The 480,735-nt window shown below is 36.8% G+C and overlaps 3 protein-coding genes across 9 annotated transcripts; 1 reads left to right on the top strand and 2 right to left on the bottom strand.

Annotated features, from left to right (window-relative positions):
* Positions 1 to 44,549: 44,549 nt before the first annotated feature.
* TBCK (TBC1 domain containing kinase) lies at positions 44,550 to 285,048 on the bottom strand. 6 transcript variants are annotated; one of them, XR_004526637.2, is made up of 27 exons: positions 284,745 to 285,047; positions 277,375 to 277,596; positions 270,112 to 270,184; positions 239,627 to 239,741; positions 238,073 to 238,146; positions 233,350 to 233,491; positions 219,517 to 219,577; positions 218,124 to 218,185; positions 217,812 to 217,873; positions 216,728 to 216,876; positions 214,980 to 215,118; positions 213,555 to 213,654; positions 206,225 to 206,274; positions 205,916 to 206,045; positions 204,244 to 204,342; positions 202,509 to 202,571; positions 201,858 to 201,984; positions 200,417 to 200,467; positions 198,900 to 198,983; positions 184,303 to 184,388; positions 159,352 to 159,388; positions 158,192 to 158,353; positions 120,319 to 120,494; positions 88,958 to 89,133; positions 81,229 to 81,388; positions 54,128 to 54,595; positions 44,550 to 50,394 (listed from the first exon to the last, which is right to left on the bottom strand). XR_004526637.2 is itself a non-coding variant. In XM_019927769.3 (26 exons), the coding sequence occupies exons 2-26, from the start codon at positions 277,565 to 277,567 to the stop codon at positions 54,485 to 54,487; spliced, it is 2,682 nt and encodes an 893-aa protein (XP_019783328.1). In that variant the 5' UTR covers positions 277,568 to 277,596; positions 284,741 to 285,047; the 3' UTR covers positions 54,012 to 54,484. The 6 variants fall into 6 exon arrangements, 4 of the variants coding, with proteins under 4 accessions (XP_019783328.1, XP_019783327.1, XP_073661105.1 ...); XR_012331921.1 differs by lacking the exons at positions 44,550 to 50,394; positions 54,128 to 54,595 and adding exons at positions 83,377 to 83,577; positions 86,791 to 86,848 and having other exon boundaries at positions 81,254 to 81,388; positions 284,745 to 285,048; XM_019927769.3 differs by lacking the exon at positions 44,550 to 50,394 and having other exon boundaries at positions 54,012 to 54,595; positions 284,741 to 285,047.
* A 198-nt stretch (positions 285,049 to 285,246) lies between these two features.
* Positions 285,247 to 453,363, top strand: AIMP1 (aminoacyl tRNA synthetase complex interacting multifunctional protein 1). Of its 2 annotated transcripts, XM_073805005.1 has the most exons (8): positions 285,247 to 285,370; positions 301,133 to 301,266; positions 303,280 to 303,393; positions 306,145 to 306,312; positions 312,006 to 312,217; positions 315,131 to 315,299; positions 345,767 to 345,840; positions 453,232 to 453,363. In XM_073805005.1, coding segments are annotated over exons 1-8 (990 nt in total). In that variant the 5' UTR covers positions 285,247 to 285,368; the 3' UTR covers positions 453,349 to 453,363. The 2 variants fall into 2 exon arrangements, with proteins under 2 accessions (XP_073661106.1, XP_033712687.1); XM_033856796.2 differs by lacking the exons at positions 345,767 to 345,840; positions 453,232 to 453,363 and adding an exon at positions 324,793 to 326,337 and having other exon boundaries at positions 285,248 to 285,370.
* Positions 335,406 to 344,443, bottom strand: GIMD1 (GIMAP family P-loop NTPase domain containing 1). The gene is made up of 2 exons (XM_004325050.3): positions 344,051 to 344,443; positions 335,406 to 335,666 (listed from the first exon to the last, which is right to left on the bottom strand). Exons 1-2 carry the CDS (start codon positions 344,441 to 344,443, stop codon positions 335,406 to 335,408), a joined length of 654 nt encoding a protein of 217 aa, XP_004325098.3.
* Positions 453,364 to 480,735: the final 27,372 nt, after the last annotated feature.

Below are 480,735 nucleotides of genomic sequence, written 5' to 3'. Positions count from 1 at the left end.
GGTTATAATCCTCAGGTTGGCCTGAATAAAATTATCCATCTCTTTCTTAGATCAACTCTTGATTAATTTTCTTGTCTACCAGTGTAAGAAGACCTAAATAAATTGAAAGAATTCTGTGTTTATGGATTAAAAGACATAATATTATTAAGATCTTAATACTACCAAAAGTCATCTACATATTTAGAAAAATCCCTTTCAAAATTCCAATGACATTTTTTGAGAAAATTAGAACACCAATGTTCAAACTGACATGAAATTTCAAGGAACCCCAAATAGGCAAAATCATCTTGAATAAAAAGGACAAAGTTGGAGGATTCATAGTTCCCATTTTCAAAACTTACTGCAAAACTACAGTAATCAAAGCAGTGTGGTAGTGGCATAAGAACAGACATATGGACAAATAGAATAAAATTAAGATTTCATAAATAAACCCATACTTATGGTCAGTTGTTTTTTGACCAGGTTTCCAAGACCATTCACTGGGGAAAGGATAGCCTCTTCAACAAATGGTGCTGGGACAACTGGATATAACACTACATACAAAAATTAACTCAAAATTGATCAATGACCTAAATGTAAGAGCTAATACTATGAAACTTAGAGAAGAAAATATACAGGTAAATTTTCATGACCTTCAGATTTGGCACTGGATTCTTAGCTATGACAGCAAAAGCATGAGTAATAAAAGAAAAAAAGGCAAAGAAGACAAAGAAGACAAAGGGAGCAGAGCCAAAGCTGACCAACAGTCAGCATAAACTATACATCAGAAATACATCTACACGTGGAACAACTCCTAGAGAACACCTACTGAACGCTGACAGAAGACCTCAGACCTCTCAAAAGGCAAGAAACTCTCCACGTACCTGTGTAGGGCAAAAGAAAAAAGGATAAACAGAGACAAAAGAATAGGGACGGGACCTGCACCAGTGGGAGGGAGCTGTGAAGGAGGAAATGTTTCCACACACTAGAAGCCCCTTCGCAGGCAGAGGCTGCGGGTGGCAGAGTGGGGGAGCTTCAGAGCTGCGGAGGAGAGCACAGCAACAGGGGTGCAGAGGGCAAAGTGGAGAGATTCCTGCACAGAGGATCGGTGCCGACCGGCACTCACCAGCCCCAGAGGCTTGTCTGCTCCCCCGCCGGGACACATGGGGGCTGGGAGCTGAGGCTTGGGCTTCGGTCGCAGCACAGTGAGAGGACTGGCGGCATGAACACAGCCTACAGGGGGTTAGGGCACCACGGCTAGCCGGGAGGGAGTCCGGGGAAAACTCTGGACCTGCCAGAGAGGCAAGAGACTTTTTCTACTCTCTTTGTTTCCTGCGGCGTGAGGAGGGGGGATTAAGAGCGCTGCTTAAAGGAGCTCCAGAGACAGGCGCGAGCCGTGGCTAAAAGCACGGACCCCAGAGACGGGCATGAGACTCTAAGGCTGCTGCTGCCACCACCAAAAAGCCTGTGTGCGAGCACAGGTCACTCTCCACACCTCCCTTCCGGGGAGCCTGTGCAGCCCGCCACTGCCAGGGTCCCGGGATCCACGGACAACTTCCCTGGGAGAACGCACGGCGCACCTCAGGCTGGTGCAACGTCACGCCAGCCTCTGCCACCACAGGCTCGCCCTGCACTCCGTACCCCTCCCTCACCCCGGCATGAGTGAGCCAGAGCCCCCGAATCAGTGGCTCCTTTAACCTCATCCAGTCTGAGCGAAGAACAAACACCTCCGGCGACCTACACACAAAGGCGGGGCCAAATCCAAAGCTGAACCCCAGGAGCTGTGCGAACAAAGAGGAAGGGAAATCTCTCCCAGCAGCCTCAGGAGCAGCAGATTAAATCTCCACAATCAACTTGATGTAGCCTGCATCTGTGGAATACATGAATAGACAAAGAATCCTCCCAAATTGAGGAGGTGGACTTCGAGAGCAAGATTTATTATTTTTTCCCCTTTTCCACTTTTTGTGAGTGTGTATGTGTATGCTTCTGTGTGAGATTTTGTCTGTATAGCTTTGCTTTCACCATTTGTCCTAGGGTTCTATCCGTCCTTTTTTTTTACTTTTTAAAACAATTTTTTTTTAATAATTATTTTCTGATTTTAATTATTTTACCTTTATTTTATTTTCTTTTATCCTCTTCCTTTCTTTCTTTCTTTCTTTCTTTTTCTTTCTTTCCTTCTTTCTTTCTTTCTTTCTTTTTCTCCCTTTTATTCTGAGCCGTGTGGATGAAAGGCTCTTGGTGCTGCAGCCAGCAGTCAGTGCTGTGCCTCTGAGTTGGGAGAGCCAACTTCAGGACACTGGTCAACAAGAGACCTCCCAGCTCCATGCATCAAATGGCAAAAATCTCCCAGAGACCTACATCTCAACACCAGTATCCAGCTTCACTCAATGACCAGCAAGCTACAGTGCTGGACACCCTATGCCAAACAACTAGCAAGACAGGAACACAACCCCACCCATTAGCACAGAGGCTGCCTAAAATCATAATAAATCCACAGACACCCCAAAACACACGACCAGACATGGACCTGCCCACCAGAAAGACAAGATCCAGCCTCATCCACCAGAACATAGGCACCAGTCCCCTCCACCAGGAAGCCTACACAACCCACTGAACCAACCTTAGCCACTGGGGACAGACACCAAAAACAACAGGAACTACGAACCTGCAGCCTGCAAAAAGGAGACCCCAAACACAGTAAGATAAGCAAAATGAGAAGACAGAAAAACACACAGCAGATGAAGGAGCAAGAAAACCACCAGAACTAAGAAATGAAGAGGAAATAGGCAGTCTACCTGAAAAAGAATTCAGAATAATGATAGTAAAGATGATCCAAAATCTTGGAAATAGAATAGACAAAATGCAAGAAACATTTAAAAAGGACCTAGAAGAACTAAAGATGAAACAAGCAATGATGAACAACACAATAAATGAAATTAAAAATACTCTAGATGGGATCAATAGCAGAATAACTGAGGCAGAAGAATGGATAAGTGACCTGGAAGATAAAATAGTGGAAATAACTACTACAGAGCAGAATAAAGAAAAAAGAACGAAAATAGCTGAGGACAGTCTCAGAGACCTCTGGGACAACATTAAACACACCAACATTCCAATTATTGGGGTTCCAGAAGAAGAAGAGAAAAAGAAAGGGACTGAGAAAATATTTGAAGAGATTATAGTTGAAAACTTCCCTAATATGGGAAAGGAAATAGTTAATCAAGTCCAGGAAGCACAGAGAGTCCCATACAGGATAAATCCAAAGAGAAATACGGCAAGACACATATTAAACAAACTGTCAAAAATTAAATACAAAGAAAGCATATTAAAAGCAGCAAGGGAAAAACGACAAATAACACACAAGGGAATCCCCATAAGGTTAGCAGCTGATCTTTCAGCAGAAACTCTGCAAGCCAGAAGGGAGTGGCAGGACATATTGAAAGTGATGAAGGAGAAAAACCTGCAACCAAGATTACTCTACCCAGCAAGGATCTCATTCAGATTTGATGGAGAAATTAAAACCTTTACAGACAAGCAAAAGCTGAGAGAGTTCAGCACCATCAAACCAGCTTTACAAAAATGTTAAAGGAACTTCTCCAGGCAAGAAACAAAAGAGAAGGAAAAGACCTACAATAAAAAACCCAAAATAATTACGAAAATGGGAATAGGAACATACATATCGATAATTACCTTAAATGTAAATGGACTAAATGCTCCCACCAAAAGACACAGATTGGCTGAATGGATACAAAAACAAGACCCATATATATGCTATCTACAAGAGACCCACTTCAGACCTAGAGACACATACAGACTGAAAGTAAGGGGGTGGAAAAAGATATTCCATGCAAATGGAAACCAAAAGAAAGCTGGAGTAGCAATTCGCATATCAGACAAAATAGACTTTAAAATAAAGACTATTAGAAGAGACAAAGAAGGACACTATATAATGATCAAGGGATCGATCCAAGAAGAAGATATAACAATTGTAAATATTTATGCACCCAACATAAGAGCACCTCAATATGTAAGGCAAATAATAACAGCCATAAAAGGGGAAATCGACAGTAACACATTCATAGTAGGGGACTTTAACACCCCAATTTCACCAATGGACAGATCATCCAAAATGAAAATAAATAAGGAAACACAAGCTTTAAATGATACATTAAACAAGATGGACTTGATATTTATAGGACATTCCATCCCAAAACAACAGAATACACATTTTTCTCAAGTGTTCATGGAACATTCTCCAGGACAGATCATATCTTGGGACACAAATCAAGCCTTGGCAAATTTAAGAAAATTGAAATTGTATCAAGTATCTTTTCCGACCACAACGCTATGAGACTAGATATCAATTACAGGAAAAGATCTGTAAAAAATACAAACACATGGAGGCTAAACAATGCACTACTTAATAACGAAGTGATCACTGAAGAAATCAAAGAGGAAATAAAAAATACCTAGAAACAAATGACAATGGAGACATGACAACCCCAAACCTATGGGATGCAGCAAAAGCATTTGTAAGAGGGAAGTATATAGCAATACAATCCTACCTTAAGGAACAGGAAACATCTCGAATAAACAACCTAACCTTGCACCTAATGCAATTAGAGAAAGAAGAACAAAAATCCCCAAAGTTAGCAGAAGGAAAGAAATCATAAAAATCAGATCAGAAATAAATGAAAAAGAAATGAAGGAAACGATAGCAAAGATCAATAAAACTAAAAGCTGGTTCTTTGAGAAGATAAACACAATTGATAAACCACTAGCCAGACTCATCATGAAAAAAGGGAGAAGACTCAAATCAATAGAATTAGAAATGAGAAAGGAGAAGTAACAACTGACACTGCAGAAATACAAAAGGTCATGAGAGATTACTACAAGCAACTCTATGCCAATAAAATAGACAACCTGGAAGAAATGCACAAATACTTAGAAATGCACAACCTGCCAAGGCTGAATCAGGAAGAAACAGAAATATGAACAGACCAATCACAAGCACTGAAATTGAAACTGTGATTAAAAATCTTCCAAAAAACAAAAGCCCAGGACCAGATGGCTTCAGAGGCAAATTCTATCAAATATTTAGAGAAGAGCTAACACCTATCCTTCTCAAACTCTTCCAAAATATAGCAGAGGGAGGAACACTCCAAAACTCATTCTACGAGGCCACCATCACCTTGATACCAAAACCAGACAAGGATGTCACAAAGAAAGAAAACTACAGGCCAATATCACTGATGAACATAGATGTAAAAATCCTCAACAAAATACTAGCAAACAGAATCCAACAGCATATTAAAAAGATCATACACCATGATCAAGTGGGGTTTATTCCAGGAATGCAAGGATTCTTCAATATACACAAATCATCAATGTGATAAAGCATATTAACAAGCTGAAGGAGAAAAACCATATGATCATCTCAATAGATGCAGAGAAAGCTTTCAACAAAATTCAACACCCATTTATGATAGAAAACTTGCAGAAAGTAGGCACAGAGGGAACTTTCCTCAACATAATAAAGGTCATATATGACAAACCCACAGCCAACATTGTCCTCAATGGTGAAAAACTGAAAGCATTTCCACTAAGATCAGGAACAAGACAAGGTTGCCCACTCTCACCACTCTTATTCAACATAGTTTTGGAAGTTTTAGCCACAGCAATCAGAGAAGAAAAGGAAATAAAAGGAATCCAAATCGGAAAAGAAGAAGTAAAGCTGTCACTGTTTGCAGATGACATGATACTATACATAGAGAATCCTAAAGATGCTACCAGAAAACTACTAGAGCTAATCAATGAGTTTGGTAAAGTTGCAGTATACAAAATTAATGCACAGAAATCTCTGGCATTCCTATACACTAATGATGAAAAATCTGAAAGTGAAATCAAGAAAACACTCCCATTTACCAATGCAACAAAAAGAATAAAATATCTGGGAATAAACCTACCTACAGAGACAAAAGACCTGTATGCAGAAAATTATAAGACACTGATGAAAGAAATGAAAGATGATACAAATAGATGGAGAGATATACCATGTTATTGGATTGGAAGAATCGACATTCTGCAAATAACTCTACTACCCAAAGCAATCTACAGATTCAATGCAATCCCTATCAAACTACCACTTGCATTTTTCACAGAACTAGAACAAAAAATTTCACAATTTGTATGGAAACACAAAAGACCCCGAATAGCCAAAACAATCTTGAGAAAGAAAAACGGAGCTGAAGGAATCAGGCTCCCTGACCTCAGACTATACTACAAAGCTACAGTAATCAAGACAGTATGGTACTGGCACAAAAACAGAAAGATCAATGGAACAGGATAGAAAGCCCAGAGATAAACCCACGCACATATGGTCACCTTATCTTTGATAAAGGAGGCAGAAATGTACAGTGGAGAAAGGACAGCCTCTTCAATAAACGGTGCTGGGAAAACTGGACAGGTACATGTAAAAGTATGAGATTAGATCACTCCCTAACACCATACACAAAAATAAGCTCAAAATGGGTTAAAGACCTAAATGTAAGGCCAGAAACTATCAAACTCTTAGAGGAAAACAGGCAGAACACTCTATGACATAAATCACAGCAAGATCCTTTTTGACCCACCTCCTAGAGAAATGGAAATAAAAACAAAAATAAACAAATGGGACCTAAGGAAACTTCAAAGCTTTTGCACAGCAAAGGAAACCATAAACAAGACCAAAAGACAACCCTCAGAATGGGAGAAAATATTTGCAAATGAAGCAACTGACAAAGGATTAATCTCCACAATTTATAAGCAGCTCATGCAGCTGAATAGCAAAAAAACAAACAACCCAATCCAAAAATGGGCAGAAGACCTAAATAGACATTTCTCCAAAGAAGATATACAGATTGCCAACAAACACATGAAAGAATGCTCAACATCATTAATCATTAGAGAAATGCAAATCAAAACTACAATGAGATATCATCTCACACCAGTCAGAATGGCCATCATCAAAAGATCTAGAAACAATAAACGCTGGAGAGGGTGTGGAGAAAAGGGAACCCTCTTGCACTGCTGGTGGGAATGTGAATTGGTTCAGCCACTATGAAGAACAGCATGGAGGTTCCTTGAAAAACTAGAAATAGAACTACCATATGACCCAGCCATCCCACTACTGGGCATATACCCTGAGCAAACCATAATTCAAAAAGAGTCATGTACCAAAATGTTCATTGCAGCTCTATTTACAATAGCCCGGAGATGGAAACAACCTAAGTGCCCATCATCGGATGAATGGATAAAGAAGATGTGGCACATATATACAATGGAAATTACTCAGCCATAAAAAGAAACGAAATTGAGCTATTTGTAATGAGGTGGCTAGACCTAGAGTCTGTCATACAGAGTGAAGTAAGTCAGAAAGAGAAAGACAAATACCGTATGCTAACACATATATATGGAATTTAAGAAAAAAAAATGTCATGAAGAACCTAGGGGTAAGACAGGAATAAAGACACAGACCTACTAGAGAATGGACTTGCGGATATGGGGAGGGGGAAGGATAAGCTCTGACAAAGCGAGAGAAACCATGGACATATATACACTACCAAACGTAAAATAGATAGCTAGTGGGAAGCAGCCGCATAGCACAGGGAGATCAGCTCAGTGCTTTGTGACCACCTGGAGGGGTGGGATGGGGGGTTCGGAGGGAGGGAGACGCAGGAGGGAAGAGATATGGGAACATATGTATATGTATAACTGATTCACTTTGTTATAAAGCAGAAACTAACACACCATTGTAAAGCAATTATACCCCAATAAAGATGTTTAAAAAAAAAAGAATACATGCAATGCAATTTTGTTGAATTGAATGAAAGCATACATCATTATAAAGTATAGTATAAAATAGTGTATCTCAAGAAAATAATTTACAATACAAAATTAAAATAGATTATTTTTTCTTAATTGAGTTTAATGTAATTTTCAAAGAATTCTGTGATCCAGAAAAGTTAAGGATTACAGTCATGGTCATGCATATGTGTGTGTATATCTATAGGTGTATAAGTGTATATGTATATACATATATATATATATACACACAAACACATATGTCATTATTCATGAATTTGTGAAAGAGAGTGGTTATATTAGCTATTTACTCAACATAATCTCGCCTCCAAATTTTTAATATCCAAAGGAGCAGGAGAGATGCATTATATTTCCTTATATCCTACACGTCTACATCCATAACAAACTCTGTGCAAGTCTTGTGCTTAATAAAACCGCTACTTTTAAAGTAAAAAAAAAAATCTAGAAACAATAAATGCTGGAGAGGGTGTGGAGAAAAGCAAACACTCTTGCACTGCTGGTGGGAATGTGAATTGGTTCAGCCACTATGGAGAACAGTATGGAGGATCCTTAAAAAACTACAAAAAGAACTCCCATATGACCCAGCAATCTCACGATTGGGCATATACCCTGAGAAAACCATAATTCAAAAAGAGTCATGTACCAAAATGTTCATTGCATTTACAATAGCCAGGAGATGGAAACAACCTAAGTGTCCATCTTCGGATGAATGGATAAAAAGGATGTGGCACATATATACAATGGAGTATTACTCAGCCATAAAAGGAAACGAAATTGAGCTATTTGTAATGAGGTGGATGGACCCAGAGTCTGTCGTACAGAGTGAAGTAAGTCAGAAAGAGAAAGACAAATACCATATGCTAACACATATTATATATGGAATTTAAGAAAAAAAAATGTCATGAAGAACCTAGGCGTAAGATAGGAATAAAGACACAAATCTACTAGAGAATGGACTTGAGGATATGGGGAGGGGGAAGGGTAAGTGTGACAAAGTGAGAGAGTGGCATGGACATATATACACTACCAAACGTAATATAGATAGCTAGTGCATAGCAGCTGCATAGCACAGGGAGATCAGCTCGGTGGTTTGTGACCACCTAGAGGGGTGGGATAGGAAGGGTGGGAGGGAGGGAGACGCAAAAGAGAAGAGATATGGGAACATATGTATATGTATAACTGATTCACTTTTTTATAAAGCAGAAACTAACACACCATTTTAAAGTAATTATACTCCAATAAGGATGTAAAAAAATAATAATAAATAAATGAAAACAAAAAAAGAAAAAGGATAGGTAAAATGGATTTTATGACAATTAAAACATTTGTGCATCAAAGGGCACAATAAAGAGAGTGAAAATACAACCCACTGAATGGGAGAAAAATCTGCAAATTGTATATCTCATAAGGGTCTGGTAAATAGAATATGTAAAATCTTTTACAACTCACCAAAACAAACAACTCAATTTAAAATTGGTAAAATATTTGAAAAAACATTTCTCAAAAAAAGATGTACACAAATGGTCAATAAGCACATAAAAAAACGCTCATCATAATTAGTCTTTTGGCATTCCGAGACTCAAATTCCAATGTGTGTGTGTGTGTGTGTGTGTGTGTGTGTGTTGGGTGGGGGACTTTCCCCACACACTGAGAAACAGTTCTTGGACACCAGCAGCATATCCAAGAATTCAACTCAATTCTGACATTACCTATCCACATTATTTACCTGGAGGTAGCAACAGATTCCACAGGTTAAGGATTCAGTGTTACAGGACTGTCCCCCATAGCCCCACTTCTGATCCCAGTTGCAAGCTCTGTGCTTCCGACTGATCAGCTACAGACTGGAGATTCCTACAACCACCTCCTTGGGTTCAATTAATTTGCTAGAGTGTCTCATTGAATTCAGAGAAACATTTTACTTATTGGATTACTATTTGTTATAGAAGGATATAACTCAGGAACAGAAGGATGGAAGAAATGCACAGGGCAAGGTATGGGGCGGGCAGGGAGCTTCCATGCCCTCTCCAGACTGCACTCTCCCAGCACCTCCACATGTGCATTAACAAAGACTCTCTTCAAACCCTGACCTTTTGGGGTTTTATGGAGGCTTCCTTACATGGCGTGATTGATGAAATTATTGGCAATTGGTAATTGCTTTAACCTCCAGCCCTTTCCCCTCTCCAGAGGTCAGGAGGTGGGACTGAAAGTTCCAACCTTCTAATCACTTGGTTGGTTCCCCTGGCAACCAGTCCCCATCCTTAGATGAGGTCCAAAATTCACCTCGTAACAAAAGAACCTTTATTGCTCACCTCAGTTAGGAAATTGAGGGTTCAGAAGCTCTGTGCCAGAAATGTGACAAAGACCGAATATATATTTCTTATTATATATCACAATTAGTCATTAGGGAAATACAAATTAAAACCACAATGTGATATCACTTTACACCTGCTAAATAGGTGATAATCAAGAAAATGGAAAGTAACAAGTGTCGGTGAAGATATAGAGGAATTGAATATTGCTGGTGGGAATATAAAATGGTGTAAACACTTTGAGAAATTGCCAAGCTGTTTTTCCACAGTTAAACGGTTACCCTACAACCCAGAAGTTTCACTCTTAGGTCTCTACACAAAGTTTTGAAAACAGGTACTTAAACAAATACTTGTATGCAAATTTTCATAGCAGCATTATTCACAATAGGCAAAAGGTGGAAATAACATGTTCATTAACAGATGAATGGATAAGCAAATTATGGTACATCAATTCATAGACTATTAATCAGCCACAAAATGGAATGAAGTGCTGCTACATGCTGCAGTGTGGATGAACCTCAAACATAGTACGCTAAGTGAAAGGAGACAGACACAAAGTCACATGTTCTATTATTCCATGTATGTGAAATATCGAGAATAGATAAATCAACGGAAACAGAAAGTAAATTGGCGGTTGCCAGGGGGGAATGGAGAGTAACTGTTCAATAGGTAAGGGATTTATTTTGGGTAATTAAAATGTTTCAGAACTAACTAGAGGTCATGGTTGCAAAACGCTTTGAGTGTAATAAATGCCACTGAATTGTTCACTTCAAAATGGGTAATTTTATGTCAGGTGGTGTCGTCTTATAAAATACTTGTTAAATTTTCAAATAATGTATCAGAGAAAAGGAAAAAGACAATAAACAAATGAAACAAATGGAAAGCAAAGAGCAAGTTGGTAGATTTAAACCAAACTCTAATAGTAATAATATTATGTATAAATGGGACTAATGGATCTAAACACCCCATTTAAAAACTGTCAGATTGGATTAAACAAAAAAGCAAGACAACTATATGCTGCCTAGAAGTCACACACAAAAAGACATTAAACAAAACTTTGGAGCATGGAATATTTAAACTAACTTGGTGCAGAACATTGCTTTGTCTAATAAATGGCAGGGCCTTCCGAATAAGAAAGTCATAATTAAAGACACTTAAATGTAAGTGAGGTAGCGAGCCGGAAGCCCACATTTTAGAAGACAAAGGGACATTCATGAACCGGGGGGTAATTTACTAGAAATGATTTTCAGTGCTCCAGGATGCAGAAACCTGAAAGCAACTTGGAATTACAGTGCAGGTTAGTTCCAAGCTGATTATTTGGGGTTAATACACTAAAAGCCAAAAATTGAGCCCTCATCATAATTTGGTCATTTAATTTCGAAGAGCATGGATTACTACTCTGTTTCATTGTTTCACGTGTATCTTCATTTTTCAGACCAGGCCCCCTCAGGGGTTCTGGATTTGCTCACAGATAGTCTTTTCAGATGTGTTGAATTATCTAGAGTTGTGGTTCCCAACTGGGGGCAGTTTTGACCCTCAGGGCACATTTGGTAATGCCTATAAATATTTTTAGTTGTAGCATCTTGGGGGTGCCACTGGCATCTAGTGGGTAGAGGCCAGATATGTTGTTACACATCCTATAAAGCATGGGACAGCTCTGCACGATAAAGAATTACCTGGTCTAAAATGGCAATAGTGCCAAGGTTGCAAAAGCCTGATCTAAATCAATGATTTCCAAAGCGTGGTCCCCAACCTTGCAGCACCAGTACTGGGAATGTATTAGAATTGCACATTCTCAGGCTTCACATCTGACCCGTACAGTCAGAAACTCTGGATGGAGCCCAGCAATCTGTGATATAACAAGCTCCCCAGCTGATTCACATAAGCGTTGGTTTGAGATTAAATTTCCTTACTGCTTTCCACCGACTACAGAGAAGAGTGACTTACATGAGATCCACCTTCCAGCGCCTTACTACCACTACTTAACTCTGAACTTTAGCAGAACCGTTCTATCAAAATTGCCTTTTCAAAACTGCTCGTTATCATGTACAGGGTTGCACTGTTCAACTCACATGCACCATCACACCAGCAGCATTTAGCAATGGTGATTGCCACACCTACTTTCCTTAAATTCTCGTCCCTCAGCCTCCACAAACTACACCCCTACATTTCCAACCAATTACTGAAAAAAATCCAAGGAGCCCCAAACTTACCAAGTCCCAAACTGTATAAATTATAGTTTATTATTATTCCTCTCCCTTTTCATTTCCCCCAAACCTGCTCCCCCTTGCTAATTCCCACCTTCTCTGAATAAAAGCAGTATCTTTTCAAGGTCACCAATGCTTGATATCTGCCACTGTTTGTTTTTTAATTTATATATTCTTATTTCTATTTATTCAAATCACTGACAAATTCTAATTGTTCTGCCTCTGAACAGTTCTTCTGACTGTCACACACACACACACACACACACACACACACACACAATGCAAAATATTTGAGATGACATTTTAAAATTTTAAGTTAAGCGAGAGAATGATGATTGAATTCAGAAGGCATTTTAAATGATGGGTTAGCAATGCCGCTTGGTCCCCTCTCATGAACTAGTTTTGTCTCTTTGGCAGGCGAGAGCCATGGACGCACAGTGGAATTTTTTCAGTTATCTTTTTGTATTGTATGTTCTTATATAAGCTCTTTCTAACATATTATTCCATAAGGTAAGTAAAACAAAACAACAGGACATACCTTGGCTCCTGCAGGGCTGGACGTGGGGTCCATGCTAGCCGGAAGTTGGTGCAGGCTACTGGCTGAGAGTAGGAAGCTTGGGGTTTTTAGGAATAAATAGGGAGCAGCCTCTTCTCGTTCTTCTTTAATAGAAATCAAATGCGTGGCCATGCGCTGTACCTTTCAGCCTTGTTAGTCAAAGTATGGTCAGCAGACCAGCACCATAAGCATCACCTGTGTGCTTTTAGAAACAAGACTCAGGAGCGCGCCTTAAACCTAATGAAGCAAAATCCACAAATAGAAAGAGTGTGTAGGTGACTTGCACGCCCATTAGGGTTTGCAAAGCACCACTTTTAGAGTGTGAAGCGTTTCTATAGACCTTAGCTTTTCCTACATATAAGCACGTGTGAAGCAAATCTACCCAGCCTTACCATGTTTTAGAGCAGTAGGTTCTCACAGTGTCGTCCTGGAACCAGCAGGGTCAGCATCACTAGAGAATGAGTCAGAAATGCGATTCTCAGGCCCACCCCAGCCCTCCTGAATCAAAATCTAAGGGTAGAGGCCCAGCAGTCTGGCTTTTAACAGCCCTGCAGTGATTCTGACGCTAATGTTAGAGAACCACCACCTTAGGGACGACAGTTCTGCATCATAGATGCCCAGAGAAGCTCCCTGCCTTCCCTGGTGGCTTCTTGAGCACCTGCAAACGCCTGCTCTCCTGCAGGCGCCAGCAAATGCCTAAAACGTGGTTTAGGGCTAATTCATAAGCCGGAGAACCTAAGTCAGTGTGAGTTCATTGGCACTGTGAATAACATTTCCGAAATACACAGAAAACTTGTAGCTTACAAAGTGCTTTCCGTGCTATTTAATTTAATCCTCACTGCAGTACAAGGACATAGATATAATTGCATCCCCAACAGATATGAAAACTAAGCTTGAGAAAGGTTCAGTGGCCTTTTAAAGGGCACATGGACGTGAAGGGGCAAGGGTAGGCTCGGAACCAAAGAACACAATCGCAAAGAGACCTTCTACCAGCTGTTTGAAAAGTTAAATGGAGGCAGAGTTTCAAAGGAAGCTGAAAACGCCAACATGTTTTTGACTTTGGGGAAACAAATTTCCAGCATTGAGATTAATGAAGAAAGACCCATAAGAAATAAAATTCACAACTTTCTTTCTAAAGGTTCAACTACAACAGCAAAACTATGAATAGAGACAGAGAAAGAGACAAAGCAAATGAGGCAAGATGTTAACACTTGGTGAATCTAGAGGAAAGATTTCTGAGTTTTCATTGCACAACTTCAGCAACTTTTCTTTGAAAAATAAAGTCCACAGGGCTTTAACGCGTGTCTGTGTGCTGAAGTAGATGAGACACTATACTTCTTACCTATCATTGCATATGCTTTTAGGACTTCTGTCAGAAAGCTTCTAAGTATAAATGAATTTATCTATGGCTACATTGTAAGGAAGCAGGGTATAGACATATGAGTAACAAGCAAGATTTATTTACATTTTTTTCTTTGGCAGTGAAGCTCATTCGTTTATGCTAATATTCTTCACGGGGTCAATAATTCACTGCCAAAGGGGCGATTCTGAGTTGCAGTTTTTATTAATATGGTTGTTTTCAGTCTAACCCCAGGCATAAGACCAGTCTCACACAGAGACTCCTGGGGCATCTTCGGAGAATCTGGCTTTTGAATGTGTTGCCGCCCTGCTACTACAATTCTCCTTGTAGCCAGGACCCACATTCGGCTACATCTCAGGACTTTTCATAAACTGTTCTTCTACTTGTAGACCACTTTCCTCATGCTTCACAGCTAGTGTTTCTACAAGCCTTTATCATTAAACACTCAACTGGGAAAAAATGACTAGAAAAACATTGCTGAGACAACTAGGGAAATTTGATTTCAGTAACAGCATTTCTGTCAAAAATGAGTGATTATACCACCACACACCCCTAAGCCACTTGTAAGGAGCAGTCCTGCCATGCTGGGCTTGGGTCCTCTCAACCCCTCCTATTCCTGTGTGGACAGCAAGGAAACTATGATGAGAGCTAACAATTGCACATGGGTTACAGCTGACAAACACTTTTCCATTTACTGTCTCATTTGGCCTCATTGGATAATATACGATTCCCTCGTTTGACAGCAGTGCTTGAGTGTTAAGTTCCTTACTTCATAGACAAGAAAGATGAGGGCCATTGAGTAACCAAATTTCCCAAGGTCACTTGGACAGTAGGTACCAGGTCTGATTTTACTGCAGAGCCGAAGTAGCAAGTCCCAGAGGCCATACCGGGCTGCAGGGCAAGGTCAGAACAGGAAGAGGCTTTAGGGTCTGAACATCCACTCAGTGGTACCCAGAGAACCCAATGAACATTTTTGAAAATGCCTAAAGTCAGAAATGCTTATTGGAGAATATTGAGAAAATTCAAAATGAAGGGAGAAAGGAAAGAAGGAAGGAGGAAGGGAGAGAAGGAAGAAAGGAAGACATTGTACCTCAACCTGGAAATAGCCATGGCTGCTACTTGGGTATGTATTCTTTTAGACTTTTTTGTTTTATTTGAACCTATGCTCTCCAAACCTCCAGGTAGAGGCTTATTAACAACACTCTGTGGACAGCTTTCCCTGAAGTTGGACATGCCTCTACCAACTCATTTGAATGGCTGCATAATATTCTATTGAATGGATAAACCATAAACATTTGTTTCTCCAGGACTTTGGATTGCTTCTGTGGACAGACCCTCTAGGGACTCCAGGAGCCCAGTTATGCTGCAGGAAGTGAGTCACAATCTGCTTGTGATTGCTGACCTCTTTCCTTCCCTTCACTTGCTCCAGTGAACCACGGAAATGTTCCCTGGAGGCCTGGGATGTAGTGCAAGAAGGTTAGATTCTTAGAAAAGACAAGCCTAAGTAGTTGGTAATCCTTTAGAAATAGAAATGGGGAAGACACGGGCCAGTAGGAAGCTTGCTTTTTAGATCCAAAAAGTTTCATTGAAAAACAGCATAAGAAAAAGGGCAGCAAAATTTGTTGCTCCCTCCCAGCTGCTCTGTGGGCCACCTGCAGGGGAATTAGCAATGGGCAGTAATGGAAATTTGTAGATTTGAAAGTTTTGCAGTTGAGCTCAGTGGGTCCTTTCTCTAAGGCTTTGGTAATTAAAGTATTATAATAGTGAAGCTAAAGTCAAAGTTTAGATGCCTTTGTGGATAACTCAGGTTCGTCCTGGAAGACTGCCACAGAGGGCAAAATGCCTGGGGGCCACACTGAAGATGGAAAATCTGGTGAATCTGTGGCCAGACCAGTGCCAATGTGGGAAGAATAACTTGCAATCATATGTCTAAATGACTGTGGAGCTCTTCTGATAAGCAAAATACAGTAAATGATTTTCTACACTGGTTTGCTTTAAAATGGCATTTTTCTTCAACAGCTACTTAAACTGCTGGATGTTAGCCAAAATTGCGTTGCTTGGGATTAAATGTTGCGAGAATTCTTCATAAAAGCCCACAAGCCCAGAGGCTTCTGGGTGATACGTGAAAACAAAGCCAGCAAAATAACTAACAAACACAAAACCAAATTACACTTTGCCTTATTCTGCTTAGAAAAGTGTTAGTTTTTAGCCTTGACTGTGCTGGTCAAACAAAAGAAGTTTTTTTTCAACAGAGGTTAAAATTGTTTGGAAGGCAGTCTGTTCCCTTCCTGTAGGGCTGTCCTGTGTATACTTGGAGACAGTCACACCTCCCCGCCACTGGCTCACTCACTGTCCTTGGGCTTCCAAGCACACGTGACCTGTATCACTCTTCCATCCCAGTGGATTCACCTTCAAGTTCCTTCTCTAGGCCATAATCAGACCAGCCTTTCCAATCAGTTCAAGCTAGGATTAAACACTGAGAGCCACAACCATTCTAGAGCTAGTTTGTACTTTGATTTCCAAACAATGCTCTAAACTGGTTCTGTGGCTTTCAAAGAGCTAGGAGACCTCATCCCACCCTCCAGCATTACTTTAGATTCAGGGTTATCCTGGCCAGTTCACACAATTCTCCCTCATTTACATACAGTTTGATCTTCTCCAAGCAGGGTAGATGTCTCGACAAATCAAATGTCCTGGTTCCCATTTGAAAGTTGAATTCAGTCAAGCTTTGTAATATACCTACCCCCTGGTTAGGAAAAAAGCTTGTCTGTCTGCTCTTCCACAGGGGAATGTGAGATTAGGGTCTCTGTGGGCCTCTCTCTCTCATGGTCACGGGAGGCAGTGAGAGCTCTTTGCAGCTGTATTGGGCTGCTCCCAAGGACCTCTTGATCCGGCAGCACCATTAACCTGGAGAAGTCATGCTCCAGATGCAGAAAACAAAATAGGGTGAAGAGAATTTGCTTTAAGCAGTTTTTTCTTCTATAGTTTCTTCACTCCACATCATGTTATGTTGCTAACAAAGAAGAAAAATAGTGACCTTTGAACCTCTGTTTTGAAGAAGTCTGTTCTTCGTTTTAAGGAATGAGAAAGATGTACCTACTGATTCTGCATTTGCATTATGGTTAATTTTTAAAGGTGTCTTTTCGGTCTGATAAGAACTATGTGGGAAATGGAGCCTTTCTTGTGTTCTTTCAAAGCTTCATGAGAACATATTGCAGAGAGTCAATTGTCTGGTCTTTCATGGAGTATAGAGTTCTGTATCTCCAAGGTGTGTATGCATTGCTGCAAGAGTATGAAGACCTTCTAAATGCCCAACCCTCCTACAGCCTACGTGGTGAATAGGTCCTTGTTTGAGTTAGACACTTGGCATCATTTTAACTGTAACTTGACATGTTTATACCACTAACTGCCCATTTGACTTTTTCATGGACTTCCCTAAAAATATCCCAACACCAGCGACTGACTGTCATTCCACTGTAGGAAATAGATTATATTAGTTTTTTATTACTGTCTAACAATATTTCCACAAACTTAGCAGCTTAAAGCAACACACATTTATTATCTCACAGATGCTGTGAGTTAGGATTCTAGGTGTAAGTGGGTTCTCTGCTTCAGGGTCTTACCAGGCTGCAATCCAGATGTCAGCCAGGAATGTGGTCTCATTCAAGACTCGCCTGTGGAAGGATCCACTTCCAAGCTCATGTAGTTGTTGGCAGCATTCAGATCCTTACATCTGTTTCATTTCCTTACTGGATGAAGGCTGTACACTACCCTTAACTCCTTGAGGTATCCCATAGTTTCTTCCCACATGGGGCTCCCCAAGATGACTGCTTGCTTCTTCAAAGCCAGCAAAGGAGACAGAGACGCCAGCAAATGGGTACTAAAATATTTTACAATGTAATCACATAAGCATGTACATGTAATAATCCAATGGTCCATTTAAATACATCTGATTTGTAATACAGAAAGATTATCCTAAGTCCTGCCCTATAATATGCTTAAATGTGATTTGTCTGCTGTGTTCCTGCAGGGAAATCAAAAGGCTTGAATTATTTATCTCCTCCCAAATCAGAAGAAAGTTCTTTTGTATACAACCAACTTTCAAAGAGCTACGCTAATCCTGAGAGGAAAACTTTGCAAAACATTGTTTCCACTTTGATGTGCTAGCTTTAACCCTACCTGTAAAAGCAAGTGTCTCTCTATTCATATTTTTATGAGCTCACTGAGGAATGGAGCTGCCATAAATTTCTCCTCTAATGGCTCACACTTGTATGCAAAGAATACCAAGTTATTTTTTAAAAAATGTTAAGTTGCTAGGTGTTTTTAAAAATAGTATTCACGGAGAATTCTGTCAAGTGTGCACTGCTCTTCTTACCAAGTCTATATATTTTCAAGTTGGTTGCAACCTGACTCATCCAAGAGTAGCCAGCTGTCCTAAACAAGTTTTTTTTTGCTTCCAAGTTTGTGTGGCCTTATTAGAATACCCCCGGAGAGGCCTACTAGCAGTGCTCACTGTTAAATACTGGCTCAATTCCCACCCTCCTGATCTCCTACTACACAAAATCTGTGATTTCTTTGGGCATGAAGGAAATCCTCCCATTGGTGGGAGTTGTTGGCAGCTCCTGATATGAGATCACTGGCTATTTTATCCAAGGTGCAACATTTCCCTTTGACCTGGCAATGCCATTTCTAAACTCACAGCATTTTCAGAGGAGATGAACAGTGCCATATTGAAAAATGGGTTAATCTGGTTATTTTAGTAATTTTAAAATCCTGAACTCATTGAATAATGAAGATGTGATCTTACTTCTTAACTGCTTTAACAAAAAGTATCGTTCATTTAAAAATATTTCAGTCTCAGCAAAACTCATGAAAGGTATATTTTTGAGTGTACGGGTTGTGACCTGAGCATGTCAACCATTCTTCTCCTTCACTCTTTCCTCTGTAACCTTAGTGTGTCTACACCTCAGTGCATAATATTCAGTAACTTTAAAACTGGCTACAAGATAGTAGATATTTAGATCCTTGAATCATTCTTCAGGATGTTTCATATTTCTAATATTTCCTTCTATCCTTACATTTTTTGGGCGGCCACTTTTTTCTTCCTAGCCATTCTTATTTCCCTCCAGAGTCTTCCTTTTTGTTGCTTGCCCATACAACTCTTGGATGTGTGTAGGGATGGGCGTTCAGAGTGGGGTGGGTGGTGATTGCTGTTCTCCCTTCCCTGGGTTCCTACCAGCCCACAAATTTAGGAACTCTTCCTTTTCTGAAGTAGCAAGGAAGTCACTGCATTTTCCCTTCTTCCCTTCTGTCTTCCCAGGAGTAGTGAATGGTATCAGGTTAGACTCCTGGTCCCTGGTTCCTGGTTGGGAGGGGCTAGTGGGGCCTCACTTCTGTCTCTCTTTGCCTCCCTGTAGTCTCCACATGTTTTTCTCAATCTTGTGAGCCCCCCGCCCACCAAGGGAAGATCTTGCCTCTGGAGCAGGATGGGGTTCAGTCCTGTAATTGTCCAGCTGCTCTGGCTGAAAACTACTCTTAGATGAATGGCGAGGAAGCCATTTAGGTTGCAGGTCCAAGCTGCCTTCTCGAGTCTTGTTTAGCAGTGCTACAGCTAGTGTTTTGGTCTTTGACAACCGAGTCTTTTTCATTTAGTGCTCATCTAGAGGAGAGGCAGGTGCTATGAATTAATATCCTCTAATACCAATAAAGTGCTATCAACCTGGATCTGCCGCCCAGGGAGAGAGACTGTGAGGAAGGCAACGGGAGTCTTGTGGGCAGCAGAGCTTGAGAGCAACTTCACGGGTCCTGCTCAGGAAAGCAGAAAAAAAGCCGGATGTCCTGTGAAATGAGGGCATTTGGGATGTGGGCCACCAAGCCAAATTTAGTTCTTTCTGATTCCAGCCAAATCACAGGCAGGATACCAAGGTTTCAGTGGAGATTCTGGGCAGGAAGCCAGGCTTGAGAAACCTGCTAAAAACACGCCTGGCGAGTGCCCAGGGCACAGCTCAGGGACCCAAAAGGTGGACATCCTCAGTGAGTCATGATGACAGAAAAGGACAAGCTGGCCACAGCCCTGAGGGAAGCAGACTCACTCACAGCTTCTATGTAGTGATGTCCAGTGTATTTGAGGCAGAAGCAACAGTGTGTCCTCAGATTGCCATCCTCCAAATTAAGAATCATGACTTTGGCCAACCCAGACTTCAGTGAGATGAGCACAAGGCTTCCATTAAAAAGAGGGGAGGGGGCCCTATATGACTAGGAAAGTGGTCTGGCCATAGCAGGATGTAGAGAACAGACTATCCACGCAGAAGCTAAACATGCTCTGCTTCACCCAGGTGCACATCATAAAGAATTCCCCCAGCCCCTGCTAGCACTGGCTGAGATTTTGGGCCAGTGAAGATAAGTGTCTTAGGCAGGCAGGAAGGGGAAGGAAGGCCTTTATTATTCCCTTTGGTGATGGGAGCAAGTTTATTGAATGAGATGCCTCAAAACCAAAGGAAATGCAGTGTCTGACCCTGGATGCTTCAGGGAGGCCTCCATAAGCCCCCAGAGAAATGGTAGACCCTGTCACCACGACAATGTCACCAAGAGCAGCAGCTGCAGCTCCATAGGACCCACGGTTTTGACTCTCTCTCTGAAGCCCCCTCATTTCTCCTGTAGGTCTGTGCTTGCCTCAGGGGGTGTGGGGCAAATGGAGTGGGCAAGAAGGGGCTGCAGGGCTGCCTGCCCCTCTTGGCACTAACTGTGTGCTCATTCACCTCTATGTATCTGATGGTGAATTGTCCTCGTCCTGCAGCCCAGGTCCTCCTGGCTCATGAGCCCAGGAGGCTTCTTGTTATTATCATTGTCGCAGCCTTTTTTCACAATCCAGTAATGTGCAACTCTGCTCTCTACCAGCTGTGTGACCTTGGGCAAATTAGTCAACCTCTCTGATCCTCAGTTTCCTTATCTTAAAGTAAGAGATATAATACTTCTTTCAGGATATATGAGATTAATTTGAATAGTATAATATTTGTGTAGCATTTAACACAACATCTGGCCATAAGAGGCATTCAATAAGTAAGAAGTCATTATTATTACTGTTATTATTATTACCAGTGTTATCATTAACACTTATTGTTGTCATTACTGGTGGCTTAGATTGCCTATGCTAATTTGTTTGCTATGTATATACAGTGGACCCTTGAACAACTTGCGTTTGAGCTGCATGAGTCCACTTACACACAGATTTTTTCACTAAATACATACCACAGTACGGCATGATCCATGGTTGGTTGAACCCACAGTTGTGGAATCACAGGTAAGGAAGGCCAACTGTGAAGTTATATTTGGATTTTCGAACGCATGGAGAGTCAGTGCCCCTAAACCCTCATTGTTCAAGCGTCAACCATATTCACATACACACATACTAGTTTCTGCATCCAAACACTTAGATCTTTGAATGACCGGCACTTGTATTATGAGGCATAGCACATATAATTTATGTATAGAATATATCTGTTATTTTCAGGGCAACAGGATCAACATACAATGAAATTTTATTTCTACAGCTAGTTTTGGGATACAAGAGCAGTATTTGAGTTTTATTTCCCATTGTCACCATGCAGTAGATTTGGGGAGCAGGATGGCCATTGTCTCAGGCTAACCAGGCTGCTGTAACAAAATACCATAGACTGCATGGCTTAAGCAAAAGTAATTTATTTCTCACAGTTATAGAGGTTGGGAAGTCCAAGATCAATGTGCCAGCCAAATGGGTTCCCTAAAAAGGTCCTGCTTCCTGGCTTGTGGACTACCACCTTCTCACTGTGTCCTCACATGGCAAAGCTCTCTGGTATCTCTTCTTACAATGGCACAAATCCCATCATGAAGGTCCCACCCTCATGACCTCATCTAAACCTAATTACCTCCAAATACCATCAAAATGGGGGGGCGGGGGGGCGGGTTAGGGCTTCAACATATGGCTTTTGGGTGGGACATAATTCAGTCCACGACAGGCATGTTTAGCTGTCTCTAACCTAGATACAGATCAGTCCAGCAAAGGATTTGGATATTTTCCAAGATGCAGAAAGTAACATAAGTGGAAATAGCATTATGTGATACATTCTCTTCAGGAAACAGATCTAGGGGGAGAAAAAAAACAACACCACCTCACTGGCTAGTGGTTACGAGACCACGACTGTTTAATTTTGAATATTCAGTCACCTTAGAATACCCATGAGTCAAAAGGCATGTGGAATTCAAATCTCATCTGGACCAACAGGCTCAGATTCCTGAAGAGCATAAACCTTTGGCATCCAAACTAACGAAAATCATTAATTAACCAACAGGACAAGACATGGTGTTAGAAATGAGTTACACATTTTTCATGTGTGAATCTAGAAAAGATAACATAGGGATAAAGTGAATGCACCCAACAACTGGCAAAGAACCAGAGAAAAATCAGAAAGCCTCAAAACCACAAAAAAAGAATAAAACTCTTTATTTATTGTTGCTGAGATGTATTGCTTTATTTAAACTTCACAACAACTTTTAAAGAAATATTATTGTCCCCATTCTATAGATGAGGAAACTGAGGCCTAGGGAGTTTAAACAACTCTCCCAGAGTCACACTAGTTTTTAAGTGGCAGTGGGGCTCTGAAGTTTACACTCTTTCAAATAAAACATATGCCGCTGTGGTTTCTATTGTATTAGCACCATTACTGCTCTAGTCGGTTGTACTGTATACAGACAGTGCCACTTTAAAGTACAGTAATTGAGGCAGTGTAGAATGGGAGGGGTGGAGGTGGGGGCACATGGACAGGGCATTCAAATGAGCCCTTGGGATTCTCTCCTCTTAGAAATCCTGCGACGGGTTCCAGAACCATGCTTTCCATTAGCATATATGTCAGCCCAACCCATCAGCTATGTTTCAAAATAATACCTGGGCATTTTGACAAGCTGACACAACAACACTAAATACAGTCGTCCCTCAGTATCTGAGGGGCATTGGTTGCAGGAGCCTTGCAGATACCAAAATCCAAGGATGCTCAAATCCCTTATATAAAACATCACGATACTTGCATATAACCTACACACATCCTTCCGTATACTTTATATCATCCCTAGATTACTTATAATACCTAATACAATGTAAATGCTATATAAATAGTGGTCACTGTGCAGCAAATTCAAGTTTTGCTTTTTGAAACATTCTGGAATGTAAAAAAAATTTTTTTCAATCCATTGTTGACTAAATCCATGGATATGGAACTCACAGACACAGAGGGCCAATTGTACTTTCCATTTTCAATAAATTTCTTATTTCAAAGATAGTGTAATTTTCAGAGTACGCATTCTAAAATACAGCAATGATTCCATATGTCTGAAATATCTCCACTTAAATACCTCACCTCTCAGGGCTTCAGCAAATAAAGTCCCGCTCCCTGACCCTGTGTGCCGAGAATGGAGAAAAGTACTTTCCATTGAAGTGACCCCTACAGCCACCCTGCAAGAAACTGCTACCCACACCCTCTTCTACAGATGAGGAAACAAACTGATGATCAGAGAGTTTTAATAACTTGTCCAGAGTCACAGGGTGGAACCAGAAATCAAATCCGAACCGCGGGCTCTACAGTGCTGTCCACACTGCTGGACTTTGTTACGAAGGTGCAGGTATGTTCCTGGACGGGGCAGGAACCTGCAGGAGAAAGAGATGGGGGCCTGGAAGCATTTCTCCTGGTAATTGTTTGAAAAGGCTTCATTTCGCACGGGGGCTGATGCGTCTGACTTTCACGCTCTTAGAGTAGAAGCAGTGGCTAATAGTGAAGCAGGAAATCTTCCAATGACAGTAAGGAGATCCCCTCGGTTTGCCCTGCCAGCCCTGGATCCTGTCTGGCAGGTGCGCGGCCACGTGCCACATCCTGTCCTGTCCTCCGGGCAATAGCAAAGCAGTCAGGTCACTTACACATGGCACAAGAAAGTTTGCGTTCACCTCCAAGTCTTTCCCTCTGTGTGAGCTTCAATTAACTCCGCTCATTTCCCAAAGTTTTTCCATTCCACAGACACACTAACTCCCTTATATCCACCAGGCAGTTCATAACTGCCATGTAAAACATTCCTTCGTTTGTTTACATGGGAGCAAACTGAGACGTAGCAAGATTCCACAGTAACAATAAGGATTATTATTATCCGTATTTTATAGAGGAGAAAATTTGGGATCAGAGAGGTTAAGTAATTCGCCCAAGGGCACACAGTTAGAAACTGTGCCGACTGACTGACTGACTCCAGAGCCCACGTGTTGACATTACTTTGAGTCCGTTAGGGGCACAGACCAGACTAGAAGCATAGCATTTCTGCATCCATTTCAAAGCCCTTTCCAGTCATTACACTGCTTTCCTCCCTGAGATGAACTGAACATTATGTCACCTTTTCCTAACATGCCTCAGTGCCAACGTTGTGAGTGTGTTATTAACGTGTGTTGAAGAAGTACCTGCCAAGGGAGGTGTTGTGGACATAGAACCATTGGGCACTGGCCCTGGTAACAGCCCCAAATCTGATTTTCTTCAGATGGCTCTGACAGCACTTGCTTTTTAGTTCCTAACTGCTACCACTTCAGTTAGAGTGAAACGTGTCTTTTTAAAAAAATATATTTATTTGGCTGCGCCGGGTCTGAGTTGCGGCATGTGGGATCTGGTTCCCTGACCAGGGATGGGACCCAGGCCCCCTGCACTGGGAGCGTGGAGTCTTAACCACTGGACCACCAGGGAAGTCCCTGAAACATGTCTTTTGCAGCAGGACCAACCTTCCTGCAAAATTAACCCTCCAGCTGAAAGATAACACAGCTTCACCGTAGCTCACGTGGCATTGCTGATGGTCTGCACAGTGGCTGCGAAAGCGCAACTTCCCTCTTCTCTAGACGACAGAAGCCTCATGCTAATTAGGTGAAAACACTCTTTCCCCAGTTGTGACAAGTGCTTTGGGGAGGCCCGACCCGACTCGAGCTCCAGGATAGACCTGATCACTTATGCTGATCCATTAGCAGGAAGTGGTTCAGGCACTGGCCTGTCCCACAGACCTGGGCCGACCAGCGTAGTGACCTTGCTCTAGTGACGGGTTCAAACGTGAGCCCTCCACCCAAGCTGGCCCACACTAAGTTGATCTCCCAGTTACTGCTGAGAAAACGAACACAGCGACTCCCTTCCCTAGACAATGTGGTGCGAGGGTGACAGTCTTGTGGGAGTGGCAGCTCCTTGCCACCATCAGGGGAACGTCTGAGCTGCCACGAGAACCTTGGAGTCTGAAGATAAACTTGAGCTTGTGGAAAACAGAGAGAAAGACAGAGAGAGCCAGGGTCACTGGAGACATGGCTGCGCCGCTGGATCAAGCCTCACTTGAAGGCAGAATTCTCTGCCGGCCTTTGAGTTATGTGAGCCAGGCAACTCTCTCTGTGGCCTAAGCCAGCTTTCTGTCCCTGTAACACAGAGAGCTATGCACCTGTCCTTGAAGGCTGCTTCCGTGACCTATTTGTCTGCGCTTCCTCTACGTCTGCTAATATGGTGCTTCGCTCAGACTAAGTGCAAACATACTTTTGCAAAGTAAAAGTACTTCATTATTCATCCCTCAGTGCATCTGTGGAACCAGCCTGTGGTGCTTATCACTCTCCTTGATGCACAAACGCTTTTCATAGCTGGACCTGTGCACTAATCTGCTACGATGAGACTGAAAATATTTACAGTTCTCTAACACACACTGAATGCTGCAGGTAGCGAGCACATAAAGAAAGTGAGATTGGTGAGCTGTAGCGTGTTACCCTAAACAGGAATGATTTTGGCCCATCAAGCACTGCTGGGGCCTTTCAGAGAAAGCTGTGAGTTTTTATTTATTTGATGGATTCTTTACCCTATATGGAATTGGTCACATTAAAAAGAATTCCTTTGGAAACTTCGAATTAATTAGAATTTTCTACACAACTAAAGGAATTAAATTCTCAGAGTCTATCGCTATGGTGGAATCTTGACATACAACTATTTTACTGAATAACATATATATTTTTTTAGTGCCCATCTCTGAGGAATACAAAAGTTTTTATAACTTTTTCCATAAAGCCTGTGATTTTGATGCCTGAAAAATACCTGTGTCACCTTGAGTGGTGTTCTAACTTCTTTGGGCCAGATCTTCCTCTGTAAGATACACGAGTGGGTCTCAGGAAAAGCTTTCTGTTTTAATATTACTTAGCTGTTTACTATACACAGTTGGCATTTTGAATATTCAATGGTGTTTTCCTCAAGGGACTCAGAAGTGATTGGAATTGCCCTCATCCATGAGGTGCCTTGTCTGGGGCCTGGAGCACGTGGGCCCTTCAGAAATGTTGGTGGAAGGAAATTTCAACAAGAAGGGAAGTACCAGTTCTGCTCGAATCAGTCTATCCAAAGAATTGCTTGAGCACAACCTCTGGGTAAGGGTAGAGGCAACAGTGTATCTGGCCCTCACCTCAGATTGCTTATCTGTTTGCAGAGACAAACCCAACATGCATGAAACAGTAACAGAGATGACAGTTCACAACTAAGTGTCAATGTCTACTGTGAAGAGCTGCAAGAATTTAGAGGGCTGGGATACTGAGGGGGTAGAAAAGGTCAGGGGAGATTTACAGAAGATAAAGGACTTGAGATGATGCTCAAAAAGAAGGATTTGGCACGTGCGTGCCTGTGTGTGTGTGTGTGTGTGTGTGTGTGTGTGTGTGTGTGTGTAGGAAGAAGGCTCAGGGAGTTAAGATAAAATCTAATGTTTGAGTCTCTGCTCTGCCTTGGCTTCTGGTTCAGTCAGCTGGGACTCTTGCAGCTACTATATCTTTAAAGCTTTTTTTACTGCTATGGAAAATCATCACTCACTGGGGGAGGAATATTATGGCCCTGACTTAAGCCTCGGTCTCAGAGTATGCACATTTCCTGCATAGCAAGACAACGCCATCGGTAACATCACCCACACATTAAGAAGCCAGTAAATAAATAAACCTTTACATTCCAGATCAATCCATCCAGCCTTGGACAATGTTACGGCTTGTACTGCTAGGTTCAATATTAGTCAAGGGTGCCCAAGTCAGCTCACACCCTCAGATTTCTGGAGGAAAAGCACATCAGCCATGAGCCTGGTCTGTGAACACAGCCTGAACTCCTAAAATGAGATCACTTGGACATGAAGCAATAGAAAGAGGGGGGAGAGACCATGTGAGTCAGACGCCTTCAAAACACTGCAAACCCACTCACCGAGATAAAGTGGAACACTGCCCACCATCATTTTTAAGGTTAACACAAGTAAACAGAGAGCTCCTCAAGGACTCATCATCTTAATTTATATTCTAAGAGAACTGTATCCAGGAGTACTTATAATAATATCAGCTTCCTTTCTAAAATGTCCTACGGTTTATGTTCCTTCCCTGATATCAAGTCTACGGCCCTGAAAGGTAGGCCTCATCTCCATTTTAAGATGAACAAAACAGGTGACAGAGAAAAGAAATTCCATATTCAAAGTTGTACAGCTGGAAGGACTAGTACCCATTTTTATAATGATACTTAAGAACAAACCCAAGGATGCACTTGCCTAACCATGTACCAAGACACAGCTTGTAATGACCAAACATTGTTCCACGCTGTGGCTTTCTGAAATAAATTACAGTACACCTAAACAGTAGAATACTCTGCATTAAAATCTATTATGAGGACCTATGTCTATTAACGTAAAAAGATTTTCATGCTATATTGCCGAGTTAGAAAAGCAGCTACCAAATTGGATATGGGGTAAAATTCTCTGTTTGAAAATAAAAAAATATTTGCACAGCAAAAACAAAACAAAAACCAATGACATACACATATATATCAAAGGATCACTAGTAATGTGGAATTGTGAGTGTTTTTATGCTTACCTGTTTCTGTTTTTTTGTATTCTTAAATTTTTCTGGTTTGAGATTTTGCTTTTGAAGTAAGAATTAAAAATGAAAACAAAACAAAAAAGCGAGAATGAAAAAGACAAATTCTACAGGATAAGTTAAGAGTTTACCTGTACTAAAATGTCCACCCTACCGATTTATCTCAGTGTCTGGAATTTCTACCATTATCACTTTCTGGATGAGAACTATTTCAAAAGACATGAATTCCTGGGGCAGTGCCACTAATTTCTACTCTCACATCCCCACAGCTTAGAGAAAGATGAGCCAACCCCCATTTAGAAAAACCTGGAGCAGGCGTTGCAGGAGATTCACATTTGCGCCGCGTAGAGGGGGTGCTGCTCTCAGGGAGGACAGAGCTTCTCGGGTAGAGCCTGAGAAGCATAGAATCCTGAATCTTAGAAGGAGGTAAAAGGAGATGAGAAAGGGAAGCAGGAACAGGAGTGCACCCGCTCTTGGTGACGGGAGGCTGGATGACCGGATGGATAGAAGATGAACCCACGGTCTATCTCAGCAATCGGTCTGAGCTAGTGTTAAGTGTCCGTGAAGTTGGTGTAAGTGGAGTCATGTCTTTGGCCTGGTAAAGTCAAGCCCTCAGTAGGTAGGAGCCCCTGAGCCCTTGAGGAATTAACCCTGCATTAACGACAGCACCACCTGAGCTTTGGCCTTGTTATTTGACATAGTACTGTCTGTCGTTGTTTAAACTAGTAGAGTCATGGGTTTCCCTTATACTGGCAACAGAAGCCTCCTAATGAATCTACCCACACTTAACCAGCACTTGTGCGCCAGGCATTGTGTCTCGGCTTCGTGTGTATTACTTCATTCAATCCTCACACAACCCCACCATTGTCAGCCTCTGCTGGAAAACAAGGAAGAGCCGCCTGGGGAGGTTTAGCAACCCGCCCAGGTTACACAACTGTGGAGAGGCTGGTCTGTGTTTGAACACGGACTGCCTGACTTGAGAGTCCCCATCTGAGCCTCTCACAGTGGTTCCATTCACGTTTCTCATGTATAATTAGGTAACATGTACATTGCTCAGTTGATGTACTTTTTCCAAGAGTTATTAGTAAGTGAAAAGAAAGAATTGAGCCACAGTTCCAAAGCACATTCTCTCCTTCATGCACTCTGGTGTCCTCTGCAAAAGCTATACTCCGTGCAACTAGTTTGTTCAGAGAGAGATGCTGTGCAGGAAGGGAAAGGAGGTGAATGGTGGTGGGAGGGGGCAGCCTAAGGAATTTCAACTCTTAGCTCTTGGGCAAGGTGTCAAATTCCTCGAGCCTCAATTTCATCATCTGTAATAGGGGTTGGGGGGGAGACCCATCTCCCAGAATTCGTGTGTGAATTAAGAGAAATTCATACAGTGTATAAAGCACTCAGCACTGAGTCTAGCTAGTTAGAGCCTAACCAGTCACAGAGAAGAAAGTACCTCCTGGAAAACACAGTCCTGTGCTGGTTAGGAACACAGGCTTGGGAGTTCAGGCTGACCAGGACTCCAGTCTTGCCTTAGTTTCCTACTTTCTCCCTAAAATGAAAATAATCATCCATTATGTATATACATTTTGTCTCCATTCTGGACCATAAACTGAGATAACAGTGAGTTAATACTATACACAGATAATAGTCTCCATTATCCTGGAAATTATAATCTAGCAGAGAAACAGAGACAAAAAATGGAGATAGCAACATGGCACATGAAGATGGAGAAGTTCAGGGGTTCAATGGAAATGCATGGGAGTTAGATGCAGCCTGGGCTTGGAGTGTCAGGGGTGGCTCCCTGGAGGATTGGATTTTAAGGTGAGCACTAAACCATGAGTAGGAGGAATCCAGGTTGAAGTAGGCACAGGGAAACAGGGAGGGGAAAGAGAACTCAGGTCTCAGTGGTTGGGAAAGTAAAATATGACAGTGCATGTGAATTGTGAATGTAGCGCCAGCAGTTTGTCTCTGCTCTGTAAATGGTAGTAATTTCCTTATTTCAGAACCCTTGAAATACATATATTTCTCTATTCACATTTCTAGCTTCAGAATGAATGTTCTCCATTAACTCTCAAGTGGTTTTCTGAATCTCACCAGCATTATTTTATATATGCTCTTCTAAAGAGGCATGACCATACTCTGAAGTCTTCAAGCAGCAGTAGAAAGGACGCCCTTGTCCCCTTCCTCACAGACAGTATGTGGCAGGGAGAGCAAAGCCTCATTAAGTGAAGACACCGAAGCTTGGCCATTTGCTGGGTTGGAGAAACACATCCATAGCTCCCTTCACCAGCGGTTCCATTACTTTTCAGTTCATCTGAGAAGAAGGGAAAACGTAGAATTTTGTAATAGTTAAGTGGTCAGATCACATTCACCTCGCAGACAAAGTCTAGTGGTGCCTTGTCTTGCTTCTGCTTCTGCTCTCTTGGCAAGTAGCCTGCATCTTGACACCTCTTTATGATGCTTCAGAATAATTTCTCCTTGAATCTTATTCACACCCACTGGATTATTAGGGAAAGACAATATTCGGTTCTGGGAATAACATCTTAAGAGAGATATGAACAAAGGGAAGTATATGCACAGGAGAAGGTCCCAAGGAAGTAACTATAACAAAAGTCAGGAGAGTGGGGAAGGAGGATATTATGACTGGGAAGGGACACGCTGGAAACTTCTGGAGTCTAACGGTGTCCTATTGCTTGACCTGTGATGTAAGTGTTCATTTTATAATTAGTTTTTAATTGTACATTTATGTTTTATCTACTTTTCTATATATAAAAAATGTAAAAATAAATTCTATGACCTTCTGAACAAATGGTGGCCTGTCGAGCAAATCATTAATAAAATCATTCTCTAATGAACTTCCAGGGAGAAAATCTTTCTCAAAGAGCCTCTGTTAAGTGCTTAATTTATCTCTAAATTCAAGACCTTTGAACACAACTGGTTTTGCTATAACCAGGAAAGGCTTCCTTCCAGATACATCAGATAATCTGGCTCTAATTCTCTGAAAAGCAGGTTGGAAGGCTGGAGGGAAGATCTTTCCTTTTTGATGACCTGTTTCTTGCAAACAAAACAAGCTGGTGGGATCTGGTATAGACTAGAAAGTCAGTATTTCTAAAATGAGGGTAATTGTTTCTAGAGAAACTTGGAAACATTAACCAGAGTCCTCAGGGGAGGGCTGCCTGACAGATGATATTTTTGCTTCTTTACTTGTGCAGATTAGGAATAAAACTGGAGATATGCCTTTCACTCTCTTCTACATTTCAAAATCTGTTAAACAAAGCAATATAACAAACTAAAATAAATGAACGTGTGTTGTACATTTTATATTGCTCTCACTAAGGACCTCATGGCTTCATTACTCTAAGTGGATAGAAATTTCCAGGCACAGGCTATCAAATACCAGAATTATTCCAGCTGGAAACCTTTTAAAATATACATTGAGCAGCATCTTACACTTTATAACACAGTCACATTGATATACAAATTTCATGTTTGCAAGTGCAAAAGGCAAAGAACTACAAAGAATCAAAGCAACCCTAATGGACTACATTCACTATAAATAATACTGTTGTACCTGTTCTCTATTTTTTTAATTTTAAAAGAAAATTGTAAATGTTATAGCATAGGTAGACTCGACTCTTCAAAGCTAGAGACTGTGTGTAGTTCCGCACGAATCTGAGTTTCTGCATAACTGAGATACCAACATGTAACAGATCAAGTTGGCCAAAAGAAAAGCGTCCATTGCTGGTGAGGAACAGACTCCCTAAGTTTTCAAAACCAGTACTCATTGTCTGTGTTTCTATCAGTTGGACCTTGTTTTCTAGAGCAGGTATATCTTTAGTAGTAAAGATTCCCTCTGGTTGAGTTTCTGAGTCAGATGAATCAAGACTCATGGAAAAGCTGGAGTGTTTTCAGAATACATTCCAGAGGCAGCTAAGGGCTATTGTCTAACCAGAGGTTTAGGTCTGTCTGGGGCTGCATTTCAAACCTTTCTAGGCCCGGGAAGTTAGAATTTCCTCTATAACTGTAGGACTGAGTAGAGGTGTCTGCAAATGGAATGTCAATTTGGGTTCCCATGTTCTGTGATTTCAAAACTGGTTCAGTGCTCATGTCGTAAAGTTCATTCTCCAGTTTGAGTTTGGTTTTTTGAGGCTGAAAAGAAACCTTTGATATAAAAGTCAGCTCTGGGATTCTGTTGGGTCAGATGGCTGCTGCTGGGTCCAGCAGTCATGTCAGGGCAGACTTTGATTATCCAATGACTGACCATGCAGATTACTGGACAAGGTAATGGTCTTATTTGACAACTTCTGGCTGTGCCTGGCGCTTTCCATTTTCCTTTCCTTGAAGATTCCTGTGTTCTGCAGGGCTCTTACTGCCTCTTGGATAAATGTGTGATCATAACGAAGCTCTAAGGGCATCAGGACAGCCACGTGTGTGCCTGAAGGTCTTGCCATATCCTCTGAAGTTTTATCGAGTCTCATTCAGTCCCATAGGGAATTGCTCCATTTATTTGTTTCCTGTCCTCACGCATTTTTACAAAGTGCAGTTTTTTATTTATTTTTTTTCTTTTTTTGCGGTACGCGGGCCTCTCACTATTGTGGCCTCTCCCGTTGCGGAGCACAGGCTCCGGACGCGCAGGCTCAGCGGCCATGGCTCACGGGCCCAGCCGCCCCGCGGCATGTGGGATCTTCCCGGACCGGGGCACGAACCCGCGTCCCCTGCATCGGCAGGCGGACTCTCAACCACTGCGCCACCAGGGAAGCCCCAAAGTGCAGTTTTACAAGAGAAAAGGGTCCATCCGGGCTTCTAGGTCATCCTTCAAGGGGACAACAGTAGAATATCCCAAGTTTTCAAATCTTTCCTTACAGGTGGATTTACTATGCCGCCCTGCAGATGGTGGGTCTCTGCCAGGCACTCACTGAGTGGAGCCGCACATAGCACACAGGGCGCCAGGGTGTGGGTCTCCATGGTGCTGGGGTCGTGTGCTCCGCGCAGGCTGGAGCAGCCCCTCAGCTGCCCTCCACCACCTCAGAGCCTCTGTGGCTCCTGGAGAATAACCTCTGACCCTCACTCTCTTTATACTTAATTAATTCTAATTGAGTGTCCTCTTCATTATTTTAGGAGTTAAATGTTCCATTTCCCTCAAGCCTCCAGTCAAAGCAACAGTATTCAGGAAATAAGGAGAATAGAGAAACATGTTAAATATGCTTTTCCATGGGAAAGCCATCGGCAAAGTCCAGAATGTGGGAAACGACAGAACAAACAACTTGGTTTCCTCAATAAGCAAATTGTAAGGAAAGGAAAAAGAAAAAACAAGAGACTTTAGAGCATATCAAAGAAATGCATGCAGTTTATAACCTTATTTGTTTGTATCCTAATTTGGATGGATCAACTATAAAATAAAACAGACATTAAAGAACTTAACAAGAGAATCAGGGAAATTTGAATACTGCCTGGATATTTGATGATATTAAACAACTATGATTAATTTTGTATAAAAATAGTTTCCTTTCTCCAAACCTGTAGACCAGATTCACATTGGTTTAGATATTTACTAGGAAGAAAAAAACACACAAACAAACCTGTGTGTTATAGGTTGAATTGTATCCCCCACAAATGTGTGTCGGAGCCCTAACACCCAGTGTGACTGCACTTGGAAATAGCGCCTGTAGGGAGGTAATTGAAGTTAAATGAGATCATAAGTGTGGGGTCCCCATCTGATAGACTGGCACCTTAAAAGGAAGAGGAAGAGACACCAGAGCTCTCTTTGCCCAAGTGCACACAGAGAAAAGGTTGCCTGAGGACATAATGAGGAGGCAGCCGTCTGCAAGCCAGGCAGAGAGGCCTCCCCAGAAAGTGAATATCTTTGGCACCTTGATCTTGGACTTATTGTCTCCAGGACTATGAGAAAATAAATTTCTGTTGGGTAAGTGGCCCAGCCTGTGACATTTCATCACGGCAGCGTGAGCAGACTGCACTGTGCAGTCCTCTTCAAGAAGCCACCATCTTCCACATTCTATTTTTGGTGCTTGTGTCCCAGGCACTGTACAGGGCTTATTTCCTTAAGTTAAATGATGCTGATCCCTTAATCCAGTAAACAAATATGAGAACTCACTATGTGCCAGGAATTAGTCTAGACTCTGGGGATATGGCAGAGAATGAGACGACATCCTGTCCTTAGGAAATTTATATCCTAGTGGAGAAGTAGGAAAACAGCACAGGTGAGGGGACTTCAGTGCCCCAAAGCAAGTCATATTGCAAACTAGAGGTTTCAAATTTCTTTCCATTCCGTTAAAGGAACAACTCGTGAACAGCTTTATGGACATGTTAATCAAGAATATAACCTACAGGAAGAAACCTTTTCCCTTCCCCTTTTAAAAATTGCCAAATTTAACACAAATTTAAGTTAAATGAGATTCACAATCTATGAAAAAGCTAACTAAAGGTTTTTGTTTTTTTTTTTAAATCAAAAACTATCCAAGCAAAAAAAAAAAAGGACTCTTTTAGGAGATCATACAATAAACAACTTATCAGACCAATGCTGGGAAAGCAACCCAGCCCTTCCACATGAATGCCTATCCAAATGGCCAGATTCTGAGAGCCACGACCTTCTCCCTGTGTTGCAGCCTGGAAACTCTCTAGGAGGTAAGCTGAGGCAGTTGTTTCCCTTCTCTCAGCAATCAATGTCTTACACTGTCTGTTGACCAATATCTGAAATTCATTTTTTTGCTTTTTTTTTGTTTGTGGTACGCGGGCCTCTCACTGCTGTGGCCTCTCCCGTTGCGGAGCACAGCCTCCGGACGCGCAGGCTCAGCGGCCATGGCTCACGGGCCTAGCTGCTCCGCGGTACGTGGGATCCTCCCGGACTGGGGCACGAACCCGTGTTCCCTGCATCGGCAGGCGGACTCTCAACCACTGCGCCACAAGGGAAGCCCCTCTTTGCATATTTTATCCAGTTTTTTAGCTGTTTGTGGTGTGTTTTCATTTCCTAGGGCTGTTGTAAAAAATTACAAACTGGGTGGCTGAAAACAACAGCGATTTACTTTCTCACAATTCTGGAGGCCAGAAATCTGAAATCAAGGTGTCACAGGACACTCCTTCTAAGGTTCGAGGGGAGAATCCTCTTGCAGCTTCTGATGGCTGTCCTGGCGTTCCTAGAATGTGGCTGTATCACCTCCTGCTCTGCCTCTGTCTTCACCTTTCCTCTGTGTGTCTGTGTTAACTCCCTTTGTTTCTCTTATGAGGACAGTTGTGACATTTAGGGCCCACCTAGATAATCCAGGTTAATCTCCTCATCTTAAAATCCTCAGTTTATGCATCTTTTTTTTTTTCCCAAGTGAGGTAACATTTACTAGTCTAGGAATTAGGACTTGATATCTTTGGGTGGACATTATTCAACCTATTACAAGCTGTAAGAGTAAATTGGGCCCCTGTTATTCCATTATGGCCAGAAGCAGCAGTCTAGTGGAGAAGTATAGAATGGGATAAGAAAAAGGAGTATAGAGTGGGGAAGAGAGAAATCCCAGGGATTTTGTTCTCTGAATAATTTGTTTAAACATTTTTTACTGAATGCTTAATATGTGATGGGTCATAGGATTAAGCAAAATATCCTTGCCTTCATGGAGCTAAGAACAGAACAGAATTAAGGTCTAGGAAGTGCAATGGTCGGTGAGAAAGTGTCTGGAATTTAGCCTAAATTAGATTTTCAAATCCTCACAAGATGAGTATTTTATGGATTTGGAAACTGACTTTCAAAGAGGTCAAGTGACTCGCCCAATGTCACCGAGTCAGTAAGTTGTAGAGCTGGGAATTGAAGCCCAGTCTGGCTAACTCTGGAGCCCAGGTCCTTCCTATGACCCTATAAGGCTTCCCCGTCAATTAGTTTAAAGGGTAAGAATCATCGCATCTTCTGGGCTCAGGACTCACTTCTTTATTTATGAGGTCAAGCTTTCTGTCTCAGGGAAAGGTCTAGACTGGTTTCCACAAAATGGGCAAGGGAAGCCATAACTGGGAGTATCGATTTCTTGATAACTATTTCCACTATTCGTCTGAGAACGAAGGATGTTGTATCTCACCACTAGGTTATATGAGATCATGAATGAGCAAAATGTGATTAGGATTGATTAGGAAGAGAAACACAGAATGGGAACCCAGCCCATTAGTTAGCATTACCACTACTGACATCAGGCCAGAAAACCTTTCAACTTAGGGGCAACACAGCCAATTTAAATAAAGTCTCTCAAACTCTCAGATACCTCCCTACCTCCTCCACCCCCCACCTCTATCACTGTGCTCTGCTAGATTAGCAAGGCCATTTCTAAGGAAGGAAAAGAATCCTGGTGAATAGGCTGCCTCTTTGTCAACAATGAACCTGCTTATTCTCACTATCCTTTTTTCTTAGGTCCTCTGTAAAAGGTAAAGTTGTTTATCATCTGTCGCAATACCTCGGAATCAAATGTCCGTGACATCGATATGGGAGGATAAGAGAGCTCGTTCAAGGTGAAACGGATGATACTGTTTGGTTTGTTTATCACACAGCATGAGGAGAGGAAGGAAGGGAAACAGGGAAGATGGAGCAATGCCCCTCACAAAGGGAGATGCGTGAGCCATGCCAACAGCTGTCCCTTTCCGGAACACCAAAGAAGCCATTGTTACCAACTCTGTTTTAGCCTCTACAGGAGACACCTGATCTCAGTTTAGAGCCTTATTTCCACCACAGAACTAAGCAGTGCATCCTGACGCAGGGAGCCTGGAGATCACACACGCCCCGGCCAGCCCCTGCTGGGACGTGGGCTCTGGTGAATCTCCATCACACATGGTAGGGGCTGCCCCTGTCAGGGTGGCCTTCACTGGTTCCTACAACTCTTGGTCTCTACTTCAAAATGGTGAGTTTGTGATGTGGTAGCTCACTTAGTCTCTCCCTCTGGATCCATTTTATTTTGTCATTTTTCCAGCATTAAGGCCCCGTCATCAAAATGACTGAAAGGTAGATGACAGGAAGATTTTTTGCTTTGGGTTCTCTGGCAGGTGGGCAGTTGGAAAGGTTCTTCAGGCCGAGTTCCCTGGGGACTGAGCTCCAAACAGATCCTGGCATTGAAAAAGGTTTGTATTCTTTGACTTTCCGCTACTTAGTATAGGAAATTCAGTTGCAAGTTGGGAAGGAAAGATAGCAAGCAAGACGAGGTTTGTATTACATGACCCAGTGGCACAAAGCCACAGGGGACAAAAAGTAGTGGGCATGGAGCCATTGACAGGAATTTTAGTGTGCTTGTCTCCTGGGTCTGATCTCTTGATGCCCTGGGAGAAGTGATACACTCACTAGGAACCAGTGCTGACTAATGCCTGGAGGTTTCACTTCCAAGCTGATGGTGTCTGGGGTGAATTACTATAACACACGAACACCCCCCCGCCCCCCCCCTTTCTGCCAAAGTTAATTTTCTAAAAAATACCTTCTGGAGAATGAAATGCCCAGATACTCAGTAACTTAAAAAGTAACAATATGAGTGCTAAGCTGACATCTTGGGAAGGAGGCAACTCCATAACATGAGAAGACATTTAGTGTGGTCTCCAGTCACCCTGGGCCAAATAAACAGGCCTTGAACTTCCTGGCAGCCCCAGCCAAAGCCCTCACCAGTTCTTTTGTTCAATTAAATTGAAGGGTGCAATTAACAATTTCCATGACTTGGGTTTCATTGACTTCAAGTTACGAGAGGGTAAACAAGTAGGAAAGAAAAGGGAGACTCTGTTTCAGAAATTATGACCTTCAAAAGATGAGGAATAACTCCAACCACAGGGAAAGTGGTCAGAAACGTGATACCCTTTTCGTGAGAGCCCAGGGACACCCCAAATTGCCAAACCACTGTATCTGAGGAGGCACTGCTTGTTCTGGAGCTTCCAGCAACCTCTAAATGGCTCATTTATTTGACCAGGGCTGAAGCTGCTGGGGTAATTGTCAGGAAAAGCTGTGGATCTGACTGATGCTTGGGCAAGCAGGCTTTCATTGTCAGCCAGGAAGCCCTCAGTAATTACTCACCACAAGGTGCCTTGCAGACCCATGTGTATGTGTGTGCACGTGTTGGAGGTGGGGCATAGGGGGAAGACTGGCCCCTCTGTGCTTTTAAATCCAAGCCAAGAATTTTCTTGGTTTGGTGTTTATATCACAGAGTCATCAGAGAGAGGTGAAGGCATCAAAGTTTTCTATGTACTAAACCCTACACTACAGATGAATTTCCATTCCTCCTGTAACTCAAGCTTCCCCAGACCTCCCCACTCTAACAGGATTAGATTAATGGTTAAAAGGCTGAATATCCCAAGATTTCCCCCCCGGCTTCATGGCCCAGAAACTGCAGCTCCATTAAAGTCCCATCCAGTTTCAGATACTCCCCAGTGGGGTCTCGCGTGACCTCAGGAACAGCCCTTTTACGCTCTTCTGTTCAGGGTTCCCTGGCTGGGGACCAAGAAGCCACCTGAGGCTGGCTGTGCCTCTCCTTACCTCTTCACAGCTCCAGCGTTCTTCTCAACAGTCTAGATGCCCGGGCCAGGAAGGTTTCCCTTTCCTCGTGGCCCAAATCAGGATGCTGAGGCACTGCTGCACTTGCCGGAGTTCTCAGTGGGTGAGGCCACCCATCTCCCCCGTTCTGTCACTTTTACCCCCTAGGTAGCAACGATCAAGCTACCAGGGCACACATGACCATGCGAGAACATCTCTTTCAGCTTCTGCCTGTAGCTGTCTCTTTCCACGCAGTGCAGATAAGAAGTCAGGAGGCTAGGTAGGAGGATCGGCCTTCTCAAATTTTAGCATTTATTAGGGTCACCTGAAGGCTTCGTTAAGCCCTGCTAGGTTTTAACCCCAGGCTTTCTGATTTAGTAAGTCTGGAGTGGGACCCAAGATTTTACATTTCTAATGAATTCTCCGGTGGCGCTGATGCTGCTGGTCCGATGAACACATTTTGAGAACCACTGTTCTAGATCAGCATTGGGCTGACCCAGGACCCCATCCCAACAACTACCTTGCCGGTAGCTCCTGCCCACCAACAGGACAGACGTGCCTAGACGTATGTGGATCTTAGCAGAGGGCCCAATTTAGGTTCGAGCTGGCGCCTCTACTACCAGCACAGAAGATGAGACAAAGCTGACCCTTCCATGTTTTGCTTTTAAAGCAGACATTACTTGCCTGCATTCTGGCAAATTAGGATTTGACTTAGGAACTTCAGACGTGCATGTGGCTTATGTAGGAGTGGTTGGGGTGGGTGGAGCTCGCTTAAACGTTGACGATGACCATTTGTGTGGCCTTCTCCTTCTGACTACAGAAAGCATTAATTTGGGGGATAGCAATGTTCTTCCCTTGGGGAATTGGTAAAGTTAGTGACGTGTGGTAAGTCTGAATGGTGAAATAAGAGGAGCTGTAAAGCCAGGGAGAGGAAATGGGGGAAAGAGGACTAAATGGATGCCTTCCCATGTCCAGTCTTTGAGGAATATTCTCAGAGCTATAGTTTCATCATGGATTAAATGGGCTTTGAGAAAAGGACTTTCCTGGGAGTCTAAACCATCTCAAATATTTTCTGTATTATGCGAAGACACACACTAACTTACCTACCAGCTGGAACTCAACTTGCTGCAAACTAGAGATTCCAGTAAATGTGTTGAAGTTCTTTTGTCAGAGATGAACATTCTTTTGCGCTCATATATTTATCATCTGTCATGCTATGGGGGAAGCACAAATTAAATCTGGCATTTGCTAGGCTCTTGAATTATTGCTGTTATGATTGGGTTTTCCATGTCTTTCCCATGCAATTAAAGAGCTCATCACTATGGCATCTACTGGGCCTGTGATGGATCAAAGCAAAAGTTAGGATGGAGAAGCCAGGCTCCTGGAGACAGCTCATGGAGTGTGAGGTCTGATCTTTTGGTTTGTTCCAACTTTGCAGTTTGACTTAAGGTGGCTCTTAGCAACAATGGGACAGGAACAGACCTCTGGGAAAGGAAGTGTGTGAAAGCTGAATCTCCCCAATGTCGTGAACTCCAGGGATCTTCAAGTTAATCTCATTTAACTCCTTTATTCTACAGATGAGAAACTGAGGCCCAGAGAATCAATAACTACATCGCCTGAGTGTGGCCACCTGGGACTAGTTTGGGGCTCCAGCATTGGAGCTGCCTCAAGCCAGCCTCCTGCAGAGTGTTCAGTGGCCCACCGGTACTTGAGGAAGTTAGCACGTGCTAGGTGAGATCAGCTTAGGAAATGCTAGGTTAATCATTAAATGAATATCTTTTTGGTAGAGTCCTTTTAAGCTTTACTATGAGATATATATTATGAATCTCCAGGAGAGGTTATGGTAGACAGCCTCTTTTTTCTCTCAGAGCATTGTGTAGAAGGAATACTCCATGGAATTCCCTTTGGGAAATGCTGCATTATGTACATAGATCTTAAAGACTCACCACTGGATCCATGCCATTTAGAACAGATTTGCCAGACTTCCCTGGTGGCTCAGTGGTTAAGAATCTGCCTACACTAATATGTATAAAATGGATAACTAATAAGAACCTGCTGTATAAAATAAAAAAATTAAATTAAATTAAAAAATTCACACACACACACAAGAATCTGCCTGCCAATGCAGGGGACACGGGTTTGAGCCCTAGTCCGGGAAGGTCCCACATGCTGTGGAGCATCTAATCCCGTGCACCACAACTACTGAGCCTGCACTCTGGAGCCCAGGAGTCACAACTGCTGAGCCCTCGTGCCACAACTACTGAAGCCCATGCACCTAGAGCCCATGCTCCGCAACAAGAGAAGCCCCCACTTGCCACAACAAGAGAAAGCCTGCGCACAGCAATGAACACCCAACGCAGCCAAAAATAAATAAGTAAAATAAATAAATGTATTAAATAAACAAACAAAAAAACCCCAGATTTGCCCAAGATCCTGAGGGGAGCAAGGTGCAGTGGGAGTAAGCTTGTTGGATAAAGTACAGAATACCCAGTTAAATTCTATTTTCAGGTGAACAACCAATAAATATTTAGTGTAAGCATGTCTCATGCAATATTTGGTACATACTTATACTAAAAAAAAATTCATCATTATTTGAAATTCAGATTTAACTGGGAAATCCTATATTTTTATTTGCTAATCTGGCATTCCTAACTGGGAGAGCCCTGAGTAGAGCTGCTCTGGAGATGAGAGGAAGGGAGGAGAGTAAGAGCCTTCAATGAGAGGCAGGCCAGCCCTCTGCTTCAGGAAGGCAGCGAGCATAGGGGAAGGTACAAGCCCCTGAGCTCTCTGTGCCGAGGAAAGAGCCCAGGTGCTCCTAACCTGCTTAGACCAAAGGCTCTCAAATATGAGTGGATACTGCCTCTATTTTGGAAATCTGTGGGGCAGTTTTGGTTGTGACAATTGGAAGAAATGTCAGATGTCCTGGAATGTGTCAGAGAGTCCATAGTTCTCCACCTCACATACTTTTTGAGTGTCCTACCTAATATTCATATGAGTAATTATTCTTACCTCCCTTAAATTCAAGCTTATTCATTACATGCAGGTGTCAGCACTGGACAAGCTTCTTTATGTCTCCTAGGGTGGTCCTACTCTAGCATTTATGTGATGAAATATGTTATTATATTATGAGTTCCTTTTCTTTTATTTATCCTTTTTCTACAGTTAAGGCAATATGTGTGTGTTTAATTATTGATGCCAGAAGGTAATATTCTCTATGTCATTACAGGTGAGTAAAATAAGTGTTGCAAAATATTCATAATAAAGAGGGACAGTTTGATAGAAAAAACTCAGCCGCACTGCCTTTCTTGACTATAGTAAAGGTACGGGTTCCGCTTGCTTCTTGTTCACTGGTTGTACTAGTTAGAATTAGGTTTGGCTGCCTATAACAGAAAAATAAAACAAAGCAAAACAGTGGCTTAATCATATGGATCCTTATTTCTGTTTCACACAAAAGACGTTCAGAGGTAGGCAGTTTGGGGTTGGGAGGCTTCATCCTTCCGGGTCTCTGCTCTGCCCTTCACGTGGTCCTCGTCTTCATCATCAAGATGGCTGCTGGGAGGCCTCTGCCACTCGGACCGCCCCTTTTTGGAACCCAGCCGCCGTTCTGAGGACGTCAAGCAGCCATAGGAAGATGTCTACACGGAGGGAACCAAGGACCCCAGCAAAGCGCCTCAGCGGAGCTGCCGGCCAGCAGCTTCATCTGGTGCCAGCCAGCAAGCGGGGCTATTTTCAGCCAGCACCTTCCAGCACCCCAGCCATCACCACGTAAGGCTGAAGAACTGCCTGGTTGATTCATAGAACTGGGATAAATATTAATATGCTGTTGTTTTAAGCCACGAAGTTTTATTCCTTCCACCTGAGGGTAGAGAGGTTGTCGTGCAGCAGTTGATAACCTAAACAGCGTTCATCTATTTCTTCAGCGGATTCATAGCTAAGCACTATCCTAGGTGCTGAGGGTCCAGGTGTAAAAAGACAGAAAAAGTCCCCGTCCTCACAAAGCCTACCTTCTAGCTGCCTCCTTCCCCTAAGCACGTAATTCAAATCTTCCTTATTTTCTCCAGGCCACCATCCCCCGTTCTTATTTTACAGAGAAACTGGAAACTACTGGGTATGAATTCTTCCAACCTCATTTTTTCGCAGCAATATATATTCACCCAGATTTACACCCTCTCCTCTGCTTTTCACGGCGCCCTCCTCCACGGCTGCCCATGAGGAACCATCCCATCTCTTGTCCCTGGCAGTCTGTCCACCTGCTCTGGATCCCCGCCTTCCTCTCACTGTGTCTCCAGTTGTTTCTGCTCCGTGAGTTCCATTCTTTCATTATATAAACAGATTCAAGTCTCTTCTATTCTAAACGTTAATAAAAAGCTCCTCTTTAACCTTATATTCTCCCTCTAGCTTCTGCCCTCTCTTTTTTTTCCTTCACAATCAAGTTTCTAGAAATTGCAGTTTTCTCACTCTTTCTCCATTTTCTCACTTTCAGTTTACCCCCCAACTCCCGGAACCAGCTTCTGTGCCACTGAAATTACTCTCAGCCAAGTCACTGTACATTTATTGAGCACCTACTGTGTGCCAGACACTGAGCTAAGCCCTGAAGATATAGAGTGAACAAGAGAGGCAGGGCCCTGCTCTCTTCAGCCTGCAGTCTAGTTGTGGGGGGGACAGATTTTAAGCAAATTAACTTAGAAATAGAGATGCAATTACAAATTGGGGTAAGTGTTTGAAAGAAAATGGGAGGGGGATATTCTTGAATAGAATGGTTAAGGATGGTCTCTAGAGCCGGTGACACTTAAACTGATAAGGTAACCTTTTTAAAATTCCTTTCAAAGCATTTGACACTCCTAACTATTCTTTTCTTCTTCAAGTAAACTCCACACACTTGTTATGCTGATCCCTTTCTCCAATCCATCCAGTCGTTTCCCCTCTTTCTCTGCCCATCCTTTGTTAGGTATTGTTCCGGGTCCCACCCTCAGCCTTCTAGTCTCACTAACATCTTCCCCAGCCAGTTTCATCCACATCCATGTCTTCAACTACTGCCAATGTGCTGAAGCTCCCAAACCTGTCTGTCCAGCCCAGGTTGCTGCCCCGAGCCCTTGGCTCATTTATCCAGCTTCCTTCCCAGCAACTCCAGTTGGGTTTTCACCCGGCAGTTCCAATCCAGAGCTGAACCCAGTCTTCTCCTCCTACCATGCCATGTCTTGGTGAGCACTGATTCTTTTTTTTTTTTTTTTTTTTTGTGGTACGCGGGCCTCTCACTGTTGTGGCCTCTCCCGTTGCGGAGCACAGGCTCCGGACGCGCAGGCTCAGCGGCCATGGCTCACGGGCCCAGCTGCTCCGCGGCATGTGGGATCCTCCCGGACCGGGGCACGAACCTGCGTCCCCTGCATCGGCAGGCGGACTCCCAACCACTGCGCCACCAGGGTAGCCCAGCACTGCTTCTTGAAGAAGCCTAAAACCAGGCAACCAGCATGGATTGCTCTATCTTCCTTTCTGGTCCCTCACCCACACCCACAGACATTTAAAAAAATTACTAAGTCCTGTTGACTCCATATCCTTTCTCTCTTCTGTCTCTATGCTTCCATTTCCATGCCCACTGTTCCTCTTCTTCTTCAGACACTTGGTCCCGGTTAAATCCCCATCCCCTCCTCTCCCCCTGTCCCCACATGGACAGAAGCCTCACTAGACTCCCTGCCCCCAGGTCTTTCCTCCAATCAACCCTCTTCTCTGCTATAAGAGAGGCTGACATGTCTAACATTTACAATCGATCAGATCGTGCTGCTGTTCAGAATTCATCAATGGCCTCCGCTCTGGGTCCTGCTCCATGCTTTAGTCCAGGCCCATCCCCCCAAATCCCCCTCCCCGAGGGATGTGCACAACTGGAGCTTGTGCCCTCACCCCACCTCCCACTTTGCCCCCAATCCAGAAATCCAGAACCCTGGGGTTCCTGCTGCACACAGTGCAGAAGGGCCTCCGTTTGTGTCCTTACACAGGCCCAGTAAGTATTCAGGGCAGGCAGTGTGCCCCCTCATCTATTCCCTGCTGCTCCCCTCATCTCCTAGAGCTGGGCATTCTTTTTCCTCTGCTGGCACTGCCCTCCTTGTCTGCCTGAGAGAGTAAAACTCCTACTCTTCACTAGGTTTCAGCAACATGGTCTCCCCGCCACCCCCAGCAAACCCAGGCTGCTTTCTGCGTTCTGGCTCCACAGTGACCCACCTCCCCGTGGCCGTCTTCTAACTCCTCTGAAGGCATTGCTGGCAGCTGCTCCTTTTCTTTGTATTTCTAGCCCCTCCTGGGTCTGTAGATGCTGTGAATAAAGGAAGCTACTTCTAGTAGCCAAGAAATGCATCTTGCTTGCCCAATTTCACCACTGCTTACATTCAATAGCATGAGAATTTGGAAAAAGCACACACCAGCATGGGCACATGGTGTCTTGTATTATTAATAATATTAGCTGCCCCGTGTACTGAGTCTTTTCCTGTGTGCTAGGCACTTTGATAAGGGCTTTACATACATGATCATATTTATCTTTACTATAGCCCTGTGAAGCACATATGGTTATTAAACCTGCCTCACAGATACAGAAACAGAAGCTCAGCAACGTTAAAGGTCCCAGGTCATAAAACCAGGAGGGGGAAAGTCAGGTTCCCATCTAATGACTCTCATGCACACATTCTGCTGTATCGCGTCATGCTGTTCCGCACGCCGCATTAGAGCACCCTGTCAGCACAAAATGAGCGGTCGCTCCTCCTTCACCCATTACAAATGCATTTAAACATATCGAAGTATTCTTAGGGAATAAATTCCTAGATGATCTGCCAGTACTTTTCCTTGAGAAAAGATACAGAGCAACAATAAAAATAAACAATTAACCTGCTAACTTTTAGCTCCAATTTTATTTAGTAAGAGTGTTTGTAATAAGAGACACATTTTAGGTAGTTTTTAAACTTGAGTCCCAATAGAAAACTTGTTCCAAGGGATTATTGTGTGTGTATTTCTTTTTGTTTTGTTTTTTTTTTTAGATTAAGCAATTAGACTGCTTCTAGAACAGAAACAGAAAGGGAGCAACAGTGTTGTGAATTAAAATTACTTTCCTCTTACCTGAGCCCATGAATCCTCAGATAGTCAAAATACGAATTCATTACGAATATCAATAATTAAGCAGCAGAGGGAAGATTTATCACGGCACTTATGTTGCCCACTGGCGTCAGAATCATGTGCTAACCTGCGCATCAAGATAAAATTCCCCTGCTGAGGTGCCCGGGAAGGCGTGCCATCACCACCTGCAGTAGAGTTAACTTGCTGTGCTTTTAGGAAATGCACGCATGTTAAGGATAAAGGCAAGAGAATATGTTGGCAATAGGCCGGGGCCAAAAGGGAATTTCAGCTTGCTGCTCCATTCAACTGACTCAGAATAGCATCTCTGAAGCTAGGAAGTCAGAGCTAGTGGGAAAGCTTACCAAGGCAGAATTGCACAGCTTCTCACACTTGCAGGGTAGAGGTTCTGCAGAGGTTCTGTCCGGTAGCAGCAGCAGCTGGCTACTGCTGTGTCTTTCTTCCAGCAGGCAAATGCCTGACGGCTCTCAGGATGCCTGACAAATAACCCCAGCAAACAGGTGCTATTTCCCCAAAGATCAGCAAGAATTGCACAGAATTCGACAGTGTCCAGCTCATGGCTGTTTAACACTCACGGCCTCCCAATGGCCCTCGTTTTAGGGTAAGCTTTCAAAAGGGTGGGCCCTATTTCCTTCTTCTTCTCTGGCCCTCATCGTGCCCACTGGAAGCCTTAACACCTCGTCTGTTTTGGCTAGTTAATTCCCACATAATGAGTGGAAAAAGACTTCAAGTATGGAGACATCATGAAATTGTGCTTTTAAGGGTGAACTAATGATGAGGTAAAAAGCTTTCCTGTGGTAGGTTAACAATAAAAGGTATAAAAATGGCTAGGTCTATTTTTATGTGCTCTATGTGCTAAGTTCTGTATGCCTTACAATCATTTTTGTCTTTACTCCTCGCACCAAGCTTGCAAAGCAGGCACTGATCAATCCTGTTTAACAGAGAAGGAAACCAAGGAAAACAATGCTTTTACTTATCTATGTAGAAATAGATGCCCACCCACACTCATTCACTTATGCCCTTTCTTAATCATAATCCTCAAAGCCCACTAAATTCAAATAACTTCTTAGGTGCCTATTAGAGAATGTGATAAATTATATAGTTTTATACCCCATAACTAAGTCCAGACAGTTTGCTTTTTTTAAAAATCATGGTCATATTTAATAACAGTCTAAATTTATAATCCTAACACCAGTACTCCATTCTTCTACTTATTCATGTTAATATATTCTTGTTTTGATGTGATCCTACCCATTTAAAATGGGTACTACTCTCTCCTTATAATGGTTTTTGGGCATGTATTCAATTTACTTCTTTCCTCTGTAAGGAAAAATGGCTGTGGATCTCACACAGATGCTACTGAGTAGAATGACCTTCAGCAAGCAGAGATAAACAAGAGCTGCTTTTCATCTCCCAACCATTGATTTTCTGCAAGGCAAACCACAAAGCTGCTTTGAAGTCCAGGAGAGAAGGGAGATAAAACTGAAGGGAAGAGTGGATTTGAAATAAACTTAATCTCTGTCATCTAAGTGTAGATGGCTATTGGCAAAGCTGAAACTGCCAGATTTTATCGAGAGAGAATTTAGATTATTCTTAAAAGAGGGTATTTTAAGTTGGTAAAACTGGGTTAGGGGAAGGGTAGTATAGAAAACAAAGAGAAATCTGAAAGGATCTTGGATAAAACTTAACTTAGCAGAAATGGTTGCTTTTAATCAAACAGTAGCAAGTGTGTAGTGTACAATCTGACCACTGTTCATAGTCTTCCCTTTCGTGTATATTGTATAACGGGACCACATATATGGATTGTAAGAGTAATTATTATTTGTGTCAAAATTTATTTGAAAACAACATGGTAGATAAAAATTTTGGCTTGATAGTTTTACAGAACAATTAGGACTTTTTTAAAACACTTTTCCTTTTACAAAATGCTTTTCCATGAGCTTCAGCATAAGCCTGGGAGACAGGCTGGATCACTGCTATTATCCGTGTTTCATATGTGAGGAACTAGAGCCTTAGAAAGCCTAAGTGAATCGCACAGGGACACACTGAGGGCCACTGGAGAGGCCAGAAGTTTCCAGGCTTTCTTACTCTTGGTCTCCTCTTCTATGCTCCTTCTAATCTGTGGTTTCTTAAGGGAGAGGAAAACTCTCTTCTTTCTCCTCTTTCTGAAACATGCATAGTTTTTCTCTGGGTGGTCTTTTGACAATTTACTCTTCATGTGATAGTGTTGAGATCTTGAGACATATTTCTTATTCTCAAGGTGTCTGGAGGTTAAATCCTGACGGGGGAGATTGGGAGGCCCTGCTCTGAGGATGGCTACGGAGGTTGGAGGTTGAGCTTCCTAAACAGTGCTGCAGGAAGCGGGATTTACCATGATTCTGGTGGGCTTAAGGGTACTTAGTGTTGTGAAAGGAAAGATCCTTGAGAAAGTTCAACCCTTCTCTCAACCATGAGCACTAAACAATTGGCAGCCAACCTGAAAGCCCAGCCCACAGTTCTTCCTCATTCCAGCCTTCCAAGATCTGGTTTAAACAAAAATACACATGCTGCGTGAGGGGCAGGACATCATGGAGGAGTTAAGGTTTTACCTGCCTTTGAGATAACTGAATCACTCATGTGCTCTCATGGGGCAACAAAAACATGACCCGGAGCCAAGATTTATCAGGTCAAGGGTCTATGTTGGGAATGACAGCCTTTAGAGCTGCCAGTGGGACCCTTTGGTAATTTTTATACAACTAATTTGTATAAAAATTTAATTTAGCATTTTGTTTAGATCCTAAAAATCATCTTTTTATTCTAGCTGGTAAGTAATAATATCCTAATAAAATTTCAATCAGGCATTACAATAAATGCCTAGCACCTTTCTAAAAGGCTCAGTTAATGTCCTGGGCAGGACAAGGTAATTAAGAGGGCTAAATAATTGCAACAATTAATTTCCTCATTAATTTATTCTTTTTGATTTAATAGAATTAATTTAGCTGACAATAATGAACTTCAATATGAATTTTTATATTATTTCACTTAATCAAAATGGGCAGTTTTAAATTCACTTGAGTGTCATACAATTAATTATTGATAAGGCACTTAATATAGTCAGCTTCTGCTTGAGCCATTGTCACCTTACGGGATAGTTTCTGTACAAGTATGTAAAATCTTGCTTTATGTAAGTTATACAAGTCACCACTGAAATTTAAAAATAGCTGTTATATTGCTGCATAAGATTCATGTTAAAATGACATTTCCAGAATTTATGCTGAAATGAGTGGGTTAAGATGTAAATTATTTATTAAAAATCATCTCCTGTAAATTATTTCATTCATTTACACATAAACACTTTAAAAAACTATGTGATTTACAAGTAAACATATTTTGGAATATGTGCTTAAATGCCTAATCAGCACATTTCATGCCCAATAAGTTTTGTAAAACACTAGTTAACCAGCAACCAGATAAATATCTATAGGTATATTTATTTCTGAACTAGTTCTTCTGAACCAGTCCTTCTCTATTACCTGGGATGCTGTTAGACTTAATCCCATTAGGATTCGTATTAGTTCATTTAATATAAAAAGTGGGAGGGCTATTTTTAAAAATTACCTTGTTACCAGGAAAACACTCATCTCACGCCTCTTTTTAGGCATCAAATGTTGGCATAAATCAAGACTACCTGACGTCAACAATAAGGCATGTTGATATGAAAAAAAATTCTTGTTACAAACTAAACATAGATAAACCACAATTTAGGGGGACTATACGGTCATTGTTGTAGTAGCCCCAAAGTAGGGCTGAAAAACTTTTTAACACTGATCAGCCTCTATCAGATTAATTCAAGAAAGTACATAACTCAAACTAACCTCCTAGCTCTGAATCAATATTTTATAACTTTTTTTTCCTACACCGAGGTAAATGGATAGATCAGTGGAAATGGATTCTTCCTGTTTCCACTAGTTGCTCAGGGTGGGCCTTCATGCCAAGGCAAATCTCAGGAAGTCCTCTGCAGAGCAGTCATGCTAGGGCAGATGGACAGGGGTGGATAACACTTCTGGGACAAGAACCTCCTTTGTAAACAGGAATCAGGCTCTGAATAAGGAGTTAAAATGGTCACACTGAGCACTGCATTAGATGCTTTATCCTGTAATCTTGTATACATAATTAACGATGATTTGTGAGTGCAGAGATTGTTTTTAATCCTCATTACCCATTAAAAAAAAGATTCTCTTTCTTGGTTGTGCATTAGTATGCAAATTACCCCCCCCCCCCACCGTGTCATTTGGCCTCAATCCAGTGGTCATATTCCTCACATGCCTTTCAGGTCCTTAATGACCCTATATGGAGTCCATGGTGATGAATGCAAGGTACATGGGATTATTAATGATCTTAAAGATAATTTTAGAAAAGATATGATATCTAACAAGTAATAAATTATCAGGATTGTTTATCTTAGGCATAAAAGTAATTTTTTTTTAGGTTAGCAAGTGACCTAACTGACCTCTGTTTCTTCTCTTGTATGATTAATAGACCTAGAAACTAGCTAACCACCTCGTCTCCTTGTTAGTCCCCCTCTTCGGCTTTCCACACTTGACTGGGAGGCTGATACAAGGACTTTTTTCCAATTCTTCGAGCCTGGTGCCTGGCAAAGACATAGAAGACAAAGGTTAAAGGCCAACTTTGACCCGACGTACCAAGGACTTGACTGTAGACAGAAACAATGTCCGCCCACATCAGCAGGCGGACTCTCAACCACTGCGCCACCAGGGAAGCCCTGTAACAGTTTCTAAAAAGAATGGTAGGCCATGTAATGTTTTTCAAAAAGTCACAGATACAGGGTTTCCCTGGTGGCGCAGTGGCTAACAATCCACCTGCCAATGCAGGGGTCACGGGTTCGAGCCCTGGTCCGGGAAGATCCCACATACCGTGGAACAACTAAGCCTGTGCGCCACAACTACTAAGCCTGCGCTCTAGAGCCCATGAGCCACAACTACTGAGCTCGCGTGCCACAGCTACTGAAGCCCGCGCGCCTAGAGCCTGTGCTCTGCAACAAGAAAAACCACTTCAATGAGAAGCCCATGCACCACAACGAAGAGCAGCCTCCACTCGCTGCAACTAGATAAAGCCATGTGCAGCAGTGAAGACCCAATGCAGCCAAAAATAAATAAAATAAATTTATAATAAAAAATAAATTTATAAAAAGTCACAGATACATGTAAAGACAGTATTAGTTTCAAAAGTTGAATCTTTTAGTATGGCAGGAAGCAATATTTAGAATCTGATCTAATGCTTTAAGTGCTCTTGCTATAGCTCCAAGATTAGTCTTAAGCCAAGATAGGACAGTGTTTACATCTCCACCACACAGAGAATTAATATATATCAAGGAATGCTGGCAATACTGTACCTTGGTACCCATTCATGCATTGCTTATTGGTCACCATGAGCATTAGAACAGAATGGTATTACTGAAATGCTGCAAACAATGCAAACTAAAAATGAGTCCTCTGAAAGGGATGAGAAAGGATATCAAAGAATGTCTATTAGACCTATTTTACTATTCTTTTTAAATTTAGCATTTCTATGTTTTGGGAAAGGGATGCAACTAGCTTAGCTTATTCTGTTGTTGGAAGTTATTTGCTCCAATTTTTAGGATTATAGAATTTCAGAGTTGGGTAGAATATTCGAGATCCTTTCTTCACTGCGTGAATTGAGATTTCCATTTATTTATGTATCATCAGGTACCAGATAAGTTTGGCACTTGAAAAATTACCTGGGTTTTTTCTATTCATATAAAATATCTAAGCTAGAGATTCAATTCAGTTTTACGTTTATCAAGCATCTCCAGTGTACTGGGTTGCTGAAGATAACAAGAGGTATAAATTATGGACTCTGACTTTAAAGGGAGCTCATATTTTAAAAATAGGGGTCCCAAATGTGAACAGATAATTGCAAAATGATGCAATAAGTCTGTTATTGGAAGTATGAATGGAATGCTTTGATAGACTTGAGGCTCTTAATGCAGTACAGGGAAGTCAGAGAAGACTGGAGAATATGCTACTGGTGCTGGATTATGAAGCATTTATAAATGTGTGTGTGTGTGTGTGTGTGTGTCTGTCTATGGGGCTGGTGGTGGTAGCAAGGGCATTCCAGGCAGAGGGAAGAGACTGCTGATGCCAGAAACAAACAGTGTTGACAGTGACGGTGTAGGAGTCAATAATATATTAAAAAGGACCTCTACAAAGGTTTAATTCAACAAATAGGTGTTGAGGTCAACTTTGTTGAAATCATCTGCCATTGAATAACATGCCCTTCATGTAGACATGGCAGTGATTGTATGCTCTTTCTTATTTTACTGTTGAGAATATTACATATTATTCGTAATTTCAATGTTTAAAAAAGCTTCCATTTTTTTCAAAATAAGCCTAAATGTATCAAGTTTTAAGAAAGACCAATTGCAAAATTGTGATGGAGGTTGGCTACTGTTATCTGCTCCCACAGCTCTCCTCACAACACTCAGGTCTTCACCCTCTTTCATTACCTACCACCCCATTCAGTTCAAATCTCTGCTGCTCCATCTTTCTCTGCTTTCTCAGGAAGGCAAAGTTAAGACTCAGAACCATTCCTTCCAAAAGATCATCAGTGCTGCGCTATGATTATGAAGTCAAATAAGTCATCAAAGATTGAAGGAAAGGGCAGGAGGACTTATTTTCCTAACCAGGGTAGATAATGGCCCAAAAATGATGTTAGAGAAATCATGGTAAAATTTTCTTTTCTCATTAATTCTCACATTTTTACTTTGTATATTATGTAAAGATCACAGAATTATGTAACCACTGATTATGTCAGAGTCTTGTAAGTAGTAGGTATTCAAAATGTATTTGGTGAATGACTGAATATAACTTAATTGAGCAAAACAAACAAAATAACACGGCTGCTGGGATAACTTGATAGCCACGTGCAAGAATGAAGTTGGATACTTACCTCACTCCATATACAAAAATTAAATTAAAGACCTTGGGAGGGGTCAATGGGGGATGACTGCTAATAGGTACAGGATTTCTTTTTTGGGTTTTGAAAATGTTCTGAAATTAGATAGTAGTGATGATTGCACAGTGTTGTGAATCTACTAAAAAACATGAATTGTACATTTTAAAAGGGTGAATTTTAAGGTATATCATTGTATCTGAATAAAAAAATAGATGCCCAAAACACCCAAAACAAACAGCAACAATAAAACCATAGTTAAGAAAGTTTCATTGAGGCCGTCATTGAAATGTTCTACCTAGGTAGTCCTAACACTGAAGAAGAATGTAAGTTAAAGATGAAAGAACATGTTTTAGTTAAAACAAAATTGAAAATAGTAAAAAAGATGTACTGTATTTTAATAATGCTAAGATGCATATTTTTTTCACATTTCTGAAATGGAAATGAATCTTATAATTGCTGGTGTGTCACAGTTTATTTGGCTGCTTTTTTTTCTTTCTTCATGGTACATAAAATTGTGATATATCTTAGCTTCAGTGAGATGTTTAATTTTTTGAATAATGTGACAGAGGCTGCCAGTTGTCCCTCAATGTTTTCTCCTCTTCTCACACAGTAATAAAATTTTTTAACTGGGTAAGTGGCTGCCCAGCCAAAACTGTATTCCAGATTGTCTTGATAGCTAGTTGTGGCCACATGTGTAAGTTCTGGTGAGTGGTATGTACACAGAAGTAATATATGCACCTTCTGGTTTGTGCCCTTAAAGAGAAGGAGTGTGCCCTCCCTTCTCTCCTTCTCTTCTTTTTTTCCTCCCTCCCTACTTTTTCCTTCTCTCTCTCTTTTTTTCCCCTCCCTCCTCCTTCATTCCTTTCCTTCTAAATTGTAGATATGATGGTGGGAACTAACAGCCATCTTGATCTATGAGATAGAAACTAAGTGTTGAGGGTGGTAAAGAATGAGAACAGACACCTGAGTACTTAATGCTAATGAAACCAATACACTAGCCCTAGATTGACTAGGCAGACTTTTATGTGAGAGACAAATAAAGTTCTAGCTTGTCTAAGTCACTCTTATTTTGGGTGTCTCAGCTACAGGAGCTGAAAAATATTCTATATAATATGAATGGTTTCTGACTTTCATTTTTCTTGAAGTAAACTGTTATTACTTTCTCCAAAGGGTTAAATTCTGCTCCTTCTAAACACACACACACACACACACACACACACACACACACACACACACACACACACACACACACATATATATCTGGGCCCAAAATGAGTTACCAAATATAGCATTTACTTATAAGGAATGTATTGTGAATAGCTTTTCAGTTTTCATTATCATGGAAGGATGATTTCAGATCACATTCAGTCTATACTTCTAAAGAATACCTTTGTTAGGGCTGTCTGTTCAATGCAATGGAAGACAGACTTTTCAGTGTAACTGAGACTTCTTGATAATGCCTCGTCAGTTGAATTCTTCTGGCTTTGCGTTGGTGTGGTAAAAATACATGATTGGATTTCATTGTTAAGAAAATTCTTTCAGCAATACATGTACAGTCAAGTTTGTTGCCTGGATAGCTGAACATTTCGGTCATGAGATTAAAAAAAAAAAGTCTCATGACAAAACTTGAAATGGAAATGTAACCATCTGGAAGTCTAGTTCTGCCTTAGAGTGGCAAGGCTGTGAAGAGCTGTGCTGCCGGGGGTGATGCCACTCTGTCCTTTTGACAGCCAGACTCTTGTTCTTCATATTTGAGGAGATGGGACAGTGAGGAGGCCTGTTGGCTTGAGCTTATTAATGCCACCATCTAGAATACAGATTCTCGGATATTTCACCTTCACAAGATGAGCCGCAAACTGAAAAAAAAAGGGACAAATTTATAAAGGATACATAAAATTGATATATCTCCAATCCCGTTTTTTTCTTAAGCTGTGATAGACAAATGATGATAATGTTATTACTGCTGTCACTGTTCTATCAACAAATCATTTAGTTTTTAATATAAATTAAATCCCTCTTTTCAAACATATTTATGCTATGGGATAAATGTCTCTTTTTAATTCTCTTGTAAACTTGTTTGAATAGGCAATAAATATACTTGGTAAACAATTCAAACAATATAAAAGGGTATACCATGAGACTATACAGGTAAATTCCTCCTACCTCTGTTCTCCGTCTCCCTCTCCAGAGAACAGTAATATTCCTATTTTTCATATATCCTTCCAGTGAGAGTCAAAACATTCATTGAACAATTTTTACAGTATTTTCAACATATTAGTTATTGCAATTACATGCACAATATCCCAGTGAGAGTTCAAAACATTCATTGAACAATTTTTACAGTATTTTCAACATATTAGTTATTGCAATTACATGCACAATATCCCGGAGAAGGCCCATGAACTGGTTCTAACATGTTTTTGGAGCAACTGCAATGAACAGTTTGAGACCATAAATTTGGAATAAATTTGAAGGACTGCTCCAAGATGTCTTCTAGATGCCTAGCAAAGCAGGGCTTTGAATAATTATCAAGACATACACATTTCTCTCTGACTTGCCCATGTCTACCTATCCAGGATCATTGATTATCTTTCTCTACTCCTTTACGATGAAGCAGTCCTGGACTGTAATCAATCCCCTGACAGATGGGATCACTTTAGGATTCAGTCTTTTTTGGTTGTGCACTGTCTGTTGGAAACATGCTCCATTTCCCACCAACTCCTGGTCCCCTGTTTTAGTTTCTCCTCACAAACAACCCCCAACCCCGACCTGCCTAATTTCTACTTACTTCCTTACTCAGGCAATTCCTTGTTTAGGAGCTAAGTTTCCATTAGGGGGCCCTCTTTTCAGGCCCCCAGATTTTTTGTGCAAATCTCTACCTTTGGTTTACCACATTTATTTAAATTGCCCATTTAAGAGCCTGCTTCCTCTAGCAAACTGTAAACTCCTCTAGGACAGTGAGAGTGTTGTTTCTTTTTTTCTTTTTAACATCTTTATTGGAGTATAATTGCTTTACAATGTTGTGTTAGTTTCTGCTGTATAACAAAGTGAATCAGCTATATGCATACGTATATCCCCATATCCCCTCCCTCTTGCGTCTCCCTCCCACCCTCCCAGGTGGTCACAAAGCACCGAGCTGATCTCCCTGTGCTATGCGGCTGCTTCCCACTAGCTGTCTATTTTACATTTGGTAGTGCATATATGTCCATGCCACTCTCTCACTTTGTCCCAGCTTACCCTTCCCCCTCCCTGTGTCCTCAACTCCATTCTCTACATCTGCATCTTTATTCCTGCCCTGCCCCTAGGTTCATAAGAATCTTTTTTTTTTTTTTAGATTCCATATATATGTGTTAGCATACGGTATTTGTCTTTCTCTTTCTGACTTACTTCACTCTGTATGACAGACTCTAGGTCCATCCACCTTACTATAAATAACTCAGTTTCATTTCTTCTTATGGCTGAGTAATATTGCATTGTATAAATGCGCCACATCTTCTTTATCCAGTCATCTGTCAATGGACACTTAGGTTGCTTCCATGTTCTGGCTATTGTAAATAGAGCTGCAATGAACATTGTGGTACATGACTCTTTTGAATTATGGTTTTCTCAGGGTATATGCCCAGCAGTGGGATTGCTGGGTCATATGGTAGTTCTATTTTTAGTTTTTTAAGGAACCTCCATAATGTTCTCCATAGTGGCTGTATCAATTTATATTCCCACCAACAGTGCAAGAGGGTTCCCTTTTCTACACACCCTCTCCAGCTTTTATTGTTTGTAGATTTTTTTTTTTTTTTTTTTTTTGCGGTACGCGGGCCTCTCACTGTTGTGGCCTCTCCCACTGAGGAGCACAGGCTCCGGACGCGCAGGCTCAGCGGCCATGGCTCACGGACCTAGCCGCTCCGCAGCATGTGGGATCCTCCCGGACTGGGGCACGAACCCGTGTCCCCTGCATCGGCAGGTGGACTCTCAACCACGGCGCCACCAGGGAAGCCCTGTTTGTAGATTTTATGATGATGGCCATTCTGACCGGTGTGAAGTGATACCTCATTGTAGTTTTGATTTGCATTCCTCTAATGATTAGTGATGTTCAGCATCTTTTCATGTGTTTGTTGGCAATCTGTATATCTTCTTTGGAGAAATGTCTATTTAGGTCTTCTGCCCATTTTTGGGCTGGGTTGTTTGTTTTTTTGAGATTGAGCTTCATGAGCTGCTTATATATTTTGGAGATTAATCCTTTGTCAGTTGCTCCATTTGCAAATATTTTCTCCCATTCTGAGGGTTGCCTTTTCGTCTTGTTCATGGTTTCTTTCACTGTGCAAAAGCTTTTAAGTGTCATTAGGTCCCATTTGTTTATTTTTGTTTTAATTTCCATTTCTCTAGGAGGTGGGTCAAAGAGGATCTTGCTGTGATTTATGTCATAGAGTGTTCTGCCTATGTTTTCCTCTAAGAGTTTGATAGTGTCTGGCCTTACATTTAGGTCTTTAATCCATTTTGAGTTCATTTTTGTGTATGGTGTTAGGAAGTGTTCTAATTTCATTCTTTTACATGTACCTGTCCAGTTTTCCCAGCACCACTTATTGAAGAGGCTGTCTTTCCTCCATTGTATACCCTTGCCTCCTTTATCAAAGATAAGGTGACCATATGTGTGTGGGTTTATCTCTAGGCCTTCTATCCTGCTCCATTGATCTATATTTCTGTTTTTGTGCCAGTACCATACTGTCTTGATTACTGTAGCTCTGTAGTATAGTCTGAAGTCAGGGAGACTGATTCCTCCAGCTCCATTTTTCTTCCTCAAGATTGCTTTGGCTATTTGGGGTCTTTTGTGTTTCCATACAAATTGTGCAATTTTTTTTTTCTAGTTCTGTGAAAAATGCCGTTGGTAGTTTGATAGGGATTGTATAGAATCTGTAGATTGCTTTGGGTAGTATAGTCCCTAGTGCCCGGCACATGGCAGGGGCTCAATATATGCCTATTGGTCTCAACTAAACTATGGTAAAGGACAAATACCCAAGGGCAAAAGGGTAAGAAGTAGAGGTAAAGTAAAGAAAGTTTTCTTTAGCTCTCTGGCCATTCTCTGTCTATAGGTGGTGTCCTATTCCTCCCCCTTGGATGTTTGTGTCCTCATGTTTTTCTCATTTACTTTATCATAACCTGATCTCAGATCTTTCAAGAAAAATGACTAATACCTGCTCACAGTGCTACTGCCTCTTGGAAGTATTTGAAGCTTAATATTGGTGAAGTCTCAAGCGAGCAGTCTAGACTCTATAGGTTCAAAAGAATTAGCTGAGTTGTTTGGTCAGGATAACTTCAAGGCGTCACTCAGAGATTCTGTTTATTGAGCTGCGGCTCAGGAGTGTGTTTTTTGTTTTTGTTTTTATTTTTCAACAAACTCCATTAGATGATTCTAACGCAGGTCTGTGGACAGTATTTTGAAAAATACTATCTTAAGCCCAAGGATAAAGATATCAGTAAGTAGGTGAAATATTGGGTTGGCCAAAAAGTTCATTTGGTCTTTTTCCGTAAGATGGCTCTAGTAGAACTTAGCTGCTTTTAATGTCACTTGAAACAATTTTGTTAGACTGTACTGTGACAACTTTCATAGAAGCGTGCATTTAAAAAAAAGCTTATCAAAACTGGTGAATTTTTGTGTAGCCATTTTAATATTGAAGATGGAAGAAAAAAGCAACATTTTCGGCATATTATGCTTTACTATTTCAAGAAAGGTTAAAAACGCAACTGAAACGCAAAAAAAGATTTGTGCAGCATATGGAGAAGATGCTGTGACTGATCGAATGTGTCAAAAGTGGTTTGCAAAGTTTCGTGCTGGAGATTTCTCACTGGACAATGCTCCACGGTTGGGTAGACAGGTTGAAGTTGACAGCGATCAAATCGAGACATTAATTGAGAACACTGAGCATTATACCATGAGGGACATAGCCGACATACTCAAAATATCCAAATCAAGCGCTGAAAATCATCTGCACCAGCTTGGTTATATGAATCGCTTTGATGTTTAGGTTCTACATAAGTTAAGTGAAAAAAACCTTCTTGACCATATTTCCGCATGCGATTCTCTGCTGAAATGTAATGAAAATGTTCTGTTTTTAAAACAAATTGTGATGGGCGATGAAAAGTGGATACTGCACAATAACGTGGAATGGAAGAGATCGTGGAGCAAGCGAAATGAACCACCACCAACCACACCAAAGGCCAGTCTTCATCCAAAGAAGGTGATGTTGTATATATGGTGGGATTGGAAGGGAGTCCTCTATTATGAGCTCTTTCCAGAAAACCAAACGATTAATTCCAACAAGTACTGCTCTCAATTAGACCAACTGAAGGCAGCACTCAACGAAAAGCATCCAGAACTAGTCAACAGAAAACGCATAATCTTCCATCAGGATAATGCAAGACTGCGTTTCTTTTATTTGCCTTCACCATTTTCCAGCTCAGCAGCAGCCTACTGCTACTAAATGTAGCCTACTGCTACATTTATTTCGGTCTTTACAAAATTCTCTTAACGGAAAAAATTTCGACTCCCTGGAAGACTGTAAAAGGCACCTGGACGAGTTCTTTGCTCAAAAAGATGAAAAGTTTTGGGACGATGGAATTATAAAGTTGCCTGAAAAATGGCAGAAGGTAGTGGAACAAAATGGTGAATACATTGTTCAATAAAGTTCTTGGTGAAAATGAAAAATTTTTCTTTTATTTTTACGTATAAACCGAAGGAACTTTTTGGCCAACCCATAGATGTTGTTGGACTCAGATCTTAGCAATTTTCAAAACAACTAACAGAAAACGAACTCAGTACTGCTGACCCCACTTAACTTTTCCACAATTCTCTGCAATGCCTTAAGAGAGATTCAAATGCTGTTCATGTTTTAGAGCATAAGCTCTTTTAGAGCCACTGAGGATATCCTTAATAGTAATTAATGTTGAAGAGAAATAGTGTACTGTATTTCAAAAGGTATCAAGTGAGCTAGAGTGCAAAGTGAGCTGATCTTCATCCTGGGCTTCTTGCTTATTTCTCTTTCAACCAGTCCTTCAGAACAGAGGCACCAGATTCACCTGTCCCAAGCCACATGTGCAGGCAGCACAGTCTCTGGTACTATATGATTACTAAAACATCTTGGCTTCATTCTCCCACATGCAGCAATACAATTACCATTTAGGTCGAAATTCTAAGATAAACATATCATTACTCAAAAGGGCTTGTGGATAAGCAGTCTTAGCGTTCAGTACTTTCAAAACACTACAGAAGTCAGAAAATGAGTAAGAAAGGACTTACTGTACATTTACCTAATCTCTCTTAAACTATGCTGTAGAGTTGGAAAGAGCTCCCACTGTTATTGTAAGGAGGGACGTAACAAGTAGGCTGCTACTGAGCTGGAAAATGGTGAAGGCAAAGCAGGCAGAACAGAGCATTTTAGAACAATCAGGCTGCTGCGATGTGGGAGGTCTAAGAAGGAAAGCAGAAATGGAGTACAAGGAGATGGCAAGTGTTCAGGTGCCTTGAAATGAAGCAAGCCTGTGCTTAAGTAAAGAAAAAGAGCAAGTGTTGAAGTTTCAGGTTAAGATGATGAGTTCTGCTCCTCCAATCCTCTGCTTGTGGTTCCAATTATCCATGTTACATATTGGCCCCTAACAGTGAAGCCACGACAGCATCTTTCCACTCCTACCATGGAAAGAGCTCTTCTCCATCTATTCATTCATTTGTTCATTCACTTATCAATCAAACGTTTCACTGAATTCCTACTAAGTACCAGGCACTGTTTCAGTTTTTGCAGTGCTTACAGTTCAGTGGAGCAGACAGCAGCAAACAATATTAAGCAGTATGGCTATTACAAAAACAAAAGTTCAAGGTACTCCTGAATTTAACAGGGGTTAGGGGGCTGTTGCCCTCTCCCCATTCCTCTTTCATTAGCAATACCTGGAGGGAATGAGAACCCAGAAGTGATGGTCACTGTCGTTACACTGATCAGGTAGCGCTCTCTGAGTCTATAGCTTGACAGGTTAGGGAGGAAAGAAAGGGCTATGAATCCACTGTGTGAAAAAAGCCATGTCACTTATGGAGAAGATATATGGTGGAACAGAGGAGAACCAGGCACACAGAGTTCAGGGTTTCATCCATCTTTTACTTTCCATCTGGAATTGGCAGCTTTACTGAGTGAATAGACAGGGTACTGGACTTTGGTGATGAAGTGTCTGGTGTAGACTACAGCTGCAGCTTTGGGAGAGGCCTGACTTCAAACAGAAATCATAAACCTAAACTTACTGAATGACATCCTTGGTGGAAGTGGCAAGATATCATACTGGACCAGTGTTATGAAGCCATCATAATCATCTAGGTGCTTTCAGTAAAACACTGATAACCCAGGCCCACTCCACACCAGTAAGAAGTAGAGTTTCTTGGGATGAAGCTCCAGCAACATTTTTGGTTTTTTTCACCTATAATTCTAGGTGATTCTATTGTGTGGCCAGATTGAGGATTGCTTTATTACATAATGAGATTCATTTGCTGGTCAGGTTTGTCTGGGACTTCAAACTGTAATTTTTATAAGTATAGTACTGTGTGGAGAGCAAGTCACTTTGCACCAGAAGAGGCTGCCATGTTGTGGGGCTGGAATTTGTAAGACCAAGTCCTGCCTGGAGACAATGGGGCTCCTCAAACTGCACAACCAGTTAAGATCTAGCAGGCAACATCCTACATGGAGTTGGCAGAATCTGGTATTTGCTGGGATAGAATTTTGGGAACCACAGACTGCAGGGGCAGCTGCATTTCTTGTGGGAAGTACTCCCATTTGGAGAGGGCAAAGCTCTGGCATTTTTGTCATTCCTCTGGTTAGTGGGATCTGGTGGTGGTACTCGTTTCGAGGGCTTGGGTAGGCACACCTCAAATCATCACTGTCTGAAAGTGGCAGGCTCTTGTGGGTGCCACTCCATCTTGTTTTCTCTCTTTATCTTGCATCTGAGCTTGGACTCAGAGGCTGGCATGTTTGTTTAGAGGAAGTCACGTTCTACTGTAGCAGGAGAATGAGTGGAGGAAAGGGATTTTTGAACTGCCACAGAGTAGTGCATGTTAACTAAGGTCAAGAAATTAAAGCTGAGAACAGGTAAGATTTGTGAGGGGCACAGACCAGGATCATGTTGCTTCTCACTGGGTATCCTAGGACACAGTTTTGGGTGGAACGTATAGTAGCAGCAGGAAGCTAAGAAAACTGGGCTCCTCAAGATTCTGCAAGGAGCACATTGCAGACAATTAAGCACATTGCAAACAATTAATTGGCCTTGTGAGTTTTAAGTTCATACTGGGGACTGGACAATGGGCATGAATTGACCAACTCCCTGGTGAAGCTCAAGCTGAGAAGTCTCTCTCTTCCATTTATTTGTCCATTCCTTTCCCTGACAAATAATGCTAAATTTGGGGTAATATTTCAAAAGTGAAATATCACTTTTGGTTGGGTATGAAACTGAATAAGGGAACTGGCAATTAACCTGTAATGAGCAACTGTAGCAATTTCATTTTCTTGATTTTATGGATGTGAAACTGATGCTATGCTAGTTTTATGTGTCCTCTTGATCCTCTGGAATGCTGAAAATATGGTGCACATTTAATATTTCTGGCACCGTGTGGCTGGAGCTAGGCTGACACTTTATGCATATCATGTACCTATTTCTAAGAGTTTGGCTGGACAACTCAGATAAACATATTTGAGATGAGAAGTAAGATATGGGGTGATTTCTCCATCTGGAGTAGTACAGTGTGGCCTTAAATATAACTCAAGGCCTGTCTTGTCCTGATTACTTAAGAGATTTCTGGAGTCATTAATAAATGTCTTGATCATTTTAACTGCCCAACTCAGTGATCCCAGTTAGAAACATAAGAGCTGTGACAAGGATTCGCAGGAAAGAGGTAGAAATGATTTAACTAATACTCCACTGATCTCTTCCCTCAATTATACAATAATTTTACAATGTCATTTTTTGTTTTGTTCCTTATTATGTTCCTCCCATAACTGAGAAAAGTATTCTGTCTCCTGCTAGTTTTCTGTACCCAGATATTTTATAATTAACACATTGACATTTATTTTCTTAAGAGTACTATATACGTTTATTTTTATAAATAAACTACATAAGAAAACCCTTGCACTTTGTTGGTGGGAATGTAAATTGCTGCAGCCATTATGGAAAACAGTATGGACATTCCTCCAAAAACTAAAAACAGAATTACCATATGACCCAGAAATCCCACTTCTGGGAATGTATCCAAAGGAAATGAAATCTGGATCTTGAAGAGGCATCTGCATTCTCATGTTCATTGCAGCACTATTTACAATAGCCAAGATATAGAAACAACCTACATGTACCCCTGTGTTCATAGCAGCACTATTCACAATAGCCAAGACATGGAAACAACCTAAATGTCCATCAATGGATGAATAGATAAAGAAGATGTGGTACATATATACAATGGAATACTACTCAGCCATAAAAAGGAACAAAATAACGCCATTTGCAGCAACATAGAAGCAACTAGAGATTTTCATACTAAGTGAAGTCAGAAAGAGAAAGAAAAATATCATATGATATCACTTATATGTGGAATCTAAAATATGACACAAATGAACCTATCTATGAAACAGAATCACGAACATAGAAAACAGACTGGTGGTTGCCAAGGGGGAGGGGTTTGGGACAGGGATGGACTGGGAGGTTGGCGTTAGTAGATGTAAGCTTTTCTATATAGAATGGATAAACAACAAGGTCCTACTGTATAGCATAGAGAACTATACTCAATATCCTATGATAAACCATAATGGAAAAAAATATTTAAAAAAAAGAATGTAGGGTTTCCCTGGTGGCGCAGTGGTTGAGAGTCTGCCTGCCGATGCAGGGGACACGGGTTCGTGCCCCGTTCTGGGAAGATCCCATATGCCGCGGAGTGGCTAGGCCTGTGAGCCATGGCTGCTGAGCCTGCGCGTCCGGAGCCTGTGCTCCGCAACGGGAGAGGCCACAACAGTGAGAGGCCCGCGTACAGCAAAAAAAAAAAAAAAAAAAAAAGAATGTATATATATGTTTAACTGAATCACTTTGCTGTACAGCAGTAATTAACACAACATTGTAAATCAACTATACTTCAATTAAAAAAAAAAGAAACAACCTAAATGTGCACTGACAGATAATGGATGAAGAAAATGTTGTGTATATATACAATGGATTATTAGTCAACCTTAAAAAAGGAAATCCTGCCATTTGTTATACATGGGTGAACCTGGAGGATATACGCTAAGTGAAATAAGCCACAGACATAAAAACAAATATGTATGATTTCACTTACATGTGTAATCAAAAATAGTCAAGTTCATAGAAGCAGGGGTAGAATGGTGGTTGCCAGGGGTGAAGGGGTCAATGGGAGGACATGAGCAGATGTTGGTCAAAGGGTACAAAGTTTCAGTTGTGCAAGATGAATAAGTTCTGGAGATCTAATGTACAGCATGGTGACTAGTTACTATATATAGCAAGTATAACAATGCCTCATTGTATACTTGAAATTTGCTAAGAAAAAAAAAGAAAAAAAATGGTGAAGTGATGGATATGTTAGTTGGCTTGATTTTGGTGATCATTTCATAATGTATACATATATAAAAACATCAAGATGTATACTTTTAATATATACAATTCTTCTGTATCAATTATACCTCATTAACAGTGAAAAAAAAGGAGTGCTATAAAAGGTGTGAAATCAGTTTTCACAGTATTAACATCTAATAACAATTAGGCAGTGGCTACCTTACTTTCTTATTTCACTCACAGAAGTAAAATCAGCTGGAAGGCAAAACCAAGAAGGTGAACACAAGGCCAGTAATCATCTTACACCTTACCAAAGGCACTTGTGACAAGGAGCAAAACAGGTAATTCCAGGGTATTACTCTAGCATGTTATATACTGGAATATGGTTAATTATGCAGTAAGAAAAAAAGGGAGAGTTTACGAAAACAGACATTATATGGTCTAAGTGTCCTGGTCCATGTTTATTTGAGAGATAACTATCCTAATGGTGTCTGGGATATTCAGAATCCATGCTATGGTGTATATTAGTCTTCTATTCTTGGAACTAATCTTTGGGGATTAGGAAATGGGATAGTGTAAAGATTTCATCTTTTTTTTTTTTTTTTTTTTTTGCGGTACGTGGGCCTCTCACTGTCGTGGCCTCTCCCGTTGCGGAGCACGGGCTCCGGACACGCACGCTTAGCGGCCATGGCTCACGGGCCCAGCCGCTCTGCGGCATGTGGGATCCTCCCGGACCGGGGCACGAACCCGCGTCCCCTGCATCGGCAGGCGGACTCTCAACCACTGCACCACCAGGGAAGCCCAAGATTTCATCTTAAAAAACATTTTTTTATAGTTTGTGTTCTATAAGGGGACATATACATAATTGTAGCGCACTGACTCAATATGTTTAAAATTTAAAAGACATTTTAAAAAAAGTCTTTGAAAGTTATCAATATAAAAAACATTTATACAAAAAAGTAATGATGAAGTTTATAAATATAGAAATAATAAACTTTGTGTCATAATTTTAATATAGAAGGCCACAGAGTAGTCAGATCAGAGACCATGTCCTCAGTCCATTTCCACAGTTAAGGAACTGAAGTAGATGAAGAATATGAAGATAACGCAGTGAAAGTTTCACTTTCTATTCTTGGCCTCCATGCTTGTTTCTTAGTAAGCTGCAGTGCTATTCTCTCAATGAGTTCGGTAATTTTTAGTGGTATGTGGGCCACTCAAGGGGTATATGAGAAAAAGAGAAGTTAATATTTTCATGTGCAATTATAAAGTTCTCTTCTTTGTCTCTTCTATTTTACCGTCTTATATATAATTCTAACAAAATCCCATGAGGAGTAAAGGAAAGGAAAATAATTTTAATGTTTTAAAGTATACACTTTAAATAGAAACGGCAAGGAAAATAAATATTTCCCAAAGTCACATGATGTCAGCATAAGTCAGTGCAACTTCTGCTCCATTGTTTGCTTTGTTTACATCTCAATAACAGATATTTTTTTCCTCACATGTCCAAATGATATTTTCCTTTCCTTTCTCTTCCATTTTCCTTTGATCTCGTTTTCTTTGTTGATCTCCTCTACCAATCACTGGCACTAAAGCAAATTTTTCTTATTTATAAGCTATTTTGTAATGGAGACAATGGATTTTTTACAATTTTTTGAAACAAATGTAAGTTGTATCTTTTAATGGTCTTTCGACAATCTCTTGTTCAGGTTATCACCTGGAATTTGTTTCCTTTCCTAAAATAATACATTTATAAGTTTTTAAATTTAGTTATGGTAAAGAAAAACCCTACATCTTTTTTTAAAATTAATTTTTACTGGAGTATAGTTGCTTTACAATGTTGTGTTAGTTTCTGCTGTACAGCAAAGTGAATCAGCTATACGTATACATATATCCCCTCTTTTTTGGATTTCCTTCCCATGTAGGTCACCACAGAGCATTGAGTAGAGTTCCCTGTGCTATGCAGTAGGTTTTCATTAGTTATCTATTTTATACATAGTAGTGTATATATGCCAATTCCTATCTCCCAATTCATCCCACCCCCTCCTTCCTCCCTTAGTATCCATACGTTTAAGAAAAACCCTACATCTTTTTGTTCTGTATTGTAGAATACTAACTGTTTATAAGTGGAAGGATTCTATAGATACCCATCTAGTTTTAAATCCCCTTTGAATTCCAGTCTGAACTTCTAAATGCTTGACTGACATTTTTTATACTGATGTCCCATTAGCACCTCAAACACAGTATGTCCAAAATTCATTACATTCTCTCCAAATTTACTTTATTTTTCTCTTTCTTATCTCTGTTAAAGGTATCAGCAACCTCCCCCCAAAACCAAAGCTGGAAACTTTAAGGTGATCTTTGAGTTAAAAAAAAAAAAGTCCTTTGGCTCTATATTATTCAGTTAGGCACAAAGCTGTGTTAGTTCTGTGATTTGTCTTGGATCCATTTCCTCTTTTTCCATTCCTCTGCTCCTACTCCATTTTAGACCCCAATTACTCTTGAATTCGTTCCTAAGTGGTTCTTGCATTTTTAGTTTTTCCCTTTCCCTTTTACCTAGCACTCTGCGGCCTACATGGTAACATTATGGAAGACCCTTAGGAAATCCTGAGACTCCAGTAACTGCTGTGTAGAGATATTTTCTTTCCTAGGGCTATTGCCCTTAAGCAAGATGAGCCAAGATCTGTGGATCCCTTACAAGGAATAGCTTGTTTATCCATAGTCAGTAAGAACAATTTGTAGTACGTACCTAAAAGCTCTTATTCAAAGTTTCATCTTGATAATATTAAGTCTAAAGTTTCTTCGAATTTTGAGAACGACAAAAGAAATTCTTCAATTTAGACTTACACTTGCCTATTCTTTACATAAATACATATATTTATTTATATTTAAGTTAAAGGTTAATGAGAAAGAAGGCTGTCCTTTAGTATCCCAAATAAAGGTAAGAGAAGATAGTGACAGGATGTTACCAGATGCCTTGAATCATATAATAAAAGCAGTGAGGCCATTTCTTGAGCCTCCTTTTGAAAGTTGCAGAGCTTTGGCTATCAGTCTCAGACAAACCCCTAGGTGTCATCTTCTCCCAGCAGCCGCATGAGCTTTGCTGACACTGGGGGCTTAGAAACTAGACAGTGGGAGATTGCAAGCTTGAGACAGAAGGTCAACTAAAGGTAGAATCTGGAAAGAATCTGGCACTGAAATAGATTGGGAATATAGGGAGAGTGAAATTCTTTAACTGGTCTCTGGTTCTTGGTGTTTTAAAATTTCGATTTCATTGGGATCAACTGCAAAAGAGATGGGAGACATTTTAAAAGTAATTTTCCAAATGACTTTCTAAAATACAGCTGATAGTGTCACTTTCCTTCTTTAAAACCTTTAATAGCTCCCCACTCCTAAAATGTAAACTCCCTAGCACAGCATTTAAGGCCCTCTATAACCAAAAGCTCCCCCTATCTTTCCAGCTTTATCTGTAGCTAAAATGCTCTTCAGAGAAGCCCTGTGCTTTCCAATCAGCCTGTGTTATTTCCTTTGCCTGGAATGCTGCCTCCTGACTATGGCCCTCCTCCCAACACTTTTTCTTACTGAAATCCTACCAATAATACAAGGTCTAGGTCTACTATCACCTTCTCCGTGAAGCTTTAGGAATCCTTCTGTTAACTGGAAGAAACGCCTTCCTTCTCATTGATTTTCTAAAACTTTAACTATAAATCTCAGAGCACATGACACATTCCACTTTGAATTTTAATCGGTTGTATCAGTCTTATATTCTTAACTAGATTGCAAGATTTATAAGGGCAAGGGACTGTCTTTCTCATTTCTGTTTCCTCATAATAGTTTCCATCATGTAGGCACTCAATGTTTGTCTTAAACTAGTAGTTGATATTAGCATTTTTTCTTTTATTTTCTTCTTCTTTTTACCAATTTCTATAAGTGCATTGTCTACTGCAAACTATTATTTTTCAGGTGTTCATTCTTAACTTAGTCATTAATTCAACCATCAAATATTTATTGAATGCTTGTTACTTGAAAGGCACAATGCTAGGGGCTGTGGGTACAATGAATACAATATAATCCCTGTCTTCAGTGAGCTTGGAGTTTAGTAGGAGATGCAGGTAAGTGGATAGGCGATTACAATGCCATTTGATAAATGCTACACAGAGCCATCATTTAAGGTTGTACAAATTGTGCCTTATATGAGAGAACCCAGAAAAGAGGTAAGTGGAGCACGAAATGTAGCCCCATCCTCTCCTTTCCAAGCTTTGCGCCCTTACATGGTGCTGTGTATCCCTAAACGAAGGATGGGTTTTTATCTAATGCACACAGAGACTCTGTATATGATAGCGGTCCCAATGCCACTATAAGAGTAAGTAAAAGATTTTCTATGAGCACTTGGGAAGGGTACCTAGTCCCAAACTTGAGGAGTTAAGAATGAGTTCCATGAAGAAATGCTATATAAACAGCTTTTCAAGACAAATGGGAGTTACCCAGGTGAACAGAAATGAGAAGAATGCTTCAAATAGAGACAAATACAAAGAGCCAGCATTTAAGGAACTACAAGTAGTTAATTATGGCTGGAATCTAAGAGCAGTGAGGGTGAGCTTGGAAAACAAAGCAGAGTCCAGATCATGAAGGGCCTCAAAAACCATGGGGAAGGTTTGTATTTTATTCTGAAGGCAATGGGAAGTCATAGAAGCATTCTGACAATGACCAGACTGACATTTCAAAAACCTCACTGGTTGTAGGGTAGAACTGGGGGAAGGAGGCTGTAGGCAAGGACAGTGGGAAGTTGCAGGAGGTCAGGCACGAGATACTGGTGATCTGAGTGAAGACAGTTGGGAAGTGGAGATGAGAGAATTTCAGACCTACTTAACAGCAAAGACAAACAATAATTTTCCATAAAGTTTTTTCCACCAGTCAAGAAGGTGAGAAAATCCACTATTTCAATCAAACAGCCTCTGTGGTATGGATGAAAGTGTGGGAACTTCGTAGTTAGACAATACAGAGTTTGAATCAGGTTCTACCACTGGTTAGCCGTGGGACCTTGGGTAAGTCACTTAGCCTTTTTGGCATTAGTTTCTTCACCTGTTAAATCTGAAACAACACACTTGAATAGTACACTAAAAGTGTTGTTGAGAGTTTTAAATTAGATATTATATCTGTAAGTGCTTGATCCATAGTAAATACTATAAAGCTAGTTTCCTCCTTTCCTCCTCTTTCCTTTCCCCAATTGATCCTTTAATAGGAGAGCCATTTACAACACCCTGAAATTGTATAGATACAAACTTAAAAAAGCAGAGTTGTCCCCAAATGGTATGTAAGGTAGGGCTTTTCAGTGTTAATGGTGAACTCTTTATGGCGAACTCTTTAACTAATGCTTTACAGTATTAATGGTGAACTCTTTATGTTGGAGAAGTAATTTATACTTGTGACTCTTACAGTTTACTGAGTCCTATATACTTTTGGCAATCAGAAGAAAGCTTATGAACCTATTCTCTAAAAATATATATATAGCACATATGTACAGCACTTTACATATAATTTTAATTAATTCAAAGACCTTCTAAAATTCGTGATGAGCTCTATTAAACATTTTCCTTTATGCTAATTCATTTAATTTTAAAATTTATGATAGTTGATAGTGACCTAGTATTTATGCATATGGCAAACTGGGATATTTCTGTAGATATACAGTTTAGTGTTTAACAATAGCTTATACTGTCAAATAAGTTCTCTTAAGAATGGCTATGTGGATGTTTTCTGAAAAGTTGACGTTAAAGAAATAGGAGAAAACATTATAGCTAGGACATAAAAGTTTGTTTTTATGACATAAAAACATACTGGCTCATATTGAGGCAGGAGGTAGATGGGCCCTCAGGGCAAACGGTTTGAGTTCGTTCCCTGTGGACAGATGCTCCGAGATGGGAATAACAGGACAATTGAGAGAGAAGGCTGGGCCCTGCCCAGATAGCAAATAACGAGACCATAAATTCCTCATTCTCGAAGTCAGGAGGCCTCCCCAACTATACATGCGCAGAAAGCCTCCTTGGAGGTCAAAAGGGGAGTGATGTCAAGTGGCCAAATCTACCCATAGGCCTCTTTGGTAGAATCCATCTTAGTTAAGAGATGTGCAGGCACACATGGGAAAATCCTGAGATATACCAAATATGGACTTTGAACCAGGCAAATCAAATAATTGGCCAAAGGAAACCCACATAAAAGTGATTCAAACTGCCATGAGGGTGTGACTCTCTCTCTCAGTCCGCCCGTGTGTCTATCCACATGTACTGTACTTCTTTTTTTCCTAATAAATATTTTACTTGTTTCACTACTTTCCATCTTTGTGGGAATTCTTTTTCTGCAAAGCCGTAGGGCCAGGGCCCTGTCACTGACCACTGTGGCTAGGATTCGGTGCGCTCACTGCCGTGACCTGACCTCAATCACTGGCTGGGAACCGAAACCCTGCTTCAAGCCGCTGCAGGCCGAGGCCACCCAAGATCAATATTAGAGGATAAGCCTCTTCTGATAAAATGCCATCATCTAATAGTATCATGTATCAGGAGCGCTAATGAGCCTTGTGGTACATTTTCCTATGATCTGCGATATTTGCGACCAGAATTTCAGCAACAATCATTTATCCACTTCTGTTTACATTAGACAATTGAGAACTGTGTCCAAGCCACTGGTCAAATTACACACAGTATACTGTGCTCTAAAAAGGATGTATATAATAAAAATTCAGATTCAAAACAGTTAGGGCTGTGATGGATCACAGCCAAGTCCCAAACTTTGTAGGTCAAGAGGGAGAGTTACTATGGTTAGTTTCTTATTCAGTCACAAACATTCCTGTGGTAAGGAGTAATGAATTAAATGGTGGGCTGTGGAGGGCAGGATAGGTATACAGAATAACATGTATTAAGACAAATAACTTTTATCCTGTGACAGTTCATGAATATAGGTGCCAGAGCTCACAAGATTCAGATGATGTCTTGGCAGTTTTTCCTGAAAATTGGAAATGAGCTCCCTCTGCCTTTTAAAAAATTGCTTATACATAAAATACACCCAATAAACATGTTAAAAAACCAAAGCCTGGATTAGGTGTTTTAAGGCTCCCTTTACCACAACTCCTACACTGCTTTTTAATTCACACAACTTTTGAAAGGTTATGAGAATAGGGAATCTACAGGACAGGTTTTAGGTCATGGACCTTTTAAAGTAAGTTATCCTCCATCACTTAACAAATGTAGAGTTATATAGGAGAGTTTTCACTGTAACTTTTAAGCCTCATATGATGTCTACTGTGTTCAAGTTGCATTAATATCTAAAATGTTTCCTTATAATCTCATATAAAACCACAGACCAAAACATTTGCTGACAAGAAGGCAAGGAAAAAGTCAGGAAAAAAGCCAAGTTTAACCATACCCAGTACTTACAGGTATAACAAGACCAAGAAAGAATTCTTTGCATATTTGGAACTTATAAAGGAGATTCACTTCCTATTCTTTATCAAAATGCTTAAGATACAACTATAAAGAGGACTAATGTTTTCTGACAGGTAGACGATCTCATACAAAGTGTTAAAAGTATTATATTAATCTGACAAACTAGGCAGATACTATCTGGAGCTAGAGAAATTTACTATAGGGATAACACACGTGCTGAATTGGTTTAAAGTGTTTTCAGAGTCATTTGATCCCCTTTGAGCACACACCTGGCGTAGGATAACCTCAGATGCCTGAGGCCAAAAGCTAGGGGAAAAGCTTGAGCAAAAAGAGGAAGAAGACAGCTAGAGAGAGAAAAAGGGAATGGCAAAAGGTAAGGGCTACGAGTGATCATCACAGTATCACAAAACTTGGTTTAGCTTGGTTAAGGGATCCAGGAAGTAATGAGGCGGGACTAGAGGGTGGAAGCCTTCTCTTACCGCAGTACAAATTAACTTCCAACCTAACATCCGAAAGCCAGATAACCTTGGCCTCCAGGGAAAAGTAAATGAACACAAATGGAGTATTATCTTATTTTTTAAAATAGCTGCAATGTTATGCCTTGCTTATTATAAACCTGATTATTTTCATTTGAAAACAGATGTCATATTTTAAATTTAATCCTTACATGCCAAGGGTAGAAAGCATCAGCTCCTCACAATGTTTAGTCATAGAATTGCCACAAATATCATCTCTTGTGTAGGCTTCTGACTCAAATGTTATTCAGAAGTATTTATGTTCTGCTCTTTTGTTTTGTTTTTTCAGTTTTGCTTTGTTTTGTTTTAAAGAAAAGAATAATAACACACATGGCTTATTACTGCAACTGGCTCTTATGTTCTCAGATTTCTTCCAATGACAAAAGAAAAGCACTGATTTCATGCCAAGAATATAACATTTTAAGAGTAAGATGAGCTGTTCCTAATATTTTCCAAAGGGTTGTTGACAAGTCAAAGTGAAATGCAAAGATTCCTTCAATTTATTTCTTAGATAATCTTTTGATGAGATACACTATCAGTGATGAAATGCTTGTGGTCTCATAACCACTAAATATAATCTAGATAGAGAGTAATTATTTTTAAAGTCTCATGTGTTTCAGTGACTAACATAGCATTATGATGTACTGCTGAAAGGACTCACTGAAAGTAAACACCATTTGGAGTTTCATTTTGCTCTGGTGAATGTTGTTGGTCATTTTCCTGTCTGAGACCCATCACTAGCTCAAGAGTTGGATCCTACTACATTACTTTCCCACAGCAGAGAAAACAGTATAACCCAATAACACTTTAAAGCATACTGTTGTGTTAAATCATCATTCTCGCTAAATATAATTTACTTCTAGAAAAGAGGTGGATTCACCATCATGTTTTGTCAAGCCGAGATATATGTAACTTTGATCTTAGGTTGGTAGTAGGGCAGTATGAGTAACGGTTGCTAGGAGTATCAAAACAAATCATACGTTTGCCCATAAATAATATTTGATTAATGCTAAAGATCAAAATTTCCTTTAAATCTGAGTAATCTGCTCAAGGAGATAACAATGAACTGTCCTCTGGGTTCATTTAATCCATGATATGGATGGTAGACTACCTCTGCCTCTCCCTATTGATCTGAATAGTTATAACCTTAATTCTTAGATTTATACACTTGCTCTCTGAGATGAATTCAGCAAGTTTCCCTTGTATGCCCACGGAGTCTAATTCTAGTTTAGCAATTGAAGATGAAGTTTCTCATGTGAGTTTCAAAGAAGATGATTATCTCTGCAAGAAGACAAGAGTGAGACCTTGCCATGTTTTTCATTTAAATGTGACACAAAGCCTGAATTGACTTTATCCTTGTTTTGATGCAGAGGTCTTCCTACTCCCGTAAACCCTAGGAACAGATGCAATCTGTATTTGTTTGGCTTGTCAAACTAAACTTGACTCTACAGCAGCAAGGATCAGCACAAAATCTGATCCACCCTTGGAACAATAGTATACATTTCAGAGACTAGGGACTCCACTCACCTGAGACTATCTAAATTTCCTTGATGCTGACATAACTTTCTTCACAAAATATCTGGATATGCTTGATTACATAATGCCTCACTGCTTTACTTAACCTGAAGGGTAAGGTGAATTAAAGATTAACTGACAAGTGAGATTTAGTAGGACTGAAGTCTGGTATGAAGAAGCCTCTACGTGGAATCCTAATTAAACTAAAATCTTTGTAGTCCTCCTTTTTTTGCCCTATTCTGGGGGGGAGCAATGTTTTATCCAGATAAGAAATGGCACATTCTAAAAGTTTTTGATGTATTTAATGTGGGAGCTAGGCCCAAAACAGAAGTCTTACGAAGTGGTAATTGTAAAGAAGGCATCTCATAGCAAAAAGTTGCTAATCAGTTGTAATTACAGGAAAAATAGTTAATGAATACATAATTAAAAGAGTATAGTATATCTTCCGATTATATATAGTTTTTCAGGTACATGAATAAGCAGTATTTCTCAGATTTGTTCTGTCTTCTATGTGATTTTAGATAATACATTCAATACATCTGGTCATTGTAGAGTACTTCCTTCATATTTGTATTACAAAAATACTCTAGACCTAATTTGTATGTCAAATGAGTGATTTTAATACTATCATATTCTAGACAAGTGGTTCATTTATTCTCGAGTTGTTCAATATTTTGCTACTTGTAACTCCAATATTGAGAGCTTTTCCTTTTATTGAACTATACTTGATTTCATTTAATATTTTCATTTGTTGAATTTTCAGTCTAACTTTATTACTAGGTTTTAAGAGAAGATGTAAAACTAGAAAAATTACAATCAGTGCCTACCATTTTGCAAACAGAAAATTCCCAAGTCCAAATATGGGTTTGACATAAAAATCATAAAAATTTGTAAAGATAATCTGTAACCATACCGACTAGAATTGGCATCTCTGTTTTCTTCTCACAGTATTCAACTATGGCTTTCTTAATCTTTTCAAAATAGGACTGTGCCAGTTAAAGTGCACTGATTTCAGCTTAGAAGAAAAGCTGCTACTTGCTTGGAAATCACTGTTTTGCTTTTGTTTTTAATACCCACAGAGGAAAAAGATGAGACCTGATCAGAACAGCTCTCATGAAAGATCCTCCACTACTGTTTGACTAAAAATTGTAGGGCTTAGATGAATTAGGGACAGTGGGGTATCCTGAAGACATCAAACCCTAGAACTTAAAAAAAGTCAATATAAAACTTTATAACATGAAATTTTCCATTTAAACCATTTTTAGGTGTACAATTCAGTGGCATTAAGTAAATTCACAATGTTATATAACCATTACCACTGGTCATTTCCGAATTTCTTTATCATTCCAAACGGAAACTCTGTACCCATCAAGCAAAAACTCCCATTCTCCCATCCCCCAGCCAGCCCCTAATAGCACTAATTTACTTTCTGTCTCCATGAATTTGCCTATTTTAGATATTTTATACAAGGGGAATCATAGAATATTTGTCCTTTTGTGCCTGGCTTATTTAAACTGTTTTCAAGGTTCATCCATGTTGTAGCTTGTATCAGAACTTCACTCCTTTTTTATGGCTGAAAAATATCACATTATATGTATATACCACATTTTGTTCATTCATCTGTTGGGGGACACTTGGGTTGTTTCCACCTTTGGCCATTGTAAATAATGCTGCTATGAACACTGGCATACAAGTCTCTGTTTGAGCCCATGTTTTCAATTCTTTTGGGTATTTACCTAGGAGTGGAATTGCTGGTAATATGGTAATTCTATGTTTACATTTTGAAGGAATAGCTAAACTATTAAACTGTTTCCTACATAAGTTGCATCACTTTACATTCCCCTAGTCATGCACCAGGGTTCCAATTTCTCCACATTCTTGCCAACACTTGGGTGTGAAGTGGTAGCTCACTGTGGCTTTGATCTGTGTTTCCCTAATGACTAATGATGTCAGGTATTTTTCATGTGCTTATTGGACATTTGTATACCTTCTTCAGAGAAATGTCTAAAATGTCTAAATATTTGCCCACTTAAAAATTTGGTTGTCTTTTTGTTGTTGAGTTATAGGAGTTGTTAATGAATAGAAATATAACTAATGTTTGTGTGTTGATTTTGTATTCTGATAATAATCCTTATTAGATATATAATTTACAAATATTTTCTACCATTTTGTGGGTGGTAAGGATTGCTGGCCACCACCAGAAGCTGGAAAAGGCAAAGAAAGATTCCACCCAGAGCCTCAGAAGGAACATGGCTGACACCTTGATTTCAGACTTCTAGCGTCTAGATCCATGTTGCATTAAGCCACCCAGTTTGTGTTATTTTTAATGGCAGCCCTAGGAAACTAACACATGTTCAATTTTGATACCTTTTATTTTTTTTTCTTGCCTAACTGCTCTGGCTAGAACTAACACCAATTCTTCTCAAACCCTTCCAACAAACTGAAGAGGAGAGAACACTTCTTAACTCATGCTACAAATCAGCATTACTCTTCTACCAAAGCCAGACCAAGACACTGCAAGAAAAGAAAACTACAAATACCACTGATGAGTAGTCATGTAAAAACTTCAACAAAATACCAGCAAACTGAATTCAGGAGCCTATTGAAAGGATTATGCACCATGACTAAATGGAATTTACACTAGGAATGCAAGGATAGTTAAACATTTGAGAAAATCAATCAACATAATATACCGCATTCATAGAAGGGAGGGAAAATCATAATTATAATCATCTCCATTGATGCAGAAAAAACATTTAATAAAATTCAACACCATTCCATGATAAAAACACGCAATGAATTAGAAGTAGAAGAGAATTTCCTTAATGTGGCAAAAGCTATATATGAAAAAAATCCAACTAACATCATATTCAATGGTGAAAGATTGAAAGCTTTTCCCCTGAGGTCAGAAAGAAGACAAGGATGCCTGCTTTTGCCACTTCTATTCAACAAAGTACAGATTCTACTTGTTTTCAGTGTTTCTGTGGAGGAATGGGAGATTAGAGCTGCCCACTCTGCCATTTTGCTGATGTTACTCCCAAACTCTAGAACTTTTATACTATCGTCATAAAGCAGTACTTATTAAATTCACATATATGCAAATTATAGTGCTGGAAAATAAAATTAATAGGTGAAATCAACTGAGTGCCTATAACTATCAGGCTTTGTTCTGAACCTTATTGCCTAATCTGAAATCTTCACATCAATGCCATGAGGTAAGTATTATTTTCCCCATCTTATAAAGGAATCAGTGGTGACTTGGAGAAGTTAAGCAATTTGCACAAATTAACAGCTAGTAAGAAACAGAACAGAGCAGATAATGTAGTCTGACTAAAAAATCATACATTTAAATAGTATCCTTGTAACAGTCAGGGTTCCAACAAGCCCTGAGGATAAATTGAGGGGGTTTTACTTACAATGAGATTAATTACAAGGGTATGGGTGGGATGTAAGAGAACCATAAGGGATGGTGTAGTAAACCTGCACTACCAAAAAGCAGAGCTGTTGCCACCCCTAGAGCTAAAGGGACCGGGGGCTGGAAAGAGAGTGGTGTAGAGAAGGCTTACTGGAGAGCAGTGTTAACCTTTAGTAGAGGAACACAGCAAAACCGAGAAAATTTTGAGGGAAGGATCCAGGGGGATAAATATCCTGACCTCCCTCCTTCCCATAACTTGTCAGAGCTCCCCATAAGCTCAACAACTGGAAGCCAGAAGACATGAAGGTCAGCCATCTGGGGCAGAGAGCAAGGTGAAGAAGTGTGGAGAATGGATCTATGATGGGAGGTGGGGCAAATGGAGGATATCCAGTACAACCATGGACACACAGTAGAATTCAGTAAATATGCTTTAAGTTAGATGCTTCCAACTTAAAGGGAGGGTGAGGAGGGGAAGAAGCATTAGTAAAGTCATACAGATCTGTACAGCAGACAAAAAGATGATGGAACAATATAAGCAAATGAATATCTAAAGTTCTCTTTAGCCCCATGATGAGAAAAATTATTAAAAGTACATCTGTGGGACTTTCCTCGTGGTGCAGTGGTTAAGAATCTGCCTGCCAGTGCAGGGGACACGGGTTCAATCCCTGGTCCAGGAAGATCCCACATGCTGCGGAGCAACTAAGCCCGTGCACCACAACTACTGAGCCTGTGCTCTAGAACCCACAAGCCACAACTACTGAGCCACCGGGCCACAACTATTGAAGCCCGAGTGCCTAGAGCCTGTGGTCTGCAACAAGAGAAGCCACTGCAGTGAGAAGCCAGTGCACCCTAACGAAGAGTAGCCCCCCCTTGCCGCAACTAGAGAAAGCCCACCCACAGCAAGGGAGACCCAACACAGCCAAAAATAAATAAATAAAATTTATATTAAAAAAATGTACATCTGTGGATAAAGAATGTCACCAGCCATTTCAGTAAACAAAGAATGTTGCAGCCATAAAGCCATTAGCCACTGCAGCAGCCTGTGATGATGCACCCTGAGGGGAATTCAGGATGGAGAAAAACAGAATAGTGGCCCAAGGCAGTTAAGATGCATATCAAAGGAATAATTTCAATAAGCCCAGACTCTTGCATCTTCCCATACACAGAAAAGCACTAAAATCATTAACTTGAGATGTCTGTTTTTGTGATTAGCAATAATCTTTTGATGTTCAACTACATTTTTTTTTTTCTTAGCAAAAAGTCCTATATACCCTGGCTCCTCCCTTATCTCTTTGGAACAGTCCCTTAGAGCTATCTGAGAGGCTATATCCCCAGCTTAAGTCCTCAGTAAGTCCACTGAATAAAACATAATTCTCAAATTTTAGACTGTACATTTTTTTCAGTTGACACATCTCTATACAGATATTTAAAACTGTTTCTCAAAAATTATTTCCTGATGTTGGATTGAAGCATTAATAACTGAGCATACAATTTGTTCAGTCACTTGTCTACAAGCATGAATAATCATGGAGAGTTTGAGGAAGAAGGAACTGTTCATGGTAGCATCTGGTTTCTGACAAGCAAGACGTTGGCTAATTTATTCAGAATGTGATGGGTCTTCACTTATTACTATTATTTTCAAATACTGTTATTACTTCATCTAAATAGTCTTGCTTCCAGATTTCCTTCATATGTTGAACTTTTAAATTTATTCACACTATGATAGACTAGCATTTCACAACATGACAAATGGTTTATAATTTGTTATTTAATGAAAGAAATGAGTTATCCTTTTATTTGTATATGTGTTTTGACCTTTATGATAAAGTAAAATCAGAATAAACATAAATCTGGAGATTAATACAATGAGTGGGATGTTTGGAAACATTTGACATATTTAAGAAGATTCAGTTATACAGGTCCACTTATTAGCTACATCTTCCAAATGGTGAATGCTTTATGAAAGTAGAGGCTTAAGCTTGTTAGCACTTAGAGCATAAATGTTTATTTCAGGCCTTGGGTTCATATCCTGGGAGGAACTATTGTGATCTGTGAAAAATCAGAACAAGTCTATTTTTAAAAAACAGGACAAACGGCAGCATTCAGACTCAAAAGCCTTACTTGCTCACTGAGTTAAGGGTATGGCTTAGAGTCATACAGACTCATGTTGCAGTCCTGGCTCTGACATAAACAAATTAGATAAACTCTGAGTCTCAGTTTTCCTCATACATAAAATATGAATCAATAATGCCTCCCTCATAGAATTGTTATGAAGAATAAAAAGAGATTACATATGAAAGTACTTATCACGGTGCTTAGCACACAAACACCAGTCAATAATTGGGATTATTATCACCGTAAAGATTTCTTCCTAAGGCTATATATTATGGGGAATCCAGAAATATGTGATTCTCAACAGTATTTCTATGGGTTGAATGTATTGATATGCATTGTAATTGAAAATGGATATTTTTCATTGGAATGATATGACAATACAGATTAATGTAGCAGCAGCAGTACTGTGGTGGTAGTAAAATAATAATAATGATAACAAACTTACATCAAAGTAATTCAGATACCATGGCTTTAGTTCTAAAATGTCCTCATTTACTTATTAAAATTGCATATTAGTCATTTACTATACTGACCTTCTCTGAAACAGGTATATTTAGATTATTCCCTGTCAGACACTAGATACAGTTATGTAAAAGAAGGGGAGTGATTTAAGATTTATAGCTAATATCCACTCAGATATGCTTTAGTTTGGTCAATTAAGCTTCTTCATCAAGGATGGCTTTAATTTAGTGTCAAAAGCCAATACTACCGGGCTTCCCTGGTGGCGCAGTGGTTTGAGAGTCCGCCTGCTGATGCAGGGGACGCAGGTTCGTGCCCCGGTTCGGGAAGATCCCACATGCCATGGAGTGGCTGGGCCTGTGAGCCATGGCCGCTAAGCCTGCGCGTCTGGAGCCTGTGCTCCGCAATGGGAGAGGCCACAACAGTGAGAGGCCCGTTTACCGCAAAAAAAAAAAACAAAAACAAAAACAAAACCAAACAAACAAACAAAAGCCAATACTACCATTAGCTCTGTACTTCTGAGACAAGGATTATTGGATGCTTAAAATGGTCTAGGACCAAAAGTCTTAAAGTTCTTACTTGACTATATTTCCATTGATCACCATTCTGGATTACTCAGTTTATTTGCATAAGCTATCTGCAGGGAGGAAACTATCTCTGTTACTTTGCCAGGGGCAGATTCTTCCGTCCTTTTAGAAAAAGGGCCTGTTCTGGTTTATTAATGTTGCCTACATCTAGATACGTTTTTTTAAAACAACTTTACTGAGCTATGATCGACATATAACAACATGCATATTCAAAGTGTACATTTTGATAAGTTTGACAGGGGGATTTGTAAACAAGCCCCTTGGGTTCTCATACTCCCTATTCTCTAACTTGCCTTTTATAAAAAATAAAGGTGATGTTTTTGACCTCCAAAAGCTACTCTTTGTTTTATTTTTCAAAATGTTTAAGAACATAGCCAGAAGAGAGCGAGGTCATTTTATTGTTTCATAGTCCTCATATTTGAAAGTTGATATCCTTCCTGAATTCTCTATCATCATAAAGCTTTGAGCCTATAGTAAACAAAACCCCCAAATACAACAACTTCTATCATGGTCAGCTTTCACAACCTCTAATCAAGCCCCAGTGTTTTTCTACAATGGAAGGAATTGAAGCTACTTCTTATAATTTCAGGAAGTAGATAAAAACAAAAACACCAAAACTAAAACAAAACACCTTAGGCTATCATTTGAAGTTTCCTAAGCTTAGTATTGACCCTGATGCTGCACAATGAGGAAAAATGCTTGAATTCTTTTACTGGGAAAAGGTAAGACAATCTCTTTTATGTAAGACTATAGACAGATCTTCAAAGCTCATTTGATATGCAACCAGCTTCTGAAGAAACACTTTTAGACAATCTGTTGCAGTGGGCAGGTAAAAAGCTCATCATGATGTCATATGACATTTCTGCGTACACTTACCTCTGCTGTGTGTTTTGCCACATTCCCCACGATGACAATGACCTTCCCTTTGAAGCTCTGGAGCATGGCAGTGTAAGGTCCTTGGGTAAGCTCCCCTTCCGCAGTAAACGCGGTGCTGAATGGAATGTTGATGCTGCCTGAAATGTGACCCCGAATAAAACTGAGAAAAAAAGTTAAGGAAAACATTTATTTGTGTGCAGACTTGAATCTGTGACAGAAGCTCACAGAGGTAATTGATTCTCAGAAGACAATACCATTAAAATCAAACACAAATGGAGACCAGACTTGAAAATTCCGAGCAGACGAAACCAGTTTAATCATACAAGTGAAGATTTAGCTTATTTTGCAAGACAAGTGAGGCTAACTTGACCTGGGTCACTTATTTATATCTCTGAAAATCATAAGTGAAACTTAAATTGTTCCCCTAAATTGATATGAGATGATCACTAACCAATTCCCTTTAAGAAAATTCTAATATTGTAACCAATTGCTGAAAAATAGTCACTGCTGCTTTTTAACAATACACCTCTGAGCCTCACTCCATGTTTTGGTTCCACCGCTCCTGGTTTGCAAACTGTCTTTTGGTGTGTGCACAATGAACTTTTACTAATTACTACTTCAGTTATTCATCAGTTTTACTTTTTTCTTTTCTGAACATTTGACAGTTCTAAACATCTTCCATGCTCATGAGTATTTTATTTAAACAACGTAAGGCACCTCTGCAGAAAAAAAAGTTAAATGTGAAAATGCAATGAACAAGTGAAAGGAAGAAGACTAGCCAAAGATATAAAGAAGACTTTCCTGATTAAATGAAGTATTGTGAAAGTGATCAGAATGCAACAAATAAATGGCAGTCACACAGCTTGTACAATATTCATGGTTTTCAGTTCATTACTATTATTATGATTATTTTAAAGATCTGAAATATAGCCAAATGGATATTCTCAGATGTAACTTGATAATGCAAAAGCTTATCTACTCTGGGCAAGCAACTGCTAAATGGGACTCTATTTAGAATTGTTAGAGGTCATTAGCACTGGCTGGAAACATTTCTGTTGTTGGTTTATTTCTCAAGTAAACTTAGCTATTTCCATTCTTTCCAATTTTATGTTCTCTAAAGGGGGTGATGTTTTACTATATTTGTACTTTAGAAGGGTTTTAATGATTTCATTGACTATTACTTGTAATTTTGGAATTAAAAGCTTAAGCTTAAAATATTTAGAAATATCATAAGATCTTAAAGAAAAAAATATTCCTTCAAAAGTAATTAAAAAGTACAATTTTAAAAAGTGAAATTAAAAAGATGATTCTTCATATAGAGTCTGTAGAGGAAGATTCTGAAATATTATTATTAATCAAATAACTTCTCAAAAAAGCATAAAATAAAAACTGCGAAAACTGCTCTGAAAGAGATGTATATGATGCTTTGATAGGATATATCAATTTGGGGAGGACAGGGAAGGTTTCCACTAAGGAACTAAGTGATGGCCGAGGTAAAATATGAATAATTAATAAAAGTTAATTAGGCAACAGGATGGAATGGAGGTGGTATAGGGTGGTGGAAAGGACAAACATTTTCAGGCAGAAATGTCAGGCATATATTGGGGAGGAACATGACCAATCAGGAGAAAGGAAGGAAGGCCAGTACTGGTGTAGAGAACAAAGACAGCATGAGATAAGATGAGCCTGGAAATGGATGCAGAGGCCAGATCATACAGGGCCTTGCAGATCATGTTGTTAATATTGGTCTTTATCCTAGAGCAATGAAAATCAGCAAGTATTTTAAGCAGACAAGTAACAGATCACATTTGCACTTTGGCAACAATGTGGAGAAAGGTTAGAAGGGGAGTGAATGTAAAGATTAGTTTATAAGACATGTAGGCAGTATCTCATCTCTTCCCTAACAATCACTGATAACGACCATGAAGAGATGTTTGTGTTCAATAGAAGCATTTTCCCCTAAACTTCCACTTTAGATGTGTTCTTTACAAAATGGAAAAGTCGTAGAGTTTTAAAAAGTTATGTCACAAGCAATGAATATTCCCCCAACCCCCCAAAAAGACTCATTTGTCATTCCTGTAGAAGGGGGAAAATTATAATTATTTATTGACATGACAGTTTCTCAGTTGCCCCAGTTTGTAGGTTCACCTTTAGAATACTACTTCTCTTGTTTCTCTGTCTTTCTTTTTCCCTCATTAATGGAGAGAGGAGAAATTTGAGGCTCCTACTCTCAAGAATGATGGTGGAGGTTGAACATGTATCTTAAATTTCTAGTCAGCTGTTGCTTCATCCTTTCTTCTTTAAAGAAGGCATCTGGCATTAATAATGAGGGAAAGGACATAAAAAGTTCTGAAAAATGAAATGAGAGGTAGAATAAATATTATCATTCCAGTGTATACTGTTTAATTAGAGTCTTCTAGAATGAACAGAGAATTTATGATCATAAGGAGATCACCCTTGAATTTCAACAGCACTAGTTTTTCAAACATTTATAATTACTCAGTACTCAAAATATCAACTGCAGTTTTCATGAACAGAAATGACTTTGTACTCAGCATATAATTACTCCGACAGCACTTTAATCTTCAATAAGGACATACCTTAAAATAAAAATAATTGATTTTTCAGAAACTCTGAACCTAACAACTCAATTATTCTCAGCAAATATATCTACATCTGCTAGTCTGAATCAACTGGCAGAGAGACTTTCTGTGTTTATCAAACAGCCAGTATCAACCATGAACATTTTTCCTTTCTAGTGCTTTTTGAATACCAAAAGCAATACAAATCTGTACTAGTCAAATGCTCTAGCAGACATGTCTGCACTGCCTGCCCACCTCCCACCTTCTTGTTTGAAAGGAGCTCAACTACTGACCCTGATGAAAGGGTGAGCCTAGGCTGTCATGTTTGTATCAGGTGATCCTGCCACGATCAGGACTGACAGGATAGGAGGGAGGGGATGAGTGAAGGTGGACATCTGACACAGGCTGATATCCTGTGTCAGATAGGCTGAGCCAGTTAGATTCTCTCCCTTCAAAATCAAAATAAAAGATAAAAGACAATGCTCAGACTGTGTTAAGCTTAACAATGTAAAATCACATTTGAGTGCCTTCTATATATATTTTATTCAGCCAGATGTTAAAAAATTAATGACTCTAGAAATAAAATAATTTATTTTACAAGATAAATTCTATAAACATTTGGTTTAAAAATAGTACCCATCTGTATCCAAATACCCAATATCTAATATCTGTATCTAAAATCATAGATAAGCATCTAGATGATTTTGTGGGTTCAATATCACGAATTTATTATGTGCTTTTAAATAACACTTTAGTATGTCATACAAGTATGTCATAAACTTATCCTAGAATTTTCTTTTGTGCTTTATGGTTTGATGTTTTTAAAAAAACCACTAGATTAAATGTTAAAATGCTTGACGAAGTAAGATTGCAACAGAGTCTTTTGGGTAAGAGAAAAGTTATAATCCAAAATGCAAAACTTTTCCAAACATTTTTCAGGCTATTTTAACACTTTGGAAGATAAGACACAAAAGAAAAAAATGTCTTAAACCATACTTCCCCTATTCTTAGTTTAGTTCAAGCAAAAAATCCTGGAAGACATATAAAAGCATTCATCCAAGAACACTCTTGTCATAAAAATTCTAGTGCAAATAAGATTGGGTAAGCACAAATGCTTGTAGACAGGGTGGTCAAACCTGTAAATAGCTATCCTTAACTGTGAGACTGGCAAATAGCAGAGGAGAACGAGACTGGCCTAGTTACACATTAATATATTTACAATGAACATTTTCTTTTTAAGTAAGTTGGACAATGAAGACAATTTCGGTTATTTAAGGATCTTGTTTCCTTGGTGATTATTTACATTTCACTGCCTACATTAGAAATTCTCATGTGACACAAACATCACATGATGAAGTAGAACTTTTTAAGGCAATTTCTAAACACATGAGAGGCTGTCAGATTATACTGTAAAGGTAGGCAGCTGAATACTATTTTTAACTTTCTGAGTCTTTCATAATCATAATAAAATATTACGTGTTTGAAAAACGAGCACAGAATAGATTCTGTACATTTTGTGTTAATTGGACAGAATACGTAAAGTAAAACAGAAGTTGATTTCTGACATATAGTGACTCTGATTAATCCTGGGCAAAACATGGCAAGAAGAGCAAAATGATACAGAATACACTGAGATAAGCACTTTCTCCATGTTCTAAGGACGGAAGTTTTACTTCCTTGTACTGCAGTGGAAGACAAGTATGTATATGTTCTTAATAATAAGGTAGTATTAGAGACGAACATGCAACAATATATATTTTAGGATTACGACTGTTACTTCATTGCTTTCCTCATATTCTAGACAAAAATTTGGACTCTTTGCATTTGCCTTTTGCATTTAGAAAAGCCAGCGCTTGCCAGCATAAACACAGGCATGGGGTAAACAATACCCACACTTAAAGAGGTTCTATAGTGAGTGCACTACCCAACAGACAGACACTATACTGTAAACTTAAAAAGCTTCAGCTTCAAAATACCCAGTTTAGAGAGTATTAAGGCAATAGAAGCCCAAGTATTTATGTGGTAATTAGTCTCAATCATATATACATCTTGACAGTGTACTTATAACAATGTCCACCATAATTTTCAGATTGGTTTTGGCAAAAACCACAATAAAAAACAATGGCACACACACTAGCTTTTTACCTTTCAATGTTTATAAGACATTTTTGCTATTAGGATTTTTGATGATGTCTTTGAAGGAATTAAAAGATACAAGACATGATTAAAGAAGTCAGCAGTAATTACAATGAAATCTCTTCCATGGAATAATAGTAGCTATAAAAAAACCAAAAAAGCATCTAGTTATTATAAGAGCCACCAAGTCAGGTGTTTGTACCTTAAATTTTTTTTGTGATAAAAAGAGTTGGTTTATTAGAACAATATTAACAGGTAAGGATGATATGCATTATCTTGTAGGTTTCTAAGATACGAAGACTTTCCTGTATTCATAAGTCAGTCTATATAAAAGTACGACAAGTAGATGCATCATACTTTAATCAAGCAGATAGAAAAATATATCAGTTCTAAGAACAACATAGGTACACCATATAGGTAAATTACATAGGTAAATGTTCATATTCCAGAAAAAATTCTTCACTTTACTAAAAGATTTTAAAATTCCTTTAAAATATTTAATGGCTCAAAATTCAACACAGAAATAATCTCATGTTTTTTAAATCCTAAGAGAGCACAGCTGGGCTTTCCTGGTGGCGCAGTGGTTGAGAGTCCGCCTGCCGATGCAGGGGACATGGGTTCGTGCCCCGGTCCGGGAGGATCCCACATGCCGCGGAGCGGCTGGGCCCGTGAGCCATGGTCGCTGAGCCTGCGCGTCCGGAGCCTGTGCTCCGCAATGGGAGAGGCCACAACAGTGAGAGGCCCGCATACCGTAAAAAAAAAAAAAAAAAAAAAAAAAAAAAAGAGCACAGCATTTCTCATTTAGTGACATCATACCTCTATACAAAGCATACTAGTATCTTACCAGACCACTTCTGAAGGTATGCGTACTTTTATGTTGTCTTGTCTGTTTGCTATGTTAGCTAATTATAATTAGTGTTAAAGAGCTCAAAGTAAATGTTATACCTTTAATATTAATATATCAAAAGCCAAAAGTTTCCTATTATATAACTAAATAGCATTAACTGTTATAAAAATTATATCTTTAGATATCATTTTTTCTTGCTAAATCTATTGTTGCTTTCCTTGAACAGCACCACCGTCCCCAAGTCAGTCTAAAACCTCATTTTTGTCATCTCAATAGTGGCAATATTCAACTGTAGTGTACTAATAAATAGCATCCTCCTATCTCTAGTCCCATTTTCACTTGCCTATTTCAGACACTCACTACCTTGAGCTTAGACTATCGCAGTAGCTGTTTTCTCCAACTCTCACCTTTTCCCTTGGAAATCCATTTTATTCACGATGTTACATTAGAAATTTTGAAACACAGCTCTGATTATCACATCCATGCTGAGAAACCTTCCATGGCTGCCCATAAGACAAAGCCCAAATTTCTCAGTTCAGCCCTTATGAATAGAACTAAACTATTTACTTCAATCCCAGCCAAACTGAATTACATGCTGTTTCCAGTCCATGTTCTGCCTAGCTCCTGTCTTTTTCTCTGCCTAAATAGCTTTTCTCCATATTTTTGAGTGTTCAAGTATTACCCATGTTTTGAGAGTTTTCCCCATGAAATTTTCCCTTGCCACAGTATCTGTATATCTCTCATGACAGCAATTTGATTTTAAATAAAACATACTAATGTACCTGATTTCCACCAAGACTTTAAATAATTTATAGGAAGGATCTCTATTTATCTCATCTATGAAACTCTTACAATGCTTAATACAGTATCTAGAATACATCTAACATATTTGTTGAGTAAATAGATTTCAGAATTGAGCCAAACCTAGAGTAACTAGTGGCAGCTGCAAATACGCTAAATGCCTCCTGGCCTTCCTAGCTAGTGGCACCACTACTTATCAATACTTGTAAGTGCCATGATATAGAATTCTCTTTTGTCAAAATACAGTATGAGAAAAAAAGAAAGAAACAGCAACAGAAGTCATTTTCCTGGATTTTCTCCAGCACAGAGACCAACCCAAAGGGCCTGGTAAAACTAGGTTATTTCAGTGTGAAGCTAGAGACCTCACTCTCTGTGACTGCAAATATGAAGGAATATTTATGCACATCAAATCTTTGGGCGATTCGATCCTTCTAGTCTTGCCTGCACCATTACCTCCATTCTCATCCTTCTTCCCACTGCATTAATCTCTCTAAAACACAAATCTGAGCATGCCACTTACCTGATTAAAATTCTCTAATATTCTCACAGCCTATGGAATAAAACCCAAACTTCTTAGCATGTTATGCAACATTCTCTATAAGCGGCCTTTGCCTACTTTAGTCTCACTTCCCACCAACTTACGAAGAAAATTAATTGTAAAAAACTTCTACATTTATATTTTATATATTGAGTTTTTAAGAAAGATTTTATTTTAAAAGGGAGTTACCTGGTTCAAAAAATATCTGAAAATCATTTACCTAGATTCTAGAGTATAGAGCACCAAGGCATGCTTTACAAAGATCTGAAAGATGATGAAAATATAAGGAGAAAGACTGAACTATTACTATTTTGTAACTTTTCATACTTTAATGCCAAGCAAAACCACCAGAAGTTATGGTACACTTAAAATGTCAGTGGAAAATACTTTAACATGTTCTCTATAAGCCAATATTTTGAAAATTATAATAAATAAAAGTTCAGTGTTGAGATCTGGCTCACTTTCCTCTCTAGGCTATGAGGTAGACAAAGTAAATACTTACGCTTCATCTTTGCTAAAGTTTTATCTATACCAGGAAGGATTCCCACAAGAACAGCAATATACAGCAGTGAAACACAAAAACCAAGAAAAGAGCCCACTATTCTGGTGTTGTCTGGGAAATATTTTAAGGTTTCTGGTATGTAATGTTATCTTATGAAACATTATGCAAGTCTGTTCTGGCAACCAGTTTGAGAGTTATTTAGCTATCTGAATTCAGAGGAATCCCAACTATGTTCATTGTTCCTACCACATGCCCTTTAAGTTAAAAGGAAGCAATGTGAATGAAGCAGTACCACCCTTTAAAACCTCAGGCGTAAAGGATACTCTTCACTATTCCGGATGTCAACTACCAGGAGCTTTGGTTTACTGGACTTTGCCTTCTTGGTGGGTGTTTTGAAGTGGCCTGTCACTGTAAGCTCACACAAGTCAATCAGGTCCTCTGCTGAAATCCGGGGTGATACTTCTGACTTTAGGTCATTTAATGGAATGGATTCTCTTGACTGAAAAAAAAAGCACAAACAACACAAACATTGAGAACATTATAGAGAGACAAACTATAGCCAGTACAGAATATCTTCAGGTTTTTTATATCAATTACTATAGCATATGGGAGAACAGGAAACTGTATCTCATTTTAGCAGTGTACTGTGTAACTGTATTCCCTACCACTGATGTTTACTTTTTTATTAGTCACACATATAGGAAAGCATTATTCTTTTGCTTCACTACAAGTTCCTGGCTCAAATGTGATAGAAAGAGATGAGGCAGAACTGACTGATTTAAGAAAGATTTGACCTTGGTGTTGGTTCTAATCAAATGCATCATATGTGAAGAGTTTTTTCAAAGGAAAGACCGATTGCCTTGTGAAATGGTAAGAACAGAAGGAGAGAGGAGTCACTGACAAATTCATAACTTTCTGAAATTTTTTGTGTGTATCAGCAAAGAACTTTAATATGCTGCAAGCATGTTCCTCTGCAAATTAACTTCAGTAGATTAGTAAGTTATATTTTGGACAAATTATACCGCTTTGCTTTTTTAAAAAAATAATTATAAAAATACAGAATCTAGCTTTCCTTTTATTAGACAGTTTTATATGCAATTTTACTATTCATTATACAATATCCACTTAGGGGCATAAAAGTAAAACTTCCGGGCTTCCCTGGTGGCGCAGTGGTTGAGAGTCCGCCTGCCGATGCAGGGGACGCGGGTTCGTGCCCCGGTCCGGGAGGATCCCACATGCCGCGGAGCGGCTGGGCCCGTGAGCCATGGCCGCTGGGCCTGCTCATCCGGAGCCTGTGCTCCACGGCGGGAGAGGCCACAACAGTGAGAGGCCCGCGTACCGCAAAAAAAAAAAAAAAAAAAAGTAAAACTTCCTCTATACAATTTACATCTTATTTAGTATCACTGACATCAGTATTTTCCTGGGTGACTAGGGTTTCAAATTCATGGAACTTTGTTTATTGACAATGGACAAGAATTTAGAATAACTATAGAACAGCTCTGAAAATGTCTGCCCAAGAAGCTGTACATATAATTATCATTTATCATTTCTGCCCAAGAACCTGTACATACAATTATATTAAACTTAGATATCCAAACATCAGAAACCAATTGGTATGAGAATGACTTTTTTAAAAAATTAATATTCTATTTTTAACCTAGAGTCAGAATTTATTTAGCAATGTTACTGATAAAAATTATCTTTCAGTAGAGTGGGCTTTCTGAAAGGGCTATCTGGATGTGTTACTGATAATGCTAACCAAGCAAGCAAAAATCCAGACCTGGTAACAAGACAGGTATTTTACTGTGTTCATTAAACTACTGGGAGAATGACTTTGTCATGGTACCTGGAGTCTGAAATGGTAGACTTTTTTTTGGTATATGGTATTAGAAAATGTTCTAATTTCATTTTTTTACATGTAGCTGTCCAGTTTTCCCAGCACCACTTATTGAAGAGACTTTTTGTCCATAGTACATTCTTGCCTCCTTTGTAGTAGATTTACTGACTATAGGTGTGCGGGTATATTTCTGGGCTCTCTATTCTGTTCCATTGATCTATGTGTCTGTTTTTGTGCAAGCACCAGTTTTGATTACTGTAGCTTTGCAGTATAATCTCAAGTTAGGAAGCATGATTCCTCCAGTTCTGTTTTTCTTTCTCAAGATTGTTTTGGCTATTTGGGGTCTTTTGTGTTTTCATACAAATTTTAAAATTTATTCTAGCTCTGTGGAAAATGTCATTGGTATTTTGATAGCGATTGCATTGAATCTGTGTATTGCCTTGGGTAATATGATTGTTTAAACAATAGTAATTCTTCCAATCCAAGAACATGGTATATCTTTCCATCTGTTTGTGTCATCTTCAATTTCTTTCATCAGTGTCTTACAGTTTTCCAAGTACAGGTCTTTTACCTCCTTAGGTAGGTTTATTCCTAGGTATTTTATTCTTTTTGATTCGATGGTAAATGGGATTGTTTCCTTAATTTCTCTTTCTGATAGTTCATTGTTAGTATATAGAAATGCAATAGATTTTTATATATTAATTTTGTATCCTGCAACTTTACGTAATTCATCATGAGCTCTAGTAGTTTTCTGGTGGTGTCTTTAGGATTTTCTATGTATAGCATCATGTCATCTGCAAACAGTGACAGCTTTACTTCTTCCTTTCTAATTTTGATTCCTTTCATCTCTTTTTGTCTGATTCTGTGATTAGGACTTCCAATACTATGTTGAATAAAAGTGGTGAGAGTGGGCATCCTTGTCTCATTCCTGGTCTTAGAGGAAATGCTTTTAGCTTTTTACCATTGAGTATGATGTTAGTTGTGGGCTTGTTATATATGGCCTCTATTATGCTTAGGTATTTTCCCTCTATGCCTGCTTTCTGGAGAGTTTTTATCATAAACGGAAACTTTTTTATGCTTCAAAAGCTTTTTCTGCATCTACTGAGATAATCATATGGTTTTTATTCTTTAATTTGTTAATGTGGTATATCACACTGACTGATTTGCGGGTACTTAAAAATCCTTGCATGCCTGGCATATTAACTATGAGAATACAGAGCCAGTATCTAGAACACTCTTCCCATATTTTCTGTCATGGGTCCTGGCACTAACTTCAATCTAGTTACCCAGGACAGAAATCTGAAAATCATCGTAGATTCTTCATTCTTCCTTATTACTCATTCCCATCAAACATATCCCCAAATTCCACCAGAATAACTCTTGAATCTGTTGCCTGATTCACTGCTCTATCTCAGGGCTTTCATCATCCCTTACATGGACTGTAGAAGCTGTTTGCCCCTCTTGTTGCCTCCTTTTTTCTCTGCTTCGCTCTTCATTTAAAGTTATCCCTTCTAATCCATATGCCAAATGCCATGAATTAATATAAAAATCTCATCATGTAAATTTTATAATTAAATACACCTCCATGGCTTCTAGACACTGATGGAGTGAAATCCAAATTCCTTGGTATAGAATATAAAGCCTTTTATAAATTGGTCTCTGTCTATAATAGGCAGGAGACCATAGGCTTTGGAGTCAGACTACCAGGACTCAAATCTTGGCTGCCCACTCATCAGTGTGTGACTTTGGACATGATATTTAACTGCTCTGCCCAATTTCTTCATCTATAAAGTGGGATAACAGCATTTATCTGAATCCTCCTAGGCTGCTGTAAGAATTAAATGTTAATCTATATAAAATATTTAGAATAGTGTCTGACACACTGTCAGAGTTCAATAAATGTTTGTTATCTTTTTTTTTTTGTGGTACGCGGGCCTCTCACTGTTGTGGCCTCTCCCGTTGCGGAGCACAGGCTCTGGACGCGCAGGCTCAGTGGCCATGGCTCACGGGCCCAGCCGCTCCGCGGCATGTGGGATCCTCCTGGACCAGGGCACGAACCAGCGTCCCCTGCATCAGCAGGCGGACTCTCAACCACTGCGCCACCAGGGAAGCCCAATGTTTGTTATCTTTCACCTTTTTTTCTCATCCCTTACCACCTTGTACCATGTACTTTGGCATTAGCAGACTATTTGCCTTTTTATACCACTGTGTCACCTTTGCCCACGTTGTTCCCTCTGCTTAGAATGCCGCACTTTGTCCATCTAATAAATCCCTGCTCACCTTACAAGTATCAGCTCAAATACTATTTTCTCTGTAAAGAAAGTCTTTTTGACTCCTGGCAGTCTTACTTAGTTTTTCTTCTGTGTCTGCATAGGTATCAGGTATACATCTTTATTATAATAGGATTATTTACTTCCCACTAGACTGAGAGCTCCTCAAGGATAAGGAAAATGACTTTTATGCCTATGTCTTCCCCAGGTCTCAGCAAATTATCTGACACATAAAAGATATTAAAATATATTTGCTGAATATAAATGAATAAAATGGTTTTTCTAAGTCTTCTATTACTTTTCCTGAGTAACTTTGTGCTATGTATATGTTTCCCAAACAACATGTATATACCTCCATCATAGTAATTACTATACTTGTAATACATTATCTGTTTCTCCTCTTGACTTACAACATCCTTGAATGCAGGTTCTATGTCTTTTCATATTTGTATCTCCAAAAGATAGCACAAGGTCTGGAACCAAAAAAACTTAATAGATATTTAATGAATGAATGAGTGAATAAAAATATGATTAAATAACATTACAGAGTCTATTGTTATGTCTGGATTATTAGACAGACTCTTCAGGGATGGCAAATCATAAGATTCTCTCTAGCCTCTGGGCACTGTAATGGTTAATCAAGAAGACTGAAATCTATATCTGCCTCAATAATTTCTCACAGCCATCTCTCCTTTCCTCAACTGAAAAATTGAAGATGACAGTTGCTACCATATAAGCTTACAAAATGTACTCTAATTAACTGAAAGAAGTTAGGTGTACATAAAGAAGGCAAAAAAATAAACACACACAAAAAACTATCCCTAGGAAAGTAGGCAAAATAATTTAGTGATAATAAAAATATGAATGAAGGAAAAAATAGATAAAAAAAATAGAGTTGAAACTTTGGGGAATATCAATAAAATTGGAAAACCTGTATGTGAAATGTGTGCCTGATAAGAAATGAGAAAAATATAAACAAACATATTTTTATATTTTTCCTTTCTCTATATATTTTCTTTATATATCGCCCTTCCTTCCTTCCTTCCTTTCTAATTATCTATAAATGAGAAAGAATATAAGCATGTAAAAATATTTGAAAAAATAAAAAAAATTGATTCCAAATATTCCCAAAAGAATATAAAATCTGAATAGACCTAAATATCCATAGGCCTAAGTAGAGCTGAAGAGAACTGATGAATGATATGTGTGTGTGTGTATTCAGAAGTCACAGAAAAATTGAATGGACTTTGTAAATTTTAAAGGTAAAATTTTAAAGTTTTTAAATGATTACTTTAAAGAAAGGTGCCAAACACATTTTTTTCCTGAAGCAATTCTATCTTGTAACTGTTCCAAGGCAAAGAAAACATTGAAAGGTTATTTTATGAAGTGACCATAACCTAATTCTTAAATCTAACAAAGATAGCATTAAACACCACCCCCAATATTCCTTAAGAATATAGATTCTTAAAAAATCTCAAAACTAGAAAACTGAATGCGGTAGCAATTTAAAAGAATGGCATACTATGACAAAGTAGGGCATATTCCAGGAATGAAGGACGGTTCAATATTAGGACAATTTTAAAAATAATTCATCACCTTTAGTCAAAGGATATGAAGTATGTAATCATCACTGTAGGTGACACAAAGCCATATGTGATAAAACTTCACATTTATTCCCAATTTTAGAAAAACTCATGGTAAACACATATCAGAAGGCAAGTTAATTAGAACAATGAAAGATTTCATTAAGGCAGATGTTCTTTATCTCAAATATTTGACATTCTAATTAATGATGAGCCACAGAGGCAGACTTATTAAAATAAAAATGGAGAAATAATATTGTAGCTATCAGCATTATTATTTTTATTGTTATGAAAGTTGCTGTGGAGATAATAAGAAAATTAAATACTGAGTGTAAATATTGGAAAAATATATATTTCTTAGACAATAGTCTTCTTAGAAAATCTAGAATAATCAGAGGAAAATCCAATAAAACTGGTAAGAATTTGGTACAGTTTAGTTACAACATACATACAACAAAATCATTAGCTTTTCTCTACAGCAGCAGCAGCCAGTAAGAAAACACAAGGAGCAAAAGCTTTCAATCACAATATCAAAATATTCCTCCAAAACAAAATACTTAGAAATAAGAGAATTTGAAGAAAATGAAAGAGTTTTGTGATGGGCATTTGAAAAACCTGAGAGACATAAAATGCTATCTGGAAAGAAAGATTCAGTATTACAAGATCTTTATTTTTCCTCAGAACAATGTATTAATATATTACAATTTAATCAAAACTCTAAAAGGATCTTTCTTTTTGATTTTGAAACATAAGTTCTAAAGTTCATTTGACTAAATAGGTGAGAATGTCAAGAAAATGTTGAAAAATAATAAAATACATTGTAATATGTTAAAACTGTATAAAATAATACCACATGATATTGCACCAGAATAGACTAGAAGACAAACAGGACATAATGGGATGCACAGAAACAGACTCCAATACATATAAATATTTGGTAAAAGAATAGGATTCCATATCAAATCACTGGGGGAAAGGGTATATTATTTAGGATATAGTGTTGGCATCATTTACTACCTAGAGTAAAATAAAATCATGTTTCTATCTTATACTACAAAGCAAAATGATTTATAAGTGGAACAAAAAATTATGTGTAAAAACTGGAATCACAAAAGAATAAGTATTGATGACTAAAATTATTTTTAAGCATACGGAAAAAGCTGAACTCTTAAAGAAGAGAAATATACATGAAAAAAATTTAAGATGCCCTTATTATATAAAGAACTCTTTTAATCAATAAGACAAACCAATAAGAAAAAAAATCTGCTTAGTTAAAATGAAGTGAGGGCAGATGTATACATATACTTGGCAAAATAAACACAAATAGGTAAAGAAAACTTTTTTACCTCAATCATAGAAATATTAGAAAAACGTATATACAATCATAGAAATAGAAAAAGTAGGTAAGTGTTCTGGGATATCTTTTCTTTGTCCCTCCAGATTCACTCTCCATTGGCTCCTGCCTCGTTCTCTGCTGGGCGGAAGATTCTATTTGCAACTACAAGAGGGACCCTCGGTCCTCTGGCTTTTAAGGTGGTACAGACAATAGGGAGAGTAAGGTCAGGATATATATTCCCCTGGTTCCCTACTCGAAAAGTCACCTTGGCCTGGCTATGTTTGTTGACCAAAGGTCACTGTTCCTCTCAAGATGGCTTTCTCTACCTGCTTCTCCTTTTTCATGTTCTGATAACCTCTTTCTCCCTGATCCCTTTTGGCCTTTAGGTGGTAACAGGGCTGTCGCTAGTGTTCATAATTTACTGCATTATCTCTTATATTTTCACCAACATTCCACGATTATCTTTGTAACTATTATACCTTTGTAATTATTATCTCTTTAATTATTATAACCATTCTTGAATTATCCTAATTTGAGTTTACAATCTTTTGCTGTTGGTTAAACTCTGACAGTAAGCGTGTAGGGAAGAACTATAAAATATGCATTTTAAGGCACATGAAAAGATGCTCAACATTGTTAATTATTTGAGAAATGCAAATCAAAACTACGATAAGGCACTACCTCACATTGGTCAGAATGGCCATCATTAAAAAGTCTACAAATAACAAACGTTGGAGAGGGTGTGGAGAAAAGGGAACCCTTCTACACTGTTGGTGGGAATGTAAGTTGGTACAGCCACTGTGGAAAATGGTATGGAGGTTCCTCAAAAAACTAAAAACAGAGCTACCATATGATCCAGCAATCCCACTCCTGGGCATATACCTGGACAAAACTATAATTCAAAAAGATACATACACCCCTATGTTCATAGCAGCACTATTCACAATAGCCAAGACATGGAAAGAACCTAAATGTCCATCAACAGATGAATGGATAAAGAAGATGTGGTATATATATACAATGGAATACTTCTCAGCCATAAAAAAGAACAAAATAATGCCATTTGCAGCAACATACAAACAACTAGAGGTTCTCATACTAAGTGAAGTCAGAAGGAGAAAGACAAAGACCATATGATATCACTTATATGTGGAAACTAAACTATGACACAAATGAACCTATCGATGAAACAGAAACAGAATCACAGACATGGAGAACAGACTGGTGGTTGCCAAGGGGGAGGGGTTTGGGAGACGGATGGATTGGGAGGTTGGAGTTAGTAGATGTAAGCTTTTATATATAGAATGGATAAACAACAAGGTCCTACTGTATAGCACAGAGAACTATATTCAATATCCTACGATAAACCATAATGGAAAAGAATATTAAAAAAAGAATGTATATATATGTATAACTGAATCACTTTGCTGTACATAGTAATTAACACAACATTGTAAATCAACTATGCTTCAGTAAAAATCAATAAGTAAAATAAAATAGACATGTTTTAGATGTGTGAATCAACATAAACTTTCTGGAGAAAAAATTAGTAATATGCATTAAAAACTTTCAAATATGCATGCAATAGAAATTTCTTTTAGGAAATTTGTTCCATGGACATAATCACAGATTGTACAAAGTAGTATGGAAAAATATTTATCAAACATAGTTTTTCTTAAATTATGAAAAACTGGAAATAATGTCAATGCATGATAAAAGGTGATAGGATAAGTAACAATGAATTCATATAAAGAAATATCATTCACCCATTAAAATCATATTTTAGAAAAATACTACTTAGTAGAGGAAATATTCAGGATATATTATCAAGGGGAAGAAGACCCTATAAAACAATAAATTCACCAAGATACCAGCTTGGTGATGTATATCATAGTGACTATGTGAGTGTGTGTGTAAACACATGCATGTGTGTATACATGTATTTTCATATATATAAGAATAATGCATAGAAATGGTAAAAGTGGTAACCTTTGAGTCAGTGGAATTAATGTGGTTTTTTTCTTAGTGACTTTCTGTTTTTAAATTTTAATAATTAAGCATGAGCTGTTTTTAAAAATTTAAACATTTATAAAAATATGATTGCTTTCAACCAGCACTATTATATACTTCTCTTAAATACTTCATAACTATGAATCTAATCTGTCTGAAGACAATTCTTTTCAAATATATACAGCAATATAAAAAGGCTTCACAAATAAGAACTCATGGCTATATTCACCATTGCAGGTAATCAGATCTGGCACTAGAAAACATATAGAGATGTTAAAGAAAAACAATAAAATCACTATTATTCTTAAATTTTGATAAGTTTTAAAATGATTAAAGAAAAAGGATCAGCAAGTAGGGCAGGCTTTCATGCATTCAAGTTCAGAAAAGAGACACACAAAAGCTATTATAGACAATTGAATAAAAAATGTTTGAAGCTCACTGGAATGTTTCATTGGTAAGGACTACTCTGTTTTTTGCATGAAGAAATATTTGAATAAACTGATGTTTATCTATCTCTTCATCAGATGTATGAAGAATTTAGAGAAAAGGACCTGTTGGCTATGTGGAAGAATATTTAATATACTTTTCCAAACTTCTACCAACACAAATGTAAATTACATTATCATCACTAAATAATTATAAAGTTTTCCTTGTTTAATGTTAGATAGTAGAAATTACTTAGTAGATTACTGCCTTAAATGGCTGATATTTTTCTTAGCAAGAATTGTGTTTCCTTTAAGAGTAATATATTTTGATACTGCACTCAGAAACAGCTCTATATGTTATCATACTCATAATGTATATTAGAAGGTTAAAAACAAAACAACAAACACCCTTCATTATGGAAGGAAGCAACTGTCATATATTATGCTATTTTGTGTGTATGTGTTTGTGAGTGTGTGTGTGTGTGTGTGTGTGTGTGTTTAGGGGGAGGGTGAGAAAGAGGGATAAAATCTTAATATAAATAATTACTCTCTCTAAAGCCACTTGGAAATTAAGGATTCCAAAAGATATTTATAGTACCTGGGTATAAATGAGGCCAGGAGTGCTGCTTTCAGAAGATACATGGTAGATTTGATCGTTTCTTAAAGCTTTTGAGGGATTTTCTCAGGGACAGGATGACCTCATAATGTCTACAGTACTGGTTCTTTGAGTCATTTTAAAATCTCTTCACTTTGGAAGCAAAGTAACGTTTATTAAATATCTACTTTATAATTCTAGAACCTAAAATAAGGCAGCAAAGGAAGTGACACACATTGCCTACAGTTCATATATAGAGAGATCTACCTTAATTTTGGGCAAAAACACTTAGAAAGACTATTAAATTTCACCGAATAATTGGAATTGGAACACCACCCGTAATACTAAAGATAATCTTCTAAAAGAAAGGTGGAAATATAAATCAGAAAGCATGAAAAGCAAAAGTAGGCACGTTTATAAGGCAGGAAGCATCACAGGACTAATCATGTATTAATGTATGTTTCAACACGATGAAAATAAATACTCTTTAGGACAACTTATAAAAGCAAAACTCTACTCAAAGATCTTTTCAAGTGACATATCATGTTTCTAGGAGAGAGACTGGATCAATATAAACATGCTGATGACAACAAAGAACCAGGTATATCAATAGCTTAAATTTCTTAGATTTCTTTTGTATCTCTCATAGCAAGAGATGAGAGGGTCTTGCCCAGAGAAGGTGCTGAAATGTTTGATAAATAAATGCATGCATGTGTAACAGGATGCTGAATGATGTTGTCCCTAGGTTGAAACAAAGAGGTTCTAATGTGCTGCCAAATAATAGAAACTGCCAACAAAAGCCACCAATGTCTTCCCCAGGGCTGAGAAGGGACAGAAATTACTCTACTACTTCCAACTAACATCCCAGCATCCCCTTTGTTCAAGATAAAATGCCCTTCTGTTCTCATCCTGCAGGGTAGAGGAGTGGGTGTTTCTGGACACTCAAATCACTCCCCCCTCCCTCACAAGGCAAGTGATGGGGAGTGCCCAAGACAATCATTTGTAGAGATTCGGGCATACCTGAAAGAAGCGGTGGCTGACATTCTATTTTGTAGTAGAATGCCTGTTTACACAGAAGACTTAATAATCTGTCCTATACCTATCTGAGCAGGCAAGAAGTAAGGAGACTTAATAATCTGTCCTATACCTCTCGCAGTGCTGAGAGAGAGGGTGGTAAGATGCTTATCTTCTCTGACCCTACATTTCTAAGCTGTATTGCGAGAATGATGACACTTACCTCACAAATTTACTGTGAGGATCAATTGATATAATACGTGTAAAAATGTTTGGTAGACTGTAGATCTTTATATAAAATAAGTTGTTATTAAAAATCACATCCCAAATGAAGCAGCTTGAATTTCATGGTAAAGTAGTCTTATTATAGTCTAAATTTTTAATAAATCACCAATCAGCAAATATTTAATCTAGTAGCTTTGTGCTGGCCATCTTGAGAGAGACAAAATATCATTTCCACCTCAAAGAGTCCCTAACCTGGTTGGAAAAAAAAGACTAACATAAAAGCAATAATATATATATGTGTGTGTGTGTATGTGGGCCTTGAGTTTTCAAAGTATTAAGGTAATAAATGATATCAAATACAAAAAAGTGCAATAATAAAACTATACAATAATAACAGAGAACACTTATATGGTGCTAACTATGTGCTGGTCACTATGACAAGCACTTGACATATATGAGCTTATTTCAGTGTTGCAACAATTCTATGAGGTAGGTTTTATTATTTTGATCATTTTATAGAGGAGGAAATTAGGGCAGAGAAAGGTTAAATAACTTAACAAAGGCCATATAATCAGTAAGTAACAGAGCCAGGATTCAAATTTAGTCTGGCTCTGGAGTCTGAGCTCTTAACCACATCATTACACTGCTTCTCTTATAAGATTCCATGTATGGAATCATAGCTACATACTATAAGAATACAGGGAAAGGAATAAACACAATATGGGGAGAAGTAGTTAGCAAAATATAGGTGGAGGAACTAGTATTTCAGTCAGGAAATATCAGTAAGGTTTAGAAAAATAGAAAGGAAGGGGACTTCCCTGGTGGCGCAGTGGTTAAGAATCCACCTGCCAATGCAGGGGACACGGGTTCTATCCCTGGTCTGGAAGATCTCGCATGCCGCGGAGCAACTAAGCCCATGTGCCACAACTACTGAGCCTGTGCTCTAGAGCCCGTGAGCCACAACTACTGAGCCCACGTGCTGCAACTACCGAAGCCTGCGTTCCTAGAGCCCGTGCTCTACAACAACAGAAGCCACTGCAATGAGAAGCCCACACACTGCAATGAAGAGTAGCTCCCGTTAGCTGCAACTAGAGAAAGCCCATGCGCAGCCGAAGACCCAAGACAGCCATAAATAAATAAATAAAAGAAAAGAGGAAGAAGAGTGTTGCACAAGTAGGTAATTGTAAGAGTTCTGAAGTGTGAATGAGCATGGAAATGGTCCATAAATAATTACTGAGCACCTACTAGGTACCATGCAATGTGCTTGGGATACATTAATGAACAAAACAAAGATACTTGTTCTTATAGAACTTAGAGTCAATGGGTATGAAAAAGACAATGAAGAGACTAGTCTTACTGAGCTGAGCATCATCCTGGGAATTAGAGGGAAACAGTAATGAATAAGTAGGTAGGGGACAGATCATGAGGGCTCTGAAAGACAGAGAAGCTCAAGGATATAAGATTTTTGGAGGAATGTGTCACATGTTAACAGCAGTATCTTAGGAAGATTAATTTGGCCATATCTTGAAGGATGAATTAGAGATGGGAAAAATGATAGGCAGAAAGACTTGTTAGAAAGTGAATTTTATGAAGATTTAGATTAAGTGATGACACTGGAAATCGAGAGCTTTGCTCTACTCATTACCTTCTTTTTTCCTTCAGTCATTCCCCTGGCCTACAAATACAGTTTTGTATTGGCCTACAGATTTTTCCTAGGCCTACAAATACATCCAATTCTCTCCCATTCATAGTGAAAGATAAATATAAAGAATGAAAACTAAATAATAAAATTACTCTCCAAGGGGCAAGTACTTCCCTAGCTACTAGCCCTCTACTTTCTCATCTCCACTTTCTTTTCATTCACTCCGGAACTCACTGCAACTTGGTTTCTGTCATGATACAGAAGAAGGAGTGGTTCATCTGCCAGGAGAAAGTGTACAGTTTGGGAACACTTATTTAAAAAGGTAACATTTGAGTTGAGATTAAAAGGATGAAGAGGGGCTTCCCTGGTGGCGCAGTGTTTGACAGTCCGCCTGCCGATGCAAGGGACACGGGTTCGTGCCCCGGTCTGGGAGGATCCCACATGCTGCGGAGCGGCTGGGCCCGTGAGCCATGGCTGCTGGGCCTGCGCGTCCCGAGCCTGTGCTCCGCAACGGGAGAGGCCATAACAGTGAGAGGCCTGCGTACCGCAAAAAAATAAAATAAAAGGATGAAGAGGAGTTTGCCAAGTAAAGAAGTGGGGCTTTGCATGCATATTTTGTGTGAAGCAACTCTATCAAACACATGGGGAAGGTGTTCTGATTCTACTTCTAGGGCTTCGGTTCTACCTCTAGGAGGTATGCTGAATAAAGCCTTTCTCATTTAAAATCCTTTCCACATTTGTTTCAATTCATCCTGGTATGAACAAGGCAGAAATTTCAGTCAGGTTGCTATTTTCATTTTGAAAGATTTTTTAAAAGTTTAGTTTACAAGTATGTAACCAGAGTGTCTCAGGTTTACAACCCCTGTTCCATACTGATACTGGTCTCTTCCAATAAATACACCATGAGCTCCTTGAAAGCAGGGACTAGGAGTTGTTTGTTTTTATACTTCTACTACCTAGCAGAGAGCCTGGAACTCAGTAGCTATTCAGTAAAATTGGGTGTATTGATAAAGGGGAAGAATATATGAGAGGCATTGTAAGAAAATATATGGAAGATAAAGGACAGGGATGAGTAAATGATGGCTTTTATGTTTTGAACATGGGTGATTAAGGGAGAAAAGAAGGTAGTAACAGTGACAGACAGTAGATAAGGTGAAGACAAGTTCTGATTTAGATGTATAAAATTGAGGGTGCCTAGGGTCTACCAAGTTGAAGTGTTGAAATGCAGTTGGAGACATAAACTGGTGTTTGGGAGAAGTCATGGCTAGAGGATCATATTTTCGGAATTATCCACATAAAAACTGCAGTGTAAGTCATGAGAAATAATCAACAATTTTTGAAGAAAAAAGGAAAAAATGTTAATTTTGTTAGGCACAGATATACACTGCTGAGAAAATCTTCAACTATGTAAACTATTAACAAGGCTTAGAATACATAAAGTTGAGATCTTTTAGAGCAATGTGAATTCTTGTTTTCCCCCATGTCTACAACAGGCCCTGCTTTCTTAGTGCTGGATATTTCTAGCTCACGTATGAGGAGGGACAGGCTTTTGCAGATGGCACAGGCAGACATTAACTACCATTCTCAAAGGAATTTTAACAAAAAAAAACTATCGTCAAAAACTTTATCAATCTGCAAAGCTATTTTTATCCCTATATTTAAAACAATAAATTGTTTAAATGGCATTATAGTATTTTCATTTCTCCTTGTTTTTAGGGAAAATAGGAAAGGTCACTATTTCTAAGATATAGAAATATAGCATCTGAAATGGAGTCTGAAATAAAACTGTCATGCTCTGGAAGCTGTGTAATACAGCTGTCATACTAGAGAGAATATTTTTCTCCCTCAAATGAGATACTGTACATGAATATGAAACACAAAGAAGAATGGAGATAGAATTTTTTCAGTGATTAGGAATTTTATGCTAAAATTTTCACAGACGTGCTCCTGAAAAATTGTGTGTAAGCTAAATTTCTGTAAAGAAAGTAATTTTCTCTTTGATATACAATATGGATATTTTGAGATATTTCATCTCTCTGGGCCTCAGTTTTCTCATGTATAAAGTGAAGGGGCAGGATCAGATATCTTACGTTTGTTTTAGCTTTAGAATTCTATGACATTTTTTTCTGATTGATTTTCAACTGTTAATAGGTCACAAAACTCTTGCTTACCTCTTAGGACAAAAGTTAGAAACCCACACATAATATTTAATGACACCACAGGAGTTTCTACTTAAAGAGATTCAGGAATGATTCTAATTGTGAGGCTTAGTAAAGTATTATTCATAAAGCATGACATGCTTATATAAACTTGGATCAATAAGAACTTATGCCTTTCAAAGACAAGTAGCTGGGAAACATTTCATAGTTTAAAGTGGTTTGAAGTGAGGGTGGAAGAAATGGAGGCGGTAAGTGAAGAATTCTCATAGTGATTTAAGGATCAAAAACAGGGTCAACATGGCAACGTGTTGGGGGGAGTGGTGGTGCTGGTGCTACTCTATACGATTTTCTAAAAGATTCTGGAAATAATTTTCCATATAAAACCAGAACCTGACAGATTTCCTGGGTTGAGGTAAACAAGATGGAAATGTTAAACATGAGAGTGGCTCCATTCAGCTGAGCTCCCAAAAGGTAGAACTTGCGATACCTTCCTTCTGGAATGCGACAGAGCTGCTATTTCACATAGAACTTTACGGTTAGCTTTCAACAGCAGTAGAAATGCAGGAAGTAGAACCAGCTGGTGACTACGAGGTATTTTAGTCAAACTGATATTCTCATCTCAAATTCTACCTTTCCAAGGTACAGCCTTTAATTGAACTGGGTTACTGACTTCATCACCCTTCTCTCTCACTCTTATTCTTTTCCTTATACATAGAAGGACATTTTTGTTCATGTGTTCCTTGTCACTTGGGAAATTCCCCCATCACTCCCCTCACTATATAACCAAAGTCAAGTAAACAACCAAAATACTCTCTGGCTGGAAGCTTCAGTAAATCCTGACGGGAGAAAGTCTAGAGATCTACCTCTCTCGTCCTTATCGCTGTACAAAGGACAAGGCTGGTGGGATCTCTAATGTGCTTGTGGTATTAACTGTTATTACCATGACTAATATCTGGTGGAATGATCAGCTAATATCATGTATCAGCCAACCACTGTTATCTGATATATAATCGAGATACCTAAAGTAAAGGGAAATTCAAAATTTTAGTTGTGAAGAAAGAAGACTTTAAAATTGAAGGATACTTACTTGTCTCTAATCTCTAATCATTTACTGTAACAAACAACAAACCATTCCAGACAATTCTTATAAGAATTGTCTTATAAGAATATAGATACAGATGTTTCAATGTTAATAATGTACTCAGCTATACTTCAAACTTCTCTCACATAAATCAAGAGATTCTGATTTTAATGAGATCAGAAAGGTTATGTATATGTCGCAACCAGGCTAAAGCCAGAGATCATCAAGATGTACTTTAGGTTTATAACACACAATTTATAGAATATAAACTGATAAATCTAGTGGATCATTTCCATGATGTTAAATTGGTTAGTACCCATTTCTTAAAAAAATTTTCTTATTGAAAATGAAAGTATTTCAAAGGCAAACTAATTTTTGAGTTCATTTCGGATCTGACTAGAGTTCTAGATTCCAAAATACAAATTGGGCATGAAAAAAATACAGAATTTTTAAAAGAAAATCTAATTATTTTGTTTACAAAAAGTCTGTTAAATGTAACAGCAATTACAACTAACAAATTATCAGCTATAATGCAATGGAAAAATTTCTGCAAAATTTATTCTAGATATATTCTATTTTAAAGTTGTTAAAAAATGTCTTCGTATCTTCCTTTTGGCTTAATATAACTTAATATGCAATAAAAAAGTAATCGAAGAAAAGGAAAAATATTTGATAAAGGAGTTACAGGCAATATTTCTTGTGGTATAGTGAACCTTTAAAATATTATAGTAACTATAAAATGTACAGATATATTTCAACAATTATATACTGTAATAAAATTTTAAAAATTTTCTTTGGCATTTCTGGCCACATTGACAGACATTTCAATGTATTCAAAAGTATTTTTTATAGAAAAAAATAAAATAGATATTCTGTTGTAAAACCGGATGATAAATTTATTGGTTAAAACACATGAAGCTACTTTAATTGAAATGATAATAATGCTATAAATGGTAAGAATACTATATATAATCAAGAATTAACCAACAAATGACTAATAGATTAAAAAGTCAGAAGCTGGTACTAGCTTCTCAGATAAATGATGGTGATAATAGTGACAACAGTGAAAACTTAGTGTTTACTATGTGCTGCAGTGTTCTGAATATATTAACTAATACGATAATCCTATGAAGTATATAATATTATTATCTCTATTTTATGGACAAGGAAACAGGTCACGTAGCTGGTGTGGCAGAGCTGGGGTTCAAAAATTCTAGTCCGTGTTCTTTGCCACTATATCAAACTGTTTGTAAAGCCAACAGTCTTTCTGTATATATAACCAGCTGGAAAATATAATGAAATAAAATATGGCACTAATAATGGCAACAGAAAGGTTAAAATAGTAATAATGCTAATAAGAAATACATGAGAAACCTTTAAAATGCCACAGAAGGACTAAAAGATATGGATAAACAGAAAAGCATACACTGCTTTTGGAAAAAATAAACTCTCCATATTGTATATCAATTTTTTCTACTTATTTATACATCTAATTTAATCACAATATAAATACCAAAATGGTTTTTTTTTTCAGGGGAGGAAGGAAAAAGACAAGCCAATTCTACAATTCACATAGAAACATAGTGCCAAATGTATGACATATAATTATAATTTTAATAACCTCTTGGTACTGGAAAAGAAACTGAAACAGATGAATATAACTGAAAACAGGATTTGGAAATGGATATAAGTACACGTGGGAATCTAGTTTTCCATAAGAGAGTATATGAATCAGTGGAAACCATTTAGTTTGTTCAAGAAAACACTTTATTAATCTTAAACTAATTCAAATATCTATTTGATAAGCGTAAAAGTTTAAAATATATTAATTAAATCAAGCCTGTCAGGACTCTTATCTATTCTTTGCTAGTGTTTGTTTTATTTAATTTCTGTAGAATTTAATAATAATCTATAATTCAGATAGACATATTTTGAAATAATTCCAGTTTAGTTGCTCATTTTGGCTTTTGCGGGAAATGAAGAAAGAAATAACCTTTAGCAATGATTCTCTAGGAGATGTGAGAATGCTGCAGATAAAAGCTGCCTCTTCTTTTTTCATTATGTATCTTTATTTGTTAAATTCTGTGTTAGCACCTGTACAAATTGGGTTAACAAACTGAATTTTTAGTAGTAGATTTATTTCTCATATAACAAGGCTTGTTTATTTATTTTGCATATTTTATAGGATATCCTGGGAGAATGGCTGAAAAAAACAGGACATTGATAGCCTGGGATTGTGAAAATCATTAAATTCACTGAATCCTGTATATAACATGTGTGTCTGTTGTTGCTAGCCCTTCTGCAGAATTGTGCCAGAATCCATTTCTCTTTAAATGCCATGGAATGTCACTGATACCTGAAATGACATCCCTGAACTTTGAGGTTGCATAAGAAAGATCTCAGTGGAAGACCCCAGATATTCATTAGCAGGCTGGAATTGTGCTATCTGTGCCTATTACTCTTCATGATGAAAATATATTCTATAGACTTACCCATGAAAAACCACTGCTATTGGAGCTGTCTCAAATCAATACTGAACTAAATCAGCCTGCAAAGGAATAAAAACTGTCACCAGCATAACCTTCCTATCGACTGCAATGCAGATATGCTAATGTGTGTCAAAGCCTCGCCCTGATGTCTGTAGGGAAGTGTGCCCTGTCTCAGAACAGTCCAGCTGCTGGCTTGGGCCAATTCTAAGTAGGATTCTCTACCCTAAATCATGACAATTATTATTTTCACCAAAGATGACAAGAATTCTTATTTTCTTCTTTTTTGTTTTCCATCAAGAACTCCATCCCCAATACCCTCCTACCCCAAACTTCTAAACATCTCTTTTCCTTCCCAAGATCTAGCCCCTACCTCCGCCCCACAAAATTGTTCTCAATACATTACACTCTAGAAAGCTAGTGCTCATTCAGTCATTATTTGATTCTTGTCTGGCTCTGCATTTTTTCTGCCCTTGTTTCACTTGCTGTATTTAGAAGGCACTGCTCCATTCAGAATAGATGATGCACACTGAAGTATCTACATTCAGAAAAGTGGCGTTTACTAATTTGATGATTTAGCATAAGACCCAGGGATTTCTAACACTCAGAGGAAGACAGATCTTTAATATGCAACTGTGAATTTTGATTTCTCATACTTCACAAAAAAAGGATAGTAGTAAATGTTTAAAAATATAACAAGATATGTAATATGTAAATGTTTCAAGCTTCAGACTGCTGCAGTGAAACAATTACATTTTTTAAATGAGAAAAAACATGAAGGGTCAATGAGAAAAAGCAATAAACGCACACCATTAATATACATATTCCTGACCTGGAAATAAAGAATTACCCTTGAGTTATTTTGTTACATTTATTTATTTATACTCTTTCATTTAGCAAAGGATTTGAGATTTTGGTTCAGCCTACCCTTCCAAACAATTTTAATACATGTTTTTATCCCTTCCTGATACATTATTTCCATCTGCCAAAACAGTTTTCTGGTGCGTTGAATTAAAGTACACCCCCAACTTGGAACTGATAGACTGTAGGAAAGGAAGTTTATATGCTAACTCTGGACTTGAGGGGCTCTGTTTTAAACAACAGTTGAGAATGGAAAATGAACAGCATGGTTGTAATGGGGGCAAGGCTGGGGCACTGCTGATCATCTCTTTCATCTGAACTGAAGATACATTCCCAGTCACCTTTCCTCATGTACCCTCAGTTAGCAAGATACTTTGAAAAGATGCAGTCCATACTACTATGAAATAAGGACTGTAAAAACCTCTCTAAAACTGTAAAGCCCTTAACAAATTCAATTATCAAGTGCTTGGCATTTAGTAGGTGCTCAAAACAAACGTTTGTTGAATGAATAAAACAGTCAAAATTCTCTTAAAATGATGAGGAAAAAAGGAAAAGTAAAATTAAATGTTTTTTTTTAAATCATTGTCTTCTCTTGATTTTTCCCTAATCCCTACCAACATTTCGCTTCTTTACATTTATTCTCTTGAAGCAAAATTGTTCATATTTTTAAGTTATCAGCAAGGAGAACAGTGTGTCACTTTCAATTCCTGATGCTTTCCATGTTATATGACAATTATGTTTATATCATACCGACTCATATATTAATACCCTGTAATTATTACTTGAATCACTACATAAATTCTGAGTTGATTCAATAGGGTTACTTTTTACTGATTTCAAGAGCGAAAACATAAAGTATCAGTAGGAAACATAAGTTTTTTGAGTCCTAGATGAATTTCTCTACTTTATTTCTACATGAAAGGCCTTTGAAATTCCAGTGCTGTATGTTAGTACCACTGATTAAAAACTGCTCTCACAAAGCGGAACAAGCAGGGGAGGGATAGCCAGGGAGAGAGAGATTTATAAGAGGGCTGGCTGTTGGCAGTAAAGACAAGAGAAGAGACTCAGAGTGAGCAGGCTGAGATTGCTGAGTAGTGAAACAGGTGGTGATTTTGGTTCATGAAAGGAAAGTTAACTGGTCAAAAAGGTCAGACATAAATAACTATAAAACAAGTAATTAGTATAAAAAATACAAACAAAAAACGCAGAAAATAAAATAACACTATAACCATAAATATGAAGGTCTTATTGTGGTTCCCGCCCCTCCCTCATGAAGAAACATTTCTGTTTAGCTTCAAAAATGAGTCATGAGAAAACTATATGCACATATCACATTAAGAATCACCCAAGGACCTGAGTAAAAACATAGATCCCAGGCGCCAACCCTCAGAGATTGATTTAGTAGATATGGGATGTTTGTGGAGCCTTTAATATGCATTTTCAACAAGTATTATAGAATACTTTGAAGACCATTTTTTAGATACGTTGCCTCATAGGAAATAGAGTAAAACTCTGATTAACTGGAATTAACTTTTCGTTAATTCATTCAAAAATATTTATTGATTACTAGGTGTTATTTATTTATTGATAAGCCAGGCACAGTGATAGGTTTTGGGGATACAGTGGAGAACAAAAGATAAGTATAAAAGATATAAGTATATAATTATCAATATAACGTATGCTATGAAGGAAAAGTAGGTAAAGCTAGCATGCCTGATGAATAAAGAGTTGTGGTTTAATGCTTTATTCAACTGAGAATAAACCAGTAAAACCTAATTTGTGGTAATTACTTCAACTAAATACATATATATTGAGAGCACACTATTTCTCCGGCATTGAATTAGGCCGTGGGGGCCCTTAACGTACCCACAAACTATCGGAGAAGAATGTATGTTATTATTTTATTTATTAAGAGGCTGTGATGCATCAGGAATTATACTAAGCAACAAGAACACAAAAATCAGTAAGATGCAGTTCTTACTCTTCAGAAATTTACTTTAATAAAGGAAATGTAGGCAGCGATAGAGACCTTATTATGGAATTATGTAAAGGGTATTCCTAAAACTGGGAGAAATCTAAAGCACAGAAGAATAAGGAGGAAAGATACACTGACAGAAGAAGTTGATAAGGTAGGCAATGGAAAGATTTGTGCAGGGCCTTGTAGACCATGTTTAGAATTTTAAATTTTATTGTAAGGATAATGGGAAGAGTCTTGTCAAGATTTTTAGTTAAAAAAGATTATGCTGAGGGTGGGCCCAAATCCAATATGACTGGTGTCCTTACAAAAAGGGGAAATTTAGACATAGTGACAAACATGCACAGAGGGAAGATGATGTGAAGACATATAAAGGGAAGATGGCCATGTGACTGGAATGATGTATTTATAAGCCAAGGAACACTGGATTTTTGGCAAACACCAGAAATTAGAAGAGATAAAGGATTCTCTCCTTCAGCCAACAGAGAGAGCTTGGCCCTGCCAATACCTTGATTTTGGATTTTTAGCTTCTAAAAGTGTGAGACAATAGATTACTGTTGTTTTAAGTTAAAAAAAAAATTAAAAAGATTATGCTAGCTGAAGTCTGAAGAAAGAGGAAGAAGAATGGATGCAGGAAATTGCAGGAAAGCAGATAAGAGATATTGGAAAACTTGACTAAAATGATGGTATCAGAAATAGAAGTGAATAGACTTGTGAACAGGTTTTTCTGATTAATTGAATTTGGAAGGAGAGGCAGGAATCAAAGATGAATCTGCATACTGACCTGAACAAGTCAGGGAAGGAAAATGGTGATTACTGATATAGGGAATGCTGGAGGAGAAGCAGCTTTAAGGGGAAAAAAAAAATAAATTCAGTCTTAGACATGCTGAATTAGAGGTTACCTGTGAAACATCCAAGTGGAGTGCAGAGCAGGCATCGGATGTTGGTCGCCTAGAGCTAACAAGAGAAGCTTGAGCAGGAGCTAATAACTGGAAGCCATGGTCACTGTTTGATGGAAGTATTCAAGACTGTCTAATATCCATCTTGTGAGGGAACAGAAGGAAGCTCACAAAGATCCCTGAGGAACGCTATATTTAATGACATGCAAGGGCAGGTGAAGACAATGAAAGATACTGAGTGAAGGTAACAGAGAGGAAAGATGAAAACGAGGAGATTGGGGTGTACCAAAAATCCATGAAGGATTATGTTTGAAAAAAAAGAGAGATCAAGTGAGATCAGGGACTGAAAAGAGTAATTTGTGACTTTTGTCAGGGGAATGGAGAAAGTGGAATACAAAGTGAAGTGAGGTTACCAGAGGAAAGGGATAGAGGAGAGCAAAATGAGTAAAGGGGATCAACTGTATGGTGACAGATGGAAATTAAACTTTTGATGGTGAGCACACTGTAGTATATACAGAAGCTGAAATACAATGTTGTATACATGAAACTTACATGATGTTATAAACCAATGTTATCTAAAAAAAATGTCTTGGAAGGAATCACATGCACAAAAAATTTAAACCTGTGTTAAAAATTTTTAAAAAATGTATTTAAAAGCAAGCAACAAGCTGGAAAAGTATGTACCAAAGGTATCAAAATGTTAGTATTCTAACACTACACTACAAATCAATAAAAATGCCTTCCAGTAGAAAAATGGACAAAGAATTATCTGAAGACAATTCAGAGAAAAAGTATAATTGGTTAATAAACATAAGAAAAAATTTAAACTTGTTAGTAATAAAAGAAATGCATATGTAAATGAGATTTTAAAAACTTATCAAGTCAGCAAAAGAAGCTTAATTATAATGTCCAGTGTTGTGGAGGATATAGGGAACTATGCATTTTCATTTACTGTTGTTGGAGGTTTAACTGGTTTAAAATTCTTTTTCTGGAAAACCACCAGCAATACATTAAATACCTTTAAAAAAAAAAAAGAGGTCACATAACTGCTTTTCCTTCCACCTTACTGTAAAAACATTTCAACTAATTTAAGAGCAGGTATATAGGTGATTGCATGAGTGTATATAAACATGCACTAGGGAAAGAAAAGAAAATTACAAAAGCGCTCAATGACTATAGAGTAAGATATGTTGTATGTTAATATATACATTTCAATGAATAAGAGAGAAAAACACAACACACTACTGATAAAGTTAACTTGCTTTAAGTTATCTTCTGAGTTTCCTCAACTCTAAAATAGGGATAAAAATACTTACTTCAGAGATTTGTTTAGGAACAAATAAAATACTGTACCTGAGTACCTGAAAACTATAAATCATTGTAGTGTTATTTTTAAATTGTTCAAACTATAAAAAACTGTGGTGTTATTATCAAGATGAAACTTTGTAGACTAATATTTATAACAGACTTTCAGAAGCTACTCCAACTTAAAGAATATAAATGTGTTTTTAAGTTTTCATGTACACTAAACTCATTTAATCTATACTTAAAGCATACCTGTAAATTGAGGATAATTCAATGAATGTTTTGCTTACTTTATGACAACAGTAAATGTAAACAGTTAACATTATATAAACAAAACAAAATTTAATTTACTTAATAAAATCCCAGACTAGCATTTGTGTTTATAAACAAGAATAATAATTCCTGCTTAGTCACAGTGCACATGCAACTAACTTATACCAGTCATCAATAAATTAATATGGTAATTAAAATTTAACAAAGAAATTGGTTAAAAAAATCCAGTGCTGGCCAGTCTTTCTCTAAAATATATTCAGTTTTCAAAAAACCCATTTTATTCTATTCATCAGTTACATACCTTTATATATATATATATATATTACCCAACCCCTCAATTAGCTGTGGTTAGAATCGTCAAGCAGAGTCTTAGTTATTTAAGGAAAAGTAGATGTGAAAGACGTTGGCACTAGATAAAATAATTCTTTTGGCAAGTTTGGGGATCAAAATACTATTGAAACTAAGAGGTAAAGGTCAAAGTGAAATCTTAAACTGAAATTACTGAGGAAAAAATGCTTGAAAGATTCCTTTTTTGGCAAGCCAGCCTCCCTCTCCTTTACTACCCTTACTGTTTGTAGTGACTTCTAAATGTAAAGTGATAGTAATAAAGTTGACATAGCTGAGGGGAAACAGAAGAATACCAGAACATCTCTTCTTTTGTACAAATTACTTAGATACAGAAAACTTTCAGAAAATTTTTGCATAGTTTCAAAGTTGAAACATTTAACCTTTAGTTACTAAATGTGTGATAATGATTGCTACCATTTGTTTGAGTGCTAATATTATTATGTATCAGATACGGAATTAGGTGCTTAACAATGCTGCAAAGTAGGAATTATTATAATTATGCTCACTTTTACAAACAGGAAACTAGAGAGGTTATGTGAACTATGCAAGATTATAAAACCAAAAAGGAACAGGGGTGAAATTTGAAACTAAGTTCATCTAATAGCAAAGCTCATGCTTTTTCTAATACAGTCGTCTGCTTCTGGGAATAAATATGATAGACACATGGATAAATTAAAAGTTAAGTGTAATTTTCTTCTCAGAGCTGTTTTCAAGCTTTGATTCTACAAGTCACAGAGTGCAGTTTATGTTTAAATTTACAAAAGGGATTTTTTAATCTGTTATAGAATCTAACATAGAATATACAGTATGTAAATCTGAACTGTGATTATCCTAAACTTAATGAATATGCTTTTGTAAGGCATACATACATAATTTTTTGTATCTACTTTCTATTATTCTAACATTTAAATCTGAACAAAGAAGACTTCAAATAAACAATACTAGGATGGAAAAGAGGGACAAAATTTGAGGTAAAATGTTAAAACAGGTAAAAATATTTTATATAAAGAATGGGTATAAAAACCTAGACAACATAGATACTTTAAAAAGGATTGTAATAAAATCAGCATAGATAATAGATAATTTTCAAACATGAACTTATAAAAAGTGACTCAGAAGAATGGATAATCAAATATCTCCCTGGTTAAAAGGCATCAGACTCAGGTGGTTTTATAGACAAGTTTAACTCAATCTATAAGAAACAGATAATTCCTCTTATACAAACTGATTAGACAGTCAATAAAGGGAAAGAGAAATAAAATCTTAAGATCGAATACTAACAAGGACAGACAGGAAAAGAAAATTATAGATTTATCTCACCTATGAGCATAGATGCAGGAAGTCAATACTAGCAAATACTAGCAAATTGAATATAGTCAGTATTACTTTTTTGTAGAGACCTAGTAGACTTTATCTCAAAAATGCAAGGACCACGCAATATCAAAAATTTTAATAATGTAAACATTATCAGATTAAAGGAGGAAAAAAGATGATCCTAATCAATCCTTAATAGAATATGAATTTGATAAAATTCAACACTCATTCAAGTACTCTTAATAATATTGAAGAAGAAGGGAAATTCATTACTCAGAGTATTAATTTTAAAAAAATATCAGGGCTTCCCTGGTGGCGCAGTGGTTGAGAGTCCGCCTGCTGATGCAGGGGACACGGGTTTGTGTCCCGGTCCAGGAGGATCCCACATGCCGCAGAGCGGCTAGGCCTGTGAGCCATGACCACTGAGTCTGCGCGTCCGGAGCCTGTGCTCCGCAACGGAAGAGGCCACAACAGTGAGAGGCCCACATACCGCAAAAAAAAAAAAAAAAAAAAAAAAAAATCAAACTTAATGGTGCAATTAGAAGGATTTTCATTAAATTCAGGTACAAAGAAATCTACCTGCTCTCATCACTTTTATTTTACTTTACTAGAGGTCCTATGCAATGCAATAAGACACACATACACATAAAATCAGAGATATAATAATAAAAGTAGTAACTAGCAAGAGATAAATGTATTCATATGTATATTGATTGAATTAGCCGCATAAACATCCAAGAGACTCTACAATCTACTAGATTTAAAAAGCGAATCAATTCCAAAACACTTGGTATTTACCCAAAGGAACTGACAACTTATGTCCACACAAAAATTACACATAGATGTTAATAGCAGCATTATTTATAATAACTAAAACTTACAAGCAACCAAGATGTCATTCAGTAGGTGAATCGTTAAATAAACTGTGGTACAACCAATGGACTATTATTCAGCACTAAAAAATGAGCTATTAAGACATGGAGGGAACAACTATATGACATTCTGGAAAAGGCAAAACTATGGAGATAATAAAAAGATCAGTGTTTGTATCCTAGTGGTTGAGGGCGAAGGGGGATGAATAGGTAGAGCAAAGTGGAATTTTAGGGCATTTATACTATAATGATGCATACATGTCATTTATATTTTGTTCAATCCCACAGAATGTACAATACCAAGAGTGAACCCTAATGTAAACCTTGGACTTTGGGTGATGATACTGTGTTAATGTAGGCTCATCAATTGTAATAAATGTTCCACTCTGTGGGGGATGTAGATAATGGGGAGGCTATGCATGTGTGGGGCAGGGAGTACATGGGAAATCTCTGCACTTTCCACTCAATTTTGCTATAAACTTAAAATTGCTTTAAAAAATAAAGTCTATTTTAAAAAAATCAAATGAGTTTGCTAACTATAAAATGAATGTAAAATAAACTAAAATCAAGCAGGAATAATCAACCAGGAAACATAATAGCTTAAAAGATATTATTCATAAAACTAACAAAATAATGTATTTATTCTTCTTAGGGACATCTAATAGAAATCTCTAAATCCACGTGTTCAAAAGTGAGCACTTGATTTTTACCTTCCAACCTGCTCCTGCTATGGTCTTCCTTACATCAGCAAATGAGAACAGCCAAAATACCATCCTTCTAGCCTCAGTCAAAAACTTTGGATTCATCCGCGATTACTCTCTCTTTCGTACCTCACATTCAATGAGTCAGCAAAATCTGTTGGTTCTGTTTTCAAAATATACTTACTACTGTAATAGGGAAGAACAAATCTGACTCCATATTGGATCTGTTTCTTTTACTTTAACCTTTGTATTCTATTGCTTTTGCTGCAAGTTAAGAATGTTGCCTATAGCCTGAAATAAACAGGATAGCCCATTTTCAAGGCTCTGATCTTTAAAGGTATAACACTTTTTCCATTCACATAGAGATAAAAAGTTGCAGAACAGAGAATAACATTTGTCTTGTTGGAGGTTTACAGGAACACCATGACCTGACCTATGTGGACAGCGGTAAGAACAAAGGATTCCGACATCAAGAAGTTTGCAACAACCAACAACATTACCTCCCTTTTTAATATAAAAGAAGCCTGAATTCTAACTTGGGTAAGATGGTTCTTTGGGACATTAGTCCACCATCTTCTTGGTCAGCTGGCTTTCTGCATAAAGCCACTATCCCTTGTTCCAACAACTTGTCTCTCGATTTATTGGCCTGTTGTACGGGAGCAGTATGAGCTTGGACTCAGTAACACTACTTCTCATCACCTCTACTGCTACCCCTTGGTTCTAAGCCATCATAGCTTCGTCCTTGGTCTCCTCTTTTACCTCTGTCCCTCCTATTGTCTATTTCATGTATAGTAGCCAAAGTAATCCTTTTACATGTAAGTCTGATCCTGTCACCACTCTGCTTAAAATCTTCCAATGGCTTCTCATCTCATTTGGTATAAAGCCAAAGTATTAAGGTTACACAAGATCTGAACCACTGATCTCTGTAAATTTATGGCTTCCACACTCCTCTTCACTCATTCCATTCTATATATAGTATCCTTACTGTTCCCCTTACAAAGTATGTTACTACCTTGCACTTGCAAGATGGAATATTTTTTTCTCAAGAAATGTATATAACTCACTCTCTCACTTCCTTTAAGTTCTCTTCTCAAATGTTTCCTTATCAGCTAGGTTTTCTTTGAGTCCCCCACATAAAATAGCAACTCTTCTCTAATGCTCTCTAGAATCCTCCTCCTTGGCATTCTCTATTGCCCTTCTTCTTCATCTTCTCCTTTTAAAAATTGAAATATAGCTGGCATACAATATTATATTAGATTTATGTGTACTAGACAGTGATTTGACATTTGCAGACATTATGAAATGATCACCACCATAAGTCTACTAACCATCTATCCCTATACAAAGTGATAACAATATTATTGACCATATTACTCATGCTGTGTATTACATCCCATGGCTTACTTATTTTATAACTGGAGATCTGTATCTTTTAATCTTCTTCACCTATTTCACACACACCCCTCTGCCATCTCCTTCTCCTCAGGCAATCACCTGTTTGTTCTCTGTATTTATGAGTCTGGTTTCATTTTGTTTTGTTATTTGTTTGTTTTGTCTTTTAGATTCAACATACAAGCGAGATCATGTGATATCTGTCTTTCTCTGTCTGACTTATTTCACTTACCAAAATAACCTCAAGCTTCATCCATGTTGCTGCAAATGGCAAGATTTCATTCTTTTTTATGGCTGAATAGTACTCTATGTGTGTGTTTAAGTATATACCACATTGTCTTTATTGATTTATCTATTGATGGGACACTTAGGTTGCTTCCATATCTTGGCTATTGTAAATATTGCTGTTATGAACAATGGTGTGTAGATATCTTTTCAAATTAATTTTGTTTTCTTTGAGTAAATACCCAGAAGTGAAACTGCTAAATCATATGGCAGTTATATTTTTAATTTTTTGAGGAACAATTTATATGGTTTTACATAGTGGCTGAACCAATTTACAATCCCACCAACTGTGCGTGCAGGTCCCCTTTTCTCCACGTCCTTGCCAACAATTATCTGTTGTCTTTCTGACGACAGCAATTCTAACAGGTGTGAGTGGGTATTGAATTGTGGTTTTAATTTGCATTTCCCTGATGATTAGTCATGTTGATATGTATCTGTTGGCCATCTGTATGTCTTCTTTGGAAAAATGTCTATTCAGGTCCCCTGCCCATTTCTTAATTGGGTTTTTGTTTTTTTGATGTTGAGTTGTATGAGTTCTTTGTATATTTTGGATATTAACCTCTTACTGAATATATGGTTTGCAAATATCTTCTCCCATTTATTAGGTTGTCTTTTCGTCCTGTTGATAGTTTTCTTTGCTGTACAAAAGCTTTTAAGCTTGATGTAGTCCCATTTGTTTATCCTTATTCTTCTTTACTTTCCTCTATGGCACCTAAAGGCCACTAAATGTCCAACAATACATGAATGGATAAAAAAAGTGTGGTGTATATGTATACAAAGGAATATTACTCAGCCATTAAGAAAAAAAGAAATCTTGCCATTTGTGACAACATGGTTGATCCAGAGAATATTATGCTAAGTGAAATAAGTAGGACAGAGAAAGACAAGTACCACATGATCTCACTTATATGTGGAATCTAAAAAACACACTAATTGTTTACCTTTTTTGCTTATTGTCTGTATATCCTCCACTAAATGCAAATTCTATGAGGACAGGTACTCTTTTTTCACTGCTTTAGCCCCAGTAACTAGAATGGTATCTGTTTTACCGTATGTATTCAGACATATTGTTGAAAAATAATGCATTGGTTTTTATACTATTCAGTATATTTTTCTTTATGGTTGAAATATATCATAAAAAAATGAAATAAATTCTAAAGAAAAGTAAACTAAAACTTGAATATCCTTCAGATAGCAACATTTCATGTAAATAGTGCAGTATATTCTTCTCTTCCATTCTTAGTATTGTTGTTGATGGGGATAATATATCTGACTTATGAGTACACAGAAAAGTCAGTTGTTTTAAAAAATTATTTATTTATTTATTATACAGCAGGTTCTTATTAGTTATCTATTTTATACTTATGAAAAGTTAGTTTTATATCACAAAGTTTTAGCAAATTGACTCAGAACTCTGAGACTTACCATAATTAGGAATATATAAAGTGACTTGGGGTTTAGTGACATTCAAACAAAAATTTAGTGACATTTTAAACAAAAATCTCATTTCAGACGAGGGTGTAAGGGAAAAGGTTTAAAACCACTTAAATTTAAAATGAACAGTGACTTTTCCTAGTAAAATTTTACTTTATCACAAAATGAAAGTCTCACATTACTTGAGTTGTCAATATTCTTATTTTGAGCTTTTAAAATCAACTACTCAATCTTTTTGTTTCACTCAGGAGTTAAAATGTAGTGGACAAATAGCATAGAACATGAGTGACGTCAGTGAGAATGGCAGAGTAGGGATCTCAGAAAAGCTGCTCCTCCAAAACATAATGAGAATACTGGCAAAGATTATCAAAATGAACTTGTTAGAATTCTGAAAATTAAACAAAGGTCTGCAGCAATGTATGGAGTACAGTCAAAAGAAATACCTCTATTTCAGTAAGAATGTGAGTTCTGTGGTGCTTTAGTTTGCCCTACTCTCATTTCCTTCTCCTCAGCTCCACCTTAAAAACCAACAGTCTCACAAACCAGAAGTCTAGCAACCACTGGACAGGACAGAGTGGTTTTAGAGCTCCCAAAAAGTATCATTTCAGGGAATTATGATTACTTGACATGTCTTCCAGTTCCCTAGAAACCTCTCTTCACAGTGTTTGCCTTTATTTGACCTGACTCAGAACCCTCTCTGTTCAAAGAGACTTTTCTCTGGAGGTATCTGTCAAAAAGAGTCAGCAGCAATTGTTTAATATTGTAGCTGTCTGAGGTAGCCATAACAGTTGGAGCAAAGAAGAAGCTGACAATAAAAATTAAAAACTAAAATTAAAAGCTGGGGAACACAATGTCCATAGGGGTATGTGAAAGTGCTAACAGGATCCTGGGAATCTAGAACTCTGTCAATGCGAACATAGGATGTTTGGATGCACAGGAAAGACCTGAGAAGCCCTTAAGCTCTCACCTTTGGTTGACCTCAAGACCTGAAATAGTTGTATGAATACAATCACATATTAGAAGATAGCTATGTTAAAAAGACATAAGTGGGGCTTCCCTGGTGGCACAGTGGTTGAGAGTCCGCCTGCCGATGCAGGGGACGCGGGTTTGTGCCCCAGTCCGGGAGGATCCCGCATGCCGCGGAGCGGCTGGGCCCATGCGCTACGGCCGCTGAGCCTGCGCGTCTGGAGCCTGTGCTCTGCGACGGGAGAGGCCACAACAGTGAGAGGCCCGCATACCGTTAAAAAAAAAAAAAAAAAAGACATAAGTGATAATAGTATATGAACAATACTGATACTTAAGTATACTAATATAACATCCATCTTCTTTTAGAGTTTATGAATTAAATCAGCAATTACATACCAGATCTGTTTTTGGAGGATCTGGACACTCAGTGGAGAAATAAGGTGTTGAACTTCTGACTCCACTGCTATCAGAAGTTGGCTTTGGAGGTTGAGCATGCTGTCTGTAAGTAGCACTTTTAGGAGTCCAACAAAACAGGTTGATTGATTCTCGCACACAACGTTCAATGTCAATTTCTAGATAGAAAAATTAAAAAAAAAGCAAACATAGAATTTGGATTGCTCTATTTATGTAAAAATCACAATTTTTCCTAAATACATATACACAAATATGGCTAAGATGATAACTAATTAGAAAAGATGACAGTAAAAAAGTAATCTAGATACTAATCAGCATATTTATGATTGGAATGGTAGAGGGTATCTGGTATTACTATGTAGATACATATACACATATATTTACATTTGTAAATATATACATACATTTTTATGTGTGATTTTTGGGTATTATTATCTATATATAGATACACATACATATAGTATATGTGTTTATATATTTCAGTGTATCACTATTTAAACATTTAAATATAACACATTTCCTTATTAGAGAATCTTAACTTTGATAATATTTTCACTTTCTCAAATTAAAGGTTGGGTAGAAGGAAGGCTAGAATTTGGGAGTGGGCAAACAGAAGATTCAGAAGTTAATAGACATACTTTAAGTAAAGTGTAATGAAAGTTTCATTTCCATATATTAAAGATGATATAAAATAATCAGGGCAAAACTAATTAAAATCTCAGTTCAGCATTTCTCCCCTTTTTAAAAAAGAATTTCTTGATTTAACTGCAAAAAAGTATAAGTGGGGCTTCCCTGGTGGTGCAGTGGTTGAGAGTCCGCCTGCCGATGCAGGGGACACGGGTTCGTGCCCCAGTCCGGGAAGATCCCACATGCCTGCCGCAGAGCGGCTGGGCCCGTGAGCCATGGCCGCTGAGCCTGTGCGTCCGGAGCCTGTGCTCCGCAACGGGAGAGGCCACGACAGTGAGAGGCCCGCATAGCACACACAAAAAAAGTATGTGAGGTTTCATATAGACAGAAATTAAATGTACTCAATTAAAATAATAAAAAATACTTCCATAGAAGATTTCCCCTTCTTTCTCAGATTTGAAAGAAATTTAAACATCTTTGATACAGAGGTAATATACACAGGAAAGTTATTACAATGCCAAATTATTGTTTGTGTGTTTTGATAGGACTGTAACTCTTTAGGAGGTTAATATTCCTGATGGAGAGTAAGCTGTTACTCTACAGGGAAAGTGGAGCTATGATAGAAAAGCAGTAGAAATTCAAGAAGTTTACTAGGATGAAGGAGTTTATTAGCATGGACTAGCTTTTCCATTTCTATATTTGTAATATTAGTAAATGGCAGATATTATCAGTTCCTCTGCAAAAGTCCAAGTGTGTCAGTTCAGATAAGCAATGAAGAAAAATATATTACATTCCTTACAAAGGGGTAAGGTCCCTATTTCTCTTTTTGAAATGAAGAGCTTATATATAAGGGGAAAAGGAAATAGACATTTAAGTTGATCCTGTGAATGGTGCATGAATCAGGCACTTATAGAATTATCTGCTTTTATAAGGTGGAAAACCCTTAGAGGAGGGCAGGGAAATGGACACTTAATGAGCATCTACTGTGTGACAGGTGTTGTATACTTTCACATAGCCCATTTAATTCTTACAGTGATTATTATAGACAGGTACTGCACTCCCCTCATTTCTGCTGAAGATGAAGAAACTAAGACATAAACAAGCTAAGTGACTGAATGTGTTAAGTGTTTTTATTACGAGTAGAATATCTGAAGTTACTAAAGGGTTATAAGGCATCTTTCATTTCCCAATTTATTTAGATTTGGGAAACAACAGCCAGCAGGTCTAGAAAGACCAGTTACTCAATTAAACATTCCTTTATCTGCTATTAGTGATGTTTGCCAACTTCACAGTTGGTTACTTCCATGGCTGCACAAAAAGGTCAGATTTCATCACCCCCATATGTTATTCCTAACATAAAATCTATGAAACAGAGTTAAACATGTTTTGAGGAATGGACCTATTTATTTGAGAAACTGTCAATACAGTGAAATGCATTCTTTTAAAAAGTTCTGTAATATTGTCAACTTGATATTCCACAAAGAGAAGAATACAGACACCAATGAGAAGAAAAATAAATTTCAAGATACGTTCCTCTACTCCACTTAAGATGGAAGAGATGTGCTCAATTCATTTTAGAACATTTCCAATTAATACGGTTAAGATAAAAATTTGCAGCTAAAGAGAGAAAACTTCGTCACCTTAAAAAAGTTTATCCACTTCACACTGTTTAATCTCCAAAGGAAAAGAATTTTGGACCATAAATTTTGCATCTGCAGTGCTCAAATCAGTTTGACATATCTGTCACCCATTAAAAGCTTGAAAGTCAAGTTAATGATGCAGATCAGAGCTTGTAGTTCAGTCCTTAAATCACTGGCAATGGAAAAGTCATTTGTATCTGGTTCCAGAACACCCTACCAATACCATAAAAGGTTTACAGTGAATCTTGCGAATTTACTGGCATCCACCCCGATTTGAGCTTGATTACTACTGGCAGATATCCCATTCTCCACTCACTTGACCCATGTCACCTTCTCCATCTCAAAATCCTTCTAAAGTACTTTATCATAACCAAAATATTATGAAAAGTACTTTATAAACTGTACATTAAAATATGTAATTATTCTTTTAAAAATAATCTCTCATCCTAAAGCACTACTACTTTCTATCTTGCATTTTCATTTTGATACAATGCGTTTGTGAAAAAGTATGTACCCTGGATATGGTTTCTCAGTTTTGATTCCAAGCTCCATGAGGTACTTTGTGACTCAGAGAAATAATTTCTCTAAATCTCATTTTCTTTATCCTCATCCATTACTATTGTTTTCTCTCATAAATACGGAACTATTTTCAAAATGATAAAATGCAACTCATGATTCATTTGGGCAAGGGTAGGTAGAAAAGACAGCTTGCCTGAAGCCCTTCATTGTCTTGCTTTAATGACTATGAAATGCTTCCTAGATATAGTGAACAGCTGTTGACATGGCACTTCTCTTTACCATCATCTAATTCCCTTTGGTTCATCCCTAATTTGGGGGCTAAGATATTATTTTCTCTCTCTAGATTTACTGCATTATTTTGGTGGAACACATTTTCTAGTAATTTCTAGGAAAGGATGCACAGAAGGCAAATTACTTTGGAATTGTCTATTAATATATTTATTCTGCCTTTGACCGATAGTTAGGCTAGGCATAACATTCTAGGATTGATTTATTTTTCTACAGAGTTATGTAAGGCAAGGGTTCCATTGTCTTTCTTCTGAGAAATTTGATGCAATCTTGATTTGAGATCACTTGTACATGATTTTCCACCTATCTGTAAACTTTCAGGATCCCTGGTGTTCTGAAATTTCATAATGATACATGTAATTGTGTATCACTTAATTGATGGTCTTTTTGTAATCCTTCAGTTATAGAAAAAGTTATTGTTTGATGTCTGTAATAATTTCTTTCTCACTGTTTTTCCTCTTCTCTTTTCTTTCATAAGAAGAGTCCTGAACATCCTGTATAAATTTCCTAATAATTTTGCCTTTTCCTCTTACTTTCCATCTATATTTTGGTTCTATTCTCTGAGAGATTTCCTAAGCTTTATCATACACCTCTTTCATATAAAGCTCATTGCATTTCCACATCATTTTTAATTTCCAGTAAATCTTTTTTGTTGTTACTTAAAAATTTCTGATTTTTCATAGTTATCATATCTTCTCATAATTGTTTTTCTGAAGATAGTCCTTTATTCAGTTGGTGCTGTTCTGTGTTTTTTAGCTGGAGGCTTTCCCTAGAGGTTTGGTGATCGATGACTGCATATTTAAAAGAATAGCACTAAAAATCAGATTGGAAGTTTTGTGTATGTGGGTAGGGCTTCACTATAGGTAACCTGGGGACATGGTCATTTGTTAGAGGACCCCTATAAGTAAGGTATTTCTCTTTTTGGGAACTTTTCATCTCTCCAGAGGATAATTCTTTAATCTGTCTAAACTAACCTTTGCCAACATTCTGGGAATTGACCATGGATGAGCCTGGGGATTGTAACTATGAACATTTCCTCACTCTGGCTCTCTGCTATGCTACTGACTCTGTGTCTCAAGTCTCTATGATTCGACTACTCCAAAAATGTACCTCCAAATTTACTGTATCTATGGTCATGTTTTGTAAAATTTGCAAAAGTAAAAATATCTAAACCACAATCAGTGAAAACTGTTGTCTTTACACCAATTTCCCCTCCATTACACTTCCTCTTGTGTTAGGCAACATAGTGGCTGTGGATACTTTGATATAACTAAGCTAAATTCAAGATATATTTATTATGGTTTAATGGGTATTCTACTGTTATTTGAAGTCACTCTGGGGTATTGACATAGATTTTTCTCCTTGACCAGAGTCTAGTCAGGCTCCTCTAAGCCTTTTCTTGACTATGCCTCAACCTTGGCCTATAAAGACTTGAACAAAACTCTTAACATAGTTTATAGCAATTCAATGTCACATCCCTCAGATTACCCTAACGCCCTATAAACGCCTGCCTGAGAAAAAACAAGGCTGCCAGAAGAATTTAGCATTTGTTCCAGTCAATACCTGAAGACAGGGTCCCTGTCTTCTAGCCTCTGTAGGAAGGTAGGAGCCTAATTTTGGTAAGTGTTAGTTAGCAAACACAGATATATTTCACATGGACCAATGCCCCCCTTCACACTTTTTATAATTTTTCACTTCCCTGAATCTTCTAGTCTCCTCCCTCCCTATTCCCTCATTCTTCCTTTAAAATGCCCAGGCACCTCTGTACAAATTGAAGTTGAGCTCAATTCATGCTGGACTATTATTGCAACAGTGTATTACTGACTAAAACCTGTGCTTACCACTTTAATGAGTGTCTGGCTTGTTTTTCTTTGACAGTATAGTAAAATTATTGCTAGCTCTAGGAATGACTTCCTGGAATACTCCCACCACCCACTATACAGGAGTAGAGGTCGTAATGCAGTGTGAATGTGTTCTAGCAGTAGAAGTTTATGGGCAGGCGAAACATAGTTGACATGTACATAGCTAAAACCAGACTGAAAAATTCTTCCAAATATTAAACATGTGAAACTGTAAGCAGAGAATTAGGTTCTCATTGATGCCTGATTAAAAGAGAAATATTCTCCTTCTAGAAATATACTTCAATAATGCTACATATACAGTTATAAGTGTACCATTAACTTTTTTTCTTTTTTTGATAGGAACCTCACAAAAAATAGCATTTCTGTATTTATAGAAAACAAACTTGTAGCACTAAAACAAACAGAAGCGACACCTGTGCTAAGTCATATGTTTTATGCATTACTACTATAAATAATAAAAAACAAATTTCAACCAACCCTGTCAGTGAAAAGACAGATTATCTATTTTTTCTATAGAAAATATTGCATAATTATTGTTATATGAAGAGATGATCAATGAATATGAAGCAAAAGAGGAGGAAAAATATAGGGGTATGTCAGACATTTAATGAATAAAAATATTATGCTATTTTTCTGTTTTGTAATTTGTTGTGATCTCTTTGCTCATGCTAAATATTCTTTTAATAGCCTAATTTTGTATTGTAATTTATAACCTCTCCTTAAAGAGGGGCATCTCCCCACACTGCATAAGCTTCAGGCCACAAAATCTAGATCTGCCCCTATCTTCCAGTCTTCTGCTAGGTGGCAGAGGAACAGACTCTTGGCTAAGAGGGTGGGAGCAAAGATTTGTAAGGGTGAATGAAATGAAACTGTTCCTTATGCATACATACATTCAACTGTTCCTTCTCTGGTTTTCTGCCTCATCTTTTCTTTCACTTTCAATTTCTGAGACCTTTTGGTGCTCTGCATCAAGAACTGGCTTGCTTCCTTTTGGTATCCTCCTTTGCAGGAAGGTTTAATATTCTCTGATTTATTAAGTGAGTTACTACTGATGTAATTGCTTTCTATCTTCCAACTATTTGTTGACATTTCTTGTCTACTAGTGCTCTTTTTACACTCTCTTTGTTTTTAAAATTACTCTTTCTTCATTCCCTTACTGTCACTTTAGTGATGTTTCAGAAGGTAGCAGAGACAAACATGTATACAGTCTGTCATTCTTAATTGGAAAAGTTTCAAATTTTAAAGGCTGTGGTTCAAAAGGGGTGGGAATGAAGTTAGGAGACGGGCATGGTGAGCTTGACGTTTCACCCCCTTGGTCTAGCTCCAGGTCTGCAAATTAGCAGTTAAGATATTGGCTCAGAAAGCAGTATAATAACAATGCCACACTGCTAAGATTAACTCAGGAGGCAGCATGATCTGGGTTTGAATCAATTCAATTATTTACAAGTTGTACATCTTTGGTCAACTCATTTTTCTGCATCTCTTTTCTCAATCGTAAAATAGGAATGATAATACTTAATTCCTGGACTGTTATGAGGTATAAATAAGATTATTCCAGCACACAGTAGGAACTTAAGTATTTTACAGACAAATTTTTAGATACATAAAAAACATAAAAAATTTTAGCACTTCAACTAAAATTAAAAAAAGTATAAGCCTTAGATCCCACTAAGTCTGCCTTCTTGTTTTAAACCCAGTTGAAAAATAAGGAAGGGACTTCCCTGCTGGTCCAGTGGTTAGGACTCTGTGCTTCCATTGCAGGGGCATGGGTTCGATCCCTGGTCAGGGAACTAAGATCCTGTATGCCATGTGGAATGGCCAAAAAAAAAAAAAAAGGAAAGAAAGAAAAATAGGCTAGTTTTCCACTTTGCAACTGGTAGATTTCTCTTTAGAAAGAGATTGCCTTTTAAACAGTAGTCTTTTCTACTTTTCAAAATCCAAAGACTTAGGATATCATTCAGTGTTAAAAAGAAATGAGCTATCAAGCTACAAGCAGATGTGGAGGAAAAAGTATGAATAGGCTGTATCCTCTATGATTCCTATTACATGACATTCTGGAAAAGGCAAAACTTTATAAGGACAGTAAAAAGATCACTGGTTGTCAAGGTTTCGGTGGGTGAGGGGAGCAGGAGAGGAGGAATGAATAGTTGAAGCACAGGGAATTTTTAGGGTGGTGAAACTGTTCTGTATAATACTGCAATGGTGAATACATGACATTATGCATTTATTGAAACCTACAGAACTCTACAATACAACCTTAATGTGTACTATAGAATTCAATTAACAATAATGTAAGATACTAAGGCAAGATGTTAAAAATAGGAGAAATAATGAGCAGGGAAGAAGAGAAATACAGGAACTCTGTACTACCTGCTCAACTTTTCTGTAAACTGCTCTAAAAAAAGTATAGTCTATTAATTAAAAAAAAAAAAAAACAGGGACACAGGAGTGACATCAGTAAAAATGGCACAGTAGATGTCTCCAAGGGCACTACTTTTTAAATAAGTTTTTTTTTTTTAAAGAACTACTGAAAGAAGTTAAAATTCTGTAATCATGTCAACATCCTTGTATTATAGTTGATTTATCTCTTGACTAGGGTAACAAATTATGACTTTTCATTCAAATGCAAAATAAACTTCATTGACAAAAAAATACTACCACTTAAAAAAAAAACTCTGTGCATTATACTGGACATTTACCAGACATTATGGATTTGCAAGAATTAGAGTATTAATAATTTATCCTAATTCTGTAATCACATGACAAAAGGAGTCACTGAAGCCATTTCGGAATAACTTGGCTTACACAAGACATTTAACATACTGGGCAATTTGACAGAAACATTTCCTTCCCCACTCTAAAATTCTCATCTGTACTTAACAATAGTATGATTATTGCTCCATACCACACTTTGAGATAATAAGCCCATGGTTGTCTTTGTGAGGCAGGTAGGGAGGGAATAAGTAGACAGGAGAACTGCTAAGGATAGAAAATAAATGATTTTGTATATCCAAACAACAACCATAAAACATGGCTTGCTTAAATGAAGGAAGATAAGTTGTAGAGATAATGTTTTACATTTAAAATGGGTTAAAATTTGTTAAAAGTCAAGTTTCTATATGCTGTTCACTGACAAACGACTAACACAGGCAGAAAGAAAAGAAATGGCTATGGAAACCTTCAAGATGGCAGAGGAGTAAGACATGAAGATCACCTTGCTCCCCACAAATACACCATAAATACATCTACATGTGGAACAACTCCTACAGAACATCTACTGAACACTGGCAGAAGACCTCAGACTTCCCAAAAGCCAAGAAAATCCCCACACACTGGGGTAGGGCAAAAAAAGAGAAAAAAACAGAGACGAAAGAATACGGACGGTACCTGCACCTCTGGGAGGGAGCTGTGAAGGAAGAAAGGTTTCCACACAATGGAAGCCCCTTCACAGGCAGAGATGGGGGGTGGCGGGGGGGCTTTGGAGCCACGGAGGAGAGTGCAGCAACAGGGCTGTGGAGGGCAAAGCGGAGAGATTCCCGCAAAGGGGATCGGTGCCGACCAGCACTCACCAGCCCGAGAGGCTTGTCTGCTCACCCACAGGGGCGGGTGGGGGCTGGGAGCTGAGGCTCAGGCTTCAGAGGTCAGACCTCAGGGAGAGGACTGGGGTTGGCTGCATGAACACAGTCTGAAGGGGGCTAGTGTGCCACAGCTAGCTGGGAGGGAGTCCTGGAAAAGGTCTGTAGCTGCTGAAGAGGCAAGAGACCATTGTTTCAGGGTGCGTGAGGAGGGGGGATTCAGAGCACCACCTAAATGAGCTCCAGAGACAGGCATGAGCCATGGCTATCAGCGCGGATACCAGAGACCAACATGAAATGCTAAGGCTGCTGCTGCAGCCACCAAGAAGCCCGTGTGCAAGCACAGGTCACTATCCACATCTCCCCTCCTGGGAGCCTGTGCAGCCCGCCAATGCCAGGGTCCCGTGATCCAGGGACAACTTCCCTGGGAGAACACACAGAGCACCTCAGGCTGTTGCAACATCATGTGGGTCTCTGCAGCTGCAGGCTTGCCCCGCATTCCGTACTCCTCCCTCCCCCCACGCCCGGCCTGAGTGAGCCAGAGCCCCCTAATCAGCTGCTCCTTTAACCCTGTCCTGTCTGGGTGGGAACAGACTCCCTCAGGTGACCTACACATAGAGGCGGGGCCAAATCCAAAGCTGAACCCCAGGAACCGTGTAAACAAAGAAGAGAAAGGGAAATCTCCCCAAGCAGCCTCAGGAGCAGCAGATTAAATCTCCACAGTCAACTTGATGTACCCTGCATCTCTGGAATACCTGAGTAGACAACGAATCATCCCAAAATTGAGGTGGTGGACTTTGCGAGCAACTGTAGACTTGGGGTTTGTTGTCTGCAACTAATTTGTTTTTGATTTTTATGTTTATCTTAGCATAGCTTTTAGAGCTTATCATCATTGGTGGATTTGTTTATTGGTTTGGTTGCTCTCTTCCTCCTTCTGTTTTTAAATATAGATATACCTATATTTTTCCTTTTTCTCTTTTTGTGAGTGTGTATGTGTATGCTTCCTTGTATGACTTTGTTTAGCTTTGCTTTGACCGTTTATCCTAGGGTTCTGTCTGTCCTTTTTTTTTTTTTAAGTATAGTTTTTAGCGCTCATTATCATTGGTGGATTTGTTTTTTGGTTTGGTTGCTCTCTTCTTTCTATTTTTTACTATAAATTTTTAATAATTTTAAAATATTTTTAATTTTAATTATTTTTTTTTTTTTCTCCTTTCTTTTTTTCTTCTTTTTCTTCTAAGCCATGTGGCTGACAGGGTCTTGGTGCTCCAGCCAGGTGTCAGGCCTGTGCCTCTGAGGTAGGAGAACCAAGTACGGGACAGTGCTCCACTAGAGACAACCTGGCTCCATGTAATATCAAATGGTGAAGGCTCTCTCAGAGATCTCCATCTCAACGCTAAGACCCAGCTCCACTCAAACCAGTAAGCTACACTGCTGGACACTCTATGCCAAACAACAGGAATACAACCCCACCCATTAGCAGAAAGGCTGCCTAACATCATAATAAGGTCAAAGACACCCCAAAACACACCACCAGACGTGGCCCTGCCCACCAGAAAGACAAGATCCAGCCACATCCACCAGAATACGGGCACTAATCCCCTCCACCAGAAAGCTTACATAACCTACTGAACCAACCTAAGCACTGGGGGCAGACACCAAAAACAACAGGAACTATGAACCTGCAGCCTGAGCAAAGGGGACCCCAAACACAGTAAGTTAAGCAAAATGAGAAGACAGAAAAACACATAGCAGATGAAGGAGCGAGGTAAAAACCCACCAGACCAAACAAATGAAGAAGAAGTAGGCAGTCCACCTGAAAAAGAATTCAGAGTAATGATAGTAAACATGATCCAAAATCTTGGAAACAGAAAGGAGAAAATACAAGAAACGTTTAACAAGGACCTAGAAGAAATAAAGAGCAAAGAAACAATGATGAACAACACAATAAATGAAATTAAAAATTCTCTAGAAGGAATCAATAGCAGAATACCTGAGGCAGCAGAATGGAAGAGTGACCTGGAAGATAAAATAGTGGAAATAACTACTGCAGAGCAGAATAATGAAAAAAGAATGAAAAGAATTGAGGACAGTCTCAGAGACCTCTGGGATAACATTAAACGCACCAACATTTGAATTATAGGGGTCCCAGAAGAAGAAGAGAAAAAGAAAGGGACTGAGAAAATATTTGAAGGGATTATAGTTGAAAACTTCCCTAATATGGGAAAGGAAATAGTCAAGTGCAGGAAGCACAGAGAGTCCCATACAGGAAAAATCCAAGGAGAAACACACCAAGATACGTATTAATCAAAGTATGAAAAATTAAATACAAAGCAAAAATATTAAAAGCACCAAGGGAAAAACAACAAATAACACAAAAGGAAATCTCCGTAAGGTTAACAGCTGATCTTTCAGCAGAAACTTTGCAAGCCAGAGGGAGTGGCAAGACATATTTAAAGTGATGAAGGAAAAAAACCTACAACCAAGATTACTCTACCCAGCAAGGATCTCATTCAGATTTGACGGAGAAATGAAAACCTTTACAGACAAGCAAAAGGTAACAGAATTCAGCACTACGAAACCAGCTTTACAACAAATGCAAAAAGAACTTCTTTAGGCAGGAAACAAAAGAGAAGGAAAAGACCTACAATAAAAAACCCAAAATAATTACGAAAATGGTAATAGGAACATACATATCGATAATTATCTTAAATGTAAAGGGATTAAATGCTCCCACCAAAAGACATAGACTGGCTGAATGGATACGAAAACAAGACCAGTACATATGCTGTCTACAACACACCCACTTCAGACCTAGGGAAACATACAGACTGAAAGTGAGGGGATGGAAAAAGATATTCCATGCAAATGGAAATCAAAAGAAAGCTGGAGTAGCAAAACTCATATCAGAAAAAACAGACTTTAAAATAAAGACTATTACAAGAGACAAAGAAGGACACTACATAACGATCAAGGGATCAATCCAAGAAGAATATATAACAATTGTAAATATTTATGCACCCAACATAGGAGCACCTCAATACATAAGGCAGATGCTAACAGCCATAAAAGGGGAATCGACAGTAACACAATCAGAGTAGGGGACTTTAACACCCTACTTTCACAAATGGACAGACCATCCAAAATGAAAATAAATAAGGAAACAAATGACACATTAAACAAGATGGACTTAATTGATATTTATAGGACATTCCATCCAAAAACAGCAGATTACACTTTCTTCTCAAGTGCGCATGGAATATTCTCCAGGACAGATCACATCTTGGGTCACAAATCAAGCCTTGGTAAATTTAAGAAAACTGAAATCATATCAAGTACCTTTTCCAACCACAGTGCTATGAGACTAGATATCAATTACAGGAAAAAATCTGTAACAAATACAAACACATGGAGGATAAATAATACACTACTTAATAAACAAGAGATCACTGAAGAAATAAAAGAGGAAATAAAAAAATACATAGAAACAAATGACAATGAAAACTCTACAACTGAAAACCTATGGGATGCAGCAAAAGCAGTTCTAACAGAGAAGTTTATAGCAATACACTCCTACCTCAAGAAACAAGAAACATCTCAAATAAAAAACCTAACCTTATACCTTACACTCTAAAGCAATCAGAGAAAGAAGAACAAAAAAACCCCAAAGTTAGCAGAAGGAAAGAAATCATAAAGATCAGATCAGTAATAAATGAAAAAGAAATGAAGGAAACAATAGCAAAGATCAATAAAACTAAAGGCTGGTTCTTTGAGAAGATAAACAAAATTGATAAAGCACTAGCCAGACTCATCAAGAAAAAAAGGGAGAATACTCAACTCAAAAGAATAAGAAATGAAAAAGGAGAAGTAACAACTAATACTGCAGAAATGCAAAGGATCATGAGAGATTACTAAAAGCAAGTATACGCCAATAAAATGGACAACCTCGAAGAAATGAACACATTCTTAGAAAAGCACAACCTTCTGAACCTGAACCAAGAAGAAATAGAAAAAATAAACAGAGCAATCACAAGCACTGAAATTGAAACTGTGATTAAACATCTTCCAACAAACAAAAGCCCAGGACCAGATGGCTTCACAGGCAAATTCTATCGAACATTTAGAGAGGAGCTAACACCTATCCTTCTCAAAGTCTTCCAAAATATAGCTGAGGGAGGAACACTCCCAAACCCATTCTACAAGGCAAACATCATCCAGATACCAAAACCAGACAAAGAAGTGACAAAGAAAGAAAACTACAGGCCAATATCACTGATGAACATAGATGCAAAAATTCTCAACAAAATACTAGCAAACAGAATCCAACAGCACATTAAAAGGATCATACACCATAATCAAGGGACGTTTATCCCAGGAATGCAAATATTCTTCAGTATATGCAAATCAATCAATGTGATAAACCATATTAACAATCTGAAGGTGAAAAACCATATGATCATCTCAATAGATGTAGAAAAAGCTTTCTCAAAATTCAGCACCCGTTTATGATAAAAAAAAAAACCTCCAGAAACTGTAGGCATAGAGGGAACTTACCTCAACATAATAAAGGCCATAAATGACAAACCCACAGCCAATATCGTTCTCTATGGTGAAAAACTGAAACCATTTCCTCTAAGATCAGGAAAAAGACAAGGTTGTCCACGCTCACCACTATTTTTCAACATAGTTTTGGAAATTTTAGCCACAGCAATCAGAGAAGAAAAAGAAAAAAAAGGAATCCAAATTGGAAAAGAAGAAGTAATGCAGCCATTGTTTCAGATGACATGATACTATACATAGAGAATACTAAAGATGCTACCAGAAAACTACTAGAGCTAAGCAATGAATTTGGTAAAGTGGCAAGATACAAAATTAATCCACAGAAATCTCTTGCATTTCTATACACTAATGATGAAAAATCTGAAAGAGAATTTAAGGAAACACTCCCACTTACCACTGCAACAAAAAAGAATAAAATACCTAGTAACAAACCTACCTAAGGAGGCAAAAGACCTGTATGCAGAAAACTATAAGACACTGATGAATGAAATTAAAGATGATACAAACAGATGGAGAGATATACCATGTTCTTGCATTGCAAGAATCAACATTGTGCAAATGACTCTACTACCCAAAGCAATCTACAGATTCAATGCAATCCCTATCAAACTACCAATGGTATTTTTCACAGAATTAGAAAAAAAAATTGCACAATTTGTATGGAAATACAAAAGACCCCGAATAGCCAAAGCAATCTTGAGAAAGAAAAACGGAGCTGGAGGAATCAGGCTTCTGGACTTCAGAGTATACTACAAAGCTCCAGTAATCAAGACAGTATGGTACTGGCAAAAAACCAGAAATATAAATCAATGGAACAGGATAGAAAGCCCACAGATAAACCCATGCACATATGGTCACCTTGTCTTTGACAAAGGAGGCAAGGGTATACAATGGAGAAAAGACAGCCTCTTCAATAAGCGGTGCTGGGAAAACTGGACAGCTACATGTAAAAGAATGAAATTAGAACACTCCGTAACAACATACACAAAATAAACTCAAAATGGATTAGAGACCTAAATGTAAGGTCAGATACTATAAAACTCTTAGAGGAAAACATAGGCAGAACACTCTGACATAAATCACAGTAAGATCCTTTTTGATCCACCTCCTAGAGAAATGGAAATTAAAACAAAAATAAACAAATGGGACCTAATGACACTTAAAAGTTTTTGCAGAGCAAAAGAAACCATGAACAAGATGAAAAGACAACCCTCAGAATGGGAGAAAATATTTGCAAATGGAGCAACTTACAAAGGATTAATCTCAAAAATTTACAAGCAGCTCAATATCAGAAAAACAAACAACCCAATTGAAAAATGGGCCAAAGACCTAAATAGACATTTCTCCAAAGAATATATACAGATTGGCAACAAACACATGAAAGAATGCTCAACATCACTAATCATTAGAGAAATGCAAATCAAAACTATAATGAGATATTACCTCATACCATTCAGAATGGCTATTATCAAAAAGTCTACAAACAATAAATGCTGGAGAGGATGTGGAGAAAAGGGAACCCTCTTGCACTGTTGGTGGGAATATAAATTGATACAGCCACTATGGATTACAGTATGGAGGTTCCTTAAAAAACTAAACATAGAACTACCATATGACCCAGCCATCCCACTAATGGGCATATAACCTGAGAAAACCATAATTCAAAAAGAGTCATGCACCACAATGTTCATTGCAGCTCTATTTACAATAGCCAGGACATGTAGGCAACCTAAGTGTCTACTGACAGATGAATGGATAAAGAAGATGTAGCACATATATCCAATGGATTATTACTCAGCCATAAAAAGAAATGAAATTGAGTTATTTGTAGTGAGGTAGATGGACCTAGAGTCTGTCATACAGAGTGCAGTCAGAAAAACAAATACCGTAGGATAACACATATATATGGAATCTAAAAAAATAAATAAATAAAAATAAAATGGTTCTGAAGAACCTAGGGGCAGGACAGGAATAAAGACACAGATGTAGAGAATGGACGTGAGGACACAGGGAGGTGGAAGGGTAAGGTGGGATGAAGTGAGTGTGTGGCATGGATTTTTATATACAACCAATTGTAAAATAGATAGCTGGTGGGAAGAAGTCGCATAGCACAGGGAGATAAGCTCAGTGCTTTGTGACCACCTAGAGGGGTGGAATAGGGAGGGCTGGAGGGAGCTGCAAGAGGGAGGAGATATGGGGATATAGGTATATGTATAGCTGATTCACACTGTTATACAGCAGAAAGTAACACACTATTGTAAAGCAATTATACTCCAATAAAGATGTTAAAGAAAAAAACAATGAAATCGCTAGGGAGTTCCCTGGCAGTCCAGTGGTTAGGACTCCACATTTCCACTGCAGGGGACAAGGTTAAATCCCTGGTCAGGGAACTAAGATAAAGCAAGCCACATGGCAAAAAAAAAGTGCTAGTATTCTACATGAAGGTTTTCTCTAACAGTAAGTATTTTTATTATTGCAAATAAAATGAGCTTCCTAAGATGTCAGAATTGACTTTCTGAAGTTACTAGATTGGACCATTTGAAGCTGCTGATACGGAACAATTTTGACCTACAAAAACCTACTTTTGTAAGCAAATAACATGTTCTCCTGTATAGTAAAAAGTACTGGATTTGGACTCCAAATGCCAGTTGCTAACTTAAATAATAATGAGTAATCTATAACCTCACTGTGTTTCAATTAGTTCAAGAGAATAATGGAGATAAAAACTACTTAATACTGTTGTAATAATTACACAAGGTAAAAAAATTTAAACAGCTTTATAAACTTTAAAAGTGATTCAATGTTCTTGTAACTAGCGATGATCTACATTGCCCAAATTTTCTATTCACAATTTATCTTTTGAAATAAACCTTACTATATGAGAATTAATGATGTACAAACTTAAGTTCAGGTATAAATATTTCTCCATGCCAATGTGTCCATAAAGGCTACCCTACTGTTTATTTAATTGAACTGAACTAAAATTGAATTCTTAGTGTATTCAAGGTATGGTATTAAGTCCTGAGGGATCATAAAGATGAGTAATTGCTGAGAGATTTTGGAGTTTGGTCCAGTCAGAGTGAGAGTTCCTATTGAGCACCTTGGGTATTTAGTTAAGGACCTAGACATGCCATATTCTTAGACTAAATAAAACATTAAAAGAGACGTACTTTACAAATACAACCAAATTAATATGAACAAAAGAGCCCACCAGTTATTTAACTGTCTAGCAGAACAAATCTCAGCACTCTTTAAAGGAAGATGATAAAATCCAGACTCCTTAAAATGTACCTTTATCAATATCCACTATATAATAAATAACTAGATATGCAAAGCAGAAAAATGTCACCTATTATCAAGAGAAACAGAGTCCATAGAAACAGACCTACAAGATGATCCAGAATTGGAATTAGCAGACAAGGACTTTAAATAATTACTATAAATATGTTCAAGTTCTTAAAGGAGAATACAGTCAAAGGGAATGGACAGGGAAATGCAAACAACACAAAAGAGCCAAACTGAAATACTAGAACAGAAAAGTACGTTATCTGAAATCTACTGATATGTCTTAAAATCAAGATAAATACAGAGAGCCCTGTACTGTAGCACAACACAGTCAACCTGCTAAAAACCAAAACTAGAGAGGAAACACAAGTCTAAAGGAAGGAATGAAGAGCAATGATAATGGGAAATATGGTGGTAAATATTGATATAAAAATCTATCTTTTTGCTTCTCTTAAGATGTTTAAAAGGCAATTAGTTATTTAAAGCTCAAATAACAATATTACATTGTAGAGTTTATTACAAATGGAGATGTAAAATATATAGCAAAAACAGTAAAATATATGGCAAGTAAATGGAATAACACCGTTGCAAAGTTCTTATGTTTTCCGTAAAGTTGTACAATATGAACTCTATGTAAAGTGTGATAAGTTAAGACATAGATCATAGACGGTAGAGCAATAACTAAAAGATAATTCAAAAGGCAAAACTAAAAGTCAATAAAGGTATTAAGATGAAATGTTCAAACTATTTAATCAACCCAAAGAAGTCAGAAAAGGAAGAAGAGAAACACAGAGCAGATGCAACAACTAGAAGTAAACCCAACCATATGAATAAACATATCAAAAGCAAATGGACTGAATATTCTATTTAAAAGGAAATAAATATCAGACCGAGTAAACAGAGCAAGAAACATTATATGCCTAAATTATGTCTAACATACGTCTAGACAATTATAAGTCTGAACATGATAATTTTTAAATATACAATATTTAAATTTAAAGCCACAGTACATGTGTGTGTGTGTATATATATACATATATATATATAAAGTTTTAAAATTATAGGTTGAAAATATAGAAAAGATACCATATAAGGACTAAGCATAAGAAAGCTCATGTGATTATACTAATATCAGAAAAAGCAGAGTCCAAGATGAGGAGTATTACTGAGATAAAGAAGCACATTGCATAATGATAATAGACTCAATTCAAGATGACATAACAATGCTAAGTTTATAGGCATTCCTTAAGAGAGCTTCAAAGTATAAAAGCAAAAGCTGATAGCATTAAGGTTGAAATAGACAAACCCACAGTCATAGTTGAGGAGTTTAATATCTCCCTCCTATAATTTACAGGACAAAGAGGGGAAAAACCCAGTAAGAAGACTGAAACATTACTGTTGACCTATTTGACATTTATATAGCACTACACTTAAAAACTACATTATTTTAATGTGCATGTGGAACGTTTAATAAGATAAATAATCAGCTTACATAAAGTAAGCTTCAACAAGTTTTTAAAATGAAAATTTTGACCAAAAAAGTCACAAGGGAAATTAGTAAATATTTTTGAAACAATAATACTGAAAATACAGCATAACAAAATTTGTCAAATGTAGCTAAAGAAGTGCTCAGAGGCACTTATATTAGAAAAGATGAAAGTTATAATTCAATGATCTAAGTTTGGTCCTTAAGCAGCAAGAAAAAGAGAGTACACTAAATCCAAAGAGTAGATGAAAGGAAATAAAAGAAAAAAAAGAAGAGAAAGAAAAACAGAATTATTAGTGAAACTGATAAACCCTAGCAAGAATGATCAAGACTAGAAAAAAGCAAATTAGCAATATCAGGAAACAAAGGAGATATCACTACAGATGCATCAAACATTAAAAGGATACCAAGCAATATTATGAACAACTCTATGCAAATAAATCTGAACGTAGATAAAGTATACAAACTCTTTGGAAAATTCAATTTACCAGAACCACAATTTGACACAAGAAGAAATAGGTAATCTGTGTAGTCACATATCTTTACAGAAATTAATTCTTAATTAAAACATTCCCACAAAGAAAACTACAGGTCGATATGGTTTCATTGGTAAAGTTTATCAAATATTTAAAGAAGAATTTCCAACAATCTTACACAGATTTATTATGAAGAGAGAAGAAAAGTGAATACTCCCAACTTGTTTTAAGAGTATAACCTTAAATAATCCTCATACAACCCAGTATAATCCTGATACCAAAATCTGAGAAAGATATTATAAGGAAATTAAAAACCAGTATCTCATGCACACAGACATAAAATCCTTAATAAAATATTAGTTAAGTGTGGTAGGCTGAAAAATGCCCCTCCCCCCAAGACATACATATCTTAAGCCTCAAAACCTATGGATGTTACCTCATATGGCAAAAGAACCTTGAAAATGTGATTAAGTTAAGGATCGTGAGATGGGGAGATCATGCTGAATTATCCAGCTGGACCTGATGTAATTATAAGTAATTGTATAAGAAGGAGCAGCAGTTCAGAGAGAGCAGAAAGAGATGTGACAATACTATGTAGCTGGCTTTAAAGATGGAGGAGGGGCACAGACAAAAGAATGCAGGTGGTCCCTAGAAGTTGGCAAAAACGGAAATGGATTTTCCCTTCAGAGCCTCTAGAAGCAACCAGCCCTGGTGACACCTTGACTTTAGCCCAGTAAGGATGACTTTGGACTTCTGATCTCCAGAAGTATAAGATAATAAATATGTCTTGTTTTAAGCCACTTTGTGGTGATTTGTTACAGCAGCAATAGAAAACTAATACACAAAGGTATATCCGGATTAACCCAGCAAGGTAAACTGTTTTTCTATTCACAATACTTCTGACATCAAATGTGTAGGGTGTTTCCTCACACCAAACAACCAATTCTCCAACTCTCTGGATACCAAATGAGCATGCTACAATTCAATTCAGTTCTGACACCAACTACTTGGAATTAGCACAGACCCTGCAGGTTAAGGGCTCAGTCTCACAAGACTGCCTCCATTTCAGATGCCAGTAACAACTCCAAGGATGTCATCTGTACTTCTGATCAATTGTTTATAAATTGAGAGTTGACAATCCCCTTCTCAGGTTTGATAATTTGCTATGACAACGCACAGAACTCAGGGAAACACTTTACTTACTTTTATGAGTTTATTATAAAGGATACAAATAAACACCTAGATGAAGAGGTACAGAGGGCAATGTTCAGAAAGATCCTGAGGGCAGGAGCTTCTATCCTCAGGGATGAGGCGAACCTCTCAGCATGTGGATGTGTTCACCAAACCAGAAGCTCTCTAAACCTTTTAGCTTAGTTTTATTTTTATAGAGGCTTCATCACATACCCATGAGTAATTATTAACTCAATCTCCAGCCTCTCTCCCCTCCCAGGAGGATAGGAGGTGGAACTAAAAGTTCCAAACTTTGATTTATTACCCATCCTCATACTGAAGCTCTCAGGGAGCCCATCAAGAGTCATCTCATTAAAACAAAAGGTGCTCCTATCACCCAGGAAATTCTAAGGGATTTAGGAGATTTGTGTCAGAAACAAGGGCAGAAAAGAGATATATAAAACCAGATACAGAAGCCTCTTAGATAGCCTCATCTACCAGAGGGCAGACAGCAGAAGCAAGAAGAACTATAATTCTGCAGCCTGTGGAATGAAAACCATATTCACAGAAAGGCAGACAAAATGAAAACGCAGAGGACTATGCACAAGATGAAGGAACAAGATAAAAAGCAAGAAAAACAACTAAATGAAGTGGAGATAGGCAACCATCCAGAAAAAGAATTCAAAATAATGATAGTGAAAATGCTCCAGGACCTCGGAAAAAGAATGGAGGCAAAGATAAAAAAGATGCAAGAAATGTTTACCAAAGACCTAGAAGAATTAAAGAACAAACATCTAGAAGAATTAAAGAACAAAAAAACAGAGATCAACAATAACTGAAATGAAAAATACACTAGAAGGAATCAACAGCAGAATAATTGAGGCAGAAGAACAGATAAGTGATTTGGAAGACAGAATAGTGGAATTCATTCTCACAGACAGAATAAAGGAAAAAGAATGAAAAGGAATGAAGAGAGCCTAAGAGACCTCTGGGACATTAAATGCACCAACATTCACAATATAGGGGTCCCAGAAGGAGAAGAGAGAGAGGAAGAACCTGAGAAAATATTTGAAGACATTATAGTCGAAAACTTCCCTAACATGGGAAACAAAATAGCCACCCAAGTCGAGAAAGCGCAGAGTGTCCCAAGCAGGATAAACCCTAGGAGAAACACGCTGAGACACACTGACAAAAATAAAAGACAAAGAAAAATTATTAAAAGCAACAAGGGAAAAACGACAAATAACATACAAGGGAACTCCCATAAGGTTAACAGCTGATTTCTCAGCAGAAGCTCTACAAGCCACAGGGAGTGGTATGATAGATTTAAAGTGATGAAAGGGAAGAACCTACAACCAAGATTTCATTACCCGGCAAGGATCTCATTCAGATTCGATGGAGAAATCAAAAGCTTTACAGACAAGCAAAAGGTGAGAAAATGCAGCACCACCAAACCAGCTCTACAACAAATGCTAAAGGAACTTCTATAAATGGGAAACACAAGAGAAGAAAAGGACCTACAAAAACAAACCCATACAATTAAGAAAGTGGTAATAGGAACATACATAGCGATAATTACCTTAAACGTGAATGGATTAAACGCTCCAACCAAAAGACACAGGCTCACTGAATGGATACAAAAACAAGACCCATATATATGCTGTCTACAAGAGACACTTCAGACCTAGGGACACATACAGATGAAAGTGAAGGGATGGAAAAAGATACTCCATGCAAAAGGAAATCAAAAGAAAGGGGGAGTAGCAATACTCATAACAGATAAAATAGACTTTAAAATGAAGACTGTCACAAGAGATAAGGAAGGACACTACATAATGATCAAGGGATCAATCCAAGAAGAAGATATATCAATTATAAATATATATGCACCCAACATAGGAGCACCACATTACATAAGGCAAATGCTAACAGCTATAAAGGAGGAAATCGACAGTAACACAGTAATAGTGGGGGACTTTAACACCTCACTTACACGAATGGACAGATCATCCAGACTGAAAAGTAATACGGAAACAGAAGCTTTAAATGACACAATAGACCAAACAGATTTAATTGATATTTATAGAACACTCCATCCAAAAACAGCAGATTACACTTTCTTCTCAAGTGCACATGGAACATTCCCCAGGATAGATCACATCTTGGGTCACAAATCAAGCCTCGGTAAATTTAAGAAAATTGAAATCACAACAAGCATCTTTTCTGACCACAATACTACTAGATTAGAAATCAATTTCAGGGAAAAACACGTGAAAACACAAACATGTGTAGGCTAAACAATACGTTACTAAATAATCAAGAGATCACTAAAGAAATCAAAGATGAAATCAAAAAATACCTAGAGACAAATGACAATGAAAACACAATGATCCAAAACCTATGGGATGCAGCAAAAGCAGTTCTAAGAGGGAAGTTTATAGCAATACAATCCTACCTCAAGAAAAAAGAAAAATATCAAATAAACTTACACCTAAAGGAACTAGAGAAAGAAGAACAAACAAAACCCAAAGTTAGTAGAAGGAAAGAGAACATAGAGATCAGAGCAGAAATAAATGAAATAGAAACAAAGAAAACAATAGCAAAGATCAATAAAACTAAAAGCTGGTTCTTTGAGAAGATAAACAAAATTGATAAACCTTTAACCAGACTCATCAAGAAAAAAAAAGGAGAGGACTCAAATCAATAAAATTATAAATGAGAAAGGAAAAGTTACAATGGACACTGCAGAAAGACAAAGCATCCTAAGAGACTACTACAAACAACCTATGCCAATAAAATGGACAACCTGGAAGAAATGGACAAATTTTTAGAAAGGTATAACCTTCCAAGACTGAACCAGGAAGAAATAGATAACATGAACAGACAGATCACAAGTAATGAAATTGAAAATGTGATTAAAAATTTTCCAAAGAACAAAAGTCCAGGACCAGATGGCTTGACAGGTGAATTCTATCAAACATTTACAGAAGAGCTAGCACCCATCCTTCTCAAACTCTTCAAAAAAATTGCAGAGGGAGGAACACCCCAAACTCATTCTATGAGGCCACCATCACCCTGATATCAAAACCAGAAAGAGATACAAAAAAGAAAATTACAGACCAATATCACTAATGAATATAGGTGCAAAAATCCTCAACATAATACTAACAAACAGAATCTAACAACATATTAAAAGGATCATACACCATGATCAAGTGGGATTTATCTCAGCGATGCACAGATTCTTCAATATACTCAAATCAACCAATGTGATACACCATACTAACAAATTGAAGAATAAAAACCAAATGATCATCTCAACAGATACAGAAAAAGTTTTGACAAAATTCAACACCCATTTATGATAAAAACTCTCCAGAAAGTGGGCAAAGAGGGAACCTACCTCAACATAATAAAGGCCATATATGACAAACCCACAGCAAACATCATTCTTAATGGTGTAAAACTGAAAGCATTTCCTCTAAGATCAGGAACAAGACAAGGATGTCCACTCTCACCACTATTATTCAACATAGTTTTGGAAGTCCTATCCATGGCAATCAGAGAAGATAAAGAAATAAAATACAAATTGGAAAAGAAGTAAAACTGTCACTTTTGCAGATGACATGATACTACAGATAGAGAATCCTAGAGATGCCACCAGAAAACTACTGGGGCTAATCAATGAATTTGGTAAAGTTTCAGGATACAAAATTAACACACAGAAATCTCTTGCATTCCTATACACTAACAACAAAAGATCAGAAAGAGAAATTAAGTGAACAATCCCATTCACCATTGCAACAAAAAGAATAAAATACCTAGGAATAAACCTACCTAAGGAGGTAAAAGACCTGTACTCAGAAAACTATAAGAAACAGATGAAAGAAATCAAAGATGACACAAACAGATGGAGAGATATACCATGTTCTTGGATTGGAAGAATCAACATTGTGAAAATTTCTATACTACCTAAAGCAATCTGCAGATTCAATGAAATCCTTATCAAATTACCAATGGCATTTTTTAGAGAAGTAGAACAAAAAAATTTTAACATTTGTGTGGAGACACAAAAGACCCTGAATAGCCATAGCAATCTTGTGGGAAAAAATGGAGCTGGAGGAATAAGACTCCTGGACTTCAGACTATACTACAAAGCTATCGTAATGAAGACAATATGGTACTGGCATAAAAACAGAAATATACATCAGTGGAACAGGATAGAAAGCCCAGAGGTAAACCCACACACCTATGGTCAACTAATCTATGACAAAGGAGGCAAGGATGTACAATGGAGAAAAGACAGTCTCTTCAATAAGTGGTGCTGGGAAAAATGGACAGCTACATGTACAAGAAGGCAATTAGAATACTCCCTAACACCATACACAAAAGTAAACTCAAAATGGATTAAAGACTTAAATGTAAGACCGGACACTATTAAACTCTTTGAGGAAAACATAGGAAGAATACTCTTTGACATAAATCACAGCAAGATCTTTTCTGACCCACTTCCTAGAGAAATGGAAATAAAAACAAAAATAAACAAATGGGACGTAATGAAACTTAAAAGCTTTTGCACAGCGAAGGAAACTATAAGCAAGATGAAAAGACAACCCTCAGAATGGGAGAAAATATTTGCAAATGAATCAACAGACAAAGGATTGACCTCCAAAATATATAAACAGCTCATGCAGCTCAATATTAATAAAACAAACAACCGAATCAGAAAATGGGCAGAAGACCTAAATAAACATTTCTCCAAAGAAGACATACAGATGGCCAAGAGGCACATGAAAAGCTGCTCAACATCACTAATTATTAGAGAAATGCAAATCAAAACTACAATGAGGTATCACCTCACACCGGTTAGAATGGGCATCATTAGAAAATCTAAAAACAACAAATGCTGGAGAGGGTGTGGAGAAAAGGGAACCCTCTTGCACTGTTGGTGGGAATATAAATTGATACACCCAGTATGGAGAATAGTACGGAGGTTCCTTGAAAAACTAAAAATAGAACTATCATATGACCTTGTAATCCCCCTTTTGGGCATATACTCTGAGAAAACCATAATTCAAAAAGACACATGCACACCAATTTTTACTGCAGTACTATTTCCAATAGCCAGGTCATGGGAGCAACCTAAATGCCCACCAAGAGACGAATGGATCAAGAAGATGTGGTACATATATACAATGGAATACTATTCAGCCATAAAAAGGAACGAAAGTGGATCATTTGTAGAGACACGGATGGACCTAGAGACTGTCATACAGACTGAAGCAAGTCAGAAAGAGAAAAGCAAATATCATATATTAACGCATATATGTGGAATGTAGAAAAATGGTAGGGATGAACCGGTTTGCAAGGCAGAAACAGAGACACAGATGTAGAGAACAAAGGTACAGACACCAAGGGGGGAAAGTGGGCAGGGGTGGTGGTGGGATGCACTGGGAGATTGGGATTGACATATATACACTAATATGTATAAAATAGATAACTAATAAGAACCTGCTGTATAAAAAAATAAATAAAATTCAAAAATAAAAAAAAAAACACCCCCAGATATATAGTTCTTATTATGTCACACTCAGGAATCCAAGATTGGTTTAACAGCTGAATATCAATTAATGTAATTTTCCAACTTAACATAATTAAGGAGAAACACCATATGATTATCATGATAGATGCTGAAGAAACTTGACATAATTCAATACCCATTCATTATAAACACTCTTAGCAAACAAGGAAAAGAAGTGAACTTCCTCTATATGATAAGGGTATTATGAAAAATCTACAGCTAACATCAAACTTATTAGTGAAATATCATTTTTTTTTCTCCTAAGAGTGGGAGTAAGGTAAGAATGTCTGTTTCCACCAATGTTATTCAACATGTATTGAAGGTCTAGTCAGTGCAATAAAATAAGAAAAATAACAGAAAGGCATAAGAATTAGAAAGGAAGGAATAAACTGTCTTTATTCTCAATTGGTTGTTTATATTTAGGAAAAAAACCTAAGGAATCTACAGAACTATAAGAACTAGTAAGTGCATTTAGCAGGTTGAATGATACAACGGTAGAAAAATCAACTGAATTTCTGTGTACTATTGACAAATAATTGGAAAATAAATTTTTTATTTGATGTAAAGTAGAATCAAAAACACAAAATATCTAAGAATAAATTTAACAAAGAATAAGCAAAATATTACACTGAAAACTACAAACATTGCTGAGGGAAATTAAAGAATACCTAAATAAATGGAGATATACCATGTTCATGGATTGGAAGATTCAATATTGATAAAACTGTAATTCTGCCTAAATCTGATCTATAGTTTGAAGCAATTCCAATCAAACTACCATTAAGTTTTGTTGTAGATTTTTTGACAAAAATTCAGAGCAGGGCACTTTAATATGAAAAGGAGAGCCTTATCAACAAAAGGGGCTGAAATAATCGAATAAATAAATGGCACAAAAAATGAAATTCAAACTCACACCATATAATGAAATCAATGGGATCATAGGCCAAAACATAAAAATTATAATAATAAAGCTTCCAGAAGAGAACATAAGAGAGTATCTTAATGAAATTGAAGTAGGCAAACATATCTTAGAGAGGATACATTATCTGAGGAGTCTGGCTCCTAGACAAAAATCTATACATGATTTTTCAGGCTCAACCATGGACAATTTCAAGCCTTTACCTAGCAGGCCTCATGAGGGAATGCTGCCCTCCCCACACCAGACTTGGTACACAGCCAATGCACTGTAGTCTCTAAAAGCTGTTGCTTTTACAGTCAGAACAATGGCTGGTAATGGGGGAGTGGTCATTGACTAGGAGGGTGGTGACATGAGAGAACTGTCTGGGGCAATGCAAATATTCTATATCTTGATTGGGAGTGTTGGTTACATGGATGTTTATAACTGTCAAAGATGTACTGAATTGTTAATTAAGCCCTGTATGTTCATCTGTAAATCTTATTTTAATTAAAGACATGTTTAAATATTGAGAGAAACATACAAAAAAAGAAAGCACAAGGTCTGTGCATCTTCTTTTCGTATAAAGTTGTGGTTGTGTGTGTGTGTGTGTGTGTGTGTGTGTCTGCGTATGTGAAATTTTCAGTTGGATCAGAATATAGAGGCTAGATTTGGAGTTATATATTAATTGTTCAACTACACAGAATCATTTATTATACTATTAAAAATTTTAGAACATTTGAATAATTTCTTTAACATCCAAGACAATAAGGGTGATCTGCAACCAGTTAATCTACCTGTCTCAACAATGACTCCTTTTTTTTGACACAAAGAGTATTTATAAAAAGGTGAGAATCATTCTAGGTATTCACAGTCTATGACATGAAAACATGCCAACAATAATACAATAGAATGTTCACTGTTGAAAAGACAGAAAACTATAAGAGTGCTTATCTTACTAATAGAAAACAAGGTTAATGGAATAAACTATATACATTATGAAGCGTTCTCCAAAAGGTAAATTGTAAGGACAGTATCCCAAGACATCCTCAGGTTGATAGCACCTCTACCACCATTTAATGTACTGAGATGAAGTATATTACAGCCTTCTAAAGAAACACCCAATAATCTTGAATAACTCACTATCCACATTTTAAGATTATTTGCAATGAGTATCAAGTTCAGTTCAAGGAACATACGGATAGAATGTTATTACTAGATAAAGAGGATTCTCAAACAGAAGAAATCTGCAGTGGGAGACTAACTTACTAAGACTGCACAGGTGCTAAAGAGAGATAGCATCTGAAAGTTCTCTTGGGACTTTGTCATGTAAATTATTTTGGTAAAGATCTAAATTTCAATAGATACTACTTTACCATATTCTTGAACTTATCCCTGGTCAGCGGCTCTCTTTCCGCTACTTAGAATTATAGCATTTTAGAAGTGTTCAATCCATTTTTCACATTACGCCTAGAATTATTTTTTCTAAAATATAAATCTGATCATGTCATTTTTCTGTTTAACACTTTCTAATTGCATATAGAATAAAACCCAAATTCCTCAGCATGTCATGCAAGGTCCTCAAAATCAGGACTCTGCCTTTTCACCGATTACTATCACCACCAACAGTATTTCCCCAGCCCACCCCCTCTAGCTATCTCTCATCCTACCCTCTAGTCACTCTATTAGCATCCTACTTAAATTATGATGGTCATGCAGTCACACACATCTGTGTCATCCTTATGCTATTTTCTAAGCCTCCAATGCCTTCTTCCCATCCTCCTACAGGGCTGGTACTATGTCTTATCTTTATGGCTCTACTGCACAGTACTGTGTCTGCCATATAATTGTGTTTATTAAACAAGTGTTGAATGAATAAGCTTACCTATCCTAAGGTCTCACAGAAAGTGGTCAAAATTTCCTGACAACCAATTTATCCACTTTAGGTGCTTCTCAGTTCAAAACTACTAAAGCAAAGATGATGAGTCTCACTGATAAATATTATTGAATGTTTCCCAAGTCTACCCTTGTCTTGCCTTTTGTTCTAAATGTGGTATTTTTCATAAACCCACATATATTGGGGTTTAGCCTTACTGACACTATTATTAATCTATATAATATTTTTGGACGATATATCCCTGTTATGTGCTCCTTTTCAAATTCTTAGTTCAATTCATCCTTTAAACATCATGAGGATCACAAAAAATCTCCCTGTGCTTCTGGCAGGGAGCAGGGCAAAGCAGCCATGGAAAATATGCCCAGATAATTTTGTCCTCCTTAGAAGGTCTGCCCTCAGAGGAAACTATTTCACCAGAGCCTAAGTGACCTGGGGGAAGGAAAATACCTAACTCCAGCCCCTCCAGCCTTCCTGACTCACCTAAGGGTCCCTTTCCCCCCTTCTCCCTGGCAAGAGGAAGCACTTGTGAAGGTCACAGCCTGGGGCACAGGCTCAGTAGAAGACTGAGACCTAATTATAGGAATACAGAACACTTCCCCTTCCCTACACATCAATAGGGCTCCTGTATAATAACAGGGGAACTGCATGTCTCAGACCTTATTTAAGGAGCCTTTAGGAAAACCCAAAGATAATAGGGGAGGCAAATAAAGGATATCAGAGGAAATTTTAGTCTCTGACTAATCTTAAATTATACTTGTCTTTTTGTCACTCAAAATCCCTATCAGTGCCTCAGTTTTTAATCTAGGTGCCCCATAAATATCTTAAGCACACAGCTAGAACGTTACTATCTTTCCCAGTACCAGGCCCACTCACTCATCCCTAACTTGCCCCCACTTCCCACCTCAGTTAAGATGTATGAATACATTCACACACCTAACATTACACTGGATTCTAAATCCTATTGATTTTACAGGGCAATTCTGAGAGGGAAGTTGAATTTCCTCACTGAAAAATTGAAGAACTAATGCACAAGCTAGTCAGGTGACTTAATGGAACCAGGAGGTAATACTATATGTAATTAATATAATTCAAATTAGGTGTGTTTGTCATAGTTACAGGGTACCATTGGATCACCTTTAAATAATTAGGCATGAATGCTCTGGGCCAGCACAGGAATGATAAACCAGTAGGAAGATTATTAATTATACACATACATACATATACACATTATATACACACACACCTAAATATTTGTTGAATGAATGACTAAATATATTTTATAAACACAATCTTGGTTATGCAGTCTGAGGGGAAAGGATGGTACAATGTTACTGGGCTACTACTTTAATTCACTCAGCCTTTCAAATCCATGATATGTGCATGCACTTACTGGCACATTTTACTAAGCATTTATCATCTCTGATACTTAATGCCTACAATGAAGTGACAAAAAGTTGGAAATGCAATCAGCATTACTGATATATGGATACTTAAACTGTTTTCTATTCTTAACATAATTGTCTTTATCATTTAGCAGTTGAGTAGGTAGATACTATGATGCAAAACAGCTGGTGTTGATAATGGCACACAGCTCACTTCAGAAAAAAGAACAATGCAGCAGCTGGCAAGATTTAGCACCAGATCAGCAGTAAAAATCTTTTTCTCTTTTTCTTTTACACTTAATAGTGAATCCAAAACAAAACTGGAAATCTGATTTTTTTTGGCAACAGAACCTTGTGTTCAAGTTCAATAAGCATTTTTCTTATGACTGATATATGCTTGTACTGAAGGATTGAAATGGTTTACATTTTTCAAGGTAATTCAATGTAGTTTCTTAAAATAAAACTCTAGTTATTTCCTCTACGTTACATAACACTGACTAACTAGCCTATAAACACATTGGCATACTATCTCTCTTCTTTTTCTCTAATCTAGTTTATTAGCTTGTTTTTTATTTTATTTGTTTTGACTCAGCACACTCACACTTGGAGGAGACATGTGGTAAGAAGTTATTTTCTATTCTGTTGAAGATCACCATTTAAGATAGGCAGCACGTGAGATTACAGCTGACCCCTGAACAACATGGGCTTTGAATTGCACAGGTCCACTTATACATGGATATTTTTCAACAGTAAATATCACAGTACTACACAATCCACGGTCGGGTGAATCTGTGAATGCAGAACCGCAGATACTGAAGCAACAGTGGGTATGGAGGAACCTCAAATACAGAGGAACTGGTATACAGAGGGCTGACTGTAAATTAGACCTAGATTTTCAACTGTGGGGAGGAAAGGTGCGCCTACCCCCACATCGTTCAAGGGTCAACTGTACTTTCACTTTTGTACAGAAATATAAGGCTAGGTAGAGGAGGGAGAAGAAATGGGACCCATGAGTATTATTATATTATTAAAATAAAAATCACATATGGAACAATGTATGTTAAATGTCATTTTAGGTATGACATATATACACATTCTGGTCCTTACATTATTATTTGCATTATCCATCAGCAGTATATACAGGGAAATTTTAAACATAACTTCTAACTTTCCAAGATTTTGAGGTTGATTACTTTTAAGATACTTTGAAAGTATAAAATGTTCTGTTTATTTTTTTGTCTTGCAAACCTAAGGCACATATAAACACTCAACAATAAAACAAATATAAACAAATTCCATCATTGATATCTTGAAACAAAGTATGTTTAATCACTGATTGAAACTATAAGATAATTTCTGTACTACTCAAAAAAATTCAGAAAGCAGAATCCCTGTCAATCATAAAACAAACCACTTTCCTATGGAGAAGAGCCTTGAAACCTCCGGACCAGGTTTAAGATGTGTTAGTACTCTAATCTACTGTCAACTTTCAAGGTAAGTAGAAAATTCTGATCAACCCTGACCTTGTTTTTCATTATAGTTCCCAACACATGACAGACCTTTAACTTTATAAACTATTTACATACTGCAAAATTAGTGGTATGCTTCAAGAGCAACAACTAGTTCAGTGTTAAAAGACTTTTTCTGGCTTCTGAGATTCAGCTCACAATTTGAATCTTTACGACTCATTCTACTGGCTTTGTGTTTTTCATAAACATTTATTTTCAGCTTGGAAGTCATGTATTCTAACATCTGCTTTCAAATTTTCTCCTTTTCCCAAAAATAATTCGGTATTTCCCCCCCAACAAGGTGATAATAACCTAATGAGATTTTAAAAATAAATTTTCATGATTTTTATTTCACTGACTATATGATCATGTTAATAAAAACACATTAACTACTCTTTCATCTATCCCTTTTTTAAACTCAGAAGAATTTAATAGTCCATCTAAATCTTAACATGTAATTTTTATGGGTGTGGTGGGAAGAGGAGGACCATAGCTAAAATCTCCATATTTAATTTCCATTATGATTGTCCTTTTGTAATTCCAGGAAGATGTGCTTAGAAATATACATGCATTAACATTACGTAGCTATAAGCAGAAAATGTGAATAATTATGGATTCTCAGCTTCAAGTAAAATGGTATCAAATCTTAGAGGGCTGACAATACAAAACCTTCACTGAATAACTGGGTACTACCATTGCTCTACTTTTTCACCTGGTCAGCTCTCCACAAGCCAGAAAAAAGGAATTATGGATACCTACTGGGGGCACTTATGTTAAGAATCCTTTGCTTTTTGCTCACGATAGAGCTCCTTGAAAGGAATGTTCAGAGACCAGAATGCTCCACAAATATCAATATGGCATTCGATTTTGGGACCTGATGTTCTTTTCAGGGATACTTTTTCATTCTTTCAAAAACACTGAAAAGAAAGAAAATACTTCTACAAATTTATTTTTAAATATCCCTAACGTGGGTTATAAGATCCTCCATGACCTCTTTGTCCACCTCTCCATTCTCTTTTCTAATCACTTTCCCTTTTGCACTAAGTATACCACTCCAATTCCTTCAGTTATTTGGGGGATTTCAAGCATTTTTTTCCTGCCATCTAGAAGATTCTCCCCTCTCTCCACTTCTCAAATTCTAATGTCGATTAATTTCAGATATTACCTGTAACATCACTCTCTTAGAGAAGGTTTTTTACCTCCCTCAGACTTGGTAGTGTACTGTTATAAATTCCTATTGCTTTCTGTAGCACTTATCACCATTATAACTATTAATTTAATAAAGGAGTCATTAGTAGCCTACTGGCTACAATCAGTTATACTTGGCTCAAGTGTTACAGTTTTTAAAAATGTGGGCCACTGTTTACAATTGGGAGATTACATTATATTATGAAAACCCTATTTAATTTATATTTATCCCTAAATGTAAGCAAGAAACTGTTCATTGAACCCCAACCCCATTCAAAAAAAAAAAAAAAGGAAAGAAAAAGAATGGAAAACAGAAAACCCAGATCACTTATCATTGACCTTCTTTCCCACTCTCCTACCACAGGGATTGTCAAAAGTACCTTAAAAATCTATGATTTCATAAACTAAATTGAATTTCCTCCTCACTCTCTCATTCTCATCGATTTCCAAAAATATGGCTTGTATTTCTTATTATAGATCTTACGCAATCTGGTACATAACTGTGTGGCTCAAAAAATGTATGGTTTTGGGCTTCCCTGGTGGGGCAGTGGTTGAGAGTCCGCCTGCTGATGCAGGGGACACGGGTTTGTGCCCCAGTCCGGGAAGATCCCACATGCCGCGGAGCGGCTGGGCCCGTGAGCCATGGCCACTGAGCCTGCGTGTCCAGAGCCTATACTCCGCAACGGGAGAGGCCACAACAGTGAGAGGCCCACATACCGCAAAAAAAAAAAAAAAAAAAAGGATGGTTTTCATGAAATATTCCATGCTATGCTAAATAATGATAAAGACTGCATTACAAAATTGTTTTAAGTCAGAAAAGATAAGTACCCTTTCCTAGCTACTTAAGATATTAATACAACATTTTTGAGGAATTAGTGAAGTGCTACATAATAGATACTACTGGTATTTTTCATGTATGTGTTGAAAATGAATTCTATTGTAAAGTATGTAGGTAATATTGAGATAACACCTTAAAATTTTATTTAAAACGTTTTCTTTTAATTAAGCTTCTGTAATAAAACATACATCACACAACGAAGATGTTTCAGCCAACTGTTGATTTCTTCCTGCAAAAAGGATTTACTTTTCCTATGCTCAAGTCCCTTCAATATACTCAGTATTTCCTTCAAAAATAGTTTATATGTACGTATTTTTTTCTTTTAATGGTAAAGTAACTATTTTAATCTCTGAGAGTAAATTAAGCGTTCTTCCACACAGATTTCCCAATTTCTTTGTATAGGTTCTCTAAGAAAAACTTCTTTCCTACTTTGAAAAATTCCTATCTTTGAAGATGTTCAGAGGTATAAAGATATGCATTCTAAGTATTTATTTCAACCATAATGACATAAATATATTGAATTAATTTTCAACTGTACAAAGGAAATACACCACCAAAACAAAAAAGCATTTAAACATCTCAGCCATTACAAATCCACTCTAAAATTATTACCATTTTGGTTTTATTCAGATTATCATACTCATCTTGAATACTGTTTGGGTGTATCCTCAAAAAAAATTTTTTTTTAAGTCAGCCAGATGGACACTATAGCAGAATCATATCAGAGAACAGGCTGAAGGATGACGGACCTCATCCTATAGTTGGGCTTACAGGGTGGTAACCTTGGAAACTGTAGCCAACATCCAGTGTTGGATGGCGCTATGAAAAACCCAGTATTTCTTCCAAAACACCCTACCACTATTTTGAGATTGTATGAGAAATGCCAAATAGACTGCTCTCATGGTTATTTCCTTTAGTACTGAAATGACACACAAACCAATACATGTCAAGAACTTTCAGCAAAATTTTCTAGCACCACTTGTACTTCTTTGTAATGTGACATCACACTATACCATTTACTAAAGGGAACTGAAGTTGGAAGCAGTTTTTGGCAAAAATAATAATGCCTTTCTGCTGTGTTCTCTCTTCAAGAACTAAAGGGTTAGTATGAAGTTAAGAAAAGGAGGAAGAAAGGAGAGGGAACTTACAAAGATTGAATGTTACACATTCTTTGCATGTTTAAAATATTACATGCCACATGTACTTTAAAAAATAGTTATGCATATTTGGTAGCAGGTTTTGCATCAGGTACATTATGCATATTATCTTTCATGCTCACCCTAACACTAAAGCAGATATTTTTATCTCCATTTCACTGAAACTTTCATAATGTATAGGACTCTCTTTCCAGTGAGGTTAACAACTTGTCCAGGTTCACACAGCTACTATATGCCAGAGCTGGGAGGTAAACTCATATCTATTTCACTCTACAGATCACTCTTTTCAGTGGCAGAACCATACTGAAAGTTTCCCAATTCACACAGGTAGTGAGTGGTGCAATTAGGACTCAAACCCGTATGTCTTGACTCCAAAGACTGTGCTATCTACTATACTATGTTGTCTCTGAGCAATGAAAAGAGATGTTCTTCTTAGTCATAATATACATACATATATATATATTGAAGGCTTACTTGACTTCTTAGGTAATTCTCCATTGCTTCTGCTAATAAGGAAATCTATATGATTGATATCTACCTCAATAATACATAGAAAAAGCCAAATGGGGTGATTGCTTCATTTATTTTACCAATAGGAAAGCAGTCATGATAGAAAGGAAAAAGTGAGGAAAATCATAATAATCATGCTGCTGGTAATAACATTAATAATAATAATCACTTACATAGCACTTGCTCTTTGCCAGGCACTGCTCTAAGTTGTTTAGTTGTCCTGATTTATTTAGCACAACAATCCTATTAGGTAGGTACAATTATCATTTTCATATAAGCAGGGTTAAGGAAACAGATACAAAGAGGTTAAGTCATGTCCCTAAGGTCACACAACTGTAAGGGGTAGAGCTAGGACCTAAAACCCAGGTTATCTGGCTCCACATTCCATGCTCTTAACCACTAGACTATTGGGCCCCTCTTTGTAGAAAGAAACAACTAGAAAGGGACAACTTAAAAAAAAATGTGAGGTTATTTTGTTTACAAGGTTACCAACTGGATGGCGATTCCATCATATTACTGTCAACAGATGTTCTGAACAGTGAATTTGCTAATCTGCTTCAGCAAAGAATTTAGTTAAATTTGTTCTGATTGATTACTTATGCTTTTAAACTCAGTTAAGTGGGGATTTCAGTAAAGCACAATATATTTAATAAATTCAAATTAATGTTTAATCCTAACCTATCTTTATCTACAAAGTCTATCTCAAGAATTAAGGTGAAATACGGAGTTAGCCTATCTCTTCTCATTTTGTAGACTTAAAAAATGTTTTTTTCTTTCTTTCAAACATGTTCCAAGCTTATGTCACATAATATTTTGCTTAGAAAAGGCGCATTCAGTGTGTTTGTGTGTATATTAATCTGGATTCACTTTTTAGGACTTCCCATGACCACTTCCCAGTTCCTTCAAGCATCAAGTACAGTTAGTGGGCTCAACATGATGAAAAAAGACATCTATTAGATCTAATTAGGAAAGACATCCCAAATAAGTGCACTGTGATTAAAAATAAAAGGAAACACAGGTGTACTTAAAGGCAAAGTTTACATTTAACCCCTCCACCCTTCTTTTTTCTTAAGTCACATTTTTCTTATAAACTTTTTTCTTCCCCAACTGGAATCATATAGTGACCAAGTAAATGATGAGCCAGAATAATGGCACTGAGGATCAATGCAATTCACATCAATAGAGGCACCCTACTTTCAAAAGTAAGTAGTGTTTACCTTTTCAATGAGTCAGTTCTAACAAACATATACTCTTACTTTCTGATTTCAGAAATAATGACTATTCTAATGTACAAGCAGAATTACCACTAATCTGCCTATACAATATGAAAACAGATTCCTTCACCAGTGTATAACTGGAATATTTATGCACAAAATTGGAAAGGTATTAAATTTACTTTACTTGAAAATGCACAATCATCATTCCTAACATATAAAAATGTTAGAAAAATAGAAAATAGAAAATAGAAAATAGAAAATAGAAAAATTCTTTTAATTCTAATCAATCATCCTCTGCTTACTTTGGCAATTTAGAAACAACAGGAAAATATCTGCATGGTACAGACAGTATTTGTAGTTTGCAAAACTAGCTTTTCTGTAACTGTTCAACACCAATAGGAAAAAAAGAGAGAGAGCTCGATTTTCATAAAGAATCTCCCAGAAAAAAAAACATAAGAACTAAACAACTATTTGTTGATACAAGAAATAATTAACTTTAATTAAAGTTTGATAAGTTAGAAAGCTGATGGTGAATACTTTTAATCTGGGGGGAAAGGGGAAGTAGAAGTTTTAAAATAAATCCAATAATTTTTGCTATTATTTTCCCAAAAAGGATGAAGATTTTTAACAACAGAAAGATGATAAACTACCAGGTACAGATCATCCACTAAAAATAAAAATTGGGGTAGGCAGCAGGTTTCTTTTCTTTTCTTTTTTTTTTAGTTTTTCCTCCAGCGTTATTGAGGTATAATTGACATAAAGAATTGTACATATTTAAAGTGTACAACAGGATGATTTGATATGCATATACTTTGTGGAATTAGTATCACAATCACATTAACTAACACAGCTATCACCTCACATAGTTACTATTTTTGTTTTGCGGTGAGAATGCTTAAGATTTACTATCTTAGCAAATTTCAAGCATACAATACAGTATTATTGACTACTGTCACCATGTTGTCTTTTAGATCCTCAGAACTTATTCATCTTATAACTGAAAGCTTGTATCCCTTTGAAGGTTTATTGTAGTGTAAGTCCTCACAGTTAGCTTTTTTTTTTGAATTTTATTTTATTTAGTTTTTATACAGCAGGTTCTTATTAGTTACCTATTTTATACATATTAGTGTATACATGTCAATCCCAATCTCCCAATTCATCCCACCACCACCACCACCCCCTGCCACTTTTCCCCCTTGGTGTCCATATGTTTGTTCTCTACATCTGTGTCTCTATTTCTAGGCAGCAGTTTTCTTATTTCTTTTGAGAGTACTTATTAAATATATAGCATTAAGGTACCTTTCTTTTATTCTTTGATTTTTAGACAAATTTATCTCTTGGATAATTTTAAGTGTGTTTATTTTCAGCAATCACTTGTGGCTGCCTGAAAATATGGAGAACAGCAATAAACACATAGAAGGGTTGGAGCCAATGAAATGCTATTTGAAGAAAGCAGAATTTTTCTACTTGAAAAACATTTTGGTTTCCACAAAAATGTAGTTCAGTTTTTTCTTCCACAGATTGTTATATCCTATGTAACCATATTACTTTCATCTTTTTAGCGAAAGCATCAAAGCTTAAACCATAGTTACATTCAATATTTCTACACTTAAGCATTCAACTCCTAAATTTACAAGCTCCTCACTTATGAATACAATATATAGCTTGACTTACTATCCTGCATTGTATAAATGGAATTTCCCTGGAGTGTGACTTGCTCTCCCAAGAGGACAGGGTTTCTCCTTTCCTCAAACTGTCAAACTGTTAGCAAGCAGCTATGGATAGGAGAGAGCAAAGTTCCATGTGAATTACATCTCTGTATAAACTTATCGATTCTCAAACCCCTTCCCAAGTGGCCTTTATTTACTCTCTATCAGTTGGAGATAAATAGGCCTATCCTAAGCAAGGCAAATGTGTCACCCCACCCGCCCCCACTGCCCTGCCCTCTTTACCTTTTTGATGGCATCACTGACATGAAAGTAAATGATAGTGAACTATTATGACCCAGTTTTATATCTACAATGCTGGGCCAGCAGAACAGGTACTATACAAGGGAGACAATTCAGAGATGGATGATGAGGCTCAAGCAGAAGAGATTCTGAAGGCTTGTATGATTATTTTTGCAAATTGTTATAAGAATGTCTCATTATTCTATAATTAAATTTCATTTAGTAATTCCATTTATATATATCTATACCTGGTAAATCAGAGAAGAGAAGAATGCACTCATTAAAGCCATTAGACAAAAGCCGGTCACGCAGCTGCTGAAGAATTGCTACTCCGATACAGAATGGGAAGGAGGAATTCCCAAGCAGTAGGGTATCCCAGAGGTGGAAAATTTTGTGCAGTGGAAATACATCTGTAAAATGACAAATATAAATAAATTAATTGAGATTAAAAATAAAAAATTAAAACAACAACAAGCTACTTTACTAGACATGGTAATTCCCTTATGGTCAAAACTATTACAGAACAAATACTGGCAAACTGTTTTTTATAAAATGCGTATTTGGCTTTGTAGATTTACTGCTTCCTAAGGCATCTTAAAAAACTGATAATCAGATTGATCAAATAGATGACATTTTCTAGTCACCACTATCAATCTTGGTATAGCTGTTACATTCATTCTGTTTCTTCCTAGAATTTTCAGGTCATATTATTCTCACAAGTTTATATACTTAGAAGAATTTTAGTATTGTTATAGATTCAGTATCATTATATTTCTATTATGTACTCTAAAAACTGCTTTTTGAAATTCCCATAAAAAAATCTGATTAACAATTTTTTATTTTTGGAAACTTTCTTTTTTTCATTTATCAATACTCTGAACATCTTTCCAGTCCAGTGCATACAGATCTACTTCAAATATTGTATTCCATTAATCAAATGTACATGTTTAAGCAGCATATCCACTGTATTAATATCTGTAACTGATTAAAGTATTACATATTCACATAAACTGTTTATTTCTAGAGGAATTCTAGGATAGGAAATAACAAAAGTATCAGTTATTAGACAATCTCTAAAAATTGAGTCTGATTTGGTTGTAACAGTTGCCTTCCAAAACTCTATGTAAATACTATAGTTAACATTAATTTATTTTTCAATAGAGGTCAGAGACTTTATGAATGTCGTGATATATCAGATAGGTTTTCATCTTATAGAACAACCTTTTTGATATTTAGTAGTCAGAACAATTGAAAATAATTTCTACCCAACTATATTACCTTAGAATTACATAAGGATGCTCATGTAATTAAATCTGCTTAGTATTACTGTAACTATAATATACTGGGGAAGAATGAAGCTGTTCTTTTGCTAATACAATATTGAAAGAAAAGGGAAAATGATACTTACGAGTAAACATGGTGAGAAACCAAGGGATGGCATAGAGCTATGAGTGGAAAAAGATAGGGATGCAGGGGATGGATAAAGAGGAAATAAAAGAGATAATTAGAATGACTTCCAGTAAACTGAATGGTAAAAAAAGCTCTATGTTTTGGTCTACTCCACTGATGAAAAACATTCTTTAACACCATATGCAGAAATAAACTCAAAATGGATTAAAGACCTAAATGTAAGGTTGGATACTATAAAAATCCTAGAGGAAAACATAGGCAGAACACTCTCTGACATAAATCACAGCAATATTTTTTTGGACCCACCTCCTAGAGTAATGGAAATAAAAAAAAATAAACAAATGGGACATAATTAAACTGAAAAGCTTTTTTTGCACAGCAAAAGAAACCATAAACAAAATGAAAAGATAAACTATGGAATGGGAGAAAATATTTGAAAATGATGCGACTGACAAGCGATTAATTTCCAAAATATATAAACAGCTCACACAGCTCTATATAAAAAAAAAATCAAAAAATGGGCAGAAGTTCTAAATAGACGTTTCTCCAAAGAAGACATACAGATGGCTAAGAGGCACATAAAAAGATGTTCAACATCACTAATTATTAGAGAAACGCAAATCAAAACTACAATGAGGTATTACCTCACACTGGTCAGAATAGCCATCATCAAAAAGTCTACAAATAATAAATGCTGGAGGGGGTGTGGAGAAAAAGGAACCCTCCTACACTGTTGATGGGAATGTAAATTGGTACAGCCACTATGGAGAACAGTATGACGGTTCCTTAAAAAACTAAAAACAGAGTTACCATATGATCCATCAATCTCACTCCTGGGCATATATCTGAAGAAAACTCTAATTCAAAAAGATACGTGCACCCAAATGTTCATTGCAGCACTATTTACAATAGCCAAGACATGAAAGCAACCTAAGTGTACAATGACAGATGAATGGATGAAGAAGATGTGGTATATACATACAATGGAATATTACTCAGCCATAAAAAAGAAAGAAATAATGCCATATGCAGCAACATGGATGGGCCTAGAGATGATCATTCTAAGTGAAGTAAGGCAGACAGAGAACAACAAATATATGATATTGCTTAGATGTGGAATCTAAAAAATTGATACAAATGAACTTATTTACAAAACAGAAATAGACTCACAGACATAGAAAACAAACTTACAGTTACCAAAGGGGAAAGGAGGGGGGATAAATTGTGAGTTTGGGATTAACATATACACACTACTGTATATAAAATAGATAACCAACAAGGACCTACTGTATAGCACAGGGAACTATACTCAATATCTTGTAATAACCTATAATGGAAAAGAATCTAAAAAAGAATATATATATATATATATATATATATATATATATATATAAATAACTGAATCACTTTGCTATACAGTAGAAACTAACACAACATTGTAAATCAATTATACTTCAATAAAAATTTTAAAAAATAAAAGAGAATCTAGATAATTATAATTATTATCACAAATATTCTATTAAATAATGACATCTATTACAAATGCTGCAGATGATCCTTTGGCCAAGGCTTATTCCACAGAGTATTTTCATTTCATCAAAGACTACACTCAAGACAATGCCTAATCCAAACACAATACTAGCATGCTAATTTCAAAGGTCTACTTTTCAAAGGAGAACTTTGTTCTTAGGAATAAAATATTCCTAAGATTTGAAGAGTCCTCATCAGTGTTGAGTTACCCTTACTGAGTATTTTTTGAAACATGATGAGATGATATTTGAAAAATGTCCAAAATGTCTCATTAAAAAATTTTTATGAAGCTTATGCCTATTACCACTTTCTAAATTAACAGGAAGCTTCATAAAAGTAATGAGATCCAGGAATGAAATAATTTGGTTCTTTAGATGAGTGACAAATTTATTTTCCTAAGTTTACTCTCTAGAAATGAAACACACACACACACACACACACACCAATTAATTTTGTGAGATTTTGAAAGTGAGAAATCATTCTTAATTTCTAAAAGTAGAGTAAAATCTCCTTTGTTAATAACAAGTATCAAAAACCAATAATAATTTATAGAAAAATCTGAAAAAGCTCTACTTTTGTTTTATGTCATTGCATGCTCCTATTAGACAAAGATTTTTGTACTACCTATAGCGTTTAAATAAATAGTTTTTCAGCACCTATCAATTGTGAATTTATAAGTAGAGTTGAATATTTCTTTGCATTATACACAATTGAGTATCTATGCTATTAAATGCCAGTCAAGAACCGTAAGTACAGTTATAGACTACCTTAAAATCTAAGTACTGTATGTGAAATAAACCCATTGCTCCCTACAAGATTATCACTTATATGCACTGACACAGCCATTACAAATGGGGAAACTGAGGAGTACAGAGGTATGTGACTTCACTATAGAGTATTGGTTGTAGAAAACAATAAAATATAATAAACTCTGAATTTTCAGCCTAATTTAAATTTAAACATACAGTCTGTATATGTAAGTTCCATCAGTATTATTTAACTTTTCTTGCTTTTAAGGATATAACATAAATTATATTATGCTCTGCCCTTCTGACCAAAGCCAATTGTTTGTCATTAGGAATCTTACCTGAGTTACTTCAGCAACAAAACTAACAATCCCTTTTATTGAAGAGAGCATGTGTATGAGGAAGAACACAAAGTGGGGAGGAACCACCTGAAAGGATCAGGGGGAAAACATGCCAGGCTCACACAAAGCCAGGCATGGTTCACCTTACCACTAGCTACAATTTTTTTTAAAACCCTGAAATAAACAAAGCATAAGGTAGAGTACTCAAAAGGATATTGCCTTAGTAATGGGGCAAAATTATGCTCCCAAATTATGCTGCCCAGGTCTCACTTAACAAACCTTAAAAGCAAGCCTTGAAAAGATCAAACTGTTTCAATGTTACCTAGCTGCATCTCAAAAAAAAAGCTCAAGAATATTTACAAGAACATAAAAATATCCAATAACCAGCAAGGTAAAATTCATAATGGCTGAAATTCAGTAAAAAAATCAGTAGTGCAAAGTAGCAGAAAAAAAATGATCATAATGAGGAGAAAAATCATTCAATCAAAATGGACAAAGAACTAACATAAATGTTTGTAATAGCAGGCAAGGATGTCAAAATGCTTTTTTTTTTTTTGTGGTATGTGGGCCTCTCACTGTTGTGGTCTCTCCCATTGCGGAGCACAGGCTCTGGACGCGCAGGTTCAGCGGCCATGGCTCACGGGCCCAGCCGCTCCGTGGCAAGTGGGATCTTCCCGGACCAAGGCACGAACCCATGTCCCCTGCATCAGCAGGCGGACTCTCAACCACTGCGCCACCAGGAAAGCCCTCAAAATGCTTTTTATATCTGTATACATATGTTCAAAAATCTAACAAATGATTGAACACGTTAAGTAGAGACATAGTAGATATAAAAAAGAACCAAAAAACCTCTCTAGACATGAAAAATACAATGTTTGAGTTAAAAAATACACTGAATAGGATTAAGAGCAGATCAGACACTGCAGAAGAAGAGATAAGTAAGCCTGAAAATACAGCAATAGAAACTACCCAAAATGAAACACGGACAGGGGGAATAAAGAAAAACAAAACATGTCCTATGCATCAGTGAGCAACTTCAACCAGCTGAATATGTTATTGGAGACTGCAAAAGACAGAGAGAAGATGAGAGGCGACAGAAAAAAATATTTGAAGAAATAATAGCTGAACATTTTTCAAAAGTGATGAAAACTATAATCTGATAGAGTAAATAATCTCAAGAACCTGAAGCACGTGAAACATGAAGAAAACTATACCAAGGTACATCATAATCAGATTTCTCAAAAAATCTTACACCACAGCCAGAGAAAAAAGGCACACTATGTAAAAGCATCAGTGAGAGGAATGTTTTCTTGTCAAAAACAGGGCACAAAAAATGACAGTGGAGCGACATTTTTCAAGTAATTAAAAAAAAAAAACCTATCAACTTAGAATTGTATGTCCAGCAAAAATATCTTTCAAAGAGAAAGGTAAAATAAAGACTCGCACACAAACAGAAACTGAAAGAATTCATCAGCAGCAATCCTGCACTATAAGAAATGCTGAAGTCAGTCTTTCAGGCAGAAGGAAAATGATACCACATGGAAATCTGGACCTATACAGAAGAATGAAGAGACTCAGGATTATAAAAATGTAGTTAAATATAAAAAACTTTTATTTAAAAAAAATCTTTAAAAATAAGTGACTCTCGGGAGTTCCCTGGCAGTCCAGTGATTAGGATGGTACGCTTTCACTGCCAAGGGCCTGGGTTCAGTCCCTGGCCGGGGAACGAAGATCCCACAAGCTGCGTGGCACAACCAGAAAAAAAGTGACTCTCTAAAGCAAAACTAATAATTTATGTGGAGCTTATAATATATGTAGAAATAAAAGGTAGGACAACAATAATACAAATGCCAGGAGGGTAAAATGGAGGTATATGTTGTAAAGTATTTATACTATATGTGAAGTGGTATAATACTACTTAAAAGCAGATTATAATAAGTTAAAGAATTATAGTATAAACCAGAATTTCTTAACCTCGGAACTATTCACATTTTGCGTTGGACAACTCTTTCAAGGGGGAGGTGTAGTTTGCGTTTTAAGATTTTTGTAGCAACCCAGTCTCTGTACTAGATGCCAGTAGCACTTGTTCAGTTTTGTCAAAAGTGTCTCAGACTTTGCCAAAAAATCCCGTGGGAGGCAAAACTGCCCCTGGTTGAGGACCACTGTGTAAATCTTAAAGAAACCAATAAGAAAACAACAAAGAGTTATAGCTAGTGTCTTAACAAAGGAGATAAAATAGAATCACAAAAAATATATCCAACAAATCCGAAGAAGGCAGATAAAAAGGAAAAAGAGAACAAAGAACTGATAGGACAAATAGAATAAAAATAACAAATTGGTAGGTTTAAAGGCAGCCATAGCAATAACCACAACAGAAGTCAATGGTTCTTGTGATGGTTAATTTTATGTGTAAACTTTACTGACACAGGTGCCCAGACACTTAGTTAAACATTATTCCGGATGTGTCTTTAAGGGTGTTTCTGGATGAGATCAACATGAAAATCAGTAGATTTCATAAGGCAGACTGCCCTCCCTAATGTGAGTGGGCCTCATGGAATTTGTTGGAGGTCTGAATAGAACAGAAGGTTGAGTTAGGGAGAATTCACTCTATGCCTGATAGGATAAGCAGTGAAGAAAGCATAGCTCTAGCTTCTAAGGATCTTACAGTTCATTAAGAGCAGTAGCTATTCATTAAATATTCTCTCAATCCACTCCAATTAGGTTCTAGCCTTCACCTCACAACCAGAACTGCTCTTCTCTTGGTCATCGAAGGTCTCCATGTTTCTAAATCTAATGGTCAATTCTCATTCTCAGTCTTTACCAATCAGCAGGCTTTGACATAATTTACTATTCTCACCTCCTCTAACCACCTGCCCCCCACCTTAACTTGGCTTCCAAGAAACCACATTCATCTAGTTTTCTGACTGCTCCTTCTCCATCTCTTTTGTTGGTTCCTATTTATCTCCCTGACCTAAATATTGGCATGCCCTATATTCAGTGCTTAGAATTTTTTTCTCTTCTATTTTCTCCAAATGATGTGAGGACTTATATCTACAGCTCTATCCCAGACCTCTCTCCTGAAATCCAAACTGGTATGTACAAATGCCTACTTGACATTTCCACTTGTATATCTGATAGATATGCATATCATGTCCCAAACTAAGCTCCTGACACTGCTTCCAAAATCTGTGCCTCCAAGTACAGTCTTTCAAATCTTCGTTAAGAGCGATCCGATTCTTCCAGTTGCTCAGGTAAACAAAACTGTGGAATCATTCTTATCTCCTCTTTCTTCCACATTGTACATTTGTCACCAGCAGTCCTGCCAGCTCTACCTTCAAAATATATCCAGAATATGAAAACTGCTCACCACTTCTACTGCTAATTTCCTGATTCAAGCTACCATCATCTCTTGCCTAGATTATTACAATAGCCCATGACTAGTCTTCTAGATTCCATCTTGCCCCTCCTTGGATTTTTCTTACCACAGCAGGCAGAATGATCTTGTTAAAATGTTTAGATAAGAAGATGTAGCTTTCAGTGGCTTTCCACTACCGACAGTAAAAGCTAAAGTCCTAACTATGATCTATAACAGCGGTCCCCAACCCTCTTGGCACCAGGGACCAGTTTCATGGAAGACAATTTTTCCACGGATGGCGGCGGGAGGGGAGGAATGGTTCAGGCGGTAATGTGAGCCGCGATGGGGAGTGGCAGAACGCAGCTTCTGGCTTGCTTGCCCGCCCGCCGCTCACCTCCTGCTGTGCGGCCCTGTTCCGAACAGGCCGGGACCGGGACAGGTCCCTGGCCAGCGGGGTGGGGATTCCTGATCTATAAGACTGTGTAATCTGGCCCTTCAATTACCTCTTTGACCTTCATCTCCTTGTTCACTGTGCTCCAGTCACACTGGTCTCTTGTCTCCTGGCTGCTCCTCTGACATCCCTGGAATGCTTACACCTCAGGGCTGTAGCTCTTGCTGCTCTTGCTGTTGCTTCTGTTTGGATTGCTCTTTCCCTCAATTCATTAAGGCATTTATTCAGAAGTCACCTTTTCTGTGAGGCTTTACCTTACTGAAATATTCAATCCCTCCTTCACCTGAGCACTTAACCTCCATGTCCCTGATTTAGCTGTTTTTTGTTCACTACTTATCACTACCTAACATATCACAAAGTATATTTATCTTTATTGTCTGCCCCCGACTAAAATATAAGTTGAATGAGGGCAGAGATTTCTGTCGTTTTTTTTTTCCATTTATGTAACCAGGGCCTAGGAAAATGTCTGGTACATAATAGGCACTGAAATATTTGTTGAAAGAATGAAATATATATAATAAAGATATTTGAAAGGGACAGATTAAAAGATTAAATAGTCACAAGATTACACAATTTATTTAGAAGTTTTCAATACATATGAAATAAAGAGAAAATCAGTTAATCTTCCTTGGGGTGTGTATGTGTGTGTGTGTATCCATCATATTAAATACTGGCAAGTATGGAAAAAACATTAAACTTGAAATGCTGAACTATATACCTATACTTTGACAACAATTATGAAAACAGTTATTAGAAATAAGCAAAATGAAGCATATTCTAATAAATATTTGAAAAGTAATAATTCAAGTTGAATAAATTTCTTTAATATATAACAACTCCTAGGTTCTCACCAGCCCCAGTCACTGCTTACCAACTAAAGTCAAGTAAATAAATATGTAATATACTCTGTGAGACTGTAATGCCTGTTATTTATTCCTTCTATTATTTCTCCCTATTAAAATTTTAACTGATATTTTCATCTTAAATAATTTCTTAGCATATTGCTATATCTTCATAATACAGTCTGATACAAAAAAGACAGCAAAATAAGATAATTTTGAATACTAGGGTAGTTTAGGTTTTAATTAAAAAAAATAACAAATAATGAAATATTTTCTTACAAATATGAAAAATATATAAAATTAGTCTTATTAAGTTAGAGATATTATTAGCTACTTCCCAATTTAAAGGTGGAAACAAACCCAGTGAAAAGAAATCATACATTCACACATTCTGTTTTCTCCAGATCATGAAATTATGTTCCTGAATTAGCCTAGTGCTAGTCTGCTGAAAGAGTCAGCTGAGTAGATACTGCCCCCTAGCAATAATCAAGAAAGTATAGTGTTATTAACCATTTCATGAAGCCTTTCTATATCGTCTGGTAATGTCAAAGTTAGAAACATCAATAGGAAAAACAAAGGCAGGGGCTCATTAACTTGATTTTCAAGAGCAGAAAATTAAGGCTCAAAAACTTACAAATATATAAAAATGAAAAAGATTAAAAAAGGAAATATTTCTTATAATATAAACTCTAGGTGAATCTTTTGTCAAATGGATTTATTTACAAACATATTATGTGCTCTCTCTCTCTAATATACATAGTAATAATAAAAATTAATACAAAAGGGAGTCCCTTCTAATTGACTTTCTTAATCTATTTTTTTAATGAACATATTTTCTGTTTACCTCAAGTCAAAAGCATTTTTATATTTAAGTTACTGTAAGCCACCTCTGTAAAATGCATGTTGACCATTAGATGGATGCCTTGCAATGATTCTCTGCCTTAGAAAAATGCACATCTAGCCATTCAAGTAAAGGATGCTTGAAAACAGCAGGTTTTCAAAGCAGTAGATTTTCATATGTTTTCTTGAAACTTTGGTTTTGTCATCTGGTAGCTACATATCTCTTTGAACCTTTAGGATTATTGTGAAGATTAGTTAATGGCTCTAAAACACCTGGCAGAAGATGTGGCATATATCAGATATCAGCATAGGAAGTACAATTATCATTCTTAATAACAGCCCAGAAGCTTCTACAATCGGAAAGTATTTCAACAACCCAAAATTCTGAGTTAACCTCATGAAGCCATCTAACAAAAGCTACACATGTTTTGGAACCAGGAGATAGGAGTGGAAGGTAAAGAGAAGAGAATCCTGAGCACTGGGAACTGTACATGATGTTTCAGAGGTCGAGGTAGACTCAACTAATGCAAGGCACAGACGGAGAAGGCTAAAGTATTTCTAGTCCTGCTGGCTCTCAGAATCAATATTCCTCAATCCCATGTCAACTACTCTGAGTTCACAAAATTTCAAAAATTCTTACATAAAATCTTTTCCCTCAACTTTTCAAATTCGACAAGATCCTTTATTTTGTCTATATCTGACTCACTATTGCCTTCTTAACCACATATAAAATAACATGACTTGATATGAAGGAAAATTCTTGAAAATCAAGAATATGTCCCATAAAACATTTGTATTGTTCCATTGTGTTACTCATATTCAAAAGACTGTTAGCTTTTTCAACAATGAACAAAGATGATGGCTTACGTTAAACCAGGATAAATTCGATGGAATGGGAAAGGGTTTCACGTAAATAAAAAAAACTACATAATACAGGCAAAAGCAGTAATAAATAGCTCTCCTTATTTAACAGTACTCCTATCTTCTTAGAATCTTGGGGAAACATTTGCAAGTACAAAACCTGCCTTCATAACCAGCAACAAGGGGACAAAAGTCAGGAGGTGAGAATTACAAATCTATATGATAACAGTGATTTACAGAGCAACTCTTTAGAATATTTTAAATAGAAAACAATTATATTCTGATATTTTTGTGAACCAGTAACCCTGAAACAAAAGATTATGTTTCTAATCTTTATCTTAATAAAGCAGCCAATAAATACTGCATTCTTATAGATAAAACAAAGTAGTATGGAACACAGTGCCTGGCACATTAATGACTGTATTGAATCTATAAGACGCGCTATGTAACACCTTCTGGGAGACGGAAAAGTACCTTAAAAATCAAGCAATAAAAAAGGTTAAAATTTAAAATGAAGTAGCAATCTCACCAACTCGGACAAACAAGGAAGTCTTTATTGTTGTTAGTATCATATTTCCTCCAGCAAAGTGTTTGTTAACTAATGCAGCAAAATAATATATCCATTATAGCTTGTAATATAATGATTTTTAAAATGTAAATCATATTAACATAGCCAAAGAAACAGTGCAACATGAACAGATTCTATTAAGTAAAACAAGAACACGGATAATGGTTAAGCCCTTAATACTAACTATGTACCTGGAACTGTGTTAAACGGTTTATACGTATTATCTCATTTAATCATCACAATAATCCTAAGAGGTAAGATTTATTATAATCAACATTAAGAGAACTGTAGATAAGAAAAACTAACAAGTGTTTAGCTAGTAAGTTGAAGCGTCCGGATGAGAACCCTGCCCCATTTGACACCAGTGTCTGAGTGCTTACCCAAATTGTGCTCACAGACTTCTGGGGACCTTCAAGACCCTTCAGGGGCCCCAAACTTCAAAGCTATTTTTATAACAATACTGAAACGTTTTTGCTCTTTTTTACTATGTTAACATTTGCGCTAATGGTGCAAAAAAACCCACTGGTGAATAAAACTACTGGCACCTCATCACAAATCAAGGTAGTGGCACTAAATTATAGAAGTCATATTCTTGTGAAGGAGTAAAAATTATTAATTTTGTTAAATATCTTTTAAAATGTTCCATGAGACAAAATTGGAAGTATGCATAAAGTACTTGCACTGTGTACCGAAGAAAAAGATTGTCTTGAGAGGGAGCTTCAAGATGGCGGAAGAGTAAGACGTGGAGATCACCTTCCTCCCCACAAATACATCTGAAATGTATCTACATGTGGAACAACTCCTACAGAACACCTACTGAACGCTGGCAGAAGACCTCAGACCTCCCAAAAGGCAAGAAACTCCCCACGTACCTGGGTAGGGCAAAAGAAAAAAGAAAAAACAGAGACAAAACAATAGGGACGGGACATGCACCACTGGGAGGGAGCTGTGAAGGAAGAAAGGTTTCCACACACTAGAAGCCCCTTTGCGGGCAGAGACTGCGGGTGGCGGAGTGGGGAGCTTCTGGGGCCACAGAGGAGAGCGCAGTAACAGGGGTGCAGAGGGCAAAGCGGAGAGATTCCCGCACAGAGGATCGGTGCTGACCAGCACTAACCAGTCCGGGAGGCTTGTCTGCTCACCCACCGGGGCGGGTGGGGGCTGGAAGCTGAGGCTCGGGCTTCAGAGGTCGGATCCCCAGGAGAGGACTGGGGTTGGCTGCATGAACACAGCCTGAAGGGGGCTAGTGCACCACAGCTAGCTGGGAGGGAGTCCGGGAAAAAGTCTCGACCTGCCGAAGAGGCAAGAGACTTTTTCTTGCCTCTTTGTTTCCTGGTGCGTGAGGAGAGGGGATTAAGAGCGCTGCTTAAAGGAGCTCCAGAGGCGGGCACGAGCCGCGGCTAAAAGCACAGACCCCAGAGACGGGCAGGAGACACTAAGGCTGCTGCTGCTGCTGCTGCCACCAAGGAGCCTGTGTGCAAGCAGAGGTCGCTATCCACACCTCCCCTCCCGGGACCCTGGGCAGCCTGCCAGTGTCAGGGTCCCGTAATCCAGGGACAACTTCCCAGGGAGAACGCACAGCGCGCCTCAGGCTGGTGCAACGTCACGCTGGCCTCTGCTGCCATAGGTTCGCCCCGCACTCCATATCCCTCCATCCCCCCGGCCTGAATGAGCCAGAGCCCCTGAATCAGCTGCTTCTCTAACCCCATCCTGTCTGGGCAGACACAGATGCCCTCAGGCGACCTGCATGCAGGGGCGGGGCCAAATCCAAAACTGAACCCTGGGAGCAGTGCGAACAGAGAAAGGGAAATCTCCCCCAGCAGCCTCAGGAGCAGCAGACAAAATCTCCACAATCAACTTGATGTACCCTGCATCTGTGGAATACCTGAATAGACAACGAATCTTCCCAAATTGAGGAGGTGGACTTTGGGAGCAACGATATATATATATATATTTCCCTTTTTCTCTTTTTGTGTGTGTATGTGTATGCTTCTGTGTGTGATTTTGTCTGTATAGCTTTGCTTTTACCATTTGTCCTAGGGTTCTGTCTGTCCTTTTTTTATTACTTAAAAAATTTTTTTAATAATTATTTTTTATTTTAATAACTTTATTTTATCTTCTTCTTTCTTTCTTTTTCTCCCTCCCTTTTATTCTGAGCTGTGTGGATGACAGGCTCTTGGTGCTCGAGCAAGGCATCAGGCCTGTGCCTCTGAGGTAGGAGAGCCAAGTTCAGGACACTGGCCCACAAGAGACGTCCCAGCTCCACGTAATATCAAATGGTGAAAATCTCCCAGAGATCTCCATCTCAACCCCAACACACAGCTCCACTCAACGACGAGCAAGATACAGTGCTGGACACGCTATGCCAAACAACTAGAAAGACAGGAACACAACCCCATCCATTAGCAGAGAGGCTGCCTAAAATCATAATAAGGCCACAGACACCCCAAAACATAACAACAGAGGTGGACCTGCCCACCAGAAAGACAAGATTCAGCCTCATCCACCAGAACAAAGGCACTAGTCCCCTCCACCAGGAAGCCTACGCAACCCGCTGAACCAACGTTAGCCACTGGGGACAGACACCAAAAATGGGAACTACGAACCTGTAGCCTGTGAAAAGGAGACCCCAAACACAGTAAGTTAAGCAAAATGAGAAGACAGAGAAACACACAGCAGATGAAGGAGCAAGGCAAAAAACACCAGACCTAACAAATGAAGAGGAAACAAGCAGTTTACCTGAAAAAGAATTCAGAATAATGATAGTAAAGATGATCCAAAATCCTGGAAATAGAATGGAAAAAATACAAGAAACGTTTAACAAGAACTTAGAAGAACTAAAGAGCAAACAAACAGTGATGAACAACACAATAAATGAAATTAAAAATTCTCTAGAGGGATCAATAGCAGAATAACTGAGGCAGAAGAACGGATAAGTGACGTGGAAGATAAAATAGTGGAAATAACTATTGCAGAGCAGAATAAAGAAAAAAGAATGAAAAGAATTGAGGACAGTCTCAGAAACCTCTGGGAAAACATTAAATGCAGCAACATTCGAATTATAGGGGTCCCAGAAGAACAGAAAAAGAAAGGGACTGAGAAAATATTTCAAAGGATTATAGTTCAAAACTTCCCTAATAAGGAAAAGGAAATAGTTAATCAAGTCCAGGAAGCACAGAGAATCCCATACAGGATAAATCCAAGGAGAAACATGCCAAGACACATATTAATCAAACTCAAAAATTAAACAAAAAGAAAAAACATTAAAAGCAGCAAGGGAAAAACAACAAATAACACACAAGGGAATCCCCATAATGTTAACAGCTTATCTTTCAGCAGAAACTCTGCAAGCCAGAAGGGAGTGGCAGGACATATTTAAAGAGATGAAGGAGAAAAACCTACAAACAAGACTACTCTACCCAGCAAGGATCTCATTCAGACTTGACGGAGAAATTAAAACCTTTACAGACAAGCAAAGGCTAAGAGAATTCAGCACCACCAAACCAGCTTTACAACAAATGCTAAAGGAACTTCTCTAAGCAGGATACACAAGAGAAGGAAAAGACCTACAGTAACAAACCCAAAACAATTAAAAAAATGGTAATAGGAACATACATATGGATAATATCTTAAATGTAAAGGGATTAAATGCTCCCACCAAAAGACACAGACTGGCTGAATGGAAATGAAAACAAGACCAGTACATATGCTGTCTACAACACACCCACTTCAGACCTAGTGACACATACAGACTGAAAGTGAGGGGATGGAAAAAGATATTCCATGCAAATGGAAATTAAAAGAAACCTGGAGTAGCAATTCTCACATCAGACAAAACAGACTTTAAAACAAAGCCTATCACAAGAGACAAAGAAGGACACTACATAATGATCAAGGGATCAATCCAAGAAGATATAACAATTGTAAATATTTATGCATCCAACACAGGAGCACCTCAAAACATAAGGCAATGGCTAACAGCCATAAAGGGGGAAATCGACAGTAATACAATCATAGGAGGGGACTTTAACACCCCACTTTCACCAGTGGGCAGATCATTCAAAATGAAAATAAATAAGGAAACACAAGCTTTAAATGATACATTAAACAAGATGGACTTAATTGATATTTGTAGGACATTCTATCCAAAAGCAACAGAATACACTTTCTTCTCAAGTGCTCATGGAACATTGTCCAGGATAGATCATATCTTGGGTCACAAATCAAGGCTTGGTAAATTTAGGAAAACTGAAAGCGTATCAAGCATCTTTTCTGACCACAATGCTATGAGACTAGATATCAATTACAGGAAAAAATCTGTAAAAAATACAAACACATGGAGGCTAAACAATACACTACTTAATAACTAAGAGATCACTGAAGAAATAAAAGAGGGAATCAAAAAATACCTAGAAACAAATGACAATGAAAACACAATGACCCAAAACCTATGGGATGCAGCAAAACCAGTTCTAAGAGGGAAGTTTATAGCAATACAATCCTACCTTGAGAAACAAGAAACATCTCAAATAAACAACCTAACCTTACACCTAAAGCAAATAGAGAAAGAGGAACAAAAAAAACCCCCAAAGTTAGCAGATGGAAAGAAATCATAAAGATCAGAGCAGAAATAAATGAAAAAGAAATGAAGGAAATGATAGCAAAGATCAATAAAACTAAAAGCTGGTTCCTTGAGAAGATAAACAAAAGTGATAAACCATTAGCCAGACTCACCAAGAAAAAAAGGGAGAAGACTCAAATCAATAGAAATAGAAATGAAAAAGAAGTAACAACTGACACTGCAGAAATACAAAGGATCATGAGAGATTACTACAAGCAACTATATGCCAATAAAATGGACAACCTGGAAGAAATGGACACATTCTTAGAAATGCACAACCTTCTGAGACTGAACCAGGAAGAAATAGAAAATATGAACAGACCAATCACAAGCACTGAATTGAAACTGTGATTAAAAATCTTCCGGGCTTCCCTGGTGGCGCAGTCGTTGAGAGTCGCCTGCTGATGCAGGGGACACGGGTTTGTGCCCCAGTCCGGGAAGATCCCACATGCCGCGGAGTGGCTGGGCCTGTGAGCCATGGCCGCTGAGCCTGCGTGTCTGGAGCCTGTGCTCCGCAACAGGAGAGGCCACAACAGTGAGAGGCCCGTGTACCACACACACAAAAAAAAATTTCCAACAAACAAAAGCCCAGGACTGGATGGCTTCACAGGCGAATTCTATCAAACATTTAGAGAAGAGCTAACACCTATCCTTCTCAAACTCTTCCAAAATATAGCAGAGGGAGGAACACTCCGAAACTCACTCTACAAGGCCACCATCACCCTGATACCAAAACCAGACAAAGATGTCACAGAGAAAGAAAATTACAGGCCAATATCACTGATGAACATAGATGCAAAAATCCTCAACAAAATACAAGCAAACAGAATTCAACAGCACATTAAAAGGATCATACACAATGATTTAAGTGGGGTTTATTCCAGGAATGCAAGGATTCTTCAATACACGCAAATCAATCAACGTGATATACCATATGAACAATTTGAAGGAGAAAAACCATATGGTCATCTCAATAGATGCAGAGAAGCTTTCGACAAAATTCCATACCAATTTATGATAAAAACCCTGCAGAAAGTAGGCAGAGAGGGAACTTTCCTCAACATAATAAAGGCCATATATGACAAACCCACAGCCAACATCGTCCTCGATGGTGAAAAACCGAAACCACTCCTACTAAGATCAGGAACAAGACAAGGTTGCCCACTCTCACCACTCTTATTCAAAATAGTTTTGGAAGTTTTAGCCACAGCAATCAGAGAAGAAAAAGAAATAAAAGGAATCCAAATTGGAAAAGAAAAAGTAAAGCTGTCACTGTTTGCAGGTGACATGATACTACACATAGAGAATAGTAAACATGCTACTAGAAAACTACTAGAGCTAATCAATGAATTTGGTAAAGTAGAAGGATACAAAATTAATGCACAGAAATCTCTGGCATTCTTATACACTAGTGATGAAAAATCTGAAAGTGAAATTAAGAAAACACTCCCATTTACCACTGCAACAAAAAGAATAAAATATCTAGGAATAAACTTACCTAAGCAGACAAAAGACCTGTATGCAGAAAATTATAAGACACTGATGAAAGAAATTAAAGGTGATACAAATAGATGGAGAGATATACCATATTTTTGGATTGGAAAAATCAACATTGTGAAAATGACTATACTACCCAAAGCAATCTACAGATTCAATGCAATCCCTATCAAACTACCACTGGCATTTTTCACAGAACTAGAACAAAAAATTGCACAGTTTGTATGGAAACATAAAAGACCCCGAATAGCCAAAGCAATCTTGAGAACGAAAAATGGAGCTAGAGGAATCAGGCTCCCTGACTTCAGACTATACTACAAAGCTACAGTAACCAAGACAGTATGGTACTGGCACAAAAATAGAAAGATAGATCAATGGAACAGGATAGAAAGCCCAGAGACAACCCCATGCACATATGGCCACCTTATCTTTGATAAAGGAGGAAAGAATATACAGTGGAGAAAAGACAGCCTCTTCAATAAGTGGTGCTGGGAAAACTGGACAGGTACATGTGAAAGTATGAAATTAGGACACTCCCTAACACCATACACAAAAATAAACTCAAAATGGGTTAAAGACCTAAATGTAAGGCCAGACACTATAAGACTCTTAGAGGAAAACATAGGCAGAACACTCTATGACATAAATCACAGCAAGATCCTTTTTGACCCCCCTCCTAGAGAAATGGAAATAAAAACAAAAATAAACAAATGGGACCTAATGAAACTTCAAAGCTTTTGCACAGCAAAGGAAACCATAAACAAGACCAAAAGACAGCCCACAGAATGGGAGACAATATTTGAAAATGAAGCAACTGACAAAGGATTAATCTCCAAAATTTACAAGTAGCTCATGCAGCTCAATATCAAGAAAACAAACAACCCAATCCAAAAATGGGCAGAAGACCTAAATAGACATTTCTCCAAAGAAGATATACAGATTGCCATCAAACACATGAAAGACTGCTCAACATCATTAATCTTTAGAGAAATGCAAATCAAAACTACAATGCGATATCATCTCACACCAGTGAGAATGGCCATCATCAAAAAATCTACAAACAATAAATGCTGGAGAGCGTGTGGACAAAAGGGAACACTCTTACACTGTTGGTGGCAATGTAAATTGATACAGCCACTATGGAGAACAGTATGGAGGTTCCTTAAAAAACTACAAATAGAACTACCATATGACCCATCAATCCCACTACTGGGCATATATCCTGAGAAAACCATAATTCAAAAAGAGTCATGTAACACAATGTTCATTGCAGCTCTATTTACAATAGCCAGGACATGGAAGCAACCTAAATGTCCATCAACAGATGAATAGATAAAGAAGATGTGGCACATATACACAATGGAATATTACTCAGCCATAAAAAGAAACGAAATTTAGTTATCTGTATTGAGGTAGATGGACCTAGAGTTTGTCATACAGAGTGACGTAAGTCAGAAAGAGAAAAACAAATACCGTATACTAACACATATATATGGAATCTTAAAAACAAACAAAAAAATGGTCATGAAGAATCTAGGGGCAAGATGGGAAAAAAGACACAGACCTACTAGAGAATGGACTTGAGCATATGGGGAGGGGGAGGGGTAAGCTGGGACAAAGTGAGAGAGTGGCAGGGACATATATACACTACTAAACTTAAAATAGATAGCTAGTGGGAAGCAGCAGCATAGCACGGGGAGATCAGCTCGGTGCTTTGTGACCACCTAGAGGGGTGGGATAGGGAGGGTGGGGGGGAGACGCAAGAGGGAGGAGATATGGGGATATATGTATATGCATAGCTGATTCACTTTGTTATACAGCAGAAACTAACACACCATTGTAAAGCAATTATACTCCAATAAAGATGTTTAAAAAAAAATCTGTTGCTTAGTGTAAAAGAAAAAAAAAGATTGTCTTGAGAAAAAAGCACTTGGGCAATCATTTCAGCTATGAGTGAATGTAGTTGTTTTTTTCAAGAAATGCCATTTTTTACTTGTAAGAATGACATAAAAACAATAATTTTTTTCAGGCTTGGATATTTGGCAGATATTTCTCAAAAATGAAGTGAACCTTTCACTTCAAGAAACAACAATAGCTGTCAGGTGAAGATTAGAATTTTGGAAAACTTGAATCTGCCACTGTTAGCTTGGCAGCTTCTCAATACTTAATGACTTTTTGGATGAGATCAGTGGTGATATTAACAAATGTGATTTTTTTGATGTTGTATAATAAAATGTCTCATAGTTGAAAGATCTGCATAGTTCAGTGCACCAGTATTTTCTAAATGACCAATGCACAACATTACAAAATCATGTACGGGTAAAAGAGCCATTCACAGTGCAAGATAGATTGATGGACTTGAAAATAAAAGAATCTGAAAAGTTCATTGATATAGTTTTAGATTGTACATTGCAATTAAGCTTTAAGAAACTACCACTGTCTGAAAAGGTCCTTTGCCATTACATGCCCATGTAGGGCCACCAGAGTTTCTTCATGTACTTCAACTAAAACAAGGTATTGCAACCAGATTGAATTTAGAAGCAGGTATGAGAATCTAACTTTCCTCTATTAAGTAGAAATTGCAAAAATATAAAACAATACCACTCCTCCATTATTTTTTGTTTGTTTTGGAAAACAATTATTTTTCAGAAAAATGTTATTTTGTTAACATGCAATGGTTTCGTTATTGTCATTTTTAAATGAATAACTACATAATTTTTTAAATGTCTCAGTAAATACTAAGAGATATAAACCCACATAAAAACTCTGGGATATCTGATAATTTTTAAAAACGTGAATGGGTCCTAAGACCGATCAAAAAGTTTGAGAACTGCTGCATCATACCATACATACTTTTTTTTTTTAAAAAAATTGAAGTATAGAGCTTCCCTGGTGACGCTATGGTTGAGAGTCCGCCTGCCGATGCAGGGGACATGGGTTCATGCCCCAGTCCGGGAAGATCCCACATGCCGCGGAGTGGCTGGGCCCGTAAGCCATGGCCGCTGAGCCTGCGCGTCCAGAGCCTGTGCTCCGCAATGGGAGAGTACACAACAGTGAGAGGCCCGCGTATCGCAAAAAAAAAAAAAGAAAAAAATTGAAGTATAGATGATTTACAACATTGTGTTAGTTTTAGATGTACAGGACAGTGATTCAGGTTTGTCTTCTGTAGAGTACATTCCATTATAGGTTATTATAAGATATTGGGTGTAATCCCCTGTGCTATGCAGTAAATTCTGTTGCTTATCTATTTTATGTATAGTAGTTTGTTTCTGTTAATTCCATACCCTTAATTTGTCCCTCCCCTGCTCCCTCTCTCCTTTGGCAACCATAAATTTGTTTTCTATGTCTGCGAGTCTATTTCTGTTCTGCATATAGATTCATTTATATTATTTTTTAGATTCCACATATAAGTTGTATCATATAGTATTTGTCTTTGTCTGACTTATTTCACTAAGCATATACTTCCTTTTACTTGTCTCTCAACCAGTATAAGGATACATTAGATTGAAAACAGAGTGAGGATTTACTAAAGAGGGAAACTTGCTGGATACTTAACTTATATGTATGTGTTCTTAGCAAGAAGATACCTGGCCTATGGAATTAATAAGTCTTTGGCTTCTGAGATATGAGTCCTTTCTGAAAGGTAATTAAGCTTTATCGTAAGAAAGAGAGCTCAGTAAGCCTTTTGTATTTAAGGGCTTTCAAGAACCCAAGGTCAGTAGAATGGGGTTAGGACTAAAGTCAGGGAAAACAGCAATAGCAAGACAAAGGACATATCCTGGCACTCCACAGATGGATTAGAACAGGTTAGTGGGGACTCTTGTTATGGGAGACTCTAAACAGGGTGCAACTTCCTAATTTACCCTGTAACCACACTTGATAAAAATCTAAAAAGCTCATTGTCACTAATCTCCTCTTTAGATTAAAACCTAAAATTTCTTTATGTAACAATAACAACATGAAGGCCAGGAATGAATGAAGGAACAAATGAACAAACAAAACAAACAAATACATAAATATTTCTGAGAAATTCTTTCACATTTTTGGTTAGTACAAACTCAGCTCAATATAAAATTTGAAAATGACAGTGATAAACTTTTAGGGAGGGAGAAAATCGGTAGTAGTATAAGCATCCATTAAGACTGTAGTTAAATGACAACGGTTTTGCCAGCATACTTGCTTACGACTGAATTTGTTAGCTTTATCTTTAGCAGACAGTTAGGTTCAAGAGGCACATATAGTACTGAGATATAGCCCTTATCATTTCTCTTACTGGCCACCGGACAACTGTTCATAATTTGCAGGTTGAATGCTATTTATAGCATTTCAGAAAAATAGTTTCCTTAAGAATGAAGAAACATACTTTCCTGTTCTCATTTCAAAGGCCTGGTATGTTTTCAGAAGCAGAACATACACCAAGACAGAAATGATAAAAATCACTCTGGCCCCAATTTTGCCAAATACACATTATTCACCCTATTTATATGTAAATCACATAACTACCATGATATATATAATCTAAGCATCACATCAGTGTACAACATTCCTAACTATTCAAGCTTCAGCAGTACTCAGTATTCAGAGTTCTGTGACCCACGGCAAATGGAAAGGAGCCAGAAATCACAATCTTTCCTGCAATAGGAGTCTGCATTTTAATGATGGAAGATTAATGAGGGCTTACTTTGATAGGATTAGTTATTGAGCAGGAAACTCAGTTTGGGATCTCATTTCCAAAGTGTCCACATTTGCCCTTGATGAATCCTAGCCTGTATTGTTGGAGGTGCAGAAAGTCACCTAAGCAATCATCTTCTTTTTTTTTTTTTAACATCTTTATTGGAGTATAATTGCTTTACAATGGTGTGCTAGTTTCTGCTGTATAACATAAGCAATCATCCTAAAGGTAGAACACTGAAGGCAATAATTCGGGAAAAAAAAAAGAAAGCAAGACTGCACATACAAACTAATGACATGTAACTAAAAATAAGTGATTATTAATAGAATAAGAAAAATGTTAGAAAAATTCTCCATTTCATCATACCTCTCCCACCACTATTCATTGTCAATAATCTCTACGTTAAAAACATCAAATCTTTTTGTTAAATTAAATTTAAAAATAGTCTCAACATTTTCATGTTATCTCCAAACTTGAGAAACAGCCCAACAAAACACACACAAAAAAATCAAGATTTCAAAAAACTAAAAACAGGGCTTCCCTGGTGGCGCAGTGGTTGAGAGTCTGCCTGCTGATGCAGGGGACACGGGTTCATGCCCCGGTCCGGGAAGATCCCACATGCCGCGGAGTGGCTGGGCCCGTGAGCCATGGCCGCTGAGCCTGCGCTCCGCAGCGTGAGAGGCCACAACAGTGAGAGGCCCACGTACCACAAAAACAACAACAACAACAACAACAACAAAAACCCCAAAAAATAATCTTCCTATTAACACTTTAACTGTGTTAAATATCTCTCCTTTTGCCCTTTCTCCGTGACAAAAGAATAGTCAGAGAAAAGGGAATTTCCTCCAGGTTAAGATATATTCTCTTTCCCCTAACTTCTCTTTTGTTAACTCTAGGACTCTCAATAGTGATAGACGTGTTCCCTAGAGGATGTTTGGAAATACATGTAGAGACATTTTTCAGAAATAACGTGTAGGTGTTTTACTGTCACAATGATTAGGGGATTATTATAGACAATCAGTGGCTGGGGGCCAGGAATGCTCAGTATTTGCCACATACTGGACATTCTCAACCCACAAGGAAATGTCCCCCACCCCATGCGACTTATGAATGTCTCATAAAACTAATCACACTATATATATGAATCAATATTACTTTCGCATTACTAGTATTGAAGCTTTTACAAGAAGTTATACAAAAATACCCCAGTAATTATAGGAGAGGGTCATAATGGAGAGGGAAGCTAAATAGAATAAAGATATTATATCAAAATTATTGAATTATTAAATAATTAACTCACCTTATATAGCAGCACATTTAACAAACACTAAAGTACCCTCCACTCAGATTTAACAAACATTAACTAACATTTTGTCACAAATGCTTTGAAAAACTTTTAAAGCAAAATAGTACATTATAGATTCCAATATAATGGAAAGCCCCTTTCTACCATTCCTCAATTCTAATTCTCTCTTCTTTAAATATTATGTTTTGTACTTTCTATAACTTCTGTAAGAATTCCTTCCTAGATGGAAATTATAAATCTGACATTCCATATGTATGTCTTCTAGGCAAGCTAGAACTTATTTTTATGTATGGTGTGAGGTTGGCTTTGATTCCCACCTCCCTCCATACAGTTACGCAATTGCATCAGGGCCATTTATTGAATAATCTTTTCAAATTGACGTATAGAGCCATTTCTGTCATATACCAAATTCCATACCTGGATGGGTTTATTTTGTGCTTTCTGTTTCACTAGTTTATATTAATATCACTGCATTAGTTTTCTTTTGGTTAATATTTGCCTCATATTTTTTAAATCTCCTTTTTGACCAATATCCTTAAATTTTTACATTTGTCTCTTATAAACAGTATACAGATGGATTTTTTAAAATATCTAATAATTTCCTTTATTAGGTAATCAGGTTACCCTCTTTCTGTGTTTTCTCTATGTTTTTAAAGGGGTGGATGACTTTCCTTTGTTCCACACTCCCCCATTCCATTTAAAAGTTATACATTTTCTTTCTATTCTTTTAGTGAGTACCATTCAAATTTTAATATGCATTCCTGTACTTCTACATTTCTTGTGAGCAGAGATGCTAACTGCCCTTTGTTCTGCAGTATAGTCTCAATGATGTTTGTACAAAAATAGCCGTGGTAAACAGAGATAGAGTCTCTTTTTGCAGCAACAGACAGGTTTTCTTATAGCCTCAGAAGAAAACGATAGCCTCTCTCTCTCTCTCTCTCTCTCTTTCTCTCTCCAGAGTAAATGAAGATATGTTCAATATCCATTAAAAAAAAAAATTAAGTTCCCTAAACTCGGAGTTCCTCTCCTATAACACAATCCACTGCATTATGCAGGTTATCATTTGGACCCTCTGTGTCGTCTCTATGGGATTTGGAAGCAAGGGAAATCAAGACAAATATGCTAATGCTCATGCTGCTTGCTGTGCTGTGAGTGAGAAAGTCCTTTGTCTCTGACACAGGAGTCTTGGATTTTCTGCCAATATCCATGAAACAGTAACAGGCTCATTTATTAGCTTTTGAGTACGGTAAAATCAAATCCCAGATCTGAAAGGATGCCTGACTGGATGTCTAAATATAAAGAGCATATTTACTTTCCCCTCAAATGATACAAAATCATTAGAACACTTTTAAGTTGAAATCCCACTGACTCTTACCTTTCATGTTATTGTTATCTAGAATTTTACTTCCATCATGCTATTAGCCTTTCCCCAATTGATTTTACGTATAAATATTTAATAGTCATTGTTTAATTAGATTGCAAACTTGTGAGGATTAGAGGAGTGCTTAAAGAGGGTTAGAGCAGTGCTTAGTGCACAGTAAGCGCTTAATATATGTACACATTATTTTTTAACAATGTTTTTTGCTTGCCTCTTCTCATATACCGTACACTTTCAGAGTTTAATTTTTCTGATTAAGCAAAGATAAGTTATTTTTCCATATGTGATTTTTTAATACTATGTTCATGAATATGTCTAAGGATTTTATCAGACTATCTTTATAATTCCATACATATTTTTCTACATAAATGATTCTTCTCAATCTAAAACTCTGACTAAAGCAGTGTAGTTTTCTGTTTAGTCACCGAGCACAATTAGGTGCTTTCAAGGGAATTTTTAAAAAAGAATTATCCTTTTTTTTAAGTCTATATCATAGTAGTTTTTCCCTCAGAAACCTAAAACAATTACCAACTCGGCAATCAGTTCCTTTATAATTTCTTCAACTCTAGCCATAAGATTTAATCTAGTATTGTCTTATGCCATATCTCACATTTATAATGTGAAGCAGGAAAGGTAGGGTTATGTAAAAATGAATACTTAATATGATAATATATATACTGGTTAAATTTTTACAAAGTTTTCTATCTCTATACATAATTATAGGGTTTGATCTTATTTTATTTGTTTTATAATATGTATATATATTTTTTGGAGCCCTCATTGAGCAAGCCATGTACTCAAATGAAAGGTATTTCTCCACAGGCCTAGAAGCAAATACCACTGTATATATGAAGGATGGCTACTTTAGGCCTGACGATGACATCACAGAATTACAGTGCAACACACAGAGCAATGAACTAGAATTAGTACACCTACGTTTTAGTCTCTGTTCTCCCACTGGAAGATGAACCAGACTAGGGGCAGAGGGCTGTCAAATGACATAAGTTAAAGTTTTATGTTCTGAGACTATTTAGTTTTGTTACCTTCTCAAACAATAAATTTCTTATCTACTAATGCTGAAATTACTTGCTTCATACACCTTACAGATTTGTCTTGAGAATCAAATGAAATGTTTGTGAAAGTATTTTTAAACTTTTTAAACTTCAAAGCACCCTGCAAGTATTTATACTGTAAGTGTTACTGTTAACACTTTAAATGCATTAGTATAGTGTTAATATAAACATTTTTCACCCCTAGTCTTACCATCAACATATGGGTTTCTGGATATAAGCCTTAAGAGGAAAGGTATGATCAGGAAACAAAGAAGGTTAAGATAGAATAAGGAGATTGCTATCTCAAAAAGGTTCTTTTTTGTTTTGTTTTGTTTCACAAAGTCCTGTGATACTTTTAAAAGAGGTTTGAGTCCGTGTCACATACTACATGTGAGTAATAGGCTAAGCTATACCTTGGCTAACCTTTGACAGTCAACTCTGACTTTTGGTTTCATAAGGAACCCAAGAAGCTAATGAAGTAAGCCAAAATCTGGCAAAGTTTCCAAGGTAATGTATCAAGCAAAACACAGAAGCAGCTACTTAAGAATTTACTAAGTTCAAATTTCCTACTTCTTCAAAAACAGGCCTGAATATCAAAAAATCCAAGTGAAAACTGCTAACATCACAGTTTAATACAACACTCACACTACTGGGTTTTTAAAAATAATTTGATAGTATCAAGAAAAATAAGATACTTCCCCTTTACTTAAAGTGAGAATATGGAAGGTAACCACACAAACTTTATAAAAAAAGACTATAATTAGTAGCAGGAACTTGTTTAGATACATGGACTTCTTAGGACAACAAAACTTTAAAAACAGTACTTTGTTGTGCTGCCGATTTCTGCTTTATTTTTTTTTACCTCATTTCTATTAATGCAACAAGTACTTACATCTGGAATAAATCCAATTTCATTGAGATGATTGCTTAGCTCTGGATCATGGAATGCAATCATCTGAGAGAATACAGTCAGATACTCTGAAATGACAATAAAGTTTAAGACAATCATTTTTTTTTCACATAGTACTTCAAATAAAGACATTAAATCCACATAAATTAGTTTTATTTACATTTTGAATGAGATTTGGTTTCTCCATGAAGAGAACATACTTTATTAATTTTGTTTTGTTACTACTTCAAACATGGCTAATTATTAAACAAACAAAGCTTTTCATTAAAAGCTATGCCACAACTTATTTTCTACCTTCAGAGCTGTCACTTCATTTCCTGAATCACAAATTATTCACATGATGAATGATTTTTTCCTATTAAATTCAACAAAATCATTTTGTCTAGTGATATTAAATCTGTCTTGCATTTATTAATTGTTCAGAAAGTGTAACAGATACTTAAATAAGGAACAACACAGTCACAAATAGAATAATTACACCTCAAATTTGTTTACATATACAGATATATGCATTTGTTCCAGTAAAGTGAAGACCCAGGATAGATCCTAAGGCCCAGGGAACTTCTGGGTTTAATTAACTTTTCTTTAACTTCTTTTTTTCTCCTTCCAATTAGCAATGGTATATTTATAGTACTAATTTACCTAGAAGCCAGAGGTATGCAACATCAACAATCATAAGCATTCAACTTTATGCTGATGAAAGCATATAGTTATTAACTTTAAAAAGCACACTTCATTTTAAACTAGAAAATCATGCCTCAGGCAATTGTCCACAGCTATGCTCCAGTTTATTAAATATCTTTCTTATCTGAGCCTGATAAAAGATAATTACTATGTAGGATTACATGGCTAATTAAGGATCTACTGAAGAAACCTAAACCACCATGAAAACATATTCCTTGTATCCTGCCAAACACTTATGGTGGGATTTATACATGTGTTATAACTGCATACATACATATATACACACACACATACACATATAAATACACACAAATATATATGTGTATATATATATAAAATACACACATAAATATGTGTATACACTTATTTTGTATATTATTGTATACCATATATGTAAATATAAATTATAAGGCTGGCAAAAGTTTTGGTTGCTCAGGATAAGCTCTGGAATGAGATACAGTATGGTTTGTTACATTCAGAAAAATTTCTTTAAGGGAGAGATATGACAGAACTGATGATATCAGCACTATGTCAAATTTCAAGTTATTTCAAAAATGAATTTAAAAGTTCCTTAGAGCAAATAAAAAAAAACTGAAATGAATATGTCCTTTGATTTATAAACCAACCTGAGAGAATTTAAGAGGAGCTACAGAAAAACAGACTGGTAGTCAAAATAAAACAAAAGATCCCATGGATATTACTGCTGACTCTTTTAAAATATTCATAAAATACTCTAATTGTGATTTATAATAATGAAGATTTGCATCTAGAGCTATAATAACCCCCAAAACAGTATTTTCTAACTGATAGGTGACCTATGTAAGGGTAAATGTTATTCTTTAAAAAAAACCAAGGTATTTATGAAATTTCCTCTTAAACTTCAAGTGAGGTTTAATGTTGTACTTTGGCACACAATCATGTCTTATATAAATTTCTGTTTTACTGAAACTTTATACTTTTTAATTTTTTGCAATGAGATATTAAATGAAAATAGTCTTTTTCCCTTCTAATGCCACCATATTAAAAATTCTTATTCCTCTCCTATAGAATAGGTTTTTTTAAATTTATCATATACTTTTAAATGACAATTCTCAAAGAATTCAGTGTAAGGATTTTATACGACACTATCATATTTCTGTGCAGCTGTTTATAAATAAGATATCTACTCGTTTTCAAAAAATTTTTCATAAAAGAGATACAGAGATGACATTTTATTAAGTCCCACACATGGATATCCTTATTTTTTCCTTTTCGACCAGTCTTTCTGCTTTCATTCTCTTAGCAGGGGTAAGGAGAAGATGAAGGATAATGGGCAACAGATTTAAAGCAAAAGGTGTCCTCTGCTCACAAACCAAAAATGGCATTCTCAATTCCGTAACTATTTGTAATTTTCCATCAGGCTGCTAGTTTATTCTGAAGATGGAACTATAGATAAATATGCAGAGAGTCATAAATCTCTTGTCAACTAAAATGTGCCCAAACTAAATCATTTGGTGACATTAGACTCACAGCACTCAAAAGAAGTCAAAGTTATTTTACTGCAAATGAACCCAGATTAGATTATTTTCCATTATGAAGTTTGCCAGCTATAAAATTTGGCTTACTGTCTAAAGCCACAAGAATAAGCACCAACCTTTATGTCTAAATGGGAAGAGGGGGTTTCAAAAGAAGAGAAAGGAAAGAGAAAGGTAATTTTTAGGGCTATATTTGTGAATCATTTTATGTTTTGCTCACATACCTTGCTCTAGTAAAAAAAAATCTACAAGCAGCTTACTTAATAGATCTTGGAATATTTCTAGTAATGGTAGAACATTTTCTGTCTCAGGAAATATCTCCTTAGTCACATGATGCAAGACATTTTTGAAAATGCTCAATGTATTTCCTACTACCTTTCAATATCCTATCATTAAAGTCATCCATGACAAAGATGTGCATTAAACTGGAAATATGCAATGTACTGTTTTTCCAAATATATAACCCTTAGAGTGAGGTTGCATACTCTCCTTCTCTTTTTGCTACTGTTGGATGAGAAAGGAGATTTATATTATATGCCCATTTGACAACTGGACTTCAGACTTTGATGCCTGTCTTCCTTTCTCCCCCTAAAATACTTATTGAATGTCTATGTGTAGTGGGACCATACATCCTAGTTTACCTGGAAGAGTCCCAGTTGCCAACGGTAGACTCAGTGTCTGGTGCATTTAGTGCCCCTTCAACCCTCAAAAACATCACTAGTTAGTTATATATTCATCCTAGCTATGTGTGGCACTACATTAAATGCTAGGGACATTACAGTGAAGAAGATAGTTCCCTTGCCTTCAAAGGATTTATAAACATATACAAGTAAACAAAAAATTGGAGAAATTTTCCCAATTTTATTTCCCAAGTTTATATGGTACGTCCCTCTATCTTTCCCTTTCTGACTTCCACATCTTCTAATGGTTCAAGTGTAACTATGCCTTGGTTTTATAAACAGTGTAACAATATGCTGAATGTTGCGGTGAAATTCCAGTGGCCGTTTTGGTGAACACACACATAGCACAGTGACTTCAAACAACAGTTTAAATGTTTTATAGGCCAGTTTTCTGGGTTGTTTCTTTCTTAAGTGCAAGATGACATTAAGGTATAGTTGCATTTTCCATGAATGATTAGTTTCCATCCTTAATAACTAAGTGGCTGCCTCTCCTCACCGGCCTGAACCTGCCTTTTTTTCTCTTCAATACCTTAAAGTATGTCTGTCTTGCAAGTTATAACCCTGTTTTCCAATATCACTGAAACTCTAATCAATCTATCCCTTTCAAATCCCTCCATTTTCTTCAATCCAACTGGCACTCTAAGGTTCTGAATCTAAGAGTAATTTTAATAATCATAGATAATCTTAGGGGGACAACCCTGAATTGTTTAATCGGTATATTAATTTTTAAAGTTCCTATGTGTTGGTACTTTATCAACTCGATGGTAAATTTGCTGGGGACAATTTGATAGTGCCAAAAATGATTATGAATATTCATTTCCGCACGTAATTAAATTTATTATCTTCTTAAAAATGTCTGCAGGTAATAAGTTAATAGAACCATGATTAAAAAACAAAATAGAACAGGACATCTTGACTAAATAGATAATTTTTCTCTCTTCTGTAAGAGGCAAAGCATTGAGTCTTATAAGCATATAAATACTCTATTTTATGAAAAACTTTAAAGAAGTTTAAAGTTCTATTAGAGTATAATTATGAAAACACATTTTGGGACTTCCCTGGTGGCGCAGTGGTTAAGAATCCACCTGCCAATGCAGGGGACATGGGTTCGAGCCCTGGTCCAGGAAGATCCCACATGCCGTGGAGCAACTAAGCCCATGTACCACAACTAGTGAGCCTGCACTCTAGAGCCCGTGAGCCACAACTACTGAGCCCGCATGCCACAACTACTGAAGCCCAAGCGCCTAGAGCCCGTGCTCTGCAACAAGAGAAGTCACCGCAATGAGAAGCCTGCACACCGCATCGAAGAGTAGCCCCTGCTTGCCTCAACTAGAGAAAGCCTGCGGGCAGCAACAAAGACCAACACACCCAAAAACAAATAATAAATAAATTTATAAAAAATAAAAACATATAAAAACACACGTTTTCAAAGAAGATTTAATGTTGCTATTGAATATAGAAACTTTTCATCTCAGTAGAGACAATTAAACGACTAAATGAATACGCAGTATTACAATTAGCTGTTGAATTGATTGGTTTCATATGACACAGGAGTTTTCCAAAACTATGGGAAACAAAGTGTGTACGTGATATTTATGCTAATCAAAATCAATGTTATTTTGAAGTTTAATGCTTAAAACACCATAAAACACAGGGGGACGGGAGGACAAGCAAAGAGGGAAACCAAGAAAATGAAAACTGAGTATTTCTAATTCCAAGCCTAAAATACACATTTTGAAGAATAAATCATTGCTCTTTCATAAACTTTGGCAACCAATAATCACTGTACTGTTTCAGCTCATTCTTTAGCTCTCCATCCCTCTTTCTCTGGCTCCATGGACCAGATTTGACTACTGGCTGTTTTATCAATCCATTTTGCACTTTTTTTTACCTCAGTTCTTTTCCTTGTCCTCTGTCTTCAGAATGTCTTTCTCCCTTTCACCAAGCAAATTCCTACTCAAATTTCAAGTTCGTCAATAAGTATTCTGTCTCTTAAGAAACCTTTCCAGACATGCCGTTCCTTTCCTTTGCCACCAAAAACAAAGTTAAAAAACCAAAATAACCTCACCCCATTTCTTCCTCTGCACTAATATAGTAACATGTATACTTATTTCATTGACTTATAATTAGTTATTTTCAGATTTATTTCCTATATTTGGCTATGAAATCCCTTGGAAAAAGACTGAATATTAAAGTACATTACTGGTTAATCAATCAAACTAAATATGAGTCTTTTTGGCCTTTCTGACCAATCTCTCCAAATTTGTGCTGTGTACACTGTGGTTTCTCTTGTATTTCCATATATGAAACAGATATGGCCTTGCTTATTTGTATAATAAGCCTTTTCAAAGTGTATTAAAGAAGTTCATAGTTAAAAAGTATGAAAACTCCTCTTTTTCAACATATATCTAGTTGAAATATGAAACAATTTGTGGAAAAATGAAACTTTTTAGAGGTTAAAAATAGGAATCTCTACAGAACCAATATAGAAGTTAATGTAATGGAAGCTATCTAATATGGCCCTGTAAGAGCTGGCCATCTAGTGAGGCACCATCCAGCCATCTCATAAATAACATAACCAACTCATTTTATAAGTCCTATTTTAACTGTTTTTCTGAGAATTCTCCAAATATCTTCATCTTTCTTAAAGCACAGGAATCTAGCTAAGCACTATGCTTGTAGAGGCCTGACAAATTTGGAAAAAGATTATTTCCAGGCTTTCACATATGAAAGTTCAGTTAACACTACAGGTTCCAAAGGAAAAAAAAAAAAAGTTAAGACCATTTTATTTATTGTGATCTATATTAAAGGCAATGATTCCATGAGACAAAAAGGGTGCATATATTTTTCCTTTTAAATGTATCTTTTATACATTAGAACTGTGGCTATATATCATATAGCATGCTATTACTCTTTATTTCAAGGTAATTTAAGGTGAGACATAGAAAGTGGATTCTGGTAAGATATGCTTAGGAGTGTTTTGCTCAAATGTTTTATTATAGTCAAAATTATTTGAAAAGCACATTTAATACATTACAGACATTTCACTGTAAACATGATCCTTGTAAAAGTTATATGGAATATTTTATAATGTGGTATATATTATAAATAAACACTATAAACTGTATTATTGAGAAAAATACAAATAAGCCCTATGGCATTTTTTTAAAAAACCAAACTTGAGTTTAAAATTTTGACTGTTCTTTCTATAAAAATTGAAGAATACATTTAATAAAAAGATAACAGTATTATTCTAAAAATTATCTTGCTAAAAATGTCTTTTTTATGTATTATGAGTCTTAAAATTTCTAGTGACATTTCATTGACTCCATACATTTAACCTACAAACTAAAAATACTAACTCTGAATCACAACAACTGAGAAGAGAATTTGATTTATTCAACTCTTACGGAGAAAATAAAAGTGCTGTTTAATCCCTTTTTTTTAATTTTTAAATTTAATTTTATTTTTTTAATGCAGCAGGTTATTAGTCATCAATTTTACACACATCAATGTATACATGTCAATCCCAATTGCCCAAGTCATCACACCACCACCACCACCACCCCCATGGCTTTCAACCCTTGGTGTCCATACGTTTGTTCTCTACATCTGTGTCTCAATTTCTGCCCTGTAAACCGGTTCATCTGTACCATTTTTCTAGGTTCCACATAAATGTGTTAATATACGATATTGGCTTTTCTCTTTCTGACTTACGTAACTCTGTGAGTTGCTAGATCCATCCATGTCTCAACAAGTGACTCAATTTCGTTCCGTTTAATGGCTGAGTAATATTCCATTGTATATATGTACCACCTCTTCTTTATCCATTCGTCTGTCGATGGGCATTTAGGTTGCTTCGATGACCTGGCTTTGTAAATAGTGCTGCACTGAATGATGGGGTGCATATGTCTATTTGAATTATGGTTTTCTCTGGGTATATGCCCAGTAGTGGGATTGCTGGATCATATGGTAATTCTATTTTTAGTTTTTTAAGGAACCTCCATGCTGTTCTCCATAGTGGCTGTATCAATTTACATTCCCACCAACAGTGCAAGAGGGTTCCCTTTTCTCCACACCCTCTCCAGCATTCGTTGTTTGTAGATTTTCTGATGATGCCCATTCTAACTGGTGTGAGGTGATACCTTGTTGTAGTTTTGATTTGCATTTCTCTAATAATTAGGGATGTTGAGCAGCTTTTCATGTACTTCTTGGCTCTCTGTATGTCTTCTTTATAGAAATGCCTATTTAGGTCTTCTGCCCATGTTTGGATTGGGCTGTTTATTTCTTTAATATTGAGCTGCAAGAGCTGTTTATATATTTTGGAGATTAATCCTTTGTCCATTGATTTGTTGGCAAATATTTTCTCCCGTTCGGTGGGTTGTCTTTTCATCTTGTTTATTCGTTTCCTTTGCTGTGCAAAAGCTTTGAAGTGTCATTAGGTCCCATTTGTTTATTTATTTATTTTTTTCCATTACTCTAGGAGGTGGATCAAAAAAGATCTTGCTGTGATTCATGTCAAAGAGCATTCTTCCTATGTTTTCATGTAAGAGTTTTATAGTGTCCAGGCTTACATTTAGGTCTCAAACCCATTCTGAGTTTACTTTTGTGTATGGTGTTAGGGAGTGTTCTAATTTCATTCTTTTACATGTCGTTGTCCAGTTTTCCCAGCACCACTTATTGAAGAGACTGTCTTTTCTCCAGTGTATACCCTTGCCTCCTTTCTCATAGATTAGTTGACCATAGGTGTGTGGGTTTATCTCTGGACTTTCTATCTTGTTCCATTGATCTATGTTTCTGTTTTTGTGCCAGTACCATATTGTCTTGATTACTGTAGCTTTGTATGATAGTCTGAAGTCAGGGAGTCTGATTCCGCCAGCTCTGTTTTTTTCCCTCAAGACTGATTTGGCTATTCGGGGTCTTTTGTGTCTCCATACAAATTTTAAGACTTTTTGTTCTAGTTCCGTAAAAAATGCCACTGGTAATTTGATAGGGATTGCATTGAATCTGTAGATTGCTTTGGGTAGTAGAGTCATTTTCACAATATTGATTCTTCCAATCCAAGAACACGGTATATCTCTCCATCTGTTGGTATCATCTTTAATTTCTTTCATCAGTGTCTTATAGTTTGCTGCATACAGTTCTTTTGTCCCCCTAGGTAGGTTTATTCCTAGGTATTTTATTCTTTTTGTTGCAATGGTAAATGGGAGTGTTTCCTTAATTCCTCATTCAGATATTTCATCATTAGTGTATAGGAATGCAAGGGATTTCTGTGCATTAATTTTGTATCCTGCAACTTTACCAAATTCATTGATTAGCTCTAGTAGTTTTCTGGTGGCATCCTTAGGATTCTCTATGCATGGTATCATGTCATCTGCAAACAGTGACAGTTTTACTTCTTCTCTTCCAGTTTGTATTACTTTTATTTCTTTTTCTTCTCTGATTGCCGTGGATAGTACTTCCAAGACTATGTTGAATAATAGTGGTGAGAGTGGACATCCTTGTCTTGTTCCTGATCTTAGAGGAAATGCTTTCAGTTTTTCACCATTGGGAATGATGTTTGCTGTGGGTTTGTCACATATGGCCTTTATTATGTTGAGGTAGGGTCCCTCTATGCCCACTTTCTGGAGAGTGTTTATGATAAATCGGTGTTGAATTCTGTCAAAAGCTTTCTCTGCATCTATTGATATGATCATATGGTTTTAATACTTCAATTTGTTAATATGGTGTATCACACTGATTGATTTGCATATATCAAAGAATCCTTGTATCCCTGGGATAAGTCCCACTTGAGTGTATGATCCTTTTAATGTGCTGTTGGATTCTGTTTGCTAGTATTTTGCTGAGGATTTTTGCACCTATATTCATCAGTGATATTGGTCTCTAACTTTCTTTTCTTTGTAGTATCTTCGTCTGATATTGGTATCAGGGTGATGGTGGCCTCATAGAATGAGTTTGGGAGTGTTCCTTCTTCTGCAATTTTTTGGAAGACTTTGAGAAGGATGGGTGTTAACTCTTCTCTAAATGTTTGATAGAATTCACCTGTCAAGCCATCTGGTTCTGGACTTTTGTTTGTTGGAAGATTTTCAATCACAGTTTCAATTTCAATACTTGTGATTGGTCTGTTCATATTTCCTATTTCTTCCTGGTTCAGTCTTAGAAGATTATACCTTTCTAAGAATTTGTCCATTTCTTCTAGGTTGTCCATTTTATTGGCATAGAGTTGCTTGTAGTAGTCTCTTAGGATGCGTTGTATTTCTGGGGTGTCTGTTGTAACTTTTCCTTTTTCATTTCTAATTTTATTGATTTGAGTCGTCTCCCTCTTTTTCTTGATGAGTCTGGCTAATGGTTTATCAAGTTTGTTTATCTTCTCGAAAAACCAGCTTTTAGTTTTATTGATCTTTGGCACTGTTTACCTTGTTTCTATTTCATTTATTTCTGCTCTGATCTTTATGATTTCTTTCCTTCTGCTAACTTTGGGTTTTGTTTGTTCTTCTTTCTCTAGTTCCTTTAGGTGCAAGGTTAGATTGTTTATTTGAGATTTTTCTTGTTTCTTGAGGTAAACATCCCTCTTAAAACTGCTTTTGCTGCATCCCATAGGTTTTGGATAGTCGTGTTTTCATTGTCATTTGTCTCTAGGTATTTTTTGATTTTCTCTTTGATTTCTTCAGTGATCTCTTGGTTATTTAGTCACGTATTGCTTAGCCTCCATGTGTTTGTGTTTTTTACGTTTTTTTCCCTGTAATTCATTTCTAATCTCATAGTGTTGTGGTCAGAAAAAGGTGCTTGGTATGATTTCAATTTTATTAAATTTACTGAGGCTTGATCTGTGACCCAAGATGTGATCTATCCTGGAGAATGTTCCGTGTGCACTTGAGAAGAAAGTGTAATCTGCTGTTTTTGGATGGAATGTCCTATAAATATCAATTAAATCTATGTGGTCAATTGTGTCATTTAAAGATTGTGTTTCCTTTTTACTTTCTGTCTGCATAATCTGTCCATTGGTGTAAGTGAGGTGTTAAAGTCCCCCACTATTATTGTGTTACTGTCAATTTCCTGTTTTATAGCTGTTAGCATTTGCCTATGTATTGAGGTGCTCCTATGTAGGGTGCATATATATTTATAATTGTTATATCTTCTTCTTTGATTGATCCCTTGATCATTATGTAGTGTCCTTCCTTATGTCTTGTAACAGTCTTCATTTCAAAGTCTATTTTATCTGTTACGAGTAAGGCTACTCTCCCCTTCTTTTGATTTCCTTTTGCATGGAATATCTTTTTCCATCCCCTCACTTTCATCTGTATGTGTCCCTAGGTCTGAAGTGGGTCTCTTGTAGACAGCATATAGATGGGTCTTGTTTTTGTATCCATTCAGTGAGCCTGTGTCTTTTGGTTGGAGCATTTAATCCATTCATGTTTAAGGTAATTATCGATATGTATGCTCCTATGACCATTTTCTTAACTGTTTTGTTTTTGTTTTTGTAGGTCCTTTTCTTCTCTTGTGTTTCCCACTTAGAGAAGTTTCTTTAGTATTTGTTGTAGAGCTGGTTTGGTGGTGCTGAATTCTCTTAGCTTTTGCTTGTCTGTAAAGCTTTTGATTTCTCCATCAAAGCTGAATGAGATCCTTGCAGGGTAGAGTAATCTGGTTGTAGGTTCTTCCCTTTCATCACTTTTAAGTATATCATGCCACTTCCTTCTGGCTGGTAGAGTTTCTGCTGAGAAATCAGCTGTTAACCTTATGGGAGTTCCCTTGTATGTTATTTGTCATTTTTCCCTTGCTGCTTTCAATAATTTTTCTTTTGCTTTAATTTTTGCTAATTTGATTACTATGTGTCTCGTTATGTTTCTGTTTGGGTTTACCTGTATGGGACTCTCTGTGCTTCCTGGACTTGGGTGGCTATTTCCTTTCCCATGTTAGGGAAGTTTTTGACTCCAAGCGCTTCAAATATTTTCTCGGGTCCTTTCTCTCTCTCTTTTCCTTCTGGGACCCCTATAATGCGAATGCTGTTGCGTTTAATGTTGTTGCAGAGGTCTCTTAGGCTGTCTTCATTTCTTTTCATTCTTTTTTCTTCATTCTATTCTGCAGCAGTGAATTCCACCATTCTGTCTTCCAGGTAACTTATCCGCTCTTCTGCCTCAGTTATTCTGCTATTGATTCCTTGTAGTGTAGTTTTCATTTCAGTTATTGTTTTGTTCATCTGTTTGTTTGTTCTTTAATTCTTCTAGGTTTTTGTTAAACATTTCTTGCATCTTCTCAATCTTTGCCTCCATTTTTTTTCCAAGGTCCTGGATCATCTTCACTATCATTATTCTGAATTCTTCTTCTGGAAGGTTGCCTATCTCCACTTCATTTAGTTGTTTTTCTGGGGTTTTATCTTGTTCCTTCATCTGGTACATAGCCCTCTGCCTTTTCATCTTGTCTATCTTTCTATGAATGTGGTTTTTGTTCCACAGGCTGCAGGATTGTATTTCTTCTTGCTTCTGCTATCTGCCCTCTGATGGATGAGGCTAAGAGGCTTGTGTAAGTTTCCTGATGGGAGGGACTGGTGGTGGGTAGAGCTGACTGCTGCTCTGGTGGGCAGAGCTCAGCAAAACTTTAATCTGCTTAACTGTTGATGGGTGGGGCTGGGTTCCCTCCCAGTTGGTTGTTTGGCCTGAGGCAACCCAACCCTGGAGCCTACCTGGGCTCTTTGGTGGGGCTAATGACAGACAATGGGAGGGCTCACGCCAAGAAGTACTTCCCAGAACTTCTGCTCTCAGTGTCCTTGTCCCCAAGGTTAGCCACAGGCACACCCTGCCTCTGCATGAGACCCTCCAACACTAGCAGGTAGGCCTGGCTCTGTCTCCCCTGGGGTCACCGCTCATTCCCCTGGGTCCCAATGCACACACTACTTTGTGTGTGCCCTCCAAGAGTGGAGTCTCTGTTTCCCCCAGTCCTGTCCAAGTCCTGCAATCAAATCCCACTAGCCTTCAAAGTCTGATTCTCTAGGAATTCCTCCTCCCGTTGCCAGATCCCCAGGTTGGGAAGCCTGACGTGGGGCTCTGAACCTTCACTCCAGTGGGTGGACTTTTGTAGTATAAGTGTTCTCCAGTCTGTGAGTCACTCACCCAGCAGTTATGGGATTTGATTTTATTGTGACTGCGCCCCTCCTACCATCTCATTGTGGCTTCTCCTTTGTCTTTGGATGTGGGGTATCTTTTTTGGTGAGTTCCAGTGTCTTCCTGTTGATGACTGCCCAGCAGCTAGTTGTGATTCTGGTGTTCTCACAAGAGGGAGTGAGAGCATGTCCTTCTACTCCGCCATCTTGGTTCCTCTCCTCATGTTAGCTTTAAAAATAACAGCATTATACTGCTGTCTTATGTTTAACTGAGGATAAAGGAATCACCTTTTGTGTTGCACAAATACTAACCTGACTATTTTCTATGTTTAATTTTGTCAGTTTGTCTTTGGTGACTGTTTGACATATTTTGCAATGAATAGCCCCTGAAATCTCCTGGTATCATCCAAGGTATTATTAAATCTGCTCCTTTTGGTATTATGGAATCTTAGAGTATACTGTCAACCCTATAATAAACATTACTGATAAAGGATAGTAAGAAATCTATGAATAAGTATGGAACATATCCTTATTAAGATACAAGGTATACATTTACAGAACACCAATTCATAAATTCCTGGAAGATGATATTACATGACTCTTGAAGTTGGATGCCTTTACTAAATTAACCTACAAGCAAAATGTAAGTTCCTTCCTATAAAATATACTTGTTCTTAATTATAAGAAATCAAAACAAAAAGTTGTTGCCCTCTAAAAAAAACATTCTTAAGTTAATCCGAACTATATATAAGTCCACATCCTAGGAATGTACAGGGACTTGGATATATCCATTTTAGGCCAAATCATTTCAATATACAAATACAAATCAATACAAATTACATTTCAAAACTAACATAGAGACGATGGATCATTACTTCAATTTCTAGCACCCATCTATGTGGTAGACACAGAGAACCATGAATGATCACATGCCCCGATGTGTTTGTAAACACAAACACTAAGTTTTTAAAAAGAATTTTAATATTTTTCTCTATATACTAATGTAAATGATGATGGAAAAATTGTATGTGTTGCGCTATTTATCCATATTCTTTTCCTCTTATTTTCAGTCTCTTTATCTTTTTAATTCACATTTCCCTTTCTGCTTCCTTTCTAATTACTTTTTTCATTATATTGACCTCTGGTACTCTAGTTTTATACTCATTTCTAACTAAGTAAAAATATTGCTAATTGAGACCCCACTTACTCAGAATTTTTGATAAATCAGACACAGCTTGTAGTTTTCCTGCTTTATCTATTCAAATTGAGTGAATTATATGAAACCATAATGACACAGGTATAAATAAACAGCATCAGCTTTAAGTTGTTTAAAGTTTAATAGAATTAATAGGATATACATATAAGTAAAAAAGTCTAAATGAAGGGGGTGTTGGATAAGTTTCATAAAAATGGTAAATGGGGAGACTGCAACCAACTTTGTAGTCTGTTCCAAAAGAAATACGAAACTATAAGAAAATTCCCTGTCTTTAAAACATTAAAATCTTCTTGAAAATATAAGACATAAAATGATATATAATACCATGACAATAATTACATTATCAAAAAATTGTAATAATGATAATAAAAATAGTAATAGTAGTAAAAATAATATAGTAATAATTATTGTTATTGAAATGAATGTTTTTATGTGCTAGGTATTTACATATCTTATAATGCTTAACCTTTACAACAATTTTTATTTCAGATATGAGGAACATTATACCTAGCCAACTTAAGTTATTTGTTTAAGACTCACAATAAGTAATGAAACTTAAATTTGAAACAGTTTGTCTGATTCACAAGTGTTTATTATTAAACTTCTGTTACACTACTTTCAAAAATGAGCTCAAAAACTTATATAAAAGTTTGAATGTGGCTGAAGTAGTCCTGAAAGAATTCACAGATGGGTTATGCTACGTCTTGAACTCTGAAGGAGGAGATGTCTTTTAGGAAAGAAAAGAAAGTGGGAGGATATTTTGGGTGATCGAGCATGAATAAGATGAATGAGAAGTGTTTTTAATATTCTGTTTACTTACACAATTAAACACTGTTTAAACTTTTTACTAATTCATGATAGGCTTGCTCCATGGTGAAGCTTTTTGTGGGCAATGTTAATAGTGAGAGAAACAAACAGCTGGACTTTTATTTTCTGAAACTGGCATGAATGAATTTGAACCAAACTGAGATTAGATATTAAACAGTCATTAGCAAAATACCATGATTCTTTGTGGACTTGGAGAAGAGACTAAACTTAATGATCTTTTCACGTGTTTTAGTGACACACTGTAACCATATATATATATTTTTTTCTGTACACAGGCCTCTCACTGTTGTGGCCTCTCCTGTTGTGGAGCACAGGCTCTGGGCACGCAGGTCCAGCTGCCATGGCTCACGGGCCCAGCCGTTCCGCGGCATGTGGGATCTTCCTGGACCGGAGCACGACCCCGCGTCCCCCGCATTGGCAGGTGGACTCTCAACCACTGTGCACCAAGGAAGCCCTGTCACCATATTTTATTGGGTCAAAATCATAAATTTAACTGAGTATTGGTCACTTTTGACATAAGTGCTTTCCCTATAAAAAGGCAAAGAAACACATTTTCTTACCTTGTATTACATGCGAGTTGTCTTTCAAGAAGAAGTTATACAGGTATTTGGGGATAAAAGCAGACATACAGGCATAAGCCAAGGCTAAGAAAGAGTAAGGCAAATATAACAAATTAGTTAATGAGGTAAAAGATCAGCAGTCATTCACTCACTTAGCACACATTCCTTGAATCTATTTTTAAACAAGAGTTACGTTAATAATTGATGGAAGCACAAAATTTAAGGGGAAAAACCCTGTACCATTTAAAACAGAAAATGTTTTGGACAACAGAAGATAACCACCTTACAAACTTTTCAGTTTCAAACTACTGCAGCAGCAAAAAAAAAAAAAAAACCCAAAACAAACAAAAAATCCAAAAAACAAAAATAAACAACAAACAAAAAAGCAAACTACCGCAGCAATCATTATCCTACAAGAATAAAAACCTTTTTTATCAGAACTTTATGCATTTTTAAAATCTCTAAACATAATCATTATTAATGAGCTATATAAACCTCAAGATCGCTAATTTTTTGTTGATGCAAAGAGCCTGAGAACTTTGGATTTAGAAACACTAGCAATAAATTGTTCTTTCAAACACAGATCCTTTACTGTTTTTGGATCAGTATGTGTGATAATGAGCTATGCTTAACTAAACGCAACAAAACCTAGTCTAAAGACTAATATCAGAGAACAGGCATTTAAAAAAGTAGTCAAATAGTGAAATTTTAGTTCTCTGGGATTATGCTATTGCTACTCAAATTCCCGAAATCTATGAAAATTCTGATATGAAATAGAATTTGAAGAAATGGAGTTTCTGAGATTGAGGCTTCTAAGGATTTATGCTATATATGGTAACACTCTCTATATGTGATATCGTTAGAGATATTCACAATAAATATTCAAATATTTATTGAAAAACCTACTATAAAAGGCATCATATGAGGGAACAGAAAACAAAACAAAAAAAACCCTTGTCATTTAAAAAAGCTGCTAAACAAAAAAAGGGTTACTATATTAGTATATAAATAACTACAATACAAAACATACAGAAGATAAATTTCTGGAAATACAAAGTGCTATATGGATTCAAGAGGGTAAGAAAAGTCTTCATCAAGGAGGTGGTGGCTTAAAAAATAAAAGGAGGTAGTGGTTGAAATAAAAGTCTCTGGAGGATAGAGTATCAATATTGTTTTCTTTACAAATTGTTCAGAAAGTATATATAGACTAAAACTAATCTCTAAAAAAGTCAGAATTTTCTCCAAAGTTTCATAAAAATAGTCACCAAAGTAGATGAATGCATTTAGAATAATCTATCAGGTTCTCCCTAAATCTCTAGTCACAGCTGAAACTCTCCAGTAATAAACTAATCCTTCACATCCTCTAAAATGAGTCTAATAGATTATTTCACAGAAATGTACAATATCTACTAGGAAGAGAGCAAGAACCTTACAATGAAAATAAAAAACTTTCACGTTTGATTAAAATATTTTAAAATAATATGCACAATAATTATTTAAATGATAAATAGGCTTACCTTCATTATTGAAATTTAAATAGAGAAATGGAGCACAAAGTGAGTCAAGACCTGATGGAGAGAGGTTGGGGAAAGAATTCAAATAAACTTAATCCAAGAGAACTGTAGATATATACCTTATTGAGTTCTCTGCATTACTTCTATATAGATTAAGCATTGTACGTTATTACCCATTCAGAAATATATTACGTCATGGGTTATTGTGAGGAATAACTGATGGTGACTGGCATATAGTAAATGTCCAAAATAAACCAACCATTATTATTATCAAGGTTATTATGAGTTGAAGAGAGAAATATAGTAATAGAAACATGTAAAAATGATAGAAGGCTTGCATATAGTCCCTGACTGTGTGATCTTGTCAATCACTTAACTCCAGACAGGTTTCCTTATCTAGGAGATGAAAATTTTTCTTACATGTTTCTCTGGGATGATGAAAAAAAATTCTTTAAAAAATTGTAGGGCTTCCCTGGGTGCAGTGGTTGAGAGTTCACCTGCTGATGCAGGGGATGCGGGTTCGTGCCCCAGTCCGGGAAGATCCCACATGCTGCGGAGCGGCTGGGCCCGTGAGCCATGGCCGCTGAGCCTGTGCATCTGGAGCCTGTGCTCCGCAAGGGGAGAGGCCACAACAGTGACAGGCCCACGTACCACAAAAAAAAAAATTGTGAAGTAAAATACAAATACATGACATATTTCTTTTATTGATAATAATGCTATTCATACACTGTCATGTTAAAAGAATGTATATAAATTTATCTGTAACTGTCAGAACTCTAAAATGAACAGAGCTAGGAAAAATAATAGCTTCATTTTCAGGTTTGGCCAGAAATAGACACAGAATTGAAATATAAGCACTATTACAACAAATTCAAAAATAAGACTAGGTGGAATGGATTTCTCATTCATGAATTTATCAATGACCACAAAAACAGTAATGAGGAAAGCTACAAATCAAGGATATGGAGCATTAAAGATATTTTTTAAAAAAGAGAGAAAAAAATGAGAAGTTCAGGGTGATATCCTATTCCGCAATTCCCAGTAACCCTGATAAGTATAAGTTGTAGATCATTAAATGCCAAGAATGTAAACTTGCCCCAAATTATTTATGGTACAAAATTATTTTATTATTTGCATAAGTATTGAAAAAGTGTATTCACAAAGATTACAACAGCACAAAATATTCTTTATACTTTCCTAATCAACATGACAGCAAGTTGTCTCATTAAATGTCTTGCATTTAAATGATATTCATTAGACATTTAGACAAAGTTAAAAAAAAAGTTCTCATGTAAACCTCTCAAAAAATAGAGCATAGCTTTAGTATTGACTTTTCTCAAAGCCAAGGATATTTTGATATTTTGTTTTGATTTTAAAAACTGTCAGTCATGCAACATGTTCCTAACACTTCAAAAGTGTCTTAGAAATAGGGAAAAAAAATTACCTTGCCAATATACAAGATCAGGATGAGACACAACCCAGGCTTTTAATACACGCCTAAATTTTGCATGACCTTCTGGTGATGACAGCAGTTCATCATACTGATGACAACGAGGAATATCCACTTCAATCTGTAAAACAGCCAAACAATAAGGTAAAACTATAATGGACTGATTGCCAATAAATCCCAAGATAAGGAAAAGGAGAAATTGTATTATGAAATTCTGAATAGGCAACCTCCATAATTGTGGTGTCTGAAGTTTTTGAATTTTATACTAATCCACTGGAAACACCAAAAAGTTGTAAGTATACTTAAACAAGGAAAGCAGACTACTTCTTTTGAAAAGGTATGTATTAATTTAGTTTTAAAAAAACCTTCCTTTACATTCTGGTCTAAATAAAGGACAATTTCTTCAGACAAAAAAGTACATTATTAGGAAAAGTTGCTTGGCCTAAACTCCTAAAAGGAACAGTTTTAACTCACTAATGAGTTAGAGTAGATCTTAAAGAGGTAAGAGTTATGCTTCTCTAACACCATATGCATATGATGGCTGCTCGGTATTCATAATGAAAGGAAGAAAATTCCTCATGCCTTTTTAAAATGTAAAGACTGGGCAGACTTATCTTAGGTTGTTTAAGAAAATCTAAATCATACTTGTCTATCTGTAGGAATTGGAGTATCTTTATCAATTGCATCATACTTGGCATGAATAGCCCCCTGCAAAAAATAAGAGAAGATACATTACTTTATCATACCCTTAATAAATTATAAATTTAGGAAAAATCTATTTATAAATATCTATCTTTGAAAACATACCCAATTATAGACAGGCACACTCAAACCCGAAGTATACTCCTTAGAAAAATTTTCTACATCTTTGACAGTCTGTGATGAAAGTCTGAGACAATTTACCATTTTGCTAAGGCAGACATTTGAATTAGACACACTGGAAGACAAATGTGTTGAATGAGTCATGTGGCTAACGACCATGCTTAGCCAATCTCCCAGCCTCCACAGCAACACAGAACACAGCCTTGCTGTTCTCTATTCACTGTTATCTCACGCATAGTAAATTTCATGAAGAAATTTTTTTTAAATTCCGGGGAGGGGAGTAGGGTTCATCCACAAGAAATTTCCCTGTTAAAGTTGGTAATGAAAGCAAAAGTAAAGTGAAACTGTTTAAAGCAGTGGTAGTTCAGCACCAGGAAGCAGAAGTTTGGGATGAATTAAAGAGTGGAATATCATGTAGTTATAAAATCATTAAGGGACTAAAGGGATCATTTACATTTTTCAGTTATACCATTACAGAAAGAATAACTGAATAAACCACTTCAAATGTTTGGTCAGCGTCCCAAGCATGGAACACTTCTTATTAGTCTGGTTAACCGTAATGGTAGAGAAACAGCCAGGAATTTGGGGTTCAAACTCTGTGCTGTGCCAACTTCTCTGGCACATCTAGTTAATGAAAGATTTGGACAACCTGACCTTGGAAGTCCTCTTGAATTTTAAGCATTATATGGTTCTACAATTCTAACTATTACTGTATGATAGAACACTAGACATTCTTGTAAAGCAACCAACCAAAGTCAAAGATATTTAGAGACTCTCATCAAGGGAATCAGGAATGAAGGAAGGAAATCTTTCAACAGAGAGTTAAAAGGATTAAAAATATTTGGGGAAATTCACACACACACAAATAGGTGATGGACATCCATAAGATATCTATAAGAAAATACATGAAGGCAAAATGACAAAGAAATTACAGAAAGTGAAATAATCTGGCAGGATTTGGCCCATTATCATGGCTGCTGTTCTCTGATAGCACTGCAAGTCACCCCACTAATTCTGTGACACTTTTCCTTTCCTCACTGCCACAGATAAGGTGTTGTAGAAGATAAAGTAGCTATTTCTCTTAGCAGCATGCTTCTGGTAAGACAGATGTGCCAAAAGGCACTAAATCATTATGTTAATGATTTCTGACAAGGTTCAAATTAGTATGGAAGATTTTTCCAAATTTAGATAGCATTAGTTATAAATAGGCAATCCAATTCCAAGATGAACATACTTTATAAGCAGGACTATAGACTTATAAATGATATACATATATTCTTAAAATATTTTGATTTTAAAATAATCAAGATAATTTCTGTGAGTCCATTAAATACATTAAATAGAATAAATCTAACAAACCATCAATTATGTTTTTCTATTCTATCTAGTCTATATTCTTTTCCTCTACTCTGTTCACTTAAAATTGCCAAATATCCTTAATGTTCATATTTTACTACATAATTTTCTAGCAACTTGAAAAGTACACATTCAGAAAGCACTTTCATTCTTTTTTCCTACCACTGTTAATCAGCTTCCAACCTTCTCTTTTCTTTTTTACCTCAACTCCCAGAAGAGCAGCCCAGGTGAAACCTCTCATAAGAGGAGGAATATCGACTCTTGCTTCTTTCCAGATTTGATTTTTTTTATATGGATAAGCCTACAGATAAAAAAAGATATGAAAAATATCTCAAATTACCAGTGTCATCTTTTTAGTCTAGACAGATCTCAATATACCAGTGAAAAAGTTGAAGGTGAACTGTAATACATTTCTAAGTACCTGAAATTACTTTGATATTATTAATACATATAAATTAGCAGTGCAATGGTTCCCTATCTTCTGTAAATCTCCTATTACACAATCAAAGAGAGGAGCTGATTCTACTGTTTTTAATCATTCCTCTCTATTATGTGCTCTGGGAGAATTAAGAAAGGCTCATAATGAGAATAATATTACCAGTCTCATATGGGTAAAATAATGTATGTAAGGCACTTTGTAAAATATCTGGTGATATAGAAAGTATTAAACAAATATGTTATTATTATGGTTTCTTCTATATCTTTGCACATAAATTTGTCATTCTGTAAATTTGTATGTTAGGAGAGATTTCTAGAAGAGAATTACTAGGACAAAGGGTATGGATGTTGTTAACGCTCTTGATACATATTTTCAATTGTTTTACAGAATGTTTCTAACACCTTACACTTACTCTAAAAGAGTGAGAGTTCTGGGGGCTTCCCTGGTGGCACAGTGGTTGACAGTCCACCCGCCGATGCAGGGGACACGGGTTTGTGCCCCGGTCCGGGAAGATCCCACATGCCGCAGAGCGGCTGGGCCCGTGGGCCGTGGCCACTGAGCCTGCGCGTCTGGAGCCTGTGCTCCACAACGGGAGAGGCCACAACAGTGAGAGGCCCGCGTACCGCAAAAAAAAAAAAAAAAAAGAATGAGAGTTCCAATCTCAATATACCTTTATTCACTTTGCTAATTCAGTATGCAAGAAAAAGTTATTTTAATTTTTTTTCATTCCTAGTAAGGATACACATTTTGAATTGATTTACTGACTAGGTGTAGTCCTGTTGCGTTCTTTATCCATTTCTCTGTTTCGATAATAGTGCTTTTTCTTTTGGTTTTTAGGTGTTCATTTACTTACTTGGCTGCACTTGGTCTTAGTTGCGGCACGCTGGATCTTCATTGCGGCATGCAGGGATCTTTCGTTGTGACACATGGGCTTCTCCCTAGTTGTGGTGCACGGGCTCTAGAGCACGTGGGCTCAGCAGTTGCTGGGCACGGGCTCCACAGCGCACAGGCTCAGCCGCTGTGGCATGCAGGCTCTCTAGTTGTGGTGCGCGGGCTCTAGAGTGCGCAGGCTTAGTTGCCCTGCAGCACGTGGGATCTTAGCTCCTTGACCAGGAATTGAACCCATGTCACCTGCATTGGAAGGCGGATTCTTACCAACTGGACCACCAGGGAACTCCCCTTAGGTGTTCTTTAAATAGTACAGATAGTAATATTTTGTCTAATATGATTTTGCATAGATTTCTGCATCTTGTTTACTTTTTAATTTTATGTACTATGAACAGGTATCATTTTTATAATTAAAGTTAATCAGAAAAGATAGGTCATAAGAATTAGTGTTCTCATGACATCAAGATTCCCTAAGAATTACCAATGAAATAAAAAATAAGGATTGTATGTGGGCTCTTTATAACACTTTACAGTTTAGAATCTCTACCTTTAGCAGCCTGTCAAAGAGAATGATTCTGTTTAGTTGGTACTCTGTGTCCCTCTCTCGGATGATTAAAGGGAGAGTGGCAGCTGCAGACAGCTCATTATTGCTGTTTGAATGAGGTAAATTAGACTGACTGTAAAAAAGAAACAAAAGCAGAAAAATTGACAAAAGGTATAAAAATTTTTAAAATTAAAAACACCATATTTTTGTGTTATTTTTAGGAAATACTTTTCAAAGAAAATGTACAAGCTTCTTACCAGTATAATATAAACAGAAAGGAAAAATAAGTGTAAAAGGAGACGATATACTCACTCATCTTCAAGTAGTGGGTAAAATGCTTCTCCATCAACATCTTTTAATCTCTGTGAATTCAGAGAGAAAGTATTTGTGATATTTAGGATCTGAGACAGAAACGCTGATCCATATTTAAAAGGAAAAATACATTAAAATTATGAATTTATAAAGGTACCAAGAAAAGTATAAGATAGAATCTAAAATTCATTCCTAACATAAATATGCAAATATACCATGCCTCCAGTGATTAAATCTGGCTGTGAAGAACCGTTTTTTTGGTTTTTGATTTTTTAACCTCTAGGTATCTCTTGTAAAGGTTAGACACCTATAATAATTGTTGTCCAAACACAATTCAGAAATACTAAAATTAGTATCAAATTTAATGGATATTTTAAAATTATATGAATATTATTTTAAAATGTACTTTTGCATACATATCCCTCAAAGTCAGATTTATTTTTGTTTTGACATTAATACAAACTAAGACAAAAGTAAGGTGCTAATAAAAAGGATTCAAAAGAATTTCTCACATCATACTTTGAACATAGATGATTCAAATGCCTGATAAATCAATTGACAAAATTCAATTCTTTTATTTTTTTCACAAAGTCATTATAATAAATGTTACACCAAATGATGACACTGCCAGAATTACAGATATTCTCCAAAAACATAAGAAGGTAGGCAGTAGTAAAGTAAAATCTTAGACAAATGCTAAGCAGGGTGATTAAAGTTAATGCCACCCTGCCTGCTGCCCTGCTGTTCAGTTCAACTTCCAACTAGAGGGCAGCGTGTCTGCTCCTCTGGGGACCGACACAGAAGATTGAAGTCGCTGTGTAGCCAGCATCGACCTTCTGCTGATTAGAGTCACTGTGCACTCATCCATGTGAGTTATTCCCAGAATTTTTAAAAGCCAAAGAAAACCCAGCACAGAGAATCTGGCAAACATTGGATTTATGCCTAACTTTTCTCTAAAATTTGACATGCGTTTATCCCATTTTGCCCTTAAACCTTGAGGTATTTCTTTCACGTATTAAAATTCTAAGTTGAAAAATAAGATTTTACCCAATTTTTACTGCATTATTAACGTACATATTTTTTTAAAGCTTAGGTTTTACTGCCCTGAAAGTCATAAATATTATTAGTAACTTGTCTGCTTTTTTTCTAGTTAAAAATTTAGCATATTAAGGGTTTAAAAAAGGCAAAAATACTTATACAGAAAAGTATAAGATAAAAATTATTATTTGTTTTCTACATTATTTTAAAAATCAACGTTAATATTTTTTCTGAATAATTATAGAAAAAAGTATTTTAAATTTCAGAAGTGGAAATGTAAGGGAACTGAGGAAGTAAATAAAATGGAAGCCTACATTCAACTTGTATTCATATAATTTGGATTATATTTAAATTAAAGAAACAAATTAAGAGTTAAATACAATCAGTTGAAACCATATGTTTTGGATATACTTTATTGTTTACCACCTTGTATTGCTACTTATTTTGTCCACTGTACACATTCTTTCTCTTCAAAGAGATGATAAGTTTAGGGTATCAGGTGTAATCATCATATATTTTAATTTTCTGTTCCTGGCATTATAGCAGATAAGAGATTCTAATATCTCCCTATTGTATAATGTGTAAAATATTAAATGACAGGAAAAGCCTAAAAGAGTAACAAAAATGCAATGACGTAAGACACAAAGCTGGGTTTACAGAGAAAGGAGGTAAGCTAGCACTAAAGTATACTTACTGATAACTGTGGCCTAGGGTTTTAGAGTACAATGGGACATAGGCTCAGGCACCTGATTAAAGGGGCAGCCAAATTGGAGGAGACCCTGCTACACCCCAGTAAAGACAGAACTGTGTGTATGTGCTGGCGGTGGGGTGGGGAGAGGGCTCTGAACTGCTAGCCTAGAGACAGACAACAAGGGAAATTATCTATTTTATCTTTGGCTATAGACAACAATAAAAAGGCTAGGACTTTTAGCTTCCAGTCCAACACTCAAAAGCTTGGAAGTTATCCCTCCTGCCCTAACAGCAAGAAAAAAAATGGAAGAAACTGAAAATCAACAGCTCTTTTTAGAGCCATCAGGATCAGGGCAAAAATGCTCCCTGGAAAACACAGCTAAGGTGGAGCAGAAGCTACTGCTGGAGCCTGGTAAGAACATTTGAAGGGTAACTGACTAATCGCTGCAGATTTAGCAAGGACTAACCTGAGAGATAAAAACTTCTGGAGGCCCAGCCCTAGGGGAAACTCCACACTTCCTTGAGTTTTACCTCCATAAATCCCAACAGGTTCTCAGGGTGAAAGTATAAGAAAAATCCCCTCTTGTCTCTTGCAGGAGGAGGGGCAAAGTAACCACTTTTAAACTGCTCCCAGAGTACCCTGTTGTCAAAAGTAAAGGCCTGCCCTCAAGGGAAACTATTTTACCAGAGTCTAAATGACCTGGGGTAAGGGAAATATGAGATTCTAGGCCCCTCTAGTCTTTGATGTGGGGATAAGAAATACCCAATTCCAGCTCTCTCTAGCCTTCCTGTCTCACCTAAAGAAATGGGGAGGAAAGCTGAGAAGCTCAGGCCCAGAGACAAAGGCTCACTAAAACACTGAGACCTAATGATAGGATTATCCCTCCAACCTTATCTCCCTCCCCTATCTTATCTCCATATATAGAGTTCCTGTATAATACAGGGGATTCCAGCTGAAAGAACTGCAAGCCTCAGACCCTATATAAAAGAGTCTCCAGGGAAACCCAAAGGCAGTAAAGAAGATAAGAACAAGGACACTTGAGAAAACTTTACCCTCTGACAAAAAAGCTACACAACAACTAGATAAACATGAAATCTTGCACTAAAGGTCTATTTATGATTGTTCTTCTTACTAATATATCATGTTGGGTTTTCAAAAAAAAATTGTTAAGGCCTGCTAAAACATAAAAGAAAGACATTCAGGACCAGATTCACATATGGTAGACATTTTGGAATTATCGGACCAGGAATTTTATATAAATAACTATGATTAAAAAGGATAAAAATTACATCAGACGGGTCTCCAGAAAGCACGTAAGCAAAAAAGAGAGTGGGGTGAAATGTCTAAAGTACTGAAAGATAAAAACAACCAAACTAGAATTCTGTATCCAGCAAAATTACACCTCAAAGTAAAGAAGATGGTGGTGCAGGGGTTAAGAATCCCACATGCCACGGAGCAACTAAGCCCGTGTGCCACAACTACTGAGCCTGCACTCTAGAGCCCACAAGCCACAACTACTGAGCCCGTGCACCACAACTACTGAAGCCTGTGTGCCTAGAGCCCATGCTCCGCAACAAGAAAAGCCTCCGCAACAAGACAAGCCGCCGCGATGAGAAGCTCGCGCACCGCAACAAAGAGTAGCCCCTGCCAGCCGCAACTAGAGAAAGCTTGTGTGCAGCAATGAAGACCCAATGTAGCCAAAAATAAATAAATAAATAAATTTACTTAAAAAAAAAAAGTAAAGAAAGATCCAACTCTAGTTGTCTAAAAGAAACCCACTTTAAATATAAAGACATAGATACATTAAAAGTAAAGGGATAAAGATATACCATGGAAACACTAATTAAAAGAGAACTGGAATAGCTATATTAATTTCAAACAAAACAAACTTCAGAGTAAGAAACATCATATATACACATACACACATCCTATTTATAAGACCAACAATTTAATATCTTAGGAATAAATCTGATAACATATATAGACACTAAAAAGGAAATTTTGATATAAAATAGGACCTAAATAAATGGTATATCTACACCATGTTCAAGAAATAGGACTTATATGTTGAAGATATCAATTCTCTACAAATTCAATGCAATTCTAATCAAAATCCTATACTTTTAAAATGAAATGACAAGATGATTATAAAAATCAAATAGAAGAGCTCCATGTTAGAGAGTTCACGTTAAAGAACAAACTGGGCATCTCCCCTGCTAGGCATCAAGAGCTCATATAAAACCATGTATTAATATAGTGTGTTATTGGCTAAGGTTATACCAATAGGTCAAAGATCAGAATAGAAAGCTCAGAAACATATCCACACATACATGAAAGAGCTGATATTACAGATCAAAAAACCAAAGAGTGAATTATTCAATATGTAGTGCTGAGACAAGGGATTATTTCTTATGAATGAAATGTGATTTTGGATACCTACCTCACATCTTACTAAAAAAAAAAAAAATACAGGTGAATCAATGGACAAAATGTGGAAAAAAGGTCTAAATCTTTTAGAAGAAAATACAGAAGAACTTCATAAAAATATATTTGTAACCTTGGTAAATGTTAACATTAAATTTAAATGTTACAATAAGCAAAATATATCAAAACATATTTGACTATAAAGAAAAGCATTGATAAAATTAAGAACTCTATTCATTAAAAGACACCATCAAAAAGTTAAAGGAAAAGCCACAGATGAGAACATAAACGCACCACATACAGGCATACCTCAAAGATACCGTGGGCTTGGTTCCAGACGACCATAATAAAGCAAATATCACAATAAAGCGAGTCACACAAATTATTTGGTTTTCCAGTATATATGAAAGCTATTTATACTATACTGTAGTCTATTAAGTGTGCAATAGCATTATGTAGAAAAAAAAAAGACCATACATGTACCTTAATTAAAAATACTTTATTGCTAAAAAAACTGCTAACTGGCACCTGAGCTTACAGCAAGTCATAACCTTTTTGCTGGGGGAAGTCTTGCCTCGATGCCGAGGGCTTGCTGACTGACCAGGCTCATGGCTGCAGAAGGTTGGGTGGCCCTGGCAACTCCTTAAAATAGGACAGCAATGAAGACAGCCCCATCAGTTGACACATCCTCTGATGAATGTTTTCTCTGTAGCAGGCAACGCTGTTTGATAGCATTTTACCCACAGCAGAATTTCTTTCAAAATTGGAGTCAAGCCTCTCAAAACCTGCTGCTTGCTTTATCAGCTAAGTTTAAGTAATATTCTAAATCCTCCGTTGTCATTACAACATCTTCACGGCATCATCACCAGGAGTAGATTCCAACTGAAGAAACCACTCTCTTTGCTCATCCATAGCAAGCAAATCCTTACCCGTCATTTAAAGTTTGATCATGAGATTGCAGCAGTTCCATCACATCTTCAGGCTCCACTTCTAATTTTGGTTCTCTTGCAATTTCCAACACATCTGCAGTTCCTTCCTGCCCTGAATTTTTAACCTCTCAAAATCTTCCATGAGGGTTGGGGAATCAACTTCTTCTAAATTCCTGTTAATGTTGATATTTTGACTTCTTCCCATGAATCATGAATGTTCTTAATGACATCTAGAATGGTGAATCCTTTCCAGAAGTTTTCAGTTGACTTTTCTCAGATCCATCAGATAAACTGCTATCTATGGCAGTTATAGCCTTACTGATTTCTTAAAGGATAAAACTTGAAAGTCAAAATGACTTGATCTGAGGGCAGCAGAATAGATGTTAGCAGGCATGAAAACAACATCAGTCTTGTTGTACATCTCCATCAGAGCTCTTGGGTAACCTGGTGCATTGTCAGTGAGCAGTAACATTTTGAAAGGAATCATTTTTCTGAGCAGTGGGTCTCAATAGTGGGCTTAAAATATTCAATAAACCATGCTGTAAACAGATGTACTGTCATACAGGCTTTATTGTTCCACTGATAGAGCATATGCAGAATAGACTGAGCATCATTCTTAAAGGTCTTAAAATTTTCAAAATGGTAAATTAGCATTGGCTTCAACTTAAAGTCACCAGCTGCAGCATTAGCCCCAAACAAGAGACTCAGTCTGTACTTTGAAGCCAGGCATTGACTTCTCCTCTCTAGCTATGAAAGTCTAGATGGCATCTTCTTCCAATAGAAGGCTGTTTCATCTACATGGAAAATCTGTTGTTTGGTGTAGCCACATTCATTACTTATGTTAGTTACATCTGGATAACTTCCTGCAGCTTCTACATCAGCACTTGCTGACTTCATCTTGCACTGTTATGTTCTAGAGATGGCTTCTTTTCTTATAACTCATGAATCAAGCGCGGTTAGCTTCAAATTTTTCTTCTGCAGCTTCCTCACCCTTCTCAGTCTTCACAGAATTGAAGAGAGTTAGGACCTTGCTCTGGATTAGGCTTTGGCTTAAGGGAATGTTGTGGCTGTTTTCATCTTCTATCAAGATCACTGTTCACTGGAGTAGCACTTTTAATCTCCTTTAAGTATTTTTTCTTTGCATTCACAACTTGGCTGTTTGGTGCGAAAGGCCTAGCTTTTGGACTATCTCACGTTTTGACACACCTTCATCAATAATAAGCTTAATCAGTTCTAACTTTTGATTTAAAGTGAGAGATGAGAAACTCTTCCTTTCACTTTAACACTTAGAGGCCACTGTAGGGTTATTAACTGGCCTAGTTTCAACACTGTTGTATCTCAGAGAATAGGGAGGCCGGGGAAGAGGGAGAGAGATGGAACAGTCAGTTGGTGGAATGGTCAGAACATACATTTACAGATTAAGTTCACCATCTTATGTGGGCATAGCTCGTGGTGCCCCAAAATGATTACAGCAGTAACATAAAAATCACTAATCAAAGATTACCATAACAAATATAATAATAATGAAAAAGTTTGAAATACTGCAAGAATTACCAAAATGTGACACAGCGACACAAAGTGAGCAAATGCTGTTGGGAAAATGGTGCCAAGAGACTTGCCTGATGCATGGTTGCCACAAACCTTCAATTTGTAAAAAATGCAATATCTCTGAAGTGCAATAAAGCTAAGTGTGATAATTGAGGTATGCCTGTATACCCAACAAAGGTTGTGTAAATGAATACATTTTTAAAAGTCCTCAAATCAGTAAGAAATCACGCAAAAAAACTGGCAAGAGATATGAACTAGTAATGTACAGAGAGGTAAGCAAATGGCAAAAAATATGAAAAGGCTCATAACTGTACTAAAGTCAGGAAATTGAAAATTAGTATTATAGTAAAATACCATTCTACACCTTTCAGAACAATAATTTTTAATTTGATAAGACCATGTGCTATCACATATGCGGACAAATGAGAACCCTTATCCAACGATAGTAAAAAGATAAAGTGATAAGGCCACTTGTATGAACAGACAATATAACAACATATACTAAGCTGATGATGTACAGATACTATTTTCCAACAATGCCACTCCTGGGCACATACCTTAAAGAAACTCTCACATATTTTATAGTACGAGGCAGAAATTTAAGGATTCATGTGTATCTGTAAGGCTTTATTAAAAAAAAAAAACAGAAGGAAGGAAGGGAGAAAGTTCTGAAGCAAATTTGCCAAAATACCATTCTTACATTTCTTAGCTGGCATAATGACAATGTCACAGTGGTGTCATCTAATAGTGAGCTTCTATCTCGACCTTGTCCAAAGCTTTCACCATCTTCAAAGAGAAAACTGAAAGGAGATTAAAAAAATTATTTTTAATTATTTTAGTGAGCACAGAAATCTGATTTATTGTTTCTTGTAGAAAATTTATTCTAAATTATCAATCTCTTCAACAAAAGAAAAAAAGAAATTTTAGACTGAATGGGTTAATAAAAAAGTAACTGTTGGTTGAAATTTCTCCAAAAAATTTTCATTTTAAATATGTTGAGTTGGTATAAATACAGTATATAAATATAAAGCATTTTAGTAATACAAGAGTATGATTTATTATCTCTGCTCATGCAGGTGCAATGATTAAATTACTCTCCTGACAGTATGTAAATGTCTTCCTGAGGAAGTTTATATGAGTAAAAAATGATAAAGGGAACAAGAAAGAAAGATGCTAATGATGATAACTCCTCAGGAGAAAGAATACTGAATAATAAATGCATTTAGAATTTTAGAGAATTACTTTTGAGAATTTTTATATCCTTCAAACCATTTATTCTTATAATTTCCATCATCTTATTTCCTAATTTTCTACTTAATTCATTGTGTGAACAATATAATTAAAGTAATATTTAAAAATCAGCTTAAGAGGGGAAAAATGTAGAGAGCTAGTGGTGTATTCAAATAATTAACCTAAAATTTACATGTGAAGAAAAAAATATCAGCAGATTAATTCTACAGTTACCTACAAAGATCAAATCTAGTTCTAAAATCTAAAATTAAAACTTTAAGGCACTGGTGGAAAGAGATTCAGGTTCTCTTCTTTATGAATAAATATGAAGAGCAATGGAACAGTGACAATTTTGGCCCTTAGGGTTGTATTGTTATTTAACTTCCAGATAATTTACAGGATGGTGTCCAAGACCTTATGTAGTTCTGCAGATTTTTCTCAACAGTGATTTAGCACCATGATGATCTCTAGCACAAGCATTGAGGTCACTGAGTACATTTTAAAATATCATTAGAAGTAAAAAAAATAGTTCCTCATAATGGGAACACTAGCTTAGTTTATTAACTCTCTTAAACATTACTGTTCTTTCTGATTTGTACATTTTTTCTTTTATTGATCACCAACTATTGTGAGATGTTCCATAATATTAACTTCAATATTACTTCAAATAGATCATAAAACAAATTATTTATTAAAAAACCATATTTATTAAAATAATAAAAACACTGATGGGAACTCTGCAATTAGGAACTCCTGCCAAGAAAACAAGGTATTGACTCCCAATTGCTTTCATAATCACTGACTTGGAATGTCTACCAAAAGAAAAAAAATATCAAATTAAAAAGAAGTTATTACTAGATTTTTCTCATTTCCAAGAGAAGTTTTCTTTCCTTACTTGGGGAGTGTGCAGATAGGTGGTTTGGATCGAATGATTTCCTTGTTCACAAGCTCTTTTTCCAAGTCACCTCCAGCTAAACACCAAAGGTAATACACTTCTTCAATAGATCTTTCTGCCAGGTAATCACTGCTTAAATCTATTAATGGAAAATTAAAAAGCTATCACACCTTCTGTTTTTATTAAAAGGCAACAGGCAATAATAGCTGACATTATAAAAAAGTAAAAACTGAAGAACATAATAAGATTCCCTTTAGAATAGTCATACTACACAGAGAGGACTTTGATCAAAGGGGCCTTGCTAGGTTCCTCCCTGTTTACCACACTGAGTTCATATTTTCTGTAATTATCTGTGGGTGATAACTCTTTCCTGGAACAGGTCTTCCATCTTCAATTCTTTTAAACAGTTAGGGGAAAGTCCAAAAGTTCTTTATGAGTCTTTTGGGCCTTGCTTATTTTTAGCTCAAAATAATCTGTGTGCCAGAGTAGCACTTCTTGGGGAGGCCTTCCTGGAACCCCATCATTATGTATTCCTCCTATTGAAGGAGGTCATCAAAAAGACATGAAAGCCAGTTGATGTCAAGCTGGACCCTGGCAAATGGAGGCTCCCACCCCTTCCCCTGTCCTTGGAAAGTGCGTTCAGCTTGCCTTCCCCACTCCCAGAAGCTGCTCCAAGAATACAGCCTTGAGATAGATGTGTGGTGTTGAGATTGTCTGCACTGAATACACAATTGAACCCAACTAAGGCCTCTATACATAAATTTTTAAGATTCTGGAGGGGAGGTGAGGAAATCTGCTCATTTGGTGGTAATCCAAGTCTAGCTTCATAAGCAAATTCTCTTGCTTATTTAAAAAATAAAAAAGAATAGTCATACTACAAAATGCAGAGGATTAAATGCAGATATACATATTGGTTGTGTACTCAGTTTCTTTGAGAAAAAAGTGTAATTTTTCCCCTCTGTATCAGAGAATATGGGATATACATATCAGATATATCAAGCTCTGCAGGAAAGAAAGAAGGGCAGAAAAAAGCACTTGGGTAGGCAACCAACACACACTGTCCCATCTTTATGTCTTGAGGCAATTTCTGCCTCTTTTGAGAAGTCCTTCTTTATATCTCAGGGAGGCTTTGCTTCCACTTACTACGTGCGTACTAACCCTCATTTATAACAGTAATTGTGCGACTGAATGTCTGTCTGCCTCCCCATTTGGCAAAAATGATACTTGCAGATACAGTGTATGGAACATAGTAGAAACTCAATAAATATTTGATTGAACCAATGTTCAGTAAGTATTTCCTGCCACAACTTATGTAGTGATAATTTTTCAGTATAAAGGTAACATACTGGTGTCCCTAAAACACACATTCTGAGAGTTGTAATCTTCAGAGAGGAATTAAAAGAGAAAAGGTGATGTTCTGTTACAAACATGGAATATAATGATATGGACTTCCTATCAATAATATGATTTTTTGAGATCATTTATAATACATTTTATGAAATATGATATACAAATATTGTTGTAGTAGAAATTCCATTGGAAATTAGAAGATCTGATTTTAGCATTAAGATTTGAGATGAAAATAAGACCTTGGTTTACATAATAAAAAATTTTTGTTTGGTGCTACTTCCTTTCCTTGATTCTTAAATTTCTTGCTCCAAAGAAATTAAATTTAAAGGACTAAAATGTTAGGTTATATTTTAATCACTTCCAGAATTACTTCTATCCTTTGTTGTATTTATCGTTACCTTTACACAGCTGACTGATATCCTCAGGCAGAGTTAAATCGGCACATCTCAGAGAAGAAGAAAACAGGCTGGTAGGTTTGGTAAAGGGAGTGTATAAAGGTGACACTTCACTGAACACATTGTCCTGCATTAATTCATCTGGGGTTGGCCTTAAGAAATATTTAAAATACGGAACATGAATGAAAGTCATTAAAATTTTCCTAGAATAATGGCACACTTCAAGGGATAGTTAAAAGTCAAAATTACCTCATTAGTATAGAAAATAATAAAGTTCTCCTTATTAGAGTCTAGATATATACCTTTAAAAAGAGAATCAAGTGACTGTAAATAAATGCTGACTTTTTTACCTTTGTTGTGCTTTTTGTACTTTATGATAAAAAATTATTACATATGAGCATCTCCATTTTTTACTTTTAGCTTGACCATCATATACCTGCTTTACTGAATACCTTAATTAAATAATAAAATTGTAAACTGATAAAATCTTCTGATTTTCTTCCTACTCTCTTAGTTTATGTGGTATATTTACCCCAAACTATGCTTTTAATACCATTCCTCTCTTTAGGAAATGTTTTCCTAAAGACAAATTCGAATATATTATTTTCAAATATTATATACTTACTGAGTTTAGGGACAACTGGATGGCTAACAATGACATCATCAAATGAAAATAAATAATAAAACTTCTAAGAAATCCTTTTATATTATCAACAATTATTAACCTACCTCACCATTTATCTAAGTTCTTTTCTGTAATACATATTTGCCAATAAACTTTTGTTCTCATTTTTCTCATATCATTTGTATCTAGGCATATCTATATTCCACAGTTTAGCTGATTTTCTAATTGGAGGCTAGGAAATGAACTAGTAACTGCTTTTGGTATATGCCAGTTTTCTAACCATGGTTAATTATTTTTTCTTCTTTTATTACCATACATTAAAGCCATAACTAACAATTATGATACCAATATCAATCATGTACTACTATATATGTTAATATTCTTATTTAACCCTTTAGTATTAAAAACTTAACTACTTATATGTTAAGATCTCAGTAATAATCCCAAACTCTTGATATCAACCTTTTAGAAGGGTGGAAGGTGAGGCACTTCTTCAAAAGATCTATCACATTTTCAGGAAGCTCCTGGTAAATAGAGAGAGAAAAGAATTATTTTTAAAAATCCATGTAAAAATTTATATTACTTAAATGTTTGCTACTTTACAATGTTTTGACTTTTTTTGAAAGTTTTTATTTGGACTTTAAAGAAATTCATATTAGTTTGTCACTCTGTCAAAAAGCAGATAACAGAAATAAACATAGCTTTAAAATAGTTTGCTATTGAATCCCAAGTATGCAGAATAAATAAATTTTCAATAACAGATTAACGACAAACCTTTATAATGTCCAGACAACCATGCTCTTCAGCCAGAACTATTATAGTGTCATCTATGCAGTCTATAAAACAGAAAAATTATATGAATTAAAGCTGCTTTTCTAACTTATACTAACTGGGAATTGAACTCTAATAAAATTTTTTTTAATTACGTAATTCAGTTTTAGAACTTGGAATATTAAAAAGCTTGAGACTTTTTCAACTTTCCTTACATGCTTTGATAAAAATAAATACTTCAAACACTAAGTATTAATTGTATCATAGATACTGAAAGCACCTTAAATAGTGAATTAAAGCAGTAATTCAAGGAGGTAAAGATTCTCTCCTCTCTTCCCCCCTCTCTCTCTATATGTATATACACATATTACTATTTAAAAAGGCTTTAGTATATTTTTACGATTATACGAGTAATTTATTTTTATTAAATACAATTTGAAGAATGTACACACGTTTCTCTGGGATTTAAAGTATAAGTTCTGGACAGCAGAACTTATGGACAGCAAGGAGGGAAAGCAGTGGAGGGTGGTGGTGGTGGTGTGATGAATTGGGGGATTGGGATTGACATGTATACACTGATGGGTATAAAATGGATGACTAATAAGAACCTGCTGTATAAAAAAATAAATTAAATAAAATTTAATAAAAAGTATAAGTTCTAATCTGTAGACAACATTTATAGATCTCTAAGACTCCTTAACAGCTATATTATCAATCTTTGACATTAAAGAGGTAAATATTATAAAATTTTATTTACAATTCATTATCATTTAATATTTACTAATATTATTCTATACAAATCCTTATTTGTAGACCCTATTAACCTGGACACCAATCTGTCACTCTTTTACACAAAGTGCTCTATCACTGTTTTTCTCTCCTTTTTTACCACACGTGCTTAAATTATTCCACTCTAAAGTGGATTACACAAATTTTTATAAATGTGAATGACAAATATTTGCATTATATACATGTAAAGTACATGAGCTTGTTGTAAGGAAAAATAAACATTCTTCCTCAGTCATTATTCACACAATTCACCAAGTAGAAAGCTGAAAAGTTACAATACATTGCCTGAAGGCAACTGCGACAGTGAAGTACAATTTTATAATCTCATATTTTGATTTCACAAGTTAGTTTACTTGGCTAGATCATGCTAAGATTATATCCATGTACATTATAATTCCTTAGTCAATGAGGAAAGCTGTCCTATAATACTTCAAAGGCACTTCTTAAACTGTCCTGTTAATGCTTACCACTGATCATTAGAAAATTAAAGAAAGTGAGGATATTTCAGTGTATCCACTATTTTGAAGAACACGTTCTCAATATGCATAACTACTGTCACTAAAGATTATATTTATAGTTGAAAGATAATGAATTGTGAGACACTTACCCAGTGTAAGCAAAAATTTTAGCCTTTCAGAAATATCCAAACTCTGAAATAGTTTTCTTCCCTAAATAAAATGAGAAAAGAAATTCTTGTTAACATTTACATCATTCTTCACAGGGGGATCTTGTTTTTTCAGCGCTGAAAATGATTTTATCAGTTACCTCTATTTCTCTTCAGAGGTTTTATTAGATTTTTTGAGTTGGCTCCACTAAAGAAAAATCATTGGTGATGTAACATTTTTTTAAATGTTGCATAATATTTAACACTTAAGCATTTCATATATCTAAGGATCATTACATTTTAGTTTGATCTCAAGCATTCTTCATTTTTGAGACCTACATATACCTGGTGGTCTAGAGGAACTCCAGGAGTCTTATTTCATTAAAAGACCAAGATGCCATATTACCCTTTCATCTACCCAATTAATTCTTACTTATATAGCATGATCCAGGTAGTCTGTTATCTCCATTAAGAAACATTCCATGACACTCCTTCCTCTTCCCAAAGTGACTTAAGACGACCATTTTTGTGTTCCCATAGCACCTGGTATATTTCTTTATAAGACACATACATTGTATTTTAGTTGTTTCCTTAATAGTTGGCTTCAGGGGGCTCCTTGGAATGGAGTCTTAAATCAAACACTTACAACTTTAACTAATGATCATGTGTTGAGCGACTACCGAGTGCCAAGTTGGACTTTCTACCACCAATTATACAACTTGGGCAAATTACTTAACCACCTTAAGCCTCACTTTTCTCATTTATAAATTGGAATGTTAACTATACATGCCACACAGGGTACAGTGAAGGTTATATGATGTATAAAAAAGTGCTTAGCATTTTCTGAATAAAGAAAATGCTTCATAAATGTTGGCTATTATTATGTTTCTCTAATTATTAACAAATTAAACATATATGATCATTTAAATAGACTTAGAAGGAAAAGGCTTAAGAAGATAGCTTGGTCTTTAGAGAAAAAGAGGCTCTGATTTTCTGTTTTTTTGTTTTTTTAATACAGAGGAAAAAAATCTCTTGAAGACTTATGAAATTAGAACTACAGGTGGAGAGATCATTGAAAGCAAGTTGCCATTCCTCTCTCTCTTCTCAATCACTTACACTACTATCAACATTAATCTTGTAGACCTAAAGGCCAGATACTATAAAACTCGTAGAGGAAAACACAGGCAGAACACTCTCTGACATAAATCGAAGCAAGATCCTTTTTTGATCCACCTCCTAGAGTAATGAAAATAAAAACAAAAATAAACAAATGGGACCTAATTAAACTTAAAAGCTTTTGCACAGCAAAGGAAACCATAAACAAAACGAAAAGACAACCCACAGAATGGGAAAAAGTATTTGCAAATGAAGCAACTGACAAGGGATTAATCTCCAAAATATACAAACAGCTCATGCAGCTCAATAACAAAACAAACAAACAAAAAAACCCAATCAAAATAATGGGCAGAAGATCTAAACAGACATTTATCCAAAGAAGACATACAGATGGCCAAAAAGCACATGAAAAAATGTTCAACATCACTAATTATTAGAAAAGTACAAATCAAAACTACAATGAGGGATCACCTCACACTAGTTAGAATGGTCACCATCAAAAAAATCTACAAACAATAAATGCTGGAGAGGGTGTGGAGAAGAGGGATTCCTTCTACACTGCTGGTAGGAATATAAATTGGTACAGCTTCTATGGAGAACAGTATGGAGGTTTCTTAAAAAAAAACTAAACTAAGAGCTACCATATGATCCAGCAATCCTACTTCTGGGCATATACTCTGAGAAAACCATAATTCGCAAAGATACATGCACCCCAATGTTCATTTGCAGCACTATTTACAATAGCCAGGACATGGAAGCAACCTAAATGTCCATTGACAGAGGAATGAATAAAGAAGATGTGGTACATATACACAATGAAATATCACTCAGCCATGAAACAGAACAAAATAATGCCATCTGCAGCAACAATGGATGGACATAGAAATTGCCCTACTGAGTGATGTAAGTCAGACAGAGAAGGACAAATATCATATGATATTGCTTATATGTGGAATCTAAACTAATAGTACAAATGAACTTATCTACAAAACAGAAATAGAGTCACAGATGTAGAAAACAATCTTAGGGTTACCAGGGGGAAAGGGATAAATTGGGAGATTGGGATTGACATATACACACTATAATATATAAAATAGATAACTAATAAGGACCTACTGTATAGCACAGGGAACTCTACACAATACTCTGTAACGACCTAAAAAAAAGAATCTAAAGAAGAGTTGATATATGTATAAATGATTCACTTTGCTGTACACCTGAAACTAACACAACATTGTAAACAACTATACTCCAATAAAAATTTTTAAAAAAGAACCACCTTAAAAAATTAACTGATTTCAGGGCTTCCCTGGTGGCGCAGTGGTTTAGAGTCCGCCTGCCGATGCAGGGGACACAGGTTCGTGCCCCGGTCTGGAAAGATCCCACATGTCGCGGAGCGGCTAGGCCCCTGAGCCATGGCCACTGAGCCTGCATGTCCGGAGCCTGTACTCCGCAACGGGAGAGGCCGCAACAGTGAGAGGCCCACGTACCGCAAAAAAAAAATAATAATAATAATTGATTTCAGTTTACTTAAAAACTTTAAATGGTCTTCCATACCTTACATAACTAAGTATAAATCTCTCAATACAGCATTCAAAGTCTCCTAGGATATGGCTCCAAAATAACTTTTCAGTTTAAATGCTTACTATTTATCTATCCTGTGATGAAAACACATACACACACACACACACACACACACAAAGCAGTTAAATTTGATTACTTGCAATACAGTGAACACACTCTACTATTCAGACTCATGTTATTTCTCTACTACTAATTTTTTCTTCGTGTCTATCAAAATTCTGTATAGTCATCCCTCACTATCCAGGGGGGACTGGTTCCAGGACCTACTTGGATACCAAAATCCACTGATGCTCAAGTCCTTTATTTAAAGTGGCATAGTATTTGCATATAACCTACACACATCCTCCCTTATACTTTAAATCATTTCTAGATTACTTATAATACCTAATACAATGCAAATGCTATGTAAATAGTTATAAATAAAATGTAAATGCTATGTAAACAGTACTGTTGCATGGCAAATTTAAGTTTTGCTTTTTGGAACTTTCTGGAATTTTTTTTCAAATATTTTCAATCCATGGTTGGTTGAATCCGTAGATGCAGAATCCACAAATACAGAGGGCCAACTATACCTTTGTTTAATTCTTACTCCCAACTGTTAGTTTTGTGACTTAAAGAATTCAAAATCCTTTCTCTCAGCACTTTGATGGCACTGTCCCACTGTTTTCTTGCACTCACACTGCTAAGAAGTTTAATACCAATCTAATTGTTATTCTTTGTAGGTAATATGTCTTTTCTCTGGCACATTTTAAGATTTTCTCAACACTGATAAAGACATCAGAGCTTAGTAAAGGCAGCTTAGCACGTTGGTTAAGGGTACATAAAGCTTTGGACACAGATTGATGGACACAAATCTGCTGAATTAGTTACTACTATGTAACTAGGACAGGTTATTTAACCTCTCTGTACCTCAATTTCCTAATCTGTAAAGATAGTAATTAGATAAACTTTATAAGTACTGGAAAGAGATTGAGATAATAGATGTAAATATGTTAGAAAAGTACCTGGCTCTTACGAAGTGCTCAATAAACGTTACTCACTATTTCATCATTAGTCATCTCCTAAAAGTTTAGTATAAGATTTCTAGCTATTTGTTGTTGTTGTTGTTGTTGTTTGTATGTTGTGATTTTTTTTCTTTTGCCTTGCAAGGTAATTAGTATGTTCTTTCAAATTGAGAACTTTACTCTCTACTTTTGATACTACTATACAATATTAGAACATCTTGTCTGTCTTTTAAAATTTCTTTTCTATTTTCAATCTTTTTATCTATTTGTGTCATATCCTGGGAGATTAACTCAGTGTTCAGTGTGTCCAGTTTCCTATGATCCATTTATTTAGTTCTTTATTTTAATAATTACATATTTTTTTCTTAAAACTCTTAGCTGATTCTTTTCAGTAAATGTTCTTGATTCCTAGTTTCTGTAATTGTTTCATAAATTGAATTGTTTCCTTTATCTCTTAAAGAACACATACATTTATTATAAAGTCCTTTCTATTTGTATTAAAATGTAAACTCTATTCGTTGTTCCTTTTTTATAGTAGAGGTCAAATTTAGATGCTTGGTGTTTCTTAGATATGTACTCATTTTTTAATACAGAATTCTCCTATACATGTTTTGGACTATGGAAACTTCTGGGTGACAGAGCAGCTGTACTGACTTTCTGGTAATATGGCAAGATCTTCCTAGCAAAGTGCTATAGCTTTTCGTCTATTTCCTTAAAATTTCTAACCTGCCAAAAGTTCCCTTTGTTAATTGTTGGTGTGTTATCAATTAATAGCTTAATGTTTTGTATCAAATCTAAAGGTTTGATGAGGTAGAAGATCTAATCCATCTTAAAACTGGACTCTAAACTTTGAGCACCACTTAAAATGTCATGAAAAAAAAATGTCATGAAGCCCCTATCATGGAATTAATATTTCCTTTCTTGGAATTCACACAGCTCTCTGTGTTTATCTTCAAAGTTAATGAATTTGCATTAAATTATAAACTCTTTGACAATGCACCTTAATCACAGTTTATTCCTACTTCATTGCTATACACACAGTAAAGATCCATCAACATTTGCTGAATCGAATTACTCATATGAGACATACATAGATCATTAGTAAAGAGTTTAAATATAAGTGATGGTAATAAAAAGGAAAAGCTACATACTTCACATTTACACTTATGTATACTTCACATTCCAATAAAATTCTTCATTTAGGCTATGATTTTAAACAAAAATGAGATTCACTATCATTTCATACCAACAAAAAGAAAGATGGTCTAGACAAAGGATAGCAAAGAATCAGAAAATCTGGCATTTTCCCTTAGAAAAAGCAGTGCCAATCTGTAAGCTACCATGTTTTTGTGAATATTTAAATATTAATAATAAAAGCTACCATTTATGGACTGTTTGCAAAGCAACACCCTATACTAAGTACTTTATATACGTTATTTCATATAATTTTTCCAACAGCTTTACAATATAGATACTATTATTATTTATGGAAATAGAACCAAAGCCTTAAGAAGTTAGTTACCCTAAGTCATACAACTATATTTTGCTGCATTAGATTTCAAACCCCGTTCTCTCTGACTACAAAAGGCTGTCTCTTAACTATTATGCTTTACCTCCTCCACTGTTGAATTAGTTCTGAAAACACACAAAATGAAGAACATAATGTCATCCTAAATCTTAGATATGGTAAAGATCAATGAGTTAATACTACCAAAATACTTTAAAAATCTCTTGGAAGAGAGAGACCTTCAAGATGGCGGAGGAGTAAGACGTGGAGATCACCTTCCTCTCCACAAATATATCAGAAATACAACTACATGTGGAACAACTCCTACAGGACACCTACTGAATGCTGGCAGAAGACCTCAGACGTCCCTAAAGGCAAGAAACTTCCCAAGTACCTGGGTAGGGCAAAAGAAAAAAAGAAAAAACATAGACAAAAGAATAGGGACAGGACCTGCACCTCTGGGAGGGAGCTGTGAAGGAGGAAAGGTTTCCACACACTAGGAAGCCCCTTCACTGGCAGAGACAGGGGTGGCGGGGGGGAAGCTTTGGAGTCACAGAGGAGAGTGCAGCAACAGGGATGCAGAGGGAAAAGCAGAGAGATTCCACACAGAGGATCGGTGCTGACCAGCACTCACCAGCCCGAGAGGCTTGTCTGCTCACCCGCCGGGACAGGTCGGGGCTGGGAGCTGAGGCTCAGGCTTCGGAGGTCAGATCCCCGGGAGAGGACTGGGGTTGGCTGCGTGAACACAACCTGAAGGGGGCTGGTGCACCACAGCTAGCCGGGAGGGAGTCCAGGAAAAAGTCTGGACCTGCCTAAGAGGCAAGAGACCATTGTTTTGGGGTGTGCAAGGAGAGGGGATTCAGAGCACCGCCTAAATAAGCTCCAGAGACGGGTGCAAGCCGCAGATATCAGTGCGGACACCAGAGACAGGCATGAAATGTTAAGCATGTGTGCAAGCACAGGTCACTAGCCACACCTCCCATCCCAGGAGCCTGGGCAGCCCACCACTGCCAGGGTCCCATGATCCATGGACAACTTCCCCAGGAGAAGACACAGCGCACCTCAGGCTGTTGCAACATCACGCCAGCCTCTGCCACCTAAGGCTCCCCCCGCATCCCGTACCCCTCCCTTCCCCAGCCTGAGCGAGCCAGAGTCCCCTAATCAGCCCTTCCTTTAACCCTGTCGGGTCTGAGCAAAGAACAGATGCCCTCAGGCGACCTACACGCACAGGCAGGGCCAAATCCAAAGCTGAACCCCAGGATCTGTGAACAAAGAAGAGAAAGGGAAATCTCTCCCAGCAGCCTCAGAAGCAGCAGATTAAATCTCCAAAATCAACGTGATGTACCCTGCATCTGTGGAATACCTGAATGGACAATGAATCAACCCAAAATTGAGGAGGTGGACTTTGGGAGCAACGGTATATATATTTTTTTCCTTTTTCTCTTTTTGTGAGTGTGTATGTGTATGCTTCTCTCTGTCATTTCTTTGTCTGTATAGCTTTGCTTTTACCATTTGTCCGAGGGTTCTGTCTGTCCGTTTTTTGTTGTTGTTGTTTTTAGTATAGATTTTAGCACTTCTTATCACTGGTGGATTTGTTTTTTGGTTTGGTTGCTCTCTTCTTTCTTTTGTTTATTTTTCCTTTTTGAAATTACTTATTAATTTTTTTACTTTTAATAATTATTTATTTTAATTTTTTAACTTTATTTTATTCTTTCTTTAATTCTTTCTTTTTTTCTCCCTTTACTTCTGAGCCTTGTGGCTGACAGGGTCTTGGTGCTCCAGCTGGGTATCAGGCCTATAGCTCTAAGGTGGGAGAGCCGAGTGCAGGATATTGATCCACCAGAGACCTACTGGCCCCACATAATATCAAATGGCAAAAGCTTTCCCAGAGATCTCCGTCTCAACGCTAAAACCCAGATCCACTCAATGACCAGCAAGTTACAGTGCTGGACACCCTATGACAAACAATTAGCAAGACAAGAAAACAACCCCACCCATTACCAGAGAGGCTACCTAAAATCATAAGGTCACAGACACCCCAAAACACACCACCAGACGTGGTCCTGCCCACAAGAAAGACAACATCCAGCCACATCCACCAGAACACAGGCACTAGTCCCCTCCACCAAGACGCCTACACAACCCACTAAACCAACCTTAGCCTCTGGGGACAGACACCAAAAATGATGGGAACTACGAACCTGCAGCCTGCAAAAAGGAGACCCCCAAGCACAGTAAGTTAAGCAAAATGAGAAGACAGAGAAACACACAGCAGATGAAAGAGCAAGGTAAAAACCCACCACACCAAACAAATGAAGAGGAAATAGGCAGGCTACCTGAAAAAGAATTCAGAGTAATGATAAAAAAAAGTGGATGCAAATCTTGGAAATAGAATGGAGAAAATACAAGAACCGTTTTACAAGGACCTAGAACTAAAGAGCAAACAAAAAATGATGAAGGACACAATAAATGAAATTAAAAATTCTCTAGAAGGAATCAATAGCAGAAAAACTGATGCAGAAGAATGGATAAGTGACCTGGAAGGTAAAAGAGTGCAAGTAACTACTGCAGAGCAGAATAAAGAAAAAAGAATGAAAAGAATTGAGGAGACTCTCAGAGACCTCTGTGATAACATTAAACACACCAATATTTGAATTATAGGGGTCCCAGAAGAAGAAGAGAAAAAGAAAGGGACTGGGAAAATACTTGAAGAGATTATAATAGAAAACTTCCCTAATATGGGAAAGGAAATAGTTAATCAAGTCCAGGAAGCACAGAGAGTCTCATACAGGAAAAATCCAAGGAGGAACATGTCAATACACATATCAATCAAACTATCAAAAGTTAAATACAAGGAAAAAATAATAAAAGCAGCAAAGGAAAAACAACAAATAACATACAAGGAAATCCCCATAAGGTTAACAGCTGATCTTTCAGCAGAAACTCTGCAAGCGAGAAGGGAGTGGCTGGACATATTTAAAGTGATGAAAGGGAAAAACCTACAACCAAGATTACTCTACCCAGCAAGGATCTCATTCAGATTCGATGGAGAAATTAAAACCTTTACAGACAAGCAAAAGCTAAGAGAATTCAGCACCACCAAACCAGCTTTACAACAAATGCTTAAGGAACTTCTCTAGGCAGGAAACACAAGTGAAGGAAAAGACCTACAATAACAAACCCAAAAGAGTTAAGAGAATGGTAATAGGAACATACATATTGATAATTACCTCAAATGTAAATGGATTAAATGCTCCAACCAAAAGACATACACTGGCTGAATGGATACAAAAACAAGACCCATGCATATGCAGTTTACAAGAGACCCACTTCAGACCTAGGGACACATACAGACTGAAAGTGAGGGGAAGGAAAAAGATATTCCATGCAAATGGAAATCAAAAGAAAGGTGGAGTAGCAATTCTCATATCAGACAAAATAGACTTTAAAACAAAGACAATTACAAGAGACAAAGAAGGACACTACATAATGATCAAGGGATAAATCCAAGAAGAAGATATAACAATTATAAATATTTATGCACCCAACATAGAAGCACCTCAGTACATAAGGCAAATGCTAACAGCCATAAAAGGGGAAATTGACAGTAACACAATCATAGTAGGGGACTTTAACACCCGACTTTCACCAGTGGGCAGAGCATTCAAAATGAAAATAAATAAGGAAACACAAGCTTTAAATGATACATTAAACAAGATGGACTTAATTGATATTTACAGGACATTCCATCTAAAACAGAATACACTTTCTTCTCAAGTGCTCATGGAACATTCTCCAGGATACATCATATCTTGGGTCACAAATCAAGCCTTGGTAAATTTAAGAAAATTGAAAGCGTATCAAGGGTCTTTTCTGACCACAACACTATGGGACTAGGTATCAATTACAGGAAAAAATCTGTAAAAAATACAAACACATGGAGGCTAAACAATACACTACTAAATAACCAAGAGATCACTGAAGAAATCAAAGAGGAAATCAAAAAATACCTAGAAACAAATGACAATGAAAAGACGATGACCCAAAACCTGTGGGATGCAGCAAAAGCAGTTCTAAGAGGGAAGTTTATAGCAAAGTTTAAGAAACAAGAAACATCTCAAATAAACAACCTAACCATATACCTAAAGCAATTAGAGAAAGAAGAACAAAAAACCCCCAAAGTTAGCAGAAGGAAAGAAATCGTAAAGATCAGATCAGAAATAAATGAAAATGAAATGAAGGAAAGGATAGCAAAGATCAATAAAACTAAAAGCTGGTTCCTTAAGAAGATAAACAAAATTGATAAACCATTAGCCAGACTCATCAAGAAAAAGATGGAGAAGACTCAAATCAACAGAATTAGAAATGAAAAAGGAGAAGTAACAACTGACACTGCAGAAATACAAAGGATCATGAGAGATTACTACAAGCAACTCTATGCCAATAAAATGGACAACCTGGAAGAAATGGACACATTCTTAGAAAAGCACAGCCTTCCGAGACTAAACCGGGAAGAATAGAAAAAATAAACAGACCAATCACTAGCACTGAAATTGAGACTGTGATTAAAAATCTTCCAACAAACAAAAGCCCAGGACCAGATGGCTTCACAGGCGAATTCTATCAAACATTTAAAGAAGAGCTAACCCAACCTTCTCAAACTCTTCAAAAAAACTGCAGAGGAAGGAACACTCCCAAACTCATTCTACGAGGCCACCATCACCATGATACCAAAAACAGACAAAGATGTCACAAAGACAGAAAACTACAGGCCAATATCACTGATGAACATAGATGCAAAAATCCTCAACAAAATACTAGCAAACAGAATCCAGCAGCACATTAAAAGGATCATACACCATGATCAAGTAGGTTTCTTCCCAGGAATGCAAGGATTCTTCAGTACATGCAAATCAATCAATGTGATACACCATATTAAGAAATTGAAGGAGAAAAACCATATGATCATCTCAATAGATGCAGAAAAAGCTTTTGATAAAATTCAACATCCATTAATGATAAGAACCCTCCAGAAAGTAGGCAAAGAGGGAACTTACCTCCACATAATAAAGGCCATATATGACAAACCCACAGCCAACATTGTTCTAAATGGTGAAAAACTGAAAGCATTTCCACTAAGGTCAGGAAAAAGACAAGGTTGCCTACTTTCACCACTATTATTCATCATTGCTTTGGAAGTTTTATCCACAGCAATCAGAGAAGAAAAAGAAATAAAAAGAATCCAAATCGGAAAAGAAGAAGTAAAGCTGTCACTGTTTGCAGGTGACATGACACTATACACAGAGCGTCCTAAAGACTCTATCAGAAAACTGCTAGAGCAAATGAATGAATTTGGTAAAGTAGCAGGATACAAAATTAATGCACAGAAATAACTTGCATTCTTAAACACTAATGATGAAATATCTGAAAGAGAAATTAAGGAAACACTCCCATTTACCACTGCAACAAAAAGAACAAAATACCTAGGAAAAAACCTACCTAAGGAGGCCAAAGACCTGTATGTAGAAAACTATAAGACACTGATGAAAGAAATTAAAGATGATACAAACACATGGAGAGATATATCATGTTCTTGGATTGGAAGAATCAACATTGTGAAAATGGCTCTACTACCCAAAGCAATCTACAGATTCAATGCAATCCCTATGAAACTACCAATGGCATTTTTCACAGGACTAGAACAAAAAATTGCACAATCTGTATGCAAACACAAAAGACCCTGAATAGCCAAAGCAATCTTGAGAAAGGAAAACGGAGCTGGAGGAATCAGGCTCCTTGACTTCAGACCTTACTACAAAGTTACAGTAATCAAGACAGTATGGTACTGGCACAAAAACAGAAATATAGATCAATGGAACAGGATAGAAAGCCCAGCGACAAACCCACGCAAATATGGTTATGTTATTTTTGATAAAGGAGACAAGAATATACAATGGAGAAAAGACAGCCACTTCAATAAGTGGTGCTGGGAAGACTGGACAGCTACATGTCAAACAATGAAATTAGAACACTCCCTAACACCATACACAAAAATAAACTAAAAATAGATTAAAGACCTAAATGTAAGGCCAGACACTATAAGACTCTTAGAGGAAAACATAGGCAGAACACTCTATGACATAAATCACAGCAAGATCCTTTTTGACCCACTTCCTAGAGAAATGGAAATAAAAACAAAAATAAACAAACGGGACCGAATGAAACTTCAAAGCTTTTGCACAGCAAAGGAAACCATAAACAAGACAAAAGGACAACCCTCAGAATGGGAGAGAATATTTGCAAATGAAGCAACTGACAAAGGATTAATCTCCAAAATTTACAAGCAGCTCATGCAGCTCAATATCAAAAAAACAAACAACCCAATCCAAAAATGGGCAGAAGACCTAAATAGACATTTCTCCAAAGAAGATATACAGATTGCCAAAAAACACATGAAGGAATGCTCAACATCACTAATCATTAGAGAAATGCAAATCAAAACTACAATGAGGTAACACCTCACACTGTTCAGAATGGCCATCATCAAAAAATGTACAAACAATAAATCCTGGAGAGGGTGTGGAGAAAAGGGAACAAAGGGAACCCTCTTGCACTGTTGGTGGGAATGTAAATTGATACAGCCACTATGGAGAACAGTATGGAGGTTCCTTAAAAAACTAAAAATAGAACTACCGTATGACCCAGCAAGTGCACTACTGGGCATATACCCTGAGAAAACCATAATTCTAAAAGAGTCATGTACCACAATGTTCATTGCAGCTTTATTTACAGTAAACAGGACATGGTAGCAACCTAAGTGTCCATCAACAGATGAATGGATAAAGAAGACGTGGCACATATATACAATGGCATATTACTCAGCCATAAAACGAAATGAAATTGAGTTATTTGTAGTGAGGTGGATGGACCTAGATTCTGACATACAGAGTGAAGTAAGTCAGAAAGAGAAAAAGAAATACTGTATGCTAACACATACATATGGATTCTAAAAAGAAAAAAAATGGTTATGAAGAACCTAGGGGCAGGACAGGAACAAAGACATAGAGAATGGACTTGAGGACATGGGGAGGGGGAAGGGTAAGCTGGGACGAAGTAAGAGAGTGGACTTATATATACTATCAAATGTAAAACAGATAGCTAGTGGGAAGCAGCTGCACAGCACAGAGAGATCAGCTTGGTGCTTTGTGACCACCTAGAGGGGTGGGATTGGGAGGGTGGGAGGGAGATGCAAGAGGGAACAGATATGGGAACATATGTATACGTATAGCTGATTCACTTTGTTATAAAGCGGAAACTAACACACCATTGTAAAGCAATTATACTCCAATAAAGATGTTAAAAAAAACATCTCTTGGAAGACAGAACAACAGATGAATAATAAAAATGTGTGCCTTTAAAGACCTTATTGTCCATGTAGACAAACATGACAAATGCTAAAATAGAAAAGGAGAGAAAAGAAGACAGGAACTAACCCTGGCAGGTATTTGGAGGGAGGATTGACAAAATATTAGTTGTCTCTCCAAATCCATCCTGATCTTCTTTCTGAATATTTAGGCATTTGTATTCTGTTGGACCTACATGTGGCCACATGAATAAAGTGCCACTAGTGAAAAGAACAGAGTTGATATCTGCAACTTTTATATCATCTTTTTAAAGACAGTTACCATGAATTCACTCCTCTTCTTTCCTTATAGCTAAAAAAGAGGATAAAGAGAGCATCTTTGGAAATCAGGTGGTGAGAATGGTGGAGCCATTCCTGAGAGCCTAAGTTTTTTCATGATGCTGTGGAACAGAGCCCACCCTAACTTTCTGTGGACTGTTACATGAGGGAGAAAAACATCTGTGTTTTTTAAGCTACTGCAGTTTTAATTCATTTGTTTTTAATAGCTGTATAGTCTTTATTACCCTAATAAATATAGAGGATATTTCAGGAAGGCCTCATAAAAAGCCAACTCAGTTACAAAGTCAGTCTTACAGGAGACAGAATAACAGAGGAGAAGGGATTTAAGGAAGAAAGAATACCACAGAAGGGAGAGAGAGAATGAACATACCAAAGCATGTAAGCAGTTTTAGTGTAAATGTTTCTAAATATGCTTAATTTTTTATACTTAGTACAGTGTGTGTGTGTGTGTATATATATATATATATATATATATATATATTTTTTTTGGCGGTACGCGGGCTTCTCACTGTTGTGGCCTCTCCTGTTGTGGAGCACAGGCTCCGGACGTGCAGGCTCAGCGGCCATGGCTCACGGGCCCAGCCACTCCGCGGCATGTGGGATCCTCCCGGACTGGGGCACGAACCCGTGTCCCCTGCATCGGCAGGCGGACTCTCAACCACTGTGCCGCCAGGGAAGCCCAGTACAGTGTATATTTTTAATACTTAATAAAAGCGTCAATATTTCTAGATATACTAAAATAATATACAAATAGTCAAACAGGATTTTTTACGAAGTCAAATTGAGATTTTTTCTCTGTTATCTAGTCAATTTGCAAAGCAAAAACATGCTATTGATATTACTAAATAGCCTTCGTATCCAAAAATACTTTCCTAAGAAACACACAATTTATTTTTATGAGTTTACTATTTCTTTATACATACCACACAAAGCTCAAATAAAATGATTCCAAGAGACCAGACATCTGATTTGGGGCCAGAAGGCAACGGTTTCTCACTTGGCACATGATCATTGGTTTTGAAAATTCCTTGTGCAATTACCTCAGGTGCCAAGTATGATGGATACCTAAAATGGTATATTTTAGAAATGAATAATTACTATGAGCTAGAAAGGGGGAAAGAAGTATGTAGTGGTACATTTTTACTATCAGTACAGTACGACCTATGTAAAAGCTCAATGCAATTAGACAACTCTTTCTAGGAAGAATTCTAAACTAACCATAATACAGGCTTCTATGTCTAGGAATCAAGAGCAAATACATGAGTCTCAAATAATTTAAAACCTATCGTGTGTCTGCAATATTAGTTCCTTTCTTTGCTTTCCTCTGTGTTAACATATTGCCTTCTTGCAGCTTTCCAGGTTTCCAGGCGTTTTTCCTTCTTCCTTACTATCTTCTTTTTATCTTCTCTTCTCTTTATACTTAACTCTTCTCTTTATACTTAACTATCTTCTCTTTATACTTAACTCTTATTTAAAGCATATATTATCTTTGAAAATAGTATTTATTCTTTTGAATAGTAGCAATGTCAAAATCTGTAAAAATATATAAATTGAAAGGTAAGACTTTCTCCCATCTCTGTACTCCAGTCACCCACACATATGTATGTATAAATAAACTTTATCACCCATCATCATTGCCCCATAGGGAAGCACACTATATGCACTATTCTGTACCCTTTCTCACTCAAAATATATTTTAGAGATCATTCTAAAAACATAAGTATAGATTTGCCTCATTCTTTTTGAAAACTGCCAATAATTTCATTGTATTGATGCATTTAATTTACTTAAAGCAACTCTGAAGAAGGATACGTTGGAAGTTCCACTCTTTTGCTATTACAAACAATGCTGACGTGGATATATTACAAATATTCCCTTTCCCATGAATATGTATGTGTAGACGAAAGACAAATTCCTAGACATGGCACTACAAAGTCATAAGGTAGATGCATTTTAAATTTTGATTCATGTTGCCAAGTTGCCCTTTCAGGTTATGGCAATTTATATTCTCATAAGCAATATGAGTGCCTATTTCCCCTTACCTTCACCAACACAAGTTTTTTGAAAATTGCTTTAGTAAATACAAAAGACAGATTAAATGAATAAAGTATAAAGAATAAAGTTTAAAAGAACACCCATGTACCTATCAAGATGTTTAAGTAAAGAATATGAAATTATCACTAAAGGTCCCTCTCTGCTTCTCCCTAATTATACCTCCCTGGTATCCCCCAAAAGGAACAGACAACTGGAATTTTTGTGTTTATAATTCTCTTCCATTTCTTTATAGCTTTACCATATGTTTGTAACCCTAAAAAGTATATTGTTTAGTCAAGCACATTTCTGAACTTTATAGTATTGGAATTATGCTGATGGTATTCCTTTGTGATTTGCTTTTTTAACCAACGTTATTTAAAAGAGCCATCCATATAGTTGCATGTAGATTTAAGTCATTAATTTTACTTCTATTTTATGAATATATCATAATTTATTCACTCTAATGTCAATAGGCATTTAAGTTATTTCCTGTCTTTTTCTATTATAAACAATGTTCCTAGAAATACTATGTGTACATCTGCAAAAGTTTCCCCAAGGGTATAAACCTAGGATTGAATTTCTAGGCCATAAGACATGTGCACTTTCAACTTTATAATATCATGCCAAATGTTTTTTGAAAGGGATTGTATCAATTTATACTCCCACGAGCAGTGTACAACAGATCCTATTGCTTACTTCTCCAACACTTGTTAGACAGCAGTGACAGACTTTCTAATGTTTGGCCACCTGGTGGGTGGGACCTACACACCGTTGTAGTTTTAATTTGTATTTCCTTGATAACTAAAGAGGCTGAGGCACATTTTCATACACATAAATTTGTACTATGATATCATTTTACCCTAAGGTGATCATATTGATCTTCTAAATGAATGTGTGAAACCTCTGGAGACAAGTGAAGTCTAGTAGAAAAGCAATGAACTTAATATTATAATACCTGTATTCTAACTTCAGTCCTATCACATATTCTATATATGATTTGGGTTTCTTAATCTATAAAATAGGAATAATAATGCCTACCTCACAAAACTGTTATAAATATTAGTGAATACATAAAGAAGTTTTCTAAAAATGAAAAATATGACACATATGCAATGTTTTAGCTTTGTCATCATTAGCATGATACATCCAGAAGGTAAACTGTTCATTTTTAATCCTGATTTCCAGCACATCTAACCCCAAAATAACAGAATGGGTAGTGAAAAGTCAAGCAATACTATGGGTAAATTGTTATATCTAAAACTTCTGACTGGTGATCTCTGGAAGTACAGAGGCGACTTTTGCTCCCAAAATTCTAATTTCCTTTCTATCAAGGACTTGTTAATTAATAAAAATAATAAAACTTAGGATTTTTAAATGTAAATTATCTCCTTTCAACAAGTGTCTCTTCTTTAGCATAGCATTTTAACACTCTTACCGGAACTCTGCCGTGAGTATGACTGGTGAGATAAATGTAAGTGGCTTTCACCATCTGTCTGATGCTTTAACAAGGTATTAAGCTACTGGCCAAATAAAATGAATGTCCAATTTCTAACTCTTTACAATATTTTGAAACAGATGTTAACATTTTACTTTGCTGTTCTTTAATATTTGTCTTTTGAATCAACTGCAAGCTTCTTCTGGTGTAAATATTTTCTTTCATGACTTAGCTGTTTGATCACTTTATTTTTCCTGGCTAATGTTTCACATTTTGCTCTTTGATACTTTCTGGTCAGACCTTTTGGGTCAAAGACTTCAAAGTAAGCCAAACCAAATGGCACATGAGACCAATTCTATCCAAGCATTTTAAATTCAAACACAACTCTTCAAAATCCTTGATGTGCTTTAAGAAAAATCACTTCCTTTCTTCTATTCATCACTATAACCTAAAGAACGTTTAAGTAAAAGGCAAAAAATTAATTTTTGTTTGTATGGTTTTTGGAGTTCTCTCTCATACAAATTTAGACAAAATGAAGAAGCACATTAACTACAGCTGCCTAAAAGCTATTTTAAAAGGCAATTATTACATATGATGAAGATACCAGAGCTTTATTATGAACTGAATTTTATTATTTCAAAAGGTTTTTTTTAAAACAAATAGAGCGTAGGGTATTTTTATAAAATATTGTTTTTGTGCTTGTGAAAACAATTGTTTGTTGCCTACAACCACAAGTTTTGGTATGTAAAACTATAAGACTATGAATTTATGCACATTAATAAGTAGGCCATCAAAACAGAAAATTTCCCATTAAATAATGAGCTTCTTGAAGAATGGGAACCTATCTTATCCATGTTTGTATATCCAGCAGCCATAAGAAAATGTATTTGATAAATATTTTCTTAATAAATAAAGGAAGGAATGACTAAACAATTTATTTTAAGATTATAGCTATGGCCAAGCTAATGAAAATTTTAAGTGACAAAACTATAAGCTAACTTACAAAGATGAAAGGTAATTTATAAATGAGATCTTTTTTTAAAAACATCTAGTTAAGTTTTTAGGCAATGTTTTCCTGCAGAAACATACTCCATGACTCCAAACCATAATTCCCAATAATGGAGTGACAGAACTGACTTTAGGGAGCCCAAAGAGCAAAACACAAATCGATACTATTAAACAGAATCTCACAGCAATTAAGAAATATGCTTAAGGTCTCTAGAAAATTGTATTATATCATTTTAATTTGCTGATTTTGATAATTGTTTTGTGGTTATGTAAGAAAATTCCTTACTTTAGGAAATACAAACTGAAGTATTGAGGGGTAAATGGCCATTATATACACTAATAATTCTTAAATAATTCAGAAAAAATATATTATACACAAATACATATATATGTGTAAGATAAAAGAAAGAGAAAAAAAATGTAGTGAAATGTTAACATTTGGGGAGTCTGAGTTAAGGCTATACAGGAAATTTTTGTACTATTTTGTAACTTCTATGTATCTAAAATTAAACACTTGTAAAAGAATTATATTATTAACATGTTTAAAAAGCAACCAAACAATAAATATAATACAGACATCTATATCAAAGCATTCAATTGAGTCCAGGATGAAATAAACTTTCATTCCTTTTTTGGAGGCTAACATAAATCTGGAATTCCATATCAGAACCTCTCCAAACTTATACACAGACTTTCAGTTAGAGAATCCACCCCATTACCTCTGACAGCTACAGTGACTCGACTTGAAGCTTAATGTACAACTACATCTTAAAGAACAGGGAATTAAACTTAGAAATATTAGAAGATAATATGAGAGTGATTTTTCTGTCTTTTGAGGAACATACATTATCATTAAGTGAGAATCTTGTCAGCCTTCTTGCCTTAAATTTACCTAATTCTGAATGAAATAAAATTAATTTTAGTAAGCATTATAAGGTGAAGAAAGTCAATAATCTGCTAGCCTCACTACCAATTCAATGAAAGATCAACATCAGGGACCTTTTGTATGCTGGGAAAAACTCATTGTCTACTCTTAGAAGTATTTGGAAAATTAAGATATTTTTAATTTTAAAAGGTAGTTTTATGTCAAAAATAATAAATTAACAAAATACACACTTCATTAAAGATTAGAAAGTTTAAGCCGGAACTCAGAAAAAAAAAATTCTTACCCAATTGGGAAATCAACATCATCACCATATGCTGTCATGTGATAAAGTCCAAATTTAGCCAATTTAACATGTCCCTATAATAATAAAGGAAGAAAAAAAATCATTATAAAATATTTTAATATCACTGACAGGGAAAATTATGATTATACATTTTATAAGTAAGGACACTATCATATAGTCAGATACATTAAGAAAATATTATATTTTAATTTCCCATAATTTTATTAAAAACTATTTGTCAGTGTTTGAAGTCTGCTTTATATTCATTACAAACATATATACACACATACATATTTTATATATCAAAATGACAACATTTAAAAATTTTTGCTGCTTATTATTTTCTGGGCTTCTCTAAATAGCAAAAATGTTCTTAGTTGTCTTGACTCCTCAATTAGAATATATTGTGGTAATTTTCACAAAAGAAAATTTTTTCAGGGAGTTGCAAGTCCACTCACAATGTTATAATTTAAACTTGACATGGACATTTTTAACTTGGAAAGGTCAGTTCACAAATCAAGATATTAGTGAATCTGCTTGATTCCCAACAATTTTTTATACTGTTTGAGAATAAGCATAATGATCACAAAAGCAAGATTCTTAAAAGGCAAAACAAATTTAGAAGTCCCTTAAGGTTTTCCCCCTTTAGATGTTTAAGACTTTATAAAACCATAGTCAATTTAAAAGTTGTTTTCTTTTTCTCAAGAACTCTATTTCCCAGAATTACAAAACATTTATATTTTAAAACAATTCAGACAGTTAGATACTCTACTACCATAAGTATGAAATTAATGAGCACCATTTATCTTTATTTTTAATATCATAGGGTATATATACTGAAAGTCTGGAAGAAAGTCAGAGAAAAAGAATAATCCTACTAATACAAAAGATAATTCCCCAGAAAATGTTTCCTCAAAACTATTTTATATGCTTATGAAAAAGAATGAAATTATGATTATTCCTGAAAAAATACCACCTTGCTACCCATAATTCTCTTAGAGGTTGACTAGCTTCTTAGAAATCCCCCATAAGATTTCCAAGTAGAGAATCAGTACTCCAATTAAAAAAAGAAGCTAGGTATGAACAGCTGGTAAACAAAGAAAATAAATGAGGAATAAAGTGAAAAGAGGAAGTAGGAAAGAAGAATAAAGTGGAGAAAACACAATTCAGTTGTGCTATGAGAAAAATATTCTATGTAAATAGTCAGAGAATCTTTCTTAAGATGAAAGCAAATTCAGAGAAGGAGTGGATTGGGAAGACACAATGTGTATGTATCTTTTAGAAAATGAATGGAAGGAAAAACAAAACAAGTTAGAAAATGGGTCTGGGGAAAAAAGAATAATGAATGTGAAAGACACACGGATTCATATAATTTAGAGATACTTTATTTTTAAACAACCACAAATATATTACATTCATATAATCTTTTCATTATGAATACGCTTAAGACATATTCTAATTCTGCAGTCCCTCTGATTCACTAAGTGGGCCTGATTTCAGTAGCTTCCAATGTGAAATAAAAAGCAAATATTTAATATACTATTTGATGATTACCTTTCGATCCAAAAGGATATTATGAGGAGACAGTGCCCGGTGTACTATACCATGTTTGTTCATATACTGCAAGCCCTGAAGTATCTCAAATGCTATGCACAAAACCTTTGAATATCTACAAAGAAAACAAGAGTCACAGATCAATAGGTCAATTACAAAGCAGATACAGAACCTGTTTTAAGAAATAAAATGAGGTTCACTGATAAAATTCAAAGATATATATATATATATGTGTGTATATATATGTGTGTGTATATATATGTGTGTGTGTGTGTGTGTATATATATATATATATATATATATATATTTTTTTTTTTTTTGGCCATGTGCCTTGTGAGATTTTAGTTCCCTGACCAGGGATTGAACCCAGACTTTCAGCAGTGAAAGTGCAGAGTCCTAACCACTGGAACCACCAGGGGATTCCCCAAAGAGCTATATTTTTATTGTACCTCCTCTATTCAGAGAAAATAGACTCTACACATTTTCTAAACTATTTACTTCGACATATTTTTGATTTTCCACTTACAACAGAATTGATCTGACAAAGAACGTAGTTTTCTAAAGGCTACTCTAATTGAAGTATAATTCTTCCATGAAGGTAGTTTAATATTGGTGGTATACAAATGACCTTGACCTTCAGCAGGTTGGACTTTGCCAAATTATCAGGACACTTGTAGATATATGGCAGAACTAAGTCAATGAAAACCACCTATCTTGCTCAAGACAAAACACCTATGTCCCTGAAAAATAGCTATAATATATTTTATAGCAGATAGACCTGAGCTTACTTTCCAGATCAATCCACAAAGCAACCTCCAGTAATTTATCAAACATTTCTTTCTTATCCTATTCTCTCTTAAGCCAACTTCCACAGGGATGCCCAGTTTCTTTGTCTTGCTCTCTCTCTTCCTCTCCCTCTCTCTCTCTCCTTTTTTTTTTTTTAAATAAAACATCATTCATATAGGAAGTTAGGAAGAATATACAGAAAAGTAGGGGAGAATAATTCAAACCCAATCCTCAAACCACTAATATTAACATTTGGGTACAGATCTCTTTTCTTCCCCCTTTTTCATTTTTACACTTTAAATCAGACTTTAAAAAACTAAATAAATATGAGGGTAACAACTAAATTAATTTTTTAAAAGGTATAAACAACAAGCTAATAATAGAGATACAATGAAATTATATATAAAAAAAGTCAACCTAAAAGCAGGGCAAATAAAAAGAACAAAGAACAAATGGAACAATTAGAAAACAATTAACAGATTTTTTTTTCTTTTTTTTTTTTGCGGTACGCGGGCCTCTCACTGTTGTGACCTCTCCCACTGCGGAGCACAGGCTCCGGACGTGCAGGCTCAGCAGCCATGGCTCACGGGCCCAGCCACTCCGCGCCATGTGGGATCCTCCCGGACCAGGGCATGAACCCGCATCCCCTGCATCGGCAGGCGGACTCTCAACCACTGCGCCACCAGGGAAGCCCAATTAACAGATTTTAATTCAGATATATCAACCATTACATTATATGTAACTGCTCCAAAGTCACCAATTCAGACTTGATTATATTCAGGTTACAAGGAACCCACATTAAATAAAAAATGTTAAGTTAAAAGATCACTGATTGTCATGGGCTTGGGTGGAGGGAATGGGTTGATACAAAGGAGTATGAGAAAATTTTACATGATGGAATTGTTCTATTTCTAATATTGATGATGGTTATAGGACTGAGTTGGCCAAACTGATTTAACTGCACGCTAAAAAGGGTAAATTGTAAGGTATGTAAATTAATCGCAATAAACTTGACATAAAAAGAAGGCCAAATACAATTTAAAAAAAGAATAATTTCACTATGACTCCCTCCTCTAAATTAAAACCATAAGAAAGAACAAGAGATGAAAAGTTAAAATCTCTCTCTCTTCTCATCCTTGTCTGACTTTCCAGAAGTAACCATCTCTAGCAGTTTGTGTTTTCAACTCTTCTGGTGGTTAGACTTTTAGGTAATTATAATTAACTCTTCACTATGCAAGACGATATAATTAACATACTTCTCCATTTTCCTTTTCTAACTCCTGATTTTTTAAATTAATTAGTTTATTTACTTATTTTTGGCTGTGTTGGGTCTTCGTTGCTGTGCGCGGGCTTTCTCTAGTTGTGGTGAGTGGGGGCTACTCTTCGTTGCAGTGTGCAGGCTTCTCATTGCAGTGGCTTCTCTTGTTGCAGAGCACAGGCTCTAGGCGCACGGGCTTCAGTAGTTATGGCATGCAGGCTCAGTAGTTGTGGCTCATGGGCTCTAGAGCGCAGGCTCAGTAGCTGTGGTGCATGGGCTTAGTTGCTCCGCGGCATGTGGCATCTTCCTGGACCAGGGCTGGAACCTGTGTCCCCTGCATTGGCAGGTGGATTCTTAACTACTGTGCCACCAAGGAAGTCTCTTTTTTTTTTATTGTTTATATTATTTTACATTATCAAATTTTATAAGACAGATGAAAGATGCCTTTGCTCCTTTCTTGAAGACTAAACAGATAAACAAGTAAATATATAACATGATATATAGCGATTAAGTGCTAAGGAGAAAAAGTAGAGAAGAGAAGACAGAATGTGGGTTGCTATTTTATATATACAGTGTGATCAAGGAAGGCTTCACTGAGGTGACATTTGTGCCGAAATCTAAAGGAAATGAAAAAGACATGCAGCTCCCTGGGAAATGTGTAATTCAGGCAGAGGGCACAGTAAGCAAGTCTTAACTGGAAGAATACACAGCAGTTCAAAAAAGAAAAACAAATTTTAAAAAAACCACCAAAAAACACAATGAAGCTACTGTGTATGCAGTAGAATGAGCAAAAGGTGAAACTGGGAGGAGATGAGGGCAGAGAGGTAGCAAGTCAGAGGGCTAGATCATGTGAGGCCATTTAGGCCTTGGCTTTTACTCTGAGACAGATGGGAAGTGTTTTGGTACACTGCTGCACTATGTATAGTAAAAATTTACCATGGAACTAAGCAGAGAAAGAAATAAAAACCTAAGCCACTTAACCCCTAGCTCTCCAGAGAAAATATCTCAGTCATCAGGATTTAATGGATACTATAATTTTATAATTATAACTGTATTCATGAATTTTATCATCAGCTACTATCATTTTTTATACCTCATATGATTCTTTTTGTGTTTCCTTTTTATTTAGCTAGAATATAGTCATGAGAAAAGTTTTCATAGCATGTAGATACCATGCTATTCCTCTGTGGAAGCTTTCAGGATTCTTTTATACTTTATTCTTAGACTTATACTCCTATGAGCATGGCCTATTATTTAATTTCCAAGATCCCTCTTCTGGTCTCCAGTTGTTCCGTTTCAATACATCCTGTTCTTTGGCTATGGATACATTATTCTTTTGAGTCTCTCTGAGGATAGTTATTAGAATTCTTTTAATTTGGGGGGGAAAAAAGTATGTTATCTTCATTTCCTCTGGGGTAAGTTTTTTAAATTTTTTTTTCCTCCCTTGACTCTCTCAAACTATTTCTTCCCTCATATATCTGGTACTTCCTGATTGTCAGCCATATTTTAAAATAAAGCAATAAGTTGATATTCCCCATGAAGTATATATAAAAAACAAAACAAAACAAAAGTTACTATTTATAAAGAATTCTTATTAAACTGATCTATAAACTATTCTACTTTATCAAATAGTTTCTCCCATATTAAAGTGTCACAACAGCCAGTATTAAGCAAATGAGATGAGAACAATTAAGAATTAATAGTTTTCATTAACATCTGCAAAAAAATAAACTAACTATGTAAAGGAAAAGATTCCAAACTTTAAAACAACTACAATTACATTGAAAACTATGTGCACATGGAAGAATGCAAACCCCTCCCCTCTTAAAAACAAAGAAAACCTTTCATTAAGATTGATTAACAAATAAAACATAAGAACCTAGTTTCCTGAGGTCATTTGCTGAGTCAACTTTAAGGTAGTAATCTCTCTTGTCCTTGTTCTTCTCTCTGTATCTCTGTTTCTGTTTCTGTCTCTGTCTCTCTCACTCTTTCTCTCTCTCTCTCTCTCTCTCTCTCTCTCTCTCTCACACACACACACACACACACACACACACACACACACACATACACACACACACACACACACACTCTTCACAAAATCTTAAAAGTTGATGCCATATTCAACTGCGACACTAGAGGACCTCAGCTGCACACTATTTCAATACAGATGTCTTTCTCGTGAAATTAAAACCAAATCTTTAAAGTGACTTTTTCATTAAACCAGTTCTGAAACAGCTGAAAACAGAAGACTGCATCTTCTACTTTCTCGACCTGCTTCTGTTAGCTGATTTTAAGATATAATTGGAAAACACTTGCATGTCAAAAAGTACATTCATGCTATTATTGAGCTGATGAGAATTTACATTGAAAACATTTTTAAAAATATGAACGTATAAAGCTGAGCTCATGACACGTCTTTTCTTAGCTATTACTTGAGATTATATATGAATTACAGTTAATGAACTCAGTATTCTTCAGTTTAAATCAGACAGGAAATCAGATTTGCTTTTCTGCCCATTTGTGCTCTTGGGATTTAATTTTTAAATTTATTTTAAAATATAGGTATAGGAGAGGGGGAAGATGGCGGAAGAGTAAGACGCAGAGATCACCTTCCTCCACACAGATAAATCAGAAATACATCTACACGTGGAACAACTCCTACAGAACACCTACTGAACTCTGGCAGAAGATCTCAGACTTCCCAAAAGGTAAAATATAGGTGTAAAGGAGAAGAAAAAGCTAATGCTATTTTCTATAACGGGAAAAAGAAATCAGTATTTGTGGAATTTTGTATACTTTTTTGTTTTTAACTGCTTGGTACTATGTTTTAGGCCTCTGCATTTTTAGGTTCCATGGAAGAAAAATTGATTTCCACAATTAAAAAGCCTACAGCATAGTTGTAGAGGGAAGAGATATGGGAATATATGTATATATATAACTGATTCATTTTGTTGTAAAGCAGAAACTAACAAACCATTGTAAAGCAATTATACTCCAATAAAGATGTTAAAAATATATATACCCATTTGCAACAACTTGTAGCATTTAATTCATTTGGGTAACTGCATTTGAAACTTTTTTTTGGTATAAAACACTGTGATTATCTGGTATTAATAGTCACTTTGGATTCCATAATTTATCCATTCCTGAGTTCATATTTGTGTTTCTTCTCTAGTGAGTTAACATATATTTTATTTTTGAGAAAAGCATTTGGGTTATTAAAAAATTCTTGAATTTTGAAAAAAAAAAGAAAACACAGATTTATAAACTGACAATTTTAATACAGTTGAATTCAATAGAATTTTGATACAATTATAATTCAATAATTAAGTTAGGAGATGATAATCATCTTTTTTCTCTGTCTTGAGAGTAAAAGAAAACATGAAAATTTATTTATTACATTGGTGAGAACAAAGCAGACCTACAAAAATCATAAATCTTGGAAAGTAATAAGATTAATAACTAAAAGAGAAAAAAACATGACTATCATCACCACCACCAAGAACAAATGTCGATAATTTCTAGGCATGACTCAACTTGGCTGTATTTGGATATTAAATATGGCTTAATGAATTTCAAATCTATTAATTTAGTACAATACCAAGTATGTTTTGTTTAGCCCTTTCCAGATGTATTTCAAAGGAAATTTACACTGTGTGCTTCTGATTCAATCATCTGTAAATTATCTGCAGCTGTTTAGCTTAGTTGGTTAAAACATACTGAGGCCAAGATCATGCGTTTAATATCTATAAGGATTAGTTAGCTTCCCAGGTTCATAGCCACAGATTTTCATCAAACTCCAGCCAATATCCTGAAATACAGACAGTTTGTCATGAGACATTGCTCAACTGCTACTTACTCAAAACATCTTGATTTTCAACTACAATCTCCTATACTTCTCTGTTCCCTATTTCTGAGGACCTGCTCTCTAAACTCATTAAAGACCTTGAGACCCCTGTTATCTCAACCAGTCCTTTTTTTTTTGACATCCTTCTTTATTCTAGATCTATTCTGTCATTTTTATATATATATATATATATATACACATATACATATATATATATTTTTTTGCCAGGATCCTTAATGGCTTCTCATCAAATGGCTCTACCCCTGATAGAATTGTACGTCTCTATTTTCTGACAGTACATAGTTACAAGGTTTATTAATTTTATGGTAATAATTTCTGTATAGGTTTGTCTCTCTCACTGTACCTTGAGGCAGTGGTAGCTGGAATACCTTGAAGCTTATTCAACTTGGAATCCCTATGCCTACCATAGTGCCTATAAGGTAGGTGCTCAATAAATGGGTATCAAATAATAGGTGTTCAATAAATGTATATAACCACACCCATGATGGTGCAAGAGGGTGGAGATAACAAGATTAAGTTCATCACCGCTAAGGAAATAACAGCTCAAAAAAAGTGTATTAGACTAGACTATATTAGACTAGATCAATGGTGTTAACTTCATTTATAAGAGAGTGTATAATTCTTCAGTAAGTCAAGAAAACATAAATTGCTTAAGTTCACACAATGGCTATCCAAAAAAGAAAGTACTAGTTTGCTGAAAATACACCTCTCCTTCTAGTCTTTTATTTACTGAAAGAATAATGAGCCACTGTATGGTGGGTAATATGATAATCTTGTTAATATCTGGCTAAAACTGCGAATTAGACTAAGTTGTTAAGACAGATTCCTACAATTTTTCTAGCTCAGAAAAAAAATACTTGTTAGTATTTCGTATTTGAGTTGAGTTCACATTAAATCTGCATATATTAGGGGAGGCTTAACATCTTTACGAATTTGAGTTATTCTATCCAAAAAAAAGGATGTGTTTCTATTTGTTCAAGTCTACTTTTATGTATTTCAGAGTTTTTATTATTTTTTAAAAACAGGTTTATTGAAGTATAATTGATATACAAAAAACTGCACATATTTAACATATTTGATGGGTTTGGACATATGCATACGCTCATGAAACCATCACCACAATCAAGGTAACAGACATATCCATCACCTTCAAAAGTTTCCTTGTGCCCCTTTTTGTGTGTGTATGGTAAGAATAAATATACAAAAATATACAAGAAAACACTGGGGAAAAAAATCAATGAGGGGGACTAATTCTGTCAGATTTAAAACATACCATAAAGATTCTCTCATACAACCCAAATGTCCATCAATAGATGGTTAAAGAAAATGTGGTATATACATACAATAGAATATTATTCAGTCTTAAAAAAAGAAAGGGGCTTCCCTGGTGGCGCAGTGGTTGAGAGTCCGCCTGCCGATGCAGGGGACATGGGTTTGTGCCCCAGTCTGGAAAGATTCCACATGCCGTGGAGTGGCTGGGCCTGTGAGCCATGGCCGCTGAGCCTGCGCGTCCGGAGCCTGTGCTCCGCAACGGGAGAGGCCACAGCAGTGAGAGGCCCACGTACGGCAAAAAAAAAAAAAAAAAAAAAAAAAAAAGAAAGAAAGAAAGAAAGAAAATCCTGCCATTTGTGACAACAATATGGATGAACCTGGAGGACATTATGCTAAGTGAAATAAGCCAGACACAGAAGGACAAGTACTGCATGATTCCACTTATATGAGGTATCTAAAATAGTCAAACTTATGGAAGCAGAGAAGAACAGCAGTTACCAGGAGCTAGGGAGACAAGAAAATGGGAGCTGTTCAATTGGTGTAAAGTTTCAGTTATGCAAGATCATTAAGTTCTAGAGACCTGTTGTACAACATTGTGCCTACAGTTAACAATACTGTATTGAACTCTTAAAAATTTGTTAAGAGGGTAGATCTCACCTTAAGTGAGATCACACACAAATAAATAGGACTCAAGGAAACTTTTGGAGGTGATGGATATGTCTATTATGTACCTTGATTGTGGTGATGGTTTCATGGGTACCCTGCTTATGTCCAAACTCACCAAATGTATATATTAAATACTTGCAGTTTTCTTGTATATTAATTATACCCCAATAAAAATGTTGAAAAATAAATTAAAATGAGGAGAAATTCCTATCAGCCTCAAACCATCAGTTCTTTTCAGTATCTGCAAAGTTTCCAAGAAGAGATGTTATTCAGATTGCAAGAAATAGAGACCAAGAAAGAGAATGAGAGGTCAGGATTGCGGAGACAGCTTTGGAAGTCATTCATAGATAGGTGGTAACTAAAGCCACACATGCTATTTCCTCATAATCCCATGATATTTAAGGGCCATTCCATAAGCCAAAATACCCATACAGTCAGCAAACCAAAGGAGGAAACACATTTCTGGATTCTATGAGTTCAAGATGTTCTTTCACCTTATAAAACCTGATCATTCCCACAGAAATTTTCCTTTTGGTCTAAAACTTTCTTTACTTGGTATTAGCCTGAGGTAAAATGTTAAGAAACGAGGAAACACAGATGAAATATAGTTAGCTACTGTGTGATTTAAGAAATGGAAAGGAAAAATAAAATACTAGTGATTAATGTTCAGATAATAAAACAACTGTATAACCCTGTGTTATCTTTAACCTAAACTGTCCTATAATTTCAAGGCAAAAGAAATAAACTAGTGTAGAACTTTTAATGATTCACTGGTTTATACTTTCAGAATTTGGAGAGGGGTATTTTCAGTGATGAGTTAATGTCTTTGATGCTCTTAATTTGCCTCTTATCACTTACTAAATTTTGACACTTTTTAAAAAATATCACAATACTTAACAGAGCAATTTTCTTCTAAAGGAAAAAGAAAACAAGAAAGATTTTGGAATTGCAAAAGGAAATAACTCATTTCGCTACCAGCATACATGTTTGAGCCTAAAAGGATACCCACCCACACTAAATTTAAACATTAATTTGCTTCAGGGACTTCCCTGGTGGCACAGTGGTTAAGAATCCAGCTGCCAATGCAGGGGACACGGGTTTGAGCCCTAGTCCAGGAAGATCCCACATGCCACGGAGCAATTAAGCCCATGTGCCACAACCACTGGGCCTGCGCTCTAGAGCCCGCAAGCCACAACTACTGAGGCCATGTGCCACAACTTATGAAGCCCGCATGCCTAGAGCCCATGCTCCGCAACAAGAGAAGCCACCCCAATGAGAAGCCCAAGCACCGCAGCGAAGAGTAGCCCCTGCTCACCGCGACTAGAGAAAGCCCGTGCACAGCAACAAAGACCCAATGCAGCCAAAAATAAATAAATTTATTTTAAAAAATTAATTTGCTTCAGATTCAGATGTTTTGAAAAGGAAGTTGCATTGATTAACTGCTTACTGAAAGATTATTTTGTAATATGTCTAAAAAAAACACCAAACAGTCCATCTGTCCATAAGTTGTGAGGCTGGGCATATTTTATAATTCAATTCTCACTCCAAAAAAACCAGTTGAAATCTCTAAGTCTGGAATGTGACTAATTCTCAATGGGATACAATAAATTGGGAAATTAACTTTCCAACCTGAATACTAGATACCTTTCCTTTCTCAGAAGAAAATTAATTTGATAAGATCAAAATACATATGGAAAGCATACTCTAGTGGTTTGAGGTTCAGACATAAAGCCAGAAACTCTGTCACTGATTTGCTATGCTTGGAAAGTGTTCCAACTTTATCCTGCCTCAGTTTGCAGTTTTATAAAGTGGGAAATGGAACACCACACAGGGGCTAAACAGAGATCAATGAGCTATTATTGGCCCTACATAGAACGCTGATCATCTTAAAAGCAAAACGAAACAAAAAGTCCAAGTCCCCCTCAAAAAAAACTAGGGTCTTTATAATAAACAATATAATACCATTTTGTTACAACACATCTGTATATATATTTCCATAAATTAACAAAGATTGTAAACTGGGCTCTTCAATTATTTCCATGACACAACAAAATCTGAAGAATGATTTTCTAATTTCTCTGTGAGAATAAAATCACCACTTGATAAGCAGAATTGGAGGATCCCAGGGTGAGCTGGGTATATTTCTGCCTCATCAATGTTTTTCTTCTCCCAAGCAGCTTTACTATCCTGGCACAGAAAACTCGAAAACCATTTTTTTTTTTTTCCCACCAGAGTTACTGACACTGGCAGTGCAAATGCACTGGGTAATAAGTTCCACTTGCCAAGCCCTGGCAGCATTTGGGATGACATAAAGCTATAACTTTTCTCTAAGACAGAACTATGATGGTTCATATTTGGTTGAATCTGTACCCTAGTTCATTCCTAAGTTTTTTTTTTAATTAAACTTAAATTTATTTACATATTACTGAGTGAACAAAGAATGAACATATTACTATTACTGCTCAGAATTTTTACTTGAGGCCAATTTACATTCTTTAAGTGGAACAGTTCACATTTTTTAGGCAATTCATCATAACAGTGAACACGAGAGGGCCTGAATTTTATGCACTTGCTTAATATAACATCTGCTGCAAACAAAATTTATCAAACTGAAATGTTCAGTTCAATGCTGTGTTAGTCTGTGTCAAGAAAATTATAAGAAATATGACTGATGAAAATTTCCTATTCTATTTATCAGAAGTTGAGGTGATACAGTAATCATATTTTGATCAAAGAATCCAAAACTAAGGTTCCTATGATCCACAGAGAAGGTAGAACAAGTCAAGGTAACAATTTAATAGCAAGGGCTTTGTTCTCAAACCTAATGTAGAACTCTAGGGAGCTTTGTTTACCTACATAGCTCCTTTTTCCTAAGTCAGATCACCTGAATGAATCCGTTTTGTCTATTTTTCCTAACCTTCAACTAGAGTCACAGGTCTTAACACTATGATGCAAGAAAGATCAGACTCATTTCAGCATGCTTTTAGAAGAGAGAGTGAAAAAAGCTTTTACCCATAGAATCCCATAATGACCCCAGAATACTGTTTAAAAATTGGAGGACAGTTACTTTTTACCAAGTCACAGAAAAGTATTATGTTAATGAATAATGTTAGTTGATGTAGCCTAAATGGTGCCCCCTCCCCCAGAATATGTCAACATCCTAATCACTGGAAACTGTGAATGTTACCTTATTTGGGAAAAGGGTCTTTGCATATGAGGAGATCATCATGGACTATCCAGTTGGGAACAAATCCAATGTCAAGCGCCCTTATAAGAGAGAGACATACAGAGGAGAAGGAGATGTAAAGATGGAGGCAGATATTGGAGCGATGCGGCCACAAGCCAAAAGGAAGCAAAGGAATACTGACACCAAAAGCTAGAAGAGTCAAGGAAGGATTCTTCCCAGGAACCTCCAAAGGGAGTAGGCCCTACCAACACCTTGACTTCTGACTTCTGATCTTCAGAGCTGTGAGATAATAAATTTCTGTTGTTTTAAGCTGCTCAATTTGTGGCAATTTGTAGCAGCAGCCATAGAAACAAGTATAGTTGGCTATAAAGATACACATGACATCAAGGTAACTAGTTTATCTTCATAATGACATGATTATAACAGAGTAATTCTTTCTTTAAATGATCTTTATTTAGATACAAATTATGTACAATGAAATATATTTATTTTAAATATACCATCAGAAGAGTTTTGAAAACTGTACTGCCTCAATCAAGAAACAACCTTTCCATCACCTCAAAAAAGTTCTCTTATTCCCTTTCCCAGCCAATCCCATATCCTACCCCTGGCTCCAAGCAAACACTGAACTGCTTTCTATCACTACAGATTAAATATGTCTTTTCAAGAGTTTCAAATAAATGGAATGATACAGCACTATTTTATGTCTAGCTTTTTTTTTTCCAGCATGACGTTCTTAAGATTTATCCATGTTGTTGCCTGTATTACCAGTTCATTTCTTTGTATTTCACTGAATGGATATGCCATAATGTTTATCTATTCATATGCTGAGGGACATTTCCTCTTTCAGACTTTTAACAGCTAAACACAGTATAGTATTTTACCAGAAAAGCTGTAGACACATTTAACATAAAATTTCACAAGAAAATAAAGAACGATACGGAGTCCCAGATTTTTGAGGAGTATCACATTCTTAAAACTGTCATTATGGGAGAACAAATAAAAATTTGTGGGGAAAAACTAATAAGGAAGACTAACAAAACATGAAAATTACGATCTGGGGTTAGTCTAATACGTATGTGGTAGAACTGGGGATGTTCCATCATTATCATGATGATTTTGAAGTACTTATCTACCTTTGAAACTGAGGTAAATGGTGTAAAAAACAAATGATGTTTTATGGCCTACCACCAAGACAAACAACACTTGACAGCTGACAAAATGTCTAGCTAGTGAATAAACTAACATATGAACAGAGAAAGTACAATTAGATACTAACAGCATGCACAGGTCAAATGCAATGACCAGACTGCTTGTAGCAGAGAGCTAACACTTTCATTTATTGAGATGACTAGAGCAGAGAAAAATCAGAATCTTTCTTCTAGGTAATGTGGGAGGAGCTCATAAATAGGAAATCTCTCATTCTTCATATGACCACCACTTTTTCATCTTAAGTCACTGTCCAAAATAGCACATATTAAGACTCATCATCTTAAACAAGAGTGCCCTCTCCTACCCTCCAAAACTGTTATAGAAATGAAAATAGGGAGAGCACTTTCACTGCTTTCTGATGGATGTTTTTAGTACTTAGCTCTCCAAGTTCATTTCCTCCACTTCTCTTCCCACAGACCCTCTGCCTCTACTTTAGTCATATGCTTGCATACCAATGTCTTTTTGCACTTGCTATTTTCTCTGCCCTTCTAGTTGGTCCACTTAGATGACACTTATCCATCCTTTAAGATTCAACACAAGCATTATTTTCTTAGAAAAACTTTTCTGGATTCTCCTGGTTGTGAGGTACTCTGTCTACCAAGATAACTTGCATATACTTCTTGTGAGTACATCCCCCCCCCCCGAAAAATGCAATTTTATAATTGTTTGTTACAGCTCTGTCTACTCACTAGCTAGCAATTTCTTTAAAGGCTGGGATTTTATATTTTCATCTTCAGACACACTAGCACCTAGCCCAGTATCTGAAACATATATGTACTTGAAGAAGTATGGAATGATGCTTGAGTAGATTAATCATAATTGGTCATCATAGAAAGGCTATAACTGTTGCACAGGCAATGCTTATTGATAATAATATCCAATAATCATTTAGTACACTATAGTAGCTATAATAACACTATTACCACTACTGCTACTAATAGGAAACAGATAACTTGTACTATATCAAGTGCTGTTATAAGTAATTCACATCTATTACTTCATTAATTCTCCCCACTATCCTAGAAGGTAAAAAAATTGAAGCAGAGACACTCATGGAAACGAGTTGATTCAAAGCCAGCAGGTTGGTCTTAGAGTCCATGTCCTTAACCACTACACTACACTGCTTTTCTGTGTTTAACAGCATGAATGGTGAAATCAAAAGAAAGAGTTTAAGCTCCAGGTAGTGATATAGTAACTGAGGCTTAGAGCAGTTACTTATTCTTTAAAATGCAGTAGACATTTGTTGTTTCCCTTCCTGGTATTCATGCCCCTTTCTTCCAATGATAACTTACAATTTTCATTTCAGGTTCCACCTCTCTCCTGTACTCCTCAGCTCACTTGTCCTGCCTTTAGGAGTGGAAACATGACTCGGGACTTTGTCAATTGTTTTCTCCTGGCTATAATAATTGTTCTGATTGAAAATCTTAGGTTTTACACAGCATCCAATAAAAATGGCTTGCTCCTTTCTGGAAGACTGAGAGGATATGAAGTTAGAGTTATGATCATTTTGCCATCATTAGGGGAGAACCTGGAACTCTTACAACTCATTAGTTGTATGACCAGGGAAAAATTACTTTACTTCTTGGATCCCTCCTAAGAGCCTAACTTTCCTCACACATCAAATGGAAGTAATATTAGTAAACCACATCATAGAGCTCCTATAAGAAAAAAATAAGATAACCATTGTAGAGTGCTTAGGACAATGTTTAGCACAAAGTATTGCACAAAATTCTGCAATTATGCTGTTGCTATCATCATCATTATTTTTGTCTAGTCCTTCCCTTTTGAGGTTCTGAATAATTTAGGATAAATAAATCATTTCTAATTTAAACTTTGCATTTGCATAAATAATTGAAATAGGTGGCTGAGGAAGCCAAAATAAAATAAGAACTCATGAACCCCATGTATATTGTTTTGCAGTATATATAGTGATCATTTCTCCACCCCAACTATCTTACAACAGAAACCATTTTGCCATGAGTATACCAATAGATTTCTGTCATAAAGAAACAAGTTTTGCTTGCTTCTTTGTGAAGCAAGTGAAAGCACTGGGTTCTCTGGTTTCTAGTTGGATAAAAATGCCAGGAAACAAAGAAATCCCCACAGAGCCATCAAGACAGTCTGATAATTAATGGATAGGACTCATTGAACTTGGAAATTTAAAGCAACTCATTCTCTCAAAAGACTGTGCTGTTTGAACAGGACCTGTCATAAAGGCAGATTCTGGAGTACTGTTGCTCTAAGAAAGGCTACAGTGAGAACAGGCCTTTCAGAGGCATAGTTCACTATTTATGCTACACTGTGACTTTAGTAGATATTTGATATTCTGTAAACCTTAGATCACTCACTAACTAGGAGTAATAACCTTAAAGTTACCTATGAAAAGTATATAGCAAAGTAACTACAATATAGTATGTGCTCAATAAAAATACTGTGTCCCTTCCTTTTCTCTATCTCTCTTGTTTATGAATGATATGATTAAATGTTTTAAATTTAAAAGTGCTCCACTTAAAGAATGTCCCAAAGCTCTTAAAAGTGCTGCTAACATTAACTTATTTAAGACCTCATATATATCATTCCCTCAGTGTATACCAAGGGTTAGGGTGTAATGTGTAACACATCCTATTAAAAAGTGTAGAGAAAGCTCATTTAGATAGCTCCTAAAATTTTTTGCCAATTAATTATTGACATAATTTTTCAAGGCTAACATTTAAAAGAGTAAAGGAAAAGTTATAACTACCTTTCCACTGACCATCACCTTAATTAGCATCTATTAAAGTCAGTCAGTTTCTGTTGGTAAATCTTTTGATTGATTTTTTTGATATGTCATCTGCTTTTTTTTTTTTTTTGCGGTACACGGGCCTCTCACTGTTGTGGCCTCTCCTGTTGCAGAGCACAGGCTCTGGACGCGCAGGCTCAGTGGCCACGGCTCATGGGCCTAGCCGCTCCGCGGCATGTGGGATCTTCCCGGACCAGGACACGAACCCGTGTCCCCTGCATCGGCAGGCAGCCTCTTAACCACTGTGCCACCAGGGAAGCCCTGTCATCTGCTTTTGACACCACAGACAGTATTTGCTTATGTGCCAAACTATACAACATAAATATTATCTCAAGGCTTTTTAACATTACTCAAAAACCCTATAAGGAAATACTATTTTAAGATTATAATAAGCAAAAATGGCCCACTCTGTCAGGGCAAAAATCTGTTTTGAGAGAAAAATACAAAGAGCCAGCGATAGTCCTCCCCTCCTTAGTTTGAACAGCTTTTAGGTGAACTAGATGTCTGCCTGCTGACATTGTAGAAAGAGGTCCTTTTGCATACTGATGACGTGACCCTCCATCCAGAAATAGCTTCAAGAAATTTTGGCCAATTATTGCTTAAAAGAATTTCTAACCTTTAATTATGTCAAAACTGAAATCGTTTTGGAGAGTATAGTGCCATCCAGATGAATAATTTTAAAGAATGCCTTTGGACAAGTTAACTCTTCTAGGTATCTGGAGGTTAGTTTTGCTATATTTTGACAAGCTTACCCTTGCAGACTTGCTCAAATTTAAAAATTTTACGGGGGCTTATTCTATGATAGAAAAGGACATTTGACAACTTCCACTGTCAATTCTGTTTTCAAACAAAGACAATTTCTCCCATGTTTTATTCTACTGTCCACTGGGGCTAAAATCAAGTATGTGTTCAAGAAATTGATCAGATCCAATCTTGCTCTCTGAGAAAAGTCCTGACCCTGCTAGCAATTATGACTGCAACCCATATCCACACAGAGATAGGATCACCCTCCATTCAGTCAAAAATATCTTTTATTAAAACATTAAAGAAGTATTTATTATCATCAAAAACAAAGGCTATCTCAGTTTTCCAACTATCTCATCTCAGATGACCAATAGACAGAAATTGTCAAGTCACCTTTGCTGTAGCACAAGCGCCCAGTTTGGTGATTTCTGGCACCCTGTCTACCTAAAATAGTTTCATATCTAAGTTCTAGGGACTATGAGCTAGTGAATTTGCTCTAGGCCTTAATATTATTCAAAGACTACATTAAATAATCGCTTTCTACCTCACTGGATTACTTGATCTTCCAAGAGGAAGATTTAATCTAATACACCTAAGAAAAAATTAGATGCTAAGCAGTTTGGGCGATTTACTACTAAGTAAGCAACATATTCTAACAACTTATTGCTGATATTTTTATACTGGCCTTGTTTCCTGTGACCTTACTATAAACTCACTTATTAATTCAAAGAGTAGTTTTTGTTTTTGTTTTTTTTGTGGTACGCGGCCCTCTCACTGTTGTGGCCTCTCCCGTTGCGGAGCACAGGCTCCGGACGCGCAGGCTCAGTGTCCATGGCTCACGGGCCCAGCCGCTACGCGGCATGTGGGATCTTCCCAGACCGGGGCACGAACCCGTGTCCCCTGCATTGGCAGGCGGACTCTCAACCGCTGCGCCACCAGGGAAGCCCCTCAAACAGTACTTTTTTAGATTCCTTAGGATTTTCCACATAAACAACCATATCATCATTAAATAGAAATATGTTTCCAACTCTTCCTCCCCTTTGTATCCTTTCTCCTCTTCCTTCTTCTTACAATCTATAGGTCTTATGTTTATTTTTGTTGACCTAGTTCATGTTTGTATTTTTATATACTGCATGCCTATGCTGCTTGCATTTCTACATACTAGCCGACAAACAATTGGAAAATAAAACAAATTTATCTATAGTCATATCAAAACATAAGATACTTAGGAATGAATTTAACAAAAGAACAAGAACTCTACACTGTAAACTATCAAACATTGCTGAGATAAGGAAGACTTAAAAATCTGGAGAGAGGGCTTCCCTGGTGGCACAGTAATTAAGAATCCCCCTGCCAATGCAGGGGACACAGGTTCAAGCCCTGGTCCAGGAAGATCCCACATGCCATGGAGCAACTAAGCCCATACACCACAACTACTGATCCTGAGCTCTAGAGCCTGCAAGCCACAACTACTGAGCCTGCGTGCCACAACTACTGAAGCCCGTGCCTAGAGGCTGTGCTCTGCAACAAGAGAAGCCACCGCAGTGAGAAGCCCGCACACTGCAACAAAGAGTAGCCCCCACTTGCCAAAACTAGAGAAAGCCCACGCACAGGAATGAAGACCCAATACAGCCAAAAATAAATTAAATAAATAAATTTAAAAAAAAATTTGGAGAGAAAAAACATGTTCATTTATTGGAAGACTCAATATTGTTAAGATGTTAGTTGTTCCCAAATTTGTCCGTAGATGCAATGCAATCCCAATCAGAATACCAACAGACATTTTTAGAAATTGAGAAAGTTATTATAAAATTTATCTGGAAATGCAAAAAACCAAGGATAGTTAAAGCAATCTTGAAACAAAAGAACAAAGTTGGGAACCTTATATTTCCTGACTTCAAGATTTACTATAAAGTTAGAGTAATTAAGACAGGCATAAGGATAGTAAAAGAGATAAATGAAACAAAATAAAGGTCAAACAGACCTACAATTACATGGCCATTTAATTTTCAATAAAAACACTAAAGCAATCCTATGGGAAAAGAAATATCTTTTAAACAAATAGAGCTGGAACAACTGGATATCCATATGGCAAAAACTGAACTTGAACACCATATACAAATATTAAATTGAGAAAGATCAAAGATCCACCATAAAATCTAAAACTATAATGCTTCTAGAAGAAAACATATGAGAATATCTTCATGACTTGGGAGAAGGCAAAGTTTTCTCAAAAAGCAATAACCAAAAAAGGAAAAATTGGTACACTAGACTTCATTCTAAATAATAACTTCTATTCATCAAGGTACACCTTAAGAATAGACAAGCCATACTGGCAGAAAATACTTGCAAAAAATATCTAGCAAAGTCTATATATGGAGAATATAGAGAATGTACAAAGAATGCCTATAAATCAATAATAAAAAGACAAATAACCCACTTAAAAATGGGATCCCCCAAATTGAACAGGTATGTATGTCACGATATGAATGTCCAATTAGTACACAGAAAGTGCCCAACATTTTGAGTCATCATGGAAATGGAAATTAAATCTACAGTGAGATACCACTTTATACTCACTATGACTCAAAGAATGAAAACATCAACTGCTGGCAAGGATATGGAGGAACTAGAGCTCTCACACATTGTTGGTAGGAAATGTAAAAGGTACAACATTTTGGAAAAAGGTCTGGTGGTTTCTAATAGTATTAATCATATACTTATATACTTATACATATACATACACAGACACATATGCTTATACATATATAAGCCATCACTTCTACTGCTACATATATATGCAGAGATATGAAAACATTTGCCCACAGAAAGACTTACGAGGGACTTCCCTGGTGGCACAGTGGTTAAGAACCCGCCTGCCAATGCAGGGGACATGGGTTCAATCCCTGGTCCAGGAAGATCCCACATGCTGCGGAGCAACTAAGCCTGTGCACCACAACTACTGAGCCTGTGCTCTGGAGCATGCGAGCCACAACTACTGAGCCTGCGTACCATAACTACTGAAGCCCGTGTGCCTAGAGCCTGTGCTCCGCAACAAGAGAAACCACCGCAATGAGAAGCATACGCACTGCAACGAAGAGTAGCCCCTGCTCTCCGCAACTAGAGAGAGCCTGCACACAGCAACGAAGACCCAATGCAGCCAAAAATAAATAAATAAGTAGATAAAGACTTATGAGAGCACTCACAGCAACTTGTTATGATAGTCAAAAACCTGGAAATATCCCAGGAGTTCATAAACAGATAACTGCTAAATAAACCATGGCATATTCAAAAAATGTAATACACCTCAACAATAAAGAGGAATGAGTTATAATATACGAAACCACATAGATGACTCTCAGAAACATGAGGGTGAGTGAAAGAATCCTTACAGAAAAGGGTATATACTGTATAATTCTAATTATATAAAGTACTAGAATTAGCAAAACTAATCTTAGGTGAAAAAATCAGAAAAGTGGTTGCCTCTAGGAGTTGTGGGTGGGGTGAATGGCAAAGATTTACTGGGAAAAGGCATTAGGAAAATTTCTAGGATGATGGTAGAGACCTAATCTTAATGTGTATTTGGGCTACAGAGATGTATATACATTTTTCAAAACCCATCAAATGATACACAGGCTTCTGTACTTCACTGAATATAAATTTTACCTAAAAAGAAATCATAAGCATGCATATTAAATTACACTTAATGATATACATGCTGAAAGATTTAGGGATAAAGTGTACTCAATGTGCAACTGACTTTGAAATGCATCAAAATAATAGAATGAGTTAATGAGCAGGTAGTGGGAGGGACAGATATATGATAAAGCAAAAGTTGGCAAAAATGTTAACTGTAGGATAAAGGTATATTGTATAATTCCTTCAACTTTGCTATGTTTGACATTTTTATAATTAAATACTGTCAAGAAAAAAATAAGTTAGGTAATATAAAGACATTTTCAGATCACCAAAATCTGTAAGAATTTGTCAACAACAGACTTGCACTAAAAGAAATTTTAAAGGAAGTTTTTCAGGCTGAAGGAAAATGAGGCCAGATGGAAACCTGGATCAAAACAAAGGAATAAAGAGCTCAGGAAATGGTAAATATGTAGTTAAATGCAAAAGAATTGTTTTTCCTAATTTCTCAAGGTCTTTAAAGAAATTGTTTAAAGCAAAAAAATAATGTATGGTCAGATTTATAATATATATAAAGTAAATATAAATTGTAAAATGTATGACAACAATACCCAAAGGATGGGAGGACAGTAAATACTGACAGAAGTATATTGTTATAAGATTCCTACATTATATATGAATTGGCATAATATTAATCATGGAAGACTGTGATAAATTAAGGATGTACATTGTAATAGCTACCACAAGCACTTAAAAAAAGTATAGCTAAAAAGAAGACAAAAATAAAACAATAAAAAAACCCTCTGAGCCTCTTACAGACTGATTTCAAGAACTTATTTGTGTTCTTTTACATGTTGACACCTTATAATTTATCAACTCAGAAGTTTCTGCTTTTCAAACATTTCCCAATAGGAAACTGTACTGGTTAATTTCAATTTTCATTACTATTTCCTCCTTCTTTTGCCTTTCATGGGTATAGACAATACCACAGAATAAAATACAAGGTGTTCCCTTAAAGTCAGTGCAACTCCTAACACAAACCTCCTTAGTTAGTTTACTAAAGTGTCCTCACTCACTGAAGGAATTAATAGGAGGCAAAACAATGAGTAAATGAAAAAAATGCTGTGATAGTTGACTACTGAGGCTACACACATGCTTTTCTTAAAGTAGAAAGTTATCATAGGTGAAAATAATTTCCAACACAGATGGGCCCTATCATTCTCAGATCATTCTGCTGTTAAAACAAAAACAATTTTTTAATTCCCACCTCACTAGTAAAATTAGAAAATGCAGTTATTTCACCTTTTCTCTCCAATGTGTTAAATAAGTGAATGATTCTTAGAAGTTAAAAAACCCAGTACTTTTCACTTCTTCTCACAATGACCCCATCTGTTTAAATCAGACAAAGCATAGAGTATCCTCCTCTAGCAACAACTTAACTTCTTAGACCAGATATTGCCAATTGGCTGCCCATTGGCCAAATTCGGCCCATTATTTTGTTTTGTTTGGATCATGGTCTTTTAAAACTTTTTAACTACTTGAAAATGTTTAGAAATTCAGAGATTTCACGTAAGAATCCAGATTCTGAGTTCTTTTGAAAATCTGAAAGAGACAGTAACACCGGGACACATTCTTACAAGGCAACACAGGAGCTGGAGCTGAATATTAGCTGCATCTTTTTGACATGTTACCTGCTTTCCAGTTTAACCCAGTTTCAGTTCAGTACACTTCACTCAAATTATTTGCCTGGACTCAAATGAGTTTATAATCTCTATTACAAATATTCCCCATCCCAAATTTAGTCTCCTTCCTCACTCTAGTCCTTACTCTTGTGCACTCACTCACACTCTCTTTCTATCAAAATAACATGCATCTATTACTTCACTAAAAATTTCAACTGAGGATGTATTTGGCTTAAAAAAAGTGTCTCTAATGGAAAATAACAGGTCAGCATTCTATACCAACATATTTACATGGTTTCTGGCCATGTATACATGTATAAAGAATGTGGTAGGCAGAATTCTCCCAAGATTCCTGTCACCTAGGTTTTAATTCAATCACTAGTCTAGGTACTACTGTACAGGGACTTTGCAGATGGAATTAGGTTGCTAATCAGCTAATCTTAAAGTAGGGAGAGTACCCCAAATTATCCAGGAGGGCCACCGTAGTCATGTGAACCCCTAAAGTAGAAGAGCAAAGCAGAAGAGCCAGAGATTCAAAGTATCAGAAGGACTAGGCCTGCTGCTACTAGCTTTGAAGATGAAGAAATGGGGCCATGAGCCAGGGAATGCTGGTGGCTTCTAGAAGCTAAGAACAACTCCTGGCCATCAGCCAGCAAGGAAACAGGGATCTCAGTCCTACAACTGCGTGGAATTAAATTCTACTAACACCGGGAATAAGCCTAGAAATGGATTCTACCCTGGGGCCTCCAGGGGAAATGTAGCCCCGCCAGCACCTTGATTTTGGCTTTGTTAGACCTGAAGCATAGAAACCACCCAAGCCCAATAGGCTTTTGATTTATAGAACTATGAGATAATAAATTTGTGTTGCTTTAACCTGCTAAACTTGTGGCAATATGTTACAGCAACAATGGAGAGCTAATACTTTGCTGATGAATGAAAAAAAAGGCTTTACACAAACCTTAACTGAACAAGACCAGCAACCATTAGTCTATATAAAGTCACACATATTTCATAAATTATTGGCGCAGCTATAAAATCTACCTTGATACCTCCTCAAAAAGGAATCTCTCATCAGTTTCAAATCTTGCATTCTCCCCAAAGCGCCTACTTTCCTGTCTGGCCCTTAGCGGGCTTTGGGGAATTATGCTCTTGGAATGCTCTAACTGATAAAAGTGTTTTGCCCATTTGAAGGCTTGAATCACTCTAGCTTGTCCAGATAGTTTGTGCAAACAATGTGATTTATGTTGAACACCTGCTTCCTTCTGTGTGTGTGTGTGGGGTGGTCTGGAGCATCATTAACTGCAATCAGTCACACAGGCATTAATGTACCTTTGTGACCAACCCCCAATACAAATTCTCACTCCTAGGCTCAGGCCAGCCTTCTCTAATAGGCAATACTTTGTGCATGTTGTCACAATTTTTGTGCTGCAGAAATTAAGGACATCTACAACTCTCCTGGGAGAGAACTCTGGAAAGCCTGTGCCTGGTTTCCGCCATATTTTGCCCCATTGTTTTCTCTTTGTTGGATTTTGCTTTGCATCCTTTTGCTGCAATGAGTATAATGTAACCATGAGTATAATAACATCTGAGTCCTGTGAGTGCTTCTATTGAATCACTGAAGCTGGGAGTGGTCTTGGTGACCCCTGACACATCACAGTTCCCACCATCTCAGCCAAAATGATTTACTAATACGAAAGAGAACACCAAATATGACACTTGCCATAAGACTAAAAAATTTTCCCAAATCTTTACTAACCAAATTGAGGTAGGCAGAATTCTAAGATGGTTCCCCAAATCCCTGTACCCTGATGTACACCTGGCATAATCCCCAAGACTATGAATATGATGGATTTTACCCTCATGATCACATTATATTCTATGGTGCAGCTGACCTTATCACATGAGTCCTTGAAATCTGGATCTAGAGATTAGAGACAGGAAATAAGAGAGATTCCAGGCATGAGCAAGATGTGATACAAGGGATATCATCCATTGCTGGCTTTGGAGATGGAGAAAGCCACATGATAAGGAATGCAGATGGCTTCCAGGAGCTGAGAGCAGCCCCTCATCAATAGTAATCAAGGAAACAGGGACCTCATTCATACAGTTGCAAGGAACTGGATTCTGCCAACAACCTGAATGAGCTTAGAAGTGGATTCTTCCCCAGAGTCATGAGAAAGGAAATCGACAATTTGTTTCCTCGAATCACTCCATTTTTAAAGAAAATAATAAATCTCAGAAATAAATATATTTCCAAGAAAATAATAAACAAATTACCAAGATACATTTGCAATATACTTTCACCAAAACTCATTTGTTTGGGAAATATAATTATGACACATGATTAAAATGAAGATAATAGGGAAATAGAATTCAAACTGCATGACTAAACTAAAAACATAATTAGTTCATTTAACAGTTAATTTATAACACATTAACTATATACAAACTCTCATGCTAACAATTTCGGGAGACAGAAAAAGTAAAAAATGCTGTATGCATGTTAAAAATGTATGGTTAATTAAGGGAAAGTAAACCATACCTTCCTTAATTAAATAATTGCAAGGAAAATAATTATAATTTAGGAGGGGAAAGGTACCTTACAACTAGAGAGATACAATGTAATAAAGGAATTTGGAGGAGAAAAATACAATTTGTGCTTTGGTTCAGTGGTATGGTATAGAGGCAGACAGAGGTAAGTGAATTACTTGAAGAAGTGTTATGTACACTGTGCTATCTACATTGGGCAAAAAGACAGCTTGGTCTTCAACAGGGTGTATTTCAATTCTCTGGCACTCAATTTCTTCAACCATGTATTGGCAACAATGAAAATACTTGAACAATTTAGATACTCTGGAAGTAATTTAGAGAGTTTAAAGTCAGGTCCTATGCCTATAAAATGCATTTTCTTCACACACACACACACACACACACACACACACACACACACACAAATGGAGAACCACAAAATGTTTTTGAGCAGGGAATGGACTCATCTATAACAATATTAATATAGCAGCAGAAAGTAGGAGTAACTGGAGTATGGAAAGACGAAAAGCAGGAAGACCAGTCAGGAGAATGCTGCAATGCAACAGTCAAGCTCTTTGTTAATGAAGCCTGAATTAAAAAATGTAGAGGACAGCAGAGACAAGAGAAATATCACAGCGGTGGTATTAACAATACTTGACTGGCAAATAGAATAAACGATACAAGAGAGGGAGAAAGCAAAAGATGGCTGCAAGATTCCATGCCTGGTGAAGACCATCTTTTTTTGGTATTATTTTCTGTCTTTAAACAAGACAAGTAAAATTGGAAGAAAAATATACATCAGTTATATAAATCTTTAAGTTACTTGACTATACTGTGGTAATTTCAAATGCATTTTGAAACTAGGGCCCTTGAAGGCAAAAAATGTATGAGAGCCTTAACTACTACCACCAGGTTATATTCTAAAATAAGAGTATCTACTACCTATTTCTCATGACTATGACCTGTGGCTCATTAGCCATCTGTGGAGCATATTCTAGAATGTGTTCAAAATTCTTTGGCATATCTAATTCAGTGAGTAGGCAATCGTTTAATAGGGGCAAATAAAACTTACTCATCCGAGTAAGTCATATCATGTTTTCCATCAAGCTAGTGAACAGCTGCAGACATAGCCTGCTTCCCATCAAAGTCTCATGTATAACCTCTGCAATGTTGATGGTTCTCTGGTAAATTTTCAAAATCATAACCCTAAAAACATATGACAAACTACATTTCATTAAAGAAACTTGCCTGCACTACTCACCCTGCCTTCACTTGCAAATGTAAGGACAATGCAGGAGCTTTACTGCAAGTGCCAAAACTCTGCTGAATATCTGTCGTGAACTATACTTGCTGGCACTTTTATAGATTAAGAAAAAGTACATGCTCTGAATAACACAAACAGGAAATGCTTTCCAAATAGCACCTAGACTTAAAAGACAAACCATTTCCCTCATGCTTGTTTTAATAGGAGTGACAAAAGGTATACCTCTTTTTTAACATTTTCTGGAAAATATTTTATAAATGAGATGAAATTTAAATTTCTCCACTTTTCAGTACCTTGAATCTGGCTTTAGGGTAGCAATTAAATAGATTCACAGGCACCAAATATGAGATGATTTCAAACAAATCTTTCAAACGCTGTACTTTTTTTCTTGAAATGTACTGGTTATAGGAGTTTAATTGAATTCCATGCTTCTATGTTTCCAGCAAATAATTTTGATCATTTAACTGAAACTGGAGAGTATACTGGCAAGAGAGAACTCTGGCACAAGTAACATATAAAAACCACTGAAAAGAGAGAAGCTTTCTCCAAAATTAATTCCTCATATTCAAGCTTGAATAGACTCTAAAGAAAATGAGTTTTCTCTTTCAAACCAGGTTAGCAAACTACCCTCACAAATAACATTATTTCATAAAAGACTCACTCAATTATAAGCTTCAGGTCATAGCACAAAATTATTATTTTTGGTTTGGATAACATGAATTCTCAAAAGGGTTTTATGGCTATTAAAATTATAACAAGAAAGAACACTTAATTTTCTAGTGAGATCTGAAACCTCAAGATAGTCTTAAGTTACAATACATTTGTAATACGAATTACTACCATAATGTTTTAGTACAATATTGCTTAGTTAAGTGATATTAAATTTATCATGAAAAAAGTTAGTGAGTAAATTGATACAAGACTCTTCTCTAAGTTTCTAGTTTTCATTCCTCTATCCCCCATCCCACCAATTTTACAGAAAACGCAAAATTTTCTTCAAAATATAAATCCAGTAAGATATATGCCTTAAATGATGCTTAAGTTTGGACAAAGAACTGCAAATAACTACCAGACAACTGGCAGCTTACAGTTTTGCAACAGTTAGAGACAGATGTACAAGTAAAAATCATGGATCTCAAATAGCAATCCCATCTAAATAGATTTCCTGTTTACTTTGCATCAGCCTTTCTTACAGGTGCAGGGTGCTTACTTTTGGCAGTAGGGGAAAGAACTGATTTATAAACCGTAAGAACATCTTCTCACTTTCCATAAATAGGTTATAGAATTAATTAAAACTGCAGCACATCAGCTCTGCACATGAAACCTGCTCTGTTATTGGAGACTAATGTAATCCAAATATGTGGAAAGTCAAATAGTTTTCAACAAAGCTAATTTAGATGGATGGATCAGATAACAACTTGAAACTGAACCTGACAGAATCATTTCTACTCAAAGGCAGTAAGTGCTGAATGTTATATCCCAAAATGAACAAGGAAAATATTGAATTTTAATCTATTACCAGAATGATTAAAAACAATACTTTACAAAAACATTTAAAAATATCTCACCTGAAGAAATTACAAAGACCCATAAGACTACCATACGTTCTATTTTAAATAAATGAAAAAGACCATGTAAATGTCATGAAAGACAGTATGAAATCTGCATTTAATCCTATTGATGTTCTCCTACCTACTCAAAGAATATGCTTCCATCTATAACATTTTATCCTAATGAAGACATATATAAGGGTATTGAAGAAAGGTGGCTTCTTTATACCTTTACACTGTTGAGGCTACTGGTAACCATTGCTATGAGATTTATTATCTCTAAAACAACGATAAATGATGACAAGCACAGAAAAGTAAAACTTTTCATGAGCTAATGGATTTAATCTTATTGACAAAGCAATGGCAATTATATCCTTATATAGTATAATCAAAAGTAAATAAAGTAAAAGGGTAGAGTGAGGTAAAATGATGAAAATGGAAATTTGTCTTCTGAGTCACCAGCTTCTCTCTCCTTTAGTTCTCTTCAGTAGGTAAAGGAAGGACAGATATGGGCAAAGAGGGAAATGTGGAGATCAGAAGGAACATCCTACAGTTACTACCACCCTGATGACAAGAACTACTCTACTTGTGGCTTATAGAGTCCTCTGGAATGGCTGGGAGCACAAGACCATGGGTAACATCAATTTACATGATGTAGAGCAATTCCAATCATAGCATAGCTATGTCCTCTGATACTTCTGGATATTCCCTTAATAATCTGTCCTCTTCATAGGGTAAACTTCTTCCTTTTTTCTGTCCCAAGTCCCCTAATGAGTATTGAATAATTTTAGGAACTTTATTTTCCAGTTGGTGTTAATGTTGATTTAGTATTTCATTCCTACCTTTTCCCTTTTTTTTTTTTTTTTTTTAGTACTTGTATGATCTCCAAGACTTCTGTGACAGCCAGACTCTAAGATGCTCCAATGCCCCCTGACTCCTGGGATTCACATTCTTGTGTCGTCCTCTCCCACACTGAATAGAATTAATGGCTGACCTCTGTATCCAATGAGCTATAGCAATGTGTGGCTCCTCAGGAGAGGTCATAAAAGGCATTGCCGCTTCCACCTTGCTTTCTCTCATCTCTTAGATTGCTCACTCACTCACTCTGAGAAGCCAACCACCATATTGTGAGAATAGCCAAGAGGTCTATGGAAAAGCCCTCAACATAGGGAGGAAATAAACCCCCTGTCAACAACTGGCACCAAATGAGTGAGCTAACTTAGAAACAGTTGACTGAATACCCAGTCAAGCTTTCAGAAGACTACAGCCCCAGCTGATATACTGCAATGTCATGAGATCCTGAGCTAAAACCACCCAGCTAAATGTTCTTGAATTCCTGACCCAGGGAAATTGTATAAATTGATAAATGTTTATTATTGTTTTAAGCTGCTAAGTGTTGAGGTAATTTGTTAAGCAGCAATAACTAATTCATACTATTTCTTCTTATAGAAACAAAGAAATACAAACAAGTATGCCACTGGATGAAGCATCTTCATTAACAACATAACATTGTTGCTATATGAGAGACTCACAACTCAAGCCAAGTAAATAACTCAACAGGCTTTTAAAAATTTTTTGAAGTATAACTTACATAGGCAAAATGCACACTCTTAAGTGTACACGTCAGTGAATTTTGACAAGTTTTGCAAGAACATGCACCATAAGTAATACCCTAATCAAGATGTAAAAATTTCCATTCCACAGATAGTTCAGTCAAGGCTATTTTGAATCAGTACTTGTATTGCCCTCTTCCCAACCAGAGTCAAGCACTATTTTTATATCTATCACAGTAGATGAGTTTTGATTGCTCTAGAACTTCATATAAATGGAAGAATATGATTTTTGTGTCTGGCTTCTTTTGCTCAGCATAATATTTCTAAGGTTCATCATGTTGTTGTATCAGTAGTTTATTCCATTTTATTGTTGATTAATATACCACAATCTGCTTACCCATTCTCCCATTGATGGACACTTGAGTTCTTCCCAGTTTGGGGCTACTATGAATAATGTTTCTGGGAACATTCTTGTGCAAATATTTTGGTGGGCATGCATTTTTTCTTTCTCTTGATTAAATGCCAAAGCAGGGCTGGGACTACAGGGAGGCAAATGATGTACCTCTTGGGCACAAATTTAAGGAGATCCTCTACCTAGGAGGAGGATTGCTGGATCATAAAATAGATGTTTCTAAAACAACTTGCCTTTTATATTATAGCACTGAATTTTACACTTAGACTTGTCATGGGTTCTTCTGTCAAAAAAATCTACCATTTAAGTAATGGGGAATAGCAGGTTAATATACTAGTATAACATATTAGTATTAGAAAACATATGCTTATAAAGGCAATTGATTAATATATTATCACATGTAATTCATATTAAATAAAATATAAAGCTGACAATAACTTCCTCTAGAATGATCCCTAGTTCAAGTAAAACTCCTTGTTCTACAGATATGAAAAATGATTAAGAGACCGGTCCAAGGCTGCCTAGCTAGTTAGTGGCTTTTTCATCATACATATTGCATTGTAAATCTTTATACAAATTTAACCCAAACTCAGTTAAAATTCCTAAAGACATGACTACAATTGGTTTTCAATTTTAATGTCAACTAGCTTTCACAGAGAACTTTTTTTGTTTTTTTTGCATTGGTGGCCTATAAATTAAAGTGTAAATTTAAACTGGTGGGCAAAGAGTAATATGTTCTTAAAAAAATACAATTAAAGATTTGTGACATGCAAAAATTATGCCTATAAAAACATATTTACTAAGTTAGGTTAAATATATAGAAAAGTCACTTTTATCACCATGGTCAGATTAGACTTTTCTAAAAAAGCAAGTGACGCAACTGGATACTTGATATCTGCATCTTTCATTCCAGCGACCACTTAAAACCAAACCATTTAAAGTAGCAAGGAAAGTATTTTTATTCAATTTATTTGTTTTGCTGCTATTAAATTACTACCATTTAATAAGATACACATTTTTCCCCCCTTGCAAAAGATTTATCTTCATCTATAATATAGCAATGATTAAAGAGTATTGACTAAGAATAAGAATATTTCTTTAATGTAGGATGGATAATTACAATCCTATAAAGGCTCATGGCAAATATTTTTCATTGGTTTAGTACAACTTAATTCATTAAAGAAACATTTTTCATAATTTTAAGATAATTTCAGAAAATCTGTGAAGAAGCTCATTTAACAGTGTATTTGGGGCTTCCCTGGTGGCGCAGTGGTTGAGAGTCCGCCTGCCAATGCAGGTGACACAGGTTCGTGCCCCGGTCCGGGAAGATCCCACATGCCGCGGAGCGGCTGGGCCCGTGAGCCATGGCCACTGAGCCTGCGCGTCCGGAGCCTGCTCCGCAACAGGAGAGGTCACAACAGTGAGAGGCCCGCGTACCAAAAAAAAAAAAAAAAAAAAAAAATAGTATATTTGTAAGAGAGTTTAGACCACTTTTCTTGCCAAAAATGCCTTAGAAAGTAAATTTCATGTGTCATTGAAATAACTGAATTTATACTTTTTTTTTTTTTTTTTGCATCGGCAGGCGGACTCTCAACCACTGCACCACCAGGGAAGCCCCTGAAATAACTGAATTTAAACTGTATGATTATGTTCCACCCAAGCCATGATTATTATTTCTCTCTATTCTTCAATCTAGCCTTCTACACAGTTCACTATGTCCTATGTCCCTAAGAATACCAGTGCCCTGTGAGAAGTTACCATGTACTTCTCTCAGGAAATACTCTTAAAACTCAGCTAGAGAAATGCTTTGTACTAAAAAGATTTCAAATTTTCCTGTATATCCTCTTTACTAATTTTTTGTCAAGTACTTTGCAGAATGCTTACCTCACAAAAGCTGAACACTGGATAATGTCAATGTTGAATTTCTATGAGGCCTGTGAATTAAATTTCCTAAAGTGAAAATTTACACCTGGATTTTATCATTAAACAAGTAACAGAAGAAACTAAAATCCTGTAGTTTTTAGTTAAAATGCCTTTTGTTTGCCAATTTCTGCTTTTCATGTAATTGTCCTGATATTATACAGTACCTCACAGGTTTCCCTTCTCGAAGCAAGTCTTCTAGACTCTGTTCACAGTGTTCAGCCACCACCACCAGTCTCTCTGAGTAAAAAAAAAACACCAACTCCACTTTATATTTGATTAACACAATGTTTTAATAACAAAATAATATACCCCACTAAAGTTATTAACATACAGTACAAATGATATTTTAAAAGAGCTTTTCAAAGTCTACATTAACTACATAAAAATCAAATATGTAGAATAACAGGATAAATGTGTAATAAAACAACACATTAAATAACAATTTTTCATCTTGTGTTTTTCTCTAGAATTTCTCCCATATGCATCAGGAAAAACAGCTGGAAAAGTTTACCTTTGGCAAAAAGAAGTAATCCTTCTTCTGACACAGACTAGGAGAAGAAAAAGCTTGGATGAAGATATAAAGAAATTTTGAAGTGAAGGGGAAATTGGGAGCTAGGGACAAACTGTCTTGATGGTCTGGTTCAAATATAAGGTTTTTGAAACTGAGTTCAGAAATTTGAGAAAAGTAGAAATGTTCTGAATCATGACTATGGAGAAAGAACAGAAAATCAACTTGGGGTTACTTGTAACATCATGGGGCTTGCTGAGATTAGTAATAATATAAAATTTTGGTGGGCACAATCTATATCATGATGTAATTTTTATTTTCCAACAGATCAACTGTTTAGGAATAAGACAGCACAGTTTTGAAGGTCTATACATTTTTAATGTAATCATCAGGTACCTAGTGACTAACACGTTGTCTGACACAGCAGCAGATCAACAAACTCTTTTCCTTTTTAGATGAAAGAATGTCTTTCATTTGAAAATGAAAAACGGCAAAGGTAGAAAACTGAGAGCAGAAGATGGGAAGGACTGATTCAAGGTATGGTCTTGCCTGCTGGGAGGAGAGATGAAGGACAATGGTACACAGGCAATCATGTGAGGTGTGGGGGCAGGATATTGTATGGGTCACATCTTGGAAGCTCAAACTGAGGTGGTGGCATTATATAGAATGATCTGAAACACAAAATTTTAAAACTATAAATGAAAACTATCACTTTCAGAAAAAAACTCCAAGTGATCTAAACTTAAAGAAAATTAAATTTGAAAGAACATTTAATGAGGAGAAACAAAGGAAAAAAATAGGAAAGCAAGTTGAGATAAAAGTTCTAGTTCTTCAATTCAATAAAGAAAAGAGCATGCAAAGTTGAATGCCAAGCAATTTAGCACAACTGTGAAGTTCTAGAAGGAAAAAGTAAATAATATTGTCAGAAAACCAAAATGGGAAGCAGCATTCCTTTGTTTTCCCTCTTACCACATTTTGTCAATTTTCCTTACACCTATCTGGCTACCTCTCCTCAGTCTCCTCTGTAGACTGGTACCTCTTCTACCCAAATTTAAATGCTTCTAGTACCTCCACCTTTGATTCTGGGTCTTCAGACTGTGTTTTCTCCTTATTTACTTCCAAGGTTGAAAGACTCTTAAATTTTATCTCAAGCCCAGAACTCTCTTCTGAACTCCAGGCTTTTATAGCCAGTTTCTCACTTTAATATAAAAGTTACCTCAAACACAACAGGACTCAAACTGAATTTATATTTTGCTCCTTAAGCCTTTCCCTTTAGTACTGTTTCAGTAAATGGTACCACTATCCTGCCAGCTGCTCCAGCTACAAATTTAGGAGTAATCTCCCTTTCTCAAATCCAAAGAAAAAGCCCTGCTATTTCTATTTCCCATATGTTTCCAGAATCTGTAAAGTTTGCTCCATCTGCCACAATCTGGGTCCAATCCAACATCATCCCTCGTTAGATTACTACAACAATCTCTTAACTAATCTTCTCATATTAATTCTTATTCCCCCTCCGACATATTTTCATACTAAAACCTAAGCGATAATATAATAATTAATAAATCTGAATACGTAACTCCCTGTCTAGCTTTATTTTTTGTTATTTTGTCTGTCACTCACCAACTTACAGTTACACTGGTCTTCCTTTCCCTTTCCTACCTTAAAATACTAGCACATGGATTCCCATTGTCTAAAATGATCTTCCTTGTTCCTCCTCCCAGTTAACTCCTATCATGAAACATAGTGGTTAAGAGCACAGACTATTCTGTCTGGGCTCAAATTTTAGGTTTAATACTCATTAGTTATGTGACCTTGGGGGAGTTTGCTAACCTCTCTATGCCAAGGTTTCCTCTTCCGTAAAACAACAGTACCTACCTCATAAAACTGTTGTGAGGTTGAAATGAGTTAATACATAATAAGAACCTGGCACATAAGAAGCCCTAAGAGTTAGCTATTATTATTATTCATTACTCAGTTAAATATGATTTCCTCCAGGAACACTTTCCTGGTCCCCCCAAATCAATTTACTCCTCCTATCACATAATCTATTCCACTATGTACTTTTCTTTTGTAGCACTTATTTCAACTCCTAAAGATCTGTAGACATTTTTATCTAATGCCTTTGTTCTCTACTAGATAATGCATTTCATGATAGCAGGAAGGATACTGGTCTTGTTTAAAATGCATCCCCAGTGTCTAGAATTATACCTCAAACATATAAGCATCTAATTAAAAAATACGTGTTAAATGAGTTAACTTGAGCAAAGGCTCAATGTAGCCATTAGAAATGAATGAGACTCACATAATGACAGTCATTGTCTAAACAGAAGTGTGTCCTGCATAGGAAAGTATATGCCTATGTTGTAAACTAGGCATAATAACACCACATTAGTACTGATTTTAATGTAAAACAAAACCATCAGAATATGTTAAAATGTGCATATCCCATTAATGAATAATTTTTAATTATATATTCATAAGTCTCCATATCTATGAAGGATTTTCAAAGTGTTTGGCATTAGCCTAAAATTTGTCAGGCTTAAAATGATTTAGGGAAAAAAAAATTATCAGGCTTCTTCAGGAAACTCCTTTAAAATATCATAAGCCAGAGTTTGCCAAAGCTTTAGGATATTATGGACCTTTAAAGTATTACTGTAAGACAGCAGAACCATAATCCTTGGCAGAATATCACAGATTCTCCCAGAGGTAACATAGTGTATACCAAAACAATGTTTCCAATATGAACCAGTTTTTTCAAAATATCGTTAGAGAGTCTTCATTCTGAAACTCAGGGCCACTATTTGAAAATAACTTCTGTTTGTTATAAAATAATATATTTCACAGAATAAAATATGACAGAAATATTTGAGAATCATAATGTGCCAAATATAAGTCAGCAATGTAGTGGCATTATTTATAAAAAACAAATGTGACACCAAGATGAACTTTAAAGAGTAGAACATACAAGAACCGTGAAATAATCTTTCTTCTAACAAATAGTTGATGAATGCCAAGTATAACTGTAGCATACATACAGTTTGAACTGTATGTTTTAAGTCAATGCTAAGAAATGGAAGAGAGTACAGTATTAAGCAAGACAGATAATAAAGTAGTTGAATAAAAAGAGGGACTAAAACAGACTGAAAGATTAAAAGAAACTTTTTTAACTTAAAGAAACTTAAAGAAATTGTAAATGCGTTAAAACATGAAAGGTTATTAGAATATAGTTACTGCATCATTCTTTTGTTATTCACATTAAAAACTGAGACTAGCTCATTACCTTTTAAAGAGAATCTCTAAATAAATATTTATACAGTAAAACTGATAAAGAAAAATTCTGTGCTTAAAAAACAGTATTGTTACTAGGTTACTGTGATTGTCAGTTTTACGAGTCAACATGGCTAGGCTATAGTCTCCGGTTATTAAAACACTAATCTAGGTGTTACTGTGAAGGCATTTAATAAATGAAATCTACAATTAGTTTACCTTAAGTAAGGAAGATTATCCTAGATAATCTGGGTGATCCTGATTCAATCAGTTATAAAGGCCTTAAGAGCAGAATAGACTCTTCTCTGGAGAAGAAACTCCACACTTGGACTGTGACTTCAGCTGTTGTCTAAAATTTCAGCTTGTCCTTGATGACCTGCCCTATGGATTTCAGATGAGTCTACCCAACCCCAAAATCACATAAACCAATTCCAAGCAATTAATCTATATCTGTGTAACTATCTAAGCTATCTATCTCCTACTGGTTTTGTTTCTTTGATGGGACTCTAAACTGATATAGACACTTAGGTTGAAATATATATGCAGCTAGAGATATAGAATACATTATTTTACAGGTTCTTAACAATTCTATTATTCTCTACATAAATTTCAAATCTATTAGTTAAAATAATTTTTTTCTTGATTTTCCCAGCAATAAACAAAAGATTTCTGGGTAACCAATACCAAATAAAATGGAATGTATTACCATTTATAATCCTTATTCTGCTTCTAAAACTGCTGAGATTTCAAGTTCAAAAGAAAAAATTAAGTTTGTTAACTTAAGTATTTTCATGCTTTATTGACTTTTTTCTTTTAAAGATATTTTACTCAACTTCTCTTTAATAAATCAAGTGCACAAATTCTAATGTACACTGTTCTCGAGTTTAAATACATTATTCTGCTGAGCTAGCAAGAAACTAACATCATCTTGAATCAGTTTTGAATGATCCATAGGAAACACTGAGAGCCTGACTTCTGAGCTAACCTAACATGTAAAAACATAATGTTAGTAAAACAGACCACATGTCACACATTACTCCAAGTAAAAAGCGAAAGGTGGGGAGGTGGGGGACTAACAATGACAAACTGTGAGATATCTGTATAGTAAGAACAGAATAAAGGGGGGAAAGGAACCAAAATCAAAATTCTTTGAGGAGACAATTAAGTGGAGTCCAAACCAAAATCATGTGGTATTAAATCATCGAGAAATATGTGTTGTTCACTAAGGAGACTGTTGCGTAGAGCCTTTTCAAACTTTTCAAACTAAATTCAACTGAAATGACTGGGATGTTTTGGAACAAAAAGACCTTCACATCGACACTTATTCTAATTTATTTACACCTTATGATGCATACAACTTTTCAGGACAACGAACATTGCCAATAGTTAAAAAATAATCAAATTCCCTAACCTTTTGACAATCACTGATATTTTCATTCCAGGCAGCCAAACTTAAAATATATGAATTTTACACACATCCATGACCTGTGTGTCCCTAGAAGAAAGGGCTGCTGAGATCCAGGAGCAGGGAAAGCAGGGGAAACAGAGTAACCAGCAATATGGTGGATGGGCCTAAAGAGACTACCTAGATGTTGAGCTGGGTTCTACATTAAGAGAGTCTAACTGTCTAAGGAGATTAGTTCCTATCTCACATTTATAACTAAAAAGACGGTTCCTGGGCAGTTAGCAGTTGTGTTCCCCAAAGGGATAATGTCATAAGGTTTTTCCTAGTTTAGTGTTTACAGGGCCTCATTTAGATAGTGGGATGAAAAGAAGGAGCTCAAGAAGTATCTAGGACTACTGAGTCAATTATCCCACGAAAAGAAAGCCTAGGGAAAACTGGACAGAGGCAAGACCGCAGTCATATGAAGTGATGCTCCAAACAGGCTTCCAGACACAGTGGGAGGAAATAAAGGGCACTTCAGGATACAAGGATGAAGAAGTCCTAAGAACTGAGTAAAGTGGCAAGACTTTGGGAAGACAGGCATACTCCAAATTTGCAGATGTAAAACAGCAATACTAATTATGGTTACTTGCTACAGACGACAATGAGGGTCCACTATATTGCTAAGTTTGGAGTGATTTTGGAACTAGGTCAACCCCACAAGCGGAAATTCTTTAGAACTTGTAATTGGATTGGCGGGGTGGTGTTTGAGGCATTCAGGGATTGACCATATCTATCAAGTACTCGATTATATAAAAAGCCCCAAATGAGTTCTATAATTTAGTTAATGTCATTGAAGCCATTTATCAAATAAAAACGTTAGCAAAAGGTTTTTTGTTAGCTTGTTTTTAAACAACAAACTTGCCAGAAGTTACTTAATTGCTTTGTGCCTCAATTTCCTTATCTGTTTCTACCTCATTGTAAGGTTGTAAGCATTAAGTTAATTAAAATATGTAAAGCTTAGAATACTGCCTAATATATAATAAACACTCAATAAATATTAGCCATCAATAATATTTATTACAAAAAACATTTTCTACTCAGTCTAGAAAACTTTCAGAGCAACTATTTTTTAAGAGGCATAACCTTGAAAGTATCATTTAGCCTGTTTTTCAGCAAAACAATAAAGGAAATACAGTTTGCATTTTTTGAGCGTCTTTATTAATGTTAGGTTGAAACACCTGAAAATGCCATTTTTGTAGGAATAAAAACAGGGTAATATCAGCAAGTATATAGAGTTAACTTTCATAAATCATTTTGTTAGAAAAATTAAATATATTTCAGTGAGATGCATTTAAAATAATTCTAAGAAATGGAACCTCAGCATGCAATTAAGCTTTCGAAAATAATTTTAAAATAATTAAAATATTGCTAACATAAGCACGTTCAAGGGGTGCTACAGATTGAACATTTGTGTCCCCCCCACCCACATCCATATGTTGACACCTAATCCTCAGTGTGATGGTGTTTGGGGGTGGGGCTTTGGGAGGTGTGATCTTACAAAAGAGGCCTGAGAGAACACCCTTCCCACTCCCACCATGTGAGGTTACAGTGAGAAGACGGCTGTCAATGAAGAAGCGGGCCTCACCAGACATGGAATCTGCTGGTGCCTTAATCTCCAGAACTGTGAGAAATAAACCTTTCTTGTTTATAAGCCACTCGGTTTATGGTGTCTTATTTTAGCAGCCGGAATGGACTAAGATACAGGCTACGGAAGGAAAAAAGGCAGTAAACATCTTCCTGGTGAAACACTGACTTTTTAACCAATACAGTTCAACTTTTCCAAATGAAATCCTGTATGAAAAGACTAATGCAGCTCCAAAGAGGTAAAAAAATTAGTGACTCTCTTTTCATTTGAAGAAACTTAACCCAAATTATTACTTTCAATCATAAAATACACTCTCATAAACAATTCTAAAGTTTCTAACTTTAGAACTTTCATTTCCTTTTTAGAGAGGTGAAGAAATGCTTGAGAATAGGTGGCTTCCCTGAAAGGGAAAATTAAAAATCTTGATTCTCAGATCTAGGAAATATGAATCATTCAAATGTAGTAAGGAAAACTTAAATGATGCAGTTTGGCTAGAGTGAAAGATGAAGGCACTTGTACACACACATACTGATTACTTTATATTTTTACAATGTATATTATAACCTAACCAGGGTAACAGGGTAGAGAACACAAAATAGGAGACAACAACAGCAACTTACCATGCTTTCCCCGAGAAATATCCACATACTGGCACAGTCTGGGGTGCGTGATGGTCTTAAGGATTTGAAAGCGCCCTAAAATTTTGATGGAATTTGGTGTGAGAGGAAGCCCGTTGCTCCCACAAACATCATGTGGCAGAGCAGAGGCAAAGAAGGTAAAGGCACCCATTTCGGCATCCTTCAAGGGAAACATTTTTGGAGTCCTAGATCTTCCAAGATAACCTAGAAAAGGAGAGAAGTTTTTGATAGATCAACTAGACCTTAAGCCAGTGTTTTCTGACCTTAAACATGATAACTAATATAACTTGGAGGAAAATGCCAATCTGTACACTTTACAGTTAAAAAAAAAAAGTTAAAAAATTTCAAGACAATATCAAAGAGGAAAAACCACCCAATCATGAATTTATATTGCAGCTCTAAATCAAAATCAAAGATTTTCAATGGCATATAAAGGAAAGACAGAACATTCCCTCTACAAGGATGTCTGACAGTTCTAAGAGTTTAGAGGAAGTTTGTTATTGCATATTCATATCAGTAAGGCTCTTCTCTTTACCTAAAGCTTGAATAACCCACAGAGTTTCCTTTTTCAGAGTGAGGGGAGTCAGGAAAAAGGAAATAAGGATACCAACCAGAAACTTTAAATAATCAAGGACTCTATTAATAGTATAAAAATTAAACTAGATAACAGACAGCACTATAATGTTACTTAACTAATCAATTTTTGTTTCTGTGCTAGGTGCTTTACAAGTGATGTTTTAATCCCCTCAATGATCTTGACAGATGTTATTGCCTCTAGGTTAGAAATAGATGTTCTATGTGTAGATCCTGAGGGGTCCTAGCAGCATAGATTCCAAAGCAAATGGTGTCCCAGAGTTTTATCATGGAGCAGCCTGAAGATTAAAAAACTTGCTCCAAAATCTGAATCACATTATGACAACCACAACAAAAAAGGTCCTCCAACAAAAAATATCTCTCTCACCCACGTGTCTCATGAAAAAGACATTCCATTGGTCAAGCATTGCATTCTTCTCTTCTCAGCTTTTACAATAAAAATCTGGAATTCTAAATCAAGTTAACAGACTGCTTTTCATATGCCTGCCCAGAAACCTCATTAAAACATTAAAAAGAACTGTTTTAAAATGTATAAACTCATAACAAGGAAGAGGACAGAAAAAGGCCTTGAGCTGATGAAAGACTTCAAGAAACTCCTGTAAAGCATTTTGCATATAGAAGAGTATTGTCACAAGAAACAGAAAGAAGGATGCTACAACCTATGATACAGTCAAGAAGTTTTGCTCAGCCTCTTCAGTTCAGAGGCTTCAGATTCATAGAAGGCAGGAACAATGGTGAACAGCAGCAGTCATAAGAAGGTTTGAAATGAGAAAGATAATTTGAAAGGCTGAAGAACAGAAGAGTCAACTCTGCCACCAGCCCCCCAGTATTGGCCAGTTATTTGTTTGTTTGTTTGGTTTTTCTTGTTGTTTTTTTGGTACGCGGGCCTCTCACTGTTGTGGCCTCTCCCGTTGCGGAGCACAGGCTCCGGACGCGCAGGCTCAGCGGCCATGGCTCACGGGCCCAGCCGCTCCACGGCATGTGGGATCTTCCCGGACCGGGGCATGAACCCGTGTCCCCTGCATCGCAGGCGAACTCTCAACCACTGCACCACCAGGGAAGCCCCTGGCCAGTTATTTATCCTCTAAGCAAAAGAAAAACAAAAAACAAAATGGTTCATCCCTAAAGGAATAAAATAAACTGTGTGAGAATTACAATAAATAGTTGGTATGAGCACCGTGGACAAAAGCAAACTCCTCTTAATTCTGGAATTTGTAAGACCCCAGTTAAGATCTGGCTGTCTACCAAGCCATCCTAAAACAGGGTATTCCAGTCAAAAAGCCTATCCACATACAAAATGCTCCCAGACAGTCTTCCTTAACTCTTAAATGAGGAACTGTCCAGGAATCATCAGATAGTTGAGGAAAGACTATAGCATAAAGGGCAAAAAATAAAATAAACCAAAAAAAAAAATCTGCCCTGGATGCAACCAAAATAATTTATGAAAAAAAACCCCAAACCAAAACTAACTCTAATAAATTTAGAAAGTTTTGAGAAAATTTTGAGAAGATATTACACCAATTATATAAAAAAGGAGGTATGGAAAAACATATTTTATAAAAGAATGAAAAGGAATTGCCACATATATGAGAAGATAAACCTCATTAATATTCAAGAAATTGTTCATTAAAATCACATGAGAATTTATACCTGTGAGACAGTAAAAATTAAGAAATCTGATAATACACAATGTTAGATTATGGAGAAACAGAGTGTAAATTGGTACAATGACTTTGGAAGACAGTTTGACACTATTTTGTTCCTGCAGAAACTCCTACACACATACACAAGCAGAAACCAAGAAAGATCAGGGTGGTATTGTTTCTATTATCTCTAAACTGGAAACAACTTAAATGTCCACACAGAAGTGAATGGCTAAATAAACTGTGGTACATTCATTTGATGGAAGAACACACAGGATGGAAAACAAGCAAACTATAGCAACATTTAATAATACAGATGAATGCTAGAAATATAATGTTGAGCAGGAAAAAAAGTCACACAAAACTTATGCCAATATTCATAAAATTCAAAAACCATAAAAGCTAAATAATAAATAATTCAGGAATACTTACATATGAGGTAAGAATATATCCAAAACTTAAAGGAATTAAAAAGAAAACCTGAGGCTAGGGTTACCACTATATGAAAAACAGTCATAAGATTAGGGAATAACCCATAAGAAGCTTCAAAAATTTTGAGTAATATTCTTATTCTTAATTGGTGGGTTAAGGGTGTTCATATTATTATTATGCTCCATAATTCCCATATTCTATATTTCTATCTATTTATATATATGTGCTATATACAGTATATTTCATAAAAATTGAAAAAAATTTTTAAATTTTAAAATGAAAAATATTTTTAAATACAATGAATTGATTTTCAACAAAGGCCAGTGAATTCAATAGGAAAAGGATAGTCTTTTTAACGAATGGTGCTAAAACAATACATCCACATGGGAAAAAATTAACCTCAACTCCTACTGCTACATCCACAAAAATCTGATATGGATTATAGACCTAAATGTAAAAGCTAAAACTGTAAGTCTTCTACAAAAAAAAAAACCCCCAAAAAACACAGAATATTTTTGCAACCTTAGGATAGGCAAAGATTTCTGAAGCAGGATAAAAAAAAGCCATAAAAAATTAACTTTATAAAGTGGGCTTCATCAAAATTAAAAACATTGCACATCAAAAATCACATTTGAGAAAATAAAAATCCAAGCCAAAGTTAAGAAAAATATTATTTATATCTATATATAACATTTTTATCAAATAGATGTATATGTATTATATGTATGTTTGTATATATGATAATAGACTTAGAATATATAAAGAATGCCTACAACTCAATAATAAAAAGAAAAACAAAAATAGGTAAAAGTCTGAAACATGTATTTTTCACAAAGAAGGAATACAAATAGACAATAAGCACATGAAAAAGTTCTCAATATAATTAATCAGCAGGGAAGTGCAAATTAAAAGCATAACAATATACCATTTCACACCTACCAGAAAGGCTAAAATTGGAATGACTGGCAATACCAAGTGTTGAGAAAAATGTGGAACTGGAGCTGATACTCTGCTGCTGATGGTAGTGTTAAAATGACACAAGAACTTTGAAAAACTGTTTGGAAAACTGTCCTAAAGTTAAAAATACCCCTTATGACTCAGAAATTCCACTCCTACTCGGTACTTACCCGAGAAAACTTAAAATATTTGTCCATAAAAATACTTGTACAAGAATGTTCACAGAAGTTTTACTCATAACAGCCCCAAACTGGAAGCAATGTAAACATCATACAAGTGAACTGATAAACAAGTTGTAGCATATTCATCCAATGAAATGCTATTCAAAAGCAACAAAAAAGGAACAACCATGCCAAAATATGGATGTATCTCAAAAATATTATGTTGATGAAAGCAGTAGACACATAAGAGTGTATATCCTATGGCTCCATTTAAATGTAGTTCTAGAACTACAGTTATAAACTATAGTGATAAAAAAGAGAATTGTAGTGCCTTGGCTGGGTGGGTGTGGGGGGGGGGCGGGGACAGGATTGGAGAGGGAAACATAGGAACTTTCTGGAGTAGTCCAAATGTTTCACATCTTGATTAGGGTGGTGTTTGTCACTTTTGTTCACATGTATCAAAACTCCTCAAACGGATCACTTAAAATCAGTGTACTCTAATATATGTAAATTTCATCTCATTTAAAAAAAGAAAATGAAACAAAATTAAGAGAATATGAGAAAATAATAATTTTAAAAGTTAGTGCTTGGTACTTAAACATATGATTACCAAACTAGATAGAAGTGTTAGAAAATAAAATTGAGACAATTACTCAGAACATGAAGCAAATGGGTAAATAGATTAAAAAAAGCATAACAGAAAAGTTAACACACATAGTGAATCAACCCAAGAATTCAACAACCACCTTATAGGCATTTCAAAAAAAGGGAACAGGGAAAAATAAAAGAGAATAAATTACAAAAGATGGGAGAAAATTCCCCACAATTGAAGGGAAATATGTACCTTCAAATTAAAAAGGCTTCTAATTTCAAGGAGAATAAATGAAAGAAGACCCAAATGGAGACATTTATGCTAGCTCCATCAAATGAGTTAACTGCAAGGAGAATAAACTCAGACCAAGACATGCCATGACAAATTTTCAAAGCATCAAGCATAACTAAAAATTTAAATCATTTCAGAGAGAAAACAAATAGTTCAGGCATCAACAAATCAAGATCAGACACTCATTCTCATGAGCAACAACAGAAGTTAGAAGATGGTGAAGCCTTGAAAAGTTGGAAGAAACATAATTTTGTTTCTTTATCTAGCCAAACTATCATTCATAATAGCAAAATAATAATTTACAACTACGCAAACATTAAAAACTAAAATCACCATCCACATACCTTCATGAATAAGTTTCTTTAGGATGTATTCTAACAAAACAGAGGAGAAAACCAAATAATAAAAGACATGGAGTTAAGAAACAATGTATCTTACTCAAGAATTCAATGAATATAATCCAGTATAGAAGCTGCACCAAACGACTAGAAAGTAATCTGTTCCAATTAAACAGAAGGGAATATCTTCAAGCAGAGTAAGGGAGGTTCTCATACAAAGAATGAGAGGATGTGGTGAATAGAGCACATGCATCTTTTCCCTCAAAGAAAGTGCAAAGTACTCTGTGAAAGTGAGGAGAGCCAAAAGCTACATTAGAAGTATATAATCCAAAAAATTAAGCACATTTAACTATGGCATAATTTTTGTTATTGGAGAGGAAGAAAGAGTAATCAGTTGGACGTTAATATTACAAATCTTCTTGTTAGAGTGGTACAAAGGTCATGAAATTAAAACATTGGGAAGGAAATGTATAATAGCATATGTCTTGGCTCAGCATTGAAGATTATTTACAAAGCTATAATATTGTAACATTTTACTAGTTTTTAAACACATAAACAAAGCAAAAAACAACTGCAGTTAAGAAATATACTGTAACTATTAATAACCTTGACAACGTACAAGTAAAGGTCCACCTAAGGGAAGGTGGGAATGGATGCAGTTTCTGTGGCGGTAAAGGAAGGTAGAGTCTCTACTTCCCTCATTTTACAAAATAAGGAGCCAAATATAAGTATTTTCAAAAGTTCATATGAAAAAAATTAAGTTTAAATATATTACTTAGAATTCTAAAATTAACCAATATGAAAACTAAAAATTGAGATAACGATTCAAAAATTTGTAGAAGAGGGCTTCCCTGGTGGCACAGTGGTTAAGAATCCACCTGCCAGTGCAGGGGACACGGGTTGGAGCGTTGGTTCGGGAAGAGCCCACATGCCGCGGAGCAACTAAGCCTGTGCGCCACAACTACTGAGCCTGCGTTCTAGAGCCCGTGTGCCACAACTACTGAGCCCACGCGCTTAGAGCTCGTGCTCCCCAACAAGAGAAGCCACGGCAATGAGAAGCCCACGCACAGCAACGAAAACCCAGTGCAGCCAAAAAAAAAAAAAAAAAAAAAACCCACAACATTGTAAATCAACTGTATTTCAATAAAAATTATTAAAAAAAAAATTGCGGTCGAGAGGTTGTGGATGTTGTGGCCTATCTTAAGAAGTCAATTAAAATAAAAAGAATTAGCAGTTTAACTTGTTCAACATACAGACCTAAAATTAGAAAAGGTTAAAAATTATTATCTCTGAAGTAACATAACTGAGGGTAGGAAGGAAGAGCCTGAGCTGTTGCATTTTATTAGGCAGTCCTTTTATACTATGCTATTCGATCTTCCATTAGATACTTCTGTCACTTAGACAACTAAAAATCAAATAACCAAATAAAGAAAATGCAAATAATTCAAAACGATAGAACAGTAGTTGGCGTTAAACATTTCATCAGTGTTCTGCTTCAACTACCTCTTAGATGGGTGCACATAAAGGTTTACACATAACAAATACACAGACATAGATTTTTTTCCGCTTGGTGAGTGGAAGAAAGCCAGTGGAAAAAACAACTGAGGTGAGAGATTAGTTGAGGAAAAAAAACAACATAAGGAGTTGGGTTTGAAAATTCATTCATTCAACAAATATCCTGAAGCTCCTATTTTAAGTCAGGTGTTTTTCCAGCTTCGGGGCCACCAGTGAACAGGACACAATATCCGCCCTCAAAGAACTTTAAGGGGAAATGCATCATAAAGGGAAAAAGGTAAAAAAATAGGGCAAAAGATGCATATTTCGTTACGAATAAAACAGTTTACACATTTCTTCAATGGGTTTCATTTATTTTATGTACTTTCCCGCAAAAAGTTGTTTTTCTGTCCCAAATAAAAACATGGACAAGACGCCTTGAAAAGCAACCACTAACAATTCTAAAGAAACTTCCACTCGTTCACATTCTTTCACTGCACAAGTGAATGCCACATCTGGACAACTGACTAAGCCTTTGAAAACAAGAAACAAACCAAAGCAAGAGTTTAATCTATGTTGAGCAACGGGAGAGCCGATTCCAAATTCTCTGAAACTGTCAGGTGGAAGATCCTTTCTAAGAGCCGCCTGCAGTCCTCAAAGGACTCAGGTGTGTAGGGGGAAGGCGGGCTGTAGGTAGGGATGGAGACGGTACTCAGCAGCCAGCAGCTGCACCGGTGGTCTCTATCACTCACGGCGGAAATGCGAGGCCGCTCGCTGCACCTGACCTTCCTCTACCTCCCACCAGCCCCGACCACTACGACACAGAAAACTGGGAAACCCAAATACCTGCCTCTGGGTCTGGGGACGCAGGCGGACACAAAGACAAGGGGATGGAGCTCCTACACAGGGCCCCAAAGCTGTCGCTGGAGCTGGTGTTGCCGCTATTGCTTAGTGCACCAGACCCTGCATTTCAGGTGCTTCTACAAGAGGCTGCTCCTGGAGCGCCGGGAGCTCAGAGATTGCCCTTTGCCCGCCAGCTTAAGTCAGCCGGAGTTGACTGCCTCGCCTCCGGCCAGGAGAGCGACCCCAGCGTTCTCCGCTGACAGCTCCCAGCTCTCCCCTCGACCACCCTCAGCTCGGCCTTTTCCTCTGACCTCACAGCGTCCGCGACGAAACTCTAAAGAAAGACCCCGACGTCCGGCGTCTTGCCTCTCGCCCAACCTGGCGACAAAATACAGAGACCGAGGAAGAGGTGCGGAATGGTTGGCGTTATTGGCTGAAGGAATGGACGACGGGGAGTGTGGTGTGGCAGCGCACGGGAAGGGGGCCACTGAATTTGAAGAAGAATCTGTGGACCGCTCAGGCGTTTAGCGAGGACACCTCATTGGGTCCTTTCTTGCTGCCTTCGTGAGCGGGAGGCTGTTCTTACCGGCTCCGGGCCGAGACGGCCGAGGTTCCGCCTGTTCACCGGTACATGTGAGTGTCGTCCGCAGAGGGTCCCGGGGTACGGGGATTGCGAACATAAGAGTCCCCTGTCCCTTAGTGGCCTTCGGATAATAGGACCTGGCCTGCGGGGAAGTCGGCCCACAGCAGCGCCAATCTTGGCATGAGGAAGTAGGGAACAGCTTGGGACCTTTTGAAGGAGCCAAGTTTGAGAAATGGGATGCGGGGCCGAGGGGAAGGATGTTACTGGAAAAGATATATGCACAAACATGTTTATTTTTGCATGTGTGAGAGAACCGGGAGGCGGTGACAGGAATTCGTTTATTCCACAAGTAGTTATTCAGCGCCCACCATGTTCTAAACACTGTTTTAGGCATCGGTAAAAAGCAATGAACAAAACAGACAAAAATTCCTGTCTCCCTGTAGTTCACATTTTATTGAGCATACATACTAAACAAAGTTAAGAAAAGCATGCCGTATCTTAGGTCGTAATGACTGCTGAAAACAAAAATAGTGAAGCCGGGAAGGAGGATATAGGTTGAAATTTTAGTATGGCCAAGGAAGGTCTCACTGAAAAGATCACTCTTCAGTCAAGAGCTGACAGAAGCAAGAGAGTTAATCGTTAGGCTGTTTTGGGGAGGTGCAGTCAGGCAGACGGACCAGACATTGCAAAAGCCATCAGTCAGGAACTCTCCTGAACAGCAAGGAAGCCTGTAGGTCAGAGTTGAGTGAAGCAACTAAAGCTGGAGAAAGAATCAGAGATCCGGAACAGGTCATGAAGGATCTTGAGGGCGTCTAACCCATTGGAGGGTTTTGAGCAGTGGAGTACTTACTTCCTTTTTAAAAGAATCTCTCTAGTTGCTCTCAAGAATAGACTGGAGAGAATGAGGTGGAAGAAACACCAGTTAGGAGGCTTTTACATAAATCCAGAGGAGATATGATAGTGGCTTGACTAAGGGTGGTAAGAAATGACCTGTCAGATTCTTAGTGCTCTTAATTTAGGTATGCAAGAATTTTAATGGATGGCCAGTTAATTTTCTTTAATTAGGTTTCGGAAACACTTTTAAAATGACTTGTATTGTGAGGTTAGGAGTAACAAACACGAGTTAAAATCATGGCTTTACCATTTAATATTTGAATGGATTTAGACAAGTCACATAATTTCTCTGAGTTTATCTATAACCTTATTGTCTCACAAGGTTATAAAGATTAAATGACAATGTATGTAATGTGCCAGGCTCATTAAAGTAGTGGCTACTGTTATTAACTGTGTTTTTGGTTAAGAAATGGAAGAAAGATAGTGGTGAGTACATCTGTGGGTGGAAAGGTTTGGTTAAATCCTATTGGGGAAAATCTGAGCCCGCTAAAACATGACCTTGTTTGGTAAGTGGGCCATGGGAGACCTAGACATACCCCTTTTAAAATTTTATACATATGTCACTGGACAAAAAGGTTTTCTGTGTTAATGTCCGTAGTATCTGAAACACATGGACTGTCTTCTCTTAGCCATACCCTCATAGCCATCCCTTAAGCCCTCCAGGATCCCCAGTGTCCTCATTAGTAAACGGGAAGAAGGCTCTCTGGTGAGTAGAGAAAAACAATCAAGCATAAATACAAATTTCCAGTTATAAAATGAATAAGCCATGGGGATGTAATGTACAGCATGGTGACTGTAGTTAATACTGTTTTGCATATTAGAAAATAGCTAGGAGACTGGATCTTGATGGTTCTCATCACAAGAAAAAAATTGTAACTATGTATGGTAAAGGATGTTAACTGGACTATTGTAGTGTTCATCTTGCAACCCAATCAAAAAATGGGCAGAAGATCTAAATAGACATTTCTCCAAAGAAGACATGCAGATGGCTGAGAGACACATGAAAAGATGCTCAATGTCGCTAATTATTAGAGAAATGCAAATAAAAACTACAGTGAGGTATCACCTCACACTAGTTCGAATGGCCATCATCAAAAAGTCTACAAATAATAAATGCTGGAGAGGGTGTGGAGGAAAGGGAACCCTTTTGCACTGTTGGTGGGAATGTAAATTGGTACAGCTGCTATGGAGAACAGTATGGAGGTTCCTTAAAAAACTAAAAATAGAGCTACAGTATGATCCTGCAGTCCTACTTCTGGGAATATATGTGGAGAAAACTATAATTCAAAAAGATACATGCACCCCGGTGTTTACTGAAGCATTATTTACAATAGGCAACACATGGAAGCAACTTAAATATCCATCAAGAGATGAATGGATAGAGAAAATGTGGTGTATATATATACATACACACACACACACACGATGGAATATTACTCAGCCATAAAAAGAATGAAATAATGCCATTTGTAGTAACATGGATGGACCTAGAGATTATCATATGAAATGAAGTCAGACAGAGAAAGACAAGTATATGATATCACTTATATGTGGAATCTAAAAATGAACTTACTTACAAAACAGAAACAGACTCACAGACATAGAAAACAAACTTATGGTTACCAAAGGGGAAAAGTATGTGGGGGGGGGGGGTAAATTAGGAATTTGGGAGTAACTTATACGCACTACTATATATAAAACAGATAAATAACAAGGACCTACTGTATAGCATGGGGAACTATACTCAATATTTTGTAACAACCTATATGGGAAAAGAATCTGGAAAAGTATGTATATATGAATTACTTTGCTGCACACCTGAAACTAACACAACATTGTAAATTAACTATACTTCAATAATAAAAAAAAAAGAAAGTCACACAGCTAATGAGTGGCATAGCTGGCATTTGAATTCATTCCCTGATCACATGCTTAGAATAAAAACAAAAAGAATAAAATGAACTTTCACAAAAAGCATAGTTTTATATCTTTCTGTGTTTTGACAAATATTTCTCAAAATGTTTAATTTTTTAATTTACCTGTTTAAAAATTCTGACTTTTGACACATTTTAAATCCTAGCAGGAGTTTTAACCTAGAGCTGCATTGTGTAGAACTGTAATAAATGTTCTTAGAGTGGGGTAGCTTGGTGATTAGATTACAAAACAAATGGAGGAAAGAAGTTTGGAAGGTAAGAATAGGGGTGGTGGTAGAAGAGAGAAAAAAGTGATTAAAATTACTGTAGTTCACTAGTTCTGAGAGACATATTTTTCTCATATTTATAGCTCTGAAATAGTGGGGTATTCAAAGTTTTAAACTCATTATAGACTAAATAGCAGCTGTGACATCGTTGTCACTGCCCAACTTACGCAAACTTGGTTATAACTGATAATATTGTCATTAGTTCAGTTGAGCTGTGTGTACTGTTGGTGCATAGTTGTTGAGTTTAATCTCTTAAGTATCCTTTAAAAGATCATTTAGCACTTAAATAAAAAGTTACTGTGTTTGCAGAAATACATGGAAGAAATAAATTAGGAGTTTGGGATTAACATATATACACTACTATATATAAAATATGTAAATAAGGACCTACTATATAGCACAAGGAAATATACTCAGTGTCTTGTAATAACCTGTACTGTAAAAACTCTGAAAAGGGAAATATATATATAAAACAATCACTTTGCTATATACTTGAAACTAACACAACATTGTAAATTAACTATACTTCAGTTTTCAAAAAAGAAATTCATGGAAACACAAGAGTGATATAAGATAAAAATAAGGATAAATTCAAAACAGGTATTTCAATACATAATACAGGATGTGACTAAGTGTAAGAGAACATTAGGTCAGTTAAATCAGCCGTGGTTTTTTTCCTTAATGGTACCCAAAATAATGCAGCATCTTATGATTGGAGTCATTTTACAATTGATGGTATCTTATATATGATGAAATACAATACTTAGAGTGTCTAAGGAGAATATAAATTTTTACCGAATTGCAATTATGAAACAGTGAAATCAGATATTTTGAGAAAGAGAATCACTTCCAAATTTTTGTGGAGTTCTCTGTACTATAAAGTAAAAATGAAAGTCTGCACTTAAAACTTCCATTTCAAAGCAATAGTTTATGTTTGGTTCCTAACATTGAGAGCCCAGGGTAGGGGATTTGTTAATTTTTAAAAAGTACTGGCAATTTCAAAATCAGTGGGGAAGACTACTGTAGAGATTGCTGAGGTAAAGGGAAGTCATTTAGAAATGATAGGAATCTCTGAAGTAATCTTTTATGTGTGTGTTTTAATGATTCAGATGTAGTCTAAATTCATGTATCTGCTAAAACCAGCTTCACCTGATTTTATGATTAGTGGCATCTTACAGTAGCTTTTTAGGTTTGATGAAATATGGTGATTATGTTGAGAAGAACAGAATTAATGTGAAAGGGCAGAATAATTTAGATAATACTTTTCAAAAGCTTTTTATCATAAAAAATGTTTATTTTTTTAAATTTAGTGTAGGAAAAAGAAAAAAAAGTCTTGAGTCTTACTATCCAACTACAGTTAACATACTCAGTGTACTGTTTTCCTGTCAATGTTTTAGATTTGTAATTACTGTGCATGTGATTAAATATTATATCTATTTTAATCACATAATCTTTTTTTTAAAATTTTGATGCAGACTAAGCCAGAATTCCCAAACTGTTTTAGAAAATACTAGTTCAAATAAATGTTAATTAGGTGTTCCTTGCTTAGTATTCCGTGGCTAAATACTTTGGGAAATGCTTCATAAGTATACCCTTTACAGAAATTATAGCTTGGGCATTAAAAGAAATAACTCCAGAATCAGACAGACCTAAGTTTCAATCATTTACTAACTAGCCACATTAATTGGCAAATTAATTTTAAGTCAAGTTTTCTTCTCTGTATAATGGAGATAATTACTGTATTTGTAGATGATCTGTGTAAAGCATTTAGCCAGCCCACAATAAATGCTCTTCAAATGTTACCTATTATTATTAACTTTATCATCTGTGAGAAACCCTTTACGTGTTAGCATATTAAAAGTTCGGAGGACGGGATTCCCTGGTGGCACAGTGGTTGAGAGTCCGCCTGCCGATGCAGGGGACACGGGTTTGTGCCCCAGTTCGGGAAGATCCCACATGCCGCGGAGCAACTGGGCCCATGAGCCATGGCCGCTGAGCCTGTGCGTCTGGAGCCTGTTCTCCACAATGGGAGAGGCCACAACAGTGAGAGGCCTGCATACCCCTCCACCAAAAAAAACGTTCGGAGGAGACTAAGGAAACTTCTGAAGTTTTGAAATCCAGCAGGTACTCAATGTAAAATTGAAAATCACTGGAGCAGTTGGCACAGAGTAGTGAAATGAGCGCTGGATTGAATGGCAAAACATTTTTCTGAGCTTTAAGCAATGATGTTGTTAAGCTAACAGTGTTGCCCTAAACATAACCTCTTTTAAAAAATTTTCTCCAGTTTTCTGTGTGTCTCCCATTTGTCTAAAGTGTAGTGAGTACAAGGAACATGTTTAATCTTGCTTCCTACTATAAATCTGGCACATACTCAAAATCAGGGACCATAAGTAAAATTTGGGTCATGAATGTGTTATTTATAGGGACCTGGCTAGTAACATAAATGGCAAACAGGGAATGGTGGGTGAAGTCTGTTTTGCCTTGCTTAAAGGCATTCACATTCAGTTGTTTCAAATACTGATCTGTTTGGTGACCATTTATAATCCCTAGAAGAGACTAGAGTTCAGGATCAAACCATTGAGAACATCAGCATTAAAGGGATAAGAAAAAGGAGATGCTGAGGAAGTAGGTGAAATCAGGTGAAAGTATCCTCATTTTATAAATTAAGAACATGAAGCATAGAGAAGTTAAGTACCTTTACCAAGTTTGTCACACAGCTGGTAGTATGTGATTCAACCAAGATTTGTTGGCTGTAAATGCTTTTTTCAAAAAAAACTATGCTCTCCTACCTGTGGTAGCAATCATTATCTGCATACTACTAGAAAACATTGACATAAACTTATGCATCCTACTTGTATTTTTGAAAAGTTTAAATGACAGTTAATCAACAAGTACTAGAAAACCTGTTTCCAGAGCTTCTAATTCTAAAATCAATAAATAGTTCTTAATATTTGAGAACAGGTTTGTCAACACATAGACCTGATTAGAAATTAATCCAGAGGCAGAGTCAAATGGCTATGTGGGAAGACACGGAGTTAGCGTCTCCCCACAACTAGGGTGCCTGCCAGCCGCTGGTGGGGACCTCTGATGCCCAAGAAGATGGGAGGAACCCCAAAGTGAACCAGTAGGATGTAGGGGGACTGAGAGGGGAGGAGAACTGGAGGCCAGACAGAATCAGCACCCCTGAGGCCGGAGAGATCAGGAGAGGCAGGTGGGAGGGGCCCTCTGGGAGGAGTGGAGGGCGATTGCCCCATCCACTGTGGCATGGGGAGCCTGCTGAGCTTCCAGGCCAGCCCCTGCCACCAAACCCCCATCTAGGCCGCGTGGGTCCTTGGGGGCATAGGAGGGAGGCTAGGGAGATCAGGAGAGGCAGGCGGGAGGGGCCATCCAGGATGAGTGGGAGAGGAGCAGAGGGCAATTGCCGTGCCCACTCGAGCCTGGGGAGCCTGCTGAGCTCCCAGGGTGATCCCCTGCCCTCCAAAGCCCCCTCCAGGTCATGTGGGTCCTTGGGGGCATAGGAAGGAGGCTTAGGGGAGAACAGGAGAGGCAGGTGGGAGGGGCCCTCCCAGACTGGAGGAGCAGGAGAGGAGAGGAGGGCACTGTCCCCACTCACTCGAGCCCATGAAGCCTGCTGGGCTCCGAGGTGAGGTCCCCTGCCCTCTTGAGACCAGGGTTCGGGAGGCACATCTGGGCCCCTTCTGTTCCTTGAGCCTAAGCCCAACCCCCACAGCCCCCAGAGCCTTTTCCAGCCCTGTGGGTACTGAGAATTGGCCCCGCCTACCACCCAAACCTCACCCTTGCATAGGTCCCACAGTCCACAGCCAAGGCCTTTGCCCCCTGTATTTCTTTTTTTTCTTTTCCCTCCTCTTTTTTAGTATTGTGATACTGATAAACCTTCCAGTACTTGATTCATCTACATTTTATTTTATATTCTTCCTAACATATCTGTTAGTTTCCTAGTCTGATTTTATTTTTTACTTCGTTATTGTGTTTTTTGTTTCTTTTTTTCTGCCACACCAGGCAGCTTGCAGGGTCTTGGTTCATGAGCCCGGGGTTGGGCTCAAGCTCCTGAGGTGGGAGCTCTGAGTCCAAACCACTGGACTAACAGAACCTCAGACCCCAGGGAATATTCGTCAGAGTGAGGTCTCACAGAATTCCTCATCTCAGCACCAAGACCCAGCTCTGCCCAATAGCCTAAAAACCCCACTATTAAAGTCTCAGGCCAAACAACCAGTAAAACAGGAACATAATCCCACTTATTAAACAACAACAAAAAAGATGAGATGACAAAAAATATGTCACAGATGAAGGAGCAAGGTAAAAACCTACAGAAGATGAAATAAATGAAGAGGAAACAGGCAATCTACCTGGAAAAGAATTCAGAGTAATAATAGTAAAGAAGATCCAGAATCTTGGAAATAGAATGGAGGCACGGATTGAGAAAACACAAGAAATGTTTAACAAAGATCTAGAACAACTAAAGAGCAAACAGAAAGAACACAATAACTGAAATGAAAAATACACTAGAAGGAATCAATATCAGAAAAACTGAGGCAGAATAACGAATAAGTGAGCTGGAAGACAAAATGGTGGAAATAACTGCTGAGGGGCAGAATAAAGAAAAAAAATGCAAAGAATTGAAGACAATCTCAGAGACCTCTGGGACAACACCACATTCAAATTATAGGGATCGCAGAAGAAGAAGAGAAAAATAAAGGGTGTAATATTTGAAGAGATCATAGTTGAAAACGTCCCTAAGATGGGAAAGGAAATAGTCACCCAATTCCAGGAAGCACAGAGAGTCCCATACAGGATAAACCCTAGGAAAAACACACCAAGACACATATTAATCAAACTAACAAAAATTAAATTCAAAGAAAAAATATTAAAAGCAGCAAGGGAAAAACAGAAAATAACATACAAAGGAATCCTTGTAAGGTTATCAGCTCATTTTTCAGCAGAAACTGCAGGCCAAAAGGGACTGGCAGGATGTACTTAAAGTGATGAAAGAGAAAAACCTACAACCAAGATTACTCTACCCTGCAAGGATCCCATTCACATTCGATGGAGAAGTCAAAAGCTTTTCAGACAAGCAAAAGCTAAGAGAATTCCGCACCGCAAACCAGCTTTACAACAAATGCTAAGAAACTTCTCTCAGTGAGAAACACAAGAAAAAGACCCACAAAAACAAACCCAAAACAATTAAGAAAATGGTAATAGGAGCATACATATCGATAATAACCTTGAATGTAAATGGATTAAATGCCCCAACCAAAAGACAAAGACTGGATGAATGGATACAAAAACAAGACCCATCTATATGCTGTCTACAAGAGACCCACTTCAGACCTAGGGACACATACAGACTGAAAGTGAGGGGATGGAAAAAGATATTCCATGCAAATGGAAATCAAAAGAAAGCTGGAGTATCTATACTTATATCAGATAAAATAGACTTTAAAATAAACAATGTTACAAGAGACAAGGAAGGACACTACATAATGATCAAGGGATCAATCCAAGAAGATATAACAATTATATAAGCACCCAACATAGGAGCAGCTCAATACATAAGGCAACTGCTAACAGCTATAAAAGAGGAAATTGACAGTAACACAGTAATAGTGGGGGACGTTAACACCTCACTTACAGCAATGGACACAACATCCAAAATGAAAATAAGGAAACACAAGCTTTAAATGACACAATAGACCAGATAGATTTAACTGATATTTATAGAACATTCCAACCCAAAACAGCAGATAACACTTTTTTCTCAAGTGCACATGGAACATTCTCCAGGATAAATAACATCTTGGGTCACAAATCAAGCCACAGTAAATTTAAGAAAATTGAAATCATATCAAGCATCTTTTCTGACCACAATGCTATGAGATTAGAAATGAATTACAGGGCAAACAACATAAAAAACACAAACACATGGAGGCTAAACAATACATTACTAAATAACCAAGAGATCACTGAAGAAATTAAAGAGGAAATCAAAAAATACCTAGAGACAAATAACAATGAACCCATGACGATCCAAAACCTATGGATGCAGCAAAAGCAGTTCTAAGGGAAGTTTGTAGCTATACAAGTCTACCTCAAGAAACAAGAAATATCTCAAATAAACAATCTAACGTTACACCTAGAGGAACTAGAGAATGAAGAGCAAGCAAAACCCAAGGTTAGAAGAAGAAAAAAAATCATAAAGATCAGAGCAGAAATAAATGCAATAGAAACAAGGTAAAAAGTGGCAAAGATCAATAAAACTAAAAGCTGGTTGTTTGAGATAATAAAATTGATAAACCATTAGCCAGACTCATCAAGAAAAAGGAGAGGACTCAAATCAATAAAATTAGAAATGAAACAGGAGAAGTTACAACAGACACCGCAGAAATACAAAGCATCCTAAGAGACTACTACAAGCAACATTATGCCAATAAAATGGACAACCTGGAAGAAATGGACAAATTCTTAGAAAGGTGTAACCTTTCAAGACTGAACCAGGAAGTAATAGAAAATATGAACAGACCAATCACAAGTAATGAAATTGAAACTGTGATTAAAAGTATTCCAACAAACAAAAGTCCAGGACCAGACGGCTTGACAGGTGAATTCTATCAAACATTTACAGAAGAGCTAACACCCATCCTTCTCAAACTCGTCCAAAAATTGCAGAGGAAGGAACATTCCCAAACTCATTCTATGAGGCCACCATCACCCTGATACCAAAACCAGACAAAGATACTACACAAAAATTATAGACCAATATCACTGATGAATATAGATGCAAAAATCCTCAACAAAATACTAACAAACAGAATCCAACAACACATTAAAAGGATCATACACCATGATCAAGTGGAATTTATCCCAGGGATGCAAGGATTCTTCATAATATGTAAATCAATCAATGTGATACACCATATTAACAAACTGAAGAATAAAAACCATATGATCATCTCAATAGATGCAGAAAAAGCTTTTTTTTTTTTTTTAACATCTTTATTGGGGTATAATTGCTTTACAATGGTGTGTTAGTTTCTGCTTTATAACAAAGTGAATCAGTTATACATATACATATGTTCCCATATCTCTTCCCTCTTGCGTCTCCCTCCCTCCCACCCTCCCTATCCCACACCTCCAGGCTGTCACAAAGCACCGAGCCAATATCCCTGTGCCATGCGGCTGCTTCCCACTAGCTATCTACCTTACTACGTTTGTTAGTGTGTATATGTCCATGACTCTCTCTCGCCCCGTCACAGCTCACCCTTCCCCCTCCCCATAACCTCAAGTCCGTTCTCTAGGAGGTCTGCGTCTTTATTCCTGCCTTACCCCTAGGTTCTTCATGACATTTTTTTTTCTTAAATTCCATATATATGTGTTAGCATACGGTATTTGTCTTTTTCTTTCTGACTTACTTCACTGTGTATGACAGACTCTAGGTCTATCCACCTCATTACAAATAGCTCAATTTCGTTTCTTTTTATGGCTGAGTAATATTCCATTGTATATATGTGCCACATCTTCTTTATCCATTCATCCGATGATGGGCACTTAGGTTGTTTCCATCTCCGGGCTATTGTAAATAGAGCTGCAATGAACATTTTGGTACATGACTCTCTTTGAATTTCAGTTTCTCAGGGTATATGCCCAGTAGTGGGACTGCTGGGTCATATGGTAGTTCTATTTGTAGTTTTTTAAGGAACCTCCATACTGTTCTCCATAGTGGCTGAACCAATTCACATTCCCACCAGCAGTGCAAGAGGGTTCCCTTTTCTCCACACCCTCTCCAGCATTTATTGTTTTAGATTTTTTGATGATGGCCATTCTGACTGGTGTGAGATGATATCTCATTGTAGTTTTGATTTGCATTTCTCTAATGATTAATGATGTTGAACATTCTTTCATGTGTTTGTTGGCAATCTGTATATCTTCTTTGGAGAAATGTCTGTTTAGGTCTTCTGCCCATTTTTGGATTGGGTTGTTTGTTTTTTTGTTATTGAGCTGCATGAGCTGCTTGTAAGTTTTGGAGATTAATCCTTTGTCGGTTGCTTCATTTGCAAATATTTTCTCCCATTCTGAGGGTTGTCTTTTGGTCTTGTTTATGGTTTCCTTTGCTGTGCAAAAGCTTTGAAGTTTCATTAGGTCCCATTTGTTTATTTTTGTTTTTATTTCCATTACTCTAGGAGGTGGGTCAGAAAGAATCTTGCTGTGATTTATGTCATAGAGTGTTCTGCCTATGTTTTCCTCTAATAGTTTGATAGTTTCTGGCCTTATATTTAGGTCTTTAATCCATTTTGAGCTTATTCTTGTGTATGGTGTTAGGGAGTGATCTAAACTCATACTTTTACATGTACCTGTCCAGTTTTCCCAGCACCACTTATTGAAGAGGCTGTCCTTTCTCCACTGTACATTCCTGCCACCTTTATCAAAGATAAGGTGTCCATATGTGCATGGGTTTATCTCTGGGCTTTCTATCCTGTTCCATTGATCTATCTTTCTGTTTTTGTGCCAGTACCATACCGTCTTGATAACTGTAGCTTTGTAGTATAGTCTGAAGTCAGGGAGCCTGATTCCTCCAGTTCCTTTTTTTGTTCTCAAGATTACTTTGGCTATTCGGGGTCTTTTGTGTTTCCATACAAATTGTGAAATTTTTTGTTCTAGTTCTGTGAAAAATGCCAGTGGTAGTTTGATAGGGATTGCATTGAATCTATAGATTGCTTTGGGTAGTAGAGTCATTTTCACAATGTTGATTCTTCCAATCCAAGAACATGGTATATGTCTCCATCTATTTGTATCTTTAATTTCTTTCATCAGTGTCTTATAATTTTCTGCATACAGGTCTTTTGTCTCCTTAGGTAGGTTTATTCCTAGATATTTTATTCTTTTTGTTGCAATGGTAAATGGGAGTGTTTTCTTGATTTCACTTTCAGATTTTTCATCATTAGTATATAGGAATGCCAGAGATTTCTGTGCATTAATTTTGTATCCTGCCACTTTACCAAATTCATTGATTAGCTCTAGTAGTTTTCTGGTAGCATCTTTAGGATTCTCTATGTATAGGATCATGTCATCTGCAAACAGTGACAGCTTTACTTCTTCTTTTCCGATTTGGATTCCTTTTATTTCCTTCTCTTCTCTGATTGCTGTGGCTAAAACTTCCAAAACTATGTTGAATAAGAGTGGTGAGAGTGGGCACCCTTGTCTTGTTCCTGATCTTAGTGGAAATGCTTTCAGTTTTTCACCATTGAGGATGATGTTTGCTGTGGGTTTGTCATATATGGCCTTTATTATGTTGAGGAAAGTTCCCTCTATGCCTACTTTCTGCAGGGTTTTTATCATAAATGGGTGTTGAATTTTGTCAAAAGCTTTCTCTGCATCTATTGAGATGATCATATGGTTTTTCTCCTTCAATTTGTTAATATGGTTTATCACATTGATAGATTTGCGTATGTTGAAGAATCCTTGCATTCCTGGAATAAACCCCACTTGATCATGGTGTATGATCCTTTCAATGTGCTGTTGGATTCTGTTTGCTAGTATTTTGTTGAGGATTTTTGCATCTATGTTCATCAGTGATACTGGTCTGCAGAAAAAGCTTTTGACAAAATTCAACACCGATGTATAAAAACTCTCCAGAAGGTGGGCATAGAGGGAACCTACCTCAACATAATAAAGGCCATATATGACAAACCCACAGCAAACATCATTCTCAATGGTGAAAAACTGAAAGCATTTCCTCTAAGATCAGGAACAAGACAAGGATGTCCACTCTCACCACTATTATTCAACATAGTCTTGGAAGTACTATCCACGGCAATCAGAGAAGAAAAAGAAATAAAAGTAATACAAACTGGAAGAGAAGAAGTAAAACTGTCACTGTTTGCAGATGACATGATACCATACATAGAGAATCCTAAGGATGCCACCAGAAAACTACTAGAGCTGATCAATGAATTTGGTAAAGTTGCAGGATACAAAATTAATGCACAGAAATCCCTTGCATTCCTATACACTAATGATGAAATATCTGAATGAGAAATTAAGGAAACACTCCCATTTACCATTGCAACAAAAAGAATAAAATACCTAGGAATAAACCTACCTATGGAGACAAAAGACCTGTATGGAGAAAACTATAAGACACTGATGAAAGAAATTAAAGATGATACCAGCAGATGGAGAGATATACCATGTTCTTGGATTGGAAGAATCAATATTGTGAAAATGACTATACTACCCAAAGCAATCTACAGATTCAATGCTATCCCTATCAAATTACCAATGGCATTTTTTACGGAACTAGAACAAAAAATCTTAAAATTTGTATGGAGACACAAAAGACACCGAATAGCCAAAGCAGTCTTGGGGGAAAAAAACGGAGCTGGTGGAATCAGACTCCCTGACTTCAGACTATACTACAAAGCTACAGTAATGAAGACAATATGGTACTGGCACAAAAACAGAAACATAGTTCAATGGAGCAAGATAGAAAGCCTAGAGATAAACCCTCGCACCTATGGTCAACTAATCTATGACAGAGGAGGCAAGGATATACAATGGAGAAGAGACAGTCTGTTCAGTAAGTGGTGCTGGGAAAACTGGATAGCTACATGTAAAAGAATGAAATTAGAGCCCTCCCTAACGTCATACACAAAAATAAACTCAAAATGGATTCGAAACCTAAATGTAAGCCTGGACACTATAAAACTCTTAGAGGAAAACATAGGAAGAACACTCTTTGACATGAATCACAGCAAGATCTTTTTTGATCTACCTCCTAGAGTAATGGAAATAAAAACAAAAATAAACAAATGGGACCTAATGAAACTTCAAAGCTTTTGCACAGCAAAGGAAACCAATAAACAAGACGAAAAGACAACCCACAGAATGGGAGAAAATATTTGCAAACAAATCAATGGACAAAGGATTAATCTCCAAAATATATAAACAGCTCATGCAGCTCAATATTAAAGAAATAAACAGCCCAATCCAAAAAAGGGCAGAAGACCTAAATAGGCATTTCTGTAAAGAAGACATACAGAGAGCCAAGAAGCACATGAAAAGCTGCTCACCATCACTAATTATTAGAGAAATACGAATCAAAACTACAGTGAGGTAATACCTCACACCAGTTAGAATGGGCATCATCAGAAAATGTACAAACAACAAATGCTGGAGAGGGTGTGGAGAAAATGGAACCCTCTTGCACTCTTGGTGGGAATGTAAATTGATACAGCCACTATGGAGAACAATATGGTGGTTCCTTAAAAAACTAAAAATGGTTGTGTAGGATCCTTCTCTATTCTCTCTTTTAAGACTTCATGGCTTACATGTGTGGATGTGTTTTCCACTAAGATTTCTCTGTTACTAACATTGTTTTCTCTAAGATTCTGGCTTTGCAGACATTTGAGGAGCAACAGGGTATTCTGTACTCATTTTTGGTAAAAATTGGCAGAATTTAAAAGGTTATATATTCATTTTCATTTTTGTAACTTTTTTCCTCTGCATTTTCTAAACTATTAAATAATAGTCGATGAGGAGTTTACTGTGACTTTTCCAGGTTAACCACCCACCCCCCATTTATATTTTCTTCATTACTAGCAACTTTATTTTTATAGGGTTTTTAAAATTGCTTCCATATCATAAATTGTCAACTTTAGCATAAAGTGTTTTGGGGTTGGTTTTCTTTTTATAAAAATAGTAAACATCTTAGAATGTTCTTTATATAGGATGGTTATTGCCTAATAATTTGAAATTTAAAGCAATCTTGTCCACTACTAGCCATTTTTTATCAAAAAATTTCACTGTTTATTGAGTGTGCATCATTTATTTAAAATTAGAATTATTTCAGCAATGCTTGTGGCATACTTTGGATTATAAATTGATGTTAAATTAGGGACAAAGAGCAGTTCATAGTATTGTTAATGATTAACCGTGTCTTTTCTGAGTGTGACTATTTGTCTTAACATTTGGCAGTTAGAACTTTAACGTGATGAATTAATCTCAGAATTTTGCTTATATATGCATCTTTCTGCTTACTGATATCTTGTTTTCTAATTTCTATGCATTATTATAAAGTTAAAATTCTAATTCATTTTTTTTTTACAAAGGATACAGTATATATATACTGATAATTATTTCTGAGTAGGTATGTGTTTAATATTGGTGTTTTCCTATTTGTCGACCTTTTTCTTTTAATATTTGTCTTTTCTAGTTTACATGTTCTTCCTTACTTGTAAGTTTGTGCATAATTAAATAAACAGTAGAAATATCCAATATATGAAAGAAACATACAAAGAAGGAATTCAGCAATTGTCTTTACTTTGCAACTCAGGTGTGGTACTCAGTTATCCCTTAGTTAAGGTTGTTGTTAGTCTGTCCCTTAGTGTTCCTATCTTATGTCATAGTATTCTGTAGTATTTTAAAGCTTTTTTTTAAAACTTTCCAACCTAAAATATGATTAAATAGCATGTTTTCATGCTTTTAGGAAAAAATTGATTTTCTTTTCCAAACAGAATGAGGAATTAATCTATTAACATTTCTGCCTCTTGTTTGGTTTGTTGCTCTTCAGAGGAAGAGTATTTTTCTAACATCGTTCTGTTATGGTAGAAAATGTTTTTCGTCTCATACTGCTTGTTCATGGTGTCCTGTACAATAAATTTATTCATTCTACAGTATAATGTATCACTTCCATTTTTTCACTTAGGATTTTCTGCTGTTTCTTGGCAAAAATGGCAACCAGTGATGCTGTTCTCAAGAGACTGGAACAGAAGGGTGCCGAGGCAGATCAAATTATTGAATATCTTAAGCAGCAAGTTGCTCTTCTTAAGGAGAAAGCAAGTAAGGAAATTTGAAAATTTAAATTTTCTAGGGAGATAACTTAAAATGAGTTCATATATTGACATAGCAAAAAAATATATATATGTTTACCACATATATTATTACTTCACAAACTTGATGATGAGTTCTATATTCCTTTAATATTACAATTATGAGTGAAATAATATAGGGTTAAGATAAGCTAGAATTGGTGTATAGTGAATATGTGATATTTAGAGAAAACAACATTATTTTAAGACTGATAAAAGAAAATACTTAAAATAAGTTGGTATAGAATTAGAGATTAAAAATGAATAAAATTGAGTGGAGTCAAACATGAACTCAAATATCTCCTCTAACCTTGTATAGAAGAAAATGTATACTTTCACATTACTCTCTGCTAGGGTATTTTCTGAAATGATTTTTACATTTTTTCCAGTGCTTAAGTTTTACATGGAAATTGCTATGGTGCATACAAAAAATATCAAATCTGAATTTCTGCTTTTAAAATTTAGGTTGTTTTCTGTTTTGTTTGTTTAAGTATATTTTATTTCTCAATAGCCAATGTTAATGTTATGAAAATACCAGAATGTTTACCATCACTTATAGAAATAAATGCTTTTCTTTGCTACATAAAACTGAATGGCTTATAGAATTCTACATTCATTCTCTAAAAATTATTCCCATTATCAATTTTTTTCTTAATTTTAAATACTGTTTTAATTATTTTTATAATGTTTTATAAACATTGTTATTGTTTTTCTTAAAATTTTAAAAGGATTTTTCTTATTTTTAAAAATTCTTAATATTTTCATTAGTAAGATGAAAAGATTAGAGATATATGTAATATAGAAGAGAATTAAAAAAGAAGTAATTTTTGAATAGTAGTAATAATAAAAATGTGTATTTCAGTAAGTAAATACTTAGGCAGGACTATACTGCCTGACATATGAGAGGGTCACATGCTACATGGTTCACATACATGATGTCACCAAAAATGCAACAGGTATAATACAGATTGATACAGTAGTGTGCCTTTGTATAGACAACTCAGATACCAAAAGCAGCTTTCAGTCATGTTGATTTACTCAGAATGATGAATGATTCTTTATGTAAAGCTCTTGAACAAAACAAAGTACAGTCTACTCTTGATTTACGTGGTACTTGATTCCTAGAAAATTCAGAGTATAATGAAAATGTTTAAGAATGTTTATATATAAAAAGTAATTAGGATCTAGGCTCAAATAATTAACAGGATTTTCACTTATACAAATGTACAATGGGCCGCTGCAAAATCCTGCAGAATGTAAGACGGTTCTTCATTTTACTGGAATATCTAGCATATTTCAGGACATCTGGCATCCCTGACCCCTGCCTAACAAATGCCAGTAATGACTCCCGTTATTTGTGACAACAAAAAATACTCCCACAGATTTTCAAAATCCCACCTAGCGAGCAGTAGCAACCCCACCAAGAATCACTGTTTTTCTTTTATATTTTTGTATACCTTATTGCTGACCTCGAATATTATGTGTTGAGCAAATCTTTGAAGTTATTTCATTCATTAAATGTTTGACCAGCTTAACTTTTGAGACATTAGGAGTAAAAGATTATTCAGTTCCTTTTACAAGGTAATCACTAAAAAAGAAGAAATGAGAAATTTTTTTATTGTTTGGTATCATTATTAGATCTTAGACTTTTTTAAAAGTTTAATATGTCTAATATTTGTCTCTCTTTCTTACAGTTAACCTGTTACTGACACTCTGAGCCAGGTTCATAAGAATGTTTATAAAAGCTAGGAAAATGATTGATAAACAAAACCTTTTATGTTGTTATTATTCCACAGATTTTTTCCCCGTTTTTCTCTCTCTTTTAAATATCATGTTATTTTAATAAATACTAAACTGATATAAAGAAACTGGCCAAACTTTTGGTTACTAGCTTTGTTTAAACTGGCTATGCTTTTTTTAAATAGTATCCATAAGAAACCTTTTAGAAAACAGCTGTATCTTAACTGGTTGTTCTTGATCCCAGTTTTGCAGGCAACTTTGAGAGAAGAGAAGAAACTTCGAGTTGAAAATGCTAAATTGAAGAAAGAAATTGAAGAATTGAAACAAGAGCTAATTAAGGCAGAAATTCAAAATGGAGGTGATTAATTACAGAAATGATAGGTTGTTTTTATTCATAATAATAATTATTATATTGTTTATTAAGTTAGGTTTTATGCTTGGCTACTCACGCATTCATGCATTTATCCTCTTATACTGAAGAGAAAATACAGACTTAGAAAATGCAAATAAATGATCTTGCCTAAGATCATGCAAAAAGTGTCAAAGCTGGAGTTCAGAAAGCTGTACTTCTAATCTCTGTACTGTGATCATCACTATTCCCTATTAAACTTGATCATCACTATTCCCTTGATCATCATCAACTATGTCACTATATAGTTGTTGAAAATAAGCCATAATAATATTTAGTTAACATTTACTAAGTTTGGCTTTATGCCAGGCACTATGTGCCAAGTGCTTCGTATACATTATATATTTTATCCTTAAAATTACATATATACAAATATCCTTGTTTTACACATTGAAGCTTAGAGATGTGTAGTCATTTGCCTGAAATCAAATACTTTTTTTTTTTTTTTTTTTTGCGGTACGCGGGCTTCTCACTGTTGTGGCCTCTCCCGCTGCGGAGCACAGGCTCCGGACGCGCAGGCTCAGCGGCCATGGCTCATGGGCCCAGCCGCTCTGCGGCATGTGGGATCTTCCCAGACCAGGGCACGAACCTGTGTCCCCTGCATCGGCAGGCGGACTCTCAACCACTGCGCCACCAGGGAAGCCCTCAAATACTATTTTTAAGTTACCCAAGCCAGCATATAATTATCGTTCCAACATTTATGTTGAAAAAAAAAAGAAAATTTTTATTGAATTATTTTAAAGGTTTCTAGATAAATTCACATTATTATAAAATGACATTAATAGTATGAATAGTTCTATTATAATTTCAAAGTACCACATGGAAAAACATTTGATTATATTGTAGAAAATCCTTCCTGGGTGAATTAAGGAGGCCCAGGTGTAGTGAAACCCTGTCTTACTACTCCCTTTTGACCTTTATTCTCTCACTAAGTTATTCTGAATGCTCTAGTATGCATTCTACCCTAGCTAAATAAAAGTAAGAGGAAAAAGCCAATAATGTATGCTTAAAACTATCAACTGGAGAGAATATTATTTTCACTTGAAAATAATTGATGTTTTCCAAGATTAGGAGATTTGGAATACATGTGCAGAATTAAATAAACCGGTAAAATATTAGCAGTGTAAAACTGCTTTTCATTTCTCCCAGTTCTAGAAGATCTCCCTGTAAACATTAAACTTTTAAGCTGTGATCTTAATAAAACGCTGAAACAAACAGTTTGAATTAAAGTACTGAATTCTGTCTTGTTGAAACATAAAATAGGGGTAGATGGAGCTTCATATTACTAAAAGAAGCCTTGAAAGAACTTAAAAATACCTCTGAAAAGTGGTTTGAATATTGGCTGGAATATAAGCCACATCAAAATCCCTCACAAGATTATATTCTTCCATGTTCACTAGGCAGTGAGTATATTTTTAACATTGCTGGAGCAATTTTCTTTACTTCTTTAAAATGTTTTTTGAAACAGAATTATGGGCAAATAATGCTGCTATCTCTCCATTACTTCTGATGATTGTTACTAAAACATCTTTTCAGTTGATTGTTCAACTTAAGAGAAAACCTGAGTGAAAAACATGCCATCTTGCCAAACCATGAGGGGGTGTAATCTCTGGAGATAGACAACCTGGGTATAAATTCTTACTTCCCTTACTCACTATGCGTGTGATGGGCCAGTTTCTTAACTTCTGTATGGCTCGGCTTGATCATCTGTAAACGTGGATATGAATAAAACTTATTGCTTAGGGTATTTATGAGAATTACAAGAGTTAATTCAGATAAAGCATTTTGAAAAGTGTCTGGGACATAGTAAGTTTATAATAAGTACTAGCTTACATTGTTGCCATCTAAAATTTTCTCAGTTTAATCATTAGTGATTGAAGGAGAATAATGCATTTATTCTTTTATGGTTAAAATAAACTTAATTTCTTGGTAGCCTTTCTACAGTCTCAGATAGTAGAGACTTGATAATCATACACACTGAATTTCCTTTTTAAGAAGAGTTCATGTTCTACCATATGACCCAGCAGTTCCACTCCTAGTTATATATCCAAAAAACCAAAAACACTAATTCAAAAAGATACATGCACCCCAGTGTTCATAGCAGCATTGTTTACGATTGCCAAGATATGGAAGCAACTTAAATGTCCATCAACAGATGAATGGATAAAGAAGATGTAGTATATACATACAAACACAGTGGAGTACTGCTCAGCCATAAAAAAGCATGAAATTTTGCCATTTGCAGCAACATGTGTGGACTCAGAGGGTATTATGCTGAGTGAAATAAGTCAGACAGAAAAAGGCAAATACTGTATCACTTATAGGAGGAATCTAAAAATTATAACAACCTAGTGAATATAATAAAAAAGAAGCTGACACAGATTTAGAAAACAAACCAGTGGTTACCACTCAGGAGAGGGGAAGGGGGAGGGGCAATATAGGAGTTGGGGATTAAGAGGTACAAACTCTTGTTTGTACAAGGATATATTGTACATTATGGGGAATATAGGCAATATTTTATAATAACTATAAATGGAGTATAACGTTTAATAATTGTGAATCACTATATTGTACACCTGTAACATAATATTTACAACTATATTTCAATTAAAAAAAATAAAGAGTTCATATTTGTTATTCACAGTTTTCCATTTGTTTGTTGTTTAATATAAACGACATTATTTTCATTTTCTCTCTCAGTAAAACAGATACCATTCCCATCTGGTATTCCACTGCAAGCTGATTCTGCGGTTTCTGAAAATGTGATACAGTCTATACCAATAACAGCCATATCTTCTGGTGCCAAAGAGCAGATAAAAGGAGGAGGAGGAGAAGAAGAAAAGATGAAAGAGAAAATTGAAAAGAAAGGTATTTTTGAACAGTTGAAGTTATTTGGCACTTGACTCGTTTATCACATGTCAGCATTTTTGATAATAATGGTGTCAAGAAGAAAGTTCAGACTTTTATGAACTAAAGTTAGGAACAATAGGATAATGGAACCTGGGCTCTAAAGGATGACAGGATAAGAGTGTGGCATTTGAGGTAGAGGGACCAGCATAACTAAAAAAAAGGAGAGATTAAGTATAGAGGCCCATGTGTAGTTTGGTATGACTGAATTTAGGTGTATATATAGGGGATAGTTTCAGAGAAATCGCAGGTAGAAAGTTAGCTTAGAACCAGTTGTGAAGATACGAAAGGGATATTCCAGTCAAACCAGAATTTCTGAACTAGCATGGGGGTGTTGAAGTTTTAGGAACCCATTAAGATCTGAAGTGCAAAGTATATCACAGTCCACTTAGGCAACTAGAGTAGAAATCTTAGAGTCAAGCTTAACTTGTCCCTGTCCCTCAATTTCATATTTAATTGGCTACCAAAACCTATACAAGCATACCTCAGAGATATTGCAGGTTCAGTTCCAGGCCACTGCAATAAAGCAAATATCACAAGAAAGCAAGTCACAAGAATTTTTTGGTTTCCTAGTACATATGAAAGTTATGTTTATACTATACTGTAGTCTGTTAAATGTTGAATAGCAGTGTGTCTAAAAACAATAGTGTATATAACTTAGTTAAAAATACTTTATTGCTAACACATGCTAACCATCATCTGAACCTTCAGCAAGTCATCCTCTTTTTGCTTGGGGAGAGTCTTTTCTCAATGTTGAGGGCTGCTAACTGATCAGGCTCATGATTTCTGAAGGGTGGGGGCCTGTGGCAGTTTCTTAAAATAAGACAACAGTGAAGTTTGCTGTACTGATTGAATCTTTCTCTCACAAACTATTTCTCTGTAGCACACATGCTGTTTGATAGCATTTTACCCACAGTAGAATTTCTTTCCAAATTGGAGTCAGTCTTCTCAAACCTTGCCATTGCTTTATCAACTAAGTTTATGTAATATTCTAAATCCTCTGTTATCCTCAACAGTCTTCCCAGCATCTTCACCAGGAGTTGATTTCATATCAAGAAACCACTTTCTTTTCTCATCCATTAGAAGCAACTCCTTATCCATTAAAATTTTATCATGAGATTGCAGCAATTTAGTCACATCTTCAAGCTCCACTTCTTATTCTCTTGCTATTTCCACCACATCTGCAGTTCCTTCCTCCACTGAAATCTTGAACCCCACAAGTTATATATGAGGATTAGAATCAGCTTCTTCCAGACTCCTGTTACTGTTGATATTTGACCTCTTTCCATGAATCACAAATATTCTTAATGGCATCTAGAATGGTGAGTCCTTTCCAGAAGGTTTTCAATTTAGTTTGCTTAAATCCATCAGAGGAATCACTATGTATGGCAGCTATAGCTTTAAAAAATATATTTCTTAAAGAATAAGACTTGCAAGTCAAACTTCTTGATCCATGGGCTATGGGCTATCCATATAGCATGGATGTTGTGTTAACAGGTGTGAAAACAACCTTAATCTCATTGTACATCTTTATGAGAGCTCTTGGGTGACCAGGTGCATTGTCAGTGAGCAGTAACATCTTGCAAGGAATCATTCTTGTGAGCTGAAAGTCACAACAGTGGGCTTAAAATATTTTGTAAACCATGTTGTAAACAGACACACTGTCATCCAGGCTTTGTTGTTCCATTTATAGAGCACAAAGAGAATAGATTTAGCATCATTCTTAAAGGCCCTAGGATTTTCAGAATGGTAAGTGAGCATTGGCTTCAACTTCAAGTCACCAGCTACATTGGCCCCTAACAAGGGAGTCAGCTTGTCCTTTGAAGCCAGGCATTGACTTCTCCTCTCTTGCTGTGAAAGTCCTAGATGGCATCTTCCTACAAATAGAAGGCTGTTTCATCTGCATTGAAAATTTGTTGTCTAGTGTGGCCACTTCATTAATTATCTTAGCTAGATCTTCTGGATAACTTGCTGTAGCTTCTACATCAGCACTTGCTGCTTCACCTTGAATTTTTATGTTATGGAGATAACTTCTCTCCTTAAAGCTGATGAACTAAGCACTGCTAGCTTTAAACTTTTCTTTTTGCAGATTTCTCATCTCTCTCAGCCTTTACAGAATTGAAGAGAGGGCTTTGCTCTGGGTTAGGCTTTGGCTTAAGGGAATGTTATGGCTGGTGTGCTCTTCTATCCAGGCCACTAAAACTTCTCCATATTAACAATAAGGCTGTTTTGCTTTCTTATCATTCATGTCTTCACTGGAGTAGCACTTTTAGTTTTCTTCAACTTCTTTGCATTCACAACTTGGCTGTTTGGCAGAAGAGATCCAGCTTTGGGCCTATCTTGGGTTTTGACATGCCTTCCTCACTAAGCTTACTCATTTCTAGCTTTTGAACGTGAAGAATGTGTGACTATTCCTTTCACTTGTACACTTAGAGACCATTGTAGGGTAATTAATTGGCTTAATTTCAATATTGTGTTTCAGGGAGTAGGGAGGCCCGAGGAGAGGGAGAGAGACGGGTTGGCTTGTTGGTGGACAGTCAGAACACACACAACATTTATTAAGTTCAGCATTTTATATGGACATGGCTTGTGGTACCCCCAAACAATTACAGTAGTGACATCAAAGATCACAGCCACAGATCACCATAACAAATATAGTAATAAGGAAAAAGTTTGAAATACTGTGAGGATTACCAAAATGTGATACAAAGACACGAAGTGAGCAAATACTGTTGGAAGAATGGGGCCAAGAAACGCTTGATGCAGGGTTGCCACAAACCTTCAATTTGTAAATAATGCAGTATCTGCAAAGTGCAGTAAAGGGAAGCACAATAAAATCAGGTATGCCTGTAATTCCTACCACCACAACGTATCTGGAGCGCAGCTCTGTTCCTCCGTTTTGTTAGGTGCTACCAGGTAGTTCAGGTTCTCATGATCTCATCTAAATTAATGTTCAAGCCTCGTTTTTTCTAGTCTGTCCTTCCATTTCTGCTAAAGCTATTTTTCTAATCATAAATCTGACTCCTTTTTTTATTTAACTTTCCTTTATTCCTTTCTGGACTTCATTTCCCCAGGTATGTCTAAAAATGTGCTTTTATAATTCATTATACATGCCTCTCATAGTATTTAAACTTAGTTAAAATTTTTTTGGAAAATATAAAATGGCTCAGGGATCTGTGAGCTAACCTAAGCCATTTTAGCACTTCTGAGTTCTTTTAGTAAGCATCAATAGCCTCTGTTAGAAGTAGTTAGTGGCTGTACATCCTCTCCTACATAACTTCACCACTAGGTGGTATGGTTACAAAGAAAGCAGTTCAGACTAATTCTTTCACTTTATGAATTTTATTAAGTAGGCACAGAACAGTCATGCAGCCTGTTCTTATAAGTTTGGTGAAGTCCATCCTCAAAGAGGATGAGTTACAGTGGCTGCAGGGTCAGCCAACCTTCTAGTCAAATGAGACAACAAAGTCTTCCTTTGGAGGAGGAGGGAGCACACAAAACCAAATGGAGATCTAGGTCTAGAATGCCTCTGTTCAATAGAACTTCCTGTTCTGTATAGCTGCATTATCCAACACAGTAGACAATAACCACATGCAGCTATTTGAAATGTGTCTAGTATGACTAAAGAACTGAATTTTTAATTATTTTAAATTTAAATGTTAATAGCTCTGTAGGGTTGGCAACTACTATATTGGACAGTGCTGGATTAGAAGGCTGTTCCATTGGTGTTTGGCTGCTAAGATTGCCAGAGTCCAAAATTCTGCTCACACAAGGGTTATGGCACCCATACAGTCTTTCTATACTGCCACTTATAAGCATCACTCATTTGTTAATGAAACATTTCTAAAATCCCTTAAGATGACTAACAAAGTTCTTGGTATAGATTTTGATATTTGCAATCACCTCTGGAATGTGGATTCCTGATAAAGGTATTTCAAATGCCTAGAGAGTAAAGTTTAAAAATGTATATGAAAATAGCTATATTATGCTGTTATAGTAGTATGTATGTAGTATTTTAAAATAAATGTACAGTTTATCACTCAAAGATAACTACTATTAAGATTTTTGTAGTAATTTTATATATATATTTCTATATCATTTGGGCTTTTACTCTTTAAAAAAATCTTTGCTAATATGTTACATGGAAAATAGTATTTTTTAAAAATTTTCTAATGAAAGTAAAAATTGTCCATTATTTTAAACTAGCTCTACCTTCTTTTTTATAGACTATCTTTGTGTAAATTGTGAATGCTTTTTACACAAAATCATCTATTCCTACTCCAGGCAGAATTATTCTTCTCTGTGCTTCTATATTTCTTTGTGTATGTAATATTTATCACATGTTCACTGTATACATCTGTCTTTCTTAAAAGAGATTTTTAGTGCTTAGCTAGCATGTGCCACTCATCTTACTTTTTTCAGTGCCGTAGATCTGAGTAAATATTTGTTCAAAGATAAAACAAAGAAATAGTTAAGAAACAATGTTTTCGGGCTTCCCTGGTGGCGCAGTGGTTGAGAGTCCGCCTGCCGATGCAGGGGACATGGGTTTGTGACCCGGTCCAGGAAGATCCCACATGCCGCAGAGCGGCTGGGCCCGTGAGCCATGGCCGCTGAGCCTGCGCGTCCGGAGCCTGTGCTCGGCAACGGGAAAGGCCACAACAGTGAGAGGCCCGTACTACAAAAAACAAACAAACAAAAAACAAACAAAACAATGTTTCAAGCCATAATAACTTATCTCTTAAGATTGGGAGGTAAATAAGTTTTTGTTTTGTTTTACATTTTTTTTCTGCCAGAGAGGCTAAATGTAAACTTTAGGAATATGAACTCTATACAGGTTGCATTTTGACTCAATGGCTAAAGTAATCTTATGCTAATAAGAGTTATATTATCAGCATATAAATAAAAGTAGAATTTTATAAACATAATCAGAATAAAATGTGACTCTCTAGAGTCACAGTAAATCTTAAATCTTAAAGGATTTTCTACACTTCTGTTTCAGGGAAAGGCAAATTTTCTCTTTAAAAGGTTATTTGCTGGCCATAAAGTCTCTGTTACAACTACTACACTCTGCCGTAGTACCAAAGTATCCATAGACAACATGTAAATTAATGAACATGATTTTGTTCTAATAAAACTTTTTGACAGGTAGTGGGCTGGATTTGCCCTTGAGCTATAGATTACCAACATCTACTCTGTGTCTTTAACTAGAGATATAGACAGTTAATTCAACAGAGAAATTGCTTAAAAAGGGTTCAAATATTGTGACATGAGTAATTCTTTCCTTTGTTATTTAAATGAAGATAGGAGATAAACACTCATTTTTTTTTTTTTTCTTTTAAGCTCAACAGCATCAATGCTATAGAGATTTTCATAGTGTTTTTTTTTGTTTGTTTGGTTTTTTGGTTTTTTTTTTTCGGTACACGGGCCTCTCACTGTTGTGGCCTCTCCCATTGCGGAGCACAGGCTCCAGACGCGCAGGCTTAGTGGCCATGGCTCACGGGCCCAGCCGCTCCCCAGCATGTGGGATCTTCCCGGACTGGGGCACGAACCCGTGTCCCCTCATCGGCAGGCGGACTCTCAACCACTGCACCACCAGGGAAGCCCTCATAGTGTATTTTTACTTCTGATGTTTATCCATTTATAAATATTTTTAGGAGAGAAGAAGGAGAAAAAACAACAACCAGCAGGAGGAAGTGCTGACTCTAAGCCTATTGATGTATCCCGTCTGGATCTTCGAGTTGGTTGTATCATCACTGCCAGAAAACACCCTGATGCAGATTCTTTGTATGTAGAAGAGGTAGATGTTGGAGAAACAGCCTTAAGAACAGTTGTCAGTGGCCTGGTGAATCATGTTCCTCTTGAACAGGTAATCTGTATAGCTAAAATTATTTCTACATATACATTTCACCTTCATTCCCTCTTTCTTAATGTTTTTTCATTTAATTTTTGTATCATACTGCACAACATGAGCCGGTATTGATTAATTCAGTTGATTGGTTTGAATGTAATGAATTCCACCAAAAAGTGCATAAAACTAGCAAAAACTTGCAAAACATCTGTAAATTACGATCAAATTCAGGAACATAGAAAGAAGAAATGATATGGGTTTTTTTTCTCAATTTTTAAAAATGTTTTTAGTTTGGTATTTAACAACATTGTTCCATCATGGAATTTTATTCCTTGATTTTTAAAATCATTGTTATATAATTCAGAAAGTACCAATCTAAAATTAAGAAAGCAAGTTTTATTTCTTTATAACTCAAGAAATATTTTCATACCTGAAGACGAAAGAGGAGAGGGGATCATGAAGATTGAACTTGCAATTTTTAATGGTATTCCTTTATTCATTAAAAATTTGATGTTTTGGGGCTTCCCTGGTGGCACAGTGGTTGAGAGTCCGCCTGCCGATGCAGGGGACACGGGTTCATGCCCCAGTCTGGGAAGATCCCACATGCTGCGGAGCGGCTGGGCCCGTGAGCCATGGCCGCTGAGCCTGCGTGTCTGGAGCCTGTGCTCCGCAACAGGAGAGGCCACAACAGTGAGAGGCCTGCGTACCGCAAAAAGAAATTGATGTTTTGTATTTATTATTTAGATATTTAAATGTATCTATATTTCCAATGACCATGGAACGAATCAAAGACAGTAATAGTTTTCAATTTGCTCTTTCTAGACATCTTTTGTAGTAATTTGCATCATTTACCTATCTCCTCTGCCCCATAGGGCTTGAGATATTGCAAAGACCATAGACTTCAACATTAAAATAGTTCTGCCTCTCAGTCCTTTGCCAACTTTGTTGCTTATTGGCTTTGTGAACTTGCATAAATTCCTACATTTATTCATTCCTATTTCTAGATGCTAATATTTATTGAGCACCTATACTGTGCCAGGAACTATTCTAGGCAAGTGAATTAAAATAGAAAGATAGATAGATAGATAGATAGATAGATAGATAGATAGATTTGCTTAAAAAAACAAAAAGCCCTGCCTTTGTGAAACTTATATCCCTATGAGGGAGTCAGAAAATCATAATATATAGTGTGTTAAATGGTGATAAATATCAGGAGAAAAATGAAGTAGGGAAAGAATCTAGGAAGTATTGAGACTAGGAAGATGTTGTCATTTATATAAAGTGGCCATGGAAGACCAAAGAAAGTGATATTTAAGTAAAGGTCTAAGAAAATGAAGAAAGCAAGTCATTCTGTCTGGTGGGAGAGCATTTTCAGGCAGCCCTGAGTCAGAAGTATTCCTGGGATGTTCAAAGAACAGCAGGAGGCCAGTGTCACTGTAGCAGACTAAATAAGGGGAAATGTCATGGGAGATGAAATCAGAGATGAAGATGCCAAATGATATAGGGTATTAGAGATCATTGTAAAAACGTGGGCTTTTATTCTGAGTGAGATGAAAGCCATTGGAGGATTTTTGAGCTAAGGGGTAATATGCTCTGTGTCACATATTAGTAGTATCATCCGGTTGCTTTGTGGAGGGGAGAAAGATGGAATTAAGGAGATCAGTGAAGAAATTTCTCTTATCTGTGAAAAAAAGATAGACTTGGCACATGTGTGTGCTTTTTCTTTTTAACATCCGTTTTGTATAGGACCAGGGCTCCTTTATAACTACTTATGAAGTTAGGTTCATAAGGAGCCCTGGAGAAAAGAACCAACTGATCTTGAGCCAGCTCAAATTGGAAAAACTCCTCCTCCTTGGGGCTTCAACGTTTTTGTTCTCATAAGTTACAGACTTTTTCTTCTCTTCCAGAAGCTATCATTCACAGCCATAAGCAAAGCTATTTATGTACACATCTGTATCTAACCCAACAAGTCAGTACTAGTAAGCAGTCTATAAAGTAATAGCACTTAGCTCCCCAAAACTGCATACCAAATTTTGTGCATTTGTTTATTTTTCTAAGGTAAAGGTCCACAGCTCTCATCTGATTCTTAACAGATTGCATCTAGCTAACCCTGTTGTTTTTCTTATACATATTTGCTATAACTTTTCTTTTGAAGTTCCCATATATGTGGCATTTTACAGTTATTTGTTTGAAGACAATAAGAATTCATGAAGACCTCCAAAATGGGGGCCTTTTAAATTTGAGCCTTAGGCTAATTTTTTTTAATCATAGAATTTGGTAGTAAATTTGAAGTTTACAGAAATTTTTATGTACTTCTTTAACAAATTATAGAAATAGCCATAATTGTTCATTGTAGTGTGCACAATGCTTGAATTGTTAAATGATCAGTATTTTTTAACTTAGGAAATGAACCTTGCATAGTATTGGAAATGATCAAACATATAGGAGAAAAAATGTGCATTTATTTTAGTGCTAATGATAAGCTAAATACTTATTTACATGTTGTGATTTAATCCTTGTGACAAGTCTTTAATATCATTTCCCTCCTTTTGTGAGGAAACAGGGAGATCAACTTTATACAGCCTCATTGCTAGTACATGGCAGATTAAATTCAAAACCAAATCTGTTTCACTCAGCCATTTCTTTATTTATATTTAAGTGAAATATTATTGCCTCTGCTGTTTGATCTCTAATGCCTATTATTGCCTCTGCTGTTTGATCTCTAATGCATTGTCAATTTGTAGAATTTTTTTTTCATGTTGATATAAGACTTCTTAACAACATAAAAGATTTTGGACACAGATAAGGATAAAAACAGCCACAAAAATAGGACATTTGATATTTAGCATATTAGGTGTACCTTAATGTATTCTAGATAAGATTATTCTAAATCTCTAGACATCTTTAATCACCAATTTATATTTCACACAGATGCAAAATCGGATGGTGATTTTACTTTGTAACCTGAAACCTGCAAAGATGAGGGGAGTAGTATCTCAGGCAATGGTGATGTGTGCTAGTTCACCAGACAAAGTTGAAATCTTGGCACCTCCTAATGGGTCTGTTCCTGGAGACAGAATTACCTTTGATGCTTTCCCTGGTAAGTATTTGTTAGTCATTATTTAAAATAGTTTGGGAATCATTGTTCTCAAAGCTATGCTTGGAATGTTTAAATTTAAAGTCAATCCTGTAAATGACTTGTAAGACTTTACATTAGATGATCATTATTAGTGATATTATTGAGTTTATTGAGATGGACTCAAGATGGCACAACTGTCTAACTATTCCGTTCCCATGAACACTCAAATTTCATAAAACACCAGAGAGATTTTACCCTAAGTGAAATACTGATTTTGATACCTCCATAGCAGAAGTGTCATAAGAATAGAGAACCAGTTAATGTGCTACAAAATCATTTAAGCTGTAGATTATCTCAGAATGCAACACAGAAAGATGAAGAGATGAAGAGGGAGGGGGAAATGCATAATTCTCCAAGTCGGTCTAGTAATATACTTGCATATGCTTTTACTAGACTTGAGGATTTAGAGGAAAACTCTAAGTAGAAATTCATATTTATTTTAATAATCTAAGAGGAAAGTTCATTTCATATTGCTACTTTTCTGTAGTAAAATGCTCCTGAGATGGATGAAACTTCATAATGCATGAGAACATTTCTTCAAATAGGTCTTTGAAGCAGTAAAGAAAGGATGCTTGGCAGATGTAGAATAAATATTTCTTTCATAAAAGTTGAAGACCTCATAAGAGGAAAAACAGTTAGAAATTAAAAGACTGTATTTACAGAGGATGTTCATTTGCCTAGAGTAAGGAAAAGCAGAAGTAAATTAGGATAACAAGTAGAATTAGGTTTAAAAGTCAAAATTTATTTGGAGATGTATTTATGAAAACAAATGAGTTTTAATGGAATAGCAAGGCTGATAGGATTATTAGGCCTGTTTTTTTAATCCTATGTTAACTGTGTTTGATGATAATATTAAGACACGAAGAATTTTAACATTGGAATGATAAGATTTTTAAAAATGGATGAAAGCATGGGTAATTCCCATGAAACTCAGCTCCCAACTCCTAATAAAAAGTATACTAATCTAAAAAACATGGGGTTGTTTAACAAGTATGTGTGACTTTGAATCCATGTGTATGTCTTGAACCTTGGTAGATTGAAGATCATGATGGTCTGTGCTCTGAGAACTTTTTTTGGTAAAGCAGGTTTTGGGAAAATCCCAGTCTCAGTCATTTCTCAAAGCAGCATAATAGCTTTTGGTTCTAGGAGCACACGATCACCACTCTACTTACCAGGGTATCAGAACACTTCGTCAAACCTCATGCTTTTGGGTAGGCCGTCATGTGTATACCTGACAAACCTGAAATTCTATTTCACCAAATTGGAATGGAATGAAAATAGAAGCAAACTTTTTCTTTTAAGATTCAGCACACATTGAAGAAAAAAAAACAAAAATCTTGGTTTACCCCTTTCAGATTAAAATTTGCCTTCCTTTTTATTTAAATATTTAAGATGAATACATTTTAAGTTTTATTTTTTGATATAAATTGTAGAGTCAGATGTTTAGAACTGGAAGAAATCATCTACTTTAACCCACTATTTTACAAATTTGGAAACTGAGACCCAATAATACTTAAGTTACTTGCTTAAGGTTATACAGAGTTTGTAGAAGGATCAAACACTAGATGTGCCTGAATCTCTAATACTGTCAGCATTTTTGTTGATTGTTGCTTGCTGTGAATTCATATGGGCTATTTCATTAGAAAAGGCTTATAGTTCTTTTATTTCTATGAGAGCTTTCATTCCCTTATCTTATAGAATTAACAGATAAATATTTCAGCACTTGAATCAGTTTAGAGTTAACAGATATTTCAGCACTTGAATCAGTTATTATCTGGATGTTACTGTTAACGTATATTGAAATTTTTTTTTTTAAGTTACTCAGTGATTTAGCATTAGAGATGCTAATAGCCCAGTGTGGATTTCTTGCTTTTACTATATTTTTGAATCTTCCAATCTGTTTGGCTGTTTGTGTGTTTATGTTTACATCATTCCAAAGTCTGATATTTCTTTCATATTCATAGTTTCTCCTTGTGCCTTACCACATGAATATGTAGCTAACATACAAAAAAATTTGTAAAGTGAAAGGGAAAAACCTAACATTAAAGTAGCCTATGAGGTTGTTTGAATTATTCTCTTATAACTTATAAAATGCTTAACCAAACTGAACAGCATCGAATAATTGATAAACTTGGGGACATGAGGTCTGTTAGTACTTATCCTACTTATGCTTCCACATAGCTTACTGCTTCTGTAGGAGTAAATCTAAAAGGAAATAACAGTTAATACTATGTATGCAACAGAGCATTAGTCTTATTTTTTGTTTGTTTGTTTTCCTTTTCCCAGAGAGAGCCATGATTTATCAGTACTGTATTTTTCAGCATATGTTCTACATTTTAAAGCTTAAGGTGTCTGCTGGTACATTTTGATGTTCACTTGATGTGCTCAGTGTCTAGAGATTTACCTTTTATGTTATGTATATTAAGTGTGGTATAGAAATTGCAACTGGGGCTCAAACCTTTGAATTGCTATTTGGCTTTGAATAACTATTTTCTCCAACTACAAAACCATCACTTCCATAGAGTTTAGAAGATGCCAAATAATATTTTTATAACAATGGCTAAAAACTCTCCCCGCTACTTTTTAAAATCTTAAATGTGTGAAGCCATAAATTTTAGTATTTAAATATGGTAACTGGTCCCTAAAGCATCAAGCAACTGAAAACAATATTACGAGATAAAGGCATTGATATCTTTTTTTTTTTTTTAAGAATGCACTGGTTTTGGTCTAATAATAAATGAGAATTTGCATTCAGACTTCTAACTTCTAAGATCATGCTTATTTCTGTTGATATTGAGTCTTATTAGTAAATATGAGTTTATGGTTAATCTCAAAGCATGTATGATATGTGAAGGTTTTTAGCTTATGGACCCACTTATTCTTTAAAAATAAATTGGGTTTTTTTTGGTATTGAGTGATTTGAGTTTTTTATATATTTTGGATATCAGCCCCTTATCAGTAAGTTTGCAAACATCTCTCATTCAGTTGGTTGCCTTTTTGTTTTGTTGATGGTTTACTTTGCTGTGCAAAAACTTTTTAGTTTGATGTAGTCCCATTTGTTTGTCTTTGCTTTTGTTGCCCTTGCCTGAGGACAGACATTCAAAAAACTATTGCTAAGACTGACCTCAAAGAGTTTACTGCCTGTGTTTTCTTCTAGGTGTTTTATGGTTTCAGGACTTACATTTAAGTCTTTAATCCATTTTGAGTTTATTATTGTATATAGTGTAAGAAAGTGGTCAAGTTTGATTCTTTTACATGTAGCTGTCCAGTTTTCCCAACACCATTTATAGAAGAGACTGTCTCTTCCCCATTGTATATTCTTGCCTCTTTTGTTATAGATTAATTGATGCTATGAGTGTCAGTTTATTTCTGGGCTCTCAATTCTTTTCTATTCATCTACGTGTCTGTTTTTGTGGCAGTACCATCCTGTTTTGATTACTACAGCTTTGTAATGTAGTTTCAAGTTCGGTGTATTTTCAGGTGTGACCCCTCCTTGTTCTTTCTCAAAATAGCTTTGGCTATTCGAGGTCTTTTGTGTTTCCATACACATTTTAGGATTATTTGTTCTACTTCTATGAAAAATGCTGCAGGTATTTTGACAGAGATTGCATTGAATCCATAGATTGCTTAGGGTAGTATGGACCTTTTAGCAACATTGATTCTTCCAATCCGTGAGCACAGTATAACTTTCCATTTATTTGTGTCATCTTCAGTTTCTTTCCTCAGTGACAAAGAGTTTTCAGAGTCAGGTGTTTCTACTCCTTGGTTAAATTTAGTCCTAGATATTTTATTCTTTTTGATGCAGTTGTAAATGGGGCAAGGATGTAGAGAAAAGGGAACCTTTCTACACTGTTGGTGGGAATGTAAATTGTTGCAGCCACTATGGAAAACAGTATGGAGGTTCCTCAAAAAACTAAAGGTGGAATTACCATATGGTCCAGAAATTTCACTTCTGGTTATTTATCTGAAAAAAATAAAAACACTAACTTGGAAAACACCGCTGTGTTCATTGTAGCAGTATTTACAATAGCCAAGATATGGAAGCAGCCCAAGTGTCCATCGATAAATAAATGGATAAAGAAGATGTGGTGTCTGTGTGTGGTGTGAGTGTGTGCGCACGTGCGCGTATGCCCACACACACATACACAATGGAATATTACTCAACCATTAAAAAGAATGAAATCTTTGTGGACTTTTAGGGTATTATGCTTATTAGTGAAATAAGTCAGAGAAAGACAAATACCATATGATTTCAATTATATGTGGAATCTGAAACCACAGCAAACAAAACAAAACAGAGATTCATAGATACAGAGAACAAACTGATAGCTGCTAGAGGGGAGGAGGGTGGGGGGACGGATGAAATAGGTGAAGGAGATTAAGAGGTACAAACTTCCGGCTATAAAATAAGTAAGTCATGGGGATGTAATGTATACATAGGGAGTACAGTCAATAATATTGTAACAACTTTGTATGGTGACGGACAGTAAATGATCTTATTGCAGTGGTCATTTCATAATGTATAAAAATATGTAATCACTGTGTTGTACACCTGAAACTAATATACTTTTTTTAAATTAAAAAAAAATCCTGTCTATATTTGATTCTCTTCCTTAAAACCTATTTCAATCAGGCTTCTCTCTCCACTGTTCCACCAGAATTGCTCTGGTCAAGATCACCAATTTACTCCCTGTAGCTAAATCCATGGCTAGTTAGTTCTCAATCCTTTTCTTAATTAACTTTAACTTGGCTTCTGACACCACACTTGCATGGTGGTCCTCATGCTTCATTGGCTGCTCTGCTTATCTCCTTTGCTGATTTCTTCCTCACCTCCCTGACCTCTTAATTGGAGTACCTTCAGACCTTGATCCTTGACCTCTTTCTTCTCTTTTTCCATGCTTGGCCTCTTTTTCTTTCCATGTTCATTCCTTTGGCTATTTTATTCAGTCACTTGTCCAGCTATCTACGAGATTTCTTCACTAACATGTCCCAGGGGAGAAGAATGTATATACCAGTCTTCTCCCTAGATTTCCCTTTTCCATACATCTTCTTCAGAAAATCCTAGTGGCTGTACCTTCTGAACATATCTAGAGTGATTCTCATCATCTCTACCTCTACCACTTTGGTCCTGACACCAACATCTCTTATCCGGGTAACCGCAAAAGTTTTCTAACTGATCACTTTGCTTTTGCCCTTGCCCTTCTTCCATCTGTTTTCAGTTATAGCCTACAGAGTGATGTAGGTCAGATATGTTAGTCCTCTGCAAAAAACTATTAAAAAGCTTTCCATTTGACCCAGAATACAGATACAGGTCCTTACAATGGCCTCTCATTACTTCATTAACCTCATGTACTTCAGCTCCTCCTCAATCACCCTAGTTGAGCCACTGGCTCTTTCTCCAGGTAGCTACACAGCTTGGTCCCTCATCTTATTCATATCTTTCAAATGTCTCCTTACTTGTTTTATTTTTCTCCATAACACTTATCATCAGATATACTGTACATTATATTATCTGCCCACATGGAAATGTAAGCATCATGAAATCAAGATTTTTGTTGTTGTTATTATTCACTACTATATTCCTAGCATCCAGAAAAATGTCAGGCATAGAGTAGGAGGTCAGTAAGTTGGTTAATGAGTAAATAGAAAGAAACATACTAGTAAAACATGTTTTAAAGAACTCCCAAAACTTTCCAGTATTTGAAGAACAGACCTGAGGATCCATCTTCATTATTTCCAAGATCATTCCTATCAAATCAACAAACCACTTTTCTCTGTTGATTAGCTCTGTAAAATTAATTGACCCCTATTTGCAAAGTTATACTTTAGTCTTTGCATCACAAAAGGTGATAGTTACAATTATTATAGTTCAAAAACTCAATTAATGAAACAAAATAATTAAGTTGGTGCTAAGCTTTTCATGGTCCTGACAGATATCCCGGAAGCTGATGATTCTGGAATTTATGTTTATAGCTTTTTGCAGTTTTTAAATGCTGAGATGGTAGTCACAGCTTTTTACATCTGTACAGACTCCTTTCTGAACTAGTTCATGTTGCCTATGTGTTTTGTTTAGATTGAGTTATCTTAAAGTAATCTCTGAATGATTAGTTCTCTTACAATACGTGTAACCATTTCCACATGGTGATTATTGGCATGTGTTTAGCAATTACAGAGACTCTACAGTTTTCAGCTTTAAGAACTTTTATTGATCTCATCACTTTGTTTGGATAGCCATGCCAAAAAAAGAAAGGGGGGGGGGGAATTAGGAAAATAAGATTTAGAAGAAGGATATAACACAGAGGAATGATGAAAGGCTTCTCTGGAAATAGAGTTCATTTTTTAAAATTGTTTAAGATATTAGGTATGCTTTTTTGTGGGAGGTGATTTAAACTTTCCTTTTAAACTTGCTTTATACCTTACCAAATAGTGTATTATTGAGAAACATGAATAAACTACAAGGTTAACACTCCATCCAAGACTTTTCAGCTCTGATTTATATTCAGTGATCATAATTTGGCAAGTTTTAATTACAGTCTCAAAATTTTAGTTGTCTGAATCATTATTTCGTTTACTGACTCGTTAAAGTCTTACAGCCACATTTGGAATGTTCAGGTATTGAGCCTGATGTGTTAAAAATAACAATCAAGAGTTGAAGGTTCTTCTCATAGTTTCTAGTTCATTTTTAGTTAAAATCTTTATCCCTTGAAAATTATTACAGTCTTATGTAAGAAGTTTAAAACCTTCAGATCTTGTTCTGCAAGTGCTGGGTGACCTAGGAACCTTTCTGAGCCTCAGCTTTTTCATCTGTCAGAAAGTCTTTTTTTTTTTTTTTGCGGTACGCGGGCCTCTGTTGTGGCCTCTCCCATTGCGGAGCACAGGCTCCGGATGCGCAGGCTCAGCGGCCATGGCTCACGGGCCTAGCCGCTCTGCAGCATGTGAGATCTTCCCGGACCGGGGCACGAACCTGTGTCCCCGCATCGGCAGGCGGACTCTCAACCACTGCGCCACCAGGGAAGCCCAAGAAAAGCTTTTTAATGGGATGTATTTCTTGTGAGTTTTATGAGGTTTATCTTTTGAAACACTTAGCTACCTGCCTGGTGTTTTAAGCTCTTAGCTATTACTTTTGTGCCTCTATTTCCTCATCTGTAAAGCGGGGGTAATTAATAGTATTTATTTAGTATACTGAGAGGATTAAATGAGTAAATATATGTAAAGCACATAGTGCAGTGACTGGCACATAGTGAGCACTATGTAAGTGTAGTGTTATGTATTATAATGATGATTATTTTCTATACGTATCAGTGACTTCCTAGATCTGACAAGCTTAAGTTGGTGCTGCACCACAGCTTGTTGTACTTGGGGCTTATGTCTGCATTCAGCAAAAATTTACCCACACAATCTATGGTCTTGATAAGAAGCTTTTACACAAACCTGAGACAATCTGCTTCTTGAATTCATTATCAGTTTGGGAATATCTTTTTTGGGGTTCAAGGTGAGGGGATCCAGAGTTAGTACTCAGGCCCCCCTGAACAGTGTGTCTGGTCTCAGCTTTTACAGAATTCTGGAATGCCCACTTCCCCACATGATCTGTGTATAAACAAAGTACGATTATGCTGTTAGACTAACCAATGGTTTGGTGAAAAATAAACCAGAAATTTTATAGATACTTTATATATTGGAATTTTTTCTGTTCTGTTTATTAGTTTCTCTGTTGTCCAATCAAATAATCAGATGCTCTTAAAGGAGTAAGAAAAATCCTTATCTTTTATACTAGACAGTCTCTTCACTTTTAGTTTCACTGCCTGTTCTTCTACTGTAGATACATTATTCAATTAGCTATTCTGTCATCTCTGAAAAGCTACATATCAGAGGACAGTTTTCTATATTTTTGCCAGTTTCAGGGAGCTAATTAGTTGCTGAAGACCTAATAAAAAGATCTAGAAAGTTATATTTCTATTATTACTTAGTTATACTTAAGCAGTATTTTTGTTGTTTCCTCCAGGGAAATCATTTTCCGTTTGAAACTAACACTTAAGGGATTTGTTACTTCTCTTCATTGTTTCTTAAACTGATTCTTCATTTCAAAAGTTATTGAACATCTTCAGCTACTAAAATCATGTTACATTCAACTTTACTCTCTTCTTCCTCATCATCCATTAAATAGAGGGATCGCTTGGTATATTGGTAGTTTTTAAGCCTAGACCAGATACCTTCTACAATGTGTTTGTCTCTTCTTGATTGTGAACTTTATAGTGTGAGTTACGGTAAAGAGAGGGGATAGGATATTATCCACGTGTAAAAGTGTTGTTTGTTTCTTTTCAGAGGATAATTTATTAGGAGGCAAGGTGCTGTACTAACAGAGTAAGGGTTTTGGTGTCAAATCTCACTCTTCTTGTTGCTTGTGTGACTTTGAGCAGCTTATCTTCTCTGAGCCCCAGTTTCTTTATATTTAAAACTAGAGTCAGTGTGTTTCTGTGAATTGCATGCAGCAACATATATTCCTGGTGGTTAGAAAATGCTAGTCCTGTCTCCTTCTTCTTCCTTTCTCTTTCCATCTCACCAAGTGGAATGGGCAGCAGATGAAACCCAGAGTAGTTATTATATTTAGCTAGATAACCCCAACATTTAAGCCATTCTCCAGTATTGTAAGAAATCTTTAAGTACTATAGCAGCGATCTAGTCATTTATTTTTTATGTTGAAACAAATAGTAAAGCATAAGCTGCTTCTGCCATGTGTAAAATTATAACACATCAAATTATGCTCTCATCTGTTCAAAATCTTTCTTTATATGTAATGATAAAATGAATATCTTGTATTTTCATTCTAATCATTTGTATTTTCATTCTAATCATTTCATTCTAATCTAATTAGAATGAATCATTCCAATTCATTGAGCTATATTACCTGGAAAACTGTTTATTGTAAGAGTAAAAAATAATATCTTTAACATTTGTAAGGAAATGATAAAATATTTTACCAATCAAGAATATAAATTGCCGACATCGTAAAAATAAAATAAGTGTTAAAAGTAAACGTTTGGGGGCTTCCCTGGTGGCACAGTGGTTGAGAATCTGCCTGCTAATGCAAGGGACACGGGTTCGAGCCCTGGTCTAGTAGGATCCCACATGCCGCGGAGCAACTAGGCCCGTGAGCCACAACTACTGAGCCTGCGCGTCTGGAGCCTGTGCTCCGCAACAAGAGAGGCCGCGATAGTGAGAGGCCCGCGCACCGCAATGAAGAGTGGCCCCCACTTGCCACAACTAGAGAAAGCCCTCGCACAGAAACGAAGACCCAACACAGCAAAAATAAATAAATAAAATTTTTTAAAAAAGTAAACGTTTAAATCCTGATCCGATCTAAAGATCAGAAATTGTATCCAAGACAATTCACTAGAAATCTCTATGGACAGTTTATTAATATGTTAGCTATGTATTTTTTTTCCTCCCCCAACAGGAGAGCCTGACAAGGAGCTGAATCCTAAGAAGAAGATTTGGGAGCAGATCCAGCCTGATCTTTACACTAATGATGAGTGTGTGGCTACATACAAAGGAGCTCCCTTTGAGGTGAAAGGGAAGGGAGTCTGTAGGGCTCAAACTATGGCCAACAGTGGAATAAAATAAAATAAAACACTTCAGTTACTGAAATACATTAGAGAAAACTTAACAATAAAAAGAAATATATTTGTCACTTGTACCTAAAATATAACTGGCTCGTTTTTGTGTTATTTCTCTTCTAGACTTGAGTAGTCTTTTACCTGGCATATATTGTTTTCAGTTAATTAGAGAAACACTACATTTTTACCTATGGTTTTTGATCCTTTATGATACAGGGAGGAATTTGCCTGTGTTTCATGATGATTTATTTTTTAGTGAGGATGTTGGCTAGCACATTGCTTTTTCTTTATACATTTAGGTAACTTGAACTAGATTAACATTTAGTTTCTTTGTAGGCACATGTTGCATGCAATTTGAAACCCTTGTATTTTCAGTATCTGTATTATAAACACCCTCTCCTCTTTAAAAAGAAAAGTTAGAATTTTTGTCAGGCTTATTAACTAATCTATATTGTAATGGTATTGAAAATGACCAACTGTTGATTCTAGAGAGCCGAACAATGTGAAAGCTAGGAGACATGGCATTTGAAAATTATTGCTGTTGCTTGCCAAAGTAACCCCGACTTACATACTTAAGGTGACTTTTTTAAAAGACTGAAACTTCCAACTCTGTAGTGAACTTATTCTTTCCAATTTAACAAAATAATTAGTAATAAATTTTGACTAATTCTAAAGAATAAACACATTGCAAAGTGTTACCAATGTAGTTCCCAATAAATTGACTGTAAACACAGTCCACTTTTTTATTCCAGGTGACTTCAAAGATTCTTTGGATACCTAATAAAAGATTATTTATAGCTTTTATCTTTAGAAGAGCATTTAAGATTGATATCTTTTATTTTTTCATGTACTATCATACTGTCAATATATTAAAAGAAATTGTAGCCAAAAATTTAACATACATATGTATAAAGTTGTCAAATGCGTATTTTCACTCATCTTACAGATATTGTAGGAACAATGAAAATTAACTTAGGCACTATGAGCTTCAGATTCACCAGCCTTGAGATGATGACTGAGATACCAAAAAAGAAATGCATCTATGGAGGTAGGAATATCTATTCTAAAAGAAAAATGACACATACCAATATTCTAGCACTGTTACTGTTTATAGCCTACAATAAGAAGGAGAGGCAAAACAAAAAATTTTAAAACAACCCTACATGCTAAGTTATAAAAAGTATCATTTATTTAAGTCCGTGGAGTTCTCTGGTAGGCCAAGATGTGGTATCATCATAGAAATTTTATCTGCTTTATGAAAAACTGAATATTAACAGAGCATCATTAATATCTATCTGTTGATAACTAAACACAAATGACTTTCCAAAGTTTTGTACTTGAGATATGTTATTCTTTCGGGAATAAAGACTTTTTGTGAGTCTGTATTTTCTGATTTTGCCCAATTATATTACATTTCTATAAATAATTCTAATATAATTTAAAGAATGTTTCAACTATTTAGATAGTTGAACTATTTATTCCCAGTTTTTCAAGTTACATAAAAGCATTACTCAATCAAGTTATCCACTTAGCCCCATTCAGTCGTTATTTTTACAGAAAACTTAATTCTGTTTTACTTGTATTGCTGGGTTGAGAGAACTGTTACAGAATCAACAAAAAATGATGACATTGTTAGTGAACTGGACATAATCCTGACTTCTGACTGGTATTCAGCCCGTTAAGAATTTCAACAGTAGGAGATGGTGTTAGGTCACAGACTAAACAGCTAGTGCCTCTTGACATCTATTTATGTATTGCAAAGTAAACCAGAAAAAAAAGCTGACCTTCCCCCAAGATAATTTCTTGTGCAGTGTTGACCCACTATCTTATAGTGTCTATTGGTAGTACTAACTTTTCTTATATATAGAAATTCCATGTGTATTATTCTTATGAGATGAATCATTTTCAGGACATGTTAATTTTAATATATAATTGGAAATTTTTTTTGCCTTCTATGAAGAACATGAAGTATTCTACGAGTACAAGAATATTAAGTGCCCACCAAACAGATAATTTGTTGTTGCTTTTTAAAAAATATGTAAATTCTCATTTGCACTATTTACAAAATATTCAGAGTAACTCACTGAAGTTTAATGAGCACGTCAGCAAGACGGAGGGTGTGTATAGGGCCTCAGAGAATGTTAGTTTAATGAGGTTCCAAAATCTGGGTCTTTGCAGGTCCAAAAATCTGCATTTGTACATGACTATTGTAGATGCTAAGTAGTCTGTAGAGCTTAGTAGTATTGGTTTTGAATCCAGGTTACCTAGTTTTGATTCCATCTATACAACTTAAATGCCTGTGTGATCTTGGGCAACTGTTTAGCCTCCATATACTTTACTTTCCTCATCTGTAAGATGGATATAATAATAGTACTTACCTCATTGAGTTGTGAGGGTATATATTATGTTACACATAATAGAGGTATACAATGTTAATATCAGTTTATGATAAGAATGTTCCTTTCCTGAAACTAGTGATCCTATCTCTCTGTCCCCTTTCATGGTATCACATTTCCTGACAAGTTGAATTTTTGTTCAGAAGATTACTTGGTATATATGAAATGAACTGAGTTTCTTAAGGAATATTTCACACAGACCCTGTCTTTCAACAGACCTGACCCGCTATACCAGATGTAGTATCTCTCCCCTCGCTAGAGATGTTTTTTACTGAAACTTTCTCTTCCCTCCCTGCACTCCCACTGAAATCCATGTTTTAGATATTTAGATGCTAGTCAGTCCTGTTCATTGATGCCCTTTCACTGGTTTAATATTATTGATAAAGTTTCAAATAGTATTGCAATTTTCTTAGACTAGAAAGACAATACTTCTAACTATTGTGTGTTAATGTAACAAATAAAAGCAATTGTATTTTTAAGTTCTTGGCAGGTGGAGGATCACCTCACTATTGCCTATGACAAGGACATTAAAGGGGCATGAGTATACTTACTCAATTTTCTAGGAAAATTATATGTTGTACCTTTAAAAATATAAAAATATCAGACACAGACCTACTAGAGAATGGACATGAGGCTATGGGGAGGGGGAAGGGTAAGCTGTGACAAAGTGAGAGAGTGGCATGGACATATATACACTACCACACGTAAAATAGATAGCTATTGGGAAGCAGCCGCATAGCATAGGGAGATCAGCTCGGTGCTTTATGACCACCTAGAGGGGTGGGATAGGGAGGGTGGGAGGGAGGGAGACACGAGGGAAGAGATATGGGAACATACGTATATGTGTAACTGATTCACTTTGTTATAAAGCAGAAACTAACACACCATTGTAAAGCAATTATACTCCAATAAAGATGTTAAAAAATATATATATATAAAAATATCAAAGAGTACAGTGTTAGCTTTGTACTTTGGCTACATAAATTGTGACACAGTCCTGGTTCTAAGTGCTGTGCAATGGTGTGTAGACTAAAACTTTATCGCCAAGATACAAAATAAAATCTAGTGAAGCAAATTAATGTAACACACCTAAAAATAATGTTGCAAATTGCTGTCTTGTGGAGAGAGCTTTGCCTTCCAAGTGAGGGGGATATATTAATAATATCTGTCTCATGTCATGGATTTTATTGTAGAATTATTAGTAAGATATTTAATGCTTTATAGCTAGCTAAGTAGTTTCAACACATCTTGTCAATTTAACTCCCTAGAGGTAAGCCAGCTATTTTACCCCAAAGAATCAACAGGAAATTTACATAAATGCTGGTGCTAAGGTATAACTAGCTGAAACCTAGATTTTACTAATATTCTGCTTTTCTCTATTACAGTATGCTTTCTCAGATAGTCATGTGGTTTCTTTTATTTGAATGAGAAGTTTAACTTCTCTTTTGTCTAAACTGTAGGGAAAGATAATAAGTTAAAAAAACCTAAACTTCAGTAGTTCATGTAGGAGATTAAGGCAGCTCCTTTAGTGGAGTATTTAAGCGATTTTAAAGGGAGAGGAGGTCATTAAACCCTCCTTTGGAGTGGTTACAAAGAGAATTTATCAAGTTTTTTTCTTTTTGCTGAGGAAATTCTTAGGAAGAATCACTTGGCAAAACTAGGCTGCCGCTGCTGGCAGCTGTTGCCTTTCTAAAGAACCATGTATGTGCCTTGATTCTTTGAGTACACTCTTGTCGAGGGCACTGATCCTGTAATGACAGTCTATCCCAGAAGTCTACTTATGAAGGATGTCACTAAGTTCTAGATAGGTAAATAGATGGATAGATAGGTAGAAAAAGTTTGTGTTTAAACCAGGAACACCTCTATAGTTGTACACATTTGCAGTGCTTTTTCGGTGACAACCCAAAGTTTTACAATAATAATGAAAAGAAAGATAGTTGCTAATGGCTAATATACCTCTGTACAAAACTGGATCTTCTTCAGATACCAACTTTTTGGAATGGAAAAGAATTAGTAATTTATATATACATTGTTGCTCATCGTACTTCTATGGTTACGGTTCTGACTTTGGATGAGTTTTGGCAGAGATAATTCATAGGAGTATAACTGTAAAAAAAATTAGAGAAAGGACCCAGAACAATGAAATAATTGTTAGTTTGAAAGTGAGCCATCTGGAATTTCAGAGTATGAATTAATTATTGTATATTATATTTTTTCACCCTTATGTATTCCCTTGTTTGATTTTTTCCCTTCCCCTTCGTTACTCCCACCCCCTTCCTAACATACCCTATTCCCAGTTCTCTGGATTTTTGAGTAAAATATGCGTGTAAGTGTTATTTTATGTCTTCATCAGCATCATTTCCTATCTGGCAGGCTATTGTCCTTAGCAACAGCAGCAGAAACAAACCTGGGGCTCGATAATTGCAAGAAAAAAGAATAATCCTTTTAAATGAAAAGGCTAACTAGTCTTCTTGACTATCCTATTGCTACATAATGCATATAGAATTGTTCAAATAGCAGTTATTAATGTCTGCTCATTTCTTCAGTGGCATTCACGTGACGAGCCTTCACATCAAGGCTGCTCTGACAAAGTTTTACATTTGTTTTTGTAAATGGCCTCGTTAGAATATCATACATCCCAGTAGAGAAATGCTTTCAATGTATGCATCCACTTAACTAAGATATTTGGCTGATACTTGTTAATTTAAAACCCCACTCAGCTTTTCACACCTGGGGAATTTGGAAAGAACAGTGCAGGAGTCATCCAAAATCAACACCACAGTTTGATTTCTCTTTGAAAAAGATTAATGAAAAATGTAAATTGAAAGTCACTTTTAATAAGTTTAGCAAAAGAGAATGATTTTGGTAGAAATAACTTTTTCCATAACTTTCAGTTTTCATGTGAAAGGATAACATTTTCTCTTAAAACATATGAATTGACAATAAAAACTTCTGATGCTTGTGAAAAGAAACTTATTTTTTAAATGAAGTTTGAGTGAGAATATGGGAAATAGCAATGCCACTTAAAAATAGCCTTTTGTAAAAGAATTGTGATATGCTTGAAAATCAGTAGAAGAGAAGACCTAAGCAAATTCTTACTTAAAAAGGCAGAGTGTAGATAAACATAACTACAAAAAGAAAGTCTGAAATTGCTGATTGAGGTAATGTTATCTAGATGAACCAACCTAGTAAGGGTCAGAACTAGTTAGTATTAGAGATGAATTACTAATTTCCCAGGATAGTATGTACTAATGAGGCTCCAACCCCAGCTGCACAAAAGTATCATGTATACGGTCTTCCAATCATCTAAAATGTTCAAAGTGTTTTCAAATACAAAGTTTAGTAGAGATTTTTGTCTTCCAGTTGAGAATAGCATACAGAAGGGCACCTGGAGGGATGTGAGGAAAGAGTGCAAATTATAGGGTCTAATAGGAAAGGTGGCAGGATGCCAAAGATGAACTTTCTGGACATCATTTATTTTACCTAGAGCTAATTCTGATCACATGGTTGTTTTGTTGCAAGTTGTAATTATCTCTAGTAATGGTGAGTTTATTCAATTTGATATACATGTGATGTCATTGAGAAAAAGCTGAACAACCAGCTTCAGGTAGATATTCGCTTCAGTGCCTCGCTATTCTTATGGTTTAACTACCCCATTACCAACTAACAAATTATTTCCCTACATCCACTATGCTGATTATTATGAGGAGCTAGAATTGCTATTGCATAGTGGTTCATGGAAGACCACGTCTGGAATTAATGCCTCTGGGGTATTACACTAGAATGCAGAGTGTATTAGGAAAACGCACTAACTAGAAAGATGGGGGAAGATAAGAGAAAAGAAAACAATGGTGAGGAATGGACCTTCTAATATTTGTATATTAAGTAAAAGAGATAATGATAAACTACCAGGAATGCTCAATGTAAATGATAAGAAGGGACTTTTGAAACATAAGGGTCGATCTGTAAGGGGAAATAATTAAGTCTCTTAGCAAAATCTAGTAATAAGGAGAAAGGAAAAACATTCCCAAGACTTCTTCCATAGGGAAGATGGGGTAAGGAGAAAAGGATAGGGAGGAAATTAAAGTGTTCTAAAGGTCTTATTTAAATAGTTGAGGGGGTAATGCAATGGGGAAAGAGTTCTACTTTGTTATCAAACAATGGTAGAGAAGTATGTACTTCATTCTGAGGGACAAGGAAATAATTCTTAATGGGTATTAGAGTAGAATGTCCAAATTATCAAGAAGAAAAACTGAATAGCAGCTTTATCAAATTGGCAAAACTAAGGAAAAGAAAAATGTAAGAAATACAGTAGTATAAAAAATAATAAACATAAGATGGAGAAACATCCTGTATGCTTGCATGGGAGGATTTTAATATTACAAAATGTCCTTTGTCATAAATTCAAAAGAATTTTCTTTTGAAATTAGACAAAATTAGATCTGAAATAATGTATATAAATGAATGACTAGGAGTAGCCAGAAAATATGTTGAGAAAGGAAGACCAAGGGAAGCTTCCCGTTCTAGATATCAAGGAAGGATATAGAACCATTCAAATTAAATCATTATGGTATTGATAGTGATATAAATCAAATAGATAATGGAAAAGAATTAAGAATCCATAATAGATCCAGAAATAAAGAAGATATATATTTATATACCTATCTACCTATCTCAGTAGGAAAGTTATTAATTATTTAATAAATAGATATAATTGGTTGCCCATCTAAAAAGAAATGAAACTAAATCCCAATTTTGTACATAAAAATATATAACTGTAAGGAAATTCACATTTATTTTGGCAAAAGTTACCATAACCAAAACTGAAGGACAAATAACAGAATTGAAAACAATTTGCAACCTGAAAGGCAGAGAACTAATATTTGTAATGTATGTAGAGCTCTTCAGATTTAGCAAGCAGGAAGTGTTAAAGAAAAAATACTCAGTGACACTTGTTAAAGATGATAAGGCAGACTTTATTCAGGACCATTAGGATAGGTAGAGGGACCACTCAAATGGGAATTTACTGTGAGGGAGAAGGATTGGGTTCAACTCTGAATACAGCATGGGCAAGTGAGAATTTATAGCCAAGGAGCAGGGTGGGGATCATTGGATGGAAAATTACCAAGAGGGAACTACAAGGAAGGGTCAGAGGGAGTCTGGGTAAACCCGCCTACAGGATCTTTGCTGGAGAGAGGCCAGGGTGGTTAGACAAGGAACCTGATCAGATATTGAAGGTAAAGGGTTCTGGTAAACTGACTTAGCAGGGTTCTTGCCAAAACTAAATTAAGCACAGATGGGCCTAGGAGAAGGTTCAGGAGCCTGACTAAAGTTTTTGACAAGCAAAGAAACTTTGTGTGAAGTGATCCAATAGTAAATGACAAAAAAAGATAAATAATATGAAGAGGCAGTTCATAGAAGAGTAAATCTAAATGACCAATATGCTTATAAAAATGCTCCAGTTAGGGAGTAGTCTGGGAAATGCAAATTAAGGTAAACAGTAAGTAAGGTACGGTTTTACATTTAGCAGACTGGTGTTAGCAATAGGTGTGTAAGATGATAACACTGATGACAAGAATATAGGAAAAGGGTTCTCAAACATTGTTGTTGAAAATTAAGTTTGTTGCAACATGTATGAAAAGAAATTGAGTAAGATATATTAAAATTAAAGTGTATATATACTTCAACCGAGAAATCCCACTCTTGGAAATATAACTTAACAGAAAAAAAATCAATATTATATTAAAAAATATGTACAAGAATAGTTGTTGGCAGAAAACTGGAATGCATATCAATAGAGGAATAGTTACATAAATTGTTACTGAAAAAAGCAAAATATAAGATGACTAAAGAAAAGTCAAATATGTAATATGATCACATTCAGAGATTTATGTAAAATATATATATGTACAAATTTAAAAATAAATAATTCAGGGAAAAACATCACAGAAGTCTTCCTCTTTGAAACTAGAAGTACCTTTGCTCTGTTAATCATTAAAACTAGGCCAGCCTCAGAGATCTTGAATCCTTAATGATTCTGCACAACATATCTTTACTTTAGCTAACTAGTATTTGTGTTCTGTAAAGCGTTAGCTGACATCACATGAATGAAGAACTCAGAACATGAATTTTCCACTCTTCACTAGTTACTGCAGTTTCAACTTCTCAACTTCAACTTTCTGTCACCAAGCCACTAACCCCTGGGGAAGGGTCAATTTTTACTTAACTTCCAAAACTCAGCCCAATTGTTGAGGCTCCCACTTTACAATCCTGGACCCACAATGATAATTGGGGACCATGCAGAGAAATAGAGATGTTGTTTCAAGTTGGAATTTGTATTATGCTTTCCCTTAGAAATACTTTATAAATTTGTACTAGAAGTTCAGGTAATATAAAACATTAGGTACACTTTTGAGGATTAGTCTGGGAGAACAACCACGAGCTGTAATCCTGTTTTTAATGGAAAATAAAGTATAATGCACACTAAAAAAGCAATTTACAAATTAACTTTATGAAAACAAGCTGTTTGTAAATTGGGGACTACCTTAGGAAAGAATCTTATAAATGATAATGCTCATATGCAGATGTTAAACCTGAGGGTGATCTGATACTGACTTGTGGATGGACTTGGCTGTTACGATTGACTAGAATTATTTTCCTTTGATCCTCACTGCTGCCTTTGAGATTATCCTGGATCTCTCTACTAATCCAAATTGACCGACCTTCCAAGGTAGACTGGAAGCCTCTTTTTCAGTCAAAGCTTTATTCATATTTGGTTATTACAATTGTTAACAGTTATTTCTGCTGCAGGGTTCGGCTCTGAGCTTTTACCTGTATTTCCAAGCCTTAATAGGAACCAGGGGTTATATGAAAGTGGAAGCGGAAGTTAACATTTACTGAGCGTCTAATATGTGCTAAGTTGTTTTATCATTACAGTAAATATGAAGTAGGTATCTCACATGAGGAACAGGCCTTCACAAGTTTAATTTTTTAGGATCAAGTAAGCAGTGGAGCAAGTTTTGAAAATATGGATAATAATTTATTCATTTTTAACTTTTATTTAAGTATAACATATATAGTAAACAGTTCGTAAGTCAGAAGTGTTTAATTGTCGAATTTTCCCAATGGGAACACACTCTGTGAAACCAACTTCCAGGTCAAGAAATAGAACATTACTGGAATCTGAGAAGCTGCCCCGGTGTGTGCTTTCACTCACTATCCCCCCCACCCCACCAAGGGTAACTTGACTTCCAACACTTCTCACATCAAAATAGCTAAAATTACATTAGTTTTGACTGTTTCTGAAATTTATACAAATGGAATCATAGAGTATGTATTCTTTTATGTCTGGCTTCTTTCTTTCAACATTATGTTTGGGTAATTCATTGATCTTGTTACATGCAGTTGTAGTTTGCTCATTCTCATTACTGTATAATATTTCATTGTTTAAATATACCGCAGTTTGCTTATCCGTTTTACTCTTAGTAGACATTTGGATAATTTCCAGTTTTTCGCTATTATGAATAGTACTGCTATGAACATTCTTGTACATACATGTCTTTTAGTGCACAAATGTATACATTTCTGTTGGATATATATACTTCAGAGTGTAATTATTGTGTCATAGGATTTGCCTTAGAAATCTTTTTTTTTTTTTTTTTTTTTGCTGTACGTGGGCCTCTCACTGTTGTGGCCTCTCCCATTGTGGAGCACAGGCTCCAGATGCGCAGGCTCAGTGGCCATGGCTCATGGGCCCAGCCGCTCCGCGGTATGTGGGATCTTCCTGGATGGGGGCACGAACCCGTGTCCCCTGCATCGGCAGGCGGACTCTCAACCACCACGCTACCAGGGAAGCCCAGAAATCTTATTTTTTTTATTTTTTATTTTTTTCAGAAATCTTATTTTTAATTGCCAGTTTTCCAAAGTGGTTTTACCAATGTACACTCTCACTGGCAGCACATGGAAATTCTGATGGTCCACATTCATGCTAATAAAGGCACTTTTGAAACCAGATTGCTGACTCTAAAACCCAAAGCCCTTTTCCTTTCACCTAAATCTCATTTAAAGGTAAGAACTTGGTAACAATTTTCTTTTATAAATTCCATGATTCTTTCTAAGGTTTTTAGTCTTTGTTCATTAAGTGAGTTTCCTTTTTTATACTGGAAAATATATCTGTGCTGAATAGAATTTAGTAGAGTTAGCAGTGTATCAGAGGCCTCATGTAAGTATCCATCTTCATTGAACCCAGCCTCTTCTATTTTCTCTGCATGGGTGAAAAGAATGGCAGTGTAATTCTTCCAAGCATGTCCCAGAAGTTCCTGAAAGAGAGAAGTTAAATGGCTATTTGCCTTGGACTATATTTCTCAAAGAAGAGCTGAGGAGTTATTATGGTTTAACACAGTCAATAGATCTGTACCTCATTATGTTTCTAAAAGCTGGAATATATAATGGAAATGATGATGGGGTCAAGTAATGTAAGCACATGGACAGAGATGGGTGGGCATTCTATAAAAAAAGGCTTTAGTTCTCCATTTTATTTTGTTGTTATAATTTATATACAACCTCAAAACGGCATATTATCAATGCTGCATATGATTTAATTACATTTGCAGCATTCATTTATACTTGCCTGTCAACCTGAATCTTTTAGAACCACTGAATTCCTTTGTCAGAGCACCTTGCCCAAGGGAATTGTCATATCTCTTTCTGTAGGAATGTTGTGTTATCATCATCACTGAAAACATTTTCTAAGGATTTATAATTACATAATCTGGTTACAATCTGTCAATTAATCAGATGACATGTAATGGAAATGCTAAGATCAAAATACATTTGGTAATTTGGAGCAACTACAAAATATTACTGTGACTCGCATCCTCTTCACATACCTGGAATCAAACCCAGTTTATCGGGTGACTTCCTCTAATGTGGGTGAAAAACACTGCAGACCGGTATTCCTTTGTTTAGTAATATGTAGAAGTTGGTTATGTAATAAATTCTTGTTTGATTAGTGCAAATGAGCTGATATAAAGCAGAAGTAATAGCACATGGCAGATTGCTCACGCAATATGAAAGGCATCTAGAAATAACCATTTAACGTTTTTGAATATTTCCAAAGTTATATGAAATCATGACAATGTGACAGTAAAATTCCTTCCATTCCAAACACTCGCATAAAAAAAATATTTCCAAAGCTACTACCAGTTTATAATAGCAAGAGAAGTATTAAATGCTTAGGAATAAACATAACAAGGAATATCCAGAACATCTAATAGTTAAAAGAAAGAAAGACGGGAGAACAACTAATATTTAGTGCTGGATATTATGCTAAGTGCTTTACATACTTTATCTCTTTTGAGGCTCAACATGGTGATTTGTGAGAGATACCATTATGATATAGAGAAACTGATATATAAAGAGGTTGAGTACAAACAGAGGCATTAGCACAAACTCTAGTTTATAAAAATCTTGAAAAAATTGAATGGCAGTTTGGGAAACTTTTGAATGAATATAGGATTCATATTTATAATATTGAACAACTGAAAAAAGATGAAAGGAAGAAGAGGGAAAGACAGCGGGAAAGAAAGTAAAAGGAAGGCAGGAAGAAAGAGGAAGGGAAGGAGGGAGGAAGGAAGAATCAGGACATGTAAATCTAATATGAAAATACAGGAACTGTGGGACAATATATTTAAATTAGAAACATCTCAAGACTGGTTACCAATTATAACTCCTAACACAGTCTGACTTTTATCAGAGCTATTCATTTTCACATTTATTTCTATAACTTGGCTATGACCTCTTTGAAGGCAAAGTCTATGTCTTTCTATATCAATCAAAGCCTCTAATATGTTGTAAACTCTCAATAAATATGTTGTATTAATTTGGAATTTAGACCCTCACCATCGTCTCAAATAGAAGATTTAGGGTTTTATTTATTAATTTTGAGTCCTCAATTTTGAAATTTAATCTTTGGGACACAAAATTGTACTTTCCTGTAAAACTTTTCTACTCTATTTCATTATCACAAATTCGCCTGTAATCTGCACTTTCTATTTTGTATTCAGAGGGACTCTCTCAAGGTATAGGTCCAAAATTTTTCCTCATATCTGTTCAAAATGTGTCTGTTTATACCATAGAATAATTGTATATTTCTAGTTCTCCTGAAATGCCCTGCTTCAAGAAAATCCTCAGACATTTCCAGATCAGTACATTAGGGAATAATTATTTAAACAGAAAGATTCTGAACTTTACAAAAGAATTTTTCAAAGAAGTACTTTAATTGGCATATGCTTATGTGCCTTTAAAACTCAAAATTAGCAAACCTTTAACCCAAACTTTAAAGAACATAGCTCTTTTATAAATCAAAGTCTATATGCAATGTCAGCATCACATTTTAGCTAATAGTGACATAGCAAAATTACCAGACCTCTTCAGAGTTTGTCGTATATTCTATGTACTCTAAGAACACATCTCTTGTGAGAGAGGTCAGAGAATTGCAAAATAAATAAACCATGTTGTGGGTTGAATTGTAACCTCTTTCTCCAAATTGATATGTTGAAGTCCTAACCTCCAGTACCTCAGAAGTGTCTTTATTTGGAAATAGGGTTATTGCAGATGCAATTAATTAAGATCATTAGGGTGGGACTCTAACCCAATGTGTCCTTATAAAACAGAAATTTGGACAAAGACATGAATACAGAGAGAACACCAGGTGAGCATAAAGACAGCCATCCATAAGCCAAGGAGAGAATCCTTGGACAGATCCTTCACTCACAGCCCTCAGAAGGAATTAACCCTGCTAACACCCGTTTCAGACTTCCAGCATCCAGAACTGAGAGACAATAAATTTCTGTTGCTTAAGCCAGCCAGTTAATTATACTTTTATCACAGCCCCAGCAAATTAATCCAAATGGTTGAAAAATTAATGAAGTGCTAAATATATCAGATTTAGGTTCTGGGAATAGAGATTTCTGGGCCATTTACATCAGAATCACCTGGGATGCTTGCTAAAAATGCATCAAAATCTTTAGGGGTGGAGCTTGGGAATGTGAATTTTAAAAAGCACTCTAGGGGCTTTATTCCTTCTGCAAATACTTATTGAGGGTCTACTTTGTTTTGGGGACAAGGAGTGGTACAAGACAGGTACATTTCCTGCTTATATCTAGTGGAGATTCTTGTTTACTAACTAAAGTTAGGTCTAAGGAAGAGGGACAGACAGGAAAAAAATACTTTCAGTTTGTTGTAATCGCAAGTGTTATGATAGAAAATATATTGGCACTACAGAGGCAAACATTTAGCCTAGTTTTGGATGGGAGAGGTGGAAAGTGGGGGTAAAGGGAGGGGGTCAGAAAAAGTTTCTGGCATGTGATGATGCCTCGAGCATAGGAATTAACAAAGGAGTTCTCAGGCAGTAAAGACATACCAAGTAAAGAAAGTGATTGAGCATTATTGGGAATTGTATAGTATTGGGATTTTATTTCTATACCACTATTGATCCTTCATCACTCTTGTCTCTAGAAGTTTCTCAAATTTAGAATCAGACCTGGTATTCACTCAGCACATTATTGATGTATTCATATTGATTGTCAGGTTATTGAAATGTTTAATACACGTGAATAAATAGCTACTGTCCTTAACCCCTTGAGTGTTACCCCAGACCTGTTCCCTGGGTATTGGCTGATGCAGGGGCTATATTTATTATTAACTATTTTTACAACATCACCATAATAAAAATTCATGCTAAATAAACTGTTTGGCTCAAATGGTTCTCTCCTGAGTTATATATTATAACATAGACTTCTCCTCTTGCTAGGTTAGTACCTATTGCATTAAAGGGCATAACATTCACAGTGTGTTTTTAGTTCCCGGCTTTCTGTATTGTAACATTAACATGTTGCCTCTTTGTCTCCACCAGACATCTTCTGTACTTTAAACCATAATATCATTCAGGAAAAATGAGTTAAAGCGCCTAAGGATAATAGATTTGTAAGCTTGACACCACTTACAAGTCCATGTGTTCAGCCACTGCAAAGTTTTTACATGTTGATAATTATTTATGAAAGGATGCTCATGTCCTAAACTGTGAGAGAAATTGCACTTTTGAATTACTGCCAAAAATAGAAGAGAATGGTTGATTTAGCTTATATTCTTTAGATTGATTTTTGGCCAGCAAATAGTTGAATATTTGAAAGTAGTGTCACTTGGTGTATAGTCATCATGTTAGTGGCCAAACATTCTTTATGGATCCAGAGAAAGAATAATCACATTTGATTGATACCTCACATAAAAAATCCAATAGAAAGATAATGTAAGTTTCTGGTGTTAATAATTTAAATATAGTACTAAGCTAGATGGAAATTTTACAATCAATCATGAGTTGTTTGGTTTCATAGTGCTAATGGGTATGAGTCCATCTAGTCCTTTTGGGACAACTAGTTAGGATATAAACTTTGTTTTCCAGGAATTACGTTCATTTTCCCAGGACCTCACCAGCCCTGCCCCACTTGTTTGTGGTTGATGAAATCATAGCATCTGGACCTTTTAGGGGGAAACTTTAAAAAAAGCCAACTATTACATCAACTGAGAAAAAAATTATCATGGATCAGGAGGACAATAAGGACCATTCTTTATATTTTATGCTATTCCCTTATTCTCTTCCCACTTCGAGCACCACATTTGCCTTCTTAGAGAGCCAAAGCTGAATGGTAAGCCTCGTTAGATCAGATTCAGAGAACAGTCAGCCTTACAGATCATCTGTCAAAACTGCCTTATTTTACAGATGAGGGTATTAAGGCCTTGTGATGTTAAATGGCTTGGCCAAAGCCACATAGCTGATTATTGGCAGACTTGGGCCTGTAACAGAGGTTCCTTGAATGGCAGGAGTTCCCTGTCCTTCACACTAAATTTTTATTTCAATTAACATTACTAAGCCAGTAAATTTTTTTCCCAGATTTTTTTCTAAATTAATAAGGAAGTTCCTATAAATCAGGGCCGTGTAAGTTTTATTTCACTCTTACTTTCTTCTGAAGCCTATCAAAATAATCCCAAAGAAGGCTACAAATAATATGTCCCAATTTTAGGGTAAAACAAATACTAACAATAAAGTCACAATGATCATAGGTAACATTTATTATGCACTTGCCATGTGCCAGTGTCTGAGTGAATTTACTATTATGTTAATATGACATAAATTCCAAAAGTAACCCAGTAAACTATTATCTTTCCCAATTTACCAATGAAAAGATTGAAGTTTAGAGAAGTTACCCAAGGTTACAAAGCGAGTAGCTAAGTAGGAACTTGAACAACATCTGTAATATGTTGCTTATATCTAGTAGTTCATTTGAATAAGTACTCATCACAATCTAGGTAGTGCTGATGGCAATAAAAACAATAATAGTAATGGCAATTTTCTGCAAACCTACTATGAAACTGCTGTAATTCAGGCACAATGCCAAGCACATTACATTTATTAAATATAGCCCTCAGAACTCTTCAATTAGGTAAATTATCCCCATTTTATAAGTAAGGAACTGAAGCCAAGAAAGCCTTAGTAACATTTATAGTCATATACCTAGAACTGTAACAGGCTTATTTGTCAACTGAATTCTATAGAACACCTAAGCCCATGATCTTTGTTTAGTATGTTCAGGCCTTACATTGGCCTTTCTGAACCTTCCCTGTGTACACCTATCTGTAACATCAGCAGTTGAGTTGTTCATTCGAAATTAAAATGCATGCTTGAAGCCTGAATATATACAGTGATAATATGTACATGATACCATGATCATGGAAAGAATTTAGTCAATTCCTGGATTCAATTCCTGGTGCACTTTGGCTGCATGCTAGCACTTTCCCTCAGGTGACTTTATTTATGCTCTGATCTATTATTGGGGGATTTTTTAAAAAATTAAAATGATAGATAACATTCAGATGAATCATTCCCTTTATTTCCCAATTTTGGGGAGATGACTCACTGACATCTCCACCATTTTACTGTAAATTAATGAAGGCCTAACATAAATAAAGAAAAAGGGATCATTTGAGGAACTGTTTCAGTTGTCACAGTTGGCAGCTTATAACCCCTCTGTAAAATATTAGAGCACAAACTGAGAGATATTTAAAGAGACAGCAGAGAGGTACAGGAAAGAAGAGGTCACTTCTCTGGCACTAGCCTTGGAGACTACTTCCATGGAAAGCATCAGTGCCCCCAGAAAGGGGGAAAGGAAGAGGGGAAGGCAGATGTTCTCTTCCCCATTTTGCATGAGCCAGGAAGGAGAAATCCAGGGTGTGTCTGAAACCAGAGGACCTTAGCAACACCTCCTTCCTAACAGCTGCTGGTCCTGTTGAATATTCAGACATTCTGCAGCTCCTCCCAATCTGTGAGCATATCCAGATGGTTGCCACTAGTATCTGAGGCACCTTCAGGAAGAAAGTCATAAACAGCCAGCCTGTGCTTAGGCAATCTTCAACCAAAGATCAAGGTGGTAAGCCCAGAATGGGACTGCAGTGCCTCCTAGGGGTCGAGGCCCCTCTGAGGATTACTAAATCTTGGCTGCTGAGTTCTCCCGGGAGACAGAAGTTATTTATTCTCGAAAAAAATATTCTGGATCTGAGTTTTTCCCTAGCCCATCTCCTCTGTGCCTTCAACTCCTGAATTGGCCACTGACGTAAGGAAAGCAGCTATAAGAGGAGAAGGCTATATGCCAAATACCATTTAAAAGGATCAGAGACATGTATGAATCAAATTCACTTGCATAAAAAACAATTAGGGAATTACAATATTGTTCTATATCCTAAAACTGGAAAAAAAAATCTATTTTCAAAATGTATGTCTCTTAAAATATCCTGTCTGGACCAGCAGAAAGAAAAATCTGGAGACATATGGAGAGGGTCAGGTTAGTTTTTGAGAACTATTTATGCATTTACTGAATTTAGTGGGTTACATCCATCTATAGCTTAAGCTAAATGTCTATTTAATAGCAACTTTAAATGAATTTTTAAAACTGTTTAAAAATTACACTGACTGTATGGCTGCAGTTCCCCCCCGCCCCCCGCCCCTCTTGATTTCTACCAGAAATATTATTTGAAATGCAGGCTTTAACTGGTTGGGGGGTGGTTTATGGGCTTTCTTAGATTCCACATTGTTTCTTAATTGCAATCATCTTCTTTTCTTCTTCTTTGCTTTTGTACAGAATGTCCTTGATTTTTCAGGAGTTAGATGATGAGAATTATTTTTTATACTCTTGTCACACTAATTTTTTCCGCTAGTTTCTTGTGATTACACATATGGCTTTTTTTTTTTTTTTAGAAACATGCACAGTTACTGAAAAACAAAACGTGTGTCTGTCATTTAGAACAATCTTATGCCTTTACTAGTTAAAGGAAGATATCTTTCTTTAAAGCAAAGTATACTGTTTTTCTAAGTGTAACAGATTCTGCATGAGCATAATCAGAGGTGGGACCAAAAGAAGAATAGCATTTATACAAATTCATTTTGAATTAAAAATGTCTGCTCTCTATTCTTCATGTAGTTTACTTGTGAAGCTTCTAGGGAAGATGTGTTCTCTGAGCTCAGTGACTTAATGAGGCTACTGAATTATACTAGTCAAGTCCAGCAGTTACATTTGGGTGGCCCCAGACTGGAGAATCAAGAAATTGAATAAATGAACAAACAAACAGGGATGAACCACTAGTCAAAAGTGGCATATGTTATTTTTGTTCACCCTGAGGTCCCTGTGATTTTCTCATGGCTGGCATGGAGCAGTTACCCTACAGATGATGAAACAAGCAAAGCTTCTGAAATTCCTGATTTTTTTCCTGTTCATAAAGTATAAATCTCCCCTGATTACTTACTGAGGTGTAGGTCTCAGTGATGCCTCCTTCACTGAGGAGTTGTACATTGCCCTACTTTGGCACTTGTTTATCTATTTGTCTTATACTTGTTTATCTATTTGTCTTATACTTGTTTATTTGTCTTATACTTGTTTATACTTGTCTTATACTTGTTTATACTTGTTTATCTATTTGTCTCTTCTAGGCTGTGAGCTTTTTGAGACCAGGGCTCATATATTACTCACCAATCATTAAGCTCTGTACTGGTGCTCAATACAGTGTTCAGTGACTGAATCAGACAGTAATGCCCCATTTATGGTGAACTGTAAGAGGTTGTCCCTTGATGTTGAATGGATGCAAGTAAGTATTTTAGTTCAGTGGTTCTAAAACTTCACTGTTTTAGAGAAATATACGGGAAGTTTATGCAAATACAGATAGGCAAGCTCTACTCCTGACATTCTGTTTCAGTAGGGCTTGGATGAATCTGCATTTTTAACAAACAGCTTAGTTGATTCTGATGCATAGTCAGACCACACTGACAATCAATCAGATTCACAGTTCTTAGGGGTTTGAGACTTAGTTAACCTCTGAAGTTCAGTATCTCATTTTTTGTTTTGTTTTGTTTTGTTTTCTATGACCCAGTTACAAAATGACTGAATTCCTCTAAAGGAAATTGTAAAAATGACTCTTGGTGGGAAAATCAAGTAATTTTTACCAATTATTTTTATGTGATCAGCACTTGTTTTAAACTACTTGCTTTAAACTTGGTTTAAAACTACTCTTTTAATCAGTTTTTCATAGTTCTTTCCTATTAAGATAATGTCCTTCAAATGGGAATAATGCCATTAGTGTGATTGCCCCTTTTTATTACCTGGATCATCTGGACTGGGGAAGATTCTTCCTGTTCACATAGAGGCACATCCACCCTCTGGACCAGCAGTGCAAGGTGCAGACCCTCTTGCCCGAAGTGATGTGCCAGGGCCTCCCTGACCTCCTGCTTCACATGCTTCTTGCTCAACCTGCTGTGCGGATAACCTGGAGTGTCCAGCACCTGGACCTGCAGGGTTACCTCTTGCCCCCCTCGACGCATGAAGCTGTGGAAGTGACAACTGCGGCCCAGACTGCAATCTTTGGTCACAGAACATGGAGCAAAGCTGCTGTGGAAGTCAGTGCTTCCCAAAAGAATGTTCCCAGCAGAACTTTTTCCACTTTGAGTCATGCCAAAGAGGGCCAAGTTTATGGTCATCTTATTGGAGTCCATCATGGCTGTGGGTAAACAAAGGCTCAGCATAAGCAGTCAGGCTTCTACACTCCCCCAATATAAGGCTTCTTACCTGGCCTAGAGCACTCCCAAGTATTGACTTTGATTTGCTTTCCCCTTATTCTTAGTGTCTAAAGCATGGAGGAGCTCTCCACTGAAGTGGGGACCCCTCAGTGACAAAGGGAAAATGGAAATAATACTAGTAGTTTGCAGTGGGAGAGGAGAGAGAAATCAAATACAAATAAGGAAGGGAGGAGGAAACAATAATTGCAGGAAAATTAGAAAAAATATTACATGAAGATGGTGTAAGCCATGTTTAGGAGGAATATGTTAACTCATCAGTGTGACAGGTGAGTTGGTTTAGAAATGGGGTCCTGAGGTCTCTTACTTCAGGAACAAAGGTAGCAGCAATATTTGAAAATTATTCACTCTTGGAGGAGAAGAAGGAACAGTACAGTGGAAGAAATGGCCCTTCTTGCATTTTAAACAACGTTCTGCACCTCCCTACTCCCTACCTCCCCACCCCTTGAATATACAAGTGGCATCTGCAAAAAATTATCTTTCCTGACTTCCTGAATGCTTCGGTCCTATGAAACATGAATAATATTAAAGGAAGACTTCTGTTCCTGTTTACTAATTTTTTAACAACTAGGCAACATTCTGATGAAAATGAGAACTACTTGTAATATCTGTTATGAAATAATTAAACAACTCCATGGTTCATCAGAGTTAAGTATTGGCTCTTCAATGAAGAAAAGAAAGGCCAACACATTGTGCAGTTCAGTTAGGAGGGAGGAGAACCTGGGGAGAATCTATTTCATTTACAGCACCCCTAAAATGTAGTTATTTTTGTGCAGAATATAAGCCCCTTATAGCATTTTAAGGTCATCCATCATTTTCATTAGATTGATAAGGCAGAGCTACTGACCAATTGCCAAATGTACTCAATCTGCTGATTCAGAAATAAAGACATTTAATATTGCATATTTATTATTTTTCCTTATAACTTGTACTTCAACTATAAAGTTTTATGTACCACTGACCTTTCTTGTCCTCTGATGCCCCTCACCCTACTCACTCCAGACCCTAATATGAACATGTTGAGGAACCTCACACCCTCATACAAAAGACACTCACCTTAGGGGTCCCTGAAGGTGACCCCAACTCACCAACTCATTCAGCTGTGTCAGCTGCACCATAGACACTCAGATTTCTTTTTACTCCTGAATTAGATGTGTGATTTTTTTCAAGAATTAATTATGGACTCACAACCGATTTGCTCTATGTCACTTACCTTTTCCACTCTTAAAAATGTTTTCTCCACAGACTTCCCTCAAGCTGTTACAGTTATGAACTTCAACCTTCTGGCAGTGTCACTGTACCACTCTGAGACTGATACTGTATGTATTTTATTTAGTTAATCTATTACCAGAATCCTTTCTATAAATGATTAGTTGTCTTCCTCTAATCAGCACTGAGTTTTTTATGTCACTTGACAGATGTGTAACTGCAATAGGTACTTCCTGAAACTTTTATTTCCAGTATTAACTTTTGTTTAAGAGAATTGCTTATAGGTAACAATTTATCTTACAGCCTAAAGAAATGCAGGATTGGCAAGTGTTAAATAGAAAGTAGACATTGAAAAGCAATGATCACAATTTTTTCCATTGTAATTGACATATTTACTACTTCATGAAAAAGTTTCAACAGATATGTAATATACATGCAAGAGATATTGACTTCATAACAGTATTTAGGTCATAAATTCAAAAGTTCTCTAGGAAAACTCTCTTGGCTATTTCCATGCAATTGAAATGTATTATTTGATGTGATCACTAGCATGATTATATCAACATATACAGTTTCCATATCAATTAATGATAACATATTTCAGAAAAGGAGTACTTAACTATGACTTAAGGCCAAATAAATTTTGCTTTAAAATTGGGGTTTTATTTTGTTATTAAAAGATTAAATTTGATTTTTCCACTTTTTAGTATATAACCCATATTTTCCAACATACTTTCTTAGTTTATAAGTTGTAGAAACCTTCATATCATTATATTCTGGTTCATCTTCTCCTGTACCTCTCAAAAGTCTGTGAAGTATGTATTTCTGTGTGAAGGAATTTTGGAGACATCTGGAATGCTTTATGACTTCATGGACAGAAAGTTTAAAAGTCTTCTTCCTGTGTGAATATGACAAAGAAAACACAAAAGGGATTTATTCCTCTGACAAGCACATTTGGCTTTCTTGAATGAAGCAGAAAGAACCTCCCCCAGGTGGCAGTAGCAGCCTGTTTCCCAAGAAGTGATTTCGAACCAGAATTTATTTTCATTTTCTTCCACAAACCATAAACTGACATTCTTCAATTAGGCAATTTATATCAACACATATTAATTGTGTGGAAAATCTTTTGAACAAAGGCAAAACTAAGCCTTCTTTCCTGTGTCCCTTATAGAAAGTGACTAGTGTAGAAAGTCTTTAGTTTTCAAAGAGCCCTCTTTGAAATCATAGTTTAAATCATTTGCTGAGTGAAACAGTTGATGGCTTAAAAAATAAAGTTCAGAGTTCATATGTGTAGTAAAAAGTTCTAATGAGACTACAGAATTTAAAAATAATTTTCAACAGATTTAATGGAGGTTTAAGATCTGTGTCAATTTAGAGATCATATAGAAGGGTAATTTATTGGTATTTGATGATGTTTAATGATTGATGTTCATTCTTTTTGAATCAGGGTGAAAAGAAAACTTGAAATATTACCTTCACTCTTTTCAGTAACTTGGCTAAACAATATAACAGGGATAACTTTAACAGCTGGCTCCAGGATTTCTCTGAGGAAGGGAACTGTCTTTGAGAAAATAGTTTGATTAGCTACTTGAGGTAGAAAAGGGGATCCTGAGAGCATGAGCCGAATTCACTAACAATGATGGTCAAAATGCTGGGGATGAGGGAAGAGCCAAAAAAAAAAAAAAAGAGTAGAGATAATCAAGGTATATATAGAGGAGGGGAGAGGAAGGAAGGGAGGGAGGGAGGGATGGAGAGAGGAAAGGTAAGAGGGAGAGATAGAAGAGAAATGAGAAGGAGGAGGAGGAGAGAATAAGAACTATAACATTAGAACATAAAAGGAAACTAGAGCTCCCACTTGTGGAAATGGCTAAGTGACTATGTTAGAGCAGAGATAGCTAATGTTCAATTTTAACTTTTTACATTTCTGGGATGTAAAGTCAGCCATGTTCACAATTCCCACGTTCGCAATTACCTTTTTATTTTTGTTTTGTTTTAAGTTGTTCTTAACCTTTTACCTTATTTTATTTTGACGGAAGTTAATAGAAAGGCCTGAGGTCCATCTTAGGTTAGCACAGGACAAGGACCACCAACACTGGAGACTGTAAAATGACATCTGAACTGAATGAGGAGAGGAAGGAGGTTGAAGCTAGGACACTAATCCCTAGGCACTTGCAGGAATCTATGGGAGGACCTTGAACTTTCCACAATCTATGAAATGAGATATTATGTGGTAAGGGTGACTCTAGATGACATAGTAACAATTATATTTTAAATTATGCACACACGTGCGCACACATGCATACACATGGGCACACGTGCACACACACACTGTATTAGTTTGCTAGGGCTGCCATAACAAAGTGCCATAGACTGAGTGGTTTAAACAACAGAAATTAATTTTCTCATAGTTCTGAAAGCTGGAAGTCTGAGATCCAGGTGTCAGTGGGGTTGGTTTCTTCGGAGGCCTTGCTCCTTGGCTTGTTAATGGCCGTCTTCTCCCTATGTCTTCACGTGGTCTTTCCTCAGTGTGTCTGTGTCCAAGTTTCCTCTTTTTATAAGGACACCAGTCATACTGGATTAGGGCCCACCATAATGACTTCATTTTAACATAATTACCTCTTTAAAGGCCTTATCTCCAAATGCAGTCACATTCTGAGGTACTGGGTGTTAGGACTTTAACATAGGAATTTGGTGGTAGGGGAACATAATTCAGTCTGTAATACACACACTCACATTTATATCAAATGTTAATATGTCTGTGTATGTGTGTGTATATATACATACACACATATATTTATATAATTATGTAAATTATGTCTCACATACACACATGTATTAACATATGTGTATATATTATGTATACATCATAATTGTGTAAATTATATGTCTCTATACTCAGTAAAACTGTGTCTCTATACTCCATAAAATTGATTTAGTATAAGTAGTTCTCGACTTCTGGCAATTTGGTTTAAAGGCACTCTCACAATTTTAGACAAATTCCAGTTTGCATTGACTTGAACTGTGAACCCCTTGCTCGTATGTTATGTCTTTTCGTAGTAAAGAAGACCCTTAGAGTGATAATCAGAATCTGTATTTATGATGTCTAAATGATCTTAACCTCGGCCAGCACTGCTCCAAGTCAAAGGGAACACTGACAAGCTGGCTGAAGTTGGTGGTGACTTGATTGATTCAGTCTGAGCTGGTCTTAGAGTAAGACGTCAGAGTTCACCTTTCAGAAAATTTCAGAGAACACTGGTCAGCAGTTTAAATTTTCCACATGGTCCTAATTTGAATACAGTTTGAAAATTCTTGGAACAATGAAGAATGCCCATATCTGGACAGAAATATTGCTGGGAATAGGAGGTTTCAGTCCAGATTCGGTTGGCTTCACATTTTAAAGACTCTAGCAGTCTCATCCCCACATGGGAATGTTTATGATATTTTGAGTTTTGTTTGATGTTGTTGCTATCGTTTTTTGTTTGTTTGCTTTTTGTTTTCCTTCTAATTCTGATGAATTTTTTAGGATTATAAATGAAATATGTATATTTTTAAGCAGCTAAGAAATTTGTAAAAGAACACAGAGGAAAAATAGTATCATTTAAAAATCTTTATTTCCTGGTGCCCATGGGCCAGTTGCTTCTCTTGGAGAATGACACAGTAAATACATTTCTTTTTCCAAACTACTCATGTTCTCCCCGTATTTACTCCCTTCTTTAAGATCCACTACTGTAATGAGAGGCATTAATAATGGGATTATGTTTAGCATGTTAAGTGTATGGAGGCAAGAGTAATTGTTGGCAATTACTTAATCAGGATATGGTATTTTTTTTGCTATTTACTGCATTCATTTTTCTAATATTTATAGTTTTAGCAAATTTATTAATAGTGAGATTGGTTTATAGCTTTCCATTTTTATCTTATATTTGTCAGGTTTTCAGATCAGGAATGTGCTAACCTCTTAAAATGAATTAGGAAAATTTCTTTATTTTATGGTACTCTGCAATAATTTGGATACCTTGGCAATTACATATCCCTTGAAGGTTCAAAGAAACTTTCACAAAAACAGCTAGGCCCGGCAACTTTCTGGAGGTCATTCCAGAACAACTTAAAAAATTGCTGTCATAGTAATTTGACTCTTCTTATGTCAATTTTGGTGATTTATTACATAATAAACATATTTTACCCATATTTTCATTTTTTTAAGGTATAATTATCTCCATTTCTAGCATTAGATCCCTTTTCTTGTTCTGTGATGGCTTTTTGTTGGGTTTGGCTTTATATACTTAATAAATATTTGCACATATGTGCATGTGTGTGTGCACATATGAGTATGCATTTGACTTTTGTACTTTTATTGTTTGAAGTGGAATTCCATGAACATAAATGAAATTTATCATCTGATGCCTCTAGGATATAATGAATGATTTGGCCTACAATAACTAAACTTTGATCACCAGCTCCAAGCCAGTTAGTTGAAAATTGAGAATCACAAGTACACTCATTTTCAATTACAATATAGTGAGTCATTATACAAATATATGTCATTATTGAAGAAACGAGCCCAACTTCAAAAGCAAGAGAAAAACCAGTAGAGTTTGAATTCAAATCATTTCAAAGCTCACAAGCCTATTCTTGAAAAATTTCTGCTAAATTCTTTACCCTAATTTAGATCCTCTTTGCTAAAGGACTTTTCTTATTCACTCTTGAGAAATAAGATATAGGATAATACAGAGTGTCATTGAAAATATATTCATATGAAAATAATTGTATATGTCAAAGATTTTATATGCTTTATTCTTCCTACCTAGGAAATAACATGCACTCACCTATATAGATAAATATATTTTATTAGCCAAATGCACAGAAGCAGAGGGTCTTATAATAATTAATAAAGGTTTTAACCTCTTAGCCCTTGAGACTAGACACTAGGCTAGCTTCAACTTCTTACAGACTCTATTATTATTATTCAATTTCAAACATTTTTGTGTTATAAATGCTTCTAGTAATGTCCCGGGAAACACTAGAAATGTCCCTTATCATGATAAAAAGCATCATGAATGCCATGGATAGTAATTACAAATAAAGTTATAACCATGGATATCAGAGGCCACACTTGATTTTTCCTAGATTTATGCTACAAAATCTCCCATTTTATGGAAAATGCTTTTTTCTTTTCTTTTTCTTTTTACAAAATAATTGAGAACCTCAAGTCAAGAAAAATAGCCCTGCAGAGTAATAACTGTAACTTATCTAATATATTTATAATCTTCCTAGGATACCTAATTTTTCCTTTCCAAGAAAAATGCAATTTTTTTTTTCTTCCTAGCAATAGCTGTGGTATGGAGCTAACTTCCCAGATACTGTCACTAAAATTTGCTGATATCAAAATGTCTGAAACACTAGGACCAGTGAAAGATACTGCTAATTACTGTAGAAAGGTCAGAAAATCCTGTAACTAACTCCCTTAGTATCTTTCCATCCCAAATTGAGGTTCGGTAGGGTGTGGGTGTTTTGTGCTTGCCGAATGATGGACTATAATCATCAACTAAGCTATGCAAAAGACATCATTCATGGCAACAGGACACTTTTATCATGATTCTATCAAAGAGTGTCAGCTACATGAGTGCTATAGTTATTAGCATTAACTTCAGGTCTTGAGTGTTTTCAGGAGGTAAAATATTGGATGGCAAAGATTTACTATACCGTAGTCGTTCATTTAACCTTAAAAGATAAAACAACAGTAGAGCACTAACTGTTCTTTTGTGGCCTAAAATAGGAAATTGGGATCTCCAAATTCCTAACAATACTGAGGAGTGACTGAGTTACTGAGAAGGGAATCCAACGAATGTCATCTTTTGTAGATTGCTATGCAGTGCAGATTACCTAAGGACACAGTGTAGAAAGAAAGGTTGTTAGTAGTGATGCGGAAAAGGAAATGTCAGTTCCTCATTTGTGTGTATGTGTACATGAAGTGCTGTATACGAGTTCAGCCTTAATGGAAAGCTAAGACCTGTGTAGCACATGTGCCAGGCACTGTTCTAGACACTTTAATATATTAACTCACACGGCCCTCCCTCTAAAAAAATAATTAGTTTTTATTAATCACATTTTAAAGGACATTCAGGCACAGGTTAAATAATTTGTTTATGATTTTACAGTTTATAAGTGGCGGAGTTGGGATTATGTTTTTTTTTTTTTTCAGAGTAAAGTTGATACACATCTGCTCAACTGGTTACTATTTTCATATCAGCTGTAGCACTTGGCCAGAATGGTAGGGTTGTATGCCAGAGTGTAGAGAAAGGGAAAATGTGCACTGGAAGAAGGCAGAGGGACATGGGGATATATATAAACTGGTATTTTATTTTTATGCTTCTTTTCCCAAAAATGGTTTGGGAAAACATTTAAAAACATAAAAATCAAGAAATGATGGATTTTCTAAGGGAAAAGTTAAAGTTGTCCAAAGTTAGTTGAAATTTGGTTTAATGTGCTTTGCTTCTGTTTTAGGCCCAATCTTATTGATACAGGCCATTTTAATCATAAAGGTGCCCCCCAAAACTCCAACTAATAACAGCAAAAATAGTAATAATGATAACAGCTGTACCTTATGGGCAATTGCTGTAAGGCAGGCATGTACTAAGTGTTTATGAGAATTTTTTCATGTAATTTCCATAAGAAGTCTGTGTTGTAGGCACAATTATTGTCACTTTCCTGATGAGAACACTGAGCCTCAGAAGAAGGAAACTCCAGCCAAGGTCTACCTGAGTCCAGAGACCATATGCTTATTTATTATGCCATGACGTGGATATAAATACAAAAGCAAAATGTTAAGTGCTCCACACAAGTCTTTTGCTTATGTTCACTTAATACTGGTCAGACGCAATAATTATCATGAATAACCACATTGTTAAAATCTTATACTGACCTGTATTGTACCTCTGTGATCGTGGTCCTGCACAGTACATCACATCCTGCTTATCCGCCAAGTCTACACAGAAATTAAGACGCGTGATTTAAAAGGCAGAGGCCGAGCAGGCAAGAGAGTGGGTGGTAAGTTTTAAGAATGGTTTTCAGGTGCTCACCACATGAGCTAAGTGCAAAAAAGACAAATGCTAAGGTCGATATGTTGTGTGGTCTATGAGAGATGAGGTCAGGAATGTAACACTGTAGTGGTAAATTTTGAAGAGACATATGATATTTACATAATTCCTAAAAGGTGAAATTAAATAGGTCTGGATAAGAGCCACTATCTGTGCCAAGCATGATTATATGAAATTGAAGTCATTGCTTTATAGTATTGCTATAAAATTGCTGGGCTAAAAAACAAACTGTAGGCCCACAGTATTTGGAGACATTTATCTGAAACATATTGTTGTAAGCTTAGATGTGGTGCAAGAGTTGAATTTGGTCTTCTGGCCAGTTTGGGAAGGTATACAGGATATTACAAACAGAATAAAGATCATGTTTACATAGTCCAATAGTAAGCTTAATTTGGCAAAAGAAATGGCAAGAAGTAGTTTGCATACATAAGTGGCAAAACAGGTTTATGGCCCAAGGTGGTCCTTTGTGTGATACTAATTTTATTTTCAGTCCTGTTATATAATACTTGTTTTTAAGGGCTAAGTCAGATATTCTTTGAAGCAATTTCTAAAGTCTGTCGTGTGCACTAATTTACATTATAATCAAAGTGCCAAAGATAACATTTAGAGAAGATGTTATGCGAAATAAATTCATAGATGGCATCACAACCTGATGTGACAATAAAGTATTGTCACACCATAGTGTGAAACATAGTATGAAAATATATATTTCATCCTATGCTTGTTTCTCCTGTGCATTAAAGATAAGTGAAATAAATGTATTACTTAGGATAAAGATAATTATTTTTGAAAGAATTTTATTTTTAAAAGTAAAATATCATGGAAATGTGTTTATTAAGTTTATTAAAATTTATGCCAGCACTGTCGATACTGAGGAAGATCTGAAAGCTTATTCAAATTGAACCCAAAGATAGCTAACTAATTAGTAAATGCAAAACATATTATTGGGCTTCCCTGGTGGCGCAGTGGTTGAGAGTCCGCTTGCCGATGCAGGGGATACGGGTTCGTGCCCCGGTCCGGGAAGATCCCTCATGCCGCGGAGCGGCTGGGCCAGTGAGCCGTGGCCGCTGAGCCTGCGCGTCCGGAGCCTGTTGCTCCGCAACGGGAGAGGCCACGGCAGTGAGAGGCCAACATATTATTGGGAGGTGCTCAAAGACTCAAAAGTTAAACCTTTTCAGAACCTGAACACATCTAGGCTCCAGATCATTTTTATAAAATCAGAAGGCTCAATTGCCTTGTTTCTACCGTCTATTGACACCTGAAAAGAACAGATATAATTACCCAAATATGTGATTGTTGAATGAATATCTTTATGTGAATGCCAAAGAATAGAAACTAAATAAAATATAAAGAACTGGGTTTAAAATCAGGAAAGTCTTTAAGAGTAGGTCACTTCTTTACAAAACAAAAAATGACCTACTTTAGTGGGTTATTGTAGGGTTTAAGACAGATAATCTATACAAATGTGTTCCACAAAATGTCTCACTATAGTAGATGTTTAATAAATAGCACTTGAATTTGAATTTGTCTTTATAATAAGGCAGATTTTAAATACAATTCTCTTCCAGTCTGCACCTCATTACAAACTATTTTTGTGTGTCTTTAAAAATATGACAGTGGAGGAAATTAAAGGTAATTAGTTATAGGCAGTAAAGAATGGGTTACATTTCCTGTTTTGTGCTTATACAGTTTATAGTGGCCTTCTAGGATGAAATATAGTTATGAAAGTTACCTTAAATGGTAAAGGTATTTATAAACTATAGATCTGAGTTTAAATATCTGCTCCACTACTAACTTGCTATATGAAATGGATAAGTTTTGTATCTTCCCTTAGACTAGTTTTCTTTTCTATAAAATGGATGCAATAAAACCTCATGGGGCTAATGATATAATGCTGTTGATCTGAAACAAATAGACTGCCAGATATTTCTCCAGCAAAGATGATTTTATTCCAGATCAGCAGAGAATTGCAATTTGGGATCTGCAACCATGGCAAACCACATGCAAGTCACTGAACAGCCAGGGAAAGAGAATGCTTTTATGTAGAGAAAGGAAGTGAGGAGGGCTATAGTAAACAAACAGTCCTTGCCTTTCATTGGTTGAGTTGTTGCCAGGAGAAAAGAGGAGTTTTTCTTCTCCCTCTCGGGCTCCGCTATGTGGCAGGATGTGAGAGCTCCCCCTTTTAGTCTCTCAGCTCTATTTAATTGAGGTTTTTGTTTATCAGTTTTTTACAATGCATATAAATTAAATGAAATACTACATGGAAAACAACTAGTGTAGTGCCTGACACATGTCCCAAATGGAAATGATTGTATTTGTGTTAACCCTGTCCTTCTCTTGTGTCCTCTAGTACTCTTCTGTAGAAATCTGGAAGTCATGAATAATTTTTCCCTTATCTCAGCCTAACTCATCCACCTGCTGAAGAAATATCACTGATTTTTCCCTATAAACATCTGTCCAATGCATCCATCCCTCTTCTCTGCCCCCATTGTACTGTCTTACTTCAGGCCCTTCTGAGTGATTGCTTGGACATAATGAGATAATTTATAAAATGATGTCTCTGCCTTTCTGTCCGTCTTCCAGTTTATTCTGCCTATTGCTGCTAGAAAGACCTTCCCAGAGTCAAATGTAATCATGTGTAGAAGGCTTCACAAGCTCCACATTTCTGTATGGTAAAAACCAAACTCCTTAGTCCTAGATCTTACCTTTCTCTCCACCCCTACTCTGATCCACAGCTATTAATGCTTTAGCCAAAGCCCACTCCTTGTTCTCCACCAATGTGGTCATTGTGTTCCCCCTCCACATGTCTACTTATGCCATTATCTGTCTGGAATACCCTCTGTCCCCTCACTCCAACCTTACTCAAAACTTTGTCTGACTGGCAAATACCTATTTATCTTTCAAGACTCAAAAAATATTTCTGGCATAAGAATAAACATGCAACAATATGGAATAGAATTGAGAGTCCAGAAATAAATCCTTACATTTATGGTAAAGTGATTCTCAACAAAGTGCTAAGACAATTCAAAGGGGAAAGAATAGAGTTTTCAACAAATGATGCTCAGAGGACTGGATATCCACATGTAGAAAATTAAAATGTATCCCTATCTCATATCACATACAAGAATTAACTCAGTGGATCATAGACAAAATAAAATGACTAAAGTTCTACAACTCTTAGAAGAAAACACAGGAGTAAATCTTTATGACTTTGGCTTAGGCAATGTTATTTTTTTAGATATGACATCAAAGCATAAGTGACAAAAAATAGATGAATTTCATATCATAAAATTAAAAACTTCAGCACTTCGCATAACATCATCAAGAAGGTGGGAAGACAACCCACAGAATGGGAGAAAACATTTGCAGTTCATATATCAGATATGGGACTTCAATCTGGAGTATATTAAAAAAACTCTTACAACTCAATAATAAAAAGACAACCCAACTGAACAATGGGCAAAGGATTTGAATAAACATTTCTCCAAAGAAGATATGCCAATGCCAATAAACACATGAAAAGATGCTTGGCATCATTTAGTCATTAAGAAGATGCAAGCCAAATCCAAAAATCAGATACCACGTCACACCCACCAGGATGGCTAAAATAGAAAGATAGACAATAACAAGTGTTATTGAGGATATGGAAAAATTAGAACCCTCTTACATTGCTGGTGATGCAGCCACTTTGGCAGTTTTTCAAAATATTAAACATACAGAGTTACCATATAAACCAGAAATTCCACTTGTTGGGAGTTTAGCTAAGGTAATCCATGATATTACTCCCTTGGCATCCGCTTAGTTTGGCATAAGTGGCCTGCAGGGACCTTAAACTGACACTAGCCCCTCATGCATGTATGTGTACTTGATAACAGCCCACAGAGTCACAAGCAATTGTAAGTACCTGCTATGTCTTCCCCAATAGTCTTGTGTCTCCCCTGCCTCCCAGTGCCTTCTCCTTGGGCATCCTTAGATAAGACCCCTGTGGGACTTGCCAAAACCCCACTCTGTTGGTTTGAATTGGCAAAACTGGCCTTAACCTAAGAACCGCGAAACATTACATCCGCAGACCCTAATAAAAGCATGTGCTCCAGGTTCTATCTCTCTCTGCCCTGACCCTTCTGTGTGGCCTTTCGAGTACTTTTTTCAGAAACTGTAACTAACACACCTCTCTTTCATTTTCTCTTATGATCTGTTGTTGAACCGTGACTCACCATCTGGCACCCTGTGTTCCACTAGATAAAGTGTTCATTTGACAGGTTCATAAAACCACTCCTAGATACATACTCAAAAGGAATAAAAACATATGTCCATACAAAAATAACCTGTGTTCTTTGGAATCCTAACTATTAATATAGTTGCTGTATTGTAACTAAACCTGCTGTCTTGTTTTCTGCTGGCAGGTTGATATCCTACTACTGCTCTCATCAGTGGTATTTCCAATGCTATTTTTCTTAACTGGCATACTGAAACAGAAACACGGGGTCAAGGTTCCCTGGCGTAATGCCTTTGGGCAAAGATTTGGCCAGATCTTTGTTCTGGGCTCTAGGTGGCTGGGGAATGTAGGCAAGATCCCTTCCAACAACCAATCAGCAATTCCGTTGTCTGGGTTGGTTAAAAAATATTTTTGGAAATATTCTGAACCCATCGGAAACCTGGAACAAATAAAATATTGTATTTGAAAATAAAAACTTACATGGCTATCTATAGTAATATTATTCATAATAGCCAAAAAGTGTAAACAGCCCAAATGTCCATCAACTAATTAATGGATGGATAAAATGTGGTAGATTCATACAATGGAATCCTATTTGGCAATAAAAACACATGAAGTACTGATACAACAGCATGGATGAGCTTTTAAAACATCATGCTAAGTGAAAGAAACCACATATTGTATGATTCCCTTTACATGACATGTCCAGAATAAGCAAATCCATAGAAACAGAAAGTAGATTAGTAATTTCTTTCCAGGACGTGGGCTGAATGGACAATGGGGAGTGACTACTAATGGGTATAGAGTTTCTTTTGGCATGATGAAAATATTCTGAAATTAGATAGTGGTGATACTGCACAACTCTGTGAATATACTAACCTGGTATAACTCCTCAGGCTCCTTGTTTTGTTCCCTTATTTGCTTGTCTATTTATTTCAAGTTTCACCCAAGAATGATGCCAGGAGCTGAATATACAATTCATTGTTCAGCCAGTCAAAAAACACGCCCTAATTCTTAGCTGCTCTAGGATGTCAGAGATAATTCTAAAAACGTGGACTCATGTCGGTTACACTTGAAACAACTTACTGTCTAGTTTAGAACTTTCATGTTCCTGGAATGATTAAAAACAAAGATGTCTGAGGAAGGGGAGAGGAAAAGCCTTTTTTAGAAGGATTTTTTGAGAAGGATTCTGAGATCACATCAGAGCTGAGTGAGGACAAGTGCATTAATCAGTTACTGATGTTTGCAGTGGCTGTGGTGAAGAGAGGGCAAAGGTACTTGAGCCATTTCTTTATTTTCCATCTTAAGCAGTAGGCCTTAGTTCTTCTACATAAAATTGGTGCCTTTGGAATCTTATTCTATAATTCACGGAAGAGATGGAGTGGAGGGGTTGGGAAAGGAATTTGCATTTATTAAGCATCTTTTATGTACCAGGCACTGTTAAGACACTTCAGGCTAATCTCACAATAACCCCTTGGAGTAGGTGTTTTTGTCCCACTTACAAAAGTTTAAAACTCTTTCGTAACTTGGTGTCAGTTTAGTTAATACATTTGTATTTGTACCCTTGGCTTACTTGCAAAATCCCATGCTCTTTCTACATAATAAATCCAGAATGGCAGCAGGAAACAGATGACAAACAGAAATGGGGTAACTGAAGAGAATTAATAAGGGGACTATTTATAAAGGGGTGGGCACTGATAAAAGAAACCAACAAAGATGGAATGGTACCCTGGGGTGAGAGTAAATGTGAGGCTACTCCCTAGAGGGGTTAAGGAAGGAAGTGGCCTTTACCTGACACAAACTGTGGCCTCCAGCAGAAGGATGAAGAAAATGCTAACCCACAATGACCCACAAAGAAAAGAGAGGAGGAAGGAAGTACCCATCCTCACCCTCTTTCCACCCTCTTCTCTCTTACTGGTGACTCCCATTGGCTGAGGGGGTCCACTGAGGAAATTCGTAAAGGTCAGCCTTTTGGCAAACGAAGAAGCATAGAGTAGAAGGGTTAGAAGATCTAGAGGGCAAACACTGTTTAGCACTGTATCCCATTGTTCATAACATAGTGTTAGGTGATGGCACTAAGTGCTTTCTTTGGACTCTCATACTGGTAAAATAACTGACCCACAAAGCCTAATATGATTCATTTTTTAAAAAAAGATGCAAATAAGAGGAGACTCAACTAACAGTGGCTTAAGCGTTGAAGACATTTAAGTATCTTTTATTTGAACAAGTCTGGATGTCAGCAGTCCAGGGCTGATTCAGCAGCTCAGTGATGTCATAAAGGACAGCATCTCTATTTCCATCTTTTCTTCTCTGCAGATCCCACTGTGTTGGTTCTTCCTATTTGTGGTTGATCATTGTTTGGTTATAGTGTGTCCGCCACAGCCCAGGTCACAGAAAAGTTTGTATAGGAAGTTGGGAGCAAAAAGGTTTTCTCTTTACGAAGCTTTGTCTTCTTATGCATGAAGCAAAATCCTGCCCAGGACCCCCAGGAAGGCTTATCTTATTTATCAGAATTAGGTCATATTCACACCCCTACTGCAGTGGTATTTGAGAAAGCAAGCATATGACAAAGGGGAATTGGAGCCTTTATTATCAGCCTTGGGCCTCAGCAGCTCAAGGATAATAGCAAAAAACCTACTCATCTTTCTCTCACACACTGCATAAATAAAAAATCCGAGGCTCAGAGATATGAAGCAACTTATCCAGAGTTACATGACTGGTAATGGAATGAACTAGGGTGTCAATATTCTGTCTGACTCAAAAGCCTTTGTCTAAACCACAATATTATATTGGCATTCCAAGGAGATAGTTCTCTCGGTGAAAATACAAAGAAGATAGAGCAGAGGACTGAGGGCTATGTTATATCCCATACATGCTCAATATTCCTTCTCTTCACTCTATCCTGCTCCATCTATTCATTTAGGTTACCTTGATCTCAAGACACTGAAAAGTATGGGCCATTGAGAGTTAAAGAGTCAAGTGGAGCAGCTCATAAACTTTTCACAGGAATTCCTTTTTAAAATGTTCAGTCATTCACTCTCCCAAAAATCTGAGATGTGCATGGGAAGTTTCCATTTTCCAACAGGAGAAGCTGAGACATTGAGTAATGCTGAGATTGGCAACACAGAAGTCACAGTGCCCTGCAAGAAATGAACTTCTTTAAAAATTCCTAAAGCTAGGCTCCCCAGAGCCCCTTATTACATTTCTAATGCATTGCCTCTAGGCATTCTACATATATCTATCAATTTTATCTATCTTCAGAAGCCCACTTTTCTCTAAAATCAGTGAGGATTCTAGTATCTAAAATCATTTAGCTATTTTCTCTAACTTTAAAAATATAGTACTTAATAGTACTTCTTTCTCTTGAGAAAAAAAATATCATTCTATTTGCTTTTAGACCTACCCACATGTCTTTCTGGAAACCATGTTTTGTATGTCCTAATTTGAAGAATTCATAAAGAAGAAAAGCTGTAAGAGTGACTGATTACAGTCAATTTCTCAAATTTGTAATGTCTCAATTTTTAATCCCTCTGTAGAAGAAAACAGTACTTTCTGTTTCGAATTTAGATAATTGAATAGTGACTTAATGTGCAAATTGACAGGGATTGTCAGAAAAATTTCCATCATGATGATAAGTAAAGTAATATAATCTCTCTTTTGCAAACTCTGCCAATCATGCTAGTTTTTTCTAATTCCCCTAGAAGTAGGTGGGAAAGCTTTTGCTACCCATTTCTCTGTTGTTTGTTTTAAGTAAAGTAAATCTTCGTTATGGCAAGAGTTCTTAGAGGATTTTTTTTAAAGCTTTGTTTGGTGCCCTAAAGTCGTTTGAATCATGATTAATGTTTGTGTATGCTTATCATTCCTGCTATATTAGTTACATCACTACTTAATAACTAGTATTCTAAGCCTTTTTCTTGAATTAATTATCCAAAGCCAAAGGGTTCATTTTCATCAATTTTATAGAGTAACAGATGCCAGAAGTCCTGGATTCTAGCCCTGGTGTTGCTACTAACATGCTCTGTAAACTAAGGCGAATCAGCTGACTTTTCTGGATTTGACTTTCCCCAATAGGGAACTTGAGCAAGATGTACTAGATATTTTGCAATTATTTCAAGCTTTAGAATTACGATTCCAGTATTATATATAGAAAGAGCGTGATCATCCACATTGAGGCTCAGAAGTTACCAGAGTTTGGCTGGTTTTTAAATTGCGGTGTCTAAGATTAATGAGCATGCATGTAGAGTCAGTATATGGAGGAAATCCTGATTCCCACAAGGATGTAACTTACAATTCACTGACTTTAAATTGCTACCAATGCCTATTAAATAAAAGAGGAAAGGGAGATGCCTTTCTCCATATTGGAAAATTATGGAGAGGAAAGGATCTATAAACTATTTCTTGGATTCCCCCCCACCGACTCCTCCATTTGGCCTCCTGTTTCCTACCCACCTCCCTCAGCACCATGCTGTCAGCAGCTGGGAGTTAGCGGCAGGACTGGGGTTTTGCAAATGACCTCATCTTGTTTTGAATTTCTGTTTCCCATCTGCTTTTGGCAAACATTGCTGCATTTTTAATAAGTCAATCTATTTGTGATATAATTGATGAGCATTCCATTTTTTTTTTCCAGTGCTATACTGAGATTATTTTATATTGAGGAACAAGGAAGCCTGGTTTCCTCCCCATAAGGTCTCACTGGTTCCTGCTGCCATTCATAAAAAGAACTCTGTAATTTACTTTCTCCTTCATCCCCACTTAGGCAGCATAAACCTTTTCCTGTGGCCCCTTTTTCTGGTTTGCAAAATATCTTTCTTTCTCTTTTCTCCCTTCTATTTCTGGTCTTTGCTGTAGAATCAAAGATATTTGTGGGCCATGGAGCCCTTTCCTGTTCTCTTCTAGAGGACGCATTGTACAGGGGGCTGGCATAGGCCAATGTAGTCAGCCCTTCCAGTTAGGAGAGAGAACCAGTTTCAGTCATTATCTCAGGGATTCTCCCCATTTGCTTTGTGACCTTTAATTCCCACGTTACTTTCTCTTCCTTTTCTTTAAAGATTTTTCAGCTGGTGGGTACAATTCTGATTGTCTGTGGGTGCTTGGAGTATTGTTTGAGAACTGAATTTGGGCTTAGCAGGGAAAAATGCTGTGATCTCTTTAGATTAACTGTGGGAAGGGAGGGGGATGGACCCTGAATGAACAACTTTATTAGTCCTTACTTCATACCCGGATAAAATTGGTCCCATCTTCCCTTGTATACTCTTTACTCTAAGAATTCTGACACACAACGTGTTATTGCTAAAGGATTCTGGGACCCAATTTCAACGTTGCGGGAGGAGGGTCTCCACAGCACCAAGCAAGTCTCTGGCACCACCTGAGTATCCTACAATTCAACTCAATTCTGACACAGTCTACCTGGAAAAGTGTCAGATCCTGCAGGTTAAGGGCTCAGTCCTGCAAGACTGCTACTCCCTCTTCAGACGCCAGTCTTGGGCTTCTGACTGACCAGCTATAGGTCTGAGGTTCCATACTACTCCCTTCTTGGATTTGATTAATTTGCTAGAGCAACTCACAAAACTCAGAGAAACACTTTACTTACCAGATTCCTGGTTTATTATAAAAGGATTTAACATGGGAACAGCCAGATGGAAGAGATGCATAGGACAAAGCATGGGGAAAGGGCACGGAGCTTCCACAGTCTCTCCAAGCATGCCACTCTCCTTGAATCTCAACATGTTCACCAACCTGGAAGCTCTCCGAAGCCTGTCCTTTTGGGTTTTTATGGAGGCTTCATTACATAGGCATGATTGATTAAGTCCTTGGTCATTGGTGAGTGATTCAAACTCCAGCCCCTCTCCCCTCCCTTGAGGTCAGGGTGTGGGACAGCAAGTTCCAACCCTCTAATCACCTGGTTGGCTCCAGTAGCAACCATCCCCCATCCTTAGATGAGGTCCAAAGGTTATCTCATTAACATAACAAAAATTACCCAGTTATCTCTCTCATCACAGGAAATTACAAGTGTTTTAGGAGCTCTGTGCCAGAAACAGAATGAAGACCAAATATATATTTCTTATTATAAATCACAATATGGCAATTGCACTTGCTTTTAGAAAGTCTTCCTGTACTCCCTTCCCATAGACCCTACACTAACTCAACTTGAAGTTTTTAAGGACAACGACCATATATTTTTCATATTTGTATTTTCCTTAGGGCCTACCTCTAATATTTGGTCTGTAGGTAGTGAGTGCTAATGAAGTTACACATATGTGGAAAATGAGATTGCTTTGTTTGTCTTTATCTGGCCTTCTTCCCCCTCATCTCCCACATCTGATTAGCAGGTGCTGTTTTACCTTCTAATATCTCTCAGATCTGTCCATGCTTCTTCCTGCAGCCTGAAAGCCTTCCTTTCTCTTCTCTATCTGATAAAACCACTTATCCTTCAAGTAATCTCTACTGAGAATAGTTTTCTTGTGCCTTTTTGCCCTTACTCCAAGCCATGTTAAATTCCTCTCCTATGTGCTCCCGACAAACTCTGGGAATAGACCCCTCAAAGCACTTACTACTTTGTGCCACTACTATTGGTTTTCTTTCCACCTCTCTCCCAAATCCTGAGCTTCTTGAAGGCAGAAGTGTAGCACTTGGCAATAACAGAGGCACTCAGTAAATGGCTTTTGAATGAATGAATAAAATGATTCAGAGGTGAAAGAGTGAAAAACTCAGATATTTTGTTACCCAAAGTGTATCCAAGACTAAATTCTGTGTTACATTATGACCCTGACAGTTCATTAGCTAATGTTTTAACTTAAATAATGAAATGTTTCCCTAGAAAAATGCACTCTCATGAGTTTGATTACTTCACATTCGATTTTCATTATCACTCTTGTCTTCATTGGGAAAGATCATTCCTTTCTTTCTCCAGAGAGGATGCAATGAGTAACTTTATGCTGTTGTGATAAACTTACACAGTTTACAGGAAGACAATTCTAGTTAGAAATTCAAGAAGCCAAAACCAAGAATTTCATAACCCACAGGGATAAAATTTCTCAGACAGAATATGGTAGATTTCTGTGTACTCATTGACTTTCCCACTCCAAAGAAAGCTGTTTGCTCTGAGTGGTAATCATTTTCTAAAATCATTTGCATAAAAATGGAATGGAAAAACCATAAGAATAGCACAGAAGACCCCAAAACATTGTCTTCTCTCTATATTTTAATCACTGTCCCCATGAAAGTTTTGCTTCACAAATGATTTTATTTTGAGTCTACGTTAGAAATTACTTAGTTGGGTGATGTGAATATTTAAAGGCAAAACATATGCTGAAGAAATATAAAAACAATTTTCTGTATGTGTTCTCACTTTTAGTTTTAATTTTGTTCTTGTTGTTGTCATTTGTTTGTTTTGGTTCACATTTACTATGGTTCATGGGGTGTTCTCATTTTTGTTTTTTCTTGATTGGGCTCAGACTTGAAACAAATTGCACTTCCAAAGTCCAACCAACACACACACAAAATCACTTACATGTGCTTACACTTTTTCTTAGTTCCCCGTGTTTTCTCTAAAGGAAGTAAAAATAATGAGTTTGCTAATTTATATTTTGCATTCTATAAGTATGTGAATTTTAACCGCAAGTGTAATCTAATGTAATATTATTTTAAATGACCTTTAGATTTCCTTTTACTACACCCTCATGTGAAAACTAAATGATATAGGCTTTATTTTTTGTTTGTTTTTTTAACATCTTTATTGGAGTAGAATTACTCTACAATGGTGTGTTAGTTTCTGCTGTATAACAAAGCGAATCAGCTATACATATACATATATCCCCATATCCCTTCCCTCTTGCATCTCCCTCCCACCCTCCCTATCCCACCCCTTTAGGTGGTCACAAAGCACTGAGCTGATCTCCCTGTGCTATGTGGCTGCTTCCCACTAGCTGTCTGTTTTACATTTGGTAGTGTATATAAGTCCATGCCACTATCTCACTTCGTCCCAGCTTCCCCTTCCCCACTCTGTGTCCTCAAGTCCATTGTCTACATCTGTGTCTTTATTCCTGTCCTGCCCCTAGGTTCTTCATAGCCATTTTTTTGTTTCTTTTTTTAGATTCCATATATATGTGTTAGCATACGGTATTTCTTTTTCTCTTTCTGACTTACTTCACTCTGTATGACAGACTCTAGGTCCACCCACCTCACTACAAAAAACTCAATTTCATTTCTTTTTATGGCTGAGTAATATTCCATTGTATATATGTGCCACATCTTCTTTATCCATTCATCTGTTGATGACACTTAGGTTGCTTCCATGTACTGGCTATTGTAAATAGAGCTGCAATGAACATTGTGGTACATGACTCTTTTTGAATTATGGTTTTCTCAGGGTATATGCCCAGTAGTGGGATTGCTGGATCATATGGTAGTTCTATTTTTAGTAAAACTAAATGATACAGGCTTTATTGTGGTTTGAGTTTTATTCCTGCTTAAATTCAGAGGCTAATCATAGAAAAGCTTTTAGAAAAATTCATGGTGTTCAAAATCCTTGAGGAAAAAATTTTTCTTTAATTTTTTTATTATAGTAAAATACACGTAAAATTTACTATCTTAACCATTTTTAAGTTTCAATGATATTAAGTATATTTGTATTGTTGTATAACAATCACCACCATCTATCATCAATATTCTTTTCATCTTGTAAAACTGAAACTCTATACCCATTAAAAAATAACACTCCATTCTCTCTTTCCCAGCCCTGGTAACTACCATTCTATTTACTTTCTGTCTCTATGGTTTTGACTACTCTAGGTACCTCATATAAGTGGAATCATACAGTATTTGTCTTTTCGTGGTTGGCTTATTTCACTTACCATAATGTTCTCAAGATTCATCCATGTAACAATGTCAGAATTTCCTTCTTTTTTCAGGATGAATAATATTTCATTGTATATTTATATACCACACTTTGCTTATCCATTCAGCTGTCAATGGACACTTGAGTTACTTCCACATCTTAGCTATTGTTAATAATGCTGCCGTGAACATAAGTGTACAGTATATATCTTTGAGACACACTTTCCTTTCTTTTTTGTATTTAGTTTATTTAGGGGGCTGAAATGTTTTAATTCTCTTTTCATTTCCTTTTGTTTATACTCTATAACTATTTTCTTTGGGATTACCTTGGGGATTACATTGTAAAGTTACAACATTCTAGTTTGAATTTATACCAGCTTAACTTCAATAATATACAAAAGCTCTACCATTTGCAGCTCTTTCTTCACCACTTTCTGTTACTGAGGTCACAAAATTATATCTTTGTACTTTGTGTGTCCAAAAATATAAACTAATAATTTTTAGTGCATTAGTCTCTTAAGTTATGTAGAAAATAATATGTGGAGTTACAAACCAAAGTGATAATAATTCTAGCTTTTAAACTAATTTTTTAGCATATTAGTCTTTAAATCACATAGAAAACAAAAAGTGGCATTACAAACCATTATTACAGGGCTTCCCTGGTGGTGCAGTGGTTGAGAGTCCGCCTGCCGATGCAGGGGAAGCGGGTTCGTGCCCAGGTCTGGGAGGATCCTACATGCCGCGGAGCGGCTAGGCCCATGAGCCATGGCCGCTGAGCCTGCACGTCCGGAGCCTGTGCTCTGCAACGGGAGAGGCCACAACAGTGAGAGGCTCGTGTACCGCAATAAAAAAAAAAATTATTACAATAATACACGTTTTATAACTGTCCACATATTTACCTTTCCTGAGATCTTTAATTGTTCATATGGTTTCTAGTGTCCTTCCATTTCAACCTGAAGAACTCTGTTTAGGATTTCTTGAAGAGCAGGTCTAGTTGTAACAAATTCCCTCAGCTTTTGTTTATCTGGGAATATCTTGATTTCTACCTCACTTTTGAATAACAGTTTTGGTGGATAGAGAATTCTTTGTTAACAGTTTTTTTCTTTTAGCATTTTAAATATATCAACTTAAAGCCTTCTAGCCTCCAAATTTGCTGATGAGAAGTCAGCTAATTATCTTGCTAATGATTGCTTACGTGTGATGAGTTACTGCTTTCTTGCTGTTTTCACAATTCACTTTCTGTCTTTGTCTTTTGGAAGTTTAATTATGTGTCTTGGTGTGGGAGTGTTTGAGTTCATTCTATTTGAAATTTGTTGAGATTTTTGCATGTTTATATTCATGTCTTTCACCAAATTTGGTAAGTTTTGAGGCTTTATTTCTTCAACTAATCTCTCTACCCCTTTCTCTTTTCTCCTTCTGGTTCTTCCACAATGCACATGTTGATTGGTCGTGTCCCATCTCTTAGACTCTTCACTTTTCTTCAATCTTTTTTCTTTTATTTCTTCAGACTTGATCATTTCAATTGTCCAGTCTTCATTTGCTGATTCTTTCTTCTGCCTGCTCAAATCTGCCTTTCAATCCCTAGTGAAATTTTTATTTCAATTATTGTACTTCTCAACTCTAGAATCATTTTTTTTAGGTCATATCTCTTCATTGCTATTTCCATTTTGTTCATATAGTGTTTTATTGACTTTCTCATGTCTTCCTTTAGTTCTCTGAGCATTTTTTTTTTTGATGGTCTTTTTTTTTTTGAGTAAAATTGCTTTACAATGTTGTGTTACTTTCTGCTGTACAATGAAGTGAATCAGCTATATGTGTACCTATATCCCCTCCCTCTTGTACCTCCCTCTCAACCCCCCATCCCAACCATCTAGGTCATCACAGAGCACCAAACTGAGCACCCTGAGCTGTACAGCAGGTTCCCACTAGCTATCTATTTTACACATGGTAAAATAGATTTATGTCACACCTAATCTTCCAATTTGTCCCACCCTCTTCTTCCTCTCCCCATGTTCACATGTCCTTTCTCTACATCTATGTCTCTATTCCTGCCCTAAAAATAGGTTCATCTGTACCATTTTTCTAGATTTGACATATATACGTTAACATACAATATTTGTTTTTCTCTTTCTGGCTTACTTCACTCTGTATGACAGACTCTAGGTCCACCTACATCTCTACAAATGATCCAGTTTCATTCCTTTTTATGGCTGAGTAATATTCCTTTGTATATATGAACCACATCTTCTTCATCAATTAATCTATTGTTGGACATTTGGGTTGTTTCCATGTCCTGGCTATTGTAAATAGTGCTGCAATGAACACTGGAGTACATGTGTCCTTTTGAATTATGGTTTTCTCAGGGTATATGCCCAGTAATGGGATTGCTGGGTCATATGGTAGTTCTATTTTTAGTTTCTTAAGTAACCTCCATACTGTTCTCCATAGTGGCTGTATTAATTTACATTCCCACAAACATGGCAGAAGGGTTCCCTTTTCTCCACACCCTCTCCAGCATTTATTGTTTGTAGATTTTTTTGATGATGGCCATTCTGACCAGTGTGAGGTGATACCTCATTGTAGTTTTGATTTGCATTTCTCTAATGATTAGTGATGTTGAGCAGCTTTTCATGTGCTTCTTGGCCATCTGTATGTCTTCTTGGGAGAAATGTCTATTTAGGTCTTCTGCCCATTTTTTAACTGGGTTGTTTGTTTTTTTGATATTGAGCTCCATGAGATATTTGTCTATTTTGGAGATTAATCCTTTGTCCATTGATTCATTTGCAAATACATTCTCCCATTCTGAGGGTTGGCTTTTTGTTTTGTTTATGGTTTCCTTTGCTGTGCAAAAGCTTTAAGTTTCATTAGGTCCGATTTGTTTATTTTTATTTTCATTACTCTAGGAGGTGGGTCAAAAGAGCTTGCTGTGGTTTATGTCAAAGATGTTTTTCCTGTGTTTTCCTCTAAGAGTTTTTTTGTGTCCGGTATTACATTTAGGTCTTTAATCCATTCGGAGTTTATTTTTGTGTATGGTGTTAGGGAGTGTTCTAATTTCATTCTTTTACATATAGCTGTTCAGTTTTCCCAGCACCACTTATTGAAGAGGCTGTATTTTCTCCACTGTATGTTCTTGCCTCCTTTGTCGTAAATTAGGTGACCATATGTGTGTCAGTTTATCGCTGGGCTTTCTATCCCTTGATACCATTGATCTATATTTCTATTTTTGTGCCAGTACCATACTGTCTTGATTACCGTAGCTTTGTAGTATAGTTTGAAGTTGGGGACCCTGATTCCTCCAGCTCCGTTTTTCTTCTCAAGATTGCTTTGGCTATTCAGGGTCTTTTGTGTTTCCATACAAATTGTAAAAATTTTTGTTATAGTTCTGTGAAGAATGCCATTGGTAGTTTGGTAGGGATTTCATTAAATCTGTAGATTGCTTTGGGTAGTGTAGTTATTTTCACAATATTTATTCTTCCAATCCAAGAACTTGGTATATTTCTCCATATGTTTATGTAATCTTTGATTTCTTTCATCAGCGTTTTATAGTTTTCTGAGTACAAGTTTTTGCCTCCTTAGGTAGATATATTCCTAGGTATTTTTTTCTTTTTTAATGTCTTTATTGGAGTATAATTGCTTTACAATGGTGTGTTAGTTTCTGCTTTATAACAAAGTGAATCAACTATACATATACATATATCCCCATATCTCCTCCCTCTTGTGTCTCCCTCTCACCCTCCCTATTTGGAAACAAAGCACTGAGCTGATGTCCCTGTGCTATGTGGCTGCTTCCCACTAGCTGTGTATTTTACATTTCATTCCGAGGTATTTTATTCTTTTTGTTGCGATGGTAAATGGGATTATTTTCTTAATTTCCCTTTCTGATCTTTCATTGTTAGTGTATAGGAATGCAAGAGATTTCTGTACATTAATTTTGTATTCTGCTACTTTACCAAATTCATTGATTACCTCTAGTAGTTTTCTGGTAACATCTTTAGGATTTTCTAGGTATAGTATCATGTCATCTGCAGTGACAGTTTTACTGTTCTTTTCCGATTTGGATTCCTTTTATTTCTTTTTCGTCTCTGATTTCTGTGGCAAAACTTCCAAAACAATGTTGAATAATAGTGGTGAGAGTGGACAACCTTGTCTTGTTCCTGATCTTAGTGGAAATGGTTTCAGATTTTCACCATTGAGAATGGTATTTGCTGTGGGTTTGTCATATATGGCCTTTATTACGTTGAGCTAGGTACCCTCTATGCCTACTTTCTGGAGAGTTTTTATCATAAATTGGTGTTGAATTTTGTCAAAAGATTTTTCTGCATCTCTTGAGATGATTGTATGGCTTTTTTCCTTCAATTTGTTTATATAGTTTATCACATTGATTGATTTGTGTATATTGAAGAATCCTTGCATTCCTGGGATAAACCCCACTTGATCATGGTGTATGATCCTGTTGGATTCTGTTTGCAGAATTCTGTTTGCAAGATTTTTGCATCTATGTTCATCAGTGATATTGGTCTGTAATTTTCTTTTGTTGTAGTACCTTTGTGTGGTTTTGGTATCAGGTGATGGTGGCCTCAGAGAATGACTTTGAGAGTGTTCCTACCTCTGCTACATTTTGGAAGAGTTTGAAAAGAATAGGTGTTAACTCTTCTCTAAATTATTGATAGAATTCACCTGTGAAGCCATCTGGTCCTGGGCTTTTTTTGGTTGGAAGATTTTTAATCACAGTTTCAATTTCAGTGCTTGTGATTGGTCTGTTTATATTTTGTCTTTCTTCGTGGTTCAGTCTCAGAAGGTTGTGCTTTGCTAAGAATTGTCCTTATCTTCCAGGTTGTCCATTTTATTGGCATATAGTTGCTTGTAGTAATCTCTTATGATCCTTTATCTTTCTGCAGTGTCAGTTGTTACTTCTCCTTTTTCATTTCTAATTCTATTGATTTGAGTCCTCTACCTCTTTTTCTTGATGAGCCTGGCTAATGATTTATCAATTTTTTTTTATCTTCTCAAGAAGCAGGTTTTAGTTTTGTTGATCTTTGCTATCATTTCCTTCATTTCTTTTTCATTTATTTCTGATCTGATCTTTATGATTTCTTTCCTTCTGCTAACTTTGGGGTTTTTTTGTTCTTCTTTCTCTAATTGCTTTAGATGTAAGGTTACGGTATTTATTTGAGATGTTTCTTGTTTCTTGAGGTAGGATTCTATTGCTGTAAACTTCCCTCTTAGAACCATTTTTGCTGTATCCCATAGGTTTTGGGTCGTTGTGTTTTCATTGTCATTTGTTTCTAGGTATTTTTTGATTTCCTTTTTGATTTCTTCAGTGATCTCTTGGTTATTTAGTAGCGTATTGTTTAGCCTCCATGTGTTTTCATTTTTTACAGATTTTTTCCTATAATTGATATCTAGTCTCATAGCATTGTAGTCGGAAAAGTTACTTGATATGATTTCAATTTTCTTAAATTTACCAAGGTTTGATTTGTGACCCAAGATATGCTCTATCCTGGAGAATGTTCCATAAGCACTTGAGAAGAAAGAGTAATCTGCTGTTTTTGGATGGAATGTCCTATAAATATGAATTAAGTCCATCGTTTTTAATGTATCATTTAAAGCTTGTGTTTCCTTATTTATTTTCATTTTGGATGATCTGTCCATTGGTAAAAGTAGGGTGTTAAAGTCCCCTACTATTGTTGTGTTACTGTCGATTTCCCCTTTTTTCACTGTTTGCATTTGCCTTATGTATTAAGGTGCTCCTATGTTGAACACATAAATATTTACAATTGTTATATCTTCTTTTTGGATTGATCCCTTGATCATTATGTAGTGTCCTACTTTGTCTCTTCTAATAGTCTTTTTTTTTTACATCTTTATTGGAGTATAATTGGTTTACAGTGGTGTGTTAGTTTCTGCTTTATAACAAAGTGAATCAGTTATACATATACATATGTTCCCATATCTCTTCCCTCTTGTGTCTCCCTCCCTCCCACCCTCCCTATCCCACCCCTCTAGGTGGTCAAAAAGCACCGAGCTGATCTCCCTGTGCTATGCGGCTGCTTCCCACTAGCTATCTATTTTACGTTTGGTATTGTATATATGTCCATGACACTCTCTTGCTTTGTCACAGCTTACCCTTACCCTTCCCCATATCCTCAAGTCCATTCTCTAGTAGGTCTGTGTCTTTATTCCTGTCTTAGCCCTAGGTTCTTCATGACATTTTTTTTTCTTAAATTCCATATATATGTGTTAGCATACGGTATTTGTCTTTCTCTTTCTGACTTACTTCACTCTGTATGACAGACTCTAGGTCCACCACCTCATTACAAATAGCTCAATTTCATTTCTTTTTATGGCTGAGTAATATTCCATTGTATATATGTGCCACCTCTTCTTTATCCATTCATCCAATGATGGATACTTAGGTTGTTTCCATCTCCAGGGTATTGTAAATAGAGCTGCAATGAACATTTTGGTACATGACTCTTTTTGAATTATGGTTTTCTCAGGGTATATGCCCAGTAGTGGGATTGCTGGGTCATATGTTAGTTCTATTTGTAGTTTTTTTAAGGAACCTCCATACTGTTCTCCATAGTGGAGTATATCCTGCCACTCCCTTCTGGCCTGCAGAGTTTCTGCTGAAAAATCAGCTGATAACCTTATGGGGATTCCTTTATATGTCATTTTTTGCTTCTCCCTTGCTACTTTTAATATTTTTTTCTTTGAATTTAATTTTTGTTAGTTTGATTAATATATGTCTTGGTGTGTTTTGCCTAGGGTTTATCCTGTATGTGTCTCTCTGTGCTTCCTGGACTTGGGTGACTATTTCCTGTCCCATGTTAGGGAAGTTTTCTACTATAATCTCTTCAAATATTTTCTCAGACTCTTTCTTGTCTCTTACAATGTTACAGAATTAAATAAAACATGAAGCATTTCTGAAATTAAAAAATTTAATAATAATTTTAGCCCTAGCCAATAGCATTTTAAGCAGAGGCATCAAATCATGGTTGTACCCACATTTATTAAGACAAAGCATTGCTTAATACCAATTTATTTTTTTATTCATTTATCCTTACATTTAGCAAAGTGATTTTATGCTTATTATCTGATAGGTATTATACAAGGCACTGTAAGTGAGTGCGTGGTGGGGGATAAAACTGAGTACAAGTGAACCTTTCTTTCCCAAATTAAACTTTTGAAAAACTTACGCTTTTCTAACTTGTTCTATTCCCAAGACATTTCAAAACAAATTTGGATTTGGATGTATAAACTGATAAACTAATCCTACAAAACATGCAAATCAGTATTCAACATTCTCACATTTAAGTTCTTGTATTTACATGTATGAATACATATGAAAGTAGGGGACTGACTCTAAAACAGTCTTACAACCATTGTCATTGTTTATCGTCTATATACGAGAACGAATTTATATTCTAAGAATTGAAGTGCAAAAAATGTGTGAATAGGGCAATGTAGGTTCAGTAATGATAATAGTAACAGCTAACACTTATATAATGTTTACCATGTGGCAGATACCCTTTAAGCACTTATCCATCTTAAACTATTATGTCCTTAAAACAATCGTATGAGGCAGGTGCTATTACTACTCCCATTTTACATGTGAGAAAATTAAAGAACACAGAGGTAAAGTAACTTGTCCAAAGTTATATAGCTAGGATATTGTGGGTTTGGGATTCAAAATCATGCAATCTAGCGCAACTCATTTTCGGCCAGGATGACCAGAAAGAACTTCATAAAATTAGATGAGTCTAAACAAGGAAATAAAAACAGATTTCACTTAAAAATTTAAATTTTTGTATTTTGAAATAATTTTATGACTAACAGAAAAGTTGCAAAAATGTACAGAGAATTCCTCTATACCCTTCATTCAGTTTCTACTAATGTTAACATTTTCTATAACCATAGCACATTTACCAAAGCAAGGAAATGAACATTGGTACAATACTACTAACTATTGCATATATATATATATATATATATATATATATATATATATATATATTTTTTTTTTTTTTTTTTTTACAAACAGAGCCCTGACTTAAATTTTATGAATTGTCCCAATAACATCATTTTCTGGTCCAGAATCCAATCCAGGCTCCTACTCTGCATTTAATTGTAATATTTATTTAGTCTCTTCCAAACTGTGAAAGTTCCTCTGTCTTTGTCTTTTGTGACCTTGGCACTTTTTATGAGTAATTTAGGTTAGTTTATTTTGTAGAATGTTTTTCAATTTAGGTTTGCCTGATGTTTTCTCAGTATTAGTTCTTTTTAAATTTTTTAAAAAATTTATACAATTTTTAAAGGTTACTTTCCATTTACAATTATTACAAAACACTGGCTATATTTCCTATGTTGTACAATATATCCTTAAGCCTATCTTACACCGAAGAGTTTGTACCTCCCACTCCCCCACCCCTATATTGTCTCTCCCCACCTCCCACCTGGTAATCATTAGTTTGTTCCCTATATCTGTGAGTATGCTTCTTTTATGTTATATTCAGTAGTTTGTTGTATTTTTAGATTCCACATATAAGTGATGTCATACAGTATTTGTCTCTCTCTCTGATTTATTTCACTTAGCATAATGCCTTCTAAGTCTATCCATGCTACTGCAAAGGGCAAAATTTCATTCTTTTTTATGGCCGAGTAGTATTCCATTGTATATATGTACCACAACTTCTTTACACATTTGTCTGTTGATGGAGACTTAGGTTGTTTCCATATCTTGGCAATTGTAAATAATGTTGCTATGAACATTTTTCAGATATATACCCAGGAGTAGAATTGCTGGATCATATGGTAGTTCTGGTTTTAGTTTTTTGAGAAAGACCATACTGTTTTCCGCAGTGGCTGCACCAGTTTTCATCCCCACAAGAGTATATTTTCTCCACATCCTCACTGATACTTGTTATTTGTGATCTTTTTGATGATAACCATTCATTTTTTTTAAAAAAATTTGATGAGTATTTTTTTATTAGAATGAGACAGAGTTCAGCATCAAGTCTTTTTTTTAAATTTTATTTAGTTTTGGCTGTGTTGGGTGTTTTTTGCTGCACGCGGGCTTTCTCTAGTTGTGGCGAGCGGGGGCTACTCTTCATTGCAGTGCGTGGGCTTCTCATTGCGGTGGCTTCTGTTGTTGTGGAGCATTGGTTCTAGGTGTGTGGGCTTCAGTAGTTGTGACATGTGGGCTCAGTAATTGTAGCTCACAGGATCTAGAGCACAGGCTCAGTAGTTGTGGTGCATGGGCTTATTTGCTCCACAGCAGGTGGGATCTTCCCAGACCAGGTATTGAACCCATGGACCCTGCACTGGCAGGTGGATTCTTAACCACTGTGCCAATGATAACCATTCTTAAAGGTATGAGGTGATGTCTCATTGTGGTTTTGATTTGCGTTTCCCTGATGATTAGTGATGTTGAGCATCTTTTTATGTGCCTGTTGGCCATCTGTGTTTCCTCTTTGGAAAAAGATCCATTCAGTTCTTCTGCCCATTTTTTAATTGAGTTGTTTGTTTTTGTTTTTGATGTTGAGTTGTATGAGCTGTTTATATATTTTGGATATTAATCCTTTATTGGTCCTATCATTTGCAAATATTTTCTCCCATTCAGTAGGTTTTTTCATTTTGTTGATGATTTCTTTTGCTGTACAAAAGCTTTTATGTTTAATTAGGTCCCATTTGTTTATTTTTGCTTCATCTCTCTCCTGGTTCCATTTCCTGCATTTTGTATCTCACCCTTTGTCTTTACTGGTCTCTCAATAAGCAGTTTCTCCAGAAAGTTCTTTCTCAGGTAGGGTGGTAAATTTTTTGAGACCCTGTATACCTTAAAATCATATAGTTGTCTAGTAGCCTGAAGGTAGGCAGATGATCTAGGGATGTAACTGCTTCTCAAACAACTTTGACTCCAGATTTACATTTAGATCTTGAATCCATTTTGAGTTTATTTTTTCATGTGGTGTTAGAAAATGTTCTATATCTTCTTAGTGATTGATGTCAATCTTGAGCACTTGTTAAAGATAGTGTTTACCAGTTTTTTCAATGTGAAATTTCTTTTTTTTCCCTCTCAAAAGATACTTTCTAATGGAGACACACTTTGAGACTGCAAGTATCCTGGTTTTCACTATAATTTTGCTCACTAATTTTGGCATTCAGTTATTGTCTGCCTGCAACCATTATTTTATTTGTTTGTTTATTTGTTTATTGAATATATCAATAGGTGATGTGAAAGATTATGTTAGTTTCAGGTGTACTACCTAGTGATTTGACATTTGCATATATTATGAATGTGATCACCACAATAAGTCTAGTTACAATTTGTCCCCATACAAAGTTATTACGATATTACTGACTATATTCCTTATGCTGTGTAGTACATCCCCATGGCTTATTTAACTAATAACTGGAGGTTTGTACTTCTTAATCCCTTACACCTACTTCACCTGTCCCCCAACTCCCTGCCCTCTGGCAACCACTCATTTTTTCTCTGTGCCTATGAGGCTGTTTTCATTTTGTTTTGTTTGTTTCTTGTTTTTAAGATTCCACATAAAAGTGAGATCATATGGTATTTATCTTTCTCTGTCTGACTTATTTCACTTAGCACAAATCTTTCTAGATCCATCCCTGCTGCTGCTGCAAGTGACAAGATTTCACTTATTTTTTATGACTGAATAATATTCAATTGCATATATATACCACATCTTCTTTTTCCATTCCTCTATCATTGGCCACTTAGGTTGTTTCCATATCTTAGCTATTGTAAATAGCTACAATGAACATTGATGTGCATATATCTTTTATAATTAGTGTTATTGTTTTCTTCGGGTAAATATCTAGAAGTGAAATTGCTGAATCACATGGCAGTTCTATTTTTAATTCCTGAGGAACCTCCATAGTCTTTTCCATAGTGGCTTCACCAACCTACAGTCCCACTAACAATGCACAAGAGTTCCCACTTCTCGACATCCTTGCCAACTCTTGTTATTTGTGTCTTTTAGCCACTCTGAGAGGTGTGAGGTGGTATCTCATTTTGGTTTTGCTTTGCATTTCCCTGATGATCTCTAATATTGAGCATCCTTTTCTGTGTCTGTTAGCCATCTGTATGTCTTCTTTGGAAAAATTGTCTATTTAAGTCCTCTGCACTTTTTAAAATTAGATTGATGTTGCGTTGTATGAGTTCTTTGTATATTTTGGATATTAACCCTTATCAGATATATTATTTGCAAATAGCTTTTCTCATTCAATTGGTTGCCTTTTCATTTTGTTGATGGCTTCAATCACTGTGCAAAACCTTTTAGTTTGATATAGTCTTGTTGCTGATAGTTGCTTTTGTTTCCCTTGCCTGAAGGGACAGATCAAAAAAATTATTGCTAAGACCAGCATCACAGAGTGTACTGCCTATGTGTTCTTCTAGAAGCTTTATTGTTTCAGGTCTTACATTTAAGTCTTTAATCCATTTGGAGTTGATTTTTGTATATGGTATGAGAAAAGAGTCCAGTTTGATACTTTTGCATGTACTGTCCAGTTTTCCCAACTCCATCTATTGAAGGCACTGTGTTTTCCCCACCCATTGTATATTCTTGCCTCCTTTGTCATAAATCACTTGACTCACAAGTGTGGGTTCATTTCTGGGCTCTCTATTCTGTTCCATTGGCCTATATGTCAGTTTCTATTTTTCCCATTTTTTATTTCTTATGTACCCAGTATCTAGTGTAGTGTTTGACACATACAATATGCTTAATAAATTCTGAACTGGAATGATTACAATAAGCTTCAGGTATAAGTATAGGAGAGATTACAGGAATATAGGAACTATATATAGAAATATATTGATTTGACTTTTGTGTATTTAATAGCTTTAATAGCACTGATAACAAACTCAGTGCTGCATACTTTTTGGTATTAATTGAATCCAGCAAAATCAGAGGCATTTTGATTCACAACTTAGCTTTACTTCCCATTCTTCTGTCTCAAAAAGTTGAAATTGTGAAAGTTGTAACCAACCTCAAAAGCCTATACAACTTAATATTCAGTCATTCATTAACCCCTTTCATTCATAGACACTTATTGAGCATCCACCCTCATCCAGGCACTGAGGATACGAGGACAGACATGGCTGTACTCTCAGTGTGTCACACTATCTTGATTACTGTAGCTTTGTAGTATAGTTTGAAATCAGGGAGCATGATACCTCCAGCTTTGTTCTTTTTTTGTTTTGTTTTTTCTTTTTGGGATCTTCTGTGTTTCCACACAGATTTTAGAATTATTTGTTCTAGTGTTGTGAAAATGCCAAGGATATTTTGATAAGGATTGCTTTGAATCTGTAAATTGCCTTGGGTAGTATGGTCATTTTAGCAGTATTAATTCTTCTAATCCACACGAATGGTATATCTTTCCATTTGCTTGTATCATCTGCAATTTCTTTCTTCAGTGTCTTATAGTTTTCAATGTTTTCCTTGGTTAAGTTTCTAGATATTTTATTCTTTTTGATTCAATTGTAATGGGATTGTTTTCTTGATTTCTCTCTGATAGTTCATTATTAATGGATAAATTTACAACAGATTATAGCCATTAATTTTGTACCTTGCAACCTTACTGAGTCATTAGTTGTGATAGTGTTTTTGGTGGCATGCTTCGGATTTTCTATGTATAGTATTATGTCACCTGAAACTGACAGTTTTACTTCTTCCTTTCCAATTTGGATTCCTTTTATTTATTTATTTTCTTGTTGATTGTTGTGGCTAGGGCTTCAAACACTATGTTGAATAAAAGTGGCAAGAGTGGACTTCCTGGGCTTCCCTGGTGGCGCAGTCGTTGAGAGTCCGCCTGCCGATGCAGGGGACATGGGTTCGTGCCCTGGTCCGGGAGGATCCCACATGCCGTGGAGCTGCTGGGCCCGTGAGCCATGGCCTCTGAGCCTGTGCGTCCGGAGTCTGTGCTCTGCAACGGGAGAGGCCACAGCAGTGAGAGGCCCACGTACTGCAAAAAAAAAAAAAAAAAAAGAGTGGACATCCTTGTCTTATTCCTGATCTTAGGTGAAATCTTTTCAGATTTTCACTGTTGAATATGTTGTTGACTGTTGGTTTGTTATATATGGTCTTATTGATTTTTTTTGATCATAAATGGATTTTCATCAAATGCTTCTTCTACATCTATTCAGATGGTCATATGATTTTGTTAATATGATGTATCACATTGATTGATTTGCAGATATTGAAACATCCTTGCACCTCTGGGATAAATCCCACTTGATCATGGTGTATGATCCTTTTAATGTATTGTTGAGTTCAGTTTGCCAACATTTTGCTGAGGAATTTTGGATCTATGTTCATCATGGATGTTGGCCTGTAATTTTGTGTGTGTGGTTTGTCTTTTTATGGTTTTGGTATCAGGGTGATCTTGGAATCATAGAATGAGTTTGGAAGCATTTCTTCCTCTGCAATTTTTTGGAATAGTTTGAGAAGAGTAGGTGTTAACTCTTCTTTAAATGTTTGGTAGAATTCACCTGTGAAGCCATCTGGTCTTGGACTTCTGTTTACTGAGAGTTTTTAAGTTACTGATTCAATTTAATTACTAGTAATCAGTCTGTTTGTATATTCTATTCCTTCCTGATTTAGTCTTGGGAGATTGTACATTTCTAATAATTTATCCATTTCTAGGTTGTTCACTTTATTGGCTATAGTTGTTTATAGTAATCTCTTATGATTCTTTGTATTTCTGAGGTATCACTTGTAACTTCTTTTTCATTTATGATTTTATTGATTTGAGCACTCTCTCTTTGTTTCTTGATCAGACTGTCTAAATGTTTATCAACATTTTTTTCAATGAATCAACTCAGTTTTATTGATTTTTTTCTTTTTTTGTCTCTATTTTATTTATTTCTGCTCTGATCTTTATTATTTCTTTTCTTCTACTAACTTTGGGTTTTGTTTGTTCTTTTCCTTGTTCCTTTAAGTGTAAGTTTAGATTGTTTATTTGAGATTTTTCTTGTTTCCTAAGGTAGGCTTGTATCACTATAAATTTTCCTCTTAGAAATGCTTCTGTTTTGTCTCATAGATTTTGGATAATTTTGTTTCCATTCTAAATTGTCCCCAGGTCTTTTTAAATTTCTTTGTTGACCTGTTGGTTGTTTAGTAGCATGTTGTTTAGACTCCATTTGTTTGTGTTTTTTGCAGTTTTTTTCATGAAATTGATTTTGAGTGTCATACTGTTGTGGTCAGAAAAGATGCCTGATATGATTTCAATTTTCCTAAATTTATTGAGATGTGTTTTGTGGCCTAGCATGTGATCTATCCTGGAGAATGTTCCATGTGCACTTGAAAGAATGATTTTCTGCTGTTTTTGAATAAAATGTTCTGTAAATATCTATTAATCTTATCTAATCTAAAGTGCCATTTAAAGTCAGTGTTTTCTTATTGATTTTCTGTCTGGATGGTCTGTTAATTGATGGAAGTGTGGAATTAAACTTCCCTATTTTTATTGTGTTATCGTCAATTTTTCCCTTTATCCTTGTTAATATTTGCTTTATGCATTTAGGTGTTCTTATGGTGGGTTCATATATATTAACAATTGCTATATCTTTTTGTTGTATTTATTGCTTTGTCATTATGTAATGTCCTCCTTTGTCTCTTGTTACACTCTTTGTTTTAAAGTCTATTTTTTCTGATGTGAGTATTCCTACCCCCATCTTTATTTTCATTTCCATCTGCATGAGATACCTTTTTTTCATACCCTCAATTTCAGTCTGTTTGTCTTTAGATCTGAAGAGTCTTGTGTAAGCAACATATATATGGGTCTTTTTTTTTTAATCTATTCAGCCGCTGTATGTCTTTTGATAGGAGGATTTAGTCCATTTACATTTAAAATAATTATTGATAAGTATGTTTTCTGATTGTTTTTGTAGTTGTTTTTTTTCTTTCTTTCTTTTTTCTCTTTTTTTGTGATTTGATGACTTTCTCAATGTTATGTTTGGATTCCTTTTTCTTTTTGTCTGTGTATCTATTTTAAGCTTGCAGTTTGTAGTTACAATGAGGTTTTATATATAAAGACCTATACACCCTTAAGTTCAAATGCATTCCAACATCCCAATATTTTTACCCCACAGATACATTTAATGTTTTTGATGTCATAATTTGCATCTTTTTGTTTATTGTATTTCTTAACTACTTACTGTGCATATAGATGATTTTACTACTTTGTCTTTTTACCTTCTTACTAGTTTTATGAGTGATTATTCTACCACCTTTACTGTATGGTTGTCTATGGTTGTCAGTGACCTTTTTCCTTTCATAATTTTCATATTTCTAGTTGTGGCCTTTTCTTTTTCACTTAGATAAGTCCCTTTATTTCTTATAAGGCTAGTTTAGTGATGCTGAACTTCTTAAGCTTTTGCTTGTCTGTAAAACTCTTTATCTCTCCTTAAAATCTGAATGATAACCTTGCTGGGTAGAGTATTCTTGGTTGTAACTTTTTTCCTTTCATCACTTTGAATATATTGTGCCACTCCGTTCTGGCCTGCAAAATTTCTCTCGAAAGTTTGCTGAAAGTCTTATGGGAATTCCCTTGTATGTAACTACTGGTTTTTCTCTTGCTGCTTTTAAGGGTCTCTCTTTATCTTTAATTTTTGCCATTTAAATTGTAATGTGTCTTGGTGTAGACCTCTTTGGGTTCATTTTGTTTGGGATTGTCTGTGCTATCTGGATCTTGATGTCTGTTTCCTTCCCCAGGTTAAGGGAAGATTTTTGCTATTATTTCTTCAAATAAGTTCTCTCCTTCTTTCTCTTTTCTCCTTCTGGAACCCCTATAATGCAGGTATTAGTATGCTTAATGTTGTCTCTGATGCCTCTTAAACTATACTGATTTCTTTTCATTCTTTTTTCTGTTCAGTTTGAATTATTTCCACTACTTTATCTTCCAGATCACTAATTCATTCCTCTGTCTCATCTAATCTACTGTTGATTTCTTCTAGTAAAATTTTTATTTCAGTTATTGTATTCATCAGCTCTGTTTAGTTCTTCTTTATATTTTCTAACTTGTGGTGGAAATTCTCACTGTGTTCATCCATTCTTCTCTCAAGTTCATTGAGCATCTGTATGATCATTACCTTAACTCTTTATTGGATAGATTGCCTATCTCCTCTTTGTTTAGTTCTTTTTCTAAGATTTTGTCTTGTTCCTTCATTTGTAATATATTCCTCTGTCTTCCCACTTTTTCCAATGCTCTGTGTTTATTTCAGTGTATTCGGTAGGTCAGCTATGTTTCCCAGTCTTAGAGAAGTGGCCTTATGTAGGAGATGTCATATAGGGTCCAGCAGCATGCTCCCCTCTTGTCATCAGAGCTATGTGCTCTAGGGATACCCACTATGTGGGCTGCATGCCCCCTTCTATTATGGCTGGGCATGCTGTGGGTATGCTGGTAGGTGTGACTGGTTTCTGGCCTGGCTGGCTACAAGGTCCTGTCTAATGGGGTGACTGTAGGCCCACTGGAGGGTGGGGTATTTTCCTGAGCAGTTGGCTGTGTGGCCGAGAGGAGTATGGGAGTGTTGCCTACTGCTGGTATGCAGGGCCATGTTACCCTGAGGCTGGCTGCATAGCCCAGGGCATGTGGGACTACTGCCAGCCTGCTGATGGGCCAGGTCCCTACACAGCTGGCTACCTGCAACAATTATTCATGTGGTGTTTACTTTATAGTGAATAGTAAGGAATAGCTATTTCTTTTGCTCTTTTAAAAATTTATTTAATTATTCATATTAATATGCATTATAATCTAATACTATCAGTATTTGCTCTGTTGCTCCAATTGTTCCAGCTTTGGCTATTGGTAGTTCATGTGTATTTTTATATGTCTTCAGCATTTTTTTTAGCTCTTCAGTCTTTTGATAGAAGGAAATCAAAACAGTAATTTAATAAGATCAGCCTGGAATATAACAGTGAAGAAAATTCTTTTTATGTTTTTAATCATTGCATAGCAAATAAAACTTAAAAAATAGTTTTCTCACAAATAACAATATGAATAAAATTGTTATTTTTCAGTTATAATTAAATATTTTTCATACCTCAATGCTGATTTCTATCTTACCTAACTCCAAGGTTTACTTATGCCCCAAACTAATACTGGGTTGGCTAGTACTCCCGAAATGGGGGAAAATAAGTCATAGAAAAATTTCCGACTTATAGATACATTGTGTGCTGCTTTCTTGCCTTAATCCAGCTATTCTACTGAAGCTCAATATGTATCACCAAAATTCACTTTATGTAAATTATAGGCCATGAACAGGGAGCATCTTCAGCCCCATCAAACCATAAGTCGGAAATTTAAAATTTAGTTAGCAAACATTTACTGAGTGCTTCCGAGTACTAGACATTGTGCCAGGCACTGTTATTAATAAAGGATATATTTGAAAGAAGTTAGTTAGGAAATAATGTTTGCTTTTTAAAAAAAGGAGTGATAAACAATGGATCTATGGGAAAATGAACAATAAGTAACTATCTTTTGTTAAGGGGCTCATAAACATAGAGAAGAAAGTGCATGATATAATATATTATTAAAAATATATCATACTGTATACATATTTGAAATGACATGATGTAGTAGAAATACTGACAAAGAGCTGTGAAAAGCACAGAAGAGGGAGCAACTAATTCTACCTGTGAAGAAGATAAGTGGTGTGAGAGAAAGCTTTGGGGTTCAAGAGACATTTTGTTTTGACGAAAGCCTGCTTTCGGTTTTATGGTTTGTTGGATTCGCTGACAAAATAACCACTCATTTCACACAAATAAACAGCTTTAATCAACTCTTTAATGAAAGATGATTTAACTTAATTTTAATATACAGTCATCAGAAGGAAAGGAATAAGAATATCAGAGGAAAATAACAGGGTATACATCACCGAGTTGGGCCGACACCTACTTCCAGATCCAAGCAGCAGCTGGTAAGTCCCGAGTGACAGCAATCTGGAGCCACAATTGGGAAGGGGCCCAGCAGTGCATCCACCCCACAGGTAAGACTTCAGATTGGAGTTCTGGGGGCTTCCATTTATAATTCCAGGCCGCAAATTGATATCATCAGTTTGTGTGCAAAAATGCAGCTCTGGACTCACTTTAACAGTGCTGCTGATTTCAACATGTGAGTCACAAGATTTTCCAGACCCTGAGGGACTGGCAGGTCCCCAGGACTCAAGAAATTCCAAAACCCACTCCCTTTGTTATCGTAGGTGCCGCTTGACTTGCTAGCAGAAGTTGTTAGGTGTGCGAGCAAGTGCACAGTCCAGGCAGGGTCACAGGTTGGGCAGAGGCCTCCTTCTGCCTCTGAAGCCTGAAAAAGACTACTTTACTAGTTTTTCCAAAATTCAGCCTCTAGGATTGTTTAGGCTGAAGAGCATAAGAATAAGGCAATATAACATGAGAAGTTTTTCGAATATGGTAAGACAGGTAACAATTCCAAACAGTCAGGAAAAAGAGTACAATCAATAGTACAGGCAATGGAAAAACATTGGAGATTGGTTCAAGATGGTGGAGTAGAAGGACGTGCTCTCACTCCCACTTGCGAGAGCACCAGAATCACAACTAACTGCAGAGCAATCATCGACAGGAAGACACTGGAAATCACCAAAAAAGATACCCCACATCCAAAGACAAAGGAGAAACCACAGTGAGACAGTAAGAGAGGTGCAATCACAGTAAAATCAAATCCCATAACTGCTGGGTGGGTGACTCACAAACTGGAGAACACTTATTTACCACAAAAGTCCACCCACTGGAGTGAAGGTTCTGAGCCCCACGTAAGGCTTCCCAACCTGGGGGTCTGGCAACGGGAGTAGGAATTCCTAGGGAATCAGACTTTGAAGGCTAGCGGGATTTGACTACAGGACTTTGACAGGACTGGGGGAAACAGAGACTCCAATCTTGGAGGCACACGCAAAGTAGTTTGTGCATCAGGACCCAGAGGAAGGAGCAGTGACCCCATAGCAGACTGAACCAGACCTACCTGCTAGTGTTATAGGGTCTCCTGCAGAGGCAGGAGGTGGGTGTGGCTCACCGTGAGGACAAGGACACTGGCATTGGAAGTTCTGAGAAGTACTCCTTGGCATGAGCCCTCCCAGAGTCAGCCATTAGCCCCACCGAAGAGCCTGGGTAGGCTACAGTGTTCGGTCACCTGAGGCCAAACAACCAACCTGGAGGGAACCCAGCCCCACCCATCAGCAGACAAGTGGATTAAAGTTTTACTGAGCTCTGCTCACCAGAGCAACAGCCAGCTCTACCCACCACCAGTCCCTCCCATCAGGAATCTTACACAAGCCTCTTAGATAGCCTCATCCACCAGAGAGCAGATAGCAGAAGCAAGAAGAACTCCAGTCCTACAGCCCGTGGAACAAAAACCACCTTCACAGAAAGATAGACAAGATGAATGGCAGAGGGGTATGTACCAGATGAAGGAACAAGATAAAACCCCAGAAAAACAAATAAATGAAGTGGAGATAGACAACCTTCCAGAAAAAGAATTCAGAATAATGATAGTGAAGATGATCCAGGACCTCAGAAAAAGAATGGAGGCAAAGATCGAGAAGATGCAAGATATGTTTAACAAAGACCTAGAAGAATTAAAGAACAAACAAACAGAGATGAACAATACAATAACTGAAATGAAAACTACACTAGAAGGAATCAATAGCAGAATAACTGAGGCAGAAGAGCAGATAAGTGATCTGGAAGGCAGAATGGTGGAATTCACTGCTGCGGAACAGAATAAAGAAAAAAGAACGAAAAGAAATGAAGACAGCCTAAGAGACCTCTGGGACTACATTAAACACAACAACATTGGCATTATAGGGGTCCCAGAAGGAGAAGAGAGAGACAAAGGACCTGAGAAAATATTTGAAGAGATTATAGTCGAAAACTTCTCTAACATGGGAAAGGAAATAGCCACCCAAGTCCAGGAAGTGCAGAGAGTCCCATACAAGATAAACCCAAGGAGAAACACAACGAGACAAATAGTAATTAAATTGGCAAAAATTAAAGACAAAGAAAAATTATTGAAAGCAGCAAGGGAAAAATGACAAATAACATACAAGGGAACTCCCATAAGGTTAACAGCTGATTTCTCAGCAGAAACTCTACCAGCCAGAAGGGAGTGACATGATACTTAAAGTGATGAAAGGGAAGAACCTACAACCAAGATTACTCTACCCGGCAAGGATCTCATTCAGATTCGATGGAGAAATCAAAAGCTTTATAGACAAGCAAAAGGTAAGAGAATTCAGCACCACCAAACCAGCTCTACATCAAATACTAAAGGAATTTATCTAAGTGGAAAACACAAGAGAAGAAAAGGACCTAGAAAAACAAACCCAGAACAATTAAGAAAATGGTAATAGGAACATACATATGAAAAGTTACCTTAACATGAATGGATTAAATGCTCCAACCAAAAGACACAGGCTCACTGAACGGATACAAAAACAAGACCCATCTATATGCTGTCTACAAGAGACCCACTTCAGAACTAGGGACACATACAGACTGAAAGTGAGGGGATGGAATAAGATATTCCATGCAAAAGGAAATCAAAAGAAAGCTGGAGTAGCAATACTCATATCAGATAAAATAGACTTTAAAATAAAGAATGTTACAAGAGGCAAGGAAGTATACTACATAATGATCAAGGGATCAATCCAAGAAGAAGATATAACAATTATATATATTTATGCACCCAACATAGGAGCAGCTCAATATATAAGGCAACTGCTAACAGCTATAAAAGAGGAAATCAACAGTAACACAGTAATAGTGTGTGAATTTAACACCTCACTTACATCAATGGACAGATCATCCAAACAGAAAATTAATAAGGAAACACAAGCTTTAAATGACACAATTGACCACATAGATTTAATTGAGTTTTATAGGACATTCCATCCAAAAACAGCAGATTACACTTTCTTCTCAAGTGTGCACGGAACATTCTCCAGGGTAGATCACATCTTGGGTCACAAATCAAGCCTCAGTAAATTTAAGAAAATTGAAATCATATTGAGCATCTTTTCTGACCACAACACTATGAGATTAGAAATCAATTACAGGGAAAAAAACGTAAAAAACACAAACACATGGAGGCTAAACAATATGTTACTAAATAACCAAGAGATCACTGAAGAAATCAAAGAGGAAATCAAAAAATACCTAGAAACAAATGACAATGAAAACATGATGATCCAAAACCTATGGGATGCAGCAAAATCAGTTCTAAGAGAGAAGTTTATAGCAATACAAGCCTACCTCACAAAACAAGCAGAATCTCAAATAAACAATCTAACCTTACACCTAAAGGAGCTAGATAAAGAAGAACAAACAAAACCCAAAGTTAGCAGAAGGAAAGAAATCATAAAGATGAGAGCAGAAATAAATGAAATAGAAATAAAGAAAACAATAGCAAAGATCAATAAAACTAAAAGCTGGTTCTTTGAGAAGATAAACAAAATTGATAAACCATTAGCCAGACTCATCAAGAAAAAGAGGGAGAGGACTTAAATCAATAAAATTAGCAATGAAAAAGGAGAAGTTACAACAGACACCGCAGAAATACAAAGCATCTTAAAAGACTACTACAAGAAACTCTATGCCAATAAAATGGACAGCCTGGAAGAAATGGAAAAATTCTTAGAAAGGTATGACTTTCAATGTGTGAACCAGGAAGAAATAGGAAGTATGAACAGACCAATCACAAGTAATGAAATTGAAACTGATTAAAAATCTTCCAACAGGGCTTCCCTGGTTGAGAGTCCGCCTGCTGATACAGGGGACGTGGGTTCGTGCCCTGGTCCGGGAGGATCCCACATGCCGCGGAGCGGCTGGACCCGTAAGCCATGGCTACTGAGCCTGCGCGTCCATAGCCTGTGCTTCGCAATGGGTGAGGCCACAACAGTGAGAGGCCCGCGTACCACACACACAAAACAAACAAACAAACAAAAAAAACAATCTTCCAACAAACAAAAGTCCAGGACCAGATGGCTTGACAGGTGAATTCTATCAAACATTTAGAGAAGAGCTAACACCCATCCTTCTCAAACTCTTCCAAAAATTGCAGAGGAAGGAACATTCCCAAACTCATTCTATGAGGCCACCATCACCCTGATACCAAAACCAGAAAAGATACTACACAAACAAAAATTACAGACCAATATCACTGATGAATATAGATGCAAAAATCCTCAACAAAATACTAACAAACAGAATCCAACAACACATTAAAAGGATCATACACCATGATCAAGTGGGATTTATCCCAGGGATGCAAGGATTATTCATAATATGTAAATCAATCAATGTGATACACCATATTAACAAATTGAAGAGTAAAAACCATATGATCATCTCAATAGATGCAGAAAAAGCTTTTGACAAAATTCAACACCCATTTATAATAAAAACTCTCCAGAAAGTGGGCATAGAGGGAACCTACCCCCGCATAATAAAGGCCATATATGACAAACCACAGCAAACATCATTCTCAATGGTGAATAACTGAAAGCATTTCCCCTAAGATCAGGAACAAGACAAGGATGTCCACTCTCACCACTATTATTCAACATAGTCTTGGAAGTCCTAGCCACAGCAATCAGAGAAAAAAAAGAAATAAAAGGAATACAAACTGGAAAAGAAGTAAAACTTTCACTGTTTGCAGATGGCATGATACTATACATAGAGAATCCTAAAGATGCCACCAGAAAACTACTAGAGCTAATCAATGAATTTGGCAAAGTTGCAGGATACAAAGTTTATGCACAGAAATCCCTTGCATTCATATACACTAATGATGAAACATCTGAATGAGAAATTAAGGAAACACTCCCATTTACTATTGCAACAAAAAGGATAAAATACCTAGGAATAAACCTACTCAGGGAGACAAAAGACCTGTATGCAGAAAACTATAAGACACTGATGAAAGAAATTAAAGATGATACCAACAGATGGAGAGATATACCAAGTTCTTGGATTGGAAGAATCAATATTGTGAAAATGACTACACTACCCAAAGCAATCTACAGGATCAATGCAATCCCTGTCAAATTACCAATGGCATTTTTTACAGAACTAGAACAAAAAATCTTAAAATTTGTATGGAGACACAAAAGACCCCTAATAGCCAAAGCAGTCTTAAGGGAAAAAAGCAGAGCTGGAGGAATCAGACTCCCTGACTTCAGACTATACTACAAAGCTACAATCATCAAGACAATATGGCAGTGGCACACAAACAGAAATATAGATCAATGGAAAAGGATAGAAAGCCCAGAGATAAACCCACGCACCTGTGGTCCACTAATCTATGACAAAAGAGGCAAGAGTATACAATGGAGAAAAGACAGTCTGTTCAATAAGTGGTGCTGGGAAAACTGGACAACAACATGTAAAAGAATGAAATTAGAACACTCCCTATCACCATACACAAAAATAAACTCAAAATAGAGACCTAAATGTAATACCAGACACTATAAAATTCTCAGAGGAAAACATAGGAAGAGCACTCTTTGACATAAATCACAGCAAGATCTTTTTTGATCCACCTCCTAGAGTAGTGGAAATAAAAACAAAAATAAGCAAATGGGACCTAATGAAACTTAAAAGCTTTTACAAAGCAAAGGAAATTACAAACAGGACGAATAGACAACCCTCAGAATGAGAGAAAATATTTGCAAATGAATCAATGGACAAAGGATTAATCTCCAAAATATATAAACATCTCATGCAGCTCAATATTAAAAAAACAAACAACTCAATCCAAAAATAGGCAGAAGACCTAAATAGACATTTCTCCAAAGAAGACATACAGATGGCCAAGAAGCACATGAAAAGCTGCTCAACATCACTAATTATTAGAGAAATACAAATCAAAACTACAATGAGGTATCACCTCACACCAGTTATAATGGGCATTATCTGAAAGTCTACAAACAACAAATGCTGGAGAGGGTGTGGAGAAAAGGGAGCCCTCTTGCACTGTTGGTGGGAATGTAAATTGATACAGCCACTATGGAGAACAGTATGGCGGTTCCTTAAAAAACTAAAAATAGAATTACCATATAACCCAGCAATCCTGATACTGGGCATATACCCAGGGAAAACCATAATTCAAAAAGACACATGCACCCCAATGTTCATTGCAGCACTGTTTACAATAGCCAGGTCATGGAAGCATCCTTAATGCCCATCAACAGATGAATGGATAAAGAAGATGTGGTACATATATAGAATGGAATATTACTCAGCCTTAAAAAGGAACGAAATTGGTTCATCTGTAGAGTCGTGGGTGGATCTTGAGACTGTCATACAGAGTGAAGTAAGGCAGAAAAAGAAAAACAAATATCATTTATTAACGCATATATGTGGAACCTAGAAAAATGGTACAGATGAAATGGTTTGCAGGGCAGAAACTGAGACACAGATGTAGAGAACAAACGTATGGACACCAAGGTGGGAAAGCATCGTGGGGTGGGGGTGGGGGTGGTGTGATGAATTGGGAGATCGGGATTGACATGTATACACTGATGTGTATAAAGTGGATGACTAACAGTAACCTGCTGTATCAAAAAATAAATAAAATAAAATTCAAAAAAATAAAAATAGTACGGGCAATGGATTAAACAAGGCAGAGAACAATTGTTTAGCTTGGGGGTGACTGAGTAAAGAAAAAGTCCCACCAAGAATGAGCAGTATGCTTCTGTACGTTAACTCCTACATCCATTAATTTGTTAGCTCTAATAGTAGTAAGAATAGAGTGTTCTAACAAAGTACAATTACGTGTATCTATAAATTTTTGTAGTAACTTTGATTTTTGTAATATCCATTTCAAAGGTTCAAGTGACAGGCTAATATCAGGAGCAGGTAAAGTAGGAAGTAATGTTTGTAACAATTGTGTATGTATACGGGGTAAGAAATACATTGCCCCTTTCTAATCTAAATGGTCTACATGTGCTAAACAGCCTGAAAAAGGGTTCCCTGGCTGATAAATAGAAGTTGTATTAATGTCATCTGTTACAATACATATAAACTGGGGAACAACTTCAAAAAACATGCTATAGGATCGAGGAAATATGTTCCATTCACAATAGTTAATGGAATTTTCTAATAAGCAGGGTTCCCAAATGTGGGAAGTTTGACAAAGCAATTCTTGAGTAGCCTTTTCACGGTTTGTCAATAGGTGGGTGGGATTATTAAAATCTAAGTAATTTCCAGCAAAATGAGGCAACCAATATTCATTTCCAAAAACAATAGACAACACATGAAATTGACACACAGAACTTGTGTTAGCAACCTTATAGTGATATAAAGTCCGTGAGCGTCCGGTGTCTGTGCATTTAGTAATGCCCTCTGGAATAAGTAGTCAATGGTTTTTAGGTATCCATTCATTAAATAATTGTCTCCATGTATATTCATTAGTAGACATTAATATATCCTGGGCTTAATTCGATTGTAAGAGAGGAGGAATTAGGAGATCGAATAAAACCTCTAGCCCACGGGTTATCAGGGTTTACCCTGGACCAGATAGATAGGTTTTGTCCATGGAAAGTCATAATTAGAAAAGGACAGGCCTCGTTTGCAGAGCAGGTGAAGTTTCCTTGGGTTCAGGTCTGGCTCACATTTTTCCAGTGGAAGATTCCCCAGTGTTTTCCTTCATCTTTTTTTTAACCATAGCAGATATCCTGGAGTTGAGCATGGGAGTTCGGTTCCCTGTTTGACTGCAGCATAGATCCTGGGGTTAAGGCATGGGTGATGATCCACATCACTGTCAAGACTCCAAAAACAATCTGTATGTGGCTTTTTCTCCCAGAAGGCCACATTTTTGGTGTGCCCAAAGTGCCAAACCTTTGAGTTCACTGGAGTTTGGATTGACTTCCACCATCTGGATCTGAGTTTGTTTGTCTGTAATTGAGTGATACCATCGTTCCGTGGAATTGGGAATACTATGAGCATCTATGAAAAACTGAAACATTAGTTTTCTGCACAATTTCCCAAATATCTGCCCATAATTCTTTTCCCCACAACTCTTTTGAATGAATTTTTCTAACTCACATTGGAAGCCAGGTTGTTAATCCATTGGCCACAGATCAGGAATCAGTGTAAATATGACATTCTGTTAAGTTTTCTTGTTTCAAAACTTGATATACTGCATATAATTCATCAAATTGGCTGCTTTTTCCCTCTCCAGTAGTAAACAGTTTAGTTGTGACTGGATTGTAGGCTACTGCTTTCCAGTAACAAACAGATCCTATATATTTTGCCAAGCCATCTGTAAGCCAGGCATGTTTCTTTTCTTTCTCAGTTAAAGAGTCAAAGGGCTTTCCCCATTTTATAGGCAACGTGGTTATCTTGGGTTTAATCATGACTTCGTGCGCAAGGTATTCAATTGAAATTTCAGAAATCTTTTCTTTTTTTTTTTAACAACTTTATTGGAGTATAATTGCTTTACAATGGTGTGTTAGTTTCTGCTTTATAACATAGTGAATCAGCTATACATTTACATATATCCCCATATCTCCTCCCTCTTGTGTCTCCCTCCCATCCTCCCTATCCCACCCCTCTAGGTGGTCACAAAGCACTGAGCTGATGTCCCTGTGCTATGTGGCTGCTTCCCAGTAGCTATCTATTTTACATTAGGTAGTATGTAAAACAGCGACACCCTGTGGGCCCGTTTTGGCCCAGTCCTGTATATACCATTTCCATTTAATTATACTAGACTCCTGGGCATGCCCAATTCTACTGGTCTTTGGTGAACTTAAAATCCATTGCATAATTGGCGCTTGAGGCCTTAATGTAACAGTATGACCCACGGTTATTTGTTCAGTATCAATTAAAGCCCAATAAGAAGCCAACAACTGTTTTTCAGAGGTACTATAATTTTTCCCAGCATCTGGAAATTTTCTACTCCAGAAGCCCAGAGGTACTCTTTTGCCCTGTTGCTTCTGCCATAAGCTCGAATTAGTATACAGTTCATTGATTGACATGTGTAATTCTATGTCTCCTGGTTGGTTGGTCACGGGGCATCTGATCTCCATCCAAAGGTAGATAGACTACTGAGATAAGCTTTAGAATAATTCAGTTAAACTTTTTAGCAATAAAATGTAACATCAAGGAACTATCTGGGAAGTGAATCTTGGTAAACACAGGCCTCAATTAACAAAACTAGAATGGAATATTCAGTGAAACATAACTTTTTTTTTTCATTGTGAGGGCATTAACCCTGCAGCCAGAGGGAAAAAAAAGAAAAAAGAATGAGGTTTGTCAAGGAGCTGGGAAAATCCAAGCAGATGTCTTGGATTTCCCATAGCCCTGACCATTTGATTTACAGCTATTGTCTACCCATTTAAAATGTTCTGACTTAGGAGTAGACTGTTGCCATGTTATGAGGACAACAGGATAGCAAAAGTCTGACAATGAGGGGTTAATGTTTTATAGAAGCAGAATGAGCTTTATCTATGTGTGCCATAATCTTCATAGATCATTGTGAAATAATATTTACTTTACCAAAGTAACAATACAAGATTTCAAAGGCAAATATAGAACAGAGCACTTGAGGTAAAGAAACTTAAAATCTGTTATCAAAGACAGTTCAACATCTCAAGAAAACTTGTGCCATGCATAAAACTCTTTTCTCGGAGTCCACTTTCTACAAACCTTTTTTTTTTTAAATCACTTTCTGTATTCATCATTTTATTTTCCCATTCAGAAACAGCCACCTGTAAGTCAGACCTACTTCCTTTTTCCTTAATAAAATGTAATTCCAGTCCTCATACCTTTTTTTACTAAAAACACATGTCCTCCTTTTCTTAAGCAGCCATGAATGGTCCTTTATATCAGCAGTCTGTAGATTGGTAAACATAAATCACCCAAAGCTCTTATCTCATTTGCATTTTCTTTCCTTAAAAGTTTCTTCACATTAAGTTACTTTCCTTGCTGACAAATTTGCAACAGATATAATAAGATCTTATTTAGCTTATATTGAGCCTAGGCACAATAAAAGTATTACACTTAATGTTGATGACTTCTACGACATGTCTATATTAATTAGATTAACAAATATTAATACCAGGTATCAATTTAATATTGAATATTTCCCAGTTCACATGAGCCTGAAATTCATTTAGCTTAATTTCTCTTGTATTTAGAATTGTTTGATTTGTAAACACTTACTTTTCTTTAAGCATTAGAGCTCATTTATAAATTAACCTTACCAATGTTATCCAAAGATAAAGCATACTGAGACATACACATATACCCAGACAGACAGAGATCTCATAGTTTCCGCTTGAGATTTAAAATGTCTCTTGGTCCCTTTCCTTTTTTTAAAAAAATATATTTCCCATAATTTCTTTGTAGTTATTCCATTAATCTTTTCTCTTGTCACTCCGCTCTTAAGGAGGGCTCAGAACATTTCTTTCCGGGACACTCTGTCTGCTCGCCTCACTTTCCCTTTCTCTTCTTTCTTTTCAAAGTTCCATTCTTCCAAGTCTCCTAATTGTTGTACTTTATCAAGGACTTCAGAGATGGGATTCCCTGTCTCATTTAGCAGAAGGGTCAAAATTACATGTTTGTAACAAAGAGGAGCAGTCTTAAAAACTTTATTTCTTATTTGAATAGTCAGGGAAATGTCAGTCATGTTATCCGGATGTCCAATAAAAATAGCATGTTTCATAGCCTCTTCCTTTAGTCTCTGGACACAGTCCTTAATAGTGTACCAGGGAAGGTCACTTCCAGGCCAAGCAGACTCTATAGGGTATTTCTTAAGGCACCCTTCAGCGACTATTTCCAGGAGATTGGAGTCACCTGGGTGATTGGCTTTGTCTTTGAAAGCCTGTTGCACAAGGGTCATTACTATTGGTGCCGAATTTATGGGCATCTCCATCATCAGTCAATATTCTGGTGGCCCCGGCATCATAAACACGAACTACCCAAGTACCTAAAGGTTCTCCTGATCTTTGAGTTAAATGCCCTAAAATATCATTAATTTCATGTTGAGTATAATCCTCCAGGATTTCTTATTACATTTCCCTGAGCGTCAGTTTCTATTTTTCGCCACCGAGCAGGCTGTGCCTTAAAGTTAGGTGGTTTAAGTTCTTCCTTCGACTGAGGTGGGGCTGACTTCCAACCCAAATCATCATTTTCATCAGATTCTGATTGTGAGCTATCATCCCAGATATCTGCATCCCAGGTATCCTGGGTCCCAGTCTACCCCAGCTTTAGCTATAGCCAGATGTACTTTCTTTTTGTTTACTTTGCCCCGCCACTTTCAATATTTGGCTTGGACAACTTTAACAGCAGCTTTTTCGGCTATGTACTGGAAAGTGGAGACCTGATCAGCTAGAATATAATTTTGACATTGAAGCATGGACGATCGTCCAGCAGCAGTTGTTAGGTGTGCAAGCAAGTGCACAGTCCAGGCAGGGCCAGAGGTCGGGCAGAGGCCTGCTTCTGCCTCTGAAGCCTGAACAAGACTACTTTACTAGTTTGTCCAACACATGTTAAACATAAGAATTCACTTGGTGAGAAGGAATTAGGAAGGACTTTACAGTTCAAGCAAAGCTTGATCAGGACACATGTATAAAGGAGAACAATAGGATTAGGCAACCACTGGGAAACTAAAACTCAAGTTGCAGAGGAATGGAAACAATGGGAGTGGTAGGTGGGAGCTAGAATATGATGTGACTTGTAGACCATGGTAAGGAGTTTGGCTTTGTCTTGGTCACTCAAAAGTATTAAGTAGTTACATTAGGACATTTTTGTGCTAGAAAAGATAGCCTGAGCAAAATGAAAGATGGAGTCATTCTGTGTTATTATCCCGAACAGGGGGTGAATCAAACATGTAGATCTCATTTCTGGCTCTATTTATCTTGACTTTCTCATATTATCCTCTAGTATTCCTTTCCAGGAGAGAGATCTTGAGAAAGATGGAAAATTAAATTAGATTGAATGTAATAAAAAAGACAGCATTCTCTACATTTAATATTAGAACCACATTGCCCATAAATCGCAATATTTTTGTCATGTAAATGCACCTGATTTTTGGTATCCTGATTTATGTATATATCTGGAAAACTACACGTGGTATGTACCTAAACAAATTAGGAATTGACTAATTTTGGTATTTCCTTTTCAATTAAATATAATCTTAATTTCCTAATCAATATCTTTTCAAAGATGGCATAGCTTATATTCTTTATATGTACTAAATACAGACCAAGTTAACCTTTTGTAAACTAAAGTATCTAAAAGTACTCTAAGTTTGTTTAAACTATTTTAAGAAATTCTTTTGTGAGAAAAATACTTTCCTGGGACTTCCCTGGTAGTCCAGTGGTTAAGAATACACCTTCCAGTGCAGGAGATGAGGGTTCAATCCCTGGTCGGGGAACTAAGATCCCACATGCCTTGGGACAAATAAGCCCACACACTGCAAGTACTGAGCCCGCATGCTCTGGAGCCCACATGCTGCAACTAGAGAGAAGCCCCCACTCCACAGTGAAGAGTCCACGCGCTGCAGCAAGAGATCTCACATGCCACAGTGAAGATCCCGCTTGCCGCAACTAAGACCTGACGCAGCCAAATATATAAATAAAGAAATAAATATTTAAAAAAAGAAAGAAAAATACTTTCCTTTTCATGTTAGAGCTAGAATATCCAAGTGTGACTATAAGGTGTTTTAGAAAAAAGAACCCTCATTTTTCCATAAGAGCACTTAATGAGTGGCTTTACTTTTACATATGGTTTGCCAAAACAATATAGAACTAATAGAAGTACTTAAAATCATCAAATAATTTGAAATAGGCCATCTCATCAATGACTGAGACATCAGAATAATAATGTTTCTATTGTCTTGGAGCTTGTAGTGGAATCTTTGGGGAATAACTTTGCAAACAAGAAGTATAAATTTCTTATTCTTTACAGGAAATAAATAAATCAATGAACTGAACATATAAATGAAAATTCAGTGTACATTACTAAATTTTATTTTATAAAATTTAAATTAAGGGGCTTCCCTGGTGGCGCAGTGGTTGAGAGTCTGCCTGCCGAAGCAGAGGACACCGGTTCGTGCCCCGGTCCAGGAGGATACCACGTGCCGCAGAGCGGCTGGGCCCGTGAACCATGGCCGCTGAGCCTGCGTGTCCGGAGTCTGTGCTCTGCAACGGGAGAGGCCACAACAGTGAAAGGCCCACATACCCCCAAAAAAACCAAAAAACAAAACAAACAAAGAAACAAAAAACCAAAAAAAAAATTTAAATTAGACCAAACTCTAATGTGTAGAAAATAAAGCAAGACATTATGTCTGGAAGAACTTCTAATTAAAGTTTGTATCCAAAGTTATATTTTTGAGAATAATACATGAAATTCTGAAGATAATAGTTCTTTGAATTAAGCCAATCAGTTTAGTAATGTTGATGATTTATGCCATTTGGGATGATATCTATGAATATATATATATATATATATATCTCCACAAAATTTGGTATTCTTAGGACTGAAACCTAAAACTGAAAATGTTCACAGGCTGCTGTTTTGATGCTTTTTGGAATTTTGAAAGGCAGATTGGTATTAGATCGACACTTTTCCCCCAGGCTCTGAATTCATTTATTTGACCAATGTCTCTAAATTAAAGAAAAAATTTTAATAATCAGTTGTGAAAAGTTATATTACTGGAGTGTATTAAATCAGTAAAGCTATGCTTTGGTGGAGGGAATGCTAAAGCATAGCATCCTGAACAATTTATGCAAATTATAGCATATTTTGGGAGACCGTGGATAGATTCATAAAAGGATGAGTAAATTTTCTGGGGTTCAGAGTCATAGATGCTCACTGAGTGTAGGAGAGACAATAAAAATGTTAAAAATTTTGATTTATAGGTTCCTAAAGCCCCTTAGAGTAAGCCTAGTTGGATTATCCACTTGGTCAGTAATCACTTTGACAATATTCTTTAAAAGAGTGTTGATAGCTCTGTTTTTCTTACACTGATTTAAAATCGGCTTCTATGTAATTTTCACTAATATAGAACTTTGTAAGCTTGGAAAAGTTTGAAATAAACATTAATTATCTTCCTCCTGGTATAAACCATGTAAAATTAACATCTGAAATCTGTATTTACCTTCTTCCAAAATGAGAAATGATGAGTCACAATAAGCTGTTGTACCATGGAGCTCTAGTGCCTGCCCAGGTTAACCCATTGACACAGGAGAAATAGTTCTTTGAGACCTGGGATTGTGCTGGGAGAATAATTCACATACAAGTGCCTGTCATGAGATGGGGAGGGGAGATATAACAGAAGGTCATAGTGTGTTTTGCACCCCCTCATAATCCCAACCCTTGCCTGTCATCTTGTGTTCCACTGTTAATGGGCATGCTATAGGCTAATCAACCTAAACCAGTCTCATTTTTACTCTCCATTTAAAAAGTCTCTCATATTGCTATCTTATATTACTCCTATTGTAATTTAAGGACATTTTAAACCAATTGCCTTTTGATTGGTTCTCAACAGAGGAGAATAGCTAATTAACAGTGTCTGTGCAACAAGTGATTAGATGTCCCTTTCCATGGCAAATAATAGAGCATGACTTTGTTTTCATTCATGTCTTGAGCAACAGGAATTTCCTGCCTATTTCATAAGGATGTTGAAAGGATTCATCAGTTAGTGTACATAAGATTCTTTAAGCTCCACAGAAGAAAATTGTTACACATAAACATAAAATTTCCACTAGGAAGAGAAATTATGAAGAGAATGTCTCAATGTCTCTTTTTACCATACTTACACTGTCAATTTTATTTTTTCAATTTTTATTTATTTATTGGCCACGCCACGTGGCTTGTGGGATCTTAGTTCCCCTACCAGGGATGAAACCCGGGCCCCTTGCAGTGGAAGCTTGGAGTCCTAACCACTGGACTGTAAGGGAATTCCCTACACTGTCAATTTTAGATGTCAAAGTGTGGACTCTGTTTTTATTTTTTGGATTAGGGCTCTCTAGAAAGTGGAAATAGTGAATTAAGTAAGAGTGAAATAAGGTCTATAGTTCCCTGTGCCCTCAGTGGGTAACTTTCATATTGATATCAATGATATTTTAAACAATACATAGATTTTTTTTTCGTCTCAGGCACAATACAGTTTTATTTCTTGAATTTTATAAGAAATGTTATCTCAAGTACCCAAAATCAGAAACACGTGCTTTAGGGCTAATAGTATTGCTGTTCTATAAGGTCAGCTCCAAAGACTACATAAAGCTTGGTTAATTTAAAATGAAATAGAAGGGACTTCCCTGGTGGTGCAGTGGTTAAGAATCCGCTTGCCAATGCAGGGGACACGGGTTTGAGCCCTGGTCCAGGAAGATCCCACATGCCACGGAGCAACTAAGCCCGTGCACCATAACTACTGAGCCTGTGTTCCTACGAGCTACAACTACTGAGCCCGTGTGCCACAACTACTGAAGCCTGTGCGCTTAGAGCCCATGATCCACAACAAGAGAAGCCACCACAATGAGAAGCCCGCACACCACAACGAAGAGTAGCCCTTCCTCGCCGCAACTAGAGAAAGCCCACGCGCAGCAACGAAGACCCAAAGTAGCCAAAAGTAAATAAATAAACAAGCAAATAAATAAATAAAATGAAATAGAAGCAGCTGTTCTGAGGAATGCAGTATATAAGCTCTCATTTAAGGTTATGTTGTGTTTCTATTATTAATTTTAACTGTGTGGTTTTTTTTGTTTGTTTTGTTTTATTTTTTTGCCGTATGTGGGCCTCTCACTGTTGTGGCCTCTCCCATTGCGGAGCACAGGCTCCGGACGCGCAGGCTCAGCGGCCATGGCTCACGGGCCCAGCCGCTCCGCGGCATGTGGGACCCTCCCAGACCGGGGCACGAACCCGTGTCCCCTGCACCAGCAGGCGGACTCTCAACCACTGTGCTACCAGGGAAGCCCTAACTGTGTGTTTTGAGAGAAAGAATTTATTAAAGAAATAAAACCTGGTTTTGCAAATGTTCTGTAACCATACTAAAGTAGACAGTGCATGAAATCATAAAACTCAATTGTAGTCTTTTCTCTCCCTTTTACAAAAAGGAGCATGGGTTGTTTTTTCTGCAGTAGAGGAGATTATAAAATTATTTTTTTCTTCAAGCTAAATTACAAAATGAACTAAATACTGAGAATTTATTTCAGACCATATGACTTAAAGATTGCTCTGACAAACTGAAAGGAGATACGTCTTTTTTTAAAGAGGTTTAACATGCTCTTTCCTACTACATGCAGCTCTGAGCTTAATTACAAACACAATAAAGGTATGGACTAGTGGCAAATTATCTAGACAACTCATCAACACGATCTTAAAAGTGGATTGGTACTGGCATTTTCTTGATTTGAAGTTAAGAGCTATCTTGGGTCCTTCCCTTTTTCTTTTTTTTTTTGGTCTTTATTATTATCATTTTTCTAATTTCTCTTGATGTACTGCTGACGTGTGACTCTGGTGTACTGTGAAACCTGGATATCTGTCTCAAATTTTTTTAGAGTTTTTGCACCAGCATATATTTCTTCTATTATTAGAAAAAGTAAAGGTTAGTATAATTGCCATATTGATATAGAAAAGTTTTTCATTTTTAAATGTTTTTTGTGTCTATTATTTAATCATTATGAGGAACCCTAAGAATTGAACTAGCTACATACACCATTGATTTTAATATTTTGAAGAATATTTTCTGGGATATGAGTAGTGATATAATTCACAACACTATTACTATATTCTACATATGTTGCACTATTGAGTATCTATGATATACTTGTATTAATAACTGATTCTTTCTAGGATACCATTTTGAAGATTAAAATGTTAGATAAATGAATCAACAACAAATAGAGAATGAATACTTTTATCATTCTATTTAACATACTCTCATCTGCAGTTTGTCCTAGATTGCTCAAATGCTCATGAGATGACAGTGTATTCCAATCCAGAAGTAAATATCAAAGACAATGAGTTAGAATACATTACAATGATCATATAGAGTAAGTAGTTATGCCCTGAGTCAAATCAAGGCATGTGGACAGATAGGTTTATTCAAATAATATTCTAAAAGGGCCATGATGGATTGTCGTATTCAATTATGGAAGCTACAACTAAGTAGGTTGGTTTCCATGATCTTATTCCATTTTGCAATTTATACACACACATTCCTAGGGTAACAAACTGGGTGTGGTTAGGAGAGCAATAGTAGGTACAATCTCTCCTCATTCACCTTTTCCCAGTATTGGGAGCAACATTACCATCCACTCTGCCTTTGATTATTTGGGTGCTTATAATTAGTTCATCTTGGGTGCCCTTTTGGATTTTAGAGTTGTAGTAAACTTTCTCCAAAAAAATGGCATCAAACTGAGACGCTGAATATAGGTTAAGCTTATTTGGCAAGAGTTTGGACTTTAATGGTGTTTGGATTGATTTTCTTTTCTCTTTTTTAAAATTAATTTATTTATTTATTTTTGACTGCATTGGGTCTTCGTTGCCACATGCCGGCTTTCTCTAGTTGCAGCGAGCAGGGGCTACTCTTTGTTGTGGTGCGTTCTCATTGAGGTGGCTTTTCCTGTTGCAGAGCACAGGCTGTAGGCACACAGGCTTCAGTAGTTGTGGCATGCAGGCTTCAGTAGTTGTGGCTTGTGGGCTCTAGAGCGCAGGCTCAGTAGTTGTGGCACACAGGCTTAGTTGCTCCGTGTCATGTGGGATCTTCCCGGACAGGGCTCAAACCCTTGTCCCCTGCATTGGCAGGTGGATTCTTAACCACTGCGCCACCAGGGAATTCCCTGGATTGATTTTCTGAAATAAGATTGTTAACTTCAGTTTCATATTTTCGAAAGAAAAATGTATTTCAAATATTTTATTTTATTTTATTATTATTATTATTTTTTGCAGTACGTGGGCCTCTCACTGTTGTGGCCTTTCCCATTGCGGAGCACAGGCTCCGGATGTGCAGGGTCAGCGGCCATGGCTCACAGGCCCAGCCGCTCCGTGGCATGTGGGATCTTCCCAGACTGGGTCACGAACCCGTGTCCCGTGCATCCGCAGGCGGACTCTCAACCACTGCGCCACCAGGGAAGCCCAAAATATTTTATTTTAAATCACTAAAATATAAGCATTAGTACTTATCATTTGTCATACACTGTTCTGGGTACTTGGGAATTTAATAGTGCACAAAATTGCCAAAAACCTCTGCCGTAGTAGAGCTTGCACACTAGTCGGGGATAAATGATCCTGGAGTTTAGGTCAATAAACAAGACATTTAATACAGAAATATGTAAAGAGGATAATGTTAAAGGTTCGAGGAGCAGTTTGCAATTTTAAATAGGGTAATTAGGATGAGCCCCATTGAAAAGTTGACATTTGAGCAAAGACTTGAAGAAAGTGATTTATTTGGTTATTTGTGGGAACTGCTTTCCAAGGCCCTAAGTCAGGAGCTTGTTTATAATGTTGGAGAAATAGCAAGAAGACCAGTGGAATAAAAGAGGGGAAGAGTAGGAGATAAGGTCAGAGAGCTAATAGAGAGGGAAGAGGAAGATTACGTAGAACTATAGGGCCTTTGCATCATATTCATATAGAATAAAATGGTCTTATGTTATATCTAGGCCACTTCCAGCACGTTTTTTATAGCTTAGGGAAATGTGGAATCATTGAACAATTTTGAGCTGAGAAGTGACAAGATTTGGCCTACATTTTTAAATGATCATTGTGTTTAGAAAAGGCATAGCAGTGAGCAAGGCTGGAAAAAAGGAAATTATTTGAAACGTTATCAACTAATCTAGGAGATAAATTATGGTGACTCAGACCAGAGTTGTAGCAGAAGTGATAAGAAATCACCAGATTCTGAATATATTTTGAAGGCAGAAACAACAGCATCTCCTGAGAGATTGTTTGTTCATTATGAAATGGTAAGGCTAGGGGTGGAGTGGGTTGGTGAGGAAATAGCTGGAGTTCAGTTATGAACATGTTATTTTGAGAATATCTTTTAGATAGCTAAGTAGAAACATTAAGTACTGAGTTGTGTGTATGAATCTGGAGTTCCAGAGCAAAGTTTGGATTGGAAAATTAAATTTGGGAGTTATTGGCATATAGATGGCTTTTATAGTTATGAACCTAGGTGAAATCACCAAAGGTGAGGTATAGATACAGAAGAGAAAGAGATCATAGAGTAACCCAAATCCACTCCAACATTTAGAAGTTAAGAGTAGAGAACAACCGTCAAGGGGGGTTGAATAGGAGAGATAAATAATGTAGGAGGAAAATCAAGAGAATGGTATTTTGGAATTGAAGTGAAGAAAGTATGTTAAAGAAGAGGTATAATCAACTAAGTTAAATGCTGCTGAGAAAAAAAAAGAGGATGAGCACTGACCATTGGATGTAGAATCATGGAGGTTGTCAGGATTCTCCAGATGAACAGAACCAATAGGATGTATCCCTAACTCTCTATCTATCTATCTATCTATCTATCTATCTATCTAACTATATCTAACTGAGAGATTTATTTTAGGAAATTGGCCTTCTCAGTTGTGGGAACTTGTAAGTCTGAAATCTGCTGGGTAGGCCAACGAGCTAGAGACCCAGGGAAGAGTTGATGTTGCAGTGTTGAGTCCACAAGCAGTGTAGTGGCAGAATTCCTTCCTCAGGGGAACTCAGTCTTTTCTCTTAAGACCTTCAATTGACTGGGTGGGTGAGGCCCAACCACATTATGGAGAGTAATCTGCTTTACTCAAAATCTACTGATGTAAACTTAATCACATTTTAAAATTATTTTCACAGCAATATCTTCACAGTAAATATCTGCATAAAAACTGTTGTTTACCAAGCCACTGAATACCAAACCTAGCCAAGTTGACAATTAAATTAAACATCACAGAGATAATTGATAGCATTGAGAGTTTTTATGGAGTATTATGCACTACTATACCCCAAAGTCTTCTAATAGTGTTTAGCTTGATAAATATTAAATAAAAGGATTTTCTACTTTTTTTCCCCTTGAATATGATATCCTCACTCAAAACAAATTAAAACGTGCCAAAAGGAAAAAATAATTTTAAGAACTATCTTTTTATTTTGGTTTGTAAAAACACATAGAGGTTGAGGAGTCAGAAACATTATTTAAAAATTGATTAATCAGAAACCAAGAAGATAATTCTATAGTCAAGTATAACTGAAAAATACATAATACAAATTGTCAAATAATTCAAAAATGTTTTTAAAAAAACAAATGTTATATTTTCTGGTTGCTTTACTGTACCAATAATTAGGGTTTTAGTGCAGCTTTTTATATATCTTCTACCAGAAAAGCTTGAAAATAAAGATGATAACTACCGATGTATTCCCAAATACTGGAGAAATGGCTCTAAGTGAAACTCATAGATAATTAAATATTTTCATTGGTGGCATGGAGGAGATTTAATTTTGTTTCCTATTAACTTTTTTGCTAGAATTGTCAAGGTGACAAATGGAGAAATTTCACTCTTTTTTTGTTCCCTCTGTGTAATCACTGTCTGGTAACATCTGAACTCCGAAAGTTATTCTTCTCATTGAGTGACTCTCTTCCTAATACCATTTCACTTTTTACATTCCAAAAGCTGGAATTTCGACAACAACTTTCATATCTTTAAAAGGTCTTAAATATTGATATTACTCTGCTTATTTCCTTTCAATCTAATTATGTTTGGTTGAGTTGCTTGGTTTATTGGTACAACATTGATTATTTTACCATATCCTAGATAAAAAGAGTGTTTATGGATTACCATTAAAGTTCCTAAATTAGCTAGACTGAAGGTATGTGGTGTGGTAAAAATAGAGCACTTCAAACATTCTAGCTCTCATTACAGTTTCATTTCATGATATAATTTGTCAGACTATGTAAGCAAGATGGTTTTTCTCTATGCAACATTGCTACAAATTATAATAGTTGTTTCTACTAAAACAGTGATTTTATGTACTTTGGGAATGCTTAGTTATTTCCACTATTCAAAAATGGTTCAAAATAAAATCTTATTCAAAATTCATTAATTCAAAAGAAAATTAGAGTTCATCAATTAGTCAATTCTGAGAAATAATAACTGGCTCTATGTTATTTATGTTAGGTTAACCATTCTTTGTATTGAAATAATACATGCATTCTTTTGAAATTTTAGTTTGTTGCTTAATGTCCATTGGTGATATAATTTTAAGAATTTAAACAAAACAAAATAAAAAATTTCTTCTAGCTTATATCTGTCTTCTGAAAAAAAAAAATCAGTGATTTCTTTTTACACAATTGTCTTTGTCAAGATCTTCAAGACCTGAGACTCTGTCTTGCTGAACAGTGTTAGCACATATTAGCCATGAAATAGATGGTTATTGATTGAATGCATGAGTAAATGAGTGAATGACTACATTAATGAGTGATTTCATTAAGCATTAAAATTGTCTCTGAACTTCTTTATAGTCAAGACAAAAAGGAAACATGGTAGGCTGTAAAATTTTCAGTGCCTAAGAGAAGGAAGAACATTAAGTGAAATTTCCTTTATATTTCTCCCTAGCCACGTTTTGTTTCCATTTGCTTAATTTTTCCCCTCCCAAGTCATTAGAACATGAGAATCTCCTCGTATGCAAAAGTTATGCTACTAGAGATTTAGACTATGTAACCTCATATTTTTGCTATGCTAAATAGCAAAACCTAATTGGTCTCCTTGCTTTCACTGTTGCTCTCCTATGGTGCATTTTCAACATAGCAGAGATTAAGTTAAAACATAAACTGCATTACAGCATCCCTCTGGTCAAAATTTTTAAATGGCTTTCTCCTCACCCAGAAAACCAAAACAAAACCAAAACAACTTAGACCTTACAATGGTTTACAATTCCTTACCCTGTCCCCCATGTGTCCTCTATCTTCTTTCTTTTTTTTTTTTTTAACTCTATTATCCACTTTAAATTTATTTATTCATCCATTTATTTTTGCTGTGTTGGGTCTTCGTTTCTGTGCGAGGGCTTTCTCTAGTTGTGGCAAGCGGGGGCCACTCTTCATCGTGGTGCGCGGGCCTCTCACCGTCACGGCCTACCGTTGCGGAGCACAGGCTCCAGACGCACAGGCTCAGTACTTGTGGCCCACGGGCCCAGCCGCTCCGCGGCATGTGGGATCCCCCCAGACCAGGGCTCGAATCCGTGTCCCCTGCACCAGCAGGCAGACTCTCAACCACTGCACCACCAGGGAAGCCCTACCTTATTTCTTTATTTCTTTCCATTCTATGCTAGCTTATTCTGCTCAGTCACATAGGCCTTCTTCCTCAAACATACTAAGCCAATCATTTCATCAGTTATGCTTTTTTTCACAGCTATCCAAATATTTATTTCCCCATTCCTTTTGTTTCTGCTTAAATGGTATCTTAATTGTGAGTTTTTTTATTGACAACTTTATATAATATAGCAGCCTCTTTACCTTGTCAATCTCTATTCCACTTACCTTCTTTATTTTTCCCACATCAGTTACCTCCATGCACTGAATGAAAGAATGAATGAGTTTCTACATTTCAGACACTTGGCCCTCTCCATCTGTATCTTTAATTTATTTCTCTTTCCGTAAGTTTATAAAAACACTAAGATCTTTCCCGTTTCTCCCTGTGTACTTTATAAACTCATTCAAGTAGTAGCACGATTGCAGCTGTTTTACCAGAAGTGAATAATATGTTGCTAGAAAAGATTAGTAAGGCTTCAAGTACATGGTATATGGCCATTGATTTGGCACATGCATTGTTTTCTTTTTTGACTGGAATACAGAATCAAAAGTTTGAATTTATGTGGAATTGACAAAATATTTATTTACAGTTTCCTTTTAAAAAAAGTCATAAAATACTCCAAAGAGATCTGGATCGCCCTGATATCTCACAGAACACGGATTTATTACATTGATGATATCATGCTGGTTTGATAGGAAAAGCAAGAGGTAGATAGTATGTTAAAGGTTTTGGAAAGATATACATATTCCAAAGGGTGAGTGGACCTGCCACTTCAGTGAAGATTTTAGGTGTCCAATGGTCAAGACCATATCAATTTCCTCTCCAAAGCAAAAGACAAATTGCTGCATCCTGCATCTCCTACAACAAGGAGAAAAATGTCTAGTGGACCTCTTTGCATTCTGGAGGCAGCATATTTCACACATATAACTATTGTTTGGACCGTTTATCATGTAACATAGAAGGTTGCCAGCTTTGAGTGGGACCAGGAACAATACAGTAATCTGCAGTAGCCTAGGCTATGATCCAGTCAGTCCTGTTGCCTGGGACATGTGATCTGATGGACTCTATGATGTTGGAAGTGTTAGTGTTATAAACAGAGGCAGTGTGGAGTTTATGGCAAGCCTAAGTTGGAGAATCACAATGCTGGGATTCTGGAGCAAAGCCATGTCATAGACACACACACACACACACACACACACACACACACACACAAATGCCTTTTGAAAAATAGCTTCTGGCATGTTTCTTGGCCCTGGTAGAGATAGACTTGACTATGAAGTGCAAAGTGACCTTTTGTCCAGAGCTATCCATTATGAGCTGGGTCGTATTAGATCTACAAAGTCATAAAGTTGAGTGTGTCCAGCAGCATTCTACTGTAAGATGGAAATAGCACATCTGGGATAAAGCCAAGGTAGGACCAGAGGTCAAGCACACTGCATGAGCAGGAAGCCCAGATCCCAAACACTCATATCAATAAACTTATAATAGTTGCTCCAGTGCTTCTCCTTCAGATCATGTCCATTTAGACCAACTGAAGGAAGAGGAAAAAGCCTGAGCTTTGTTAATGAGTCAGCTCAATATATGGGGGCCAGCTGAAAATGAGTAATGGCTGCATTACAGCCACATTCATGGGGGCAGAGAGTGTGGGGGGAAGGTAGCCCTGAAAGACAGTGGGGAGAAATCTTCCTGATTTTGTGAGACTCTGAGTGGTATGTGGGGTCATTCACTTTGTGTGAAAGGGGTAGTGTCCTGAGGTCTTTGGCTAATGGCCTGGCCAGCTGGCCAAGAACTTAGAAGGAAAATGACGGGAGATTGGAATTATGAAGAGGAAGGCAGATGGACATATGGAGTAGTCATGAGAGCTCTATATGTTTTTTCACCAATAAGAATACAGGAATCTGAGAACCAAAGCAGTGGAAACAGGGTGACCCCATAATTATCATTCCCCATGACCCACTGGGGTACTCTGTGCTTTCCATCTCTGCAACTCTGGGAAGAAAGTCCTGGTCCCCAAAGGGGTTGCATTCTTATATAACACAGCTTGAGTCTCTTTGAATTGTAAGCTATGGCTCCCACCAGGGTACTTTGGATTCCTTATATTCAGAGATTAAAAAGCAGGAAGAGGAGTTACCATGAAAGTGTTACATGCTGGATGAGAGGCAAGCCAAGCCAAAAAGTATTGGCAAGAGAAATGAAGAGTGGTACTAGATTTAGGACAACAGATATACTATATAGTAAATATATGGTACTAGATCCTGAAGATGTTGGATCAAGGGGTGTGGAACATAACGTTGAGTAAGGGATAGTTTATTGATATGGGAGTACCCTCACACAATGAAATATTTATCACCCTGGCTAGGGTCCCAGGAGATTGTGTTAACATGCAGTGAGAATGGTTCTTAGAAAAAATGATGGCCTACCCTAAGCGAAGCAGAAATAGAATGCCATGGTAGACGACAGAAAGGATTAAGAGTCTTAGAAAAGTGAACATTTTGGAGTGGATGTAGTACTTAAGACTGGCGAATCCACCACCCCGTCTATGTTCTGTGAGAGAGCCCAGAAGACACTCCATATAGCAAAGCGGCAAGGATTGTGCTGGTGAGGTGGTAGCTGTCCTCTGTAGGCCACGGCTAATGGTAGGAGATGCTGTTACAGAACTGGGCTCCCAGACACCCAAGGTGTGGTAGGGTCCTAAAATAAGAGAGGCCATGTGACAGCATTTAACTGCTAGAAGCAATGTATGGATGATTATAAAAGGTGGCCACATCCAGTGAACCTGGTCCACAGAGAGCTGTGAAGATGGTTTCTAGAATAATAACATCTATCTAGGGGCAAGATCGATGGGCAGCCAACAAGGGTACTTCTCAATATATGCAGTCAAATGAAGTTGAGTATGGATAAGGCTAGGAGAGCCACTCAAAATCACAATCCCTTGCTTGTTTCTTGCCCTCAGCCAAGTATCATAATTCACCCACTGACTGAAGAGAACATTCATTCCATTAGGAAGAATCACATAACATCGGGACAAGTGAGTATGGTAGTCATTCCTAAGGCTGTCCCAAAAGGGATGTACGGTCATTTTACTGGGGAAAGTGCTGTTGACACAGGGCACAAGTTTACACTGATACCTGGAGAACTGAAGGACCCAAAAGGAGATATACAAGGCAGGATCCACTTTTTTCTTCTGGTTGTTTGAAAGATTTCTTTTCTCTTTGTATTTGTTTTTAGACATTTTTTTCTATAATGCACCTAGTTGTGATTTTTTATGTGTGTGTTTATTCTGCTTCAGATGACCAGTTTTACCGACATTTTATAATCCATTTATCAGTTTTGGATAATTCCTGACAATTATCTTTCAAATATTAATTCTATCCCATTCTTTATCTCCCTTCCTGAAACTTCAATTAAATATATACATTAGGCTTAAATTTTTTCCATATATCTCTTTGTGTTCTGTATTTTCCATCCTTTTGTTTTCTAGTGCTTCAGTATAGATATCTCCTGTTCTTTCAGTTTAGTTGACAAGATACTCCATTTGTAATTATTTTAGAACTTGTACATAGTAGGAACTATATTGAATGAATGAAAAAAGAAAAGGTTTGAGTAGCATAAATCTATTTTTCCCTCATGTGATTGTGGTGTTATTTGCCGTTACTATTGCATTTTTATTTTTTAAAAAAATCCTATTTCAAATTGTGCTACAAATCCCATATTTCAGAATTCTTTATCAGAAGCTTTCATTGCTATGCCCTAGCAATTTTAACTCTCTAATTTTATTTTATTTATTAATTAATTAATTAAATTTTTTTGCGGTACGCGGGCCTCTCACTGTTGTGGCCTCTCCCGTTGTGGAGCACAGGCTCCGGATGCGCAGGCTCAGTGGCCATGGCTCACGGGCCTAGCCGCTCCGCGGCATGTGGGATCTTCCCTGACCAGGGCACGAACCCGTGTCCCCTGCATCAGCAGGCGGACTCTCAACCACTGCGCCACCAGGGAAGCCCTCTAATTTTATTTTTTTATGATCATCATCATTTTCATTTTGAATGTTGTTATTGCTGTCATATAACAAATGTAGCTCACTGTAGAAAATTCAGAAATCCAGGAAAATAGAAATCAGAAATCCCCTTTTTTCAGCACTAGAAGTAGACATCACTTTAAAATTTTGATTATAACCTTTCAGCCTTTTTATACAAGCATATACTTACAAAATTGAAATTTATCATATAGTGCAGTTTTGGCATCTTATTTTTTTTCATTACTATTATACTGTGATTATTGCACTACAGCATTAAATGTTCTTCAAAATTATTTAAATGATTGCATGATTTTCCTTAAATTCATGCTTTATAATTGAACCATTCATTCATCTATCTATTAATGATCATTTTCAAGTTATCACTATAATTGTCAGCACTGAACAAACGTGTAAAATCATTGCCTGAATTTCTTCTACCTGAGAAGTTCTTGAATCAAAATGTATGAACATTACAGGATCCTCACACAATTTGTGCCAAATTCATTTTCAAAGAAATTTTATACTAATTTACATAGCTTGAAACAAAATAATATATTGCTTACTACATCACCCCTTTTTAAGCACTGAATATTTTATTTTTGAATATTTCAAATTTGATGAAGAAATTGAATTTCGATGTTAATTTTTAATTGTCTTACTAGCAAAATGGAACTCTCTAATTTAAAATGAAAAATCCTGGGGACTTCCCTGGTGGCACAGTGGTTGAGAGTCCGCCTGCCGATGCAGGGGACACGGGTTCGTGCCCTGGTCAGGGAAGATCCCACATGCCGCGGAGCGGCTGGGCCCGTGAGCCATGGCCGCTGAGCCTGCGCATCCGGAGCCTGTGCTCCACAACTGGGGAGGCCACAACAGTGAGAGGCCCGCGTACCGCAAAAAAAAAAAAAAAAATCCTGGGATACAAAACCTGAGTCTGAATATAATTTTAATTTAACCAATATAACAATACTCCCCCTAAAGAAGCTTAGACTGATAATTGAAAAGTAACTTTAGGGCATCATGAATAAACCACTCCTAAGAGTAAAAAGTAAGCCTGTGGAAAATAAAGTAGATTATGGGATATCTCTGTTAATAGCTCAGATTCTCCCTGATAGGCAGAACACAGATAGTCTTGGTTAGCTGACAAAACTTTTGCCTTTACCTGGCTTGCTGCCTTGCACATATTTGTGCACTAACCAAAGCCAGGTTTAAGGTTTGGGGTATCGAGCAGTTTAATGCAGCTGTTCCAGAAATATGGTTAAGTTAAGCGCAGAAACATTCTTTTGAAATACAGAATGAAATACAAAAAGCATATTCTTGTAATTGGCTATCCTATGGGAAAGGGAAGTTTGGTAGGCTGAATAGTGTCTCCTAAAGATATCCAGGTTCTAATCTCTGGAACCTGTGAATGGTAGCTTCTAATGCAAAAGAGACTTTGCAATTGTGATTTAATTAAGGATTTTAAGATGAGGAGAGATTATCCTGGATTATCTAAATGCAATCACAAGTGTCCTTATAAGAGAGAGGCAAAGGAAAATGTGACACAGTAGAGAAGAAGATCGTGTGACAGAAACTAAGGGAGGTAGAGCCAGAGAGAAATACACTATAATGCTGGCTATGAAGATGGAGGAAGGGGCCATGAGCCAAGGAATGCAGAGAATGCAGTCTAGGGAAGGAGAGAAAAAGATGGCAGAGTAGAAGACCCTGAGCTCACCTCCCCACATGAACACACTAGAACTACACCTACAGGTACAACTACTATAGAAAAACTCTCTCTGAGAACAGCTTGAATACTAACAAAACAGCTTTTCTACAACCAAGGGTATAAAGAAAAATACCACACCAAGATGGGTAGGAGGGGAAGAGAAATGATCTAGTCAGGACCCACACCCCCAGTGGGAGATCTAAAGAGGAAGAGGGTATCACAAACCCGGCAGTCCTTCCTAAGATGCCAGGCATTCAAGCCCCACCTTGGGCACCCTAGCCCTGGAGTCTGGCACTGGGAAGACGAACCTGTTAACAGGTTTTGAAAACTAACGGGGTTTATGACCAGGAGAACCAGAAGGCTGTAGGAAAAGGAGACTCCACTTTTAAAGGGCACATGCACAAACTTACTTACCCCAGTCCCAAGCCCGCTTTAAGTCAGTCACTCTGCCTCTGCAGAGGCAGCAGATTGAAAAGTGCCTGGTGCTCTATCTAGCCTGCCAAGACTGCTCCAGCAGGCCGTCCAGCCTTCACTAGGGTGATATCCTAAAGTAATCTATGCTGTGTGTAATATATATTTTAATAACATGTTAAGTATTTAATAATATATGTCTTTAACAATACTCATTAACTAATATCATATCTCTAACTTACTTGGCTACTCTTATCTCCTTCTCTGTGTTCTTCTGATATTTTCCAATGTTGCTCTTGTAGTTTTAATCTTCCCACAAATTCTATCGTCTTTCTATTTATTAATTCATGGTGGGTGATAGAGTCTTTTAGATAAGTTACAGATAAAAGTAAATGTCTCTCTCTTTCATACACACACACACACGCGCGTGAATTCCTGAATTATTTAACCAAGAATATAATATTTTATCCACACAAGGTGGTTACTCAGGACAAGAAATATAATTTTGGAAGTCGTTTGTATGTGAATTTGGAGCTATAAGACTGAAAGAAATCACCTAGGAAGGATGTATAAAAGACAACAAGAAGGTGTCTAATGAGTGCTGGGTCACAGCAGTATGTGGTTATTGTGCGGAAGAAGAGTCAGCAAAGAAGACTGAGCAGTTGTGAGCCCTGAGATAGGAGAGCTAGTGAAGTATGGTGTTACAGAAGCCAAGAAATGAGTGCTATGAGATGTGTTTGGTCACTGCCTTGAATTCTGCTGAGAGTTCAAGTAATATAAACATATTTGGCCACCTGGAAGCACTACTAATTGTGGCAGAAACTGCTTTGTTATTTCCTCCCAGACACACAAGTATACTTCATTTCCCAGCTTCCCTTTCAGTTATATATGGCCATGTAAATAAGTTCTGTCCAATGGAACTCTCCCACATATGATCCTACTTCCCCATCTTCCAAATGAGTGAAGAGAGCTCTAAGGATCTATAGAAGGGTCCTGGGTCCTTGGGTACTGCTGGAGGAGAGAGATTCAGGACTTCTGGCCAGTAATGCCTGCTCTGAGTTGTGGCATAAGCAAGCAACTTCCATTGTGTTAAACTGCTAGGATGTTGGGTCTGTTGGGTATCGCAGAACCTACATTAACTATACAATAATCTTTACAGTAGAAAACTGGTAGGTGTGGTGGATTCTGAAGTCAGATTAGAGAGAGAGGTGTAGAGCATCCAAAGGCAATTTTGGACTCAGTTCTGATTGTTTACCAGGTGTCTGTGGCAACTTATAGTTAGCCATTTTGAATGCTTTAATTTTTCCATTGCTTGAGATAATGCATCTCTGTGAGTGGTCTAAGCAGATGTCAGCTAGACTAAATCTACCTAGTTGCTTTCTCATATCTTCTCTTCCTCTTGACTAGTTTAAATGGTAAATCTTAAAAGTTAAAATGTTACTGTGTCTGTCCCCTGAGATATTGGCTCCCTAGTCTCAGAATAAAGTCCAAATTTTTGGTGCAATATGAAGTCCTTAAAAATATGAGACTGATATACACACCTAATATTTATCTCTCCTATGGTAAAAGCAAAGTACAAGAACTTAACCCATTTGACATTAAATCCTTTCTATAGACTCCATGCAGTTTTCCAGTACCTCCTAAAAAATAAACTTTAAAACATTGTGGTTTAGAGTTAATTATTGGGACCTCACTACCACTGTTACCAACACCTTTCTCTAAGGTTTCTGTCATCACCCCAAACTTGTGACAACAGTTGGGTTGCTTCTACCTTTGACTATAATGAATAGTGTTGTTCTATAAATATTTGTATACAAGGTTTCAAAAAAAAAAAAAAAAGTCAAACAGTTGGCCAGATAGTATAATAGCAAGCAATCTGCTTGGCAGTAAGCGTTCTAGCACAGATCATCTCCCCAGATGGCCTGCTAGTCTACCAGGAGCAAAAGGCTCCCTGACGCCAGCCAGCATTTACAAACAAACTCCATTCAGGACGACATCAAGAGAGTTTCTGCTGTCTCTTCTTCTACTTTGAAGAACATCGTTAAATTCCCTCTTTTGTTTTCCAAGTTTCAAAATATTCCAAGCCTCACAAGAAGAGATGGGAGAGGAGAAGAAAAAAAGTTTCTCAAGACATTTTCATGCCATAGAACCCAAAAGAAAGAGATAAAACCTACTGTATTTCATTCATTCTAAGATGCCTGTCTTTCATATTTTAACATAACTGAAACTGAGATGCCTCCTAACATATTCAATATAGTTAGAAAGCATTACGTCATAATTCACTTGGCACCAATTTATCTTTTTTACTTTTACTTAAAATAATGGTCTTACAACGAATTAACAGTTTGTTGTTTTCTTTCTTAGTCGTACTTAAAATAATGGTTTGTCTTACAACTGACAATGTCTTTGATTTGATGAAATATAGTCATCACTGCATATTTTGTGGATCCACAACCTGTCATTTAAATTTGCATATTGAACAAAATTTGCTGAGCTATTTTTTAATTTTTCTAATTTGTATAAGCCACATTTTTGACACTATGTGTTGTTTCAACATGGAACAGACTTCTACATATTTGAAGTTCTAGTGTCTTTCCTACAATAGTGCAACCACTCCTGCGATTATTAAAATAGTATCATTAGTATGGAGGGTGGCATTTTGGCTTCCAAATCTGTCATATTTATTCAAAAAGTATCTCACTCAAGTCCTCAACCAGATCATTTAATTCTTTTCTCCAAAAAGAAACAGATTGCCTGTTGTTTCCCAGAAAACTTATTTTGGTGTTTGACAATGTGATGATGTGACAAAAAGGGATAGCAGTCTTCTCAATGAGTTTGAAACATTTGAAATTACTCAGACAGATTTAAAACCAAAATTTCAGGGACTTTCCCGGTGGTCCAATGGTAAAGAATCTGCCTTCCAATGTAGGGGATGCGGGTTCAATCCCTGGTCGGGGAACTAAGATCCCACATGCTGTGGGGCAACTAAGCCCTCGCGCCACAGCTACTGAGCTCAGGCGCCTCAACTAGAGAGCCCGAGTGCCACAAACTACAGAGCCCATGTGCTCTGGAGCCGCACCACAACTAGAGAGAGAAAACCTGCATGCCACAAGTGAAGAGAAGCCCATGTGCCTCAGTGAAGATCCCACGTGCCACAAATAAGACCCAACACTGCCTAAATAAATAAAACCAATATTTCAAACTTTATGGTAAAGCAGGGTGGGATATTCCCTTTTTTCTACATTCTAACTGAATTCCATTATGACTACTGGGTCCATATGTGGTTTGACTAAGTGTGGGGAAAGATGTTTTATCCCAGACCAACTCTTTCATGCTTCAGCATTAAGAACTGAGATGAAGATGAATCATACCAAGCTGTATTGAGGGTACATTCACAGTTCAGTTATAATAAATGGTGGGATAAATACTTTTTTGGACACCTGTATCATCTCTATTTTGAACATGAGATGATAAATCATTTCATTGGAAGATGAATTAGAGTTTCCAAAGTTATACAACAAACCAGGGACAAAACAGTAACCCATCATTTTTTTTTACTTCCTCCCAGCTCATCAATCAAACTTACAAATCAGGGTCTCCTTTAGATCTAAGGTAGAACTCATATGATCACCTACAATGCTCACTATTAACTCTAATCTTTTAGGAAGATCAAACAAAATGGTTACAGAGGAACAAAAGTGAAAATTCAAATATATCAAGAAATCTCAGATGAGATGACATTTAACTAGTGTCTCTGACTTAAAAGATGAAAATGACACCATAGGAGGATGATTTAAAATACTTATTGGAGAGAGGAAGTATTAACCCAAATTATTCAAATTTAGTAAAAGTGGACTCATTTTGACTCAGTTTCAGCCTATGTCTTGGCTGGAGAAAAAACACCTACATGTTTTATGTTAGTTATGGTTTCCTTAAAATGTTTCAGAATTTTGGCAGATTTATCTTTTTAAAAGTCCACGAGTTTGCAAAATTTAGTAAAACCAGTAACTGGGAGGGGTAAAGAGAGTAGAGACAGGAAAAAGAGGAGAGAGGGTAGAAGAACTGAAACACATGTCTGAGCTGTAAGCTTTAGAGGCTAGCAGATATCATAACGAGGACAGGACACCAAAAAAGGACACTGCTTTGTACCAAAAGTTTGCAAGTTTAGTTCCAGATTAAAGAATCTAAATGTGTATTGACCTGAAAATTGAAGTTTGCATGAGAGGGACAATGTACCACTGACTGAAAGGCAAACATTATCTTTCTTTTTCTGAAATATTTGTAGTGATTCTTAAAGAACTTCATCACTCTGTAATGAAACAACTATTTTCATGCTGCTTAGTGAATTATTTCTCATTGCTGCTTAGTCAAACACATTTCCCCCTTTCAATAGACAAGATGGAAGTGAACATATTCAAGGCATGTGCTAGAGCAGGGTTTTCAACCTTGACACTGCGGACACTTTGGACCAGATAACCCTTTGTTGTAGGGGGCTGTCCTGTGCCACGTAGATGTTTAGCACCATCCCTGGTTTCTACCCACTAGACACCAGCAGCAGCCTGCTATGACTGTGACAACCAAAATGTCTCCATACACTGCCTGCTGGGGTGGGAGAAAATCACCCGCCCCTGGATGAGATGCACTAGATGGATGAGACTTGCAAAAGGGAAAGAAAAGAGGAAAGGGGTCTACATTAGTTTTTTAGGGCTACTGTAACGAAGTACTTCAAAGGTGGATGGCTTAAAACAACAGAAATGTATTGTCTCAATTCAGGAGGCCAGAAGTCTGAAATTAATATGATGTTCGGGTCATGCTCTTTCTGAAGGCTCTAGGGGAGAAGCTGTTCCATGCGGTTTCTTAGCTTCTGGTGTTGCTGGCAGTCCTTGGCACTCCTTGGCTTGACACACCACCCATTCTCTGCCTGCATTGTCACAGTATTGCCCCTGTGTCTGTCTCTCTCCTTCTCATCCTCTTCTTATAAGGGTAACAGTCATATTGGATTAGAATCCACTCTAATTGAATATGACCTCATCTTAACTTGATTGTGTCTGCAAAGATTCTATTTCCATAAAAGGTCACATTGGCAGGTACTGGGGGTTAAGACTTCAACATCTTTTGAAGGGACACATTTCAACTTACAGCAGGGTCCAAAGGGGAAAGGTTTGTTCTCAAATGGTTCCAAGACAAATAATCACTGGGGATCCTTCAAAAGCATTAGTCAGAGACCCAGGCCCATTGAGGAATGGGTAATAAATAAAGAAGGCAATGCTGAAGCCTCATCTCATTGTGGGATCTCTTGGGGTTGAAAGTTACAACTCAAATCTGAAATAAAGAACTCTTCTGTACTTGGTGACTTTCATGTATGTGTGATGGCAGATCACACATCTGGGGATGGCAGATTGAGGATACATAGGACTAACAGATGAACATTTAAGTTAAGATAATTTGAATAGACGTTTTAAAAAAGGCTATCCCAAAGGGTGTGGGAAGAGTATACGGAAACCAAAAGGATGGTATGGTCGTCTGGAACTAGTAAGTAAATAGGGCTTTGTTACCATCACCTGTAGACCTGATGGGGGAAGTGGTTATTGGAACAGAGAGAGAGAAAGGGAGAGGGAGAGAAGTAGAGGAAGAGGGGGAGAGAGAAAGAGAGAGAAACACTGTTGAATTGGAAGCCTGACAGGAGACTCTGGTCAGGGGATACAGGCATCCCATCGATATCCTGCATGGAGGCAGGCTGAGCTAATCAGTATCCTGATCTCTTCCCTCCCTCCTTCCTGCCAGTGCTATCCAATTGGTCAAACCCGACCAAAAGCCAGAGGGCAATCTGTTGATACAGTGTATATAGATCAAGCCTCTGCCACTAGCTCTACCTCCCATCCCCATCAGGCCAGTGCATAAACAAGTTTAAGAAGGGTGAAGAGTGGATCTGAAAGTCCAAATGAAATATATCTAACATACATAAGAAATTTTTAAAAATATTTTTTATTCTCTACATTATTTTGTCTATTAAAAAGTAAAATTCAATTTTTATAAATCTGCGATATTTTGACCATTTTATTTGAAGGGGATCTCCTGCTTAATTTACTTATTAATCTCTGAATAAAAATGACCCCAAAATTCCACAGTGCATCAGACCGGTAGTCAGTACCTAACAATGTCTGTCTCTGATTTTGGAAACATGGGATGTTTTGTAAAAAAACATTGTGGCATTTCACGATGGTACTGCAATATTTGGGGGCTGCATCCCAAATAAAGACAAGAGTCAGGAGTCAGGAGACCTTGGTTCTAGCCCTAGCCCTACAGATAACTTGAGGAGTGATGTTCACATGATGTTCATGTGCCACTTAATTTGTTTTCAACGGTAAAATTAAGGAGTTAGGCATCTCTTATAGACAGACAATTTTTATAGACTTTAACTTCCCTTATTTTGGGTTTATTATTCATGATCATATCACACTCATTAATACATTTCCCTTGATTATATATTTTCTAAAAAAAAAACCTTATCAATTTATGAGACTGTAAAGAATTAGAAATGTAGCCCTGTGCCCAATTATTTTCCCAAATAATTTGGATGATTCAAGACAAGGAGACAAATATATTTGAAAATCTCAACTGTTTAAGTGGCTTAAGCTTTTTCTGACTTTAGAATCTTGCCACATGCTATTTTCTTTCCTGGAAAGCTTCCTAGCCTGCCTTACTCCTACTATTCCCTCAGGTCACAGCTCAGCTGTCAATCAGAGAAGACTTGCTTGTCCCTTCTCAACCCTTTCCCACCTTTTTGCTAGGATCCCTTCAGTTGTGTTCATTCTTAGAATCTATTTCTTTCCATTTATTGCTTTATTGTAGTTTGTAGTTACATAGTTAATTGTGATCTTTGTTTGTTTACCGTTTTTAAACTTTGACTGTAAATGGGTGTTAGAGATCATATCTGGATTTATTTTAAATCTGTCTCCCAGAGCTTATCACAGTGCCTTGCCCAAGGTAATTATCATTTTTTCCAAAGGTTGAATGCATAAATTGATCTATGCTATCACTGGACTTGTAATTACTATAGCTGGAGGTGGAATTTGGGCTTGTGAATCTTTGTATAACTTAATATAGCATGTTATATTTATTGTCCAGGGGTTCATCAGTGGAACAGATATTAGACAGTGGATGGCCAAAGAGCAGAAGGTGGCCAACTTCCCTTGCTTAAGGCATGAAGTATCGTCATAGATGTGCCCAGGAGATAAAATGTGTAAAAAACATTTATAGAAAAGCCATGTTAAAAATAATTTTAAAAATGGAAATAAAATGATGATACAATAATAAGATAAATAAGACCACTCTAAAAAGTTTATCATTCTAAACCAGGTTTTCTCAACCTCCACATTATTGGCATTACTTTGGACAGGATAATTCTTTGTTGTGGTAGAATGCCCTGTGCATTGTAGGACATTTAGCAGCATCCTTGACTTCTACCCAGTCAATTCCAGTAATGCCCTGCAGTTGTTACAATCAGAACTGTCTCCAGACATTGCCAAATGTCCCTTGGGAATCAAAACTGCCTCAGTTGAGAACCATTGTGCCTCAGAATTAATAAACAGGGCTTCCCTGGTGGTGCAGTGGTTGAAAGTCTGCCTGCTGATGCAGGGGACGTGGGTTCGTGCCCCGGCCTGGGAAGATCCCACATGCCGCGGATCAGCTGGGCCCGTGAGCCATGGCCGCTGAGCCTGCGCGTCCGGAGCCTGTGCTCCGCAACGGGAGTGGCCATAGCAGTGGGAGGCCCGCGTACTGCAAAAAAAAAAAAAAAAAAAAAAAAAAACCCAAAAACAGAATTAATAAACAAAAAAATCAAACAAAACAAAAACAAAAAGCAATTACCCTTACACTACACATTATTTCATTGTCCCAAGAACCTTAAAATTCTCATAAAGCAGATAGTGTCATCTCCATTTCATATATAAAGAAAAAGAAAGAGAACAATTTAAGTGGTAACTTTAATGCCATGTAGTAAGAAGCAGAGTGAGAAAATGAATCTAGGTCTTTTAATTCCAAAGCTTGTGCTGTTTCCACAAATCTATTTTGCTACCTTAGTAAAAACATCCACTGGAAGGGTTCCGGAGTAGAAATGAGCACCAGCCTCTGGAGACAGCGAAGTCCCCAGGAGGTGATTGGGCTGCAGCTACGCCACACACTATCACCCCCAGGGCTAAGTGTCACCGCTAGGGAGTCCAGCGGATCCTCGGTAGCCATCATCTGAGCCCTCCTAATAACACATTCCCAAGCCTGAGAAGAGAATTTCCAGGTCTTCCTTGATCCCTTCTTTTATGGGAGACACCTAGAAGAAAGCAGTTCTATTTAATTTTTCAATAAACATTTGTATTCACACTTATTTTTATTTTTTTTTGCGGTACGCGGGCCTCTCACTGTAGTGGCCTCTCCCGTTGCGGAGCACAGGCTCCGGACGCGCAGGCTCAGCGGCCATGGCTCACGGGCCCAGCCGCTCTGCGGCATGTGGGATCTTCCCAGACCGGGGCACGAACCCGTGTCCCCTGTATAGGCAGGCGGACTCTCAACCACTGCGCCACCAGGGAAGCCCCACACTTTTTTTTTTAACATCTTTATTGGAGTATGATTGCTTTACATTGTTGTGTTAGTTTCTGCTGTACAACAAAGTGAATCAGCTATACTTACACATATATCCCCATATCCCCTCCCTCTTGCTTCTCCCTCCCACCCTCCCTATCCCACCCCTCTAGGTGGTCACAAAACACCGAGCTGATCTCCCTGTGCTATGCGGCTGCTTCCCACTACCTATCTGTTTTACATTTGGTAGTATATATATGTCCATGCCACTCTCTCACTTCTTCCCAGCTTACCCTTCCCCTCCCCATGTCCTCAAGTCCATTCTCTACATCTGCGTCTTTATTCCTGTGTGCCCCTAGGTTCTTCAGAAGCATTTTCTTTTTTTAGATTCCATATATATGTGCTAGCATATGGTAATTGTTTTTCACTTTCTGACTTACTTTACTCTCTATGAAAAACTCTAGGTCCATCCACCTCACTACAATTAACTCAATTTCATTTCTTTTTATGGCTGAGTAATATTCCATTGTATATATGTGCCACATCTTCTTTATCCATTAACTGTCGATGGACACTTAGGCTGCTTCCATGTCCTAGCTATTGTAACTAGTGCTGCAATGAACATTGTGGTACATGACTCTTTTTAAATTATGGTTTTCTCAGGGTATATGCCCAGGAGTGGGATTGCTGGGTCATATGGTAGTTGTGTTTTTAGTTTTTTAAGGAACTTACTGCGTACTGTTCTCCATAGAGGCTGTATCAATTTACATTCCCACCAACACTACAAGAGGGTTCCCTTTTCTCCACACCCTCTCCAGCATTTATTGTTTGTAGGTTTTTTTGGTGATGGCCATTCTGATCATGTGAGGTGATACCTCATTGCAGTTTGATTTGCATTTCTCTAATGATTAGTGATGTTGAGCATCCTTTCATGTGTTTGTTGGCAATCTGTATCTTCTTTGGAGAAATGTCTATTTAGGTCTGCCCATTTTTGGATTGGGTTGTTTGTTTTTATGAAATTGAGCTGCATGTGCTGCTTGTATGTTTCGGAGGTTAATCCTTTATCTATTGCTTCGTTTGCAAATATTTTCTCCCATTCTGAGGGTTGTCTTTTCATCTTGCTTATGGTTTCCTTTGCTGTGCAAAAGCTTTTAAGTTTCATTAGGTCCTATTTGTTTTAATTTCCATTTCTCTAGGAGGTGGGTCAAAAAGGATCTTGCTGTGATTTATGTTATAGTGTGTTCTGCTTTGTTTTCCTCTAAGAGTTTTATAGTGTCTGGCCTTACATTTAGGTCTTTAATCCATTTTGAGTTTATTTTTGTGTATGGTGTTAGAGAGTGTTCTAATTTCATTCTTTTACATGTACCTGTCCAGTTTTCCCAGCACCACTTATTGAAGAGGCTGTCTTTTCTCCATTGCATATTCTTGCCTCATTTATCAAAGATAAGGTGACCATATGTACATGGGTTTATCTCTTGGCTTTCTATCCTATTCCATTGAGCTATATTTCTGTTTTTGTGCCAGTACCATACTATCTTGATTACTGTAGCTTTGTACTATAGTCTGCAGTCAGGGAGCCTGATTCCTCCAGCTCCGTATTTCTTTCTCAAGATTTCTTTGGCTATTCGGGGTCTTTTGTGTTTCCAAACAAATTGTGAAACTTTTTGTTCTACTTCTGTGAAAAATGCCATTGGTAGTTTGATAGGGATTGCATTGAATCTGTAGATTGCTTTTGGTAGTATAGTCATTTTCACAATGTTGATTCTTCCAATCCAAGAACATGGTATATCTCTCCATCTGTTTGTATCATCTTTAATTTCTTTCATCAGTGTCTTATAATTTTCTGCATACAGGTCTTTTGTCTCCTTAGATAGGTTTATTCCTTGGTAATTTATTCTTTTTGTTGCAGTGGTAAATGGGAGTGTTTCCTTAATTGCTCTTTCAGATTTTTCATCATTAGTGTATAGGAATGCAAGACATTTCTGTGCATTAATTTTGTATCCTGCAACTTTACCAAATTCATTGATTAGCTCTAGTAATTTTCTCATAGCATCTTTAGGATTCTCTATGTATAGTATCATGTCATCTGCAAACAGTGACAGTTTTTCTTCTTTTCCGATGTAAATTCCCTTTATTTCCTTTTCATCTCTGATTGCTGTGGCTAAAACTTGCAAAGCTATGTTGAATAAGAGTGGTGAGAGTGGGCAACCTTGTCTTGTTCCCGATCTTAGTGGAAATGGTTTCAGTTTTTCACCATTGAGAATGATGTTGGCTGTGGGTTTGTCATATATGTCCTTTATTATGTTGAAGTAAGTTCCCCCTATGCCTACTTTCTGTAGAGTTTTTATCATAAATGGTGTTGAATTTTGTCAAAAGCTTTTTCTGCATCTATTGAGATGATCATATGGTTTTTATCCTTCAATTTGTTAATATAATGTATCACATTGATTGAATTGTGTATATTGAAGAATCCTTGCATTCCTGGGATAAACCCCATTTGATCATACTGTATGATCCTTTTAATGTGCTTTCCGTTTCTGTGTGCTAGTATTTTGTTGAGGATTTTTGTCTATGTTCATCAGTGATATTGGTCCATAGTTTTCTTTTTTTGTGACACCTTTGTCTGGTTTTGGTATCAGGGTGATGGTGGCCTTGTAGAATGAGTTTGAGAGTGTTCCTCCCTCTGCTGTATTTTGGAAGAGTTTGAGAAGGATAGGTATTACCTCTTCTCTAAATGTTTGATAGAATTCACTGGTGAAGCCATCTGGTCCTGGGCTTTTTTTGTTGGAAGATTTTTAATCACAGTTTCAATTTCAGTGCTTGTGATTGGTCTGTTTATATTTTCTATTTCTTCCTGATTCAGCCTTGGAAAGTTGTGCTTTTCTCAGAATTTCTGCATTTCTTCCAGGTTGTCCATTTTATTGGCATATAGTTGCTTGTCATAATCTCTCATGATCCTTTGTATTTCTGCAGTGTCAGTTGTTACTTCTCCTTTTTCATTTCTAATTCTGTTGATTTGAGTCTTCTCCTTTCTTTTCTTGTTGAGTCTGCCTAGTGGTTTATCAATTTCGTTTATCTTCTCAAAGAAACAGCTTTTAGTTTTACTTATCTTTGCTATTGTTTCCTTCATTTATTTTTCATTTATTTCTGATCTGATCTTTATGATTTTTTTCCTTCTGCTAACTTTGGGTTTTTTTGTTCTTCTTTCTCTAATTGCTTTAGGTGTACCGTTAGGTTGTTTATTTGAGATTTCTTGTTTCTTGAGGTAGGATTGTATTGCCATAACCTTCCCTCTTAGAACTGCTTTTCCTGCATCCCATACATTTTGGGCTGTCATGTTTTCATTGTCATTTGTTTCTAGGTATTTTTTGATTTCCTCATGATCTCTTGGTTATTTAGTAGCGTATTGTTTAGCCTCCATGTGTTTGCATTTTTTACAGATTTCTTCTGTAATTAATATGTAGTCTTATAGTGTTGTGGTCAGAAAAGATACTTGATATGATTTCAATTTTCTTAAATTTACCAAGGTTTGATTTGTGCCCCAAGATATGATCTATCCTGGAGAATGTTCCATGAGCACATGAGAAGAAAGTGTATTCTGTTTTTCTGGATGGAATGTCCTATAAATGTCAATTAAGTCCATCTTGTTTAATGTGTCATTTAAAGCTTGTGTTTTCTTATTTATTTTCATTTTGGTTGATCTGTCCATTGGTGAAATTGGGGTGTTAAAGTCCCCTACTATTATGGTGTTACTGTCAATTTTCCCTTTTATGGCTGTTAGGATTTGCCTTATGTATTGAGGTGCTCCTATGTTGAATGCATAAATATTTACAATTGTTATATCTTCTCCTTGGATTGATCCCTTGGTAATTATGTAGTGTCCTTTGTCTCTTGTGATAGTCTTTGTTTTACAGTCTATTTTGTCTGATATGAGAATTGCTACTCCAGCTTTCTTTTGATTTCCATTTGCATGGAATATCTTTTTCCATCCCCTCACTCTCAGTCTGTATGTGTCCCTAGGTCTGAAGTGGGTCTCTTGTAGACAGCATATATATGGGTCTTGTTTTTCTATCCATTCAGCCAGTCTGTGTCTTTTGGTTGGGGCATTTAATTCATTTACATTTAACGTAATGATCAATATGTATGTTCCTATTACCATTTTCATAATTGTTTTGGGCTTGTTATGGCCGGCCTTTTCCTTCTCTTGTGTTTCTTGCCTAGAGAAGTTCCTTTAGCATTTTTTGTAGAGCTGGTTTGGTAGTGCTGAATTCTCTTTGCTTTTGCTTGTCTGTAAAGGTTTTAATTTCTCCATGAAATCTGAATGAGATCCTTGCTGGGTAGAGTAATCTTGGTTGTAGGTTTTTCCTTTTCATCACTTTAAATATGTCCTGCCACTCCCTTCTGGCTTGCAGAGTTTCTGCTGAAAGGTCAGCTGTTAACCTTATGGAGATTCCTTTGTATGTTATTTGTTGCTTTTCCCTAGCTGCTTTTAATATTTTTTCTTTGTATTTAATTTTTGATAGTTTGATTAATATGTGTCTTGGCTTGTTTCTCCTTGGATTTATCCTGTATGAGACTCTCTGTGCTTCCTAGACTTGATTTGCTGTTTCCTTTCCCATATTAGGGAAGTTTTCAACTATAATCTCTTCAAATATTTTCTCAGTCCCTTTTGTTTTCTCTTCTTCTTCTGGGACCCCTATAATTCGAATATTGTTGTGTATAGTGTTGTCCCAGAGGTCTCTGAGAATATCCTCAATTCTTTTCATTCTTTTTTCTTTATTCTGCTCTGCAGTAGTTATTTCCACTATTTTATCTTCCAGGTCACTTATCCATTCTTCTGCCTCAGTTATTTGACTATTGATTCCTTCTAGAGAATTTTAAATTTCATTTATTTTGTTGTTCATCATTGTTTGTTTGCTCTTTAGTTCTTCTAGGGCCTTGTTAAACGTTTCCTGTATAATCTCTATTTCTATTTCCAAGATTTGGGTCATCTTTACTATCATTACTCTGAATACTTTTTCAGGTAGACTGCCTATTTCCTCTTCCTTTTCTTGATCTGGTGGGTTTTTACCTTGCTTTTTCATCTGCTGCGTATTTCTCTGTCTTCTCATTTTGCTTAACTTACTGTGTTTGGGGTCTCCTTTTGGCAGGCTGTAGGTTCATGGTTCCCATTGTTTTTGGTGTCTGTCCCCAGTGGGTAAGGTTGGTTCAGCGGCTTGTGTAGGCTTCCTGGTGGAGGAGACTGGTGCCTGTGTTCTGGTGGTTGAAGCTGGATCCTGTCTTTCTGGTGGGCAGGACCGCGTCCAGTGGTATGCTTTTTGTTGTCTGTGAACTGGTCATGATTTTAGGCAGCCTCTCTTCTAATGGGTTGGGTTGTGTTCCTGTCTTGCTAGTTGTTTGGCATGGGGTGTCCAGCACTGAAGCTTGCTGGTCATTGAGTGGAGCTGGGTCTTATCGTTGAGACGGACCTCTCTCGGAGAGCTGTCACCAATTGATATTACATGGGACCCGGAGGTCTCTGGTGGTCCAATGTTCTGAACTCGGCTCTCCCACCTCTGAGTCTCAGTCGTGACACCCAGCCAGAGCACCAAGACTCATTTGTGAAGCTCTGAGGTCCTAGTGTTACTGAACCAACTTGGTTTTGTCTGATGGGCAGCAACAAGAATGCTGAGATTCCAAGGTTTGCAGCAAACAGAGGGCTTATTCATAAGGCAGCCAAGTGACAGGAGACCCAGTCTCAGATTTGCCTCCCTGAAGACAAGGGGCTCAAGGTATTTGGGGAACAAAGAATAAAAAAGCACAGCAGTCTGAAGTGCAGTGAGTGTGAGGTGCGTGGGGAATGGAAAATGGTGACACTAATTTTTAAGAGAAGAATTGGTAGTAATAATAGTGGCAGATATGCTTTTAGAAACATTAAATTTGTTTTATTTTCTACTTGATCAGAAGTGGTTTGGGGAAGAAGCGGGGAGGGAGAAATAGAAACACAGAAAGAGAAACACACATAGTCACAGACCGAGAGAGGTGGAAGGAAAGTCTGAAAGAGACAGAGAGACAGAGAAAGAGAGACAAAAAGTGACACACTTAGACAAACACATGGCACCATAGAGAGAAGCACACAGAAAAAAGCACATACAGAATCAGAGAGAGACAGACACACACACTATATGAATCAGAAGGGAAATGAGAGTTGCGGGCTTCTGTGGAGGAGGCTGAGGGATGGGAAAGGGTCCTGGGATGTAGGGCTTGTGAAGGAGCTATGAAAGGCCGGGAGAAGACTGATTAATCTCCTCTCTTGGGACTAGACCACATAACAGACCTGATTTCAGAAATGCTTCAGATATTGTTGTTAAGTATATTGAGGATCATTTCTCTAATCCTGAGAAATACAGTGAGTCTGTACAGTGAAGGAACTTTCAGACTTATCCAGATGATAACCCCTTGAGGATACAGGACATGAAGACCTCCCTTTCCTTCTCTCTCACTTTTCTGTCTCCTTCTCTATTTCCCTCTGGCCCCGCAAATATAAGAGCAGCTGACTTAAGTATATGTCAGGAAATGTTCAACACAGGTTAGGCAGGCTGCAAGCAGCTGTGTGCAGCCTTGGTGGGGGTGGGGATCGCTGTGAGCTCTACGTTTGGGAGGGCCTCAAAAGTTTGCTCCCCCTGGACCATTCAAACCATTCTAGACTTCTAGATTGAGGCACATAGCACTGAGGCAGCTACTATCCAGTTTATAGCATCGCAATTACAGCAGAAACCTGACTATGCTGGGAAGGGCTTTAGTCCCTGATCCACATAATATTTGATACCTCCCTCCGGATCAGAAAGCCCCAAAGTCAATGTCCAGGATCCAAATATTTTCTAAACGGCTTCTCAGCTGACAGCCGGAGCCAGCCATCAGAGGTTTGACCAGACTGTGTGCAGCTGACAGTTAGACCATAGAACAGTTAACTTTCACGTGAGAAATTGAGTTGACATCGAATGGGGAGGAAGTAGTTATCATAGGGTATGATAAAAATAATTTCTGAGTCTATGGCTCTAGTGTTCATCCCAAGTGATCTGTGCCTCCTCCCAGTCAGTGAATGCTGAGGTCAAAATATTGTGTGGGAATTGTCAGGAGCATAACTGCCTTTGGAGACAGAGATTTCAGATTACATTTTGATAGTGCACTATTCTATGGAGAACCCACAAGTCCTAGAACCAGAAGGACCATAGTGGTTTTCTAGTCCAACTGCTTGCTTTACTCAGGAGGACGCACAAGACCACAGAGGTTAAGGGACTGCTTTAAGATCACGCAAGATTTGGTGACAGAACTGTGACTAGAACCCAGGATTCATACTCTTCATCCTGTTTTATTTCCACATAGGGTACGTAAATAAATAGTATTATTTTAAATAGAAATTGATGGTCTTTTTGAAAATTTCCAATTAATAGTCAGAGGGACATCAGTGCGTAGAGTGCATGTGTAATAAACAGTGAGAATCAGAAGGAGAACTAAGAAGAAGTATCCAGCATTTAGCCTAATCTGAGTGCAATAAATATCTGTTGAATGAAATGAATGGGATTACATTATTAGCATTTTTCTCAGGAGGTTCCTGTTATATGAAACAGCCACAAAATAATTTACCTTAGTGAAGGATACAGGGCTGACAACTCAAATGGGTGTCATTTTGGAAAGATGTTTTTCTTATGTAATTAAAGCTAATGGAAATTTCACTAACCAAAGAAATGCTAAAGATAGAAGGTGCTCAAGAGATGAACAGATGCAAACAATATGTAACTACTTAAGAAAGTACACTCTCAGCATGTATAAAGCTCCTTTGTTGTCCCTGCAGAGTGAAGTGAGTCCTATTTCCCAAGTCTCTTTATTTTGGATTTTCTTCCAATGTAAAAAAAAAAAAAATCTGGGCTTCCCTGGTGGCGCAGTGGTTGAGAGTCCGCCTGCCGATGCAGGGGACACGGGTTTGTGCCCCGGTCCGGGAAGATCCCACATGCCACGGAGCGGCTGGGCCCGTGAGCCGTGGCCGCTGAGCCTGCGCGTCCGGAGCCTGTGCTCCGCAACAGGAGAGGCCGCAACAGTGAGAGGCCCGCGTACCACCAAAAAAAAAAAAAAAAAAAAAATCCTTCCCTGTAAAATTCAACAGCATAGACTACAAAGCCAGGATTTCATAGAAGTGGTAGGTGATTTGGAGAGAGTTAGCCCCCAACTCCCACACCTCACTCTTAAATAGAATATTTCATCAAATACTGCCACCAGCAAAATGGGACAGGGGGCAGTGTTCCTCCTGGAAATTGAAATAGCATTGAAAGGTTGAGTGAACCAGATTATATGTCATATTTTTCAGATAACTAGATTCTCTGGGGACTAAAGAGTGATAAAGGTTTAATAGGATCTCAATGAATCTCTCAGGTCTCCTTGTATTTCATTGTATTCTTAACATGAATCATGTAAAAGTTCATCAGATCAACTCATTTCTCAGCTGTGTTTGTGTCTTAAGACCTTCACTCTTGTTTGGCAAATCCTTGTGTGATGATCTGTCTGTGGTTCCAGGTCACCTGAGCATTTAGGCTGCTGTTCTGTTTATAGCTCCCAAAACATCTTATTTTTCCCAGAGGCTACATCATCCTGGCCTTTTGACATATTGGAAGGACAGAGATATTACAAAACAGCTCTTTGAGCATCTCTACTTTGGGCAATAAATTGCTAAGTGAACATAGAAGGACAAGGATTTCCTTTACAATTGCTCCTTGTATTAGCCCAAGCCAAAATAATGCTTACCAGGGTCATTTTTGGCTAGTCTTAAGAATGCCAATTTCAATCCAATAAACTTAATATGTAAAAAATAAAGTTTCAGAAGAATCTAAGTGCCACTGTATTAGAGAGTAAAAATTTTAATTTACTGATAAAAAATTAAAGATTCCTCAGAGAATATTGTATATCTTGGCAATATATACTTCAAAGATTCTTATGTTAAATGCTTCTACAAGGACACATTTTAAAGCATATGAATATTCTACATTTTAAAAGCCATATCTTTTGTTCATATACCACACAAAATAAACTTTACCATGCATTAGTCCATCAAAGCTCATTTTGTTTCTAGAAAGGCATGATTACATGCATATTAAAAATAAAGAATATATTTCAGAAAGATCAAGGGACTTGTCTCAAGACACACAGCTAGGAAGAAACAAGGTAAGACAAATATTCTCATGCAAGAACTCAAGATATTAAAACTATTTAAAAATATATATTCCAGCATATATTCTCTTAAATGCTTGATCCCTCAACAACCATCTAATGCTTTTGGGGTTCCCTTCAGAAGGAAAAGACCTGTTTATCAAATTATATAGGGCTGGGAAATATATATTTTTATGAAAATTGTATTTATGAAATCAAAGACTGAGATCAAAAGATAAACTTGAAAGTAACGTATCTTTGCCATTCAATTGGATTGCTTGTAAACCATCCCAGAAGATAAGAATTGATTTAAGATCTCCAAAAAGAAAAAAAAATAGATTATGCGCCTTATTTGTGTCAACCATAACAATTCCATTGCTTAACAACTCTACTCAACTAAAATTCTGTTATAATTTAGAACTATTCACCTGTGAAGAATGATTATTGATTACTAAACCAGAATCTGTTAAGAACAAAAATCCTCACTGAATCTTCTTCATGCTGACCTTCAGGTTACTTGATCTTTATTTTGTTTCTAATACTTGATATCTATTTAGATATAGTTCTTAAAAAGTAAAATGTCATGTTTCTCCTTAATTCCAAAACTTTAGACCTTATTCAATATTAAAGTAGAAGTTCAAAAAATACTGAATGCAATAAGGGCATTGTTTTACAGATCAAGCTGGATACATACTTAAGGATTGCAATTTTAAAATATTATTTTGTTAGTCAGTCCACTGTCTGCAGCTGTCATCTACACTGTGCCAACTTTTGGCTATTGCCATTTTCTCAAATCTTTGCCATCTAACAGGCATTTTGGTTCCCAGTTACCCCTTCTCTGCAATTGTCCTCAGTCCACAGCAGTGGTCCTCAAATTTTAGCAAGTTTCAGAATCATCTAGAGGGCTTGATAAAACCCAGGTTGCTTGGCTCCACCTCTAGTTTCTAATTCAGTAGGTCTGGAAGAGTCCCAAGAATTTGCATTTGGAGCTGGTTCCCTGGTAATGCTGATGCTGCAGATCCAGGGCCCACACTTTGTGATCATGTATTCTGTATTTCTGGTGATTTCCATTTCTTCAGTTTACCTTTTGGTACACTGGAAAGACAGAACTTTCCTAAAACAACTCTTTTCTCTCATTTTCAATTATCCAGGGTAACAGAGTTTTCTTTCATCCTTTTGCCCCCAAGCAACATCATGATCTAGTAGAGCTGTAATAGCTATTCACAGAGGAAAGAGATTCTCCCTCGGGCCATTTATAATATAAACTTCCTTTTACCAAGACTTGTGCCCTGCCTTCTGGGACCCAGAAAAACATGGAAGAACAGCTCTTCCTTCTTTAAAGAACAGTTTCTAAACAAAATCTGGTGAGACAGTCAGAAATATATAGGATCTTCGGTGCCCCGCGTGGCATTTACCCTTGTACATCCTGAGATACATGATAAACCACTTCTTGTTTCCACTATGGCCAGACAAGGTGTTATGCAGGCAGAAAAGTGTTGAAATTATTGGAGTGATTCCTCCTGGTGTGCACACTCATAGCCATTTAGCCTTAGGATAATTTCAAGCCTTAGGCTGCCCATTAAAGTAATGAAAGAAATGCATAAAACAAATCAGGCTTGGACTGATGTTGGTGGGACTAGAGTTAGTAATGCCCAAAAACCTAGCTGCTTTTTCTTTGGTTATAGCAAGTCTTACTGATTTTTGTATTGAAAAGACCCTTGGCTTCTGATTTTAACATGCTTTCTCTTGAATTGTATAAAAGCAGAGTTTCTATAAAGAGTATTTTATTTGATTCTACTAACAGCATCAATCATCTGCCAGATAATAGAGTCAATGTTTAAAAGACACGACTCCTGCCTTTGGGAACTTACACAAAATGTAGACATGGCAGGGCAACATTAGACATTTTTCTGCATAATTAGAACTACCTAGGGAAAGTGTATTTCATCACACACTCTATAGAAGATTCTTTGGCTGAGGCCCTTTCATAAGGGATTAACCTTCAGATGCATTCTCCTTCCTCCCACCAGATGTGCATTTCTCTTACAAACACTCCCAAATAATTCAATACTTTATGTAGTGAAATAACTGCAATGGAGTAGAGAGTCCTTTCTCCATCCCAAGGATTGATTTTTTTTCTATGAAACACCTAGTCACAGGAGGTCAATATCTGTGTGTTTCTGTAGATGGTCAGAGTACGGTGAAAGAGGTAAGCAGGGACCATAATGCAGGGCAAGCAGCTGTCCTACTTAAAATAAATAAATAAAAATGCAGGCAAAATAATTTCTTCTTCCAGCCCTTGCATTTGCTAAACCCTCAGCTGTATTTGCTATATACCAGTCTTAGGTTCATTACTCTTTAAACACATTAATTATCACTGCTTTGACTAACTCCTTGAGATATTTACATATTGTAAACAGTTCTGGTATTCTTTGCAAACATACTGTGAAGGACCCATTGGGTTTTGGTGCATTGTTTTTCCTTACCAAAAATTTGTTCTTTTGCAAACCATGAATATGACCATTTTCCTTATACCATTGTCCTGAGTATGACAACAATGAAGATACATACCCATGGGGAAAATAAATTAAAGAGTCTTCCCTCCATTCAGCATCGTTACACTGTAATAGGTAAACTATGAGCCTCTTCTGTGTACTATCAAGAGAGCCTTATTATCTCTGTGGAAGGGAACCACTTTGGGCCTATTTATTGCCCTAATTAATATTGCATCTGCAAGGCATATGTCTACTTTTTCCCACCATTGCAACCACTTTAGTCCTCAGCGTATTAAAATCCAACTCTACCATGTCTGAGCACATTGAGGAGATTTCTTCCATCTCCAGCTCACGATGTGTACTTACGGGCAAGCAGCCTGAGAGGAGAGGTGTGGAGGATGCTAACATGGTCCATATTTGTTAACAGGAACCTCCTTCTGGTGAATGAGGGAAGCTTAATCCCATGGAAGTATGGTTTCAATTTTTCATTGAAATTACAATCAAACGAGTTGCCAGCACACATTTTTCTTTGTCAGATGTTTCCCTTATGGTAGATTTGGAGTACTCTTGGGCCGGCTTATAAACCTTGTCCTCTGCCAGTGTTGCTACAGACTCTTCTCTTTGTTTTCAAATTAATTTCATCTTTTTCTCCAGGAGGTGGATACATTTGATATACAGTAGTACCTGACAGGAAAATGTCTCTTCAACACAGACTTTTTGCAGGACTCTGATGGAAAGGATGACACATTACTGGCTCTTCTTCAGCTCTCTGTAGGGAACTCGGTATGATAAAAATCACAAGAGCCAAGGGCCTGCAATTTCCTGATTTTCTAGCACTTATTAAAATCGTATTTATCAAGGTTGACTTTTGGCTGCTGGTTGAACTGGAAGGAATGGCTTTTAGAGCTCTGCTTTGGGAACTGGGGATCCTATGAACACTATAGGACAAAGTAGTCTTGGGAATGACTGTACTGTTTTCCAACTCATGAAACCGCAAACTTCTCAGGAGAGCTGAACCCAAGTTGGAAATCATTCACCTCGTTTTCTTTGAGCAAGCAGTGTCAGAGGGAACAAGCAAAGGGTAATAAAGACCAGTTGTTTTGATCTCTGGTCCCAGAACTATGTCCCTAATGAGTGAGAATCTACATCAAAGAAACTATAATGACATTGGGAATTGACCGTTTTTGTTTTCAGCCCATCTCCAAGCAAAGGTGTGATGGAATTGATTTGTCCTAAAGCTCTGGTCATGTGAGTCTTTTGGCAACTGCCAAACATTACCATCTGGACCAAATCATTTCTGTCTATATCTTCGCAGGTGTTATTTTCTGAGGTGACTGACTTTGCTCTAACTGGAGAGGAGGTAGGGTCCTAAAAACAGAAATAGTATTACTACTATTAATTCTGTGGCTTACTGGAGGAGGATTGTTCTAGTAAGTACTTAATACAACGTATAAAAAAGACCCATAAGAAGAGAAAGAAATGAGGAATAAGTTAACATGATTTTGTGAAGGAGAACTAGAAAGGGAATAACAAGGCCTGGGCACAGTCTGGGCTTTGCTCTTGAAATCATGTTTGACTGAAATAAGACATCTTTGGCTGTCGGTATTCCTTCTCACATATAATTATACCTCATTAGTATCGTAGCACCACTGAGTCTTAGGAATGGAAGGGATCTTGGGGTACTAATATCTCTACCTGTTTCAGTGTTATTTTGTGGATCAAATGGTTATTAAAGCTATCTTTTAAATTTGATTTTCCTCCACTATTGCAAAGAACCAACTGTAGAAAACATTGGGAAATAGTCAGCAAAAAACTACTAAGATAAAAAAGATATAAACCCATTCCTTCTAAGAAATCCACCAGCTTATAGGAAAGATTCATCCTTTCTTTCATGTAGGTATTCAGCAAATATTTATTTCACACCCTGTGCTAGTTGTTGGGATTACAGAGATGAAAAGGAATCATTTTTGCCTGTCTTCAAGGATCTTTTTTATTTACTGGCGAGATAGATAAGTAAATAGTTTAAAACTGTAATAAATACTTGGTGAGTGGAAAGTCCCGGGAACTGTGGTGGGGTTGGTGTCAGGGGAGGTTTTTCAGAGGAAATGACATTTGGTTTGAGTTCTCTACATAAATAATGAAAGGGGTGAAGCAAAGTGTGGAATGTGTGGATTGAGGGTTGGGAGGGAGGGGCAGATGCCAGATGGCATTCAGGAAGAAATGACTTTAAAAGACCTGAGGCACACTTCTGGGCATGACATTACTTAAATATAAATGGAAGACTTTTTCCTAGTATTAAATGATTATTCATTTTCTCTTGTATATTCATAGAGAAGAGTTGTCAGAGGCTTGTGCAAAGTTCCCCCTCTTAAGCAGACTCACGGATATAGAGAACAAACTAGTGGTTACCACTGGGGAGAGGGAAGGGGGAGGGGCAATAAAGGAGTAGGGGAGTGGGAGTTACAAATTATTAGGTATAAAATAAGTTACCAGGATATATTGTACAACATGGGGAATGTAGCCAATATTTTATAATAACTATAAATGGAGTATAACTTTTAGAAATTGTGAATCACTGTATTGTACACCTGTAACATATAATATTGTATAGCAACTATACTTCAATAAAAATAAATAATAGATAAAAGTATGTATCCTAGAAATGTCTTCATATATGAACACATTTAGCTACCACATAGCTGATATTTAAATATATATTAAAATACTGAATTTCGACTTCAAAAAAAAGTCACCCCTCTCAGTCTTGTGCTGAGTCTCTAAAATACTAAACAGAAAGGGTTCTACTACCATCACTACTACTACCGTTACAATCACCACTAAAACAACCACAAATACCATTGCTACTATCACCACCACCACCACCACCACCGTTGACTGTAAATACCACCAGCATCACTATTACTATCATCATCTAAAACAACCACTAAAACCATTACCAACACTACCACCATCACTATTACTATGACTACCACTGTCACCGAAACCACTACCACTATCACGTTATCACTGCCACCAGCAACAATCAGTAACACTGTCACCACTACTACCATCACCACCATCACTGCTGTAACCTCAACCACCAGTAACATCACCACTACTACCACCATCAGCCCTGCTTCTACTTCTAGCACTACCACCACCGTCGTTACTACCAACACTCCCATTCTCATTCCTGAAATAATTTTTCTAGATCTTTTGAGACATCATAATGGCTATATATGCCTTGGGTCAGAGTTCTTGCATGCAGTAAGTGGGTGATATTGGTAGCTATATTTAATCTCAACTAATGGGGCACTTAATAAAAACCTTTTTCACAATGGCTAAAGAGAATTCTCCAGGCTCACACAGAAAAACTGAATTTTAAATAAATCCTTCCCCAAAAGAACCAACAACAATAACATACACTGCTATCCTTTATTTAAGGTATATTACCACATGAATCCTCAACATGTAGAGAGCTAATTTATTCTCTGGAGGCATAGAGAAGATAGGATGGCATATTATTCACCTGTGATGATGATCTCATATGACTCCAATACTTAATTTTACACTAGAAGCCTGTTCTTTCTAAAGACTTTGCAGTTGAGTCTGAGAACTAGAATATGTCTCCTTATGAGAAGGTGAGAGTTCTGTGGTTAAAAGTGTCTCATTGTGTCTGTCACTTTTTATATACTAAAAGGTTACAGAAGCAGTTCAAGTCAGAAAAAAGTGCCCAGGACAGAGTTGATGATGGAGGCAAAATAAAATGAAAGGCGGTCGTGGTTTTCAAAACACGTTTATGTGGTTCAATTCCAGGAAATTGTGTTTTAAATTAAATTTGGAGAAATTTTTCTCCAAGCAAAAGATGTGGGAAATAATTATACAATTTGTATGCAATACAAGAATCACAATCAGTCTTCTATGGAGGGAAAAGCTATTGAACTAGCATAATAATTCTTTCGAACTTTTTCTTTACAATTTGTCTGCAATTTCTTCATTTTTTTTCTTTGTAATCTGTTGGTACTCTTTTATGTCACTCAGTACAGATCTCTTAAAGACAATGATGTCAAATACTGAATGAATGCTAGCTCTTGAGCTCACGAGGGAGACTGTGCCTCAATATCTGCCTTCGAGTCTGTCAACTATTGAAAACAATAGTAAGCAGGTACTGACGTTACAGAAGGATCGTGCCACAATAGATATATGCACCTGGTCCAATGAAAGCACCTGAGATAGATATCCAAATCAGTCTTGGCATCATAAAGGGTATGGTCAGAAAAGGAAGCTGGGATTAAATATCACATAGTCTGCTATTTGAAGGATCGGAAGAATTTTGCTAGAACAGGAAACGTGGGAAGATAAGGAAGGAGGAAGGGATATTTTAGGCAAAGAGAATAATGTGTGCAAAGACAAAGGAGTATTTTAATAAGTATGGTTTGCTCTAGGAACTGCTAAAGAGATCAACATGGTGGGAATATAATAGTAGATAAATAAATCCAGAGCGTGAAATTTCAAAAGTCCCTACCTGGGATCTTGCTAGTAGGGTTCTAATAGCATTTCTTTTTCAAAAGAATGATTCCATAGGGTTAAGAAAAAACATGAGCCATTATTCCTAACCTGATTCAGAGGGTACAGAATGCAAACACTGAAGGAATAATTTTTCTGCATGTAGAATTTGATCATAAGGAATTCTTAAGTCATTTTCAACTCCAAAAGAATGAGAAAATTTTTTGTTTATTCTTTCTAATTAAAACCATACTTTTAAAGTTTTTTTTAAGAACAGGAAATTTGGAAAGTGATTAATTCATACCATGGTCCAATTATTTTAAGGTATGTGGAAGGAAGCTGTAGACAAAAGAGAAGGTACAACGTTACAGTTTTTGTCACAGGATGTGGTAGGGGAGGGATGGGAAGAGTCCAGTTTGTTTATTCTGCTGTGTCCAGCTATGGGCTGTCCTATGCGATGCATATTGGAAAATGTGCCCTGAGGTCCACGGAAACTAATCTTATCTGTGATGGCAGCTGCAAGAGAGGATTTAATAACAATCATTACATCTAGAGGTAGATGTGAAGAAAACTTTATGAAGAAAATTTCACTCAGCTAAATATTCAAGCAAATATTTGTCAAGTAGATAAGGCAGAGAACTTAATCACTGAGTCTCCAAGAGTGGCTGTGGAGTGAGAACCTCAACATGGGAAGGGGTGGCTGGCTCTCACCGTTTTGGCCCCAGGATTCACCTTTAAATTGAGCAATTGTTGAACACTGGCTTGAGGAGAACACTTTTCTCTTTTTAACCCTCAGACCCAAGTGTGGGCACACCAACTAACTCTTAATTCCTCACATCCCTGCAGACATCAGACAGCAGTAATTAAGGCTTTCCTAAAGATGTAGTGATAGTGGCTTTTCAAATAAGGGCATAACCAACAATTAAAAATGAAACAGTCTGTCTCATCAGACACCTCGCTCTTTGGAGACCACTCAGCCTGTCCTATCCTTATGTATTCCAGGGAGAGAGCATGTGCAGAGTCTCATTCTTTTGATTCTAAGTTTCAGTTAAGTCTTCCTTAATATTTCTTAATCTTGTGTCCCCCTGTCTTGGAGGACTAAAGAAAGTGTGCTGTGTTCAAGTTTGTAGGAGAGCAGTTTTCTCTGAGCCTAAGAAGCAGGAGGATTCATTATTACTAATACGGAGTTACAACACAATGTTCCTTTTGCTGAATGTGATGGTGCTAGGGTGACCAACTTGCTCCAGTTTGACTGGGACTGTCTCAGTTTTATTGTAATTGTGGTAGAAAATACATAACATAAAATTTACCATCTTAACCGTTCTTAAGTTTACAGTTCAGTAGTATTTAGTATATTCACATTGTTGTGAAATAGATCTCCAGAACTTTTTCATCTCACAAATCTGAAACTCTATATCCATTAAACAACACCCCTTCTCCCCCTCTCCTCAACCCTTAGTAGCCATCATTCTACCTTCTGTTTCTATGAATCTGACTAGTTTGGATACCTCATACAAGTGGAATCATGCAGTATTTGTCTTACTGTAATTGGTTTATTTCATTTAGCATAATATACTCAAGGTTCACCCACATTGCATCATGAGACAGAATTTCTTTCCTATTTATGGCTAAATAATATTCCATTGTGTATATATATATATATATATATATATATATATATATATACTAAATTTTATTTAATACATTTATCCCTCAGTGGACATTTGGGTTGGTTCTACCTCTTCACTATTGTAAATAGTGCTATGAACATGGATGTGCAAATATTTCTTTATGATTTTGCTTTTAATTCTTTTGGATATATACTCAAAAGTGAGATTGCTGGCCCATATAGTAGTTCTATTTTTAATTTTTGAGGACCTCCATACTGCTTTCCATTGCAGTTGCAGTTTTATAATTCCACCAACAGTGTATAAGTGTTTTAATTTCTCCTCATCCTCATCTTGTTATTGTTTGCTTTTTTGAATGTAGTCACCCCATTCGGTACAAAGTGATATCTCATTGTAGTTTCCACTTCTCTGATGTTTTGTGATGTTAAACATCTTTTCATATGTTTATTGGTCATTCATATATAATCTTTGAAGAAATGCCAAGTTCTTTTCCAATTTTTAATTGGGTTATTGATTTTTTATTGTTGAGTTGTAGGAGTTCTTTCAATATTCTTGATATTAACCCCTTATCAGCTATATATGATTTGTAAATATTTTCTATTAATTAAATAGGTTGTCTTTTTACTCTGTTAATTTTGTCCTTTGATGCACAAAAGTTTTAAAGTTTGATGTAGTCCCATTTATCTATTTTTGCTTTTGTTGCCATGTCCAAGAAATAGTTGCCAAGTCCAATGTCATGCAGATTTTCCCTTATTTTTTTTCTATTTCTGCAAAAAATGCCTTTGGAATTTTGAAAGAGATTGTGTTAAATCTGTAAATGACTTTGAGTGGAATGGGTGTCTTAATAGTATTGTCTTCCAATTCATTAACACCAAATTCTTTCCACTTACTTGTGTCTTATTTAATATCTTTCAGCAATATTTTGTAGTTTTTAGTGTAAAAGTCTTTTACTTTCTTGGTAGGATTTATTCCTGAATATTATTACTTTGATGCTATTGTAAATGGAATTGTTTTCTTAATTTCCTTCTTGGATAGTACATTATTAGTGTATAGAAATGCAACTGATTTTTATATAATGATTTTATATGCTGCAACTTTGCTGAATTTGCTTATTAATTCTTTAGGGTTTGTCTTGTTTTGTTTTGGAATCTTTAGGGTTTTCTACATAGGGACTGTCTGAATTTTAATGCAGAAAGCACTGTATCCTGGGAAATTTTTCAGTACTGGGCAAACTGGAATGGGTGGTCACTCTAGGTGTTGCTGGTGATGGTGGTGGAGGAACAGTAACTATTGGTAGCAAGACTGTGGGTTTTTTTTTATTGAAATTTTACTGAAAAATTTGTAGATTTACATATAATTGTATGAAATAAATTTTCATAAATTTTGTCATTTCAAAAAATATATATATGCATACATATATGTGTGTGTGTGTATGTTTGTGTGTATTTTGAATCATACAGTAAGTAATTTGGGGGCATTAATTTTTTTCACTCAGCATAAACTCTGAGGATTCATTCAAATTGTGGTTTGCAAGTGAGTAGAAAATATTTGTGTGAGATTATTTCTGAGTTATCTGTTCTGTTTCATTGATTTACATGTGTTTATGCCTCCGCCAATACCACACTGTCATGATTACTACAACACAGTAAGCCTTAATGTAAGATAGAGTGATTCATCCCACTTCATTCTTCATCAAAATTGTTTTAGCTGTTCTAGGGCCTGTGCCTTTTCATATAAATTTTAGAATAAGCTTGACTACATCTATGAAAAACTTTTCTGAGATTTTGATGGGAATTGCATTAAACCTGTAGATCGATTTGTGGAGAACTGACATTTTTTTGGAAACATTTTATATTGAAGTACAGTTGATTAACAATGTTATGTTAGTTTCAAGTGTACAGCAAAGTGATTCAGTTACACATATATACATGTATCTATTTTTTTTCAAATTCTTTTCCCATTTAGGTTGTTACATAATATAGAGCAGAGTTCCCCGTGCTATACAGTAGGTCCTTGTTGGTTATCCATTTTAAATATAGCGGTGTGTACATGTCAATCCCAAACTCCCTAACTATCCCTCCCCTGGAGAATTGACATCTTTACTGTTGAGTCTTTCAGTTTGGTATGTCTCTCCATTTATTTCAGTTTCTTTACTTCTTTTAATTAGTATTTTATCATTTTCAGCATATAGTTCCTGTATGTGTTTGTTAAGTATATACCTAATATTTCATTTTCTTTAGAATGATTGTAAATGGTGTTCTGTTTTTAATTTTTATTTCTTCATGCTCATTGTTAGTATAAAAAATGTGAATGATTTTTGTGTGTTGTTCTTGTACCTGCAGCCTTGCTAATGAGTTTTTTCTGTGTGTGTGTGTGTGTGTGTGTGTGTGTGTGTGTGTGTGTGTGTGTGGCATTTTTGGAATTTCCTATGTAGACAATCATGCCATGTGCAGATAGGGATATTTCATCTCTTCCTTTTCAATCTATGTTTCTTTTATTTATCTTATTGCCTAACTTCAGTGGCTAAAATTTGCAGTGTTATGTTGAATAAAAGTGGTGAAATAGACATCCTCACTATCTTCCTGATTTTAGGGGAAAGCATTCAGTCTTTCACCATTAAGTACTTTGTAGGTTTTTAAGATGCTCTTTGTCAGTTGAAGGAGTTCTCCTTTATTACTGATTTGCTGGGAGTTGTTGTGATGAGTGGATTTGAGGTTTTGTCAAAGGCTTTTTCAGCATCAGTTTATCAATTGATATGATCATATGACTTTTTAATTTAGCTAGTTGTAATGGTGAATTTCATTGATTAATTTTTGATTGTTGAACCAGCCTTGAATGCCTGGAATAAATACCATGGTATATAATTCTTTCTGTACATTATTGGATGCAGTTTTCTAATGTTTTGTTGAAAATGTTTATGTCTAAATTCATAAGATATTGATATATTGGTCAATAACTTTTATTTTGTTTTGTTTTGTTTTGGTTCTGGCATCATGGTAATACTGTCCTCATAAAACAAGTTGGAAAGTGTTCTTTCTTCTTCTGTTTTCTAGAAGAGACTGTGTGAAATTTGTGTAATTGTTTTTGAAATATTTGATAGAATTTTCCAGTGAGACCATCTGGGCTGGAGATTACTTTCTTGAGAGGTTTTAAATTAAAAATTAAGTATATTTATCTACTGGTTGAAGAACTATTCAGATTATATATTTCATCTTGGATGAGTTTTGGTCGTATGGGGTTTTCAAGGGATTGATCTAATTCTTCTAAGTTGTCAAATTTAGGAGCACAAAGTATTTCATAGTATTCCCTTATTATCCTTTTGATAACTGCAGGCTTTGTTGTGATATTCCCCATTTCATTTTTGATATTGGTAATTTCTATCTTCTCTCATTTTGTCAGTCTTGCTAGAGGTTTAGCAATTTTCTTGATTAAAAAAAGGCAGTGTTTTGTTTTATTGAAGATTTCTATTGCTTAACTTATTTTCAATTTCATTGATCTCTGTTCTTTAATATTTTCTTCCTTCTGCTTGTTTCAGCTTTATTTTGTTCTTTCTTTTCTAGTATTTTGAGTTAGGAACTTAGATTATTAACATGCAACCTTTGCTTATTTCTAATGTAAGTGTTTAGTGCTAGAAACATCTTCCCTGGTGCTGCAGCTTTAGCTACAGCCCAAATAATTTTATATGTTGTATTTTTATTTTCATTCAGTTCTATGAATTTAATTTTTTTTCCTTTGACACTTTCTCTTTGACCCATGGATTATTTAGATGTGTTGCTTGATTTCCACATGTTTAGAGATTTTCCTGTTGGTCTTCAGTTATTGATTTCTAGTTTGATTCTTTAACAGTCAGGGAACAGATTGTCTGTTATTTAAATTATTTTAAAATTTGTTGTGGTTGGTTTTATTGCCCAGGATATGGTCTATCTTTGTGACAGATGGCCTGGACTTGAGTCCTGGTGTCATATCCTGAAGTTGCATCCTAACTGGGTGCTAGGTACATGGTCACAACCTGGTTGAGGAGACCTGTCCTGGGTGAGGCTGAACCATACAAGGAGCAGAGAGAGTAGATAATGGAGTGCCATGGAGGAGTTTCATATCAACCAGTGATTTGAAACAGTAAGTTAGAGCAAGAAAACATAATTACATAGTAGAGTTATGTTGCTATAATTCAGAACTAGAAAGTTGCACTAGAGAAAGGCTGAATAAGAAGAGATAAGCTTAGGTCAAAAAGGCAAAAGGGGATGTGTTAGGGGGAGTGTCTTGGGGTGGGGGTAGTGAGAAGGCTAAGCATGTTTCAGAAAAGGGAATCACAGAATCAAAGATGTTCCACACAGTTAAGTGAAAGTGACACACTCAAAATCAATGACTAGCAAGTGGCTGAGAATAAAAGGCAGGCTTTCTGATTCTACATGCATTGTTTCTTTCTCACTAGTTTTCCAAATATGTGAAAAATAAATAAACAAGATATGGAGCTTCATGAAAAAGAAAAAAAAAAAACAAAGTACTATCACAAAATTTAAAATAAATTTAACCAAATTTAGCAAAGCCTCTGTTTGGTTGCAGAAATTCTATGTCCTCCTTCAATAATTAAAATAGTGCTAGATGCTATAAGCAGAAGGAACCTGAAATCTTGGTAACTTATAACAGTTATTTCTTTTTTGTTCATGTAAAGTCCAATCAGAGGTGTGTAGTAGAGCGTGGCCACTGCTCCATGCAGTTATTCAGGAACCCAGACTGAGCAAGACTCATTTTCAATCTATGGCTTCCAAGTCTTTCTAGGCATCAATTCCTGTTGGTGAATTGGGGAAAAGAGAGAGAGAGTATATAACCAATCACATAGAAGGTGTCTATGAGCCAAGCCTGGAAGTTATGTACATTATTCCATCCACATCTCACTAGTTAGATATTAGCCAGATGATAGCATTCAAAACTAAAGGAGACCAGAAAATGTACCTTAGTTTGTAGACTAGGAGAAAAGTGAAATAATTTGGTGAACAGCTACCCAATCTGTGTTACATATTATTTATCCACCAGTACCTCTTTATATAGTGCACCTATATTACCAGTGGTCATCTAATCAACAATTATTTCCATATTCCTTGATTTTGTAAGTTGTTTTGGTGAAAGACTTTGTCAGCACTCCTAAAGGCTATGAATGGGATTATTAGTTTACTGATACAACTAAAAGTTTTAAAAGAAGTCATTGGCTGTGTTGGCAACATTAAGTGATGTCCAGCTCATACTTAATAGGGCAAGTTCTCATTTGGGGATACAACAGTTTCCTTAGTTATATGTATACTTTCCTTCTGTGACAACATATCCAGGTAGAACAAATGAGAAAGGATGCTGAAAGGCTTCTTCAGTGACAAGGATTTGGAACTATCGAATAAGAGCAAGATTTCACAAAATGTTCTTGTAAAACACTAGTATTTGGATATACTCCAAAGGGGGAAAAATGGTTCTTTACTCATAAAAGTTTAGAAAATGATGAAACTCAAATCTGTCTCGAGTATTCACGATGCATATGAACATATTAACGATTCTAAATAATCCTGCCATAAAGACATCTTTGGTTTTTATCTTAGCTTTCCTAACACTTGTCATGGATCACTGTGTTTTAGTGCCGTATACTACTGTGATACATCTGTGGGCAAATCCCATTTGACTCCTGCTGCAATCAAACATCCTAGTTTCGAATGCCACTTTCTATGCTGAAAGATATTTTTTATTTATTAGTAAGAAAGCACTTTTCACATTAGTAATATTGTTTTGTAGCGTTTTAAAAATAGGTAGAATAAAATAGATCTAGCCATATTTTCACTTTTTATTCTTACTCCCTTCTTCATTTACCAGCAACCCTAGTACCAGTAGGGTAAACATTAATTTATATAGTTTTTCCTTCTTCTCCCTTAAAAAGACCTTGTATTATGTACACTTTTACTTTCTCCTTAGGCTGCCAGCTTCACTTGATGAATTCTGAAATTCTTTTTCTACTACCAATATTTCTTTATTTTCCATAGAAATCTTTTTCACTCTGGTGTTTACTTCTCTTCAGGTAAATAACCTCGGGCCCTTTCCTCTACATCCACTTCTTCAATTTTGTTTTTATTTTTCTTTTGTACATTCTGAAACTGAACCGGACACCAAGTCAGAAAGAGTGCCTGAGATTGAGGTGACAGCATTTCTAACAGGGACTAAGAAGCCTTTTCTGGAAGGTGGGGGCAATTTTCACTATCATCTAGGAATGGTAGATGCCACCACAAGATGGCACTCGTTTGTTTTTAGTTTCTAATGATGAAAAATTTGTGATTTTATACTGGGATAGAAAACAAAAACAGAGCTTTCACTGTATTTCAAAAATGACCTTGCTTACTTTATATGCTATCATTTTTTATTATGTTTTATACGTACACAAAAATAAGTTCTACTGGATTTGGGGGATAGAATATTATGAAAGTATGTATGCTAAACATTATAGTACTTGAAGTTAAAATTTATTATTTATTTCATTAGGTACCTTTTTTTTTTTTTTTTTTTCTGCGGTACAAGGGCCTCTCACTGTTTTGGCCTCTCCCCTTGCGGAGCACAGGCTCCAGACGCACAGGCCCAGCGGCTCCGCGGGATATGGGATCCTCCCAGACCGGGGCACGAACCCTATCCGCTGCATCGGCAGGCGGACTCTGAACCACTGCGCCACCAGGGAAGCCCCTAAGTACCTTTTTAAGGAAAACTATTGTGCTTGCTTTTTCCCTTCTCTCTTTTCCAGCGTGGTTACCAGTAAACTCTAAAAACCTGTGAACCGATATTAAACACTGAGGTTCACTGATTTTGTACCAGTCTGTGCCGGTTCTTCCTTTTCTTGAGGGCTATCAGTCAGCACCACTTGTGCAGATGAGCTACCACCAATCTCCAGACAGTAGGTTATTTTTTAAATGACTCAAGAAAAACAAACAGTCCATTCAGTGGTGTTGGAGTATTCTTTATTCTGGTTAAACCTCCTAAGTTTGGATTAAGACCACAAGAAATCAAGACATTTCGGGGACCATATGGTGGTATTGGTTTGGCCCTCAGGAAATCAAAAGGAAACTCTAGTGTTCCAGGGGCTATTTAATCTATGAATTTACTGTAATTTGCTTTAACAAAATAAGTCTTAAATTATCTGGAACTGTGCTTCCAGTGTGTAGCAACTAGCCACATGTGGCTATTTAAAATAAGATTAATTAAAATTAAACAAAATTAAATACTTCTTTAGTCACACTCGCCACATTTCAAGAGCCCAATAGACACATGTTAATAGTGGCTACTGAATTGGACAGAACAGATTATAGACTTCATTTCAGCTGAACGTTATCATGGACAGTGCTAATCTAGAGACTATTATTATTTCTAGTTCATATATGAATGACAAAAAGCTATAACTGCATCCTTGATTATTAGCTTCAATTTGTTTAAATCAGTCTTAGTTGCTTGGATATCAAATGCTTTTCTGAGCAGCTGTGGAGTCTATTGGAAAGACTATTGCATAGGGAACTGGAATAATTGGGGTTTCGCCCAACTAGAGACTCATGATTATGAGAAGATAATTTGACTTCTTTAAGTTATTTTTATTTGTGGAAAATCAATCTATGAAATATGTGTAGAAAAGAGCAAGCTTGACTGCTATCATTAGTAAGGCCTGCTTAGAAGCTTGGCCTTGGACAGGCATCTGGGAACTTGGTTTTCAGGACAGTTCCCTCCATTCCCTCATCAGAGTGGCTCCCTGGACCAAAAATGCTTGTACAAATAATATGGTTTATGCTGAACACCTGCTTTCTTTCTGGGAGTCTGGAATTTGTGTACATGCCAGGCAAAAGGTGCCTACAGGACTAGTCCCAAATAGAAACCCCGGTGCTGAGCCTAGCAAGCTTTCCTGGTGGACGAAATTTTGTTGTCATAACTCATTTGTTGTCATAACTCATATCTGGGGAAACTAGGCATATCAGCAGATGACTCTGGAAGCTTGTGCCTGGTTTCCACTGGACTTCACCCCATATGCCCTTTCCTTTTGCTGATTCTTCTTTGTATCCTTTTATTGTAATAAATCATAAAGATGAGTAAGACTATATGCTGAGTTCTGTGAGCCCTTCTAGTAAATCATCAAACCTGGGGTTGATCTTGGGGACCTCATAATTACTTTGAAGTATGAAGTGAAAAGCTTAGAAATAAGTTTGAATTCCAAATAAGTTTCCAAATGCTTGCATATTATTGCTAGTAATCGTAAGGGATCTGGCCAAGAAGAAAAAAAAAAATCAGACAGAAAAATGTTTATTCAAAAAATATAAAAAATAAAATTGTTTAAAATGAAACTAAAAAGCTATGGACTCCTGAATAAAGTATGTCTAAAAATGTTTAAGAGAAAATTGTTGTGATTTTGCTGATATTAATTGAGGAACACTTTGAATCCCAACTATATGTTGGGATTAGGGAAGATATAACCTGGCAAAAACAAAGGACCCCATGCCCTTCTTGGACTTTTGAGTATCCTCAGAAAAACTTCCAAAGCTGCCTGGAAATGTGAGTTGGAATGGCTAAGATAAGGATTTCAGTGAAACAGATAGCAGCCGTCTCTCTTTGGATCAAGTTTAAAGAAACCGAAGAGTTCTCTTAACATAAGTCCCTGGTTGTGAATCTGTCTTTTTACACAGGTTTAAGTGACTGAAGATCTCAGACCTGCTACATTTGGGTGGATCTTGGCAGTGGCTGAGAAATATAGTCTTGGCTTCCAGTGCTGGGAATGGGATCTGAGCTCTCTCTCCTTTATTTTATTTTTCATATTTTCTCTGCATTTTTATTTTCTCCTTTATTTTAAAAGTGACTTTTATAAGCATCTTCTTGCAGCGAATGCTCTCTTAGCTCAAATATCAATCTTTACATAAACATGAAAAATTATCTTTCTCTTTGTTTTACAATTCAGTCATCTCTAAATTCCAAATGTCAACTCATCCTCTCTTCTCATTTCCATTTTTTATAGCATGGTCCCAGGAGAATAAATGCTTGGTTTCCTACAGAGGTAACTGGTGATAGTACCTAGGCCTTCCTTCTTCCTTCTCCCTTTTTTCCATTCTCCAGAGTCCTTATTCAGACAACCAATTCCAGAAAGTTTGGATCAAAACACCCCAGGGTATCAAAGCATTTGAGGGCCTTAAGTTCATATGTGAATTGTTTCTAGGGAAGGCCCAAAGGTTGTCCTCATGACCACAGGGTCATTTAAAAGTGTAACAAAGGGGGAAAAGGAAAACAAGTATCAAACTTTATGGAGTCTACAATAGCATGGAGGGTAGGACCATAGATGTATGGAACCAGACTGCTTGGGTTCAAATTCCATCCTCTCGAAGTATTTCTGTTGTCCTTGGGCAATTTTCTTAATGACTCTATGCTGTGATTTCCTTATCTATAAAATGGGATAACAACAGCACCTACCTTATTGAGATGTTATGAAAATTAAATGAGTTAATATACATAAATTTCATAGAACACCTAATAAGTGTTATATAAATATAGTAACCATCTAATTGATCACCCAAAGTGGAATGCATTTGAAGATGAAAGGGGATAAATAATTATTCTAGGACAACAGGTGTAATATAAATCTAAGTGTTTGGTATTATTATTTTTAAATTTTACTTGAAAGCAAATTTAGGTTTTCAAGAAACCAGGTCTTCTACAGGTGGCATATTCATTGATATAAACTTGCTTCCTTATAAAAGTTCAGAATATGATTTAAAAATAAATAAAATTACACCCTTGTGGGATAGGACTGCAGAGAGATGAATTCAGTTGGGTCACAGGAGCACACATTGAATTGTCAATCTTCATCTGAGATCTGAGAGACAATGCTTATTGAGAACAGGAAAATCTCTTCACACTTTACATATTCCAACGTATGGAGGACGAGGGCCTAGAGAACTTTATTTGAAGGTGAAGTTAGTTAAATTAGATTTCTAACGGACCAGCCGGTTATCAAAGCCACTAATGACAGCAAAGCAGGTGTGAGGCAAACAATCTACCAAGCATTTTGGCTTTGCTGTCTTTTACGTGGATGGCAATGCTTTCTCCCAAATTATTTTATAACTATCAAGTACTAATGATGACTCAAACAATCTGACCTTTCACTTGATAAATATTGTTTCCTTCCAGAGTAGTCCAACCTCAGATGTCATTTATGCATGCTTCATTCTGATAATTATTTCACAGTCACAACAAATATTTCTCCTTTCTCTCTAGCTGTCTCATCTAACTACAGGCCCTTTCTTGGCACTTGACAGAAGAGGGAGAGAACCTTTCCTTAGGTGGCCTAATTCCTCAAAATGTGTTCACTCTCAGAAGCAAGGATGGTAGATAATAATGAGACAGGCAGGGAATCAACAGTCCCAGAACTGAATGAAGAATTGGCAATTGTATCAAGGATGCGTAATCAAAATGTGCCATTCTCTGCTAAGTAAAGTCTAGCTGAACAGAGCCAAACTGCATGCCTATTTTTCTAGATTTTCTTCTTTTTAAAATTTTCTTTCTAATATAAGAGATGACCTACAGAAGAAGAAACAAACAAAACTGATGACAAAGGAGGGGCTTAAATGTTGCTAATGTTAGATGAGAAAATGCCTAATGGGGAGATTGAGTCCCAGAAAATAGTAGAGAAAAAATAACTTTATGAGATTTTGAAAACCAGAGATTAACAAAAATGTTAATTCCAAAAAATAGAAATTTTAATGGACGTTCCTTAATATTTCTTAAATTACAAATTTTGATATTAATTGGATAATCTAGGCCATTTGTGACTATAAACTAAAACTCATTATAGCATAGACTCAGTTGTATGGCAGGTCAAATCATGCTCCATTGTTGGCAAACAGAAACTAAAAATTAGAAGTATGATATAGCACAGTTTATAACATTAGTCTTGTATTATAACTTGTTGATTGAGCACTTACTATACGCAAGGTATATGATAGATGCTTTTCCATGTGGTTTACATGTATTTTTTGCATTTGATCCTTATAGCAGCCTATGGAATAGGTATCATTATTGCCTCTAAGATACAGGGAAGTTAAATCATTTGCCCAGGGTCTCACAGCTAGTAAGTGGAGGAGTAGAGGTTCATACTCCAGAGCTCATGTCCATGATTTTTGTTTAATTCTGACCTCAGCATCATTACCAGAAAGAGGTTCAACTCTGAACACATATCTTAGATTAATGCTAAATACTTTTACCACATAGCACAACAAAAACATCTGAAGGCAGGATGCCGCAAAATCCTGCTTTTGTTGAACTGAATTACAGGTCTGATGTGGATTTAAAATAATTCTTGTGTTTATGGCTGTTTATATATTGTTTGTGTCGGCCAGAAATAGAATCAAGTATTAAGTATCAGGACCAAAGCCAAGTAAATTGAAGATGCCAGAAATAACTAAAAGCTCAGAATGAATTACACCAGTTCTTTAGGGCACTCTGGGGTATTTATAGAGGATGTTTCCAATCCAGCTCTTAAGGCACTAAACTCTATATAAGGCATCAAATAAATAACTGTAGCACTCCATAATCTTTATTCAGTGTTGTCTGAGAAATGGTTTTCTTTCAGGGAGGCCAGCCTTTTACATTTGACCTCAGAGTGTAGTCTACTGCTTTACAACTCACTTGTACTATATAGGCTTAGAATAAAATGTGTGCAGTTAGATAAGTAGACATTTTAGCTGATTAGATGCCCTGAAACAGTGGATTTAGAACCACTACTTTAATGCAATCTTATTCCTCCACCCAATGTCACAGATAAAAGCAGAGCTGCTCTGGAGGAAGAAAGGAAGGGGTGGGGGCCTGGAGCTCCAGGAGTGGAGTCTCCTTTTGACCTGTGCACTCAGATAGCCCCAAGGGTACCTACATTACATGGCTAGGGCTCCCCACAACACAGTTTGAAAGTAGAACCCATGAAAATGTATGGAAACAAAATCAAACTTCAACTAAGAAGATTATAAATTTTAAGGAGATAAAATTTTAACCTACTTTATTTAAGGCTCTATTTTACTGGATTTCTCCAAGTTCCCAAATTGAAGCTCTCTGTTGCTGGGGTGGGGGGCAGGGGTGTTATTTTAACTTCTCTTTGAAGCAATGATATTACTATATCACTTGATAAACTTTATTTAAGCTAATTTTCAATATCACTGAGGTGTCAGATCTCCATCTGCATTTTATGGAAGATCAAACAAGGAGCTTAGCTAGGAATCCTGTCAAGTACAATTCTGCCTCTGACTCTCCATGAGACTTTGAACTGTGGGACTTATACAGTCTCCTAGGACTTTGTTTCCTGATATAAACATATACGATCATATATACTGTTCATTTAAAAGTTAATAAGGAGACTTCCCTGGTGGTCCAGTGTTTAAGACTCTGCACTCCCAATGCAGGGGGCCCGGGGTTCGATCCCTGGTCAGGGAATTATATTGCAGGCTGCAACGAAGATCTCGCAGGCAGCAACAAAGATCCCACGTGCTGCAACTAAGACCTGGCACAGCCAAATAAATAAAGTAATTACAAGAAAATCTACTAAGAGTTCTTGGGTTTTTCAAAGAAAGCAATGATTTAAGATGAATTTGAATCAACTAGCATATCAAGTTTTAAAAAGGCTTAAAAGTGAATTTAATTGTGACCGCTTTTTAATATCAGAGCATGTGGAGATAGTGCAGATTTAAGGCGAAAGAAAGTTTTTATCTTTCGCTACAATGACTCACAGTGAAGACCACAACTATGATAAGATCAACGTAAATCAAAATACATACCAGAGTTGTGTCAGGAACCCAAAGGGGTGTCCTGTTGTCTCAGAATTATGGTTAAGCATCTGCAGTTGAGAACAGACTAATATCCCACATTTTTCCGTTCAGAGAAACTCAAAAGTGCTGTCACTTGCCAGCAGCATGATTGAGCAAACTAACTTCTGCTTAGCTTTCTTACCTTACTGTGAGGATTAAATGAGTTAGAGCAGTAAAGTGCTGAGAACAGTACTTGTTCTCAGCTCAGAAAGCTCAATAAGAGCTCAGTACAACGTAGTCATTATCATTATTGTTGATATTATTTTTCCTGAGGTTATTTTGGCTAGCTGAGAAGACAAATTTGGTCATAGCAGGGACTTATGTGATGTTTTCTATATTCTCCCTAGTAATTAATACCATGCTTTTAAGACATTTTTCTAGCAAACTAAATAATTCTGGTACTTAGTAATCTGAGTTTTAAGATATAACTATATTCTTAAAATGTTTCATAAAACTGAACAGTTACAAGTATTATGGAGCAGCCCAAATAATAAGCTTGGTGATACATATATATGAGTATCTATGATATATGTTCATATATACTCAAGGATATATATATATATACACAGAGATTATACACACATATAATCATACAACTAGTGAATCCATCAGCTAGATGGTGGGGATAAGATTTATATATGAAATCCATAGTATTCATACATGATAGGAATAAACTCTTTGAAAATAATGTATCTTTTAAAAACATTTACAATATGACAAAACAACAAGATAACTAGAAATAAATTGCAAACAGATATTCTAGTTTTACATGGATAAAATTATAAAATAGTTTTGAAGCATTTAAAGGGGAACTCGATTAAATGGAAATGTGTACTATGTTCATAGCTATGAAGATTCAGCATCATAAAGATTTCAACTCATCCAAATTTATCTATAAATTCCATGTGACTTCAATTAAAATTTCAGCAGTGTTTTTCACGGGATTTGAGAAATTTATTCCAAAATTAATATGAAAGGGTATAAGTCCAAAAACAGCTGAGTTAATTCTGAAGAGAAAGAAGGAGGAAGACACTCTTCTCATACCAGTTACCAAGACTTATTTATATACTTACAGGATGTAAACCACTATGGTGTTGGCTCAGGAAAGGGCAACTACATCAAAAGGACAAAAGAGAAAGCAGAAATGAAAAAACAAATAAAAAAATCACTCAGACCTTGTATATAGGGGATATCAGTTCATGAGAGAAGTGTCATTACAATATGTCAGACTATGATAAATGCAAACTGCATATCCAAATGTGAAAAAAGATATGCATATATTCAATTCCATTTGATTCAAGACCGTATAACTTTCTGAAAAATATAAAGAATATCTTCATTGCATTGGGGCAGAGAAACTATCTTAAACAAGTCACACAAAAAGAATAAACCGTAAAGGAATATATTGATACATTTAACTATATTGAAATTATAAATTTCCAAACAACAAAAGATGCAATAAGCAAGAATGAGAGAAGTTGTTTATGACATAGAGAGCAGAGGATTAATATCTAGAATATACATAGACATTTTATAAATAAATACAGAAAAGGCAACCTAATACAAAAAGAGAATTGTGAATGGGTACCTGCTTCCTTTGTTGGATTGAATGCAATTGATCAAGCTCATGTATTACTGTGAACAAGTAAATGTTTTACCTTGCTTTAAAAATATGGGTATAGAAGCTATTAATAGAAGATGTGGAAAGGATATTGCATATCTAAAATAGCCTTTTTTCATCCCAGTCTCAGGATTCTACAAATCTATGTTTTTGGAAGAGTCAGAAAAGTCACCTTGAAGGAAACTTAAATGACATTATTCTGGACTGTACAGCAACCTTTAGATCTTCTCTGGTTGTGTGAAGCACAGGTGATGCTAAGCAAAGTTACAAGAAGCACTCTATCACATTTAGCCTAAAAACATGCATGTTAGAATTTAACAGGTACATCTGAGCATGATTAACTTATTTATAACAACAAGTCACTGCCATTTGGTCCATAGTCCCAGCCTGTTCTCCACATATACTTCACTTATCAACGCCATAACAATGGGCAAAGGATATGAAGATTCAGTTCAGGAAAAAGGAAACTCAAATCACTAGTCAACTCTGAAAAGTTTAGTAGTAAATAAGATGCCATTTAATATAATAATGAAATATAATGTCATAGCCATTGATTAGCAACAATTTCAAAATCTGAAAATTCTACATTTTTAAAGTTTGCAAATAACAAGTAAGGACTTCAAAAATAGTATTTTCATACAGTGATGGTAGGAGTGTAAATTTTGGACAGCATTTTGACAACAGTATTATTAAAAATGCACTTACCTGAAAATCTAGCCATTCCCCTTCTTGGTATATATCCCAGAGAAACTCTTGGCATATGTGCACACGGAGACACAGAGACATTTACAAGGAACATTAATTTTAATAGTGAAGACTGGAAACAATCTAAATACAATCAATAGAGGGGTAAATAAACTGTAGTATATTTAACTAATGAAATAGATTATTGTAATTAAAAGAGCTATATCTACATGTATTGACACTGACAAAACAAAACAAAACAAAACAAAACCAATGAGCAAACAGTAAGAAGAACATATATACTATGATAAAATAGCCTATAGGGGCTTCCCTGGTGGCGCAGTGGTTGAGAGTCCGCCTGCTGATGCAGGGGACACAGGTTCGTGCCCCGGTCCGGGAGGATCCCACATGCCGCGGAGCGGCTGGGCCCGTGAGCCATGGCGGCTGAGCCTGCATGTCTGGAGCCTGTGCTGTGGCAGCGGGAGAAGCCACAGCAGTGAGAGGCCCGCGTACCACACACACACACAAAAAAGCCTATATATTGGACCTGGTTATCTCTGTTTCAATCATGTCTATTTCCATAGAGAGAAGGAATAAAAACATGAACAGGAAGGTGTAAACCAAACATAAGATAGAGATTTCTTGTGGGGAAAGAGGGAAGGAAACATGACATGGTAAGTGTACAATGGCAATGTCAACTTTATCAATAATGGGTTATTTCCCAGTAAGAAACAAATGAACAATAAACAAAAAGACCTGTGTTAAAAGAGCTGAAGTAAACATATTCAAATGTTAACATTTGTTAACCGTGTGTGGTAGATACATGGGTGTTTGTTATTTTTTTATCTGTAGTTTTCCATTTTAAGAGCAATAAAAAATATATAGTATAAGGAATCAACCTATATTTATAAGTGAACTGTGGAGTGGAGAGCTCTCCTTGGCCTGAGAACTATCAGCACATTTTTATAGACTATATCGTAGGCAGCCAAATGTTTTCCTCCCCTGATATCTTTCTTAGGAAGAAAATTACTTACTGTGGTCAGTCAGTTTAGGACAAAGAATGAAGATGCTGTTCCCAGGGTAGTGGTTTATTTAACTCATCATCACCATATGAGTTTTCACATTTAATTATTAAACAAAAAGAGCATTTTTGTGGCAGGGTTAAACTGTGAAGATAATTATATGACCTCATTGTAATGAGTAAACTTGTTTCCAATAGAATTATGAAGGAAGAAAACATTAACCCAAATATTTTGATATTTATAGATACAGAATCCTTAAAGATCGTGAATAAATATGGGGGCCAGTTGTCATTAATGAATATTTATAGAGTACCTTAAGATGCAGGGTGCCCAGGCTCAACCCTTGGTCAAGGAACTAGATCCTGGATGCATGCTGCAACTAAGGAGTCCGCATGCCGCAACTAAGGAGTCCACATGCTGCAACTAAGAAGCCTGCATGCAGCAATGAAGATCCCGCATGCCACAACTAAGACCTGGCACAGCCTAAATAAATAAATATTTTTTTAAAAAGATGTTAAATTTTCTACACTATGTTATTCTCTTAACATTATGCATGATTCCTATACTTGATAGGTTGGTATCATTAGACGTTAAAATGTCTAAAATCATTAGACATCCAAATCTAATAAATCAATACAATTAAATTAATACAAAAGTTTTCCCATCTCTCTACTTAGTTTTTCAGGTCTAAGTAAAATCCAGAATAAAATATTTAAAACGTATGGTGTCTTAGAGTGAGTCTTGACAGCAGGACAATTGTCAGTGTATTTTAAAAGAAATCAGAAGGAACTGAAACAAAAATCAATTTGCAATGCATTAAGTATCTTATGATTAAATTGTCCCATTTTTCAGGGCGGGGGGGAGAAACAAACCCAAACATTTGATGTACTGAGTAATCTGTTGCATAATAGAAAGTACTTTCCAAATATCACATTTTTTTAATTAAGGCTTTTTGTGCTCTCTCCTTTACACATTAGAGAAAATTTTAATTCCTCTCATTCTCTCTTAGACAGGGCTCTGTTGTGTTTTGAATATGGTTACTTTCTGTAGTACTGAGAGTAACATACTTTGATGAGCCAAAATCTCAAAAGCTGAGTCCTTGAGAGTTGTCTTCAAAGTGAGGATTTTTAACTTTGAATGATGGCCAACAATCAGCTTTGGAGAGCTGCTCATAGGATTTCCCTAACAAGGGCAATTGATTGTTGCCGCATCCCTGACAGGGCATTGATCCTCTTGGGAGTGCCCAGATGTGTATTCTGCGCTGATCCACATGAGGGGCACTTGCACCTTTAATTTCCCAGTCTTAAAGGATGACCTTATGATATCAGAGGCTAACTTGAAGCCCAGAGATGATGACCTTCCTCTGCGAAAAATTTAATGTGTCTCCTGCTATTTCCTAACTGTTCAGCTTTTATCTTACTTCAGTGGTCATTGTTGGGGATTGGAGGCTTGAATCTTCACAGAGTTAGTGATTTACTGTTCTCTGAGGGACTTGGCCAAACATCCCTGGCCAAAAGGTGAAGAGAGGCAAAGGATAAGGATGGCCGCCAAGAGGATAACATTGGATTGTAAATAAACAGGGCAACCTTCAAGTTGTTATTCTAAATATTTAGATGGTGCTAAGGGCTACAGGGAGGCTTGCCCTATCTTAGTAATATGCTGTGAGCTGCTGTGTTCTGTGGGGTGTTCCTTGTATCTCAACTCCTTCTGCCAATGTCACATTGTTTCTTCTTGTGCAGGATGACCTAGTTCACTGACTCATCTCAATCCTCCAGAAAACAAGTGTAACAATTTCTTTTTAGTATTTCTTAGATTCTGATGTTGGGTGAAATGAGAAGGAAGCACTGCTAATAAAAAATGCCTATTTTATCATTATGAATATTTGCTACCTCTAAGAAAGAGATACAGACAAGAAGGGAGTTAAGTGTACAAAGAAAGAGACAAAGATTGAAGTAGAGAAACATGAGAGATGAAAAGGAGAGAGAAGTGGAAGGAAGAGAAGGAGAAAAAAGGAAAAGGGAAGGGAAGGAGGGAAGAGAGAATGAGAACCTGAGAGACACTGTGTGCTTGTGAACACATGCGAACACATCTAAAAGATTCCACAACTTTGTTTGGTTTCCAGTTAAATTGGATGTTTTAGTCTTCATCATGGTTTGTCAGGCATTTTAAATCTAAGTAGTCAGACCACTTCAGTTGTTTTAACACCCCAAATCCAAATGACTGGACAGTTAAAATTACACAACTGGGTCAACCATTTAGCAATCCCAGGAACTGAACGAGTGATTGATGTGGTATATGAGGCAAACTCAAACTGTAATTTGTTACTTCAGAGAAAGAAGGCTAACAGATTCTTTTGGGAAACCCAAGAGGGATTGGATAAACTTGTGTTAAATGATAGGATACTAATATTACATTACTGGGTGGTTAGTCCTAAGAACAGTCTTCTACACATGGAAGGAAAATAAGACTACAACTGTTAGTCTGCCTGAATGTATTCCCAGCTCTGTGTTTCTGAAAGAGAAAACAGCCTCCATATGTTGGGCTTGAGAGAATTAATCAGATCCTTTGCTCCTCAAAATGGCAGCTGATTGAGAACTAGGCAGAGGAATCAGAAAATTATATTGTCAACTTTTTTGAAGGTAAATCTAGATTGGCAAATGAAGATGGAATGTGGCCTATATGACTTCCTAATATTCTTTTCCAGATTTATATTTGGATTTACTTGAATAGTAAGGCCTCCAGAGCAATAACTTATCCTCATCATGTTGAGCCAGGAAGCCCAGGTCAGGGGCACAAGAGGGAGGCCTCCTATGCGTGAGCAGTGACTTACCATGTTAACCTGACCACTGGAGAAATGTGGATCAATGAATATCAGACTCTTCAACATGTCAAACAGATAAATCACTGTTCTCCTGTAGAGAGGAATAAATGGGATCTAGAAGAAGGATGGATACTTCTAGCCAACACATCTGAGAGAGCAGAAGTTCTTATTTTATGGACCTCTAGGAAGAGTGGAGGAGAGAAAATGGCTTCCTCCAAACCACACATGGAAAGTACTCTCATTTTACTCACTGTCTTGGTAAAACAATGTGTGTGAATACGAGAAACTTTGGCTCAGCGTGTGCGGGCACTGATAAGAGGTTCTGAGTTTTCTTACAGAGAATGTGACGCAATGGAGCGAGGGCAATAAAGTGGGAGTTTACATTTGTGGAGCATCTACTGTGTCAGAAACCATTCTAGGCTCTTAATACCAGCAAGTTTGAGGTTATTCCCTGCCAGATAGCTCAGAAAAAAGAGAAGTAAGGTTTAAGTCCAAGTCATTTTGGTTTAAGAGAAGTAAGGTTTAAGTCCAAGTCAGATCTGATGGTCTTTCCACTATACCACTCTGTTACTGTAGATGTCACCGCCACCTCTGGACAAAGCCTCTAAGAGGATAGCATCTGACTACCATTGCAAGGATGGGAGCCCTGCTAGAATTATTCACAATAGCCAAGTACTGGAAACAGTTCAAATGATCATCCATTGATAAATGGATAAACAAAAGATGGCATATCCGTACAATAGAATACCATTAAACAACTTAAATGAATGAACTTCTGATACATACTGCAACATGGATGAACCTCTAAAACATTGTTATAAGGGAAAGAAGCCAGGCACAAAAGGCCACACATTATTTGATTCCATTTATATAAAATGCCCCTAGAGGCAAATCTATTGAGGCAGAAAGTGGTGGATTAGTGGTTGCCTGGGACTGGGTACAGTGGAAGGAATTGACAACAAATGGGCATGAGGGAACCTTTTAGGATGATGGAAATGTTTTAAAATTGGACTGTGGTGATGGTTGTAAAATTCTGTAACTTTACCAAAAATAATTGAATCATACACTTAAAATGAGTAAATTTTATGGTATATAAATTGTAACTCAATAAAGTTGTTTAGAAATTTATTTTTAGCAAAGGGGGGATGAATTGTGGGTGCCCCTATTTCCTCTGCTCAATGAATAGTTCTACTAAAGGCTGCTTGAGAATTTTTGATACCTACTTTTTTATATTACTAAGCATGGAAGACATCTAAGATTGTATGTGAACGGAAATACTTCTTTAAAATTTACTGCTCTCACATCAGTGTTAGTATTCTGTTTTAATAAATGTTGAGGAAGCTGAGTGGAAAGGGTCTGGGTTTCTACTCACAGAAGGAGATAACTGGGAAACTCTTCTAAGACCAGCTCTCCTCCAACCAAACAGGCAGAAAGCACTCTGAATTGGATGGTAGGAGAAACACCTGGGGGTGTGGCTTTCTCCTTCCCCTGTGCATTCCTGAGTGAGTAACAACCAGGTGTTTTAGCAGGGCTTCGGGTAAGTGCTTCCCAAATGTTGTCTCATCCAACGCCCTCAATAGTTCCCTGATGGAGACTGATAGTGGTGAAGTCTGATCAGCTGCTCACCAAACCCATTTCTTTTTTCTGGGCACACAGTGAGAACAGGTATCCCAGAGTCCTTGTAGTTAGGAGTGACTGTGAGACCAAGTGCTGAGTTCACTGGTCAGTGAAATGGGGGCAGAAACTACTGTATTGCTTCCAGGCTCAGCCCATTAAAATTTTTCCACAAATGAGACTTCTGTTTCTGTCCCATCTGCTGGTTGGAAATCCATGCCCAGGGAGAACTCAGAAGGCAAAAGTTGAAAAATGGCAGAGCCATAAGATGGAAGCAGCATGGGCCTCTGAATCACTTTTTATGGGAGAGACCCCACTGATCAGAAACACCTTCATGAGACTTTACATCAATTAGAAATAAATTACTGTCCTGTTAGAGCAATTTCGCAGCTTTGGATCTGTTAGAATATCTAGCATTAGTAACTAATGCCCTCCTCCTATCTCCCTTATAACAGAAGAATATGTTGAGATATAGGGCGGACAAGTAACTTGTATAAATTCAAGCATTAAGGAGATGTCAGAGTCACGAGCTATACCCAAATCATCTGATGTTAGAGGTTGTGCTCTTATCCACCGTGTTACATTGCTTCTCTTTTTTATGAGAGTTGAGCTGTATGTCAATAAACATTGATTATCCGGAATCCAAACATTTCCTAACAGCATATATTACCACCCTCGTCCAAGGTCCATCATCTGTTTCCTGGATTATTGCACTGTCCTTCTCCTGCCCTTGATCTCTTACAGTCTATTATTACTCAGCAGCCAGCATGATCCTATTAAACATATGGCCGATCAAGTCACTTCTTTGCTCAAAACCTTCTGAGGGGCTCTCATCTGCCTCAGAGTAAGAGCTATGGTCTTTACCATCATGGTCCATACCATCCTGTGACCTGGCCCCCTCTTAGCTCTCTGACTGCCTCTCCTATCTCCACCTCCAACCCCACTACAACCTTGCTCACTTGGCCATGTCAGCCTTTTTGCTACTCCTTTACCTTTGCTCCTGATACTCACATGATTTGCTTCCTTATTTCCTTCAAATCTTTCCTTAAATTTCCACGCCTTAGTGAGAGTTTCTGTAACCATCCTGTTAAAATTATAATCCTTTACTTGATTCATTTCCTGTCCGCACATCCTGTTACATTTTTCTCAGTAGCATTTAATACACTGAGCATATTATGTAATTCACTTCAAATTATTTTGTTTATTGTCTGATTCTTCTACTAGAATGTGAATTACAGGAGAGCAGAGATTTTTAATTCTTAAAACATTTTTTTGACTATTTTATCTCCAGTATCTAGAAAGCTGCCTGGAACATAATATCCTCTGCTTCGTAAGTACATGTGGAATGAATTAATGAATGTGCATCCTCCGAACTATAGGAAGAGGATGGCGTTATTATTAAGTCTCTGTGTACTATACTGAAGGCCTTCCAAACCAGGGGGATGTCCAGTCACCAGGACAAACTTATGAGCTGCTAAAACATCAATGGACATATATCAGTATGGAGAATGTTACGTACAAGTTCTTTCAGAGATTGTACTGGAAGTGAGTGAGATGAAAATGTTGATAAGCCACTGAGGTGGTGAAGAAAGGGAGACCCCTCGTGGCTCAATCGCACCAAACCATCTTGTAAGGAGGGTGGGCCGCGTTAACCACAGTGCTGCAGATAGCCGAGGAGGGCATTGCCTAATTACTCAGACAGCAGGGTGGAGGCCACAGCTGCCATAACTGCCTTCTTTCTTTGATCTTATCACATGCAATGCTCAGTCTCTCTTATAATTAAATATGTATCTACTGACTAACCAAATATTTATTTAGCACCTATCTTGGCAGATTCTGAGTGCTGGGAATATAGTTGCAGATGAGAAAAAGTCCTTGTTTTTGTGGAGCTTATATTCTGGTGGAGAGAGGCAGATTATAAGTAAAACAATAATGATATTTAAGATATTGATATGTGCTATGAAATAGAGTGATGATGTGCTACAAAAGTGGATGATGGGGTAGAGAGAGACTGGGAGAGAGGAGAGGGGAGGACAGGAACAGGGTGGAGCCTTTAGCCACAGAGCGTTAGCAAGGGCTTCTCTGAAGATATCTCATCAGAGCAAAGGCCTAAGGGATATGAAGGAGGGAGCCACATGAGGATCTGAAGGAAGAACATTCCAGGGTGAGGGAGGATAAGTTCAGTGACGCTGACATAGGAGTGAGCAGAGGCTAAGAACAGAAAGAAGGCACAAGTGACTAGAGAGTAGAGGGGAAAGGAGAGGTGGGTTTGGAGATGCTCCCAGGGGCCTGAAGGTGCAATGTCTTCAGGCGTTGTGGGGAGATTATATTTCATCCTCATGGTGACAGGGAGTCTGTGGAGAGTTTGAATGTAGCATAATTGAAGATGTCAATTATTTTTTAAGGGATGCCACATTTTTAAGGGATGCCACAACAGCCTATGGAAAGCTGCCGCGTGTCCCAGTCTAGCACTCTCTGCAGCTTCCCACACTTGACTCACAGGAGCCAGGTTGCCAGAATCTAGCCCAGGCCCTAATAAACTCTTATCACAACTTTGAACGATGGCAGAGTGACTGTAAAATCTGGGATCATATTTTCCTAAGGGAAGTTTCAACCAATTATTTGAATGCTCTTAGGAATAAATGTCCAGTTTTTAAAAAGAATTTTTTTAAACAGCCCACCAAATAAACCCAAATGGCTCAATTGGCATTCAACACTTTTCATTAAATGGGTAAACAATTTCCTTTTAAAATGAGACACTTTAATGAGCCACAGAAAGCGATCAAATACACTTAACATCCCAAAGAAGATAGTCTTTGGTTAAGGAGGCAAGTCCAAATGGCACAGTGTGATAGAGAAATGAACTATGAGTTATCTGTCAAAAAGCCTTGGTCTTATAAAACACAAGGTAATGCAAACTAGGGAGGAACATTAATGAAATAGCAATGCAAGTTTCCAGTTAATCAAATGTCACTTGACTTTGAGGAATTGGAAGGATGATCAGCATTTGTGAGGACAGAATGCCAACAGGAATTTATAAACAGCTCAATCTCTTAGTCTCTGAGGAAGCAGTGTTGTCTGGGACAAACACGTTTGATGGACCTTGTATGAGCAGCTTATTATCAAGTCTAGAAAAGTTACTTTGCAAGCCTCCAAGATTGAGATGGTTTTGTATTTCTTCCCCAAGGAATGGTACTATGGGAGTGGAGTGTGGGAACGTCTAAAGTCTAAGTAAAAATAAGACCCAAGTGTTGCACACAAAAATCCAGTCCAGCGATGTATAGGGATGTGGCAGTCCCAAATTAGGATGGATGTGGGGATTATGTTAGAAATATAACTGAGTTATCATCTGAGCTAATGGTAGCTCAAATCTAAACAGGTTTGTTCTATACATTTTTGGGGACGTGTCTTGCTCTTCTGTAAAGCTATATTTATAGAACAGTTAGTCATCTAGTATTTATTAAGCCCTGTGGGTATATGTCTCTTTTTTCCATCCTGTACATGTTATACTCTGATATATATCCATTGTCTGGAATGTGGTAGGAATTCAATAATTATTGATTAAAATAAGTTTAAAATAAGGGAAAATATGAGTCTTCCTTGCCTTAAAAATTCAGAAATAATAGGGTCATAATGCAGAAAAAAGTAAACAAGCCAGGTTAACTTTAGTCACTGCATTTGTTGTGTTGGTGCTTGAGAGAAATTGTACAGGCAGTTGGCAAATGCATGGAACGGAGAGACTGTGAAATGAACAGTTATTTCCGGCTGATCCTCTACTTGAAGAAGACAGAAGGCAGGGACGGTACAGGAGAGGTCAAAAGCATGTGCAAAGGTAAAATGTTGGAAAAACTTGTGATGTATTTTGGGAAATAGTAGAGTCCAGTTTAGTTGAAGAATAGAGTGTCATGGTGGAGAGAGGTTGGTATAGTGGGAAGAACAAGAACTTGTGAATCACATAAAATCCTAGCCCTGCTGTCACTTTGGAAGTGGGAGTTCAGTCTGGAAAGGAAACTTGAGCCAAGCTGCAGAGGGGCCTTACTATTAGTATTTCATTCAGCCAACAACTTGTGGTCTTTGAAGGTTTTGGAGCTGGGAATTGACATGTTTATAGCTGTGATTTCCCTTTACAAACAATCAAGTCCTGTGGGTTGGAATTTTTTCTCATTGCTTCATCAACTTTTTTGGAGATTAAATTTTCTTTCTTTGAGAGATTAAATTTTCAATGCAAGTTGCGAATTTATCAAACATTCTTCTTTTAAAGAAATGAAACATCCCTCGGATGACTAGAGGGTCTCAGTAACATGTTTTAGATCTGCTCATTAATTTTTCTAGTCCCTTTATTCACAGTGATATAGAAAGCTGAGCCAAAAGTATTATTCCTGACTGTCTTTCATGCTATTTTGCCCTGAGAAATATTGGGACACCCTTCACTATCTGTTGCCCACCTCAATCAGTTGAACAGTTTTACTTTTTCCCCTTCCTGACTATCGAATATCAACTTAAAACTGCCTTCACAGCTCTGCTATTTTTCTAGATGGTACCAACTAGCACTTATTTTTCATTGCTAGATGAATTTTAGTCTTCTTTACCAAACAGAGACCGCTGGATGGACATTTCAAAATCTCTCAAAATCTCTCAAAATGTCTCCCAATCTCTTTTATTTCAGCCTTTGATCATTGCTGTGTGTACAAACCACTGAATAAAATTTATAATAATAAAGCAAAATAAATACCATCACTTCAAGCTAAACCTCTTCATAAACCTAAGGTAGACTCAAGGCTAGAATACTTGTAGGCTCTCAAACTTTTTTTTTTAAAGTATACCTCTTAAAGGATTTGTTTATTCTAATTATTAATTGTAGTGTTTAATTCAAAGATTATAAACTCAAGATTAAAATTTAAAAATATATTTCACAAGGCTGATGAAAATTTATGAACACGTTTTTTGGCAGTCTAAAGCAGAAGGATAGGAATCATGGTTTGGTGTTTGCAGATAGAATATCACTTTCACTATATTGTAGTGGGTGTAGTGAATACACCCAATATAGTAAGATTGTTTGAAGGCAGTTTCGTATTCCTCATGATCCTTGCTCCTACAGACAGACTCAGGTCCCTACTCCAAAGAAATACATAGCCACCACGGGTAACACGTGTGTTCTCACATGCTGTGAGTCTAAAACTAGTGGCAATGAATGGCCACATGATCTAAGATTTTGTCTCAATCCACACAAACTAGAGGCAATGAGATTTAATGGAACACATTGAACTCTTCATGCCCAGAGTCTGTTTGCTTTTTTATTGTTTCACTCTATTGTAAGCTCCATGAAAGCATAGACTGTTTCTGAATCTGTGGCCCCTAACACTGTGCCTGGCACATAAAAGGCATACGTCCTAATATGTGGTTGTTTTTAGAATGACTTTGAGTTGGATTAGTATTTTAGTTCAATGCTTCTCAAACTATCTGTGAAGAACTAGTTTGTTTTTTGACTTTCCAAACTGTCTCATATTGATTCTTTTCTCCTAAAAATATGAATACCATATAAATGTTGCAATACTGTGACATAATAAGAAATATATATTGAGTCTTCATCCCTGGCTCTTGGCACAGAACTTCTAAAACCCTTGGAATTTCCTGAGTGGTAGGGGTGAAAGGAGCATCCCCTATTATTCATAAGAAGACCTGAGTTTATGCTAATGAAGTGACTCTTGTAGGGGGCTGCTGGCTGCCAAAGGAACCAACCATGTTATTAGAGGATTGGAACTTACATTCAGGCCCATCCCAAACGTCCAGAGAGGGGAATGAGGCTGGGGATTAGGTTAATCACCAATAGCCAATGATTTAATGAATCATGCCTAAGTAGTGGAATGTCCATAAAAAACTCTTAAGAGCTTCCAGGTTGGTGAATGCATCCATGTGCCAGGAGAGTGGTGTACCCCAAACACCACAGGAACTGAAGCTCTTGCACTCAGGACCCTTCAAGACCTTGCCATATATACCTCTTCAACAAACTGTTCATTTGTATCTTTTATAATATTCTTTATAATAAACCAGTAATGGAAAGTAAAATATTTCCCTAAGTTCTGCGAGCCATTATAGCAAATTGTAGAAACTAAGGTGGAGGGGTTATGGGAACCCCAAATTTGTAGCCAAGCCAGAGAGAAGTATGAGTAATCTGGAGATCCACTACTTGTGATCGGCATCTGAGGTGGGGAGACAGTCTGGTGGGACTGAGTCCTTAACCTGTGGGGTCTATGCTAACTCTGGGTAGTTAGTTTTAGAACGAATTAAATTGTAGGACACCCAGTTGGTATCCACAGAGAACTGGAGAAGTTCTCGTGGAAAACACACACATTTGGTGTCAGAAGTGTTCTGAGTAGAGAGACAGTTTTCCTTTAAAGGTAAAGAACAGGACTGATCTGGGTTCCAACCCAAGTGCCCACACATGCCAACTGGTGACCTTGGACAAGTTACTCAAGCTCCCTGAGCCTTGAGTTAATTAATTAATCAATAAACCAATTAACTAAATTCTGACTCTTTTGTAGGATCAATATGAAGATTAAATGAAAAGTTTAAATTAAAAAAGGATGTACTTAGCAGGTGCTTAATAGATTTGAGCACTACAGAACTAAGAAAAGGAAGGAAGGGAGGGAGGAAGGAAAGTGGGAAGGAAAAAAGGAAGGAAGAGAGGGGAACTAAAAGGAAAGAAAAGGTTAGAAGGAAGGTTAAGATATCATATGTATATTTGTGCTATTTCCTGTGGACAAAATAATACTATCAGATTTCATAGAACAAGGAAATTACTTATATTTCAACTTATAAAACTCCATAGGGACATAAGAATATTAAATTTTCTGGTGGCTACAGTAATTTTTCTTTTAAACAGACATAGGGGCAGGGGCTACAAACCAGAAAAGATGCTAAAGCATCACCTTCTATAAAAATCTGTGCTTCACTGGCTCACAGCACAGATCTGATTTTCAACCGGGTTCTGAAGATACTGCACTCTTATCTTGTGTCAGTGCAGTAGCTAGTTTACAGAAATACCAAGCTCCAAAACAAACCGCACGCTAGTGAGTAAAAAAAAAGCTTTAAGGCAATTGATGTTATACTCAATGTTAATCATTAATTAGAGGCTTAAGGGAAACCTGACACTCACAGGGCTCTCAAATATCTCTGTAAAGCAATGCCCCAGACAAGTAGGCCATTCATCAGTTCAGGAAAAACAGAGGAGAGCCAAGACACCGATCATACCCGTTGGACTGTACTTGCCATCTTCAGAATATCACTTTTGTTTTTCTTTCTTAATATCTAATTGGTCAGAGTTTTCTCTCCCAATCCCTACTCCTAAGATATTTTGGGATGTATCATAAAAGTACAATTTTGTACCTATCTTTTTTAAAGTAATACTTATATTTTTCTGATTATAAAGTAATACATTCTTATGGTAAAAAAATTTAGAAAATATGAAGAAGGAAAGGTACATATAATCTTATTCCCATAAGAAACCTCTCTCCATATTCTGGTGTAATTTTCTAATATCTGTGTCCTACAAATATATATGTATATGTGTGTTTGTGAATGTATCATAATCATATTATATATAGTTTTGTATCCTGTATTCCTCACTTAAATATTTTGCACATTTCCCCATATTATTAAAAAATCCTCCAAAACTTGAAAAAAATTATATGTATGTATATTTATTCTTTAACTTGATTAATGAAATATCATTCTCCCAATTCATATGATTAAAAATCTGTCAAATTCTGCTTGTTTCATTTCCACATCTTTCACATCTAGTCAATAGCTAACATCTGTTGATCTGCCTCTAAAATGTGTCCCTAATACATATACTCTTTTCTACGCTGACTGCTTCACTTCTGAATTTTATTGCTCTTCAGCTGGATAAGACACCTTGTCTAATTTTCTCTTATTTTTCTTCCTTCCCTCCTTCTCCCATTATTCCAATTCCTGCCCCTAAACTTTCCTTCATACTGCTCATACCTTTTTTTTTTTTTTTTCGGTACGTGAGCCTCCCACTGCCGCGGCCTCTCCCGTTGCGGAGCACAGGCTCCGGACGTGCAGGCCTAGCGGCCATGGCCCACGGGCGCAGCTGCTCCGCGGCATGTGGGATCCTCCCGGACCGGGGCACGAACCCACGTCCCCTGCATTGGCAGGCGGACTCTCAACCACTGCGCCACCAGGGAAGCCCTGCTCATACCTTTTTTATACTCTTAGTATCTGACCATATCGGTTAAAAGTTTTCCATGGCTCTTCATTCCATAGAATATCAACTAACATTTATTTCCACCCTATTTTATCCAATTTTTTTTCCATGAAAGCTCCCCAAAGCATCCTATGCTCTAGCTATAAAAGATTTATCGTTCACAAACCCACAATGCAGAAGTGGGCAACCACTCTGCCTACTTTTACTCACATCACCCCCTGAATCTCCTTCCCTATATTCACCAACCAAAATTCTACCCACTTTTCTAATATGACAATGATTATTCATCCCAACTCCATGCAACTCCGTGTTCCTTCCCATGTGCTGAATTGACTGAGAATAGATACAGCGATCAGATAAATGTTTAGTCAAATAGACATTAAGTCATTGTCAAAATATTGGTTTTATTAGATCATGTGGCCATTCATTGACACTAGTTTTAGACTCACAGCATCTGAGAACAAACGTGTTACCCGTGGTGGCTATGTATTTCTTTTGAGTAGGGACCTGAGTCTGTCTGTAGGAGCAAGGATCATGAGGAATACGAAACTGCCTTCAAACGATCTTACTATATTGGGTGTATTCACTACACCCACTACAATATAGTGAAAGTGATATTCTATCTGCAAACACCAAACCATGATTCCTATCCTTCTGTGTTAAACTGCCAAAAAACATATTCATAAATTTTCATCAGCCTTGTGAAATATATTTTTTAAATTTAATCTTAAGTTTATAAATTATAAATCTCATTGCCTCCAGTTTGTGTGGATTGAAACAAAATCTTAGATATGGCTCTCGGGCCCTAAACCAGGGGCACTTACCCTGTGAAGGAGCCTGGGGGGAAAAAAAAAAACAAAGCAAAGTACACTTCCTCAAAGCAGATAGATCTCAAAGAGGGGAGGGAGAGGTGTACCTAAGCCAAGCAAGTGCAATGACCATCTTCTCAATTTCACCTATCAATTAAGTCAGTCTTCTTGGGGGAAGGAGAGGGAGATAAGCCAATGGAAGAAAAGGTCAAGCTTCGATTTTCATTAGTTACAGAAGGATCAAAGTTTCTACTTCTTAAGTGTATGCAGGCAGGAACACTAGAAGAGGGAAATAAAAAGGGCATAAAAAGCCAAATTGTCCTTTTGTGGAAAAGTTGAAGTTATAGCTAAACATAAAAACTGTATATGAATGCTGCAATGAAACAATCAGGAAATAGAAGGAAAAAAACCCGAAAAAGTTGACTGGCCAATATGGAAACAGGAAAGAACAAAAAACATATGGAAACTTTTTTTTTAATTATTAAGGCACACATGGCCAAAAAAATTAAATACAAAAGTTTATGTATGTTTAAATATATTTGAATTCCTTTTTCTCTGTAGTGGGTAACATCATAAGGCAGATTTGTGTTTTATTTAGTTGCACTGTTTGAATTTCCTGAAAGGAAAAGTAAAGACTGCTTGATATAAAGAAAAAGATTTTGTGCCTTTTCCCAACATACTAAAATGTGGGATTAGAAAATTTGGTTTTATTGCTGACAGTACTACAGTGTCATGGTATAATTGTGGTTAAGAAAGAATTTGAATTAAGTATATGAAAACAGGTACTTGAGATTTTCTCATTAAAAATTTTTTTAAAATATATGACTATATATAAACACACATGTACATATACATATCTCCATAGGACTGAAATTTCTCATGCTCATTTTTCAGTTCAAAGGTAAATTTTTTTTTTTAGAAAATATGAAATGATTCCACTCAATCATTTGTGATTTATATTAGTAAGTTAAAACCATGCTTTCTACATTAAAAATAGATTTGTGTTTTTTGTTGTACTCAGATGAATCCGAACTATGGTTTTGAAAGAGAACTTTGAATTTAACACACATTAAACGCCTTTTTGATATATTAGGGGAAAAATACACCTGGAATTATAAACAGCCAACTTGAAAAACTTCAGAGTTGTTTTTAAATTACCTCAAATATTGAATTTTCCACTAAAACTATAGTAAAACTCAAGGAAAATGAAGTATTCCAAATTCTTAAAGTAGTGAACATGCAAGAGTCATCACATCAAATAACTAAGAGACAATATAAATGAATGAGATTCACTTATTCATTATTCAAAAAATATTTACTTGCTGTCTACCATGGGTCCAGCACAGTTTTAGGTGTTTTCTTCACACTAACAAGCAAAAAAGTGGTTAAAATTTCAGCTCTGACTGTGCTTACATTTAACGGAAGGGAGACAGATTATAAATAAGATAAGAAAAATGCATAGTTTGCTATTGCTAAGTGCTAGGAAGAAAATATAAAGCAGGAAAGGGAATATCAACTATTTTAGGGGAGGGGAGATAACCACTATGCTAAAAATGTTTATCAGTTTTCAAAGATCAGTCCAGCGAGTGGTCAGTCTCATGGTTACAGAACAGAGGCTTTACAGATCTACCTCAGATTAGGAGATGGTGAAGGGAGCCCTGAGCCTGACATCAGTTCACACTGTGAGGTGCCTGCAACACTGCAGGAAAACCAGCAGACAGTTGGAAATGTAGGTTTGGGTCCTTAGGAAGAGATACAGATTTGGAAGCCACCTGTGGAAAGGTGAGAATAAAACGATGGGAATGGATGAAGTCAAGAGAATGTGTGCAAAGTGAGCTGAGAGTACAGCTGATGAGAGGACCTTGGAGAGTGTCTACATGGAAGGGCCAGGTGGAACATTCACAACTCCTTAGGGAATTTCTAGTGATTTAGTCTAGGAATCACTGAATCAATTATACTGAATACTGTAGAGGATTTTAAAAAAGGTTTTCTCAATCCCAGAAAAAATTTACTTGGGATTTAAAAATCATTAGAGATGAATTTATAGTAAAGAAACCTTTACATCTGTAGAATTACTAGAAGCACATTTATTTATAAAATCACATCATGACTTCTGGCATGGTGGGATGATCCAATTTGAAATTGCCACGTCAGCGACAAATTCATTTATTTAACTTACCATTTCATTGGTTGCTTCATGACTTTTTAACTTATCAATTATTTACTGATTTCATACCCTGCTCAAGACAAGAAATGTATATATTGATGAAAAGTAATATTTCAAAAGTGCTATTAATAAAAACTCTTGCATATTTTTAAAATGTAATATTTTCCTCAAGATACACCTAACCAAATGTTTGCCTGGCCACGATTCCTAGGATGGAGTCTGTGTGATTTTAATACAAAGAAGTTAAATTATGGGTTATGGGCTGAATTGTGCCCCTACCCCTAATTCATATGTTAAAATCCCTAAAGCCCAGTACCTAAGAATCTAACTGTATTTGGAGATAAGGTCCTTAAAGAAGTGATTAAGTTAGAATGAGGCCCAAAGGGTGAGACCCAAATTTAAGTATGACTAGTGTCCTTGTAAGAAGAAAGAGAAACCAGGGACTCGTGCACAGAGGGACGACCACATGATGAGTACAAGCTAAGAAGGCCTCGGGAGAAATCAACACTGCTGGCATCTTGGACTTTCAGCCTCCAGAACTGTGAGAAAATTGATTTCTTTGTTTAAGCCACCTGATCTGTGGTATTTTGTTATGGCGTCCCTAGCAAACTAATATACTGTGAGACTAGGAACTTGCGTTCAAAGAGGGTAAAACTCATCCTCAGATTAGGAGGGAGGATTTCTAGATTAAAAGTGTGAACAAATATTATTTAGATTCTGACAAAATAGATCAGCCTCTTGAAAAAGTTGAGCTAAAATTTATTGTGATTTATTGGGTTGGGGAGATGGGCTGTACCAGGTCTCTGACCAATTACATGAGTTTTGATTATTGAAGCAGTGGTCAGAGCCCATATTAATATTTAATTATGAAATATCTTGCCTTTGGTGCATAGAGGAAGAAAAGGCCGTTTAGAAAGACTTTGGCTTTTCTCTTCTGATTTTATAACCATAGGCAAGGCTATTTTGAAAAATAATGAACATATAAAATGCAAACCAGCCACATTTATCCTTTCACAAGAACTTGTAAAGATGCCTGAAAAGCACACAAAAATGCTCCTTTTAATGATTTTAGGAGAATAGCTTAAGGTTGTTTTCAAAGTTTCAAGATCCAAATGCAAAAGACTCCACTTCTTTACAAGTGGTTTAATCCCATGGGTAGTGTGGTTATAATCCAGATGACTCTCTTGAGGGGCAGGGAGAAGCAATGCCAATATTTTTTTGTGTGTTGAAAGGACCATAAAGGAGAAGCAGATCATACTTTGTGGGTTGATAAATAACTCAACACGCACAGCCAGAAGAATGAACTTTATGCACTTTGCACAGCTTTTCTTTTTTTTTCAAGGCAGAAATGGGAGAGAGGAGCTGTGGTTTTTGTTATTTCTCTGTTCTGATCCCTCGCTCGGTGACATGGCAGGGCTAAAAAGGCTATGTCAGAATTTAAAATGTGACCCTGAATGAAAAAGTTTAGAATATGATAAAGATCTAAGCAGAGAACTTTATTTTTGTCAATTTCCATTTTAAAATGAAAAACTGAAAGTGGCTTCAGAAACTATTAGAAGCAAAACATTGGTAAGTCCCGTTTAGATAACATGTGAAAAGAAAATTGAAGGGGGAAGAAAAGCTGAGAAAAAGTTCGCTTTGCTTGGGCTGATATTATACTTGATAGATGTCTTGGGGAAGGATCTATCTGCAGAAGAGCTCACTCTAATAGTGAATAGGAGTGCATAAGAGGGGGATTTGTAAATAATAAAAGTATACCAGATGCATGTGAAAGCCTCAGTTACGAATACTATGGGGAGTTCAAGAGTATTCACACACAGACCCTCCCCTCCCTTCTTCACCTCTCCTCTTTTTCTTTTGTTGTATGAGGCATCCATTAATAGTAAGGGGCACAAGCTCACTTCTTATCATAGACATACATGATCTTTGTAACCCGGGGAAAATTTCACTGGTGTTATTTTCTTCCTTCCTATCCTCCAGAATTGTCTGTTCTAGATTGGGCTAAATGAAATTTTTATTTTCTCATGTAAGTGAACACACTATTTCTTAAACGCATCAAAGCCCGTTTGAATTTGGGTCACATCATAATTTATTTTATCAAACAGATTTTAATTTTTTCCAGATTTAAAAATTTCCAGATTACTCCCAATTTTGTGTGCCAAATTCTGCCCTCAATTATGTGCATGCAGTTAATTGCATACACATAACTGAGGGTAGGGTTTGGCTTTTGGAGGTGAAAATCTCTGGAGCTCTGATTTTTTTTTTTTTTCTTGGGAAAGCCCAGACTTTATTAATTAAAAGAAAGAAATCTTCAAAATGATTTACATCACTTTCCCGTAGTTGCTTTCAGGCACTGATTAGTTAATCCACCACACCCTGGTGTAATCACTCTTTATCTTTTTTGCAATGAGGCAGTATTCATACAGATGACCTTTTCATTTGCTTGAAGACACATAAGAGAGTGATAGAATTAAGGTTAAAATTGAGCATTCTGTGTTCTGTGATGATAGCTGGAACTGTTTATTAACATTACATAATTGTGTGCTGAATCTGTTATATTCTTGATTGTTGCCTCTTTTATTATTCACAATAATAATGGCTTTATTATACTTTTTTCCTAATTATAAAAATCATAGTAATAATTTAAGCAATATAGAAAAGTATATAGAATAAGAGAATCACTTGAATTCTCACCACTACAAGGGGGCCATTTATATTTTGTTGAGTATTCTTTAGGAATGTCATCTGACTTTTTCTCTAATTTTATGTTGATATAATATCAGACATGTTATTTTAACCAGCATTTTTCACCAGGGAAATATTGGAAATGTTTTCACCTCAGGTAATACAGATACACCTCTCTTAAGGCCCACATACTATTTCATTGGACCAGCAAGTCTTCAGCCAATCAGTTATTTTCACAAGAAGAAATGTGCTTCCTTACTGTAAACTCTGTCATGATAGACACATTTGTTTACTGTAATTAATAACTGGAACTCTCTTCTCCTTTAGTTATGCCCCAAATCTCAGATTTCCACCAAATCTATCTGTTCTACTTTAAAACTATAATTTTGAGTTGCACATCAATAGGATTATACTCAGACATGAAACTTGAAAATGTCATGGCAATGGAAAATCATCTATATGATAATTACTCTCATATTCACACCTCTAGGGCCATCTGTCTTCCAGACTTAACATTCATATGTCCAGTGATATTTCCACTCAATGCACAGTACCACTCAAACTCAACATGTTCAGCAATGAACTCCTGCCTTCCCTCACCCATCCACAATCCTGCTTCATTAATCTCAGTTCTGGCAACTCTAACCCTATTGTTGCTTATGAGAACTAGAAAGTCATCTTTGACTACTTTTGTTCTTTCACATCCCACATCTAATCTTTCAGGAAATCTTAGCCCTGATTTCAAAATATACTCAGAATCTGCTCATTTCTCACCCCTTCCACTGAGTCACTAGGATCCCTAATCAGGTTTCCCACTATTCTCGTCTTCTCAGAGTCTATTGTCGACAAATAAGCCAGAGTGAGCTTTTTAAAACTTGAATCATACAGTGGTACTTCTCTTCTTTAAATCCTGAAATAGCCCCCTGTTGTACTCAAAGTAAAAACTATAATCTATGTGATGGCTACAAGGCTAGGACCTTCCATTTCCTCTCTGACTTTTTGTACTGCTCTCTCCCTTGTTTAGTCTCCTGCAATCACAGCAGGCTCTTTGCTATTCCTCACATATGCCAGGAGCTCTCCCACCGTGAGATCTTTCCTTTGGATATTCCTTCTACCTGGAATGTTCTTCTCCAAGATATCTGCATGGACAACACTTTTGTCTCCTTCAAGTCTTTGACTAAATCTCGTTTTCTAAATGAAGCCTACCATGACCACCTTATTTAATACTACAGCCTATCTCTCCCATCTTTGGCATTTCCTATCTATGGTATCCTACTTTGCTTTGTGTTGTGTGTGTGTATGTGTTTCATAGTATTTATCATCTTTGAACATACCATATTTACTTAAAAAATAAATTTTTGTTTAGTTTCTCTGCTCCCACTAGAGTATAATCCTTGAATATATCCTTGAGGACGGGGATCTTTGTTTGTTGTGAGTGGTAGAATTATGGGTAATTATCCCATTATTAAAGTTATAAATAGAATAATAAAAGCAAATTGTGAATACACCAATGATGAGAATGTGTCACAAACAAGATTGCGGTTAATCCAATTCTATGCATATGAGATTCAGAAAAGTAAAAAAGAAGAACCAGGGTGGAAAGGAAGACTATTTTTTTTTTTTTTTTTTTGGCTGTACGCGGGCGTCTCACTGTTGTGGCCTCTCCTGTTGTGGAGCACAGGCTCCGGACGCGCAGGCTCAGTAGCCATGGCTCACGGGCCCAGCCGCTCCGCGGCATGTGGGATCTTCCCGGACTGGGGCACAAACCCGTGTCCCCTGCATCGGCAGGAGGAGGACTCTCAACCACTGCGCCGCCAGGGAAGCCCCAAAAGGAAGACTATTGAGGTAAAAGGAAACAGTGCAAACTTAGTGTTTTTAGTTTATAAATTTCCTACTCTTTAAAAGATTTTGGGAGAGGAGTGAAGAGGCTACAAATGTTGCTGTTTGAATCTTGATTTCAGAGTGGTTAAGGGTTATGCTAATTTTAGGATAAAAAGGGAGAATTTTTGGCTTTGAAATATAAATGATGTATCATTAGCCCATCCCATTAATGCTTCTGAAATTTCCCTTCAGCTGTAGCTGATTAGCAACTAAAAATGTCAAAGTTTATTTTGAGAATATTGAAGACTGCTCTAGGGGCCTTGAAATAATTAGTTGCTCAAGTCCTCATTAAGAAATAGAGCATATACAAAGCTATAAGACTTGGCTAGTCAAGAAAGCAAAATGCTTTTGAGCATTTTATTCAGTGAGGTAAATGGGCATGCTTTGTTCCATTTGGTTAACCAAATGTTGCAAGTATAGCACACTACTTTCAGAAGGAATGAAAGTTTCCCCAGTTGGGGGCCCGGGGAGTGGGGGGGCACTGAGCCGATGTCAGGCCCACATAAAATTACTTTGTTGCAAAGACTAGTTGCTTATATCCACTGATTTTGCTGCCAATTATTTGTAGTAAAAAAGAATAGTCTTTGAGGGCTTATTTTTTTAAATGTTACTTAATTTCAGCGTTTGATGAAGCAGCTAATGATTGAAAGTAAGAAATCTTAAAGAATATTGGCTTTAAAAAAGAATATTAGTTTAAATGTTGGCTGTAAAATGAGAGATATTTAGGTATAAAAAAATGAGGGAAATTTCTTATTCTTTTTATTAAGCTTTAAAAAGTAAGGCCGTTTGTATTCTATTTGTTAGGGTTTGGGGGACCCCAAATAAAATACTGTCTTCTCCTTTATAAGGGTAGGCTAAGGTATCAGATAGATGGAGATCAAAAATGCCAGCTTTATTACTAATCAAAATCTGGTCTGAAGAAAGCACTTGGATATGCAGCCTCCACAGCCTTCCTAACACTTTGCCACTGTTAGATACACTTACTCATCTGGCATAAGCAACACTTGATAACGGCAGACCTCCCTCATGGATTAGGATGTTTACCACATGAGATGGAGCAGACCTGAAGTCAGGGCTCTTGCATAGATGGCTCCAGAAGAGAAAAAGAGGAAAAGCCTGAGTAAACTTGCTCAGAGACTTCTCCCACATCCACCCGTTAGACCAACTGATTCTCCTACCATAAGGAGGGATAGGTCAGGGTGGAAAGAAAGGCTGAAGGGTTTGTTTATAGCTAAAGTCTCTCCAGCTGGGAACAGGAGGAATGGAGGATATATCCGCCCCTACCCCAGCACACTTTACCCATCACATATGTGTGATCTATTATGTTAAAAGCAATTATCCCATGTGTTTCAAAATGTGTGTTAGCGGGAAGAGAGGAAGGGGGATTATTAAATTTCAAAATTCCCACCTCCATTTTTCAGGTAATTACACAGAGACTGGCAAATCAGGGACTCATATGTTTTTGGCATGCACACTGCTGTGAATTAATGTTCATGAGTTGATGGCTCAGCCATGGATGCAGGAGAAATATGGAAATGCAGCAGTGCTTTTATTAACGAGCGGAGGCCCAAATGTTGAGAAAAATCCTCTGCCTCTGCTAAAGGCAGCACTGCTGCCATCTGCTGGACTGGGAGTAGGAAAGCCCCATGCTTATCGGAGTCAGTACAATTCCTTATCTCCCTCCCACTTAGGAGGCATTATGCTAGGCGCTAGGTTGGGGGTCTCTAAAGATAGCAGACTACGTTCTCCACCCTAAGGAAGCCGGGAATTTAACAGGGGACAGAGACGTCACTTAGGAGGCTGTGATAAGTCTCGCCCTAATGGAAAAGCTAGGAGATGGTGGGATCCACTGCCATGAGGAGTATCGGGAAAAGATTTGCAGAAAAGGTGACCAGAGTTTTTGTTGGAGGCAAAGGTAGGGGGTTCAACAGGGAGAGATGGTGAAAATGGAATTCTGAGTGGACACTGCTCCAAACAGCTCAATTCCACTGGCTCATGAAGAGTCTCATGAGAGTTCCTCCACTTTTTTGAAATAATCTTTTATTTCTCTCTTGTGATCAGGCTTTCCTTAGTTTATAATTGTTCTCATCCATTGATCAGACTTTTTACTAATATTAATACTAACGGTGGAAGTTATGGGTATTGTATAACTAGCATGACATGTCCCTCCCTCACAATGCCCCAGTTGGGTATCTCCTTTGCTCTGCCCTGAAAAACATGAGGAGACTTTATTTCAGTGAATTTCTTTGGTCTGTGGTTTACCATAGCATAAGTTTATGAGGTTGAGTTCTACAAATTCAATTTTAATCAGATATTATTTTTGTCCTAAGCAAACTCTAAATACCGCAAATAAAGCTTTCACCACTTTAGCAGCCATCTATAACTCATAAGTGTAATTAGGTTTAAATGATGCTGAGATTTCATACGATCCCTGCTCAACACTTGTGATTTTATATTCTATGCCTCTAGTTCCTGAATAGTGGGTCAGCTAGATATTTCCCTGTTACAAGCTGTGGTATGTTAAGGACCCAGCAAGTTAAAAAGTAGAACTTTTGATTTGGCAACAGCAGAATAAAATGAAACCATTGCCAACATTAAGTTTGACATATGACAGATGGTACTTTCAGGTTACAGATATGAATGTACAATGGAGCTATTCTGCCTGAATTTCATTTGACTTTCCTATGGTCGTCAAAATGGGTGTCTTTCAATTTTTGTGTCCATGGAGGTTGGTCTGTGTGGGACTTGAGTGATAAACCTGTCAAATACAACGAAGTTTGTGATTCCACTGAGCCCTATTGTAAAAATCAGTTTTGAAACCTGCCAAACCTGCCAAATTGGCTGATTCTGGGGTAGGGCTTACTGCATAAATTTGGATAATGCCCACACATATGTTTAAAATAACCTCTTGTTTCAAATATGCTTGTGTTTAAGACTCCTTCAGTAAAGGATTTGTAACAGTAAATAAATACAATGGAAAACTAGTTTAAAACAAACGTTTTAAATTTATTTATCCTTTTAGTGTTTGAAATACTCTAGTCTCCACCCAAAGCTACATTTTCTTCTACCACCATCTCTTCTTTTTAAATCCAAATGTTCTTAACATTAATTTAGAAGATGTGTAAAGCCAGGCCAAGGAAGATGAGACAAAACTCTAAAACCCAGTTAGAAATTGTAAAGAAATGAGCCAAATTGGAAGCAGTGCCAGTACCCAGGGCGATGTGGAAATACTGGACAAAGACACTGCTTTGGAGATGTAACAGAGTGAAAGTGATGACATCTTGTTGAGCCACAAAGAGGCACAATATTATCCTGGCCTTGGGTAGCTTACAGTTTATTTGAAGAGATATGCCCTGTTCGGATGAAAATAAATGGGAATACAAAATAGCAGGTGCTGGGCCAGTGAGCAGGGTAAATAGCAGGTGTACAACATCAAGGGCTAATGTGGTTGGGAACTGATTATGAGGGTATAGTTTAGGTCTTCCTCTCTCAATTTTTATTTTTAAATTAGGAAATATTATAAAGGTGAGAATTGAAGTGTATATAGTGCTTAAGCAGAACAGATACTAATTATCTCACAGTAACTACCGTTTGTTAAATACTATGTGTCAGGCATTGTGGTCAGGTGCTTTACGTGCATAATTTTACTCAATCTTTGCAATTTTCTATGACTTAAATATTATTTTTCCCCCAAATGGCAACTCCAAGTACCCAAAGTCACATTAGCTACTCCAGGACAGAGTCCAGACTTAAAGCAAAAACCTGCCTGATTTCAAAGCCCAAACTCTAACCCATGCTGTTAGTGTCAGCGTATAGCTAATGAACAATTATCTGCATATCGTAATAAGACAGTCAAGGTTATGCTACAGAGAATGGTATTCCTCACATGAAGCATACGTTAGTTTGGGAAGAAATTCCTCAAATGGTAATTGTGAAAACTATTTAACAAACATGGAAGAATTTTTATCATATAATGTCAAATGTAAGTAGAATAATATAATAAAAGTATACATGGTATTTACAGTCATGTCAAAACTATGTATGCATAAAGACAAAACCCTAGTAGAGAAGTTTAAAAGGAAAATAGTTTTCTTGGAATGGTAAGAGTCATAGTTAATTTTTTATTTAAAAATTTTTTACAGTGTTGAAATTTTGTCATTAGGATTTTTATAAATTAAATTAGAAAGGTTAAAGCTATTAAACTAATCCAATAAGAGAAACTTAAAGCTTGGTGCTGGAAAGGAATCATTCTCAAATGAAAATTACAGCTTGTTTTAAAACATGAAATCAGTTTGGGAGGTCAGGACATAATTGAAGGTCTCTAGCAGACAAAGTTTAGTTTATGAGGGTGAATTTTCAATTGTTTTACTAGAAACTGTTTACTTTTCCTCTTCAGAAATGTGTGTTCAAGTTGCCATTTCAGAAGACAAGAACATTTATGGAAAAGGATCTCATCCTTCTCCCTCCTGCTTTACACACCTCGCTCTGTGTCCCACCCCACTCCATTTGGACAAATAGGCACCTTCCATTCTTGGTGAGTTCTCCTCCACCACACCTTTTATCTGAGAAACCCGACTTGACTTCTCAGGCTCACAAAGGAACAAGAGCTTTTTCCAAGGGAAGAGGGAAATGGTGTGAGTTTATCTTTTTCAAGGCTTAACAGTTTCTTGAGTATGAGAACTGCTTGATGGTTCTACTTGCTTGAAGGAGATAGAGTTCAAAGATCTCAGTGAAGCTAGAATTTGAATGTGTAGGTAGAAATACAATTTTCTGTTTTGTTTTGATTTGTTTTTCTGTAGGGATGGTGAAAAATTGCAAATCCTCTTATTCTCCTCTTTTTAACTGACCCACCTAATTAAGAGTTGCCCTCTCTTCCCTCTGCAAATACTGCCTGACACCTACTCCACCAAGAAGGTCCAAGCACCAGGTAGAGTCCAGTACACGCCCCCTCACTTCTTTCTCATTCATCCGCAGCCAAACCTGTACATGCAAATAGTACTTATTATTGGGATTGTGTATTTTTATAGACTATTACATACACTCATGAAATATGTGTGCAAAATAAATGAAAGTTTTAGAAAACTTTCATTGAAGTTGAATAGTAGTTTGAGAAGCATACAGGTAAGCAGATAAAAGGAATGATAATGAATTCATTGTAGAAGAGATAGGTTTCTAAAGAAACTTTAGAAGGATTATGTGCTCAGATTGAATTGAAAATTTCTTTAAGTTTTTGCTTTATTTTAAAGAAACTCAAACTGGAAATGTTAGAAATAGTGCAAGAAAACCATGATTTGCCATACATTCAAAGAATGGCCCGGACTGTACCTAAAAAGATTGGCCTCTGAATGTACATGTATGTTTTAAGCTAAAATCCAATCCTTAAGATATGTAATTTTTATTATGATTCCCAATGTAACTGACTTTTAAGAAAATTATTAACTGACCAGTTGCCAGTTTCATACATGAGAGATGAAAGAGCTTTGATTGTATCACCTTGTATTCAGTTGTAAAGGCATAGCACATTCAGGGGCAAAATTAGAGGTAAATAGTTTGATATTTTGAACCTAAAAATTTTGAACCTCTTTGAGAGCTATATTATTTACTTTTGCTTCTATTCCATTTAATGCTAAAAATACTAAACCCGCTTTATTCCTTTCTTTTTCATTAATTCAAACCTCCCTTCTCCTTCTGTGATGGAGACTAGCTGTTGAACAAATA

The sequence above is a fragment of the Tursiops truncatus genome, chromosome 5, assembly GCF_011762595.2.
Source record: "Tursiops truncatus isolate mTurTru1 chromosome 5, mTurTru1.mat.Y, whole genome shotgun sequence".
Classification (NCBI taxonomy): domain Eukaryota; kingdom Metazoa; phylum Chordata; class Mammalia; order Artiodactyla; family Delphinidae; genus Tursiops; species Tursiops truncatus.
Note: the sequence above shows the minus strand (reverse complement) of the source record. Positions and strands in the feature narration are given on the sequence as shown.

Bases quoted from the DNA above. Each gene is read 5' to 3' on its own strand.
- AIMP1 (XM_073805005.1), top strand. The intron at 301,267-303,279 runs GTAAGGAAATTT...TCTTGATCCCAG, and splicing joins TCTTCTTAAGGAGAAAGCAA to TTTTGCAGGCAACTTTGAGA. The intron at 345,841-453,231 runs GTATGTATTTTA...TTTTCATCCCAG, and splicing joins ACCACTCTGAGACTGATACT to TCTCAGGATTCTACAAATCT.
- TBCK (XM_019927769.3), bottom strand. From the start codon at position 277,567: ATGTTTCCCTTGAAGGATGCCGAAATGGGTGCCTTTACCTTCTTTGCC. The intron at 184,389-198,899 runs GTAAGAAAATGT...TTGTCATTTCAG, and splicing joins CAACTCGCATGTAATACAAG to AGTATCTGACTGTATTCTCT. The intron at 159,389-184,302 runs GTAAGTACTTGT...TTCCACTCATAG, and splicing joins AAATTGGATTTATTCCAGAT to CTCTATGCCATCCCTTGGTT.
- GIMD1 (XM_004325050.3), bottom strand. From the start codon at position 344,443: ATGATGGACTCCAATAAGATGACCATAAACTTGGCCCTCTTTGGCATG. The intron at 335,667-344,050 runs GTAATAAAAAGG...TCTCTCTTTCAG, and splicing joins CCCCAGTCCAGATGATCCAG to GAACTTCTGGGACATGCTTG.